Source organism: Apus apus, chromosome 1 (genome assembly GCF_020740795.1).
Source record: "Apus apus isolate bApuApu2 chromosome 1, bApuApu2.pri.cur, whole genome shotgun sequence".
Taxonomy (NCBI): domain Eukaryota; kingdom Metazoa; phylum Chordata; class Aves; order Apodiformes; family Apodidae; genus Apus; species Apus apus.
The window spans coordinates 154523443-155100158 of record NC_067282.1 but is presented as its reverse complement, the minus strand read 5'-3'; the positions used below and the strand labels follow the sequence as shown (position 1 = coordinate 155100158).

At 41.8% G+C, this 576716-nt stretch overlaps 13 protein-coding genes, 3 long non-coding RNA genes and 2 other non-coding genes across 43 annotated transcripts; 10 read left to right on the top strand and 8 right to left on the bottom strand.

Moving 5' to 3' along the window:
• Positions 1–143339: 143339 nt before the first annotated feature.
• Positions 143340–238967, top strand: ATF7IP (activating transcription factor 7 interacting protein). Of its 11 annotated transcripts, none has more exons than XM_051611109.1 (15): positions 159983–160307; positions 191489–192549; positions 201853–201942; positions 203507–203652; positions 204778–204915; positions 206750–206815; positions 207500–207573; positions 208067–208155; positions 209446–210084; positions 211637–211704; positions 225886–225964; positions 227870–228034; positions 229175–229360; positions 232344–232456; positions 233817–238967. In XM_051611109.1, the coding sequence occupies exons 2-15, from the start codon at positions 191496–191498 to the stop codon at positions 234231–234233; spliced, it is 3324 nt and encodes a 1107-aa protein (XP_051467069.1). In that variant the 5' UTR covers positions 159983–160307; positions 191489–191495; the 3' UTR covers positions 234234–238967. The 11 variants fall into 11 exon arrangements, with proteins under 11 accessions (XP_051467011.1, XP_051467001.1, XP_051467014.1 ...); XM_051611079.1 differs by having other exon boundaries at positions 229148–229360; XM_051611098.1 differs by having other exon boundaries at positions 227867–228034.
• On the bottom strand, positions 158107–159523 carry LOC127381180 (uncharacterized). The gene is made up of 4 exons (XR_007888666.1): positions 159357–159523; positions 159085–159263; positions 158316–158463; positions 158107–158214 (listed from the first exon to the last, which is right to left on the bottom strand). It is a non-coding gene; the product is annotated as an uncharacterized LOC127381180 (long non-coding RNA).
• A 3090-nt stretch (positions 238968–242057) lies between the features above and the next one.
• Positions 242058–285532, bottom strand: PLBD1 (phospholipase B domain containing 1). The gene is made up of 11 exons (XM_051632394.1): positions 285393–285532; positions 275933–276152; positions 269351–269434; positions 267335–267473; positions 260409–260573; positions 259488–259632; positions 252066–252266; positions 251817–251957; positions 247443–247628; positions 246268–246374; positions 242058–244718 (listed from the first exon to the last, which is right to left on the bottom strand). Exons 1-11 carry the CDS (start codon positions 285463–285465, stop codon positions 244551–244553), a joined length of 1629 nt encoding a protein of 542 aa, XP_051488354.1. The 5' UTR covers positions 285466–285532; the 3' UTR covers positions 242058–244550.
• A 3324-nt stretch (positions 285533–288856) lies between these two features.
• On the bottom strand, positions 288857–336491 carry GUCY2C (guanylate cyclase 2C). The gene is made up of 27 exons (XM_051626198.1): positions 336281–336491; positions 335282–335394; positions 333916–333983; positions 331722–331937; positions 329497–329618; positions 328542–328638; positions 324978–325092; positions 323619–323754; positions 321610–321692; positions 321064–321175; positions 317113–317194; positions 314922–315027; positions 314319–314381; positions 313658–313729; positions 312631–312735; positions 311341–311427; positions 305895–306027; positions 303479–303616; positions 299745–299833; positions 298927–299018; positions 297199–297357; positions 295611–295803; positions 295058–295232; positions 293495–293593; positions 292628–292722; positions 290782–290858; positions 288857–289222 (listed from the first exon to the last, which is right to left on the bottom strand). The coding sequence occupies exons 1-27, from the start codon at positions 336489–336491 to the stop codon at positions 289048–289050; spliced, it is 3213 nt and encodes a 1070-aa protein (XP_051482158.1). The 3' UTR covers positions 288857–289047.
• Positions 336492–346567: 10076 nt separating this feature from the next.
• On the top strand, positions 346568–401740 carry IFT56 (intraflagellar transport 56). Of its 4 annotated transcripts, XM_051637469.1 has the most exons (19): positions 346568–346626; positions 346787–346924; positions 347325–347417; positions 354114–354228; positions 361535–361584; positions 362992–363137; positions 364844–365015; positions 365427–365501; positions 367468–367570; positions 371352–371407; positions 373097–373150; positions 375311–375374; positions 381547–381635; positions 385544–385627; positions 387712–387781; positions 390409–390515; positions 393764–393897; positions 395201–395241; positions 399701–401740. In XM_051637469.1, exons 1-19 carry the CDS (start codon positions 346624–346626, stop codon positions 399808–399810), a joined length of 1704 nt encoding a protein of 567 aa, XP_051493429.1. In that variant the 5' UTR covers positions 346568–346623; the 3' UTR covers positions 399811–401740. The 4 variants fall into 4 exon arrangements, 3 of the variants coding, with proteins under 3 accessions (XP_051493429.1, XP_051493439.1, XP_051493448.1); XM_051637479.1 differs by lacking the exon at positions 399701–401740 and having other exon boundaries at positions 395201–396493; XM_051637488.1 differs by lacking the exons at positions 346568–346626; positions 346787–346924; positions 347325–347417; positions 354114–354228 and adding an exon at positions 360658–361068.
• Positions 401741–407963: 6223 nt separating this feature from the next.
• On the top strand, positions 407964–454251 carry UBN2 (ubinuclein 2). The gene is made up of 17 exons (XM_051636913.1): positions 407964–408439; positions 412624–412716; positions 418463–418564; positions 429556–429693; positions 430133–430245; positions 431207–431708; positions 435140–435210; positions 435911–436040; positions 437337–437455; positions 438100–438213; positions 440235–440378; positions 443716–443766; positions 445124–445166; positions 445830–447368; positions 451033–451279; positions 452043–452132; positions 453259–454251. The coding sequence occupies exons 1-17, from the start codon at positions 407990–407992 to the stop codon at positions 453306–453308; spliced, it is 3996 nt and encodes a 1331-aa protein (XP_051492873.1). The 5' UTR covers positions 407964–407989; the 3' UTR covers positions 453309–454251.
• Positions 454252–462907: 8656 nt separating this feature from the next.
• Positions 462908–462980, top strand: TRNAR-CCU (transfer RNA arginine (anticodon CCU)). The gene has a single exon. It is a non-coding gene; the product is annotated as a tRNA-Arg (tRNA).
• Positions 462981–463352: 372 nt separating this feature from the next.
• On the top strand, positions 463353–464036 carry FMC1 (formation of mitochondrial complex V assembly factor 1 homolog). The gene is made up of 2 exons (XM_051637408.1): positions 463353–463650; positions 463785–464036. Exons 1-2 carry the CDS (start codon positions 463513–463515, stop codon positions 463977–463979), a joined length of 333 nt encoding a protein of 110 aa, XP_051493368.1. The 5' UTR covers positions 463353–463512; the 3' UTR covers positions 463980–464036.
• A 1355-nt stretch (positions 464037–465391) lies between these two features.
• Positions 465392–467067, bottom strand: LOC127392933 (uncharacterized). The gene is made up of 2 exons (XR_007891372.1): positions 466751–467067; positions 465392–466656 (listed from the first exon to the last, which is right to left on the bottom strand). It is a non-coding gene; the product is annotated as an uncharacterized LOC127392933 (long non-coding RNA).
• A 298-nt stretch (positions 467068–467365) lies between these two features.
• On the top strand, positions 467366–505994 carry LUC7L2 (LUC7 like 2, pre-mRNA splicing factor). Of its 5 annotated transcripts, none has more exons than XM_051637102.1 (11): positions 467414–467717; positions 476763–476833; positions 478523–478617; positions 491056–491154; positions 492029–492139; positions 492797–492940; positions 493965–494141; positions 496400–496491; positions 497282–497311; positions 498208–498402; positions 505080–505994. In XM_051637102.1, exons 4-11 carry the CDS (start codon positions 491059–491061, stop codon positions 505267–505269), a joined length of 1035 nt encoding a protein of 344 aa, XP_051493062.1. In that variant the 5' UTR covers positions 467414–467717; positions 476763–476833; positions 478523–478617; positions 491056–491058; the 3' UTR covers positions 505270–505994. The 5 variants fall into 5 exon arrangements, with proteins under 5 accessions (XP_051493032.1, XP_051493062.1, XP_051493051.1 ...); XM_051637063.1 differs by lacking the exon at positions 467414–467717 and adding an exon at positions 474391–474407; XM_051637072.1 differs by lacking the exon at positions 476763–476833 and having other exon boundaries at positions 467366–467717.
• On the top strand, positions 479848–482206 carry LOC127392938 (uncharacterized). Its single transcript, XR_007891373.1, has 2 exons — positions 479848–479896; positions 481226–482206. It is a non-coding gene; the product is annotated as an uncharacterized LOC127392938 (long non-coding RNA).
• A 9060-nt stretch (positions 505995–515054) lies between the features above and the next one.
• On the bottom strand, positions 515055–518949 carry LOC127392886 (cytoglobin-1-like). Its single transcript, XM_051637344.1, has 3 exons — positions 518805–518949; positions 516556–516787; positions 515055–515252 (listed from the first exon to the last, which is right to left on the bottom strand). Exons 1-3 carry the CDS (start codon positions 518897–518899, stop codon positions 515124–515126), a joined length of 456 nt encoding a protein of 151 aa, XP_051493304.1. The 5' UTR covers positions 518900–518949; the 3' UTR covers positions 515055–515123.
• Positions 518950–523776: 4827 nt separating this feature from the next.
• On the bottom strand, positions 523777–531617 carry LOC127392707 (heat shock 70 kDa protein 12A-like). Of its 2 annotated transcripts, XM_051636949.1 has the most exons (5): positions 531370–531617; positions 530265–530467; positions 527867–528091; positions 527343–527514; positions 523777–526475 (listed from the first exon to the last, which is right to left on the bottom strand). In XM_051636949.1, exons 2-5 carry the CDS (start codon positions 530433–530435, stop codon positions 525430–525432), a joined length of 1614 nt encoding a protein of 537 aa, XP_051492909.1. In that variant the 5' UTR covers positions 530436–530467; positions 531370–531617; the 3' UTR covers positions 523777–525429. The 2 variants fall into 2 exon arrangements, with proteins under 2 accessions (XP_051492909.1, XP_051492920.1); XM_051636960.1 differs by lacking the exon at positions 531370–531617 and having other exon boundaries at positions 530265–530650.
• Positions 530721–538874, top strand: LOC127392778 (uncharacterized). The gene is made up of 9 exons (XM_051637128.1): positions 530721–530954; positions 531821–531931; positions 532372–532446; positions 533907–533993; positions 534884–534973; positions 535448–535628; positions 536258–536362; positions 536812–536892; positions 537670–538874. Exons 1-9 carry the CDS (start codon positions 530866–530868, stop codon positions 537916–537918), a joined length of 1068 nt encoding a protein of 355 aa, XP_051493088.1. The 5' UTR covers positions 530721–530865; the 3' UTR covers positions 537919–538874.
• Positions 538875–545817: 6943 nt separating this feature from the next.
• Positions 545818–545965, bottom strand: LOC127380318 (U12 minor spliceosomal RNA). The gene has a single exon (XR_007888477.1). It is a non-coding gene; the product is annotated as a U12 minor spliceosomal RNA (small nuclear RNA).
• A 304-nt stretch (positions 545966–546269) lies between these two features.
• POLDIP3 (DNA polymerase delta interacting protein 3) lies at positions 546270–561227 on the top strand. Of its 4 annotated transcripts, none has more exons than XM_051637014.1 (10): positions 546270–546393; positions 549627–550014; positions 552387–552461; positions 554240–554335; positions 554659–554793; positions 556148–556330; positions 557157–557234; positions 557819–557948; positions 558800–558866; positions 559239–561227. In XM_051637014.1, exons 1-10 carry the CDS (start codon positions 546287–546289, stop codon positions 559411–559413), a joined length of 1434 nt encoding a protein of 477 aa, XP_051492974.1. In that variant the 5' UTR covers positions 546270–546286; the 3' UTR covers positions 559414–561227. The 4 variants fall into 4 exon arrangements, with proteins under 4 accessions (XP_051492974.1, XP_051492965.1, XP_051492994.1 ...); XM_051637005.1 differs by having other exon boundaries at positions 552384–552461; XM_051637034.1 differs by lacking the exon at positions 554659–554793 and having other exon boundaries at positions 546271–546393.
• Positions 561228–562698: 1471 nt separating this feature from the next.
• On the top strand, positions 562699–566095 carry RRP7A (ribosomal RNA processing 7 homolog A). Its single transcript, XM_051637249.1, has 7 exons — positions 562699–562804; positions 562880–563022; positions 563247–563372; positions 563715–563838; positions 564471–564568; positions 564940–565138; positions 565625–566095. Exons 1-7 carry the CDS (start codon positions 562753–562755, stop codon positions 565708–565710), a joined length of 828 nt encoding a protein of 275 aa, XP_051493209.1. The 5' UTR covers positions 562699–562752; the 3' UTR covers positions 565711–566095.
• Positions 566096–567028: 933 nt separating this feature from the next.
• SERHL2 (serine hydrolase like 2) lies at positions 567029–576249 on the bottom strand. Of its 5 annotated transcripts, none has more exons than XM_051637196.1 (12): positions 576133–576245; positions 574467–574694; positions 574282–574395; positions 573158–573199; positions 572404–572423; positions 572099–572173; positions 571203–571312; positions 570861–570940; positions 570487–570521; positions 569638–569711; positions 568119–568212; positions 567029–567821 (listed from the first exon to the last, which is right to left on the bottom strand). In XM_051637196.1, exons 2-12 carry the CDS (start codon positions 574612–574614, stop codon positions 567705–567707), a joined length of 909 nt encoding a protein of 302 aa, XP_051493156.1. In that variant the 5' UTR covers positions 574615–574694; positions 576133–576245; the 3' UTR covers positions 567029–567704. The 5 variants fall into 5 exon arrangements, with proteins under 5 accessions (XP_051493156.1, XP_051493142.1, XP_051493149.1 ...); XM_051637182.1 differs by having other exon boundaries at positions 569638–569714; positions 576133–576239; XM_051637189.1 differs by lacking the exon at positions 576133–576245 and adding an exon at positions 575888–575993 and having other exon boundaries at positions 569638–569714.
• Between the last annotated feature and the right edge of the window lie 467 nt (positions 576250–576716).

The window sequence follows — 576716 nt, the reverse complement described above, 5'->3', positions numbered from 1 at the left end:
GAAAGGCTGAGGGAGCTGGGTCTCTTTAGTTTGGAGAAAAGGAGACTGAGGGGTGACCTCATCAATGTTTACAAATACGTAAAGGGTGAGTGTCAAGAAGATGGAGTTAAGCTTTTTTCAGTGATGATCAGTGACAGGACAAGGAGTAATGGATGCAAATTGGAGCATAGGAGGTTTAAGGTGAATATCAGAAAAAAATTTTTTACTGTGAGAGTGACAGAGCACTGGAACAGGCTGCCCAGAGAGGTTGTGGAGTCTTCTTCACTGGAGACATTCAAAACCCGCCTGGACGCCTTCCTGTGTGATGTACTCTAGGTGACCCTGCTCTGGCAGGGGGGTTGGACTAGATGATCTTTCGAGGTCCCTTCCAACCCCTATGATTCTATGATTCTATGATGATTCTATGAAAGGTGCATCCACTGTAACTGACGGGCTCAGCCTGGAGCCAGGGGAGCTTCTAGTACCTTCTCAGAGGAGCCACCCCTCCTCTGCTACCGAAGTCCCCACAGACCCAACATAGTTACTTATGCTTTGAGGTCAGTTTACACCTTTAAAACAGCATAAGTGGGCTTAGTATAAAAGAAAATCCAGAATTTCAATATTCTCAGTGAACTCCCTTCCAGCTACAATATGTGACCTAATCTACTTCCTTTCTCAGCTTTTCCATTCTGCACTTACTCTGATCCATTTTTTGTCCTCTGTGTCCCTCACCCCTAGTCATTCTATTCCTCACTTTAAGCACTGTTACATTTTTGGTCCATCCTTGCTACCTCTTAGTTCACATGTATTCACACTGTTAGGTTATCTGGTTTCAAATCTTGAAAGCATAGAGGGAATGAACAAGTGGTGTCTTGTTCTAATCCCTCACACCACCATCTAAAATCAATAAGCATTTTTTTTATAAAGTGTAAACACTATTGCTTTCGTCTTCACACTTCGCCTTATTCTCCTCATCAGAAAGATGGAGATGAATCTTTTCTGCTTCATAGAGTTAGAAGGTTTAATTATTTATAGTATTTAAAGTACTTTTGGCTCTCAAGCAATAGAAGCTACAGGAGCTTATTATTGTTGCTTTCCATTGCACTTCCCCTAAGGCAGCAATGTCTTCTTGTGAGATCATACCCAACATTATTCACAGGATCCCAACGGAATGTATTAAAACCTGTATGTCCAAGATCTTCAGGACAGTAAATCCTAGTTTAGCTAGGAGCAGAGAGAAAGGAATTGCTGTAATACCAAAACCAGTTGTCGGTTTCCAAGAAGAATCCCTGATATTCAATATCAACTTTGCCATATTGACTCAAACTGCAAAATGCTGCTGATCAGTAGTTCCTGATGAAACAACAGGTTATCAGCAAATGCTGGTTTGTTAAGTCTGTTCTCATAGGTCTAATAATTACACATTTTCACCTACTCCAAAGCAGCTTCTTTGCTGTCAAGGAAGAGCAAGAGTTATGCAGAGCCTTGGAGAGCAAGGTGGAGCCACAGTGGGCAGTCAGCCTCCAGGGCCTGAGCTGGAGGTGCAGCTCTTCTGAGCACAAGGCTCCATCCATCCAGAAATGTTAATGCAGACCTAGAAATCTCCTATTTCACCAAGAGATTTGCCCTGTGTGTCTGCCACAGATCCAGGGAGTATAGTTCCAGTAGCTCTTCACCATGGAAATGTAAAGTCCATCTCTGTCTTAATTAATTTTCAAAATCTCAAAATACAAGGCCTCCTAGCTGTGGATCTCAAGAGCAGTGACTCTCAGACCCTGAGTTTAAACACATCTGAGAAAGGTGGCCAGACCAGTCACCAGGCTTTTACAGCACGACCAGAAAGTCCTGGGAGCTCTGATTCCCTCTAAACAAAATTTCTGGTCTTACAAAAGGGAGTCTGGAGACTCTAAGAGTCCTGGCTAGGACTCTGATGTCTGAGGTGCCTGGAATCTGGAATTCATAGAGAAGTCCTCAGGTGTAATTCTGAGGGCCTGTGTCCTTGGGCTAAGCCATTAGTCAAAACGCCCCACAGTTGCAAACCTTGCAAGCCCTGGGAGCCAGGAGTGTTGTGGTGTGGGCCCAACAGGACAACAAAGAAACAGCCCCACAGCCCCAAGGCCGTTCACTCAACTTCCCCTCACACACACTCTGGGATGGGGAGGAGAAAGGCCAACTAGAAGCTCATGGGTCGAGACAAAGGACAAGGAGGGTTCTTCACGAATTAAGGTCCCAGGCAAAACAGACTCAATGTGGGGAAAAACAATAATTTAATTTCACATTAATCAAACACACACAGGACACAGACAACACAAAAAGCAGGGCTTGCATATGTTACCCCACCCCTCCCTTCCTCCCGGGCCCAAATCACTTTGTTCCCGGTTTCTCTCCCTCCTTCCCCCCAGCGGCACAGGGGGACAGGGGCTGGGGTTTAGAGTCAGTTCACAGGCTGGTGGCTCCTGCTGCTCCTTCCTCCTCAGGAAGAAGGATTCCTCACAGTCCTTCCCTGCTTCCCCACGGGGTCCCTCCCATGGGAGAGAGTCCTCCACCAACATCTCCTTCATGAGTCCTTCCCACGAGGTCCGGAGCTGCTCCAGCCTGGGCTTCCCACGGAGTCACGGGCTTCTTTGGGAACAGCCACCTCCCCTAGTACCAGGGTCTGCCAAAGCTGCATAATCGGAGTCGACTGGCCAAGTTCACCCCTCTTGGTGTCTTCAGGGAATGTTCCATCACGTGCCTCCATGACTGCCGGGGGGACAGCTGCCATGTCACCATAGGTTGCAGGGAAACTTCTGCTTGGGCACCTTCTTCCTCTTCTTCCTCACCAACCACAGGGAATCTTCACCCCAGCACTGCCTTTCACCTCTCCAGCACAGCTCTTAACTGCCCCCTCTGCTCAGCTCTTACCTCAGTTCTTTTATATGTTAATCGCACATCTGTTGTCCCTCTAATGGCCCCTAGGCTCGTTTTGGAGCGGGGGAAGCTTCTCAGCTTCTTACTGGAGCCATTCCTAGGGCCCTTCCCCACCACCACCAAAAAATCCTACCAAACCAAACCAGCACAGAGAGGAAACAGGTGTTTTAAGTTCCTTTATTGGTTCCTCTGAACGTGTAGTTCCCCCGTATTTCCAGGTTGCAAGGAGAGGGAAGAAACTAAGTCATCAAGTTCAGACTACAACTGTCTAGGTCTGAATGTCCCCTTGCTTGGAAAACCTTGCAGCCTGTTGCCTTGTGATTCTGTTGGACTTCACAAATGACACTGCATTGTGCCTGTTGAGCACCTGAGTGAGACCAGTGGAGAAACACAAAGGGTTTCTAGGGGTACTGGCAGCCACGTTGCTGCTGTCATTGACAAGTTTACAGAGAGCATCTGCTCTGCTTTGGGGGTTATTTTGTTGAACAGAGGCAGTTGTTAAAGACTGGAGTAGTCCTGGAGTCAAGAAATAAGATGTTCTAGTCCACCCTGACCCAAATTCTTCTTCCATTTCCCATTTTTATCTGGGGTACACTACCACAGAGCAATGTTGAAAGACTAGTGCATTCCCACTTCAGAGTTAAGTATAAAGTAAAATGAGGGTGTGCATGCATATTTTATATATACATTTTTAATATACACTATATATAAATTTTTTTATTTACTATGTTTGCCTTTTTTCATTGTTTATGTGTATATATAATTAGTATTTTTGCAGTATATAGATAAAAGAGTATATATCCATCTTGGACCAGCAGGCAAGGTTGCTTCCTAATAACAGGAAAACTCAAAAATGGCCCTGGGAAGAAAATAAAAGAAGGGAAAAAAAATATGAAAGAAATAAAAAATTGTGGAAACAACATTCAAGTTGCATCCCTTTTACAACCAGGCTGGTCCTTGCGGGAACCCAGCTTCCTGGACAGAAACCCAAACTTCGCTGCCATGCCAGATGACAGCCCCTGGCACAGAGCAACTGATTTTCCTCCTGAGAGCAGTTTCTGGGGTGGAGGCAGAGGTGTTGCTCAGCCAGGAGGTGGAGGTTTAATGGATATGGTGTCAAGTCTGTTTTCACACTGCCCATCCTGAAGTGCGAGAATAATGCTGCGATGCCAGTCCTGTTTTGTGAAAGGTTTTTGTACAATCCTGAGGTTATATCACCATGGAACCATCCAGTTAAAGCATCCAATTAGTGGCAAGCTGCAGTCTTCAGCTAGGTCTCATCCGTGTTTGTATATGACAGTACCAATATTGACATCCTGAACAACCAAAGATTATGTGCTGCAAGTATCACCTGGCCCCTACAACGAAGCAGAGAAAGCAAACCAGGTTGCCTCTGTGAATTGCCTCTCCAAACTTTGCCTTGAGCACACCACTCATCCCCCTGGAGCTTCCTGGGGCTACACTCACTTTGAGGTTTCCTTGTTTCTCCTTCACACCACAGTTTTTACACTTCTCCAGGCTAGGTCAAGGCTACAGAGCTGAACTGCAGCCTCACATGGTCACAGGTTTCGATTAAAAAATTACATCTGCTCTTAGATGCCAAGCTGGCTTCCTGAAAGGCCTCTCTAACACAGCTCCTGCTTTCATGTCCTATCAGGCTAACACTGTGACAGGACCTCATCTCCGAGCCAGGAGATATTTTCACATGCAGCTGCATCAATTGTTATATATATGAAGATGCCCAAGTACAGTAAAGTTTCTGGTGGCTTTTGCACCCTGCATTTCTGCTACCCCTGTGCCAGAGGGGTGTAAAGTCCCTCTGATCTGAGGTAGCAGCGTTTTAAACCCACTTTGCACAGGTGTTAACACCTTCACGAGGCACTGGATGCCACAGGAGGAGGCTCGTGATCTGTAAACACAGCACACATCCAGAGAGCAGCCTCTTGCCATGCTCCCCGTCATATTTGTCTCAGGAGAGAGAGGAAAAAGCTGGAACAAACAAGCCATGTATGCATTATCACCTGACTACATTGCCCTGGTGTTGCTCTGGGATCTCCTTCCTCTTGTTTCTACTTTATCTTCTGAGCCTACAAAGCTTTAGGGACTCTAAACCACTTCCCTGACGATATTCCTATCACAGCCCTGTCACCGCCCCATCCAGAGACCAGGGATACTTCAGTAAGACTAAAAGCAATACCCATTTATCACTCCTCCTTTCCTAATTAAAGAGATCAGAGGACATATCAGACCACAGCTGAGCTCCTGGCCCTGGAGCTGAGGCGAGTTGGTGGGCAAGCTGTGCAGCCCCTCTGGCTGATTCATTTACCCAGGCTGGCCTGGCATGTGGCTAAGGGACCGTTGTCTCCAGATCCATCTGCCTTACAGTTTCCGCCACTGCTAAAATTTTAATTTATTTATAACGAGCATTTGTCTAAAAGTATACAGTAAAAAAAAAAAAAGTCAAGTGCCCTGATATTAAGGAAAGAAAAAGCGCTCAGGCACTGCACAAATTCCCCAAGGGAGGTGCTCAAGCATGAGTTACTGCCAAGATGACATCTGTAGGGAAATAAGCCACCAGATGCAGGAAAACGGACTGGAGGGGCCCAGAGCAATGAGGAACAGAGTGGGGAGGAAAAAGAAAATTGACATAAAACAAGAAATTAAGCAGGCTGGTTTGCCCATCATTACTTATTGTGCTTTACAGAATTTACAGGCGACTTTCACTCCTTATCTCTGCTGAAGCATCTTTCCAAATATCCCAGTACCTGCTTCAAACAATCTTGCCTGCCACACCCCATCCCAACAGACTCCCAGCCAAAAATGCTTCAGTGCCTATTGTGGCAGAGCAAAAAAAGAGCCACCTTCTCCAGCCCCTGTGATCTGACTTTCACTGCCACCTGAAGGTTTTCCACATCTCTCATAAGTAATCACATGCACAAAAACACAAATCCCAGCTTTCAAAGCAATGTACCTCCCCAACCATCCCTTTGGCAGCTGCCATGAGGAGACAGTCCCATCTCCCCCACGTCCTCAAGCCCACACTGGTGCAACAGCAGTGGTGGTGTGAATAGACGATATGTCCATTGCCAACATGAGTGTGAAATGAAAAGGATGATGTTTCACTAGATGGCTTCAGACTTGTCTGAGCATGGACAGAAACCCACTTGAAAAATCTGGCCCTGACACTAACCAACATTTCCTGGACTGGTACCACAGGACCACGGGAGCAGTTGGGGCCGAGTACAAGATGTGAGGCAACAGGAATATGGAGCAGTGATCACACAGGGTGAACATGGAGACAGTAAGAACCACAAGCTTCCTCTGGGGCTGCAAGGACATGTTCAAGCAGACAGCATGCTTGGAGCAAGAGCAGAGGAAAAGATGCACATACCAAACAGTGAAGGAAGCAGGATAATGAAGAGTCAAACTATCTGACCTCAGCTTATAATGAAAAGCATCAAATAATTGCAAGCAAACTCAAGAAGGCTCTGCAGCGTAAAACATGCAGTGCACCAGCCTGCCTCCAGAGCTCACCAGCCCTGGAGACTTTACCCTCCCCAACCCAGCATCAGCCCAGAACCATTGCTAGTGCCAGTGATCATTCTTGTTTCACACAGCCCCTCTAAAGGGCCATGTCCTTAGACATCATGCCTGAAAACCCTGCTCACCAGACAACTGTACTTTGTACAAGTGAAATCTGCTGTTGTACAGCACACTGAAGGAAGAAGAGGAAGGTCCTTGCCCCTTCTGCACTTCTTGCTGTGTCCCAGGAGACAACCCTCTGCCAGTACAGAAAATACCATCTCACATTGAAACACTGTCTAGAGATACACTTTTTTTTTTTCCACATTCATTGGATTTTTGTTTTTTATGAGCATCATCCCAGCACTGGTCTATCAGCCAGTTATGCAGGCACAGCTGACATAGAAGCCTGCTGCAAGCCCACAGCTGATACGACAAGGGCATGGATGCCACCATGCTTTCAGTTGGATGTCTGAGGCCATGCACTCTTCTCCTACAAAGGTTTTGTCCAGAAAGGGACTAAAAGGAAAAAGGCTGCCCCATAGTCACAGTCCCAAAGCAGCTGTTGCGTGTGCCAAAAGCAAGACAGATAGTGCTTGCAGACAGATGAGGGATGATAGAGATGCTTTCCCTTTCCTTGTCCTCAGAGTGCTTCCCCGGCTCAAGGGATACGCACTCTCCAGAGAGGACACCAGCTTGCACCCTCCTCTGGTTGTGCATGCTTCTCCAAGGAGGTAGGAATGCTCAGTTGGATCCAGCCAGTGCCTCCTCTCCTCAATCCCAGGCTGACATCCATTCCAGGTGCGATGTACACAACCACACGCCAATGAGCAATGATCAAAGAACAAAGAGAAAAGTTAAGGGAGAAGAAACAGCAGGGCAGAGAAAGTGAGGACAACAGAAGTGAAAAGTGAGAGGGGCAGTGAAAAGAGGAGATAGGGATGGGAGAGTGGAGAGGGAGTTACTTTGCAAGCAGTAGCTAAAAATCTCCCAACATTTATGGCAAATGATGCATGAAATACACTGTCAGGAATGTGATGCCCAGAACCTATTACTGCTAAATATTTAATCTGATTGGCAAGGAGCCGTTAAAAACTCAGCGTCTGGATCTCAGGCTTCTACAGAGCAACAGGTACAGTAAATATATCAACATGTAGTGGTTCATGTTGGGTGCCATCAACCTTTCCAACCTGCAGCATTATGCAGGGAAAAAAAGTTGTCAATGGATATTAACAACAGCAGAAACAGGCTGCAGGAAAGACACAGCTTATGTATCTTGGCTCCTACTGCAAGCTAGAGACAAGCAGAAGGTAGGTATGCTGAGTGTCTTCTTCAGCAACAACACACTGCTGCAAGGGTCTCACACTATGCAGTTCATGCCTCTCAAGCCCTATAAAGTCACACAGTACTGTGGTACACCGAGGCTGCAGCTCTAATGGCCCACACTTCCATGCATATAATCCCTGAAGCCAACGTGCAAGCAGACCAAAGGCTGCCTCCAGCAATCAGCTTCTACCGTCTGTCGAGCACGAAGCAGGTCAGAATGTCCTATATATGTGCCTCCTAGGAGAGCACAGCAGGGCTGGCTGGGTACATGCAGGTATGCAGCCCTTTGGGGTAGGAAACCTCATGAGCTGATCCTGCAGCACAGTGAAGGGACAACAGGACAGCCAGCTGCTAGCAGGGGCACATACGTGGGTATGTTTATACACCCAGGGCAGGCTCCCACTTTGCTGACTCTACTCACACAACCTTTAGAGCAGCCGCTGCCCGTGTAAGCTCTTGTGTCCCTCAGCCAGCATCTGAGCTGAGTTTCTGCTCCCAAACTGCCACTTTTTGGAGCTCTGCAAAGGAGAAGGACTATGTTTGGGCAAAGCTTTTTTTTTTGCAGTTGCAAACTACAACTCAGGTAAACCTGGGCACTCAGAGATACTCTGGGGAAAGAAACAGACTTTCTTCTTAATAATTTTATAATGTTCAAATGAGCTCATTTCTAGAATGAAGATTTTGGGGGTTCTATTTATTTAGGTATAATGTATTCCATTTTTCCAAAGCTAACTTAAAGGTAGAAATACTCTGCTGTAGAGAGCTCCAGACCAAGTTCCTCACCATCATCCAATACACCAGCAACAGGAGTGCAATTCTTCCTGAGGACGCTACAGGTCCAGGGCATGGAGTTGACCTGCTGCAGTGGCACTGACAAGTTATAAATTGTATGAGCCTTCAAAAAATGCATGAATAGAATGTTAAATAAATACATCAAAAAGTGGAAAGCAATGACAGAAATGCAGGGAAAAGCAACACACCCCAAACTTTTTTCACAGAGGATGTGGAATTTTACTGTATCCAAAATCCCATATCACACAGGACATCTGCAAAGCCAATACTGGCTGCAGAGCCTTGGAAGTCTGGGATGAGGGCTTCACATGTGACATAGCATTGAGGAGGGAGTTATTCTGTAAGCATACATCCTGCAGGACTGGGACCCAATCATGGACTGGTATTCACCAGCACAAATCTCCCATCATATTTCCCTTTCTGTATTTCTGGCTGCTTCCCTGTCCCAATCGCAGCTGTTCAAGGAGCTGACTTCATCAGAATATGCTTTGTGAAGTGCTTTTCTGCTCTGTATGATGCTTTTGCTTTATTTCTTTTAGTAAGTGCCAGACCACTGAAGAATGCCAAGGGTAGAGCTCTGAAAGTCATGACCAAGTAAAAAGTAAGTATTTTTCTATGGCATAATCAGATGAAAAGTCTCAGGACACCTCACAAACAAAAAAGAAAGTATGACTTTTGGATACAGCTGGCTAGTGTGTGTGCCCATCATCCCAGCTCACAGATAAACAGGTACACTAAGCAATTTGCTCATGTGCTCTGACAAACCCTGCTACTGTTTAAGAGTTGGCCAACCCCAGCTTGCCACAGTCACCAGATGGTACTGTCTGTAGGCTGCAAGGCAGGAGTCATGTGCCTGCATTTCAGCCATTCTAGTCAACAGCCTGGCACACTATCCTCAACCAGTAATGAAAGTGGATTTGCAAGACCACTGAACTGCTGCAGGAACAACCTGCTGGGGCAGGGAACAGGAACAACTTTATTAACCACAGCTCTTCTTTAACTGAAAAAAAGACAATGCATGGAAAAGTCAGATGTGGGACTTTGCTGACCTGCCTCCTATCTTCACCACAAGACTAGTCTTTCCAGTGGCCCAGGACAGCACAGCCCCACTTGGCTTGCAATGCTTCAGTGCTTGCCTTATAAGGTGCTCTTCCAAGTCTGCAGCAAGAACCTGGTTCTCTGATCCTGGGCTCCTGTCACTCTTTTAACTCCCTCTTAAAACTGCCCAGGAACTAGCTGTGTCACCAGGACACAGACACTATCATGCAGGGAACTAAGCTGAAGCATTTATTTTACAAACAGCTCTGCAAACAGGTACCACAAAAGAATAAATTTAGGATGCTCTTTACGTCAGGCTTGACAGAGCTATTCACCCAAGAAGACTGGAGCCACCAGCTGAGATACTGCACAGATGCATGGCCCTATTTCTTATCCTCACCTCTTCATTTCACTTGGAAATCTGCTCAGTCTTAAAAGCAGATCGGGAAATAATATTCCCTGGTATGGAATACCCTCCTAACATCTGAAAATGGACTTTCTATGAAAAACATGCAGGATTTCTTAAGTGCAACTGGATGAGAAACACATGAACTCTTGCTTCATGATACTTTCCTGTGCCTGTCAAAACAAGGAGATAGAGTACTGCAGGGAGATTCTTTTTTTCAAAGCTAATTAAGCTATTTCATACCTCAGAAAAGATTCACATTCAAGGGGCCAAAAATCCCCAGCTAATCCACACTCTGCTGAAACTAACTCCTCATTGCATTTTATATAAGAAGTGTGATGTCATCTGTAGTCCCTCCATTGCAAAAGGCAGCATTCAAACAGATTCGTAATCAAAACAGAGAACATAATTTTTAAAAATATTAACAAACATGCCCCAAACAAATAACCTGCAAGGAAAAAGCACCACAGCACTAGGGTCATTCAGAAGCCAAACAGCCTTTTAAAGGCTATGAAGTCATACAAAACCTTGCTGAAACAAGATCAGTTTCCTGATGTCCCTGTGGCCCCCTGGTAAATTGGTGTCATCCCCAGGTATCTACACTCATGGCAATTCCCCCATCCCCTCCTAGCCTCCTTGTCACCCAAGACTTCAGCTTCTCCTTCATATGGATCCCAATTTTCCTCGCTTCAGTTAAGGGCTTACCTTCTTCCAGATCCGCCTTTAGTGGCTAAACAGAATAATTGGCTCCTGTTCTCCCTTTATAACAGTCCCTTATGGATTTGCAGACATGTAGGTTTCCACCCACAGTTATCTTTCCTCTCGAATGAACGTGCCTGGCTCTCTTAGCATGTCTTACCCGACTCAGTGTCTACTGTCATCTACCTCTCCAGCCTGCAAGCTCACCGCACCCCAACATGGATGCAGCACTACACAATCACAGCCAAAAGGACAGGGAAGAAATTACCTGTGGGTCCTGCAAATCAGAGGGAGAGGCCTTCTGATGGAACACTGCATCCTTTATCTCCTCTTCTGGAGAATTTTGGATGCTCTTTGCCGCAAACCTCCCACGGTTACCTTTCTTCAGAGACTGCCATCACTTCCTGAGAATGGAAGTTTAGCCTCTGCCACATTTCGCAGCGGGAACTGTGCTGTCTGTTCAGGGCTTCCTTTTGTTCCATTTGCTGCTATTGTTTGGTTACAGATACTTCTCCTTCTGTTCTAGTTAGGCTCCTACACAACTCCCTTAGCAGTTGCAGACTGGGCATCTAACCAGCCGCTGCTCCAACAGCGCTAAACAATTCCTCGCTCTTTTTCTCTCTACTTGGTGTTTACATTCTTAAGCACACACTTTAAGGCAGTCATCACATCTCTCTTTTAATTGTCACTTGGCCAAGCTAAATGTAATTAGTTACTTTAATCTTCCTGCTTAGATCAATCCCTCCAGCATCTTAATCATTTTTGTTGCTCTACTGAATTTGTTCTATTTTGCTGCCATCTTTGGGACACCAAGCTCTCCAGAAATGAATTCAATAGCCTAGGTGCACTCAGGCCAGGCACATTTAAAAAAAAAACCCAAAACCCAATGACTAGATATATGAAGAAAACATTTCCTTGTTCTGTTCACGCAATCCCAAAATCACATCAGCTGCTTTACTGCCGCATTGTGTTGTGAGCCCATATCTCATTTGCTAACCAGTGTAACCCCAGTGTCATCTCTGGCATTACGGCTTTCTAAGGGTGTACCTCTCATCTCTGCTTTCTTTCAGAGTGCAGCCTGATTTTAACTCCTACTATTCAATTTATTATCCACTCTGCTAATCCCCAAATCCTATTCTGAGGTATGACTGCTTAGCCAGCTATATATCTCAAATCTCTTTGATTTCCAATGGAAATACTCCCACAAAGCAAAAGGCATGGGGTGTGTCATCAGAGTAAAGTCAAGACACATCCCTAAATTAATAAGACAATACAGATTTTTCACATGCCTGTCCCCAGCATCAGCCCCTCACCACAAACTGCCAAAGGGTTTTCAAATGCTGTAGTTCAACTTCGGTGATGTTCCAACATTGTGCCGCTTTGTGATGGGTTTGCATCAGGCCCTGCTGCTCTCAGAAAAAGCAGTGGCCCCTGGAGACCCAGGCATGGCCCTCTGACAACAACCAGGAGCCCTGGGCAGGTGCAGATAAAGCTCCACCCGAACATACCCCTGCTGGGGTACATTTCGGTACACTGCCATTCTCCATATACACCCTCAGGCTGGGCACAGCACCTTCCTGCTCATCAGCTTCCTCCAAATGGTAGTGTCAAAGGCTCCCCTCCTCCTTTATTCTGAAGTAGGGGGAAGCTTTACTAAAGTCTTTCTGCAAGACATCACATTAGTGCAAAGCTCCCCATAGACTGCCCAAGCACCAGGCAGTCACAGATGCAGGACCTTAGTGCAAAATGAGTTTTTTTAGGATGCATAAGAAAAAACTCTTCCCCCTCCTCCAAACCTTGTCCCTCTAAATTCCCCTCCAAAACTCTTCGCCTGCCCCCCCCCCCCCACCTTCCTTACAGACACCAGGCTTCCAACAGCTCTCAGACTACGTCAAAAGAACTGAGACAGAGGGGCTTTGCCCCCTGTTCACACCCATCACCTGCAGAGATGCCCTGACCTCGAGCTGGGAGTGACAGCATGAAGTCCAGCTGGGCTTGTCCAGCCAGGAGAATGGGGGAAAATAACACCTCTCCCAAGCAAGGAGAAGGTGAGGTGCCACAGGGTTGGAGATGGATGGAGACCTAGCCCAACACTGCATTGATGCATAACCTCTGCATGCTGTTCAGCTCTGTAGGGGAGATGAATGCTGCTCAGTCCAGTCCTGCTCCCACCAGCCACAAGGCAGCTGTGGCTCACCAGTGTCTAAAAGAAGTGGGGTCAAGGGTCCTTGCCACTATGCCTCTGGCTGTGCCTGCTCCTCCTCTGCACCAGGTGAAGGGGGGGAATATCTACCCATACTCAGCAGGCTGTAGCACTGATTTCTTCTCCCCAGAAAAAAGGAAAATAACACACTGGCTACTCCCTCCTGCTCTCTGCCATGCATACGTACTGCTAGTGCTGGTAAATTTATGAGTCTCTCTGTTCCTCGCGGTCCAGGCTGTCCCAGAACCAGAATGCAATTTACTGCCAGTGAAAGTCCAAAAAGGTGTACAAATCTGCTCTCCTGGTACCACCTTTTCTCATGACCCATGTCAGCACTCTGTCTACTCACCAGCAGCAAGAGGTCTTCTGCTTAACTTTCCAGTCTCATGTGCCAGCAGAAAGAAGCTTAGCACAACTCAAGTCACTTGAAAAGCCGCAATGTCTGTGAATTGCCTGAAATCATGCCAGCATATAGCACCACCACAAAGATCCTCATTACAAATAACAGGATGAGTTTGAGCAGAGAAAAATTAAATGTGGACTGAATAAAAGTACAAAACTGCAGAGTGCTCATCCTTTGGATGTTCAGAAAATAGCACAGATGCACACATATACCTGTCCCACCTGTACACTTTGCACTTACTTGAAGACTATACGTCCTCCTTGCAGGAGTCTAGTCCACAAGATCTTGGGATGCTTTTAGCCTGAAAAGAAAGACCAGACCTATGCATACCTCTAGAGGAGAGGAGCTCCAGCCAAACTGCCTGACTGTATCTCCTGGCACAGACCAAGGATGGGCATTTTCTGCCAAATGCTGGTCAGCATATACTAGACCCACTCAGCCAGGATGGAGAAGGTCAGCTTGGATTCAGCCAACTGGGAGCTGACTATGGCCGAGAAAAATCTTAGCAGGGCTCTTACCATCTTGATTTAGCAAGCAATGAGACAGTTCTCAGTTACATCTCTCCAATCCCTCCAGTTTTGTGCCAAGGAACACCACCTATTCAGGGCACTGCAAGTGGTGCTAAAGGTTGTATGGGTGTTACCCAGTATGTTCTTTTATTTACTGTAACGAATGCACAATGTTTTGTTTCCAGTTGCACTAAGAGGCACAGCTTATGCTGCTGCTTCTAAGTGAAATTTGCCTTCTCTTTATACTGTTACTCTGATCTTTCATTGAACAGACTATCTCTGAATGCTTTTATCCAGGTTCTGTATTTCTTTAGCTGGTGTGATAAATGTGGCAATTCAGTAGAATCAAGGTTCAAGGGAAGTCTTTTGCATACGAACTTCTCTAAAACTCAGGCTTCACCTAAAGAATGCATAGATTTGTCATATCCAGGAGGACCACTGGACCAAACACACTCTTTCTGCCATCCCCATTTAAGTTCACTAAATATGTAGACAAACTATAATATAGGAAATGAGGAGTTTTAAAGGGAATTTAGGTGTTTGACTCTTTTCTCTCTCCCTCTGGATCTCTGAGAGTAAAATCAAGTTATATGATTTTCCATCAAGTTTTGTTCTGCAACTTTTAAACGACTGTTTTATATTGCTCTTTCATAGTCATTCAGATTATGAGAAAATGCCATTAAGTTGCTTTAAAAGGCCCAAATTCTTTTCAAATGGAAATTTCAGCTATGCCAAATACAGCCATTTTAAGCAGTTCTTATGAAAGTCATTGATTTTCCTCCTCCAGACAGTCCAGGAGGGTTTGCAGGAGGAAACTTGACACAACTTAATCTGATCTCAAAACTAGATGTCAACCACATTCTATACTTATTTCTGTTACACACTGCAGAAAACCCATACAGTAGGTGATTGAAAAAATAAAAAATTATAATACAAAAGAAACATTGATTAATCTGTTGGTATCCTTAAAAATCACATCATTTAATCCTTGAAAAACAAGGAAATCATCGAACATGAAGACAAAAAATAACACCCATTGTATGCAGCTAACATCAAGGATTTATGCAGCTTTCATAGCAGGTATTGAAACAGCAACCTAGACAGTACCTCAACAGCTCTTTAAGATGTCCCTCAGATGACAAAAGTGAACACGTTTATAAACAATAATACTATGAAATGAAGCTGATTCAAGAAATATTGCAAGCCATTGCATCTCATACCACAGATCAGACGTCCAAAGTCAATCCAATCTTCACCACACCCAACGCCAAGATTCTGCCCTACTTCAAAAGGACAGCAGATCCAGCCTCTGGGCTGCAGCTGAGCCCCTGTGTAGGTGCACATTGCAATTTGTCCTGCCACAGCTGACAAACTATGGCATGTCAAAGAAGATACCTGGATTTCTGTGTTGCCCTTTGCACTTAAAAAAACACAGTTAGACTGCCTGGGCAAACCTGCTCTCTAAGTTTCTGTTTTGTTCCATTTTTATGCTTCATCATGCAGGCAGTATGTTTTATGAAACATCTTCCTTGGTGGAAATGGGCACTGCTTCTAAATGCATGCAGGCAAAGATGTAAAAAGACATGTAATTAAATGTCATTCTTACACCACCTCCTTCTTGGGACACAGTGATTATACCAGAAGCAAGCCCTGGCCATCTCTCTTTTCTGCAGCATCCTGAGGGACAGGTCTCTGTGGCGTGCAAGGAACCAGCCCTATGATACCTGGTTATGTCAAGGGACTTCATGTGCCAACTTGTCACACTCTGGCTTGAAACTAAGGTTTGAAAAGTCCAGAGATCATGGCTGGGCTAAGCTATATGGACATTGCCATTCCTCGCAAATTCAAATAATGTTTGGGAACCACTTAGATCCAGACTGAGGGATCTCCAGGCATTCATGTTCAAAAAGAGATGGACTATCAGAGAGCCACTTCTCTTACAGTGGAAAATACAAGACAGAGGATCATGGTTTAGGAGACTCTGGATTCCTGCTTGATCATGATTGTTTTCCAGACTGGGTGGTGAAAAAGGAATAACTTAGTATGGGTCCTGTCTCTTCCAGCCCCCAAGCCTGTACATCCTTAAGATGCATGCACACAGAACAAAAGAGAGACTTAAAAGCCTTTGGGAAGTTCACTGATATAGACTGCCTGGTCAATAGGGATTAGCTTCTCCAGAGGGGAAGCTGGAGCACATCCATTGGGCTCCTGCTCTACACAGCTCTTTGAAGGACTCCTCTTTCTCCACTGGCTGCCTGGAGGTCCTCTGGAAACAAGTCTCCCACAGCTAGTATTCACTCCTGGAAACACTCTGCTTTCCATATAACCATCAAACATCTCACCTAGCTTATAAAAGCAAATATATAATGAACGAGAGGGGATATACCAAGGGATACAAACTACAGGAATACAAATCCCAAATGAGTTTAAAGATCTGGAGACAACTTTAAAGAGCTACCTGCACATTATAGGACGTGATAAAAAATTTCATTTAACGAATAACTCTGGTTTCCTGTCACAGAGCCTTTGCAGTTCTCATCCCTCATCTTTTGTTTAAGAGCACTTGCTTGATGATCAAGTCTTTGTTCCCTGGGAATTCACCTCCTCTCCTCCTGTCACTTTTTCCCCTACCTGGAGTCAGCACTGGAGCTGGATGCTAAATGAAATATTTTGTTGTCACTGGGAAATACAAATGCATCCAAAGCAGAGCAAGAACAAACCTGTGCTGCCTAATTTGGAGAGAGAATTAGCTTCCGTGTCTCTTGAATCTCAGCAGACTCCACAGCCTCTGGGCTATGGAGCCTGCTTCTCCATTTCTTTCATGCTGAAGTAATTTCCTTTTATAGAAGTAATTACTTTATATTGGGCCAAGGAAACAAACTACCTCCACGGCCCAGTCGTTAGAGCACTCCCTCTCCAGCACAATGAATAGGCATTTATATAAAAGTAGAACAGCTCCAACTGGAAAAGCTCCAATTGAGAAAGCATTACTGCAGAGGACCCAGTAGTCTAGGCCTTCATGTTGGCCAGGACAGCCTTGGGGACAAGTCCCCTCTCCAAAGTATGCAGAATAAGAATGCGTCACCCAAAACCCAGCTACTTTTCTGCTTATCAGGCTGTCAGCTATTCTGGGCTTTTCTCTGCTCTTTCATGGAAACATATCAAATGTTCTAATTAATTTCAGCCCAGAACTAGCAAAGTCTATGAAATTAATATTTATTTTGTGGGGCAGTAAACCCATTTCCCGCCACATTCACTCTCTTATAAACCTCTCCTGTCAAAAACTGTAATCACGATCTCTAATGTCAAAAGCTGAGGCTAGGAATCTCTCCAACAAACTGTGAATAAGGAACATTATTTCACCTCAATGTCCAACAAAAAAGAATCATAGAACCATAGAATCACTTCGGTTGGAAAAGAGCTGTAAGATAACCAAGTCCAACCATTAACCCTACTCTACCAAGTTCAGCACTAAGCCATGTCCCCAAACGCCACATCTAGATGACTTTTAAACACATCCAGGGATGGCGACTCAACCACCTCCCTAAGCAGCATGTTCCAATGTCTGACAACCCTTTCAGTGAAAAAGTCCTTCCTAATGTCTAGTCTAAACCTCCCCTGTCACAGCTTGAGGCCATTTCCTCAGCAAGCAGCATCTCTACACCTTTCCATGCAGCAGTGGAGGCACTCTTCTCACTGCACAGGCTTCAAATGCACCTGCCCCCAGATGCAGTAAAGATTTAGGATTGCCATTGGAATCAGAGCCAGCTTTAGGTTCCTAGTAGATCTTCTGCAATTCATTTCCAGGCAGTATTAATTTAAGGCCTTCCCCTTTCACGTTCTGAACACCTGTTGTGTATTGCCAGGACCTCATTCCCAGCTGGGAATCCTGGAGTAGCAGAGATCCCATGTGGCAGAGGCAAACCACAGTCCCTTGCTACGGCAGACTACAACCTCTCACTTACGCATATCTCCCCGCCCACCCACCCCCCCCCCCATTCATGGCCCACAGCTGGCAACAATGCAGGGCCACTGCTGTCTTCAGCTATCATGAAGCTATTATGCCTATCACCTGAAAACAATTTTCTCTTCATTAGGCAATCAGCTGTGATGTAGGACATGGCATTTGTGCTAGTAAATTATCAGCGGGTTCATGACACCAAATCTTATCTGTCTCAGCTGGCTCCTAGTAACCATCTCACCTTTCTAGTCTGTTCTGAAATAGATAATTTAATAAGTTTTACATCTGTTTCTTTTTGCATAATACTCCAAATTCTTCAGTGGTTATACATGCAGGAGACTACATCCACATGAAAGAGTTGTGCATGTTAGCTCCTCAACAGGGCATGGCAACCCTAACTAAGAGAGTAGGACAAGAGGTGAAATTAAAAAATGTTAAATCCAAGTATCATAAAATAAAAAGAGCTTATCATGTTATTACCTCAATTTGAGTTTCAGTTTGTCCTGGACACCTGTATTGAAAACTCCTGATTCTTACAAAAAAACACCAGAGGCCAGGATTACATACTTGTTGCTCTGCCAAAAGAAATAGTGTAATCCACCAGCAAGGCTGTCCCTCAGTCCCTGCTTCTGCTGATGCACAGGAGGATATAAACTAGTGTAGGCTTTAGGCCACACAGCACATTCCCAGTATTGGCCAAACTTACATTCTCAAAATAGCACTTTCAACCCTCTCAGCTACTGGCAGTGAAATTTCTACTGACTCCAAGTAGGGACCCCCCTCTTTGAACCCATTAACAGAGCTGCCCATCCTAGTCTCCCCCTGTGAACAGGAAGCTCCTCCAACTCAGAGCACCGAGAGGTGTGACTGTGAAGGCTGGCTAGTGAAGCCAGGGATTCTCAGAAACCACGATGCTCAGGGCTCCCTAAATCCCATTTGATCTTCTGGAAGCAGCAACTGTGAGTAAACAGAAGGCACCTTTAAACTGCAGCTCATCTTGCAAGACAAAAGAATGACATAATGGAACAGCAAGGCGCATATTTTCACATCCTATGTGATGATATATGTCACCTCCTCCTGCAGTATCAGGTTTTGGCACATAAGCCATTCAGATGCTGTGACAGTGTAAACCCTTGAAAGTGATAGCTACAGACGATGAAGCTTCTTAATGAAAGGGACACAGTCACAATCTAGAACAGCCCAACTTATCCCAGGATTCAAGAGCTGCTTGCAAACACTAAAGCCTCATTCACATGGGAGAGGTTTGTAAATCTCTTACATACAGATTTCTAAACTGAAGCTCTGGCTGTGCCCCAGGACAGGACATACTGTCACAGCATACCAGAGGTTTTGAAAATTGGAAATCTTTGGGGAGCTCCCAATATGCTCAAGCTGTGCCACCAGTCAACACCATCATGTTGAAACCCACAGGTACTGTATGTTATTCAGAGCACAGGGCCAAGCCCAGTAGGCGCGGAGGGACTCCTCCAAGGGGACAGTCAGTCCCTCCTTCCTGCACACAGAACAGACTGACCTCATCATCTTTCTTCCAAAGTTGTTTGGTTAGGCATGCAAATATCATGACCTATGGTTCACTGGAGACAGACTTTATTAGGTACCGAATTTTGATAGTTCAGCACCTGCTTTTAGCTTTAAATATCTTCAGTCACAGTCATTCTGCCATGTTTATCAGCATCTTCTACTGTCACTAGAACATTATTGCAGTAAACATTTAATTTTATGTTTAATCTTTATTCTCTCTGCTGCTTCTTAAACTCATTTATTTCCTGATCTGTCCTCAGTGACTAATGAGAATAATTTGCCCCTGTCCTCTTTCTCTAATGGTCTTTTATGTATTTGCAGGCAGTTTGGTATCCACCCACAGTTGTCTTCTCTCCAGACTGAGCTTGCCTCACTGTCCCAGCCCTTCTTTACAGGTCTTGTTTCTCTCTGATCATTGTTCACTCCCCCACACTCTCCCCCATCCTTCCCTCTCTTAGACATGCAGCCCCCAAACAGAATGCAGTTAGCAAAGCAGAGCTTAACCACATCTGTAAATAGCTGTTAGACATACAATTTCACCGTTTTGAACAAACAAGGATTGCATACGGAGCTCACACATGGACTGGACAGCAAGTCAAGTAGAGGGTGGTGGTAGCTAGAGTGATTCATTTCTTGATCGGTGGTTCACATCCAGACTAGGAGTGTAGAAAGCAAGAACTGTTCCCATTTCACAACTAAATAGCTACACACAGATGAAGCACTGTAGACCAACCACTACCTTGAGAAATAACAGGAGTTTGTCACATCAAGAGTCAACTAGACATAAGCTCCTATGTGCCTAGCCAGAGAAAGGGAGTGACAGAGTAATGTCCCAAGGATTATTCAGGTCAGCTAAACTGGTGGCTCCACACCTGTTTTGATGGATGAGCAACCAGCAGAGACAAGCCACCAGACCATGAAGACCAAATTCCTGTTTTCCCCCTAAAACTGTTTCTTCCCTATAAATGTTTCAGCACAGCCATGCACACCAATATTAATGACACTGTATGTGCTCTGAGAATGCAGAAGCATCTTCAGTATTCAGAACTGACAGCCTGACATTTTACCTGAGCCTCTTTCAGTGGCTCTCTTCTGTTTTGGACCTTCCTTGTGGAAGGGGTTAGAGGGTTTAGAGAGCAAAAGCTGCAGAGGTCTCGGCTTAGTATCCCTTTCAGTTTGAGCCAGTAACCACTCTCTCATTCATAATTTCTCATTTTCCCCAGATGCTTAATCAATCCATCTATATTGATGGTTCTGAAACATGGTTTTGGATTGCTTGTGTTAGAAATGGAAGAGAGCCACCCAGCATACTTTACAGTCTGAAAATACCCTCTCTATTAGGTAGCAGCAGGTGACAGTGAGTCTTAGAACACATATTCTCTCTCTCCTGTTTTTTAGTGGCCCTGAGTACAGAAAAATATTTTTATTCTCCTCACATTAAGCATATTCAGTGTATGTGTAAAATTTAGAGAAAGAGAAGACAGTCTTTCCTTCTGCCCAGAGCTACCATTCACTCCTGCTTCTGAGAAAACACAAACCAAAAAGCAGCCTTGCCTTGAGAGGTCCAAATTAGCCATGGTTTGAATTTACTTGATCGCAGAACTGTTTGCACACTGCCTAGTGCCCTGCATTTGTTTCTGAGTGCATAGAGAGTTTTTTTTTCCTTTGCAGTTGACCTCAGTACCTGGAGGTACATTGCCTGGTTTGCAAAGATCACCACCATGCTCTTGGTCGACTTCTACAAACACCACTTCACACACCAGTGCACGATTCTAGGTGGGAGCTGGTGGTTTGCAGCTTAAGGAAGCCATGAGCTCTTGAACTATAAAGGGTGGGTTCACCCGGATTATTTTTCTCCCATGAAAGGCAGCTTTGACGTTTAACCCAGCTGGGACAGTCTCCTTTTTCCCAGGCAGTTAGCACCATGCCGCTAATTTTGCCAGAGCGAGCTCCAGTCCGTACCTGCCAGGAACCTCCTGTCTTAACATGAACAGTCAAGCAAGACAGGTAAGGCTGGATGGTGGAGCCCCCTTCATGGCTGGAGAAATGGTCTTTTTAGTTCCCATTATGACGCACTTATTTGAAGCAGAAACACAAGGCTCAGAGGAAGGGACAAGGCAATGGTAGCAGGAGGACCGTGTTTAGCTTTAAATATCTTATTTTCCTCTGGTTCCCCTTCCACATATTTCAATGGTGTGATCTTCAAACTGCCACTTCATCTTACACAGGGAGGCACCCATGGCAGTAGCTAGTCCACCTGACCACAGAGAAGCAATGAAATGAGTAAGTCGATTCACTGCAGTTTAAAGAACTCTTGTGGATGGGTGGGTGGAGGACAGATCAGGATGACAGCAGGTAACTTAGCAGCCATGTTTCTCCCAACCACTCCCTGATTCTCTATCAAGTATAAATATTTCTCACAGAAGGCTAATCAGAGAATTGCCAAGGAGTCAGGCAGTCCTAGAGCTCCGACATCAGGCAGAGTGGATACTACCAGCATCTGATTGTAGATCAGGAAATTGCAGTACATCTCTTTAAAAAAGATCATCTAGTCAACCTGTCCTAGTAACTGACCCCTCTGCATATTCTCCAGCTGCAAGATAATTCTCCTCACCCACTGCCCACCAAGCCATGCTAAGGAGTACAGGCAGAGTAGAGCTGTGGCCTCCGTAAGGGCCAAGAAGATTAAACCTCTAGAGACAAGCCCACAGTCTCAACTATCTCACAGGCAGATGTAATGCATTCTAAGGAGTAAAAGATGGGAGCAGGGAATGGAGCCCATTGCAGAGACAAGCAGTGCTGTCTGTACAGCACTACCATCCTCTGCCAGCTTAGGGGAATGAGAAAACAGCACTGAGAATCAAATCCAGACCTCCCACACGGTACTGCAGAGACACCAATTCCCAGTGCCAGCCCAGGCAACACGAGTCCAGCGTGGGAATTCAAGTGCAGCTCCATGCGCTAGCACAGAACGGCTCCAGCACTGGAGCTGGTGTCCACCTGCCCTCTTCCAAACCAAGCACAAGAAACAGCCTCAGCTCAGCTGCAACAGCAGATGAAGCACAGAAATTCACGCCACCACCTTTTCTCCCTGGTGGTGAGGGTTTGGGGATAGGGTGCTGGTTCATAGGTTGATAAGGTTTTTATACAGGAGCAGTTGATAATCCAAAATGAGAATAAAACAAAGCAAAGCCTAAATTATTAGATGGGGCTGGAGGGTTAGGATTTTTGGTCCTGCTCTGTATTTTTCATGTCCCCACAATCTCTTTGTACTCTTGCTCACACAGGTAATGACATAAAACTCTGCTATCAATGCAGGTATACTGAGAACCCTGCCCAGACCGGGACTGCTGAGAGCACCTTCCTTTGCCCAGCTATGGTCTCACTGGCAATGGAATCACAAGAGACACCAGGACTGGCACAGGCTGATCTGGGCTAGTGTGGCAAGTATGTGTCACAGGATCAGAGCCCGAGGAAGAGGAGTGGCAGCTTTGACCATGCTGAGATCTGCCTCTGTATACCAAAGGCAGAACCAAGGTGAAGCTGAAGTAGGTCTCACACACACACACCCAAAGCTGTTTGCCCACTCTGCCTTCAACCTGCTCCATCCTGTCCCAACCCTCTGAGACACCCACTCAGGAGAGAGAGACAGGCTGGTGTGGTGTAGGACCAGGGAAAACCAGGATATGCGGAGGTGACATGAGCTGCTGCTTTGGGGCGGCGTGGGTGAGAGCTTGAAAAATGCCCGTACCCACACCTCCCCTCTTACAGAGCAACCTGCACCCACCCACGCACTGCAGCTCTCCCCAGCACTGCAGTTGGGGCACATCAGGTCAACCTACACCCCTGGATGCCACGCACCTGCTCTGCTCCCCAGGGTCCTGAGCAGTGGGGGAGCATTGGGGCTCCATGATCATAACCAGCCCTCCCTGTCTGCCCTAGGGGCACCCTCTGAACTGCTTACAAGGCCTGAGGTGGCTTTGCTTGATGGAGGAGGGCAATACTTTTTGCCCATGCTGGAACTGGCAGGGATGGAGAGGAAAAGTCCTAGGTAAAGGTAGCAGCAAGAGAGACTGGGAGATAAAGGCAGGATGGGGATGTGGGCCTGTGCTCCCTGCCCCCACAGCTGAGCATCAAAGCTGCCAGACCCCCTCCTCAACTCCCATCCACCCTGCTCTACCTCTGCCCAAACCTGGCCCAGGTCACGGCTGGTCAGGGATATGGCAGGGTTGTGGAACCTGTCTGGACCTGGTGTCCTGCAGACAGGGCTGCTGGCTAGGCAGGCAGCGTCGGGCATCGCTCTCCAGGGAAGCACGCAGTCCAGCCGGGCTGCCGGGAGCCGCCCCCCCTTACCAAACGCCCGAGGCAAATTCCTCACTTTCCTTCCGACCTGTGTGCAAAACCTGGGGCGGGGTGGCAGAGGAGCAGGAGCTGGGCCGGGCTCAGCAACATCTGCCCTCCTCTCCCCTTGCCCTGCTCACTGAGAGAAGGGTGAGCGCGCATCCCACCCAGACCCTGTTGGCATCCCCTTGGGAGCTGTGCTTTTAGGGGCTCTCACGAGGAAATGAGGCCCAAAGGAGGGGGCTACAACCGCCCAAGCCTCAGTCTCGGGTGGATCCGGCAGCAGCCAGGAGCTGCGGGGCCTGAGAAATTCCTCACGAAACAGGAGAAAGGCTCCCACACGCCTTCCTCGGCGCACAGGTAAACTTTCTACTCCCACTTGCGGAGGCAGCGGGAGGGAGGGAGCGCTCTCGCAGGGAGGATCCAGGCGCGGATAAACCCTGGGAAGCCTTAGATATTTATAGAAGCACAGCCAGAACATGGCAAGAAAGGTGGCTCTCAACCCCTCGACAGGGAACCGCGCCTGGTTTTTAACAATAGCCCGACAAAACCCCCTCAGAAATGTGGGAATGAGCCCAGGGGATCGAGGGATCAAGGCAAGGGAGGGGGTGAGAGAGGCACGCCGGGTGCCTCAAGGTCTAGGGGCCACCGCCCTGGCCCCCCGGCTCGCCTGACGGCAGGTATAGGGGGCCTGCCCCCCTCCCTCCTGCTGCTCCTGCTGTGGGGTTAGCCCGCTGCTCTGGATTGCCTCCCCCGCCCACTGCCGGGCCCCCGGTCTCCTGTAGGGACGAGAGGCAGGGGGAGGTGGGCCAGGGGGAACCCAGCCGGGGGGCTGACGATGAGGGTGATAAGAGCTCGCCCTTTGGGAAGGGTAGGTTTGCAGCAGCTCGCCCCTTTTTCCCCACCCCCCCCTCCCCGCCTCTCTCAGCGTGGGGACACGCAGCCCCACGCGTGCCGGGCGAAGCGGCGTGTCGGGCACGGGCTGCGGCTTAAAATAACCCCGAGACGTTCAACACCTTGTGCCCAGCGGGGCGCGGCGGCCGCGGGCTCCCGCATCCCCCCAGCGCTCCGCTCCCTTTGTCTTGCCACCATCTTACGGAAAGACTCACATGTCGTGTTACGGTCGGGATGCACCGGTGTCTCTCGCGTATCTATAGCCGAGCGGCACGATAGCCATTTTGCATCCCTCCCAGGTGGGCTGGGGAAGGGGCTGCCTTGCGTGGGGGGACGTGGGGTGCAAGGGGCGGCAGGTGGGGGAGGCGGAGAGGGGCCACGATGCCCGCTGACAGCACGAGGGGGATAGGGATAAATTAAAACCCGTGAAGTTGCCCGAATAAGAGCGCCTCGTAGGTTCAGGCTAAGTGTCTTGACGTGCTTGGACTTAAAATAGCCCTTCACCTCCACTCAAGCGGGCGCGCTCGCCCCGGCGCTGGGCGGGCTCCTGCCGCGGTGCCAGGGGCGGCCCCGGCACACACACCCCCCCACCCCCGTTAGGCCGCTCACGACCGAGAGGCCGGCGTGCGTTTTAAGGATTGCACCACCCTCCTCGGCAACAAGCAGGTTTCTACGTACGGTTATTCCTAAGGAGCTCTATTTTCACACCAAAGCGTGGCAAGGAGCCGCTGGACCAGTGAAAAGAAAGAGGCAATCTGCAGATGGGTGGATGGATGGAGAAAGGGATGGATGGATGGATGGATGGATGGATGGATGGATGGATGGATGGATGGATGGACGGACGTTTTCACCCCTTTCCAAAGCCGTGTTCCTCCTTCCGTGTCTCCCCCCACCCCACCTGCCCATGCAAAACCAAAAAAAATCCTAAGAGACTTTCCCCCGATTCACGGAGGGGTATGTAACTCAAAGCGCTCCTATTTGATGAGCCAAGAGGGAATCAACATGTCTGGTGAATGTTTTCCTCCTTTTTTCCTTTGTTTTTTTTTTCTGTGTCTGCTTCTTAGAGCAGCATCTCTAAACCTTTTGTTCTACCGTGAGTGATCTTCCCCAGGCAAACCCATGTACCAAAATGAGCTGCCAGCAAAACCACAGAATCAGGAATTTCCCTACCTTGGTTTGTAGAAGCTGAACCTCTAGACGGACAGATCAAGGGAGAGAGCATGTTGGGAATGTCCAGTCTCCTCTTCTTGCTTGCATATCCACATAAGAAGAATAAGGGTCGGGGGGCAAACGTGGGGGAATGAGTTAAAAAATCCTATGTGGCTGTAAAAAAAAAAAAATAGAGGATTCTTTGTGGCAATCTTGCGTCTTGAGGTGGTGCAAATTCAAAAGCTGGAGAGAATCACTTCAGAGGATATTCAGCGTGAGTGGTCAGGATGGTCAAATGCAGGTTCCAGAGCAAGCATTCCTTTCGCCGTTTTAATTATTTTTCTCAATTTTTTTTTATTTTTTTTTTTCCTGGAGCCCTAGTGGAGGAGGTTGTGTTTAAAGCAACTGGAGGCCGGTGCCGTTCTTCTGTGAAGCATGATTATCCTCAAAGCGTCCCCTTCCTGAAGGGAAAAATAAGCATCAATGTTGTATTAGAGGGGTCTGAAGGAGATAGAAACTGCTCCCCAACAAAGACATTAATATATTGAGAAGAAAGGGAGGCAAAACGCATTTCCCAACAGTGCACACTAGCGAAATAAAAATTAAAAAAAATGTAAAAAAATAAAATTAAAACAAAAAAAAAACAGCTGGCACGAGTCTATAAATAATTCAGATACGGGTTGACTACACCGTTCCCGGGATAGGCATGCATACGAGACGGCAAAGCGGGCGCGATGTGAATCGCGGAGAGAAAGGGAGCTTCCCCCCCCTCCCCGCGGCCCCCTCCCCACGCACGCACAGCATTTCGCCCACCCCCGGGCCCAGCCCCCGGGAGGGCTGGCGAGGGCCGTGCCCACCCCTCTGCAGTGCTGCCGGCACCGCTGCCCGCCCCGCTCTCCGAAACGGGCAGCGCTCCCCGCACACACGGGCACCGCCACGGCGTGGGAGGGGGGTGCTCTTTCGCAACCCCCTCCCCTCGCCCCCGGGATCACAACCCTGAGCTCCCTGGGGTTTGGGTTGGGCTCTTTTTTTGTGTGTTGTAAATGCGAGGGGTGAGTCGATGGCTGGGGGTCTCCACTCCCACCTCCGGCACACGCGGACGGGGGTTCACAGCTATGCAGGCATTTCTTTAATGAACTCGCAGGTATTTTTAATTTTATTTTATTTTCCATTTCCCTCCCATCTCGCACGGAAAACAATTCACACTTACAGCTGTCATAAAATACGGACCCACATACATACCAGCAAATCCTGCTTCAAGCACTCGGGGCTGCTCGGAGCAGCTACTGCCCCCCTCTCCCCCTGCAAGGCTGATCCACCTCAGACATGCTCAACTTCTTCAGTCTCTTCCCTGACACTGCCAGGGTAGGAGATATGAAGGGGGAGGGGGGCCGGAAAGTGTTCAAAGCATCACCCTAAAAATACATTATTTAAAAAAATAATCTGCAATATAAAAGCTCCGAGGACGCTTTCCGGAGGTAGAGAAAGCATAGGAAGGTGAACTAATAAAACAGCTTAATGATTAACAATGATAAAATATACACGCGGAAAATGGTGGGGAGGGGAGAAAATCAAGGCTGGTGGGCTTGGGGGGGGGGTGCTTTGCGAGAGAGCAGCGAGGAAAATGGGGGGAGAGGGAGGTGAGATCGTGCAGGGAATGGGAGATTAACCCCTCCCAGCCGCCGGAGGGGGCAGGTCTCAGTCTCCGACACCCGGCGGGGACGAAGGGGGACGAGCCCCGGGCGGCATCGGTGCCTGCCCACCGGGCCGGGGCCGCACAGCTCCGCGGGAATGGCCGGGGCTTCGCTCCGTCCCCCGCCCGCCCTCAGTGACCCCCGCGGGAAGCGGCTGCGGGCGACCCGCGCGGTTAGAAGAGATGGAGAGAAGGAATGCTTTAAATACATGTATCTATATATATTTATATATATTAATAATAGCCATGAAATAGTAAGAATAAGAAGAAAGGAAACAGGCACCCAGCCAGCAGGCAGGCAGCACAATTGGGTCTGAGTGAAAAGAAAGGAGTGCAGAGACAATGCTAATATCCAAATTGGATACTCCACAATTAAGCCTGGTGCTTCAATTGTTATTCTCAGAGCCTCCTAGAAACTAAGCAACATGAAATCAGTCTGAACAGAAAGCAAGGTGCATTTGCAGACTCCTCCCTGCCCCCAGGTGCCTGCACCCTTACTGTTCAGGGTGCTCTTAGCCTTGCCCCTGCAGCTCGATTTGCTCTGGGGTCATGGATCCATCCTTGTCCCCTTCCACATCTGGGTTTAGCTCTGGGTAGCCTAAGCAAAACAGAGCAGAACATGCTCGCCTGACCTCCACAGCACTGCAAAGCAGCCCTGAAGGAATCCTGCCCCAAACCAGGGCAAGCCGGAGAGGAAAATGAGGCAGGGCCCACTCCAAGTGGATGTGCCAAGTGCACTCTTCAGGATGTGTAGTCACTCTAGGGTCACAAATATCCACCCTACCACTGACTGGGTCTTACTAGAAGGTTTGGAAAGGCTCAGCTCGGCCTTGGTGACCCCTAGAGACAAGAGTAATGAAGAAGGCCCTCCCCATCCTGCCCTGCCAGCTATACTTGAACTGCAGGAAGTCAGTGCTCAGACGCAATGCCATGCTTCAGTGCTGTTCTGGACTGTATTGTCCAGCCTCTGCATCCCTCACCAAAAGCACCCTCCAAGGAAAACACAGCAGCCTGTACCTACCTAGGAATGCCCTGTGTCCATATGTTGAGAAAGGTACCCCTCAAAAGACGGGCAAGGCATGATGGGTGCCACATGCCAAAGACTTGTGCTCCAGCAAGCAGCTGAACACTCTCCAACTCGGGGCTTGTTACAGGTATGTATCTGCAGCGCAAAACATGGATAAGACAAAGGTCCACACTAGCACGGCCAAGGCTCCTCAGGGAGAAAAGCCTCCTGAAAGCACCACAGCAGCTCTGGACTCAACTCCTGGGTCCTGCCAGTTGGTACCTCAGAATCCATTCACATGGTTGAAACAGGGTTTGTTGGTCTGTAGGAGAGGTTATGGGTAGCGGCAATGTGGCTGTAGAATTACATGCATGTATCAATATGCCACCTGTAGCCTAAATTAATCTCCATGTCCATATACAGTGGGTGTACAATTGTATTTTTCATGTAGCTGCAGTGACCACAAGCAACACCAACCTGTGCTTGTGCACCTTGCCAAAAGAAGACATCAAGATTTTCATTTCAGCACCCAGGATCTTCCTGAGGATGCTGGTTAGGTCTGTTCTGTTAGAAACATTTTCCTAACATTTTTAGGCATGCTTAAAAAAGTGACTATGATCTTTTTAATTCTAATTTCAGTAAAAATGGAAGACATATTAGCTAAACTCTGAAGTAATGTGAAAGCGATACTTACATGAAGAAGTTGCTAAGAGCTGAACATATTAGTCATTTGACTTTCCCATTCCTTTCACTGATTATAGTGATACAAGAATAGCAGATAGGATTTGGTCAAGGAAAGTTTTTCCTTTCTGTATGGCAAGAAGGGCAGGTCCTCCTGCATTCTTCTGGATGAAACAAGTAGAAATGGAGCTTGACAAAAAAGAGGGGGAATGGGGTTTGCCCAGCAAATTCCTTAGAAACACAAAATGGAGGGTTAAGAAGTATCTTTTGTTGAAATTTACAAAAAAGGGCCTATCAATCAGAAGATAACAGATTCAATTATTTTAATCAAGTCAGTAATATTTCAGATTATCATTCTCTGCAACCTTAAGGTTAGAGAATTAATCAACTATAAGTTTTCTTTCTGAAACTACACTGCTCCACAGTGCCCTTCTACTTCATTCTTGTGCATCTTATATAAACAATATATGTATGTATATTTATAATTCTCTCTTAAATAAATCATAAGAGCCAAGTTCCCTCTAGTGATTAGGGGCCTGAGTGTCCGATTTGATACCTTTTTCAAAGAAAGATGGTCCGTTCCCACTGTACAAAGAAACTGGGCTCAATTACAAGTTTGAAATTGGACACATAGAAATGCCAGTTGTTTCAAAATTATCTTCTTGAGATCCTGCAGAGGATCTAATCCCCAAATTACTTTTACATTAAGATGTAACATTTATTGTAAGTAATGGGTGTGGATAAGAATTGTTACCAAATATCCAGCAGCACAGTACTATGACAGGGTTTATTCTCACTAGCTGGGGTTGGCTTTTATTTTTTCTCCAATCAGCTAAGATGAATGAACTGCATAAAATGAAACAAATAGCATCTCTGACAGGAAATTGTTTTTTTCAAACATCTCTTCCATTCAAAACCACTTAAATGTTATTTGTAAGACAAATTGAGGGATTTATTTTAAATGTGTCCATGCTTACTATAAATTAAGGGCCATACTTGTCCTGTCTAAGATAAAAGAATGTGGATGAAACTTCTTATATCAAAAGTAACCAGGGCTGGATGTGGCATTGACAGTGTTGGGGAGGATACAGAACAGAAGAGCCATTCTGCCACCACAAAACAGTATCTGCCAGCCCTGACATGGACCAAAGGCCCTACAGCATCTTTAATGCCCTGCTGACTTCATAAAATCAGAGCCCACTACCAGTGCAGTATGTTTCCAGATAAATGGGGTCTGCAACTAAGGGAAAAGATTGGCAGCTCATAGGTCATCTGCACAAACACAGATGCAGTTGCTTCAGTGTAAGAAAATCTCTGAAGATAATTCCTTACAATCAATGAAATGGATCAATTGCTCTGGATAATTCACACCATAAAAAGGTTTTTCATAATAGCATTCATCTGGCTGTTTGCATATGGGCTGCAGAACACAGTAACCAAGTCTCTAGCTGCTTTTATAGGGCGTTCTGTGCCCTGCTCCACTCAGCCAACCTGATTATGAAGTGGCCAAATACCTGTATGGTTATGTCTCAGATCTTCCCACTGTGTGAGACACTGTAGGAAGACCTGGTGTTCATGTACTAGGCTAATGACATTTTTGAAAGATCACTATAACATTTGCCACGCAGGTCCACAACAACAAGGGTGTCATGTCATGCTGCATGGAGAAATTTTATGGGATAATTAAAGAGAACGCAAACAGAGAAACAAGCCCACAGACCTGACAGTGTCGTAACTACCTGGATGAAGGACTCAGGTGAAATTTGGCATTAAACTTTCTATCCTATCTTTTGCACATGGCTCAGGACCAAGTTACACTTAAGCGGGGCTGAGCCAGAAGCCACTGCTGGGGAGTTCTAGTCAGTCTCTTGCAGACACCCAGCCACAAGGAAACAGCACACTTCATTTGCTATCTCAGAGGACGCTCAGCTTGCCAGCAGCTCTGCAGAAGAGAATCTTGAGCACTGTTGCATTTGCTTTGAAGTGATACACATGTTGTCTCGGCTGCCATACCAGGACGCTTAGCTGAGCTCTTATCATTTTGCATCGCAGTAATTGCAGCATCCCCTGCTGTCTCTGCCATGGTCAGTCTGGCCCCAGAAACACTAAACAACTAATGGACTGGTTTTGTGTCACACAGAATCAAAAAAAAGTGTGAAGTAGATTAAAGGAGGAATAGCTTTCTCTGTGTCTTTATAGACTTGTTTTATTCTTTTGAGTATGGAATGCCAGGCTTACTGAAATTGGTTTTCCTGGATGGTCATTTATATATGAAATACATACACATTAAACTAAGAAACTGTGGAGCTCTTTCTTTCAAATGGAAATGTGTTGTTTTAAAACTGCAAAGGCACAGACAAGATTTCAAACTGACACTGTCACATTTTGAAGGTGATATATGGTACCTCTACCTGTAGCACATCCAGACTGAAGAAGCTATCTGCAGTCAAAAGCCACCACTTCTAATAATAAATAGTAATTATCATCAGGTGCTGTATTGTGTATCATCAAATCACAGTACAAGCAATAGCCATATATGACACCGGAACTGGTTGCTCAGGGAAGCTGCGGATGCACCATCCCTGGAAGTGTTCACAAGCAAGCTGGATGGGGCTTTGAGCTCTTCCACTTCTGGGGTACAAAGATTATTGCAGTAGGTAGTGATTTTATCCCACCTCACTGGTCTTAAACAGGCAGAGTTTCCTGACACACTTGAATGAATGGGAAACCACAGCCCTCTTGGCAATCATCTCCACCCTGTTCCAACTCTGACAAACTGATTAATGGATTTTTTCTAACATCAACTTTCTGCTTGATGAAGACCTTATTGGTTCTTTCCAGATTTCAGTGAAGGCATTCTTTTTTCTCTCTACTGGAGAAGCTGCAAAATGGATTAGGTAGATTGCCTTCATGGTTTAAAGGAAACTGGCAAACTGCTTTTGGTAAGAGATAAGGTGTAGCTTTTGCCAGCTTATCGTGATGAAAACCTAAAATAAGAGTCTCTTCAACAAAATGCCTGCATTCACCTATTCTCCAAACAGGGCATACAGCAGACAGGAAAATCGCCCTCATGTCTGAAAGCCATCTTCAATGTTCTAGAAGATCCAACAGAGCATTCAAAACTAAATTAAAATCCCAAGGAGGAATAGGGGATTTAACTCTAGGATTAGGCTTTGAAGTTGCTCCCAGGAAATAAATTATTATTGGATGAGAACCAACACACTAATTATCTAGTTTACTGCTCACGCTACTGAGAGCTGCTGTGCACACCCTCAGGGATCAAATACGGAAGCTCTACCTAGCCAGTCTCATCTCTTTAACACCCACATGTCGTGGTTTGGGCCTAACATAACAAGAAAGAGCCACATGGCCACACACTCAGCTCACACACACACTGTGGGATAGGGGAGGACAAAGCTCATGGGTCGAGACAAAGGACAAGGAAGGTTCTTCACCGATTAAGGCCCCAGGCAAAACAGACTCAACGTGGGGAAAAACAATAATTTAATTTCACACTAATCAAACACACACAGGACACAGACAACACCCAGAGCAGGGCGTGCATATGTTACCCCACCCCTCCCTTCTTCCTGGGCCCAAATCACTTTGTTCCCGGTTTCTCTCCCTCCTTCCCCCCAGCGGCACAGGGGGACAGGGGATGGGGTTCAGAGTCAGTTCACAGGCTGGTGGTTCCTGCTGCTCCTTCCTCCTCAGGAAGAAGGATTCCTTCCAGTCCTTCCCTGCTTCCCCACGGGGTCCCTCCCATGGGAGAGAGTCCTCAACCAACCTCTCTTTCATGAACCCTTCCCACGAGGTCCGGAGCTGCTCCAGCCTGGGCTTCCCACAGAGTCACGGGTGCTCCAGGAACAGTCACCTCCCCTGGCACCGGGGTCTTCCACAGCTGCGTAATCGGAGTCCACTGGCAGGAAATCCAAGTCCTCTGGCCAGTTTCACCCTTCCTGGTGCCTTCAGGGAGTGTTCCATGTTCCTCCATGAATGCCGGGGGGGCAGCCTGCCATTTCACCGTAGGTTGCAGGGAAACTTCTGCTTGGGCACCTTCATCGCCTTCTTGCTCACCGGCCCCGGGATCTTCACCCCAGCACTGTCTTTCACCTCTCCAGCTCAGCTCTTGACTGCTCGCTCTGCTCAGCTCTTACCTCAGTTCTTTAGTATGTTAATCGCAGAGGCGCCTCTACTGTCCCTCTAATGGCTCCTCCCTAGCTGGTTTTGTAGCAGGGGGGTCTCAGCTTCTTACCCTGGGGCTCTTTCCCCACTACAAAAAATCCCAACCAAACCAGCACACCACATAAAGACGAGATCTCAGCTAGTTGCATTCCAAGAAACTTCGCTTCCCTGTTCCCAGTGTTAACAGGGAAACTGTCTGCTACAAAAATGTAGGGCAGTAAGATTCAGTCACTTAAAATCTCTGCTTTTCACCTTATGTCTTGGTTTGTTGTAGATACTAGAATAGTTAACAACATGTCACTTTTTTGCTTTGTATGTTACAGTCAGGTCAAAGTACTGCAGTGTCAGTGCTACCATAAATAAGCATGTTTCTTTTGCTTACACAGAAGGCCTACATGCTAGTCAAGTATCAGGCAAGCCCTGCTCCATCAAACGGTGTCTAGGTGAAGCAGTGGGACATATACAGCTTTTCACTTGATATTCCATAAATTTCTTCAGCCTACCCAAAATATCTCACCTTCACCTATGCAGCCTCAAATCCTCAATGCTTGTTCAATGGGACAACACGAACCACCTCCTGTGGAAGGAATAAGTACAGTTAAATAGCTCCAAGCCTGATAAGTGTCTGGAGCAAAGAGGAGTACAGACATAAGAGCTGGTATTTCACTCCAACTAAATGCTACCAGTTAATCAGTGCTATTATAAACTCACTCAGAACATTAAGTTACTGAAGATAAAAAAATACATCCTTCCCTCTGAAAAATGTGTCACCACTGAGCCAAAAGCTGGCAGTAGCAGCATACACAAATATTTAGTTTTCTCCCAAATAATGTATTTTTTGTTTAAACACCTTATGACCTAAAAATGCTGCCACCAAAGCATCACTACTTGTTCCTGCCCATGGATTCCTTTCAGTCCTTAACACAAAGAAACAACATACCCAAAGCAAAGATGAAATCCCACCCACCTCCCATGTCCTCCTTCACTTGCAAGATCTGTCAGAACTTTTGATACCATTTAATACACACATTTACGTATGGAGTGGGGCATATCCAGGGAGTGGATTGACTTTAATGGCAATATGGCAGAGCAGAGGCACTGGTTAGTGCCACCTGCCAAGCTCCCTGCTGGTGCAGCAGTCCTGACATGCCCTGTCACTCATAACCTCCTAAAAGACCCAGCTTTTTTTCAGAAAAGTTCAGGGTCAATAGCAGTGCTGAGTCTCTCTCTGTTCCGCTCATTCCCCCTTCAGGTGAAGCAGATGGTATCGCAAATATCTCGCCAAGCGGGTGTGGGGGGAGAAATGATAGTGAAGGAAAATATTATGTGTACAGACAAGGATTCTAAACAAGGAGCTGCATGATGTTAGAAAGGAAGATCACTTTTCTAATGCAGAGATGTGTGATCTGTAAGCATCAGATCTGTGATCTGAAAGCATTCTTCAAAACAGAAGTAAGAATTATTTCACCAGCGAGCCAAGAGTCTGTGAGCTGGGGATGCTTCCACAGGGTTTGGGTTAGGTGCTCATTCCGGCATTTATTGCACATTTTTAATGACCATCTAATTTAAGACAAATGTTTTCTGTAGACACATTTTAAAGTGAAGAATTATCTCAGTTAGCATGCAGCCGTGGTCCCTGAGATAGCTCCTTGTGCAGGAGCAAACAGAAGAGAGATGTTAATGAGCTTAAAAGTAGCTCTGAAAATGATCATATCCATAGTCAGTTGAGAGCCAACAAGACCAGAGTCATCTGCTCCCATGCTTGTTTACTTAGTTGAAAAGATGGAAAAGCATGTGTTAAACCTGAATATTCATAGATCAGGGTGAGAACATCTACCCCCAGCAACAGAGGTTATAATGCTGCCCCATCACCACCACACCTTCCTGAAAGAAAGATGCCTACCCTGGCAAATTGCTTTATGCAGATGGAGATAGATTTCCTTTGCCTGAGCCGTTTCCAAGTGAGCCAGCTGACTCAGTGGTTTAGCCCTCTAGCTGGAAGAAGCATTAAGATTTCAGTCAGACTGCTCTGTATTCTAATGAAAACTGCCACCTTCTTCTCTTCTTTACTTAGACATCCCCTTAGACATCTAGGAAGAGGCAATAAGCAAAATACCTCTGGTACATCTCAGCTACCTCTTTAATCTACCATCAAGTTGACATGGAGGACATTTACTTCAACTGCTTTGAAGCCCAGCAGCCCATTTTTGTTCTTCTGTTAGGTATGACTTAAGCTTCAGCATCTTCATTGCATACATTAACTCCAGACTGCCTCATGCTCTGGCTGGGTTGTTCTTGGGGTTTTTTTTTGCCACACATCAGCTGTAAACCTGATCCCAAGTCCAAGCCTTACTCGAATATGAGATTTCTTTTGACTCCACAATGATTATGAAATCAACCAAGTGAGGTCTGACTTCAGCCGATCAGCTTCTATTCTCCAGCAAGCCTGCAAGTTTGCCCTCTTCACACGTTACTGCCAGGACCCAAGTGCTGATTTTACTTCTATGGCCTGGAAGTGGAAAAATGTAGAGTAAGAACCCCTTCCCATGAACAATGTATGCCTCTTCCTTATCCCTTACCAAGCACTGAATTCGGAAAAGCACATATCGTTCTGTCCCTCTCTCCTCATCATCTTTAGAAAACGTCCACATAGAGCTTTGGCCACACTCTGGCAACTTTCCCAGCCCAAGGACAGAGGCTGGGCATTAGAGCAAGGCGACATTTATTTGGAAGGACAGCTCAAAGGAGCTCACAGTGAAAATTTTGGCTTCCTCTGGCCCTCGTAAATAGATTTGCTTGAGAAGGGGGAAATCTGTCGTTATACTCTGTGCTCTTTTTACACCATTCTTCTGTATTTATGCTGTTGTGCTGTTTAGTTTTACAAGGCCATTTGTCCTTTGTTGTGCCCTTTAGACGCAAGTACACAGCTCCTGTGGAGCTGTGGCTTGTTCCCCTGGCAAAAGAGCAGCTGGGCATCTCTGCTCTAGGTTGGTCAGGAGTTGGTACTCTGGGTTTGATGTGCTATCAGGCTTTCTTGTGCTGACAAAGAGCATGCCTGCAGGCTGTTGTGTCCTTGCTGGTCATGTCCTTATTCTAGGTCAAGGATGGCCATGTGTTTTCATGCTACCTGAAGGAAACGTACATTTTTACTTGTGAACTGATCTGTGTCTCTGGCATGACCCAACTTCCACAGGCTTCCATCTTCTTACCTTTGCTAACAGCTTTGTCAGATTGCAGCCCAGCCTCTGCAGAGGACACTGCCTCAGTGACACAGATAGTACGAGAGACAGTCCATGATCTAATGAAGGAAAAGCATTCAGAAAAGGGAACATTGCTAATGCCACTTTTCCCATATATTTTTATCTTCAGAACCATGAGGTCTGTGTCTAACTTGTTTCGTTCCCTGGTGACATCTCACATGATGCAGAGAGAGGAAGAGAGCTGCTGGGAACAAGTAATGAGAAAGGTAGGAGGAAGCAATATTTGGCAAAGTCATGGGTCATCAAGTGTGTTATAACTGTGAATTATGTTAATTATACTCCTTTCTGCCATGGACCTTTCCCACTGGGAGTCACCCAATGCTGGTGGCTCTGTAGGACTAAGCAAAGGCAGCAAATCCAGTGTTGATGGAATGTCTCCTTGTTGGCCTCACCATCTTGTGATATCCAGAACAGGCTACAGAAATGTCAGCAAACCTGAGGATGCTACTACAGGTCACTGGCTAAACACGCACATTATGGCAATTCAGCAGGAGCTGAAGGTCTGATGCAATGTCTGCAATGTCCAGGGATGTTCAGAAATAGATGTAAGAGTTAAGGTATGATCCATCATTTGTAATACAAGTTGGTGGTGGTGCACTACAAAAGTTCCTGTCTACAGGCAGAAAAAAGCCTGACTTGGCTGTGATGACAAAGCCAACTTCTGAAGATGCAGGCACCAAACACACACCCAATATTGCCTGCATCAGTGCCCACTGAGTGGGCTAAACATTCTACTCAACCATCCATCAATCCCCATGTTATAATGGCATAGGACCCCTTTTTATTAATTTGGTGAGCTATTGCCTCAGGTTGACATTTTGTAGAACTACATGTCCAGCAGCTGGAGAACCCATTTTGAGTAAAACTGGTAAGGCTCCTTCTGGGGCACTATAAGGTGTGCAGGTCCATGGGGCACTTCATGAAAGCATTCACCATTGCAGTGCCTGCCACTCACATGACAACCTCAGTGATGATCTCTGCCTCAAACTAGCCTGCTGCCTAGGAGGTAAGAGCTGTCCCTTTGCAACCTTGGCCTTAAAGGCTGTATGCTGACAATGAGATGTGTGCAAGCTCACAGCACAGTATGTCAGAAGATCTTCACATGTATACAAGCCCCATATACCTAATCATAGAATCACAGAATGGTTTGGGTTGGAAGGGACCTTAAAGATCAGAGAATCACAGAATTATTCTGGTTGGAAAAGACTTTGAAGGTAATTGAATCCAACCCTTAGCTAACTCTACTGAGTCCAGTGCTATCTAGTTCCAACCCCCCATGCATGGGCACGGACACTCGCCACTATACCGGGTTGCTCAAAGCCCCATCCAACCCAGGCCTGAACACTTCCAGGGAGGGGGTATCCACCATACCTGCTGCTGCTTACTTTTCCAGAGGCAGGGAAAAGCATGTTCCCATGGCGTGTTGGTCCCTGCCTCCCAGAAATTATGATCTAGAGCAGAGAGGCAGGGATCAGTCAGGCAAAAATCTAAGTAGCTCCCCAAAAATGATGGGAACAAAACTGCTTGTCCTCTGTTTCCAGATATACTGGGTCCGAGAGTTGAGGACAGATATAACTCTAGAAAGGACGTTGCTCTTGATTCATATCCTCACCCAAAGAAAAGCCAGCAGCCAACATACAGAGGATCCCTGATAAAACAACAACAAAAAAGCTCTTTTCTATTCCTCAGGTTATTCCCACTGTCTCCCTCAAACTTTATGCCCCCAAAATGCAAACTGTTTTTCCTGTGTGAACATATGAAGGAAAAACTAAGGGACCAGAGGTGTCCCATCTCCAGATGGCCCGCTGACCAGTCTGGTCTGTACTCATGCAGAATACTGATGAGGGAAACTTGGGATAGCAGCCGTATCTACAACACAGGTCTTACACACCCACCCCTGCCTCCACCTATCCCCCATTCACTTCCCAGCCTCTCCACATCCTAACAGCTGCTGCAGACTATCCGCCTCTATCTTCAAAGCTGGGGCTGAGACACAAGGAAGAAGCTTATCATTGCTCCCAGCCTAGCCCTGTCTGACCTTTTCATAATCATGCTTGTTGTGGTTTGGGCCTAACACAACAACAACAAAAAAAAAAACAGCCTTGAGGCTGCTCACTCAACTTCCCCCCTCACACACACTCTGGGATGGGGAGGAGAAAGGCCATCCAGAACCTCATGGGTTGAGACAAAGGACAAGGAGGGTTCTTCACCAATTAAGGTCCCAGGCAAAACAGACTCAACGTGGGGAAAAACAATAATAATTTAATTTCACACTAATCAAACACACAGAGGACATGGACAACACCCAGAGCAGGGCTTGCATATGTTACCCAACCCCTCCCTTCTTCCCGGGCCCAAATCACTTTGTTCCCGGTTTCTCTCCCTCCTTCCCCCCAGCAGCACAGGGGACAGGGGATGGGGTTTAGAGTCAGTTCACAGGCTGGTGGTTCCTGCTGCTCCTTCCTCCTCAGGAAGAAAGATTCCTTACAGTCCTTCCCTGCTTCCCCACAGGGTCCCTCCAATGGGACACAGTCTTCCACAAACCTCTCCTTCATGAATCCGTTCCACGAGGTCCGGAGCTGCTCCAGCCTGGGCTTCCCACAGAGTCACGGGCTGCTTCGGGAACAGTCACCTCCCCTGGCACCGGGGTCTTCCAAAGCTGCATAATCAGAGTCCACTGGCAGCAAATCCAAGACCATCCCTCCTGGCACCTTCAGGGAATGTTCCACCATGTTCCTCCATGAATGCCGGGGGGACAGCCTGCCATTTCACCATAGGTTCCAGGGAAACTTCTGCTTGGGTACATTCTTTCTCACCAACCATGGGCACGGTGTCTGCCTCTCCAGCTCAGCTCTTCATAACTTTTTGCCCTGCTCAGGTCTCATCTCAGTTCTTTCATATGTTAATCACAGAGGTGCATCTATTGTCTCTCCCATGGCTCCTTGGCTGGGTTTGGAGCAGGGGGACCTTCTCATCTTCTTACGGGAGCCACCACTGGGGCCCTTCCCCCACCATCAAAAAACCCACCAAACCAAACCAGCACAATACTACATATCAAGGGTCAGCTCCCCCACATTAGCCCAAGACAAATGATCCAAGCACCCATCACCTGCCTCATGTTTTCCTTTTCCTCAACAGGGCTGTTACAATACAGTGTATTTCCTCCAGCCTCCCCCCAATTATTCAAAAATAAGCAAAATGTTTTTGTCTGCCTTCAGAAACATAGCTGGTCCTTGCAAACCCTCAGCAGATGCAATGACATCATCATCCTGTAGAGGAGGGTGATTCAACCAGGTACCCCAACCACAGGGTAGGCAGACCCCAGTTTCTGTTAGACACATTTGGATCGAGCTCCCCAGGGGTATAAGCCACAATGGCAGGAGACAACCACACCGCAGCAAGATCCGCAAGTGACTATGTGCTGTAGCCCCTCCCTGCTATTTCTTCCGTCTCTTCTGCTTTTCTTAAGGAAGCAGTCACAGCACCACCTTGGACCAGCACTAGTGTCTCCCAAACACCAAACCCCTTGTCTTACCATCGTGCAGCTTCCTATACAAGAGAACTGGAGGGTCCTGTTTATGGTTCACTGTTCTGGAGTGAACAATGTTCTGCTCAAACACCATAAGCAAGTGGAAGGCAGTAATCTCTGGGAAGGCTTTCATGGCACTCTGGAGAAACTGAAGGCTTGACCTTGCTGTCTGCAATCAGCCAAGTTCAGAGGAGGTGAAGATCTTGGGACAAGTCAAGGGCTGTCTGTACTCAGCATGACCAGAGAAAGAGGCTCCCCAGGCTGCCTTGGGCAATCTCAGAAACCACCTCAGGAGAAGGCTGAGCTCAAGAACCTCACACGCTGGCACCATCTGTCTGGTTATGGATGGCATACAAGGGCAGCCCAGATAGCTAAAGGACTCTTTAGACACACTGCTTTTACCAGTCTTATCATCATTAGGGGCTGAGATCAACCCCATGTTTTGCTCCAAGTTGACTATGCAAGAGCAGAAGGCTTAGAAGAATCATAGAATGGTTTGGGTTGGAAGGGACCTTAAAGATCATCTAGTTCCAACCCCCCTGCATGGGCAGGAACACCTCCCACTAGACCAGGTTGCTTAGAATCCCATCCAACCTTGAACCCTTCCAGGGGAGCAGCATCTACGACTTCCTTGGGCAACATGTTCCAGTGTCTCACAACCCTCATAGTGAAGAACTTCTTCTTAATGTCTCACCTAAATATACCCTTTTCCAGTTGAAAGCCATTACCCCTTGTCCTATTGCTACACACCTTTGTTCAAAGCCACAGCTCTAAGCAACAGACAGTGTTAAAAGGAGCTTTTCAGGAGGGCCATGGCAAAACCATCTTCTCTTGGAGTTATTGGTGGTTTACTTCATGTCACATCACACATAGTTCAAATGCCAGGCCCCACTAGGAAGACAAAGATCTCCCTGTCATGAGCATTGAGAAGCATCTGTACAACCAGGGAGGACAATGAGGAAATGAGGCTGCAAAACAGATGCATTAGTCACTCACAGACATGAGTAATGAAAGCAGAGGTGTTTCAACCTAATCAAGAGGTAGCTTCTTTACAATGCATGTTGCCTTGTGTCCTGATTGAGTGACCTGGGGAAGGACCTTGGTCCCCAAATTGAGTGCTAGGCTACTCAAGGCATTATCTTCACTGCTCCATGATATTAACAACTACTAATTGTTGCATATAATGATACTAATGTAGCATTGCCCTGTCATTAAGCAGCACAGGTGCAGTAGCCTGCTGATATGGACTCTGAACTTGGTCTGTCCAGACCTAGCTGAGTTACATCCACCTTCACTGGCTGTGCAACCTTCCCCTTGTACAGATTCATTTTAGCCAAAGCAGACTGAAAGGATTCAGATTAAGTAAATCAATTCTTCCACATAAAGGGGCTGCATAGACTTAACTAAATTGGTAACTGCGCCAACCTGGATTAAACTGGTGCATCTTCAGGTGTAGACAAAGCTGCCTTTTTCTTATTAAAATCATTAGCTAATCCAAATTTTGATTGCTATTAACTGCATGGTAAAAAAATGTGATGTCTAAATCCAATCTTCTAGTGACTGTGTCTTCATCTGGCCTCAAATATGACACACGGAAGAGCTAGGCACATTCCTCATCCTTCCTTCAGAATTCATATTTAGTGAGTTCTTACCTGAGACCCAGAAAGACCCAGTAAGATTGCTGCTTTTTCCATAAAAATAGGTTTATGGAAGTATCTACAGAACCATTCCTCACAGAGGAATCTGGACAAGGCATACTCTCACAGAGAAGCTATGATTTCTGAAGAAGCAGCAGTTAACCAGATCATTCTGTTCCAGTATCTCATCTATGGGACCTGTATAGGGATGATGGTATTATCCTATTTTTCCTTCTCAGCTAGTTAATAGGAAATCCCTTTTCAAAGGCAATTTCCATTTTAAATCACCCATATTAAGAGAGACACGTTTAATACCAATAAATCCGCTTTCTTAAAAGAGACAGAGAAGCCAGGCTTGTCAGCTGACTAAATCCTCTCCCCCACCCTCATTCCTGCCTTGCAATCTGTAGATCTTGCAGAAGGGCCCTCTAAGACAGCTGTAGTTAGCTAGGTACACTTCTGAGCACTCAGCTGCTCCTTGCTTTGTATTCAGTCAGTGCCAAGGTCATAGGGACACAATGAGCTAAAAGACTTTTCTCGCTGTAAGAGAGCAGGATTCTCAGCCAGAGATGCTCAGAGGCTGGGTTTCCACACACCTTCCCTGGGAGTGTCTCCCAACACCAGTCTCCCACTACAAGTCAATGTGGATGGGTGCTATCTAAAAGCTCTGCAGGTGAAGTTACTTTCTTTCCTCAAAACTTCTTGAGGCATAATTAGAAGAATCAGCCACAGACTCCCAGAAGGATCTCTGTGTGCAAAACACACGCCCTGAAGGTTCCTTCTCTGCTGTGGGAACCCTACTCCATCCTCACCACCACCACCACTTCCCCTCTGCAGAGGGATTTTTAGCCTCATCACTCTTGCAGACAGTTTTACCACACCTGTGGCAGCCTTTCCCAGACTCTGGCATGCCTCACACAGCAGCCAGCAGTGTGGGTAATGCTAAGGCAATGCTCCATCAGAAGCCAGATAAGGGTGACTTCAAAGGACCCCCCAAGGTCAGGACTGCACCAGGACCAGTGTGGTGGCACCTCACTGATCTGACAGGGAGAGACACAGCTTACAGGGTGGAGGACAGGGAGCTCTGAAACATGAATAAACTCCATCCTGCTTTCCACTTTTGTGACAAGGATCGGGAGCAAAAACTACAGTGAAAGATAAGGAGGGGGGCTGGGGGGTGGGAGAAAAAGTACAGCAGAAAACCTTGGCTTGACTGCCCTTGGTGGTGCAAGAACAGACCCAAAATCACCCCTGTGATACTCCCCCGCCTCATCTTGCAGCTGCAGTAGCCAGACCTTCTGCTGGCAGGTACAATGCTGTGTCCCTGCAACAGTCTCTCCAGGGCAAGAATGACCAGCTCCCTTCATTTAGCTGAAATCACAGCACGGTGGTAAGAATCCTGAAAATGACTTTAAAATCTTCTATCTGAAGCAAATGTTGGAAGTAGAGTATAATTCATCATATGTTTTTCCAGTTGAAAGTCTGAACACCCTGTTTGGCCAAACAATTTTTGTTTCTTAGACAGCAAATGGGTCCATTTCCTCTGAACACACCCCTGTTCCAATAGCAAGTATGCAGACTCCAGCTCTGCAAGCACCCCTATAGTTTGAGTATAGCTATGCATATGCATGCCAGAAACAGCCTGGCCATCAACAAGTACCTTCCTGTGTACCTGTATAAGGGAGGGCTTGCCAGAGTGGGGGGCTAAGCCCAGTTACCTAGGAGGTCACTGCAGTGGTATCCCAACCATACAAGAGGACCCTTACAGCCAGATCCTTCCCTTCCACAAGCACTGCTTGGACAAAGCCTGCTGACAGAGGAACATTTCAAGAAGCTTCTTTCTTTAAGGATCATAAAGGTGCAAGAGTTTTATTTTGTGCTTTATTGTTTAAAGAACCTTGGCCTCATTTTGCTCGATGAGTCTATGCCTGACTGGGTGCCGCTCGGCAGCAAGGACGACTTTTCCACTGTGGAAAACCGTCCTGCCTTTACTGGAGCAGGAAGCCATCCTCCACCTCCCTCGCAGCACTCTTTCCAGTCTAGATAGCATGGATAATTATATCTGTTTCCATGCTCTGCTTAATCAAAATGGTATTTCTTAAACAATTCCATAAACACAGACAAGAGCATTTTGCTTTCAATCTTGCGCTCGTTTTCCACCTCATACTAAGATCCATTTCTTGATCTGAGTGTGAATAAACCTGACAAAAATAACTTAATCCTCTAGTCAATGAGGAGAAAGAGGATGGGTAACAACACGAGTTGGGGGATCTTTATGGCTTCTTTCTCTGGAACTTGTCAGAATAGGTCATAGCAGTTAGGTTACCCTGGTCTACCCGTCATTGGTCTTGTGTTGTAATGTAAAGAACACGAAGATTTATATAAAATTTATACAAAAATCTTGTTCTAAATACTGCTTCTAGGGAAAAACAAGTTAAAGGAAATAATAGGAGGAGGGAGAGCACAATTCTCATTTTCTGTTATTCTGAGATCATTTTAACCTGTTCAGTGGGCAAAACATCTCATTTGACCAAAATCTTCTTGCTTTAAAAAAAGATGAATTAGTACCCTAAGTAACTTCTTCCATGCCCTAGGGTGGAGTTAGGTGCATGCTAGAATGTTCCTATCTGTCTGTATCTGCACTGAACTGTTAAGCAGATGCTCACTGAGGAGAAAATAGACTGCAATAAACTGGCACTGACACAGATCTGAATCGCTGGAACTGCCATAGCGATAAAATTCATTTAAGAAATGTGGTTTCCATTTCCATTTTCTTTTAATAAAAAAAAACTATTGAAACTTTAAAAATATCTACTACTTCAAACAGCACACTATACACATTAGGAAGAGAGGGAACAGAGACTCCATTTTATTGATGTAAAATATGAATACATCACAATACTGGACCTCATGGAAGAACTAAATTAAAGTCCCTTTTCATAGCAAGGAACAGATCCTGTCCTCATCTACACAGCTCCCAAGCATTCAACGTCTGGTCCATTTTAGAAGCCAGGGTCTATGTATGGTATCCCCATGCACCCCAACAGGAGGAGTACATATGAGAAAGGAGAGAAATACAGTGCAACACACCAAGTGAAGATCTCTACACTACACTGACAGTGAACTGCCCTTCCCTCTCTCAACGGATGTGCCCTTTGGTCTTACCCTGAGCATTGTCACTTAGCCACTGTGCAACGTGAGCCAATATACCCTAGCACTGCTCTTCCCAAAGTGTCACAGGAACCTAAAGCAGTCTAGTCTTTGATCTTGGTGCAAATCCCTCTGAGTTCTCTCCAGGCTGCTTCAACAGCATGTAATGAGCTCCTGTCCTGTGCAATGAGTAGTCATGACAAAGCCCCCAAATTACATCTATAAATTGGTTTCTCCTCTCATGATCCCGAGAAGAGCAATTATTCTGCCAAATTAGCCTGCCTCCAAATCAAGCCTTTGATTCTGCACTCTAGGAAGATTTAAGAGTATGAATTTGAAGTACCCTTAGTAGTTGGATGAGCTCAGAAGCAGGAGTGGAAAGCTTTAATGGAAAGCTATATGCCCCTGCATCCTCTCCAATAACCTCTGTAAGCCAGGCTGACAGCTCCAGATCTGATGGTTAGTTGTCACATCAGCCTTCTAGAGATATGCAAAACCTGGACAGATCCAGCACCCTAAATGCCTGCCTTAATGTACCAGAGAGAAAAATTGCTATGAGAGCCTAATTGGCGATCAGCTCTTATTTTAACACTGTGAATGAAGATAGATCACCATGGATACTATAAGTCACTGCATACTTTCAACTCCAAAGTAAGACAAGAAAAATCTAAAAAAACCTTTACATTCCATTTTTACTGGCTATAATACCCCCACACTCTGCCTTGTATATTTCTTCTGGGAATAGTCAGTATCACTGTGTCCCAAGTCCCATCCCTTCATGCTCCCTTGCACTCACAGGGTGAGACACCTTGCACCACCCCATTGTAGGAGAAATATGCACCAAGGTGAAATATCATCCATGTTGCTACAGAAAGTTTTCAAGTCACTAGCATAAAAGAACAGCAATCCAGAATTAGCAATAACATCAAGACTACCAGAAAGTTAGTAGGAGGCTCATAGCTATACTGAGTTCTTGGTCTCCAGGAAGATGCTAGGCAGCCATTTCCTTAAAGCCGCATTTTGGTATGTGATCATTCTTGCACCAGCTTAAGGAAAGCCAAAAAAGTACCAGTGCTGTTTCCAATAATGCCTTGCAAAGTACCTGTGATGAAGAAAAGGAAAGTGCAGAGTTTTGGGAAGGCTCCTTAGATAAGACCCAAACATCTCCCAAGACTTCCACTTTCCTTTAGGCTCTCAGGAAGAACAACAGGCAATCTGCTCTACAAGTAAAAGTAAGAGAAGATAAGAGACTACAGGACCATACTGCTACCAACACAGGCACAGCCCCACAGCATCTGAGCAAGGCCAGTACAGCAATCATCCACAAACCACAACTCAAGTCCAATATCAATCTAGGAAATCCAAGCAAATGCATTAAAGCTGACAGCAAATCTGCTCACCACACAGCTCAGACATAGAGCAAGGCTGAGGTTATATAGGGCTCCCAGGCCAAGAAGCAGAGTGGGTGCATGGGTGAGGGTCCCAGGTGACGCTGATCAGGGCTTTACAGCAGCTCACTTTGGGCACCAGGCAATACTTAGTGTCTCCGTTACCCATGTATGGGCTGTGAGTCAGCTTCCATGGCTGCTGCTCAGAGTTTTTCACCTAGCAACAAGAGAGACGGATGGATGGGGGGGTGTTAGAAGAGACACTGAAGCAAAATGAGATGAGAAAGACAGAAACTAAATTGTCAGAGAGATTAAGGGGCGGGTGCAGTTCCTGAAGCTACTTGAGTTTCTGAAGGACAAAGTTTGCAGTTAGCAGAGTCCCTTTTAATTTAGCCCTCCTGGAAAACTGACCAGTTCCTGTGGGATTAGGAACACATCCAGCTCTCCCTTGAGCCATGCTGCAGATCAGGGGGCTCCTGTGCTTTGACCCACATGTCAGAAGCTCCGCACCAGCTCGGGTGTTACCAAAAGGCTGTGCCCTTTGCTGTGCATCAGCTCACCCCAAACTTGCTTCTCACCAGACAGCACAAAGTGCTCTGTAAAAGGGTAGTCACAAGGTGGTCCTTGCCATGCCCACTGAGGTACAGCAAGTGAGCACCACCACAGCTGATTTTCAGCTGACTGAACTGAAGCCACCAGGAGGACTGGAAAGCGTGAGAGCAAATGTCAGGGGACAACCTCCATCAGGGACCAGAGCCCTGCACCCTCTCCCAGGACACACCATGCTGCAGCCATTGCTGCTGGGGCAGGGTCAGGGAGAACAGCTGGGATGCCCCACTACCTCTTCCCAGAGGAGAGGATGTTCTCAGAGACTCAGGGGTCAGCACTAGGGAGGGCTGTGCCTCCTTGAGCTCTAAAAAAAGGACTTTCTTCCTGCTCAGCACTTTTTTTTTTTTTTTCCCCATCTGGGCTAAATCCACTCTTAGAAAGAGATAACTCTATCTCCAGGGAAACAGGCTCTCTGCGCTTGCAGGGACTCAGCCAGCTCCCCCTCTCCTTTTGTCATGGGGTCCCTCAGCAGCAAGGCTGAGGCATGCAGGCACCATGGGTGTTGGGCTCATGGGGTCACTCGAGGCCAGGAGCAGTGCGAGCACAGGATGCTCTGAGAAACATCTGCTGGTCTCCACACTGGAACCAGGGCCACCACAGGACCTTTCTGTTCTTGCCTAGCCCTGGAGAGCTCACACAGGAGCGATTATGGAGACAAACCATGCTCAGTCTTTAATTACTGAGACTGACTTGTGCAGTCTGCTTTGACTCTTCCTCTTTTCTGCCCAAAATAGCTTCATGTTCTCAGCACCAGTTTCCTTTGCAAACTCACTCACTGCCCTCCCTCCCACCACAGAAAGCCAGACATGTCCTCTTCACAGAAGTCCTCTCTAGCTCCACTACAGCACCCCTGTACCCCACACAATCTCTTGCCATCCTCTCCCCTGCTAGGCACTGCAACTCTATGGGATGCTTTGGACAAATTGGAGAGCCAAAAGAGCTCAGAAGGAGAGGAGGTGACATGACAACAGAATGAGCTCATTGCAGAGCCCTGGAGGCCCTGTTTCCAGCTTGCTCAGGCCAGTCATCACCTCTTCTCCCACCTGACCTCTGGCAAAGCTATTTTTGTCATGCTGGAGGAAGGTTTCACTTAGTAGCTTCTGTATTTCCTATCTGAGTGTCAAGTAAATTCCCAAAGCAGTTACATTTTGGGGTGGGTCTTTATTCCCATGAGCCAAACTCCATTGGAGAGACCTGTTTTGGATTAGCTTCTGTGTTGGAAAGGAAACAAGCCCACAGGTTTCTTCTACAGTCCTCCCCAGTGCGTGGCCATGAGACCTCTCTTATGGAGTCTCTTATGGATGCCATCCCAGTTAAACCAGCCCTTCCCTGCTTTGGGGATCAGCTCCCAAATCTGTGATCAGTTCTCTTGGGTGCCTGTTCCTTGCTCGGAAGCAGAGAAACCAAACACACCTCACCCCACATTGCAAGAAAGTCATACCCAGGTTCCCACGCAGCCCAGCCAGCAGGTCTGCCCCACTGGGACCCTGGTCAAAGAAGAGCACACACCAGCAGCAGACACATTGCCCTCCTGTGCCCCAGCCTTCCAGGCAGGGCATGGAGCAGAAGCCCAGCCATGACACGATGCCCACATGGAGTTCATTGCAGGATCTGTGCCTTATCTTGCCTCAGCATCTGAAAGCAGACTTTGGCTGAGTCCTACACGCTGCTATTTAAAGTAAGTCAATTTGTATTCATTCTGCTTGCTACATTCACCAGTTGTTCTGAATTGTGTTTGAAGCTGAAGGGAAGAGGAAATGTACAACAAGAAAAAATTATACACTGGTAAATTTTGTTCTAATCCCTTCTCCTCCCATTATTGCTTCCGCGTTTTTGGATTTCTTCTTTGTTTTCTCTGTTTTATGTATTATTAGCTTTAGCATAATTTTGACTGAAAAAATATGTAGCTGATAGGACTGACTAATTACACTACCTAGAAGAATTAATTACACCATCTGTGACTGACAGTGGAGCCTGACTCGTTGCTTCCTGGTAGATGGAGCTACAACACCAGCTGCCCTGAGTCTTTCCCTGTACATGGCAAAAGAGGAATTACTGTAGGAAACATTATTTAAAAGGCATTACTTCTCTTTTTGAGCAATTTAACATCACTGGGTGACCTAGCCTGACTGGCCGAGTCAGGAGTGAGGCTCATCTGCCTTCCCTTGTGATCTAGAAAGGAAATACTTCTACACCCATCCTGGCCTTCTGCTGCTTGCTATCACCTGGTTCAGTCAATCCCAGAGGCTAAAATGGGCCAGGGCCCATTTGCAAGGCAAGTGGCACAGTGTGGCTCATGTCTCTATTGCTACCTTCCTCTTCTACCACTTCACACGTCCTGGGACCAGTCCCTGGACAGAGTTGTCCCTGAGCTGGAGCCAGGCTTTGTCTGCAAGTTGGCACAGGCAGAATCTGTGCTGGGGGCTGCACTAACAACCTGAGGGTCAGTTTGATCACAGGGAAGCCAGTGCCTTGTCCCTGCCTGGTCTGCTCCCAGGAACTCCCACAGTCAGGGTTTGCTGTTGTTCCCCTAGTCCAGCAGAGGTGGGAGGGCAGGCTGCTCTCTCAGCACCCACCATGGATAGGGGAGAAACCACAACACTTTGAGGGGAAGCTGAGGGGGTTAGAGACTGTGAAGTTTTGCCTGGCTGGAAAGACTGAATCTCTTACAGGTTCATCCAACAAGTCCTATCAGCCTGCTGCCAGCATGCTGTCATCAACAGCCCTGGCTGCAGCCTTGAAGGGATGGTAGCAGCTCTTCTCTCTTCAGCCAGCTGAGAATCTGTTCTGGTTTCTCTCTGGGCTAGCAATGGACCTGCTGAAGACTATCATGGCTGAATGTGGGTGATAGAAGATCTGTTCAGATGCACAGACTTGAGTGTGTGCTTTCAGCTAAGGGAAGAGAGTGGTGCTCACATGGGTCAGGAAGCTTTAAATAGTCATGCTTTAAGGTGGCTGTTCCTGCCCTTTTTGCCTCCAGCTCTGCTGCAGTTCTTTTCCTCCCACTCCTCTTTTAAGCCCACTCAACTTACACAGGATAAGCTGTTGTAGTTAGGATGTTAGAGCAAACCTCTTGACTGTATAAATACATCCCTAACTAAAATTCAGGATCCCAAGCATCCAATTGTATGTCTACCCCCTCGCTATTATTCATCAGGTGAGTATTACATGCACAAAAAACACCTGGAGGGCCCAGACCTTGATCTCTAGTTTTGACCAGGATTTGGTTTCTCTTGGTGCTGAACAACTCAGTGCAGTGATCCTTGGCCTGAAAAACCTGAATTCTGCTCTAGGTAACCAAGGAAGAACTCAAGACATCCACTGAGACTTCATGTTTGCCTTACTCAGTTTTTGCCCCAGGTCTTGAAGAGCATCCAAACAATATTTTGGTTAAGCTTCCAGGAAACACATAGGAGTAGGACATGGACAGAGCCCAGGGAATTCCCAGGTGCTCACAGGGAAGGCAAGCTTTAATTTGGACCTGATATTGTTTGGAAAAGGTCAAAGATGGTGAAAAGGGACTGTCAATGCACAAAGATGCTCTGGTCTTATCCTGAAAGCAAGGTGCTGAGAACAGTTCAGCCCCTCTAAGAGGCTTTTTTTACATCATGAAATTCCTTGGCAGGGGCTGACATACTAAAGTACTAGTCCTGCACTGCCAGAGCAAGGACTCATGTCTGGCTCATAGCAAATATTTGCATAGATGCATTTCACATGGGAGAAACATCCTGAAATCCTGCTCTTCTGGAAAGGAGATGGGCTACAGAGAGCAACTAAGATCAGTGTTTTTTCTTTCCTCCTTCCCAGGCAATCCTTGTACTTTTTATTTGCATCAATAGGAATTCTCCACCCCCAACTTGGGAAGTGTTTTTCCCTGCAACTTAAAGCTACTCCCAGCTGCAAGGACATGCCATCAGTTTCTCTTGGAACAACCATTTACTGCAGCTTGTCAAAGTCTGTGTATGTGGAAGAAGAGCAGGCTGGAGTAAGCTGGAGAACAGAAAGGAGATGTGGCACTGGAGGGAGAGGAACAATAAGCCAGAGAAGGTCTAAGGAAAGTGTGTCTATATGAAGTAAAAGGACATCTGATGAAGAGAAACACAGTTGCTATGGAAGAATAGGAAAAAATTGGGGAACAACAACAGAGATACGACGAGTGAGCAAAATGAGAGAGGAAAAGAGGAACAGATGCACAGAGAAAAGACAGGGAGACGCCTGTCCGCTGCTTGCAATACTGGAAATAGTAATGGTGTGAAGGTTTGGGATCTGGTACAGGATATTCATGCACACATTTTTCAGGAAGCTGTTCCTGCATTTTCAGCTGGGTATTTCTGTGACCTTGAAATGTCACTTTATTTCTTTATACCATAGCTTACTTACCTGTCACTTGGAGGTAGTAATAATATTTCCATCACAAGAGCATGGATATGCTTAAAGAAAAAGCTTCAAGATCCCAGGCGGAAGTGCCAAGTATTGTCATGTTTAGTCAGATTTCACATATACACATGTATAGACATGCTTAGATGACCACATATATTGTTAACTACACATATGGAGATATAAATATACAACAAAGATATGTATCCCTTTTTTATTTATTTAGGCCAAGCTGACATTTTATGGTTGCTTAGTTACCAGAGAACAATAATGAGAATCTGTTTAGTATACATTGCATAAAGAAGGGAAGGGAGAGGGCAGCTGGGTATCATGTCAGACACAACCACTTGTCGGGCAGATTAGTCCTTTTGGGGGGAAACAGGGAGAAAGGCAAAAAGAGATCAAAGCTGAAAGGAGTTCAGACAGGGAGGCAAGGAGTGGGGCACGTGGTGCCTGTAGTTCTTGGCGTTCCTGTGGCACCACTGTGAGTGTGAATCAAAGCTGAGGTCATCAGGAGTCAGGAAGTGTTCATTACTTTCATGACACATGCCAGCTCTCAAGTTAAACAGACATTAGGAATATGATAAGTGGCTACAAAATCTGCCTCTCTTTATACTGGATGCCTGCTCTCCTGTTCCCCACCCACACCAACACTACCACCCTTGCTTCAAAACAAATGCCTTTGCTAACTGTTAGGAACAAGGACAGTTTGCTGGTCAGAGCAAAGAGCAATCAAAATAACAAAAAAATCCCACATTATTCCATCCCAACTACATTCATTCTCTCAAAGATTTGCTGCCACTGCAGCTCTTGACCATTTCAAAATTTGCTTGGCCTGATTTTGTAAACTTAGGGAAAACCCTTGTAGTTCAGGAACTCATTGCAGTGTTTCACTTTGTGTTAAAGATGGTCTGGGTAACTTCAGTTGATGGAAAACAGCTTTTGCTGCTGCCAGTGCTCATACAAATTCAGAAAGCTTAATGAGGATGCTTAGATTTGTTCCAGGACACCATAAGAGTGGTTTATGGTTCAACATTCCCTGCATAGAGCTTCTGGAGTTCAACCTTCCCTCAAGGCATTTCAACAGCAGACAAGGAGGTTAAGATAAAATGAAAGATATAGTGTGTTTGCTATAATTCTTATATTAAGAACAGAACTACTAAGCTTGAGATAGGCATACAGGAATTATAGAAAAACAGATTTTTTATATAATTGAGCTTCCAGAAGTTCACCCTCTGCTTTATCCAGTTAAAGAGATGCAAGAACATAGCCCTTGTATCAGGGATCCAAATTTCAGCAAGACCTTGCCCTGGATATTGGTCAGACAGATACTGGCTATGTTATTTATCTTAAATACATAGTTCCCTCACAAAGTTCCACTGAGAGTTAAGCCTTCTTCCCATTCTCTCCAATAGCTGAGAACTCCCTATGACTCATAACATTAATATTTAATCAAGGCATGTTAACATTTCTTTCAAATTATTATTGACTGTCCCAACTTCAGTTACAGTTGTTGTCCCTTGATTGTATCTAGAAACAACTCCTGACAAAATAATGAAAAAAACCTCTCTTTGGTGCATTAGAAAAGGTGTGGTTAGTAGGTCAAGAGAGGTTCTCCTACCTCTTTATTCTGCATTGGTGAGGCCGCATCTGGAGTATTGTGTCCAGTTCTGGGCCCCTCAGTTCAAGAAGGACAGGGATCTGCTTGAGAGAGTCCAGCGCAGAGCCACAAAGATGATTAAGGGAGTAGAACATCTCCCTTATGAGGAGAGGCTGAGGGAGCTGGGTCTCTTTAGCTTGGAGAAAAGGAGACTGAGGGGTGACCTCATTAATGTTTACAAATATGTAAGGGGTGAGTGTCAGGGAGATGGAGTTAGGCTTTTCTCAGTGATGACCAGTGATAGGACAAGGGGTAATGGGTGGAAATTGGAGCATAGGAGGTTCAAGGTGAATATGTGAAAAAATTTTTTTACTGTGAGAGTGACAGAGCACTGGAACAGGCTGCCCAGGGAGGTTGTGGAGTCTCCTTCTCTGGAGACATTCAAAACCCACCTGGATGCGTTCTTGTGTGATGTGCTCTAGATGACCCTGCTCTAGCAGGGGGGGTTGGACTAGATGATCTTTCGAGGTCCCTTCCAACCCCTAAGATTCTATGATTCTATGATTCTATGATTCTCTGCTGATGCAGTCAAACACCAACGTTTAACTTAACTCCAAACAAGCTGTTTGCATGTTCTTAAAGAAATATTGCTAAGACTGTCAGAGCACATGTCTAGCACCTGACCCAAAGGACCACCCAGCCCAGTGTTCTGACTGCAACAGGAAGCAGCAAAGGCTTAGACAAAGACCAAGCAAATATACAATGATCCTTCTCCCACTGTATTCTCCCAGCAGCCAGATATCCACAGCTGAGAGATTTCCTTAGCCAAAGATCACATCTGCATCAATATGATTAGTAGATCTTAATGGCTTTTTTTTTTTTCATATATGTGTCAAGATGCTTTTAGAACTATGTGTATTTTTGCCCTCCATACCACCCAGTGAATTCCACAGTTTAAGCATGCACCAGATTAAAAAAGTGCCTCTTTTTGGTTTTGATTGATAAATTTACTGGGAATTCCTATTTTTCATATTAAGAGAAAATGGCCATTTCCTAATACCCCCTCTTCCCCCATGAGCCTCCTAGACCTCTGTCATATCCTACTCAGACATCTCTTTTCCAAGCTGAAAAGTCCTAGCACCCTACCAAATAAAAGGGAGGGTTCAGATCTTGCTGTCTTATGAGCTGAAGCACTGAAAAGTGCACAGAAGCGTAGAAAACAATATATAGTATTAAATAGATATACATTATACAAATGTATTACTGAAAATAGCCTGTGCAGTCCATTACTGGCTCTTGATGAAAACTGGACAGAATAACAACCAGCCAGCCTTGGGGAGAGCGGCGTGCTTGGGACAAACCATCACTGCCCACCTACTGAAGGATGATGTTACATCAGAGCCGTAAAAGCAAACCTTTGCTTATAATTCAAACTAGTTTCAGCTCAACTAAACTGATCCCAGAATCAGCTGTGCTGCCACAGAGATCAGATGTCTGCTATTTCCATCACTGACAGTACAAAGCCTATTCCACAGGAGGCTGAAACCCCTTTCAGCAGAAGTGACTCTGACTGCCTGAAATTTGACTGAAGTTAAAGCCCCAGCAAGTCTTAGATCAAACTCAATTAAGCAGGTTTTTAGACTACCTTGAATTTTGGAGACATATTCTCCAATTCTGGAGTTTGTTCTTCTTTGTACCCCTGCCTCCAGATAAGTACAAAATATTGCTTTTTAACCCCCTCTGCAGGACACAAGTCCCCTTACGGCCTCACTAACCCACCTTCTGGGCTGTGCCAGAAATCATGCTGGTGGCAAAATGTATGACATATAGGAGCTAAAGGAACCTCAAAAAAAAGACAAAGACCTGAAAACATCCATCTGTAAATTACAACTCAGCTTCATTCTGCAGCCTATATCCCCTCAAAGATTGTGGCACCTAGAGCCAGATGCTTGTGAGAGATATTGAAGTGACCCTTGACTATTACACTGCCTACCTACTTAGCTAGACTTATTTATTTCATGTTCATCATGCAATCTGAAATCATCCAATAATAACTATTCCAAAAAAGCCAACCACGTTTTCATTTTTAATGTACATACTGTAGCTAAATAAAACCATTTTTGAGGGGTAAATAATTGCAGAGGAAGAGAAAAATTCAAGAGCGTAGGCTATGAAGATGCACTTTCAGCTGAAATGTTTTAAAAAGCAGTTAGTTGAGGCAGAAAAGCAGGAAAGCTGTTCTTATATGGCTAAATCAACACCAGAAGAAGGTTTCACATTAACTGTGGTTGATAAGTAGAAGAAAGCAACGTGATACACATGAAGGAAAGGATGGGAAGCAGGTTGTGGTCTAGCAGGTGTAACAGATAAGAGCAAGGAGCATGAATCAGAAACTCACCCTGGGTCTAGGCAAAAGTCTCTTAATCTCTTCAGTGTTACAGCTTTTCCATTTGTACAGTGGGAGTGGATCTCACAAATGGGGTATTGTAAAGATTAATTGTGCAAAGAGGTTTAGGAATATAGGTCCAGTACAGCTAGTTACAAGGAGTGAAAAAAAAATGGGAGCTGGATTCCAGAAAAGTCATCACAAGGTCTTTGGGGCTTTTTTCTTCTGAAAATGCCTCTGTGTTTGAACTGCCTTTGGAGTACCCTATTCCCAGCTCCCCAGCATGTAGCATTCATGGAGTCACTGGCATTCCCAAAAGCAGATGGTGACTTTTGATCATCTCTGCATTGACTTTGGACATTCAGTGATGCAGAAAATCCAGCTCCAATACACAAGTGCCAGTGATTCCTTGTCCCCCACACACCTCCCATCTGCAAGACCACTAGTGAATTATTCAATTCCCAGCCCCACCTCTCCAACTGTTGTCCCAGTTTACAGGAGTTACTTCCCATTTCTCCCCCTTACTCCTTGGCACACCTTTGTTGAGATTCTTCTTTGCTCTTCTACCCCTACCACAACCTACTGTGTGGGTTGAGGTGAAACATGATGGAATAGGATGGGGTGAAACAACACAATCACAGTAGTGTTCAAGCATTTCTGCTTCTTTCTTGCACTGAGGATGAAAGAGTTTATAATCTCCCTTATTCTCTTTTTCCAGGCCTGGTACTACAATGCTGAAAGTGAGTGGAGCAAAATGAAGTCAACCTATTTTCCCTGAAGGTGACAAGGGAGGAGCACTGTGCAGAACATCTGCTCCCTCCACTGTCTGCTGTCCTTTCTCCAGGTTAAAAACTAAGGTTTTCCAATCTTTTTCTGAAGCAACAGTAGCCATCTGCTCAGTGGAACAAGGGTCACAGCTGGGGGCCTTGACCTGGCCAGAGATAAAAGGCACAGAGAAGTAGCATGAGGTGATGTGGGGACCTTTCCAAACAGACCTGCCAGGTGGGTAGGTATGGCCAGGAAGAGCTGTGAAATAAAGAGAGTACGCAACAATCAGCTCCTGAATCACATGGAAATGGATCTGTTGGAGAGAAGGGGAGAGCAAATCTGGAGAAAGCTGTTGCAATGGACAAAGAGGATGTGCAGTTAAAAATAAGGGCTTTTCTGGAGGCAGAATTGAGTCGATTGTTATGTGCAGGTCATACATGTTACTCTAGCTGTAACAACACCACCTCAGGGTTTGTCTTCACAGTTGCAGCCAGGCCTAGATTTGGCCACCAGTGGGGTGAACAGCATGAGGACACAAAGCTCCACAGACAGTGCTCTGCCATCAGAGACAGCTCTGGGTGAGATCCGCCCTGAAAAACTGTAGCTGAAGATGCTGTCTGCCAGATGGCCCTGAATTCTTCCCAAAGCTTCGGAGTTTGTCATGATTTCCTCCTTTTTTAGGACTATGATGTCCTGCCTAAAGCAAAATGAAGCTTTGTCTGCTTTAAGCAGTAGTGAGGCAGACAGCTTGGAGAGCATGGGAGACTGCCATTTCTCTCCAGCACTCATGGGTAGCAGTAGCACTGCTCACACCAGAAACAGCTACTGCACATTCTTGTTTCCAGTGGGGATGAAGCATGTCTCCCCAGGTAGTAAGAAATTTGCTGGATACCTCTGGGGAGCTGGCTGGGTCAGGAACATATTCAGTTCAGGAAAACAAACTGGAAAGCAAGGAGGGGTGGTTTGTAAAGTCAAAGTGGACTAGGACCATGTTTGATCTCATTTGGGGCCACCCCCAAATCCATTTTTTGCCAGAGTATTTCTTAAACTGCAACACTGCATGCTTCAGGGAATAACATTCCACCTTAAGATTGCAAAGAAACATTAAAATACCAAACATATGTATTTTGGAAAGCAAGGAGCAGGGGGGGGGGGGGGGGGGGGGAGGAGGGGTCAGGTCTGTAAAGCCAAAGCAGACCAGGACTATGATCTCAGGTGAGGGGGCAATTACCAAAGCAACATGATGTGAAGGGGACCCAAAGTGGTAAAAAAGAAGAGAAGGAGATCAAGTGGAAAAAGGAGGATGCTGGGGGGCAGAAAAAACAGCAGATGAGATAGAAGAATGCAATCTGGATAAACGCTATTCTATCCCCCCTCCTTACTGAGCAAAAGCACTTTGAAAATAAGTCATTATTATCATGAATATAAAGAAATAATCCCAGTTTTGCTCTATCATCTGTCTGTTTGGTTGAGAAATGTCAGATGCTCGGGGAGGGGAGGAGGAAAGGTTGACATCAGACAACATCCATTCGTAAAATTGTATCTGCCAGTTTCCCAGCAGCTGTGATCTCCAGTTAATATCAGGATTGAGTGTGAAAGGCTAGACGGGGGGAGTTGGGGGTGGAGGAATTATGATTTTCCGTTCTCCCAAGCAATACTTGGCACTAGAGCCAGCACTTGATAACGAATTGACTCAGTCACTAACTCGCACAGGCTCCCTCTCTAGTAATGGACTCCTCTCTCATTAGCAAATACAATTGACAGCAAAAATAAACACACTTGCGCCCTCCCTGATTTTGTGCTGCTGACATAGCCCTGATTGACAGATCTCACAAGTACATCAATGGAAGGCGAGGACAGTTGCTGTTATCAGCCGACTTGAACACAGGACGGAGCTAATAATACCTTCTTACATTTTCACAGTGTCTTTCTGTCACCATCCAAAGCACCGTTGAGCACAGAGTGGTCTAGCAGGCTCTGAATGGTTCACAGTAAGTAAATTTGAGAAAGGGCTCTGATCCTAAAGTTCTCTGTTCAGTTGCTCAAAGAAGTCATATTTTAAGTTTATTCATTTTCTGTTAGCACTGACAGTGAACAATACCCAGAGTTAACAGCCTAGAAAAGAGAACAATAGAGAGCAGCCAGGCTTTGTTTTGTTTGCAAAGTGAACAAAGTCCCAAAGAATTCCTTTGGTTCAGAAGCACAACTGCAGATACCTGTGCCTTGTCCTAGTGATGAAGTATTCTGGCAAGCCTCAGGAAAAAATGGCAAAGATGTTACACCTGCATTATCTGAGAACAACGGGGGGGGGGGGGGGGCAGAGAAAGAAGAAAGCATATTTGCTGTCTTTAAACAAATTATCAATCAAATCTTTTTGCACTGAAGTGTAGTGTAAGTAGTTGAGATTAACACTTCAGTGAGGAAATGTCATTACACCAGATTATAATTAAGGAAAAATCTTCATAATTTCACAAGTCTATCTAGGCATTAGCAATGTACACATGCAGTTAACACCAAAACATTATGCACATGACAGCAGCCTGCAATGGCAGATGCAGTTTTGTGCAGAAGCAAAGCCTCTACCCCCATCACAGATTATAAGTTACAAAGACTTCAGCAAAGAGCCATTATGCACATACTCCACAGTCTATGTCTGAAGACACTATTTTGAGCAAGAGCCGTATCTAAGTCTTCCAGCACACAGTGTTCTGCATGCATTATCCCACTTCACGTTACTCACTGCACATACCCTCCTGCCTCAACTGTCAGCTGCAATCTCACCGAAAAGGGCAACAGAGTTGAACCTATTCCCTTAGTGTTTAATACCGTAGAGTCCATCCGCTTGTCTAGGATTGTTTCTCTGCTAGGTGGGAGGGTTTCTGGCAAGGCCCCGTATTTTCCACAGCAGCAGAATTTCCTATGGAATACATTTTATGCCAGAGTATTTCTTCTTAAACTGTGGGACTGCATTCTTCAGGGAATAACATTCTACTTTAAGGATGTAAATAAACCTTAAAATATGAAACATACGTAATCTGATGTCATGGAGTCCTTCTGAATCCATGGCCAACTTAGAAGCATCCTTTTCCATTCTCTGTCAGAGAGGTTTTATGACTGAGCCAGCTCTGTGACACTTCAGTACTTGTGAGAAAGGCATAAAATCTTCCATTTCCTTACTGCCATCTAACCTCAATTAAAGAGTTGAGACTGACAGAGCACTGGAACAGGCTGCACAGAGAGGTTGTGGAGTCTCCTTCTCTGGAGACATTCAAAACCCACCTGGATGCCTTCCTGTGTGATGTACTCTAGGTGACCCTGCTCTGGCAGGGGGGTTGGACTAGATGATCTTTTGAGGTCCCTTCCAACCCCTAGGATTCTATGATTCTATGAAAGCAAAAAAAAATATTACCTCTATTAGCTTCATCTTAATAGAGAAAACACCTAAAAGAACCTGGGGTTCCTTAAACCCAGTACAGACAGTGGCTGATTCACCAAACCCCAAGTTACCATCATGCTGTGGAAGGTAGGGGGTTCTCCAGCAGTGTTAAAACCCAGTCAGTGGAAAAACACAAGTTTTGTTTCTAGCAGCTGGGTGGCAAGGCCATCTCAGATCTTGCTCCTCCAAAGAATCCAGCCAGCCCAGTTCTTTCCCAGTCACTTCTTCTCTCTTCAGCTTACCCAACACACCACATCTACTGGCACATGTTCTTCACCTCCTTCTAGACAGGAGATTTTGGACATCAGCTGGTGGATTTGAAGAAAAGCACAGTAAACTCAGATCAGCTAAACTGGCAATATTGAGTAGTGTGAGGGGTTAGAGGCTGCCAAAATCTCAGTCTCTTGGAGGCTGCAGATATGATCTTCTGCATGGACAAAGGTCCTAGAGGAAGTAGAGAAAAAGTCAAAACATTTCTTAAGCAAAGAGGGAGAAGAGGAAGGAGACATAAGCCAATTTCCACCTTTCAATTCAAATAATCAAGAACACATTTATTCCTCTGAATGCTCTGAGGCTGAGATGGAAAGCCATCATTTTTCCTTCCCAGTCTGACTGTGGTACCATGTTTTGCACAAAAACCCATCTGTTGTTGATGTTCAGTGTGCTCGACAGTTCTCTGTTCCCCTCCACCACAAGCTGTTTCTGTAGGGTTCAGTTCTTCTCATCCCAAGTCTCATTTGCTTTCTGCAGCCAACAAGCTGCAGCTCTGAATGACTCCTAAAGAGAACAGAAGACACGCAGCTTCTGATCCTGCTGATGGAAGTATTTGCTTTGTAACCTTTATCTTTGTCTGTTAGCATACAGGAATTCCTCTGTGTACAAAGACCCCTTTATTTTTGTACCCACCTGCCCCAGATTTTCACTCTACCAGCCTCCTGCACTGCATTCGGCACATCCTGCCTCCTGGGCCAGACTCTTCTGATAACATCAGGTGAATAGAATAGGAGCAGCTCTATAATAGCAAATTACGTTTGTTTAAGTCTATATTTGTCATGCCAGTGTGCAACAGAGAAGATTTAATTAGCCAGTGAAGCTCGCCTTTGGTATGTTTTCATGAATACAGTATGAGTTTTGATGCATGACTTCAGGCTACTACAACAAACAAAGAAAACACACCATGAAATTAAGAAACACAATAATATACAAGAGAAGACTCATACATTTCAACAAGAAATGGGCCACCACCAAACCTGGATCAAGCTGCCTAAATCTGGGAACATATTTTAACTCAGATGCAAATTTTGCACTCCAGTCTCAGTTAAATGTTGGAAAGAAGTTAATCACACATGAGATGACTGCACAGGACCCTGCACAGAAATGATGTGACACATCAACAAAACCCCAAGGTTGTTTTGCTTTATTTTGACAGCAAGGACTGTAAAAAGATGGCTGTGCCAACCAGGACAACAGCAGATCACAGCATGACCCTGCCTGTATTTCTGCTCTGCTCCTTGTTATGGATCTGTACAAATCTGAAGTGGACCCCCCAGCTACACAAGTGCTCACAGAACTCTTCAGAGCAGAAGTATGTCCTGCTGGTGTCAGTGATATAGTACAGATGAGTAATATTAAGAGTCAGCATCAGGAGTCAAAGCTGGATTTCCCATTGCCCTCTTCTAAGCAGCTGCAAAACAGCTGCATAGCCAGACCACTTCCCAGTGACAGAAGTCTTCAGGTCTGCCCAGGCATACCTTTGATCCAGTCCTAACTCTTGTCACACATCTTGTCTGACCTTCTTTGATGAGCGAAGTTAAATTTGACTTCACAAGTATGTTATAAGGATTCATTATTTAACATTTACCCTTCCCTACCCTGCTGTGAGATGCCATTTCTTATCTTTCGGTCTTCTGTTCATGTTAAGAGGAGAAATCAAACACAGGAACTCAGTTTTAGACCACCAAGAGGAAAACTATCCAGTCTCTTACAGATTTACTGTGCTGGCAGCACCCATTAATGCAGAGCTGTCTTTGCCACTCCTATTTCCACATAGCACAGCATGAGAAAGAAAACAGCACCTGCAAGCAGACACCTGGGATTTGCATACAGGTGTGAGCAGCTGGGGCTTTTTCATATGACTCAGGTTACAGGGAAGCCATCCTTGGAGCACACAGATGAGGAGCAGTGTGGGAAGGTCTTACCAAAACTGCCTCTGTCACTCCAAAGCTGAAAAGAAGATTTCATTCTCCAAAGAGCTGCCAATCTAGTACTTTTTTGCTAGTGATAATATTTTCTAAGTTTAAAAATAAACTTAGTCTTAGCAAAGTATATGCTATCTAACACTCCATGTCTCTTCAGTCTCAGAGAAGGAAAAAAAATTAAAGCCAGACTGAGTATCAAGCACTGCAAACCAGTATCAGGTATGACCAAACTATAGCTTAATATGTTTCAGGTATCCCATTTAGAGCTTCAGATCTTTCAAGGAAATAGGTTTTCCCCACTGAGAAATGGATATGCAGTGAAATTAAAGCAACTTTAGCCCCATGTGAACCAAAAGTAGGTTGGATATCTATTTTAAATAATCACCCAAATGTTAATTTTTTTGTGATGGAAGGAAGACCTAAGAGGAGAGGAACATTCCCCTCTTCTAACCCTTATGTTCACCTCTAAAGGACTGTCTGACTTCTCTGTCCTGGAGTGTAATACAGCCCATGGTTAAATAGGTAAACCCCTGCTTTTGTTGCCATTTGCCACCTTTAGAGACAGCGTAGGGTACCAGTGGCCTGGGGAGATCTCTTTGAATATTTCAGGCACCATACAAGTGCCAACTAGCATGAGAGGAAAATGAGATTCCAAGGTGAAGGCGAGATTCCAAGCATACGCCCAAACCCTTTTTCTATTTGACATCCATCCCCCCTCTACCTTTCCTTGCTTGGGAGGCAGATCTGGCAGGAGTGCTGGCATCCCAGTGGCTTTGGGGCAGAGAGCAGGGTCTCTGCTTCATGTGGGGCAGGGACCAGGGTCTAGGCTTCATGTGGGGTGCCTCCATATCCCTCCATGCTGCCCCTTCATGCACAAGAGAGGAAAAAAATTGACAGGCAAAGGAGGAAGGCAAGTGCTGCTAAGTGGCTCTTTGGTTTCTATGGCAACTGGCTCTGCTCTACTCCAGCTGCTTACCCCACAGTCCCTCTGTCACCCTATTTTTAGCTGAAAAATCAAAGAAAGAGGAAAAGTGGTGGGGGTTTGTGAAATGAGAGAATTGGGAGACCTTCTCGGGTTTTGCAGAGAAGAGGTAAATATGGATTCAGCCTTGTCTTGTTTTTAATCACAAGTGAAAACCTCGCTGCAGCAGCTTCCTATGGGATTCCTCAGACTTGATGCACAGTCAGGTCCCGTATTTGCCGAAGCCATGAAGCAGTGTGTGAGCAAGGTAGCCCAGACATCCCCCCAGGAGTGTGTGAAGCAGCTGGGTTGTGAATTTGACCTTGGTATCAAAACCAGAAAGAGCAAGCAGGCTGTTTCCATACTTTGGGAAAACACTTCTCCCTTCCCACAACCCAACCCAATGAAGTGACAGATGTCAGCACACCAAAGCTTTTTTAACTCTTTGGTCTGAAAAGTTATTTCCTTTTCTTAAAAAAAGGTTCAGTCTGTGCATGATCTCTCTGTCTTGCACGGTGCAAGAAAATCCTGACACCAGATGCAACATGGTTTCCTCAAATGCCTCACTAATAGACCTGGAACCAAATTTACCTGGGCTGTATCAAGGCTACTCTTTAGTTAGCCAATTTTGGCATTGGGGACTCTGGTTGTTAAGCTGCAATACATCTGCTGGAAAATTCAGAGCAAAGATACTGCAACCTGCAGTTTTAGCATGCATAGGAGTGTATTCACAAAAGCATGGGACCCCTCAGTCTCTTCTGACTACCTGCCTTTCTGAAATGGTTATAATCAGCACTATGAAATACTGCTATTTTGACATATTTCTAGCTCATTTCCCCTCTCTCCCCTGAAATTCTAGAAATTTTATATAAAAATATTGCAATTATGCTCAGTATAATAACCCTTAAACTCCAAACCAAGGCAGATTGATGTCATAAACATCTATGTTCACTCTTCTCGTTTCAACTGCCACAACATTTGATGCCTGTGTCCAAACTGGTCCTGCTAACAGGGTTGTGGAAGTCTATGCTTGTACCACTCATTTTAATTTTCTGCCATGAGAAGGGATATTGATCTGTGTATCTCAGCTCACACTGCAAGCTTTCCCATTTTGGAGCTGTGATATTGTTGGACTAAGAGGACAAGGAAAAAGATCAATGATTTCTAACAATGATCACTTTTAAGAGCAAGTGTATTGGTAAAATTACTTACTAGCCCAAGTATCACATTTGCAGTCTCTGCAACCAGTTCTGCACCCTGGTGGGCATTAACACTCTTGCTGTAGATAAAAGCAGTATATTGGGAGGGAATCATACACTTAAAAAATGTTATTGGCTATGGCGTGTGATGGTATAGACTGTACAGAGCTTATGAGAGACCACACAAATGGAGTAGGACATAGCTGACAGTCCAGAAGTACCCAAACCAAACAGTGTGAGAAGTATCAGGGTGCTGGGGGCTCCCCAGGAACATCTTACAGGCCCAGCTAGGAGCCAGGCAGCTGCAGGGTACTGAGGGTAGCCCCAGCCCTGGGCATTTTAATTCCTAGAAATTTGGAAACTGCCTCACCCTGTAGCCACTGGGATTTTTTACTTTATTTTGTGGCCTCTGAAACATCAGTGGCAATAAGCATCATTATTTAATTCCAGCTGAGCACAGTACTCTAGTAGTGTATTTACCAGTTTTTCCCTGAATGGCCCTTTGTTAGTTTAAGGTGTTCCTGACGGACCTCTTCTGCTACATGTTACTTTAGACACTTTGATCAAGTCCCTTCTGATTAAATTTCATTTCTTGAAGCCACTACCAAGCCCATCCTCCCAGGGAACCTTGTAAAATCTGTTATCAAAATCGCCCTGGCAGGAAACAACACACCTACCTTATAACCCTCCTGCATCTCTGCACAGTTTGGGGGGATGTCATGATGAAAACCCACACAAGAGAGCAGAGAGAGGACTCCAAACTACAAATCTTCCTCTGACAGCCCTGGAAGGAGAGAGTTCCCCGAGAAAAGGACAAGGATGGTAGCAGAGGTACAGAATCCCCAAGCACACGGTCAGACCTGCTATGCAAGCAAACTTGCTGCAGGAGGCCTTTGGCCAGCTCAGAAGAGATGCAGGAGAGAAGACATATTTTGTAGTGAGGATGACCAAAGGCAGAAGCAGAGGTCATCTGAAGAGAAGTAGCAAGGCAAGGAGGAAGAGAAAAGACATGCCAAGTAAGCACATATGCAGCGCCAGAACAAACAGCAGCCCGTGCTGGGTGGTGGTGGATGATCTTGTACCCTGAGCAGTAAATGAAAGGGTGAATGACTCCACTCAAAAAGAGCAATCAAGGATGGAAGTGAAATAATCAGATGTGCATCCTCACTTGCCTCTGAAGGTTAAGAAGAGAGGTGCAAACTCTGTAACTACCAGACAGTTGACTTTAGTGAGGAACTTTACAAAATTGGAGGCTATGATCCTAACTTTTAGAGCATTTTCATATCTAGAGATGGAAATCATCAGCTTTAGGTGCTGATTCTGATTGTTATTTATTCTGCTTTCTGACAAGAGGAGTGTACAAGCACTTCCAGATGAAGTGTGTGTGCATATTTAATATTAATTTACGGCAAGTAGTCATGTGCAGTCTTGACATTTGCTTTCCATGTATACTAGCAACAGGAAACTTGAGCCTTTGAATGTTTATGAGAAATGAGCACACATGCAAACAACCCTGACAGAAGATGATCTTTAAGACCTGACTGTTTTCACTTCTTTTGCATTTCTTATTTTTCCTTATTCAGCACATTTTAAGCTGCAAATGTTATCCTCAAAAGGTCATAGGAAAGTCAGATTGTCAAATAAAGCTGAGGCACTGCAAAGATGGTACTTGGTACCACATACAGACTGAGACTGACAGATACATGGAGAGAAATTTTAAAGAGGTCTGACCATCATGTAAAGTCTGATAAAAAAATCCTCCACTCATCAATGGGGACGCTCAGCTCTATCTCCACCATAAACTAGAAAACCAAATTTTAAAGGGAAAGCCATAGCAATTACCAAATGTGAACCAGTTCTATGGAACAGCTTCTTGAATCTGTATGTCCACATAACCCATGGCAACTGGGTGATACAAAAATCTCCAGTCTGGGTGACATAACCTAGAACTCAGGATTGACTCCTTCACTGAAGTACCAGGGCTGTCAATAAACATGTGTAGAGCATGTGTAGAGCTCCTGGATAAATCCCTCCTGATAGTGGTCCTTATGACGACTGAGCTACAAAGCTGGTGGTTACAAAGGGGGAACTGGCTGGCAGACAGTAGCCTGTAGGGTGATAGTAAGTAGTTCCTCCTCAAAGTGGCAACCGGTCACTAGTGGGGTCCCCCAGGGATTGATATTGGGCCCAATGCTGTTCAACATCTTCATAAGTGATCTGGATGTTGAGATCAAGAGCACCCTAATGAAGTTTGTTGATGATACCAAGATGAGTGGAGAGACTGACACTCCAGAAGGGAGAGCCACCCTCCAGGATGACCTAGACAGGCTGGAGGAGTGGGCTAGCAGGAACCTTATGAAGTTCAAAGGAGAGAAGTGTAAGGTCTTGCACGTGGGAACACGTAACCCAGGAGTGCAGTTCAGGCTGGGATCCACCTGGCTGGACAGCAGCCCTGTGGAAAGGGACCTGGGGGTCTTGGTGGATAACAGGCTCAACATGAGTGAGCAGTGCTGGAGCAGCACAGAAAGCCAGCAGGACACTGGGCTGCATCAACAAGGGCATCACCAGCAGAGGTAAAGAAGTCATCATCCTGCTCTATTTGGCATTTGTCACATCTGGAACATTGTGTTCAGTTTTGGTCCCCGCTCTACAAAAAGGATGTGGACAGGCTGGAGAGGGTCCAGAGAAGGGCCACAAGGATGATCAAGAGGACTGGAGGACCTGTTGTATAAGGAGAGGCTGAGAGAACTGGGTTTGTTCAGACTTGAGAAAAGAAGGCTTAGGAGAGACCTCAGCACCATGTTCCAATACTTGAAGGGTGGCTACCAAGATGATGGAGACTCCCTGTTTACAAGGAGTCACATGAAAAAGACAAGGGGTAATGAGGACAAGTTGCTCCTGTGGAGATTCTGATTGGACACTAGAGGTAAATTTTTCACCAGGAGGGCAGTCAAACATTGGAATAATCTCCCAAGGGAAGTGGTAGATTCCCCCACATTGGACAGTTTAAAGTCTCAGCTGAGCCACCTTATATAAACTATAGTAGCATGTGGAAAGGTTGGACCAGATGATCCCTGAGGTCCCTTCCAACCTGGCATTCTATGATTCTATGACCGCTCCAACACCTGCTATCTCTCTAGTGACCTCAAATCATCCCTCAGCTTCAGGAAGAAGCAATATAATGTTAAAATGCCTGACAGAGAGAAGGAGACTATCTCCTGGAGAGCGAAATAAGCTCTTTGAAGTGTTCCACATCCAGCAGTTCTTGTTCATGGGAGATATGCAAGGGAAGAAAGGAGAAAGTCAGATGAATACCTTTTGCTCCTTCTTTGCAAGGACTGCCAGCTATTTTGCATTAGAGATGTTCCTTTGTCACAGATAAGTCCATGGCCATCAGATCTCCTTTAGCAATGTCATGCATGGATGTTTATTACCTGCTGTGTTAGACCTTGTGGAACCTTGATCCCCATAATATCAAGCAAGAGTCACTTGTGGCATCTAGTCTAGGTGTTAAGCCATTTGTGTGCTCTGGGTTCTGGGCACAGAAACACAGAAGAACTGAATCTCAAGGCTGTTCATTTCTTCATCTGTTGTTTTAATGAAGCAGAGTAATTCCATTACTCTATACAGAGCGGACTGGCAGTCTATCTTGTCCTTTTGATTTCTGTTTGCTTGTTCATAATTTGCAGTGGTGATCTTGAAAAAGCTGATACAGTTTACAACCAAGCACTCTTTGGAAAGGAGATAGGTCCATGAAAATTACTTGCTGAAACAGGCCAGTTTCCCCATCACCCAGTGCAAAAGGCCTGTAAGCTGATTTCCACTCTACCTGGCATCCTAAGTCTGTGTCAATCCAATGTGTGCAGTAAAGAAATAAACTCAGTTTATTTGTGTCCTTAAAATTCCAGCTACACTTTGGTATCCAGTGACCCTGGTTGTCTTGGCTGCAAAGAGATGACATTAGAATGAAACAGGGAGGAGGATGCTGTGGTACACAAGACATCCAGGAAAGAAATTATGCAGGACACTAGAAACATTGTGCAAGACAAGCAGACTTCTAAGTATTGTTTCAGATACTGGCAGTGTCTGAAACATCACAGGATGATGATGCTGTGACTGCTTTTGTGCTCCAGCATCTCTGCCAGTAGACAGCTCACAAGGTGCTTATGCTGAAAAGCAAGAAACAGCTGGCTGGAAGTTGGGATTTCACAGCAGCAAAAATAATCCATAGGAGTGATCCATCAATCAGGCACAAGTATGCACTGAAAGAGCCCAATACAAATGTCATACAAGCAACTGTGGCTCACCCCTCAAAATAGCCTTTCAATCAGATCAATTAAGGTTCAGAGAAGTGATGGGGTAACATACATCCTGCTGAGTTTGTCAGATTCTAGACTTCTTTGAGGATATTGCTGCTCTCTGATCTACCTCTCCTGCCCCATCCTGCACAGGCATATCTTTTTCTCCCTAAGGCCTTATTGATGGATCCTCAAGGAATTTTCTCTGTGGTGTACTACTTCAAGACACCTTTCCAGAAAATGATATGACATCAGTCAACAAGAGACTAAGGTCAAACATCTTGGGAGTGGGCTAGTAACATACCACATGATTCCTAAAAAAAGGGCTCTAATAAGGGGGATCATGTAAAGGACTGCCATAAAAGCTATCTAACAATTTAGTGTTGCTATGCAACTTGAGTTGTGAAGACTTTTGCAGTTGCTTTTTGTTTGTCCGTTGAATACTCAGTGACAGTGTCTGGCAACCTTCCCCTCTGTTCACTTTATGTAAAGCAGCAAGAATTCTTGTGCAGGTTTTGTGCCAAGATGCCCTCTTCCAACCACTTACTATGAGCAAACAGAGATGCAGACACCTACAATGTTTTTTTTTTTCAATCTGAATTACATTCCTTTGTGTCACACACACATACATAAACAGCTATATACATTCACACACATTTCTCCTTTCTTCTCATTAGTTGCATGTTTTCCTCCTTTCCTACCCTAATGTTATCATGTTGTCAAAGAAGAGCACTATCTTTGAAAGCTTTTCCCTTGACATGCCCCAGATCTTGTCATGCCAGTTCACACCCTTTTCTAACTTGAAGTTCCTTCATATCTTGCTATCTTTTCCCAACTTTTTTCTCAGACTCATACAAAGTGGAGATAGATAAGGCTTTTTGCTACATTTTGTTTCATTTGCCTGTCCTGATACTGCCTTGTCCCATCCTGAAACTTTGACTGATTTTAAAACACTGAAGCAATGATGCCTGCAGCCCTTTCCTTGGGACTCTGATGGTCTGAAAAAACTCAGTGGTCAGGGAAGCTGACCAGCTCATCTCCCTGGCTGAAACCTGACTATTCCCAGTGACATCTCTGTGTCACCCTCAAAAGTTCTTCCTCACATGCTTCTGTCACCTGAATACCAGGCTGATGGCTATTCTGCATCACTATTAACCACTACTCATTCCCTATAATCCTTTGATATCACTTCCCAGACAACCCTTGCAGTCCTCACTCAATTTGCTGCTTTTCTCTGAATGCCTTTGCTTTCCACAGTATGTTTTGTGGTGTTGCTTGTGTGATGTTTAATAGCCGCAGCTCAGAGTTGGCTGCATTTCAGTGGTAGGTGGGGGAACACAGTGAACTGTGAACTGAAACGCCATATACTGTTGCTAGAGATGAAAACAAGTGAAGGAGGGCTTGCTCTGCACTCTATCTCCAGAAAAACATATTTGCAAATGTATATCTGTGCAGGCATTGTGGAGATAGGGAATAGGCATTGTGCAGAGAGGAAAAGAAGCTGACTGACAGTGGAGATTTGCAGTCCATATTTATGTTTCACAATCGTGCATCTGCCTGCAGAAGAGCCATGGAGATCTAAAAGTCATTGCACTAAAAAAAAAAAAAAAAAAAAAAAAAAAAAAAAAAAAAAAAAGGAAAGAAATCAATCACTTCACTCAATCTTTTACCACAGCTCAGAGGGTGGAGGAGGAGAATGTCATAGCAGCTCACACTAGTGTGAAAATTTTAATCGAAACAGTCTTCAACCAGAAAATATTATTTTGATAAAATCAATGTTTTTCACAAAAACATAAGTACAATTGAAAAATCTCTATGGAAAAGGAGGCTCAGAATTTTCTGTATTGCAAAATTTGCCTTAGGGGAAAATTGCCACATTTTCTTTTAAATTAAAATACTAATTTTGAAAGCAACCTTCTATTTTCTTATAATATTCTACTGCTTGTATCGTTTTTACAGTCTTCAATTAATAATGAGAGATGCTGATGTGTTCAATATCCTGCCATTAGCCTGGAATCAGGTTTCTAGGATATTAAAAACAATTGGTCCCTAACTAGTACCCAGCATATTTCTTTTTCGGAGTGTAGAAATTTAAATTGCTTCATTCAGCACAGACTAATAAAGCCAGTACTGCTTTTGATATAAAACTCGTTACTTTGTCGAAAAATCACTTGTTTTGAAAATTAAAATATCACCTGTACTACACTATACAATAGAATATTTAATTCTGATATTCATGGCATTCTATACTACTGGTAGGATTGCATAACATGACCTCATCTGAAACTTAATTTGGCATAACACAACTCTTCATTACAACTGACATGTGAAACGTTACAAAAGAGAACAAAAAATTACTTAATTTGAAAAAAAAAAAAAACCAACCCAAAAACCAACAACAAACAACCAAACACCTACAAGTTATTTTTGGAAAAGCATCTAATTGGAACGTCCATCATTTTCAGTTCTTCAGAATACACTGAAAACAGTATTTTTATCGTTATCGTAGCTTTGAGTTTGAAAACTTTGAAATTTCTCTCAAAATGAACATTTCAGGTTTCATCTGGCTCTAATGTAACCTGAGATTCATTCTTTGTACTAACTAAATCTCCCTGTTTGGAATAGTTTTAAGAGTGGAGACCTTGTCAAAAGCAATCACCATAAATACAGCCTGCACTTCATCTTAGCTGGTTCTACCGGCATTGGTTGCAAAAATAAATCAGCTCATCAGTACTCACTTTCACCTGAATATTAATACTTTTTATTTGCATTCATGGGGATCTCAAAAGTATCCCCATCAGGATATATAAATGAGGATAAAATAAATCAGGTTAAATTAAATCAATTTTTCAACCCAACCACACCCAAGAAGTAGGAAGGCTTCACTGATCCCGCCGCAGCCCTGCTCACAAACTGCTGCAGCAGGGAGGACCTGTGATGGGGACAGACACGCTTCCCCCATGCCTCCACTCATCCCATTCCGCGCCTGGAGAGCCTGGATCTTCCTTTCTAGCATGTGAGCGCAGCAAGAAAAAAAGATCTCCCTTCTGAAAGCACAGGTCCTCTGCTCTTTCTGCCTTCAGCGACTGTGGCGGAACCGCAGCCCAAGGCCTCCACCTAGTGTCTGCTGGCACGCTCGGCACACCACCCCTGCTGAAGATGTGGGATGCCAGTGGGTGCCCTGAAGCTTACAGATAAAGAGTAAAGGCTTGGCTTATTTTCGAGATGCGAATGTTTTCCTTACAATACAAAAACTCGTCTCAGCTCATTAGGAACCACTCAAGCCTCGAAGGCCATCACCTAGAAGCCAAACATTAGATTCTGGTTTATGTGTGGAGAGTAAATCTTCACCCCCACCCCATCATACAGACCTTGCTAAAATCCAAGGCCTTAGGAGGGTAGAACACAAAACAGAAGAGAAGCTCTTTGAATTAGGTAGGACTTCTCTTCCACACCCAAGGAAATCTTATTAAGCTTTCTGCATGATGCTGCCTTCACACCATGGGTAGCCCCCAAGAAAGCTGAAGGACTTTCTAGCACTTCAATCCCTACTGACTGAGAGACTTAAAAATTAGGCCTGACCTCTGGATCAGATACACAATATTCAGACACTTCCTTTTCACTTGTGTTTGACCCCCTTCTCCACCTTCATTTCACAGACTTGGAACTTCAGGCAGAAAAAACAATCAAGGACCCTGTTACCAACTGTTTCTGCCTATGCTCTTCTCCACATCAGGAAAAGACAGTGTGTTCACCGTTGGTTTTTTTTGTTTCTTTAAGGGCAGCTAAGCAGTATGATCATGGCAGCTGTCAATGCAACACCTTTTCTGGTCATTGTCACCCTCATATACTGGCCTGATACAAAACTGTCCTCTACCTGCTCTGGTAAGTCCAGGTTTTAAAACTTTCTAGAGCAGGTGTTTCCAAGACTTTTAGCAAAAGACTGTTCCTTCCTAGTTTTAAAATGCCTTTCTTTATCTCTTTGCTTCAGCTCCCCTGGAGCAAGACTTCTTGCACTCCACTGTGTTTTGGTTTATGGAGCCTACCCTCCAACATCTGTTTTTAGTCATTTGGGCAAGTGGGTGCCCATAGGTACATCCACACAAACACCTATTCACAAGAAAACTCTGTTAAGAGGAACTCAGAGCTTACAGTGTGGCCCCAGAGCTCTTTAGAATATGGAGTCACACTTGGAAACTGGAGTCACTGAAAGCCATAAAAGCTCTCCAAGTCATGAAACCTACTCCAGCTGTCCTAGCATCCCACTACCTCACTTCTCTCTCCTACAAAAGCCCACCTTCCTTCAGCTTCCCACCTGCCTAATCCTGTGATATATAAGTGAAATTCAGGATATGTTCTGTGTGGTTTAAAGCCCATTCTAGCTGAATCTGTCTGTGTGCAATGTAAAGGTAAAAGAGAAAGGAGAAGCCACAGAGGGAAGCTAGAGTTGCAGCAGATGCACACACATTGCCCCTTGGGGATGATGAAGGCATTGTGCAATACAGGCACTGCAGCATCTTGCTAGCATAAGACCACCACACACCTCTGTGGGAACTCCACCACTTTACTGGTAGAAGCTATAGGGCAAAGACTAAGCGTATGTTTTATTGATGTCACTAGCTAGCATTACTTAGAACAGGGCTAAGCACAAATGCAAAAAACTGCCTCCAAGCTATTCTATTTATACTCCTACCAGAGCTACCATTGGTACATTCATCCTGCTGCTGAAATCCTGACCCTGTCGTTGCCAGTGTAGCCACGGATCTGAGAAGATCGTTTTGGATCGTTTCAGAATTTGGCATGTCTTAATAACAGCAAAAGCAGCATTGGCAGGGGGTGGAGTGTGCTATTTGCACAGGACCTGCGTCAGGATTGGCATTCAGTGAATAGCAAGACATATGAAGGCATTTTATCCCAATATAGAGGATAACGCATCTTCCTCTGCGTTGCTGGTGGTAACTTTGGCAGTCTAAGGAACAATGGTAATTGCTTGTTACTGTGGAAACAAGACCTCCAGAAATAACACTAATGAGCCAGCAGGGTCGTGGGAGAAACACAAGCATACTGTCTCCTGCAAACACACATGCTTTGGCTGCACACAAGAGATGGGCTCTGGGGAAAGGATCAATCTATTTGAATGCAACAGGCACCCAGCACAACCTCCGTTCACCTCCCCCCCCACCATGCCAGTCTGACCCTGCAAACAATTTCAGTGATTTGAAAGAAAGTTCAGATAACTTTGGAAATCATTGCTTTTCACCTCACCGCCTGCCTAAATTTTGGCAGAATTGACTGGGAGATGCTCCCTTTGGAGGGAGCCATTTTGTGGTTTGTGTAATACACCTGACAGGAAGGTGTCTCCAAAAAATACAGGAGGGAAAATATGTTCTTACAAATTTCCCTACCCAGTTCTTCACATGCAAGGGATATTGGTTATCTGAGAGATGTGTCTATAAGCATCTGAATGGGAAGTCTGTTGTTGGTCAACCACTCCACTCAAAACAAGAGGACAGGCAGGAATTATACAGCAGAAAAAGGGAAAGGGGATAGGAGACACAAGAGAGGTTTAGGGCAGCCTCAGCACAGCATGTCTTTTTCATAGAATCAGAGAATTGTTTGGATTGGAAGGGTTTAAAGATCATCTAGTTCCAACTCCCTGCATGAGCAGGGACACCTCCCATTAGACCATGTTGCTCAAAGCCCCATTCAACCTGGCCTTTAACACTTTCAGGGAGGGGGCATCCACAGTTTCTCTGAACAACTTGTTCCAATGTCTCACCACACTCATAAATGAAGAATTTCTTCCTAATATCTAACCTAAATCTACCCTCTTTCAGTGTAAAACTGTTCCCCCTCATCCTATCCCTACATATCCTTGGCAAAAAGTCCCTCCCCAGCTTTCCTATAGGCTCCCTTCAGGTACTGGAAGGTTCCTATAATAAGGTCTCCCCAGAGCTCTCTTCTCGAGGCTGAAGAGCCCCAACTTCCTCAGCCTGTCTTCATAGGAGGGGTGCTCCAGCCCTCTGATCATCTTTGTGGCCCTCCTCTGGACTTGCTCCATCAGGTTGATGTCCTTCTTATGTTGGGGTCCCCAGAACTGGACACTGCACTCCATGTGGGGTCTCATGTGAGCAGAGTAGAGCCTGACCTGCTGGCCATGCTTCTTTTGATGCAGCTCAGCTCCCTTCAACAGCTGTTTTATCTATGTCAGGCAGGTCTTGGGACAAAACACAAGATAAGAACTGTTGAGAAAGGAATTGCTGGTGTATGGAAGTCCCCCTTCATGGCTTTACCCCTATTAGGAAGCCACATTCAGATGTACCTCCAGTGTACCCAAATATATGCACTAAGAGCTGATGGAACCTTAGCAGAAAATATAAACCAGCTGCTTGGTTGTTTTCTAAAAAAAATGTTGTATGAGTGAGACTGTAACACAGGTCAGCTCCTTGGAGTGACTACTGATGCACAAGCCTTTTCCCCAGGATGAATCCAAGTTGGTTTTGCTCTTCTTAGTTAAGGATGAAGTACTTCAGATTAGCAGACAGCTACAAGGAGCAAAGATAGACACAGAAGCCAGAGCAGGCTCAGGCCAGACAACTCTTGAAATCATACACTGCCTTAACATGAAGGAATTATTTTTATTGCCCCCAGCCTACACGGGAAAGAAAAGAAGGTGTAAATGTCAGTCACAGAGAGAAAAAAGTAGTGGGTGTACTTAGATGACAGGGGTTTCTTTACTGATAGCTCCTGTGGCTGGCCAGGAGCTTCTCAAGAAGGAAACAAGCAAGGTCACCATTTTCCTTATCATTGCACTACCTTCAACTAGTTTTTTTTTACTATTTGTTAGCTACACCAAGAAGCTTCAGATAAATTCAAGGCACTACCACACAGATTAAGAACACCCCTAACTCCAGCTCTTGCCATACTGTGTGCCCACACAAAAAGCAAAAGGACAAAAAGAAAGATTGTGTGTTGTTTACTGACTAGAACTTCAGGCAGAAAGACACGCAATGACTCAACTGTGGTTATCTCAGGAGTTAGTGGCAGAAACAGTAGTTCACTAGTAGCAACTTCAGTCTACATAGACTTTATTCAGAGCTTTAATCATAAACTTGTCCTTTTTCCTGCAACCCAAAAGCCAGAAAGAGAACATGGGCAAGCAGTGGGAAACAGTTTGACACATAAAGTGGGAATTAAAAATCAGAAGTTAAATTATCAAGATGGTAGGTAACCTGTCCTGTAAATAATATTGCATTGACACAATATTGTGGGGGAGGACTCTCTAAGGCTTTAATAATTTTATTTTCAGAAGTTTTTATGCATATTTGTTTCAAGACTTTTCCCTTCAAATATATAAAAAAAAAAAAAAAAAAAAACAAGAGATAAGAACCTGTTTAAGGCCCTAAGTCACTCTCAGACATGTACGTCAAACAAAACAAAATACAGCTACATATATTGAAGCCAGTAATGAACAGCATACTCTCCAATGCTGAGCTGCTGGGACCCCAGTTCAGGGGTTCTGAGTTTCCCCAGCAACAGCTGGTAATGCTGCAGATGCCAGCAGCTCCTGGAGAGCCATGCCAGCTTGGAGCTACAGCCAGGGAAGGATGGAGCCAGTTGAATAAGGGAGGAAACTGCCCCAAACACTACTAATTTAAAATACAGAAAACAAGAATTTAAATCTTTATGACCTCCCTCTGATCTGTTTACTTAAGCAGCTGCCCAGCGCGTAAGAACCTCATAGATGGCAAAGAGAGAAGAAATTAAACCAAATTTGGATAACAATTTCTGAGGTTGTGGCCATATATTTGCCTAGAGCACCCCGCCCTTCCAAATCCAGAAGGTTACCATGGTGACAAATTTCAGCTGTAGGTAAGAAGAAAATGTTTCTGCATGAAAGCCATTTTGTAGAAACATAAAAAACCAAAGATTAAGCCCCCTTGCATCATTTATAATCTTTGTTGCCATATATTCACACCTAGATGAGCTTTCTCACCTCAGGAATGGTTAATCACAATGTAAATAAGCTGCTTTTCTTTTAATTTATGTGTTCTACTAATGGAGTTTATCTCCATACAGTAAAATAACACTCTCAAAATTTACCAAAATATGTGGGTATTCAGTTGCTTCCAAACTGCATCTAAGGGAGTTATTAACACTTTTGATTCTCAGAAGATAGATCTATTCCATTGCCTGACTGTGAATTAGAAGAAAATTACCTTAAATCATGTTTGGATCCAATTCATGGCACCTTAAGCAAGGAGAGTCCCCAGTGCAGCCCACATCACAAAAACACAGTGGGAAACTAAGCGCAGCTCGTATTCTAGATTTCTTCTAAGTAACTCAGGGGAAGGTTACAGCCCAATGCTCATGCATTCACCGTGCCTAAACCATGTAACAGCTCATGAAAACCACCACAGTAAACTCTCTCCTCTCCCATCCTGGTATACCCAGGTACCTGATGTGTATTGAGCTGCCATTTCCTCAGTTGTCCCAGCCTAAGCAGCTCTGTTCTTGCTGGTCTCATTTCTCTCAGACTTAGCAGAGCAGCAGGCATAGGCAGTTGCACAGTCTTGGACCACACCATATCATCACTTGGGAGCCAGCAGCAGAGTGCGAACTGCTAGAAGCTCCAGTAAGATTACTGACCTTAACACAACCAAGGATCTGGCTTTGTGGCATTCAATGATGCCTTTCTCTGCCAATTTCCTTGCCTAATAAGCCTCACACAGACACTAACATACCTGTGGCTGTAAAACAGTTCCTCACAGCCATGAGCACAGCTGAGATGGATTCTGGCTGTGGCAGGGTCAAATGAGCAGCAAGATGGCTCTAATGCTGTGGAATAAAACCATGCTTTAAGCAACGCATCCCTTTTATGGGAATTGTGGGAAAATGGCATGGGGTTGCTACTCCCCACTACTGAGCACAAGTCCATGATGTGATTGGCAACGCATTCCCATCTCCTTTGCCTCCAGTGCAGGAATGAAGGCTGAATGAGCCCATACAGCCATGTACTGCTTGACCATCCCCTGCCAGCACACACAACCATGTCACAAGCATTGCAGAACACTGCAGGAATTTTCTTTTTGCCTCAAAACATTACAAAATACCTACAATGGAAATCTCAACAACCTGCTTCATTTAGTCTTCAAATTGCCTTTCAGTAGTCACTGAAATGTAGTGATGACAATTGATTTATTGTGCAAAGATTTACAGTGAACTATGCCACAGTGAATTGTGCCAGGTCAATTGAGCTCCACAAATACACAACCAAAGTTCAGCCCTTCCCCAGCTAAGAGAGGTGCTCTCTGGGTAATGTATTATTGTCATCTAGCCATGGGAGCAGAAGAGGGGGCAATTGCTAGTCAGTAAAGCCAGCAGCAGTTTTGAGTCTTTTATTACACAGTAGCAAACGTACCCTTGTGGTTTGTAAAGGGGTGAAGATCCTTGCTCCTTGACTTTCTTTCTCAGATTGTCATAGGACTGCGAGTAATGTTTGTATTGGAGAGTTCAAGTTAAGCAAAGGTCCTGTCTGGTCAGAGTTTGGATGGGAGCAGGACTGTGTAAGCAGTCATTTCATCCACTTCAGTAGGACCAGGTGTCAAAACCTGTCCCCAGACTTTCTACACTCCCCGTATCCTCAGGCAGGATCAGCACCAGCTGTGCTCAGTTCACCCACTAGCCCTCCCAATGTCTGATCAGGCTCAAATCCAGAAGTCTCTGCCCCACAGAAACCTGTGTTCCACTTCCAGAACTGATGGGTATTACCCTGGAAGCCAAACATAGCAATTCTCCATAAGAAAGTCATGTAGAAGGAGGCACATCCCCTCAGGAATCTGACATTTCCTGGTGTTGGCAATGGTCTTTCTGGATTACATAAAAAGCCAAGGTTCTTGCAGCTAATAGTCATTAAGTAACTTTTCTCATTTTTTTTCTAGTACCATTTCAGTATTTTGATCAAGATCCAGCTTGGTTTAATTACATTCTTTCTATCTGAATTCCTGCCCAAGCTTCATTTAGAGAAATTATTCATTTCCCATCCTCAACATTATTATTATTGTGCTTATTTGCATGATGTGCTTAGCATTCATTGTACACATCTTCAGTGCTCTGATGGGCTCAGCAGAGTGATGCTAGTGGGATGGAACCCCATCCCACTCCTCATCTGCCACTCTGAAAAATCAGCCTTCCTCCCCATCACATATGGACAGTTTTGCACTGGTGCAGAATAGAGAACGCTCACAGTCCCACCTGAGGCATCACAAAAATATTACCAATTCCTCCTCAGGACATGCTTGAATGCTGAACAGTAATGTTATTTAGAAACTAAATCTTCATCTGACTGCAAACAACAAGGCAAAGAGAAAAATGTTCATTTCAGACAATGACATTTTCCAGGACACACTTTCCCATCAGTGAAGACAACAAAGAAAACTTGGGTAGGACCAGGAGAAACACATACCCTGGGAACATTTTTCATATTTCTTTGCAAGAATGAAAGATTTGAGCAGTCTTCATCTCACATGACTATCTTGTGTGAACCTCATGAAGCATGTGGTTTCCTATCACATGGCAATGGATGAGTACAGAGAATTTCAGTTCATGAAACTTGTGTTGCAAGTGATGTTTTCCTTGCCCCAGTGGTTTGTTTTCTACCCAGCTGTTTTCACCAGCTTTTAGATTACACTTCTCTTCTTGATATCCCTCCTGTAGCCACCTAGGTTTTACCATACAGCTTTAGAGAGGAAGACTTTTTTCCTTCTTCCACCTCAGCCAGGTACTTAGTTTGAAAACCCCTGTAGACTGGCAGAGAAACCAACAAGACTGCCATTTTGCTGGTTCACTGAAAGAAGGGCAGGAGCACAACAGCCAGATTGGAGAAACACATAACCCCATGCATGCACACACACAGCTGTGATCATCCCCAGCATAAGACGTCAGGCAAGCATTATTTAAAAGTATAATTAATAATAAATGGATTATCTAAACCAACTGCATTATATACTTTCATTGGGTAATAATATCCCCAGGACAAGAGAGAGCCTTACATAAATTTCAGAAATCAAGCAAACACCTAGATAGCCTATCTTAACACATCAGCTGCACTCCTGCTCTTGGGGTTTGTTTGCTTTTTTATGTGGATTAGAATCTGATTCCAAACACAGGGCACCAAGATCAAAGCAGCAGCAGCATCCGGAGAGGGAGCCCTGTATGAGACAGCTCCATCTGTATCTAATCGTGGATAGACACATAGCAGTGATGGAGCAGAAGCTGACATATCACTACTCAGTTGGAAATCAGCCTCCTTCTCAACGCTGAGATAAAACCCACAAGTGTTTCAGTGGTTCAGCCTCAGTCTGAAGGGCAAAAAAACTTCAGTGAGGTGACACCTGATCCTCTGCTTCTCACTCACACTCCTTCCTGTGCTACAGGTTACTGCACTCTTTTGAGAAAGCAGAAAGCCCCTTAGAGGCAGGAACTCTCAGTGTCTGTTACATCAGCCCATGTTACCAGCACCTTGTCTTGGTTTAGACACACGTTTATTCTACAGAGAACTGTATGTAATTTAAGACATTAGCATTCCTCAGATGCATGTCATCCCAATCTTCTCTCTTCTAGCAGCAGGATGTTCACTCCCACTTCCAGGAGGACAGAAGTTGCAAGTGTCATTCAGAGCCCATTATTTGAGCTTAAGCTCCTGAGGAAAGTGATCTGACACTGTACTGTACCACCTTTACCATTGCACCAGCTCAGCTGAGGAGGCAGAATTCTCCAGTGCTGGAGGAAGCTGAACAACTGGGGAAAGGAGTATCTCAAATTACCTTACCAAGACCCAGAAAAGAAAGCCTGTCCACATGCTGAAACATCTTGCACAGCTTCGAAACGCACTCAAGATTGATCTTCTACACAACGTATGTGAACATGCATATACCCCAACCCTGGCATTCAAATCCACATTCCTTACAGAACAGAGGGGTGAATGTCCCCATTAACACAATCCTGAGTAGTCACAGCAAGCACAATTCTTGTGATACCTTATGGCTTTTTGCAGAGTCTACAATCAGGTAACTACCCTAGAGTCTGGGTAATTTTTTGAAGCGTATTTCTGGCTTTCATGTAAATGTGGCAAACTCACAAGTAGACAATGAATGTTCCAGCACCAGATATGCAATAAAAAGAATCCAAAATTTATTGCTTTAGGTTGTTGTTGGTGGTGGTTTAATCTTGTAATTTTAAAGGCAATCTCATTTTGGAGGGGAAGCTTGGCACATGATTTCTGTATGTTTGGGTTGGCAGCATTGTTTCCAATAAGCAAACATTCTGCCATACTAAACATGTACATGTTCAGGGACTGGCTTGTTACGGGTATGTTTATGCAATATATTTCTGGTAGTCACAAGCTCCTGCTGGCCCATAATACACTATGTAGATATACCCTGTGATTCTGTGAAGAAAGAGGTCTTTGTTTCACTCTCTTCGCTTGCTACTGCAGAGATGTTCCCAGCTGTCAGTGTAGTTTGAGAACTGACTTGTCTGTGGTTTCCTCTGAACACACTTGGTACTAAAATGTTACTCTTCCCCCAGGCCATCCTCCTTCCTGCCTCACATGACTTCAGGGCTGTAAGAAGCTGAGTCAATGACATTTTAAAACAAAAATTATACTTTGTTTTTCCAGTACATTCTTTCTTCTGTCAATAGGTGGTTAAAACTGAAGAATCTACCTCTTTTCCTAACTCTCAGTGCAGTTACCTCTAGTTTGCCAGAGCCATGGTGCTGTCCATACTCTGCTTAACTTTCTAGTTCCCTAGAAATGCTCATTATGACTCTGGTTGTATTTGGCATCCTAAGTACAAGCAGCAAACACTCCTTGCACTGATAGCAACGCCTTCCCCTTTGTCTAGCCTTGTCTTTACCATCATGGAGTATTCCCACATGGAAATTAGAGAAATTTTGCATAAGCTGACATAACACAGTTTTGTGAGCAGGACTTCACAGCCCAGATATAGCATCACTCAATGCTCTTGTGTAGAAATTTCGAGTTGGCCTAGGGATTTTTAGACTATATACCTTTTTTTTTAATGTTATGTATTTGCTTTATTTAATGCAAGGTCTTAATCAAGCCTATTAATATTGCTCTACCGAGCTTTTTTTTTTTGCTTTTTTTGCTTTTTTCTTTTTTTTTCTTATTTTGAGCCCAAAGCTTAAAAGCCCATTTGTGTCCTATGCAAAAGGCAGTTGCGCTCTGCTAAGGCTGTGGTAACATGTTGGTCAAAACTAAGGAGACTCCAAGTGAGGATACAGAAAGGAGTACTGGTTAGTCGCACAGTCAGCATAAAAATTTCCATTAAAACAAACAATATGATTGAAACAAAGGCCTCACAAAGAAGATCCAGATTTACTCCATACCAAAAAAGGAAGAAGACACAGTAAAGAAGACTGTGCAGATACTTATGGTTTAAAAAGTCACCAACCACTACCCCAACCATAATCCCAGAAACAGAAAAAAAGCCTCCCCCTTTATGGGAACCTAAAAATCAGTTTCTGGCAGGCTCCAAAAAGAATTCCTCATCATTTCTGGGGTGGGAGCCTAGATCGAAAGTCAGGAAAAGGTTTGTTCTGAATGCTGGAGGGGGAAATCACACTATGATCTTCAGATGGAACCAGGTACTTTCCAAAGCAGGAAAAGGATTAAGTTCTTAAATTCTCAGGGGGGAAAAAAAAAAAAAAAAAAAAAAAAAAAAGCAGGAGAAACAGATGTTTCAAAAGTAAAAATGGGATTTGTGTGATACATGTGATTGCTAAAAATCTCAGTGCAGAGCAAGCACATGGCAGTTGAATCAAATCCTGCAGAGGGAGGGACAGGATTTGATGGTCAGCAAAGAAGGTGAACTGGTACTTCTAGAAAAAGGGAAGACAACTACAAGACACAGAGCTGAAACAACACAGTTTCATTTTACAAAGAGAATAGCTAATGGGTAAGAGGAGCCAGATAAAATGCTGCTGCAGAGAGGCCACTATCAGTTCACCTAGCTTGTTGCAAGCACTGCATGCCCTTCCTCAGTATAAGGCAGCAGAGAGATTGAAAGTCAACAACACAACCAGGTGAGAAAAGAAAAACTAGTTTGGTGGGTAAATTCTGCAGATAACTGCAAATATCAGCTGAGAAACTGGATGGAAACTTCACTGAAGAGCCATCCTAAAACAAAAGGAAGTAAGGAAGAGCACCTGGAAGCTCATGTTCAAAAGAGCAGCAAGCACAAAAAGAATAAAAAGCTACCAGGATTCCATCTAGAGCTCCCTAGAAAGCTTATCCATTTTATTAAACCACAAGATTTCATTAAATTAAAGCCACCTTGGCTCTTGCTGTTTCACAATCCCCTCCTCTTTTTTTACTCTCTTCCAAGCGAGCCAGTCAAAGAAAAAGTGTTTCCTTTCTAAAGAGGCCTTAATGAATACCACCATTATGCTGTTCCCAAAGTGTGATGATGCAGAAGCCACAAGGCCACTGGGACCTGCTGAGTAAGAAGCACTAACATTGACAGGGGCAGCAGCACATTGCCAGGTATCAGTGTGGGATCGCAGAAAGACACTGGATGCTACTCTGCAGAACTCAGGACAACAAGACATTAAGGACTACAACATGTGCACTGAGAGAATCAGCGTGGGAAACATCTGTTGCCCATGACTTTAGCCTGTACAAATCAAATGTTACTATGGCCTCAGAAGTATTGCCCTAACACCCATCCCAGTCTTTGGAAACATCACCTCATGTCCAAATGCAAGCGACCCAGTTGTCACTTCCCCAGCAAGCTTCAGCTTCTCAAAAGCTCTGTTTTTCAGGTGTCTTTATAAACACACACCATCTCTCTTCCCCTGGCACTCCTCCCATTCCAAAATAAATGTGTGGAGCAGCAGGATTTCATTTGGGGAAGAGCAGAAAACCAATTTCAAACAAAATACATCTTTAAAACACTTCTCAGATCGGATTGCCAAGCCTCTGGCAACCAGCATAGTTGTCTAGGGCTCTGACATTAGGCCATAAATTACCTAGCCAAGACCACCCAAGCAGAAAGAGTAAGACAAAAATAGTAATTAAAAAAAAGGTGAAAATAAAACCAGTTTTAGTTATGTTTTTATCTATCCTGAAAATAAAGTTACCATTTTTTTTTAAATTCAGAAAGAATTTCAGTAGGAAAAATTTAAAATTATACCTTCAAATTTCAGTGTTTTTCAGGTACATTAGTTTAAAAACAATTGTAATTTTAACCCAAAATCTTAAATTTCCACATTTTAAAACACTAATAAAATGGAGAGGGAAAAAAAAACAACCAAACAAGAAAACCCAACCAACCAACCAAAAAAAACCCTTATCTTTTTGTAAAGTTTCAGGAAATTATAAGCCTATTGGAATCCATCCTTTTCCATTAAATTCATTCAGGAATAAGAAACTGGTATCTTCCAGTGACGAACTTTCTGGCCAAAAGAAAAAAAACCAAACACCACCACTAAAATCTCCATGCAGAATTATCATTTGGATACAACATTTTGGATTGTCCACTGGAAACTAGGCTAAAATGATATTTTATAGAAGCCCCAAAACAACCATTGCTTAGTAAGAGAAACTGGGGTTTGCTTTCCATGAACACAGAAAGAAAGATTTTGTAGTCTGTACCCCCATCATGGCTTCCAGTCATAAAAGAGACATTTTAAGAGTTCAGGAAGCACACAGCACCACTGGACAGATCTGTTGGCTTTATTCCTTTCATCTCTCTGTTTCTTAGTGTTAATTTTTAATTTGAATGACAGCAATTCAGAACAACCTCGAAGTTTGTGTCACCCAGTCAAGAAAGTTATTAAAAATGTAAATGTAAATGTTACCTTGCTTGAGGTAAACACAGCTCTGTACTTAAGGACTTTATTTACAAAGAAGTTGTGAGGCTTTAGTAAAACAAACAAACAAACAAACAAAGGGAGGAAAAAAGTTATTTGTTAACTCTGGGGTTTGGAGAGGTTATAGGGTCATGGTTTTACAAAAATACAAGCTAGGTGGAGAATGGATTGAAAACAGTCCAGAGGAGAAGGACTTAGGGGTGGTGGTGGATGAGAAGCTCAACATGAGCCAGCAACGTGCGCTGGCAGCCCAGAAAGCCAAATGCGTTCTGGACTGCATCAAAGGAAGCATGGCCAGCAGGTCAAGGGAAGTGATTCTCTCCCTTTTCTTGGTTCTCGTGAGACCCCACGAGGAGTACTCTGTCCAGTTCTGGAGCTCCCAACATAAGAAAGACATGGAGATCCTGGAGAAAGTCCAAAGCAGAGCCACAGATATGATCAGGGTGCTGCAACATCTCTCCTATGAAGACAGGCTGAGAAAGTTGGGGTTGTTCAGCCTGGACAAGAGAAGGCTCCAGGGGAACCTCATAGTGGCCTTCCAGTATCTGATGGGGCTACAGGAGAGCTCCGGAGACCCTTTTTTCCAGGGCTTGTAGTGAAAGGACAGGGGCTAGTAGATCAAAACTGGAAGAGGGGAGATTTAGGTTAGACATTAGGAGGAAAGTCTTTCATGTGAGGGTGGTGAGACACTGGAACAGGTTGCCCAGGGAAGCTGTGGAAGCCCCATCTCTAGAAGTGTTCAAGGCCATGTTGGATGGGGCTCTGAGCAAACTGATCTAGTGGGAGGTGTCCCTGCCCCTGCAGCGGGGGTTGAAACCAGATGACCTTTAAGGTCTCTTCCAACTCAAAACCATTACAAGAGTCTATGAGTCTGATACTTTCAAGAATTATCTCCTATGAATTTTTAAACGTGGCAATACCAAGCAAAATCAACAGATGGCAGCATTGGTAAAGCATCTCACCGCTCAGCTTGGCTCCCTTTTCTGCACTGGACCGGACTTGTTCAACACATTGTTTTGTTGATGCTGCAAACCTAACCTCAGAAAAAAAATGTTCTGATCAAGCATTCCCCGAATTCCTGTCGGTTTGCAAATGTTGTGTATGTGTGGTAAAAATGTGGACTGGCAAAAAAAAAAAAAAAAAAAAAAGAAAAAAGAAAAAAGAAAACTATTGGACAAAAGGAAGTAACTACTCTTCTTGCTGGAACAGCAGACGGCTCTCAAAGACTGGAACTGCCTGGCACGTTACTGTTACATCTATAATTAGGGTAGACCCCCAAAGTTACAATCAAAACTATATCTAATTGAAGTGTTGCTGCAAAAGCCTATGTTAAAAGGCAGGCCCTGCCAAAGAAATTTACAATGTAGATTATAACACACAGAATGAAAACCCACTAAATTACCGAAAATGAGAGCAGGAGGAGTGCAAAGATAACACAGAAAAATCATTCTACATGTGATACTCCATGGTAATGAGTTTGAATTGCAGCAACATAAAGATATATAGGAAAAAAAGATAAATAATACTATGTTATTTATAAATATCTCTAGTTACCTTTCCAGTGTGTCAAACATTTTTTTTTAAATCTAGCCATCTGAGGCCTGTTCACATCCAGGAAAATGGTTGCATGCTGTAATCTACTCTTTTTTAGTTCAGCAGGACTTCAGCCCACCTTTAGATGTACACATTTGGTTGAGCTGTGCCTTGGACGATGACCTGAGGTTCAATCTGAAAGATATACAATGATAATCAAACACTTAAAAAACAGGGGAGCCAGAGCAGAAGAAAGTCAAGCACATTTTCACCTCACTACATATACACGTGTTTCTCTGACAACCGAGGTCACCATGAGATCCACTGTCAAATGTTATCAGAGAATCATAGAACCATAGAATGTGGGTGGAAGGGACCTCAAGGATCATCTGGTCCAACCTTTCCACATGCTACTATAGTTTATATAAGGTGGCTCAGCACCCTGTCAAGCTGAGACTTTAAACTGTCCAATGTGGGGGATTCTACCACTTCCCTTGGGAGATTATTCCAATGTTTGACTGCCCTCCTGGTGAAAAATTTACCTCTAGTGTCCAATCAGAATCTCCACAGGAGCAACTTGTCCTCATTACCCCTTGTCTTTTCCATGTGACTCCTTGTAAACAGGGAGTCTCCATCATCTTGGTAGCCACCCTTCAAGTATTGGAACATGGTGCTGAGGTCTCTCCTAAGCCTTCTTTTCTCAAGGCTGAACAAACCCAGTTTTCTCAGCCTCTCCTCATACAACAGGTCCTCCAGTCCTCTTGATCATCCTTGTGGCCCTTCTCTGGACCCTCTCCAGCCTGTCCACATCCTTTTTGTAGAGCGGGGACCAAAACTGAACACAGTGTTCCAGATGTGACAAATGCCAAGTAGAGTGGGATGATGACTTCTTTACCTCTGCTGGTGATGCCCTTGTTGATGCAGCCCAGTGTCCTGCTGGCTTTCTGTGCTGCTCCAGCACTGCTCACTCATGTTGAGCCTGTTATCCACCAAGACCCCCAGGTCCCTTTCCACAGGGATGCTGTCCAGCCAGGTGGATCCCAGCCTGAACTGCACTCCTGGGTTACGTGTTCCCACGTGCAAGACCTTACACTTCTCTCCTTTGAACTTCATAAGGTTCCTGCTAGCCCACTCTTCCAGCCTGTCTAGGTCATCCTGGAGGGTGGCTCTCCCTTCTGGAGTGTCAGTCTCTCCACTCATCTTGGTGTCGTCAGCAAACTTCATTAGGGTGCTCTTGATCTCAACATCCAGGTCACTTATGAAGATGTTGAACAGCATTGGGCCCAATATCAATCCCTGGGGGACCCCACTAGTGACCGGTTGCCACTTTGAAGAGGAACTATTTACTATCATCTTCTGGGTATGGTCTGTCAGCCAGTTCCCCACCCACTGCACAGACCACTTGTCAAGGCTGTAACAAGTCAGTTTCTCCAGGAGGAGGCTCTGGGGAACCACATCAAAAGCTTTGGAGAAGTCCAGGTAGATGATATCCACTGCTTGCCCTGCATCAGCCGAGCTGGTTACTTTGTTGTAGAAGGCAATTAGGTTTGTCAAGCACAACTTGCCCCTGGTAAATCCATGCTGGCTTTTCCTAATCACATGCTTCAATTGACTTGTGGCATTCCTCAGGAGGATTTGCTCCATGACCTCTGCAGGGACAGTGGGGCTAAGAAATGCTTTTTTGAACTTGGTTTGGATTTTGGTTTTCTATCATCTGTAAAACACTAATCCTGCACTTACACAACTGCTATAGTTTAAATCATAGAAAGATCTGGCTTGGAAGGGACCTTAAAGATAATCAGGTTCCATCGCCCTGCATGGGCAGGGACACCTTCCACCAGACCAGGTTGCTCAAGGCCCCATCCAGCCTGTCCTTGAACACTTCCAGATTCCACAACTCCCTTGGGCAACCTGTTCCAGTATCTCACCACTCTCATAGTAAATAACTTCTTCATAGCATCATAGAATGTGTGGGGTTGAAAGGCACCTTTAAAGGTCATCTAGTCCACCCCCCCTGCAGTGTGCAAGAACCTTTTTAACTAGATCATGTTGCTCAGGGCCTCATCAAGCCTGACCTCCACCATCTCTCTGGGCAACTTGATCTAGTGCTTCACAACCCTCATAGCAAAGAACTTCCTGATATTCAATCTATATCTATCCTGCTCTAGTTTAAGGCCATTTCCCCTCATCCTATTGCTACACGCCCTTGTAAAAAGTCCCTCCTCAGCTTTCCTATAGGCCCCCTTCAGGTACTGGAAGGCTGCTATACAGTGTTCCCAGAGCCTTCTCTCCAGGCTGAACAACCCCAGCTCTCTCAGACTGTCGTTGTAGGAGAAGTGCTCCAGCCCTCTGATAATTTTTGTGGCACTTCTCTGGACTCATTCCAACAGGTCCATGTCCCCCTTGTGCTGGGGGCTCCAGAACTGGACACAGTACTCCAGGTAGTGTCTCGTGAGACCTGAGTAGATGAGGAGAATCACTTCCCTCAACCTGCTGGCCATGCTTCTTTTGAACGCAACTGGCCCCCTGGGCTGCGAATGCACATTGTTTGTTGATGTCCAACTTTTCATGCACATACCCCAAGTTCCTTTTTATAGGGCTGCTCTTTATCACATCATCCCCCAGCCTGAACTGGTAACAGCGATTGCCCCTACCCAGGAGCAGGAGCTTCCACTTGGCCATGTTGAACCTCATGAGGTCCACGTAGGCCTGTTGCTCTAGTTTGCATGCATGCTATATATAGACTTGACTTTTCCTGATCAGCAGTATTAAAACTGTTTTAACACACAAACTTGACAACCCATAACCCACACCACATTGGATTGACTCCAGAACAACAAAGGAACTGTTGACTGTCTCATCTTCCATATTGCTGTTCTCATGGAAGTATACTGCTCTTTTACATGATAAAAAGGCTTCTGACAACGTGGAGTGGCAACACAGCCAAAATACTGAAGAGACTTTTCTTTACGAGTCTGTTTTAACCGTCTGAACTACTCTGCAAAAAAGCCCAAGTGCTTGTGAACCTTGGTCAGATGATAAAAACCTTTGCTTTTTTTTTTTTTTTATTCAAAAGAGAGAGAACAGGTTTCTTGACTAGTTTTTGATAAAACACTTTGAATAATCAGTGGCTGCTCTAAAAATATCTGGATTTATTCACATAATAATGAACAGATAACATTAGCCTTGATGTAAATATTCGCTTGCATATAAACAGTGGAGAAACACTTTACCCTAATGCTGGTGAAAACACAGATTTGCTCCTTTTACAATATAGAAATATAACTTGTGCAGAGTATCAATGCTGAATTAAAAAAAAAAAAGTTTTGCCACTTTTTTTGTTTCAGAAGATTTTTCATTGGTTTTCTAAGACTTAAAATGTATATGAATACTGGTGTTCCTCAAACAGAAGTAAAAGAAAGCTAACATGGCACACAAAATCAAGTAGTTTTTCAACAACTTAATAAAATAAAAGCTTAATTTAAAATAAAAATTGTTGCATACTGTATATTTATTAGAATTATACTTGTTGCACAAGAAAAGTTTGTCTTTCCCCTACTCCTGGAAGAATAATAAAATATCCGGGGTTTTTTAATAAAAAGGTATATATAATTCCCTCTAATGTTAGTACTCCACTAATGTTTTAATACTTTAACATAAAGAGGCAATAGTGCTTGAACATTTTCACTATTTAAATGTTAGAAAACACTAGACCTTTGCTTATATGCATTATTATTCCTATTCAAACTTCAAATGTTTCTTAGTTACATGCTCATTAAATTATAATATGCTGTTTATAGTACTTTTTTTAAAGCACTAAATACCAGATACATTTTTTTTTTTTAGTTCTACATAGCAACTTTTTATTTCTTGACTTTATTTTTTACAAGGATCATTTCTTTGTCTATATGAATAGATTTTGCAGCAACAGAAAGATAAGAATCTGCTTCATGGTAATTGACATGTAAGTACATGAGATTTTCCTTAGTGAAGTGTCATTTGGTCTCACAGAAAAGCAATAAAAGATATTCTGAAAGCTGGAAGTTGAATGTATATTAAATTAACATGAAACACAGGGCAAAATATTATCTATCAGATAAATTAGTCATAGAAACAAATAATTTTGAAACTTTAAGCAGAAACTACTGAGCTTGCCTAAAAATTACTGAGTTCTACAGTGTCCTGAAGCACGAGGTCAAAGATGTGTTGCTTTCACATCTAGCCTTAAAACACATTATAAGCATAAGGAATCTACAATTTCATCAAGCAATCTCCTTCAAAAGCTTACACCTGCCTCAGAACACTCCAGTGCACAGACAGAAAAAAATGTACCCCAAATTACCAAAATCCTGCACAGTATCCCTTCTTCATTTACAGTACAGGAAAGGAGGGCATTAACTGTAAAGCTAACATACATATAGATGGCCAAAATTCTCAGGAACACAAAGACCACCTTTTCACACAGTTGAAGAAGGTTTCAGCTTTTAAAGTCCTCTGGAAATTACTGCAATTGTTCAAATAAGCAGTGTTAAAATTCAAGTATTTTCAAAAGGGCTTAAGTCATCTCAGGTGAGCTGGGGAAAGCAAAACTGCATTAGCAGGAGAGGATACAGCCTTAAAAACACATCTGCTATGATGTTTCCCAAAAGAATGGTGAGGGCACAGGAGACACTTACAGACTCAGCAATTTGTGCTGTAAATAACAGCCAGCTCTCCCTCAAGTGAATTTACCTCCTTTGATTTGTTAGACTAGTTACGTTAGAGATGCTGGCCATAAGAAGAGCATGCTGCATTGTTAAATTAAGTTTATTTATGCTAGAAGGACATACTCTCCACTCCAGTATGTTATTATGCTACACCTTGCTGGGATTTTTTCCTATTCCCACTTGTCTGCTGCCTCTTAGTTGCTAGTCCAACCAATGGTTATTAGCCCAATCCCAGCCACAGATCTCTCTAGAACAATTCAGTTATTTTTTAATCTAATATTTTCCTTTCATAATTTCAAATCCATGATGCAAAATTCTTACATTACACCCCACTCCCCAAGAGAAACAATAGAGTCTTCAAAATTACAGAATGTTTTCCAACTTCTACCCTTTTCAGTAAAGTTTTTCATTTTTTAGCTTTAGGGAGGGAACCCTCACATCAAATCAAATCTGAAATTCACACACAAAAATATGGGCTTCATCTTGGCTGCTCTAGGCAGAATTCTGTCTGCTCCCCCGTCTTGAGGATTAGGAAGTTTTAAGTTCTGTTTTTTTTCAACTCCCATCTGCTTCTCTTCCCCTTTTAATCTTGTCATCCTACTGCTCTCTTCCACTCATTTTCACTTAACTTACTGCCACATGTGTACCCTCAGACTTTTGCCTGTTTCCACGTGGCTCCCCCTTCTCTCACTCTGCCCTGTATTCTGTTGCTATACTTCTCTCACTTGTGTTTACGTTCCCTCAACCCCACCAATGCACTGTCCTTCATGCCATGTCCCACAGATGGGACTTTTCCCACTCCTGAAGTCTCCATCCATTTTATCTGCTTGTCCTGCAGCACAGGTGACTCCTGCAGGCATCTCAGAGAAATCCCTAATTGTAGTTCAACCAGCACACTAACCATCTGAACTCAAGATATACAACACTTGAGGCCAGATGTTCCACCAGCTCTGCTTCCCTTGGTGACACAATTGCAGAAATTGATGCCCTGGGAGACTGCAGTGAAAACCTAGTCCAAGAAAATCAGAGGCAAAAGGTTGGTAAAAGCTCTAGTGCTTCAGGGAATGTTTTAACACAAAGGTCAGAGGGCAGCTTGCCTCACCATCCATATTTTTTGCCAGGAAAGGATCCTGGGAGGCCTAGAAATTACCAAATGTTAACTCCTCCTCCCTCTGACAGCCAAAGCTTTGACTGCAGAGCTTAGCTGCTACAGGCTACAAGAGGAGACACTGCCTACAAGCTCTGATCCTTCCACTGTCTGCCATCTAAGTAGGAAAATCTGCCTGGCTAACGGAGTTCAGTGATGCAGATCAAGACAGAGCTTGGTACATGGACCTGCTGAACCCAGAAAGAGCCTACAAGGAGAGGACATACAATGGCTGCACTTAATGGGTGCCTATGGATGTGGATGGCAACTAGGAAACTTGGAGAAGGAGGAAGTGCTTAATATGGACCTCACACAGCTGAACCCAGGAGCTGGAAAGAATTCCCAGGCCCCCACAGTCAAGAAGAGCTACAAAGATCATATCTCAAGGGCAAGGAGCTATTCAAAATAACTCACAGCAATCTCTAATCCAAATTTTTCCTCTCAAATTTCTGAAGCAGGGTCATAAGAATAAAAGTTGTGAAAGAAATAAGTCAACAATAGCATTGTCATAGAAGGCAGCCTGAAAAATAGCCTGAAGGGTGTGGATCTCCCACCCAACTTCACAGAAGGCAGAATAAGGAGTCCCTACAAAAAAGTGTACTCTTCACAGAGAGGAAAAGCAGCTGCCTGAATTCAAGCAGACAAATAGTAAATATAAATACATAATTAATGTCAAGAAAAACAAGCTCTTTAGCTTAACTTTTAAATAGAATTAATGCCTTAGCACTATGCTATTGTGTTATTTGGTATGCTGTTTGCTTAGCTTTACTTAGCATGAGTAGCTAGATTTGCTGAAGTCTTAGGCTCCAAGCTGTGGATTTCCACCTAAATATACTTATGTCTGGATATAAATATACTTATAAATACACTAAATATACTTAACTCTATTAAACAATAGAGTTAATTGCTTAGTATTTTTCCTAGTAGCCAGTACAGAGCTGCATTATCTCTTTAGTAAGAGAAGAATGTTGATAACACACTGATTGTCTTAGCTGTTGCCAAGACAAGTTTTTCCTAAGTCTAGGACTTTTTAGTTTCCATGCTCTGCGAGGGAGCGCAGGTGCAAAAGAAGCACAAACCAGAACACAAGGAGGCTACAACAGTCACCAGAAGCTGGAACTTGACAAGATAAGAACAGTTAATGGCTACTGGTACCCTGGATCTGTCTACACAACACCGCAAGGAACATGCACTCTTACAAAGTAAGCCAGCTGAAATTTCATTAGAACTTTAAGCTATTCCAAATAATCTTCTGAAGTTACTTTGCCAAATTCTACAAAGGCTGCAGACACTATTTTGTCTCATTATAACTGGCCTTCACTGGTCATAAGGAACAAAGAAAATTGTCACAATTCCCTGTTTTCTTAGTCAATGTCCAACACAGACAAGATTAACACAAAACCTGTGAAGATGATGAGTGGCTCCCATATTCAGCAACATGGAGGGCAAATGATTTACAGCTTTGCACATAAGAACACCAATAGAGTGCCTTTAAGGTGCTCCCTTGACTCCCAGACTGAAGATGCCAGGTGACCTTGCAAGCCTGGGTGGAGACTCTGTTGTATGTCTTCCCACTTTGCCCTGCTAACAAAGATGCTTGGAAAGACATAAAGAGCACAGTTTGCGGTTACCAAAGCAATAAATCAGGGCAGGGGTCAGTAAAGCAGGTAGCAATTGAGACAAAGACACTCCATCATCTAAAACACAAGCCTTACTGGATACACAGGATACAAGTATACAAAACTAAGCAATGACACAGTTCTGTTAGCAAGACCTCACTAATCCTAGCTATCAGATATCCCAGCAGCCTTGAGGACCTGAAGATGGAATAATGCAGAGATCCTCCACAGTTCTTTTGAGTCTTCTAATGCCTTTGTCTACTTCAGCACATGTTTTTCCTGTCTCTTTTCCAAGTCCTTACAAATACACTTTCCTCAGCTTCTTTAACTCCTTCCATCCTGCTTACAAGCTTTGAAACAACAGCAGCTATTCTTTCTTTTGATTCATTTTGCTGGTCCAGTTCTGGGTTATTTAAGCAGATGCCAAACACAAGCTGCACTGGCTAAATCAGAACTGCATGTGTAATGATTCTGTGTCTTGGTTAACCTAGTGTTAGATTTTGGGATACTGCTGTCTCCATAGCTGTCATTGCACAATACCCATCTTATTTCTGTAACTATGTCTGAACTAAAATTAAAGCAATGTTTGGAACACAAAAAGTCAACACATAGCAGGTATTTGTCCTACTTGTGTAAAGCCCTTAATCTAATTCCTTGAAAAACAACTGAAACATAAACTCTGATTTCATGAGCACTTGAGTGTGAATGTAAAACAATATGGAAGCAAAAAGGTTGGAGTATTTTCATCAAGCTCAAGAAAAGGGAGTGACAGATAATATGTCGATTTTAGCACAGGAAAGCAAAATTACTCTCCAAGTTCTTATTTTGTTGTTGTTTTTTTTTTAATGGAAAAACTCCCATTTTCTCCAGATTTAGGAATTCCTTTGCTCTTTTTTGAAAGCAGAATCAAGTTATACCACAGACAAGTATAGGACCAACATTACCACTCGTATGTAAGCCACTGTATGGGAGCATGCCAGGAAGCATTCTTGTACTGCCAGCAACTAGCAAGCATATTCAGCTTGCATTGCTTGCAACTCAGCAAGCATCCTTTGTCAGAGATCTGTAGGCTTCACCACTTGCCAAGAGAAAATTTCAGACTCAATTTTTCCAATTCCTTACCTCCTGTTCATTCACCTTCTCAACTCTCCTGCATCTCAACTCTGCATTCCTTCTCAACTCTTAACTACCCTGCAGATTATTTTGCACCACTTGATCAATCTATTCTGCTTCCAGGTTGCTCACACTTCTCTGTCCTCAAGCCTTCTGAATATAACTGAACACTTTCTTGAGAAAGAAATTCAGTAAATTAGACCTTCTACTTTTTTTTTTCAGTACTCACTCCTACATTTTTTATCCACATTTTTGTGACAAAGTTAGATTTCTCATTGAATTTCTGTTTCCTTCACTTGAAACACAATACTTTTGCAGCACTATACCTGCTTCTCTGTATATTTTTCAGCTTAAATTACACTGACCATATTCAGGATTTCAATGTATTTCAAAATGTTTGAGGATGACAGGAATCTGAAAAGAGACAATGCAGAAAGCTTCTATGCCAACTTCTGGCTATCCTCTACACCTAGGTTTCCAGGAGTGTTATTAGGCTTTAAAAGTAGGGATTCAAACACCTGTTCTACTTAAAATCCTGTGCTAATTTCCATATTCATGGCAGATGCCAGTGAATTCTCAAACCTAGGTGAAATTCATCATAACAATAAAGAACAAAGGCAAATTCATATATCTGTATTAAAACAAAATTTGACACAAAGTCTCATGGAGCAGTCTTGTTCAACTATTTATTTCAATTATATTCTTTTTAAATGTACTAATACATTTCATAGTTTCTTATTCACTTAATTATATACTTGTTATACATATATTAATTATTTTTTTTTTGCAAATAGACAGAACAATTTGAGGCCAAAGTAGCAGATGTGCAAGTGGCTGCAAAAATCTCCTGCAGATTCTGCTGAAACAACTTTGATCTATAGTTGTGGCCAGCTCTCTCAGTCAGCAGCCAAAGTTGCAGGTCTTACAGATCCCTAATAGAACAAGACACCTTTGTAGCCCACAGGCACAGTCTACCTGGATTCCATAAGATTCTCAGAGGCTTGCCAAGATCATACACCCAGCAGCTGTAACAACTACAGAACTTACCCAAACTGAAGTACTGTGGTTCTCAGGCAACTGGTCTTTTGCTGGAAAGCTAAAGTTGTGTGGGTGCTAAAAGCAGACTAATTCTGTTGGAATTCAGTTTTCTATCAAGTTATCAATATTTACTTCAAATCAGTATCAGTACCTCCAACTCCAGCACATAATAACTTCTGTAATTCCTGTTTAGCTTAAACTGACTATTAAATGACTACAGAAAAATAATCCTGTTCACCACCTTGCCTGGCTCCAGACACTTCTGTTACTGCCCTTGGGCTGGCATTGCTGTTTGCACTTCTCACAGTGAGGAAATCTAGGCTAGCAAAAGAAAAATTAGCTTTCATCCAGAGAGGTTCCCTAAAGCAACTCATCACACAGCCACAGGCATGAGTGGAGTGAGAGAAGTGGTGACAAGAAGTCGCAAAAGGAAAATCAACTCAGTCCTTTCTACAGCAGCCCATACTTCTGCCAGATTAAGACAGCAGTGTAATGAGAGCCTAAACCACTATGAACAAAGGAGAGAGACCGCTTTCAAACACTTTTTATTTTTCTTTAAAATTTCCATAGTATAAAATCTGTTTGTTTAAAGGAAAGCATTAAGTTATGACAAATTGGGGGGGGGGGGAAACAACAACAACAACAACCAACACAAAACAACACATTAAAAATCTCTCAGGTCAGAGAGTAGGAGATCCAAATTAGTTTAATGAGTCAAAACGTTTGAAGAGTTATCACAAAACAATCCAGGACAATACAAACATTATTTGAAAGACAACTTTCCTAAAGGTTTCTAACTCGTTTACTAATACACTTGAATCTTATTAGTATGTTCTGCACACAGAGTAAAAACTGGCGTACTCTTCATAAAAAGTGCAGTTGCTGAAAGCTTCTTTTTCTTGTTAAATTGAAACATAGCAACAGAACTATCTGAACTTTTATTATGTTTAATCTATGATCTATATTCTGTGAAGTGATTTTTCAAAGCTTTTTTATCTTGACTATCTTTTTCTTTGCTTTCTAAATAATAAAATAATCAAGATAGCTACTTTTTTATAACTCAGATGCTGGCATTCCTTACTCATCTACAGTTCTGTCCTTTTCTCCCCTGAATGCATCAATAGTAATTGCTAGATTGTTACAAATAAATAAATAAGAAAACAGGGCAGATTTGCAGCTGGAGGACAGATTTCTCCTTAAGATTGGAAGACTATTATGAAACAAGCCTGTATTTATTTTCTTTTTTTTTTTTTAAATGGGAAAAAGGAGATGGTGGAGGGGTGGTAGAAAGACAACATAGCTGCTGTGCAAGTGAATGCAGCTTAGACATGCACTTGGATATGTAATGACTTGGATATTTAACTACTTGGAATCTTTTGGGCTACAGGGTATTCAAATTCTACTGCAGCTCAACAATGAAATTAAATTGGAATATCTGTTTGTCTTAGTCTAAATAATGCTTTTTATCTACAAAAGCTATGTAACTAGCCACAATTAGCCTTCTTGTTAATGGAAAACCGCTGACTAGACTCTCAGGATACTGAGGATGAAGCATCTGGAGTCAAGAGAGAGATCTGTGGAAGTCTGAACTTAAATAGCCGTTTCCATAAGCAGCGGCTGAGTTTGATTTCAAAGCCAGAAAGGAAAGAGAATGGAACAGTGGCTAAAGTTTCTGCTAAGAAGCTGTAAGGATGCAGAAGAAACAGGCTTGGCACTATATGGTATGTAAGGAACACAACTGAGCTGAGTTACCAAAACTGGGATTGTTTGGCATCCCTGCAATAAATCCTGCAATCAGGGAATAATGGGTACTGACAAAACCAGAACAGAAAGATCATGTATTATCTCAGTGTCCCTCAGTCTATTCCCAGGCTCTTAATTACACACAGCAATAAATTGTCTTTTTTTTTTTTTTTCATACATTTTATTTCTATCATTAAAGCAAAATGTAAGAATTGGTAGCCTGCAGTGTATTATGTTAATACCAAGCCTTTAACAATTTATTATACCAAAACAGTCAAATTCCCTTAAACCGAGTTACTCCAGCTCTTCTCCCTGTCACCATCTCATCAGAAATGCAGACACCTCTCAACTCCAGTATTCCTGGCATCTTTCCAGCACGCCAAACTTGACTGAAAGTGAGCAGCTCCCCTTAGCAGATTGCCCCTGGTTCATTTGCCAAGATATGTCAAGATTTATGTTTTCATTATAAGGCCAAAGACATGCATTTTAGAACAGGTAAATATTTAACCCTCCAGTTCACTGAAACAAGCATGTACGCATAAAATCCAATTTGCTCAGCCACATATTCACTTTGACTACATTGCAAATGGACTAATGACAAAGACTTCCCTACTGAAAGCCCCAGAAAATCTGGAGGAAAAAAACCAAACCAACAAACACCAAAAAAACCCCAAACTACCATTGACCAGGAGAGGGAGACAAATGAGAACAGGCAAAACCAGGACTGTTGTTGCTCATCTTAAATGAGGCATAATCTATTATAAGGAATGTTTTGAAGCAGAGGGATGGGACACACCCATTACAAAATAATCTGTAGTTGCAAAGTAAAAAGGTTTCTATTTTCCTTTCCCCCCCATCTCTACAGTTACAGACAAAAATCTGACCTCTTTTTCTCAGAGTATTTGAGAGATGGTCTGACCTGCCTTTTCTAACGAAAGCAGTGAGAGAGATCAAGGGAGCAAGGCAGGCAGGTAGAGCAGACACTTGCCCTTTGTCAGGTGTGCCAGAATTTGAAAGATATACAGTGTGAAAATGAGGCAATACTTTTGACTCTACTGAAAAATGTAATAATGCAAATATTTTCTGTTGGCATGAGGGCTGGTGGCAATGGATGGTGTGCTGGAAGGGGAAGCTGCATTTTATATAAAGGCGCTAGTCCCTTTTAGCAGAGACAGTTGTTCACACACAGCCTTCTGTAAGATTAGAGACATTATTTTCCTTTTTCTCTTAAATCATCTCTGGTTTAAGGCTAGGTAGGAGCCACCTATTTTGAAGAGAAGCATTGTCCTACTCCAGGAGCAGAAGGTCCTTGAAATGAATACCTAAAATGCAGCATAACTGCAAACCACCACATTGTAATGAAGTCCACTAAATCTACTTTGTTCAGACATTACTTTGTAATGTGTGTGTGCATGTGCACGTGCATGTTTGCACACATAGTTTTCCCCCAAGGTCATTGCTGCTCTTATTTTAGAGAAAAGCATTGAGTAGCGGTGCTTCCTTCAGTAAAAAACAGCCTTCTGTAAATAACTGCAGCTGGTGAAGGGAGTGTGCACACTGTGAACAGATAACTGGAGGGGGAGAGGTCAACATGCTCAGAGGCTGGGCTGCCACTCAGCAGCAGGCCCAACAAACTGGAAAAATAGGTCAACAGAAACCCCATAAATCTCAACAAAAAACAAATGTGAAATCCTGTACTTGAAACAGCACAAGCATTCGAATCTGTGCAGGTTAGGATATCAACTAGAAAGCATCTTTCCAAAAACAGACCCGCAACTTCTGCTGGCAAGAAGTTAAACATGGCTCAGCAGTGTACTTCAGCAAAAATCAAGGCCACTAGAAGAGCAACCAGCAGGTTAAAGGGAATTGTTATTTCCCTCTATTCAGCATGTGCAAAATTGCACCACTCTGAAGTATTGTGTCCTGGTTTGGGCTCCCCAGTGCTAGAAAGATATTTGCAAACTAAAGTAAGCCCCGTGGAAGGCCACCAAGATGGTTTTGGGCCTGAATCAGGCAAGCTGGGAAAAATGATAGAAAATACAGGAAATACTGTTGTGATATTGTAGCAACAATGGAACACACTGTACTAGCAGAAGGTGATTTCATTTCATAGAAAAACTGGTTTAACTTACACTCGGTCCCAGCGGTCTTGGCAGGCTTCCTTGCAATGAAGATGTGTGATGCCAGCTACCAAGTGCTCCTCAGCTTTCCTGGGTTCATAGCTTTGCATCAAAATGTTTAGGTAGATGTGCTTTTTTGGGGGTTGACTATGGCTGGTGGAGGTTTTTTGGTAGCTTTTAGGAGTTGCCATTAATTAGTTTCTCCACCTTCCGAAGTCTGTGAGTCATTACAATATACGGGCAGTCTTCTGTATCTGGAGAAGTTACCTGTAGATGTACCCAGAAGCTGCCATGTGCTGACTATAACATCCCTCCTTGCCCCACTCTTTCCTTCCCTTAAGGGACTGAGTGTGACCTGCAGTGGTAAGAAGCTGGTAGAACAGGCATCTGGAGAGAAGTGAAGTGAGTCTTCCTACTTTCTTTGGGAAATCTCTACATTTTGCAAATATTTGTCACAACATACCAACCAGATGACTTGTGCCTGTTGTCAGTGTCATCCTCAAAATCAATATGAGCTGTACGTATTTTTACGTCCAGATGAGGATGCGAATGGCATGGACCTACGGGAGAAGCCTTTGCACCTATAGCGGTTATACTCCCAAGGATGAGGAATCACGGACTTGCAGAGATTCAGGTGGAGATACACATCATCACATGTGCTTGCCTCTTCTTGCTAAGGAGAAACTGCTCAGGAGCAGTTTGACAGCATCAGTGAGACAACTGAACAGCTCGTCACAGAGGGGGTTGTTTACTCTTTTGCCACACCCTATTTGCTTTGCAGACCTACTCCCGAGTCTTTGGTGAGGCAGCTGAACATACGGATCTGGCAGAACATTTCTCTTGGAGGACAGGAGTAGCATCTACCACATTAGTGAACGAAATTGGTTCGATGAGGTGTCTGACAAATGCCAGAGCTAGCACAGGTGAAAGCAGGAACTCCTTCAGCAGCAGCCAGCTGCTAGGTCTACTCAGCTGAATCATCAAACCAAAGCCAGGGAAGAAAATGACAAACATACCTAACCCTCCCCTTCGAGGTTGTGGGAAATGTCCCCCTGAGGTGCATATGGTTGCTAACTCAATGCCTTCAGAAGCACGGAGGTGTGAAAACTTAAGTTTTCACTGAAACTACCAAAACTGCAGCAGACCTGGCTAACACCCAGGCACATGTACAGCTCAAATTTAGCACAAAACTCTGACAAAACCACTCTGCCACAGAGGAGTCATGCCAGCCACTGGCTTCAAATGGCAGAGACACATCCCACAGTGCCTGCAGGACAAGGCTGTCTCCTTTCTGCTCCAGATGCTGCTGAAGGAAATTGCTCCACAGAAGGAAGTCAAACCTCCAGGCAATATCCTCTCCAAAATGGAGTCAGGCTGGTTTCCTTGAATCTGTAAGAATGGGGGATGGGTTAAAAGAAAAAATGCAATGCCTCCTGTGCAAAGCCAGGGGGGTGCGCAGATCTTTCTGGTGACTGTGTGGGGCAGCAAGGAGCCCCCAGCTTTCTTTGTCTCTTGTCCCGACAGGAAATGGCTGGTCTGACTGCCCCGGGAGAAGATGCGCGGTGCAGGGGGACCTTTCCCTGCCACGATGGTGGCAGGCAACTGGCCCGCCTTGCTCCTCACAGGGCTGTGATGAGGGGACAGGGCAGCTGGGGTGCCGCGTCTTCAGGGCAGCGCACATGTTCCCAGGCAGCAAGAAGCCGAGTCCGCCAAGGAGACAGGCAGGGAAAGGGAATCCCCGAGCAGCGCTTAACTAACTGCGGGGGGCGGGGGGCCCAGGGCCTGTGCGGGGCCCAGGGCCTGTGCGGGGCCCAGGGGCGGCCATGTCCCTGCAGAGAGGTGGCTCTGACCGAAAAGCGCGGCGCTCCTGTTGTGCCCATCTCCTTCCTAAATGGAAGGGAAGAAAAAAAAAAAAAAAGCCTGCAAAACACGCAGGACTTCCCTGCTTGTGGAGGAAGGCAGGGCGTGCGGGCAGCCGCGGCAGCGGCGCGGGGCGGCAGCAGCGAGCCCTGCCCTGCCCGGGCGGGGCGGGGAGCACCATCCGCCCGGCTGCCGGCGGGGAGCGGGGAGGAGCAGGAGATGGGGGAGGAGGAGGAGGGGGAGGCGGCGCTGCTCTGCGGCCAGCAGATCCGGCCCAGGCCGGTTTGAGCCGGCTGGGGCCGGTTGGGGCGCTGGCAGGAGACGGCAGCTGCCGAGCCCGGCGCCGGGCGGGCGGGAGGCACTCTGCGGAGCGGATCGCGCGGCGCCCTCGGAGCGGGGCTCTGCGCGACGTCTCCCCGCGCCGCAGCCGCAGCCCGGCCCGCGCTGGTCCCGGCGCCGCAGCCGCCTGCGGGCGGGAACCCACCCGTGCCTTCCCGCCCGGCGCTGCCCGCGGGGCGGGCGGGTGGGCCCCGGGGTCGGGTTCCAGCCGGGGGCGCGGGCAGCGGGGGAGACCGGCCGGGCTCCCGGGCGTGGCCGCCGCGGGGACCGCCGCCCCGCAGCCTGTGGGTCCCGCCGTGCGCGGGCGGCTGCCGGCAGGGGGAAAGCCGGCTGGCCCAGCCCGGGTGTTTCCAGCTGGTTGTTGGGACAGTAGGAGTGCAAGGCAGCGCCCATCAGCAGTTCCCGGGTGGGAAAAGCCTCTTGGCTTACGGGTCGTGCGTGGAGGGAGGAGCTTGGTTTTCCCCAGTGAACCGGAAAGCACAGGTCTGTGGACCTGCCTACTATCTCCCCTGGAATTCCTGTCAAACCACAACTGGGTGTTGTGTTTCTTTTGCACTGTATTTGCAAATACATAAGTACTGCGTTTGATCGGCCATGGTAGCATTTGAAGTACAAAAAGGCGCCTGAACTCTTTTGCAAGGGACGCGGCAATCGTGCCCTGAAATGCAAACTGTGTTTTTCCTGCCCTGGCTGATACAATCTTGTTATTAAAGTGTCTGTCAGGGGAACACAGAGCCACAGGCTCCCGACTTCCTTTGAGTAATGATTTCACACTTAAATACCTTACCTAAGAGAAAGCACTTTATCATTCTTGAGGCTAAATTGCTATTTTACTACATTGTGCTTTCTGGATCGATTTTCAATGGCTACCTAGGAAGTCAATCAACTTTTAACAAATGGTGTACTTTTCACCTGTACCCATTACTTGAGTGGAGATCTGCAATTGCAACAGATGCAATTTCTGGTCCTCGTGTTCTTTTGTTCTTTCTGCCACGCTGGGCTGGTAACAGCAACGTGAACTGGGCTGTGGTGTTTCAGCCTAAGGGCTAACTCAATCGTCTTGTCATCATACTGAACAGCAAAAGAACAGCTTTGTCCCCCCTGTAGATTAGATCAGGACTCTTCACGTGTCCTTGATCTCATAAGCATTTGGTTCCTCTAGTTTCAGTCCTTCATCTCTGATTCTTTTACCAGGTTATATTGTTTTCCAGATAATCCAGATAAATGGAGGGTGCTCCCTGTCCACCTATCATCAACCATGGGTTTATTTTTTTATTTTTTTCTTTCATTCCTCATTGTGTAACCTGAGCACAGCTTTGGGAGAGGTGGGAATGGTGGTGCAGATGAGGTGCTACCTTGCTTAGTTATCTGACTCAGAGCCTATGTAGGTCCATTTACAGAGGCTATTGATAAAAATGCTTTTGGCTACACAGATTTTGCCTACAGCAGTATTCTTACAGGTCTTATCAGGAGTAGAGCTGCTCTTACAAATGGAAAGCAGTCACAGGAGATAATCTAGCTCAGGCAGAACCTAAAGGTGTAGGAAGAGAGAGGAGCTGTGTTTTGTTCTTCAAAGCCCAAAGAAGTCAGCATTTGTCAATATGGACAAATTGCATTTTTCTAACTACTAAATATGGACATAGTCACTGGACCAGAGGTGTTTGTGTTTAAGCTCAATATGCTTAGTACTTGGGGTAAAAGAGATCTCTCAGTTGCTCACATCCTTATTTCCTTCCAAGAAAATATGCAAGTAAATGTGGCTTACAGCAGGTACTCTTTCTTCTAGGCATGAAAGATAATGAAGCAAGAGAGCTTCTTACTATTCATATTGATTACCACAGTGCAGTCAACTGTGGTGGTTTGGCTAAGCCAGTTGTGCTGCATTCTTCTGATACTCTGTATTGTCAAAGAATAGGAATGGGTCCCATCCTGTACTGCGGAATAAAAGCTGTATTTAAATGCATGGGACAGTTTATCCTTCCAGTACTAGCTCTTCCAATTGCTTTTTTTTTCTGTTATAATAATAAAACATGTACCTGTGTCCCATCAGATAAAGACCAAAAAAATCAACATTTCTATTCCTTTAAGTTATGTGAATATTTTTTCTTGACATATTTATACACCGGAGAAAGTTAGACCTGATTACAAGAACTCTAAATTCTTGCTGCAGTCAGATTTCTTTATCCATGCTTACTTGAGAAGTATGACTTAATGAGCAAGCAGTTTCCTGCATTTGTCTCTTAAATACCGGCAAATAAGTGCTCCTTCAGAGTTGCTATGTTAATTTTGTCACACTTGAAGTGTATTGTATTTTTATAAGAAAAAAAAGTTTCTAAATTATAAAACAGGATTTTTCTCTCTTCTTTATCCTGAATGTCTCCCCCAGTGTGTTTGTTATCATATTCTGGCATAACCATAAGAGTGCATGTGAGATATTACAAGTGAGTCAAACATTAAGTAGATTATTTTAGTTATTTGTATATTTCAGATGTCTTGGTTAACACATTGCACAGAAGTTCACATTCTTGCGCTGTTAAAAAACCAACATCCTACCACCTAAGTCACAGATCCTTTTATAGGGTAGGCATGAAAAAAACTGTTCATACAGGCATGAGAATGAAGTCAAGGGAGTTACTGAAGGTCACTGCAAGTCGAGTTATGCACAGGACATCCATCATCTGGCAGCTAACCCCTAAGCTAATACTACTCTTCTCAAAATACTAGGGTTTACATTTTTAAATAAAATTGAATTGCCACTCATCCTTCACCTATCTGCTAAGACTGGAATTGAGGATACCCTGTCTGTAGGAACAGCTGAGAATAGTACAGGCATCTAAAGCCATGCAGGATGTTCAGTTAAATATTTTGCTTTTGTGGCTTTTATCCACTGTTTCCTAGGCAACAATGGACTTTGAATATGGGTCCTGACAGATAAAGAGAAATACAGTCTTTTTCACTTAAACACTACATTCACAACAATACTGTAAACAGTTGCTTAGTGTAATTGAATACTATAAATTGAATGTGTTGGTTTCTTTATATAAATCAGGACTATAAAACTGGACTATAAAGGTGTTCTTCCAGAAGGTCTTGGAGAATCTTCTTTCTTGTCACCAGAATGGGTGTTTCATCGTAATGTCTAGACCAAACTCCCAATTTGTGTAATTAGGTTTGGTCAGCTCAAGATTCCTCTTGCCAACCCTAAGCTGTTGTGTTGTGTTATACACAGTGTATGTGCAGAATTACAGAGATACTTTGTTCTGAATTTTAACCATGCAGACAGACCTCTTTGGGATAACCAGGTGTGGCTATCCACACACCCATTATCTCCTTTTTATAGCAGGGGAAAATCTGTGAGTCTCCCATTTTCCTTCTCTGCTGTCTGTCAAGGCAGATGACGTGAAAACGAGAGCCACAGAACTGTAGCATATATGTTGATAGCAGGATGTTAAGATGTGTGGAGCCCTTTCAAATTATCATTCAAACCTACCTAACAGGAGTTACTTTGGAGTAGAAGCATCTTCTGGTCTTATGCCTCAAGATTCATCTTCTTGGTAGAAAATAACCTCAAAAAATGCAACAGCAAGGCAGAAACGAAAGTGTGTAGTTAAATTTTGGTAACAGTGAGGGAACTGTTGGGGAAACCATAGGCAAAATTAATTAAGGCGAGGAAGTTCAGTATCTACACTTTATACCTGAAGATACCTGGACACAAAGGAAGAAATTAAGAAGTAAAGCCAACAAGCGTTGTAGAGATATATACCTTACCATGGTTTCAGCTAATGCAAATTTTGACTTTACAAGTTAATTTGTGGTAATTCTGGACACAGCTGTGCATATGTGTGCAGTTTCTCCCCCAGAGCCCTCCCCAGGATGAAAACATCTATTAGATGTGGATGTTTGGTGTCATACTGCATTGGGTTGAGGGAAAGGATTAGGTCAGGAGTCTATGCAGAAGGCTTACTGTCAAAAAAAATTATTCAGAACTCATAGTGGGGATGAAAGAATGGAAGTTGAAAATGTCTTTTTAAGGAATCCACTAAGCTGAAACCTGAAGATTAGAATTTGATGTGTCTACTGACAAATCTCTATCTATAATATGGGAAGCAATTAATAATAATTTTTTTTTTTTCTAGAAAATAAGAGTTTTGTTTGTATGTGTGTTTCAACCTTACAGGAAGAGCTTAAGAGCACCACCTATTATTAAAGTTGACTGCACTTCCCATGGTAAACCTATTTCCAACTGCAAAAACTTTCACAAAATATTAAGTCTTCAGGTGAAAACTATCTGGCCATTTGTCTGGTGTTTGTATTTAATTTGATTACGTTTTAATGTATTTGGAAAATTGTATTTAAAAACATTCCTCTACTTCCAAGAATGAGGTCAAGGGGAAAAAAAAAATACTGTTTTCCTCCATTCAGAAATTCTAATGTCTTTTACTTTTGGAAGCTCCAGAGTAACTTGACATTTTGGAGAGAAATGGCCTTTATGCCAGGGATGTGCTTTTTGCTGTTTCTGTGAAGCTCTGCACACATTTGGCAAGTTAAAGCCCTTTTAAAAAACACAGGTTTTCATGTTTTCAGCAGCGGTCCTAATTTTTATCGTAATGAACATCATAATCACATTTAGCTCTCACTCTGAACCAAGATCCCACTGTGCTCTGCTCTGTGCAAACACAACTCCAAGGCAGGCCTTGTCCAGATGCACAGAGCAGGACAGCAGATGGATATAGCCAGTCTGGTCAAGGAGATAAGGAGTAAGGAGTTAATGAACTGCTACTGATCAGTGAGATTGTCCTGGTTTAGGCCAGGATTAAGCCAGTTTTCTTTCTACTGATTTTTTTTTTTGTTCCTTTCAGTGGACTCTCTTCTAAGCAGCACACTTGCTGAAAGTAGCAGCAAGTTTTCCAGCCAATGGACGGATAATGCTTGATGTTTATAGTTGCTGCTGAGGGATCAAGACCACTTTGCTCTGCTTGTCTAATCTGCTGCTTTGGACACTAAAGGAGCAGAAGACTTGTATCTACAATCCTCCTGTAGGGAGGAGCAGACTAGACAGGTAACTAAAATTGGCCAAATGGAGTATTCCATCCCATATGCATTGTACTTAGTATGAATTCGGGGATCACGGAAGTCAAGCACTTTTTCATCCATGGCCAGCATCCAAGAAGGATTCCATCTGTCCATCTCCCTTGATCCCTAGGCCTGTGCATTCCAGGCCCTTGTATCTCTGCCCTCAGCTCCTGTTTGTTCGTTCTGCCTCTAGTTCCAGAGGCAGTGTGGAAATTTTTCAGGACTGCCTGTGGCTCAGGGGAGTGCTGTTGAGAGTTACTGGAGGTGAGTGATGGGGTTTTTGTACATTCCTGCACATATTTGTATATATTTTTTCTCTTATCTACTATTTCATTAAAGCTGTCTAATTTAGTTTCCAACCCTCCCCTTATTCTCTTTCTCTCCTTACCCTATCTGGGTGGGAGGGGTTAGGGAGCATTATTGTCATTAGTTTAATTGCCAGCCCTGTGTTAAACTGAGATAAAGATAAAAAGTGGTCTCAACACAATATATTAACCACTTTCACATTTCTTGCATCCACATCAGGCATACTACAGCCGAGGGCTGAGCATGATCTTTGGTTGTAGCTCTGGTGTGTTTGTGGGCTGGACTATGGCCAAAAAACAGGACTGAAATTAAAATGCTTGTCTCCGTTACTCTCTACCCCATTGATGTTCAAGGAGTAGAAAAAAGGGACCTAATTTAAATGGAAAAAAAGGCAGGAATTAGCTGTGGGAGGAAGAAAGTTACATGAGGCATGGGTATCCTGGGAATACAGCTGGTACAGCAGAAGGAAATAGAGAAAAGAGAAACAAAGACAGTGTTTTAATACAGAAGTACAGTAGACTGGCTTTTTTCAAGAGTATTGGATCAAGAATGAAGGAAGAAGTGAAGTCTGGGGGTTGTTGAGCTGTTGGGCCCAGGCGCTGGAGAGTGATAATATGTTATGAAGGTAAAAGGGGTATTAAATCATCTGTCTTAGAAGAGACTAGAAGTGTCCTGGCAAAAAAAAAAAAAAAAAAAAAAAAGTAGAAATTTGCAAGAGCTGGGCAAGAAAGTATGGGCTAGAAATAGAGGTAAGAGAAAGCAAGGAGTCAGTGTGGAAAGCCTGAAGTAGAAAGGGTTAGTTCCAAAGGAAACAGGCAGAAGATCTAAAGGCTGATCTACTAGATTTTTGACTCAGGTCTGGAATAAAGGCCATTACTTCTGAATCTCCCTGGTCCTCAGATGTAAGCAAATAGTAGTGAAATCCACTCACAAGGGCATGGCACTCTGCACAGCCGATTAAAACATGCTGCCTCAGTTATTTCTCTGCTAGCACAAGTCACATAAGTCTGTCATTTGGTCTTGTTTAGGATTGAAGTATCCAGCTGATATCATGTGATTGAATTGCTAGGGAAAAATAAGAAAATAGGCCAATTTTTGTTCATTTTCTGTTAAAAATTACTGGTAAAAATCCTCATTTAAATCATCGTTAAGGCTGCAAAACCAAGTATTCATTCAAAAAATGCCAGAATGAAGGTTGTATGCACAACTTCAGTTTATCTCATACTTCCATTAAACATGGTCATTTACAAGATCTTTGCCATATGTCATGTAGAATGTTGTAGGATTTGATCAAGATTATACAATAAAGGAAACATCCACAGAAACTCTGCATTTCTTGCTGGAGATAGAAGTTGTGTGGTAGATAACCACTGTAGTCTGAGTATTGTTCATATTTTTTAACAGTTTACAGGTGTGAGAAGTCTCTAGTTAAGTTATTAAGCTTTTGTTGTTATTAACTGTAAACAAGCCTGATTAATGCTCTCAGTGTTTGATCTCAGATTTAACTTCCTGGTAATACAAAGAAATGTGGTCTTTTTCATGGTTCCTGATGACATCTGAACAGCGTGTTGTTTCTCTTTCTTTTCAGACATATTGGTCCTGGCTAGTCACCACTTGTTTGACATTTTCTTTGTTTCCTCCATCTTAAGAATTCAATAAGGTTTCCTCATTTTTGCTATGCATGCAAAATAAATAAAATTCTTTGTTGCTGTAGCATTTATGAAATGCTTTGTGTCTTGTTAGTGTTAAGGATTAAAATACAGACAACAGGATATATTTATAGGATGAGTATTTGCTTATCTGCGTTACTGTTTTCTTCAATTTCTATATTAAAAAACCCTTTGTTAAAACTTTCTGTAATTCTTTGATGCTAATTTAGCTGCCTTTAACAGCTAGGGTAGAAACATTTTCACTTATTCATTTGCTTTGGAGAATTCTAATTAACTCTCACTGGAAAAGGGACTATAATGTCCTTCAGGATAGGGAAGCGCAGAAATAGTCTGGCTTCACAGCAAGTTTACTGATTACTCTAAAATTCTCCAAATCTTTGAGAGCAAGAGAGGTTGTTCTCCACTTTGGGTTCTTGACCACAGCAATGAGAAACTCGGCAAAAATATATTTAGATAATAAATAAAATGCTTTCTTCTCCCCTCCTGATAAGTCAAAAAGAAAAAAAAAAATCCAGATTATTTCATTTTGCTTAGAGCATTTCAAAATATTTTCCAGCTGAGATTAAGCACAGAAAATTCTCAAGCTTAATGAGGAAAGCTTAAACCCACAAATACTTCAAAAAGTTCCATGTATAAAAAGTTGTTATAATTAGATTGATTTTGAACCCTCAGTTACGATACACTATCAAGTGTCTGCTCCAATACAAGTAATCATAGCTAATGAATAATGGAGACTCTCAATAAATAAATTTTAAAGGTAGCAGTTTGTGGGCTTTGTGGTTTTTCTGTAGAGTTTCCAAAGCTGCCATTAATGTTATCTGAGTTGCGGTTATTGACAACAGGATAGAGTTCTTGGAGAGATCTAGGATTAATAGTCTCCTCTTTAACTTTCTAACCTGCAGTTGGTATTGCCTGGTGATCTCTCTTAGTTACCTGAGACAGGGGGAGCATGAGCTGCTGCACAAGCACCTAATTCATTCACATCACGGCCACATCCAGCCCTGAGCACCTCTTAAAAACTGCTTGAAGAAGGTGACAGAAGAGTTGAGAAGTCCCTCTCTGTAGATTTCCTGATGAAGAGTTTACATTAGCAAAGTATTATACAACTCCATAATTTTAAACGGCAGCGTGGTCATGAATGCAAGTTTTTTTTTATATAGCCTTATGTATTTTGGTGAGTCAGGACTTGATAAGAGAGAAGGAAGCAGAGAACAAGAAAGTGAAACTATCACCAATCTCTTCTTTTGCAAAGTGTAAATGTCAGATTAGGACAGTTCTCATGAGAGAGGACCAGAAAAGAAGCAATTGTGTGAAGGAGAATGGGAAGAGAGAACAGGTTGGGAAAATAATTCAAGGTGTAGGAGGAATGGGGAAAGCATTGTAAATTGAAGAAAGATAAAAAGGCAGGTTGCCAGAGGAAAGGAATATAATGTGAAGAAGTGCAAATAAAGAGTAAAGCAAACACACAAAACAGTAGGAATTAATTAAAAAGTAGGTTTTCATCCTTACTTCCAGTAAACCTTTGGAGGTGAAAATATCTCTGTGAACCTCAGTAAAAGGTGGAATTTTTTTCTCAAGATTTATCCTCTAAATGATACAAAGTCTTCTTTGGTATAGTGTAGCTTAGAGTTCATATACAGCACAAAAAAAATTATGTACCTTGGTACAACAGTGCAGACTATGGCTTATAAGTGCCTGTGTTTACAGTTCTTCAGTCTATGAGTTGACCAAGTAATTGTGACTCATCTAGTCTTTAGAAGTTATTGGCCTTTGCCTCAGAGCAGGGATGAGGTTATTAATGTGATATTCCTTGAGGAGTTTTTTTAATTACAATCATTGATTGGACAATTGTTATGCTAGCAAACAATGGCATAGAGCTATCAACAAGGGGGAAAAGGATTCTTGGCCAGGAGTTAGCGGGGCTCATTGAGAGAACTTTAAACTAGACTTGATGGGGGAGGGAACAAAACTCCTGGACGGTTTGATTTCCAGGACACTGGGCCTGCTGGCATTGGATGGGAAGACCCTGTCCTGCAGGGGACAAAGGGTCCTAGGGCAGGAGTTAGCAGGGCTCATTCACAGAGCTTGAAACTAGATTCAAAGTCGGAGGGGGTTGTAGCTGGGTTTTAACTAGTGGGGCATTGTTCTAGTATTAATGAAGACCAGAAGGCCTCCTGCCTCCCAAGGGTGCCACCACTGTGCTCAGCTGGCTCCCTGGAATGCCTGTACACCAATGAAGGCAGCATGGGGAATAAACAGGAGGAGTTAGAGGTCTGTGTGTGCTCTAAGGGTTATGATCTGGTGGCAATTAGAGAGACATGGTGGGACACCTCACATGACTGGAATGTGGTCATGGATGGCTATGTCTTTCTTAGGAAAGACAGGTCAGTGAAGCGAGGCGGTGGAGTTGCTCTCTATGTGAGAGAGCAACTAGAATGTATTGAGTTATGTCCAGAGATGGATGAGGAGCAAGTGGAAAGTCTGTGGGTGTGAATTAAGGGGCAGGCTGGCATGGGAGATATAGTTGTGGGGGTCTATTACAGACCTCCTGATCAGGATGAAGGAGTTGATGAGGTTTTCTACAGGCAGCTGAAAGCAGCCTCACAACTAGAGGCCTTAGTCCTCATGGGGGATTTTAACGACCCAGATATTTGCTGGAGGCCTACACAGCCAGCCATTCACAGTCTAGGAGGTTCCTCCAATGCATCGATGATAACTTCTTGATGCAAATGGTGGACAAACCAACTAGGAGAAGAGCACTGCTGGATCTTGTGCTCATCAACAAGGAGGGTCTGGTTGAAGCAGTCAATGGCTGCCTTGGCTGCAGTGATCATGAGATGGTGGAGTTCAGGATCCTGTGTGGGAGTAATAAAATACCTAGCAAGACCACAACCCTAGATTTCCACAGGGCTAACTTTGGCCTCCTCAATCAATTGTTAAGGGAAGTCTCATGGGAAAGGGTACTAGGTGGTAAAGGGGCTCAAGATAGTTGGTCAACATTCAAGGACCAATTCTCCCAAGCTCAGGATCAGAGCATCCCAATGGGTAGGAAATCAAGTAAGGGAGCTGGGAGACCCACATGGTTAAACAAGGAACTGCTGAGCAAGCTCAAATGGAAAAGGAGTATCTATGGATCATGGAAGGAGGGGCTGGCCACATGGGAGGAATATGGGACTGTTGTCAGAGGATGTAGGGAGGCAATAAGAAAAGCTAAGGCCTCCTTGGAACTAAACCTTGCTAGTGAGGTTAAAGACAATAGAAAGGGCTTCTTTAAATACATTGCAGATAGAAGTAACACTAGAAGCAATATATACCTGCTGCTGAATGAGGTCGGTGCCCTGGTGACAGAGGATATAAAGAAGGCAGAGGTACTGAATGCCTTCTTTGCCTCTGTCTTTACTGCTGCAGACTCTCCCCAGGAGCCCCAGATCCTTAAAGTCCCAGAAGAAGTCAGGATGAAGGAGGAGTTTGTTTTGGTAGATGAGGATTGGGTTAGGGATCAGTTAAGCAATCTGGACATCCATAAATCAATGGGTCTGGATGGAACACACCCACAGGTGCTGAGGGAGCTCGCAGGGTCATTGTTAGGCCACTCTCCATCATCTTTGGTAAGTGGTGGGCAAGAGGAGAGGTGCCTGAGGACTGGAGGAAAGCAAATGTCACTCTAGTCTAAAAGAAGGGCAAGAAGGAGGACTCGGGTAACTATAGACCAGTCAGCCTCACCTCCATCCCTGGAAGGGTGTTGGAACAACTTGTTCTTGGCACTATCTCTAGACTTTTCAATGATGAGGGGGTCATTAAGAGCAGTCAACATGCTTTTACCAAGGGAAAGTCATGTTTGACCAACCTTACAGCCTTCTATGAGGAAGTAAATAGGTGGATAGATGATGGTAGGGCAGTAGATGTGGTTTATCTTGATTTCACTAAAGCATTTGACACTGTCTCCCACAGCATCCTCATAGATAAACTGAGGAAGTGTGGTCTTGATGGTCGGGTAATGAGATGGATCATGAACTGGTTGAAAGGAAGAAGTCAGAGAGTTGTGGTCAATGGGACAAAATCTAGTTGGAGGTCTGTGACTAGTGGAGTCCCTCAGTGGTCAGTACTGGGATTGGTACTATTCAATATTTTCATCAGTGACCTGGGTGAGGGAACAGAGTGTAACATCAGCAAGTTTGCTGATGACACTAAACTGGGAGGAGTGGCTGACACACCAGAAGGTTGTGCTGCCATTCAGCAAGACCTAGACAGGCTGAAGAGCTGGGCGGAGAGAAACTTGATGAAATTCAGCAAGGGCAAGTGTAGAGTCTTGCATCAGGGGAAGAACAACCCCAGGTACCAGGACAGGTTGGGGGCTGACCTCCTGGAGAGCAGTGTAGGAGAAAAGGGACCTGGGGGTCCTGGTGGACAGGAGGATGACCATGATCCAGCAATGTGCCCTTGTAGCCAAGAAGGCCAATGGCATCCTGGGGTGTATTAGAAAGGGTGTGGTTAGTAGGTCAAGGGAGGTTCTCCTCCCCCCCTATTCTGCCTTGGTGAGGCCACATCTGGAATATTGTGTCCAGTTCTGGGCCTCTCAGTTCAGGAAGGACAGGGAACTGCTGGAAAGAGTCCAACGCAGAGCCACAAAGATGATTAAGGGAGTGGAACATCTCCCTTATGAGGAAAGGCTGAGGGAGCTGGGTCTCTTTAGCTTGGAGAAGAGGCAACTAAGGGGCGACCTCATCAATGTTTACAAATATGTTAAGGGTGAGTGTCAGGAGGATGGAGCCAAGCTTTTTTCAGTGGTGTCTAGTGATAGGACAAGGGGCAATGGATGCAAGCTGGAACATAGGAGGTTCCATATAAACATCAGAAAAAACTTCTTTCCTGTGAGAGTGACAGAGCACTGGAACAGGCTGCCCAGAGAGGTTGTGGAGTCTCCTTCTCTGGAGACATTCAAACCCAACCTGGACACATTCCTGTGTGATGTGCTCTAGGTGACCCTGCTCTGGTGGGGGGGTTGGACTAGATGATCTTTCGAGGTCCCTTCCAACCCCTAAGATTCTGTGATTCTGTGATTCTGCAATAGCATTTTTCTGAATTACAGTTTTAATAAATGCAGTTTTCTGATTTTTGTAGTTTACCCATGGGTGGTGGTAGTGGGTGTTTTAATGAATGTGCTCTGTGATACTTCTTTTCCTGAACTGGACTAAGAAACTTTTAGCACTAATTATCCATCAGGGTGGAAGAGTATCTCCCTTCACTTAAGCAACAGCTGCCTCATTTCAACTAAGATGAGAAAAGTTTGTGCTTCTGTATAGAACCAGGGAATGGTCTCCATCACCAAACATACACTTGTATTGGCAAACAGAACAGGTGAATATCAGACCTGTATGGGAGAAATAAATTTTGCTGGCAACTTTCTAAAAAGTGTCTCCTGTTATTAGGTTCCTGCTGATTTCAGGCAGTATCATGTAGTCTTTGTGAAGAAGTGGGCTTGATCAAAGAGCTGCCTGCTTCCACTGACATTTTTAGCCTACTAAAAGTAATTCACAGTTGCCCTAGTTTGAGCAATAACTTGGGTAATTTATAAGATAACCTACCACTTCTGGATCTCACATTGTCCCGTATTTGTATTGTGTATTCCTTGGCTAGAAATAAGGAATATATGTGCTTAAATGTCATGGGTTTCACATGCGATTTTTTAACTGTGCCTCTTATCACAGCAACTAATTTGTTAAAACAAATTACTTCTTGGTTTTCTCTCATTACTTGTGAGTTCTTTAATGCTGAAGTTTCACAAAGTGTTCAGTGTTTGACAGCACAGAGACTAAACTTCCAAAAGCTAGCAGAGGTGTGTAAAAACCTGTTTCCTAGGATGAGAGGAAAAAATGCTGAAAACTAATGCGATGCTGCAGAAAAATTTGAAATAGTGCTAATTTATGTCTAGCTGATGAGTGTATGTAATAGTTTCAATGTTTTCTTAATGTAATTTGAGCAGGAGACATATTTTCAAGGAAACTATATGTCCATATGTGAAATGAAAAGGCAGGAGCACTTTCAAGCCTTACTGTGAAATATTCAAGGCAATCAGGACTAGGAAACCAGTGAAATATAATAAAAAATGTTTATCTTTGTTTATGCTTACATTAGGATTGCTAAAAAAAAATAGGGAGAGGGGGAGAAGGGAGAAATTTTCTCACTGATCGTTCAAATAACTCATATTTGAATAATAGTGCTCTAACCAAAAGCCTGTATCTGGAATGGAAATCCTCTCCCACATCCTTCCAGGCTGACCTTCCCTTCCCCCATCTACCATAGCTCATATTTCAGAGCTGAGCTGTTTGCCAGCAGACCGTGAGCTGCCAGGAAGAACATGTTACATGCTCAAAAGAAAAGCAGAGGTGCAACCATTAGCTGCCTCCCCGTGCCCCATCCCTACAGGACTGGACAGATTTCCATATTAAGAAATGAATACAACAAATCTTACAAAAACCATCACGCATGCTCACCAACACGAGAGCTTTATCATAATCAAGAGGCTGCCTGCTAAGTAGGTCATGGCAGCTGACCTGTCCCTGTGTTCCAATGTGATCAAGTCTTAGAGCCAAATCACAATCGTTGCTGTCATGTGATTTCTGCAGTCTGCTCACATCTGGTGGGCAGAGAAGACATGGATCAATAAAAGCCAAGTTTATAAAAGGATGTAGGGCATAGGACATTTAGCAGCAGTTCTTGCTTCTACTAAGAAATATTTATTAAGGTAGTTACATGTTTGACTTTGCAAGTGGACATACATCTGTAGTTGAGTCTCTTTTGCTCATCCTCTGAACAATAACAAAAAGAAATTGCAGCAGTGCCCCTTGCACTGTAGTTGTATCCATTCTTAGATTTTTTTGGTGGTTCTGTTGGTCATGGAGACTGGGAGGACTGAGTTTTCTTGAGCTTTGTCAGTCAAGCTTTAAGAAATTAGGAAGATCAGTGTAAAAATCTTAAACGAAAAATGCTCCAATTTTACAGAAGTTTTATAAAACCTAAGAATATTTCTGCTTTTCCTTTCCATCTTTTCTTGGCAATAACTATTCACTCACCCTTAATCATCAATCAAATTACAATATCCATATCAGTGTGTGCACACTGTGCTTAAAATATATTTTGATTCCCAGATAGGCTTCACTTTTAACTGCAGGAAGATCTTTCCGTTGAATTAGATGTGATAAGGCAACAAAAATTACATCAAAAGATGGCTGGACGTAGTGAGATGATGTCAATATAACAAACTAAACATTAAACATTCATAAGTAGATTAGATAATTAAGCTAAATGGCATTGGCTTCTGTACATGAATTTTTATTTAATTGACAAGGCAAATATGTGTTTTCCCCTGAAATATTTGTATTTGTCTAATAAACTTTCTTTATATCATGTCCTCACGGAAAGGGTAGAATGGAGAGAGTTTCCCCTACGAGAGCTAGGCTTTTTAGGATGACACAGCAAAAATGAAAAAAATAAAAAGGTCAAGAGCTGTCTGGATAAATGAAATAATGTGAAACAAGCTGGGGTGTGAATAGAGAACAACAGCTATTCTCACCCCTTCTTAACCAACATGAAGAGCGCTCATTCTCTCTTCAGTTTTGTATGTTGTATTGGCAGGTAGAAAAGCTCTCAAAAATATGTTTTTTAGCAGCACTTTGAAGTTAATGTGAGTTAGTGGAGGCAATGAATTGAAGAGTGCAATGGCTGCTCTGAAATAACTGTGCATAGATATTCCTTATTCAGAACAAAAGTATCCACACATGGACTTAATCAGGAAAAGCTTAACATGTAAACATGACTTTAAATAAAGTATTTACTTAGAGTCTAAATGACAAAATTTGACAGTCAGAGGGTGGTTGTTTACTTATTCCACTTAGAAGCTGTAAAGCTGATTCTAAGCAAAGCTTTTGGATAAGAAACTGGACTAGACTGTCGCTTAGCTCATTTAGAGCATGAGTTGGGCAAGGTGTCTGGGAGAAGGTCTGCAAGCCATCTTTCTTTTTTCCACTGCCTCTGGACCCAGCTTAAGGCCAGACCCATCTGTTTTGTGACTGAAAGATGCCTGAGGGTGCAGTTAACCATAGAGGAGTGGATGTACAAGGCATCAAATAGCCAGAGATCCTGGAGGAGAATTCACACATGTCTAAGAAGCCTGGTTCCAGAAGTATGGAGTGACAAATGTCTTTTTAATATTCTGCAGTGTCAGTGCCACCTCCCAGCCTCAGCTCAAAAGAGTTTTAGAGAGAACACATGTTTAGGTTTATATGTACAGGTTTTTCAGGGCCTTTATCTTTTTTGCTCTTTATTATTAGAAAGAAACTCTCCCAGCACAAGAAGGGACAATGCCATGCACAGATTGTTGTATGGGAAAGCATAAAGAGAAGCCTTCTAACTCTCTTATGCCTTGTCTTTTTTCCAGGTGAGGAAGAAGACATTGTCACAGTTGCCAGGAGGTGATGGCTAATGTGCTGGAAATTCTGACAACTCCAGGGGAGATGTGCCTGGGCCAGCTAAACCTGTTAAACAAGTGCAGCAACTCCTAGACACTACCATGCTCCAGAGCTGCTCTGGAGCCCTCCTATCTTTGCTCTGCAGGTGTGTCTCTGTGTAGTGCTGCTTGTGGCCTGTCCCTCCAAAAGTGCATGGGAGAAGTTAGATGTTTCTGGTTTCAGGTTTCAATGCCATGGGATGGGGGGAATGGTACCTCATCAACAGAAGTGCCTGTAACCATTCCTAGTGGCTTAAGCTTTTGCCATCACATATTTTAAATAAAACCATATTACTGTTACAGCTACTGATGAAGAAATGGGTTGAATGCATAGAACCTTGTTTCCTGGTGCAAGCAGCCAGTTCAGCTGAACATGGACCTTGTGTTTACAAGCTCTTGAGGGAGGCTCCACCCTCATCAAATCAGTCCTGCCTAGATGCCTTCTCTGGCCAGCTGCAGCCCTCTCCCAGCAGGGGTGACTGGCACTGAAGTGTGAACCTTTGACACCACCTTTTTCAGCCAGGATGACTAATGTTCTCTGCATGACAGTGCTATGGAAACAGTTGTTAGGAAAACAAGAGAATTGCTGGTGACCAGACATACATAGGTGCAGAACTAGCCTGATGTGGGCCAGACACAGAGCTCCGTGGGACCTTGAAACCTTGGCTGGTGCAGCTCCAGAGCTCCCACAAGCAGCCAGCCCTTCAGCAGGTGACCCAAAGCGGTCCTTCTAAAAACTGTTTTCCCAGCATCAGATCCTGACCCTCAAGATCTTTATTCCTCCTTCTCCTTCTCCCTTGCTAATGCAATTTGTCCCTCCTCAGTGAGTCAATAAAATGGTATGTGGGTCTGCGCTGTTAAGTAGGTCATTGAAGAGGTAGGAAAAAAAAAAAACCAACCACAAAAAACAACAATCTGTTTTTCCCCCTGTACAATTACATTTCAAACTGATTTCCTCTGTGATCTGGGGTAAAGCACATCTCTATAATGCTTTACCAGCACACTGAGCGGAGTGGCAGAGAGCTGGGAGTAGGAGCACGATGATGTTTACTGATGATGACCAGGTTTGCTGATGATGCCAAACTGGGGCATGCTGTTGACTCTCCAGGAGACCTGGAGAGGACAGGAGACCTTGCAGAGGGATCTAGATATATTGGAGCTAGGGGCTTTGATTAATGGGACAAAATTTAACAAGTTAAAATGCCAGATTCTGCACCTAGGTTGGAGTAACAGCAGGCACAAATATAAGTTGGGAGAGGTGTGGCTGGAGAGCAGCTCTGCAGAAAGGGGTCTGGGGGTGCTGTCAACATGAAGCTCAGCAGTGTGCCCTGCCAGCCTGTTGTCCTGAGAGTGGGGTCTGTTACTCCATGTGCAAGAAGCCAATCCACACACAGAGTCGAGATATTTGCTTTAATATCCAGTTCTGCAGAAAAGGAAGCATGTGGATGGTATTCCACAAAGCAAGCTCAGCTTCCTGAACGTGCTACTTTTACACCCAAAAACATGTGAAAGAACTTTATCTCTAATATTATTCAGTCATTCACACACACAATTCATTAACTAATTCCTCACTTCCATTTACATTGGCAATGCTCAAGAATTTTACTACACATACTCAAAGAGTAAAGGGCTTGTTGTTAGTAGGGGTCCCTCTAGCCTTTGGGTGTGAATGTTAATATGCTAATAGCTCATTAATATACTAATACAGTGATTTCAATTACTTATTGCTTTTCCCTCCAGTGTTCAAGGTTGTAACCAAGATAAGCTGTTGGGAGTGCTCTTTTCATCCCTTTCATCTGTCTTGCAAGCCTTTCTCAAGGCCAGGCTGTTGACTACTTGGGGGATGTTTTTCTCTAATGGGAATCTGGTTTTGTCTCATTATTACTGTTTTACTGTTATCTAGGCCCTGTTTTTATTCTATGTGTCCCTTATGTTCTCTTTTATGTGATTTTTTCCCAAATGCTATTTTTTCCAAAAATTTTACTTAATTACTAACTGACATCAAGCCCAGAGGGCAAATGGCAACCTGAGGGGCATCAAACATGGCACAACCAGCCGGTCAAAAGCGGTGATTGTTCTGTGGTATTCAGCATTGGTGCAGCCTCACCTTGGGTGCTGCATGCAGTTCTGGGCCCCACAATTTCACAAAGATGTGAAGGTTCTTGAATATGCATCCAGAGGAGGGCAACAAAGCTGGTGACAGGGCTGGAAGGCATGTCCTATGAGGAGCAGCTGAGGACTTTGGGCTTGTCTAGTTTGGAGAGGAGGTGGCTGAGGGGTGACCTTATTGGTCTCTACAGCTTTCTGGGGAGAGGATGTGGAGAGGGAGGTACTGAGCTCTTCTCCCTGGGATCCAGTGAGAGGATGTGTGGGAATGATTCAAAGCTGCACCAGGGGAGGTTTAAACTGGACATTAGCAAGCATTTATTTACTGAGTGGGTGGTCAAATGCTGCAACAGGCTTCCTAGAGAAGTGCTTGATGTCCCAAGTCTGTCAGTGTTAAAGAGGCATTTGGACAATGCCCTTAATAACCTGCTTTAGCTTTTGGTCAGTCCTGCATTGGTCAGGCAGTTGGACTAGATGATGGTTGTAGGTCCCTTCCAACTGAAATAGTTCTATTCTATTCTGTTCTATTCTATTCTATTCACTTGACCTTAGCAGCTGTGTTAAGCTGACTTCAGCTCCAAAGACAACCTATGTTGGTGGTGTCTTCCCCCAGCTAAGTGTTAATAACATTAGAATAAGGTACTTTTTCCTGCAGGTGTTTTTGAAAGAGAACCTTCTGTCTTCGATAGATCACTGACAGTGAAAGTCTCTGTCCTCAAAAGAGGTGTGGTGTGGGTAGGAGCATATGAACTTTTACACCCACTCTACTTCTTCCTTTCCCTTGTGGTTCTTCTCTGAACCCGCGAGACCATTACTAAAGGAAAAAGCAGTTTAGTTTCTCTGCTCTTGCTGTAGTAGGCCTTCTAGCAGAGACTGCCAACACAAGGGCTGATCAGTGTCTTCTAAAGTAGAGAAATATGAACACTACTTCCTCAGAAAACAACCATCAGTTCATTTTGTACAGGTTGCTGAGAGCCACCAAGCACAGCAATCAGTTTCAGTCACTCTGAGCCTGATAACAACTGGAAAAATTTGGGTGACAGATTCTGTTTTATTGATACTTTTAGTTTCATTTTTAAACACCTGTGAAATGCTTACCCTGCCTTTCCACAGTAAGAGCATGAGAAGGTCCTTTCACTGCTCCTTCTGCCTCTTGCTCTTTGTCCTCCATGCTCTAGTGTTTTTCTTAGCCAGCTGAGTCCCATTTCCTCCCTTTGTTGTTCTTTACCTTCTTCCTACCCTCCCCCCACATCAGATTTCCCTCTGGAATTTTTTTTCCATTCCTGTCAACAATTATAGCAAAAAACCCAACCAAAAATCCAACTAAATTTTCAACATTGAAGAAAGTATGTAATTTCATTTTCCAACCCGTAGTCCCCAGAGAGGGGATTATCTTGTCTATAAAGCAGAAAAACACTTTGACAGAAGCAAAACAGAAAACATCAGGAAAAGCTGGGGTCTAGGAAGATGTTTCTCTGGGCATTCTACAGCAAGGAAAGTAGTACTGTGGTAGATTAGAGTGTTTTAATCTAATATGCTGTCTCCTATAGTAATCACTGTTGCTTCATGTACAAGATGCAGACTAACCCATTCAGAAAAAGTCTCTTCTTGCACTTCTCATCTTCCCAACAGAGCTTCTCTTCACTTGACTTCACCACATGTTAAATGGCCATTTAACTTGAAGCACCTGATATTTTGCCAAGGTTAATGTGCACACTCCTCACACAACTGATTCAGGTTCTAAACATTTTTTTCTTTAAGCTAAGACTATAACTATTGATAAAAAGAGGTTGTACATGTATGTATTCATAAAATTTATCACTGTAAAACTCTCATATTGACATAACTCAACACATTGACAATACCTCCTTCACTATGGCCAGGCAAGGTCAACATTATGCTCTAATACTGTCAACTCAGGCGAGTTACAACATAATAGAAACTAAAAGGCTCTGATTTCCCTGGGATTTCCTAGCCAAGTTGGTTACTAACAAGGAAAAAACCTGTAATTCTATCTGTAAAACCCACAGGCTGCAACTTGCTTTTCTCTGGAATCTGCTTGGGTTTTTTTCTTCCTTTTTCTCCTGTTTAGATATCATTCTTGAATGATGACTCATGGCACGAAATAGAACTGCATTGTGTCCTTGTGCAAGAGCCAGAGAGCATATGTAGGTCAACAAGAGCATGTACAGAATGTCCTGCAAAATTCAATGCAACGCACTGCACATTCTAAACGCTCACACTCACAGGCATTCATCTGTGCTAAAAGTACTGGTGAAACACTGTGTTCTGGGAAGGGGGGGTGGAAAGGGGTAATCCAGTAGCAAAGAATGGTATCTGCTACGAAAGATCTGGAGGTTTCTTAGTTTTTGAGAAATAAGCTGTCTTGTTTCTGATTACTGTTTGCTAAGTCTTCTAAAGGTGCAGAAACTATAGAACACCATGAAGCTTAAGTGATGTGCAAATATTATTAAAAATAAATAAAGGTTAAACCAGAGTGGTGACCCAAATATCTTTTTCCAATGTCCAGCTCTTTCTGTTCCCTTCCATGCCTTCGCTGTATGATAATTATCTCTCATTCATAGAGTTACAACCTGTATGTGTTGAGGGGTTCTGTCCAAACACTAGTCAGAAGCACCTTCCAATAGTATCAGACACAATTCCCATGGAAACGAACATGGAGCTAACCATGAGGATAAAAATAGTTTAAGATTTGTTCCATCAAGTAGACCCCCAACAATATAATCTAGTCTGCCAGATTATATTAACTTCCAAAAAGCACCAACATCAACTTCATCCTACAAGCCATGCACTGGGATCTTAAATAGCCTTCTGAGGACTTTACAGATAGCTGTTGCTGGGCTGGTATAAAGCTGGTTACTGCTTGAAAATAACAGAAAAATCGACACCTATGCAACCAACCCTTGAAGACATTTTTTCCAAGTACTACTCCTACTCATGAATCTATTATGTCAATTTTTGTAGCTTTCTACAATAAAATTTTCCTGTTAATAGTAGGAAAATACAAATTAGGGAAGCTGTGATTCTGACTGTCCATGACATGGTAAATTCACAAGTTCAAATTAATCTCTCTCAGTTTGGCTAGGAATAATTATAATACCACTTAATTATGGTGATCTTATGCTACACTCTCCCAGCTCTTTAAACTCTCTTGGGGCCATTTAGGAAGAATTCTATCCTTTCTACTAAGTATTCAGCCCTGCAGTGCCGGCAAATTTAGCTGCCCTGGAACTGTGGACATTGGTTGTCAGAAATAATTTATAATCAGACAAAAATACATTTTTTAACATTCCTTACACCACCTGGAAACAAAATCTTATCCGCCATGCTTCTTGCCAACCAAACTACAAAATATTGCTTGATAAAATTTGGGCGTGGAATTTATCTACAGTGAGACAAGATGGAAAGCTACCCTCTAACTATGGAGGAGCCTATGGAGGTAGCCACAATGAAGAGTGTATTTGTGTGTATGGATGTGTGGCATGCAAGGAGTATGAGAATGAACAGAGAAAAGGGAGGTGGAGCTTCTTGTTCTCCCCACAAAAATCAACAGTTTTGTAGGTCTAGAGGAGTAAAGGAAGTAAGGTTGAAAACACTGGGAAGAGATTAAATCTGACTTAATTTCACTCTTTTATATGTCAGTCTCAGGGAGAGAAAGGTCCAGATAAAATTAGTTATGCAGGTTCTTGTTTGACATATTCAGTATATTATTACCCTTGCAGCAGCATTGAAAATGTGTCTTTGTTAGAAAATGCCAGTTACCGAATGCACACAATGTCCCTGGGAAATATAAGTCACATCCAAAGGTCAGGAGACATCTATTTAAGTTGCAGATTTTACCACTTTTATCTGAGGGGATAGGACTGTTTGCTTTGGACTGGAGAGAAGTCACAGAGGGGTCTGAGAGGGTCAAGTGAACTATGCAGAGGCTGATATGAGCTCTGTACTGCAAATAAAAAGCTTCAGCTGGGGTCCTTGGAGAAGATCATCTATCTTGGCTCTTTTGGCTTCACCCAGTTAGGCTTCTTCTTGTTCAAAAGCCCTGTCAGGGAGAGACATCACATCAGTGAATTTATTTCAGCTGTGTCTTTTTCTTACCTCAGCCTCAGCAGGTTGTGCTTGTGCTGCATGAGGAACAAATGTCACTGCATTATGTGATGGCAAGGGCTTCCATAGAGTAAATTCTGAATTCTATGTAATTGCTATAGTGCAGGCTTTAAAATAGATCCATATAGCTTTCAACTGCAAATCACCGTTTCTCACTTGCTGTTAGTTAGCCACTGAATTTGCATTAGCAGGTTATCTCAGCCAAGGACATCTTGAAAATGTAGCATAATGCTTACTTGTTGTTCTCTAGTGCTGTGTGAACATGAACTGTTCGGATTCGGCATTGCCAGCTGAGGACCAGAGCATGCTAGGAAATTGTGTACGTTTTGGTTTTGACAATTTCTTTCTCATCCTGATAGGTAATTTCTGTTAGTTAGTCTCCTGACTGTCTTCAGATTTTGTTAACTGTTCAGGAAAAAATATGTCTACCAGCATTCAGCTTCAATAACACAAATTTCTCCCTTTTAGGTCTCTGCTGACAACACAAAAAAAAACAATTTTAGTGAAACAAAAGGCAGGTATTTTTAATCTTGGGTGTTCCAGAACAGATATAATTTTATTTTTTTCAGAATCCTCCATATTTAGGAGAGGCTCATCATAACACCATTTCCATCAGAACAATTCGTAACATAAATCTGTAAATCTATCAGCCAGTGTTCCAGATCCTGGGTTGCTTTTTTTTAAAAAAAATATTTAATATTACAAAACAGCCTCATTTTAAACTCATCCACAATAAGCTTAAATAGAATCATACAATAAAATAGTATTTAGTTGTCAAAGGCAGATTTTCAAAATAACTAAAGCTATGCAAAGCACCTAAGTAAATGGCCACATCATCAAGTTTTCAGGATGCTGGACACTGAGTGACTTTGGAACTGTGGCCAGTTGTGATCCTAAGTTATTATTATGAGAGAGTTGTTTCTTAGCCTGTGCAAAACAAGTTAGGGGCTGTAGTTTCTAATGGTTAGATGACTGCCTCCTACTAACCACTAGTGTAGTTACAAGTATTGCCAGTTTTTAGCTGACTGAATTGAAACCAATAATCAAAAGGCTTAAAACTCTTTTCTGTTGTCAGAAACTAGGAGTTTGCAGTACTATTAGTTGTTTTTCCTTAGTATACAAATACAGAGAAACAATCTATGACAACTTAGATTTCGGCATCATATCCAACTTCCTGTGGATCAAAGTATCAGCTATTTTTACAGATCTGCATCGGGTTTGCATGGCAAGGTTTCATTAGCAGGGGGACTACAGGAGGGCTTCTGTGAGAGGCTGTTAGGAGCTTCCCCAGTGCCCAACAGAGCCAATGCCAGGCAGCTGCAAGACAAACCCACCACTGGCCAAGGCTGTGCACATCAGCAATGGTGGTAGCACCTCTGGGATAACATATTTAAGAAGGGGGGGAAAGGAAGGCAACTGTGTAACTGCAGCTGAAGAAAGAAGTAAGAATATGCAAGAGAAACAGACCAGAGCAGAGATTCATCTGTGGCCCATAGCAAAGATCATGGTGACGCAGGCTGTCCCCCTGCAACCCATGGAGGTCCATGGCAGAGCAGATATCCACCTGCAGTCCACAGAGGACCCCATGTTGGAGCAGGTGGATATGCCTGAAGGAGTCTGTGACCTCATGGAGAGCCCACAGTGGAGCAGGCTCCTGGCAAGACTTGTGACCCCATGGGGGACCCACCCTGGAGCAGTCTGTTCCTGAAGGGCTGCACGCTGTGGACGGGACCATACTGGAGCAGTTTGTTAAGAACTGCAGCCCATGGGAAGGATTCACACTGGAGGAGCTCATGGAGGACTGTCTTACCATGGGAAGGATCCCACACTAGAGCAGGAGAAGAGTGTGAGGAGGAAGGACAAGCACAGACAATGTGTGATGAACTGACTGCAAGCCACATTCCCCACCCCCCTGTGCTGCTGTGGGGGAGGAGGCAGAGAAATCAGGAGTGAAGTTGGGCCCAGAAAGAAAGGAGGGGTAGGGGGAAGGTGCTTTCATTTTTATTTCTCATTACCCTACTCTGACTTTTGACTGGCAATATATTAAATACATTTCCCCAAGTCAAGTCTGTTTTGCCTATGATGGTAACTGGTGAGTGATCTCCCCATCCTTATCTCAACTCATGAGCCCTCCCTCATATTTTCTCCCTGCTGTCCAGCTGTGAAGGTGGAGTGACAGAGCAGCTTTGGTGGACATCTGGCATCGTTAAGCAATGGTTAACTGACCACACCTGTGGGGATGGATATGCACAATTTCTGCCTGTTCAGCTCTGGGCAGTTACTGTTCTCAATCAGAGATTAAGTTTGAACAATAGAAAAAGGATATACTTCTACTAAGGAAACTGAATAGATTATTTAAAATTCAATATAAAAGGGTGTAATCTGGGAAAACTATGTCAGTGAACTCACAATAAAGTTAATAAAAATAATTTTACATAACAAAAATATTATTTGTTCAACATAATAACAATAATTTAAAGTTAATATGGAACAGTGACAGAATTTCCTTTCACTTTACAACAAGTTAAAAGCTTGCTAAACTCTTAGCTGTAATAGTATGTCCAGGTATGGGCAAATATACATGTCAGCTGGAGAAAATCCAAAGTTGAGTAATACAAATTATAAGAAATCTAGAAAACTATACCCAGGATTGGAATAACTGGGTATTTTAAGTGTAGTGAAGAATGAGGGGAAATGTGGTTACAATTCAAATATTGAAAAAGTTGATGCAAAAAGGAGCAGAGTAATTTTTATTTCGTGTCCACTGGAATAGGACAAAAAGTAACAAAGTAGAGAAGAAGGTAGTTTCATATTAAGAATCTTTAACAGTTTTAGAGAAACTTTTCTAAATATTAGGATTTGTACTGACTGAATTGCATTTGGAAGAGTGTGGAAGACCTGTCTTCTTGTCAGCTTTCTGGATGTTTTGCTGAGATGCAGATATGAGGTCAGCAAGTTTGTCTTTTATCCCTCTCTCTTCCTTGGAGTTTTATCAGGTACTCAGAAGATGACAGCCTCTATTAGAAGTGCAGTTTGCAGGTGGAAATAAAGAAGAAAAAAATGCAAAATCTTTATTGTCCAAATACTAGCCCAGGTGCCAGCAAGGATTAAATTTGCCTTTCTGTATCACTTCTTGATGATTCCTATTCCCAGTTTGAAGCACACTTGACAAGCACATTTTTTCACTTACAGCTCATTTCTGTGGGACCTTGAAGCCTATATGGAGTTAGTATTCATTTGGAAAGCATCTAAGGAATCTGCAGCCAGGTTTGAAATTGCATCCTCAGACCTGCAGACTGCCTGAGTGGAAGGTGTTACTTGAGGTGCACTTCAGATGACAGAATGGCTTCATTCAAAAGTCACGAGTCTTTTTGTAAATATGCATTATGCTTTTTGTAAGGTCAAACTTTCTAGGCTGAATTAGCAAGAACACACTGTGGGCAACCTAGAAAAAGTAGCATTTGTCTTGTGAAACATTTTCCAAAGTTTAACACACACACATACACATGGCAAAAGTATACACAGATATAAGTAAAATGTAAATAATTACAGCAAGTACCTTGTAATTCATTCAAGGTGATCTGCTTTTTTGCATTCTAAAATGTGAAAGGTAAAAAGACTGTAGGCAAATTTGTTTTTCCTGTTGTTTTCTTTTTCCTTGTATTTTTCCTGTTGTTTTCTTTTTCCTTGTATTTTTCCTGTTGTTTTCTTTTTCCTTGTATTTTTCCTGTTTCCACACAGTGAAAAGCTACAGAATGTATCTCTGGGAAATAAGCATATTGAAAATTATTTGGTGCACAGAGCTTACATGCACTAAGTTGTGTAAAAGGAACCTGAGGATGCAGAGAAAGGCTGACTGTTCAGTATGACCATGCTCAAACACTGCAAGGAGTAAGGTATCTCAGATGTCTCTGAAAAGTCAAATGGTAACACAGCAGGTAGTGCTAGATGAGCTCTATGTACCAGTTTCAGGCTTGGTCTTCACTGGGTTTCCAGGAGTATCTGCAGCATCTGTATCTTCTGGGCCACACGTTGACAGGAACCACCTCATTAGGGGCTGATTTTTTTTTGATAATTTGTGAAACCAACTTCAAAGTTTATAGAACCTCTGCTGGGGTTTGCTGATGGCCTTTGCTGTAAACACTGAATTTGTTACACATGGTATAGGTGTTCATGTCAATAGCATTAGCAGAAGTGCTGGTGTTGCCCTTTTCCTTATTTCAGCCCTGCCAGTGATGCTTTGCTTTGTGGGGGCCCCAGCCCATGTCCCATAAATACCCTTCCTCCAGCTTTAGCACAGCCAACTGCTTGAAGATCTTGGTATTTCAGAAGCTGCTCAGCTAGGATTGGATGTGATCCTCTCCCAGAGAATAGGGATCTGTCCAGAGGATCCTGATAGGTCTATACTGAAGTACAGGAGAGAAAACTCTGGCCACACTAAGGAGGTCTGTATGGTTTCTGCATATAATGTAAACAAGCTGTAACTACAAACACTTGTGCTGCATGGTGTGCTTGTGTTTAGAACAGGTAAGTGACATGGGATCAAGAAGACATGAAGAGAGGAGAAAGCTGTACACAAGTAAATAGAGAAGTTGATCCACATGCAGAGGAATGCTGGATGAAGAGTAATAGCCAGTGGAACGGCTTATCTGAAACATATACGGATTCAGTGTTACCCTGTTTCCTGCAGGGCTCTCACATGAGCAGCACCGAATCAGTGAGATGTCTCAGTGCCAGCTTCTTGGATGTATTTGTCAGAGCTGCTGTGGGAAGCAACAAAAAAGCAGGAAGGTGTTTTCTGTGTTGGTCTTCAGATGTAATGGGTTCATTCCTTCTCTTGATGTAATCTGGCAATGGGTGTAAGGTCATTTCCTGAAACTCTGTGAGTCATATTGACTCATTAGTTTTCCTTTGGTTTTCTTTATAAAGATATCAATAGCATGACATATTTATGTGTGCCATCATAAAACAGACCCACCCATGCAATAATTATTACCACATGATTGTGAGACACCTAAAGTCTACTTAAAAACATACATGTCTGTAAATGGATGAATACATATGGTGGTAAAATGGTCACAAATATTGCTTACCCTTGCTTGGTGCAGGTACTTCAAAGATAAATGTTTTCATAGGTATATTGGCCTGACTCTACTGTGAGCAAGTCAGGTGAGGATAATTGTACATAGGCTTAGAAGTTCACTGACTGACTAAGCTTGGTAGCTTTACAAAGGGAGTCTTCTTGAGGCAGTACATTGTCACTAATAAGAGCCACATTCCAAGTATTTAATATTACCTTGCCATACTACTGTGCAGGCATACAGCTGTGGAAGGCATTTGAATATAAACCTCTCCATTTACAAATGCAGTAATATGCAGGAGACTAATTTGAATAGTAAACGTGTATCTTGACTTGCTTTGCTGCACATTTCTACATTAATTATAAAACACGCAGAAGCAGAATTGCAGGGACATTGGCAAATAAGTAGTTTTCCTGTGCATTCTATTTTCAGCTGTAGTTTAGTCCTCCTGTAGGACCAAAATAATTATTTCACACCTCATAATTCAGTGACACAGTTTCTATGCAGTCATTTTCCACCCCAACATCACTCAGTGTTTATTTGAGCTAAGAGTAACAATAAAGATTTTCTGGTAAGGATTCCACTAGAGTTTGGTGTTGGCAGATGTAGTCACAGAAGTACTTTTGGTGGGCTTACTGCGGATGTCATTGCACAGTAATCTTTGTTCTTAAGTGTCCTGACCCTGACTCACTGCTTCTCCTATGGCTCTCACTTCCTTCTTTCGTCAACATTGCATTTCCTGCCTCCAATGGTCTTTCTCATTCTCTTTGTGTTTCCTGCAACCAGTCCCTTCTGGTTTTCTGCCATATAAAGCAGAGACAAAGCTACACCCCAAAACAGAAAAGCCAAAAAAAATCATGGAACCAAAAAGATCACTGCTACTATTTTGCTCTACTTTTGCCTTTTTTTCTCCTTCAGATCTATCCTACTCTTTAGATGATAAGCATTCCTTACGCTCTATAGTGAACATAAATATGTTCAACAATTTATTGTGCAAGCTAATGTGAAATGTGCCAGTAACAATGTGGAACATATTTAATATCTTACCCTTCTATAATTTCAAATTGTAGTGACCTCTTAGTATTTCTTACAGAAAACTAGTATTGCAAACCTAAAATTCAACATTTTACCTATTTCTGAATGATATTTTTTTAATTATAAAAGCATCAAAACCCAGATTGGAAACGTTTCATCACATTCAAATAACTCAATTATTATTTTTCTTTTTTTAAAAAGTGGCATTTCAACATATGATCATTTATAAACAATTGCAAGGAACTGAGATTAAAATTAAGTAAGTATGTTAAGTTTTAAAATTATGTGCAAAAGTCTAGTTGATATCCAATTACAGTAATGTCATGCTTTTTAATGATTAATTGATGCCAATAAAAATATGAAGTTACTCTACAGGTATTCCACTTACTCCCATTCTACGTAACACGTGTGTAATCTACATCTGAATTTTACATACATGTACAGACAGACATACAATCACATCTATATATATGTATATGTATATCAGATGTACATTGTGTTGACAGGAACCATTGTGTTCCCACTATAATTGTTCCCAGCCATGCTCTTTGTAGTTTCACAAATTAATGGTAATTGTAGGGTAAAAAATTACTAGTGTAACTATGCTATAATTTCAGTGTAATTACAGTCATTGTATTATGAATTTTAACCAAATACCGAATCTGCACTCTTTCAAAACAGAACATTTAAGTGCAACCATTGCATAAAAATGCTTGAAACTTACTTCACTTTCTCAAAGTTTCCTCTTTCTCTCCCACATTAGCACCTTTCTTGGCTTTTTAAAAAGAAGAACCTTGAGCAATTGAAAAACATATATATGAAATATATATTCTTGGTAGAAAAAAATATGGAAAAATAGCCTTTTCCTTCGATTGTAGAGGTAAGAATTATTAAATCCTAACTCTGCCTTTTTATCTGAAGAGATTTGCAGTAAATCTGACACTTGTTGTAACACATCTTTATAAGATACTATAATAGGACGTTTTTCCCTTTGGATCTTACTTTTAATCAGTATAATTTAGTATTTATGATTTCCATCTGTCACTTTACTGAAGATGCATGCAAGTCACATTCCATCTTCAACCTGATACTGAAAGAGAGAAAAAGGAAGATCTCTACACTGGTGTTTGGCCACAAAACTGAGCCCAACACCTTTGCAATTCCAAAAATACAATGAAATAATTAAATGGTATACACAGGGAGGACTGTTGCTTTTCATATGAAATATGAGAGAATACAATACACAGACAAGCCAATATTCTACTACTGTTGGTGTAATTTTTCTTCCAATTTTGTGTGTCTACTTGTATTTTTCTATTTTACTTTGAATTGTTAATTCATAATCATTGAAGATTTATGTGTATCATAGCTGCCAGACGTCTTTCCCAAGGAATCATTAGTCAGTGCAGAAGCCATGATTAGGCCTCTATTACATCCTCTCATTTGATCTGCTGTCTTTGTTTTGGAAATTCCCTTCCCTAACTATTATATTATGCATTCTTTATAGTATCGAAGTATAATATTTGCTCACGGTATCCGCTGCAATGTAATAAGGTAGTGGAATTTTACTGGAGAATTTGAGATTGTTCATGCTTACGAAAAACAAAGTAACGGACACCAGCTCATGGCAAAAACTGGGAGGACAGCTTGGCCCTGTAAATAAGGACTTGGCTTCTTACAAGCTTAGAGCTGTCTGTTCATGAAGGATAAAAGACACCCCTGGACAGACAAGATCACACCAGCATCCTGGCCCCTCTAACACAACTTGAGACCCTCCCAGCATCATCTGGCGTCATAGATAAGAAAAATATAGCAAGACTGACATCCAGATCTATAGACAAATAGAACAGACAGAATGCTGCAGAACTATAGTTGCTTTGCCAAGTTTTACTCTGATCAGTAATCAGTAGTGTTGTGTTAGTGATTAGTGAAATCATGTTGTAGCTGAACACTTGAAGGGTACAAGAACATTGTGTAAAACCACATTAGAGGTGCCTCAATTTGGCTGGGACACCTCAGCTGGGTGAATAAATATTTATCCTCGTAGCTCCATACTTGGTGTCCTCGCCTCTCCTCTCAGTTGGCATGAGATAATTTCCATTTTTCGTAACATCTAGCACAGAAAAACAAAGACAATTAACTGTCATTTTACAGACATCTGTTTGTCTCCATCAGCTTCCTCTGGACCTCTGTCACTTGCAACACCTTTCATTGGGATGCAAAGCCTAGATCTCAGCAAGTCTCTGTAAACACATTGTTTTAGGGAATGGTGTTCTACCTCCTGGGGGAGGGACGTTATGGAACACCCGTTTTTCAGCTCGCCCTACCTGTCACCCCTACAGGAACACGGCGGGGAGCACCAACAGACGTGCGGGACGCGCCGTCCCCAGGGCTGGCTGCAGCCAGGCCCCGCGGCACCCCGCCCGAGGCCACCCTGGCACGTCCCGCACCTTCCTACAGCACCCGCGGTGCCTCTCCCCCCGCACCCCGACCTCCCGCCCAGCTCCGGGCCCGTTTCCACGGCAGGCCCCGGCGTCCTCCCCGCCCCCACAGCAGCCTCCCCCCCCCCCCCGCCCCCCTCCTTCCCAACGGCTGCGCCCGGCACTCTCCGGAGGCGCCTCGTGCCCGCAGCCCCCGTTGCTAGGCAACGCTGCTGACCTCACACCCGTTGCCGGGGCGACCGCCGTGGCAGCCCCTCTGCCCTGGGAAGCTCTGAGGCCTTCGGGGAACGTGGAGCCTCCCCTCTCCCTTCCCCCCCCACCCCCTTCACAGCTCTGAAGGAAAGATGTGACAAAATGTCGTTCATGAAAAGCACGGGAATTGAGGCGGGCTGCGCAGCGACCCTTCACGAGCTTCACCGCAGTTGCGGTTCAGCTGATGGGCAGGCGTATTTTGTTTTACTTCCGTACACGCCACGTGTTGGTGGAAGTCGTTTTCTCCAAAGACGCTTAGAGGACATGAGGAGTCTGTGTGGGCATGCATGCACAGGCATAGGCACGGCCAGAGAGGAGCCAATCATTACGGGGTCACCTTGAGTGGGAAATAAAACCCCTACAAGCCTTGAGTTTCCTAATCTTGGGATCCACTCCTACCACTCCACTGGTGAACTAGCAAGTAACTACTACATAAAACCATGGTGCAAGAAGCAGAATGGTGTAGTGGACAACCAAAACCCTTTCATCAAATGGGACATCACTTTTCAGAAATTGGAAGAAGCCACTTTAAAATTAGAGGGAGCAAGGCCACTAAAAAGAGCAAAAACTGCAAAACAGAAGACAATTACTCATCCAAGCAAAACTTGAAACAAGACAAACCATTTACCCTTTTGCATAGATGGCTTTCCTGGATAAATAGGATTGCCTTCTTTTGAGTATTATTGCATAGTAATTACAATTCTCATTGTTATGATGGATATCTATAAAAAACAACTTTGGTTTTCTGCTGTTGCTCCAATGCTGAAGGTTATGAGTTTGCCTCTTGGTAGCCATGTAGTTCCTCATTGGTTTTGCTGTTGGGTGACCAAAAATGTGAGCGAATCTGCTCTTTTCTCAACTGATTAGAGAAGCCCTGAACAGTTTCACATCTCAGGATGAAGTGAAAGCCACAGACAGCCTGGGAAAGGGTAAAGCAAAAATACCAGGGCCTGGAGCCCTGGAACAGGTGAGACAGAAACAGCACATGCCCTGTGGACACAGCTTAAGAGTTAATGGGCTGGACATTAGCATGACAGCAGAACAAAAGACAGAACTACACAAGAGATTGGAGAGAAGTGCACATAAAAACCTAAAAAAACCTCCTTGAAAGGAGGTGAGGATTTAATGTCTTCTGTTCAGAGCTTTGTCCCTTGACAGTGAGACTCCAGCCAGACTCCAGTGCAATCACCAAAATGCGTTTTTGTGGGTCAGGTTTTGGAGACAGGAATGGAAGAGTGATTGTGGAGAGAAGGATATAAAGAGTGAAAAGATATCTGGTTAAATATAAGAAGTTAAGCAGATTTTAATGAATATGTTATTTCAAATGGTATCAAATATTCAAGTGATATTTCTGACCATTATTTCTGTTGTTAGACAGATCTAGTGCTAATGAAATATGGTGTAGAAGGTGTATTATTTAAATGTTGTGAAAATACACCTCTCTGTCATTCATCATACAAAAGGTTGTAATTTCCTAGCTGACAATTTTGCCATCATATACACTAAAAATGATGCATTCCTCTTATTTTAGGCAACTCAGCACTAGCATCATGGGGTGGGCTGTTTAACTGGCTACTATGTTAAGGTCTGGAGATCTCTGTTTTTTCTTTAGAAATAGAAGACCAGCATAAACTGAGATCACACAATGAGTGTTTATGAATTAATAAGGTCTGAATTTTCAAGCAAATATATTTTAGTAGTTTTCCCATTTCCTTAAACAGTATTACTAATATAACACAATTTATATAAAACTTGTTTCTTTCCAGATTAAATACTAAGGAGTTATTTGCTTCTGAAAATTGGGCTAATTTGAAAATGCAAAATATTGAATTTGCTCAAAGATACTACATGCATTTAGAACATGCTGTTGAGTGATAGCATAGCTTCTTCCACGTATCTCTGGATTTTCTGCATGATCTGTTGCTCTTCCTCCTGCTCCTAGGAGGGTATTTTTGCCACAGAAATAACTTCCTTAGAAACCTACTCCAACCTAATGAAGAAACTGAGTATGATGAGATAATGTTTTGGTTTGAATTTTTTTAAGAATAAAGGAAAATGCATGATTTATTACACAATAGGAACTTTGGGCTCCTTTTTGGTTTGAGATAGGGGAGGGGAGAGGGTATTGTTTTAACTTTACTTTTTATTTCTCACTACCCAAATCTATTTTAATTGGCAAGAAATTAAATTAATGTTCCTCAAGACAAGTCTGTTTTGCTAGTGACAGTGACTGGCAAGTAACTTCACTGTCTTAACCTCAACAGTCCTGAGCTTGTCCATCCTAATTGTTCCACCTGTCCTGTTGGAGAGGGGGAGTGAGAGAGTGGCTGGGTGAGCCTCTGGCTGCTGGACAAGGCAAAGCCATCACAGTCCTTCTTGGTGTCCAACATGACGCTCAAGGAATTTGATATAATAACAGTAATTGGGAGAAGTAAAGGCAAAACACAGACTGGACATTACCAGGGATTGGAATAATTTGGGGGAGCTTTGATATTGGGATTGGGAATCTTTGTTGTGGTGAAGGTAAAGGGTGGAGTTGTACGCTGTGTGTGTATTGTTTGCTCTTGTTAGTGTTGTGATGGTGGTGTTTTGATTTTGATGTAGGGAATGTGTTGTTGTTGTAAATTAAGTTTGCAGAGGATGCGTGATGAATGTGTATTTTAATGACAAAAATGTGTTTCACAAAGGCAAGGGGAGGAAAGTAATGCACAGAGGTGGCAAGGTTTTGGTAGCAGGGAGGCTGCAGGGGTGGCCTCTGTGAAGAGGGCGGGACTGCCCTGTGCTGGGCACAGCCAGTTCAAGCCGACTTCACAACAGACCCACTGCAGGACACAGCTGAGCCCATCAACCAATCTGGTGACAGCTCAGGGAAAACATACTTATGAAAGAGTAAAAACATTGTACAGCAGTAGGAGTGAGGAAAAAAATGTGTGAGAAACAATCCTGTGAACACCAAGGTCAGAGAAGAAGGAGAGGGAGGAGGTGCTCCAGGCACTGGAACAGAGATTCCCCAGCAGCCCATGGAGACCATGGTGCAGCAGTATTTCCTGCAGCCTGTTGAGAGGACAACGGTGGAGCAGAAATTCCCTAGAAGTCCACGGGAGAGACCATGGTGGAGCGGGTATCCACACTGCAGCCCATGAAGGACCTGACACCAGAGCAGGTGGATATTTTCTAAAGGAACTGTGGTCTGTGGAGAACTCATTCTGGCACAGGTTTATCCTGAAGGACTGCACCCCATGGAAGGAGCAGGGGGAAAGTGTGAGGAGAAAGGAGCAGCAGAGAGGAACTCTTATGTCCTGACTGTAATCCTCTCCATCCACCTGCCCTGCTGGGCAGGCTTAGAGTAAAGTTGAGACTGGGAAAAAGAGAGAGGTGTTTTAATTTGTGTTTCTCACAACACAAATCTATTTTAATTTGCAATAAATGAAATTGATTTCTCCAAAGTCAAGTGTGTTTTGCCCATGACAGTAACTGGAAAGTAATCTCCATCTTTATCTTGACCCATGAGCTTTTCCAACCAATTCTGTCCCCCTGTTCTGTAGCAGAGGGGGCAGTAAGAGAACAGCTAGGTGAGCATCTGGCTGCTGGCCACAGCTACACAGCCCACCACTGTAGAGCAGCTAGTGCAGTCATGTCTTAAGAGTCCAGGTCTAAGATTTTTAAGTACTTTCATAAATGCTCACTATTAATAACTCCATTTTTATTTTAATTCCATATGCTATTGGATATTACAGAAAACATAACTATTACATGTACTTTTTAGATTGGTCATTTTGAATAAAACAGCTGCTATACCTATTCTGTGGCAAATATATTTTTGCCACAGCTTCAAATCAGGTTTCAGTGGTTATTTTTGTAAAAAAAATCCTAAGACAATTTTTCAGGATGGTAGGGTAGAAATAGGATGATATATATTCAGCTTTAACTCTGTCCAGTGCCGTTTCTGATGAATGGAAACTAGGAATCTGAATAACACACCCATAGCTATGGAACGGATAAATCCAGTCCACAGCAATGCAGTTGCACAAGCAAATGATGGATGAACAGCTCAGAATATCCTTGCCCACCTGCTCATGATATTTCAGTCACAAGTATTGCACTGTACAGTTGTAGAGCAGGTATGTTTCATAGCTGTTGTCAAAACAAAATGAAAAAAAAATTGATAAATAGTTGAAATAACGAATCCTATCCCCTGAACAATGGAACTGCTTGGGATCAAAGGAAAACAAGCTTTGGTAACATTTGATTCAGGGCTTACATGCAGCCCCTGAACATGAACTTGCAATATGACTTGCAGATTTTTACCATTTTAGCACATCTGAGGAACAAAAGCACACAAAAGATTGTTGGAAGAGGAGAAAGATTAGAGAATGGAGCAGTGAAAAGACTGGAAGGAGAGTAGCTTGCAGCTGTGGCACAGGATGAGGACATTAAGGGATGGGGTATATGGATAGGATGGAGATGATAAGTTCTTGGCTGCTCTAACTTTAATCCTACTATTGTAATCAACTGGTCCCCTTCCTTTTAATTTCCATTCTTCTCATGTCATAGATAGGTATCCATCTGCTCTTCACAGCCTTCACAGCCTTCACAGCCACAAGTATCGGGTGGTACAGAACAGGTGCATCTCACACAAAACTGGGAACGGAGAAGTGATTTCAGGTCCCTGTATCATAGGAATTGTTTCTGTGAGAGGGCCCTGCAACACTGGTAGAAGGATAGGATTATTTTGATGTGTACATGTTAGCGTGTTAGCTAAATTCTAAGAAGGTTTTTTTCATCAGTGGTGGCTCCTTTGTTCAAAGTTTTTAGGACCATTCCTCCCTGGTGAAAGGAGAAGAGACAAACTAAGCTTCTTTCCTTCTTTCAAGACTGCATGTGTATATATAATGACCTGTAGGACCCCACCTCAAAAATATAAGAGCTCCTTTCTCACATCACCAAGTACACCAATAGGTGGAGAAATCTGCTGAGTCATGGAAAATAATATGTTATTAAGCAAGATGGTGGTAACTGACAATGGATGAGTGCTGACTTCTTAATTTCTTGATGATCAGGAACAGTGAATATCATGTGTTTTGGTTAGCTACCTGCCTCAGTATTGGAAAAAATGTTTGGTATTTTCTAAGCCGTATTTATACAAGAGGTGTTGATCTTATTTTACCATATAATAAAAAGAACCTAAAAGAGAAAATAAGTACTAAGAATGTGACAAAAAATAGTAGGTTACAACTTCATTTAGGAAAAAGCTTTAAAGGCAGGACGATTTCTACCAAAAATAGTGGGTAACTTAACACCGATAAAACTCAAAACTTAAAAAGGTTCCTTTTTTAAAGAAGTTTCATTGCGTTTTTAGGTTTGGCATATTTTTAAGTAAGTTTTAAGTTGCCCTTCATTTTCACTTTAAGTCACTGTGCAGAAAGTTCAACCCAAGCGAGAAATACAACAGTAACAAGCCCAGCAATAAATAAATAAGCCTAAGGAAGCACATTTTTACATTCCATTCTTTTTCTGACAGCCAAATTTTTGTGTACAAGCCCTCCAGCAGGTTAATACAAGAACAATCAGCTGTCATTTAAGCCCAAATAAATAAATAAATAAATAAACCCAAACAAAACCAAACCAACAAACAAATGAAAAACCAACAAAAATCCAACCCTCACAATACAACTGAGGAGACACCATGAGATATTCTTAAGTCCCCATTACTAGGTAATTAACGTAATGAAAGTATTCTTGAAAAAGTTCACTGCAGCTAAACTGAAGTATTTTACCTTTTTAAGTCATTACTAAATCACTGCATCAGATTCTTCCCTAACAATTCCCTGCAGATACACATCATTTATTGAGAAATTTTTTACCATTGTTATCCCTTGGATTCATTAATCCATGAGTCCAGCACTTTCTAGAAAGTTTTAAAGCAGGTGTTACGTGGAAAAAAGCCCAAGGTTAAAGGTGAGAAAAATAAATTGAGAAAAAAAACTGACTCACTCTCAGGGTAAGCCTTTTACAACAGTATAGAAATTTTTATTTTAAATCAAGTATTTCCATTTCTAAACATTCAAAAAGATCAAATATTTTCATACATTTAAACTAAGTCAGTAATATGACTACACAAAATTCACCCACATCTTTCAGATGACCCGCATAGTTCACTGTTTCATGTCACTGAAGACATCCCATATTCATTACACTCCAGAGTGATGTTCAAATAGATATCTTCCAACAGGTCAAAACATACTCCAAGGGAGAAAACATATGAAATATGCTTTACATTGCTTAATCAGTTTCTAAATATACTTAAATGCATTGGATAAAATTTAATGAGACACATGTTAATAAAACTTTATCTGTGTAATCTGGAGGTCAAGCACATTGCATCTAGGAAGTAGTGTGGGAGTTAAAACTGAACACTAGTTTCTCAGCCTCTCCTGAGGTAATGCTACCACAGTATTTCTAGAGGGGAAAAGGCATCTTCCAAACCAAGCGACTTCTAGAGCAATTATCTCTGAAGTAATGGAAAGAAAACTGTGTTCAGGAAGTAAGTTATGTAGTGAACAGTCTTGATGAAAACCAGACTGTTCCTTGGCCACCACAAGAATACTTCGAGTGATTCAAAATAAAACTGCAAGAAAACCAGCTAAAACTGAATGAGCTGTTATCGCCTTAAGGTTCTCCAGTATATCAGGTGCTGTTTTTACAACTAGGTTTCGCAACTTCCTCATATCAAAGAATAAGTGGGACAATGGGAGGCAAAGTCTTCTTTCCAACAAACAGATCCCTGATTGGTGTTTAGAACTGACTTAATTGTTAGACCCTTTGGAAAAGAATCTTCATGTAATAGAGTTCACATTTTGTTAAAATTACTTTTTCTTTTGAAGTCTGATAGACTCTTTAGCTAGATGTTAAGCACAAGAGTTCACCATGCAGATGACGCTTGTATCTCAAAATACTGACAGTTTAGTGTAGTAGAAAGAAATTTAACAAGTTATAAAAACATGGTTTTGTCACTACTACTTCATCATTGAACTCAGCATTTACCACTGAACTTTATTGATCCTTATGATACAAAATACAATTTTCTTACTAAAATCAGAAATTAACATAGATCTAGTTTATTATGGCAGAGGTAGAAGGTAGCAAAGAAAGAGGACACCTCAGACAAAAAAATGGCTCATAGGTGTTTACCTAAACATGTCTGCTTAGTAAATAAATGAGTTAGTTAATACAGAAATATCACCACAGAGTGATCACAAAACAGTGGATCAGTAGAATATTTACTTCACAATTAGTACAGTTTATTTTTGTAAACTATTATGAAATCAGAGAGGAATAAATTTAGTACTTTTTCATATTAGCCTTAAAGTTAATAAATAATATTCACATACTTTAAGAAAGTCATATTTTGGGAAGTTTCTTAACCTATAGTGAAGTAACCTAAGTGAAAATGCCTTAAGTGGCTTTAATTCATTATAGTAAAATTTCCTCAAGTATTTGGGTTACATTTACCACATTTGTGCTCTTTGTGCATGTTAACTTTATGTTTTTAAAAAGCTTAGGAAATGTCTTAACATATTTTAATAGATTTCCTCCTTCTAGTTGTGCTTTAACTTTCTGTATTTTAAAAAGCGTGCCCTTATATGAAAAAAAAAAAAAGGAATTTAAAACATCTTCCCTGTTTTTCTTCACCAGAAAGGTATCATGCAATTTCTTTTCCAGTGACATTTTAAGCCTTCTTAGAGAAGTTCTTGAAGTCCCAAATGAATCATTAAATCACAGGTTATGTTGACAGATAACAACACAGATAACACAGACAACATATTCTTGACAGAAATATTTATGTTATTTCTCATAAATAGATATCTTCTGGCAATTATTTCCCCCACAGGTTCTTGTCTGTTAACAAATACAAATAAAATTACTTTTACTTTTTTCTTATTTCTAACCATTTCTTATGATAATATTTTGTTTTTGTTAAAAGTTAGTACTTGCCTCTGTCTAAAAAGTATATTTTCATACTGGGAACTATACTTCTTTTGTGCATCACCTTCCTTTTTTTCATGTTAGGGGGAGAATTTGCAACATTAAAAAAAATAATTCTGGTGCATGGAAAATCCTTCCTTCCTTCCTTCCTTCCTTCCTTCCTTCCTTCCTTCCTTCCTTCCTTCCTTCCTTCCTTCCTTCCTTCCTTCCTTCCTTCCTTCCTTCCTTCCTTCCTTCCTTCCTTCCTTCCTTCCTTCCTTCCTTCCTTCCTTCCTTCTTTCCCTTCCTTTCCCTTTCCCCTCCCCCTCCCCCTCCCCCTCCCCCCTCCCCTCCCCCTTCCCCTTCCCCTCCCCCCTTCCCCTTCCCTTCCCTTCCCTTCCCTTCCCTTCCCTTCCCTTCCCTTCCCTTCCCTTCCCTTCCCTTCCCTTCCCTTCCCTTCCCTTCCCTTTTTTTATAAATGCATTGGAATCTATTGGGTTTTTCTCTGTGTTTATCATTACAATGCCTGAATTCATTAGCAGTGTCCTCAGACAGGAAAGTGAACTACAGGGATGTATACTTTTTTTGGTATTACAATTTTCATAGGTTGAAATTTTAGTATCTTGTAAATTTAACTCCAGCGTAGTGTATACTCCAGGTGTGTCAACTGCATTACTCAGCTTGGTGTCTTTGTTGGGTCAGTGTGGTGGGTTTTGGTAGCAGGGGAGGGGCCATAGGGGTGCCTCCTGTGAGAAGCTGCTGGAAACTCCCCTGCTTCCAAAATCCGGCCCCACCTCTGGCAAAGGCTAACCTGCTATAATACCTGCAGGACAGAGACTAGAGGAGGGGGGAAGGTGAGAGCAATACCTGAGCAGAGACACCAAGGTCAGCAGCAGGAAGCAGGGGGAGGAGGTTCTGAGGCAGAGATTCCCCTGCAGCAAGTGGTGAGACGGCAGCTGTCCTACTGCAATCCATGGAGGACCATGGTGCAGTAGATGCGGACTTGCAGCCATGGAGGACCCCATGGCAGGGGAGGTGGCTGTGCCCAAAGCAGGTGCCCATCCAAGCCATGAGCAGCCAGTTTTTTTCATGAGAACGCTATGGGAGACAGTGTCAAAGGCTTTACAGAAGTCTAGGTAGGCAACAGCTACAGCCTTTCCCTCACCCCCCAGGAGGGTCATCTTGTCATAGAAAGAGATCAGGTTCATCAAACAGGACCTGCATTTTATAAACCCATGCTGAATGGGCCTGATCACCTGATTGTTCTGTAAGTGGTGTGTAATAGCCCTTAAGATCATTTGTCTCATGACCTTCCCTGGCACTGAGGTCAGACTCAACAGAAACTACGGGTCTGTAGTTTCCCAGATCCTCCTTCCAGCCTTTCTTGTAGATGGGTGTCACATTTGCCACCCTCCGGTCCACTGGGACTTCCCCAGTTTGCCAAGGCTTCTGGTAAATGATGGAAAGAGTCTTGGCGAGCACATCAGACAGCTCCTTCAGTACTTTTGGGTGCAACCCATCTGGCTCCATACGTTTAAGTATTGCAGCAGGTCCCTGACAATTTCCTTTTTGATTGAGAAGGTTTGATTCTGTCCCTTCTTTCTGTCCTCCAGCTCAGGGGGCTGGGTGTCCAGGGAACAACTAATTCTACTGGTAAAGACTGAGGCAAGGAAGGCTTTAAGCACCTCAGCCTTTTCCTCATCCTTTGTCACTAAGTTTCTCCCCACATCCAATAAAGAATGGAGATTTCCCCTAGTCCTCTTTTTGTTGTTGATGTATTTATAGAACCGCTTTTTATTGGCTTTAATAGTTGTAGCTAGCTTGAGTTCTAGTTCAGCTTTGGCCCTCCTAATTTTCTCCTTTCATAGCCTCACTACATCTTTGTAGTCCTCATTATAAGCCTGACCCCTCTTCCAAAAGCCATAAACTATTATTCCTGAGTTCCAGCCAAAGCTTTCTATTCAGCCAGGCCAGTCTCCTTCCTCGCTGACTTGTCTTTTGGCACATGGGGACAGCCCACTTCTGTACCTTTAAGACTTCTTTGTTGAAGTATGTCCAGCCTTCCTGGACTCCTTTAACCTTCAGGGCTGCCTCCCATGGGATTCTGTCGATCAGTCCCCTCAACAGGCCAAAGTGTGCCCTCTGGAAGTCCAAGGTGGCAGTTCGACTGACCCCTCTTCTTACTCTTCCCCTCAAATTGAAAACATCATCATTTAATTATTGCTATGCCCTAGATGGCCTCCAACCATTACTTCCCCCACAGGTTCTTGTCTGTTCACAAGGAGCAGGTCCAGGTCGGCACCTTGCCTGGTCGGTTCCCTCACGAGTTGCATCAGGAAGTTATCTTCCACACACTCTAGGAACCTCCAGGACTGTTTTCTCTCTGCTGTATTGTATTTCCAGCAGACATCTGAGAAGTTGAAGTCCCCCGTGAGAACAAGGGGTAGCAATTGTGAAACCTCTCCTATCTGTTTATAAAATATTTAATCTGCCTGTTCATTCTGGTTGGGTGGTTTATAACGGACTCCAACAATACCAGTCTTGTTGCCCTTCTCCCTGATTCGTGCCTTGCTGATCAGCCTGGTCTGTATGCAATGGTCAAAAAATTAACATTTAGCACTACCAGTGCCTCTTTTCATACTCTCAGTAGGAAGAATGTGAACTTTATTTGCCCTAACAAGGAAGGAACAGGACTCCGCATTACAAGGTGGCTGGCACTTGAATCTCAGCACGAGATTAGCACTGATGGGATACAGGTATTTCTGCTGAAAACTCCACAACCTTCTGCGCACTTGTACCTTCTTGTGTACCTGAGGATACAGCCACTGGTCTCTCTGCTCGCGTGCCTCGCGTGACCGAGCAGCAGTTGGCAGTGGTCACTCCTGCCCTTGGCTGCAAGACCTAGGGCACCAAGTTCAGGCTCCGAGTAAAGCAGGACCTGTGACTTTCTCTCCCTCCCGCCCGCTCCCCTGAGGCAGAAATGGGAGGGCGGGTGGGAAAACGGCCATTCGCAGCTTTGACCTGCAGCTCACCCAGGGTAAGGCACGCGCCTTCGATTCCATTAATAAAACACAGCTAATGGTACCGTTTGGTTGCCTGAAACCCAAGGCTCGTTAGCAAAAAAAACCGCCAGACCTCCCTGTTGTGGCCAGGTGGAGCCTGTCACAGAGGACACCTGAAGCTCTCCCGCGCACAGCCCAGCAGCCAGGCAAAAGGAGCGGCAAGGGAGCGGCAGCAAGCGGGCAGGCTTCTGAAGGCGTCAGAGCGGCCTCCCGCGCCGCGCAGCCCAGCGCCGCCGTGGCGGGCCCGGCGGGAGGCGGGGGGGGGCGGAGCTGCTCCCGCGCCGCCGCCGGCCCCCCCGCCCCCCCAGCGCCCCCTGGCGGCCGCGCCCCGCGGGGCCCCGGCACGCGCCGGCGACCAACCGCCCGCCGAGGGGCGGAGCCACGCGCTCATTTAAATATCCCGGCGGCTCATTTGCATGCTGCCGAGACGGCTGGCCCTGGGATTGGCCGGCTCCGAAGCAGCCCCCGCCGCCGGCCCCTCTTGGCCGCGGAGGGGGCGGGGTCACCCGGGAGAGGGGAGGGGACACGGGGCTTATTTGCATAACGGCCCGGCGCGTGCGACGGGGGTAGGCGGCGTTGGTGCCCGGAGCGGGTTCCGATTTTGAATCTGCGGCGGCAGCCCCGGCGCGGGCGGGAGCGGCGGCGGCCGCGGGGCGCGGCGGCGGGAGCGGCGGCGGGGGCACAGGTACCGCACGGGCGCAGGCGCCGCGCGTCCCGCTCGGGGCGCGAGCGGCCGGGGCGCGCAGCCTGCTCGGGCGGAGCGCTCCCCGCGCGGCGGCGGCGGCGGCGGCAGTGCGCATGCGCCGGGGCTGCAGCGCTGCACGCGCGCGCTGGGCCGGCCCGCCCGCGCGGCGCAGCAGCCGCCGCAGCCCCGCGCGCGCTGCATGGGAGCACGTGACCCGGCCCCAGTGCAGGCGGCACTGGGGCGCGCATGCGCGGTGCCGCCCTCGCGCAGAGGTGGCGGCGGGCGGGGCGCGGGGCGGTGCCTCCTCCAGCCGCCCCCTCCCCCGGGTGCGGAGGGACCCCCGCGGCGGGCGGCAGGTGGGTCTGGCGCGGCGCAGGGCACGGGCTGGCGCGCCCCGCCTGCCCGGGGGGCGCGGGGAGCCGCCTGCCCTCACGCGGGGCTGCGCGCGGCCGAGGGGCGGCGGAGGCGCCTCGTGCGCCGCCGCGGGCGGGTGTTGGGGTGGGGCAGGGGCGCGTCGGGCCGCTCGGCGCCGCCACAGCGGGTCCTGCCGCTCCGCCCGCGCTGGGGGCGGCGTGGCCGGGGGGCGCTCCCTGCAGCCGGTGGAGAGCCTCGCGGGCGGGGCGGGGTGTGGCTGTGGTGGGCGGGCTGCCCTGCCCGGCCAGGAGGTTGTTTTCCTTGCTGCGGTGCTTCGCAGTGCGCTGGCGAGCTTCAGGTTCGACTTTGCAACGCTTATGGGCATACTGGTGTACGAGAAATGAGGGTGTTTCAGTGGGGCGGGGAAGAGGCCTAGTTGTACGTGGTTTGTGTGATGTCATCAGTAGGCAAGGCCAGAATGGCCACTCCAGGTTGCCGTGGAGGCCTACGTCAAACAAAGTGGCAAACGGTAACAGTTTAAGTAGTACGCTGAAGTAAAGAAGGTACATTTGAACTTCTAATTTTAATTCATTAATTTAAGCATATAAAACATCGAGACTCTTCACAGCGTTTCAGATTTTAATTCTGATTTGATAGTAGAGCCTGTTGGAGGTGTAGCGTTGTTCTCAAGCAGGTTTTTCCTCTATTAGATACACTTCTTATTAGATTTCCTGTTCTTTGTCAGATACCCAGTAGAAATGCCTATGTTAGATTAGGTTTTTTTTGCACCATAAGAAGTTCGAAAGAAATCTATGTGTTGTAACGTGTGACTCTTAATATGGATAGACTTATTGGATGGAATTGTTGATGGCAAAATAGTCTCTTAAAATATGGAGGTGAACAGCTCAACTGTTCTGGACAACCGTCAATGAGATTAAAACTGAAGCGTTCATGCAGTCACAGAAAAATAACACTTGTATGTGTAGCCAGTTTATTTAACATGCTGTCTAACTGGCTGAAGTAAAAGTATGTCAGTAAATACATTTAGCCAATATTCGAGATGACATAATAATTATTGTTATTATTGGAATATGTATCTGTAAGATCAGGATATTTTGCAAGCATGCCGTTTCATTCTCTTTTCAAATTAAAATATATTTTGGGCCATCATCTGTTACACCAGTTTATTCTGTTTACAATTATTGCAGTTGATATTTACTTCAGGTTTTTTAAAAAGAAAAACATGGAAAGTGTGCTTCGTTTCTGCTTAAATCTGAAATTACTAAATTAAATATGAATTCTGTACACAAACAGCAGGTATCAATGTAAAAAATAAGTCTTTTTCTGATTAAGTATTGTTTTGTGGAGTTTGCGGGAAGATATGAAGGAGAGTCATACCCTGAATAGTAAGAATTCTTTGGAGGGTGGAGAAAACAAACCCAAAAAGCATTGCTATTTGATATGTTATCTTGGGTAGGTTGTTTCTCAGTTTTCAGATCTGTCAAATGGGGCTAATGGTCTTTACCAGGCCCATAATAAAATGAATTAACTAATGATTGCATGAGAACTTGCTCAATTAATGATCATGGCAATTAAACTCACTATTTATTTCTCAAATTATCAATTATCTTAGTGTTTTATGTGGTCTAGAAATCACAAGTCAAGTTATCATTTGTGTTCTCATTGTTATGTTTTTTATTTTGTAGACTTACTATGTTGGTTGGAGTAAAAGGCTTTTTATCAGCTTCAACCTTGCTACCAAGTGTAGCAGTGCTGAACTGGTACTTCCTGTCCTAATATGGAACAGTGTTGTATTTTGCCATATGAATTAGTTTAACAATACTATCTTGAATGTTTTGTAGGCTTGAAGCAGATCATGCTTAGCAGAATTGATTCACAGAAGGATACAATAATTATATACTTCAATTGAAGCAGTCCTATTGCTGTTCTTACAGAAGGACCTCCTCATTCTCATTTCCTATCCATTATGAAGTTTGTTTCCTATTTTGCTGAACCAAATAGCATGCATGCTGTACATTGTGGTTTTTACCTCCTGCTTTAGCTTGTATTGTTATGCCCATTTAATATATTTAAAAACTCAACTTTAGCTGTAGTGTGTTAGTTTTCCTCTAAAGGCTTCTTTAGAGAATACTTACAGAATTTGGGACATGAAAACAGGAAATGTGGTCTAATACGGACATATGCTTTCTCCCCAGCATGGGAGGTGATCTGGCTAGCCAAGAAACTGATCCACCTATGAAAACAGTTTAATTTTAAATACTGATTTGACAGGATTTGGTGCAAAGAGAAACAATTTTTACAATCCCATGTTAGTGACTGCTTCCTAATTAGTAACCAAGTTCTTGTTTTCATTTGGTTTGATTGTGATTTTTGGGAGAAAATGTTTTTTTCCTGTTATACAGTTACGGTATTTCTATTGTGAAAAGTAGCAGGCTAAACCAAATACTCTATTTCTTCTTCCAAAACAAGAAAAATAATCCAGTTTCTTCTTTCTTTTTTTTAAATACTGTAATTATTAATTAGGTTTATATGGGCTTATTGTCAGGTATTATATTTAGGCCAAAAGTCTTGGGGTTATTAATGAAATGTAGATAGTAAGGCCAAAGATACTTTACCAGAATGTTGGTCTTAACGTAAATAGTTTGCAAATTGAATGCATTATTTTCCATTTGTTCTTCATCTAGTGTTATATATATGCTAGTTATATGTTTACATTATGAGCTTATTTTTTGAAATAACTGCAGGGACACAGATGTACATCACAGTTTTCATAAGATGAAAATTATTAGATGAGGAAAAGAAGTTGTTATATAACTTCTTATTCGTGAATGTAGGGGTTTTGTTTGGTGCACTTTTTTTCCTCCCCATTATATTTTTATATAATATTTCTGTCAAATGCAGTGAAATCTAAAATTGTTAATGTATTTCAGTTAAACCTATGGCTGAACTCTTTAGTATGTGATATTACTTTGAGAGATGTATGCATGCAAACAAAGCAATTGGGAACTCATAAGATGGCCAACACAAATGATGTTTTCGTGATGAATATTTTTTAATCTGGTATTTCAGTTGTACTCATTGCACTACATGAAAAAATCTTGTCCTATTTCCACCATACTGTAAAGAAACAATGTTCATCAAGCAGCAGTGATTTATCCAAATACAGAATATAGAGTAAGAAGAGGTTGTTGAGTGGAGCTTTTTCTCTCTTTAAAAAACCAAACCCACCAACCAAAACAAAAACGCAACCAAGACAAGCAAATAAATCTTAACTTTTTTCATATTTATTGATGGCTCATTAAGGAAGCAGATTGTTCTCTGAAGTGATCTCTGTAACCAGTTGTCCGATAAGTTGGACTGTTACAGAATGTCTTGATCTCAGAATAAAGTTTAGATATGAATTGGCTAATAGCTCATATTTAAAATTCCTGTTGCTCAGTCTTGGTTTGGATATTAAAGCCTGGTGGCTGATCCCAAAGAAGGTAACTGTAAATTCTTCTAGCTTTGAGATTTTCAGTCAGGACTATCTAGAGCATAGATACTGGTCAGCCTTTGAGTTCTAGTTGTCTTTTTAAAAGCAACGTTTTCCATGATGTTGTGGAATCTTAAGTTGCCTGAAGAGGCTTTGTGTATCATTCATAGTGTGTTTCAGTGTCTTACCTTTTTTGTTTGTGTGGGTTTTATTTGTTTGGGTTTGATTATTTGTTTTTTTCCTCTCCCTATTTCTGTAGCAATGGCAGTCAGAAAATCCTTGAGTACTTATTTAGAATGTTTAAGTCTCTGGAAGCATCTGATTGTTAAAGTTCATTAGTAGCTTACAGATCAGACTGTGAAAGTGAGTGTGATCAATTTTAGAGATAGAACATACTGACAGTAGTTATCCAGAAACTGGATCTGCAAAATGCATTAATTTTTTTTTTCCTTTTTTTTTTTTTTTTTCTTTTAGGATGGTAAACATTGTACTAAATCAATACATAAGTTTTTCAGGGTGTAAATAATTGAATTGTGATTCAGAAATGGGAGTCTGTTTTATCTGGTTGAGGTTTTTGTGTTTTTCACTTCAGTTGCTTATTCTGATTCTAGTTCATGTTCTAGTTCTTATCTCTGTTTGGTCATGACTATTTGTGTCCATACATATCTATGCAAAAAAATAATCCCAAAGTTGACAGTAGCATTTCAGCTACACTCAAGTATTATGTGTCCTTGTGCTTTATATTTTCATTTGAGGTTATATTAGTATTAAAAAAAAAAAGCAGAATGATGTTGGTGAAAAATAAATGCCTGCATGAAACATGAAAAATGCAGGAATAAGGCTATTCAGTGGCACTTGGAAATTCCATTAATAGGATGAATGTGTTTAACAAATATAAATTATCTTCTTTTTTTGCGTAAGCAGAAAATTGCAAACCAGGTATGTGACAAAACTGTGTAATTGTGCCACAGCCCTACAGTTTCTAACAGGAATTTGCTAAATTCCAATATACTAGTCTAATTTTGTCATCATTGTTTGTCCATTGGCCTAACCTTTGTAATTTATGAAAGGTTTGTTAATTTTCTCTAAATTTGACAGAGTAGTAAGTATCAAAGGTAATTAATTACTGCAAATTTTGTGACAAGCAGCTGGGGTGAGGAGAGGCTACCATTGTCCCCAGTGAAGGAACTTGTCATTTATGCATTGTTTTGGGGATAACTTGCTGTCAGTCAGGTCACAGGTGTTGCCTTTCGAAAAAGGGAGACTGTCACATCAACTTGCTGCTTTGAATTAAGTGTGTACGTGCACTCAGTTTCCCAGTGTGTTAAGGCACCAATGATAACCTGAGGTGACGCTGATAAAAAGTAGAAAACAATGTTTATAAATCTGCAGAAAATGTGGTTTCATTAGTTCTACTGCTTACTCATCTGTTAGGTACCGCTGGCAACAACTTTTTAAATAAAATCACCAGTGTATCACCAGACCAGTAAGTCTGGTCCCCCTCCATATTCCCCCTCCCCTTTGTAATTTTTTTAGTAATGATTTGTTGGTGGTGTAGTTGAAATCATAATAGTAACTATGTGGTATTAATAAATGCCTTATCCTCAGTTATACATCATCTTCCATCATACCACTGTGGAGGAGTTCAGAACACTTATGTATATATTGTATCAATGTCCTTTATGTTCCTTTGGGACTCATAAGTCACTTCAGAAAACCAAGGAACAAACAAACTAACTCCTACCTCACTGTTTTCTTTACAGTGTTTTAATTAGAGCTGTGTATGTTATAAACTGCTAAAATCTGTACTCAGGAGTTACCAGCTCTTATTTCTTCCCGGAACAAACATCAGATCATGTGAGATCTTAGTAAATTAGATGGCTGTGTGCAAAGAATTTTTTAAAATACTGTGTTTTCCAAGATATTTAGGTAAACCGATAGAGCTTACTTGCTGTGTGTTACTTGGATATTTACTTCCTTCTACCTTTGTCTCCAACTTACTGCTGTTACCAGAAGGTCATTTAAAAATGTGGTGTTCTTTATTTTCAAGTCTTCCAAAATGCGTTTAGTAAAGCTAGCACCCAAACATACATGCTTCCTGACTTAAAGCAATACAATGAAAAACTCCTTCATTGGTTCTTCCATCAAGGTGCATGAAACTATGGGAAGATCTTATATGGTGTGCAGACTTTGATTTCCTGGACTATACTGTTCAATGTCTCAACATTATAGACTCTTTCCCAAGTAGTTTCTATCTATGAAGTTCTTGCAGTCCTAAGTGAGAGCTGAGATGTTTCTTGAAGTCAGTCTACTGGCCTTTGTAAATACAGGAATAAAAGAGGGTTTCAGTAGATGGTCTATTGAGACTTCAGAGACATAAAACAGTAGTATTCTCATTAATTTCTTCATTGTAAGAACTGTTTTAATGACTTAATGTTAACTAACATACAAAAAAGAACAAAAGAAGAGGGTAAATAAGAAAACTGGATGAGCTGTGGTTTGTACACAAGGAAATGTGGATAATGTGTAGCAGGCTGGTTTCTAAGCATATAATTTAAGCACAATAAATTATTTATGCTTTGGCTGCTTTTTTTACTGCCCTTGTAACATGAAATGACATAAACCCGTCTGAAATTCCAGACTTTGCTGCCTCCTCTTCATTCTTCAGGTTAGAAGCCCCAGTATAAAGTCTGACTCTTACGTAATGATACGTAAAAGAGGTGTGTGGGGGCTAATAGTACTTACACAGGGCAACATTAAATAAACTACAGGGTACCATTCTCTTAAGTTTCTTGTTTGAAGTTCATGAGAAGGTTGGAGAATTGAAGTTCTGATTTAAAATTGCACTTACGACTAGAATAACTAAACTTGCTGAGATGATATTGTAGTGTGTTGGAATGTCATTAAAAGAGGGCAGAGTTAACATAATTTGGACTTTCTATTACGCATTTAAGAGAAATCTAAACATAGCAGGTTAAGTTTAAATTCTCTTCTGAATCTTTTAAAATGCCCAGTTTTCTTATTAATTTTTTATTTTTAGAAGACCTGCATAGATGTCCCACGTAGCAGTAAGAATTCCACATTAGTGTAGGTGCATGTTAATATTTTCTGGACCAAAGTATCCTCAGATGAGTTACTTTACTCCTAATTTTGCATTTAATGAAACATCAAGGTTCATTTTAAAATTAGCTTTATTAATATTTTTAATATTATTTTTAAAACGTTTTTAGTGTTTTTTACACACTTGTGTATGTTAACCAGTGTGTACTGAAGTCCTGAGTAAATCCAGAGGGTTTCCTGCCATTCAGCTAGATTTTTTGCAACTACCTGTCTATATTAACGTATCAGTACCTCTGCATGTTCATGAAGCTTTCTAACAAGACAAGACAGGTGACTGCAGCAACCAGAGTGTGACATGGATTGTGTTTTCTCTGGCTCAGTGAATGTATTTTCTGACCTTTTTTTTTTTTTTTAATTTGCCAAGCGGTTATTCTTATGCAAATCTGTTTAAGTCTTTGGGTCTCCATATATCAAACATCACCTTTTCATGTAGGAATTTTTTTGGTGTGCTAAACATAGAGTTCTTTTCTATTTAAAACATTGCTCCTGTGGAAAGCAGTGTGTGTGTGTTGTCATATAAATTAAATACTGTTTGAATTTTGAAAGGTTATGAGTAACTAAACCTCTCAGTTGAAGGTGTTCTGTAAATGATTCAGAGTAAGCAACGGGGTTATAACTGGATAATAGAAAATGTTTCTTTTGAATTTGTTTTAACCTTATTTATTATTTACTAATAGAACTTGGTGGAGAAAAGCTTCAATGTAGTGGGTATTTTAGATTAATTGTAATGGAGATGTTTGCCAGTCTTCATAAATTCATTTGTCTTTTGGTCATTTGAACTTCAAGCGTATTTTAATTTAGTTCTCTGAATCTGTATGGTATTATCAAATATGATAATAAGCAATGTAGCTGTTTACATGTATGTGGCATGTGCTGCTTCTTGTGTTGCAAATAATGCTTTTGTCCTTTTATTAGTTAGTCTGATAGTGTATTTCAATATTTTAAAAGTTTAAAGTACTGTGTTGATGCGTTCATCAGACAACTAATGCTGGCATGATTACTCAGTCTTGAAATAACCAGCTACAGCTGGCAACAGTTATCTAATTTTAGGCAATTTCATAAAATAAGTAGATGGAGAGCATGTTTTCCTTTTTTTCTATTGGGGGCTGGCTTACCATGTTGGGCTAATTTTGGATCACAAAGACTATTTTTGGTAGAAGGTTAGAAATAATTCAGTATTAATTTCCTTTAGCACCACCCCATGTGCTCTTGCAGTTATTTTGTTTTAAAATAGCAGTGTTTCGATTTTGTGGAAGAGGTGAACATGATGAAGTGAGTCAGATACAGAGGAGCTCCCTCCAGAACTGATCCACCATTGTCTGGACAAGAATGTGTGATTGGTGTTAATGAACATCTTGTTAAAACTTTGTGTGATAAGCCCTCTGTCCACCCCACAGGTTCCCAAACTAGTTATTTAGGAACAAACTATTCAGTATTGTTACAAGTAGATTACAGAAAAATTGTTGAAGGGATTGTAGCTATGTTTCTTCTTTGAAAAACTTATACAACATACTGCTTAATTTATAAAGAATTAGTTACCTGATTTCTGCAGGCACTGAAGTTGCAGAGTGAACTTTTTTTTTTCTCCCAACTGAAACTGTTTTATTGGGCAACTAATATTGCAGATTGTGAAAAAACAATCAATCAAACAACAACCAACTGGTGCTGTACAGAGCTACACATCAGTTTCTTAGGAGTTTTTTAAAAAAAAAATTGAAATGAGGCTGCTCTTAAAAAGTATTCCCTAATGTTTATCAGTTCAGTGCATGATCCGACTTTGTGTATGTGGCTATTAATACATGACATGGATTCTGAACTGCCTGGAATTGGGAGGGTTTTGAAGTATGCAATACAAATTCTGACAGGGCTGGCTCTCTGTGATCTTTAGTTTATTTTAATTTTCTCTTTACCAGTGGTACTCTTCAGTAGCTGCAGTGTTGCAGGTGTGTATTAACCATTTCCTGCCTGTCAAATAAACCATTTCACTGGTCCCCCTATGCCTGTGCAGTTTGTTGCAGCCTGGCAAAGAGGGAGGTGCTTTGCTGTATAAATGCTTTATCCACTGCTGAGTTGTCACTGAGTGGCTGGTTTTGAGTGCACATTGCAGCCATCTTAATCACATTCTCAGTGCAGCTGAGACAATGCAGTTTCAAAATGGCTGACAAATTGCTCTTCATTGCAGCAGCTTAGCTTGACTGTATGCAAATGAGCAAAGCTGTTGGTATCACATGCTCCAGACCTTAGAGGTAAGGACCAGCTTTGCTTTGCTGAAAAACGATTTCACACTTTGCTTAAGCAAAATTTACTAATTCTAAGCTGTATAAAATACCATAAATTATTGTCCTTTTTGTCAACAGGAGGGTGGGTTTTGTTTGTTTGGTGTTGTTTTTTCATTTTCCCTCTCTCACTGAATTAATTCATAGACCTCTATTCTTTCTCAGTTACAGGGTAGATTAGGTAGAACAGGAGAGGTCAAAGGTCATACCCATATGTCTTGCTAAACAATTTATTTAATTTTGGCTAACTCCCTTGCCAGGCCAGAAGAGCTCTCACTTTATGCTGCCCTTTCTCAAAAGCTTGTCTCATACTTTTCAGTAAAATATAAAATAAACTCTTATAAACTCTATTTTTTTTGTAATCAAGTGGTTAGGTTTGCATTTGATTATAATATTTTCAACATCTAACTTTTTTCAGTGGTAGGTAAGAATTATAAAACCAGCGTAATATGCTGGAATAGCAATGATTATGTAAAAGTTAATTATTTTACAGGTAGCAGTTATTAGCTACTGAGGAATAAGATTATTGTGCATTCTGCAGAACTACTGCAAATGATAGCATAAAAGTTTCAAGGTAATTTTTTTTTTTTCTATTTTACAACTTCATTGAAATCTGAGTTTCAAAGTGCCAGTGGTTTCACATGGCCTAGTGTTTTCCTGTGTGTGTTAGGTTGGTGGCCTAGCTCTGTCATGCTCAACACTTTAAAAGGTAGTTGGTGGGTGTCAGTGTCCAGGGACATGAAGGTAGGAGAAAAGCAGTGTTCAGCTTTTTTCCACTGGGGAGGGTGAGAACAGAAAAGAAGAACAAAGATGTTTTTCCTCACAACTCACTAATGTTCTTGTTTTGTGTCTGTCTCAAATACCTAGTTAATGTCCTTACAGGATCTTAAGATGGATATGAGTTACTTTGAGATTAATTAAATACAGAGTTACAGTTCTCTAGAAACGTACCAGAAGCAGCAGAAGAGCTGGATGCTAATCAGAATGTACCTTATAGTGTTTTCCTGTCTGAAGTTGAATTTGTGCTAAGGATGTGAAAATTGGTACTAAAAGCCTAGAAGTTTAGTCCTTCTCTAATATTTTTGTACATTTATTATGTGCTTTTAGCATACTCTGTAACAAAGCAATTGGTGGTTAAATTAGTTATTTAATAACTGTTATCATAAATGATCCTCTGTAGTTAATGACAACTCACTGTTTATAAAAAAATTAAGTATTCTGAGCAGATGGTGTGCATCAGGTTCTTGGGAGATGTGTGTTCTCCATGTTTACCATGTGCATTTGACATGAGGAAATAAAAAATAAATGAAAAAAAAAAATCAGTAAAATACGGGGTTATAAGCCCAGGTTGATTGCTGACTTCAGCAAGCTCTAAATTTCAAGGTCACAGTCATACCATTTTCATGGTTTAGGATAAAAGATCGGTGACAGGAATAATGCAAATGTGTGGTCACAGGTGATGATGAAATGTGGGTAGGTAGGTAGTTTTATTCTTTTGTTGCTAGTGGAATTTTCTTTAATGGATTTGATTGAATGCAAATTTTTGTTTGTAGTGGCTTTTTTGATTAAGATAGTTAAGATCCTGAGAACATTTGGGCAATTTAAAATTTCTAAAAACTCAGACAACAAATCCTACTTAAATGCATTTATCTTGATAAAATACGAAGTTTTGCTATACGTTCACCTCATCTAATGTAGATTAATGATGTAGTGGGATTTCCTTCTTTCCAACCCCTCAAAAACAATAATTCTCATTTTCTGCAAGGTACTCTTGACTCAAGTAATCATGACCCCAGTCTTAAAATTATTACTGAGGTTTCTGTTTGTGTGGTTTTTACTCAGTTATTGTTGTTGATTAACTCCAGATGTTAATAATTCATATTGTTCAAAGCAAGCAGAAACTATTTATTCTTTGTAATGAGATCACCAAACTCCTCCTTTGTAATCACTGAAGGGGATGAAATTTAATGTCTAAAACATTCTTCGCCATACACATCCTGTGGTGGTTTTGTTGTAGGTATTTGTTTTGTGTATTTTTTATTTATTTATTTTTAAGAGCATATGCAAATGTTATAAAACAGTACACATATACAAATTGTCAAGTGCTATTGGTTCTCTTGGTTTACATTTTTTTTGTTAACCCTGTCTTTCATGGGAACATGAAAAGGCTAAGCAGCATTTTTTAACATTCACCATAAGGAGTGTTTCTTCACTTCGAGTTAAATACTGTATGTTCACACCACATCTTTCATATAGTCCTTTTTGTGCCTTTTTTGTTGCCCATGTTCTTTTTTGTGAGCTGAGTAAGCTTACGGCAGTTTTACAGAAAAGGCACAGAGAGGTTTGCAGAAATCAGAGGAAAGCTCTTGTTTCGGTGTCTTCCCTTCCATTTGGTTTACTTTGCCCTTTAACAGGCCATTTTGAAAGCAGTATCATTCTTGGAAATTGTATACGAAATGACTGGCCTAGCAGGAAGCTGTAGCATTTTGTTGTAGCGAGCCAAGTGCGTGGTGTGGTTTGGGGTTTTGTGGGTTTTCTGGTTGGTTTTCTTTTTTCTTTCCTAAAGTAGGTATTGGAATGTAAAACGAATGGTAGGTTTTGAAATGTGTGTTGCAATGGAACACGTTCCTGTTTCCAGAAGTCCAAGTACACTGTAATGCTTGCTGTATAGTTCCACTGGTAGCTGATGGCGTTGTCTCTTCTCTGTTCCCTCCCATTGTGTTAATAGTTTGTCCTTTAGTAGTGAAAAATAAAATAAAAACCAGTCTGCATGGCAAACCTGCTGGCAACAAGGCACTTCAGTGGATGCTAAAAAAATTTAAAATGTTTTTATTAAATATGTAAATTAGACGTTCATGATTTGAATAAGAAATAATTGAAGTTGTTAATTCATTATATACAACTACATTGATTGTTATACATTTTTAATGAGGTATGCATTGTCAGACTTTGCTCAGTGGTCTCGTGTCTGCATTTTTTCCACTTCTGAGACCTGCTGCATTCTGGAACGATTAGGTTTGTACTGATGATAGTAAAAATTGCTAATAAGGTAGCAGTCTCAAATACTACTGTGACTTTAAAAGAGAAATAACCAACAATAGTTTATGGATGCACATTTTTCTAAATACATTTTTTTGCAAAAGGTGCATTTGATTATAAGGAAATTATTGCACTTTATTTTCATTTGTGCTCCAAACATTTGGATAATTTTTCATTACTAAATCATACTTGCTTGGAACCATGGCTTGATTATTTTTTATGTTCCTCTTAAAACTCAATGTTCTCAGTTTGCACAGCTGCATCTTCTATTTTGGTAAAAATTTTGGGATCAAACAATTTCAGGCAGGATTCAAAACAAACTGGAATGGACTGCTGAATTAACATTTTAATGTATGCAAATAACTTTAAAACAGCTGACTTATTTGGATCTTTAGGTACTAGAAATAAATTGTTACCAAACAGTGTTTTGAATCTTAAGTACTTGATCACATTACAACTGTTATTAAACAGTTAAATTGGATCTTTATTTTTAGCTGTAAACTTTACTATGTTTTCTTAAGAATGTGGTGTCTTCAAAGGAATAACGAGTAAGGAAAATGTTAATTTTTTTTCTGCATCACCTTGATTTACAGGCTAAGATCCGTCAGCTTTCAATTTTCAGTATTTGTTTAGTAAATGACAATTATTCATGTAAATTTAAGTGAGGAAAATTAGGGTTTTTTCTAGAAGTTGATAAGGAGTCAAACTGAGCATTTCTCCTTCAAAAGAGAAAGGGAGTGCAACATCAGACTCTAGTACTGCCTGGAAATTACCCATTGTAGACACTTTCTCACCCATTTTCCATAGTAGAAAAGCAGATAAAGCTAGTGTCAGGCCCCCTTTTCCCCCCTCCCCCTTCCTTTCTTTCCTCCTTTCCCTTTCCTGCCTTCTGCCTTTCTTCTGTTGATACAGGCTTCTACTGAAAAGTATCCTGAAATAAACCACACTGGTTAAGATAATGGGTTGATAGACAATTCTCTGTTTCAGAAACTAACATCACTTTCTGTGCCTTTCAAAAACCCATGTGAGAAAAGCTTGGGAACTACTGAACTTTTCTGGCTGACTCTTTCCTGAATGATTTGTTGTGCTTCATGCTTTGGAGAAGTCAGGGAGAAGGAGAGTTTTGGACTGCCATGTGTGTTGCCTACAGCAGGCCCAGGTGGCCTGCTCTGTGGTGGGGTTTTTTGTTGTTTCGGTGTGTTGTTTTTTTTAATTGATCAGGCTACTAGTGACACATTTCAGCATTATTAATTTAAAAAAATATATGTTACACAAATGTAAAATGCTTTCATATATAATGTTGTGTCTGAATTAGGCAAAATACTCTATGGCAAACTTTTATGTACCTTTCTATTGAGATGAATCAACTGACATTCAATATTTGAGGATGTTGTATTTGATACGTATGCTTTGAAACCATGCAGCTGTTATTATTTAGAATGCAACCGGCCTTATTAGGCTTGGCTGGAATACCTGCTCTTTAAGGTCACTTGTGATGAGAAGGTAGGAAATTGTGTGTGTGTTGGAAGAGCCCGGTTAACTGGCTTTGAGAAGGCAAAGTCATAAAAGCTCTCAGGTGTTTCCACTGACTGTGTGCTAAATGTGGGAAAGGCAGGTAGACGTTTTGGCTTTTTCTGTAGTGGCAATCACTGGAGAATATAACTGAGTGTGGCATTGTTTATTCTCCCAGGTTAGACTAAAATAAGACCAAGAACAACAACAAAAAAACCACAACAACACACACACACCCCACCCCCCCAGAATAAATGACACACACACCCCAAATTAGCAAACAAAAAGACGGAAACAAAAGCCCCCAAACACCCAAATATCATGTTTCGGAGGCAGCTGAAGTGGTACCCGTGGCGAGGACAGGCAGGCGGTGCTGCAGTGGGTTTGGGCCTCAGCGAGCCTTCGGGTTACTTTAGCTCGCCTGTAGCTGGAAGGCAGCCCCCACTGCCCTGTATAATCGAGTCGCTGCGTTTCCAACTACGAAAACCGATTGCTCCTCCTCATAATGGCAACACTGCTTTTGGAATCGAGCTTTCTCCTAGCGAGGGGTTCCAGAGGCCAGGAAGCTAAGAGAGGAAGGTGCGGGCGGGTGTGGGTGCCTCTGCCTGAACATTCTGGAAGTGGGGTGTTGCCTCCCCCCGCACGGCAGAGCTGATCCTCGGGGTGGCCGGCAAACTCTGGCCTGGACTTCCCGAGCAGGCTGGAGCTGAGAAGAGAAAATGCTCCAGTACCAGCTGTTATTTTGCAGTATCAGTTTCACTGTGTTGAGAGTCGTACTATTATTCTGGTATTTGTGCACAAGGCTGTAGAGCTGGGCGGGGGGGGGGGGGGGGGGGGTGGGGGGAGGGGGCGGACAGCTGTATGTGAGAAGCACTGGGTTTTTTTTTTCTTTGCTTTTTTGCTACAGCAGCATTGGTGTCCTTTTATTTTTAAGCATGGAGCCTGTTCATCTGATGATTCCTTCTGCAAATGACAACAGCATCAGTGAAAGATTTATTCTGCACATTACTTAAATATGCTAAAATACACAAATCTCTTTGAAAGCAAGATAAATCAAAATATACCTGTGACATAAAAGCAGAGCAATATCAGATCCCTGCTGTAGTTAGTGGCTGTCACTTCAGTGTGACAATCTTTCTGGAAAACCATTCTTTCTCTCTTAGGAATCACTTTAGGCTTCTGGATACAACAGCTGAGGATTAATTTTAACATCTAATGAAGAGTAATATGCATTACTAAATACTTCCAGGCACAAAATCGGTACATAACAGGTGAGCAGACTGTGTTATGCTCAAATAATCTAGAACCAGCCATATAGCAAATAACGCACACAGTGGAGGGCATTCTAAAGAGGAACAATGCAGGGAACTAGAAGAGGCCCATGGTGATGAGCAGGCTCTTCTGGTCCTGAGGCGGCTCTCTCCGCTTGCCTTGCCCTGCTGAGTATCGACAAGCATCACTGTCTCCAGCACTTTCGTTTTCCACTAAATGGTGCCAGGCTGCAACTAGCAGTGTTACTAGATGTGTAGCTAGCCAAACATTACTGTGGGTTTAACTTTATTTTATTTAGTGTTTCACAAATTCATGTTTATAGTTAGTATAACAAATAGTGTGTTCGTTTGCATTAAGCATATTAGGGGGAAAAGGTGTTGGCAAATTATTCATCCTTTACATACACATACTGCAAAAAAGTGCATTGATTTTTAGAATAAGCATTTGTAAAATGTAATTCCTTTATTAGTATAATTTATCTTTAAATGGGAGGAAAAAGATAAGACTTAAAAAAATAATTATTTGAAGTTAAGAGTGAGGCTGAAATCCAAGCTTCTGTACCTTTTTGGTGCTTGAAAACAAAGTCCACAGCTCCAGATAGGCGATTTTTTTTCTTCATCTGCCTAATGAAAAAAAATGTGAAGTGGAAACAGCAAATTAAATGGCCAGAGATGTTACCTGTCAGCATTAGGTTGAAAATTGATCGGTCCTGCTTGGAGCTGATACTTGTTATTGGTAGGCTGCAAAATATTGGAAGTTTAAGAAAAGCTGGTTGCTGATCCTTGAGCATGCCCGTATTTTCGGTGTTATTTCAGTTACTACAGAGCACTCACCAGAGTTTCTGGGAACTGAATCATCGCTGTGCAGTGTGTAGCATCCTGCAGGGAGCAGGCTTCAAGGTGGAATTTCTTTTGCAGAGATTACTGTCAGTTTTTGTTTATATGAACAGTAAGAACAGCACTTGACATTTGACATGGATCTGGATTATTAGTAAGCAAATAACGAGACAATATATTCTAGAACCTGTCGTAGTAGTCTCTAGGGGGCGGGGGAGATTTGCAGCAATATCCTGCTGAATTTAGCCTTGAAATGAGGCCCCCTTTATGTAAATTTTTACTGGCGCCAGCGAGCTGTAACTGCAGTCTGGCTTTGTTTTGGCAGCAGCTAACATGTGTCATGGACTTCCCCCACACACGGATTGCAGGAACACTCAAGTTTCTGGACCCAAAGAATCGCACTGCTGAATATGATAGGAAGCACAAAGGAACCTGTGTTTAATTAGATTGCTATTAAGTAAAAATACCGAGGAAATGCCAGGTTTCTTCTTCCTTTTTAGTGTGCTGTCTTGCACTGTGCTGGAATAAATTTATGCTTGTTACCACAGTGTGGTATGTGGGAGGTACTTCACTGCACATAGTTGCTGCAGTCCATAGTTGGCAGCACAGAACGCAGTACAGAGTCCGACTTGCAGCGTTCTGTGGAGGCTGTGGCATGCTCAGGGAGCTGCAGGGACCCTCCTAACATGCTCAGCCACTTGTGTGGAGAAGTGGGAGCTGCAGCAGGCTTTTACAAGCAGATGTAGGCTGCCAGCTGTGAGGTACATCAGCACAGCTCAGGCTGGCTAAAAAACAGTACTCGTGCTGCTATGTATCAAAAACAAGATCTTAGTATCAAGATGGCCGACCTGGAAGTATACTTGTAGCTCATGATCCTTATGCAAATGAGCTACATGTTAGTGGCTTACTCAGAGGAGGAAGCTAATTTTGCACGTGACACCTCCCCAGGTAAGAGAAGCAGCTCATTTTCTGCATTATTGTTTTAGAGGCCTTTGAAGCTGTTTTTCCACTTAGGTGCCCATCCCTCACTTTGGCATAATGCCAAGAATTAAATTTAAATATGATGCATTTTCTGTAAAGCCTGAAAATAAATTATTCTTGCTGTAGTAATTTTGGGTTGCTGCTGTTACAGGTAATGTTAACTCACAATCACTTTGAAATGTTTACTTAAGTAAAACTGAAGACTTTAAAAAATATTAGAAATTTGAGTGTGTAGGTTTTGTTGCTATTGTTACTGGTTTTGTTTGGTTCAGATCTCTTCTGTTTTGCTACTGTGTTAATTTTGTCTCTGTAGTGACATCAGTTGATGCACATGGGGGCTTAACAATACTGTGAGTTTACCCCTGAAAAGGGTGCAGAATTAAGAAGGTTGAATGCACCAGTGGTAGTGTTTTAGCTTCCTGGTATTAAGAAGAAACTTAATTATCCAGGTTGTAGTTAGCATTCTCTTCTTTTGGAGATGGCAAAGCTGTTAAAAATAGTGGACACTGAACTGTTATCCATGTATTTTTTAGTATAAATACATAATTTCAAGCGCATATATGTAAATTTTTTAAAGGTGTATTTGCAGGTATAGAAACAGATAAAAATATATCTGATCTCTCTCAGAAGACAATAAGCTTGCCTTCAAGCCATTAATTTTAACAAAATGACAGTATTGCTAACTACATAATACACTGTATTGTGACTATGTATGTAGTGCATTAAATGATTGCATGGGGCAAATGTGCTAGTTCTGCACAAATATATGTGTTGCTTTAATTTTACTAGTCAAAAAAGTTGTGACAGGGTGGGATATTGGTAAGGGGAGACGGTAAAAGAAAATTGCTGGCTCTGGGAAGCTTCTGAGCTGGAGAAAAGAGATAACTGGAGATGCATGAACAGGCCAAGGAAAATGTGGTCACTTAAGGGTAGACAGAAGGTTGAGATACGGATCTGGAACTGGCAGTAGATGGGCCTGGTCCAGTTGAAGAAAAAAATGAGATTAATTAAAAAGAATAAAACTAAAAAGGTAGGAGGGCAAAGCAAGCGAGTATTATTTGAGCTTAAAATGACAGTAATGGGGACTATATTGGATCAATTCTGAAATTAATGGGTATTAAGGGTAATAGGGACGATGTAAATATGCTAGGAAAGAGTGCTATAGCTTGTTGATCCTGAAGAGATAGGACTTTATTATAAGAGAGATACACTTCTGCATTGATATGGCAGAGTAAATGCTGCATCCCAACAAATTGGGCCAAATGAGTCTCTTTTATGTATGCATCTCATTTACTTTGAAACCTCTAGCTTTTTTTTTTTAGTAATAACTTAAATTTTATAGGGGACACACTTTTATTTGTCATCTAGAATTCTGCTTATACGTATACTCCAACTAAAAAAAGTAAAAAAATTGTGTGAGTGCATGTGAAAAGATATGTAAATAGGTGTATGGTAGATTTCCTCAAAGAAATTATATTAGAAATTACAGTTAACTAAAAAGGGTAGTCCATAAAGGGTAAATTCTGTTAAAATCGTTCTTATTTGATTACAATGTGAAGGAAGCAATGCAAGGGCCTTCCCTCCTTTTCTGTAAAATGTAGAGTGTGAGAACAAAATGTGTAAGTAGAGGAGAAATGGCATCAAGTGGTGCATGAAAAATATAGAAAACTGATTAAAAGAAACAATGTTCCTGAGAGAACAACTTCACTAGTAAGGCAAATGATAACAAAAGTAAGATTGTAAAAAAATTGAGATATAATTCTAACAGTAATAGAAATTACAATGATAAGATGATTCATAATGAAAGAGAAAAGGCAGAATATTACAGTAAATATTTTGGTTTTTTTCAGATAGAAGTGAGATTACATTATAATATCTTGCAGATGGCTCGAGTACTTAAAATTCAGGAGTTGCAAGGAAGATACTGACGAGTCCACAATAGGCATTTCATAACAAAGTCTACAAGCAGGTCTCTGTAATCTGCACCCAGGAGTTCTAGAAGGATTGGCTGAGAATGTTTCTTTTCTGAGGTTTTCCTCCCAGTAACTTAGAATACAATGGAAATTCCAAAGGCCTTGAGGCCTTCTTATTAAAAAAGGTCAGGCAAGATGACTTAAATAACTATTTTGCCTCACATCAATGCTGGAGAAAAATTATGGAGGGACAGCTGAGGGATTTAGTAAATAGAAAGGAATATTATTAAAATTAATGCTGAAATGTGAATGTCAGGAAAATTTAATGGAAAGAAAAAACTTTAATTAAAAAAAAAATACCCTGATCTTACTTGCTTTAGAACAAGGTTTTTTGGTGTAAATACCTGGTATGTGTAATGCAATTAAACCTTGATATGGTCTTTAATAACAAACAACTGCCCACCACCCTTCCTCAGCTCTCAAACCCTCTATTAGTAAAGTATTAAGTGGATTAAGAAACTTTTTAAAGCTTTTGACGGTGGGAGTTATAGGAAGCATATTCCAAGTAAAGTTTCTTTAAAATTGGATTTGTAAAGCAGTTGTTAACTTGTTGAGGATAGAATGATCAACTCTTAGTCATCTGGATCATTTGCCTAGTAGCATGCACTCAGAACAGTTAAACTATTGCACAGCAAAATCTGAAGTTGTACATTTAGAAACTATCTGTTACAGAACATACCTGCTTAACAGGAAGCTCTGCCTTGGAATTAAGTAGGGATCATAGAGATAAAAAAGTGAGCTGAAACCGAAATTTTATTGAATACGCAGAAAAAGTAAGGAAGTCATGCACTACATTAATTTATCTTAGCTATACTGATGAGGTGAATTCTGTATCAATACAAGTTAAGAGCCCTGTTTCCATGCAGGGTTACCTTTTTACGATCTTGAAAAATTAGGAAGGGTCCTGGGAAAAGGCACAAAAATCACTGCGGCTCAGTACATAAAATTGTAAAATAATTTAAAAGTTAAACCAGTAATTTTGGTTGGAAGTGACCTCTGGTGACCAGCTATCTAATCTGACATCCAACGTCTTGAGTTTTAAAAGAGAGAATTAGTATAAAGCAGTAATTCCATGTAGTATGTTCCTTCGGAAAGCAAAAATTACTACAAAAATAGGCTATCCAATCCAGAAGAAAAAAAAAAAAAATGGGAGGCTGGAGGCAGCCCAGCTAATATTAACAATTCTGCTGCTTTTTTATTTCTAATTATGCTGGGAGTGAGTAAAGGAAGTGAATTGTCTTTCTTTGTGTTTTGTCTCTTTCCAGAAAGACGTAATACTGATTTGTAGGCAGGCTTAAAAGAATGGCCAACCTATGACACTTAGATGGCATATCAATTTGGAACAGCTGATGTATGACTTGCCCACTGTGGCATCTCTGCAGCCAGGTTATATGGGATAATGGTGGCATGATGTCTTCCATCTAATCTAGATTTTTGGGAATTGGTTACAGTTACCTAGTAGGGACTGTTAGAGCTTTTATCACTAGTTTGAGCTGGTTACATATTTAGCCAAACCATGCCCAGCCTTATACTGGTGTGCAGAGACCACACAAAAGTTGTCTAGATCTTTTGCCTAAGAGTAATTTCTGGACCAGCTCAACTTGCGGCTCTTAGCCAGATCAGGTATTTAGATGATGAGGTCAAGAAACTCAGTTAGGTTTGCATTAGCCAAATGCCTTTCTTGTTTCAGAAAATGCATGACAAAGGGCATTCAGTGGTTTGATGATACTGGAAATGGTTCCTTTTGTTGTCATGCTTTACAGTATCTTTCTTAATTATAGCAGTTTGGTATTTTTCACCAGACATGTTGCAGTGATTCTGGATACTTTTGTTCCTCCCTGCACTTCCATTCAGAAAGGACAGTGTGCAAGGCTTACTCGCCATGCAGCAAAACTTGTAACTGTTGAATGAAGACCCTTATGGTCAAGAAAAGTAAAATACCTAATAATAGTCAGTCATCCTAGTGGCATGCAGTCAGTGGTCTTATATATTATTTTTATTTACAATTTTATTTCTCTTTTGTTGTGGGTCTTAATTTGTGGTCAGACCTGCCCTAAAATTTCACCTTATGTGATGTTTTCTTTTTTGCACTTAAATCTGCTTTGTTTGCTTAGTGTGTTGTTTTTTTTTTTTAATCAAAGACGTCAATATTTAAAGCTGTGAACAGTGTGACTTGTAAGTTGCCTTGTTTTAGAACTTAAATAATATTGTGATCAGTCACAAGCACAGCTGTCAGTTGTGGTATAGGTCTGTGCTCTGTGTGTGTGTGGATGGAAGGGGAAGAGGTTCCTTGTGTTCTGCATCGGCAACCTCATAGAGTGAAGAGTCAGACCTTGTTTGGCTATTCTTAATAGATCTGAACTCCACTTAGGATCATCTAATCTATGCTGCAAGCAATGAATATATTACCTTTACTGAAAATAGTTACAAAGTTTTCCTGCTTTGTTTGAGGTAGAGCACCAGCAGCTTCCAGTGCATGCAGTTGCGGGTCGGAAGGGGAAATTTTGAAGCTCTATCACAACTGGATTTGCTATGACAGGATGTAATATAAAGAGAATTCTCAACATGTGGTAGGCCCAGGGTTTTGTGCTGACTGTCCTAATGGCACCATGTTTAACAGCAGCAGAGAATTGCAGAATTGCATTTGTGTTCTTTTATTGGCTAGGATAAGTCTAGTGTCATGAATGCTAGAACAAGAGCTGCCATGTGTGTTCCAGGAAGTGTTGCTGACACTATAAAGCAAATACTTGCAAATAACTTGCATTCTCTGGGCTAGGTAATTATCAGTCAATTCAGTAATGGAGGAAAGCATTGCAAGACCAAGACTGTTCATTTGGCACAGGAAATCCAGCGATCATAGGTACTATCAAAGTTAGTGTTAGAACTTAATTTAGTGCATCTACTTAAAGTGGATTATGAAGGCTATCAGTTGGTTTGAACATGTCATGATTATTTCTAACTTGGTATGGGAAGTGAGCTTTCTTTAGCAGGGAAGACTTTGCTTTCATCTTCTAAAGAGAAGTGATTGTTTCTAACAAAGATCTAGCATTCATTTAAGAAGGATATTGGAATAACAGCCTTCAGGATTGTCACGGTTTAACTCAGAGTCGGCAATTAAATCAGAGACAAAACTCTCTTGATCCCCTTCCCCCCACTCGGGTAGGGAAGGAGAGAGAGAATGAGAGAGACACTCTCTGGATTGAAAACTAAACTAGACAGCTTTCATGAAACACTAATGATAGAAGAAAATATGTACAATTGTACAGATGTGTTCAGGAGTGTTAAAAAGCCTCTTGCCTCCCCTCACGCCCAGCAACTCCCACAGCACTCTCCTTAGCTGTGAACAGTCCTGAAAAGTCCCAGAGCACTGCTGGAGAAAGCACAGAGTGATGAGGGTCAGGAAAGTTTGAGCCTGGGGTTGACAGTGATGGATGGATGGAGTCCTCCCTGGACGCTGGCCATGGATGGAAGAGAAGGGAAGAAGAAACAGGAAGGAAGTTGTCTTCTGTGATCTCTGACCTTCATCTGAGCTTACGTAGATACATGGAGTGGAATATCTCTGGCCAATTTTGCTGTCTAATTCAGCCTCCTACAGGGGGGCCATAGATCTCCTGGTAATGCCTGAGCCAACAGGGCAAAGACATGACGCTGGAGTCCTGCCAATAACATAAATGTTGCAGTGTTACCATTCCACTAACTGGAACGCTTGCTCTAGTTAAAAGAGAGCTTATTGAAGGAAATAAAAATCAGTATAATGGAAATCGGCTTAATCCTGGCTCAAACCAGGACAAGGATAATGAAAGCACTGGATGTGATATTGGTGGATATGATTTAGGGGAGAACTTGGTAGAGTAGGGATGATGGTTGGACTCAGTGATCCCAAGGGTCTTTTCCAACCTGAGTAGTTCTGTGATTCTATGAAAGCAAAAGGACACAAACCTGATAGAAGACTGGCTGATACTTGAGCTGGGTAAAGCTAATGTTATTTATCCCTTAATAGCTACAGTGTTGTTCACTTGCATGCAAAATCTGAACAGTTTTTAATCTCTAAGCACAGATGGTTTTGGGTTTTTTTATATCCCAAGTCTGTTAATGAAAGCAGTATGTATCCCTGACTTATTAGTCTTATTAGTCCCTGTTGCTGCTGACTTTCCCTAGAAGAAGATGGAAGCACTTTGATCATCAGTATTCTAGTTACGGTAAAACAGAAAAGAGATTTTTCTTCCCAAGCAGCTGTGGTAATTAATTATTCTATTAAAATGCAGCACATGTAGTAGTTTGAAAATCATAGGTTCTCTTTCTTCACATGTTAAAGGATTACTATGATACTGCTGTAGCTTCTGCATAATTTGGGAAGGCCATCATACTATTAGCAGCAGCCTTCTCTGAGAATTGTGCAATTGAAAACAAGATGGAAATTCTCACAATTCATTGATTACTAAAAAAAAAAAAATGTCTTAGTAGCTATGCTCAGACTTCTTAACTTCAATCAGTTCTGAAGAATAAAGTCAGTTTACAATTGTTTGAGTTTTGAGAATAAATCATTTGGGTGTGCAGTGCTGCTGTCATGATTGTTAAGAAGGCTGGTCCAGAGAAGGTATTTGCAGAGGTACTTTAGTCAGTGAGCATTGTGAACCTGAGTTAATACCATGAACTGAACCCTCCATTCTAGTATGTGAAGATGTGGAGCCTAGTACTTTGATATTTTAGTGTAAGCAGACTAGTTCTACCAAAAAAACACAACCACCAGATGTAATTCTAAAATCAGATTTTAATGCAAAATCTTCTACTAAGCTCTTCTGAGATATCACTGTAGAAATTAGATGTAACAAAGCTGTAGTGGTGATATTTCTTATGAATATTATATTCATATAATATGAACTTTGCATGTGAGAACCTATTATTAGTTGTTTCCTTGCAAAACTGGGCCAGGCTTCTTATTTGGGTCAAAATCTGGAAATGATACTGATTTGCTGAAGAGGTCTTCACCCCAGTCCTTTTTAGACGTTAAATAAGCCTTCCTTCATGTACAATATGAAATTTTTGAACTGTTACTGAGCTAGTACAGCCCATGTAATCTGTACCTTTTGGTGAAGCACAAGGTTAATTTTGAATTGGACTTTGCTTTCAAGATATTAATCATATGAAGAAAATAACATTTTAAAGGTTTGAATCCTTTAAAGGTATACCACAAATTATTAGTTTTATTGCATTACTTAGGTAGTCCCCAGTATACTTTCTCTACAGCAACAAACCATTTTTTGGTAGCTTGGAGAAAGAAATAATTCATTTCCTTTGAGTTTACTGCACTTACGGAATTTAGCATCAATTAGTTGTCAAGTGTAGGATTGACTTCACAGTCTTAGTAAAGCCATTTTAGATATTCCAAGATGTGACTTCTGCATCTGTCCCATCCTGTTCAGTCAGATTATGGTAAAGTTTGGGCCATCCCACCTAGTGGGTATGGGTGGAGTTAACCTTTTCTAACAGTCTCTGGGGCAAGATTAACCTTCTCTTAGTTAATCTCTTTTAACAGTCCAGTTGGCAAGATTAACCTCTTTAATTCTGTGTGAGGTAATTGTAATGACCATCATTCAGGAGGCTTAAACAAAACACAACTTTACTTAAAATTGAGTAATATTATAAAGCTTGTCAAAAAGCAACAGATTACAACTAGCAGAATTTAGCAAAGTTATACTCTCAAAAACAACAGGCTACAACTGGCAAAACATCAAAATTGGAAATTATGTTACCCTTACATTCTGAGAACAAGGTTAGAAACAGAAAAAAGCAAGAGAGCGATGAAGAAAAAGGAGATAGAAGAGATATTACCACCCTTTGATCCAGAGAATATCTCTGCATGACATTGTGGTTCTTGGGTGGTGGGTGTGTGCGCCAAGCATTCTGAGTCTGCCTCTTAGAGCACCTGGTCCTGTCTCTCCTGGGTGAGGCTCAGCCTGCTTTTCACAGACTTGGTGTTATGTTTGAGAGTGTTCTGGAAATGAAGTCGGTGTGGAATGGGAGTCCAGGTGGTCATTCGATTCCCCCCCAACAGGACTGACCAAACAGTCACGCTTGTTTTCAATCATATGTTTTGCCCTTAAACAAGAAAATGGTCATTTGCAAGATGGTAAAGGGTTTCTCTTGTCAACCACTGCTCCTTACTGAATAAGGAAAGTGTCCTCTGTTTATTGGGATGGCTACTGAATGAGCAACTTCACTTGTGAACGCTGTGCAGATGGCTTATCGAATGAGGATTCCACCTGTGCAAATACAGGGCACAATGTTTGTCAAGGTAGCTGTTTTGAGACAATTACTCATTTCAAGACTACACATCTCTGCTGTGATGCCAGAAGGGCACTGGTGTCCCCGAAGTCTTATGTTACATCTGCTAGCTTCATGCATCAAAGCCAGTACTAGTTGCCTGTGTTTTGGCTACTGAGTCTCATCCCGTGTTCCTGAATTCCTTGAACTTTTACATTTACCACAGTTGACTATAACCTCTGTCTCTGCATCCTGTTCTCCTTAAAGTTGGAAAGTCTGATCGCTTCAGAACTCTTTAGGTAAAATGTGGCATTGTACTTTGCTTAAACTAAGATACATGTGTTCAGGTAGTGCAGCAGTGCAGCACTAGTTCCATTTTTCCCCATCAAGGTATACCACTTTCTCGGTCCTGTGCTCTTATGATTTGAAATGGATTCCAGAAGCACTGTCTAAAATTTTTGGTGACTGATAATTTCTAGAAACTGCCTTCATAGGACAAGCATTCTCATCTTTGGCAAAAACACTGAAGCACTGAAATAGATTTCTTTGCTTTCGTTATTTGGAGGTTTTGGTAATTTTTATTTCAGTATCTTTGTGAAAAAAAGACTATACAAACAGTGGCATTTGGAATGAACTTGTAACTTGTGTAATTTTCTTAGAAGCAATTAATTTATTAATGAGAACTTTCACTCTTCAGAACTAATTAAATATCTGAATAGGGAAGTCCCTTACTTGGTAAAGTATGTCCTGCACAGTGTTATAATGGCCCTGTGATAATAATTAAAAGCAGGTTATGCAGAATTACTGTTAAGCTTCACAGAAAATCATGCTAGGTCATAGGAATTTGTAATTTGATAGTAGTCTTACCTTTTCCCTCAAGTAATACATGTGATACACACATTTAGACAGCATAGCTTTAGGAACTTCAGATTAGGTAGGCGCACACGCTATATATAATCTTGGTGGTAAAGTGCATAAGCCACCAGTAGCTGTGGCTTGAGTAGATTGAAAATGAGCAGGAAATTTCAACAGCTGTGATTTCAACATTTTGCATCAACATTGCTTAAGCAGCACTTGTAACTATTCCTAGCCATTGCCATCCTGTTCATTACTTTGACACAATAAGGAGCTGGATCTGAAAACTTACCTGAAAGGCTACTGGATTGAAGGAAGCTGGTTCAGTGGGTCACAGTGCTGTGTTCTACAAACTATTCCGATAACATAGCAAAAATTGCATAGTGTGGAAACTAGGAACTGAGGAATACGGGTATAGGATTTGTCACTTTGAAAAATGCACATTGATCCTTTCAGTGCCAACAATCCTGTAAATATGCAGTTATTGCAGAACAGAAATTTGAGGGGTTTGGAGAAGGACTATGTTTTATAAGGACAGAGAAAAATATTTTTTTTTGTTTCTGAGGGCATTGCATAATCTTTGTGTGCTAAGGTTTTTGCATCTGGTTTAGAGGGGGTTTGGAGTCTGATCTCTATTACTGAATTTGGAAAGTATATTGGCTTTACAGAAAGCTATGTCCATGTAGAATAACAATGAGAAAGATACATAAATATGTGGAAGTTTTTCTGTAATCTGGGGAGGCTCTTTCTCACACTGCCATTTAGTCTGGCTGAATAAACCCCTTTATATTTTCAAGTCCTAACTTCTATTGAAATGCTTCCTGCCTTAGGTCTCTCTTCATTTCCTCAGCTTCCTCAAATAAAGTGCAGAACATGAAGAAAGCCACAAATGGAGAAGCAAGCTAGATTTTTTCTTTTCTGAAATTTGAACATGTAGATGATTTTATTTTTTTTTCTTGAAGAAGTCTCAAGTCCTCTAGAGGGTTCAGACCGGAACAATGTTTTTTCCAACCTTTTTAAGGAAGATCTTCCGAGAAGTGCTGGCGATCCTGTGTTGTAAAACCTCTTCTGCTTAAAAGAGAAGCCGCTCTTCCATTTCTGCATAAGACGGGAAAGATGGAAGAACTTGAACTGACTCAGTTACTCAGCTCTTTTGAAGTTACTCAGGCAGTAAGGCATTAGCCAACAGGATTCTGAGAAAGCACAAGAGGTTCTTAAAGCTTGTTGCCCTCTTCCTATCAACCCTCATCCTCTTCGCACAGTTTTAAAAGTGAACCAGAACTGTGTCATGCCAGCAATGTTAGCCAAGCTGCATCTTGGTTGAGAAAGAACTCTGGGGAGTTTTGGATCTTATGGTTTAGAATCTGATACTCTGTGGATGCAGCCTGAACATGCTCTAACTGTGAAAAAGGATCTTCAGTGAACAAAGCAGACGTGTCTAGGAGGCCCTGTGTGAAGTCAGTATTTCAAACATGCATAAGCATTCAAGTTGCTTGAAAGAATAAACCCAGAGTCCTGCTATCAGAGGACTCCTACCTCAAATTCCAGTCTACAGGATAAAGAGAACTGGAAAGGACTCAATTTGGATCTTGCTGTGAAGCAAAAAATACATGGTCCCAGCAAAAAGCATGCAAAAAGGATTGTCCCTTTCTTTACATACTCTGAAATTGAGAGTGATAAAATCCATCGAAGTCTGATTGACAAACTCAATGAGAAAAACAGCAAAGGAACTTGTTTTCTGTCACTGTCATGTGAGGATTTTGCTCAAACATGCTAAGCAGAATCTGTTTCTTTCCATCAGCGTTTTAAATACTGTCCATCAGAACGCAAATCTACCTCCAGCTCTGAAGTAGTTCCATAGATTAAGATATTTGTCAGGAGAGGGTATGTTGCCCCTATCAAACTATTAAGCATTAAAAAAAATATAATTATAAGAAAATCTCTACAAAGTAGGAAAAGCATAGTACTCATCCAATCTGAGGTAGAATGCTCATTATAATTTTTTTTTATAATAAAAAACTTTACACTTGGGATGAAGGCTTCTTCCAGGCAAAACTGAAAGACTGCTAGGTATTATACTGTTAGTTCAAAAGAAGATTCTTTATCCCTTCATAAGATGGATAGGCTGATTCAGAAAGAAGACCTATTGCCAAACTACCTCTTAAGCAGAATTTTAAAAGTGGAGGTTTTCTTTTTCAACGGTTATCTGTGATTGACACTATTGTAACCACATTTACTGGTATAACCACTTAATTTTTTGTACCAGTAGTAGCCTCGATTAGTAGTCCAGCATCTGCTAAAAGGTAGGGAAAAATTTAACCGGTTAATCTAAGCTCAATGCCAGATAAGGATCCTTGGTTTCTGTATTTACAGTAAGCTCAATTTTCTACCAGTTCATTGCCATGATAATACCTGCAAAGTCTTGCTATTTGAGGAGAAGTACTACAAGCATTTTAAGAGGTTGGTAGTATTACTGGTTAACACCTTAATGTCATCCTTTTGGATAGCTTATTTTTGAAGTCTTTTTTTTAATCAAGATGCCACAGCAGTAGAGTATTCTGATAACAGTTTTCTCTTAGATAGGCATGGGAGGGGTGTCTTTTAACAGTATCCTGTAACATTCAGTCTTGGATACTCACAGAAAACTTGCCTTATTTCAAGGGAGAAAATCACAGAATTCTTATGGTTGGAAAGGACCTTTGAGATCAGAGTCCAACCATCAGCATAGAAGAATCCTCCCAAGAAACAACAAACAAACAAAACACCAAACCGACAAAAAACAACTACCCACCCACAAAAAAAAAATAATAAAAAAAAATTCACACCTTGGCCACTAGAGCATGCCCTGAAGTGCTAAATCTTTTCTTGAATTTCTTGAATTTCTTGAATAACTCCAGGGATGGTGACTCAGCCACCTCCCTGGGCAGGCTGTTCCAGTGCCTGACCACTCAGTGTAGAAATTCTTCCTCACATCCATTCTAGACCTCCCCTGCTGCAACTTCAGGCCATTTCCTCTGGTCCTACAACTATTTCCTTGGGAGAAAAGACCAACACTCACCCACAAAATAGAACCTACAGGGAATATTTCCCCTCTCAAAATATATTTTTTTAAATGTCCCCTTAAGGATCAAGTTTCTTGTGCAGACAGTTTTCAGTGGAGCTCTACAAGATTTTAAAGAAGCTAGTAACAACTTCCAAAGGAAAATGGATTAGGATTCTCAGGAGGTTATCCAGACTATTATCTTCTGCTACTTTCCACAGTGTTCTATTATTTAGAGAAATTCTTCCCCAGGAAGATTCTTTGGTCACAAATGAGCATAACCTAGTTAATATTCACCTTTTGGACACATAAATAGATTTTATTATTGCAGATGTGAACTTGGAGAGATATGGTGTCACATACAGAATCATGAGGAGAGTCTGGAGTTAGTCTGCAAAATTATCAAGAAGCAGCTTGGCTGTATTATGTGCCAGCACACAAAGAAGGCATGTATACTGATGTCTTCAGTTTTTCAAAGGGAAATTTAGCTCTTAATTTTTGGAATAAACTGAAACTGTAATTCTGTCTTTAAAGGAAGCAAGCCAACAAGCATTATGGCTTGCTGGTTCACCAGGCGAAAGCCTGTGAAGAACCTACGTTCAGAATATTCCTTTTTGATGTTAAAGGTTTCTGAGTAGAACCTTGCTGGACATTGAGCTATTGCAGATAAACTTAAATAACTAAAATTTAAGATAGATTTCCTTTGAGGCTTTCATAGCATTTGTCAGTGGAGGTATTGCAGAATATAATCCATACAGTCTGCTCCTGGCATCTGTGTGTGGCATCTGGGAAGCTTTCTAGACAAGAAAAATTAAGCTTATTGTAGGTGATCACTCTGAGTGACACTGTGTGGATGCTTTTTTTCTCCATAATTTTCTATGGAGTTTGGGAAGGCAGGCAATCTAAAATAGCTGCATAAATTCTTCATGTACTTCTGTGTTCATAGTGATGGTGGATTGTTGCTTCATCAACTGCTTTTCTCCCTCCCACAATGGTAAAATTAAGGATTTTTTTTGTAGAGCTATTTTGAGCTCTTCAAACAGCAGTTTGGGGAAGTCTTTTACAGGCCAACTATTAACCACTACTGAAAGTGCTGGCAGTATCACTATTGCCTGGCCATTGTTTTTTAAGTCCAGGCTCAAAAACTTTATGTACTCTTCTGGCAAAATAATTGCCAAATAATATATCAGTTAAGCAAAACTTGCATCTCCTTTTTAACTGTATTGTATACTACTGTGATTGCTAGTTTCATGTTTTATGCAGACTGTCAGCACTTCATGAATTTGTAATGTTGTCTAGTTTTCTTTATTTTTAAAGATTTGCAGTAGCAAGCAAAACAATGACCTCATTACTGGAAGAAGTGTGTTCTTTGGTTTACTTCTATCCTTTCTACTTAGAAATGCAACATTGACATTGGAGGTGCAATTACGGAAATTACAGAAATGCAGGCTGCTCTAGACTTGCTCTTTCTGAGCAGAAGGAGACATGGGTCCTAAGAGGATCATAATTCTAGATACATTTCTCTGGTTCACTAGGCTGGTATCTATGATCTCGCTAGTCAGCATCAACAAAATGTTGCTGGCTGAATTCTTCTGTCCCCAAGCTTACTGCCAGCTACCATGTATGGCTGATGACATCAGGTGACTTCAAGCTAGGACTCATAGTTCTCTTTGAAAAGAATTCCACAGGGAAAAAAAATCTAAAACCTGCAATCATAGATGTGAAGTTTAAAGCCAGGAATGGCTTTTGTAGTGTTTCTTGTACATACTCTATAATGGCAAGCTTTATCGGGGTCATTAGTGAAGAATCTCTTAACTCAAGATACATTTCTGAAAGTCTAAGTTGATCTCATTTGAGGCCTGTAGCTTCTTATTCTAAAAGGCAGAGGTCTTCACTTACCAGTTGGAACATCTTTGCAGTCTTCCTTTTTATTTTGCATTTGAGTTCTCTAAGAAGCCTAGCCTGAGAAAATCTGCAGCCTACTGTGTTCAAGAGGACTGTCAGGAGGATATTTCACATATAACTTTTTTCTTCTTCAAGACCCTTTTAAACGTTGAGCAGACACAAAGATGGGTTCTTTATTGGTCATGAAGAAGAGATGCCTTCAGGCTACATATTTTAATTTCATTTTGTTATACCAGTCCAAATTGCTTTGAAGTATTAGCAATAAGCTGTAATTCACAGAAGATGTTTCAGATTCCTAGTGCTAGTGTTATGCTATAGATATGGCTGTTGATATTGGGTCATCCTGCAACACAAAAGGTAAATAAAAGCTAAGTATTAGCTAGAGGACCTTGTTCGTAGAGACTAGTGATCTAATTGGTCTGCCAGGGAATTCTGCCTTTCCATGTGAGAGTTCAGGTACTGACAGTGTAACAGCAGTGGATTTTACACATTCATAGGAAGGGAAGGACAAAGTCCTTGTTCTTTCAGAGATGTTTTGTCTGGATTTTGAAGCAATGTGGTGTTCTCAGACTGGTATTTTTTGGGGATTATCCAGAGATATCTCTAAAACCTTTCATTCCTTGAAGACTACAGTTCACACATGTCTGTTGATAGAGAAGATTTCAAAAGAAAGGCCATAATAGACTTAAAATTGAACATGCAGCTTCTGCACACAAAAACTTACCAGTTCATTCTTAGTGTCTGTCTCTATCTGGTCTGGCAGTGTATCCCCCAGAAGGCTCTACTGTAAGTCCTGAACTAGAGTGACTTACATAAAAAATAAAAATGAAAACTCTTTCTCTGTCGTGCTTCCTTTGCCAATCTGATACTGCTTTGAAAACCTCTATGGCTTTCATTCTTGACCGATAAAAAACTCTCTAGTTGCATTCTTTTTATTAATATGCATATTGCAAGATGAGAAAGTGTAACAGCTGGATTAATTGTAGATAATTTTTCCCACTGTGTCCTTGAGGTATCTGTGTAACATTAGTCAGGTTTGTTGTCTGCTATTTCAAATTGTTAACTAAGCACTTGCTTTTTTTACTGAATCAGTTTAAGGCTATGTTTTGAAGAGCTGATGCCTGAAATGCAGGCATGATTCCACTTATTTAGTATTTTGTAAAAATTTACCTAAGCACAGCTCTCTTCCCAAGAGCCTACGTTTCCTCTTTCTTCCTCAGTCCTTACTCAACCCAAAGGGAAATGTCACAACGTATAGCTCGCATAACAGAACCGTTACTACAAGACAGTCAGGAATACTTTTTAATGCTTAAATGCTACTTCATAAGATTAACAGAGAGTTTATGAGAATGGGACTCAATGTATGAACATTGATTAAACTATTGAAGATGGTGGCTGCATAGCCAGTGGTGGTGCTTATTTTCCTAGAGTTCTGGAAAACTCGTTGCTTCTTTTGAGTGCTATAACTGTATTCAAAGTATGAAGTGTAATCATGTGGAGCACAGGATGCTGTCCTGTAAGGCATTGTTCAGTAGGAAGCTCCTCTGGGTTAGAAGACAATCTGTGTGGGCAGTCTCCCAAGGAGCAGTTACCTTATAGCAATATTATTCACAAAAATATATTGCCTTCTTAGATTTTTGCAATCTATTTCCTTTTGCTGTCACTGAGGAGTCTGCTGCTTTATGTCTGCATAGTGGTGAAGTCACTGAAAGTTATTTAGATAGGTCTTTAGATAGAAGGAGAAAATTTACAGGCTCATGTGTTATATCCTTTGACTGAGAGTGTTCAGTCTTTTTTTATTGAGTGTATGTATTTGTAGACTTAGAGGATGGTTTGGGTTCAAAGGAATCTTAATGATCATCTAGTTCCAACTCTTCTGCATGGGCAGGGACACCTACTAGAACAAGTTGCTCAAAGCCTTATCCAACCTGGCCTTGAACACTTCCTAAATCCTGAATTTCTTCCTAGTGTCTAATCTAAATCTACCCTCTTCCAGTTTAAAGCCATTACGCCTTTTCCTATTGCTACATGCCCTTGTAAAATGTCCCTCCCCAGCTTAATTATAGGCCCTTTCAGGTACTGGGATGCTGCTATAAGGTCCCCCTGGAGCCTTCTCTTATCTAGGCTGAACAATCCTAACTCAGCCTGTCTTCATAGGAGAGCTTCTCCACCATTCTGATCATTTTTGTGGCCCTTCTTTGGACTCGCTCCAACAGCTCTACGTCCTTTTGTTGGGAGCTTCAGAACTGGACATGCTCTCCAGGTAGAATCTCATAAGTGGAGTAGAGGGGGAGAATCACCTCCCTTGACCTGCTGGCTGGCTCAGATTGAGCTTCTCATCAGCTCAGCACTCCCAAGTCATTCTCCTCAGGGCTGTTCTCAATCCATTGTCTTCCCATGTGTGGGATTGTCCTGACCCAGGTGCAGGACCTTGCATTTGGCCTTACTAAACTTCACAAGGTTGGCATGGTCCCACCTCTCAAGCCTACCAGGGTTCCCCAGATGCCATCCCTTCCATCTAGCATGTCGACCACACCAGAAAGCTTGGTGTCATCAGCAAACTTGCTGAGGGTGCACTCTATTTCACTGTCCATGACACTGACAAAGATGTTAAAACAGTCCCACAACCTACCCTTGAGGAACACCATTAGTCACTGGTCTTCGTTTGGACAATGAGTTGTTGACTGCTACTCTTTACAGTGTGATCATCTAGCCAATTCCTTATCCACCGAGTGGTCCATTTATCAAATCCACATATTTCTAATTTAGAGACCATGTCATTTGGGACAGTATTGAACATTTTACACAAGTCCATAATCACAAGTAGATCATGTCATTTGTTCCCTCCTTGTCCACTGATGCTATGACCCCACTGTAGAAGGCCACCAAATTTGTCAGGTATGATTTGCCCTTGGTGAAGCTATGTTGGTTGCAGCCAACCACCTGCATATTTTCCATGTGCCTTCGCAGAGTCTTCAGAAGGATTTGCTCCTTGATCTTTCCAGGCAGAGAGGTGAGACTGACTGGCTTGTAGTTCCCCAAGTTCTTTAAAGAGTTGAACAAATCTAGATAATATGCAAACTGCTCTGTGGTTTGAATTTTTTACTTTTGTTGTTCCTATGAAAGTCTCTACTTCCTATTCTTGCTTATCTGAAGTGGAGAAACTAGAAATCAGACAAGGCAAGATAGTCACTGAAACTGAGTGGCGTTTCTGTAGCACCATGATGGCTGTTTCTTCCCAGATGCAAATGTGGGATATGATACTTTATCCACAGAAGATAGACACAGAAAAGCATAGGAGAAAAGAGGCTTTTCCTTTTTTTCTTTTGGCTTTGCTACCTCTAATTTTTGATAGCTTAATCTGTAGATTTGGAAGAAAAAGTCTTTAGAAGAGGATCACCAAAACAGAATTGTAAATGCAGATTTCCTTATATGAAGAAAAAGCACCCACTGGCTTCTGAGAAAACTACCTAATTACATTTCACAGAACAGTTGTGAAAAGCTCACTTTTCCGTTTGGGTTCTGATGTGATGCAATCAGTGCATTATAGGCCTTTTGAAAAGGAGAGGAATGAGATGGGATTATTAAAAGAGTGTTACATTCCAGTTGATATTCCCAAATGGCAAATGTCAAAATTGAGATGAAACTAAAGTGATGTTGCTTAGCAACTGTGGTAGCCTCTGTGGCCACAGATGAATACAGTGAGTGTTCACAGCAGCAGTTTACAGCAAGTCTGTCTGAAGAAGGTTGTTTTAAAGCTCATTTTCCTAATGAAACTCGGTAATTATTTCTTCCTCATTCTGGTGAACCTTCAAACTGTCTTTGTCAAGGATTGCAAACAACAACCTGGCAATAAAACTGCAAATTGATGTTTTCCTAGTGGTAAACAAAACTTTGTATCAAATACTTTGGTATTATATTTTGTATAATAGTATAAATAAGCTTTAGTATTTCTATTCTTCAGAATAGAATTTCTGGTCTTCAGAATTTGAGGCAGGATTATACTAGACTAGTTGTGCATAGGCTATATGCAGACTATATAGGCTCTTCTCCCAGCAGAACTGGGAGAAAAAAAAATTTCATTATATATGAGGATATATTGCTTTCAATATAAAATCTGCAGGTTTTATCTCAGCATAAATAGCTTTTTCCAGGTTCCAGTATTGGGGCCAGTTCACGTTAATATCTTTATCAATTATCTGATCATCAAGACAGGTAACCAGCTGTCTTTAATACTTAGTAAAGAGGTTTAGATGAGCAAAACTCCAATTGTTTAGTATACACCAAGCAGAACTAGTGTTTGAGGGTTTTTATATATATTCTGTGTAGGTTTTTTCCTAAAAATGTTTTTTCAAGGAGCTTTTTGTTAAATTATTTTCAGGAAAGAATGGGGCCAGGGAAATAAGTTTTCTGTCTTTGTAGCAAAAATTATTGGGGGGTAGGGGAGAAATGCTTTAATGGTGCCAACCTCTGTTAAAGAGTAGAAATTTTCTTCTGAGTTTTGGGATAATCTGTGACCCCTTTGTCACAAATGATTATTTTCTTTGATTATCAAACGCAGACACCTGAATTTTGCAAATCATGTTTATGCAAGATGTAATTAGTTTTTGGCTAAGCCATTTCAAGCATCAGTAGTTATATTCCCTTAAGGATTATCTGGCACACTAGACTTTGATATTTATTTATTTATTTTCAGCATTTTGACCTTCTTAGTTGATGCAATACTCGACTTCATGATGATGACATTTTGTTTGGGATAACTGAATATTAAGTAGAGCCATCCAAAACAGCTGTGAGTTAAAAATATAAAGCTCTTTCTTAATTAATTTTCTTGATATGTTTAAAATAGATACCAAATCACTAAATTAATGGATAATTCAAATAGATGAGTGAGTAGAGGATTTCCACTGAAAATTTCTACAGGTCAAATGCTTGTAACCCTGACTTCATGTGACCTGGAAAACTTGAGAACAAACGCTACGGAACAAAGTTTGTCGTCTAATGTAAAGCACCAAAGTAATGTTTAGTAATAACATATTTGATTACTATCAGGTCAGCTGGCAAAAAAAAAAATAAATTATTAGTACCTGCATATATATAGATGAGCACCACAATTTTTTTTTTCCCATTTAAAAAATAAATAATAAAATGTTTGCACATACTTTGTGCAGGATGGGCACTGAAGTGGTTTTGAAGGGATAGGACAGTATGGATTTCCATATTTTCTATACTAATGGTATTGCATTCATATTACCGAGTATAATCAACATTTTTTTATCTGTAATTGAATACATAAATCTGGAAATATTTAAATAACATTTCACATTAGGAGCTTGGTATTGTCCATAGATCTATTTTGTCTCCCTTTCTTCTTAATACCCAGTCCAAAAGCAGTGTGTGTTCCTGGGTCCTTCCACCACTGTTTAATCTAGTAAATTCCAAAACCAGGAATTAATTTAGATCTTTGTTCTGCTTCTTTACAGTACTATGTTTTTGAAGCTTTCAAGAAATAACTACATATTAATGTATAATTAATATTATTGCATTTGTTGCTTTTCTGTCAGAGGAATAATTATAAGCATTTAAAACTATTTAAGAAGACACACACTCAAAGATACAGAATGTATTTTGTTGTGGGAATAGCCTCCTTGCCCTGTTCCTAAACCTGAATAACCTATATGGTTGATAGCATCAGACAACTGATCTGGGCTGGGGCTTTTTTTTACATGCTGGGTTGTTTTGCAGGTGTCTGGTTTAGGTCCAGCTGGCAACAAAGAACCATGTAGCTGCTCGCTCACTCCTCCCTCGACTTTCAATTTGTCACCATTCAAATCAAAGCATGACAATGATAAGCAAAACCAGATCTTAAAAACACCTTCCACTCCCTTCTTCCTCAGCCCAAATTACTTTGCTCCTGATTGTGCCGGTCCTTTCCCCAGCAGCACAGAAGGACATGGAACAGGGGTCAGTCCATGATATGTTGTCCCTGCCCCCACACACAGACCCAACACACTGGGTTAAACTAAAAAGGTTAGCTGCTTTAATGTGGCCAAGGTCCCTGATACTAATTCACATGCAACCTCACCAGTGCTTGCATCATACTCTTGCTTAGTGTCATCCTTCATATGCAAATATGACAGCATGCTGTGTGATATAATATATTAACATACATTAGGTCAAATATTTGCAGTTTTTAAATTAATGTTAATTAAAAAAAAATGATAGGAAGCAAAAATTTTAGTGTGGTTTTTTTTTTTTTTTTTATTTAAAGAACCAAGTCCAAAAGGGTTTCCCCATCAACTGATTGATTACTTTCAGGACATTCCTCTGGTCCTCTTTTGCTTTTGTTCAAATGTCTTTGCTTCTCAGAATATATAACCTACTTGACAGGAATGTCTTAGCATCAGGTATAAAGCAACACCTCAGAAATCCATAGGGTATATTGTGTTTTACTGCTTGTGTAAGATGCTGCTGATGCACCTAAATACAACTGTGCCACTTATAATTAGTATGACATTATTTTAAAATTCGTAACTACTTGCATTGAATTTTAAAGTGTAGCAAGAAGATACTAATGAGAGAAAAGCGTCTTGTATGGTAACAAATTTAAGCTGTTGTATTTGGTCTCAAAACAACTCAGGCAAATGGAGCAAGATCCTAAGTCTACTGACTGTGCAGCAAGTATAGTGAGAAAAGGGGATATATTGAAGCATCTAAAAAGGAAGAATACAGCAAAAATCAATGCAATTTCAGGTTAGTTTTTGTCATCAAAACCCCTGCCAAAAGTAGTTTTCTTGTTCTTAATGTTTATTTCTATAACAGGAACTATAAAAAGAAGCCATCTTGTGTTTGTCCACTTTCTGCTTCCTGTTCCTTTGTCACTTTAGCAAAGAATTAATTTAAGCCTGGCAATCTTTGTCTGCAGAGCTTGTTCTAAGCATGCTTAAGTTGAAGAATCATCTGTGCTATGGTTGCTTATGTACTGGATTATGGAATATTTAAAGTGTGTTTTGGGTAATACCTCGGGTACTTTTTTCTTAAATGTCTGCACAAGTTTGCAACATGTGACAAATCTTTGACAAATATAGAGAAATAGTCTGCCCATTGACCCAAGAGGATTTAATCTGCCACTCCACACTTTTACTAGGATAAATAAATCTCACTCTGTTGTATGCTTGGTATAATAAGAAATTGATTACCATTGAAATTTATTAGAGTGTCTGCTTAACTGTTGTAAAAACATGAATTACCTGCATTATCTAAGGTTCCTAGCATACTAATACAGTATGTTATCAGCACTGAAAACACACTTTCTGATTTTTCTCATGTCTGGTAATGAATAGACTATTAGGCTGCTAAGTTGTTTTTTTCAGTTCCAGTCCTTGCCCAACATTAGGGGTTTTTTGAAAGCATTTAGCCTCTGACTAGTAACTGTCTTGTGTACAGGGAGGCACAGTTGCCATTTGCTAGTAACATTTTTTAGCAGTAGCTAACTATCATCAGTGGAGTAAACTACATTTAGTTTAAAGAAGGATGTTTGTGACAAATAATTCTAATAGTAGGTATGGATAATTTCAGTAAATTGTAGCTTTTACACACAACTTTTTGCTTTTTTTTTCCTTCTAATTTTATTGTTAGGATTTCTTAGAGTAAAATTTTTGTCTTCCTTCACTTCAACCTTTGTATTGGAATTTCTGCTTAATTTTTGTGATTCTGTTTAGTCAAGTCATTCAAAAGCTATGAACCGTTGTCAGCGGTCACTCCATGACTATCTGTTTTGGCTACTTTTCTTCCTTCTTCCTTAATGGTGACAGCCTTGTAGAAAATCCTTTTTTTTATGTACCAGAATTGCTTATGTATACCTTACATATCAGGTGGTACTTTTCAGGCTGCTGAAGACCTGGATTAGGCAGCTGTACATGTCCTAGGTGCACTGGGGGCTTTTTCTTATCCACTAGGTTGGTGGTTTTCACCTGCCATGTAATATTTCCATTTAAAAAAACAAACAAACAAACAAAACCTAGGGGCAGATGTGGATAGAAAAGTGCAGAAACCTCTGTACTTGCTTCTGCTGCAGTCAGAAGAGTTCATGCTGTCGGTTCAGTAGTACCGAAAGTCACACTTGTGTAGATGATAGGTTGAAAACGATAAAATGCTGTACCGTAGATAACTGCTGAAGTTACTTGTAATAAAACCTGTATTTACGTAATTATTTTAAAATTGTGTGCTTTACTTCCCTGGTTTTGTATTTAATCTGTACTCAAGATGCCTTATCTGTTTTTCAAGTTTCTTTCCTTCGGTCAGCCTGCTTGTCTTTCCAAATCCCACACTGCCCTTAGTTTCAGTGTGAAAATTGTACAGGTGTGTGTCTCAGGTGAGGTGTGACTTACCATGGGATAACTCAGGAGCCAAAAGAAGTCTGTAATTTAAGGTGTAAGAGTCCACATTTAATGAGGATTTGATTACACTTGCTGTGGATGTTGATTCAATTTTCTTCCTGACAAACTGACATGGGATATTAAACAGAGTAAGAAAGATGGTTTCTGTTCCTGGTTGCTTAAGAGTGAAGGTGAGAAAGAAGATGATGTGTAGATTGCAGTAGTTCATGTTTTGAAAATAGAATTACTTCAGAATATTTTTTATTTTCCTGTTTTAAAAAAACTCGGCAAAACATACACAACCCTAAGAGAGTTAAGCGTGTCGTACCCCCAGGTAACGCCTCAGCTTGTGGCATATAACTAAAAGACAGGGTGGCCCTTCGTTCCTCGTGTTCGCAGAGCGGCTGCTCCTCCTCGGCAGTGGCGCGTTGCGGGTGCACGTTTCGGGAGGAGAAGGAGGACCCGCCCGGCGTGTTGTCAAACGTGCAGACGTCACCAGCGGGGAGGCGCTCTATCGAGCGCGTCTTGGTGATGTGCCAGGGAGCCTGTTCTATTTTTAGCCGGTTGCCGGGCGGATTTGCGCTGTCCTCCAAAGATGTCACTGCCTCTCGGTTGCGGATTGGTTTATGCAAAGCAACTCTCCCGCAGCTGATCCCAAGCGGGTATGCAAATTACCGCAGTCTGCGGCTGTCGGGCTCTGCCAGCGCCGGTGCGGGGGTAAGATGGCGGCGGGGGCTACCTCCTAGCCTTCCTCCGACTCTCACAGAAGAGAAACTTCATCATTTCGTGTGGAAAATAAGCACATTGCCTTCCTGCCCCCAAAATCTAAAGGTTATGAAAAGCCCCTATCAGTCTCCAATCAAATTAAATTATGAAACAGCTGGTTTCTTCACACACTTGAAGACCTGCCTCCAATCCAAGGTGATCGTTTGGTGGCAGTTTAGTAGTGACTTCTGTGTGTGGAAATACTGGTCTGAGCAAGGAACAAGCAAGCAAGGCAGCAGGTGCACTGCCCCCCCTGAGAAATGGCATCTTCAGTAGAGGATAATGCTTTCTAAAATAACAGGTTCCCACAGCCAGCTAGTCAACTTATTATAGTTCCATTTTTAATTCTTCCTTTTTTCTTATTGAGGAAATGTAATATTTGCAAAAAAAACCCTCAACTTTCAAAAGGCACATGCATGCATGACAATAACATTTTAATGCAGCATCACCTCTTTTTTGCAAGTTTGCTTTTCACTTCTGTTCCTTCTGGAATTTGAGAAGCGACCTCAGAGGGCCGCTGTTAGCATCCAACAGCTCACCCCTGAAATCTGTATTTATCTATCAGAAGAGGTGTGAAGAGATCTGCCTTAAAAGGATGCAGTTTTGCATACATTGATGATACTTTCTTCTAGCTGTAGCCTGTTTTCACTTTAAATTTTACCTGTAAAAAGTACTGTATGTTAAAAGGCATAGAAAAGCCTCAACACGTACAGAATATTTTGACCTTTTTTGGGATTTTTTTTAAGAGTTTCTCATGTTTTTCAGTCTGCAGGTACATAAATGCTATGCGGGTTGGTTAGTTTTTAAGCTCGGAATATCAGAAGTTGGATAGATTTTTAATTGTGGATGTGTTCTGGCAGTTTGTGTCCACTTTCGTGGAGTTGTTTAGCTCCTCATATTTAAGGATAACAATAACTTAATTTTGTGATGAAGATGGAACTGCAGTATAACATTTAAACTGTATAATATTCCACAAATATATCTTAAAATGCACAAATTCAATTTTTATATAAAACTTCAGTATATCTGTTTTTACAGAAAGAAACATACTTAGTGCTTTAGCTTGTGCTCAAAAATCAGTCTGTAAGAAAGCTGAATCTTTTACAGATATTTCAAACAGCATTACTTGTTTAGTGCTTGTCGATCTCACTGCTGAGTTGAAAGTTAATGTTTTCAGTTGTTGATAAAAGTCAAAATCTCTTAACACTTGTGGGAAGTAAGAAAACACAGTATCTACCATTGCAGCTCTGGCTGAGTTCCGCTCAAGCAGTTTTAGCTGTTTAATGGTCTAAATGGCTGTTAAAACTTAGTTCACACAGAAGACAAAATTCTTTTTGAAGGATGAACTAAGGCTTCATTTGCTAAAGAGCAGATGTTTATAAGGTACTTCAGCTGCTTCTCTAAGTCTGGAGTATGTATTTTAATTAAAAGTTGTCTGGGAAAGATTCTCACTTGTTTTCCATTCTTCATCTTCAAAAGTATGCATTTTATGTGAAATAGTTGTTATGGTGTAAACTGAACCATATAAGGACAATTCTGCTAAACCACCAGCAGATGAAAGATCTTAGTTGTGTCAATGGACCTGGCAGTCATTTTTCCCATGAAGAATCCATTTTTCCCACAAGGCATGGCAGCCTCATGAGAAAAGAACTTTAAAATTCCTGACTTACTGTGAGAAACAGGTTCACGAGCCAGTGTCAAAGGCAGTATTATCCCCTGGTGGTAGAGAAGACACAGGACAACCTGCTTAATTCACTGTGCCGCCAAAGTGATGAGAGCATGGTGCAAGTTTGTACATGAAGTTGTTGATCAAGTACAATATCCAAGACCATACAACCCCACTGCAAATTTACTCTGGTATAACAAGCCTGTAAGCATACTTTGGGGTGTTTTTATTAGACATAGATCCACATGTGGACTTCCTGTTTTAGTGAACTGGTTCTTTATCAAAGGCAGTTCACCGGACTGAGGGAGAATGGCCTCTACTTTCAAGGCAGAAGTCGTATTGCACTTGTGAAGAAACTCTGATTTTGATGTTTCTGTTGGGCACTAAAAAAGCACAAGAACTGCATATTATTTGAAGAAAGAAAAGGTTACCAGCTGCCTCCTTGAACTCAGCTTGGATCTCAGCAGTTTTTTTGATTCAACATTTATAATCATAGAAATTCAGTAGTCTTAAAATAGCCTAAAAACACTGCTGCACATTAAACTCCAAATCTTTTTTGCCGCTGTGCACCTCTGTGCACTGCATTCGTGGGTTAATGCTTCTGTGCAGCTCCAGGTCTCAGACTGAAAACCCGTAACTTTTTCCTGCGTTATTTACCACCTCTTTGGAAAACCTTGTTAGTTCCACGCACACCTGTTCTCCTGCACCGTGGGCCCCCGCCGCCCTCGCGTGTCCGGGCCGACTTTTTGCCGACGGCCTCATGTGGGGGAGGGGAGGAAGAGCTGTTGCTGGGCAGAATTTAAATGGCTGCTGTCCGATTGGCTGCCGTACAGCTGCTCCTGACAGCCAATCGGAGAGGGGGCTGGAGCCGGTTCCCCCGGTGTGGAGAGGCGAGGGCGGTGGGGGGAGGACGCAGCAGGGGCGCTGCGGGCTCCCCCTCGGGGGCGCTAGCGAAATTGCAGGGCTCTGCTGCGGGGGAAAGTGCGGCTTGTTCCTTCAACCGCGAACCTCCATACTGGATATTGAACACGGGGGGAGGGGGAGAAATAAGCTAAAGATTTTTGGTTTTTAATTACAGTGGACCTGGTTTCCTGTGTGTGTACTAGGTGAACTAGGACAGGATGGTACTGTAATTTTTTCTTAGAAAATTGCACATTCTTCTTTCACTTTTTACAGACAACAGTAATGTAATTTTAGCCTAAATGGGAGGAAGACTTAAGTTTTCTGTGGTGTGCTAGAAGTATTTTTTGCACTCACCATGTTCATTTTTCTGTTTATTACATTTTAAAATAAAGGCATAGTTGTATGTGGATCTCAGTAGGTTGGTGGTGGATATCTTGTATTCAGTACAGACTTGTGATAGAAATAAACATAATTGGCAGATTATGTCAGCAAATACGAACAGATCACAAATGGTTATTTTTTTCTTCCTTGAAAATAGTTTTTAAATTTCTGACAATTTATATCAACATTGCTGTAGAGGATTTCAACTGAAAACTACTTTACATGAACCGCTTCTTTAAAGGTAGGTTCTATTAACCACTTTCATTATCTGGGACTCTCCATCTAGAACAAAATATTCCTGACCATTTGCTGCCTTGTTTTCCTCTATTTGTCTATGCTACATTTTAAGTAGACTTGCATATTTGAGCATTGATTTACATTATCAAAGGCTGTACTTCCTCCAAGTAGTTCTTGTGCTTTGGCAAATGTTTTATGGTTGTGGTACTTTTGGCTAGCACTGCGTACAGTCCAGGAACCCTGTGCCAGTGCTGTTCTAGACTGATGATATTATGCAAACCCCATTGTGTGCTATTGTTTAGATTCCAGCCTCCCCCCGCCCATGTTTCCATGACCTTCCCTTTGTCTGCTGCCTGTTACCAGGCAGGATTCAGGCAGCTGCTTGCTGATTGGCTAATGTCTCGAGCAGCTCATGTGAGCACACGATTATAGGTTAATCCATTGCTGCTTTAGAGCTGCGATTTCTCTGCAAAGTAATAATAATTTAAAAAATAATGAAATAGAGGGGAAACATTTAGCAGAGAGGGGAATCCTTCGTGTATTCCTAGTTGCCCTGGCACGTTTTGGTTTTGCCATGTAGCGCAGATTTAGTAATGAGAAAGAAATCTCTAAATACCAGGGGAGAGATGTGTTTGTGACTCTCATTCGGAAGTATACATGACTTCAGAGCTCAAAATTTTAAAAAGGAATTTTTATTAACAGTATCTAATGAAACAATTTTTGTGTGTGTTGGTGTTTCAAAATGTTGGTACATTCAAAATGTATTATTGTGTTTTAAAAAATGAGAACAAAAAAAGGCAACGCAAAACCTACCACCTTATTTACAGCGTTTAACCCTTACACACTTAGCTCTACGTGCAGTAGTAGTTTTGTGCTGTTCTCTACAAATGCCTTTTTTTGAAATAAAAGATGCTCCTCCATTGTTTCGGTGCCTGGGCCACTTCTTTCCTTCTTGTGACTTGGTCACACAATGAGTAAAAACTGAAAATAACCAAACATCAGATGAGAAAAGTGCATAGCTAAACTTTATGTCAATTTTTAAGTATAAAAGGAGACTGCCAACACACATCTACTTAGAACACGACCAGTTTTTTATGTTTTATTTGTGCAAGACTGAATTCATGTAACCTGCTCTGGAGATGCTCTCTGAAGGGCAACCTCCTTACCCCTTTGAAAGACTGGAAGGCAGTATTTATCAGATGAATGCTGATTGGCTTGCACCGGTATGACCAAACCTGTCTGTACTGGTTACTGAATTGTTTGTTTCTTCTTTTATTTGGCTCTCACATGAGATCTGTTACTTGGCTGCAGTGTGCTCCCTTGTGGGTATGGCTGGGAACGCTTTAAGGCTGGTCTGCAGGGACACATGATGCTTTACTGTTAACCAGCGTTTAGTGTTCATCTTTTGATCTCATCTATGCTTGCAATGTTGTCACGGTAGTTTTTATTGGATATTCTTTTATTGCAAAAGATTGTGGGACTGAGCTGCAAATATGCATGAGTTACTCAACTGTCTAACAATAGAATTTCGAGAAGCCTTTATTTCATACAGGTTGACTGTAAAACTGTATTAGAGCTTTGTTTTTAAACTAGATTTTCTATTTTTTTTTATAATATCAAAAAATAAAAAGTAAATGTAATTTTGAAATATATTAGAAACTCAAGCTTTATAATTCAGTATTTTTTAAAGAAAAAAAGTAAGGATGCATCGATATAAAGGTATTCTGATGTTTGATTTTTTTAAGATTGTTATTGGCAAATTTAAAAAGGAACTGTCATTCATTTTATTCTGTGTTTACTGTATTTTATGTTAAAAAAAAATGAATGAAAGATTATTAAGGAAACTAGAGCAGATTATACTAATGTTTTAATTTATATTTTTATGATTATCCCGGCGATGCACTTATAGATATACTATCTTTTAGTCATAGAGTAGGATTGGGAGTTTTGTAATATGTGTAATGCTTATAAAAGAAAACATTGTAGTCAGGGAGATATAAGTACTTGTCTGTTTTAATTTTGATACAAAGGCCCTGTATCTTTGTACTACATCAACAGAAAACTCGCTTTCTGGTCCTCTATTAGGGGCTCTTGGAATTGTTCAAGGTTAGCCAAGCCTAGAATTTATTTGTTTTTTTCAAATTGATTCTACAAGATACACCTTTGTAAAAGCATGCATGTTGGTTGTGGGGGATCATAGACGTGGAGCTTGAGTATGATAATCAGTACTCTATTACATGACACTTTAATACGTGCTTTTGTAGTGACGTGGAAAAACATGCTTTACATTTTAAGTTCTTGGGAATAAGGATGGTATGTGCTTTCAAAAACTGCACACACACTTTTAAGTACTAGAGGGTTTTATATACTTCTAATTCAGGACTAGAATTACTGTGTTGAATGTATTGTCTTCTGGAGGAATAGGAAGATACTACTGTATTTAGCATGTGCACAGCTCTGGAAGAACATTAACAGCTCACCTGGAGCTCATATTTCATCTGACTGGAAGTGGTTATGTGATAACGTTTTCTAAAAACAAGTAAACCAGTGTTTCAGATCAGTGTTTCTATAGGTGTTATATTTTGCTCCCACTAGTGGCAATGCATTAATAGACAATCGTATTTATAAAATCTAGTACAGACTGGCAAAAATCTATGTCTTGATATTATTGAGAGTCTGTAAATAGAGCTAATAAACCTTTTATAAAGATTTGTTAGTCTGTTCCTGAGGTGTGAAGTATTATTTAAGCACCATCAGGATTCTAGGTTGTCATGCAGAAAACAGCCGAAATAAAGTGGAAGAGAATCTTGACGTTATGTTAATAAGAAATGCAAAACAGGAGGGAAAATATTAAATTTTGTATCATATTGTTTTCTTTTTTGCCCATGCTTTGTCAGGTCATGTTAACTAAGTGTGAAATAAGCCTCATCATTGTAAAGTACTGTATATCATAATTGGAAGGTTTAGAATTTGTCTTGATAGTTGAATTCCTGTTATGTCTTAGAATATATATTCATACTTTATCATAGAACATTCTCGTTGAGCAATGCATAAATATTCAGTAGTTTTCCTTCATAGACAAACTCTTCCAAGTAAACTAGGAAGGATCCAGCAGAGGTTTCTATCCAAGCCAAAAGCACATGATCTTTGTTGAGACTCTGAGGGAGCTTGACAATGTTAATTTAATGAAGAGCAGTCTTATGGCTTTGTAGGCAAGGATGGTTACAAAGAGGGTGGAGCCAAACTGTTACTTAAAGGCTGTGGAATCTTTTTTTGTGAATTTTATTACTTGATTGTACAAAACCATCACAAAACTGGTGTTGGCAGTGGTCCTGCATTTTTTATCAAATATATATAAAAAAACCCAAACTTATACCCAACCTGAAAAGACTAAATTCAATTTATTAATTAATTTCTCAGTTCTGTAAATGAAAGTGGATTAGGGGAGGATGCAAAATGAGCTATACCAAATATTTGAAATGCATTCTTGTAGTAATAATTCTGCTGTGTTGCTGGTATAAACATTTGCTTATCTAGTGCTTGTGGGGAAATAAGAGTCATATAGAGGTAACTGACTTATTTGGTTTTTTTTTCTTTTTCCTATTTCCTGTAATGCCTTTTTTTAACTATTGTCACCCATGTGCATTTTCACATGTTTTGAGAAAAGCCATATCCTAGACAGGAGTAACTTATAATGGTGTAGTAGCTTCAGTAGAGCTAAACTGATTAGCATCAGCTGATTCAAGATCTTAGTTGCCGAGACCACATGGGGAAAAAATATAGTATAAAAATCTCTATGGACTTTTTTTTGTTTCATGCAAACAAATGACATAAGATATTGTTGTATTTCAACAAAACTATTTTAACTTAGCTTGGTAATTCTGGACTTTATTTATTTATTTGGTAAAATAGCTGTTCAAATGTTATTTTTCTTAAATTTGTTATATGTTGATGTTCTTATTTTTCTTAATATTTGCATGAGTGAATGGAATTAATAAAAGTATACAGAAAGGAAAAACACTCCTTTTCCTTGAAAAAGGAAATTTTTCTTAAAAGTGCTACAAAACCTGCAAGTTTTATGAGCACAAACGGTCTTAGTAAAATATTGCAAATTGAATGAAAATGCTCTAAAAAAACAAATTCAGTTAACAATTGTATAAATATGAAGGATGAAGGTCTGTTTTATCTATACAGGAAAAAAAGGATCTTAAGGACACATTCAGAAATTCTTTCAATATACTGAAACTTTCTTAAAAGTTATTTGATATAAAAATCGTGTCATTTCCTCAGTTGTTAAATCTATTTGAAACTCATGCAATTACATTATTGCATGTAATTGCATGCAAATTGCATGTTTCCATTATTTTAGATAGATAAAATAAATGTAAACTGATGGACAAAGTTATTTCTTACTTTTTTATGGGAAGAGGCTTTTGGTTGTTACATTAGCACAGTATCTGTTTCTAGCTAGAAGACCTCATTATGTGACTTTCCTGTTACAATACTATGAGACAACTGGTCTAAAATACATAGTTAGAACATTTCTCCATAGTGTTATGGTGTGATCTTTACATAGGTGTATTTGTGCAGCATACATAGAAACTTATATTCACTTTCTCTGAGGACAGACAAAATTTAAGTGTGTTGTCAGGTGTTTGTAGATACAGTTAAACTGGTTTACTTTAAAATGTGCTAAATGTTACAGTCTTTCTTAGGAACTCTGTAATATGGTGATAATAAATTATTGTCTTCACAATTCTTTCCCAACTTTTTTTTTTAAGGATCAAGATGGATAGCACAGAGGAACCTCAGAAAAAAGTCTTTAAAGCACGAAAAACGATGAGAGCGAGTGATAGACAACAACTTGAAGCTGTCTATAAGGTTAAAGAGGAGCTTTTAAAGACAACTGAAGTTAAACTGGTAAATGGAAAGCATGAGAATGGAGATTCTGATTTAAATTCCCCACTAAGCAATATAGACTGTATGGAGGACAAGAGGGAAGTTAATGGCCTAGTGGACTTGAGTGTTAATTCTGAAGAAGGAAAACCAGCTTCTGATGAAACCAGTGAGGCCAAAAGCCCTGAAAGTAGGACAGGGAGCATAGTCAATAACGTAGAACCCAAACCTCTAACGCAGTCTTCAGAGAATGTTACTGCTGAGCAAGACAAAGATATTGATACTACTTTAGCTTCTGAGGCTGAAAATGGAGTGCTTGGTAGCAATAAAAATAACTTCCATGAAGAAAATAATACAAAAGATCATTTGGACCAAAGAGAGAGTGACATCCCATCAGTAGGTGAGAGCAAGTCAACCTGTGATACTCATGACTGTTCTGAAGAGAAGGGAGAAACAAATGACTCAAGTATTAACTCCAGTTCACCTAGTGAGGAAAGAAGGACTGAAGAAGTAATGGTTGATGATGCCGTTGGAGAAGAAATAATATCTAGCAGTGTGGAAGCTGATAACGAACCAAAGGACAAACGAGATGGCACTGGAGGTCTTTCAGAAACCACTGTTGAGAAGACAATAGATGATCCAAGTGAAAGTATCTTAAATGATAGTAACTCTATGGAAACAGATGAAATTATTCCAATTTTGGAAAAACTAGCCCCTGCTGAAGATGAACTGACCTGTTTTTCTAAAAGTTCTCTTCTTCCAGTGGATGACACAGCCCCAGATTTAGACGATAAAACAGATAGCTGTTTGGGTTCTCCATCCAAGCAGGAAAGCAATGAAAGTCTGCCAAAAGAGGCTTTCTTAGTACTGTCTGATGAAGAGGATCCTTGTGATGAGAAGGAGGAATGTGCTGAAGTGATACTACCAAACAAGTCAAGTCTTCCAGGTAAGGATTTTCTAAATTGGTAGTTTTGATTGGGTATTTGTTAGTTTCTTAGAATGACGCATTTGTGACACGTTTCTAAATCAAAAAGGCAGTCTTACCCACCAATTCTGTGTAATGTAGTTTTACAGCTTTCAAGGATGGAATTTGAGGCTCAGAAAGAAATGAAAGTAAAACCAAAAAACAGTCATCTTTGAGATCTGTGGGGTTTTTTTGTTTGTTTCCTCATAGTCTTGGCAAAAATAAGAGTAATGATTAGTAATTTCCAGGTATGGAACACAAAGATTTGTGGGAAGAGAAATGTGTTTGTTTAATATTCTTGAGGGGAAGAAAGGATTTAAACTTTCTCTAATGTGAAAATAAATAGTAAGAATAAAAGTGTGTTCGTAATCCAGGTATGCCACAAGCCCCATTAGTTTCAAATTTATTTTTTTTCACCGAAAGACAGCGTTGGAAAGGTTTAATGAAAAGTGCACGTCATGTATGGTTTTCCTGCCATATAGCTTTTATTCATTTAACTCAGTGGTTTTTATCTAATTTTTATTATGCCAGCTGGTTAGCATTTGAAAGCATTAAGTGTAGGAAGCTGGTACTGCTGTCTCTTCATGTAGTTAACAGAAGATTTTATATGTTTAACTGATTGGATGTCTTCTGTAGTCTATTATTGTCATACAGGTTTGTAAGCATATTTATTTTTTGACATAAAACACTCATTGCCATACTGTTGCACTTCTGAAAAGAAAACAGATTAATAGTTTACAGGTAAGTTAACACTACCTTTTTATCTATAATTAAGAAAGTAATCGTTTCACATAATCTTAGTTGTTTTGTTGGGGTTTTTTTCCTTTTTCTTTTTTTCCCCAGTGTATAGCTCCTTATGAAATTATGACCATGCTAACCCAAATGTGTTTAAACATGCTTGACTGGGTAGGAATTCCATAGATAAAAAAAATTGCAGGTGTCTTTCAGCCTTCCTGAAGTCAATAACTAGTTTCTCAACTCTTGTTTCACTCATTATGAAAATGCATCTTCCACTAATTTGTGATGGCATTCTGAGTCTTCAGACTCTAAACAACTAGAGAAAGGAAGATAAAAATATGTCTCTGAAGCTATGCTTCAGAGTCTTCCTTCTTTTATGGTATTTGCCTTTAAATTTGTGCCAGTTAAACAAAGAAAATGTAGGTTCCAAGATGTATTTTAAGGATCTTATTTAGGTGTTACGTCTTGCACTGGGATTGCCAAAGGGATACTGTTGTTGTTCAGTTAAATTCTTCCAGAAACTCTTTGGAGGTACAGGAAGCAGGGAGAAAGACCATGGTGTGTACTTGTGTCAAAATTGTAGTGTGTGACAAGTCACCTTCATAAAATGTACTTTACAAATAAATTTATGATCTTTGTTCTTATCACAGTTTAAGGGTTCTTACATTGGAATTAATGAAATTAGGATGTCAGGTTTGCTTTTTTAATTTTAGCCACTGTGCTCACAGAGGAGTTTTTTGTTCTGGAACAAAAAGACCAAAGTGAGTATGAAATATTGGACTACAGTTTAGAATCATAGAAGTATTCAGTTTGGAAAAGACCTTTAGGATCACCGAGTCCAACCATCATCCCTGCTCTACAAAGTTCTCCCCTAAACCATATCCACCAACACCACATCCAAATGACCCTTAAATACATCCAGGGATGGTGACTCAACCACCTCCTTGGGCAGCCTATTCCAGTATCTGATCACTCTTTCTGTGAAAAAAAATTCCCTTATGTCCAATCTAAACCTACCCTGTTGCAGTTTGAAGCCTTTGCAGAAGTCTAAAATAATGGTATTCAACAATATGTATTTCAGATTTTCCGTTTTGGTGACAGGACAAATTTTTTTTACTCGTTGTTTTATTTACTGGCTCTAACAGTTTATGACTTTCACAGTTGCATGGCTATAACTGAGACTACTCAGGAAATTAAAACTGGCCACTCTGAAGTATGTTGTGTCCTTAATCTGCAGTCACTCAGTAATTTCTGTGTCTTAAGCCCCATAAAACTTGCCTATCAAGTTGCAGAGAAGGGAATTAAAATATATCTAAATAGTAGAGTCTACGTGAAATATTTCAAGCCAATCTTTTAGGGACCCATTTTGTAGTGTATCTAACAGTTTTAATAGAAATTTTGCAGTCCTTTCACCAATTTCAGTCTTTCAATAACAAAGATAATGGCAGAGAGGTTGCAGGGGCAAAAAAAGAATTTTATGAGAAAACAGGTAGAGTTATCGTAGAAGATATATAGTAACTTTTGGAAAGAGTCTGTGAGGATTAAATCTGTGGAGATGGCATGGAGATCATTGGAAGATGCGATATTGGAGGCACCTATGCAAGCTGCTCAGTTAAAAAGTACAGTTTTCAAGAAGCCCAGACAAAAACCAGCATGGCTAAAAAACAATGTAACAAATGTTACTAGAAGACTTTCTTCAAATGGGCAGATTAATAGAATATTTTTCTCAAGTAGAGTTTGTAAATATAATTGCTATGTTTACACTAAAGTTTTTTGGAATAGAAGATCGTACATTAGAAAACCTTGGACATCTTGGGGTAAGTAAACAAGCACATGACAAGGAAGACCTGATTGATGTATTTGAATTCTTTTGGATATCCAAACACAAATTATTTTTGGAAGAACTTTTGGAAACTGAACTATCTTTGGATAAGATGGAAAGTCTTCATGGAAGAAATAATAATTTGAAGAATAGGAAGTAAATCTACAGTGATCTGTTCCAGAGGCTGTGTTGTGCAACAGAATTAATCATCTACCTAAAATGAAGGGTGACTAGCAAGGTGTCAGTTTGCTGCTTGATACTGTGAAGAGCTGTAGAAGAATCTGAATCAGAATGTTGAAGGACTAGGGTATGAACATAGTAGATGAAACTCATTGTGGTTAACTACAAAGTGCTACAGGTGAGTATGGAAATCATAGAAATCTATCATAGAAAGATAGAACTGATGCACTACTGAAGAACAGTTTTCTAGGATTGTAGTAGGTGGTTTTGTGAAAATATTGATGCAGTAGCAGTTGAAAAAGGCAAATGAAGAATGCTGGGAATAAATAAAAATTGAGGGAAACTTCACTGGGACACCAAGCTCTTACATGTTTTGTATAATTCTGCTTCCTTTTCCCTCCCCATGTCAAAGAAGATGTCACAGAACTGGAAAACATACATAGAAGAGCGACAGGGAAGATGATGGAATTGCAGAGTAATTTTACTTCAACCCTCTGATGGTCTTTATTCCAACCCCTTACTCTAAGCAGGTGCAAGTTTTATCAGATGGCTCAGGGACCTTGACAGTTTACTTTTGTGCATCTTCAAGGATGGATGTACCACAGCTTCTTTTTGGGTAGCCTAATATTTAACCAACCTCAACAGTGAAAAACTGTCCACTTAATTGGAATCTTCTGTGTTCCAACTGATGTCCATTGCCTCTTGTCCTGTTGTTTTGCATCTTACAGTGGTGGTTCCCATTATGTAATTGGAGGCAATGATACAATCTCCAGTGAATCTTCACTTGTTAAGGCTGAGCATGTCTTTTGCTCCTCATATAGCATCTGCTTCATCCCCTTGATTTTTCTGGTGATCCTCCACTATAGCTTTGTCAGTGCCTTTCCAGTACTGGGATCCAAAAACCAGACATAGTGTTCCAGATGTCAGTTTTTCAAGTCACTGAACAAAGAATAATCATTTGCCTTATCCTGCTGGACACATTTTTTCTTAATACGGCCTAAAATGCTATTGAAATTGTTTCACACTGCTGGCTAATGTTCAAATTGTTTTCCACCAGGAATCAAGGCTGTGTTCCATAAAGTTTAGTTCTAGCCAATGAACTCCCAGCCTGCCCTGTTGCATAGGGTTATTCTATCTCAGGTGCAGGACTTTGCATTTGCACTTGCTGCTCTTCGTGTTTGCCCATTTTTCCAGCCTGTCAGTGAGCCTCTGAATAGCAGCTATGCCCTGGAGAATATTTACTGCTCCCCCCAGTTTCTAACTGTGAACTTGCCAAGTGTGATATATCCTGTCCACAGGGGCAGGTCTGGCCCTGGACCCAGGCTTTCCTGGGTCCTTTTGCTTTCCAGTGCAACTCCCATTGGAATACTACCAGGTAGGTCCTGAATAAGGTGAAATCTGCTATCATGAGGGCAGGGACTATAGTGATAGATTAGCAAGCCTGCTTGCAGAACTCTCTTCAGCTTTGTCAGATGGATTCAGTTCCTGCTCAATAATTCTTGATCATCAGAGATTACCACAGTGAAAAGTGTGAAAACCTTGCCTGCAACACATGTCATTCAGCCAGCTGTTGATCTTCAGGATGCATGCACTCGTAATAGAGCTATTTTTTTGTCCCAGTTAATTGGGAGGATTGGTGATAATGCCACCTCGGGCCTTTCACTCTTAACTGCAGAGATCCATTGTCATACTTGTTATGCTGAGAATTGCTCCTGGAGGTATTAGTGCCCAGGTGGATAAGCAGCAAACTAAGGGTCAGATCAGCCTTAGTAGCCTCTCTGCAACAATGGGAATCCAGGCCTTGAGGAGGCAGCTAATGTCTTGAGGCATCAGGCCAGGTTACTAGATGGGTACCTTCTGTGGGAGGTAGACCTTGGTGACTATCACCAGTCTCACCTTTATGCAGGCAGTTGGTTCATACTCAGCTGGCTCTGATGCCTCTGTTAAGAGATTTTTCTCTTAATGTGTTCCATCAGTGCTATACCTGTTCAGTAACTGCAGATTTCCAGGTAGAGAGGGAATCTTCATTCTGTTTCTGGAAGTCACAGTCTTCTGCACCTCCTGCATTTTGGAAATCTCCATTTGTTGCTATTTTGAATATAGCCTTTAGTTGTCCCTGTTTCCTTGCACTGTTGGGGTTTGGCATTTTGCCTGTGCAGTGTCATAGTTTATCCCTTCTTTTGCCATTCTTCACAGTCAGCTCATCTCCTCCTACAGCTTCTTCACTTTCTGACTCAGATCAGAGAGAGAACTGTTAGACAAGTATAGACTTTATTTCAGAGTAGGATCTTTCAGCTTAAAAAAAGAAATGGAGGAGAGGTGTCACAAAGATCTGTAAATGTTAAGTGGTATGGACAATGGATATTTGTATTCTTTTTTTCTCTGCAAGAACCACATGTATCAAATGGAGAAAAGGAAAAAGCAAGAGGAATGATCAAGGCATGGAAGAAGAGATTGTTCTCCATGTGGAGAACTGTGGACCTCCTTGCTAACAGCACTGTGACTGCTAAAAGTACCTACATTCATGTTTCATGGAAGACGATTTTTTAAGATGGCTATCAAACACAGAAACTGTGAGGCTCTGGAGGTCTTCCAGAAGTTTTTCAGAAAGCTGAGGAAGTTTCCTGGGACTGTGTAACTATGTTCTTTTCTCCTCCTTATACTCTTCCCTACTTGACCATCTACTGTTGACATGAAAGAGCTGGAGACAGGATGCTGGATTAGGTGAACTGTTATTTTTACCTATCACAGTTGTTACTGTGTTCTTTCTCTTAACTAATCTGTACACTGTAGTTTGACCAGGTAAGGATGTCTGCCAAAGCAAATCTGAAATCTTGTCTTTCTCAAAACTGCTAACATTTTGAGTGCCTTCCAACACATTGATTTTAGGCTTCTCTTCAGCAATGGCATTTCATGGCCTCTAGGGATAGTTTGAAGGGGAACTTACTTGTTGCAGATCTTTGTTAAGTGAATCTGAAGTCAAGCAGCACACACTAGTACAGCCTTTTAAGAGGAAAGAATGTAGTTAATGTTTAAAAGAATACAGCCTGTCTTCTAGAAAATAATGTTTGAAGAGAAGTTCAGAGCAGGTGAATGGCAGATAAACAACTAAACATCAACTTTTGTTCCTGTGTTGTGATAGAACTAGCTGTTAAAGTTCATGAATTCACAAACAGGAAAATAAGTTATGCTTAAATGGCACAAATGAAATCACTTTTCTGTGATAATATTTCTAGGTTTGTTTTTTACTTGAAAAAGAGATAATGGAAGGCTTTCAGAGAGTGTATTTCAGCATTTGGGAAACAAACTTTATACTGGAAGGCTTAAAAGAGCATGAGTGGTTTTAATCCAATAGTAGATTAATGAGGTCTATACTATCTGCAAACAAGAGCTGAGTATATGGTGAAAGGAGGTTTCGTTGATGTAGCAGACAAGGACACAACTGCTGCATTTTTGATACATTAGATTTTGCAAACCAGAAATGGGGCACACTTCTCTCCAACAGACTTTGGAGGACTGATTAATTGATATTGGATTTATAAGTTGTAATCTTCCAAGTCCTTTATGGATTATTTTTTTCAACTACATCTATGGTAATAAGTAACTAAAGAAGATAATATTGTGCTTTTTCTTTTAATTTTTTTATAGATATGTATCTTGTGATAGGAGGAGTTGCAACTAAATAATAAGAGTAGTTCAGTTTGGATGGGACCTCAAGATGGTTTCTAGTCCAGTCTTCTGCTCTAAATTCGGTCACCTGTGAGATTTGGCAAGGTAGCTCAGAACTTTGTCCAGTTAGGTTTTTAAAACTTCCAAACTTCACAGAAGAAGACAAGGTGACCTCTGTGGGCAGACTGTTCCAGTGACTCTCTCCATGTTTTAAATGTTTTTGTTTCTGTCAGTTGGAATCTCTTGTTTCTACATACATGTCACTTATCCTTTGGCACGCTTTACAAAGAGCCTGGCTCTGTCTTCTCAAAAGCCATCTTACAAGTACTGGAAAGCTGCTTTGAAGTTCCCATGAAGTTTTGTCTTCTCCATGCTGAACAAGCCCAGCTTGCTTAGCCTCTCTTACAAGTTGTGTTTCCCAGCCCCTTAGTAGTCTCTTGCTCCTTACTGAGAGATGGTATAACAAGTGCCAAGTAAAGGGCAATAACCACTTCCTAAGATGAACTAGTTGTGTTCCTTCCTGTAAGTGCAGCTCAGGATGCTGTCAACCTCCTTTGCTGCCAGGGCATGCTGTTAGCCCATTCTTTGCTTACTGCCTATGTGAGCCCTAAAAGCAGAACTGCTCCCCAGCCATACAGGCCCTAGCCTGTGTTGTTGCAAGGGTTCTCCCTTCCCAAGTGCAGAACTTTTGTATTGGTCCATCAAGCATTTGTCATCTCATTTCTCTGGCTTGTCTGGGTCGTGGTGATTCCTTTGAAAATATTCTTACTTCTTCCTAAATAAAAATAGTCAAATCCTGTCATGTTTCTTGGGAAAAATCTGAATTTCTGTTTTATAATAACTTTAGGGTAGCGTTTGATCAAATATTCACTACTTAGAAAGGCTGTGTTTTTGTACTCTCTTGTGATCGCTGCCTCTACACGAGTTCTTGCCAATTGGTAAGGAGAGTGCTGCATTTATACAACTATGGAATAGTGAGACTATAGGCAGTCTAGAGTAAATATACTGTTCAGATGCTCTTAGGCTTACCTACTATTTTTTGTCCATTTATATGTATGTTTTGGCAGAACTGACATCCAGATATGCATCCAGTCAGTTACTAAGCAGACATAAGTGCTTGCAGCTGTGGAAATTACTAATAGTTATTTTCAACTGTTTAGCATCAGGCAGACACCTAGCAAAAATAATCAAACACCTTTGTGTTCAGATCCAAAGCAAATAGTGTGATTTATTAAGACAACTATGTGATAAATACAGTGATAACTTCATTATGTCATCAAATTAATTTTTTAAAGGATTGCATTAATTGCTTCTGCCTGTCTAGCATCAGGATAGGAAGTTCACAGCTTATCAGTGAAGAATAAGCTGATAGCCAGTTGTAAAATTATCTCCATGTTATGGTTGGAACCTGCTTAATTAGAGAGATTTAGCTAGGCATCGTGTTTAAAGCATTTTTAATAAAACGAGGTAAATCTGCTCATAAAGTGAGAAAAGTTTTTAAGGAAGGGAGTTCCACGTCTCTGAAATTAGTTTGTTCTCTACATAGAACTGAAAAAGCTCAGGTTTTTTAACTCTTCAAAGTTCAAGCTTTGAAACTTGTTATACGGTATCTTAAAGACATTCTATGTGTGCATATCTTCCCATGAAATATTTGTGTCTTTCAGTTGAATATTACAATTTGTAAATCGTAGAAAAAGCACTCTTGAGCTTGCAGACTCTTTAAATTCTTAGGTAAATTAGTCCTATTTTATTGGTAAAATATTAATGAAGCTTATCTATACATCTTAAAATCAGGTGGCATTGGCACTATGCCATTTTATTGCCTTAAAAATAAATCAGATTGATTTTGAAGAATTTGTGGTATGAATTTAATTTATTGCATAAATTAACAAAATTTAAAATCTCACAATTCAGGTTTTTCTTTTCTGACTCCTTCCTTTTTATGATTTATTAGCCAACTTGCTTTAAATCATTTAAATGTTCTTTATAATAGAAGTAAAATTTAATGTTAAGGAGGCATCAAGCATGTATTTGCAGCCAGAACTTTCTCTGAAAAAAAACTAGTAAACTCTGCTACAATAACAAAATGAGGAGGAAATTAGAGAACCGTACAGATCAAGATATGCATAACAGTACTGACTTCTGCTTTTACATTCTGGATAGTTTTTAATGTGAACTTAAATGTTGTATCTAGCAAGTGCAGAAGGTGGCAAAAACAGCCTGTACAAAACACATAATGGGAGTTCATGGAACATATAAGTTCAGGAAGTGTTAGCATTTTTCATTTTAACTTGTGTGCATTTGGGCATGTTATTTCAGATACTTCTTTATATAAGAATTTCCTAAACTCTGTGTTTTTAAAGGACGAATCTTAAATTGTGATACTTGGCATTAGGAAGAAACTTTAAATGAAAATTTATATTTGTTAAGAAAATAAGAATCTAGGCCTTTTCTATCATGAAGATTATCGATTAATTTGCCTATCGTAAATAAATAAACATACTAGTATTTTGTTACTGAAACATTTATAGTCTTTTCCCAGGTGAAAAATAAACTAAAATAATATATTGCTGGCTTCAACTACATTAAAAATGCTTTGTTTCATTTCAGAGGTAACTTTGAGGCATTTTGTTGATTTTAAAGCTAAGTAAATCTAGTAATGAATCTTACTGTGTTGTATGGTAGTTAATATTCTTGCTCTGAAGGTATGCTCAGATTTTTTTTATTTCTGCATTACCTCTGTGGCACTTATATCTCTTGCCTTCACCAGCATGGCTTTTCATAAGTATTCCAAGCTCACTTGTCAAAAGAGGACTCTTGCAAGACTTTTGTAGGTCAGCATAAATAACATACGGGTTTTTTTCTTCTGTTTGTAGAAGAGGTGGAGGAGGAGAGAATAAAGGAAAGCGAGGAGGATAAAGAAGAAGAAGAGGCCCACAAAGAAGAAGAGAAACACACAGAGAGAAGTATGTAATGTTCAAACTGTTATGGTTCACTGGTGGCATGTGTTGGAAACAGAATCAGTGAGGTTGGAAGGGAACTTTGGAGATTATCTAGTCCAAACCCTCTTTCATTTCTCTCCTTTGACTAGTTTCTTATGTTAAATCTGTAAGTAGATCTTGCATGTTACAAACTACTTGTTGTACTAGTCAGTGGTTAGGCTTTTTATAATGATACTTGACTGGGAGTAGGAAAGAGTTGCATTCAACATGCTAATAAACTTGTCTTCACTAGTCTAGGAACAGTGTTCTAACTATTCAGATTTCTTTTTTTATTTTAGTTCTACAAGCTTTTCTGATAGATGAAAGAAAGCTGGAGATGTAGCAGGTTTTTTTAATTTTCCTTTGTTTGCTGTCATTCTGGGGAAAAAAAAGATATAAACTCATACATTAGATATTTATATTGCTTGAAAATATTCAGCATTCTGCAAATGTTTATGAAGAGCCCTGTGGCCTTATAAAACTTACATAAAGTTTGAGGACCTACACTTTCACAAACTTAAAAATAACCTAGGTTGTAATGCAGATTTCAAAATACTACCATTTAATAGTTGTTAGTACCTTAATGCATTTTTCTAGCAATTCAAAACCATCAGAAAATCAGATCAGACTGAAGCCATTGGGTAACTAACGTCAGAAAGACTAGAAGAAATTTGTAAAGTTAGAAATGTGACTCAGGGAGCATATGTAATAAAAGTAAAGAAAAAATGGCAGTGGAAAGTAACTATTTATTATGCTGTTTTAAGTCTCAAGTGCATCTTAATTGATGTACTACTAATTCTGTCAGTCTCATATCATCCTCAGATTTGGGGTGGAGGGGTTAGAGACTATGGTATTTGGTATTTTGATGATGGTCAGGTTACCTACAGTGTGAGGCTAGTTTCCCTTCTTGGTAGTTTACCCAGGCTTGTTTAATATGTGTATCTCTAGAAGATGCAGTGTGAGGAGCAGATGAGGTCTCTTTGGTTATTTTGTGCTTCATCACTCTGATTAAAATTACTTTTATAATATTGTTCTCTTTTGAGACTGTTCTGTTCTTAGATTTTTACTTTCCTTCTCACCCAAGCAATAAGAAAAAGGTTTGAATGTTTTTTCAGTCAGGGATTGGATGTACAGGTTAAAACTTCATGGCAGGTAGAAAAAAAAGTCATTGCTGACACAGACAGAATGAGATCCTTTTTTTCAGAAGAGGGTCTTGGTTTGCTTCTCAGAAAACGTGCTGATGGGAGCAGGAAAAACTGGATGCAAGTTCTGAAGAAGGAAATGATGGGTATACTAGAGAGCCATTTTGCATTTGAGGCAGTGATTTGGTGAATCAAAAAGCTGAATTCACAGGGCAGCAATGTACAGAGACAAAAGGAACTGTTCTGCTTTGATGTCAGCAAATGTGTTCTTGTTTCAAAGGCATCCCTGCTGGTTTAGGATGAAAAAGCTTAATCTGGGAACAAATTAAATTCATAGTAATCACCACATTCTGCAGATACCTTTTTTTCAAAGGTTCCTCACAAGCAGTTGTATCTAATTGTTCCAGGTGAAGTGTCAAGGAGAAAGCGTTCCAAATCCGAGGACATGGACAGCGTTCATTCTAAACGTCGTCGGTATATAGGAGAAGATTATGAGGCAGAACTCCAAGTAAAAATTACAGCCAGAAGAGATGTTGACCAAAAATTACAAAAGGTAGAATGGAGGTGCAGAGTGAAAATGGCAAACACACACCTGTTACTTGTCTTACGTCTTTGAATTAGCTATCCTTTCCCACACACTTCCTGCTTCCTCAAGCAGTTGCTCTTTTTTGTGGTTGAAAATTGCACATAATCCAAATTAAAAGTGGCTTAATTCATATAAAGTCCTATATAGCCCTACTCTTAAGAAGAGACCAAGTATCATTTGAAAACTATGCTGCAAGCATTGTATTTGAAATGTGTTAAATATTTAAACTCTGAAGTCTCATAAGACTATAGATGGAGAACCTTAGCAAAGGAGGTATATCAGTATGGTAAAGGTTTATATGTGGTGTGGTTAATTGTGTGCCTAGCTTTAAAGAAAGTCTGTCCTCCAAACATGGCATTTTGCAGGTTTTTACAGAGCTGCTAATTGACTGCAGCAGTGGCACATGAAGACACTTACAGTCTTGAAAAAAACACAACACTGTGTTAGTTAGTTAGTTAGTTAGTTAGTGTTGTAACTTCAGTAATGTAGGATGCAGAAAACTGAACCACATTTGTTGCTTGTTTATTTCTGTTTCCTTAAGAACATTTTTGCATTGCAATAGGTATAGGAGGGAGAAAAAACCAAGTGTGACGAGTGAACTTTTCAGAAATCGGTCTTTCTCCATTTTCAGCATCTACAAGAAAAACAACCCAGCATTTCTGCTAGGGGAAAATGCATCTCAGAAATAAGATTTTGTTGAATGTCTTCAGTTTTTATTGTTTGAACGCCAGTGTCCCTCTCAAGAACAGAAATGTAAAAGGAAAAAATTAATTTGTGCAAACATAGCACTTTATGAAAATGTCTAATGTTGTTAAGGTTCTTTTTATATGCTTATCATACTGCAATGAAAATACTTTATTGAATTAGTGGCAAAGAGGGACTGTTTGTATTCACCAAAATAGATGCAGAAACTCAGGCATGCAACCTCATGCTTGTTAAGTGACTATAAATTAATTTGATTGTCAGGACACAACCATTGTCATTGTTCTGCTTATAGCAGAAGACTTGTTAAGAGCTAAGAATATTTTCATAGATGGTCTCCCAAATTCTGGGGTTGCATTTTTATTATTTTTTTTATTAATAATTTTGCAGGTTATCCAGAGATTGTTAGAAGAAAAACTTACTGCATTACAGTGTGCTGTGTTCGACAAGACTCTGGCAGACTTGAAAACCCGAATAGAGAAAGTAGAATGCAACAAGAGGCACAAAACTGTACTTACTGAGTTACAGGTGAGTGTTTGTGTTGAATGCTTACCAGAGTAAAATTAAAAAATAAGTTCCTCAGTGTTAGTAGTAAGTCTCTTGTAGTTGTCAGAGAGAAGCCATTTTTACCCACAAGGGAAGGGTGGGGTGGGAAGCAGCAAATACTAATGTTGCTTTTGAATGGTAAAATTCTATTTACCTACCCTGAAGGAAGAAAGTAACCAATAAATCATGCAGAAACCCCAAAGCAAATAATCCCTCTGGCACATCAATTCATTAGGTGCTAGTAAACAACTTCTCCACTCTTCTGTTCCATTAAGACATTCTTCAAATAAATGTTAAGTATGAAAATATCTAATGTCTCTATGAAGCCAGAAATTTGCTGAAAACACAAGTTTTTAGGAGAGGATAATAGCACTGGACTTTGTAGAATGTTCAGACATAGAAACATCACATGATACTCACATATGTTATTTCCACAGAAACTAAACAATTATGTTCTAGCAGGGAAACAAACAGCTAGTATTAAATGCAGTATGCTTTCTTGCATTCTTTATAGAAATCATGTATGTAGTGGTGAGATGAGAAACATCACAAAACCTGAATAATTTTGAAGTGACAAGACAATCAAAAGCTTGTATCAAATTCAAACAATAAGCCCACTCTACTTTTAACATTAAAATAAGTATGGAGTTTTCCAAACCAGTTCATATTGCATAACTCTTTCCCCCTCAATTCACCAGACATTTTATGTCGACTTTCTGTTAAGTGCTATCTAGGATGCTTTCAGTATACTTGTTGATCAGTTTCCTTAGCCATCAGTTTCCTTAACCATCAGCCACAGTGTCAAATCAATAACTGTAGAGGGCTGTGAATGTGTTTATGTTAGTACACTCATAATCTAAGCTTACATGGTTTTATTATGCAGGGTGCTTCAAAAGACCTGTACATTGTAAAAGATAACAGAAATTTAATTATAAATGGCAGACTGTAATTGTAGCCTGTCATCTTGCTTTGTAAAAATGTGAAAGAGATGAGGTTTCTAAATGGACCAGCTCCATTTAGGTTAGAAGTTCTGAAATAATGGTATATGAAACTCCCTCATTTTTAAAAACTTCCATCCTCCAAGTGCTAACCTTGTGTTTTCAGGAGTTTGTAAAAAGAATTCAACTCTTCTTTCTGTGAAAAAAAAAAAAAAAAAAAGTACCTGCTTAGAGCAAGTTGTACAACTGCTGAGTAAGTCGGCCATCAGGACTGCAGCCTAGAAGGTTAAATTAGGATCTTGTAATGCTGAAGTAATTACAGAAGGAAAAATTGCCAAACAGAATCTTGAGGAAGGCACAAGAAGTAAAAGATGAGATGTAAGAATGATGCTTGAAAAGATAATAAACCTAAAACTGAACATGAAATAGAGTAGAAAAAAGCTGACAGTAAGATGCAGTGTATCAGTGAGAGGGAGAAACAGGATAAATGGGGGAAGAGTAGGTAACATGAAAAGCAGAAAGGGATGCATTTTTCATTATGGTTGGTACACAAGGCATTAAAAAAGCCAAATGTTTTTGATAACTTTCATTCGTGTAGAGTGTCATGTGAACCTCTGCAAGACGGAGTCTGTGCAGTTAGTTGGGAATAGGAAGGAAAATAATGGTCTCTGAGATATTTTTATAATGGTACACGTGTGTTTCTTTCTCTTGCTTTGAAGTAATACAGTTGTACTGGATTTCAAGGACAAATAATTTCCCTTGATAGGAAAATAGCCTTTGACTTGATGTCTTAGTTATATATCTTTTCATTTGTACAGTTGCTCTTGGGGAGGATATTTGTGGGTTTGTTCATTTGTTTTCATCTTCTTCCCATTTAGGCTAAAATTGCTAGATTGACAAAGCGGTTTGGAGCAGCGAGGGATGACTTGAAGAAAAGACAACAAGTAAGAATTAGATTTATTATATTTGGTTTTTTTCTGAGTTAGCCTAAACCTTGTATTGAAAAGCAAAGAAATGTTGTACGTCTAAAGATGTGACCTGGTTGTTTCATGGTGTTTACAAACTAGGTTTGTCTTGTTTGGTTTAAGGCAGTGATGTGAAGAGTAGTCTTTTAACATCTGTTACATAATTCTGATTTGTACAGAAAGTTCTTTAGACATTACTAGTGTGAAAGCACCTTAAACAGTATGTAGGTTAATTTAATTTACTTCAATATGAAGAGTACAGAGTACATAAGAGTGAATCCCAGTAACTTGATTTTGGGGGTGGAGGGGGGAGAGGAGATGAATAGATATGAACAATAATATTTACCTCTGTGTCTAGAATTAATATTTTGGACTAATTACTGTGAAGAAATGGAAACTGAAAGTCCATTTATGTTTCAGAAGAAATTTTTATTCTCATGCTATAGAAAGGCAAGAGGCTTATAAAAAGGGAGGATGTGGGAGAGGGAGGCAGGCAGGATCAAGGAGATGGTGGTTGTAAAGTCAAGTTGTCTTGCAGTGTTGGCTCCAGAAAATGTGTTTCTCACAAAAAAATGAATGAATATGAAATATAATGAAAGCATAAGTTTGCAGAGTGACTTAGGGTTGTTTTATTATGTTTTTTCTCTTGTTTATTTATTGTAGAATTCATCAAATACACCTCTGTCTCCAGGGAAAGCAGCAAGTGACACTGCAAACACAAACAATGTGACGTATCGGTAAGCAAACATCACTGTGACAGTCTTAAAATTTACAATAGGATACTTGAGATACCTAATGGATAATCTCTGTATTTTCTTTTTTTTTAATTAAAGTGCTCTTTCTTTTCCTTCATTGCTCTTCAGTTGTAAAATTCAGGTTTTTTTCATAGAAGTCATAAATGGACAATACTGAATCCATTCTTAGGTGAACTGAGATGTGTGTTGTTTCAGCAGTTGAAAAATAATGGATCAAAATGGAAATGCAAGGAAGGGAAAATTCTTACGGTGAAAGGCAGACTTGCTGCAAGCACTTGAAAGTCTACAAATAATTCTGCTTGCGTTTGTTTGGTATTTTTAGTAGGGAAATATCCATAGTTTGCATGAAGATAAATAGGTTTATAAAATCTCAATGGAATAGCTGTAAAATATGGGATTTTTTCATTATTGTATTTTTCATAATTATGCCTGGTGTTGCTCATTGAGAAATGCTGACTGAAACTTTGTTCCATAGCAATACTAGCACAGTGAGGCAGATGCTGGAGTCAAAGAGGAATACAGGAGAGAGCACACCAGCAACTTTTCAAGCCCCTGTGAGTGCAGGTAAGAAACTGCCTATGGACTATAAATATACTTCTTAAGTTTTATTGCTTTCCATTAAGTAAGTAACTAAATGAACAGAGCAAAGCTGGGTTTTGTGGCTTGTTTCTTGACATAAGAAACATTATTTTTTGTTCCCTACCACATTCACATACAGATATTTGTGTAGTGTGCTTACCAGATAAGGGAAAAAATATGTCAGTTTGGCCAACCAGAACATGTGGGTAAATGAGATGCTTCAGCAGACTGCTTCCTGGGTGTGGCAGCAAAACTGGCAGTCCCAGTTGCAGAGAAGTGAAATGGCTCGCAGGTCATACCATGCTGACCCCTATAGCTAATGGCAGTAGAGTTGAGTGGGGAAGTAAAGGAGGTAATAAACCCTATTTCTTAAGGGAATCAAGCTGAAAAATGGGATTCATAGGTAATAATTCTATAGGGAATGTAGAATCAAAACCACCATTAATTACAGTAATTGTCACACCATCCTTGGTTTTAAAAAGTTTACCTAATATTGAATACTGAATCTTTTCCACAGAATCATCCCATAGGAGACATACAATGGTGTTTTGTAATGTATTATGCTCCTGTTCTTTAGATTTAATAATGAAATTTTGTTGCATAAAATCAAGTATTTTCTCTGACACGTTAATCTTGGGTTTCAGTAGAACCTTCTGGATACAAGGTTCTGCCTATACAAATAAAGTTAGTCATAACTGACTTAGTTTTTCTTTCCCTGTGTTTACTGAAGGACCAGTTATTCTACCATTTCTGTAATGAGTGCTTAAAATGCTATATTTCATATATTTTCAGCAGTTAAATATCAGTACTTTCCTCAAGCCTGTTTTTGTCATAGTTCTTTGTATATCTTAATTAATTTTTTGCCATTTGTTTATATAGTTCTTTCAAACAGATACACAGTATTGACTGTATCATTAACTAGGCCATTGAATATCAGAGTGTACAACAGAAAAAATAATCTCTATAGCCTTCCTTTGCAAAAAGTTAATCACATACCACATTTTTCATAGAATCATAGAATGGTTTGAGTTGTAAGAGATGTTTCAAAATCATCTAGTGCAACCCCCTTGTGATGGGCCAGGACATCTTTCACTAGATCTGGTTGCTCGTGTCCAGCCTGACTTTGAACACTTGCAATGATAGGGTGCTCCTAACTTCTCCAAACAGCTTGTTCCAGTGTTCCACCACCTCCATGGTAAATTGTTTGTGTTTTGTTGGAGTGAAACTCTCTACTTGGTTCAAATTTTTTTTTTTTTATTTTTTTTTTTGGTGTAGTGCCAGCTTCCAGTGTTGCTGCACCTCCTGCAGTTGTCAGTGGACATCTTAAGCCTCAGACTCCAGTGATCTCCACCAGCTCTTTGACAACAACAGTTCTTCCAACAGCTAACACAGCTACAGTTGTAGGCACTAACCAAGTGCCCAGTGGCAGCACTCAGTCGGTGTCTGTCTCATTGCAGTCTTTGCCCGTAATCTTGCATGTACCTGTTGCAGTGTCATCCCAGCCTCAGCTCCTGCAAGGCCACACGGGAACTTTGGTCACCAACCAACAGTCAGGCAATGTTGAATTTATACCTGTACAAAGCGCATCTACAGTTGGTAGCCTCACCAAAACTACAGTGTCTTTAGCATCGACTAACCCAATTAAACCAAATAACAGCCCGTCTGTGCCCAGTCCTGGTATTCAAAGGAACTCTCCAGCCAGTGCGGGGTCAGTAGGCACAACATTGGCAGTACAGGCTATTCCTACTGCACATTCTGTTGCCCAGGCCTCAAGGACTTCTTTACCCACAGTGGGTACTTCAGGACTTCATAATGCTACCACCAGTCGAGCTCCCCTACAGATGAAGATTCCCCTCTCTGCATTTAGTAGTACAGCTCCTGTTGAACCACCAACTGCTACAGCACCCAGAGTCGGTAAGTCATGTTTGAATGTTTGCACTGGGAAGGGAAAACAGTTGTCAAAGGGAAACACAAAACTCCACTCCTGTGGAAATTTGTTTGCTAGTGTATTTTACCGAGTTGTTTCTTCTGGATTGCCTTCCTGTTGAAATTGTCAAGATCAAAATTATCTCTTGTCATGGATGTGTTACAGCCATTGTTGAAAATAATTTATCCTTAGAAGGAGTCAGCAGTGCGGCTCTGTAAGCTTTGTTTTTAACTTGATTTATATCCTTCCTCTCATGGAATCAGAAACTCCTACTAACGACTTGATACTTATTTTTTAGTACAGCCTCTCGTAATAAGCTGGCTACCTTTGTAACCAAAGACATACTTAAAGGAAGCATAATCATTAATTTAATTTTCATAACACTTAAAAGTAAAAAAATGGGGGAAAAAAACGTGACTGAATACTAACCTAGTTCCAAAGTACATTCACTGCAGTTAAAATAGAGTCTCTGAAGGCAATGAATTACGGTATCTAGATTAATTAGTTTCAAATACTTTCTTTCCATCTTTGGCCATACCATGATGATCCTCCGCACTTCTGATTTTATATAGCTTGAAATTTTTTTCTAAGAGTTGTTTCTCATTGGCACAATATAATGTTAAAAGTAATTCGAGCAGAGTTTGATGTCAGAACTAGTTTTATTTTACTATCCCATCTCTTAAGTTACTTATGTTAAAATATGTCATCCACAGAGTTGGACAGTTACATGCTTTGTATTAATTTTTAGCTCTGAAGCTAATGTAATTATTTAATACAACATTAAAAGGGTTATAGCAGATGAGGCACAGTAACCAAAGGAAGGGCTTAGGTGTCAAAAACTGTATCTCATTTTCTGCAGTTTGTGAAGCATTGGTGTATACACTACTAGTTTTCTCACCAGAATTAAAACACTGCCTTGGGCTAGCACTGTTGCTTATAATCCCTGGTTAAAACAGAAAGGAATGATAAGGGAGAATTTGGATTTAAATGTTTACATCAAATATTCAAGTAACTACTGCTTTAGTTGCTAGTGTAGATACATGTTAGGCTGAGCTAATAAAGATACTCAGTCTCCCTGCACAAATTACTTCAGTTCTGTATGTTACAGTCTGTTTAACCATCCATTATTCAGTCAGTTTTTTGTACGAAAATGTTGAATAGTTGTAATTTTTTCAGTTTAATATCTTGTATACATACAAGATAAGGAGGAGAAGTTGGAGTTATGGTTTGTCCTCAGATAGGTAAGGAAATTGTTCATAAAATATTTTTAATATGCTGTCACACTTTAGAGGAAGAAAACTTTCTAGGCTGGAAACAGTCATTTTGCTTTTTAGTATCTTCTGTTCCCTCTGAAAAATTATATTAATCAAGCTTGAACACTTATAATTGAAAATTAGGGCTAAAAAATGCTAAACTTGCCATATATACTGAATGTTTAGTATAAAACAATGTTTTAATATTTACTCCAAATTTGTATAATGGGTATTAGTACTTAGTACTGATTAGATACTGAAAATGAACCATTTCTTGATCCCTCAGAAAACCAGACAAGCAAGCCACCAACAGATACTTCGGCAAACAAGCGAACTGTTGAGGGAACAACACAGGTAGGTTTTTTATTACATTTCTGTATAAAATTCTAAAGTTACAATCCACAGGAGAAAAGTTCTTTACCTTTATTGCTCCTAATTAAACAATTTTAGTTTCTTTTTTGTGCCATCCTTTCTAGTTTCTGTCCATTTGTATTTTTCTTCTTCTTCTGATCCAGAATATTACTTGGAGCTTGAGCTTCTGATAATATTTTCAGAAGTTTTCTGATGGGATTTATATAAGTAGGTGAGTTAGTAATTCAGGAGCACACTAAAAACATGTCTGATACAACAGAGCTAACATACAAAAGAAAACCCTGCCCAGTTTTTGTCTGAAGGGCTTGAACTTAAAGCTACCATATTTTATAAATTATTTTAACTTTCTCATTTACACATTAATCCAGAGGGTAATAAGAATTAGGGTTCTAATATTTGATTGCCATATGTCATAGGGAAAAAATAATGAAAAGAAACTTTCTTCATTAATACTACTTCATAATAAAGGAGAACTTACAGTACTTCTGGATTCCACTTCTCAGATTTGTTTAACTTGCTTTGAAATTTAAAGGTTGATATTAAGTTATTTTTAATTAATTAGTTTTATTTCTGCACACAGTTAAAAAAAACACCTTATACTTACATTGCTGTTAACTGAAGTCCTTTTATTAAGGGAAATACAATTAATTTCATATAGCCAAAATTTCCACAATTAATAGTTTTTCAATGTATATTTAAATCTGATTTCTATTTCAAAGCAAGAAGAAAATATACTGGACAAGATTGTGTTTCTCACCTGTCACAGAAATAGTCTGGCAAAGATAACCAGTATTATAGAGTGTAAACTGTGCCTCACTCTACCTTTTTATTAAGGCATTTCATAAACAATGGTTGTTTGGAACATAATTTTTCAAAGATGCCTGTGGATTATAGCTATTAAAATATTTTTCAGAACTTGGTACGTAGGAAATTCAGTACTAGAATGGGTGATAGACATACGGTTTTAAGATTTAATTTTCAATGTAATTTTGGAATTTTTCTTCTTTGGTAGAACCTGAAACCCGGAACATATTTTGGAAAAACAGATTGTGTGTGATAGTGGTATTTAGCAGTGGAAGGTGAGCTAGGAGGGAAAGAAAAGACACATGCTTTCCGGTTTTCAGTCCTCTGTTATAGTGTATATTTCTAGGTTTGCTTTCAGTCAAATCAGTTAAAGCATTTGTAATGCCATGGTTAATAAAGAAGGACCTGATGCATTTTAATTGGCTCATGAGGTCTGGAATTGACATGCCATATCATTTGAAAAATCCAGTTAATGCCACCTGCTTTTTATTATGTACAATCAAAAATACTATGTATTACTCCACACTTCACAGCTCTCAGAACAAAAAAATAGATCACTGTGTGCCGTATACTTGTGGCATATTTGATGGTACAACTTTGATCAATTGTTTCAAAAAGCAGTTGAAACAGGAAGAGACTTCATCAGAAAATAAAGAAGCGGTAGAAGCAGCACAGACGAATTTTAACTTCTCTGAGGATGTCCTCTTTGGCTTGGAGGAAGAGGAAGAAGATGCTAAGAGCATCAAAAACACCCACAAGCAGACTGGCTGGGCAGCTAACCTATTAAAACAGTGGCTGGCCAAAAATGGCAAGGATCCTAGCTTTGAATTGGTCCCAGTAAGTGAACTCAATGATATCTTAAGAGAGTTTTATTACACAATAAGGAATCATGATGGAAATACCTACAGTGTGGCAAGCTACAAGTCAATGCGTGCTGGCTTAAACCGGCATCTCAAAATGCCACCTTATAATCGTCAGATTTGCTTAATGAAGGACAAAGAGTTTGCTAGTGCAAACATGGTATTTGTGAGCGTGCTGAAGATGCTGCGCATGCAGGGAAAGGATGAGACTCATCACTATCCTCCTATAACTGCTGAGGACTTGCGTAAGATTAAACAATCTGGTGTGCTGGGATTGCACAGTCCACTGGCACTCGTCAACAAGGTGTGGTTTGATTTGCAGTTGCATTTTGCCAAACGCGGGAGGGAAATTTTAAGAGATCTGGCTCCAGATGCTTTTGTTGTTGAGAAGGACAAGAATGGGCGTCGATATGCTATGTTTAGGTATCCTGGCAAAGGGAAAAATGGAGAAGATCCTCATAAAATGGGTAAAATGTATGATATGCCAGGGGACCCAAACTGTCCTGTTTTTTCTTTGGAGCTTTATTTGTCTAAGTTGCCTCCAGAACCCCCTGCCTTTTACCTGCATCCTTTAAAGTTAACATCAGAACAAATGCAAGAACAGCCTGTCTGGTACAAAAGAGAACCAATGGGTGTGAACTATTTAGGTACCATGATGCCCAGGATCAGTGTTGCAGCCAGGCTCTCTCAACGATACACCAATCATTCTCTCCGAACTACCACCATCCAGCTACTGTGTGAAGCAGGACTGGGGCCTAGAGAAATAATGGCAGTGACGGGCCATCGCTCTGAGTCTGCTATTAGACACTACTGGGGAGCTGCAGAATTTCGCTACAGGGCTTGGTCAGATATAATGGAGAATAAGGCCCCCAATTGCCTATATAGGAACATCCCAAATGAAGTTAGAAAAGAATCACTATCCAGTGCCTCCACCTTGTCTAGAAACCGTGTTGTTCTAGATCAAAGCAAAATTTTTTTACCTAAGAAATCTGTGGTGCCACCTGGCCCTAATTCTGTGACTTTAGTCGCTGAGGGACACCTTGCTCTGAATTCCAAAAGCCACATCCTGTTGAAACACGGTTCATCCAAGGTGTTTCTCCCCAAAAACATGGTTAGTGGGAACCTAACTGCTGGTCCCCTTCAAGGCTGTTGTAACAAACCTGTCTTGATAAAGCATGTGGTAAAACAAGAACCAATGACTTGATGCATCTGTGACAAAACTGATTTCAAATGCATCGTATTGCTAAAATGAAAAAAATTACCAGATTTGGTTTTTTACTTGGTCTACTATGGAAATTTCTTACAGTCTAGTTCAGCAAGAAGTATCCTGTACAAACTCCTGCAGTGAACTATGGAACAGAAACTTAAACGGAGCAGGGCTTGGAGTTTGTGTGACTTTCTGTGGCAGCTGGGACTCTTTAAATGGCTGAGCAGAGCTATTTACAAAAAATGAAAGGGACATACTGATTTGCACTTAGCTGAAGAGCTATGCTTTCTTCACTAAGTGCATGGCTTTTATGTTTTGTGAAGAGTGTTTATTATACCATTTTGTGCCTGCTGGCACTACTGTAGCATTTTGCAAATCAAATACTTGATTATTGAAAAGACGGAGAAAATAGAAGCTGAATTAAATACACATAGATACACTACAAATATATACAAATGCATGAAAACACCTGGAATTGCTTGACCACTGTCACCCTCTATGTCCAAATTGTTACCAGATCTACCAGAAGATTGTGCCTTTTGTTTTTTTTTTAACGTTCTTCTAAATTGATTTTCTCTGTGAGCTACTGATTTCTATTGCAGGTCTTTCCTTTTCCTGTTTAACATTTCTGGCTAAGATTTCAGTCATTCTGTTCTCCAAAGGCACTATCTCATACAAATTATATTAAAATTAGGATCTCTTCAGTTGTGCGTGAAATGGAGAAAACATTCTCAAAAGAGTCAAGAACAGATTTGTTGCTTAAATGGCAAATAATTAGAGTTGGAGTGTTGTCTCTGTGCTTGTGAGAGATTTTTTTTGTATTTCCTCTCACCTACACCTTCCATTACATTTCACAGGGTCTTTGCAGTATAGTCAGTATAGTCTTTGTCAGTATAATATAATTCACAAGAAGCACATTCTGTGCTCTTTACTGATAAGTTTGGAAATCTCTGCTGTTACTTCAAGGAGTACTGTAATGACTTTTTATGAAGTTGGCTCAATATCTTACAGTATGTGATTTTTTAAAAAATTATTTTATTGCAATTGAATAATTCATCCCCACTGTAAGGTACTGTGATCTACACTATGGGACATCTAGAAAGTAAGTGTTCTTCACTATATGCACCTTCTCTCTGCGCCCCGATTAGCGCTCTTGTGCACAATGTCAAATATCAGAAGGCACTGGAAGGATGCTTCAAAATTAAATGTGTTCTTGTTATCGTGGTGTTTTTCGTCTGGTATGTCTCTTTTTTGTTATCCTGAACTATATAGCTTCTTAATGGCTGCATACTGTTTAAGTCAGTATAGTCAGTTTTCAGTTAACAGCTTGGATTTTGTTGTATGACACCTCTTTTTTCAGCCTTCCTCTGCTTCTTGCTCCAAAAGGCCCACAGGGATGTGGGAGAGCACGTCATGCCATGTTTGTGTTAGTCTCTTGACTTCAACTTTTTCCTGCATACTCAGAAATTTAAGGGATGTTATTCAGTCCCAGTCATTTTACAGTTCCAGTGCCTCAGGACCTATATTTGCATTTCTGAAGACATGAAAAGCACTTTTAATGTATTGGGTTAAATATTATTGTTACAGAGGCAAAGGCAATTTTAATGATATAACCAATTTTAAAATGGTTTTAAAGTATTTTATTATGAATCCCAATTATAGTTACAGAATTTATATATATATAATGTGTAAATATAGCTATGATATACTGAGGGAATTAATGAAAGCAACTTTTATTATATTGTGACACCAAGTAACAGTGAACAAATCTGAATGGGATTGTATGTGTAAAAAATGTCTGGCATAAAGATTACAATATGTTTATTAAAACCCCAGGTCAGGTGAATAGTCTTTTCTTCTCTGTTCCCCACACCAGGTGCACCTTACCCTCTTACAAAGTAAATCTTTTTTCAGTCAAAATTTCATCTTACGCATTTCACCTTTTCAGCTAATACTAGGTTTTAAAAAAAACACAACCACCACCAGTGTCCTATCCATTTCCCATTGTTTCTGACGTACTTTGATTTCTTTGGTTGAACTACAGTTTAATTTAAGCTATTTTGCTGACTATTGGAAATTCATCTGGTAAAATGTTAATAAAGTACATTTATAACTCCTATCCCTTTACTTTGCAATGTGTAACAAACTTTGTGAATGTCTGTTGGGAAACGATGTGAACAAAGTGGATATGTCAGCTTACAATTTATAAGCAGCTATTAATTCTATATTGTTGAAGCATTATTGATGAATATGTTTCCTTGCATTTCATGGTTTTGTCACTGAAAATAAACATGCATAATTATATATGTAAAATGGGATGCTTGATTATTGTCTCTGACCCTCGGGTTATGTTCGTGCTGTTTAAAATGCAGCTAGTTCTCATCTGTGAGGTGGAAACTTTGCCAGAGACTAATTAGAAGTCTAGATTATAAAGGTGTTAGCAGGAGGACAGTTTAAAAGTCATACAAGAATGGATTAATTTGAATTCTGTTCCTTAAAACAGCCACCCAATTCCACTACCTGACATCTTGTTGGGAATTTTTCAGCTGATTTCTTAAAATTCATTTTTTAAAGTGAATTGTCTTTCCCTATGACAGTATCTGTGTTACCTAAACCATACCCAGTTACTGAGAGCAGCTTTTGATAAGTGGATATACTTTGTTTTTGTAGGCTCCATTTTGTCATTTGGGGCCAAAAAATTGAGAGGAATATTAAACCAATCTAATTGATAATGTCATTACACCAGACATGGGTAACAGCTTTTAAAAGCTGCATTGAACTAATCTGAAAAGTACCATAAATAACATATCTTTATTAATAAGATCATCCAAGATGACCTTGCCACATAATATTGTTGGGAAACTGTCAGTGGGCTTTGGGGAAATGAGGTAGATGTTTCACCTTGAATAAGTTAAGAACCAATAAGGAGATGTGTGTGTGCTTGCGTGCACATAGTTGTTTATTATATATCCTTTTAAGTGTTTGAGAAAAAATAATCACAGCAGTCAAGAAATACTTTAGGCATTGCATCAAGTGTTCTTTTCTGGCTTTTAGATGGAATTATGATTGCTAATGCCAAAAATGAGCATTTTTGGCAACCAATCTCTCGGGTAGCCTTCTTGATTTATGGTTCTTATTAATAGGGGTAGCAGAGCCAACATCTAGCCTTTCCACCAAAGAAATGAGAGGGTATATGTTACATAGAGGTTACTGAGACTGGTTATTCTTTTTTCCATGCTTGCATTGTTCTTGTTCTGTAGGAAATGTTGCACAGGACCAAAAAAGGGGAACACAGCAATCTTGAAAATGCAGTATGTAAAGTGTCTGTTAATAATGTTCAAGTATTATATAAGTATGCAACCACACACTATCAAAGTATGCATTGCAGTTCTCTGAAATTTTGATTGTGCAAACTGGGATCTCAGTAAATTGCTGACTTTATTGCATTGTCATTTTCATTTTTATCTTGGTAAGAGCTGACAAATACATTTGGATACCTGGTCAAATAAATTTTCATGACAGCTTGCAAACTTGGAAGAATTCCTTTAATTTTGTGAGAACTACTGCACTGGAAAAAATAGCTATTAAGAAATGATAAATCTGACATTGAAGCAGTTAGTGGTTGAAATATGCTCCAAAATGTATTAAAAAAAATATAGATTCCACAGCTGCTTAGACTGTGTTTGAAATCTGTAGGTTTGTATATAAATGACTGAAAAAGTAACATGGGCCTTGTAATTATGCATAAAAACACAGTATCACCACCCTCCCCACACACATCCCGTTCCCAGAACCTATTTTTAACATCGCTCCCCATAATTTAAGATTGATTTTGCTATTATATAACGCCTTAGTGCGTCATGTGTGATTGTGGTGGTGTGATGCTTTACAACCCCCAGTATTTTTTTGGTTTTGTTATTGTAGAAACTGTTATTAATAAAATTGTCTGCACTCTGTCAGTGTGCCACATGTAATCTTCAGAATTCCGATTGTTGCTACCCTGGAACTAATTTTTATTTTGCACTGTATTTTTTTGTTGTTGCATTTTCCCCCTTCATTTTCCACTTTTGCGTACTGAAATGTTCCTTATGAAAAGCAGGTGGCATTACAACGAATGGCTTTGTTATCATTGTGTGATGAACTGGACTGTGGCGTTATATAATACCAAAACTTGTATTTATTTTTTTGAGTCATATATGAATAGAGAAGTGCATATTCAGAACTTCCTTCAAAATACCAGCATTTACCTTTTGGCTTTTCATGTGGTACAATACCTGTGAATGTTGATGTATGCGTGTGTGTGGTTATATAAAATCATGTAACAGGTAGCATTTTCCGTACAGTTAGAGTTCTAGAAATTTCTTTCCCAGTGTTCTTTAGTAGTTTGCCGTTGGCATATCTATGCTGTCATGTCACAACTACTTCTTTCTGTGTTAAACTGCACAATTGTAGTTGCAGTGGAAGATACCTTCTTTCCTCAACATCATGTTTATCGTATGTGCTTTGGCCTTTACATTCAGTCTCCTTTTTATTTGTTTTCCCTATAGTATTTTAATAATTTTTTTTCTTCCCTGTTGCCACCAGGCCATCAGCCCCTCTGCCCCCTTTTTTTCTTTTCAAAATTACAGATGGTGAATCAAGCTAATTTGCAGTAGTCCTGATCTGAAAAACTTGCTGGATAGCAAAACAGTTCTTTCTCCCACTACGGTGTGTTTTACAGCAGTGTGAAGTGGTCTCAGTATGTTGAAAATTGCACGTAGGACATAGGATAGTATCCTGTCTCAATATCCCTACTTTTCCAGAGGTAGATGAGGAAATTGCTTCACAATCTTTTTCATACCAGAGATAGCCCTTCACTTTATTGCAAGGCTGGTTCTTTTCTGATTTCCCTTTATTAATTTGCTATTAACTAGTGTGTAGGTTGATTATTAGATAATGCATTCAATGACATAGGGGATATAACAAGTCTTTCGATAAAGCAATGTTGGTTTTATTGCAAATCTTAATTATTACATCAGGTTCAGGTGACCCTGTTTACCCTTTTTTAATGTATTTTTAACAAGTTCCAGTGTTTCTTTTTCTGTTATACTTCTTTCTAAAATTTCTATAATACTAATAAGGCATTGGTTCTAGAACGTCACTCTATAGTTTTTTTCTTCTTCAAGGAAAACTATTTTTTGCTGCTTTTTCCTAGCACTTCTCCCCATAAGACTATTTTTTTTTTGCAGGTGCACTTGTTTCTCAGTGCTTTCTTTAACTGTTAAAAAGACATGTGGTTGGGATTGGAAGAAAGTAGATAATATTTTGTCATAGCATATGCAGTGGAAAATGCATGAAATTTTGAGTTTAGGTCACTTTTACCAGTCCAATGTAGAAAAGGCTGAATTGAAAGGTAATTACTGTTATATGAATAGACATTTTATGTAAGAAATTAAAGTCCATTTCTAGTATTTTTCAAGGTTAACAAAAATTTGAAAATGTTACTCAGATGAATCAGTTCTATAGATCACTTTTCAGCAGAAGTTTTGCAACTAGTAAAACACTTAGAAATACCAATTTATAATAATTTAAGTGAAAAAAATGCACAAATCCAAATAGTTGCATTCATTTTTTCACATACTTAAAATAATTTTAGCTTCCATATGCATTATAAAGCACTTTACACTTAACTGATTTAAGTGGTTTTTGAGAAGGTTACAACCTAGCCTCTGTTTCAGGACTTCACCAGGTTTCAGTCAGATACTTGAAAGGGATAAGCATTTACCCTTTTGTTTTGGTCTGGCTTCTAGGGTTGCTCAGTTTCTGCTTTTACAAGCTTTGTGCTTGGCATTAAAATACTTCTCTTTCACACTTGCCAAGTGAGATCCTTGCCTGGGACATTTGACATGCAGACAGCCAAATGTTTGCAAACAGAGCCCAGGGATAGTTCTATATTGGTAAATACAGTAGGTGTGGACATGACTCTGCAAATGAAGAAGCTGGGGCAGCAGCTGCAATTTAGCAAGGTTTTCATTAAAGAAAACACTTTTCAAAGATTGTGAATGCAAAGTGCCTTCTCCTTGGCTGGCTGTTTCAGGAAAAATGCACAACACTGAACAAGAATAGCAGAGTAGTGTTACAATATGCTCACACCATCCTTCTGTCTCTATGGTGGTGCATGCTTGGCTATTCTCTTCCCCTGCTGCCCTTTTTCCTCCTCCTGCCTCCTTTTTCCACCTTTGTTTCTCCTCCTAGGCATACCTTGGAGTCCCTCTTCCCGCACTTCATGTAGTGTTTTGCCTTTCAACTCAGAAGCTGCATGCATCTTCTTGGGGTGGGTCTATATTAGAATTAAGTATGAAGTGGTTGAGTACAGGACACATAATTTTAATGTAAAATACCTTAATGAAAAAATGAATAAAGATGTGACTATATTAAGATTAGAATATCAGGAAAAGACATTGTCTTACATTTTTCTTATTGTTTTAGAATCATAGGATCATAGAAAGGTTAGAGTTGGAAGGGACCTTAAAGATTATCTAGATCCAATGTGGGCAGGAACACCTACCACTAGATCAGGTTGCTTAGAGCCCCATCCAGCCTGGCCTTTACCTACTTTCTTCCTAGTTGTTGGGTTTTTTTCATTTTTATCTTTATAACTATGACATTTCAGAGTAGGATTTTTTAGGTTTAATTTTAATTTTTATTTTATTTTTATTTTTTCATTGCATTGTTTTGTGTTAAGTTAAAATTGTGACACTGCTGGCTGCTGTGTGAAAGCAGAGAAAAAGTTAAACTAAAGCAGCTCAGATACAGTTGTGGTTAACTAGATGGTTCAGTTTCTGATATTACTACTTCCAGGTTGTACAAAGTTACGTCATCAGTTATGGATAAAGCAGGTACAAAATGGCAGTGTGAATGACAGTATTTTGGTGGATTTCCAGTTACTTGGAGTTTAAAGGCATATAGATAAATATATGTGAGCTGTTAAGAAGGATGGGAAGGGGAGTTTGACAGTTAACATTTATTTAAAATCTCAATGTAAACCTTTTTCTGTTTGATTACTAGAAACTACCCAGATGCTGTTGTAATCAATCAGATTTAAGTGTCATTTCTCTGGAGTCTGGTGCTCTGATTCTGACAAATTATGAAAAAGGTGGTTTGGGGGGTGTGGTTTTGTTTGCTTTGTTTTTTTAATAACTGATATTTAAATAGATAGAAATCACTTCATATCACTGGTTATTTTGTTTCTGTTCTGACTTACTTGGTACTCTGAGGTGACTGAATCTTCTGTTATTCAGACTTGCTAGGCAATGTGTGATTTAAAGCACCAGGCATATGTTTGGGGGTTTTATTAAATGGTTTTAATTATTCATTAGTGTGACTGTACTGATGAAAACGTGTTACGATTGCAACATCTTGGTCTTCTGCAGAGGTGCACTGAAGCAGGTTCAGGTTCTTGATTTCCTGTGTTTGTAGAAAGCTGAAAACTGAGAGTGAACCAGAAGGCCTTCACTTTCTTTTCTGTGTTAGAAGTTTCTGCCCAAACACTTGCTGAAATATGATATTACGTGCTGATAGACTTGTTCTCTTATTTCATTTTTCCACATAAAAGTGAAGGTAGTTCATACATGACTGAAAGTCCAGTGTCAGGCTTCCCTTTGCCTTCATCAGCGCTGCAAGCCTTCTTAAGCTGGTTTCTGATTTTGCTCAGAGCAGCTTGTCTGAATTTCTTCTTCCAATCTGTGACATGGCAATCTCCTCCTCAGAATCCCATTCCCTTCTATTACAGAGCAATGGCAGTTGTTTCTCTCTAGCCTTTCCTCAGATGTAGTTCTGTTGTTAACTGGAGTTTTCACAAGTTCTTGTAGCAACAAAAATATCCCAAGAGAATTTCTGAGTAAAATAGTCATGATACTCAAGGGGTATTTTTACTTTCTTGATTGGTTGAGCACAGGATTTTCTGAAAACCATTTATTACTTGCTTTTGGCAGGGTTCATTCCAAATGGTTCTATTTGCAGGTCTTAACCATTCAGGTGGTAAGTCACCACACTCCTACACCCTCAGGTGTGACTACACTCCTATACCCCTTTAGGCAATGTGCAGCATTTTCAGTCTTTCAATTTTCCATAAAATTTTCCTGTACCTCTGAATGTCACTCAAGAGAGATGCATGATTGGTGAACTAGGGGTATCTAGTTGGGAGGGCTGGAGATATAGGACTTAAGGTTGTGCTTTGTGGGGAGTACACCATCTTCTTGGAGTAGCTGGAGTTTGTGCCATAGAACCTTGACAGGGGGATGTAACATGGAGCATGTGCCACCACTCAGAACACTTCACTGCAGATCTGCAACTTCTAGTCTGGGTTGTGTAAAGAACCTCAAGACCTATGGATTTTTTCCATTGAGGAGATTGCTGTCAGAGTTGTTTAGCAGAAAACCTTCTGTGTTTTGCATAGTTACAAGAAGGTCTTCTCTCCTGAGAAGTGCATGTATGTGATCTTGTGAGCTTATTTGATTTAGCATTTAGTTGCCTGTTTAACTGTCTCAAGATTTTGGCTGTCCAGACACAGCAAAATTAAAAATGTATGCAGTAACACTTGCTGACTTTGAAATTCAAAGAACTTTCTTGACTGGCACAGTAGGGGTTCAACAGATCTCATACAGAGCACTTTTCTAAGGGTTTAGATTTCCTTGCAGAGGAAGAATTGAAAGGAAATTACTTCAGACTAATGTATTTTATAGTGGGGAGAAATGAATAGCTTAGTGTTAGTCTTTTCTTTCTCCAGTTTCTGATAAATCTCCCCCTCCATTCTTCAATCTTCTTTCTCTTGGCAGGGAGAGATGTAGTTCAAAATACACATTGTTTACTGGGAAGATTATCAAGTTGGAATGAAATTCCTCTTGACTTTATGCTAATGGAGTAATCATTGATTATTTGAATGTCCCTTTTATATTAAGCTTCAAGTGGGTAAATCAGAGCATCATACTAAGAAAACTGAAGCTGGAAAATCTTTGAAATAGAAATTGCTCAACAGAAGAATTCCATGGTTAATAAATCTGAAAAATGTATATGTATAGCAAAGAGAATAATAGAATCTTTTTCATTGGAAAAAACCTTTAAGATTATCATGTCCAGCTGTTAACCTAACATTATTGAGTCCACCACTAAACTATGTCCCTAAGCACCGCATCTGCACATCTTTTAAAAACCTCCAGGGATGGTGACTCCACTACTTCCCTGGGCAGCCTGTTCCAGTGCCTGACAACCCCTTCAGTAAAAAGATTTTTCCTAATATTCAATCTGAACTTCCCCTGGCACAACTTTATGCCATTTCCTTTTGCCCTATCACTTGTTAATTGGGGGAAAAAGTGAACACCCAGCACTCTACAGCCTCCTTTCAAGTAACTGTAGAGAGTAATAAGGTCTTCCCTGAGCCTCCTTTTCTCCAGGCTAAATAATCCTGGTTACCTCACCTGCTCCTCATAAGACTTGTGCTCTAGACCCTTCACCAGCTTTGTTGTCCTTTTCTGAACATGCTCCAGCACCTCAGTGTCCTTCTTGTAGTGAGGGACGCAAAACTGAACACAGCACTCAAAGTGCAGCCTCACCAGTGTCAAGTACAGGGGGACAATAATTTCCCTAGTTCTGTTGGTCACAGTATTCCTGATACAAGTCAGGAAGCTATTGGCTGCCTTGGCCACATGAGCACACTACTGGCTAATATTCAGCCAACAGCTGGCCAACACAGAATCACTCATCTCCAAGGCTGTAGCGTTTCATGGGGTTGTTGTGACCCAAGTGCAGAACCCAACATTTAGCCTTGTTGAACCTCATGCACTTGGCCCTCTACATGTCTCTTCTATTGCTACATAGGTTATTAGCAGAATTTCATTGGTGGCAGCATCAGAACTTAAAGCATGAAGAAACTGGGTTGTAATAATGCATCATTAAGAGGTCAGTCATGTCAGAAGCTCCAAATTCAGTGACTGATAATTTGAATAGAGCTTTTGTTTGCATAACGTAATCATACGATGCCTCTTTTTCCTCTCCTTAAAGCCTTGTCTGTGTGTGAGTTGTCTTCAGGACTTCCTTAAAGCCTTAGTTTTGCCCAAATGAAAGGTCATAGAGCAGATATTCTCAGTGCTTAGGCTTTTTGCATCTGTTCCCATCAGACTGCAGGGAAAAAAAATCTCTCATATTCCTGGGATTTATCATGTTGGCATTTGTACAGTCCATGAGGATCTGATAACTGTTGGGCTTTTTTCCATACTGATTGTTCAGAGATGTTGGTAATTAAGTTGCTTTCCTAACCCTTTGTCTGTCCTAAGGAACCTCGTTTACTAATACATAAATCGGTAGCACTTCAGTCCAACAATAGATTATCATCTTTTTTACAAAACAAAAAAAACCCCTCTAATTTATGTGGCAAGTTTAAGGAACTAGAAATTAATGTAATTCAAGGTTTTTTTCTAGAAAGTATATTTAAAAACACAGCATTATATAGGACCTCCCCTGGTGTTTTTTTTCATCACCTAAAGGAAAATACAGGTGGTCCCACCAATCTGAACAGCCACAGGACAGCAATTGATCAAGAAGATAAATATTGTTTGGTGGTCCTCTAGGTTTTTTATAATATTTACCCTTCACAGTAGCTTAAAAGATCCTTTTATCCTTTCTAAATAGATGCTTAGAAATTGTTTTGTATGTAGAATAATAGAATGGTAAAATTTGTGATAATGGATAAAAATACCATAATGAAATTTCTTTTAAAAGCTGGATACAGTTGGACTTCTTGTGACTTTTGATTACATGTTTTATAAGCATTACTGGTTCCAGTGTAGTTTTCCCTTTTTCTTATTATGAAGTCAATTTCTTTATAGGCACATAGGTCAAGCTGTCTAAAGATAAGTGATGTATTGTGCTGGTGACTATTCTTTCAAAAGATTATATTACTATGGAGTAAAGCACAAATTGCAACCAGATTAAAATATTAAGACTATTGAAAGATGCTCTTTAACACCAAATTGTTATTTATTTACCTGTAAAATAAAAATATGCCACTGTCATCAGGTTTTTTTAACTCCTTAAAAAGCTAAAAATACTTGACACCGCAGTACAGTCACTTGATGACTGCCTGTTTTTCAAGTCCTGGGAGATTTGTCTGAAATTTTCTCCTCCTGCTCATTCATTGGTTCCTTTCTACTAAGTGCATCAGTTCTCAAATCTCTCTTCAGTGTTCAGTTTGCACCCCCTTTTCCGCCTGTGTTCCCTGGATTTGCTTTTGCAAAATGAAGGAGTTTTGTCTTTCAGAGCGGGAAGGTCACAGGAAGCGATTCAGGAGGTGTCATTGATCTTACACTGGATGAAGAGGAGGATAGCTCTTCTCAAGGTAGGTGAAAAAGATTTTGCTAGGTGTTATTGAGCTACAAGTATTAATTTATCCCTTGAATGGTAGAAAGCAATAAGCTTCTGTTTCTGCTTAGTGCATTTTATTCCTTGGTGTTTCAGTTAAACAGGAGTGTTATTAGAAAATTCTGATAGACCTTAAATACAAAATTAATTCTACTTACATTAAAAAGACATTAAAATTTTTACCTTTCCCTTTATTTAAACATTGCTGCTGTCTATGCTTAAATCTGTTTGGCTTGTGGAATAATTCGAGACAATTTAATGCTTTATTATTTTTTTGAAAGTTCCTCTAGTTTTATTTAAATGTTTTTTTGCTGAAAAATTAAATAACTTTTAATTCTGCAGCTGATACTCAAGCATTATATTATTACAGCTTCTAATATTTTGTTTAACTAAAACACTTTGTGTCCAAGAGTTTAGATACCAAATGCAGATCTGTTTTTTGCTTTGGGGCTGTATGCCAAGGTTAGAGTAAATATAGTTCTGCTCTTATGTCCTTTGGCAATGTGGATGCACTTCATCTTTTACAAGAATACATTTTCAGTAAGTCTTGCGTAACTGTGGGCAGCTCTAATTATAATTAGCATTGGCTTAGTCAAGAATTACAGTCTTTCAGAAGAGTAATAAGTCTGTACTTCAGACTGTATTGCACTTAATTTTGTGTATTTCATCTTAACTGAAAATGTGATATTTCTACTATTAGATATATCATTTTAATTCTGCTTGACCTCTACATGCATGTCCCTGCACTGTATTCTGAAGTCCAGCCACCAAGAAGTTTCATTCCTCTAGACAACCTCAGCAGCTATCTCTCTAGCTAGTACCTTCAAGTTCTACACACACCTTCTTAATGTTTTGACTTGGTCTGTATTTGTATTACACAAATATAGGAAATCATACTGGGATGTGGTAGCATTTCTTTCAGTGAGGGAGAAATGTCCTGTTACCAGCAAGAAGAGGTCATGTACTGAAATACAGTGTCCAGTTTTGATTCCCCCTTCCCTGAGTCCAGAAGAGTTGTGGTAGCCCTGGAGAGAGCCCAATAGATGGTGTCAGCATAGTGGAGGCCTAGAGTACATGACCTGTGAGAAGAGATTGACAAACCATGGCACGTTTGCCAAAGAGCAAGCTGAGACTGTAACAGCAGCCTACAAATACTTGGAGGATAGTTACAAAGATGATGGAGCACAACTCTTCTCTGCAGTGCCAGATATTGTATCAAGGGTTTGCAGCTATGAACTACAAGTTCAGGAGGTTCAAATTGAGCTTGAGGGGGGAAAAAATCACAGTAGGAAGGTAGTGCAGCACAGAGGGATGGTGGAAACTCCACTCTCAAGATTCAGCTGGACAAAACCACAGCTTATTTAATTTATTGTTGGTGACAATCAAGCTTCAAAATACGGCCAGCTGACATCCTTTCTAGCCAGGATTTTGATGATTCTGTGAATTGCTTAGCTGAATGTCAGAATAGCATCAAAGGTAGACAAAGATACATTTAGGGAGCTCTATCAGTTTTTTGAAACAAATTGAGTACAGCAGTGTCTAGGCCTTTTTAAGGTTTTAGGGTTTTTTTACAAGAAACTTTACGGCTTTGGCAGTTTCCAAACTATGTTGAAATATAATATATATAATATATATAATTTCATAATGATAGAATGAAACATTACAGAGTAAGGGGGGTGGAGGGAAAGGTTAAGATTATGAAAGTGAGGGGAATTGAATGAATTTTCTGGTTTTGTTTGCAGAATGAAAAATCAAAGAAATGTTATGCTAGGAAATGCTATTTGATAATGTGTGAATGACAGGGCAGAGGAGGATTTTAAAACTCTGTGATGTTCTAATGTCTGTTTGTTATTGTCTATAACTTTATCCTCTTTCAAAGCAGACAGCAAGAAGCAGAACCAGACACCTGTTACAGGACTGAGCATATCCAGCCAGCCCTTGGCTCGACCCTTGCAGCCTTCACAGCCTTCTCAGCCAAACCCTGTGCAACAGCCAGGTGTGCCAACAAGTGGACCTTCCCAGACCACCCTACATGTATTACCTACAGGTAAGTTCATTTTACATCATTATGTGACTGCAGTGACTGCTTTTTTTCTTAAACTAGACTCTTGGGTGTTCTGCGTAGTGCTTTTCTTTTCAGGTGAATATTCTGAATGTTTGAGTCAGTTTTTAGTCTTCCATTCTAGTCAGTTTCCCATAACTTTATTTTTTTTAAAAAGCTGGAGTAAAAGGGAAAGATAGTTCTGTTCATTTGGGAAGAATTCAGGATCAAATTAATTCCATGGAGAGGAAGAAATCCTGCTAAGGATGGTCGTGGAAGTTATTAAATACACTGTTGCTTGTAAAAATGAGGGAAAATAAGCCTGTAGCAGTTGCATTATTTGAGTAATTGGGGAAAATACATATAGCAACATTACTCCTAGCTCTGTCCACCTGCCCTTGGCAATTAATCCTTTTGGCAGAGTGAATGGAGGGGCTGCCATTGAAGCTCCATCCCTAGTTAAATGTTATTTTGTCTGCAGTATTGATTTTTTTTTTCTTTTCTTTCTAACATAACGAAAAATAAATCATTCAGTAGATCCTTCCAGTACCTGAAGGGGCCTACAAAAAAGCTGGGGAGGGACTTTTTATAAGGGCATGTAGAGACAGGACAAGGGGTAATTGCTTTAAACTGGAAGAGGGTGGATTTAGATTAGATACGGGAAGAAATTGGGAAGAAATTCTTCACTATGACAGTGTGGAACAGGTTGCCCAGAGAAGCTGTAGATGCCCCCCTCCCTGAGAGTGTTTAAAGCCAGGTTGGATGGAGCTTAGAAATACCTGGTCTAGTGGGAGATTTCTTTTTTTTTCTGTCTTTTTTAGGTTTTTGGTTGGGGGAGGCTTTCTGTCTTCTTTTTTCGGGGGGTAGGGAGGGTTTGTGGGTTTGAGGGGAGGGGCTTTATGTTTATCTTTTCTCTTTGAAATTTGAGTATATCTTGGCATTATTATTTCAGGTGAAAATTACTGTTTAGGCTGTTTTCTCTTTTCTTGCATTATCAAAAAGCAGGTAGAATTTCACAGAGAATTGTTATTTTGCATGGCTCAGATGAGTCAGTTTTCCGAAAGTGGTGTGTACTCTGGAATAGGCATATCGTCTTAATGTCATGGAATTCCCTTTTAGGTTGTGGTCTCTCTGGTCTTTTTCCAGCTTCGACAACAGTGAATGTAACTCACAGGCCAGTGACTCAAACTCCAGCAAAACTTCCTATACCAAGAACCCCTGCTAACCATCAGGTGGTCTATACCACTCTTCCACCACCACCAGCACAGAACCCTATAAGAGGAGCTGTCATGCCAAGCCCAGGTTTAAGGCCAATCAACCCCCAGTCTGGAGGTAGGGATGCTTTTGTCACAGCTTGACAGGTTCTATCTGATGCTTGTGATGTTTGTTTTTTTTGTTGGGGGTTTGTTGCATGCGCTTGTTACAATACTAGTCCTCAGTATCGAGGCGGGGGTTTTTTCCAGCTTACGGACTCATGAAAATCTCAAGTTATTAAGAAATCATTCCCCCTGAAGTTATGTGAATGAGGAAAAACTGAATTTAAGTCATCTCATGCACTAACTATGCCAATTAAGCATCTCTGACTGACATGCCCAATACCTGACACCGTAGCGGAAGGTCATGTGATGAGCACCACTGCTTCGTAGAAGGGTTGTTAGGAGACTATTTTGTTATTATGGATTAAAACATCTAAGTTTGTAGTAAATCGTGTTCCCTTTCCTGTCTAAAAGTTATGTTTATATCACACATGCTAATGTAATTCCTTAATTGCATTTGATGTCTTGTGGCCAGCAAATTTTGTTATTTTCTCTAGGCCCAGACAAATTAAATTTTGCACTAAATGTATCAGAAATTGATGCATGCTTGAGTTTCCTTTACTAGAGATACCAGCAAGTTCGTTTTGACTGTGCAAACATAACTCGTATCTTCCCAGTGCAGTAAACTTACTTTTCTGAAATGAGTCATAGATGTCAAAAATAACCTTAAACAATCACTTACATGTTGTTACTAAGTGGTGGATCTTAAATGTCCTTTCTTAGCTTCCCACAATTTCTATGGGTATGGCTTTATGGTCCCCACAAAATAACTGTGGTTATTTTAACACTGTTATGTTAAACATAAATTTCCCTGTTCCAGTGCACCACACGTGAGCTTACTTTTGTGCCATCCAGGTAGTGATTTTTCATCTGTATATGTCAGACTCAGAACTGCGTGCTTGAGCCATGCAAGACTATGTAGCTTTGTGCAGAAATAACTGATTCATTGTTCTGAAACTATAGTTTTTGGAAAGGAGAATATCTATGTATGTTTGCAGCAATTTAATTCTAAGTGTCTCGTACGACTGGATTCAGCTGCATCGCCACAGGCTGTGAAAAATCAGCTGTGCTTGCTAAACAGAAGCCGATCAGACAGTTCTTGAGCCATCTCTCTGAAATGTCAGAGTGGGAGGAAATGGCTGTCCCCTTCAGAGTACTTGTTCATATTTCTTAAACTACTATTAGTCTTGTGCACATGCATTTGAGGTCAGGTTTTTCTGACCAGGAATATCTTTTGAGGGGCATCTTGAATTCCTGTTGGCAAAAGGCCATAAAAGACAAGATAGCCTCAGCCCACAATTAATTCTCTTCATCATTGCCTTTAGCTACAAGTCAGGTGTGTGTGATCTACCTGTTGTTTTGGAAGGAGTTTTGAGTATTTAACCATGCATTGACTTGGGTTGATTATTTTTAATAACATTTTCTTCTTTTGTACCAAAATGTAAAATACATGTTTTTGTCAGAAACAACAATTTCTTAGAGCAGTTATTATGACAAAATACACATCACTAGTGTTAATATCTACAGAATACATGCAAGAATACATCAGACATGAAATAAAATTAATATGTTTTTGGAGAACATGAAAGAGGTAATACACTATTTTAAGGCCTTTTCTAGGACAACTCACTGAGGTGGGGAATTCATATGTTTTTTCAGGCAAGGTCATCCAACAGCAGATCTCTGTGTAATGCTCTTCTGATCTTATGGTCCAATGATACAACAAATGCATATCCTTCAGTTGTCTGCTTACAAATTCTCAGAAATCAAGGCAGGTTTCCACCAAAATAAAGATTCTGCCTGACTAGACCCTGACTAACCTAAGCTAAGAGCATTCTTCCCACAGAAGTTTGGGATAGATGATCTCCAGAGGTCCCTTCAAAGCTGGACTTCTCTGTGATTCTGTTAGAGGCAGTTCTGTTACTCTGACTTGAAAAGTTATGTCTGTGTATCATACAGGACTATTGTCTGACAAGCCACATAAGACAAAAGAAAATTACAGTTCCTCTGTAGCATTGTGCATTCCCTGTACCTCTGGACAGGGAAGCTAGATGGTTAGCCTGAGTTAGAATATAAATTACTGAAAGGCTTCATATTTGCATACCAGCTAAAGAGGTTTCACATATTAACAAAAAAACAATCATGTTTCTTGATCCCTTTTGGCTCTCAGGAGGTTTTGTCCTTTTCTACATTTTTCACCGTCTTTGTTATACACCTTTCAGAAATGGTGCAACTGGTGCATATTGCTTTATATTACCATGGAGTCATAGAACAGTTTGAGTTGGAAGGGACCTTTAAAGGCCATCTATCCCAACCTCTCTGCAACGAGGAGGGACATCTTCAACTAGATCCGTTTGCTCAGAGCCCTGTCCAGCCATGTTACTTAAGAAAGTGAGGTGTAGTATACATTTATACTTGGTACTTTGCAAGAGTTCTGGATGTTGTTTACTCCTGAGAGTTGGGTCAGTTTGCTGTGGGAATGAATGAAATGATAACTCCTGTGAGTAACATCCATCGTTGTGTCCATTCTGTGAGGGAGGACAAGCATCTTGGACAATATCTTTCTTTCCCCCCCCCCCCCGATACCATCCACAGCACAGCCTTCTGGCATTTGAATACTGAGTAGTTATTATTCTGCTGCAGAGGCACTTGTCTTTTCCTTTCCGAATCCCAAAGTGATGTAATTTTTCTCTTCATACTTAAGCTCCCTGTGTCTCCCATGCTTTTCCTCACCACCCGTTTCTTTCATGGTACAAATTATTAAAACTTCATTCTGTCCTCTCTGCAGACATAAGCACTTGCTCTCTTTCAGTCACAGCTTCAGAAGCTGGGAGGTGGTTTTGTTGTGCAGTACTTCATCTATTTTCTGGCACTTAGAGGAGGGTGTGTCAGTTTGCAATTTGGTTTCATTCACATGAACCAAGGAGCTGGTCTTCCACTGTTCGTTCAGCTGATTTGAAGTACTGAATACTCAGAAATAACCCCTGTGCTTCTTACAGGTATGACTGTGCGAATGCCTCAAACAACTGCATATGTTGTGAACAACGGACTGACTCTTGGATCTGGAGCACCTCAGCTTACAGTGCATCATCGACCACCACAGGTACATGCTGTGAGTAGTCATTTTGAAATTACTTAATGCAATTTACAGGCTTGTCTCCGCATTAATGTCTTTCCCATTGCTTCTTAGCGTGAACTGCAGAACAGTGAAATGCCTTGCAGGCACTTTGCAGCCAGTTCACTTGCATAGCACCACCTGATCACCTACAGCCACTTCTACCAAGGGTAGTAAAAAGCTAGGCAGTTTGGTAGTTTACCCAAGTTCTCCAGATCACCGGTGGCACATACTGAAAAATGGTACATGAATTCTGTGCAGGTGACTTGTGGAGTCAAGGGCACAGAAATGCCATAAGAAGTTTAGTCATGGTTTGGCTACAAATTGGATGATCTGTTTCTTAGAACAGCCAAAATGAGGTAGGATAAAAAGGTACAGACAAGACCCTCAAGGTTGCAAACTCCCAAATTTCAGGGTTGGTGTTTTTTTTATCACTTCTGCGTAACCTCAAACTCCTTTTTGTAAGTATTTGGTAACTTACTCTGACTCATTTCAGATGGTTTTGTCGTGTTGAGTTTGAACCAAATACTTTGTCTGCATACTATCACTGTTGGGCAGTCACATCACTCGTGATGTCCTGAAACAGTAAATATATTACCAACAATCTGACTCCCCATTCTTGCAATCTAGACACCTTTCAACTTCATGCACTCTCCAGTGATAAATGATGAGAATAAACCAAGCCAATATCACACAGAACACTTAAGATGACAAAAAGTACCTCAGATTCCAACCTGAAAGTCCCCTGGCTTGAAGAATAACAAAATTTCATGCTCTTTGTAACCACATTCCATGATTCATCTTATCTAACATAAATGAGAGACCTAGGGCTTTTCCTGTGGTGTAAAAAAAAAATCAGTAGAAAGCCACATTTGTGCCCTTATTTCAGAATTTTCTGGAAGCTTTTGTGATCAATTTAAGGTGATAAAATCCATGTGGCACTGTTAGCCATTCTTCCTCTCGTGACAGAAAACTTGCCTGTTGAAAAGATGGTTGAGTTGTCAGCTTAAACTGCTGCCTGGGTGTTCTGGATAATGTGGGAACGGCAGCTCAAATGTAAATTAGCCCAAAGTCATTGTGAGCCTGCCTGCTCAGTCTTGATAAAGTATTCAGTCCATCATCTCTTGGGTGGGAAGCAAAGAGGAATGCAAATAGTTACAACTTAAGGCATATCCTTAGTCCCATCTCTTCTCAACTTGTGCTGCTGCTCTCTTGCCTCTGCACAGAGGACTTACAGTTGTGATGCTTGGGTGACTGCAGGCTCTTTGTTTCCATCTGCCTGGGGAACGATGAATTAAAGCTTCCTGCCACTGCTGTAGACTCTTGACTTTTTCCTTCTCGCTCTTACGTTGCTTAGGAGCCACCACGGCCTGTACATCCTGCCCCGCTCCCTGAGGCTCCACAGCCACCACGTCTGCCCCCTGAAGCTGCCAACACTTCTCCACCTCAAAAGCCACAGCTGAAGCTGGCACGGGTACAGAGCCAGAATGGTATTGTGCTGTCATGGAGTGTCATGGAGGTGGACCGGAGCTGTGCCACTGTGGACAGTTACCATCTCTATGCCTACCACGAGGATCCGAGTGCCACTATGCCCTCCCAGTGGAAGAAGATTGGGGAAGTGAAGGCCCTCCCACTGCCTATGGCATGCACTCTTACACAGTTTGTGTCTGGCAGCAAGTACTACTTTGCTGTCCGGGCTAAGGACATCTATGGACGTTTTGGACCCTTCTGTGACCCCCAGTCCACAGATGTGATCTCTTCCCAGAGCAGTTAAAGTAGAGATCTTTGGAGCCTTTAAATCTCTCCTACTACCAAGAATCACCCCAGTTTTGGGGGGTTGATCCCATGCATGAAATTCACTTTTAAATCCACTCTCTGCAGGATTGTTTTAGACAGTTGTGTGATACACTACATGCATTCAGAACCAAAACAAAAATAACGTCTCGCCTGCAGCAAGAGAACCTGTTTTTTCTGGATAGCTCAAGTCATGGGCCATTTGAAAATTTCACTTTCCCTTCCATGACAGCTGTTCCACCTAGATACCTACCTGCTCTATCCAAGGGCACCCCTGGATGCCTGGGATTCTGCTTCAGAGTGGGAACAAAATAATAGATTACAGTTTGTCTGAAGCAAGATGTACACATCTGTAATATCTGTCAAGGCACTAACACGAGGGCAAGAACAGATTTGCCTCTTGCTCCCCACCACTCTGTGAGTGGGCTGTGATATTAAGGGTGATTCAGAGTCTCATTTTTGTACTGGAAGATTGAGTTGTCTGGTCTTATTTTACAAACTGTAATGAGCTCTCTGAGGGGAGGGAAGGGAACTTGAGTCTGGCCAGGGAACCATTATTTTTGCAAATTCGGAGGTGGTGCAAAACAAAAAAAATCACCCCACTACCTCCTACCTCTCCTAAATAAGAATGCTCCTGTGCTTTCACCATTCTCCCTCACTCATACTGGGAGCATTCCCAGGTCAGATCTGAAACTGGATTGTAGAGACTGCACTCATGCCTCTCTAGCTCAGCTAATTTCTCTACCCCTCCCCTCATACATCCAGCCCTTTTTTTAGATTTATTTTGTGCCTTAAGGAATTATTTCAGAAATAAATGTAGCCAGATACCTTGTGGTGTTCTTTCATTTGCTTGAAATTATTTTTCCCCTCACCCTTCTAGCCTTTCATTACTGCTTTTCATTTTCCTGGCCTGCAGTAATTATTATTCCTGTAAAAACCAGGAAGTGTAACATCTGCTGATGCTCAGTCCATTTTTATCTGCAGTATCATTCAACCCTTCCTTCACTGTAATTCTTGAGTATTTGTTTTTGTCCTGTTAAGAATATTAGAGTAAACAGAGAGTATTTTCCACCAGAGCCTTTCCCTGTTGATTTGGGAAAGCTGTATGCTGCTGTTTAGCCAAAGAAAAAATCTCCATGGTGTAGCACCATGAAAGCTTCTGCTCTTTGCACTCTGCCTGGAGGTTCAGTTAGTGCACAAAGATAAGAAGTTGGTTTCCCAGTTCTCTTCTCTAGCTCATCACCTGCCTGCTTCTGCAGAGAGTTAACACTCCCCAAGCAGTTCAGAAATTATTTTAGACACTGGCTTAAAACTCATGAGCAGTTGCAAATGTTAATAGTTCTTCTGAGTTGAGAAAAGAAATTGGTGGCTCTGCCCCACTGTCGTTGACATGTTAAACTTGATTTTTGCGTTACCAAATTGTGACACACCTGGACAAGAATGTTTATGTAAGGTTTTTATTTCGGCACTTTTCAGTCCTATTCCTGCCCAGCAGAACCAAACAGTGAAGTTAGAAGGGGAAAAGTCTTTTTACTATCTGACTGCACTCTTTTACGTAGCTGGGATTGTCACTTCTGTCAGGTGAGTAATTAATTTTCTCAGTATGGAAACTTGCATTTGCAGTGTAGCAGTTTTATTGACTGGGGGAGCAAAAATTCTACCTAAATCCAAGTATCATGAGAGAAAGTTCACACTCAATCTCATGTATGAACAATGTGTAATCTTTCCTTTGAGTAAGTTGTCCCTGTATTACTGATGCCAATAATCAATAATGCCTTGGGTTTTTCTATGTTTAATTAAATGTTTTGTCTGCCTATTTTGAGGAATAATTACTTAATAAGGCATTTAGTCTACTTACTGGAAGTTGGGTCCTTATAAAGCCAGTTCTGTAGTAGAGGTTAGAGCAGTTCATTCCAACTGATGGCTGTCAAGTCCTCTTTGGGCATTTTTTTTTTTAATGTGTCTTTGAGGTGGTACCAAAGGGCCATTGGCCATATCAGTACAATGAGGTTTATAGTTTGAAAGTTAAAATAAACAGTAGAATACAACCTATGCTGCTTTATTTAATTGTGGTTCCAGCCCAAACTATACATGAGCTCATCTATAGTTTGTGTTTGTGTTTAGGTCACGACGGTTCTTGGCTTTGTCTTGCTTGGGATAGGCAGGGGGTGAGGGTCCTGTGTTAATAATTTTTTTCCTTTCCTCCAGTGGAGGTATTCCTAGGGATGGTCTGGTATTGTGTTTGGAGGTTTTGCAGGCTGTATCTTTAGCAAAATAAGACTCATCTTTACTAAGGAAAGATGTCATTCTCAACTGAACTGATAATAAAAACTGGCTTGATGGATCCCTTTGTGCTACATATGGCAGAGTGCAGCTGGGTTTTTGGGAAGAGATTAAATAAGCTGGCTACTGTTTGTTGACTGAAGCCATCGCAGCTGTGGGGCAAAGGCTGACTTCTCTCTCATTGCATCCCAGCAGAGCTGCTAAAGGTTCAGTTTCTGGATCTTAAGCAAGTCGTGGTGGCAGAGTATGTGACAAGGCACTGCTTGACTTTCAAATGTCTAGCTCAGTTTGGAGACTTTAAAGGTAGCTGATCCTTAAATCACTGACACACAGAGAGAGAACTGCCATTTCTGCAGAATCACTCTTGTGTGGTGGAGCAGATCTCTGCAGTGAGTATTCACCCCATAGTCTAACAAACAGGAGTATTGCTTAATTCCTTAATTCATGGCACTTTTCCCTGTGTTTTGGGGTGGCTGGTTATTTTATTATCCTTCATCTCCTAGAAACAATCAAATTATTGAGAAACTCAGTTTCTGCTGGCAACGAACAGTCAGAAGTCAATTATTTATTAGATTTTATTTGAAAGTATTACCAAAATATCCAGGAATATTCAGTGCAGGTCTGTTAACAGTGTGTTTCTGAAAAGTGTTAATTGTTGAAGGCTTCCAATAATCCACTTTAAATATGCTAAAAGTCCCTATATGGCGGTTAAGTGGTGGAAGGGTTGGTTTCAGGTTTTTTTCTCTGCATTTCATGCAGCTCTTCCCATCTTCTTTTCAGTAGCCTGGTATGAAGTTGTTACTGACAGTTTTTTTGTGTTGCCACTGAGTATGTAACATTTCAGCAGTACCACCTTGGGTTAAATTCTACAGCTGTGCTTTCCATCCCCATTTGCTTTCTGGTGTGTTACAGGGTTAGCTTGTTTTCTCTGAGTGATACAAGGGCATCTGGATGTCCAGGTTGAAAGTAATTTCAGTTAGTTCAGTTTCTGGTTGGAGAGGAGCCCTGCTGTGAAGTGCTGATGGCAAAATGCTGTTCCTTTCCACTCCTTACAGTTTCACTGGCCTCCTTTATTTCATTGTATGTCTACAAAAGTTTTAATGGATTCAAATAACTAAACCCTAGGAAGGGGCAGACTGTAGGCACAGCATCTGCATCTGCAGTGGCAGCTTCAGCCAACGTGAGGGTGCAGAGGCAGGTTTTCCTCAGCCTGTGTTATTGCCTTGCCCTGACCAGCTTCCCAAGGAGCAGCAGTTGGTCTTAGGCTTTGCTCCTTTGGATTATTTGTGCTGCCGTTGGCCAGGTTAGATCACTGAGCACCAGCACTGAGACACTTGCCCATCCCAGGGTTTTTAGCACAAGGCTGGATATGCCCATCGTGTCTTCCCTGTAAAAATCAGGAGTCTTACCCTGCTTCCTGTGAAAACAACAGCAAAGCCCCTCGTGCCTTCAGGGGGAGCACATTTGGGCCCAATAGTAGGATCTGAGCCCCATTTTGTACTGTAACAAAAATAGTCATTTCATCCCTTCCTTCATGCTGTTTGTCTTAAATGTCCAATAAATTAGAATCTGTATTATATGTAGGGGCAGGTCAAGTCTGTTCCTGCTCCCCAAACAGCCATTCCTCAGTATTAGAGTATTTCATACACTGTACACAATCAAGCTGTGATTCTGCCTTCTATGAATTCATGAGTATTTTCATTTAGTCAAAAAAATATCTATCCAGATTTTTTAAATAGAAGCTTGATATATTAAATCTATATTTTTTTAATTTGTTGGTTTGGGTAGGGGTGGGCATTGTATGAAAACACTGGAGGGAAAGTTCAAATGACACTGAGCCAGCCCTGCCACCAAAATCTGTATTCCCTTCCAAACACCTTCTGAGGGGAGAACAATAAAAAACAAGGATAGCTGAGAGAAAGCAAATAAATTAATTTTCCTTTTCATCTCTTCTAAGTACTTGTTCAAACGCATCTTTATTTCTTACTGTCATTATGCAGGCTGAGCATTCTTTTTTCTCTTTTATATACATACATACTTATATATATATATATATATTTGAAGCGCTGTCTTAATTTAAGAGGTATAGTTGTAAATAAGATCACTGGGTAGTAGCTGTTTGGGGAGTCCTGTTCAGCTTTAGTAATTTATTGGCTATTGGGAGTCAAACGTGCAAAATCCTTTGTTAGGAAACTCAGAATCTGATTTCTTGTTTTGTTTTGCAGCTGGACTTATAAATACCAAAAATAAAAATAAAAATTAGAAAAAAAGTAGGACTGATTTAATGTCCAATTTAAACTGGGCAGTTGCAACATCTCCCCCTTTTTTGTATGTATTGTAGATTAGTGTGTGTGTCTGTGTTAACTGTAGTGGGGTTTTGTCTGACAAGCCTGAAATTTATACTTTGAAATAAACTACTGGGTTTTTAACATTTTGAGTCATCTGTGCTTAGTTCCAGACATCTCAGGGGACAGCTCTTTCAAAAAGAGCCCAGTGCGTGCTCCTCTTTAGCAGCGTTTCCACCTTGCTCAGCTGATGTTGAGCAGCAAAGGTTTGGCTCTAGGTCATTCCCAGAAAGTCAACTGCATGATGCTGCCCTCCCAGCCCTCTCACAGAAGGAAGAAATGAAAGCAATGCTGGAAAGTCACCTTCCAGGCACCTGTGCAAAGCAAAGAAGGGCTGTGTGTCCTGGACAGACAGAATCCAGTAATTGGCACCCCAGAGTTGCCTCAGAGAAGGACAGAAACAGAAACCAGACTGCTGGTGCTACTCTCCTCTTCCTGCAAGAGGCTGGGTTTGCCTTCTGAAAAAATGGTCACTCTTTTAGCAAGAAGCTTTGGACAAAGTACAGGAGATGACTTGGTTTTTGACAACACCCTGAAGCATTACAGCCCAGCTGGCCATGGACTTCTAAGCCCAGGGGACAAACTGTAGTGCACAGAACTAGTGGCATCAGTAGAGGGTAATGACATCAGGGGTAATAAAAGGATATTTTAGTGCAAGGATCAAGAAAGTCTCTGTCCCAGGCCCTGTTGCTTTTCAAGGACAGAAGCCAGGTTCTGCACCGTGAAATACGTTGTGCCACTTAGCTGAGAGCTGAGGAACTGCCTTACCAAAAGGCAGCCTGGTAAAAGCTGCCTCGTGGACACAGTTCTGCTGCTGAAATGTGGAGCACTCAAACCAAGTACTTAAACTTGACGTGCCTACCCTAAGTTACTGCTGAGCCCATACTTCAAGGGCATATCTTTAATTTGTGATGGTAATAAATCGTTTCCTTGCACTTCCTAAACTTGCTGCAAGTCACTGACCAAAAGATGATGGACTCTTGTGGAGTAATGCCTGAACACAATCACACTTGAAAGTCCTAAGCTTCTCAGAGTGCCTGTTTAGAAAAAGAGTATACACACTGCACATAGTTTAGACCATTCCATTTCTCATAAAATCTCATGTAACCACTCTGCTAACGCAGCCCTGTAACTGCAGTTCGTGCTGGTAGAAAGCCCAGTAAGTGAACAGCCAGAGCACTCACTCCATTTTGCTGGAGGGTGGCTTTGCCATCCACCCCATGGCATATCTGGAAAGAAGAGCTACACCCTCAGAGCAGAATGTACATACAGCAAAGTGCACCTGTGTAGACCACCAGCGCTTGTACAGAAACTCCAAACAAACAAACAACCCAAACAAACAATAAAAAACGCCACAAACAAACAAAGACCCAACAGGAATGGGACAAGAAGCAATCTGACCCAGCAGCACAGCACTGGGCACTGAGAGAGGTAAAGCTGGTGATTCTCCAGGGAGCTCTGGGCAGTTTTGCCTAGACCGCGCTGGTTAGACCTTGCAGGGTGTCTCCTGCTGGGGGGCAGTGTGCGTTGCCCCATGGGAGCCAAGGCTGTGCATGGTATGACCAGTACTGCCCATGTGCTGAACTGGGAGAGAATGTTACGGATTAGAGAAGAGGAGGATGGTAAAGGAAGCAAAAGCTTCCATTAGATGTAACTGGGAGGCGGGGGGAGAAGGTGGTGTTGGTGTCTTGCTGGGTGGAGTCTTCCTCTCTAAGCATTCTCTACTGACTGAACAGCAGGTCTCTGTTATTCCAAGAGAGGACTACCACAAGCATCTCCCATTGCCATCTCTCCACCAAAGAAGTCCCTCTCCAGCCAAGCCTGAAAACTCAGTTTGAAAAGCACAAGCCATAGGACGTGGAAGAGCAAAATGTGAAAAAGGAGGCAGCCTCTGCAACAACTCCTCTGCTTAGAGCACACCTTCCCCTTTTTCCCAGTGAGAGCTGCAGAAAGACTTAAGATGCTGAAAGAGATCTTTTAACTTTATGCAGCTGCCAGAGAATTAAGCTCTTGATTCTCCTGCCTGCCTGTAGGTCCATGCAGCCCTACTCAAAGTCCCCTCCTCTGGTCCCTGATGTTGCTGTGTTGGGGAGAGGAACTGGACCCAGCTGCTGTGGTTGTGGGTGGCAGATCAACCTGGGCCTCTCCACTGAAAAAAGAAGCACATAGCACAGCAGAGTAAGAGGAACACAGTGATTTTTAACAGCACAACCATCAAAGGCACAAAAAAAAAAGGGCCACAGTCACATGGATTAGAGTCATAAGGCCCCCTTAATGTAAACACTTGTCATAGACTAGAGCTCTTAAAAGTAGCACTCTTTGCCCACAACTCCAGGTTTGAGCACAAAGCAACTCCTGCCTCAGGATACAGGAGGCTCAAGGTGGGAAAAAGGCAGGTCCCCTTTCTGTGCACAGTTACAAATGGATATGTCACATCTGCTGCTCGGCTCCACTCCCTGCAGAGGGAAGCAGCCTGGTGTGCCCTGCATCCAGAGGACTGTCCCACAGAGTTAGCAGCTGGCAATTTCCTGGTCCGTGGGGACCAACATTTAAACAATACTTTTCCATTAGTATTTTTACATAAGATTGGGTGACAAGGCACTAACTCCAACCTGCACTGTTCCTGTGTTGCCTAGGAGTGACAGTCACGGAGCACACAGCCATCCTCCAGCCACCCTGTGGTGCCAGATTCTTGGTTCTCTATTTGCTGCCTGGTCCCTGCACTGGCCTTCGTGGGCAGCTCCATTCCTTCTTTGAAGTGTGCTCATCAAGGCTTTTTACAGCCTTTCCAATTCAATCCATTCTGTACAAGGTTTAAAACACATCCCTCAAGGCAGTGATTAGCAGCCAACACCTGAGGGCTACACCAAAAAATGCTTAGTTGATGTTTGGTGCTTATCCAGAAAGCATCAAGATTGCTGCCCTTTAAGGCTGGAGCAGCCATCAGAGAGTCCCTGTGAGAGCTCCAAAAGCTGACAAACCAGGCTGAAGGTGACCCACCTGTGATGGTGGAACAGCCAGGCCTTCAACACCCTCCAAGGGAACAACACAAGGCAAGTGACACGTGGAGCTGCCAGGGCCTCACCCAGGGGGGTTTGGTTGAGCATTGCTGTTCATGCTCAGGAGACATTGCAAGGCCACAGCCTGTCACGGATGGAGTGAGAGATGCACTTCACTTGTAAGAGAGAAGGACCAATATACTTTATTGATAGAAAACAATGAGTTAATCACTTTCAATAGTAAACACAACAGTGATTTAACAAGATTCCATGGCAAGGTACAAGATTATTTCCTGCATAGAAAAAAGGGTTAGGCAAAACTGTCAGGAAGACCCCCCCATGTTGAGTCACAAGGCTCAGAAAGGACCCCCTTGCGTTCTAAACTTCTTCTCAGAGAGGTGTCTAGTGTGGCTGGATCCAATCCTAGTCCCAGACTTGGTCACTAGTTTATAGCTAAAGGATTATACATGCACAAGAATCCTTTACAGCACTTCAGTAAGGTTTCAAGAGTTCCAGCACTTACTCCCAGTTCACTTAGCGAGAAGCTGATGCAATAAGCATTTTCTCAACCTTGAGAAGTAACCTTGAGAGATGTCCCTACTCAAGGGGTGATCCTGGCGTGCAGCCTGTTGTCATTTTTGGAAAGCCAATGGGCCCTGGGTTGGCCATTATTCACAGAATAAGATGATTGACTTATAATCACATCTGCATGCCAACAAGACATCTGGGTTGTGGTTGCAGACAGCCCTTGGCTACCATGTTGCCAACCATCTCTCAAAGCCCAGCATAAACTGGATGCACTACAAGCCTGACCCCACTAGTGTTTATGGCTCAAGGAGGGCAACAGGGAGCACACCCCACACACTGCCCTTCATTCCCTGGCATAGGGCAGGGAGGGGGTGGCTGGGATTGCAAAACACTGCAAGGGGGTGGTCTGTGCATACACAGCTTGAGGCAAGGACAAGCCCGACAGGGACAAGGGCTCACGTGGGGGCTGAGATACACACCTGCAGTGACAGAGAACCCTGAGGTAAAGGAGAAGGGGGTGCTGTGTCTAAAGCTCAGCGACCAGGGACGTCTCCCCCCCATGCCTGTGGTGTAAGGCAGCTGTGCAGCACTGCCAGCTCCTTTGGTGCACAAGGGGCACCAAGCAAAGAGCACAGACACCCCCTGCTAGCACGGACACAGCTGCACCTGGCACATGCGCCAACCCACACACTGACTGTGTCACTGTGTCTCTCTGTACCACAGCAGAGTAATTTTGCTCAGCAAATTTTACCCAACCAAGAGCTGCATCACAGAGCAAAATGTGGCTGTGAGCACTTCAGCAGTTAGACAATTTACACAGTGCTCTCCTGCCCCTGCATCCCACCCACTCCTCCTACCCCTGCACATGGTGCAGATGCTCTCTCCAGCCTCTCACATTTACCTCCTTCTGCTCCAGCAAACCAATCACTTCAGTCCCTTATTTTTCACTCTCAGCAAAAGCTCTGCTGTAACTGTGGGTCTCCCTCTTCCCTTGGCAGATATCAGCCCTACTGTGACAGCCAAATACTAAGGCCAGAACCTCACCCATGCTGTGGGAACTCACTCCCTTCCCCATCACACAAATTAATTCCAAGTGCTCAACCAAAACCTCACACTGCTCATTCTTCACCTTCATAACACAGGGCAGTGCCGCACACTATTTGTTGCAGACCGTTAAGGCTGTGAGGAAAAAGCTGTTCATTTTGTTTTACTTAATTACATGTATAACACCTAGCACAAAACACCCCAGTGACTAGACTCTGCAGTATAAACACAGGTAGCTAAGAGTCATGTGTGGAGCCCTGGCCCTTATGGCCATCTCACTGCCTCATTCCACTTCTACAGCTGAGGGAGCAGGCAAAGAAGTCACAGAGCAACTGCACGGGCCGATCAGCAAGAGATCAAATGCACAGGCACACACACGGCTCTCTCCCTGCTGCTACTCTGCAGCCTGGGGCAGGGAGGAAGTGTGTGGGTGTTTCCAAAAGCATCTGGCTGCTTTCAGAACTCTCCAGGCAGCCTGATCCATGCACACTGCTTCGGTGAGACAAAGGAAACCTTGCAAACACCACAGAAAGCCATGCCCTGTGGCCAACAGGCACACCGATCTGCCACGAAAAACACAGCCTTGACTCTTCATTAGTGACATTCCTCCATGAGGAGCAATTTGCAGGGTACTTGCAGGCACTTCTGGGACAAAAGGGAGACATCAAGCCAGCAGGCTTGTATCTAGATAAGGCCACCTGTGGCCCAAAGCAGCCACCTGGCTTGACCCAGCCCTGGATGCAGGTCCCCACACTGGTACTAGAGATAGATCACTCTCACTGATGGCATTGCAGCTTGCTCCTGCTCTGGGAACAGCTGTGATAATGGCTCAGATCACCAGGAAGCAGTGCCATGCCTGCTTCCCATCAATCCTAGTCAGAGGAAGGGCCACCCAAATAGCTCAGAAGAGCAGAACTTGCATTGGGATGCACCGAAGCAGCCAACATCAGTACAATGTGCATAGCTGGCAGGACAGGGGAAAGCAGGTAAGGCACAGGCATGTGGACATCCAGGTCGGTTTATTACACACAGGAAGGAAAATTTCCATTAAAAAAACCCCAAAAAACATACATCCATTTGGTAATATTGATGCTGGTTTTACAGGATCGGCCTCATGGTGACAAAATTGAAGTTGTAGGAGTCTGGCAGGCCCTGGTGTCGCGTGTGGTTAAACCTTCTCCAGGTGAAGACAGGGAGACCACCCTGTACTGGGGGGCCATTGATGGCAGTGGCTGTGAAGGCTGAAGCCAGGCGGAAATCTGACACCTGTAAGCAAGGACAGGAGCTCAGGGCAAAAGGGTTTCGTGGCATTGGACATGCACCCACCCCACAGAGCAGGAACAGCTCCGGGAGATTTGGTAACAGTAAGGTAAACAAAGTGAGCGAGGGGAATGCACGCCGACCAGGCAGCATTCTTCTCCTGCACAGAAGAACCTTCAGCCACAGAAGAGCCAGTGTTGAAGGGCAGTGGCAAGGCAGAAGCCCACGCTGCCCTCTAGCTCTTGCGCTGTGCAGGGTGAGAGGCAGGACAATCCTCCCGGTGTTTGGGTGTCTCCAAAGAGCTGGAGCTGCAGCGGGCAGCCTAAAGGGTCTGACCTAAGCTCTGCTGAGTGTTAAAGCACTTGAGGTGTCCCCTGAGGCACTGTAAGAGTAATTCAGGAAAGGACAAAGGCAGCAGAGTTAATATTGCTGCCCAGACCCTGCCCTGTTCCTTCATTATCTCCCAAGAGATCCCCAACCTGCTCCATCTTCCCAAACTCAGAGACACTAAAACTGTCTTTAGTGTTTTTAACTGCCAGGGCTTGCTGCTGCTCTGAGCTGTTTCTCTCAAAGCTCGTCTTAGGTCCCCTGTCCTTCCCCAGCCCAGCCCACTCCCCTTGCCTAACTGTGCTGGAAAAGGCACCACAACCAGCTTGCACTGACCTACTCCCTTACCAGACACCTCTACACAACAAATTCCTGTGTTCATCTATTTCATAATAACCAGCTCTGGGAGCTCCTGCTGGCCAGGGCAGCAAACAGCTGGCCTGGGCTTCTGCAAGCTGCCCCTGGCAATGCCACAACAGCCTCCACAGAGCCCATCCTAGCAACCAAACTCCTAATCCTGAAACACAGCAGGCTGGACCCCATGGGATAAAACACTGTGAGACTTCCCAGCATACCAGGGCTGGACTGCTGCTTACTCAGATATTGCCCCTCACAATGAAAATAGCATAAAAGCTGTCAAGAAAAACTGCTGCTTTTCTCCAGGACAGTGAGTCTTAGGACTTTCCCACATCCCTCCAGAAAGCAAAGTGATCTTTACCAAACTTTGCTCAAACTGGTTTCAGAGAGGTGGAGCCCTGGAGCAGGGTGACTCACAAGAGAGCCAGGCTTTTGTAAAGGTAAAGCTAAAATGAGGCTAAAAACAGATTCCTCTGGGCTCTTGAGGAGGCACCCACACAGTCCCCATGAACAGCAGGCTAAGGCTGTACAACATTCACCTTCCCGAGTGATGTGAAGACTGTTTTCAGCCTTCTCTTAGGCTCCTCCTGCTGCAAGGCTCTGGGGTTTAACCCCTAAACACCACAACTTCCCAAAGTCATAATTACTTCACACACTTCCCCCCTGTATCCTCTGCCCTCTGCTACTGTGCCAGGACTGGTGTCAGGGACAGAAGAAAGGACTCTGCACAAAATTAACATCCTGAGATCTGCCCAAACACTAGGACAGCATGAAACAAGGAGACAAACAGGCCTGGCCATGCTTGCCCTAGTGCAGGGAAACACGCTGCTGCAGAAAACATTCAGCTGACACTGAAACTGAGGTAATTTACCTTGGAGTCATAGCAGCCTGCAGGCACTGGAAAAGAAGGATTGAGATCTTCCCGGCAGCAAATGGTGTTGCAAGGATTGTGTTCGGCATAAGGATCACGCTGGTAGTCTGGGAAAAAAATGTGGTGGGAAGGGAAGGAAGAAAGAAAACAAATTAGTGCCCTCAGAAAAAGCAGATGCAAAGTGCCCAAGCCACTAAAAGCTGGGAAAAAGTGCTGGCAGAAACACAGGTCTATCCCATTCCTCTCATGCTCCTCCCCAGGTACCAGCTAGAATTCAGTGCTTGGAAAGGACATGAAGTAGACAAGCTCCTAATCTAAGTCCATACAGCAATTTCTGCATCCTATTTGCCAACCTCTAATGACAAACATCTGCAGCTCCACATGATGAAAGCTTGCAGGAATTTTGTCAGGAGAGAAAAGGAAGAGAGAAGAAAAGTGCAGCAGTGAGAGCCCTTGTTTTCCTGTTCTGGACTAAAAAAATAAGTGTCAAGAAACAAAACCTTCAAACACCCCCTCTAGTAACTGCAAGCTAGAACGGGAAAGCAGACAAACCTCAATATCTTGTGAGCATGTTGCCACACACAGCAAAAACAGCAGCAATACTCCTCCCTAAAAGAGGCCTCCCAAACCCCAAGCCAGGTAATCAGCATGCTCCCTATAATTGGGAATAAAAATTCAGCATCTAAAAATATCTTTCCTTAGAGATGGGTTTAGCCAGAAGTTAATTAAGCTGGTTTTAATCCATTTAAGGAGAACCCTGTTAGGAAAAAAAGGAGAGCAAAGCATCAGTTTTACACTAAATTCTCTGGTTTAATCTGACCTAACTGTTGCTTAGGATTTAAGGCTTTCAAGATTGACAGGCTGTAGATGTATTAGGTAACAGCAGTCCACAGCATCTGCTGGAGTGTCAGAAGCTCTCTGGAGAAGTCAAACAGAAAGCTCAGGGCCCCTTGTTCTAGAAGGAACCCAGTCTTGTTTCTGTTAGAGTAATTTCAGCCTGGTTTCCTACCTCAGCTGTAAGCTTGTGTTATCTTTTTGTTTATGCGCATTCTGCACCTAGGGTAATACAGTTCTGATCTGTGTGTGAGGCTGCAGCTTCCCACTATAATGCAAAAAAATAAAAGTAACACTGCTTTATTAAGATCAGCTCTACAGGACACAGACACTTGTCTTACTGTTGTATCTCATGATGTACTTCATGCCTTCCAAGCTGGTCACCCTGCCCTGGTCTCGACGGAAGATTTTTGCTCTTGGAGCCAGCTCATAAGAGAAATCCATGCCATACTTCTCCACGTATGCCGCATACCCACTGAGATTGTAGATCTTTTCATGGAAAGGGATATTGTATGAAGGCCAGTAACCTGCCAGAGACAAAGCCTAATCTGTTAATCACTTGGAAAAGCTGAACACTCTTGCCTACATAAAAAATGAAAAAGAAGCCATTTTCAATGCTGCATTGCCTTAACAGCATGTCGAGGAATAACATGTTGAACTGGTTTGAACACAAGAAAACAAGGCAATAGTCACTGACGTGACCAGGGTTGACTCCCAGTAGAACACCACTGGAGACTGTACCCAGGCAACCCACCCCCAGACTTCCACCCTGAGGACTCATCCTGCAAAACAGCTGAGATCAGGCTTGCAGGAGGCTGAGGTGAACACCCCAAGCAGCCACAGCCCTTCTGCAGAGGTTTCACTGCTCAGCCTCAGAGGAGTGCAAGATCACTTATGTGCACCAGATTTCCCAGCGAGAGGCTTGAAGTCACACCCTTTTTCCCCCCCACTTCCCATCTCCCACAGCAGAGTAATACACCATGCTGAGATGACAGGGATGGACAGATGTACACACACACAGGGACCACAGAGCTCACAGCGGTGAACAAGAGGCAGGCAGCAAAACACACAGACCCTTGTGCTTCATGCAGTAGTGGTTGGAAAGCTGTGGTTGCACACAGTGATGAGGATAGATGGGAGGGATGGCTGCACGTTTGCCAGTATCTGCCTTTGAGGTTTAAGAAGTGATTGAGCAGCAGAGCAGAGCAGAGCAGAGCCCTGCCCTAAGTTTTCCAAAAGCAAGTGTGAATTCAGCAGTTTTTCTTAACTCGAAAGAGTAGGGTTGCCAGTCAGAACTCCAGAGAGAGTTTTAGGTAGATGACATAAAAGTGCTTGAAACAAGACTGGTCTAGAAAACAAAAAGCTTGTGAGGAGACCATCAGACAGGTCAGGTTCTAGGCACAGCAAGTCCTGGAAGAAATAAAATAAGATACCCATATCTTAACAATTTTGGTTGGTTGGTTGTTTTTGCAAGGCAGGCCCTCAGGAGTGTTTAAGCAGAGAGCATGTAACACAAGCTAGTCCCAAGAGCAGTACATATTCAGGTTCTCTCCAAAGCAATAGTGTTCCTGTTGTCAGTGGGGAATGTTGCCTCTCAATTCACACATACCAGGACTTGGCTTAGAAATCTACTGTCTAGACACTGGTCAATGCAGCACTCCATGTATTAACATCAGCACAGCACGTGAGGAATCTGGCTGTAAGATGCTCAAAAAATCAGCTGGGACACACTGGGAGCGATAAACACAGACACAACACAAGCATCCTGAAGGACACAGACAGCACCACCACTGGAATGCTGCCTAAGGGGAGGCCTTACCAGCTTGGGTCTGGCCTAGCTTGCAGCAGAGGCAGGAACACCCTGTCTGCTGGCATCTGCCTGCGTGACCTAGAGCCTATCTGAAGGAAACAAGCTGTGTACACGTCGTGCTGCAACAGAGGTGTCCTCCAGAAATGAGTACACTTGCCAGCCTCCAGTGACGCAGGCCAGAGGATACAGATACAGCAGCTTCCACACCAGCAGGGTTTATTTATGGCTCAAAAAGGTGCCATTACCTCACGTGAGCACAATGCATAAAGATGACCTCCTTCTCCCACTTGGAAAAACTTTTTGTTTAAGTTGCCAAAACAAAGGAAGCTATTTGAAGTTCTCCTCCAGAAATCACTCTTCTGTGTCCCAGGCTCTGCAAGACTGCAGAACCCAAGCAGGCAGTGCAGCACCCACCCTAAGCCAGTGAAACCTGCCTGTTGGGCCTGGCAGGGTGAACTGTGACAAAAACAAGTCAGAGATGTTGTAAGGTTGAAAGAGGGGTGAGGAGGACAACATGAAGGCAGCAAAAATTCTTTGAAACAGAATGCCTTCCTCCTCTGACTGTTAGAGGAAGAGAGCTCAGCCATATTGAGAGGTAAAGATGTGAGAAGATATGGTAGAAGAAACTGAGATCCCAGGTTCTGATCTAATGTGATGCTTTTGATTTTTAAACAGATGCATTACTCACTCACCAACAGGAAATGTGAACTGCAGCCCACTCCTGTGCCCTATCCTTACAGTGGAGACAATATCGCTCTCTCCTGTCTCCTCTAAAGTTTAGATCCCAGAGTTTTCATTGTCAACACACAAAAAACACCTTGATATCTTGGCCTGGAAAGGGCAACATAAAAGATTCCATGTTTTTCAGAACTCACCTGCACTGGAGCAAGCAGACAGAAGACATAACCAAAAAAAGAATCTTTCCATTTTCAAACCCATATAAGAAAATGCTTCCTTTTTCCTCAGATAAAGGGCTTACTACAGCAATTCTGCCTTTTTTCACCTGAGAACTCAATTCTCATTCTGTTGTTTCTAGGTTTATGCTTGAAAGAGACTTAAGGAGCCAATGCTGGTACAAAGTCTGACCAAGCCAGAGTGTCAAAAGTGCACTGTGTTTGGATACCAGCTACGAGGCAATTTTGGAATGTGCCAAAGCCAGCTACTCTACAAATACTTCAAGCCAGCACTACTCTTAAGAAAGACAAATTTCCTTCATACGAGTGTGCCAGGGTGGGGGTCTCAATGGGATTTGTCTGCTGTCCTGCATGGCATGGAGGAGCCTAAATCTGCTGCCTATAGGAGCAGTGCTGGCTTTCAGCAGCTAAGGTCTCTAAGGCAGTACTTCTGCAGTGCTCAGTCCATCCTGTCTGCTGAGGCCTGTCCTAATGCTTAAACTACCAGAGACTGACCACGTCATTACCCAGTGCACACAAGGTGCATTGAGATACCTGGGGAAAGCCACACTGTAAATGTCAGATAATACTTAGCTTCTAATACATGCTGCCACCTTCCAGAACAGAGCAGCCAAAGATCACCTAGGAGGAAATAAAAGCATGCTGAAGCCCAGGGGTTGGGCTCAGTCCTACAGGGAATCCCACACAGCAGCTCTCTTGGGTCACTGCTGAGAAGGAACCAGGGAGCCCTCTAAGCCTGGCTTCCCTGCACAGGAGCAGCACTGCTGTGACATGGTTCCATTGCTCCAAGTGCCAGAGCCAGAGAGGCCCCCATCAGCTTTTTTTTTGTCTGAACCACAAACCACAACACAGAGCACAGAAGACCCACATATTTCACCATCTGAAGTACACACAAATGATGGAAGTCAAGGTGCAACAGCCTACTCTCATATTCTCAACAGATAAAGGAGCCAGAGAAGCACAGAATCATAGAATGTGTGGGGCTGGAAGGGACCTTCAAAGGTCATGTAGTCCATCACCCACTGCAGTGCACAGGGACCTTTTTAACTAGATCAGGTTGCTCAGAGCCTCCTCAAGCCTGACCTTGAATGCCTCCAGGGATGGGGTCTCTACCACCTCTCTGGGCAACCTGTTCTAGTGCTTCACCACCCTCATTGTAAAGAACTTCTCAAATTATCAGTAAAAAAGACCTCATAAGTGCATATTCTCATTGTGGCAATGCCTAAAATAAGCCAGAACTTTCCAAGGAGCCAGACACAAGGGAAAATTCCAAATACATTTCCAGTCAGTTTGATGAGAAAGAGCGATTTGGGAGGGAGCACAAGGTATCAGACATACACTGAAATTTGTGGAATGAGCTCCAGCTTTTGGATGCTGACAAAGTGTCTAGAGAACATTTGAGAATTAAACCTGACAGTGGCTGTTTTGCTTCACTTGTATTTTTGTTTGCTTGTCCTCCATCAACTTGTTGCTAGTCTTGCTGGAGGATTAAGGAATCTTTCAACAGCAAATTCTTATCAGATAACAGAGCTCCAGAAAAGTTCAGCAGCTGAATCTACCAGAGAACTACTCATATATGAAAGCTTAACTCCTTGTAGGGGTGACACACACAAACATTTCAAATAGCTCGCAGCATCACCGTTACAGACGGTCAAACAGACCTCGCTTTTTTCCTCCTGGGTCTCTAAGACCTGGCAAAATAATACCAACAAAAGAGCAAGACAAAAGAAAGACAGACAGAAAGTCTATTTTTCCTTCTCCTGCTTCTAATAAACACAGACATTCACCACATTTCTGCCACAGCATACAGGAGAAATTAATACAACATTCCAGATCCTGGCAACAGAGGGATGCTTACACAAAGTGTGTGACTTGAAACTCAGCACTATTGATTGTTCAGTAAGTCCTTCCTAAGTACAAAGCACAATTCTCCACCAGCTGGCACAATGAGATGGTTCTCCTAAGCCAGTAACTACTATAGGAGCTATTACCTTTCCGAAGAACATTTGTTTGATCAGAATACTCCACGAGGGTTGGGATTTGCTCAACAATGTACAATGCACCTTCATCTAGGCTCTTCTGCAGCTTGACCTTCTTCAGGTCTAGCACCATGTACTGATTGTTGTAGGTCCCTAGGTACGAGCACAAAGAGTTACATGTCCTGTCTGGAAAAGGAAAAAGGGACAAGGGGGAGAGGAAATGCATCCTTTTTTCTAAGCTTCATATGAAAGCATACTTACCAGAATTGAACTTCGAGAAGATTTCTGCCCAACTTTTGCCACCATCTGCCATCATGTTAGCAATGCGGACCCTCTGCCAAGCTAACAGGGATTCAGGCACCACTTGCTTGATGAGGGATTGGTTGAACACACTGTTGGTAGTCTGCAGCATTACCAAGCCGCTGCCTAGTATGTAAAAGTCATCCAAGGACACCAAAAAGCCTTAAACAGCAATAATACAAAATTTGTTATCTTTGTGAACCTTTGACATACTCATAGAACAAAACAGAGAGAGAAGGCAAGAGGGTACAAATGAGTCAACCTATGTGCGTTTGAAACCAAATTGCACAAATATTGAAGATGAGGTGGGGACTTCTGGAAGTGCTTTAAGCCCATCTGTCAGCACCATTTCTCATTTGCCATGCTTTCAACACACAACCTAATTCTTTGTCTAGAGCATTTGCTTCATGTTTGCAAGCCAAGCGTGGAAAATTCTCCTTCATACATCAAGCTATGTCTTATTATTACACTAAGGATGACCCACTACAAATGCCTAGTGAGTGTTTGTTTCTAACAAAGAAATTCCTTTAAAAATACAACAAGGAAAACCAAAAGTACAAACTCCACAAAGAGATTTTCATCAACCAGTTTCTGCTTCAGATTTTTATTCTGTACGGAAAAAAGGTATCCCTTTATATTAATCCCTTCTGGACTAAATCATCCCAAGAAGAAAAAACTTCCATCTAGTTTAATCTTTTCCATTCTAACTTTCTTAAAAGCATCTCCAAGAAATGGGCACCTCTTAAAGAATAAAAGATAATAGGACCAAAAGTTTTACCTACTACTCTTTCTTACACGTTGTAATTGGGTTTTTTTATGCCTATCAGCCCTGCAAACTGAACATAGTGACATATCTCTCTGCAGGATTCCCTTCCAAGTTACATGTCAACTGAAGTCCTAGATCCCATTGCAGATCCCACGTCAGGAGGTGGTACAGAGCTGAAAAGGTCAGCTTTAATGCCTTGGATACCATGGTGAGTACTTGCAAAGCAGAAATAACTTGACTTTGAGATTCTCCAGCGGATGCAGAGCTGCCAAGTTGGGGCAGAAAGGTTTTTAACCGAGCTCCTGATGGGAAAGTCATCCAGAAGCTGGTCTCTTGCTAATTATTTTTTTAATGGTATCACTCTTTCAAGAGTACAAGATGTCAAAACGCTGCACAACAGCATAATGATTTAATTCTACTATGAAATCTTCTACAGCAAGCTTTATTAATGCACTCCGCAAACAAACTAAGGCCAGCAACCTGTGACAGCCAGAAAGATGACTCAGCTCTGTCTCCTATTCCTGGGCTTTTATCAAAAGGCAGACCTCCTTCAAACAAAAGGAAAGTCAAAGGGTTCAGTTTTAGCAAGATTTCTTTCAAGACTCAAGTTCTCAAATCAGAACAGATCCAGGAAAATATACTTTGTGGTCATCTGTTCTCTAAAAATATGTCAGTATAGAACAGGCAAAGCACCCTGGCAGCTTGTGGTTCTGAGCATTTTGTTCTTGGAGACTGAAAAAGACTGTCAATAAATTACAGAATCATTAAGGTTGGAAGGGACCTTAAAGATCATCAAGTGTCAAGCCCCCTGCCATGAGCAGGGAACCCTACCACTAGACGAGGTTGCACAAAACCTCGTCCAACCTGGCCTTAAGAACTTCCAGGGATGAGGCATCAACAACCTCCTTGGCCAATCTATTCCAGTTTCTTACCACCCTTAGAATGAAGAATTTCTTCCTAATATCTAACCTAAATCTCCCCTCTCTCAGTTTAAATCCATCACCCCTTGTCCTGTCACTATCTTCTCTGATGAAAAGCCCCTCCCCAGCTTTCCTGTAGGCCCTTCAAGTACTGGAAGGCTGCTGTAAGGTCTCCTCTGAGCCTTCTCCAGGCTGAACAGCCCCAACTCTCTCAGCCTGTCTTCATAGCAGAGGTGCTCCAGGCCTTGGATCACTTTCCTGGCTCTTCTCTGGACCCTCTCCAACAGGTCTATATCTTTCCTGTGCTGATGGCACCAGAACTGGACACAGTATTCCAGGTGGGGTCTCACCAGAGCAGAGCAGAGGGGCAGAACCCTCTTCCTGGCCCTGCTGGCCACACTTCTTTTGATGCAGCCCAGGATGCAGTTGCTCTCTGGGCTCCAGCACACACTGGCAGCTCATGTCAGCTACCACCCCCAAGTTCTTCTCCTCAGGGCTGCTCTCCAGCCATTCTTCCCCCAACCTGTATTTGTGCCTGGGGTTGTGCTGACCCAGGTGCAGCATGACAGGTGTTCTACATCAACAGCACAGTTCTCTCTTGAATAAGAAAGGACAGCACTCTAAACCTGGCTCTGCCAGTCTGTGTTATTCAAAGAAATGAAATACACCAGCAATAAGCTGTTGTGTAACAAGTCCAGTGCTTGCCCAAACAGTGATAAGAAATTGTTAAATAACTGATTCGAATTGAACTCCAATTCCCATGCGGGTGCCAGTGCCAAGTGCCTTCCTTCTAAACAAACCAAATAGTTTTTTTTCTTCTTTTTCAATCAACAGCTGAGATAAAACAGAAAAACTCAACTCAAAGCAAGTGTCAACACAATGAACGATGCTGAATTAACTTAAGTTTGAACCCTGTAATTCAAATAAATTGCAAAGCTCAGCTAAGCTGAAAACAAGGGAATTTCCTTCTGGGCCTTAGTATGTGCCAAGTTCTATCCTGCAGTGTTTTATAAAACAGCATGGCCTCTATGATACCCCATTCTAGCCTAATTATTCCAAGACAACATCCGCCGTTGTGACTTAAGGCATAGGCACCCCTGAAACAAAGGGAAGTCAAACACATACAACAGATTTACCTATGGCAAAGACATCCATACAAATAAAACCTGGGTGAAGCCCAGAGGTATCAGCAGATATTTTGTGTCTTCTTGTGTCGTTCTTGTCTTTTTAAGATGTATAAGAATCTGCTGTAATTGCAAATACTTTTTATGTCAACTGTTACCTCGCTGTAGAGTTCACCTCTTTTTCTGTAAACCCCTCTCCCATTTTTATCAGCAATTCTCAAACTTTTTTTTTTTCTTTTTTTTTTTTTAATCTTCCCCCCCCTCCAATGAACTTGACTCTTTCTACAGAGAAACATGAAAAAGCACTTCTGATTGTATCTCCTAGGTCTGAGCCATTTAGATTCAGTTTCCAATCACCACTGGGAAACTGGTTTCCAGAGCCTGGAATTTCACTAATTGTTGCAATATTAATCAGCCAAGCAAAGCCAAACATTTTTTAAATCTGAGCCAGTGTTCTCCAGAGAGTCAGTACACTGGAGAACATGTAGGGGGGCAACATGCTACTGGCAGCTATTGCTCCTGAAGAGGTAAGGCTGCTGCTTTCTGAACCAGATGGCATCAGCTTTTTTGGTGTTTTAAAAACTCGTGCTCATTCACGTACAGAAAGGGTCAGTACTAAGGCTGGAAGTCAGAGACATGAGGTCTATCCTTCACTTCAGGGAGAGTAACTCCTGGCTGAGATGCTCAATGCTCTGAGCTATAAACACACTTAGCAATAGGAAAGGAGACATCTTCTTTCTCTGGGTTAGCTTTCTTAATCCTGTAAGAAGCTGCTTCTCATGGCAAGACTGAATTCCCACCAGCTGCTTTCCTTCCACTTGCAGACCTCTCCTAGGAACTACAAAATAGCACATCCTAAAGTATAGCTCTGGCCTCTCATCTGCAAAGTGCTCCAGTCAATTTCCTCTGCTTCCCTCTAGGTTTTAGACCAATGTTGAAGGAAGCAGGGAAGCAAGACATGATCTGGAAATACCTCATGAGCAAACTGGTCCCTTGAATACAAGGGCTACAACCCTCTCCATGTTTTGTTCCTCCTAGCTGTTGCTCAGGCTGTGGGGAAGGATAACACTGCACTTCCTGATCCTGCACTAACAGATTATTTCAAAGCAAGGGACATGTCACTTCTCTCTCCTGCCTCAGCAACACAGACATGTAACCATTCATCCAGACAACTTGTGCCATCTAGTTCCCATGACACAGCCCATCTCAACCAAGCAAGATCCTGACAGCAGACCAGAAGAGCAAAGGTGGCAATAAAGTTCTTCTCAACTGTTTTGCTTTATCAGCTGCAATCAGAGTAATGTACTTAACAAGACTGTGGGTCGGCCCAGCGGAAGTAGGTCACTACCCAAACCAGAGCACTTGGGTCCAAATGCTAGATTCCCTTTCTTAAATGGGGTTCAAAACTGTTCAAGGGGTCCATCTAAACGCATGGAAACCTTGGGATCTACAACTTCCCTGCTGTCCCAGGAAGACTTCAGATTTCATCAGTTAAATAGCTCATTTCTTTGAATGCCTCAACAGAGCAGCACAGAGCAGTGACTGCACAGCATGTTTTTGAGGGGGTGGGAAGGAAGTGCTTTCTCTCTGTTTTTTTACTAGATATGTCCTGCAAAACATGGCACCTACCTAGTCTCTGTCATCACATTTCTTACCTGCCCCCTGCAAAGAGCACAGCTTTATGCAACATTTGTGAGGAACTGTGACATGTCTGTACACTTTTAGTTCTCTCTGCTTTCAACATAAGAGAAAGCTAAGACTATGAGCAGGATTAGGATTAGTGTGGAAATAAGCAAGTAGCTTGATCAATCTGCAAATGCAGAGATTACTTCTGCCCTCTGTTTCCACTTGACTGTGCCTCTGCAGCACTTCTGTTGCTCTGAAAGGGGCAAAGCAGCAAAGAGAGGACATGCTGCAACAGTGAGATTTGAGCGTGCTGGCAGGAATGCAGGGAACTGCTGGGAAAGCAGGGACAGACTACAATTTCTGCTTTCTCCTACCTGCTCAGTCACAGCAGATGCAAGGAGGCTCAAGCCCTCTAGCTGTATCACAACGCACACACTGACATGCATCATGGTCAGTGAATAGTCTTAGATCCTGTGAGTCACAACAACTATTAACTTTTGCAGTGTGGAAGCCTGTCTTTTGAAATTCAGTAAACAAACAATCTAGACAATTTTACTCTGTGACCCCAGGAGAAACTGGGGAGTTGGCACATTCCTTCTGAGAAGGCAAACAACTCCTTTAAGTTTTCCTGACACAGCTTTTAGTCAGCTTTACTTCATATCCAATCTACGGGATGACAGAAATCTTTTAATTACTCAGTTAGGTGTCACTGAAGGCCTGGACGGACACCTGTCTTCTAATGCTCTTCAGTTTCCTTCAAAAATTTATGCTTCTATGTACATTAGGATCATGTTCCATTCCGGGGAACTCACTAGCTTGGTCTTTCTTACTGACTTAGTCTCTATCAGGACAGAGAGTAAGAGTGGGAACTTGCAAACAGAGAGAAGTTGTTGAGCCATGGCCAGGACATGCAGATTCTGTGGACAGATGCCCTGAAAATATAAGGTTTCACTTAATCACAACATGGGGCAGAGAGGAATTTGGCAGTTCCCTCCTTCCTGCATGATCATTACAGGACCAGTCCCTGGAGAACTACAAGTTTGTGAACTACACTCACAGCTAAAGCAGTTTGCTGTAGTCAGTGGATCACACTTGTACTTCTGATAGTACCCTGTAACTAGGCAGCCAGTGAGTACACTTGGCATACTGCAGGTTTCAAACTTCACGGTAGCTGTGGAAATGATGTTTCGCAACAGTTCTCACGGAACTTTGTTGGTGGAAGTACACCTCTGTGTACATCACTGTGTCAGAGCCTACCTGGCACAAGCAAGCTTTAAAATAAGCCATTTCTGCAGACCTCAGCAGTCTCTCAGAAGTGCACTGGGATTTGTATACACTAGTGACCACTTCAGCACAGTAATAGCTGATTTTCAGGTATTCTCCCATGCAGCAAATTTTTTTCAGTCTCAGCAAAACAGAAGACCTGTATTTCACTTTAAACACAGAATCCACAAAATGAACAGCCCGGAGACATCAGCATAGATATCCACTGAAAATAAAATAATAACTGCTCTGCATGGGTGATCCTGATCCCCAGGTTTTAATTTTGTAACAGTTGTGGAACTGAGCCACATTCTCCTGAAGGACAGTACTATCTTCAACAGTATTTCTGCTGAGAGATACGAGATCCAGAATAACCTTCTGTACATTCAGGTGATAAAAAGAGCTCACACAGAAACCTTAGCTTTCTACCAGGTTACAGAGGCTTGGCAAAATTCCTTCCAACAAGCAAGTGAAACTCTTCTAAGGGAGTCAGAGATAACCCAGCCTCTTGAAAGGCAGTACACTTAACAGGCATTTGCCAGAATGCCTCTGCTCCTTCCTCAAAGCAAAAATCTGTTGTCAGAAAACACCGCAATCCTGACGATTTCTGAGGATGGTTAGAACTCCACAGAAAAACACTTGCTTTCAACATGAAGTGAATGCAACTGCTTTTCAAAACAGTTTCCTAGTCACAGGCTAAGCCCTGCTATGAAGGACCCTTGCCTTTGTAGTAAGGCAGGTACAGTAATTCTACAAAGCACATTTTGAAATCATCAACCAACAAAATTTCATCAGAATGAGAGAGTCTCCTACAGCACACACCTCACTCTAAAAAGTTTATGAAGATTCTTGAGTGTCTGAGAATTTTTAAATTTGAATTTCCACTTTTAAAAACTTATGCAATACTGACTCACTCTTGGAGTCTTAGGTTTGCTTTGTTTTTTTGTGTTTGTATTTCTTGGTGCTCCTCTAGCAAGAGTACATATTTTAACACTGAAATATTAACTGCTGGCAATTTCTAACATTCTTCCAGGAAACTTGAGAATATTATATGCTGCTTAATCCTCCCTAGGGAGATATTAAATATTCTCACTGGCTATATTACTCATGCATGAAAAAAACATTAAAAAATACTCCTCTCTGCAACAGCTTATAGAGAAGTGAGGGAGATGTGGGGGAGGAAACAAAAAACACACTACTGAAGGTTTGTTAACTCAGCACCAAAGAAGACAATACCATTTCAAATGGCTAGTTTGATACCTTCTAATAATCCCATTACAGCAGGAGTCATGCCACAGTGGTAAACAAAAGTGTTCAAAACTCTTATTACCAAACATGCAAATATTATATAGGCAAGGTGAGAAGTTCAACAGTTGAGATGCCTGCAGACTACATGAGAATTCAAAGCTGCATGTTTGTGCCAGAGGTAGAATATTTAACTAGTACTATTCAGAGCACTGAAGGTGATTAATCAACAACAAAAGATGATGATGACAACAACATGTTCAAGCCAGAAAATTGAAGATGACATTTTGTCCTCTCAGTGCCTAAAAGTTTTAAGGTAGACTGAAGCCAGTGCTTACTGAGGTATCATCCTTATTTATAGACTAGACACCTGCAACACAGTAAAACAGTCCATGCCATCTTGAAGGTCAACATTTGTTTTGGTTTTTCTTGACTTTACCTGGGTAACTGCTGAATGAGACACGGCTGGTGCTAGTGGCTGGATCAACTATATTGAAGTTCCAATGTTTATATATTCTCAGTGTGGCTGCATATGTAAACCAGCTAGAATGGGCAAAATATATATTCTCATATCCAGGTAGAACCTGGAAAACAGAAGCAAAAAGATTAATAATTTCAGACCCTACTATACTCTGCATGTTTTGTACTTGATAGAAACTGGGAGAACAACTTGTTTTAAGCAGTTTGATTAATTGTGTTGCTCAAGAAGGAGCAGATTCTTGTGCTTTTAACTGTGGACTTAACAATGAATTTCTGAAACCTCTGGAAATAATTCTGGCCCATGTGTTGTTTTCAAATAATTAGCTGTTATTTTTCAAAATGAAATAGCTTGCATCACATGGTGTATTTTGTTTCCCTGGTTTCCTCTTGGATACCTGAATTTACACATTCAGATATGCTCTCTGCAAGCACACCCAACATTAACTAAGAACACGGCACTTATGTGAAAATGCTGGTGTGTGGCTTTGAAGTATGGAAGCAAAAGCAAGTAAATCCACGTTGAAAAGGTAAATATATGTATTGATGGTACATCTTTTCAAGGTAACTCCCTGATTCTAAGGGACTAAGTCAGACTTCACTTGGCTAGGTGAAACAAGTTAGTCTCTTCCAGTCTCCTCTCCATGGAAGTTCCTCATCCCCTAGTAATTCTAGTAGCTTTTCATTGTCAGTGTCTGTGATTTTGATCTGGTTTCTTCCCTGTCCCTGAATGAACACAAGTGAGCAAAACTGCATAAAAGCACCTTGATCAACAAGAGTCTCTTTATGCACATGCAATACAAACAGTGAAGACTCCAGAAATGCAGACCTCATGACACTGCAAATCAATACAGTCACTGGAGATGAAGTTCTTGGTGCTCACCTTGATGAGTGCAGAGCAGTGACCCATATCCCACTGGTATTTCCCATGGCTTCCTGGCTCCACGTTGCACTGTCCACTCCGTGCAGAATACTCAAATAATGCAGGAATGAGGTCCAACAGGTCTCCAACTGCATTCAGAAACTGGACATCAAAGATGCTCAGTGGCTGAGGAAAGGGAGGAAAGAGAGACCACAAAAAGCACTTTCAGACAGAGAAGCATCAAGACAGTCTCAGCTGTTGGACTATCTTTTGCTCTCAAAGGAAGCTTTCATATGGTCTATGAAATACCTGCTCACAAGACCTGGAAGCTCAAACTCTGTGTGGCATTAGGCACCCAGGTATTTTTAAGGACCTGGCCCTTGTAGTGGCATTACCAATCCCAACATTTTTGAGGAAAAAAAAAAAAAAGAAGATGCTGGCAGTAACTTCCAAAACTTTTGTGTGCCTTTGCAAACAGCATAACAACCAGTCTGCTGTTACTGTTACGCTGGGATAGTAGTGAGATTTTTCTTTTTTTTTTCTTTACCTAGAAGCCTCTGAAGAGTCTTACACTAACAAACACTCCTGTCTGGAGCTTTTGGATTTTTATGAAGGCTACAATTTATGACATCCTCAGGACTGAGGAGGAGAAAACAAATGAGGGAGGTAAAATATGTTAACAATACTAACCAAGTATGGAACTAGCTGAAGAATGGTCAGTGAAAAGGCACTCCACTATGTGCTTTTGAAAACCCCTTATGGTTAGAGCCAGCCAAGGTTAAAACCTTGTTGAGCAACATCCTCTTCAGAACCTTTTCTTAATTTACCTCTTCAAAAATATGAGCTTAACAGTAGTCTAACCTCAACCTTCAAAGACCTAAATCTTTTTTATAATCTTTCCTGTTTTCTAAATCTTTCCTGTTCTTGCTGGCACCATGCCTTTAATTGAGGCAAGGCTTAAAGAACAGAAGTCAGAACACACATTGCTGTAGGGCTGTAAATAGTCATTTTAGAATGGGACATAACCATATAGCAACAAAACACATTGCTTGCAATATAAATCACTGTTACTAAACCATATAGCTGACCTCTCCACAAACCCAGCAGAGGGGAGAACAAGGACATGGAAAAATTAAACTGCCAAATCCATTTACTTTTTATTCAGAAGCCTGAATTCTGTGTTATATATATCCGCTGTTTTGGCAGAGTGAATAACCACCAGGAAAACAAAAAATAATGCAAATTCTAGTCCATATATCCCAAGGGAAGGAATTAAACCTTCCCACAATGCTTCCCACAACAAGTGAGAGAAATAAGCCATTCTCACTTTGAAAATCATGCATTGCAGAAGGCCCTAACAGCAGCTATAGCTTAAGGAAGAAATCCAAAGCAAACTTTCATTTATGTTACATTGCTCTAGCTCACCATGTTTTTGCTGTAAGGACCCAAACAGGGAGTAGCAAAGGCCACAGCTGATAAACATCAAGCGATGTATCTTTGGATAGTTTCAAGCAACTCAGTGGTATGAATCATTTATAAACAAGTTCCAGCAACTGTTCCCTCATTGGAATCCACAGAGAGGGGCTTGGCACTGTTTCAGCACAACTTTTCCCCACTCAGCTGCATTTAAAGGTCTGCAAGCCCATCACACAATGAGGAGAAGCTGTTTTCCAATGTCCAATTTACATAGGCATTACTGTACAGTACCATCAGGAGGGGACCAAACAGGATTGCAATGACAACACCCAGCCAGCCCTGAGACATTTTAATTGTACTTGCCATCCACTTGCTACCACTCCATACTCTCCTCCATAAAACCTGCCTTCATTACAACATCTGTAACACTGATACTGCTGCAGCATCACTTGGAATCACCTGCATATTTGTAAACAGTTTCACATTTCTGTGTTATCTTACAGTTATTTCAAGTAAAAAATTCAGCAACTACCAGGAATTCAATTCAAGCTAGAAAAGAGGTACCAAGCAAGGAAACTATCAGAACTATATACACAGAAAGGTGGCCAGAGAGCAGCAGCAAAGACCCACTCAAACAAAGCTGTAAAGGTTATGTAAATTCCTAGAGCTCCACTGAGAGATATTAGGCTGCCAGCTCCCAAAGCCAGCCAAAATATCAGAGAAGTAAAAGAGTAACTACGTTGGTAAGTACCCACTAGGGTTCTGCTTTCATTCTCCTTTTGAGGGCAAAGCAGATTTCGTTCCAGTTTATTTCCAAGAATTCATTGCTCTGCTTGGATAAAACTGTTTTTTTTGTGTTTCAGATTGCCTGATGATCAGTAACATCACACAAGCACAGTACACTGAGCTTCTAGAGTCTCAGTAAAACAATGCATGCAAACAGTGTCTGCAATGCAGGCCAAATCTGGGAATTTCAGGAGCAGCCTGAGGCATCTGACACAAGGTTGAGAGACCCAGTTTGAGAATTACTACAGCTGATTTCCAGGACATATGGAGAAGTTTTCTCCATGAGGAGTTAATCAGGGTCCACCAGCAAGAATTGGACTAAAAAGCGTGCATCATAACAAGTGTATAGCATAGGGAATATTACAATCTTTTGGAATAATTTTCTCCCATCTCACACAGCAAGGTCACAAAAACTCCTTGCATGCATGGTTTATATCCTGAAGAAGTGTGAATGAATGACCTAGAGTTGACAAGTGGAGAGGTGGTATAGCCACAACACAAGAAAAAGTCCTTTTACTAGAACAAGTGGCTCCTCCTGTAGCGTACCACCCTGAATAGCAAAATAAAATAAATAAATGAGTTTGAGTTACATTAGCTGTAAGGAGAAAGGAACTTAGGATAGCAGATAGGAAGGAATCAATCTTAAAGGCATGTCTACATGAGATATTAAAATAGACAATTTATTCTGCAACATTTTTTTTTTTCTCCAGCAACTTCCCCATGCGTGAGCATTCCCAATAGAAAATAAGGAAGTCCAGAGAGCTGTCCTTGAATTATCGTACTACTTAAAACTCTGACACCTCCTTATTTGAGAGTAATTTCCCTGTGTAGACAAGCCCAAGATTAATCACAGCGTTGGTAGAGCATTAGGCAGATGAAAAGGCTTAATGTTCTTTGAGTGCCCCTCCTTCAGAAATTGTCTTTACAAAAGGGTTGGGTTTGTTTACTGGATATAAAATGTTGCTAAACCAGATGGAATAATGTCACACTCTAACATGAAAATGCATTCAGATTTTGACATCATCTTAATGGTACCTGTAAATATCAAGTTTAAAATACAGGAGTTTACAACAGACATTGCCTTCATGCAGGTCTTAATGGAAGCCCCTATCTAAAACATTCCTGCAGGAAAGCAGACTTCATGCAATTAAAAAAACAAAAGTTTAGAACAGTACACTACAAAACATTTGCTTAATTCATAGAGGAATAAAAAATATGTATCAGTACTACTATCAGAAAGTTTGCAGTTCAAAACAATCTTCATAGTAAGGCTCAGTTATTTGTGGCAATATTCAAGTGAAGTAGACCTGAAATTTAGGGGAAGAAAGAAAAACGGAATATTACAGAGTGACTTGTGTGCACAAAATCCAGCTCTCATCTAAGCACTATGTGGATTTGGCACATTTTTAAACTACCACACATTGTACTGGACAATGGAAACTCAGATCTTTTTACTTCTCTTCCTCAAGTAAGTGCACACCAGCTAGTCCACCAAATGCAAAATTCCAACTACTTGCAAGTTTGAAAAGGTATATGGAGTGCTGGTAAGAAACCTTTTACATAAAACATGTAAAATTAAACACAGATTATCTATTGATACAGTCTGTTTCCATTCTCCCGAAGAGGGAACAATGTTGTTCAACTTTGCCTGGTGCTTAGTGTTGAAATCCACAGACTTGGTTAACACTATAACTCTTCTCCATCTTTTGACCTATCCATGTTAAGCAACCAACTTCTCAGTGTTCAGGAGAGCACTTGGTCCATGTACAAATGTTCACTGGGGCAGGGGGCATGGAAGAACTTTGAAATCCATCCCCTCATCTCACTCTTCCTCATGTCTCTGATCTTTTAGGAGTTAAGAGGAAAAATTAACACTTCCCAGCTTTTCTTCTGCAGTGTTCAGCCTTCTTTTAAGCTTAGGACATTGCAGAAAAATTGCCCCCTGCACATGAAGAGTAATTACAGAGTGATCCATTGTATTTAGAATAATGTATAGCTTTTCTCATTCGCAGTTAGAACATAAGACAACAATATATAGACTGTCAGGTGTTGTGTTTTGGTTCAGGTTTGGGTTTTTATGGTTTGGTGGGTTTTCTATGTTTTGTTGGTTTTGGTTTTTGTTTGGGTTTTGGTTGGTTGGTTGGTTTGGGGGAGGAGGATAAAAAAAAAAAAAAAGATAATAAAAACACCACATAACCCCCACACAAGATATTATCAGTATTTCTAATTCCATTGCAAACAACTCACCACTACAGATCAAAAGATGAACTTGATACCAGCAGTTACAATCCAAACACAATATACATACTTAATAGGTTCTTCTTTTCATAAAACAAAAGTAGCATCTACCAAAGGAAAGAGGGAAGAACAGACTCTCAAAGCACCATGGAAAACACACAAGACAAATGAGATTTGCTTTCAAAAACATGCAGAATTTTTTGTGGAGGCTTTTAGGAATACATTTATTTAATTATTTTCCAAGGTGAAAGATGAGTAAGGGCAATAGTAAATACTTGTTACTGTAGTTTTTGCTGAAAGAAATACCAAAACAACATTGGATTAATTAAGCGAAAGTATAATACTAAGAAAGATGAAAAAAATATCACCTATTAGGTGAATTTATTTGTGAAACGTTTTACTTACTAACAATCTAAGGGATTAAATAAAAGAACCTTTTTAACATTCTTATGATGTGTACTGAGAGAACAAGGTTGAAAACGGCCTCTTTGGAGGGTAGATGTTCTTTAATAACAAGGAATATGGAAGATACTGTTGGTTTTCTCAGGGTTTTTTTTACTTGTTGTGTTTGTTAGTTTAGGGGTTTTTTTTCTAAATTCCACCAGTTTACAGAAATTGGGTTAATTCTTAGATAAGCAGATGTGTCAAAGCTAGAATACTAGTCAGTAACACTGCACCTGCACCTGTTTTTATTGTCCATGAAAATTCAAAGCAAGTCTTCAAGATCTTTATGTCCTGATGTGGATTCTAACAGCAGTAAATACGTATACAAATAACACTGTTGTAGCCAAATCTCCCAAAAGTATTTGAAAAGTAGCTTGGTATCGAACAAAGTGAACTGTATGTACTTCTGCAGACCTGTCAGATATAATTTTGATGCCAAGGAAAACGAAACATCTAGGTGTAAAAGCAGTTCTCCAAACTGTACTCAGAGGCAAGAGACTGGTGCTAAGTTTCTGGCTCTGGCAAACAGGGGAACCTGCAGCACCATCTCAAGTAAGGAATACTTATATAGGAAGTGTTGTTGCTTTGAATAGAAACATACAGATCTCAATATAAGTGATAATGCTCAAAAGTAAAATTGTGAATGGCATAGGAAAGATAAAGAAATAAATCCCACCAACTGCTCCAAGCACATCTGGGAAAAAAATAAATATATCCACTGCATATAATTCAGGAATAGAGGACACAAATATTTCAGACTGGAACATGTCTGAACTTTCACTAAATGCACCATTTTTATACAGGCATGCTGATAACATCTCGGAAAACAGGATAAAAATTACTCAGTCACATCAGAGGACAATGCTGTTTAGTATCAAATACACCCTTAAGAGAATCCAGGTTGCAGGTAGGACAGGCATATTATAAATAAGTAACTCTGACACAGACTAGCACCTTCCATTCCCCCACCTGAATCTAAAGGATTCTGAAGCAGAAAAAAAATAAGAAAAAATAGGTTTTCAGGGCTATTCAGATAGAGGTGCTATGAAAGGGAATTAATGAGTGCTTTTCTTAGCAAGTCAAGGCTTCTTAGTATCTTCCCCAGTTACTTAGGCCCACCAGGATGGATCTTTCCATTATTGTCAACAGTCTTCTCTTAGTTTGAGCCAATTCCCCATTAATGAAAGCTCCAGAGCAAGTTCTACACAATTAAGAGACGCACATTTGACTAAACTCCAACTGTTTATTATTTAGCACTCCCAACTTCTCTAAATTCTTGATACAGTTAAACCAAGACAAAAGGGGTCAACTACAATTAGCCAAATACTCCCTCTCACATTGAGAAACTTATTAGACATTAGACTTAAGGACAGCATTGTAATTAAAATAGCTCTGCTGGAGTTAAAGGAGCTCTGCTGTTGCACACAAGCTGATGATCCAGAACACAATTCTAATTTAATATAAAAAAAGAAAACAACCAAAAACAAACCACAACAAACAACCCTACCCCATTTGTCCTGCCACAGCACTGACCATAGATTTTGTAATAGGAGACTTAGAAGACAGAATAGGAGAAGGCTTTTAGCAACATAAAATATAGTCCAGAAGAGAGAGGCTTTTAAGATTTGAAATCTGATGCTTGGAAATAAGAATGAAAGCTTTAATACACTCCCTACGTGCTGAGTCATGCTGTTGCAGCTACTCTTTACACCTAGCGGGTCATTTGCTCAATAACAACTCTGAAGTGATGACAGCAAACACTTTAGAAGTGTCTGTCCTTCCAGCATTCACATGTGGATACAAAAGTCACCTCCAATCTAATCAGCACATGAGCACCCAGGGTTCCAAGTCCAGCACAAAGGATCGGTGGTGACATGACCCATGTGCTTACTCATATTATCTACATTGAGCAGCCAGTGAAGTTTGTGTAGAATGGCATGTGGAATGAGTACTTGCCCCTAATTATCCTCCCTTTTTTTTTTTTAATATCAGATACCCTTCTCCCAGTTTTGTCTTCTGACATCCCATCCCAAGCTACTGAAAAAGAGGTGTAGCAATCTTACTGTTTGTTTGTGTAGCTTAGCCCACTCGAGGGCTCCCATGTACAGACCATCCAACTGTGCAATAATATAGCCAGCATGCCTCCAAAAGGGGTCATCCTTATTATTTCTGATTTGTTGTCTTGTCCATTGATCTTGCTTCCTGCGGAGGAACAAACAGGTTGGGGTTTTCTTGATTTTAGAGTATAATTGATAATGCAAGGAAGGGACAAATGTGTGGACTCAGATGATCCAACCTTCCTGGTGTTTAAAGGCAAATCATGCTTTCGAAATCCTGCATAGATAAATGTTCTATCTGCTGGGTGTAAATGTTCAGGTCCATGCAAATTACCCTACAGCAGTGTGCTTCTACCAAACTTTAGTATCAAAGAGTTGGACTCCACCTCTGTGGGGGACTCTACTACATTAGATTCAATATCCCCTTACAGTCAATAAAGGGAAATAAGCACTTGATAGGTCTGATGAACCATTCTCTTTTAAATGTCTATTTAAGGATAAAAGAAACTGACCTTTGAAGAGCCTGTTTCTCTCTCCTAGGTATAAGTGCAATGAAGGCTTTCTGCTGGTGGTGCTCAAACACTGCCTAGGAAACACTATTGTCCTCCTCTGAAGAAAAGTTGGGAGGCCAAACAGAACCAATCAAGAGGTTACTAGCCAAATAACCTCGATTTAAAGCATGAGGCAACACAAGCTGAACCGACCAGAGGGCAAAAGCAGCCAACATTGTAGGAGTTCCTCCCTTTGCTGTGCGCAAAGGGTTGCAAAACCACCACAGGTGTTAAAAGTAAGTCAGAACCAGACTCCAGCCTCTTCCCTCCTCTTGTATCCATCCATCCATCCAGCATTATGTACAGCAGCAAAAAAAGAGAATGAACCTGGCAAGGAAACAAACTCTTCCAGCAGTATATAGGTGATAAAACCAGCCAGTTTTATCTTTCTGGATGTAACATGATGCAAGAAGTACATCAGAGGAAACAGGGATATGGTCAGAGTATTCAGGGCTAAAGACTTTCAGGATAATGCAGCAGCCCATGTTGCAAATCTACTATACAGTAAAGCAGCAATGCAGGAGTCCAGAATATAGGCAATAATAAAATTATACAGTGCCACCTAGTACTGCCCTCTGCATCCAACAATGCACGCTGGGGGATACAGCTGCTATGCCAAGACATTCTGGAAAAGAACTTATACAGATTGGTCTGGTAGTATCCCTTTCTTCTCACACTGAGGACAGCAGTGGTGAAGAATGATGGCAAGAGTGCACTAAGGTATTTTTTCTCTTTTTTGGATAAGCTAAAAAAAAAAAATCAACTATCTGCACAAATAAACAGAATTAGTCCAATACCTAACCTCTTGTAGAAAGCACAAGACAAAGGAAAGATGGAAAAAATAGTCCCCAGAAATGACCAAATTTTCACAGAAGTATTTGTAATGGAAGAAAACTTCAGTCTAAGGAGATTTAAATAACTGGTAATCACAGTTGAGTTTCCCAGTACCTGGTTGGTTCTTCTTCCACTTGTAGTTTCCCACCAGAGTAGCTGCATTATTTAAACAGAATTACTTTTGATTTATACAACTGATGGGAAATCAGGGATTTTGTGATTAGAATAGGATTTACGTCAGTGGTAGAATAAACAAAATGGTAACCTAACAGAGGAAGGAAAGGATACACAATGCTAAAAACATTAAGGTGCCAGGAGAGCACACTGTTCAGTCTTACATTTGAAATACCAGCTTTTTAGAAAAGCATTTTTACTAGAATGACCTTCAGAATTCACTAGCATTATCCACGTCCCTTTGTAGCAATGGTTTTAAACATTTCTTTGAAAGAATCATAATTAGGGAAGGGTATATGCCCTTCTTTATGTATATTTAGAATTTTTCTCATACTAATGGCATTCAGAGGGAAAGGAAGTACTTATTTTATTTAGCCCATAAAGAAGATAATAAAAACCCTTGAAAATTATGTCATCCTCCAACCCCAAGTATTGAATAACTTTCTAATAACTAAATACATACGCCATAAAATTCTGAACTCCACTTCGAACGGTGGGATTCTTAATTAACTGTGGATACATATTTGCAGCATGGTCATACATCTGCCTGAAAGAACAAGAGCAGCAGAAATTATTATTTTGCATCTTCCCTCCCTTTTGCTTACCAAGCCATTGATCAACAAGTATTGATAGACGTGCAACACATTCCACAAAGTAAGCTTTTCCTAATCACAGAAATTACTTCAGTGCATGACAAACAGCAAAGGTAACACAAATGGATTGTTGAAATTTAACTTGAACTTTAAAAACCCAACCTTGCTAATACCTGCTCAAACTGCTGTACAATGGAAAGATAAGCAAGAATGAGATTGAACTACTTCATAGCAAAACTTCAGCTTCGTGGAATATTCATAAGCCAGAAACATCTTGAAAGCATTAGCACATTATTTTGTAGCACAACAGAAATAATTTACTGGAGAGATATTCTATTTGGAAGAAAAAAAAAACAAAACTACAGAGGTGAGGAGAATATGATTTCCTGATTGAGTTGTGAGAGAGAATTTCAGCCTGAAGTCTAGCAGGTTTTACTTACCATTAGGCATGTTGCTTCCTTTCTGATGAAGCTAAATATCGCTGTTTTAAAATTAGTATAAGTTTATCCCAGATGTTCCCACAGAAACTCCCACTCATGTCAGCCCTAAACAGACTCAGCTTTGTCAAGATGAAAATTATTATTTTTTTAAAAATATTTTTTGTTGTTGTTGTCGAATTTTATTAGCTGTTTCATCCCCATTAAAAAAGCAAACAAAAGTTATCAGGGTTTTTTGGTTGGTTGGTTCTTTTTAGTTTGTTTTTTGAAGTCCTTTACATTTCAAGATAAAATCAATTGCCAAAAATTGCTCAGGAGGTCAGAAGTTAAAATAACCCTTTCATTTTAGGTAAAATGTAATAATCTGATTCAAGCCAAAAAAGAGTGTCAACATTTATTAATTTGGGTGAAACTTGCCAACATGTTTTTTTTCACCATTGAATAAAAAATAAAATAAAATAAAATAACCCACAACAAAACACCACACACTGGAGGGGAGAGGAATATTGAGTTCTAGGTGGAAATCAGCAGAAAATCATTTTGCTGAGGTCTGAAGTTGATAGAACTACAGTAGTCACAGTATAATTAGCTCTTACCAAGTGCTGAGAGACAGAAAACAGAACTAAGAAACAGATATCAGCCTCAGGGAAAGTACACACCAGCAGGACAGAATTCATGGTATTAAAACTCAAGAGGGTAACTTCCTCTGGGAGGGGTGCAGACTGGAGCTATTCCCTGTTTCCCTCGGGGCATAGTTAGAGAATACAGCCAGAGAAGACTGAATGGTTTCCAGATGAGTAGAGAATCATTCATTGACCTTCTCACCTCCCCTTTTGTCCCCTGCTCCATTCCCAGCTGTTAAAATACTTGATTGCATGACCCTGCTGCTTCTTATCTCAGCTCTGGTACCATTCTGACTACCTAATCTAATTGTCTGAATGCATTCAGGCAAAACACAAACCCAGCAAAAAATCTGAATTCTTTTTCTGGCAGCTTGTAGTTCAAATTGGGTTGTTATAGATGGACAAGCAACAGAGCTGATTCAAGGAGGCAGCTGTCTACTGCTTTTGTAGATTAACTGAGGCATGAAAGGGCCAGGGCAGACACAATTTGGGGGAATTTGATCTGTGGAGGAGGTGCTCGGGCAAGATAGGGGAGTATTCAGCAGCTTCACATCACTATACCTTTCATTAAACTCCAGTGATAGTATCAGATTTTAGTTCTAGGGTTTCCCATCTTCCATGTACCATGTTCCATGTTCCAGTCTACCTGCCATAAGTAACCTACTTCTTGAAGAGGACAAGAAAGTTGAAAATATAGATTCTCCATCCCTGCAGTCACAGAAAATTTGGCAAATAAAAACCCCAAGGAATTTCATAACATACTCCACACTACAAGTCCAAGCTCTCATGGCACTAGAAAAGAGAAGCAAATAGTATGAGACAGTCCATCTCGCAGAATGTCTTTTAGGGATGAAGACCAGATGAGGAGGATAAAGCAACCAGGACACTACTCTGATCACTGCCTAGGCCAGGACAGATGTTCAGGCTTCCAGGCTCAACCATCAGTTCTGCTCTCTTCATTTTGCACTCCAAGATTACGCAACACAAGACAGATTTTACACTAGTAGTATCTTTAGGCTGTGATGACTGATGTAGAGACTGGGTTATTTCAGAATTAGGGGACTGAAAACAGCTTTTTTTAATGGCCTTCCCTCTTGTATATTCTAACAGAGGACAGACAATTCCTGGAATTGATTTTCCTTTTTTAAGAGCCCAAGGGTTTTTAGAATTTTTCCCCTGGTCGCTTTTTTTTCCTGGGTGTTTTTTTCCTTTTTTTGTGCTTTAAAAAAGCTTCTGTGTGCATGGCTTGCTTGTTCTGTAAGGGTATTATCCTCTGAAGGAAACTGGATCATTATAGTAAGGTAAGGCTTTGCAACTGTATCTAGAGGCCAAATGCAAGGCAATTAAAAGCTGGGACAAGAATTCAAAGTCTAAAAGCAGCAAAGCAGAGCTCTGCTTCTTCAAATTAGAGAGGAAGATGACAGGACTCAGGTCAGCTGAGGTTGTATCAGAAAAGAGTACAATTAATGCTTCAAACTTAAATACTGCTCTTAGGCACCTGGCATGCCCCACTGGAACTGATTAAAAGTATTTGCTTAATGTCATGGAGTTGGACATGCCACTCTGCCATTGCTTAAGTAAGGCCTCATTAACACATCTCTGTTTGTAATGGGAGAAGATAATTCATACCCAGGAAAACCAGAGCAAATATCTTTGGTTGAATGATAGGACTGGACCTGACAGAGTGGTGAGAGACTAGGGATGAAAACAAATGTCTGGATCTGCAGACACCACAGACACTAGAATTAGATGTATCCAACCCCTAACTTCATGTTTTCAAAATACACTGCTACTATCATAACCAGGTGCCAACACCAGAACTATAAAACATGCCCCAGAAAAGGCTTGTGTTTCTGCCTTCACTGGTAAATGGGCCTGACTAGCCTACCCATTCCTTTTTCTACCACAAACTTACACAGCTTGAGCTGAGAATAATTATTCCCCAGAGAGAAAACAGTCCCAGCCAGCATGTTTCTTTTTAAAAATCTGGTTGTCTTACATTCTGCTTAGGTTCCCACTAAGGACAGAGCACAGACTTGACACTTTTAAGAGATGCTTTGTCACTCTTTTGCTTATATGACTAGCCCTAGTTGTGGCTAGAAACCCTCAGCAAGAACTGAGCTAGGTGAGAATTCCTAAAGGTCTCCCAGCTGCAGGTACTGTCAAGCCGGAGCTGCTGCTGGAGCTGGGATCAGGCATGCAGTGTATCCCTCCTATTAATGCATCACATCTGAGCACTTCCCAGTACAACTTCAGGGTTTCTGCAAAGAGCCACCCTGGGTCATTTCTGCCTCATGGAGTCATTACCATAAATGGATGCAAGACAGCTGGAGACCCTGAAGTTGTTCAGGCTATAACTAACAATATGCTAGAAGGCACTTCAATTACTGGCCCTGCCCAATGTTTTCAGATTGGAGGGCTGTGCCTGAGCCACCCGTGGCGGTGCTTGTACAGGGAAGAGTCTTCACTGGTAGCTAAGTGGTTGTTGATGCAAATAAAGTGTTTCCCACAGTTAAACACATTGTTCCTTGTTGTTATCAAGTCCTTAAAAAGGAAGGCTGAGCTGTGTGAAGTTACTGTGGGCACTGATGTGTGCAAAAGCAGAATGAGTGTTCAGAGACACCTTCTCACAAGAGAAGTCATGATGGTGCTAGAGAGATTCCTTTAAGACAAGCTGAATGGGCCAGGTGGTCTGATGGGAACACAGTTACAGACTGAGAAAGACTGTTTCCCATTTTTACCTCAGAGGACTTAACTGTTCCAAAAATAGAACCTTTGCCTGCATGTTAATTAGGATTCTGTGAATCTAGGCAAGATAAAGAAGGAGGAAAGGAGTTCTGAAAGCTATCTTAACATCTGCAAACTTAGTGAGGTCTCACTACCCCTATGGTTCAGGAAATTGCAAACACACTGTTTAAGAGGATTCATTAGCTTGCAGTTTGCTGAATAAAAAAAACACCAAGGTCATGCAGCTAAAAGCTGAAGTAATAGGTTCTCTGTATTGTCAAGGGAGCACATCACTAACTCACCTCTGCTCCTTAGCTGGAGCATTTTCAGTAGGGTATTCTTAGCTTCAGAAGTTCTCTTTATCCAAAATAGCTTCACAAGACATGACAGAAAAAGTTTATATTCATAAACCCCAGTGAGAAGCATGATCCAACTGCAGTTACAGATGTACAAGGCAATGACATATCAAAAAAAAAATTCAGATGGTTTCCTCAGAAAAGAAAGGCTCGGACTACTTCTGCCTTTGCATCTTAAGCCACTCTCATACTTCAACTCCTTTATAACAGTTGAATTTCCCACTTCGCTTAAAAGCCAGTCTCAAATCTCATTTTTCCACAGTTTCTTCAGTTCCACAAATTTTAAGATCTCTGTTCACTACTATTTCTGCTATATCCACTCCTCTACAAAGGGCCACTCATTGGTGGAGCTGGTAGCCCTCCAGTAACAACAGCTAAGGTTAGGAAACCACATCTGTAGGCACCTGAGGTGGAGAAGGCAAAAGGCTGGAACAGAACTTGTGAGTACCTTCACTTCTGTGAATATTCACTTAACATCTTTAGAAAAATAAAAGCGAAAGACTCTCTCCTCTCTAAACCTAAATACAGATTGACATCAGATAAAGGTGTCCCTGCAGACACCATTTCATATTCAAACCATGTTTAAAGGAATGGGCATACACAGCCAGGAAGACTTACAAATCTGCTGTGGAGGCAGAAGGTGTGGGTTATTGCTACTAGAACATTGCTTTCCATCTGATTTGGTTTAGCATGAACTGGGCTTTCTATGTGGTGTAACAAAGCTTATGCCTAACCATTTAGAGATGAGTACAGCTAGGAAAAGCCTTAGTGAAAATCTCCTGAGCAGTACCAAGTTTTAATAATAATCTAAAGCTAGTATCCTACGTAATTTACATCAACTGACTGAAGAGTGCATAACAGTAAACTTTCATGCCAAGAAATCCAACAATGTACAACCAGAGTCTAACTTCATTTCTTTTGCTGTCCAGAGTACTGGTGCACTCAGAGCTCTATGATTCCTTTACTCTTCCCCTCAGAAGTGTGTTGTTATTGACAAATACTACTTTATTGGATTTCCTTCATACTGTCCGGAGACCTGGCTGCCTCTCCAGTGAAGTCTACTAGACATTCACATTAGTTTATCATATAATCAGAGAACTATCTACAAGTCTCAACTGAGTTTAAAGTGTCTTACTAGTTAAATTACTATCATCTTGTCCAGCAGCCATATCTGACAGTTGTCAAGCAACCTTCCCCTGCTGGTCTGTTCAGTGCAGCCCATGGGTATTTGTTTCAGTGTTCTGGAAACAAAGCTGGTGAAGCCAAATTCATGTCACTGCATCCATTGCAAGCATCTCCCAACTATTCCCAAGCCATGCAGCAGAACTTGAGAATTTTTCTTTTCCTATTACTAGATAGATATAAGGAAAAGACAGAGCCTGTTCAACAACAAGCCATGTGTAACGCTCTGAACTGTATCATCAGCTGTATAATACCAGTTAGTATGCCATAATGCCACTGTCTTCCAACTCAGTTAAGGAAAGAATAAGGTTTGCTTTTGGGGTTATTCTTTTGGTTGGTTATTGCCTAGATTTTTGTTGCTGTTTTGTTTTTCTTAAAACAACAACAACAACAACAAAAACACCTGCTCTGGATTCAAACAAGTACAGCATTCTGTCAGTTTTCATAGATTTGCATTGTGAGAGAGATTTAGTTCATCTTCTCTTCAAAGGGCTTTCAGGAGTACACTGACTTCTAGACAAACATCCATTTGCCTTCAGGCCTGTATCACCATTTTTTTAATTAGTCCAAGAGAGACTAAATTCCCCATGCTGTGAAGTTTCCATACCTGCTCCCCAGCATTTTATTGACAGTGTTTGCTGAAAATGGTCCTTAAGGAAGCCCTACAGCCCTTGCTAGCAACATTTCTCCCTGCCTGTTTTGCTCTCAATTGTCTCATCTGTTGTTGGTCAGTCACCTAACTATAGGCTGGGGAAATAACTACTCTTTCTGCTACTCCTTTTGTAATTATTTACAATACAGGGCTTACACACTTCCTTACACATAAACTATTCTGTGATTACGTTACTTAGTCTGTAATATTGATACAGTCCTCAACTATCTCATGAAGATGTTAGGAGAGCCTGCAGGATAAGAAGGAAGGGGCACATCTTGATCCCAGTAAGGAAGCAGCTATACTTCATACCTGCTACTAATTAAAAGAACAGCACAGAACTGCAAAATGTATGGTTAGTTTAAACGGATGGGAGTTAAGAAAAAGGAAAAACAACCAAACAAATAAAGCCTCACAAGTACAGAAATCCAGTGTTGTAAGCGTCCTAGCTGGAGTTGCTTTCTGAGGTACTTACGGAGCTGTGAGGTAGCCTTCCAAAAAGCCAGCTGCATACATGATATCTTCATTGCTTAAGGTCTGACTTCCATAGCCTGCTCTTATCTCCAGAACTCCCCAACCTGTCGTCTGTATAGTGTTGTTGTAAAAACCATAGGCATCTCCACTCCTGTCCAGTATATTCCTGACCTGAAGTGTTTTTTCAGCTCTATTCCAGTACACGGTTGCATAGCGGATTTCTGTGGTGGAGAAGAAAGGGGGCAAGGGAAACAAACAAACATGAGTAGGTATTTCCTCAAGACAATAATATTTTGGCAATTTTAAAAGGTTCATTTGATAACTCTCCGTCAGCTTTAGTTCTACTAAGGAGAGCAACACCAATTTTAAGATACTGAAAAACGGCATGAGAACTAACTGGAGTTTTACCAAGACAAAAGCTTACAGCCAAATATTCTCACATTACTCTTCTAGAAATTATCTACAGCTCTTTCAGTGTAGAGCTCCAACACCAGCTGTGTCTTGACATAGAATTCAGAAAAGTATTTCCTTACCTGGCCCAGAAGAAAATCTATACAAAACTTATGAAAAGTAACTTTAGAAGACAGCATGCCTTAGCAACTGCAAAGTATTATAAGCTACTGCTGACTTGGTTTTCCACCTGAAGATTTAAAATGCTGCAAAAGTTTTCTAAACTGTCTTTCTGGGCAACTAATCCTGGAGGTGGCATTACACAACAGCAGCACTAGAACTCAGTGGATCACAGGCTTAAATACAAAAGTACCACAGGTATGCAATAATTTTAAGACACACAATCCCTATCATCCATCTGAAATGGAATCTATCCCAAGTGTGAAATGAAGGAAGGGCACTAGACGGCTCAGAGTTCTGCTTGGACTGCTGTTTAAGAAACATTCATTTGTTGGGTTTTAATCCTGCTGAGCTGAAGAACAAATAGCAAGATAAACTGCTTTCTGAAAAAAACAACAACAACAACAACAAAAAAAACAACAAACAAAAAAAAACACACCACCTTAAAACTCTAATTGGACCTTCCCTAAAACAGGACCTGATTACATCAGATCTCTATTAATGACTGATCAAATCACTACTATAATATTGCAAGTGAAAAGAGTTAAAAAAATAATTAAAAATCAGTCAGAATATCCAGAATTATTTTAAAAGCTTTAAAGGATAAACTCATCACCTCAACTACTGAGAAACTTGCAATGTTTTTACTCCCTTGACCCTCATCCAATGTGTGGCAACTAGTCCTGCCAGTTTGTAACAAGAAATTACAACAACACAATTCATTTTATGTATCATGCCCGTAACAGCTGCAAAATAGAGAGCTAGAGCTAATTCTGGATAGTCTTACACGATATACAAAGTCTTATACTTTGTATACATGCTATGATAATGGAATAATAAAAAAAGCAGTATAATGCCAGCATAATACCTAATGCTTTTCAAAAAGCTGTAAAATGTTTGTGATTAAGCAGCTAGTTGGATTTCAAATTGCTAACCCACTTTATTCAGTACTCTAAAACATAACATAAAGAAGACATTTTTATGAAGAACCATGACGTATTTGAATAAAAAAGCAGAAACATTTTCCAAGAACTAAACTCGTTCTCCAACTAATCACTTCCTGACATAGCAGTTAGTTGCTTTAAGCCAGCTTTCATCCATTTTACCAGACTCTGGAATAATCTTTGTCATTCCACAGCTGGAAAGCTGTTCTCTCCTAGTGTTTCAGCAAGAAGAGCTAAAACTGTTTCTTACTGAGAATCACAAAATGAAATGGCTGGGTTTGGAAGGGACCTCCAGAGGTCATCTTGTCCAATCCCCCTGCTCAAGCAAGGTCACCTAAAACCAGTTGCACAGGATTTATATCCAGACAGCTTTTGAATATTTCCAGGGATGGGGATTCCACAACCTCTCTAGGAAGCCTATGCCAGTGCTCGTTCATCCTCATAGCAAAAAAGTGTCTCCTGATGTTCAGAGGGAATGAGTGGTTGGAAAGCTCCATGGCAGAGAAGGACCTGGGGGTGCTGGCTGACAGCTGGATGAACATGAGCCAGCAGTGTGCCCAGGTGGCCAAGAAGGCCAAGAGCATCCTAGCCTCCATCAAGAATAGTGTGGCCAGCCAGAACAGAGACGGGATCGTGCCCATGTACTCAGCACTGGTGAGGCCACACCTGAAGTACTGTGTTCAGTTCTGGGCCCCTCACTATAAGAAGGATGTTGAGTTGCTGGAGCATGTCCAGAGGAGAGCTACCAAGCTGGTGAAAGGTCTGGAGACAACATCCTATGGGGAGAGGCTGAGGGAACTAGGATTACTTAGTTTGAAGAAGTGGAGGATGAGGGGAGACCTCATCGCTCTCTACAACTACCTGAAAGGAGGTTGCAGGGAGGTGGGAGCTGGCCTCTTCCCTCAAGTGAATAATGACAGGACAAAAGGAAATGGCCTGAAGCTGTGCCAGGGGAGGTCTAGGCTGGATATTAGAAAGAATTGCTTTACTGAAAGAATGGTTGGACAGTGGAACAGGCTGCCCAGGGAGGTGGTGGAGTCACCAATTCTGGAAGTAAAGAAATGTACATATAGTGCTTAGCGACATGATTTAAGCACTGAATAGGTAAATCAGGTTATGGTAGGGGGGTTTAGGTTACTGTTGGACTCAGTGATCTTCAAGGTCCTTTCCAACCAGGATGATTCTATGAATTTGTGCCCATTGCTTGTGGTCCTGTCCCTGGGCACCACTGAAAAGAGTCTGGCTGACTTTTTTACACCCTCCCTTCAAGTACTTGTACACACTGATGAGATCCCCTTTGCACCTTCTCTTCTCCACGTGGAGAAGTTCCAGCTCTAACAGGCATTCCTCTTGTGAGATGTCCTCCAGTCCCTTCATCACCTTTGTAGCTCTTTGCCACACTCTCTCCAACAGCCCTAGATCTCTCTTGTACTGGGAAGCCCAGAATGGACCAGCACTCCAGGCATGGCCTTACCAGTGTTGAGCAGAGAGGAAGGATAACGTCCCTCCATGTGCTGGCAACACTCCTGATGCAGTTCAGGAGACAGATGCTTTTTTTTGCCACCACAGCATATTGCTGACTCATGTTCAGCTTGGTGTCCACCAGGACCCCCAGGCCCTTTTCTGCAAAGCTGCTTTCCAAACCATCTGCCATCAGCATATATTGGTACATGAGGCTATTCCTCCTCAGGTGAGGGGCTTGGAATTTCCTGTTGTTGAAATGCATGACCCTATTTCTCCAGCCTGCTGAGGTTGCTCTGAAGGGCAGTACAGCCATCTGCTGTATCAGCTACTTTTCCCAGTTTTGTATCATTAGCAAACTTGCTGGGGGAACACTCTGCCCCATCATCCAGATCATCAAGGAAGATGCTGAACAGTATCAACCACTGGCATACTCCACTAGTTACTGGCCTCCAGCTAGACTTTGTACCACTATGCACAATGTCAGTCCTCATCATGTACTAGAGATTTACCATGTAAAAAAGAAAAACACTAGTTAGAAAGAACAGAATTTTAGTAGTGAAGGAACTGTGCCTGTTTTTCCTCTCCATTCTATGAATAGAAGTTTTTACATAAGCCTATTTAGAGATTAAGTCATCTCAGGGGTAGGAACAGAGTGTTTAAAAACATGTTTTTCATCTGCCAGGTACTGAGGCTATTTAAAGGACTGAGACAGGACAGCCTTTGAACATCTCTGCAAGCAGGTTTAATCTTAATTTTCTGTTGTCTCTTTAACTATCTTCTAGTAATACTTGTAGTAATTGCTACTTTAGATTAAGAGTGAACATGGGAATCTCTCAGACTGAAAAACCTACAAGAAGAAAGGCTGATAAGGGTCATCACTGAAGACAGCCAAAGGCTTCCTTACCAAACTAAAGCTCACATAAACAAAGAGGTCAGAAGTCCTGTAAAGAAGTGGTGCAAGGTGTCTGCACAGAACACAACTAACCTGTTCAGCAGTAAAGGGGAAGGCCGATTCCAACCAAGAAGCTCACTGGAGAGCAGAGGAGAGACAGGCCTTGTACAGAGTACACAAAGACAGCTGAGGAATAGGTAACAAGAGCAGAACAAAGGAGGACAAAAGATGATTTTCCATCTCTTCAACAGGCTGCAGAGAGGTAGCAAGTAGTCAAGAGGAACCAGGTATTGTTAATAGTGCCCACTGACTAAATAAGTATGCCAAAAGAACTTTATTCTGCCAAAAGCAAAATAGCCATTGCTTTCTTTTAAAAAAAGAAGAATATGCCAGTGCCAGACAGACTGATCTGACACAGGTATTCAAACACAGTAGACTGTTTCTTCATTTCATGCTCTGCCAGACCATGAATATACAGAGCTATTTTCAAGTCAGAACAAACTTTAAAGTTACCCTTGGAGTTTGCCCTGCCCCAACTTCACTATATGACAAACTTGAATTGAAGAAAACCAGGACTAGAAGAGGATGGGAAAGAAGGGGAAACATTAAATTACAGCATAATTTGCAATGAACCTGGAGAGGCCTTTTGAAGAACAGCATCAAGGTAGCTGTCATAGGTGTGGCTTAACAATGATTCTGGAAAATACTATTTCCCCTTAAGATTTTTTTTTTTTTTTTTTTTTTTGCAACTCATCCCATTTCACCTAATTAATTTTTATGTTGATTTCTGGAAATCTAATGACCCTGGTCTAAAGTGTCCAAAAATGGCTATGTTTATTTCAAAAAACATACATATATATATCATACAGTAATTGTTAAAATTCAGAAGATAAGTCCCTATCTTGCTACAGGTGGAGTTGAAACTACAAGCTTATAAATCTCTGTACACTTCACACACATGTAGTCAAAGCATTTGCTGCCAGCCAGTCTGTTACAACTTTAATCTGTGTTCTTCTAACCAGCAGCACTACCTTTTCCAATTAAACCATCCAAAACTGAAGTATAACATGGAATATACATATACAAGAAGCAACTGCACATTTCCAAACAAACCAGTATGTCTTGCAACAATAGGCACCTTCCCTTTGAATACTGCTGGAATTTTTGTATTTATTTTTGGAGTGTGAAGCAGGGGTCCTAGCATCTCTTATACCAGCAGCTGTAATGGTAACTTCTTGCGTATTAATCAAATGCAGTATCTCCATGAATCTACAAAGCATCCTTTTATCATCAAGGTTACAACTGCCAGTGTGTAGCTGAAAATGCTGACAAGTATTTCAGCTTATGGCCTGCTCTCAGGACTCAAAAACAGAAAATACTCCAATAATCTGTGGCTATTCCATAACAGTATTGCTTAGAATAACCTAAATACCAAGCCAAAGCACACATGATCCACTGTGATGAATGACTCAAAAATCCCTGGGGTCAGTGGAGTCACTACTCCCCTCCATGCAACCAGGCGGCCAGGAGAACTGCACAGCATCAGCAATGCACAGGTCCACCACAACCACCAGTGCACTGTGTGGTGGGACACAGAAGTGGAGAAGTGCAATGACAAAACAGGCCTGGAAACAAACAAGTGTTCCTTCCTCTTTCTCCAGTCAGTAGGGAATGGGAGGAACCATTTCTCAGATTTCCTGTTTTTGAAGCTACATCAATGCGTCTGCCAAATAAAGATCAAGATGCAGGGACTGTAGTTGGGAGAGTGCTGGAATTTCTTCAACAAGTGAGAAGTATCTGTTTTTTGCCAAGATTATACACTAAATAATGGAAAAATCAAGATGTGTCAGCTGTGGCTAGGAAGTGTTGGTAGTGCCCTTGGTTTTCAGGCTAAAATCCCAAATCTGTTCTCTGCCTTTTTGGCTCAATACAGGCATTACCAGGGCTACGTTAAAAAGGGAGCTTGTATTTTACTTGGTGGCAGCAGGAGAGTGGAAATACATACATGTTCATGAGAATATAGAGAAAGCAATTAAAGGAAATACGAAGTAAGAGGATTGAGACAAGATGAAATAAAGAAGAAATCCCATGTTAAAGAGGACATGAAAGAGTAGTAGTAACTTGTAATGAAAAAACAGAATGGACAGAGAAGATGAGGAAGAAAAAGAGCAGTACAGCACAGGTGGCCCAGGACCATCCAGCAAATAGACTGTTTGGTAACTGCCACTAATATTTATTAAATGAATTACACCAACAAAAATAACAGCTGGCATGCCTTAAGAATGCCAGTAAAATTTGTTTGTCAATATGCAACAGCTACTTTTCCCTACATTTCCACAGCCATAAGTTGGTTTTAAAACATACGTATATCTAGATAGGCTACTGGACTTTCTAATTAATTAGCAGAATTCCCTTCTCCTTGAAGATGAAAGATCTAAAAGGTTTGGAGGTGAGAACTGGTATTCATATTTTTCCTTAGTATTGAGAAAAAAAGCTAACTCACATGCAAGGAAGCACTAGTTAAGTTGCACAAAACAAGCCAAATTAAGTTAACAGCTGTGAGCACCTCCTAACGATAGGAAACATATTGGCTTCCTTAACAACGAATCTTTATCTGTATTTTACATGCTAATTTTTATCTATGGCTTTTCAAGTGTGAAGCCTTTTTTTGTAGAGGTGTTCAGATGTACTTTGTACATTCCATCTATACACTGCCCATTAAATAAGAAAGCTACCATTCTATTGTTTCACTGAAAATTAGTTTTGCACAACTTAGAAATGCAAAAAACCTAGCGCAAAGTTGCACATCATCTCTTTTCAGTACACTCTCTCCTATAGCTCATGTTCAGTAGTAAAGATATTAGCATGAGACAGCATTTAAAGGTTTCAGGCTGATCATAATAAAGACCACCTGATGTTTCTCTTCAATTTTGTAATTTGATAGAGCTTGTCGTATTATCTCACTAAAATTTTCAGAACCACCCTTTCAACTGCTTCAAAAAGGTTGTATCCTGTAAATATATGTATGTATGCATACCTGTAAGTATATTTATGTATACCTGAGATTTCAAAGCACAGTTACGATGGGAATCCATTACAAAACAAACATTAAGTATTTAAGGATTTCTTTAGAGATTAGCTTAAACTACACGAGAACTTAACATGAAACCCAGTAATTTTCAATTAAAGGAGTAAATGCTTTCCTGTTCTGCTTGAATATAAGCTTTAAGTGTTTACTTTTCTACTGGCCTTAATTTCCTCATACATTTCAGGTCTAAGTAATTTTTCAATTTTCCTGTAATAGACCTGTCATTATTTGAAGCCTAATCCACTGATTTGCGCTTACTAGAGAGAAGTAATATACAAATATGAAGTATAAATTAAGAGTTTGAGTCTTGTATGGTTTTCATGTTCACAAGGATACTTAACTACTAAAGCTTTAGCTGATGCAGAAAACTTCCCAAAACAGTTACAGCTCTCCAGTATAGGTCATCCATAGAGAAAACAAAAATAATAATTTCACCAGTACCTTCACTAATCTCATAGTCCCTAAATTTAAGTAATTTTTACCAGAGAGCATTCTCTTGAAACAGCTTCCAAATAGTATGAGGAAGAATCTTCAAGGCATTCAAAATGCTAAACAACAATGAAGCAATTTAAAAAAAAATAAATAGATGCTAGATAATTCAGATTGCTGAAGGCCAAGTTTACTCCACAAAATAGCCTAAAGGCATTTTTATTTACTATTTAGTAGTTTTCTACCAGTACCTCAACTATGATGCGAGGAATTAATCAGGTATTAGCTGAAACTACTTTATACCCTAAGCCTCCTTTCACTCCCTCTGCATGTTTCATAGTTGACCCTTCCTTCAGTCCTGCTAATATAGTACTAAAAGTTTTTGCCAATGCAGGGCAAGGTTTGAAAAGTAGGTCTCCACGATGAGGTTGAACAGTGGCAAGATGAGATACTTGTAACATTTTGAACATCGAAGCAACTGTTACCTAAATTTCTCCTTGTTTTGTGGCAATTAATAAATCAACTAGGAATTTCCTAGAAGCTAAGCACTGAATCCAGCCTTTTAAGAATTCACTGAAATCAAGAGAAGAGGGAGACAGTCTCCTGCTGCGATTTGCCCCCCCTAAAACCATTAATACAAATGGTATCCAGAATTCTCTAAGGGGCATTCTGTTCCAAATGGCTGCTGTGACTTTTACTGATCCTCCAGAGGCAGCTTCATTTTTAGGTACTCTACAATTGCTCAGCATCTCTTCAATTCTGCCCTTTACTGGTTCCTTTCCCTATCCTTCCAGTTGCCAGTAGACCTGTTTCCTACTTAGAAATAAGAAAAGATAATCCTATGTTTGTTCCTGACTGGCACGTCTTCTCTAACACACAGTTACCTACTGTAGCGTGTGTCCACACCTGCAATGCTTCTCAAACATACTGAGCAGAAAGTCAGTTTGTTTGTGGGAAGCCATGATTCTATGGAAAACCATGAAGCTCATCAAAATGGGCCATTATGGCATTTGCCAAATTCCACTTGCATCCAAACTGGACCTTGAAGCTGCAACAAGAACAACGCTCTCAACTCAGGAGACAGAAAAGCTACAGCAGTCAACAAAGGAAGAGCAAAAGCATTACATAAGTTTCATTTAATTAATTAACCTAACTGACACCGGACAACTTTGAAAAAGTATATTATGCAAATTATATTATGAAAAAACAACTGCGAGCACAAAATCAGCATGAAGTGGTGTTTGTACCAGAGAAAATCATCCCAATTTTTATGTTAATCAGACATTGGTAAGCTGCTCAGTCTAATGGCAACACACAAGTTTATCTACTCTGAAAACATTAGATGACACATAGGTACGAATTCTGAGACAATGACTGATAACTACAAGCTAGGACTGAAACTGCTAAAAGGTGCAAGCCCTGGCATGATGGAGGCCGCAGCACCAAGTGTCCATCCTCAGTGATTCCGTGCGTGGACTTTACCTGAAAACCCAGCACCACTGAGAGCTCAAGGCAGCTTCCCATCTGTTAAAACTCTTACTCTGGTTCCCCTCGTCCATTCCGGGAACGGGGAAGAGGTTTTGAAAGCACGGAGGAACCGAGTGCCAGCACCTAACAACCCCCAGGGCCATCAGGTGCCGTCGGAGGAGCCCGCGAGGCAGCCGAGCCCGGCCCGCACCGCAGGGTCCCCCCGGGGGCTGGAGGGGCCGCCAGGGCCCCGGCACTGCCGGGGGACCAGGCCCGTCGCCGCCTCGCACCTATCTCCAAAGCGGGCACGGGGGCCCTTCCCCCCGGAGCCAGCCGGGCAGGAGGCACAGCGAAGAGCCCGCCGCGTCTCCGGGAAGCGCCCGGGTGATCCGCGCTGCCTCCTCGGCAGCCGCGGCAGAGCCCCGGGCCGGGCTCCCCAGGCGGGACGACACCTCCCGGTCGCCGGGCACCCCCGGGGCTGGGGTGGGGAGCCCGCTGCCTCCCCCCCCCCGGTCCCGTCCCGCCCAGCCCAGCCCAGCCCAGCGAGGGGCTCCGGGGCGAGGCCCCCCCGGCCGCCCCCGCTGGGCCGCCCTCCCTGCCGCCTCACCTGCTCGGCCCCCCGCCGCAGCCCACAGGAGGACGAGCCCCCAGCAGCAGCAGACGCCGCCGAGCCGGGCCATGCCGCTGCTCCCCGCGCCTCCTCTGGGCACCGCCGGGCGGCGGGACTTAAGAAAAGTTCCCTCGCTCAGGGCAGGTCTCGCCGCTGCCCCCGCCTCCTTCGTCGCCCGCCCCGGCGCCCAGTGCTGAGGGTGGCCCTGCCTTCGGGTCCGGGACGTGACCCGGGGGGAGACCGGCAACCGTGACCGCTTTTTCACACCATGTTTCCCGCCCAGAGCGTCGCGACGGAGGCCGTGGCGAGGCTGTCGGGCCCGGGGCCGCCGGCTGCTCCCCTGGCCCGGCCCCGCGCTGCCCTCTGTGCCCTGCCGCGATGGCGGAGGGTGCTGGGGGAGGCCTGAAGTCAAGCGGGACGGCAACCCCCGGGCCCTGGCGTCTGTGTGAGCCCAGCACCCGCTTGGAGCCCCCAGGGCCCGGGCAGGGCGTGGGGTGCGCTCCGGGCCGAGGCTGGGGCTGGAGCTGGGGCTGGGCAGCCCCTGTGGCCGGAGGGAGCGCCAGGCTGGCACCTGCTGGGCCTCTGGGCTGGCCAAGGGCGGCTGGCTGAGAAGGGGCGAAGGTTTATCAGGACAGGCCCCCGTAAAGCAGCAGGAGTTAGATGGTGCCTTAGCAAACTCCGTATTTGCATCAGAGGAAGAGCAGCTTTTGGCCCCGTTCAGAAAAACAGCCGCTGCGCGTGTCCCAGCAGATAAGCTGGGCATGGTCCCTCTCCTAGGGGCTTACAGACAGCGACAGCTTCCTTTATGGGATTCAGACCGTTTTGAGATGCTGCCTTCTCTTCCCCAGCGTTGGATATCCTACCACTCCCCTAAAAACAGCCATTATTAGGACTTTGCATTTCAGTAGTTGTTGAAGACAGTTCAAATTTTAAGCTGGTGCCTGTAACAGCCTCATATAACAAAGTCACATGCCGACCAGTTCAGGCCAAGTAGCAAGACTTGGCCTCCAGCCCAGGGTGAGAGCACTATAACCAGCTGCAGGGATCCTTCCATACCCATCGCTGGTTTGTTTTGGGCTACTTTTCACGAAAAGCTAAGGATAAACCCCAGTGCTGTTACTCTTTTTTTTTTTTTTTTCCCAGTGAAAAATAACTCTTAAATCTCTCATCGTAAAGGGATGCTGTGTTTGCTTTGGAGGAATGTTTTCCAAAGGTTTTTCCAAATCAGAAATTCGCTTCTGTCACGTGCTGCTCTCAGTTTGACTGGGTTAGTGAAGCAAAACACAAAATTACATTTTCCGTAGGGCTTCCTGTATAGGCCTGCCGCAGGAAAATAGTGTTGAAAACAAGATTCTTTGTGTACGGGTGATGGGCATTTCCAGGAATTGGAGGCACATGCAAACTTTACATAGAGATACAATTCTGAAACAGGAGGAGAGTGCAGATGCATGACAAAAATGAAATGAAGACAAGGAGGCAGTCTGAATATGACCAGAGTTACAAAGCTCTTGATGGTTATTTGGAAAGATTCACTTCCACGTGCTGCCAGTCCAGGGATACACAGAACTTTTTTTGGTGTGAGTTAAATTCAAGTGAATGGTGATAGTCCAGCCAAAATTCTTTCCACTTGGAGAACAGATTTATATCTCATACTAGTTTTTTAATACCATTTTTCACTGCTTGGGGGAAAAAAAAAAAAAAAAAGAAAAAAAGAATGAATAGACCTACAGTGACAGTTTTCTGGTGGTAGAGGACTCTTTGGTCTAACATTTGATCAAGATGCAAGACATTGAATCTAAGACAGATTCAAACCAGAAACAACTTTTTAAAAAGGATAGTAAAAATTGATTTTATTGTGATCTAAGGGTGACAGATATGTGCAGGAACAGAATAATGTTGAAAACTAATCTACCAGAAGGTGGTAGATGTGGTAAAAACTCTTTGTTAAGGTAACTGTTTCTCTTCAAAAAATTATATTAAATTTATGATTTGAAGAATACAGGAAAGAGAAGGGCTACTGAAAACTAAGCACAGTTTAAATTAGTTGCTTCAGTTAGTGTCAGCAGACATTTCCTCTAAAATAATTTGCATCTCAGAGGATGCGAAGGATGGAACCCATAAAACTCCTCTTTAAAAATAGACTTCACTTCTAAGGTCAGAGCAACTCTGCTTAAGATAGCAGTACTGGTGGGCTTCTGCAGGCTCGAGGAGTCCAGCTCTTCTCGCTGCATTACAGCCATGTTTGCGGAGTGTGCCAGACACAGCAACCAGAATAGTCCAGTGGTGCCTGGAAGCACAGCAGTCACTCCCGAGAATGCTAACACAGAGACAAAGCTTGTTGATTGGCAGCAGGGGGGGGAGCAATAGCAGACTTTATACTTTTTTGCTATACTGGTGGTCTTCTTAGGACAAAGCAGTTTTAGAATAGCAGACATTTTTTTCTGTCCTTATCCCAGTGAACACTTCCATGACTCCACAGACTGAAGAAGCAGTGGTATGATGATATTAGTGCCAGTCCAAGTTTGAGACTGGTTGCATTTAATTTTGGCTGTTGATTACATGCTATCTGCTTTTTTTGTCTATATCCTGTTTACTTGGACACAAATGCTGTCCAAAAACACAGAAGAATGATTATGTCCCAAGTTTTACGATTTGAATACTGACCAATATTTGACAAGGGTGAAAGAATTAGCTCTGCTTTGAAACCCACCAATGCACAAGAGGCCTTTGCAAAAATGTTGCTCACAAGTTGCTGTTTCTTATTGGGCATACTGATTTTCTTTTATATGTCACCTGTGCTTTCATTGCTTTTTAAAGCTGTTTATAAATGTAATCGTTTCAGATAATGAGCGAGTCATCTCAGTAAAACCTGAGTTCTGCCTGGTTGTGAAATTTCATCCAAAAGTTGAAATGAAAGTTTCTGAGGTTTAAGAAATTCAGATAAGTTTGTTTCCTTCATTTCTGTTGCACTTCTGCTTTGAGGACAGAAGCAGAAGTGGAGAAAAGATGTGAAAGTGTCTTTTTTTTGCAAGAATTCCAATTTCATTTTTCAGGCTCAAGAGATTCTTATAGATAAGCTTTAGAAATCATACAACTTCTGAAGTAATCTCCCAAGGTAAATAACAGAAATGTTGTCTCTTGCACAAAGTCAACTTCATTAAACAAAGTATGTGAGACACGGGAAAATAACAGAGAAAGCAAAATGGCAACATATCCAGGATTTATGTATGATATGTTTAATGTTATTTTCAAATATATTACAGCGAATCTCTCTTCAAATAAAAATTGCAAATTAAATACAATATTTAAAAATCATGACAAATTAAGGCTTTGCTGTGAATATTTTCAGAAGTGGATTATTGAACAGGTTATCACATTTAAAAAACTGACCAAAAAATATTATTTTCTAGACTCGAGTGCAGGTATTTTCATTTACCTCAAATCAGGCTGCATGTGTCCTACTGAAGTTACCCAACAGTTTAGATGTTTCAGTGAGGAGAGGTTTGATTTACTGGTAGCAGGTCAGATGGTAGAAAGGATGCTTGAAAAGGTATTTTCTTACCCCTCTGGCTGAGAGTATAAGCCTCCAGACTTCACATGAAGTACTCCAGAGAGTTGCTGCAGCTTTTGGAGTCAGACTAAACATCCAGTTTTAAAGATATGTAGCAGAAATCTCTGTGCTGGCCAGCTGCAGGTATTCCAGGGTACCTGATCGGTAGCTAGCTACCCGTGAGAGCTCCCGTGTCTTGAACCCTTCGTTTTCCCTCTTCTGAAGACTATTTGTTATCATCTCTGCTAAGTCATCTTGTAACCGCTGCTGATTCTCCCTGAAAGCAACAAGATGGAAAATAAATTCAGTGATTCACATGTCTTCATTGATCCCCAGATCCCCAGTGGTTTTTGGATCTTAAAGGTCTTTTTGAACCAAAACGATTCTATGATTCTATGACATTCACATACTACTGATAGGAAGCACGGGCTGAACCAAATTCAGGTTCTGGATTTGGGAATAGATTTTTTCCAGATAGTACTGCTCACTGTCTCTGCACAGAGGGCGTGTCATTATTGACCTTACAAAAATTTCAGCATCATTTGCATGAAAAGGAAGACAAATTAGATTAACACCAAATCAAAATAGATTCTAGGTCTCAAGACCATTACTGATGGCAGCACTTTCACTGTTCAACTTCAGGTAGCCTTCAGAAACAGTGTTGCCACCTTTTCATAAACTTCTGCAGTGTGTCTGGCTTTTGCTGGAATATCCCACATACAACAACTTAAAGGGGCAATTTTATCAGTCACAACCCATATGAGGAAGAAAAAACAAAAATACTGACCACAGTAATCCAGCTCAAGAGTCACTTTCAATAGTGCAGTTCCAGAAGAATTGCCAGTTTGATAATTCTGATAGTCTCAAATGATTATTTTAATTCAAAAAAGGAGTTCTGAGTTCACAAAAGAGTAATTTCCTGCTTGGCCCAGAGAGTAAACACCTGTACTTTATGTAATTGCTTCAAGTTGTACTGAAACACTTGTCATTTTCAAAGCAGATGGCAGCAAATTCCCACTTAGGAAAGAGTAACTGTACACAGGAGTTTAGAGCAGAAAGTGAGGAGCTTCCACATTTAGTGAGTTTGCAGGAAATAATGCAGTACTTGTATGCAAAATACACATGAAACAGATGCAACCAGTTCTTCTGACTTCAGTTTTACATAGTTTCTCAAAAACAACACTTCTGCTATCACTGTATGTTATTCAATACTAATGCAAAATGATAGGTCGGTTCCAGGACATCAACCTCATATTTTCTTCTTTAGCACTTACCTGTTTTATATTAGAAAGTACGCTTTGTTCTTTTCTGTTTTTATTTTTTAAGGACTTTATGCCCTTGCAATACTTTAGTAACTTTTTTCACCTCTTCCAGCATAATACTGCTCAAAATCCTCAAGTCTCCTTCTTCCTACAAATTCTCCCAGAAGAGCTTATGGGCATAACACAGTGTTACAGAGAGCTGCACATTCAGTTGCAGTTATCCTCTCACTGTACTGTCACACACAGATGCAATTAGGACTAAAGTTTTGAGAATATTCATGGTTTTCATGGTTTCTGTCCATCTCCTGCACACATCCACATCAGCAAATTTTTCCTTTAAATCTTATTTCCCCTCCAAGGATATGAACCTGTTAAGTGCTTATATATACAAATAACCTTCACCACATGCATAAATATTTATACATTTATATGCACATACACTGTTAAGCCTCTAACTACTGAAGGCAAGTTGAGTGGTATGAAAAAACCCACAAGTGTCAGGGAGGAACAGTGAAGGCTAAAGTGCGAAGACTGGGAATTTCTCTTCCCTTTTCACATATAAAGAACATCTTACACAGAAGGAGGTGTTGGGAGATTGTATTTCTTGTCTTCAGTACCCGTCAGCCAGTAGGTAATCTCTGTTCCTCTGCCCTAAATATGTGTAATAAAGAAGAGAAACAACAATTTAGGAATTAGAATGCAATTTTCTGTCGTTAATTTACTTAAATAATACTTTATTTCACATTGTCATGTTTGCCTTTGCTTGTTTTCAGTAACTGATGCTCACAGCAAAGGATTAAAAATCAGATGTGAGAAGGAAGAAGAATGGAGGAGCTGCAGCTACAAACCCTGTTCCATGACCTGACAAAAATGCCATGGGAGAGGTGAGCTGTGCTGCCTGCCATCAGCTCCCCAGTACAGACATCTGCCAAGTTCACTCCACAATTTTCTGTTACAACTTTTATGTTTCATTTGTTCTCCACATGTTTCTCCTGCCTGACCAATCCCATCTCATTCTATGACCGGGTGACCCGCATAGTGGATGAGGGGAAGGCTGTGGATGTGGTACGTTGGCTTCAGCAAGGTCTTTGACACAGTCTCCCACTGGAGAAGCCAGCAATCCATGGCTTGGACAGGTGCATCCTTCACTGGCTGAAAAACTGGTTGGATGACCAGGCCCAGAGAGTGATGCTGAATGGAGCTGCATCCAGCTGGCATCTGGTGACCAGAGGTGTCTCCCAGGGATGCCAGCTGGGCCCAGTCCTATTCAACATATTTCCTGATGATCTGGATGTGGGGATTGAGTCCACCCTCAGTAAATTTGCAGATGACACCAAGCTGAGGGGGAGTGTCGATCTGCCAGAGGGTAAGAAGAAGCTGCAGTAGGACCTGGACAGCCTGGGTCAACGGGCCGAGGCCAACGGCATGAAATTCAACAAGACCAAGTGCAGGGTCCTGCACTTTGGCCACAATAACCCCAGGCAGTGCTACAGACTGGAGGAAGAGTGGCTGGAGAGCTGCCCAGCAGAGAGGGACCTGGGAGTACTGGTCGACAGCTGGTTAAACATGAGCCAGCGGTGTGCCCAGGTGGCCCGGAAGGCCAATGGCATCCTGGCTTGTAGCAGGAATAGTGCGGTCAGCAGGAGTAGGGATGTGATTCTCCCCTTGTACACAGCACTGGAAAGGCCTCACCTCAAGTACTGTTAGCAGTTCTGGGCCCCTCAGTTCAAGAAGGATGTTGAGGTGCTGGAGCAGGTCCAGAGGAGAACAAGTCTAGTGAAAGGGCTAGAGGGAAAGACTTACAGGGATAGGCTGAGGGAGTTGGGGTTGTTTAGCCTGGAGAAGAGGAGACTCAGGGGGGACCTTATCACTCTCTTCAACTGCCTGAAGGGAGGTGTAGCCAGGTGGGGGCTGGTCTCTTTTTCCAGGAAACTAGCAACAAGACAAGAGGGCATGGCCTCAAGCTGCACCAGGGAAGGTTTAGGTTGGATATTAGGAAGTACTTCCTCATGGAGATGGTCATTAGACATTGGAATGGACTTCCCAGGGAAGTGGTGGAGGCACCGTCCCTGAAGGTGTTCAAGGAAAGGCTGGATGTGGCACTTAATGCCATGGTCTAGCTGATGTGGTGGTGTTGGTCATAGGCTGGACTTGATGATCTTAAAGGTCTTTTCCAGCCTTGGTAATTCTGTGATTCTGTGATCCTGTGATTTATGTTGCTATAATTTATGACTTAGAGAGCTCTTAATTGCCTGCATTGTCTTAACAGAAGTGTCTTCAACCACTGGAGACTGTGATACCAATCGATCTGTAATTGTTGTTCTCCAGCTGTTAATTAAGTTGTGGGGTAGTCTCAGCTATATAATACTTTTATACTATCCCTCTTCTCTCTTATCATGCATGTGCATAGTAAAGGTTACCTTCAAGTATGTTTCTCCTCTCACTTCATACTGGAATTGGCAGTCTGTTCTTTTCAGGATGTTAATAGTGGAACCATTTACATGGATCCTTAAAGCTAAAAAATAAAGACACAATGAAAGCTCAGTCTGGAAATGTACCACATAATCATAATGAGTGTATGGGAAAACTGGTGCCATAGCAGAAGCTCCTGCAATTGTTATCAAAACAAATTCTGAGAGTCAAATTAAATAAGAATCAATTATACCACTGTACAAATGGTCGTACTCTCCTGTGTAGCATTGTATCTAGGGAGGAATAGCTGGTACAGCCATTGATCTGAAAAACAGGTGACCTTGGTCTCTGTAGTGTTTAGATGCCAAAAGAAAAAAGAATACTTGGGAGTGTCCTACGCAGACAATAGTCATGTGAAGACACTGGGCAGAAAGAAGACAAACTGGCTTTTAGCACAGTTCCCTAATGGTGAAGTTGAAGATACAATTGCTTCAACTTAAAACGTACGGTCAGCATATTTACACAACAGAGCTGCAATTCAATTCTAGGTCTAAATAAAATCTACCATTCATAGAGTAAAATGAAATCCCAGACACATAAATATCATAGTTTCCAGAGGAACTCAACCAGTAAACCTGCCTACATACTCCCCACTACCAGCACTGAAGCATGAACTGCATGAAAACAAGAAATAATTCTTCACTGCCCAGCAGGACAGTGAAACAATCGGTAATCAAAACAAACAGGGCTTCCTAAACTTTAAAACTTCTTCAGGCTAATGATAAGTTGTTCTCTGCTGAAAACAGACACTTCAGTCACAAACTAACCAGTAGCCTTTGCTCCTGTTACACCAACAGCTAAAATTAAACCCTTACGCAAGCCTGTGGATTCCATCCGCGAAGCTGTGTTCACTGTATCTCCAAACAAGCAGTAGCGAGGCATTTTTATTCCAACCACACCAGCTGCACATGGACCTAGAAATGGGATGTAAAGAATAAAAAGCAGGTGGATCGAGACACTGATTTTGGAAGGTGTCTCACAGTGCAGTAAGTGCTAGAGCTCTGTGTTCCTCACCCATGACAATACCTCATTGGTTTCAGCTGGGATAGTGTTAATATTCTTCCTAGTAGCTGGTATAACACTGTATTTTGGATTTAGTATGAGAATAATGTTGGTAACACACTGAAGTTGTTACTAAGACCCAAGTCAAGGACTTTCTAGCTTCTCCTTGGCCTGCCAGCAAGGAGGCTGGGAGTGTGCAAGAAGCTGGGAGGGGGCACAACCAGATGACTGATCCACACTGGCCAAAGGGATATTCTGTACCATATGCCATGATGTTGAGGGTATAAACTAGGGGGGAGTTGGCCACAGGGGTGGCAGTCACTGCTTGGGAATGGGTTGGGTATCATGAGTGGTGAACAATTGCATTGTGCATCACTTGTTCATTTATTTTTCTAATCATTTTTATCCCTTCTTTTGCTGTCCAATTAAACTGTCTTTATCTCAACGCATGAGTTTTACTTTTTTATTATTATTATTCTCCTTCTCATCTCACCATGGGGGAGTGGAGTGAGCAAGCAGCTGTGTGGTGCTTCATTGCCAGCTGGGGTTAAACCACAACACTCATTTCCCAAAGTATCTGGTGCTCTCCCCTTCCACTCCAAACCAAGCCTAACTCTGTTCGTCTTGCATAATTCAGTAACAGCATAAAAAGGACATGGCTACACAGTGTTAATTGTATTTAAACACAATGTTTGTGCAGAAAAAGTGCAGTTACTGTCAGTTTTGAAAGCAAGAGGAAAAGAAAATAATCTTTGTTATGGAAGGGAAACCCTTTGTGCCTCAGAGGGTTTCCCAGTGCCTCAGTTGCTTTCACTGACGTGTTCCTCCCCTGGCAGCTGCTGTTCAGGTGGTTGTTGAAACAAACAAAAATGAAGAGAGATTTCCCAAAGTACTTAGGAGCTATGTGCTTGAGCCATCTACAGTTCCCCTTTGAGAAAAACTATTTTTGTGGATTATTTAAAGCATGAATTCCCACATAGGCTTGTCAGAACTTTTGCTTCTAAAAGCATAAAATACAAGCCTGCATTTTGTGGCTAGACAAGCCTATCTGGCCATGACTGACCTCCACGTTGGTCAGGAAGGAGCAATCTGTGAAGGCTTATTTGATACAACTGGCTTAATCATATCAGGAGCAACGCCAGTTGCTCTTCCTAGCTTAAGCTATGAATGAATGGGTTTGGGCTATTTCACTAGAGGGGGGCAAACCAGTGGCTTATTTAATTCTGTTACTCTTCTTCCAGGTACATTTTTTTCAATCTGATTCTTCGTGAGGAGAATGGTTGGATATGATGTACTACCAGATCTTTTATGGATGCCTATTCTGTTCAGAAACAAGGCAACAACATCGTCATTGTTGGTGTAGCACTACTGCGTACCGGAGTGAATTCCAATGCGAATCCAAACAGGCAGACCCGGCAGATGTCTCAGTTCAAAAGATCCCATGAAGCTGAGGATGTCCAAAGCCATCATGGAGATGTCTACTGCATGCCGGTTGCCATTTCTGTTTGGTAAACCACTCACGACCATGTATGCATCCCCAATGGTCTCCACCTGTGTAAACAAAATTGGAACTCACTACCTGCAGACATAGCAAAATACACATGTAGTTGAAAGCAGAAAGGCTCTAACAGATCCTATTGTTCATGATTAAACATTACTTCCCTAGACAGCAGGACTGATTGGTTTAAGGTAGCTGACCCCTTTTTGGTATATGACTGTACCCAGCATTCCAGCTGATGAATTTGTGATCACCTAGTATAGGAAATCTGGTATAAGCAGGCACGATGAAAGCATATGTAAATGAAGTAATTTTGGCCAGTTTTTCTCTCTTTTGTCTTTCCTAGAAGACAGATTCCCAAGTCCACCGCATCATCCAATTTAATTTGTGTCCCCTGGTTGTTAACTGAGCAAAAGCGTGGAGCTAATCACCTTGTAAACATCATGATGGTCAAGAATGTGGTCAAAGTTCTTGTAGATATCGTTCAGCATATCTACCACCTCCATAGGGGTGCTGTATTTGCAGAGTGTTGTGAAGCCAACAATGTCACTGAAGTAGATAGTGACTTCTTCAAATAGCTCTGGCTCTACGAGGCCAGTCTCCTTCAAAGACTTTACTACTGGCCTGTGGAAACAGAGATGGCAGGATGACAGATGAGTAGTCTGTGTTTAACATTCAAGGTATTTTTTTCATGCAACCCAACCACATCATTGCTTTCTTTGAAGGAAACATCAATAGTTTGCTGAAAACTGCAGCTGTAGTCACATTTTAGATGCCCATAATGCCTGTCAGCCAGGGACCTCAAAGCACTTACTAATGTTAATTAATGTGCTTCAGCCTTGCAAAATCCAAGTGTGTTAATAGCCATGAAGAAACCGAGGCACAGGAAACTAAGCTTCTTGGCTAAGGTCAGAAATAGGGATGTTGAGTCCAATTTAAAACTGAAATTCTGAAACTTCTGACATGTAGACCTACTTTCTAACCACACAGTAAGTAAGAACAGATATATTTTTCTGTTTCCTCAGCACAGCAGTAATTTCATCCTGATGATTACATCACCTCATCATGATTTCAGATGAGGTATCACAGTCTGATAATTTTGTCAAACAAATATTCAATACTGTGACAGTCAATATCTATTAAGAAGGACTTAATTTTCTTGCATTTCTAAATCCAGCAGAATATCTGTTCCTAGTGGAAATATTAGGAGAGAATAACTGAAAGGGACTCAGAAAATTATAAGTGTTGCACAATGCTGTGTGCTATCTACAACGAGAAAATAACAGAGTGGTAAGGACTACAAAGAGTGGAAAGACACATGGATTAATTGTCACATGATCTACATAGCTAGATAATTTCAAATTTTCCCCACAACTGGACTGAATAGACACCTTTTTTTTTAAGATGAGTCATAAAATCAATACCCTGACCACTTAAATAACCTTGAAACCAGCAATGATGTACCAGGATAGTTTTACTACTCCAAATGCATGCAACACCAAAATTACTAGTTTTACCAATATTTTAATATTAATACTACTTGTCCTACAGCATACTCTGAAGCATCCATCTAGTCCAGTCTGGCCCATTATGGCCCAGCCCACCTTCGCCCCTCTGTTGCATTGCTAATCCCCAGCCTGAAGTTGGACTGCACTCCTGCTCTTCAGCTGGAGACACTCCTTCTACCTAGCAAGGTGCTGGAGCAGAACAGAGCTCTGTGATGTGGGATCACTGTAAATCTACGTGTTCCCAGGAAGGCTGTGAAAAAGAGGTTTGTGCTGGAAAGGGGGATCCTGTGCATGAAGAGAGGTTGAAGAAGATAATGGGTCCCAGTACCACCTTGGCATGAAACTCCACCATATGATGGAGACCTCAGGGACAACTTCTTCTCTTTTCCCTAGCAGGATAAGATTAGAGGGGAAGGAAATTGAAGATTAATATTAATCCCAACCCCTGCTCTCCAAGAATGAGGTGATATATGTAAATAAAATGCCATTGAAAATCATCCTGGCCAGTTACCTTGGAAGCAACATGAAATTAAGCCTGTCTGCTCTGTCTCGTTCTGCTTTGTATAGCTCTGTCCTTTCCTCCACCAGGTGCTCCAGGTTCCGTGAATACAGCTGTAGACGCCGGATCAGGGTATCCATGTAGCTTTCATTGGTCTGGCCATGGTAGTTACTGCAAATACCAGAAATATACAGGACCCCACATGAAAGGTTGATGGAAGCACGTTTTTGAGAGAAGTGAAAAAAGAGGCAAAAAAGGAGCAACAGAAAATCTCTCCAGTGTTTAATTTCCAGGTAGTTAGAATGTCTCGGGTGCATAATTCGTTTTCTTGCTTGGAGGGTTTATGAACATGACTTGAAAGTCTGTGATCTGCGCGTGTCACTTGGAGCTGGTAATTCTTCAAGCACCCTTAAATCACCTAGCCCTGCTGATATGGTCATGCCCAGGTTACCTTGGGTAACCATGTACATTCACTTGTAAAAAGTAACTGAAAAGCTCAAATCGTGAGAGGAAGATAAAGGTAGTAGGTAGAAAATGGCGTATCATGTTTAGATGGGTACTTCAGCCAGAAGGATTAAGACAATTTGGAGCTGCCTGTGTACAAGACAGAACAATTCAATGGAGCAATTAGCAGCCCTTGGGCTAGTTTTGCTCACAAGATCCTGCATACTTCAGCCTAGTAACTCTTGGAAGCAGAAGTATGGTAACAAAAGCTGTTACTCATAACCCCTCTTTGTCTGGGCAGCCTGCACTTGCCAAAGCAGTTGGAAAGTAGGTGGAGCCAGGCTGACTGGAAGAGTCAGGTTAGTATTGTACCCAACTGGACTTTGAAACCACTGTTACTTTAAACAAATCTTTATGTCAAGTGTGCAGGATCTTAGATCCACCCTGAGAAGAACATACTCTTGCATGTGACAAGAGGCAGCCTCTTTGCTTTTGTGGGATGGAGGCTTAGGAGCTGAACCAGGACACCTTTCTATTCAGCTGCAAGTCAGCGCAGTTGTCCTTCTGCCCATGTGAAGTTTAAAATCATGTGAGTACTGTTGGGGTTTGTTGATGAGGAGAGCTTTAAAAACTGGGGAGCAATTTTCCAAGAAAAGTGATTAAAAGCTCACAGTTTAGTCATCACCATCATTAATTCAGGCCAAACCTTGTAAGAACAATACAGCATTGGCCAGGTGAAAGGCCTGTATAACCTCACAGAGTTTATCCAGCTATGGCCCTTATCCCTCAACTTTATACCAACAGAAACCTGGTGAGTGACAACCCAGCACTTCTAGTCAGCCTACTGTGGGACCATCCAAACTCACTTATGGCACACGCCAGCTCATCCAAACTTTCTAATCATCCTTCAAACATTTATGTGCATTTGTTTCCCAAAACTTACATGACATGAGTCACCATCCAACTCTTGACTAGAGACGGGGTGAATTACTTGAATGGCTTAAATCTCTAATTATCCAGCTTGCTACTTTCATAATGTACCAATTTGAGGTATGGTGATCATCTTACCCTCACTCAGCTAATATATGCATAAGTGCTCATGTACACACATGTACGTATACATACACACGTGCTCACCTACTTTTTGCCAGAGAAAAAAAGAGGATCTAAGTGAAGACATTCAGTTTTCCACTGACTGAATCATAAGCACATCAGCTCACATACTTAAAAATATGACCCTCCTAACACTTACGAGGAGTTTGGAGCATCTTAAAAAATAGAGCCCCAGCTGCTCACCTGAATATTTTAGCCAGAGTATTCTCTATCTTCTTAAAGTCAGGCCTTTTGTCCGGATCTTCCTCCCAGCAGCTCTTCACTAGTGTATACACCTTCAAACAAAGATATAAGGAAAGTCCACCTGAGTAATTAATATAGAAAGATAATGGTGCTAAGCAGCACTAGTTCATTGGGGAATTTCCGGTTACTCCTGATCAGCAACATATTAAGATGTGTGACTAACTGTTTTGAATCTATGGTTAGGACACTCATTGCAGGCCGCTTAACTCTGTGGTGATTAGTGACATGACCTTAACTTGAATTTGCAATACATAAATGAAAGGCAAGTGAATTTATCCAGTCTTGCAGCTGGTGCCAGATACAGTTGTTGACGTGGAAGTAAGTGTAGTTAGTTAATTATATATTTATAATATCCTGAGTTTGCAGGTTTTCTGGAACTAATGATTTGGCCAAAAAAGAATGGGGTTCATTGCTGAATTTGTGACTGTCTACAATACAGACATTTTCACCTGAACAAGAAGCCTTAGGGGCTATATGATCAGTGGAGCGAGGTATATATCATCCCATCTTAAAGATATCTAAAATAGGTCAGAAGAGTGGCACCTTATATAGGCGTCCATTTCTTTAGAGTGAAATAATTTTCATTAGTTGTATTTCATTTCACTGGCAGCAACTATAGAGTACAATCTTTTTCCCATGAAGTTAGGGGATTTGGCATAAAATGTGCATAGCTTTCATCCTCCCATGATCATGAGCTCTAGTTTAGCCAGGACTTCCACCCTTCACCCAGAAAATGGCTTAGTTAATTATTAGCTTACTTCCATCTCTCTTTCTCCCACTGTTTCCAAGGACAGGTCTGGTCGGAAGGGCTTCAGTCCTCTGTAGCTCTCCACTCTGTAAAGTTTCTCTAACACAGGGAAAAGACGCAAAGTTTTAAACAACAACAACAACTAAATATAAGGAGGACATTCCTAGTGGACAGCATCCTATGATGTTACGAGTTACTGTACAAACAGAAGCCTTGAAGACAGTTCCCTCATTTTGATGGGAATTTCAACTTTGGAGCTTTTCTAAATACATGGCACAAGATCAAAACAGGCTGGCTTGAAGGCCCCTGAAAGCAAAATGAATAGGAACATACTTGACTATTTATTGGTCACGGTAGGCATGGTTATGGCATCTTCCCAAATGAACGTTAGGCATTATTAGTGTGCCTGTCAGCATGAAGTCTAGCTATAGTAAAAAACAATGTGAAAAGCCCTTTGTGACTTGATCAAAAGTGAGGAGAAATAAAACTCTCATCAGAGCACTTCAAGTCAACCTACAGATACTCAGCTTCCTTAAAGCTTGACTATTAATGTATGTGGCTTTAAAACATTGCATTTGTTACCTCACTTGTGCTCTTATTAATAAATTCCGTTCTATGAAAGTTATTTGGATTCTGAATGTTATCAGAATTCAGGCTGCATTTGCACAACTCAATTTAAGCACAGTAAGTGAGAGCTAAAGAGAAAAATATTTCTCTCTGTCCTTCACCTCCAGAACTCAAAAGTTCAGAGGGAGGGAATTAAAAAAGATAAGCAATTTTTTACCTCTGGAGGAGATAAAGCAAAACTGAAAGGGATCCATGAAGAAGCATGAAACACATTTATTAATAATGTCTGATTATGTTTGGGAAACAGTTTTACTGAAGGAAGCATATAGTAAGAGGAGGAACGTTTGTAATCGTGATGGTATGTGCAAGTCTAGAGCAGCTAGGGATGCCTAAGCATGCCCCCGTGTGCATGATCACCCTGAAAAGATACAGTAGCTTCCAGCTTTGTGGTACAGAAATTACAGACTAGAGAAGGAGCAGAAGACTTGAGTCTCACAAATGCTATGGAGTGGAGAGACTAGTAAGAAGTCCTTTGGGTGCTAAAAGGCAGAAGAACCTGTGTGAGTCTCATGCATGCAAGAGGAGCATGTTGGATTTCCACGCTACGCACACACCTGAGAGTGGAAGTAACAGCAACTCTTAGCAACACAGCAACTCTTAGCAACACTGCAATTAGCCAGTGGCACGGAGTAGTGGAACAAGGAGGCAGCTTGAATTGAGCATTGGTACATGACAAGATTTCACAGTCTTGAGCAGTGAAGGAGGTGTTTCCGGCAAAGAGTGGAGCAACCAACTGGCTTAACAGCTGTCTCACAGAGAAGTCAATTAAGAGGACCATGACCTAGTTACCTCTATACCTTAGAAATCAAGTCCTGTATGATTTTTGTCTTTGTGGGACTCTTCTCTCATTAGGAGCAATATTATTGTATGTTAAGTTGACTGATACATATTTGCTGGTTGAGAAAACTGACTGAGTATCTGGAAGCTGAGTTTGATTTTCCTGTGTTGGTGGATGGAGCCTAGGTTACAGGGTTTTTTAAATACCTCTTTTAAAATCTGAACACAGTCATTGCTGTTGCCAGTGAAGTTCTGGAGAAGCAGTTCTACCAGGTGTCCTGAAGTATCAAAATCATGTCTTCTAACTTGCAGAGATTAACTTCTATAACCTAGCCATTGAAAGATTTTCTGCTGGAGACTTAAAAACCAAATGAATCTAACATGCAACAGGGACATTTCTTTGCCCATTACTATTGACTGCCATTTGGTATTCTTTTCCTTCTTTTTATATTAGATATTTGTAAATTAACGGTCACCCCAAGTTTAAGCTATTATCTTGCAAATTTAGGGGGTGCCACAAAAAAAATTGAAAAGTGTTTGAATAAGTATGGTCCAACCTCTTACTGCCTCATTTTGGCTAATGAATAAATCCAGACATTTAAATGAGGAGCCACTTCAGCAGTTTATAATAACATTCATTCCTTTCTGTTCCATGAAATTTGATGAACCGCTGAAACTAGGCTGAACACATTCACCCAAACTGCATAATCACAAATCAAGAATAATACCAGGAGCCATTAGATCAGCAATATATGTCTTAGACTTCTACTGATGCTTTTAAGGAAAAACCTTTGGGGAGAAAGTTATCTCATCACTGAATGGGAAACAAAATTCCAACTGAGGTTTACAAAGCAGATTTTTTTTAAGTTGTGCTGAATCCAGACTTACCAAACAGGCTTCAGGCCCAGTAACTTTATTGCTATCTTAGTAAACATGCTGATATGTGTCACCATCTCCAGCAACAGCACCTAGAAGTGCTGGGTTTTTTTTCCAGTTGGATAGATTAAACTAATGCTACTTGAAAGGGACAATCTTTCTAAAAAGACAAAATGCACTGTGAAGAAACAGGTCAAAGTTAAAACATGGAACCAGTTGTGACTATGACAGCCAGGGGCAAACACAGAACAGTGGGGATGCCACCACGTCTCATAAGAGCCCAGAAATGCCGTGTCTGAAGCTAACTTATTAACCATCAACATAGCACAGAAAGACTGTAACTGCCGAACAAAGAGTTAAAAGAATGTAGTTTGCTATGAATTTGCTTTGCAATTCAAAATGGGCAAGGAAGAACATTGCTCTTTCATTTCTCAATCTATTTTGGTGATATTTGTAAAATCATTGTATTAATGAGGATTGTGCCTGCCTCTTCCCAAGGAAAAGGAATAGAAAGACTTTTATTTTCTCTGCTTTATCTTAAGCATGGATTTCTGAAGAGTCTGCTTGAAAGGGAACAGACATTTCTAATCTCTTTTAGGTCTACAATTCTAATAAAGAGCTGGTGATGTGAAATACTGTGTTTCCCCAAATATTAATATAGATTTGTGGTAATATAGGATGAGGAATATGCGCCAGAAGTTATTCTCCAATGTAACTCAGGAAAAGAGCTATTAGGGTGCTGCTCTAGATGTTTTAACAAATATGAGGTGGATCTATCAGAATGACTCAGAGGTAAAGGCAATGTCTGAACTTGTTGTTGGTAACTGTCACCAGGAAAATCCCAAACCCACACATGCTTTTATGTCAGTTCTAATATTTAATAATGCCTGGATTCTGGGAACTGGGATTGACTGGGTTGTTAGCTGTTGAAAAACAATGTCACAAAATGCACAAAATGGGGCTTAATGGATGAACTATGGGAGGAAATGCTTTTTCTCACTAAAGCTAATTTTGGTGGACTTGAATAAAGTCTGAATTGCCAGTTTTTACATGCCAACTGTTCTTTTGTCACGCTGCTGAGTTTTTGTTGTTCTGTGTTGACACTGGTGATTTACAATGCCTAATATGAGTGAATTATTATATGTTGTGCACAACTCAATAGAAAAACCTTTGTCACCTCTAAATGTTGCAGTAAGTCTGGGCAGCACTGTTAAATGTTAACTTCTGTAATGCTGTGGCTAAGGTGAGGAGGGAGAAGAAAGGGCAAGAAAACTCAGTGCAAGATTTACAAAAAGAATAAGACACTTGCTCTTACAATGAGATCATTCAAACGTGCTCTTCTTTCATCACACAGTGAAAGAAGCAACAGTTCAAGCAGCTATCAGAGACAGTGCCTTTCACAAAACATGGAGAATGGGCCTCTTGCAGCTACACCATCCCAGAAAGAGAAATTTGTGGATTCACCTTTGTTGTCCAGGCAGTGTGTGGTGTAGAAGGTCTCCCTGCGTAGAATGATTTCTTGGGCAATGATTCCATAGCTGTACACGTCACCCTTCTGAGATACATCAGCATTACGGAGATGCTCCGGAGCTGTCCACAGGTCTGAAGATCCAGATGACAACAGGGGACAAGATGAAGGAGGAAGGAAGAAAAGTAATTGAAAAGGAGTGATCCTCCTCAGAGCATCTGCTCACTATAGTGATATTTTCTATTACTCTTTCAATATCAAACCCAATTCCAATGGTACTGTTTATTTTCTACTTGGAGCAAGTCCAGAGGAGGGTTACAAAGATGATCAGAGGGCTGGAGCACCTCTCCTATGAAGACAGACTGAGAGAGTTGGGGTTGATAAGTCTGGAGAGGAGAAAGCTCTGGGGAGACATTATAGCAGCCTTCCAGTACCTGAAGGGGCTACAGGAAAGCTGGGGAGGGACCTTTTACAAGGGCTTGTAGGCAGAGAAGGGGCAAAGGTTTCAAGTTGAAAGAGGGTAGATTTAGATTAGGTATCAGGAAGAAATTTTTTACTATGAGGTTAGTGAGACACTGGAACAGGTTTCCCAGGAAGGTTGTGGATGTCCCGTCCCTGGAGGTGTTCAAGACCACGTTGGATGGGGCCTTGAGCAACCTGGTCTAGTGGAAGGTGTCCCTGCCCATGCAGGGGGGTTGGAACCAGATAATCTTTATGGTCCCTTCCAATGCAAGCCATTTGATTATTTTATTATTCTACTTTAGCATTTTTCTTGATGACCTGACATCAATACAGATTAGATAAACCTTTGATGGGGTAGTTTAAAATTGTCTGGGATTTCCTGAACCTACTGTTGTCCTCTGTAGATGCAAACCCTCACACCTCCAGAAAAGTTACGGCTATTGGCAATGAACTTGCTTTTCTTAGCTAGCTTTTATGGGCTTCTTAGAAGTACCCATGCATCTGTATAAGGCCAAGGAATGTTAGTGCTGCTAAAAAAAACAACAAACACAAAACAAAACAAAACTGAGCCATAAATTGTTGAGCTTGATGCATGGACCTTGTCATACATTATGTCAGATGAGAAGACTGTAATAATTCCCAGCGTCCTTGAAATCACAAATCTGCCGAAATGATTCTCAAGTGCTTTTGAGCCTGATATAATATTAGCTGCTCATAACCACTTTTAATTAAGAAATAATTAATCTGTATTCTTAGTGCAACAAGCACAACTGTACCTCAAAACCAGAATGCTGCTGTGGTATGACAAGTTTGTTATGACATGCTGGTGATGTATCTTAACAGCAAGCTGCACACAGTGACCTTGAAGACAATATTATGATACCAGGCTGTAACATCCAGCCACGATGAATCTGTTGATCTCTTGTGAAATAGTAAGTTTTCTTCAAGGAAAGAAATATAGTAGACAGAAATGTTGAGGCCTTTATCTTATGAGCAATTGAAGACAAATACATTAAATGTAATAATAATATAAATTTAAATATGAAATTTGTAAAATGAAGAAAAAATAGTTTACATTCAGTGCAGTTTCCTTACTCTTTTTTTATGTTCTCATTGCTACTTCTGAGAATATTTGTGTCTGAATGTAAAAATCTTCTCTCAACCCAGCTGCAACCACAGTTTCTTCTCAAATCATATACTACAGTTACAGCACAGTGCTGTGCTTATCATACCCCAAGCTCTACTATACGGATTCAGATGATGTAACTTCAGATGGGCTTGTCTTTCCACTCAAGATCGAGAAGGATAAAAAGAGTAGAAAGGAGTGCACTATTTTACAGAAGTGTCCTATGAGTGTGAGATAAATAGAAAATGTAAAGAAAAGCTGTTAAAATTATTCGAATCTGATTTAACACATATTGCTAGGTTCCCACCTAAGCAATAAAAAACATTAGGGTTATCATTGCATATCATTACAGACTTTTTAAGGATGATCAGAGTCACAAGTGCTAATATTTAATTAAATCACAGAGCATTGTGTTAACACATGCAACAAGATCATGTGGTACTTAACTCCTTTTTTCTTCACCTAAGTTCAGCACTACTGCTGAAGAGAGCTGTTTGCCTGAAGGCCTTGCATGCTGAAAATGTTTCTTGCATCTCAGCCACGTGTGAAATCTGTTTTCTGAAATATAAGTTGAAACTTCATCTTTCCTTCTCACCTGCACTGCCTAATTTCTTTCTCTATCTGCTAATAATTATCTTTCGTTGTGTTATTTAAGACAGTGTTTTCAAGTGTTATTTGTATGATGGCTGATACATGAAAGAAAATCATATTGTGTGTTGTGTGCTCTGTACAAGATGTAATTAGTCTCTACAGAGCTATGAATATAAGAAAATTCCATTGGGTTGGCAACCATGAAAGAGAGTCCAATTGGGTACTGTTTTTACCTTTCCTTGGAGGAAGAATTGAATTACAGCCAAAATCAGTGATCTTCACTACCATGCGATTGTCTACTACACAGTTTGTGGATTTGAGTCGACCATGGACTTCAGTTTTGCTTGAGTGCAGGTAAGACATCCCCTGTGGTTGATAATAAAAGAGGAAGAAAGCAAGACTACATGTGAGACACTCAGACTCAAGAAGAATGTGAAGTATTTGTGTAATATCTGTCTAATTGATGACATGGTCTTCATCATCAATGGATATGCATAAATCACAATTCCTTGTCATAGAGGGAAACCAGTATTATTTACACAGAGACTCTCCAAGATGACAGGAACAGTCAATGCCAAGAAATGAGCAGATGGATCATTAGAAGGATCACGCCATGAAAGACTATCCTTCCTCTTAGTTAACAGAAGTCTTGCATAGCATCTTGGGTTTGGGTAAGATTAGAACACAATTAAGGGATTAGGAAAATGTATTTCTTCCCACAGAAGTTTTGATTTCACTTGTGATAAAAGCCTTTTTGGTAAATTTAATACAGATTTTTTGGACTGTCACACACAAGAAAATGCTTCCAACTACATGTTCCTCCAAGAGATGCCATAGGTGTGAGAAGAATTATTCTTTATGTCTGCATCATCTTTGAAGATTACCATACACTAGAGGCGTCATTCAGAAACATTGCACCAGATCCTCTTCTGCAAAAGAGAGGGCTAAAGAGCAGTCAATGCAGAGGGTGTGAGATGATGTGCTAAGGCTGATATACGGCCAGGGATCAGATTAGACAATCATAAAGGTCTCTTCTGACCTGCCTGATAATGGTTTTCTCTGCTCTAGTCAATATGTGTCAGATATCCATGAGCTAAACTCAGAAGTGGGTACCATGAGGACGGGCCGATGCAGCTTCAGCTATATTTCCTGAGATTCAGAACCTTGACTCACAACAAAGGTGTGTAGTCTGCCCCTTTCTACTCATCACCTCTGAATTTATCTAATTTAGTCTAAGACACTCGAGTACAGTGCAATAGATGAGAAGGGGCCAACACTGAGGCATAGCAGGAAAGAACATTAGTAAGTGGGTGTAAACTGAAGAAGGGAGTAGGTATGCTAATTTCACCGTCTTGTAATTATTTATTCTGTTTCATCTCTCTCTTCTGAACTAGTTAAGCTCAGGCATTCCTATAGCCTACTGCTGGTTGTTTTTCTTCCTATAGGCCTCTTTCCTGTAGTTCAGTATAATAAGAACAATCTATATTCTGTGGAAGCCACAACAGGTACATCATTTCTGTTTAATTTCTTTTCTGAACGATCTTCCACTTAGATTCCTAAATGTATAGCTCAACCTATTGTATAATAACTGCTAGATAGACTTTAATCAGGGTTACACAGCTCATGTGATCATGGATACAATGTATGATGTGTTGGCTTTTTTCTTCTTTGGCACACAGATTTGAGAAGGAGCTAGGAAATGCTACAAAAGATGACTGAAACATGAGCTGAGTTTTGGGCACAGATGTATGTCTGAGACACAAGCAGCCTGCAAGAGGTGCAATCCCTGGAGAATGTTGTCGGACTGGTTATCCTGGACCTATCTAGACCCTGCCACAATTCACAGACTGAGTGCATGCTGTATCCAAGGAGCATATTTCTTGATTAAGCAGCTTTTATCATGCAGCTCTGATGACACTATCCAGGATGTTTTGCCTACTTTTGGTCCTATTTCCTCCAGGTGCACCTTCTTCCAGTACCTGCTCTCATCAGCCAGGAAATACACTTATTCCTGCAGTAGAATTCCTAATCAGTTTCAGTATCAAACGGCAGATAAAGGTTATTTTGATTTCCTTGTACTAGGGCTTTCTTGTCAACAGTTTCTGAAGGGAGAAGTCTTATAGATATGCCTGATAAAATTTTCCTCTTTCCTTCCAACTATCCTATGTACCTACCTGAAAACACAGAACCTATTAGGGAACCCACAGTGTTTTTTTCAAAATTTATAACTTTCAGTGCAGTACTCCTAAATCCTTGAGGCATTCTTGTAACCTCACTGACTGGAAAGGGGGAAAAGTAACCCCCATTTTTAAAAAGGAAAAAAAAAAAAAAAAAAGACCCAGGGAACTACCAGCCAGTCAGTCTCACCTCTGTGCCCTGCAAGATCATGGAGCATATCCTCCTGGAAACAGGAATTGGCTGGATGGTTGCACTCAGAGAGTTACAGTCAATGGCTCAATGTCCAATTGGACACCAGTGATGAGTGATGTTCCTCAGGGGTTAGTAATGGGACCGGTGCTGTTTAACATCTTTGTAGGCAAGATGAACAGTGGAATTGAGTGCACCCTCTCAGCAAGTTTGCTGACAACACCAAGCTGTGTGCTGTGGCTGACGTGCTGGATGAAAGGGAGGCCAGCCTGAGGGAACTTGATGGGCTTGAGAGGTGAGCCAATGCAAACCACATGAAGTTCAACAAGGCCAAGCGCAAGGTCCTGCACCTGGGTTGGGGCAACCCCAAGCAAAAATACAGGTTGGGCCATATGGATTGAGAACAGCCTTGAGGAAAAGGACCTGGGGATGTTGGTCGATGAAAATGTCGACATGAGCCGGCAACGTGCACTTACAGCCCAGAAAACCAACCATATCCTGGTCTGCATCAAAAGAAGCATGGCCAGCAGGTTAAGGAAGGTGATTCTCCCCCTCTACTCAGCTCTCATGAGACCCCACCTGGAGTGCTGTGTCTAGTCCTGGAGCCCCCAACATGAGAAGGACATGAAGCTGTTGGAGCAAGTCCAGAGGAGGGCCACAAAGATGATCAGAAGGCTGGAGCACTTCTCCTATGAAGGCAGGCTGAGAGAGTTGAGGTTGTTGAGCCTGGATAAGAGAAGGCTCTGAGGAGACATTATAGCAGCCTTCCAGTACCTGAGGGGGCCTACAGGAAAGCTAGGGAGGGGCTTTTTACAAGGGCATGTAGTGACAGGACAAGGGGCAACCATTTCAAGCTGAAAGAGGGTAGATGTAGATTAGATATTAGGAATATTTTCTTTTACAATGAGGTTGGTGAGACACTGGAACAGGTTGCCCAGGGAAGTTGTGGATGCTCCATCCCTGGAAGTGTTCAAGGCTAGGTTGGATGAGGCTTTGAGCAACCTGATCTAGTGGCAGGTGTCCCTGCCCATGGAGGGAGGTTGGAACTAGATGATCTTTAAGGTCCTTTCCAACCCAAGCCATTCAACAATTCTATGATTTAGTTCTGACTGAGAATCCTTTTCCTGACACAGTGCGAGATTATTACAATCCCTTGCACAATATCCTGCAGCAGCCCCTTATTTAATAAATAGTGTTGCAACAACAGTGTATGCACTTATAACTGTAAGGTTTGATTACTGCAATTCCTTCTTAGCAGACCTTTCATTGGAGCTCTTTGTTCACATGTAAGCAAATTCATGTAGATACAAGTGGTGCCATCAGACCTAGAGAAAGCAGAGACAGAAAAGAAAAAGGAAAAAAAAGGAGGGGAGGGGAAAGTAAATGGAGCAGATTTAGGGCTTCCCCTTTGCCTACCCCACCTCCTTTAGTGGACATGGGGATGCTCTAGGAAGAGTCACTGCTTGAGTAGCTGTACCAGGGAATACAAAAGATACAGTCTCCTCAATTCAAAAACACTGATGCAGCAGCTTCTGTGCCAGATGGAGAGTAGGCGAAGTACAAGAACCATTTGGGCAATGGTAAATATGGGAAGAAGGAAAGTGGTGTTGTGGAGAGGGAGGAGCATATCAGAAGGTAGGCAAAGGAACTGCAGGAGCTGGTCATAGGGATTTCAACAACCTTGAGAGCTGGGGCTGAGCTTGAAAAAAGCAGATGCCAGGATCAGAGGAAGTGAAGCTGAATGTCTCTGAAGAGACTTACGTAAAGCAAGGAGCCATTTAAGTAAAAATAGACAGGGTGCCTAGAGACTGGAAAACTGTGGTTTGCAAAAAGCAATACAAGAAGTTCACGAAAATGTCTAGGTCCCAGAAGCTCCACTGCAGCATCAGGTCAAGGAACAAGAGAGGCTGGCCAATCGTCCAAATACCAGCAAGTTTCCCAATATTCCTAGGTACATACAAGTTTTCCAGAAGATTTTGTGAACCATCTCTAGGGACATGGATAATAATTCTCATGAGTCATTCCACAGAATAGATGCAGGGCACCACCCATCCTCAAACACCAAGTCCCATCCCCATTACCAGTGGTGCAGAGAATGACCGGTTGTGAACTCCCAGTCCCAGAGCAGTCACTGAGCCTTTGGTTGCTCCCTTCAGAGGAATTGGGATTTCTCTCTTCTTCTAGTAAACAGAGCCTATAGTAATCCCTGTTTTCTTAGGAAACATCTGTAAGTGCACTGCAAAGGGATTTTTATATGCTGTATGGAGAAAGTGAAACTCGGCTACTGCTATTTAAAATGAAATCTAATGCTGAACTTTGATTGAACTTGAAAGTCATTAACAAGGCCAACAAACTGTGACATTTTGGATTAAGGGGGCTTTGATAATGACATTTTGGATTAAGGGGGCTTTAATAAAGAGCAAGATTTTCAATATCTCTTTAGAACAGACACAGTGGAGTCACTCATCATGGAGACCAAATCTGAACTGATTCATGTAGGAAATGGAAGGACTGTCCAGATGCAAATCAGCAATAGGAAGAGAGGAACAGACCACTAGCAAAAATGCAGGGCTAATTCTCTACATTACCTGCAGAGGCATAATAGGTTATTATACCTGTGAATTATAAAGGTTCCTTAACTACCAGCTAAACAGATAGAAGTCTGTAATGTAAAATAGAATTTTCTTTACCACTCATTTTGATTCTTTCTACAAGGACCTAAAATGTAAAGATCTGTTGAAAGCTACTGAAAACTAGTCTTGGCTTCTGTTCAGGATGAATGTCTTCCCTCCTGAACTGCCTGAAATGGGTAGCTCCAGTTTCTAGTTTCTCACTCCAGTGAGTGAGAAAATCAGAATGCAAAATAAACAGTTTATTGAGAAAAAGTTTATCCTGTCTCTGGGTACAATTTGGAATAATTCCATCATTCTGAAAAAAACAGTTTTCCTCTGTGCCTTACCTGAGGCCAGAGAGCAGTGTGTTTTGCAGGTCTTGTGACTGCACAGGCCCTACTAATCAGAGCCACTGGTCAACAGATTGTAACCCTCTGATCTTTGGATCACATTTCTTTGGGGCATACTTTATTTGCTTATTTATAAAGAGTCTAAAACCAGCCCTGGTTCCCATTTCCCCCCTCAGTTTAGAAGCCACTGGCTCCTTCTGTCTCCTACAACTATCCCCAGAGTAGGAAAGAATCGAAAGGCATAGATCCTCTAGCAAGGAAAGGAGGAGACCCTGGGAGCTGCTCTTCTCCAGAGGATCTGGCTTACAAGACCAGACAGGTTGATTAACTGCTGTCAGCAGTCCACCTACCTTGGCAATATCGTACATGACAGAGATTTTAAATTCCCAGTCCATGAATGTGCCGTCAGGGTAGGAGATTTTATCATTTAAAACATCCTGTGAAGAGAAAAAAAGAGTACTTCTAAACTGCATCAGGAAAAAAGGAGTATCTAAATTGCTCAGCCTTTCAACCGCCAGCTGAAAGAGGTAGTCCTTCATTTTTTATAGGGAGTACATGCATTAGAGCAGGAGTTGAATCCAAAAACAGGGGATATGAAATATATTTTACACAAAGTCAGAAAAGAGGGGTCTGTGTAATTGAAGGTAAATAGTGAATTTGCTTTTAAAGCTGAGTCTTTAATAAAGAAAAATAGCTGAGACAAAAATGGGCAAAGTGTGCAAGAGGAAGGGAAAGGAATTTCTGTGGTTTGTGCTCACAGTCTGTTTTCCTACCAATTTATTCATGGCCTTCTAAGTTCAAAGTAGACTGTTCCTTTATCTTAAAGTGTTGGTCATTTACAGTCCTTCCAGCCATTATGATTTCTGTTACTAAAAGTAAACCTCTGTGAGTATGCCAGTTTATAAGAAAAGAACCAGAAACAGAGCTGTTGTTTTGCTGCCTTGCTGTGAGTTTGTTCCAGAAACCACTGCTATTGATGAGAGTCTTTGCATTAACTCAGAAGCAGACACAATGCATGCCTGCAGGAATGCTGATGCCACCATTACTTCATTATTATCACTGAAATAATATTGGGAGTAAGTATCCGTAGGTCTTTCCAGGCATCAATTTACCATTTCTTTGTCTAAACAGAAATGAAGGGCTGTTGTCCCTTAGAGTACAGGATTTGCCATGTTCCAGCCTCAAAATGTTTGTCCATTATCAGTATGGAATATATTGTTTTCTCTGTCCTTTCACACTCTGGGGACACTGTGGGATCCACAAGGGCATCATGAGAGACAACAGCTACAGCTTGGAAAATAAGAAAAACATTATATCTTATATGCTCCCAACAGGGGACACGATACATGTAACAACTGACTGTGGCTGTTGCCTGGCCAGAGGTCTGCCTGTACTTTTTCTTACTTGCAACCTCTCCTCATCCTCTGGCTGCTGAGAACCATCCAACTGATGGCAGCTGCAGCAGCACCTGCAGAGGGCTGGAGAGAAGTGAGCAAGGGAGAGGGAGAGTCAGAAACCTGCCACCACTTGCTCAGTCCATGGCAGCTGCATGAGAACCAGAGACATAGAGATGGGGATTTTTTTTCTTACTTTGAATTTTGAGAATTTGGGGGTGGAAGGAGACCTGCAAAATTCTTTACCCGCAGAGAACCTCTTTCGCAGTACTCGATCACCCCAAAGATCATGGTGTCTATCTTCACAGTGCCATAGAACTTGGTCAGGTTGTAATAATCAATCTGTAGGAGCTAAAGCAGAAACATTGCATCTATTTTTAACAACAATAATTTCTAGCACAGAAACATAGGTCAAGGATACTTGTGTGACATGGCTATTTATCCTAGGCCCTGATAAGTTTTATGAGTTTCCTTTAAACCAGTATGTACTAAGGCTCTGAGTGAAGTACTTCAAGACATTTGGCATTCCTGGGCCTTCTGGATTAGGGAGAGAATAATGGCTGCTGCTGGATACTGCCAGTTAATTTCAGAGCCCACTATAGTCTCCATTATTGCCTCTCTACTCAAATCTCCCAGCCATTATGAGTGACAGAATGTTATGAATCAGTCAGTAAATGAGCAAGTAATAAAAATTTAATGATGCTGCATGATATTATGGACATTGCCCATTGATATAGACAACTGTAGTTTACTTTGAGGTATTTTTAGAGCTTATTGAATTCACAGTGTTTCTGTGTTGTGTAAAAGAAAAACCATTCAAAAAAGATGAAGTACTGCAGCCAAATTGATCTCTTACATTGGAAGGGTCTGTATGTGCAAGTCAGCAGAGAATTACTTATATTTAGAGCTGCCCTTGGCGTTCAGTAATAAGATTTAACTACAACATTCTGCTACTGATGAATTAGCATGAATTGAGCAAGAAGAGTGCATTGCCTTTTGGCATCAGGCATAAAAATGTATGTAGCAAGCCTATATGACAGAGCATGAATTACTTCATTCATCCTCAGCTTCACTGGCACACAATGAGCTGGTGATAAGATCACACACACAAAAAGAAAATCCATCAAGCAATATCCCTTGAGGAACTCATTACCCATCCATCTCTGAAACACGCACAAACATATGGTGGTTGGAGTTGATAATGGAAAGCAATTACTTCAGTCATAGACTCCATCCCACCCTGCAGTGCCCAGTTGCTAGGTGCAACAGTTACCTTGTTCAGTTCTATTTTTTGCTTCTCTGAGAAATTACCATCGTTGTTTTTGAGATCCTTTAAGATCACCACCTGAAGAAAGAATAACAATGGGAAACAAATAATAGGTTTAGTACAACAGCAATTTGTCTTTCTTTTCCAAGAAATGTTGGTACAAATAAATATTTCAGAAACACCTGCTTAGTGCTTCACTCTTGGAGTTTCAGTTAATCAGCCAATAAGTAAAAGAGTTATATTTCCTTCAAAAGATTTACAAGGTATATAGAACAGTATATATTTAGAACAGTAAATTATTAAAACCTTTAACTCAACTTTAATCTCAGTTAGGCAGATAGCTCTATTGAATGTGCAGGAATTGCCATGCAAATTGCCTGTCCATAAATCTCCTCAGTACCAAAATATATCCGATTTCTGGTCCCTCTCTCTTGCTGCTTCTGTTCTTCTGGACTAAGCTAGGAGTCCAAGGACTCTAATATTTTGCCTCCTGTTAGTAAGCAAAATGCAAAGCACCTGATAGGGAATCAAAGAATTATTCTTTCCATAAGACCAAGTATTTTGCAAGGTCGGGAGAAGTGGAATTATCTCTGAATAGGAATGATATCTTCCCAGAAAGACACCTCCTAAGCAGAGGAAGGGAGCATAGACATTGCAGTCAGGTTACCTTCTTGTCATATTTGCCTTGGCGCAGTCTCTGGGTGGTGTCACGTCTTTTATCTTCATCGATCTGAGAACAAAGAAGAAGAATTAACTTGCAATTATCACCTACACCCCATTTGGCAAGTCCAGAGAGATAACTAACGTCAGTGGGTGTCACACAGAGAAGCATAAGCCTCTTTCTCTCGGGAGGGCCACTACATGCCACAGAAGTGTGGGACATCCATGCCACTCCCATGGCTGCTGAGGCCTCCGCCTGCTGCTTTCATGCTCTTGGGCATTACAGAGGTATAAAAAAACACAGGGAAATCATTTGCAACAGGAAGAGACTGGAAATCAATATCCAGCCCATTCCCCCATCACAAAATGAGCTTTACTGCTGGGGAACAGATATATTCTATTAGGGAGTGATACATGGGGAATACTCTCTTTTTTCTTCAATAAAGAAAGTGAGGGTTAAAAAATAATAATAAAAAAAAAAATTACCAGATCTTACTTCTACCAGAGCCATAGCCCACATATTGTAATCAGAGCATGCCAACACCCCAGCATTGAAGTGCTGTAGAAGACAGAATCCAAGGCCCAGCTTTGGGCATCGTGCTTCTCTTACCTTCAAACTAACATGACTTGTCTCACTGGTCTCCAGAGGCAAGATTTCCTCAGGCGGTATATGGGACCATTTCTTCCACCGACGCTTATTATCTCTCCTGTACTTCCTGAAAAATGAGCAAACTCCTTCAGAATATCCTCCCAGTGAACCAAAACCCACAACAGGAGATTAGGACAGGGAGGCTTCTAGTGTCAGGATGACACAAGGATAGAGCATCAGGTTGGCAAGGCCTGAGTACAAGCCCTGTGGCTCTCCCAGTTTTCCATTTTGAGGCTGGTCTAATTCCCTTCACTTTGGGAAAGTCTAAATACTCATTCAATTCCATAGATGTAGCAGAAGAACAAAACAGATTTAGCAGAACAACTACTAGGCAATTGCCAGAGTCTCAAAGGAGGTTAGAACAATTTAAAGCATTAAGGATTTTATGTAGTTTTCTCCTCCATGTTATTGAATGCACTCTGAGGGAGGTCCCACAAATAAATGTAAGCCAAAGGAAGTCCAGCCATCAATGCTGGATGGTAAGTAATGGTATGAATATGATGCCAGGAGAGGAGGTTACAAAAGCATTGAGATGAGAAACCTTCTTGTGGGTGTCCCTTGTATTGTTCACATTTTGGAAAAATGAGGGAAGAGCCCTTAGAATGGGGAGAAGGAAACTGGTGGCTCCCTTGCAGAACTTCAGAGCAGAGCAGAAGCTGTCTTGTCTTAGAGAAAATCTGCTCGACTACTAGTACTCATTAAATTACTTGCTTACCAGAGCACTCTGTCTCCAGACATATTTATATCAATTTTCATAGCCTTTGCAAACTTCTCCTGTCTGCTTATAAGTTAGTGCTCAGATGTTAGCTTTTCCATTTATTGAGTACAACTGGATGTGTAAGAGTTAGATACCTTCATCTTTTAATTTTCCCCTGTGAAAAGCTTTAGTTAGCAGGGCAAACTGGTTCACTCGAAAGAAGAGAGCCTGGGTACTATCTGTTTCTAATCAAGTTTTCTGAGGATCTGATTTTCTTCTCACTTTTTCTGAAATTCTCTGATATATAGGAAAAAGGGATGCTGAGCTACTGAAAACAGATACACAGGACTTTTTTTTTTTTTAAATCACAGAATCACCAAGGCTGGAAAAGATCTTTAAGATCATCAAGTCCAGCCTATGACCAACACCACCACATCAGCTAGACCATGGCATTAAGTGCCACATCCAGCCTTTCCTTGAACACATCCAGGGACGGTGCCTCCACCACTTCCCTGGGAAGTCCGTTCCAACGTCTAATCACACACACACACACACACTCCCCATGATGAAGTACTTCCTAATATCCAACCTAAACCTCCCCTGGAGCACCTTGAGGCCATGCCCTCTTGTCTTGTTGTGAGTTGCCTGGAAAAAGAGCCCAGCCCCCCACCTGACTACAACCTCCCTTCAGGTAGTTGAAGAGAGTGATAGTCCCTCCTGAGTCTCTTCCAGGCTAAACAACCCCAGCTCCCTCAGACTATCCCTATAAGAGATATGAGAGAAAATACTATTTTGGAATTGGGATGGCATTTCTTCCAACAAAAGGAGACATCATGGATTTCTGTTTCCGCTTTTTCCATCATGATAAAGCTGAATTGTGTTATACTCGTGAAATTCCAGCAGTTAGAAAAGTCAGTATGCAAGGAGTTGGACTGAGACAGAAGACACTGAAAGACAGGATGGATCCATGCAATGGTAACACCAAAACCTCATGGTCTTTTGAATCCTACAGTGACTCAAGACAAATACCTCCCTTTAGACTGAACTTTTATGTCACCGATAGGTTAAAGCAACATAAGTGAACTCCAAGTAAGCTAAAGATGAGCACTAAAGTAGAAAAAGTCTGAAGATGAACCTGAGACATATTTCTGTGTATGTATTGGAACCAGAGCTTTTTAGCAGATGCAAAAACTCTGACCCTTGCTACATCTTCTTCCTTGATTATTAACGTGACATAACAACACTATGGATGAAAACACTACTTGACATATACTAAAGAGTTCATACTAAGGACAGCCACTCAAGTATGTAAGGTAAGTTAATGAATAGCTCTTCAAGGAGAGATCAAAGGCATTGCCCTAGGAGGAGAACCATTCAAGGACAATCAGAAGGCCAAAGGGGTTAGATATATATACCTTATATATATCCATATATAGATATACATAATATCAATACCTTAGAATCAGCAAAGAGATGACCAAAACCAAAATCACAATTCCTGTGAGTGTAAAGACAGCAATAGTCAAGACATGTGGGCCTGCAGAAAAGAAAAATTGAAAAATAAACAACTTGACAGAGGATATTGAAAAGCATTATTATATTTAAGAAACAACCCTCACCCACACATGTACAGGTCACAATAGCTAAGCATAAATATTCCTTGGTCGCATCCAAATCAAGAAGCTTTGGTAAAGTGTAGCACTGCCTAGAGATGAGACATGCCCACCTCTTTCTCTGCAGGATGAAGCATGCCCCAGAGCAGTGCAGTGACATCCCCACCTGAGGCAGGGCCACTCTGTAGGGACATCCAAGTGGAAGGTGAATTTAACAGCACTAAATCTCACATTAGCTCAGCAGCAGTTTCCAGGTGTTCTTCTCTTTAAAAAAACCAACTAGGATAATCCAGGAATAAAACTCACTTCTCTTAGGAATCACTTTTTTTTTTTTTTTTAATTAAGCAGCCAAACTTTACCTTGTAATAACTTCATGAGAGTGGATGATGGAAGTAAGCCTTGGGTACAGCTCTCTGTGGGCTAGGGATGTAGATGAGGTAAGCAGTTGACCACTTGAAATCAGAGTCACTGGCAGGCAAGAAACACTGTTTTCCCCCAACACACCCAGAGTTTAATGCAAAAAGGGATCTGCATTGACTGACAGCGGGGAACAAGGGGTTGACCCCTGCTGGTTTTACGATTAAGCACAATACTCGGTGATGACTTTCTGATTCAGGCTTTATAACATTTGTCTTTTCCTTTCCAGTCCTGCTGGGCACCCACCCAGTGAAAAAGACATGTGCCTCTTTGACAGTGAATTTTCCACAACTCTATCATCCAGAGTCTTTACTGATATAGTTTGCTGCAGGATGGGATACTCCTGAAGCTTCCACACAGAATTTCAGCTGATACAGAGTACAGCCACTTGTGGCTTTGAAAGGCATTTCTCACAAGAACTTGTTATTCAAGAAGAGGTCAGAATGAAAATCGTGGTACAGCTCTTAACATACACAGACTTTTCAACATTTTGCACCTGGATTCTCCCCTTTTTGGCTCAGCTGTTTAAAGCGATTCTGTAGTTGTTGTAGACAGAGCTTTGGAAACTGTGGACGCATTTCTGAACGTGTCTGTAGATACTGTGTTGGGACTTCAAGTGCTACTGAGTGGATTGTACTCTTCAGTAGGAAATTCATGTGCTGTAGAGGGAAATTAATCTGGTGACAGCACAAAGCTAGTAAAGTGTCCTTGGCAGCTGCCAGGTACCAAACTATTTGAAAATCAGGCTGTTCAGTCATCTGAGGACTTAAACACCACAGAGCATGTGAGGGTCCTAAGCCTGAGCAGGCAGGCAGGCAGGACAACCAAGGCTGGGCACTGACTATTTGACATTGTAATTTTGATTGTCTTAATGTCAAGAACAAACTGAAGCCTGTTTTGGGTCAGTTCTTGGAGCTCAGGGTTACTGGGAAGGAAAGTTGTGGCCATCAACTTCCTCTGAAGAGCAACAGGCCATTAGCTCAGAGCTTTATCTGTTGGCCATATGGCTAGAGTGTACCTACTCCACTGAACAAGTCTCTCAGGCAAAAAAGACAGAGGAGACTTAATTTTACAGACTGCTGTGTTGATCATGGATAGAAAAGAGCCGAGCTACTCAGACTTACTGAGGGTAATGAAATTCTGCCTATGCCCAGAATCACAAATAAAGGCACACAGGAAAACGATAAAGTGTAAAAACTAATAAATAAATAAAAGCAAACACTTCAGGTTTGTGAATCGTAGCTTGCAGCTTAACAATCAGCAGGGTGAATTCTGCCATGGGAGCGCTGTGGGAAACACAATCTCCCGTTCCTGAGGTTCTGCTGCCATCTCCTGGCAACTACTATTATCACCTGCAAAGGGAAAGCGCGTCACAAATTATCTGTGTGCAGGTCCTCTGGAACCAGAAACGTAAGTGTGTTGAAGGTTGACCTTGTGCATGTTTACAGCGAGGACACTAAAACTTTCCGAATACTGGGAAAATGTGCGCGAAGCCCCTTTTTTCACGGGATGCCGGGAAGAAAGAGGGTAGCAGAGCTGGGTCAGCTGTTCTCAATTACAGCCTAGGAAGTTGCTGGTTGCTGTGTCTTGTTCACCACACGGGAGGAAAATACACGGTTCTGGTTGGAAAGTTTTCACTAGCTTTGGCAAGGCATGGTGATTACTTAAACTCTGGCTTTAAAAAGTTGCCTTTTGTGAAAACAGATTTATTTAGAATCACACTGAAGGAAGGTTTATTTTTAAAAATGTGAAATCAAAATAATCAAGTGCCTGTGGGAGGCAGTTTTCCTTCAGCTTAGTATAGCTTGAACACAAAGTCAGGCCTTTGTTAACTGCTGAATGTTAAGGTGCTGGTTTGTAGACACTGACTTTTTGCAGTTCCCATTTTCCTTTGGCCCTTCTGCAGAAGCTTCAAAACAGGACATACTCAAGGGAATGTTTGAAAAATACAAAGATCCATGGATGACACAGCATGTTGTGGGGCCCAAGGCATGGATGAGACTGGGACTGGAGCAACACTGAGAGGACTGGGATCAGGCAGTGCACGGCTCAGGGATCTAGTGCAGGTAGTCCCTGTGACTGATGTGTGCAGTGTTGCTCTCTGCACAAGCAGGACTTGTGGTCATACAAAGGGAGACCAGAGGTTTGACCTCTGCTCTTCCCAGAGCTGTCTAACTGGAGTCTCATCAGTGCTGCTGCCTACTCCTGGCAGCTCCCATGGGTCCCTGGCAATGAACTGCTTCTCTTAAGAGGGATAAGCCCTAATTTGAAGCCATCCAATTTACTTTACTGAGGATTAAAAATGTGTGAATCCATGTACCACCTTACTGTGGATGGACTCAGTTAACAGAAGGTGCTTGTTTCTCCAGTTATTGCTTTGCCTAATCCCTAATGGAAGTAAGCAGTTCAGCAAACTAATGGAGGCCTTCAGCAGAGACCTTTAACAGTGGCACCTTTGGACACTCACTGATGGGAATGACTCAGGTGAACACTAACCTACTGGGCACTAACCCTTGCAACCCCTGCCACTGCAATCATTTTTACCCTGCATATCATACACCGAAGCACGTGCCTTTCCATTGCCAGTCACCAGTCTAAATGGGGAAGCACTTCCAATCTGATCAGACTGACAAGGCTGTATTCATCTATGCTGAATCACAGAATCATAGAATGGCTAGGGTTGGAAGGGACCTTAAAGATGCTGAATAATGAAGAGGTTCATCCATTCTATCCAGGAGTCACCAAAAACTCAAAAGAAAAAAAGGTGGTGATTTCTGGGACTTCAGGTTTAAAGCTTGGTGTAGATAGAGCAATAACCTAGTTTCCCCATTGTCCTTCTCCAAAGAGCCAGCTCTTCTAAGAGACTGCTCCAGAGAAGCACCCTAAATCTGCACAGTGCAGTATCCTCACCCCAGCTCCCTGCAACAAGAATAAAGGAAAAACCAGAAGCCATCATGCTGCATCAGAAATACAGAAATGCAGGGCCAGATAACTCATCATAACCCTGCTGCTGCCTTTCCTGAATAGTCCTTTAAACAATTCACACCATCATGATCTTCCAGTGAAGGCTGTATGTTTGGGGGTGACCACTTCCAAAACACACCATGGTATTCTCCACAATCACTGGTACAATATGGAGTGTATGAGAAACTTAGGGGCTCCTGAACAGAAATGCAGGTTTAGAACTGGGCTGGATGCAGAGAACATGGGGGCTGGGGCAGGGGAAGTAAAGACGCTGTCCTGCCCCCAGCTCCTGGCATCACTGGCTGGGGACAGTGGGGGAGGGGCGGGCCATGCAGGTAGAGTGCTGGATAGCACAGCAGGTGGACTGTGTGACTTGTCTTTGACGAAGAAGTAGGTTTAATGGGTGTCTTACCAGTGTCTGGAATATCACTGGGCAGCTTGTGGTTCTTCCAGACAAAATCTGGACTGGTAGTCTCTGGGAGTGTTGTGTTGTCTTCAGTGTTGAAATGCAGAAGAACTCCAAACTATGGGAGTAGGAAGGAAGAAATACAGTCAGCAGCTGTGCTCTCCTTCTTTTGCCTGTTTATTCAAATTACCCTTAATAAATGTATTGCCCAAACTCAAAATAATTCTTGCTCTTTCTGCTACACAGTGGTGTGTTCCTCAGCTTAGCCATGTGTTTGGCTGCCATATTCTTCCTCATTCCTCCCCTCTCTCTGAAAGTAAATATATCAGTCCACAAAATACCAGCTGCACTTCACTTACTGAATCACCAGATGACATCAATCCTGCCAGTCTCCAGCACACCTCTCATGACCCCCTCCCGGCATGCACAGCAAGCCTTGCCACACCAGCCCTTCTGCTGTAGTTATTTTCATCTTTTTTATGCAATAGTACAGGGCATGTTGTTTCTCCTTTCATATATAAGGTCAAACAGTTGCTCCCTGAACATACATACGTTATTTGTCTGTGACGTGTACAGCAGGGTCAAATTGGTATCAATATCTCCAAATCCATCTAGAGTCACAGGACCCAGTACACCTGACGACACAAGGCATTAGTCAGAGGGCTTGCATTCTCAGAAACACAAACGTGTGGCAGGAAGGATGGGATAAATAGAAGGATTTCTGATGCTCAGGACATTTTTCTTCTTCATGTATGTGCTAGAATACGTATCATCTCAGTGTGGTGCTACTTCTCCCTTGATAGGATGCTACATTTTCTCTACAAAATCCAATAAAGGTGTTGAACTGACTGCACTGAGGAGGAAAGTCTCCCTCTAGCTATAGAAAAATATATTTGTCAGGTTTCTTCACCACACCAACAACATCAGAGCAACCCTCCTTGAAGGAACCATTTTAGAAGTGAGAAGAGAAATTGTCTGTTTCTACCTACAGTTTGAATCTATCAGCAAGAAAGGAAATAATAGGGTTACTTGCATTCCTCTTACTCTTTTAAGAGCTACCCGCTTGGCTCTGATAATATTATTTTAAGCATGTGGTTTTTTCTCTTTAACCTCCTGCCTCTTTATGTCAGCAAATGAGCAGATTGAGAAATTGCCTATGATGTAGCACATTCCAAGGATTTTAAGGTGGAATTGCCTATATCCTTCGGAGTGGTTTGACTTTGCTCTCATGAAGTCAGTCATTTCAACAAGAGCACAAGCTTACCCAGTACCCACCATTCCTGAAAGTCTCACCTTTGTTTTTTTTCCCTTCATTTTTTAGGAGTCTTTGATCAGCTTCAGGTTGCTCTTTTGCTGCTGTTGCAGATGACTTCTTTTATTTTTTCTAAAGTTCAACATCATCAGTATTTTAGTTTGGGAAATACCTTCTTCCTTTTCACCTCAAAAAATAATGCTAAGCTTTTCATGGTCCACGTTCTTAATATCAAAGTACTTCTTGTGTGAACTCTACCAGCATCCAGCACAAGAAAGAATGATGGTGGTTCAACTCCTTTCACTTTTAGGATTTTTAAAAATTAAACCTGTAACTAATGTGATGCATTACAGTGCAGGATTTACTTCAGATAAGTAAAAAAGTTTATGCAACTTACCTTTCAAATTTACAGTGAAAAGTGATGAGATGAGATTACTGATATTTAAACAAGGATGCTTTCTCCAGGATTAGTAAACTATATTTTGCTAGGTTTGGGATACCATGGTGAAAGCAAAGATAAGCCCAAAATCTGTCAAGCTATATTAGGAAAATCTGGGAAACTTCAACATGTGTTTGCTGAAAGCAGGTGAGACATAAAAACAAAGCTTTGAGTTTTCATTTTGGTACAGATCTCTGATGTGAAGCGACAGCTGGGACTTTGCTCCCAGAGGGGTAATGTTGTCACTTCTTTGTGTAAGTCTGTCTTTTCCTAATGATTGAATTCTGTGATTTTAAGCCTGTGGCCTACAAGTCCACTGGTGCTAGACAACCTATAAGAGGAGCAAGAAAGTTGACTATGAAGAGCCAACCCGTTGCCGGCTGGCTTACCCTCACGCTGCAGACACCAAGGCCTATGATCGCTTCATAAACTGGAAAAAGGTTGAAACTACTTCATTGCAGCTTAGCTAAGTGGACTTCAGAGTAATTTTGAACATCAGTCATGCTTCATACCTATTGGGCTTAAGTCAAGACTAGATCTTTGGGCGAAAGCTTACAAATGCCACTGTTGTGAATTAACAACCTGACTGCCAGATTGCCTCCAGAAGACACATGGACTCTGAAACCCACCCTAAATGCTTCAGTCTTCCAGCTCCTTTCTCATTATCCAAATAGTCTTATCTGTAGAGAGTTCAGCTCTTTGTCAAAATTGAAAAAAAAATTATAGAAAAAGAAAAAAGAGTAGGAATAAAACTCATTTAAGGGCTTGGACTTGCTTAGTGTAGAAGCAACTTATCTTAAGAGTACATGAAACCAATTTCTTTCCCCTCATCAGTTTAGCAAACCCTGCACAGGACTGTACTTTGTTTACCTTCAAAAGTGGTATTTCGGAATTCATTGATGAAACTGAGAGGTGACACTGGGCTCTGGGAGACAATGAATTTCTTCAGAATATGTCCAAACAGCAAAACTGCATTAAAATAGCCAGCAACAAAGTCATCTTCCATCTAGAATGGGAGAAAAAAAAACATGGCAATTTGAGAGTTCATGTTCCTGCCTTAAAGCTATAATAATCTCTAGTGGACTCCATTTGGCAAAAACTCCAGTATGAAAGACCAGACTCTGCTGAACATGGAGTAGATGAGCAATGCCACATCAGTGTTCTCACTTGGAAAAATAAAAGTAAACAAAACATTTTGGTGTATGAAGACAGGAAGGTGGTGAAAACTTGTAAGAGGTCAACATGAATCTCTGGCATGCTCATACTTCTGCAAAGGATTTAAGAAATTCTACATTGTAGGTTCTGGGCAGATCTGCTCTGTGGGACTCAGAGCCCCTGGTTTTGTATTATACTTTCCATGCAGATAATCCAGTGTGTTGCCAGCAAGTCTGTGCTTCCAGATGGCCACAGCTCAAGGGACAAGGAGCTGTGCCAGAACTTCCAGCAGCCTGCCATAGAGCTGGCACCCTAAAAGCATCGAGCTCAGGCTGGGAGATCTTGAAGCCTTGTAAATCCAGCCAGAAGCTTCAGGCTGCCTGCTGGAAAGCTGGAACTCAAGGTACAAATCCTGGTAGGAACTCTACATGTAGAGTCAGGTTCCTGGGCAGATGGCAGGAGTATTAGTTTCACTAAGCAGATACAGGGTTTGCTTAGCCTCTGCTTTTCAGGAAATTAAAATAACCCATATTTCTTAAAAAAGAAAAAAAGAAAAAAAATAATAATAAAAAAAGAAATTCCTGTTTTTGAAGTTTAACTGGAAAGTCCCTGGACAGAAACAGCAATTGTTGCCACCACTTATACATATCTGCATGCAAAAATCAGTCACAAATTATTCATTCTGAACTTGCCACACTCGCATCTCAATTACACCTATAAATCTTCCTTCAGTGATGCCTGGCAGCTATTTATGTCAGTCACTCAGAAGTGGAGTCAGAAGGCCATGTACTTTTAAGTCTCCCTCACACCCCATGAACATGACACTTGCAGACCAAATTAAAAGCTTGACTTTAACTTCATAAAGCAGACATATAACAGCCTGCCTGATAGCCTTATGATTTTATATTTTACACCACTACAGCAGGACAAAACGTCATCCTGCAATAATAGAAGAAAATGTGAGCATAGAAGCATGATGCAGGATGATTACAGCTGCATTTTTAGTTTTCATTTCCTAGTGCATGCACATGAATGAACTGAGTGCCATAATCAGAAATAAAATAGTGTGGTTACCAGGATGGTGTCCTCAGTCTGTACAGTATTCGAGCCAGAATTAGCTGGTGGCAGAGTCAGGACAAGTACATTCCTCATGTAACTGGCTGAGCTGTTGATCCTGAAGTACGAGTTACTGCAGAGCAAAGCACAGAAACCCCATGAACAATCAGCAACAGGGGCAGTGGTAACCATGACAGAATTACTCTCATCTCTCCAGTGGCACTATGATTTAACAGGTTAAAACAGTAGCTCTAAAAATTCCATAATGGATAAAAGCCTTTATGTTGTTCATTCCCTGATGCCAGCTTCTGGGCTTAACTACATTAAAAGGTAATATCAAAGAGTTTTGACAATCTGAAACTCAAAGGCTGCAGGGAATTATTTTTATTATTCTGTTTGCTTTTTATTTTTATTATTTCTGTTTGGTCCTGTTTATTTCCTCTTATTTCCAGCAGTAGTTTATATTTATTAAAATTGAGTCTCTTCTTGGAATCCACAGTACTGCAATCTGTAGTTTCTTCATGCTATTGTGCATGTTTCTGACCTCTTCTGTATTATTTTGCATGTCCCCCTAATTTTGGTGTTTCCTGCTGTGAGGGGCCAGCCCTCAGGACCCATATTTGCTGGAATTGGTGTTTGGAGGATTGGAACTGGAGGATGGAGACAATGATGGCCTGCCTAGGGCCAAGGGGCAGAGGTGGCTTGAGTTCAGTCCAGCTACTCAGTCTTCTGACTCAGTCACGCTTGCTCACCCTTGTGAAACAAGGAAACTGCCTGTAAAAGAGGGGGCTGCAGTGGTGGACTTGGGGAGCCTGACTGACACCAACTCTCCCCTGTTGGCTGGCCCAACATTGGATCCAGGACTGGTGATTTTCTATTTTCTATCTCTCTAAACTTTTCTTCCCCTACTCTCTCTCTCTCCCTTCCTAACATCATTAAGTAACACAAGACCTAACCACGATTTTTGTCTCAGGTTGTACAGCTTAAACACCTATGTATTGTGCTTTTGTGATCTAAATGTTAGCCTTCATGATCATACAGCCTGAGATAATAATTGAAGTATCCATATTCCTTCTATAGTTTTAATTAAACTTAATTCAAATACAGACCTTGAGTGTCATTTCACCTTAATCTGATCAACGGGTATTGGACGGTCGAGCATTTCCTCAGACCATGACATTTTAATCACTCTCCCTGGAAGGAACAGGTCTGAGACTAAGATTGGATCCAGCTGCACCCGGGCTCCCCTCTGAGGAGGAGTTTAGAAAACAAGGGAGTCCAATCTGAACCTCCCTGGGTCTCTCTAACTGGATCATGACACCTGCTAGAATTGATCACAGCAGGATTTGCACTAAAAGCATAAAACAGGAGGGCATGAAACAATTGGAGAAGTGCCAAGAGCAGCTTATTGGTTTATTTGCTTAATTACGTGAGCTAGGAAAATCAGAGGAAACAATGTGAACTTGAAAACTATGCTAAAACAAGCAGAAAAGAGTGTAGCTTTCAAGTATCTTTGGTTTCCTTACCCTGTCAGGCCATTTGGAAGTGCTTCACAGACTGGCAACTATTGGATTCACATGTTACAGGGGAAATTAGCAATATATATTAGTATCAAATGGCAGCATCTGTCTATCTGCTATAGCTAGATTGATGAAAAACAAATAAATCCTATGAAACTTCTCTCATTATTCATGCGTGATCATCCTTTTATTTTTTCAGTCAGTACTGCATCAAGAATTTTTTGACACCACAGTGTCCACTCTGTGGCCATCAGATGGGATCCTGACACCAGAGCCCTGTCCCTGCCTTTCCTTGAACCTTCTGACTTCTGTATTGCACTTTTCACCCTGAAGAATTTCAAATTGCTTTTCATGCAGTCTTGGACTGGACTAGCTAGATGAAAAGGGAACTTTATTATACTCTACCAGACTGGATAATCCTACAGCATCCCATTTCCCCGGAGGGGGGCTTAGACACTGTGTTTATGTCCTGGATGGCAGAGGGCTCAGAGCTGAACAAAATTTAAATCCATCACTTTGTCTGAGGGATTTGACTCCTGGAGAAGCACGGGATCTTGCCTACTGTCTTCTCTTACAGCTTGACTTTTAACACACAAGGATATATTTTGTTTCTCTTTTAAGAAGAACATGACATGAGATTTTCAACAAAATCAGGGTTATGCAGCAAATTCAAGGAGAGCAGCATATAAAATGGGCTGAGGCCGCTGCATGTATCAGAAGGATGCATATCACAGCAGAAAAGCCCTTAATTGTCCTCGCCTATTGTGAGGCAACAATTATACACACCACACCAGTAAGTAAAAGCACTCACATACATAGAACCCATTGTGCATTTGCAAAGAAACTGGAATTGTGGCCAGTTGGCTCAGGAAAAACAACTGGGGATTCCTAGTGCCTTGATAAAGTGGTGGAAAATCTAAAGCTCTTAGAGGTGCTTCTAAAAAGAATATCTGGTGAACTTGACAGTGTGTACAGAACAGAGAAGATCCTGTTAGAACCTGAGCCACAGGCTCCAGTTTAGACCCAAAGGCTGAATGGCTGAAGCTATTAATCCAAAGTGCCTCAGCCCTGCCCTGACAAGGTCAGCTTTAGACACAAAGGCTGGGAAGTCCCACAGGACATAAAGTTCATGGATTCTTTTGATACATCAACAATGAAATAAATGAGATTGAGACATGGGCATATATATTTGCCTGTGATCATCCATACCATTAAGCTGCCAGCACAGTCCCTTGCATGGTTTTGGTCTAAGCCAACCAGCTTTCTCCCGGCCTGTGACTTGCTGTAGTGATTGGAAGCATCCCCAAAAAGCAGTTTGGGCATCTACACTTAGTCATATGGATGTGAGCTGTGCTGTGTCACTTAGGCTTTAGGCCAGAGATCAGCTCTCAGTTGTTGTATACAGACAAAGCTTTTGAGGCTACCATTGATAAGGCCAGCTTGTATCAGCCCTCATCTATAAAGATTTTGTAATTACTAATATAAAGACTGAACTGAACAACAGAAGACTTAAGTAGTACACTAAGAAATGTCTCTGAAAAGTTTGATTTATGTAGTTACAAAGACTCGGAAGAGACAATTATACTGTAGAAGAGTTATGAAGTGGAAGGCACAGTTGTACCACTCAGATAATGTAAATATGGAATAAACAGACTAGAAAAATCTACTCTAAGCCACATTTACATAATATTCTGATTGGGCAGATCATACGAAAAATGTGCAATATCTCATATGAACAGCTCATGACTGTTCTGACTTTGAACTCCACAGTTCTTTCATGGCTTCCTGCACTGAGGAGTCCACAGGATTATGTTAACCTTACCTGTTCTGTCACTGCCTTAGAAAAATAATCTGTGAACCAAAGGGGATATTGTAGAGGATTTGCCACAAATTAAACACTAAGTAGCTTAGATAAATGTCAAGACATAAGGAAAACTAGCAATGGAAAACATTTTGTGAGAGAGCATTTCTTCAGCAAAACAATTCCACTCAGACTATTTCCATTATTTCTATCCGTCAACAAACTGCAGAGAAAGAAGGAAAAGCAAAGGTGATACTTTACTTGAAGAGATCTATCAAGATGATAACAATGTCCTTATCCACTTCCTCCATCCCCAGGTCTGTGCTGACGTCAGCGGGAGAGCCACACATGATGATCACTAGAGATTGGACAAAAATGGAGACAGATTGGTGAAAGGTGCAGAAAAGAAGTGGACACTTGCCTGCTCCCCCATGTTTGTGTAGCAGCCAGTAGAGTAATGCTGGGCTGAAGCACATTACCTGTGCTATGCTGGGACCCAGACACAGACCTACAGCCTCTCTGCAGTAAGGTCAGAATATTTGAGGGAAACTGGTAAAATGTGCTTCAACGGCTGCACCATTTTCTGTCTCAATGTACCACAGCACTTCCTTTATCTCACTCAAATAAGCAGTAGCAGTTTTGATGCAATAGGGGCTACTGGCTATGAACATTTCTAAATTAAATGGTATTCGGGTAATAGTTTCATTGGCTTGCTTATTACTCTCACACTCACTTGGCCTGCTGATGCCAGGTGTTTAGTCTTAGGAGACAATGAGGTATTTACTCATCCATTTTTTCTACTTTAGATGGATTGTTCCCTTTGATGGCACAAAAGAGGCCCACGTATGTATCAGAGCTGCAAACACAGGAATGGTAGAGAGCTAAGCATTCTTATAGTATCTAAGGCCCTTGTAAGGAGGAGTTGTGATTCATGGATTTCTGAATCTTTCGCAAGATGGAGCCTGTGCCTAGATGGGATAATTCACCCCAGAAGCTCTCTGGAACCAGGATATTCCCCTGTATTTTATGGATGTGGAGAGAGGAACCTGGGAACTTTGTGCAATTTTATGTTTGCATCCCTGTGAGATGGTATATCTGCGTTTCTCCACCATTTCTGTGGAAAGTCTACCCCTAAAATGTAACTAAGGGGTAGATCTGATTTCCTGGGAAAAGCAACTTACCTACAGGTGAGAGTGCATTCTCAGCCCATCCTTACCATTGCTCTTCCGATCTGGATTTCTCACAATATTTTTAAGCTGCTCTGGTGTCCTTAAAATGTCCTTGAACTTCAAATTTTCTGAGAAATGTGTGATTCCAGCTTCTAGGGCATTGATGTACCTGACACAAGGGAGCACAGATCTTGTCAGAAATTGCTAACTCCTCACATTCTCCTAAATAAACTAAAATGTGAGATAGGCTGTTTACAGCACACAAGAGTGTGTATTTTCTTCTGCAGCAATAGAAGAGAGAAAATCAATACAGGGCATGAAAGGCTTAGAAGTGTTTGAAAAGTCACCCAGAGGTATCTGAGCCTGTTTATACAATGGATGGGTTTGGAGAATACAATGATGTAATGAGATATTAACAAATGAATAAAAGCTAGCTAAAAGATTAAGCAAAAACAGGCAACTCCTAAATCCTATTCTTGCCTCAGTGTGTGTCTGAGAAGAGACATTCTGTCTGAAATAAAGTTAATACAGAGGGAAAACCAAAAGAAATCTCTTCATTTGCCAACTGATTAACTTTTGATCCAGCAACACTGAGATCCTAGTCCTATAAATTACTAGATATTTTTTGCTTCCTTTATTTTTTAATTTTTTTTTTCAGGAATAGAATAATAAAGCATTAGTTTACAGGACCATATGCACAGTTGTGACATAAACTGTTTTTGCTGTCATTGTGAGTATTCACTATTTTTTATACATATTTAGGGAAATTATCCATGCAGTATAACTTGTGCTTTAGCAAAGATTGTTTTCAATTAGGCAGTTCAAAAAACCTTCAAGCTAACAGCTGCTATTCAAGCAGAATGAGATGCATTTTTACAACTATATTCGTATGAAAAATGGGCAGAGACACAAAATTGATTTAAAATGTTTTTGCTAATTCCACAAAAAAAAAAAAAAAAGGAGCTCCAGCAATTCTGAAGTCATAAAGATGGTCCTGAACAGAAGTATTAGTAAAGACAAGGTAAGAAACACTTGGGAAATAACTTACATACATTGACTTCTCTGAAGGGTATGAAACCTGCAGGATTAGAGGGATTTAGCTAAAATGTGTGTAGTGCTTTGGCAATTATAGCTGCAAACACAGAGAAATAGGAGTTGTAGTAAGAGATACACGAAGTGCACTGATGTTTCAAAGAATTGAAGAGAGGTAATGATAAACAAAGTTTACTATTTATACTAAAAAAGAAGGAGGAAACAAAGTCCCTAAATGTCTACAGAACAGTGAAATGGAGATCAGTTTTTAGTCCATTAATTCAGAAAAAATAAAAATAAATCTCTATACAAAATATTCTGTAAGTACAAGCTGGTATCACTCAGATGCCAATACAGTCATACATTTTGCATAAAATTCTGCAAGTTCCTCAGGTTATGAATTGGAATGACAAATAATAGTTAATTCCATTAATTATTGGCTGCATTTGAGCTACATTTATAAAATTAATAGGGGAAACAAGATTATTTTTTTAAATTAAACAACAGTTTATGTCCCAATATTGGAAAAAAAATCAAAGGAGGATAGAAACACTCACATCAGCCGAAAATTAAATAAGATTCAATAATAGAAGAGTAAAGATAAATATCAGTCTATTAAAAAGTCTATTTGACATAAAATGGCTTTTGATTTTTAGGCAAGGAGAAAACCCAGCATTCCTGAGAATCAAGCACAAGCTTGATGTTTCAGGTCATGAACTGAAAACTGTCTTCTTTGTTCCAAACTGATGAGAGCAGAGCTTAAACTTTGTAGACTGGGGGTCATTTTCTTTGAAGAAAGATACAGTTTGAACTTTGGAAATATTCTGGAGTAACAGCAGTGCCTGCAGATTGAAGCCATGAAGGTGGAGGAATATTACAAGAGCTTGGTAAGACCCCTGACCTGAAAGGGCATCTATGGAGAGCCCAATGAAGGAGCTTCTCATGTCACACTGTTTGCATCAATGATGCAGTAAACAGGTATTTCCATCAGGCAGAACTTGTAGGCTATGCTGTCCACAGAAAAAGCCAAGGTTTGAGAATAATTAAAAGTAGACTCAGTGAAACATTCAGATATGCACTGCAGCTAAATGTTATAATTCATCTTTTCCTTCTCTCCTTTCTTGGTAGCCATACGACACCTTCCAAAATGTAGGACTTGAAGGACAGCTTGTAAGAACCATCTTTAAGGATGGAGACAGAGTTTATCAACAGCTGGGTTAGAGGTGGATCCAGATCTTACCAGAGGCATGGCTCCGAGTTTTCGTTCCTCTTGTAAAGGTAGGCAGACTCCCAGGCTGTGGTTTTGAATGGCAGCTCAGACTCTTTCCAAAAATAAAAGAAGAATTCATTCACTTTCCTGGCTGGAGTCAGAAGGCGGGTTAGGTTTGCTTTGTAGTCACAGGACAGTCCAAAACTCCCTACAGAGATCAGAGGCAGGCTCAGTATTGTGTCAACTCTGAAGGGAGAGACAAGAGGACAAGTCTGAATGGATTGCTGTCACACCAAGGCAGCTACCAGGTGATTTCCATACTCAGCTCCCTCTCCTTCTGTGCCCTGCATGAATTTAGCAGCAATCTGAACCTGAACAGAAGGCTCCTCAAGAACACAAGCAGATTTCAAGTCAGTATTGGCACTAAAAAGCCCTGTTGAACTGGTCCAGGCAGCTTCTTGCACAGCCCCCTGTTGCCTGTGCCCTTTTGGGTACCATGTACCACTTCAGCTCAGGACTGTGACAGGAGTCCAAAAGCCCAAGGACCCATCTGATTCTGCTTCCCAGCTGCCATCAAGCTGGGATGGATTTGATCTCTTTATTGTGGCAGTGGTGGAGGCTGACAGGATTTTACTTCTACAACACAAAGGAAAAATCTTTTAGTTTCACTACGGCATATTTTAGCAGCTCTACAAGAGCAGCAGTCAGGGAGAAAAATTAAGGAAATCCTCTGCTGGCAGGGTATTTGCAAAACAAAAATATTTTTAATACACAGAGACAGTATGTTTTTAAGGATAGAAGCAGTTTCCCAGATCCTGCAATCTTGTCAGATTAGACTAAAAATATATTAGTTCTTGTATAGTAAGTGATTTTTTAATGACAGGGAATTTTGCCTGCAAAAAACATGGCCATTGGATTTGTTGGCATTATTGTGAGAGAACTTTATTTTCCAAGTAAAACCTACTTACCAAATCACAGGGTTTATACTTGTTGCAACAGAAACAGACACAGATGATGTAAGAAGTAATGCCAGAGAGAGTATTTCACTAATGAAACAGACATTTTTCTGACTGACTTAAAGAGTCGAATTGAATCGAATTGAATCAAATCTTTCAGTTGGAAGAGACCTACAACAATCTAATCCAACTGCCTGACCCATGCAGGGCTGACCAAAAGCTAAAGCACATTATTAAGGGCATGCCTCTTTAGCACTGACAGGCTTGTGGTATCAAGCACCTCTCTAGGAAGCCTGTTCCACTGTTTGACCACCCACTCGGTAAATAAATGTTTCCTAATGTCAAGTCTAAACCTCCTTGGGTGCAACTCTGAACCCTTCCCATGTGCCTTATCACCGAGTACCAGGAAGAAGAGCTCAGTACCTCCCTCTCCACATCCTCTCCCCAGGAAGCTGTAGAGAGCAACAAGGTCACCCCTCAGCCTCCTTTTCTCCAAACTAGACAAGCCCAAAGTCCTCAGCTGCTCCTCATAGGACATGCCTTCCAGCCCTGTCACCAGCTTTGTTGCCCTCCTCTGGATGCATATTCAAGAACCTTCACATCTTTCTGAAATTGTGGGGCCCAGAACTGCATGCAGCACCCAAGGTGAGGCTGCAGCAGTGCAGAATACCACAGAACAATCACTGCTTTTGACGGGCTGGTTGTGCAGTGCTTGATGTCCCCCAGGTTGCCATTTGCCCTCTGGGCTGCCAGGGCACACTGCTGAGCCTCATGTTGACAGCACCCCCAGACCCCTTTCTGCAGGGCTGCTCTCCAACCACTCCTCTCCCATCTTATACTTGTGCCTGGTGTTAGTCCATCTTAGGTGCAAAATCCAGCATTTGGACTTCTTAAATTTCAGCCCAATTATCACTGCCTACTGATTTCCTGAATTAAAGATGGTGAAAAAGCTGGGAGGCAGACAGGCTAATCCCAAACCACACTTGTTATTTCCACCATTCCATCGCAACATCCCAGCATTTTGTGTCCTTCATCAATCAATCAACTTATTGTCAACAATTAAAAATTTTCCCTGCTAGCAATGGTATTTCATTGATGGGCTCTGGCAGGGGATTTTCTTCTCCCTGCCAAACACAGTGGCCATGCATAAGAGCCTTACTGCCTCAACTGTAGACCTTGAGGCATCTGATGTATCCTACACCCCAATGCCTCTGTTGGCTTGTTGTATGCAAAACCACTTGTTGTTAGGAGGAAGAGGTGGTACTTACGAGACCATTTGGTATGTGGCATAGGTGCAAGCAGGTCCTATGACAACACAGCCAAGTGTGCCATTATGCTGCAAGGAATCAAAAATGGTCAGTAGTGGGGACAGTGCAGGACTGGCACAGTCAAGAGTATGGGAGAATGAAGAAAATTTTAGGATTTGAGGAGTCACAGAGTTTACCCAGTGAAAGCAAGAACAGAGTAGCAAAGGAACTACAGAACAGTTGAAAGAACAGCTCTAGAGTGAAAGAGGAAGGAATTACAGAAAGCTAAGAAGGCAGAGGACAGAATTGTGCTGTGAGTATGACCTTTAAGAGACAAACAGCAAGTTAGGATTAAAATGTTGTAATTGTTAGAATTGCACATAGGAAATTACACACCCCAGCATTCACAGAACACAGAGGGTTGGAATTACTAGATGTTGTGTATCAGAAAATCTATTAGTTATGTGCATATGAAACTTGTATGAAAAAAAGAAATAAAAATCATTCCATGACCTCTAAATGAGGCCTGACCAGTAGGTTTGTGTGTCATGAGGGACTTCTTAACAAAGACTATGGCATGTGCTCATACATCAGTAGATTTGAGAATTCACATTGGATTGACAAAGTTTCACTCAGAGGTGACGGTTATTAGACATGAGAAAATCCACTGAAACATAACTCCTTGTAAGGCACCAATTCTAACTGAAGGTTTTCCCCATATTAAGGTATTCACATAGTTTCTCCCATGTGACTTCTGTGATTCCTAGTGAGAAGTGAGCACTTCATCTTTGCCCTCTGGGCACAGTTCCATGCATATTTCTTCAGTATCAGTGCCAGCCTTATAATCTCTCTGCCCACATGTTCCCATCCTCACAGAGCTCTCTCCTTTGTGTATTTGTGTAAACTGATGGTGAACCAGATAAGGGTCTGATCCTGTTGGAAATGGACTTCTGTTGCTCTGCTTGGGCTGTTTGAGTGTTTGGGTTTGGTTTCTGGGTCTCTTTGTTGTTGTTGACTGGGGTTTGTTTTTTTATGGATTCCTTTGGGCATGTGGCCACACAAAGAGCTGTGCAGATATAAAAAAGAGGACAACCTAAGCATAGGAAAATGCGCCTGAAGCAAAAGGCTGCTTTAGCCAGCATGCCACCAAATGTCTAATGACAGAGTCCAGGAAGCATTCAGAGAATCTCTAGTATTGCCTGCTTGTTTTCACAAAATCTACAGAAACATCTTCTCTTCAAAATCTTGCACTTCCCTGTCAAATTTGTTTGGAAGTGAACAACACCATCCAGAGTTAATAAGGAAAGACAGAGAGATACGTGCACACACAGGCAGAAAGAAAAAATGTTCTATCTTCTTAGGAAATCAGCTTAAGCCTGCTACTCACATAAATTCCCTTGATGAGCTCCACACCTTCACAGGTGCTGGTACGACAGCCTTGTGAGACATAGAGTGATGAGGTAAATCTATGAAAGGTGGCATTGACTGTAACATTTTCTCCTGTAACACAAACATAAAAGTAAACAGTTGCAGATAACAACTAATACACTCTGTCTCTCTTCTTCTGACACAGGTCTGAGCAGTCTTATCCTAGGACCAAAAAGTTACTAGGAAGCCTACCTAACCCTTACTACTTAGGATGAGATTGTAAAATTTGCTTCTTCTGCTAAGTGTTAGCACTTTCAGTACAAAGTACTTTTAGTGTTCGCCAGTACTAGAGACATTTTTAAGGGTCTGTAGGAAGCACCTGAGACACCACTTTCCAATAAAATTGGACCAAAAAACTGGAAGGCAGAAAGGGAATAAATGTCATTTCTTTGGAACCTCTTTTCCCCACGGTATTCTAGAGAGTGACAGTAGATTGAAAGATGTTTAAAGGAGAGGTAAGATGTCAAAATAAATAAAATAATCTGTAGGGGCTCTAAATGAGGGGAAAACATTTGGACTGCAGATTCTTCTCACTTCAAGTCATAATGTGATCAACAGATGGGGTCAAGAGGAAAATTATTTTCAGGAAGGAGAGGCTAATCCAGCCAGAAGAGGAAGCAAAGGCATCTCAGTTACTGCACTAGATGGATCACTGGTCTTGTCTGATCCAGTTCAGCAATTACCATGTTCCAAATCCCAGCTGAACATCTCCAGAAAAGCATACAGGAAGAGTCTGCCCAAACACCATAAAAGCAAGTATGGTTCTGCCCATCTGTAGAGCACTTCTGTTTTTACAGAGGGAGGTCATTATTTCTGTAACATCTTCATAATGTGAAGGAACAAGCAAGGAGCCTGTCTGAGAAGCAGTTTGCTGAAGGTCAGATGAGTAGAAAGCTGCGGCACAAAGTCTGACAGAAAACCACAGCAGGAGAGGAGTAACCAACACCTGTTGCCTTACCTGACATGTGGAATTCATTTTGTATCCTTTTCAAGGCTTGATTCACAGCTAATATCACATTATCAGTAGATGATGGGAAATCCGAGTAATTCATGAGCATCACATTGATTACATAACTGTTGTTGCTACAGTCATTTGAATCAGCTTGCTGCAGCTGCAGGACAGCGAAAAACAAAGACCAAACGGCCAGACCCAACATCCATTGCTTCATGATGGCTCAGTTTAGACCCATTGTGCATGCTCTCTCTTTTCTTTTTCTCTTCCAGTCCACCTTCTTTCAGATACTCTACATTGGCTTTGTTCCTGGATAGGACAAGAGAGATCTCCACGCTGTAGATTCAAAGACAGGCTTGTACGATCCTTCTCTCCGGTACTTCCCTATCCCCCCTCTCTGCCTTCACCTCTGCCCGCCCCTCCAGCGTACTAGGTGGCACTTCTGTTCTTGACAAACTGGCAACAGCAAAACTCAGGAAAGGAGAGAGGCTAAAGGTTGCTGTGAATGTTTACTCATTGAAAGGCTGAGGCTGTAAAACTGAAGCATTACCTGAAACCTTGATAAGGACACTAAGGGATGAGCTGAGAGAAGGAAAGGGAGGGGACAAATGGACTGTAAAGACAGCTCTTTAAAATGGAAATAAAATACAAGGTCCGTTAATGCCTAGAGGAAAACAGATGGTTACTTCATGTTTGCATTGCCCTACATCTCTGGGTACATTGCCACACCATCTCCGCTGGCTGGGCTCATAAATCAAGGGTGTATTTTCTTATGTGATAAGTTACCAATTTCATTCCTCTAGCTTTTACCATCAATGCACTTCCTGCGTTGGCAAAACTGTCCAGCTTGCAGGTCTCCAGACCAAACCCTTCATTTTTACTCACGGAGTAGACTCAGCACAAAGCTTGTACGCTCATACTCACCCAGCAAAGCACCTCAGGTCTGCCCCAGACATGCTGCTCCCAAGCAGCTCATGTCTCACTGCCCATTCCCATCTTGTCAGATGGCTCCTCAAATGGGGGTCCAACATACTCGTACTTGATGTGATGCAATCTCTTGCATCAGGTAAGGATTAGAAAAGCTGAAGGCCACATCTCAGACCTGTGAGACCAAAGCTAAATTATAAATGGCATCGCTAAAAGGCACAAATTAAAGCACACTGTGGTATTGTTCCCAGGTAGGGCTCTTGGGCTTTCCTGATTGCTTTTCCTGAGAATGGTCTCAGGAAAGGTAGGTAGAATGAAAGGAAGACTAAAAAAACCCACAAGCCTTACAGATAAGTCTGGGCACAAAGGAGAACTGCAAGATAAAAGGAATCAGCAAGCAAATTTAAATGAAGTACTAAGTGTGATTGGCCTGAATGTGGGGTGTTTGTGCACACCTACAGCAGCTTCTGTTTTTCTGCTGAAACATGGACTGAGGCTGTCAGATAATAAATCCGTTTACTTTTATTACTTTCTTGAAATAATTTTAAGGCAAACAAGGAAAATAACCAGCAACAGTGTAAGTAACAGTGCTTTTCCACGGTTACTTTCAAAGCTTGTATTTGAATAGTGTTGAATACACTTCAAATATATTTGCACAGACTTTTTACATGATCCTGCTTTAACACAGAATGATTCTTGCTTGAATCTTTCTTATACCCACAACAGGGGGGATCACGAGCCAGCATTTAAGAGCAGACCTTGAACACCTCAGCATATCTAATCTAACATTTGTAATTAGTAATACAGTAATTCCAAATTAGCAAGCTGTCAGGTAAACATCTGGATGAGTATAGCTGCATAGAACCACAGACTGAGAATGGAATATAGATTTTCATGCTGAGATCATCTCCTCATCACTGCCCCATTTTATGGGTATTTACAAAGTCCTTGAAACTTATCCCATATAAGTCAATAAGAGATTTGTCATTAACTTCAGCAGAGCAAGATTTGCATTGTTATACTCTTCTTAGCCTATCTGAGACAAGCAGTTAGCCAGCATGGATAATGCAAGTGTATTTTACATTGCTGGTCACATAAGGAGTATGTAATGGCATTGAGATCTCAATGGTTTTGTATCTATCCATGCATTTATTTGGCTTTCATAGCAGCTTAAAAATATCCTTTAAAAAAAAAAAAAAAAAAGCTACAGCCTTAGCACGTTTCTTTTTCCTCTCTCCCTTGCCCCCTGCCTTCACAGTGCCACAGGGAGCCCCTAGCCAGAACATATTATAAATGAGTTGTTGACCTCTCAACTTTTAAATTGCACATTGTGTGTCAAGTCCCATGATGGGAGCACACCTTGAGTATCAGGTGACATGGAGCAGGAGGCTGCAGCTGGGGTGAAGCAAGTGCTCCCTGGAACCAGTTGAAAAACACGCTTTGCCTTGTATCTCAGGGCTTTGCACATCAGACCCAGTTCCTTGGAAAACTGATCAGTAGCACCGGCTTCATGGAGTAAGAGAGACAAAAAAGAGCTGTGGCATTGTGCTGTAAACATGAGAGTTAATTAATAATATAATTGATTATGAGGGTGGAGAAAAGAAAAAGTAGACAAATGAGTCATATGCGTAAAGCACAAAGTGTGATAAGCAAAAGCCAAAACTTCTATTTGTGTTTGTTGCTGCCTCTGCCCAAGGGTTTTTTAGTCTCTGGCAACAGAAGAGGTGAGACACCAGCACAAGTCCAGTCACAGTGCCCTGGCTACAGAACAAACCTGAGACAACTTCATCTGATTATTTCACAATGTCTGATCTAGCAGTCTACAAAACTAAGAAGCTGCCAGTGACACAAACCAGCCAGACACCCCAAAAAACTTCCATATCTCTTTAGTGTACAGCCCCTACTGTCTCAGTAACTCTTCTCCAACTGTGAGCCAGCTCTCACGCTTCAAATATTAGTCAGGGAGCAATACTATTCAGAAACCTAGAAGTAGAATTGTGTGTCAGGGGAAAGAAAAGAAACAAAAAGTTTTTTGGATCCTGCCCAAAACTGCTGCTTTAGTTAGAAATACTGTCTTACAACAGAGCTGCAAATAATGGGAACATCCTGAAGGCAACACAAATGACTCTGCCTTCCCCTGAAAGAATGGGATGACATGAGAAACAAAGCAAGACACTCAAACACCAGGAATATCCTGCCTAAGGTAACCTCTCCTGACACCCCCAGCATAAGCCATAACATTTATCCCCAAAATATCTTTGAAGCAGAATTATTTATTTTCACTTAAAAGTCAAGGTTTAATCACTTTCTAAGGAATAAGGGGCTACAAAACTGCATCTGATGTCCTCAGTGCACTTTTTCTAGCTGTGGCTTCTAGGCATCAGGTACTGTTATCATCTTGCCAGAAAGGTAAAAAAGATAACAGCATCAAATATCTTCACTATGTGCAATTATCTATCCAAAAAGTCAGTTCTTAGGTGTACATCAGTTTGAGTACCTCATCTTTGTAAGCTTAGCATTATTAGCAGCTGATGGAGGTCTACCCTTGAATCGCTGAATACAAAATCTGTAGTTTATCACATATTCTGCCTTCAGAAGCACAGAGGCAATTAAGATTCAGATAGGCTGGCCCTATAATTATTTGTCTGAGGACAAAATTCAGTCCCTTGCCAACAACAATAATACCTGCGCATACATAACATAGCTAGAAAACACCAGAATAAGTCTCTGTGGGTGTTTTTGTAATCTGTGTTAGATTGGAAATACCAACTGAAATTAACTCACCAGATAACTATATAATTGGTTTTAGTGAAAAGTGATTTTTAGTGCCTGATTCTACAGCACTTGTTTGTTCTGCCCTCTGTATTATTTGAACAATAAAGAACCAGATATTACAGGATGTATTTGTAACAGATAATTGTCATAGACTTCCTGATATAAAACTACTCTGAGATGATGTCTTCTGGAATATTCAAAGACACTCAGACAGGGAAAAGGAAACCAGAAGAGCAAAAACCCAAGGAGTTGTTCCTCTAAGTCTCACAGCCTATGTAAAATTATGCTCCACAGAACATTTCCCAGTCCTTTTTTAATGGTCCATGTGACGGGGCTTTCTTCATTTTAATGGCTTCTTTTTTTGCACAGTCTGAAAGTCCTGAAAAATGGGACTGATAGGCCAACCTGGGCATGACAGAGTCTCGTTGCTTAACCAGCTCATATTTAAAAGTGCAACTGTATTCAGAATGAGGCACTTTGTACCTCCTATACCTTTATCACATTCATTTTTAGGATCTTTTCACTGGCATGTAGCCTAATTTCTTTTTTACTTAATTACAAATCATTATTTCCACTTGACCACTCAGAGAGAAGGAAATAGAGAGAAGACGGAACTAAAATGTCAGAAAGCTCAGAAGAGCCAAAGAGTTATGTGGAAGTATCAGCTTCCCTCAGTCAGTCAAACTACTACTGTGGAAGTTGGCACCAATAGTCCTAGTAAGTCTGATGACAATGTAGACATACTGTCAGCTCATCTTCAATGTCTTTGGTACCAAAGACAACCAATGTAGCATTTTTCAATAAACTATTTTGTAAAGAAACACGCATTATGATACAATTTTCTTATTTTGCAGAATAAAATATATTGACAGCATCCTCCAAATGGAACTTCTACATATTTGTTACCATTATTTCCTACCATTATTTATTTTCTCAGTGTCATTTAATTATGATTGTTATGATGACCTTACAAGTTTCACAATTGTATATTATTCTTTATTTACTCCAGAGTTGGGAACTTTGATAGTGCACAAGAATCTGCGGTTCCATCAAAAGAAAACAGATGCTGCAAGTTTTCAGCATTGCAGAATTGGGAAATGTGAAGAAAGGACATTTACAAAAAATCTGAAAAGATACATAAATAAAGGAACAGCAGATATATTTATATATTTAATTCTCATTTACTTAAAAAACAAATTTCCTTGGTTTTGGTGGCCATGCCTATGTTTTTGAATAAAAGAGGTTGTTGATATTGTTTCTGTAAAATAGATAATTTTTAATAGGAAATTTGTGTGAAAGACTGTAAGTTGTAGTAGTTGATCATATTTAGCCAACAGGATAAATTTATAAAAAATTCAAACAACATTGTTATCACTAACCAAGTAGGGCAACCCAGGGAGATTCAGATTGTACTCCCTTGCTTTCAAAACTCCTCCTCAGAGAGGAGCCCAGGTGCAGCTGGATCCAACCTTTGCCTCAGACCTGGTGCTTCCAGGAAGAGTGATTAAAATGTCATGGTCCAAGGAAATGCTCAACCGTCCAATACCCCTTGATCAGATTAAGGTGAAATGACACTCAAGGTCTGTATTTTAATTATGTTTACTTAAAGCTATAGAAGGAATACGGATACTTCAATTATTATTTCAGGCTGTATGATCATAAAGGGCACAATACATAGATGTTTAAGCTGTACAACCTGAGGCAAAAAATCATGGTTAGGCCTTGCATTACGTATTGATGTTAGGAAGGGAGAGAGGGAGAGAGATTAAGAGAAGAAAAGTTTAGAGAGATAGAAAATAGAGAGTAACCAGTCCTGGATCCAATGTTGGGCCAGCCAACGGGGGAGAGCTGGTGTCAGTCAGGCTCCCCAAGCCCATCATTGCAGCCTCCTGTTTTATGGGCAGTTTCCTTGTTTCGCAAGGAGGAGTCATAAACCTGAGCAGCTGAAGAGGCCCTGCCCCTTCATCCTTATCTTAATCCCTGTCCCTGCAGGCCACAGGCACCAGGCAGACCATTGGTGCAGTCTCCATCCTCTCAGGCAGACCTTCTGGGATGCAAACGAGGCTTTGTCTAGGGGTTACAATGGGGTTACCAATTCCAGGAAGTATGGGTCCTGAGGGCTGGTCCCTCACAATTGTCTTCAAGTTCTACCCACTGTTATTAAGTCTGATTCAAAATTATTTTAATTGTCTATTTAACAGCTTTTACCACGTTTAAAAATTTTTTAGAAAATCACATTGGAAAAAAATAAAAGAAAATGCGTCCGTTTCTTTTTTTTTTTTCCCCAGTTTTGTTAGAGGTTGAAATCACAAATGTGATTACAGACAGAAAAGAAAATACCACATTTTCCACATAAGCCAGGCCTAGTCTGTATAGTATAAAGATGTCTCCTTTAACCCCTGCTAGGACATGAAATAATTTTTCTATGTTTTAAATTATTCTTCCAGTATTTCTACTATTCAGAAGACACTAATGTAAATTATGACAAATAGAGCTGCACAGTATATATATTGCAGCTAAATATATGTATATAGTATACCTGTATATTAGCTGTATAGCACCTGTGTTGGCTATTCAGACATAATTTTGTTTCCTCATTGTTACAAAAGAAGATACAGAAAGATTTCAGAAATATTACTATATGGGACTGAAACTATCTACTGATAAACAACAAGCCTGTAAAACAGCATGCAAATATGTGGGTCATTTGTTGCATGATCCTGATCCAGTACAGTTCCTGATAAAGCACAAAATCTCATTATATTGCTATTTCCATGAGCTATCAAGAGCTTAAATCTGTTCTTAGATTTCATAGCTGCTGCCACAGATTAGAGTGGAATTACAATGCAAAGCACTGAGTGTTCTCATCTGAAGTTACCCAGCTAGTAAGAGGAAATCTACAGGTAAGGATAAGAAAAGTTGTAATTGGAATTGCATCATAATACCAGCAGCTTGGGTGGTGGCCCCACCTTCCCATTGATCTATGTCACCACATACCAGAAGATTAAGCTAAATAGTTTATGTATCATAAATATCTAGCTCAATAAAGGAAGTTTTTTTCCTTTTAACCCCTTCCCAACACAGACACACTTTGAAGTGAATATTATTCATCCATCTAATTTGTATACCACTGAAATAAATAGTAAAAAGGCTTTCCTCTTAACTGCTATTTTGGTACTCTTTCTCTAAAGAAACTGCTTCCAGAGTGACAGGACAGATTTTGCTTTTCACTGTAAGAGCCTCTGTTTTGGAGTGACAAATGTAAGCTATCTGTAATGTGCAAAAATCTGTTCTGTTTTTCCCTATGAAGGCAAACGGCTTGAGCATGTAATAATTTATGTCTTGGACACAAATTTCAGTTGCCTTAAAGTTTTTTTATTAAACATTATACACATATCTACTATGCAATGGGATGGAGTGATGAGATCTTCAAACTAGTGCACACTTGATCCTGTAAATCCATATGGCACTGGAATACTGTGCAGATATAGCAGCACATCCTGGATCAGTGCAACTGTTTTCTCTGGGACACAGCACTTGCAACCATGTGGGTACATTTGTGTGGATCCAGCTAATCATTTTCAGTTCTGACATTGACTTATGCTGGATCAGCAGATTGTCTTTCCTCTCCTCCCTTGGTTCTACAAACATAAACTTGCAAAAATTTACCTAAATGTGATTCTAACACCCAATACAAGGACAGCTTTCAAGGTACTTTTATTAACTTGACTGAATCTTAATGACAGGTTGGGTGCTGGGAGTACCAGGAAAACTCTGAAGGTGCAGTTCCCACAAACCCATGCAATCACAGTCATAAACACCAGTTAAAACTAAAAAAAAAAAGAGGTTTCCCTACCAAAATAAATGTACAAATTATGAATTTTCATTTCACCGTTTGGAGGTCTCTAATTGACAAGACTGTGGTTTGCTTTTGAGCACAGCAATACACACCTGACAGGAGCATTAATCACACACATGATCTGTCACCTCTGCAGGCTGGTCTTTGCTGTCAATTTACATATTTCACCTTCTCTCATAATGGGTGGTTTATCCAGGGTGGATTAAGGCTCAGATGTTGCTGACTCCATAAAAAAAGAATTTCCTTGCTTTTAAAGGAGTACTTTGTCATTTACTCATCTCAGGGGATAGCCTTTGTAGCTTCAGAAGAAGAGCTTTTCATTGCTCTCACTTTTGCATATAATTTATCTTGAAATGTTGTCAGATACCTTTTTAAAGATACAAGAGTCAGAACAAGGTCAAGTATCATTTCTGAAAAAAAACATTATCTTATCCAGATATTATGGAAATTGAAACATGATTGTTCCTGATACAAAGGTCACTTCCTAACCTCTTGCTTTGGTTATATGATGGTTTTGGTTTTTGTTTGTTTTTTCACATCTTGCTTTTCCTTTCTCTGTCTTTTTTCTTTCCTTCTCCTCCTTCCTCTCCTTTGCTTAGACTTCAATTTCCACTCTCTGATTTTTTATTTAAACACTCATTACAGTCTCTGATGCTTATCTTGGTGCTTAGTCACAGGTGCATGACTTCCCTTTTGCTGCTATCGATAAAAGTCAATTCCCTCTCAGTAATTCTGTGTGGGAATAAACATGATCATTAATCATTTTACAGCTCACAGCCTCCAAGATAATGTCACTGGCTAATAGAATGATGATCATAGGAACTGCAGCAGCTTTCCAGTATTATTAATAGAGTAGCTGAACTTCTCAACATGTCTTTAATTTATTAAGAGTTGTGTTGGCATTTCATATGAGGAAAAGCTTATAGCATCTCTACCTACCTTGGTCTGTGTCTTAATAATAATTTCTACACCAGGCACATGAAAAATGCTTTGGCCAATTTGATGCTGACAAGAAAGAGCACAGGATTAATTTACATGTGTCCTCCTACACAATTGATTTTAGTGAACATTACATACAAATGGAGACTCCTACTGCTCTGGATGGGTTTTAAACCATTCCTGTATGCAGAGTCCACACCAACTGCCATAATGCCCAATTCTAGCATTTTGCCCCCTACTTACATTGCTCACACACTATGTACAGGTAGCACCTCTATAAGTCAGGAGATAACTCACTTTTTACCCTGCTTTCAATCCATGGAGCACCTGTTGAGTTGTGCAGTTTGTAATTAGCAACCCTTCTGATGGCAAAGGCTGTAGGTTTGATTGATTATAATCACAACCAAACTCACCACCTTGTCCTTTAATACTGCTGTTGACCTCACCTATGATAGGCAGTCACAGTTTTGCCTGCTGAGAATGTGCCAGAAGAGCTCCATTTGAGTCACACTGAAGCAGCTAAGAATGATTATTGCTGTTAAATGTAACCTACTGTTCTGCTTTACACAAAGTGTGTCTCCAGTTTTGTAATTTTAAGGCAGACTGTTAAGTGCAGCTAGAATAAATTTTTGCTTTCATATCTTGTAGTTGAGTTGAAGCTCAGTTGAAGCTTATAGAACATGTTATCTTTTTGGAGGCAACGAAATTATACAAAAAACAGATGTGTGTGAACAGGCAGTGCTCAGGGGACTTGTCTCCTAAGTATAGTTAAGGTTGGATGTCCCCCAGCCGAGTTACCCCCGACAGGACTCTTTATTTTATTTTATTTTTAATGCAACAAATTTTTGTTCTCAAGGAAGGAAAAATGGTAGAAGTATAGATACCTCATTATTCCTGTCCATGGGCATGTATTTTCTGGCTAGTTGAGTTGTCAGCAGTACTGTAATCTATTGGTCCTCTGCGCTGGAATTGCTAACGGTGCAATTCAGGCAATCCAAAAATGAAAGTCTGGGGAATTCCACTGCGTGGAGTTCCCCTGTCACTAGGAGAGACCTGTTTAATTTGCAGCAAACTGCAATGTCAGAGATGCCACAGGAATCAAGCTGTGCAGGAAAACCCTCCAGTTTGCCAGAGAGGTCAGCTACCGGGTGCAGCTGCAGCGCGTGCCACCCGCACACCTAACATTTTGTGTTATGCTCTCCGTCTCTGCAACTCTAGAAATACCGACGGAGAGCCTGTGTTGACCAGGAGAGCATAAAGGCACGAGGGCTGCCCTTCACACGGGGCTGCCCAGGAGAGCGACCAGCCCAGCCAGGTCAGCGGGGTCAGGCTGGCAGGACCCATCCGGATCTCCCTGCGGGGCTCCTGCTGCCAGCGCACGAGGCTCCTGATGGGATGCCAGGGAAGAGGAGAGCATGTGGGGAGTGCACAAGACTTATTATGGGATGTTTAAGCACGGGAGGTGAGATTACGGGGGCCTGGGGAGGAAGCAGTTTGGGGCACAGGCCCTGGCCATGTCCAAAGCCCGTTGCTCGTCAGGGTGTTTCTCTGGCCGTGTCCTGCACTTGATCGGCTCAGTGCTCCTCGTCTTAAACTCAATTTCTAACTTTTTTCCTGGGTGAGAGCGCTCTTTGTTCCATACGTGGTGAGCGCAGCTGGCGAGGCCGAACAAGGGTCCGACGCAATCCCCTTCCCGCGCCGGAGACCGGACCGCAGCGGAACCCTCGGGGCGGCGCCAGTCGCCAGCCGGCGCCTATTCGCTGCCGCGCTCGAGCCTGCGCCGCCACCCGCCGTCCTGCGGTTGCCGTGGCAACGGCGCCGGCGGCGCGGCCGGGAGCCCGGCGGCAGGATGGTGAGGATGGCGGGGCCTGCGGGGCCTGCGGGGCGTGCGCGGGGGGCGTGCGGGGGACGCGTGCGGGGGGCGCGCGGGGGGCGCGTGCGGGGGGCGCTTCCGTTCCCTCACCTGGGGCGGGGGCCCGTTGTGACCTGGCTGCGCTCTGCTCTCTGCCCAGATGCTCTCCCGGGCCAAGCCGGCCGTGGGGGGTACCCCGCCGCTGGGAGAGAAGTGGAGGAAGAAAGGGAAGCAGGTGCCGCAGCTGCGAGAGCTTCTGGACCAGAGGGACTTCACCGGCGCGATCGCCTTGCTGGAGGTAAAGGACGCGGCGGGGGCGGGGACCCCGGCCCGAGAGCGCCGCCGGCACTCGGGCTCTCCCGCTCCCCTCGGGAGAACGGGGCCGTCCTTGCCAGGCTTGAGCCCCACGGGGCTGCAGGGCAGGAGGAACCTTTCCCTGCCTTGCGTCCTCCACGCGTCTTTCCGCACCCGTTAGGTCCTGTTGGGGAAGCCTTTCCCCTCACTTCTTGGAACTCGGTTTGGCCTGTCACGTTTGCCTGCTGCTTCCCTCAGGAATGTGAGAGCAGCTCCAGCCCGGTAGCGCCCATGGCTGTCAAACCACCCGTGATATAAGATCACCGAGTGTTACTTTGATTATCTGTGGGGCTTTGGAAACTGTGTGGCAGCTGACAAAATTCTTCCACTCTTTCTTTACAAAGTTTAAGCGGAACGTGGGTGAGCAGGAGGAGGATACAGACCTTTGGATCGGATACTCTGCCTTTCATTTGGGTGACTACAAGAGAGCTCTGGAGGTAAGGTGGGGAAATCCTGCTCCCCCCAGGATGGAAATTGGGATGTTGTGATAAAGTGATGACAACAGAGGAAGACATTCTGTAACAGAGAACAGTTCTGCCAGTCAGTGAAAGTACAAATGTACAGTAATAAGATGCCAGAAAGCAGTTTGGTTTTTTTTTTTTAAAAAAGGCATTTACCTATGAAAATAGACCTTTTTAATGTTATCTACTCTCTGATTTAATACTAGGCTCATTAGCCTGGTTTGCCCGTTTAAATGTCATAGTTCATGGGTAAGTCATGGGTAACAGGAGAGGTGTCTGAGGACTGGAGGATAGCAAATGTCACTCCAGTCTACAAGAAGGGCAAGAAGGAGGACCCGGGTAACTATAGACTGGTCAGCCTCACCTCCATCCCTGGAAAGGTGATGGAACAACTTGTCCTTGGCACTATCTCTAGACATATCAAGGACATGGGGGTCATCAAGAGCAGTCAACATGGTTTTACCAAGGGTAAGTCATGTTTGACTAACCTCATAGCCTTCTATGAGGAAATTACTAGGTGGATAGATGATGGTAGAGCGGTGGATGTGGTATACCTTGATTTCAGTAAGGCATTTGACACTGTCTCCCACAGCATCCTTGTAGATAAGTTGATCAAGTATGGGTTTGATGATCAGGCAGTAAGGTGGATCAAGAACTGGTTGAAAGGAAGAAGTCAGAGAGTTGTAGTCAATGGGGCAAAATCTAGTTGGAGGCCTGTGACTAGTGGAGTCCCTCAGGGGTCGGTACTGGGACCGGTGTTGTTCAACATCTTCATCAACGACCTGGATGAGGGTACAGAATGTACCCTCAGCAAGTTTGCTGATGACACCAAGCTGGGAGGAGTGGCTGACACACCAGAAGGCTGTGCTGCCATTCAGAGAGACTTAGACAGGCTGGAGACTTGGGCGGGGAAAAACCTGATGAAGTTTAACAAGGGCAAGTGTAGAGTTTTGCATTTGGGGAAGAAAAATGTCATGCACCAGTACAGGTTGGGGGCTGACCTGCTGGAGAGCAGTGTAGGTGAAAGGGATCTGGGGGTCCTGGTAGACAGGAGGATGACCATGAGCCAGCAATGTGCCCTTGTGGCTAAGAAGGCCAATGGCATCCTGGGGTGCATTAGAAAGGGTGTGGTTAGTAGGTCAAGAGAGGTTCTCCTCCCCCTCTATTCTGCATTGGTGAGGCCGCATCTGGAGTATTGTGTCCAGTTCTGGGCCCCTCAGTTCAAGAAGGACAGGGAAGTGCTTGAAAGAGTCCAGCACAGAGCCACAAAGATGATTAAGGGAGTGGAACATCTCCCTTATGAGGAAAGGCTGAGGGAGCTGGGTCTCTTTAGTTTGGAGAAAAGGAGACTGAGGGGTGACCTCATCAATGTTTACAAATATGTAAAGGGTGAGTGTCAAGAAGATGGAGTTAAGCTTTTTTCAGTGATGACCAGTGATAGGACAAGGAGTAATGGATACAAATTGGAGCATAGGAGGTTTAAGGTGAATATCAGAAAAATTTTTTTACTGTGAGAGTGACAGAGCACTGGAACAGGCTGCCCAGAGAGGTTGTGGAGTCTCCTTCTCTGGAGACATTCAAAACCCGCCTGGACGCCTTCCTGTGTGATGTACTCTAGGTGACCCTGCTCTGGCAGGGGGGTTGGACTAGATGATCTTTCGAGGCCCCTTCCAACCCCTATGATTCTATGATTCTATGATTCTATGATAGTTCATGTCCCAAAATTTTCATTCCCTTTTTGCAGCTAGCTTTCCACAGTGTTGTTTTTCAGGTTTAATTACATCGGTGTTTTCATTGTGCAGCTCATCTCTAATATGCATGCTTTTTTAATTCTTTCTTTAGAGGTTGATGCCCCATGCCATTTAATGTATTTTATTGTTCTGTGTGTTTTCTTGTATTGGGTAATTCAATTAAATGAGACATTCTCATTCTCCAAAATCTTTAAGTCACTAAAAGACATGTTGATTGTTCAAATACGCATACGTTTTTTAAGATTTGCACCATACAGTGCTGTTGTGTCTTTTTCAGTTCACGAGTCCATATGCAGTTTTTCTTCTCGTGTCCATTTATGTCTCCAATGAAATTAAATTTTTTGCTAATCAGTTTGTTGCCAGCATCACTGGAATCCCTTTTTCTTCTCAGTTCAGCTAGCTTATTTCTTTGTAGAAGTCCTAGGAAGATTTGAAAAGAGCTCAGGGTGCCCAAGTGTTGTGTGTCTCATTGCTGTATTCCTGCATATGGGAATTGCTGGCTCTATAAAATTCTGTATTGCACCTTCTAAAGCATATTTGTTTTGGTCAATTTGGTTTCAGCTGGGGGAGATCTCCATCATGGCTCCCTGTGAAGCAAAGTTGTGAAGTATAGTTGGTTCTGCAGTCTTTTAACTTGCTTTCCTTGGAAGAAATACTAAAAACAGGTTATAAAGTATTAACGAAAGAAAATAATCATAGAGAAATAGATTAAAGAACAATGATTAAATTTTCTCTCGTAGATAAAATGAGGTGTTTAACTATAGTACTGCATGGTCACATGCACAAGATTCATATGTGAGATGGAAACAGAATTTCTAAAGCTACCTACTAAGTTCACAAGGCACTTTCCTCCTCACAAAATTGAAGGGGAAACATCCATTGGAGATGTTAGAAATGTTCCATGGATCAAATTCACAGTATACACAGTATAGAATGTAGAAAGTAGTAAAGGACATAGTGGTAACTTAATATTGGTGTTTAGACTTGTGGAATTTTAAGATTTATGAATGTAACTTTTAGTTCCTGTAATTTATTTGTATCTAGGTGTTAGGTGTTAATAGGGCATGAAAGTTTTTTAGAAAAGAAAACTGTGTGTATACGAATTAAAAATAGCTTACAATTTCTTTGAAAGAAGTTGTGCTATTTGGAACACCCGGTAGGTACTTTTGTAGCCAGAGCAGATTTTAAATCTTTACTCCAACGAAAGAGTAACAGCGCTTTCTTTCTTTGAAGCATTAGGTTTTGTATATGGTGTTTGATTCACCACTAGGTGATGCTGTTGATTCAGGCTTTTAAAAACTGCAGCGTAAGTATTTTTTTTCCCTGTTTTTCTGCCGAAGTAGGGACAATAAAAGGTTTTTATGAATGGTTTGTGGTTCGTTTGTGCGTGTTTTAAATGAGACATCACTGGGCCTATCTTTTCAGATTTAAGACTGGTTTTTGGTACAGTGATGAGTCGTGATAACAGTCATTTTGTGGTGGCACGCAGGAACTCACCCTGTGCATCTCAACCTAGTTCCTTTTGGGACCCAACTGTTGTAGTTGTAATTCCCAAGCCTCTAGTAACAAAGAGTGCTGACTGTGGAGGCTGCATTGCCTTTCAGCTTTCAGCTTCAAGATTGAAATGTAGTTCTGTATCTTCTCTGCTGTGTTACAGAGGCATGGCTGCTGTGCTCTCAAGGACAAATTCCTTGATTATTATTACTGTCTAGCCCTTGGGGCACTCTTTGCAGAGTGTCAGGAGCACTGTAAATAAAATACTGTGGGTAGAAGATTTTGCAGAATTCTCCAGAGTGACATTACACACAATCTAAATCATTCACGCTCCCGAGTGCCTGCAAGAGGCAATGCATGGTCTGCCACTGTATTTCCAGTTCGTGGTTTGTATTCCATATACTTGATTAAATCTTCTGAAGTTATGCTGCTCAATAATCCTTTTATTCTTCAATGCATGATTTTTGTCAAAATATCACAAGCTACATCCAGTAATTCCAACAGGCTCTCCCATCTGCTGCCTCCCTCCTAGCAGAGAATCAGGAGCCGTTCCTGCCTAGCTCCTGTCTACTCTGACTTTGTTCAGGATAATTTCAGTCAAATAGTAAACCATGAGAGGAACAGGGCTATACAAGGTTATAATGATTTCTATAACAGGGTTATAACAGTTAATCCATGAACAATACCTGATCTTGCTTGAGTACTTCGGCTAGAAATGTGAGAATACAGGTATGATCAAGTTCCTGACAGCTGAAGCTAGAAAGTAAAAGATGGATTTTTGGCCCAGGCAAGTTCCCTAGGCTTCTCTGTCATGACTGTAGCCAGGTTGCAATGAGTATCTCCATACATCCTTTGAGCACTTGTGGAGCAGCCCCATAGGCTGGCCTGTTTATTGGCTCTTCAGGATCTGTGTTTATGGGCTTGGAGAATCCAGACAAGTAATAAAGGCACTGGGCAGAATCCTGCTGGCGTCAACAGTGTCAGTAGGTGTCTGTAGTTGTAAACAATCAACCTGGCAGCCTGCTTTTGAGGAAAAGTGCATGTATCTCATCACAGGGGCAAAAGGTGGAGAAGGGTGAAATAGCAAGAAGCTGTTATGCTCCTGGTTGTCAAAAATATGCTACAGGTTGACTCTTGGCAAAACTTCAGGAGTATTTAGTTTGTTTGGCTTTGTTGGTTTTTTGGAGAGGAGGTGGAAAGCTCCTGTGAAATAGTCTTTGAGAGACTGATGTTGAATGGCTTTTAGTGAGGAAAGGGGCAACAGCACATAGTCTGGGCTCATGGCCCAAAACTACAGAGTAAGGAGCTCTAATAGTCCTCATTTTTATTTACTGTGTTTCCATAGATTCACACTGGTACTGCTAGAGCATTCCTTATTTATTGCTTGCTTTGGATGGCTGAGCCAGAACATGACTTATGTTTATTCACTTTGTCTTTTCTAATAAGTCTGCCTGAAGCCATAGCCAAAAGAGACCGTTGGGTGCATTTAATCTCAATGGATTTTGAAAGATTCCAGATGGTCCCAATAAACAGCAGTGGCCTGTCTCTCAGAGCTCCATGGCAGGCCTACATCACAATTGAACTGGTCTCAGTAGGAAAGGTTGGCCTCTATGTAAATGTTTTCTTTTTTTTGGTTTTCTTTTTTTTTAATTTATTGCAAATCCTCTTGAAGGATAGCTAGTCCCTGAAGTACTGGCAAGACTGAGCTGGCTTTTAGGGCATACCTTACTAGTATCTTCTCCAGGCGTGCAGTTTGCTTTCACATGGCAACAGAAAAATATTCTTTGTGCTTGCAAACTACAAACTTTATTGCTATCAGCAGGTTTCTCTTTTTAGAATTCACTGTCTTTTGGACAAGGCTTATTTTATGTAGTATTATATATACATCTGTGTCTTTTTCCTAGAGGTAAGAAATCTTACACCTGTAGTGGCACAATCTGGTAAATGCTCCCTAGGAAGAGGGAAATTTCAGTTCCTGTGTTCAGAGGAAGAGTACAGAGTTGTCAAGGAGTTGTGTTGCTGGGAGGGATGGGGGGCTTATTTTGATTGGGAGTATGTGGATGGCCTTCTTTCAGCAGGTCTTGTGAGGACTTTGTATAACCTGCCTGTTGGACATGGTTGGATGGGGAGCAGGAGCACCAGCAGGAGGCCCTTTTGCTGGAATGGTCATGCCTAGTAATTTCACAGAAATTACTGTCCCTCTCCAACAGAGGGGGAAAAAAAATTGAGTCAAGAGGTCTCCCTGCCTCTATTTTTAGTACCTATTGTTATGCAGAGCAAAATACTTATCTTCAGAAATATCACTGGTGGCAGCAAAGTTTTTCTTCATGCAAAAAGTAGATTGAAACCTTGATCTGTTAAGTTTTTGCTGTTTCACAAATAACAAGAAAGGAAGCAGTTTATGTGACAGTCTTCAGGGATATGTAATTAATGTGGATGTGTAAGAAATACCAGAATATTGTATCTAGTAGTTTTCTGTAGCTGTTGGCTGTAAGTCTTAAAATAGGAAATGGTGAAGTTAGGCACAGTTTAGTGATATTAACTATTATTATATCTTTATCTATTAGGAAATCTTGAATTTGCCCAAGGCCAATTTCTGGACTTAGATTTTAATTCAGTAGTCTCCAAGCAATTTTGATCATGCACCCCTCTGTAAAAAATTTTTGCACGTGCTCCCCCAGTATACATATATATATATTTATAGATTATACATGTACTACTGTACTATTATGTAATTGTAAAACATATACAAGAATATAAATTTTACTAGTGTGAGATAAAGTTGAAATAAACACTATTTTAAAAATATTTATTTTAGTTATTACTGGTACAAAAAATGTTCTTGCACCAAATGGTACTGTCTTGCAGAGTTGCAAGGGTGCACACACTCCACTTTGTAGACTGCTGTTTTAATCTATTGAAGACACTACCTACAGGTTTATAAAAATATGTTTAACACTTACTCCAGTAAGTGTTCAAAAAGAAATTTCCCTGGTGTTTATGGCTCCCAGGCTTTGACTGGAAGAGAAGTTAGGAAAGTATCAGAAAAGACTGAGGAGAAGTTGGTTATGTTGATGCCTTTTTAACTTGAATGTATTTTTTATAAATAATGTCTTTATATTTATTTATAACATATTTATATGTTATTATATACTTACAACTTCAGTATTGACATAATTAATGCTCCTACAGTGAATATTTATAGCACTGCTTGTCCCTGTTGTCTGTTCTATTACTGTAAACAGAAAAGACTTAGGAACTATTTAGGTTACAGTTTCATTGTAAGAACTGCAGTGAACTTGAGAGTAAGTCATTTGATCTCAATAATTTAGTGATGCATTACAAAATGGTGGAAGAAAGAGTGACATTTAATACAAGTCTGTACTATTATGCATTTTTAAAAAATCGACTTTTTCTTCTGTTACAGGAATATGAGGCCCTAACCAAACAACCAGCTTGCAATCCAGATGTTTGGGTGAACCTTGCCTGTACGTACTTTTTTCTGGGAATGTATACGCAAGCTGAACAAGCAGCCTTGAAAGGTAAGATGTATGTCTCTGATGAAAGGGACTACTTCTTGACTTGAACACTTGATTCTAAGTGATTTCCAGAGGAAGTATTCAAAGGCAGTGCAAATGAAGCTAGTTAGGCTAGTGAAATTATAAAAGCTAAGCTTATGAGAGAGCTCAGTGTTCTCCCTAATGTGGACAAAAATTCTGTTTACGTAGTTTGAATGAATTAGTAGGTGGTCTTGTTAGTTTGTAAGTCAGGCATTGGGTATCTGATTCTTCAAGGCATGGAGTTCATTGCAGTCAAATTTTTACAGTTCTATTTTAATCTGAACATGCACGGAATAATTTAAAGAAGAGGAATGGAAACTGGATTCCAAGGCTATTTTAACTGCCTAAAAAATCTTTCTGCAGTTTAATTTTATTACCCATCACTTTCTGTTTATCTTAGTGATTTTAAAATTGTTTCCTATAACCATAATATCTCAGTGCTTTCTAAGCAGAATTAATACTAGTGATGTCAACTTCTGACTCTTGCCTTTTTAGGATTAATTCTTATTGAAGTACAGGTTTTCTCCTGTCTGTCTTTAGTCTTCTGGTCTTGGGCTGAAAATAGGGTAGGGAAAGATAATTGCTTACTTTCTGCTATTGTGGAGGATTACCTCCAAAAAGGACAGTTTTGTAGTATTTTTTAGAAATAATTAGATTGTCTCTCTAAAATCCTCTGAAAGATCATGCTGAGCTTGAATCCCATAAGAGGAAATGTTTTGTTTCCAACTGTAAAAGATGTCATGCAGAGCTTTGTGATCTGTATTTTTCCAGAGTTGAGTAAATTTCAGCTATTCACAGATAATAATTTGAGCTTCAACATACCACAAATTTGATCTTTGGAGATGACAATCTAGGACTTGGGCAACTGAGCAATAGAGCCTGAGGTGTCACTTTGACATAAATGGTGGAGGAAGCAAGCAGCTGCATCCTGTACCAGTTGCAGTCACTGTCTTCAGCTTCACATCATGTAAATTACAGTAATTCATTCTAGAGATGACAGAGACACAGCTGGGCATGCAACTTTATTAACTGTGAGCTGGAAGTGAGAGAAGGTTAATTTTTCAGTGCCCCTCCATATGAAGTCATAGTAACATGGTGAGCAGCAGGGTAGGGGGTGTGGTTAGTGATAGCCAGATGCTGGAGGAAAGGGCAGGAATATTAAGAAAGGAGTATGAGATGTAGGAAGTGTAGGTGAGGGAGTAAACAGAGAATAAGTGAGTGCTCACGCTGGTAGTATCAGCTCCTGATTTTGTGTAATTGTTTAGTAAGGACAGCATGGCACTTCTTAGAATGAGATGTTAAACCTTTCTTGTAAGTACTGTAGCACTGAGGATTTCTGGCAACTTAAGTTTGGTGGGGGTCAGTCACAATTAGAGATTTGTAACACTTGTCCTTTCTCCATTGAAGGCTTCCAAGTGTTGTATATTCCCCTTTCCACTCCCATCACTTCAGTCTTTCTTACACTGAGGTTGAACCATTTTATTTTCGCTTAAGAGACATCCTATTTTAGATTTTTTTTAACATCTTAGGATTGTGTCAGTGATTGCTGTTTGCAGTATATTATTGAGAGCTGACGCTATAACATCTTGTGATCTCTTCCATGGTTTTGCAGAAAACCTGAAGAAGCAAAATATTTGATTGATACAGATATAACATGTTAAGTCTCTAGAAGAACACCATTTATCCAGTACTGCTTTGAATATTGCTGAAAAAATTATACTTGTATTATAGTGTTAGTGTTGGGCTGCTTACCATTGCTATTTTGGGATTATTTTGCCTGAATTTTTTCATACTGCTTGTTTATGTTTGCAGTCATGCCAAGCTCCTGAAAGTAGCAAGGTGCTAAAACAAATGAAGGAGAAATAATTTCTTTGTAGCTCTAATTCTAAATTTCTACAGTGGTAGAATCTCCATGTGAAAGGGAACATAAATGTCAGATAGTTTTCTGGAATAGATTTTCCACACAAACATGAATATCTAGAAATCAAATAGAAATTCCTACTTGTCATGTCTTGTTACCCTTGCTTAAAGAAATTATTGTTAACTGTCTGAGGAAAAATATGCAGGATACTTAAAAATTGGGAAGTTAGCGTTAAAAGCTATGAGGTAATTATTGCATTTCATACAAGATATATAGTCTACAATCTCTTGTGGAGCAAGATTTCATGTTTATAATAGATGTGAAGTGTTCTTTTAGCTTGTCATTACTTAATTAAAACTTCATGGTACATTCTCTCAGGAAATCTGCATATCAAAAATCATATAAACCAGAATTACTGCAAATGTGACCTAAGAAGTAGACCAAAAAGGCAATAAAGGAAAATCCTTCTTTTAAGGTTTTCATTACAGTTGTACTTTATCTCCTCTAGGCTTTCTTTCAAATTTCTTTTGGATATTCTGTCTTCTCCTATTTTCATTCTGTCCCCTTACGTTACAGTTACTAATGTTCCTGGATCTGAGGTGAAGGTAGAGTTACTTCAAGACAGCAACTGTTGTTTTCATAGTCATCCCATAGTGAAGCTGCCAAGTAATGCTTTATTTACTCCTTTTTCATCTGTGCTCTCATACATTGGCTGAACATGTTTTCCATGCTGTGTGCCAGCCCATCTAGTCTGGGGAGAACGAGGCTGAAAGTCTTCATCTTAGTTTAATAAATAATAAATTACTATTTTTTAATTATTAAAAAAAATAATCTTATATTGCATTCCCAGTTGCTGTACCTTGCAAAGGACAAGAACTAGAAACTCATCCTGGCACACTTGCACAGAGATCCTGGCAACTGACCCTAATATTTAGAAGCCTGCATAGTGCTTCCAGAAGCCATTGGCTAGCACTGCATTAAGAAAAACAGAAGAACTAGCAGTGTTATTTTGAACCACAAAATGTGCACAGAAGTGGAGTTGCAGTTAAATCTGTTACCAAAAACTGTCTTTTTAAGATAAGTGGAGTTTTACAGTTATATTTAAGATTTATGCACAGACTGCACAGGCAGGGTTGGATTTCTAAACCAGTCATTTAAATTTTTTTTTTTTTTTTCATAATTTTTGCTGGGCAGAGCTTTGGAATTACTTTACGTTTCACAACTGCATGTCTTAGATCTGCATGTGGTTTAACTGACCAGAGATACTTCTCATTTCACAGCCTATGCTGGAAGGAGCAATACTGTACAAAAGCAGAACAGATATGGGTTCAGTAAGAACAATGACATTTTCCAAACCAGTTTTGCTTATGCATGTACTGATGTTTGCCAGGTGTCTTGATAGTTGTCATCAGTGAATGTTGCAGTTAAAAGTGGACATGGAAAAATGGTTGCATTTTCTTCTTCTTTAGGTTGCATGTTCACCTACATGTAAAATTAACTGCTTTTGCTTGCACTGTATTTCTTGAGAACAGTTGTTCATTTTAATTGCATTTTAGCCATGGTTTTGAACCAGCAGAGTGTGACATACGAAACTTTCAAAGTGCACAAGTGAAAATATCAATTTATACATATTTCAACTTTAAAAGCTACTAACCTTGTTTTCTTGTTTTGCTTTTTGAAGTATAGTGGAAACAGAACAGGAGTAATTGATAGGTTTTTTGCTTCAATGATCTTTAGCTTACTGTGCCTAGGCATGACTGATGTGAAACGTGTATATATTGTATATATGGGTATATATAGTTGAACTGGTCTTGTAAGTATTTTGGGAATGGGAAAAATTCAGTGAATGTCCTCTGTAAATTTAATTCAAGAAAATTCTGAACAGTTGAGCTATTCAAGTGTGTCAAAGTGTGAACCTCGCTGTTGGACCATGTTTTTTCCAGATAATTTCCCGATACCCTTGCATTTTTCCTCCACCAGTGAGACTGTGGTGCTGAGGCACAGGGCACAATTCGCCTTCTGTCCTCAGGTGAGCAGGGCATTGTTTCTCAGGGACTGGAAAATAAGATTTTCTCTGGTCCTGTCTTCTGTGCTATCTGGCCAAAGTCTTCTCAGCACAGTGCCGTTCCTAGCAGCTCCTGTCTGTGTATGTTTAAGATGTATGTTCTATGGCTGTTAATGTGGGAAGTGCTGCATTATGTGTGCTAGATGGGATTTGTTAATGCTGGATGCATGAAAATCATTGCCTGGCACTCTTAGGAGAGGGCACAAATGACAGATTGTCTGTCACTGTATTTCATCATCATCTTCCTGCCTGTGCAGCTATATGGAACTCACCAAGAGTCTGAGCTGCCATTTTTAGTGAGCCTAACTTTTTGTTTCTTGATTAGTGAAGATATCTTCACTCTTGTTGTAGCTGTTTATTATACTTTAGCAAATACTTTGCCAGGTGCCTCTTCAGTGTCAGCACAGGAAAATACACAGAACACTTTTGAGATCAATGTCAACTGTGACTTTAGTGCCTGGAACATCAGTAGTGATCGTGACCAAAATTCTAGCATAGAAATATCGGTTTGTTTCCTAGCTGTAAGCAGATGTATCCTATCCAGCTACCTCAGTGATATCTTCAGCAGAAGGCCAGTACTAGACGTGGGTTCTAGTTTGTTGACAAGCAGTATTGTCATAGTCATAATGTTTGCTGTGATCCCTAGATTGCTTACTGACTTAAAAAAAAAGTACAGTCATCATCATTAAAAAGTAGGACAGGAAAAGATCATGCTTCCTTGTAGCTTTCAAAGATCAGTGACAATGAAACTTGGTAGCAGCAGGGAGTAGTAAAAGAAAGAGCCTAATGTCCCTTAATAATCATAATCTCTGATGAGGCAGTTTTGTCACTTCCTAGTCCAGTGATTGACAACAGCTTTATTCAATATTTATAACCAAATTATTTCTGGAAGCTAATCTGACCTTATTCATATGTTTTCTTGTCTTCCTCAAAAATGTATCTGGCACTGGGAGAAAAGCAGCTGCTGATATTGAATGTTTCCATGGTTCTGCTTACTGTATGGACAGGGGTGTGTATTTGTTTTGTTTTGCCCCTCTGGCTGGCAGTAAGTAAAAGTGTCTTATTTTAAAGAATATCAAATGGATAGTATGATACGATATCTTATGAAGCAGGGCATTTTTTCTCTCTCCATATATCCTTGCACATCACCAGAACTCAGGTTTCATCTTTTGGTTGTTTTTAGGTGTAAAATGATGTGAACTCACCATCCAGCTTTTGCCAAGAAGTAAATAATAATTTTGATGTCAGATCAGATGCCAGGTTTGCAAGGGCAGCACTGCAGTCATTGGCTGACCAAGTGAAACAAGAATTCCTCCAGTTAGATTCTTGAGGGAGTATTGCTTGCACGTCACAATTTTCACAGTGAAATTAATGCTAAAACCCACTTAAAAAAAAAAAAAAAAAGCCTACTGAAAAAGAAGCGTTGATGTCTTTACCCATAGCACTGTGATTATACAAGATGTTATTTTCAAAGTAAATCCCACAATCTGTTCTGCTTGTATTTTTGGAGTCTTTGATGACCAAATGTTTTGAATCGTGAAGGATAGTTGTGGTTGGTTTAAATTTTGCACAAAAGCACGTGGGGTCCATGTGTAACAGCTCTAAAGCTTGATATTAAAACCTATCAGTTAATGCTGGGGCACGTGTAGATATAACACACTGCCATTGCTGACAACATTTTGAAGACCATGCATTTACATTAAAGCACTAACTTTCTAACTCAATGGACGAAGTAATTTCTAGAATGTACTGTTGTGCCAGTTATACCACTACTGCTGCTTAAACAATATTGATTGTAGATCAGAAAAGCTTTCCACTCTTTAATAATTAGGTTGATGAGAATTCCCATATATATCCTAGATTGAAGACCATTTAGCTTTTTAACAACTTGGTTCTCTGTTAGCAGTACCACTCAAAGCGTTGTGGTTTTGTGAGAACTCTCTCATACTGTCTTTGCCTTTTGGGACATCTCTGTCCTGGCAGTTCTTTAAAGATACAATTTACTGTCCTCTTTTTCTAGGAAATGGTTAAATAACACAGCTTAGGAAGGAGAAAAGGGCAGAAATAATCACTCTGCCTAACTGAAGTAGATGGACAGCCTCACACTGCTAACCTGATCAGAATGGCCTGGGTTTTGGCATTATTCACTGTATTACGAAGTTTTCTTACTATGTGGGGAAAGAATAAGAAGACTGGAAACATGTCCCTAAAATGTTTAAAAAAAAAAAAAAAAGCATACTTATTACTAGAAAATTCCATCTTGAAAGGGGGAGGAAGAGGTTTTGGTGGTTTGAGCCCTCTTTCATCATTTAGGATGTCAGAAGAATAATAGCCTTGTGTTACAAGCCATTGCTTTGCTAACTCTGCACTTCTGTGGCCTCATATACACAGTAAGTAATTCTGCTTTTTGTAAAGATTCTGTGTACATCCTTTCTGTGGAACATAGGTTGCCAGCTGGTTGGTCTGAGCAAGAATGAGAGTGCTCATTAACTGAGTAAGCTAAAGAAAATACAGGAAACAAGGGAAGGCTTTTTGGAAGACTGCTTGCAAAAGAAATTAATAGCTCTGTTGGACAAGGACCTTTGTCACTCTCAGAGAAGCACAAGGCTCTCTCTAGTGACTTAAAGCTCTACAGTTAACAATGTGTCATATGGAGTGAGTTAAATGGAATTCCTAATCCTGCTAGATCAAGACATTGCATGAACTTCGGTGGCCCTAAAAAGGAGATGTCTCCCTTAAATCTCTTGCTGTATCTTAGTTTGAATCTTATCTGCTCTGGCTGCAGGATTCTTTTGTACATCATTTGTTCCTAAGGACAGAAAAAATACTGGATCTAAGTATAATACAATGTGCACACATAACAGAATGGTAGCAGCAATGAGTTTTGCAATACACTGTAAGTTGACAAGATTCCTGGAATTATGAATCATAGCTTACTTCAAATATGACATATTGTAGAACCAGCCTTGATTATGGGTTTATTGGTGCTTTTTATTTTGTAAAAGATGCTGTGCTGTGTGTCTCTGTGCAAAAATAGAGAACTATCCAGAAGGCTGTGCATGCAAATGATAGTGCAATTCATAAAAGTTTAAAGTCTCATTGGAAAGCAGAGGCCAATCAAAAGTTATTTTCAACAGGGATGGTAGAAGAAATGGGCAGGGAATGAAGACAGGAAGCAGGAACTTTCAACTACTCTAAAACTGGTAGAACTTGCCCTAGGGCATGACCTGCAAAGAACTGTACTTGGGCTAGTTAATGAAATAATATGGGTACATGTATGTCTATTGAGAGGGGGAGTTAAAAGTAAAAAGGGGCAGCATGAGGAGTTCTTTGCAGCGATACTTACTGAATTTTCCTAACAGCACCCAGGAGTCGTCTCCAGAATCGTTTGCTCTTTCACCTGGCACATAAGGTATGATGTCTTTTCTTCACTTGTGCTGTATTTGTTTTCTTTTCAATTGGGTAATGCGTAATTCAGGCTGGCAACATGGCACAATAATTAAAATGTCTGTGATGGTGTAAGAACAAACGTTTTCCAGAACCACTCTACTGTATTCAAATGTGGAGGAGAAAGTAAGTGTGAAAATATGGCCTCGGAATAGATGCCCTCAGCATGAATCTAAAGAAAGTCTTACCAACTCACTTCACGTAAGTTGTACAACAAAAACCTGGTGGTATTTTTGATCACGAGGAACCTGGGACTTGAATAAAAAGCTTATAAGCTACTATTTTTCATTTTCTTTGAAGTGTACCAAGTTTTTCTAACTTGCAGCTGTCTTAGCAATTTGAGCAAAATGGTCTATATGCTAGTTCTGATCCTCCTAAGTCATTCAGTATCCAAGAAGTAATATTGTTTATAGCATGAAATTTATTTTGACTTCAATAAAAATGTAATGCTTATTTCACTTATCACACATAGCTGTGTCTCCTTAAATTTGATGAAGAGGAGTTGAATAATTCCTAGTTCATGTAGTTAGTCTTTGGAAATTTTGGGGTTTACAAAACTATGAAGCCCACTGCTGTTCTGTTAAGCAGCTTCTCTTGCCTATTGTATCATGTTGTGACTAGCTCAAAGAGGGAGGAAAAGGATTTAACAAAAATCAAGCAGATAAATAAAAAAATTCTGAGATAGAATTTGTATATAAGAAAAATTCACAATTATTGTTGAATCAGCAGAACCAGCAAACGAAAGCACTGGAATAAGTGATTTGAGCAGACTGATTAGGTGAATAGCCTCAACTTTAGTACAGTAATACAAATATAATAGGTGTGTTTAACGCTGTTCCTTATTTTTATCCTTGTGTGTGTGTGTTATGCTTTTAAAAGCAAACCATTTAGTTAAGAAACTGGAATTTTAGTGCTGTAAAGAGGGCCTGTGAAAATCCATGCTGTTGTGCTGGCAAGCCTTGCATTTTTCTGCTACCCATGAGAAATAAAATTTGGATCTACAAACAGCAACATTTCTGCTGGCTCAAGCAAGAACCATCATATCTTGTGTTGCAAAGTTCTGTTTGTGAAGTAATTAATTCAGTTCTCTTCTAATCCATCAACACACTTGACATGTAATTATGCCTAAATCACATCTTAAAGGAAAATATGTACTTAGTTTTAGCCTCAGGTTTATCTAGTTTCAGCTGGTCTGCCTCTTTAATATTTAGCTTTCTCCACTGGTCAAATTAACTTTTAAAATCATAATGTTTTTCCAGATGTTTAATATTAATTATGTTTCCCAGAAAGGACAAAACAAATCAAGCTAATTAACTTAGTATTTTCTTTTTTTCTTATGAAACTGTTCTGAGAATGTGTCACTCTTTTTTAGTTCAATGATGAGAAGAAACTGATGAGCTCTCACCAGAATCTACAAGACATTACAGAAGATCAGCTTAGCTTGGCATCTATCCACTACATGCGGACCCACTACCAAGAAGCTATTGATATCTACAAGCGCATTCTTCTTGCAAATCGGTGGGCATACCTACTCTAAGCCTTACTGCAGCACCTCTGACACTGTTGGTGTTTGAATTCCATTTAGCTACCTGGGTTCTGAAAGTAGGAATTTTCCCTAGTTGCTATGTCCCTTTTCCACCGCCATATGTGCAACTTGCAGCCCCCTAAATTTTTGTTTGTTGCAAATCATTATTGACAAATGCATGTTTAAAAACAGGTCTGTTCTCTGTTCCATTCTTTTAGTGAAATTTTAATGTAATTAATTCTGAGAACTTTAAAATTTTTTTTTATTACTTATTTCTCCTGAAATTATATATGGTTATGTACCTGCTTTGTCTTTTTTTTCCCCTCTCATGGCAATTATCTTAAGCCTTACTTGTGATTACTGACTTACCCTTCACCTCTTATCTAAGAAGTGTTTAGTTCTCAGTTTTCAGGTAGAGAGTTCCTTACATTCCATTAAGTCTGAAATTCTTTCCATTTCTATTTATCCTGTTATGACACTTGATGGTTTTTTTTCTATCATATTCTGCAAGTTCTTAGTTCAGAATTCAAGGAACAAGTTGAATTCTTAAGTGGCTGGAAGTGTTTAATAAAACAGAAACTGCTATCCCAGGATAGCTGTCTTTTGACAGTATTTCCTCTTGAATGCTGCATAGAAGTCCATAATAATCACAGAATCATGGCATTGTCAGAGTTGGAAAGGACCTCTAGAGATCATCTAGTCCAACTTCCCCACTAAAGCAGGATTCCCTAGAGCACATTACTCAGGACTGCATCCTGATGGGTTCTGAGTATCTCCAGAGAAGGGGACTCCACAAGCTCCCTGGGCAGCCTGTTCCAATGCTCTGTCACCCTCATAGTAAATAAGTTTTTTCTCATATTTAAATGGAACTACCCGTGTCTCAGCTTGTGCCCATTGCCCCTCGTCCTGTCACTGGGAACTACTGAGAAGAGTCTGGCTCCATCTTCCTTGCACCCACCCTTTAGATACTTGTAGCCATTAATAAGGTCTCCCCTCAGCCTTCCCTTCTCCAGGCTAGAGTCCCAGCTCTCTCAGCCTTTCCTTATAAGGGAGATAACTTACATAAGCATGTCATGTAATGCGTGGGGAAGAGATTTTTACTTCCAAATTCTGTAGAAACAGTCACTCAAAACTAGTGAGTAGCCTTCATAACAATTACTCTTTAACTTCCAGTTACCACAAATGCTTGTCTTGTTTCTGTGTCTAGTTCTTCCCGTTTGATATCTTGTAATTGCAAGGATTTTTTAAAGTAGCTTTACTTGATATAAAATAATAAGATCCATTAAAATATGTTCTAAGTTTTACATACATATTAAATGTCTTTGCACATATTGCATAGAAAATGCTGTTCTGCCAGTCCAAATACAAATGCACAGGACATGAGTTTGTGGTCTGTGCATTTCCTTAGTGTGAAGTTGCCACTGTTTCCCAGATTTGCAAACCAATAATTTTGTTGGTAATCCTTTAAAGCTGCAGTCACTGACATTGAAAAATAAACTACTGTGAATCTGGATCTATGCAATCTTACCTAACAAACTAGAGTTCTAAAGATACCTAATAAGTATTTCTCAAAAATTCCAGTTTTTATGTGCTTATAAAAGGTGTATAGACATTTGAGAGCTTTATCACTGGCTTTAATGTTCTCTAGTATAACTATCAGGTGGAATTTAAATGTTCTCTTTAATCCTCTTTCCTGCAGGGAATACCTGGCTCTGAATGTATACGTGGCTCTCTGCTATTACAAACTGGATTACTATGATGTATCACAGGAAGTGCTGGCTATTTATCTTCAGCAAGTTCCTGACAGCACTATTGCTCTTAACCTTAAGGCTTGTAACTATTTCCGGCTTTACAATGGGAAAGCTGCTGAGGTATCTATTGGATAGTCCTTTGGTTCACCTTTGTTTTAGTTCAACATTCCAGACAGATTTCCTTTCCTTATTATCTGTCTTAATCAATAATGTTGATAATGGCCTTTATCTTGTCATCATGTCCTTCTCTTAAGAATGTCACCTATTTCAGTTTCCTTGGTATTAAGCCATCTGTCCATATGTGTGCACAGTGGTCTTAATGTTTTCCCAGTCCATTTTTGTCCTTGAGTCTAAATGCATTATCCAACTGCTAAAAATCATCACATAGAAGTGGGAAGGCAAAAAATCTTCCAGTGACCCAACACTGCTGGAGATGTCTTTCTGTCAGCTTTGGGGCTCATATGAAGCTCTGTTTATGCTTTTGTGCTTTTTTGTTTTCCTGTTAAAATTTTGGAACATATGTAATTCCAGGCAGAGCTCAAGAACTTGACAGACAGTGTCTCATCATCTTTTGAGTTTGGCAAGGAGCTCATCAAGCACAATCTGGTAAGTAATGTATTTATTTGATTTAATGTGAACTGCACTCATTTGTAGAGCTTTTCTTGATGATTCATAAAAATGAATATTTTGGGAATTGCAGACTAAATTGAATCTCTGCTGCCAATATAAGTCTCATTTCAGAAATCCTACCTGTATAATCAATGTGTCACCAAGAGTATTTTTTTCTTTCTGGGTTTTTTTCCTGTCAGTTTGAGACTGTGTCAAGAAAATAATAACACTGTTGCTTTTACACTTGAAGGCATTTGAAAGTAATTGATGTCCTGGAAGAATACCTTTGCAAGGTATTTTGTGGAACCTAGTTGTCATGGTTTAACTCGGGACTGGCAGTTAAACAAATGACAACAGTGCTCTGTATCCCCTCTCACCCTGATAGGGAAAGGAGAGAGAGATTAAGGAGAGAGGCTTCTGGATTGAAAACTAAACTAGACAACTTCAATAAAATACTAGAATAAAATAAAAGAAAATATGTACAAATATATTCCTACACACATTTGTATATACAAAACCCCTGTTGCCTCTCCCTGCTCCCAGCAACTCCCACAGCACTTACCCTGAGTTGCGGAGAGTCCAGGGAAGGTCCCAGACCACCTTTGGAGATAGTGGCAGAGCAAACAGGAGCTGAGAGCAGAGATACAGAGGTCAGGAGTGCAAGGGCCTAGGGATAAAAGGAAACGGATAGACAGAGTCCTCCCTGGACACCAGCCATGGAGAGAAGAGAAGGAAGAAGAAGGGAAAGTCACTTCTGTGATCCTTGAATTTATACAAAGAGTTACATATATATGGGATGGAATAATTTGTTTGGCCAATGTTGCCATCTGTCTACTTTGCTCCTCCCTATAGGAGGGTTGTAGATACGAGTCTTCTTCTTCCTTAGCAGATTCCACAAGCGGAGCAAAGTGTCCTTCCCAGCAGTAACTGTGAACAGCTGGGCATTATCAGTCCACTGGCTGGAAAACTTGCTGTTAGTTTCGGCAAGTGTGCTGCTTAAAAGAGACTTCACTGAAGGAAAAAAAAAATCAGTTTAAAGAAAATTGGCTTTGTCCTGGCTCAAACCAGGACACTAGTCAATAAGCAAACTGTAGAAACTAGTTGGAAAACATGACCCTGAACACTTCTTTAATACAACAGTGTGAGAGGAATTAAGATAACTCAGGAAAATCTTAAACTTAATCCAAAAAGTACTTAACAAGACTTTCATAGGGAAAAAGATGCTGACAGAAGCCAAAATAATGTGTTCTGCAGTAAAAGAGTCACTAATCACCTGTTAATTTTCCCCAAATGTTATTAATACTTTGCTGAGCAACCAGTAACAGTAAATTGCTCTTACTTAAAGATGGTCAGTTGCTTGCTTTGTCCTTTTTGAAGAGCAGTCATAACAAGCTAATGCTTTCTTTCCCCCAAGAATTAAAACTGCTTTCAGACTGGACTTTTGTAAGTTAACATGGTTTATTTTGACTGTTGGCCTTTTTGCCAGTGGTTTATTCAATAAGTGTGTTAAAATTTTGTTGGAGGAACTGTCATGTGAAACTGAAGTGCGAAGAGTCAACTGCTTATCATTTTAGGATCTTGAGGCATTCTAAACAAATGTAAGAGTTCTTAGCTTAATTATTTCATATTAATACGTCATAAGCAAATTGTGATTCTGGATGTGTTCCCCTCACTCTTGTCTCAGATAATATTACTATTTAGAATCTTTGATATATAGTGTATCACTTTTGAGCTGCTAAAAGCTGAAATAAGATAGTCTTTACTGATGGATTAAATATTTTATATTCTTCAGAATAAAGATTGTCACATGTAATTCTGTAGTTCTATTAAAGCAGGGATTATGCTAATACTAGTACCATTGACCTACTGTTAATATAGGAATCTAAGGATTAATTTCCTTGAATTAAGAGATCATAGACAAGATCTTAATAAACAGTTACCAATATGCTGCTTTTCTCGGCAGGTGGTGTTCCGAGGAGGAGAAGGGGCTTTGCAGGTTTTGCCTCCTCTGGTTGATGTTATTCCTGAGGCGAGACTGAATCTTGTGATTTACTATCTCCGACAAGGTAAATACACCTTCCTCTGGCTCTTCCATGGCTTCAGGGGTGACGTGCATTCATCTGATCTTAACTGACTATTTCTTTTCAGTAAAATGTAATTTACTTCATTTTCTGTTCCTTTGGCAAACAGTAATGTAAGAGTTCCCATGGCTTGCAGAGAAGGGTTTTAACTGTGTGTAGTCAAATACATCTGCTTTAGTGTAGCGTATTGGAGGTTCCTTGGGTTGCAGGAAATGGCTTTGATGATGTTTATATGCTTGTAGTGAGAGGACCTCTCCTTTGCTTGAATATGTGAGGATGCATCTCAGTAAGTTCATCAGAAAATCTGAGCATAAGTAAGCATAGTACATTGTAGAAGCTCTGTGAGTTTCTTACAGTGCAATTGCCTAGGAGTTTGTTTCATGTACTAATTCTGAGTGACATCTTTGTGATTTGTAATCAACGTGGTTGGTGAGATTTAATCTTTGTAGTTGGTGTATGTTCTCTTTGGTGCTCAGTTGTATCCAGGACTGCTTATTTTGTCTATGCAATCGAGACACTGCCTCATGATTTCAGTTCAGCTCAGACTATGACAAATTTTAGAATGTCCCACTACTGATGACTGTTAGTGGTTATATAAATTTTTATTGTGGCTGATATTGTGCAAAAAAATGTAATTAATCTGACTTTGCTTATCTGCAAGCATCAGTCTTCTCAAAATAAGTCCATTCTTTCCCCATTTTGTTTTACTTGATACTAGAGAAGGACAAGAATGTATTTAAATTTCTTATGAGATTATTTAAATTTCATCATGGTTGTAAATTAGGTATATGTTCTTGAGTAAGTTCAAATGGTCACAATTCTGTATTATTAAAAGTACATTATCACCTGCCTTATGTGGTATAAATTTATAGAGTTCTAGGTAAGTAACAGAATCGCGCTATTGGTGAGAAAGGACCTGTGGAGGTCCACAACATTTTATCCAAGGCAGGTCCAATTAGATCAGTTTGCTTAGAGCCTTAGCCAGACAAGCATCTAGTCAGAACTTCCTCTGTTCCACCTTGCGTCTGCTGCATTTCATCTCACCCTATGGAATCTGTCTCCATTTTCTCTGTATCCTCCCGTTAGTTAGTTACAGACAGCGTTAAGACCTCCCTTGAGCCTTCTCCCCTGAAAGCTAAGCAAATGCAGTTCCCAGTCTCTTCTCACCTCCCTACCTGGAGCCCTTGGCTGGGCTTACTCCAGTAGTTCAACATCTGTCTTGATTGAGGGATCCCAAAATCAGACACGGTACTCCAGGTACAATCTCGCCAGTGCCAAAGAGAGAAGAATCCCTTTCCTTGCCCTGATGGCTACATTCTTGCTAAGTGGATCCAGAGTGTACTTGGCCTCCTTTGCTGCAAGGGTGCACTGTCTTTTAGGGTCCCCAAGTTGCCTTTTAGTCAGTCAGCCCCCAGCTCCTGTCTTGTTGCTTAGGATTGTTTCAAACCAAGCAAGATGCAGGACTTGCATTTTGCCTTCACTGAACTTCATGAGATTTTTCTCAGCCCATTTTTTTCAGCCTGTTGAGCTTCTTCTCAGTTGCTGGGAGCTTTTTTCCCAGTCTGTTACCATCTGCAAACTTGCTGAGAGTACTTTCTATCCTATCACCTGTGTTACTATTGTAAGATGTTCAATAGTATCAGTCCTGAGGGATTTGAGTAGCATAGAGCCACCAGCTGCATTTTGTACAGCTGGTCACCATAGAATCATAGAATGGTTAAGGTTGGAAGGGACCTTAAAAATCATCAGACTCCAACCTCCCTTCTATGAGCAGAGGCACTTCACACTAGACCAGGTTGTGCAAAGCCTTGTCCAACCTGGCCTTAAACACCTCCAGGGAGGGGACATCCACAACCTCCCTGGACAACCTATTCCAGGACCTTACTACCCTCATAGTGAAGAATTTACTCCTGATGTCTAATCTAAATCTACCCTCTTTCAGTTGAAAGCTATTACTCCTTGTCCTATCACTGTCCTCTCTGGCGAAAAGCCCCGCCCCAGCTTTCCTGTAGCCCCTTCAGGTACTGGAAGGCTGCTATAAGGTCTCCCCAGGGCCTTCTCTTCTCCAGGCTGAACAGCCCCAACTCCCTCAGCCTGTCTTCATAGCAGAGGTGCTCCAGCCCTCTGATCATATTCATAGGCCTTCTCTTTGATACTTCAACAAGTTTTCTATCCCCTTATCATCTTACTTAGTCCTACCTCTCAAATTTGGCTATGACAAAGGTATAGGACACCCTGTCAAATACCTTGCTTAAGTGAAAGCATACAGCATCCGCCACTGTACTCTATGCCTGCTGTTCTCAGGCACGTTTCTGTCTGGTATTACTGTTGCCAGTATCACTATATGTAATATTGGTATTAATACCAATTATTTTGCCTAATAATATTGTTAATAATAATGTATGTTCCAAATTAAGTTCTGCTTACAAAGAAGCAAAGTACATCTGCACCAGTTAAAAATCAGCCTTGTTTACTCACTTACTGTCAACCTTGCAGCAATTTTCATTAGTTAGGTTCTGTTTTTCACTACGGTATACAAATAACTTGCATACTGACAAAGGAGGCCAAAGGAAATTAGGATTAAAACCTCTTTCCTTCTTAGGCTAAGTTTCCATTTTAGTCTTGCTAGTGTAGCAGCATCAGTTAAGAATGTGAGAGATCATTTCTTCTAATGACTACAGCTGTTTCTTCAAAACTTTTAACTTCTCCAATAAAAGGAGGCTTGTGCTAGGGCATGCTGTGAACCGGAGTGAGTGAAGCACAAACACGCATTCCACTTTTTTCAACTCTTTAAGGTAGTAACTTTTAGCAGGGTTTGGGGCCTGGTATCCAGTCGTAATTTGCTCCAGTGAGATTTGCTAGAGGCTTCTTTGGAGCCTGAAGAGCATAGTTCTGTGTTGATGGTCTACACTGATGAAAATAAGGGCTGTTGTCATTCTTGTTTTGGTGGTGGTGAGCCGAGCTAAGCAAAAGTAACAAAAAAAGCTTTTTTTTTTTTTTAAAAAAAAACAACACAACTTTTGCCTAATCTAGTACCTTGTGCTGGCTTACTACATGACTGTTCAACTGTCCCCACAGTGTGTGGATGGTATGTACTAGAAAAAAAAATTGTTTGTTTGATAAGGCTTATTCTTATGAGCAGCTGGTATAATGCTGTATTAACAAAATTTTGCCATTAAAAAGGGCATTTTCACTAGGTTGGGTTACTAAGCAAACAATAGTGCCAGCATCTTTTTTTGATGTAGGTAAAGATTAGGATCTTTTCAGTTTACTTCTTTCTTCAGTGGGCAGGAGGTTGTTTATTGAATTTAAACTTTTATACTAGTGATGCTTTTTGCTCATTAGAATTAGGATTGGGTAAGAAATACCAAACAGATTTTGAAATATTGATAAGGAAAAGATAAAGTTTCCTGTCCTCCTTGAGGGCTAAATAAATATGAGAAAAGACAGGAAAATTATGGATTTGACCTTGGGCTTTTGAGAAAGGCAGCCACTGGATTATGAACCAGGGGGCCAAGTCATCTCTACTAGGAAAAATGTAGTAATGAAGAAGCTATTACTTACTCCATGTTTGGTATTTGAGTTCTAGAAAACCATCACCATTGTGATATAAATTCACAATTCTTTATAGTTACCTTTCTTCTCCTCCTGTCTAAATGTTTTATTTCTTAGTTTGTGACTATTGGAGAGTGTCGTAGGGTATGAGTGATTTCTTCTAATACAGTGTGCTGTGAATTGTCATTCATTCTAACAACTGGTATTTCAGGTGATGTACAGGTGGCTTATAACCTGATTAAGGACCTGGAACCTGCAACTCCACAGGTAATTGGAAACTGCTGTCATGGTACATAAAGACGGAGGTTATAAGTTGGTATGAAAACTGCCACATAGAAAGCTAGTATCCTGAGGACAGCTTGCCCCATTCCCACTTTTAAAATTCTCATGTTTTCTATCTTTTTATCAACAGGAGGCTTAATGTGCATGCATAAAGTATTATCTGTAAGCATATATGAGAACTTAGCATGCTTATTGCTCTGCCACCAGTAAGAATACAGCTCTGTTGTGTGCAGACTTTAATCTAGTGAGCTGACAGTGCATAGATAAAACTACTCTTCCAGCTACAGCTGTATGTCACTTCTGCCTTGGTGATGGTTACCGTCCTTCAGATCTACTAGCTCAGATCCTCATATGTTTTGTCCTAAAAATGAGCTAGATTAGATTAAACAGTTTAAATAATAGGTCTTTTCTAGTTCCATCTCACTTCAGCTGCAGTGAGTGAAAACTGCAGTGTCCTTTGGCTGCTACTGTAATTTTTTTTGGTGGCTGTTCCAACATCTTTAGTCTCTGATTTATTGCTCTTTGCAGTTTGTTTTCCAAAGGTCACATAGCTAAGCATGAAAGGAACCTTTCATGAATCTGTATTAGATGGAGGGAGGGAAAAGGAAAACCTCAAGAACACAGATCTGGTGATTTTGTGCTGAGGAGTGCTGTCTGCTGTTGCTTTTCACTTCTTGCTTTTTTCAGTCTAGCAAGTCTTACTTTATGTTTTCTGCAGCAGTTGGTCCTTTAGCCTCTGTTTTCCCCACGTACGTGCCTAATATAAATATCCCTCTTGATGGCATTCCTGAAATTACTCTCTTTGTGGGTTTTTTTTCCATTTTTTCACTGACACTTGGAAGGAACTCCTTGCTGAGATTTGCAAAACTACTTGCATATTCTCCTTCATTTATTCTCAAATTTCATCTTTGTCATGATGTCTGTAGGATAATAATATGACATCTGTAAGAGAGTTGGTGTGCTAAAATCATTACCTACTCCGTAGTACTCTCAGCTTGTTTCACTTCATTGTTGGTCTGTGTACATCTCTTTTTCTGTGTTTACATCTGTGACAGGGCTGTCCAGGTTTATCAGGAGTACCCACTGCAACAGGTTTATAGCTATAGCTCTTAATTGTGAGATTTAAATAAGACAAACGAGTCTGATACATGCTAAGAAAATATTTCTCAGGGAAGAATCAAACTATAGTTGTATCTCAGAATTAGAATTCATATTCATAATTTCAGTAGAGCAACATGACCACAGAGCACAAACCTCTTGATGTTTTTGGCCTGATGAGAAATGCTATCCATTTTGGAGCAAGGATGGTAGTGTTTATGATTCAGCAGTGTGGATACTTGAAGTTGGATGTGTGCATTACTATAACAGTATTGCACTTGATTATTGGTCACATGATAGTGAAGGGGGCATTGTAGTATGTTATGGTGTTCTTCCCATGGCATTATCTTTGAGCATAAGACCTTTCAGAAAACACACTTATGCCTTTGTGACCTATATATTTAGCAGAAGTGACTACCTAACAAGTAGAATGGAGTTTTTGGTGGTAACTTTTTAGTACTGTGCTGAAGTATTGCCACAGTAACCATCCACCTTTTAAACTGAGTTAGGATAGAATTGAATTTAGGAAGGAAATCTTCACCTTGTCTTCTCTGATCCCTTTTACTTTTTTTTCAGGAGTACATCCTCAAAGGAGTGGTAAATGCAGCACTTGGACAAGAATTGGGCTCGGTAAGTGAAGCCTATGAAGTTCTCCAGCTTCTCCAGCAGTAGGATGTGAGCAGATAATGTAGGGACTGGAATGGAGTGAAAAAGACAGTCCCTTAAATCTTCTTCCGTACAATACTCAGTCCAGAATGAGTGAAATGCAAATCTCTGTTGGGACAACCAAGGAAAATGTAGGCCCTCTCCTGAAGGAAACAAGAGACCTAGCTACGTAGGATATTGAGAAGGCTGAGGTTATCAATTACTTCTTTGCATCAGTCTTCTCTGGCAAGTAGCTCCAGCCTCCTTGCAAAGGCCACAGCAGGTGAAAGCAGGCACTGGTAGAATGAAGTACCCCCACTGTAGGAGAGGAACAGGTTTGTGACCATCTAAAGAACCTGAAGGTGCACAAGTCTGTGGGACGTGGTGGAGTCCATACATGGGTCCTGAGGGAGCTGGCAGATGCAGTTGCTAAGCCTCTGCCCATCATATTTGATAGACATGGTGATCTGGTGAGATTCCCACCGATTGGACAAAAGGTGATATAATCCCTCTTTGTAAAAAAGGGGAAAAAGGAAGACCCAGGGAACTACAGGCCAGTCAGTCTCACCTTTGTGCCTGGCAAGATCATGAAGAGATCCTCCCGGAAAATCTGCTAAAGCACATGGAAAATAAGGCGGTGATTGGTGACAAGCAACATGGCTTCACTAAGGGCAAATCATGCCTGACCAGTTTGGTGGCCTTCTAGGACATGGCTACAGAGATGGTGGATAATGGCAGAGTAACTGACGTCATCTACTTGGATTTGTATGAGGCATATGACACTGTCCCAGATGACATCCTGGTCTCCAAACTGACAAGACATGGATTTGACAGATGGACCACTTGGTGGATAAGTAATTGGCTGGATGGCCACACCCAGAGAGTTGTGGTCAATGGTTCAGTGTCCAAGTGGAGGCAAGTGACAAGTGGTGTTCCTCAGGGGTCAGTATTGGGACCAGTGCTGTTCAACATCTTTGTTGGAGACATGGACAGTGGGACTGAGTGTATCCTCAGCAAGTTTGCTGATGATACCAAGCTGTGTGGTGTGGTTGACACCCAAGAGGGAAGGGATGCCATCAGAGACCTTGACAGACTGAAGGCATGGGGTCAATGCCAACCTCATGAAGTTCAACAAGGCCAAGTGCAAGGTTCTGCACCTGGATCAGTGCAACCCCAGGCATAAATATAGGCTGGGGGGAGAATAGCTAGAGGGCAGTCCCAAGGAAAAGTACTTGGGGGTGGTAGTAGATGGGAAGCTCGACATGAGCCACCAGTGTGAGCTCACAGCCCAGAGGGCCGACTGCATCCTGGGCTGCATCAAAAGAAGTGTGGCCAGCAGAGTGAGGGAGGTGATTCTGCCCCTCTGCACTGGTGAGACTGCACCTGGAGTACTGTGTACAGCTCTGGAGCCCCCAGCACAGGAAAGGCATGGAGCTGTTGAAAGAGGGTCCAGACAAGGCCCATGAAGATAATCAGAGGGCTGGAGCACCTCTGCTGTGAAGACAGGCTGAGAGAATTGGGGTTGTCCAGCCTGGAGAAGAGAAGGCTCCAGGGAGACCTTACAGCAACCTTCCAGTACCTGAAGGACCTACAGGAAAGCTGGGGTGGGGCTTTTTGCCAGAGAGGACAGTGACAGAACAAGGGTAATGGTTTTAAATGGAAAGAGGGGAGATTTAGATGAGACATCAGGAGGAAATTCATCACCATGAGGGTCATGAGGTGCTGGACTAGTTGCTCAGGGAGGTTACAGATGCTCCCTCAATGGAGGTGTTCAAGGCCAGGTTGGATGAGTCCTTGTGCAGCCTGGGCTAATGTGAGGTGTTCCTGCTCATGGCAGGGAGGTTGGAGCCTGTTGATCTTTAAGGTCCCTTCCAACTTTAACCATTCTATGATTCTGTTGCTAGTCCTGACAATAAATCAAGTTCAATTTGGCTTCTCTGTCCTACTTTCAAAAAGTCTGTTTGCTTTCTACAGTGTTCTTGTGTATCTAGGCACACACAGTGGCCCACTTAACCTTTCCTGGTTTTGCTTCAGCCCTTGTTTTCTGTTAGTTGTTCCCCATCTGTTTCTCAGATTGTATTTTCACTGTGTATTGTAGCATCAACCCTGGAAATCCTGTTGGAATTTTTTTTTCCCCTCTTCCAGAAAGATCATCTGACAATTGCTCAGCAGTTCTTCAAGTTGGTGGGTGAATCAACCAGTGAATGTGGTATGTATGACATGTTCTTTTTCCATTATGTAATCCTTCTTACAATATCCAAATATATGCTATGCCATCGTATCTTGGCAAGCTGCTGACTGTTGGCATAACTTTTGCTAAGCATTTTGTTGCTATAGTATGAGTAACAGAAAGTCTAATTTATGATCTAAAACAAATCTGCAAGTTTAAATTAGAAGCCTTGACTAGTTCCAAACCTTACTGTGTGAATTCGGCTGGAAAAGAGGCTCTACTGCAACCTGCTGGTCTTCACTGAGAGACACTGTGGCAGCTTAACTTTGACTAACAATCTCCTTTGTAGAAACAGAAGATAACAGCTTAATTAGGTGGTGTGTATGGTTGAAACCTCACAGGTGGAGACTCTCACAGGTACAAATCTAGTACTGCTAATCAAAGCTATCAAGTACTTAGGGTCCTAGCATGGAGTATGCCCTGAAACTGAGGGTGACAAAAACGTGTAGAGGAATTCAGCTACAGTGAGAAACGGAGGCTCTGGAAATAACTCCTTGGTCAAATAAAAAAATTAAATAAAATGTTATAAAACCTAACCAAAAAAAAGTATTTTCAGTATTTACTCTTACTTATTCAATATTAGAGCAAAACAGGCCCCTGTTTTCCTTTGTCTTTGCCAAAGTGAACTAAAAAATCCCAAATCAAAAAAGCCAGTAGTTGGAACACAGAAATTCAGCTGAACTGGGGCTTCCCAGTTGCCTCTGTAGGCATTGTCAGTAAGACGGTTTCTTTACGTGGGTGACTTACGCATGTTTATGGGGTGAGAGCTCATGGTCCTCAGAGACAGAATGCGGTCTCCTGTGTCCATGGTGATTACAGAGAAGGAGCTCAAGAGACAGACCAGCAGCACTGAGGAAACTTTCAGAAATACTGTTGAGCCATTCTGTTGCCCTTGCAGCCCTTGTGCAGCAGGGAGCTTAACTTTGGAAGACAGGAAGCAATCCCACTGATGAGCCTTCCCTCAAACATTCCTCTTGCATTGGATCCCTTTCGAGTTAGGCTCCCAGCTAACAGCAAGAAGCCATATGAACTCTAGTAACGGAGGACTAAGTTAGTGGACATATAGCTAACTGGGTTTGTAAAGTCACAGCAAAGTCACAGGGTGATTGATATAATGGTGGTGGGCCTCTTAATGCCTGTAGCAGTCATGGACATGTGGTGAGTGACCATAGCACACATGGATAAAAATATTCCACAGATAGTCTGAGAAAAGATATCCTGAAAAGTTGTATAGTGAAGACATAACTGAAAACAAAAAATTAAATTTTTAGGAAGTCTTAATTTTACTGTGAAGTATTTTAAACCTGTATGCAAAACAAGATAGAGAGGCTGAGTCTTAAGGTATGATTGAGTGGAAATAAAAAAGGGGGAACCAGAAATGTAATCTGCATTAGGAAGGTGAGTTAATTGAAAAAAATGAGCTTATGGGAAGGATTGGTTTCAACCAAAGGGAAATAGAAACACTAGTACTGCACGCATCTTGCACTCTTGCTACTTCCATGTAAAAACTGCTTTGGCATATTTTTAAAAACTTGTGGGAGAAAGCTGACATACAGAAGAGCACACAGTTCAAGGTAACCCCTCCTTTAAAAGCAAAATAGTGAGGGGGTTTTTTCTATCCTCAAATGAAGGACAAGTGAAGGTCAACAAACTAGGTAGGAGATAGAAGAGACAGAGTTCAGTTTACATAGGACATAATAATAAAGCAAACACAAGAAGACCAAATATGTAAGTGCTTGTATAAAAGTATTAGATGTTTTACACGAAGATGAGTAAAGAGTAACCCCTGGTTTTAAAAGAAAAAGCCATAAACCTAAAATATTTTTAGATGTGATAGAAGGAAGGTAACATATATGATATTGTTTGCATTTAATTTAAAGTCAGTTATTCGTAAATAGATTAAGCCAGTGGAGAAAATATGGTTCTAAACACTGCAGAAAGCTTATTTCAAAATAAAGTAAATATCTTTTTATTTGTGAGTAACATAAAATTGTTTTAAATTACTTGCTCAGATAGGAGACTTATCATATTGAGGCTGAATTATTCACCAGCCAGCCTGGATCAGAACAGTGACTGGCATATTAAAGAGGTTGGAGATTTTATATAAGGAGATGATTATATAATAGTTGGAGACTTTTATTCTGCCCATGTAGACCTAGTAAATACAATGACATGTCACGATATAGAGAATTAATTTTTAAATGCTTATTTTTCATCTTTTTTAGAGAACACAGAAGTAAATAGGTGACTGTAGACCAATACATAGAACCTGATTTGAAATTTTATAATGGAAATCCAATTTTGTCACAGTGATCTGAGTATAATCAAATTCAAAATCCGTATGTTAGCAAATACCTCAAAAATTTCCACAGTACTACTTTCAACAAGGGAAGCTACATAATAACCTTTCTCATTTCTATCAGAAAATTTTTGGTGAAGTAGCAGTGAAAAGGATAAAATGCACCTCATTTAAGCACTTGAAAGAACCTTTTTTTTTAAAGAAAGGGCTCTTATTCATAATTAATGAGCTATAAGAGACAAATAATGACATGGCTAGGTTTGCCAATGGTATAAAATTACCCATAGTAATAAAAAATAAAGCTTCCACAATGATGAAAGCTGTGGAAGAATATATGAGGCTGGATAATAATATGCAAATTAAATTTAGCTTTGATAAATGCAAAGTAGTACATGGGGGGGTGGGAAATAAACTGTTTCCAAAATTACCAGAAAAGTTGAAGAGAATCTTAGGAACTGATGAGGAAAGAGGGGAAAAAACCAGTAATTACTGAGTCGTTATACACAGATGTGGTTCTGGTATGCAGTTCTGGTTCTTATATTTAAAAAAAAATGTTAGAGCATGAAAGGGTACAAGAAAGACAGCAAGGATGATTGGAGAAAGGGGATAGCTTCTTGAACAAGAAGAGGTTTAATAAAGGAGGATATGTGGCCTGGAAAATGATGACTGAATTTGGTGATGTTCACAGTACAGAATGTCATAAATCAGAAGGGGAAGAGGAATAGAGAAAAATTAGTTACCATACCTTACAAAAAATAAGGAGCATTGAAATAAATCATCACACAAGACAATTAAAACAAACTGCATTAATTACTTTTTCACATAACAAGACTTATTTGATACACAATCTTGCAAGCACCAGCAGGTAGAAAGAAATCTGTGGAAGAAAAGTCCATTGACTGTTTAAGACAAATTTTTCAGTGGTGATTTGCAAGTCTTCAGTGCAGATTGTTGGAAGCAGGGAGAAGCTTCGAAGGAAGTGGCATTACATACCACAGCATGTGTTACACGTGAAATCAGAATATATTCTTTCTATAACTGTATATTCTTATTCAGCAAGCTTCTGAACCAGATGGGCTCTGGAGCCAATATGACAGGTTTTTTTTCTCCTTATTTAACTTGGCATATTAGCCACTATGTTGTATATTTGTGGTAATTTCTTATCTGCTGCCTTGGTTTTGCTGGATTTAGAAGGAAGAATAGAGTTCTCACTGTTTGCATACTTCTGCTTTTGCTAAGTAGCCAACCATGCTATTCAAGGATCTAAGTCGTGCTTCAGCACTTCCCACTGTGCCAGTTATTTATTGCAAGGAGCTAGTACCACTGGATTGCCTGTTTAAGATCTTTATCAAGTTACTCAGCTGCTTTGCAGATTCATAACACAAAAGTAGGTTGTGCTCACTAGAGTGAGGAAATTCTATGCTATGCTTTTGCTTGCAACTGGGCCTACAAGGCTGCTGATTTTAATGTGGATTATCAAAAATTACTGGATTCAAATGAAGATGTGGAATATTTTTTCAAAACAAGGTGGTCTTTCTGCCTTGCTCTTTTTAACTGTAGAAATCCCTTAACTGCATTAAGAATAAGCAGCAACAGACAGTTTAGGAAGAATACAGTGTCAAGAATCTATAAAGTCATTTGGAGTAATCAGTTAAGCCCTTTTCTATTTTTAATCAGATCTCTGACTTCAAGGTTCTAGGAACACAGAGCAAACAGAGTTAATGTGAAAGTCCTTTCCAATACATGCACACATTTAATCTCATGTTGGAAGTTATGTACCTTAAGAGGAATAGGGACACCCAAAACAAACAAAAAAATCAGGAAGTGAAGGAGTCGGTATTCACTCTCTAGTAGCAATAAATAACACCCAGAACACCAGCTTGGTCTACTGGGTTTGTTTAAGCTTAATAAAAATTCTTAATCCAAATGATATGAGATGGAACTGGTATTACAAAGGAGGATATAACTAGATTAGTAAAATTAATTCTCATGCTCTTCTCCAAGGGTCTCAACTAGGTGGAAAATTAAACAGATCAGATTTCTGAGATAAGTTAAGGAGGAAATGGGGCAAGAGAAACACTAGTGAAAGTAAATGAGCATTAGCATTTCTGTTAAATTCAACATTTCTGGTGCTTAACATAAGTCTTCCAAACTTAGCATAATGGATTTTCAGTGGTCCTCTTTAGGATCAAGGCAGGCAAATCTAGTGTTGGGTGGGAGGAATTAAACATTTCTTCTGGACTTCGTGCAGTCTTTTCTTTGAGGTATTTTTAGGTCACCCTAAGTAATTTTTCAAAATGAGAACTTTTCCTCTTTCTGCATGAGTCACATGGGATGAATTAGAGCTACAAAACTCTAGTTTTCCTGTCACTGATAGTATTCATTGCATATATATGTCATGAGAAGTATGTCTACATGTAAAAAGGGACAGATAAATATACAGGCCAGTTTCTTCTCCCAGGTTAACACTTCATAAATAACCAAATAATTTTCTGAAGTTGGAGAACTGAATGGTGTGGCTTATAGATAATGATGGTTTGTCTCTGTATGTTATATAGAAATATCTGTATTTTATATATATATAAAATATTGTCTCTATCTGGAAATAATAGGATATCCAAGCTCATTGCTAAAAGATTAAAAATTAGAATTTTCTGCTTTCCTTTGGAAATATATTTTAAGATCTTATATAGTGCTTTCCATGAATAATTACTACCCTCCTTATTTAAAGGAGAATGTACAATTTTCCAGTGGAATGCTATATTTTGTGCTGTGGTATCGACTCAGAATATTGCTCTTCAGATACATGAAATTTCTATATACAGAAAAAATACTTTAATTTTGTAGTGTGGATGGGTTGATGACAGCTAACCTAGAGGACCAGATTACTTCAGAGCTGTTGGTAGCCTTAGGATCTTATTTCCTGTCACTTTGCCAAAGTGCACAGAGCATCATGCTTTTCAATGACCATGTGACGTAGTGAAATAGTAGGGATATGTCATCACTGGTGTTTATGCCTTCCCAGCTGCTTCATCATATCTGACCAATCTCTGATGGTTGGGTCTAGCAAAAATCAGTCCTAGTAAGCTTACTTCAGAATCTCTAAAAAAGCCTTGAAATAGTTTTGCAGGAACACAGCTTGCAATTTCAGAGATGACAGCATAGTTACGATGGCAGCAATTTTGATGACATAGATGGTGGCAGAATTTACTGACACTCATTTGAGCTGATGTGCCTAACTTATTTATGGCTTTACCACTTATGAGCAATGTCGTAACCCCAAGTGCATGAAAATTAATTTTCATGCTGTATTTCCTCACTGAGTATTTTTCTGTGCATGCAGTAATTTTACACATATATATATAAATATATAAACCCCCAATATTTTCAGTGTCTCAAGTTTACTCTTCTACTGCAACTAAACTTAAAATATGTAGAGCTTCTTTGTCCAGGATAACTGAAAAGCATAATTTTAAAGAAAAAAGGCTATGAGGTTAGAATAACAAACTCAGGCTCTGTATCATGTGTCATTTCCTAACAGTAAGAGCAAGTCACAGTAAAATTATGCTATATAAATTGTGTCATGGAAAAGGCCTGCCATGTAAAAAACTTGTATCTGCAGAATTAGCTGTGGAATACAGCCTTGCAATAATTATTGAATGCTGTAGAGAACACTGACAAGATGATCTAATAGATTTTCTAACCTCTAGTACAGTCCTTTGCCTTGAAAATGCAAGTTACGCTATTTTTAAAAGTTAGCTGCTTTCATAGTTGCCAGCAGTCTTGACAGTGATTTCCATTACCATGTGACTTCTAAATTCTACAAATCTGCATTTCTCTTTTGAATTTTAGATACCATTCCAGGGAGACAGTGCATGTCCTCCTACTTCTTTCTTACTAAACAGTTTGACAAAGTCCTTATGTACCTCGACTCGGTCAAGGTTGGTATTATTGTTTGGTATTGGCAGTACTCTAATGTGTGGAATCACTACTTATGGAATTAAACTCTACTATATGAGACACTATGTAAACATAAAAAGAGAGAAACATCAATAGTAAAAACAATAGTAACAACAAAACACAGGAAGAATTTTGGGATGTAAGTTGTCAGTATAGCAAACTGATCAAAATGTAAGGATGCAGTTTAGATAGCATTGTGCAGCATGGTGGTCTTCTCACACTTGCAGTTTAACCATTTCTGGTGGCATCACAGAAGACAAAGAAGATAATTGAAGGAAAACAAGGGGGGGGGGGTAATAACTTGAATATTTATGGGGTGAGCAGCATGGAAGTAGAGATTACTGTTAATAATTGGGGACAACATTTTAGTGAACAAGACTGTGTAAGGAGATAGGACATCAAGGACCCTGAAAGTAATAAAGCTTCTATTTTATGGGGAAAGCAGTCACTGAATGGATAAGATAGGACAGTATTGCCAAAGCAGTAAGCTAACAATAATATTTTTGTAGAAGTAATCTGAATGGTGCCCTGTGGGCAATGTTGCATTTTTCAAAGAGGAGATTCCAATTGTCATAATGCAGCATTATCAAATCACCAGGATTCTATGGATAAAATGGATATAACTTACAGTTAAAAATTAGATGTGAAGAAAAAGAGAGGCTGGAGTGTGATTATAGGTTAAGTGATTGCAGTCTTGTTCTACTGATTTGAAACTAGAGTTAAGAACTTTATGTTTGATAAGAAAAAGAATGAGAATCTAAAAAGAAATGGTTAGGGAGATGCATTAGATGAGGACAATTACAATGTTCTAAGGAGGGTAAGACCTAAGGAAAAATACTTGGCTGTAGTGGTGCCAAAAGCAGCTGATAAGTGAGGAGTGATGAAGATATAGTGGTTTTTAACTTTATCTGGAAGGAGGTAAAGAAAATTAAATATAAAAAATACTGATGCATTTCATTGCAGTCATGTAGTTTTACTCAAAATACTGGGCACTCCCCCCTCAACTGGAGAAAGAAACATCATTCAGAGAACAATTAGAAATTGAAACATTGTCTCAGGATATTTAGGAAAGAGATATTTGCTATGGAGGGAAGTTAAGGAAATACAGTTATGCAAAATGAGAATTAGAATAAACAAGGTATATTTGAAATCTCCATTTCTATTAGGAGAGGCTGAAAACAAGATACAGCTTGCTGGATTTGCTGCAAATTCACCTTGTCTTTTCTTAGAAAATGCGTTTTATCCCTCTAAAAACACAGTTGGTTTATGGAGCTCATTGTCATAATTCAAGGTAGGGCTGAGCTTGCAAGTTTGAAAGGTTTTATAGTTTGTATCTAGCAAGCTGCAAAACTACCAAGTTTATGTAAAATATGTATTTGTTAAATTCTTGAAGGAAATAATAAATACTGGTACTTTGAGACACAATGATCTTAACAAATAGCAAGGTACAAAGTTTTTTGCCTGTCACCACTTTCTTTGCATGGTTCTTTTGAAGTATTTGGTACTCATCATTTTCTGACTGAGACTAGTCACTGCTCAGATTTACTTCTGTCATTCCCTTCCTCTTCAAGTTGCAGAAATGCAAATAATACTGTCTGTATCATTTTACAGACAAGGTTTAGGTGTCTTTACAGTCACCTTAGTGTTTCATTCACAGGAATCAACTTTGGTAGAATCTCTGCAGGTCTTTCAGTGGAGCTGTGCACTCTGGGAAGATTGTTTGCATGGTAGTGTCTCAGGAAACACCACCTTCGTCCATGATTGATTAAAACTGCTTTAGGCAGGAGAATGTCTCAAAGGACACCTTATTTTACATGTATTGCCAGCTGCCCTGAGGGTGACATTATGACACTAAGGACCAACGGAGAATACAAGCTGATTCATGCTCAGCTGAGTTCTGGCCATAACACTTCTTTGTTCAACTGCGTGTTTGAGCACCTCATTGAAATGGACATCACTCAGAGCAGAGTTAGTTTTATGAAAAGATTAAAGAGCAGTAAAAAGACTGCAAAAGAATTAAGTCCAGTACGTATAAAGTGGCTTGGGGAAAAAAAAAAAAAAAAAAAAAAGCAGATACAAAATAGGTAGCTGCTGTGGATGTGTTACCCTATCAGCAGCACTAAGCAGTTTTTACAGGTTTTTGTTTTGCAGAAGGTCTGGTCTTTAGCACTGATACAGCCAGGATAAAATTACACAGTTTTTGAGTTTGGTTGCTGACAGAAATTAATTTCTGGTTTAATTAAAAAATACAGTGGAGTCCATTTGAGCAGAAGGAACTATTTATGCAATAAAGGTAGCATCTTGCTTACCATCTTTGCTTGATCTGGGACTTGTGCTGATTCACATGAAACTGTCATTGAGGAAGAATATAGTGAAGTGTTGTAATTCTCAAATGGTGAAACCAGTTAGTTCACCCTGAGGGCACTGAAATGTTTTCACAAGCTGAGGTTGAGGTTCATCTTGTTAGTTCATCCTCATGCTTTCACATATCTTGCTATATTTGTTGGCTCTTTTGGACCTATCATAGACTACTTGGGTGAAACCTAGACATCTGGCAAGTGGTGGCCACCCCCCACCTCTCCTCTCCAGGCGCTGGCTGGTATGTGGGTGGACTGGGCCAGTATCCTCAGCTGACTACCTGTAACAGGGAAGGGAAGAGGTTCCTCCATAATGAAAGAAGATAGAGAACACTGGGAAAGGCTTTTGTCCCTTGCTTCCCATATCTTTTGTACAGTCCCAGCTGTGCTTTTTACCTATTCCTCCCTCTTTAATGAGGTAACAAAATAAAAGTTTGAGTTCCCCACGCAAGTTCTGTTTCTTTTATAGGTGTTACACAGAGAAAAACATTTATCTCCCACACACATTGCTGTTATGCACACAGGAAAGCTTTTGTTACAGTAACTGTAGTGGATAAACTACCCTGTTTTTTTTTTCCCCATGCTCTTTCAGAAGCCTCAATCCCATTCACACTTGTAGTTGTGGTAGGGTGTTGCACCTTACCGCTACCTGGTCTATCAATGCAACAGTGTGGGACACTACTGAATGCTCAGCTGATTTTTGGTCATCTGAGTTATACCTCATTCTGGACATCTGACCATGATAAAATCTAAGCTATTTGGGTCAAACCCAAACATGAGGCTAATCTGTACCTGGAGTTATTTCCTGCTTTGACCCATGCAGCTTTTCAGAAAAGAGATGGGTAGATCAATCTGATCTGTCATTAACCTGGTGTGTTCAGTCTAATTATAGGAGGGAATAACTTATATTGCACTTCAGATAGAGAGAAGGGTGCCTGTAAGCAAGATTTGAGACTAAGGGAGTCCTGTAACAGGGTGTGCTGCCTGGTTACAGCCTGGTACTGCAGCCCCACCTCCATCATGTGATCCCATGTGTCAGACTAGCATCTGTCATATAACCAGATCCACAGGATCTCTCTCATTGAGCCTCGAGAAGTCTTGGAAAAACAAACTGTTCATCTCCTTAAGCCATTAGGGAGTCAACCACCCTAGTGGTGAAGTAAGTGCTTGGGAGGTGAAAGAGAGCATGGCAACACAGCATGTCTTCACATGCCCAAAGTGAAAATTATACCCACAAAAGCTGCCACTGCACTTTTGAGCTCGGAGCATTCTCCAGATCTCTCATGGTTAATTCTGTGGAATGTTCCAGCTGTGTTTGTAGTCACGAATGTGGGATGGAAAACCAGTCCATAATTTTCTACCCACTGTTTATAAATGCAGTATGTTCATAATGTGGGTTTTTCTTTTTCCTTCCCACTGTCTTAATACAGTCTGACTCAGACTGGGGGGAAGGGGAATATTTTAATGTTATTATATCGTGGAGGGAGGATTTTTAATTTATTTGTATTTTGTCTAATTGGCTTATTTTCCAGAGTTACTTCTACAATGATGACACTTTTAACTTCAACTACGCCCAGGCTAAAGCTGCTATGAACAAATTTAGTGAGGCTGAAAAGGTGTGTTATTTATTTTCATTAAAAAAACAACAATGGAAATATTTCTCACATACTCCTCTTTCTTTCCCTTTCTCCGTCTGGATCTTCATATCGGTTGAAAATAAGCAGGTTGGGTGGAACATCCTCTATCCCTTCTTAGAGGAACTGAAACTCTCAGTGAACACTATTCAGAAAAGATTATCTTGCTAATCTTGTAACATGAGGTATATGGGGAGTCATGCTGCTTGTGGTGCATCACAAGAGTGCTTGCAGCTATCTCTAATTGATCAAAGAATGCCCTCTTAATCAGATTTCCTACACTTTGTCTGGTATCCCAGGCAGTCTTATTATTCAGAATGAGTAGGGCATTCTGAGTAAAAGACACTGAATAGTTAAGATGGTTATTTGTCCCTAGATATTTGTAGTTAAAAAAATAAATACATTCTTCCTATGGGAGATGTGGGAGGAAAAGAGGAAGTGCTCTCTATCTTATTCAGCAGCATCCAGATGCAGCTGGAAGAGATTAACTTCCACACACAGCATTTTTTGTGTCTATGTGCAGTAGAAACTTAATTACAACTAAAATATGCAAAAGCAAATAGCTATTATGAAGATGGAAGCAGCATTTTCCACAAGACTGAAGACAAGCCAGAAAAAAAAAACCCAACCATGTAGTCTCAAGCAAATCATATAGGCTTGGTTGGTTTGGGGATATTTTTGGTTTTCCTGTCTTTCTAACTTTTTAACTCTTCAGGCTTCTTGGCAACAGAGCCCTCCTGGGCTTTTTGGTTGTTTCCCTCCCCCATCCCATCCTCTTGATTTCTGTGACCCAAAATGGCATCTCTCTTTAAGAAAACTATCCGAGGCTGTCAGAGAAAATGGATATATATTTCAATTCACCCACTCTAATTCAGTTAGTTTAACGAAAATGCAGGTGATTATCTTCCAACTATGCTAACAGGCTATTCTGATTTAAAATTTAATACTATAAGTAAGCTTCAGCTACAGCCAGGCAACAAAGAAGTACAAAGGTGTAAACTGCTGTTAGTACACATTTTTCCTCTTAGTTCTTACAAATTATTCTATAGAAACTTGTGGTGCCTAGCTCATGTGTTTAAATATCAGGATTATGTGATTAAATTGATTAGTCAGTCCTCATGTCTGATCATTGCCTGTGATGACAATTACATATAAGGATAACCCTTCCTCAGTGTCTCAAATCTCCACATACATCACTTAATAACTTACTAAAATATTACCTCCCTGGACATAATGAAATAAAACCTATGATAAAATGCTACTTATGCTGATAATGCTGCTTTTAAAATTATTATTATTTCTTCTCCACCCTCAAAATTAGGGGCTCATCAATGTTTAACTGATAAAAATGTCAGTAATTTGTGGAACTCACTGTTCCAGTACATAGATCTGTTCCTATAAAGCTACTTTGTGTTTTGCCAGTAGCATCCCAGTATTGTTATAAATACACCTGCAGAGAGGCATAAATAGCTTTTCTTGTTTCTGTGAGTAAAGCCAGAGTAAATTTTAAATTTGTAACTTCCCCCTACACATCCCTTTAGATGTAGAATATAATAAACTTGTATTTGTACAGTAAGTTACAAGAGATACACTTTGCCTCAGCACCCTACTGAAATCCAGATTATTAGAACAGGCTTATTTCTGACCTGGAATGATCTCTGACATGTATGGGGAGGGAAGGCTCATCTATATGTGAAACTTCTGGTATTTCAAGAAGATGCTAATGTAATTGCTTGTATTGCTTCCTAAACAAACACACTCCAAACAGCTTTTCCCGCGGGCCCCGTGTTCCACAGGCACTTGTTCAGGGTGGGCCACACCCTTCCCACAGCTCTGTGCTCTGCAGCTGCTGAAGTCCCTTGATAAGCATGGCACTGTTTGAGTCCTCCACCTGCCCAACACAGAGAGATGTGCCTCTGCACAATGCTTGCATACCCTAACTCTTCCCATAAAACAGTTGTTCATGTGGCTTAAGCCTTAGCTGCATGTTGAAATGAGACAGGTCTGCCTTCTGTTTGTTTAAAAGTACATGCATGTATAATCTTTTATTTTCCTTCTTCCTGCAGGTGTTCCTTTTGATCCAGAGTGAGAAGATAAAGAATGATTTTGTTTACCTTAGCTGGCTAGCTCGCTGCTGTGAGTCACTTTACCCTCAACATTGCAGAATAGAGTGCCTCCTCTATTGCATCAGTCTTGGCAATCCACTTTCTTAATTGAATTGTAGGTGGATTCAGGACTGTGAAAGTGAAAAGCTGATTGCATGAGTTATAGTGTGGGTGATTTTTGCACCTTTCATACATCTGGCTTTAGTGAGCAATTACTGCTTCAGTGCAGTGCTGTTACAGTTCTGTCAATGCAGCTGTGTCCTAACCAGTGAACCTTTTTCTTCTCAATTATCTACTCAATTGCTTGAGTGAAGATTTTCTGTCTTAAAAAACTGAGTTACAGCTCTGAAATGTTCAGAGTAAGACATAAAATAGAAGTATCTGCACTGGGTGAGGCACAGGGGTCTAACTCCAAGAGCAATCAATGTCAGATGTCTAGGGAAGAGAATAATCAGGCATTTCCATCATGTCTTTCCTTTCAGAAACTTTTCCATCCTTCCCTTGAAACCAGGCATTTTTTGCTATGTTTAATATCCTATAACAAATTCTATTTAGTATTTCCAAGTCTGTTTTTAAAACATTGCAGAGGACATCTCTGTACAGGTGCAGCTGCACTGCCACATGCCAAGTAGTACAAAGGTGGGCTTTTCTGATGACTCAACTCTGAAACTCCCTAGACTAATCTCTTTTCCTTACAGTGCCTCCATACAAAAATGTTCTCATCATACAATTTTCAGTAGTTGTACTTGGAATGTTAATATATTTGTTTTGGGACATTATGCCATATTGCAGATGTGGTCAACATCTCTAATGTGATCTGTCCAGGCAGACGTGACACACCTATGGGTGTATATCTATGACTCTTTTAGGACATGCCACTTTATTTCCTTTTTCATTAAGCTGCAGTACCTGGTTGTGTTTGAATGTTTTACATGTGAACATTTTATGTGGATTTTTTTGATGGGAGAACTCCCATTGCAAAGGGGTTGTTCAGTAGACAGTGTTCATTGCTTTGATTCTGTGCTGTAGTAGTTCTTTGACATACATCTGGGGATGCAGAAATCTCTGAAGGTGCCCTTATTATACAGGAAATATAATTAATGCCATTTTATCAATTAGAAACTTTCTAGCTCTTTTATAAGGGCTACTGTATTCTTCTGTGTCTGTCTTAAAATTTTGATTTTTCATTCCCAAACAGCTGCTAGAATTCTTTGCAGAAACAACAGTTCAGTGATGAGTATAGTTATATTTCTGTGTCAAGTATGTAAATTACCTTTAGATCCTTCTGGATTAAAGCTCCTGAAGAAATTAGAAAGCATTATAACACATTCATGTCAGAGTATGATTAGGTATTGAGTAATAAAGAATTCAATGCTGAAATATTTCCAAAGAACAAAAAGTACCAGAAATGAATCTTTGTGGATGCTAGACAGTATTTTTTTGTTTGTTTCATATTATTTTACTATTTATACCAAATTATTCTTGAAGAGAAAGTTAAAAAACATTGAATTAGCACAATACTCCATTTCTCTAGATAGATGGCTTGATATTTAGAAATTAAGACCTGGCTGTTTGCCACTCTGTATGGTATCTGTAGCTGATAAAAGAAAAATTGATCTGATGTCTTGCTGCCTTCTAAATGGGCAGTGTATGGACACTGTTCTGTTATTCTGCTATTTGGTGTTACATGTTTACTGTTGGCATTACCACCTCTTCTACTTGCAACATCTGTATCAGCACACTGGGCACAGATACAATAAACTAAACAGCTCCTCTTTCAAAAAAGCACAAGAGTGCACCTCTGTGAACAGCCAGCTGCTCCATGAGTTGCTGGTAAGACTTCAAAAATAAAGGAATACCTGATTTCATTTTCTTTTCTCCTAATACTTGAAATGAGTCTGGAATTACCAGTATCAACCTCAGATTCAACAGAATGGGTTCTTATCTCCAGAAAATACAATCTCAGAATGATTTGTGTTCAAACACCCCAGTGGAATTTCCATTAGCTGAGATGGAAGATTCACATTATTTTCTTTCTAATTGTGTATAACGGTGAAGTTTAAAGTTAAAGGCCAATTAAAATTTCTAGTCACACAGGCAAATTTCAAACCAGCACAAAATCTCAGGCATTTGGAAACATTTTTTCTAATAGATGCATAATGACAAGTTTTGTTATGCTTTGGAGGGGCTCTGTGTCCTGTCCCCCCTCCTTGGTTTGCTATGATTCATGGGAACTGAATGTTTAGGTTGAGGTGGGCACCAAAGTATTAAAGGCTTCAGTTAAGTTCTAAATAATTTTTATCTCACCATCTAAATGGATTGTCATGTTTCATTGTCCTGCATAAAATAACTTCTCTAATGCTTTACATTCTGTTCCTTAATCACATCTGAAATCATGAGAGTTATGCTTATTGCTGTATCTGTGAAATACAAATTGAGATGCAAATGCTATAATTACTGCTTTTGACATTGGTATTCTCTGAACTGCTGTTATCACTAGTAACACAGAAGGACAAGTTTTCCCTTCCCAACTTCATGCTTATGGAGTGAGGCATTCATTTTCATTAAACAAAGAATTTTAGGAACATTTCCACCTGCCACTGAGTATTTTGTGTGTCGTATTCTTTTCACAGTTCCAGCTTTTTGTTGTTATTACAGATATTAAGAATAAGAAACCACAGATGGCCTGGAATCTCTATCTGAAGATGGAGACCTCAGCCGAGTCCTTTAACCTTTTGCAGCTCATTGCAAATGATTGCTACAAAGTGAGTCTTCTCTTTAGAACTTGGTATATGATGTGTTAATTCAGTGGCTTTACCAACAGACCATTTTTGACGCTTTCCATAATTGTAATCAATAGTGAACTTTCGTTTGTAACAGGGGGATGTCTAATAATGTAAATAAGTTGGCAAGGATGAGTCAGTATTTTAACCTATAGGCCTTCTTGGTAGACAACCCACTGATTAAAACTTTGGTAAATTACTGCATGCTTGAGATATCAAGGATAACAGTTTCTTCCACTAGGGATTCTTTGTTCATAAAAATTGCCAGAAACTTTTAAGAAAAAAAAATCTAGCATAGATTCAGCAAGGAGCCTCATGCTGCATTTTTTTTTAGGTCAGTGTTTTTTTCCTTAAAGCTTGTAATGACAATGGGAGATACTCCTTTGTTGATAATTAGGAAATGGAAAGAGAATAACCCCACAACTACTATTCTGTCTGCCCAAGTAGGGTAAATAGACACAGTGTGTGTGTAATCATCAGGAATCAAACTACTCAGAAAAAAAATGGTGAGATTAACTGCCTGCTATAGCAGGATCCCTGCTAACACAAAATAGTTCTTCTTTTGAACCTTTCTAGAGAGGACTTTCAATCAGATGAGCTTAGACAAACATTTTTAAAAGTCAAGCCAGACAAGACTTCGTCCGCTTTGATACTTAGCTCTGATTCAAGTTTTCTTGCTGTTCTGCAAAGCATGGAAAAAAACATGGCAGTTTCATCTGCAGGATGAGCATAGAGCCATATAGAGAAAACTTGTTTGAGAGGCTTGTAAATTGCACTCGAGGAGAAAGAAAAAAATATTGTCCTATGCAAAGAGTACTGCTGTGCAGGATTTCTACAGACAGTAATAGAATGCTGTACCCAGCGTCCTTGCTGCCATCTACAAGGATGATTGCAATCTTTTGGGACATAGAGGACCAGCAGCTCAGTGTTAGAAGAAAAGGATTTTCTTTTGAAAACTGTCACGGTGAGACACATTTTCAGAGTGTATTGGCCAGACCTTATATCAGAAGGTGGACTGAAGTTATTTGGGGAGCAACTGTTTTGGATTCAATTTAAATTAAATCTCAATTTAAAATTTTCTGATTGTGCAAATATAGTAGTGAGAAGAAGAGCAGAACACAAATATCGTAAAGCTCATGGATCTGGTTCAGTAGAGCCTAACACAAGTGAATATACAAAAACTTGCAGCTATTAGCATAGGCTTATTAGAGATACAGTGACCAAACTTGCCATGGTAAAGGAAAGATACTAAATCTTTTTTCCTGTTTTCCTTCATGTGACAAAGTGACATGTTCTCAAAATCCTAACAAACACATAACTGAAAGTCAGAAAATCTACCTTGTGATTTCAAAAGCATTCTTCTAAAACTGAGCAAATGATCTCTTATACATCTTTTAATTATTCCATCCACCATCTCACTCCACAAGTCTAGATGTTCAAGCAAGCGATTGTGCCTCTGGTGTTTCCTGTAGCTGTCATTTCTGAAAGCAAGTTGACAATCAGACCTTACGTAAAATCTCTCTCTGGACCATTTTAAGTCTCACTTATATCAGTTTATTACTTTGCCTAAATTATTTTCAAAGCCTTAATGTACTCTAGAGGAGAAGCAGCTCCATGGTTTAGATTTATCTAGAGCTCTTAAAAATGCACTTACAGGACTAAATTTTTTAGCCTAATTATGTATCTATATGGCCATAAATGGCTGCTCCAAAGACCAAGGAATTTAATTTTAAAAATGATTGCTTTAGTGTTATAATTAATCTTTCTGCACTACCAGCTGTTTGTACGTCTTCCACTAAATGGCAAAGCCCATGTTGTTTGAGTTTATGTAGCATTCTCCAGTTATTTCTGAAACATTATCTTATATGGGTGGTCCACAGACAGCACCAGAGCTGTGACTTAAGAAGGCAGTTGCACTGGGCTTCACTCAACAGAACACTGAATGAGCATGGATGGAGCAAGGTCAACAGTGTCCTGGGACTAGGACACTGGATGCCCTGTTGCTATGCTGAGAGAAGTTGTCCCATGAGGGAGCTGGGATGCAGAACTTCTGGCTAGTACTGCTTCTCATGCAGTAGCCCATCTTATCCACTTAAGGAACAGCAGATGACTTGGGGTGAAACATTTCCTGCTTTTATGTCAACTAGAAGGAGGACATAAACTTCTATCTGTTTAATGGAACGAGATCAGATGCAGGTTTGGAGAGATCAATATTCATCTTTTTCTTTTTAGCTGACACATCTGTGACTGTTTATATTCACTGTCTTTATTCCCATCCATTTTAGTGCTTGCCAGTCACCTGTAGTTAAAATCTTCATGTACAGGAAGAAAAGGACATTACTATTCATTCTGCATACCCATGTTTCTCTGACTAAAGTATCCAAATGTAAGTCCCACAGCCTGTCCTGTTTTCTCAGCAGATGCAGGCTTCCAGCCACCAAAGGATGGGAAGTTGTACTCAGTGTGCCTTCTGTGCCCTCACATGGGAAGATGCCAGCCACAAACAGCATTGCTAGTCAGGCTTGCCCAAGTGAAGAATACTCACAGTCACAGATAAGGCCCACATGAGTTACACCAACTTCAAAAGCCAGTTACTCTGGTTACTCCTTTCACACTGACCATTGCCAACCAACTTGCTTCTTGTTCTCAAGTAGAGAACCTAAGGCAGAAAAGGCAGAGTACACAGTGGATTTTCCTATGCTTGGGAATATTTTAGATTATTGAGTCACCAAATCTTATTTTGTACTGTACACTAACAGTGAAGAAAATAATCTAGCTCTAAATTAAACCCAGAAGACATAAAAATATTTGTCTGTGACCATCTCTACATGACAAAAAGCAGTTTTCAAGTGTTTGGACTAGTTTGAAGTTGATATTCTATCAAGGACTTTGGTCTAGTTGGTATGACACCTCATTAAAAAAGATGTTCTGCAACCTAGTGTGTGATCAAAACAACAGTGTTGATCATTGCCAACTAATAAGTTTACAGTGCAGTTTGACTACAATATGTTCAAAGACGTAGACCAGTAATGTTATAATGCCAGCTGTTTCCCTGAGAAGAACTCAAATGTGCCTATTCTGTGTCACTTGTTTGTTGCCTGCAGAAAAACAGGAAAATGAACATTGCTTCCATGACTTACTGCTGATTTAGGGAAATGGAGCTCAAAATTTTTAATCCTCTTTTGAAAGACAGTCATATACTCAGGAATAATCCTTCACTTTCTGTGCAGATGCGTCAGTTTTACTATGCGGCCAAAGCGTTTGATATGCTGGAGAAACTGGACTGTAATCCTGAACACTGGGAAGGCAAGAGAGGTGCCTGTGTGGGTATCTTTCAAATGATCTTACTTGGCCAAGAAGCAAAGTGAGTATTCTGTGTTCTGTCTGAAGTTATTTTGCTCTTTTCCTATTTCCAATTAGCTGTAAACCAGAATCATAATCTTAGCTTTAGGACTGCGGATCCTCTTCCACTTCTTTCTTGACCTTTCAGAGAATAGACACTCTGGCTAGTGGCTCCATATGCAGTGTTCAAGTGTGGAAGTGTGTCATCCACACCAACAGATACAGAATATTTGGTGGAGAAGAACTTATCAGTGAATGCTATGATCTATAAGAAACCACAGTACACTAGCCATTATACTAGGAAGACAGAAGTTACAAATGTAGTTATGTTCATGAACTGAGGAAAAAGAACCTAATTTCATGTTGACGGTGTAAGAATGGAAAACTGTCCCATAAGGTCCAGAGAACAGAACTAGGGGAACAGTTAATCAGTGATGTAGGAAGGACATGATTTCTTTAAACAATTAGTAGAGGAGACTGTATTTTCACTAAAATTTGCTTTCTGAAGACACCATATCAGACAAATAAACGTATTTGATGAAAGCTTAAAGGAAATTCTCAGTGTTACTGATAATTTTGCTTTTGGCCCATTTCACTGGATGGGAGAATGAGAGAAATGAGGCTGTATTTAAGAACTGTTCCCTCATGAATATTCTGTTGTGATGCCTGATGGCCATTCTCCCCTGGCCAAAGTTGCTGGTTCATACATGGCTGGTAGTTGTGTATCTTGGCTTCTATGCCTTCCTTGTATTTGCTTCTCAGCTCAAATAATCTCATTAACTAGTGCACCCTTCCAGTGTCCCTTTAGCAATTACTGCAGAAGATGCAGTAAAATAGGCATAGTTTGCCTGTTTTTCAATATGGATACAAGTTCTTGCTGTAAAGTAGCTGGCAAACTGCAGCTTCATACTGGTTTATTCTATTAGCAGTGCTCATTTCCATATTATTAATTCTACATGTTGCCATACTGAAGAGTAGTAACATTAAAGAAAATAAAAAAGGAACTATTTTGCAAGAGTAAAGATTTATATATAAATAGACACGTGTGTGCACACTAAAATCCAAACTAATTTAATTATGCTGATTTTATGGGTTTTTTCCAACTTCTTATTTCTCTGCTTATTGCAATTGTATACAAGACCTTTTTTGGGGGTGGGGTTGGGCCCTAATCTACTGTACATTTTTACCTATTCCTGCCCTGCAGAGCCATGGACCTCTCTGTCTAGGAGAGGTTTTGTTTTGTAAAATAGTTTGGATGTGGGTAGTTGTTTATTGTATCAGTTTGGTCTCACCTTCATTTAAATCTTTGCTTTTCACCTTTGCAGAGAGACCCTGCGGGAAGTAGTGCATCTTCTGAAGAGTACTGGTAATTCTCAAGTAGAGTACATTGTCCGTATTATGAAAAAGTGGGCCAAGGAGAACAGAGTCACTGTCTAACTCAGAGCCACAAAATGAGCTGGGTCAGTTACCACTGTGTGTGGCTGTGAGATGCAGGTCTTGCTTTCTCCTGTGCATTCTGGGTATCTCCTTCCTTATAGGACTATAGATTATCAAGCAGGTTTGCCCAGCTGAGTAACTGCATAGTGTAGTGAGATTGCAGAACATCCAGCAAGCATTTTTTTTCCATTCATGATTTATTGGTACTTTGTGTTGCACCACTCTATTCCTCATTCAAAGTTTATCATTTTTTGAGTGGTAATTCTACTGTCCATAAGTCAAAGTGCTCCTCAAATATTCCCCAGATTTCTCAACATAAGTTACTGGTGTGCCTTGTGGAGTGGATTTTTTTCAGCAAGTCTTCTGGCCTTTGGAGAAGGATCATTTTCTAAATAGCAGTCTAATCTACTTCAGGAATAGGTGGAACATGGCAAGTAGAGAGGATGATGGTGACACCCAAAAGCCAGTACTAGAGTATCATATAATACATAACTTCCATGTGTTACCTGTCTGGGGTAAAATAAAAACTGTATTCTGAGCACAGTCCTTTTCTTGATTAATCTCAGTAACTAAAACCTTCATCTCTTATTTTTGTCTATAAGGATTGTTTTCTCTCTTACCAGTAATTCTGAAGATGAGGGTTAATCAACCCAAATGCTAAGCTTCACTGTGGCTTATTTGCTTTCTAGGTTGGTAGCAAAGCACAATGGTACCATCTTTTTCAAAGCATGGACATTTGACCAACTGTATTGTTCAATCTTGCTTTAAGGTCTGACACTCAAAACATTTATTTATGTTAATATACTTCATGTGAGTAATCCATTTAGTTTAGCAATCTGATGGATAAAAGAACTGGATGCTTTAACTAATTTTCTTCAGCATTTACCACCCTAGTTAGCAATATATTTATTATACTTCTGAACTTATTACACTCTTATGTTTTCTAAGGAGAACAGTTCAGGGAATACATAATTGTAATAGAAGTCAACAGCTGTAACATAGAAATGTATTGGGTTTTGCTGCAAAAAAAAAACAGTTCTATGTTATTTGTAAAAGGAAAATCTACAATCTGTAAATTTGTAAAATACTTAGGAAGTATTTTTTTATCTTTTTGGGGAAAACTCAGAATACTGTATTGGATAACATCTGTGTTTTGATTAAAGCTCTTAATTGAACCTACAGTTTAATAGCTTGTTGATCTGTGTTGCTTCATACTGAGGTTGATAGTACATTCATTTTGCTGTGGAAGAGGGCAGATTTGTGACTGGTAGTTAAATGTATGTTCAATAATCAGTCAAAGGCAAGTCGATGGCCTTGGTCCTGATTTTTATCGTGGTTTGATGCTGAAAATAAGGTGACTGGTTGTGTAAGGAACATAGACACCTTTCTGCCATATAGTGTATCAGTATTTTTACTGCTTTAAGCAAAAACTGTGCTATCATCATTCAGGTGACTAGAAGTACATCGATAGTTGTGGCTACTTGCATTACATATACTTACCTCTAGAAAACTGATCCACCGTACTAGCAACAATAATAGAGCCTTTTCAGCATTTTAATTAATGTGGAAATAGATTGGAAATACAATTATGAGTCTTGGTACAAAGTTTCAAAAAATCATGTTGGTGGCTTTGTAGCAGATGTTAAATGAGTCTAATCACTCTCTTTACTGAAGCTTAACTTGCAAGAGGGCTGAAGAGCATCCAAGTCCATTGCAGACCATTTTACATGTTGGTTGAATCTTCTGAAAGATTCTGACATTGCAGCACAAGGGCTTGGGGACTTATTTAAAATTCCTTGTCCATTACTACTAAAGAAGTTTTTGAAAACTTCTCCTTTATTCACTGTAGTCACAAAGTCATATTTGATATGCTAAATAGTAAGTTTCCTAGCACAGTGCATTTTACTGCCTGGTAATTATACTTCTGTTATTTAAGACATAAAGGAATGGGGGACTGCAGAACTTTGTCTTGACCAGTGATGAAATAAAATACATATTACATATTGTGCTCACATTTAGGTTCTTGGTAACAGAATGGATATGTAGGTACTACTAAAATGCAGAACAAGAAAAGTGCTGAAATATTTAAGTTTATTTTACCTTAGAAATATGTTCTAAGAACATCTTCCATTGTTTAATCTGAGATCATATTCAAAGAACAGAAGTTGCCTCACCTGCTACAGAGAGGAAAAGTTAATAAAGAATTTCTAAAGTTCTTTCTTACATAGACTTAACAAAATTTGTTCCCTATGCATTTTCATATTTCCCTGAACTGTGGGAACTTAGGGAGTCGAGGTACTCTAAATAGGACAGCTAGAAGTGAAGGTGGTTGTGGAGAAAAAGAACAAAAATGACCTCTACAGAACAAGCAGGCAGTGAAGAATGAATGTACAGACTCAGGGAAACAGGTACATTTATTGGGTCAAGAGTAAGTTAATATAAAATTGAAACAGTGGCATTTTAGATAATGTAGTGGAAGAGAGACTAAGGAGAAAGAAATTGCTACATCATTAGAATTTCAAGGAAGAGTATAGAAAATAGAGAAACACTCTCAATAAGCATCTGATTGTGGAAAATAGGATATAGAGAATGCACAGAAGGTACTGTGCTAACAGTCTTATCATTAGTAGTGGCCAGTAGAGAAAGCCAAACGAGAATCAGTGCTGAACTGCTTTTAGTTGGGTGCTAACTCATTCCTGATAAATAAGGAAGATGACCTCTAATTAAACTTTGCTAATATCCAAACAACAATTTTGACAATGACACACCCTGGTAAAAAGTCCCTCCCCAGCTTTCCTGTAGCCCCTTCAGGTACCGGAAGGCTGCTATAAGGTCTCCTCAGAGCCTTTTCTTCTCCAGGCTGAACAACCCCAACTCTCTCAGCCTGTCTTCATAGGAGAGGTGCTCCAGCCATTGGATCGTCTTTGTGGACCTTCTCTGGACTTGCTCCAAGAGTTCTATGTTTTGGTGGCTTTTTTGTTGTTTGTTTTTTCATCTTTAGATACACATAAACTGCAAACAAGTCACCGCTGCCTGTACTGGAGACAGCATCCCTTGTAGGGGTATTTTCCAGGCTGGAAAACTGGCAATCAGTCTGTTAACAGATTTATTTATTTTTAAATGTGGCCATGAAGAACATAATTTATCCCTGTATGTGACACTGAAATATGCTCTTCCATACTGCCGCTTGCAAGTCTTCTATATGTGTACTTAATGATTGCAGTCACCCTTTTTGCCTTATTATCACCAGAGGAGCTTGCAATAAAGTGCGTCTCAAATGTGACATGACAGCTAAGGTTTTCCAGAACTGGTATTTTCCAGGATACCCTTTGTAAGAGACAGCCTACCTTTAGCTCTACAAAAATGTATTTTGTTCCAATGGGTTCCATTTTCCAGCTTATGCAGATCACTCTGTATGACTATCTTATCCTCACTAATTACTTGTCTGGGTCTCTGCAGCCTTTTATTAGTGCTGTTTCCCATCTGCATCTGGATCATCAACCTATGTGTTGAATCCTCTGTCCTTCCAGGGCCCTACATAAGTAAACCCCAAAATATTCTATTAGCATATGGCTGCTTCTCATTATTTGTCATTCTCAGCTTATTTAACACGTACCTTACAGATACTGTGTTACACTATTCTTTTAAATCAGATATGTGACATTAGAAATATATGTATTGCATTTGTATAACTGCAATACTATTGTATTCAGCTAAACTTTTAAGAAATCCTTGTCCTAGGAGTTAATACTTCCCTTTAATTCTATGTTAGATGAATCTTACAGCATCCCAGAAAGACTGGAGTCCAGTTGTTCACGACTGCTTGCAGAATTTGAAACAACTCTTTTTTTGCCCTCTAATCACACTTAGAAGGCACACACCAAAAACTTACTTTTGACTTTCCAGAGTTTAAATTTTTGTCTGGAACAAATAAAGGAGGCAGCTCACATCTCTGAGCAAGGGACAGTTCCTGAATTCCTTATAGTTCTGTTTAATTGATGAATTACACTAGCATCTATTTATAGCTTTAAAAATAAAAATCTGTATTTAGTAAGAGCTGTGACTTTTGAAAAGACATGGTGTATTCTTTGTATAAAAAGAGAACTTTTGTTTCAGTTCATAGTTACACTTGCATTGTGCTTAATTGCTTCACAGTATATTATTCTTAGTAATTCTTTAAGAGAATTTGAAATAATGAATGCAGTAAAATAAGTAATGTTCTTCAAAATGTTTTTACAAGTGTATCTTCAAGAACCTGAGCCTTAAATTATTTTGACAGGAAATATGCTATGGGATAGTGTGTAGCAATTTTTGGGTACACCTCAATCTGAGACATGAGAGACTAACACATATGCTGGTATCTCTGCATTGCACTTCTATGAACCTAGGAAATCCATGGCTTTTTTTGGAGTCTTCAAACCACACTTCAAGCTGGCCTTTAGTTAGGAAAGGGATGAGCGTCAGACTCCACCATCTGCTCCCTAATCACTGTAAGTAATTTCCATGCGGTCAGTTCTGTGAAAAAGCACACACAACAATGCAGAACTATAAAATATACAAAAGCATATTTTAGGAATACATATAATAATCCTGAGATGGCTTATGTCATGTAGAAAAGAACCATACTTCAGTTCTTGGAGTTATATTCCTCATTGCAGCAGCTATAATTTTCTTTGACGATTTTGTTCTTAAGTGTGATAGGATCTCTGTGGACCCTACTCTAAAGCTACTGATAATCTTTTTCTTGCCTCACATATGTTGGTGAGGATATTATATGGGGTAGCCATTATGTGACAAAACACAATGTCTTACTTTGCAGATTTAGTGAATTAATATCACGTGAAGTAAATATATTTCTTGACTATCAATCCATGTGTTACAGCTGTGTCTAAGCATTTTTTTTTTAAATTAAATTGCAAAAACTGCTAAACCACATCTTCAGACTTCCTGGTATGTTCCAAATACTGCAGGTTATCATAATATTGATATTCTACAAGTTCAAACTTCCTTTTGTCTGACTTCTTCATGATGCCACATGTGCTGAACTTAGTCATCACTGAACAAACCGCAAAGTTCTTTATATAAAACAATGATGATTTTCCCCACTATTTAAAGGCAAAAGAGCTATTTTCAGGTCACAGCAAAATAATTTCTGAGGCAAGCTTTACAAGACTTCCCACTCAGTTTAGCTAATTATTCCCAAACAGGTTCTCTCCCTGTGTGTGCTTTTCATTTCTGCACGTTCTCCTTCCCTGCCAAGTGTTTTCCCTTCCCATCTATCCATTAGTGTGACTGGCCTTACAGGAGTACCACAAAGTATTGCCAAGCACTGGCAATTTCCACCTATCTCTTCCTCCCCTCGCCCCACCACTGAGCATTACTTGCCCATGTTCTGCTTCCCAGAAGTTCCTGGCAAGATTTGGTCAGATTTTTAAAATATGCTAAGTTCTATGGAGGGCTGGAATTCAGTACAACACTAAGAAATAACTCGGTCTCTTAAACTGGTGAGGAAGTATTCAGGTAAGTACTCAATATGAATGAAATATGATAGTACAATAACTTATCAATGTAAGGGAAAGTTCTTTTGAGGCCAGGAAAATGACATTTGAAACACAGCTGCCCTACAGAAAACGCAGCTTGTTTTCACAAGCATTTCTGATACGTACTATCCACTCTATTGTTAAAAAATCATCTCTACTATTGCTGCTATTCTACACTTGCTTTAATATGCTCAAAAATCTTTATCTTTCTTAGCTTTTCCCAAAATACAGCTTGAGAGTAATAACAACTTGAGGTGGTAAGAAAACAGTTTAGTAAAATGCTTTTTAAATTATGTATGGAAGATTGTTTTTCATAAGTAATTTTTCAGATGCTATTTTTATTGCTGTGGCAACTCAAAAGCAGCTTTGTGTTGAATCTGCAACCTCGGTATGTAGTTAATACTTAGTGATGAATATGTGCTTTGCTTTTGAAGGCAATTTAGTGTGGAAATAAAATCATAGAAGTATGAAAATGCTGAACTGCACATGCAAAGTACACTTCTGACTATTCTGATGGTAAGCTTGTATGAATGTTAAAAATGTGGTAATTTGTTTATACAATCACCCTCAGCTGTCAGTGATAATGTGCACTTCTTTAGATTTAGAACTTTATATAAGTAAAAGCAGTTTCCAAAGTGCTGAGAGGCATTAAAAAAATAAATAGTTTGGATTTTTGTAAAATCAGTCTGAAAGCCAAAGGAGAAACTAGTGAAAAAATAAAGAAAATTCCTCCAAGGTCACATCCAAATATTACTTTGTATGTATTTATGATTCCCAGAAGGCTGCTTTGCAACTGACATATGCATTATATGGAATTCTTCTTTTTAGGAGCGTGAATATTGCTTGACAGTTGTTTCCTGAACAGCAACTATACCGATTTTTAATATATTACAGCATTTAATCAATGAAATAAGTGTCTGATAATTATTAAAATATCTGTACTTCATTAAAAAACAGAGCATATCACAGTGTTGAGTGGCGTGGCTCTGTTCTCATGGGCACTCAAGAGAGTGTCTTGTGCTAGGTCAGCACTCACAAGAGAAACCCTCAGCAAATCCATGGCACATTCTGTGTTGCTGAGAATCACCTCCAGACCCTTTTACCTCTCTCAACAGCATTACTGCTGCTTTCCGTGTAGAAATTGCCATTCCAGCTGAGAATTCCCGCCACGGCCAATCTTTCTCATTCGTGTTACAGGTGGGTGGGGTAGCTACTCGAAATTGTGACTCATATATTCTTGTGTGGTTTTAATTACTATTGGAAGAATTAAACCAGCAGGCAACAACACAGAGATAAGACAATAACCTGCCTCCAAAGTTTCAGACAGGCTGGTAATCTTCGGCTGCCTCCGGGGGTGCTGGCTTGATGGAACAGGCTTTTTATCGGAGATAAGCATCCCCTGCTGGAAGGATCTTTAAAGAAATGGTGCAAATGAGGAAAAAAATGAGGGACAACTCCCCGGAGCAGATAATCCCTCTCAGTCTCTGTAAACATCTAGGTGTTTTTGCACTGTCAAATGAGCAGGTGTGAATCATAAAAGACCTTCCATTAAGGAAATCTATTCTCTCCCAAGTCAGCTCCTCTTCAATTTTAAACTCAGTTTAAGTACGCTTTAATTGACATTGTTAGTCACAATCAAAGCCTGACAGGCAGATTCTCCTCAGTTTAAGTTTCAGCACCAGTTCATTGATTTTGCTCCCTTTCTATACGTTTGTATTTTTAACGAAAAAGTCTTCGGTGTTGTTGTTGTTACTGGGCACTTCTCTACCAAATCTCTTCTATGTTTATTTCTGATGTACCCACTCTTGCTATTATTTATATCTACAAGAAAATACCACGGTTTTAGCTAAAAGTTTATTTTATCTTTGATAATTTGGTGGGTTTAATTTTCTTGTGATCACTTAGAAGGTATCAAATTTTTTTTGCCTGTTTTTCCTCCTTCTTAGAAAACTAAATGGTAAAAACCTGTAAGGAGGAATTTCTTAGTGATTTTAAACCTCAAACCAATCTTCACTGCCTGACAGATAAAACCTTTCAGGTGCTGACATTCCCAATTTAATTTCAGTTAAGACACGGAGTCCACAAACCACCTAGAATCATTACTGCTGGAGAAATTTACAGCTTATTTGTCAGCCTCAACTGAGTTCACCCTTAACCTTAGGAAAGCTTAAAGACAAAATTTGCATGCTTCCTCCAGCAAGAAATCTTGACACCAAAAGCAGAAACAATTATGAACCGCTAAGTAAAAAATAAGATGTAACTAGAAAAGTATTCTTGTTAGTTACAATTGACTTATCTGAGGGAACAAATTATCCGCGTTTTGCCTGGTAAATGTACCTACTGAAGAGCGGATGCTTAATGTCTTAATAGCTCACCTCCTGTCCCGGATGGAAAGCTGTTCCCAAAAGCAACTTCACTGAGCAGTTTGCTGTTCCTCGGCGAAGGTGCAGATCCTTCCATTTTCTTTCACCTCTTTTTCTTCCTAATCTGCTGCTCCATGTAGATGCAGTATTTGAAGCTTTTTATTTTCCCTGTGGTTCCCTTAAGCTAACATTCTGATTCTATTTATTATCTTAAAGAATGTTACTGTTGTCAGTTATTTGGGGCAACATTACCACATTCTGTAGATCATAAAAATCACTAGTCCTACAGAAGTTGTGTCAGTTTTGACATTCTCATTGAGAAACTGCACATGAAACAGGGCAGCTGACAGATAACACCCCCCACCTTGGATGAGGACCTCACACTGCTGTGACATGTGCAGTCCTGTGAATCACTTTCTTTTTCTAATGGTCATTGAAACCTTGAACTTTTGATCTTTTGCTATGCTCTGCAGGAAACAGTATTTCTAACTACCAGGATTTTTTTATTTTTTTTTTTAAAGGACAGTATCCTCTCGATAAAATACATTATTATCCAAAATGGTTTGCAGGGCATTGGTGCTTCGTTTGGAGGAAGGTGTTTTGTTATTTTTCTATTCTGAATCCAGCAGGAAGCAACTTAGTGTAGGAGAGAAGATAAGTTCAGAAAAACCCATACTTGAATCCAGAGAGCCTCATGAATTAGATTACCAGCAATGCCAGCCACAGTATCAGTGCCAAAGAGTCTTGTGATGCAGCAGCAGTTCTAGTCAATGATCCACAATCATCATCCCACCTGCAGCTGTACCATTTCCTGACACAGCAGTGAAAGCAGCAGTTGCTGTGGCAGCAGTTCCAGTTAAAGGATCATGACAATCAAGATACTGGGTTGGACCATAAGAAATCAAGATACCAGAAGGATATAGTGAGGGAGCAACCATAGAAACCACTCCAAGGCCCAAACCTGGTGGAAGTATCTCTTGCCTGGCACAGTACCTACCTCATTGTAGGTCCCACTGCTCAGCTCAGGCAAAGCAGAAGAGCAAATGCCATCCCACACCACCAAAGCTTGAGTGGGGAAACTTATTACTGATATAAGTAGAACATGTTTTCCCCCACATTCCTATCCAAGGACAACAGCTCACAAAAGCATTCAGCCTTTGAAACAGAAAGCAACCTCCCTGGCGACAGACACAACAGATCATCAGGACATCTTTGCCTTCTGGTGGGCCCCTGTGCCCACTGCTGCGGGGCCTCAGGCCCAGGGGAAGCTGTACAGGCAGAACAGCAGCTTCCATCAGGTCCAGGAGAACAGCCAACACTGCTCTATAATGAAAGAGGGTACAGCTCTGACTCTTAATGTAATGAACTCTAACAGCCCAAAAGAAAGAGAGACTGCTGGAGGGTTGTCTTGCAGACAGAGAATCCATTTCAAGACAGAGCAGGAGAATCCCACCTGCACCAGGGTAGAGGCTTCTGGTGCCTTATTGGGCTGTCTCCATTGTTTTCTGTGTTTGAAACAAAGTCAGGTCAAGAAATTTCCACTCACTGATGTGTCTGTAGCACCTGTAGTTTGGAGCATCCATTTTGTATGATCTGTTTTTCCTGGCTTTCACCAATAAAATAAAAAGCAGCTTCAAATTCACCTCAAAACTACTCTTTTTCTGCAGATGTTACATTTTAGTTAAACTCTTAATGTGCCTCTTTTAAGAGCCACTTTCATTATTAAGTGTCCTTCAGATAACATACAGAAAGGAGGAATAAGTATTCTACGTAGGACTATTTTAGCACAGTCGTATCTCGAGAGAAAGCAAAATAATTGTCAAAACATATTTAATTACTTTTTTGTCTTATTATTTTGTGCTCCACTGACAAGTGCAGCACATTACACATTGTACTATGTGCAAACAATACCTGAGCCAGAGCTTAAACTCAAAGAACAAAACAGGTAACAGAAAAGCTATTATGGAAAAACCACAAATCTAACTCCTCTTTAAACTGTTTGATATGGCACAAGCCTGGAACTCTTCTGGTGTACTCAAAACTAAATTCCTGGAGAACTTAAGATCTAGAGGATTTGGTTTGTTTCTTGGGAGTCCTTTCTGAGTGCTTCCAGTATCTTAAGACTAAATGTAATGATAACATATTCCAGTAACTGCTGTGCTTGAATCTGCCACCAAGTTTCTTTCCAATTTAGTTCAGATCCTCAGATCCAGAGCAAGCTGTCTTTGGTAACTTCACTTTAAATTCAAAGATCCAGAACTGCTGTTTGCCTAGTTGCATAAACAAATGTTGAGCCTCATAAAAAAAATGTGTGTTCCAAGATGGTCAGAGGTCAGATAACATATAAATATGAAAGTTTATTTATCTAATAAAAATCCCAGAAGAGAGAGAAGAAGAGGGGGTATATAAACAAAGCAGTAAATATCTACGAAAACCTTAGATGTGAAAGGCTGCTTCTACTATCAGAGTCTGCAATCTCATAGCTTAGACCAAATGGCTACCTGAAACTATTTCCAAGAACTACTTCTGTTTTCCTGTAACCCTATCATGGTTCAGATGAGTTATTTCTATCCAGCTTATTTTTTTTTTCCTACTTAAAAAGTGTGTTAAAAGTGTGTTAAAGCACCAGGATGTGCTTCCAGGCGTATCTACAATACAACAAAGTTAATTTAAAGTACTGAATTCAGAGACTTGAAAACTCATTTTCTTGTGGAGTACCTGATACTTCTGAGTACATATCTTTGGGAACTGCAAGACAGAAATGAGTTTTAGGTTGGATGCTTATCTTCACTCCTTCTCAAGGATATGTCCAAGTACTACCTGTGAACAAAAATTGTTGTATTCATGTACTCGTTCCAATGTCTAGTCTACCATCTCGTAATTGAAATCAAGTGTTCAGCAGAGCTGTGTAAGAGCCCATGATTCCTACCTAAGACTTTTGTTTCCAGAGCAATAAATTGCTCTTTTGCTGAGGAAAAGCCCCTTTCTATTACCACAAAGCTTAATGACATAAGACTATGCAGAAACTTTGATGAGAACTAGAATCTCACTGTCAGGAGCTGCAGGTCTGGAGCTTAGTGATACTCAGTTGGAATCCAGAAATATGCTGCCTACTATGTGCATCATCAGATAGCTAGAAATTCTTCACAGGAGAACAAGTGGGTTTTCCAAATTATTTTATTGTGACTCTAAAAGTAAAAATGTATTTAAGGAATATCTCTACTGAGCTTGCTAGTCATACTATAACATGGAAAGTTTTAAGATAAAACAGGTCCCTTTGACTATAAAGCTCAACAAAGCCTTTCAGGCTTCAAAAGGAGACAGCCTACATTCTATGTTCCTCAGGCCAATCATTCTTCTAACATCCTGCTCCAAGCAGTATTCCAGAATGTCCTCCATTCCCTCTTAGTGAAATCGTAACTTTCAAGAACACTGTTCTAGTATCATGAATCTTCTCCAGAGTCTAGATTAAAGCAAATAGTCAAGTCAAAACACTTCATATGCAGCGAGAGGAAAGCATCAAGCGCTGTGATGTAATGTGCTGCACAGAATGGTCTGCTAGAATTATCCAAAATAATGCATGTAGGTAAATCATGTGCTTTGAATAATATGAGTACATTTTTAAAAAGGGAATAAAGCACTCCTGCCTAGTATTCTGAGGCTAAAAAATCTCTGTTCCGATGAAGTTGGAGAATACAACACACGTGAGGCTGTTCATAGCTTCCTGAAACTCCACGGTGCCTGGGTGGCACCCTCCATTTGGAGCCACCAGCCAGCAGCCTGCCCAAGCAGGTGGTGACAGACTGGAACACTTGCAGTGTTCGCAGGCAGCTCTCGCTCACGAAGAAGTCTCACTGCTGCTGCTCCTACCCTGCCACCGACACACCGGTGTTTGTACCATCGCCTCCGCAGCCTGGGAACAGTCTGCCTCCCCCGCAATTCGACTGTCGATCATGTTTAAGGATTTAAGTGTTTCGTTTCTTCCTGGCGACTGACCTACAGCTGCGGTACTGAGGAGGCCTCACAGCACCCTCCTCCGAGCAGGCCCTGGCCCCGGCAGCCATCCCGCGCTGCCCCGCAGCGTGGGCGGCGGGGCGGGAGCGGGTGGCAGGCAGGCAGGCAGGCAGGCAGGCAGTCCCCTTCCCGCCTCAGCTCCCGCTGCCCCACCAGCACGAAGCCGCCGGGCCGGGGCTGCCCCGTCCTCCCCGCCCGCCGCAGCGGCCCGCGCCGCGCCTCGTGGGGGGGTCCCCGCCAGGCCGCTCCCCGGGCGCCAACGGCCGCGCTGACCGGGCAGCCGCGGGGAGGGGGCAGCGGCGCGGCCGCCATCGCCCCGCCAGGCTGGGCGGGCGGGCTGGCCCCGCACCTCGGGGGGCGGCCCCGCACCTCGGGGGGCGGCCGAGAGGGCGGCGAGCGGCTCGGCCGGGCCGGCGGGCCCTTTAAGGCGGCGGCGGCGGCGGCGGAGCAGCGTGCAGATCGCCAAGGCAACCGGGGGCGGGCGCCGGCGGCCGCGCTGACGTCGCGGGGGGGAAGCGGAGCGCTCAGAGCAGCGACGCGGGGCGGCGCGCCTGCGCGGCCTGCTTCTATTTATGTGGGGGGGCGCCAAGATGGCGGGGCTGGAGGCGGCGAGGAGAACGTAGGGGGCAGCTCCGACCGGGCGGCGTAGGGGGGAGGGTGGAGGGAGGAGCCGCCGGTGGGAGGGAGCGGGGAGAGCGGTGTCACCGAGTGCGTGAGGCGGGGACCGGCGAACGGCGGGCGGGGGGGGGGGCGGCGGAGGATGGCGGAGCCGCGCCGGGTGCCGTTCATCAGCCTGTCACCCGTGAGGCGCCGCGAGGGCGAGAGCCCGGCGCTGGAGCGGGAGCCCGAGGGCCGCCAGCCGGAGCCGCCGCCGGGCCGCGAGGCGCCGCCGGAGCCGCCGCACGAGCCCTCCCGGCCGGAGCCGCCGCCGCCCCGCGAAGGCGCCGCCCGCCTGGAGCCGCCCCGAGAGCCCGGCCGGCCCGAGCAGCCGCCGCAGCGGGAGCCCCCCCGGCCCGAGCCGCCGCCGCTGCCGCCGCCGCAGCTACCGCCGCCGCCGCCGCGCCAGAGCAGCCGGCAGGAGCCGCCGCAGCCGCAGGAGGCGCTCCCGCTCCGCCAGACGGTCCGCCTGGAGGTGGTGCTGAAGGATCCCACCGAGGAGGGCTGTGTGGAGTTCAGCTACCCGGAGCTGCTGCTCTGCGGGGATTCGCGGGTACGGGACCTCCCCTTCCCCCTCCCCTGCCGCCGGGCCTGTCCCCACCCCGCCGCGCTTCCTCCTCCCGCCCCGCTCCCCCGGCCTGGCCGATAACGTTATCGGCCGCCCCGTCCTGCTCGGGGTGGTCCCGGCCCGGCGGGCGGCGCCCCGGGGGGAAGTCGGGCGGCCTCGCTGTCGCTCCGGGCTCCTCCTGGCGCTGGGGCTGCGGCGGTCCCCGTGGGGGAAGGGGAGGATTCGCACTTGTCGCTCCTGAGCTGGCCCAGGGCTTCCAGGTGGCTTTCCCGGGAGCTCCTGGTGTCTTGCTGCGAGCAGGGGCGAGGGAGCGTACCCCAGTTCTCCTGCCTTCCTCTCGCCGGCCCGGGGAGCGGGGGGGCGGTAGTGTTGTATCCTCTGGGAGCTTTTTCCGGCAGCTGAATGAAGCTGTTGCCATGCCGGTCTGTTTTCCGGCTGCGTGCAGGCAAATGAAGAGTTACTAGTCCGGCTTTGCCACAGGCCTTGAGAAGGGGTGAAGCCAGCATTAGCAGACTTGGAGATGAGTTTCTGTAATCTTGTGGGGCGGGAATGAATGAGAGTTCAGGTGGTTGAAACTATAACTTCACCTGGAAATGTTAAGAACTTCATTTAAGAAGAAAAGTACTTTTCCTATTCCTCCCAGCCAGAAAATATTTGGTACTTGAACTATGTTGGTTTTTAAGGAGAAAAGCTTGTGTAAACAACTTGAAGAAGCAAGCAGCAGCAGTTCATCAGCAGGACCCAGTCTTGAAGTAGGAAGGAGAGATGCTTGTCCTTAAGCTGGTTGTGCTTAAGCCATTCAGTGAATTGAGGACCCAGTGAAGTTGCACTTGACTTAAATAGTTGTGGCTCCTCTTCATTCCATCCAGTACGCAGACAATGTTAGAGAAAGTTTAGATTTTACTGGAAAGGGTAGAGGGCAAGGAAGTAGCTACTGTTGAGAAGGTTGTGATAGCTCTGGTGATAAAAAGCAAACTTCAATACTAGTACTGATATTGCCAGTGTAGTTTTATATCCAGCACAAACTCGAGGGTGGTTAAAATTTATGTTTTATGAAAGTGTTTCTGAGTAATGTTGAAGCTGTAACTATAACTAGCAGCTTGCTCACTTTTTGTTCTGTAGGAGGAGGGATGTACACACTGGCTTGTGTTCAAATGTGGAAGACAGAAAAATCAGTGACGCTGACTTTAATCCCTCTTGAGATCTTGTGATGCAAGTTAAAAGGTTCTTTCTGTTCATCCTGTCCTACAGCTGTTGTGGGCAAGCAGTGCCAGTTAAGACTTCTCTGAATGGGTGTAGCATAAGCATGCTGCTCTATGAAGTGCTGTTTGCATGAAGCTGAAAATTGTGTTAAGTATTTGTAAGTCATTCACTATGTGGAGGTTGATTCCCCCCCTTTGGTCTTTCCCAATTCCATAAATGCCTTTTTTCTGTAGGTTGGTAAAATGCTCATCACAAAATCAGGGGAAAAGGATGTTATGTTGTTCTGCTGGTGCAAATTTCATGTTTTCTATAGGGGACTATTGATTTAGGGATCTTTTGGTACAACTGGGATCAGGGACTGGTTTAAAGACAAAAATAATGATTAAAATGCTTTATAAGAAATTATATATATATTTTTAGCTCTCTATAATAGAGTCCAAATTGAAATGAATGGATCATAATGGCCTGTCTGTTGTGGGGCTGTGTGGAACAAACAGCTGAAGATGTTAAACTGTGTCATAAACTGATCCTTTTAAAGTGATTCTTGACTCTTGTTTACAAACTGGCATGCACTTGGCCTGTTAGTTGAACTTGCTTGCTGTATGGTAGAAAATGGAAAAGGTACTCTGATAGGGACTTAAAACCTTGTGTCAATCAGCATGAAAAGAGAGGGGAGATGCATTTTATCCAGCAATAAAATAACTGCATGCTGGCTTCTTCATAGTTAAAGGAAATATACTGCTCTGCACAGTGCATAAGACTTAGGATGACTAAAGTACTTTACCTTGGTCGTTCTCTGACCAACAAATTAGGTAATTTGTTCCAAGTCCTAAAAGAGAAAAAAAAACTGGAAGGAAAACTAATCTTGCTTGTGGAGTAGAGATAGCTATGGTGATTTATACTGGTCAGTGCAGCAGAGAAAATGACCTTGTTAAAATGAAGCTTGACCAAGAAATGTCTGCCGTCTACCACTTTTCTGCAGAAACTGAGTTTTACTCTTTCCAAGTAGGTGGTAGCTAGTTGGCAGTTCATGCTGTGGTTTTAAGTGGAGTTTTAGATTTCTGAATTTGTTATTGTTTGAGTAATGCATCAGTTTAAAATGAACAGTTCATAAAAACTCAGCTATGCAAACTGTTTTTATTGTGTGAAGACTGGATTTTCCGAAAGTTACTGTTGACTTCTTGTCCTTTATAATAAATTACTTATCTTTCTTATAACTCTTCCCATTGAAATTCCACATTACGAAATTAAGAGCTTGTCCTTCTATCTTGTAATTTGTACTGTGCTTGTTCTGCTTTTTTACTTTGATAGGGTTGTTGGTAGAGTTTATCTTTTGGTAGGAATTACTTAGGTGAAGTTTTTGGGTGCAAGTAATAAGTTAGTGTTGTGGAAGAGTTTATTTGCATCTTAAAAACTGGCAGAAATGAATGTGTGCTCCCTTTTCTGCAGTCAGAGCTTGGTGTATAAAACTTTAAATGGGTGAGCCAGAAGGCCAAGCTGACTTCTGTCAGGCAGGCTGTAAAGGTGCTGAAGTAGTGATGTGTTCAAGGTGCTGCAGAGTCTGAGAGCAGTCTGTCAGAGCCCTCAGAAACTGTAAAAACTAGAACTTGCCTGAATTTGAGATTCCAACAGTGCTTAAGTAATCAAAGTCATCATAGTCAGCTTTGAAATTTTGGTGAAGAGTGGCAAGTTAACAATTAAGTACTAAATTTTGCTTTACCTCTGGCCTCGGCCTTGTCTCATTTCACAATTTACAAAAAACACATTTGCCTACCAGAAGATGTGAAATAGGTTTTTCCCAGCTAAAAGCAAAGTATTGCATGAATTGAGCAGTATTTTATTACTACACCTGCAGGTAATATGTACATAACTTAAATTTATGTTTCAGAATTCACGATAGCCTCTTAATTTTTTCTCTTACGTACTTGTTTTAGAAAATGTAAGATAATTATGTGATGTTTGCAGCTTTGTTCAGTTTACTTTCCTTGTTACATTGGTCTTGATACTACTGAGCCAGTTTGTGTTACTTGGTCACCACTTAGTCAACATATTGGCTTTTCATACTGTGGAGGAAGGGTCTTGCTCTTCTGAACTTAGTGTTGCTTTTTGTTCTGTCTTAGTATAACATAGATCTTAATTTATTTGTTGATGAGTGGTCCATATACAGTAACATGGCAGTAAAGTTAGTTGCCAGTACTATTGCTGTTGACAGTAATAGTAGTTAGTTGTCATCCATAAAGCTCTGTAAAATGGATTTCCACCATATTTTTGCATCCTAATGCCTTCCTCCCTTGCAACAATTGCTGTATTTTATGTGAACTCTAATTTGAAGAAGGCAGCCCTGTTTTTCTGCTGTAGCTTATTTAAAAAAAACCCACAATACTATGTATGCCGTTTGATTACTGTTCATTGTCTTTGTGGCTGCCTTAGTGGCAATCTTGCAAAATTCATGCTACGATTGCTGAAAATATCTGAATAAAGAAAAGTAACAGTATAAGAGTTGAAAGAAGTTATGTTACTAGTTATGGTTATAACTTACTGAGCTTTTCAGTCTTCAGGCTGCTTGCCTGCTAATTAGTGTACTAGGTACAACTTGTGTATTGTGTCTAGAAGGATCACAGCACTAAGAAGAGGCACCAGTAGATGCAGAAGTGAAAAAGGAGTTGTATTTAGTTTTTGAACCTCAAATAGCCGTGGTTTGCTCGTATGCTTACAGTTTCAGTTGAGGTTGTAGTGGAATGCTTGAGGAAAATTAAAATCTGAGTCTTTCTTTTTTGTTTATTCTCATTAGAAGAAAATTAACTAAATTATAATTAAACAGGTCAAACTAATATGTAGAGAATAAAGTGGACTTAGTATACATTCTGACTAGTCATCAGAGCATTGTTTATTTACATTTAATAAGTTTTTACGAGATGTTCTCTGTGTTTCTTATGAAATGAACATTTAATTTCTGCATTTTTCAGAAGAAATCGGTTCACTTGGAAGATCCATTTAATGATGAACAACGTGAGCGGCAGGAAGTAGAAATGCTAGCGAAGAAGTTCGAGGCAAAATACGTGAGTTACTATACCTGAATATACAATATCTACACATATTTAATAGTGGTAACTTATTATGCTGTAAATATGTAGTTGTTGTTGTTGTTTTTTTCCTGAACAGGGTTTCTAATGTAGTGTCAAATGACTTCTGTACATTTTGGAGCTTTCTCATTATATTTCATTTGAGCAGCTTGAAGCTTGTGCAAGCTTATTAGACAAGTCTGCTAAATAGATTTGTCTATAGGATATTATAGCTTGTGAAGCTATTCTTGGAAAAGGTTCCAGTATAAATACAACCAAGTAATAGATGCAGGTTGGTACTCATGATAAATGCTGTGCTGGAGGAAAGAATATTTGTGTAATGCTGTTGTGCACTGTTGAACAGATCTTCTGTTTGTGCTGAGTACTGATGAATTTATGACTGGATTGAAATGCTTCCATACGAAGTTATTGTTGAATAATAAGTTGTTGCTTGATGAATTTAACTTGTACCTTCCAGCTGCCTAAAGATACTCTGCTGACTCCTTTAAGTGTAGCATGAATTACTTTAACAATGCTAGGTAGTGATATAAAGAGGCTTTCACTAATAAATGAAGGTGAAAATCAGAAAATGTTGACTAAAACCACACCCAAACAGGTCTTTAAGAATTCATATGGGTAGGGTTAGGTGATTAATTTGGAGCTGGCAATCAAAACTCATCATCATGCTTAGACATGTTGATATTCTGGAATACAATGAAGCACCTCAATAATAAAGAAAGAGAAGCAAGAGCAGTCATTTGTATCTTTTGCTATTTATGTACATATTCAAATCTTTCTTGTCTGGCAAAGACAGATTTCTCTTGAGTGCCTAGCCTGTGCTTTCTGGAGAAGTACTCTTCTGCAAAACTAATTTCCATAATCTAAGCTAAGGATTTTATCATGTCCTGAAACAAGTTGCTTAACTACAGCAGACGAAAGTCAGTGTAGTGCCTGTAAAGCAATATATGTAGGAGAGAGTGGCAGTGGAAGCAAACTAATTTTACATATACACTTATGCATACATCAAAGCTGAACGTGTACATTTATAGACAAAACATGGTGTTAGACATATGAAAACTTGAGTTCAATGCTCAGTAGTCATAAAAAGGGGCAAAAAGATTTTTAACTGTTAGCAAGCAGTAGGTCACAAAAACTGTCATGTTACAACAGTTTAAATTCATAGTGCACGTGTATCTTGATTACTGTTTGTACTTCTGATTTCTTGCCTTTCTCTCATTTTCTGCCATACCTTATGCCCCTTAGCCCCCAGAATTCCTGCAAGGGAAACATTTTTCTATATAAAGAACAAGTTACTAGGTTATGGCTACTAAGCATGAAGTATGGGGAGGGATGAATAACTCTTGTGTTAGGTACTCCCTGTCCTTTTTCTCCTTCAGTATGAGAACCATCAGTCTCTACTTGTCATTATTTTTAGATCATCTTAATACACCTCAAGAGATTAGAAAATCAGTATGAAAATATCTGAAGTAAAAGTGTCATTTTCTAAGATAAGATAATGAATTTAGCACTGGACTCGGTAGAGTTGAGTTAATGGTTGGAGTTTATGATCTTAAAGGTCTTTTCCAACTAGAATGATTCTGTGACTCCTCCATGCTCAGAGGAATTACATCTCTGTACACTGACCCAGTACAATTGCTCATGTTCTGACAACATCCAGCCATCTTCTGATTCTTGTGGTGAAATGTTCACCCCTTAGCTTAAACTAGAACAGAGATCCCATGAAGTAGATAACTGTTCTCATTAACAGCAGTTCAGTTGGAAAGTGATTGCCAGTTGTATGAGAAAGAAGTAGAAGGCTTTTTCAGGTTTGCAGGGAGTAGTGTATTCTCCTTAAATTGATTGGGTATTACTTATCTATATCCATTTAAAATGGAGTAAAACAATCTTTTTAATCATAGCATGTGTGGCAGTACTTTCGAAAAAATGTGGTGCTTAAAGAATAGCCTTCTTGAAGACTTTATTTCTTTTCAGATAAATTCCTGTACTCGTAATCAATTTATTACAGTATTGGATGTATCATGCAGATGCTAAGAAAAAGCCTATGAATAAATGTATTTTCGTAAAACAAGATGGGTAAAGTTAATGTACTATTTGTTTACTTTATTATTCAGAACTTTTTTGCAATTTCTGTATTTTCACCCTTTTGATTACTGTTCTCTAGACAAACTCAATCACTGTGTTGTAAAACCATGATACTGAATCTCAGATGATGTTGTACCTAATTAAGATGTTTTTATTGGATCAAAACAAAGGTCAATCTAACAGCAGGTGGCATAATTCTGACACTAGTAGAATCTCATACTTGAAAGTATAACAGAGCAAGTGTCCATTGAATTTACTTCACTGTGCCTGTCTAGTAGTCTGTAGCTTAATTTCTCCCAAACCCAGAGGCTGTATGTTATATCACCTTTTTACAACTTTCTGCCATGAATTTGCCAGATTATTTTGAGTTCACTAAACTTACCTTGTGTTCCGTGGCACTGGTACCATGATGATGATGTCCTATGAAAGATACTTCGTGTTTAAATATGATGAATTCACTCTGTGCTCCATTGTTTCTATATTCTAAAAAATAGTGCAATATTTCTTGTTCTTTCAAATGCTGAATGTGATTCTCATCTAAATTCAGCCTTTTTGTTCCCCAGCTGAAGTGTCTCAACTTTCTGCTATTGTATGGAAGCAGTGTTTTTTACCTTTAAACATCCTTGTTGGCTTGCTGTTCCCTTTTTTTGTTCTAATTTCTTTTTTTAAATTAAAGGATAGGGTAGGATGCCCTGATTTATCAATGATATAATGATGACTTCTGGTTTTGTTCTCAGTTCCTTTTTATCCAAAGTCCCAATTCTTTTGTTTTTTGACCACTCTGGATTGTTGAGCAAATGTCATAGAACTGTGTGTAACAACTCCAGTGCTTCCTGAGCAGCATAACAAATTGGAAGCACACTATTTTTGCTTGCTTGGGTTGTACTTCCTTTTGTGTGGATTACCTTGCTTTTATTGCTACTGAATTCATTTGTTGATTTGTCATGCTAGGTTCAGAGCAACTGTGAGGTCTTTCAGTATTTCTTCAGTTGTCCTTTTTTATTTAATATCCTCAGTAATTTCTGTCAATTCACACGCTCCCCAACTGTTTGCCCTCTGTGTTGCTTCTGAAGATTAATTAATACACATTCCTTGGTGATTTTACTGATTACTTTCTTTGCCAAAATTAAATTTTTATTCCTACCCTTTCTTGCCTAACTGTAAACAAGACATTAATTTGAGTGGACCTTCCCTCTTATCCCATTATAGTTTCTTGTCTTTGAACATTTTTGCACCCTTTTTATAGCATTTGAAGTACTGCTTCCTTCTACCAAAATTCTGTCCTGCCCTGGAACGTATATTCTTGAGCCTGCTGGTTCTGTTCTTTGAAACTTCTGTTAATTTGCCCAAATTAACAAACCATTGTTTAATGGTTTATAAGACTCTGCTCTGGCCCTTAGAAGATTCTTCAGAAATTGTTACTGTATTTACCACCTTCTAGTCCTGTTGAGTGAAGGTTGTTTAAACTTCACATTACATGCCGCAGTTAATGAGTTTGCTGAATACTTGCATGAGTACTGTTTGAAGCCCTAGGAACTAGACATCTGTATCATGACTACTTATGTTCTAGGATAGAAGATTAGAGGAACTCTTGGAATAGATGATGAGCTTCAGTGATGGAACTTCCCTGAACTCCTGTGTAGTAAACCCTGATGCAGATAATCCCTTCAGTTCTTCTACTGTGGTCTTGCATCTGTCACTTGATAATACGAACTTTCAACACAATTCCTTACAAACAGCTGTGTAGAACGAGACATAAGGGAAACTCTAACTATACATACAATAGTTAAGATATTTTCATATGTCTGAATACAGTTTATTATTTTAATCCTGCTTCTAGTCATTCGGCTGTTATGAAACCTCTTTTTTTGGTGATTAACTTTGTTGCATATGCACTGTATTTTTATGAATATCAGGCAGTTAGAATGTATTGAGAATTTTAAAATTTTTTAATGCCCATATGCTGAAATAATAGAATACCTATTGCTGCTAAATTATTTTGGACTCACAAAAAAGGATGATGTTGGTTACTTGGGCTTAGCAAGAAATGTGGTACAGAAGTGAGTTGCATTACACATTAGTGAGATTAGTAGAGGTAAAGTGCAGTTTATGCAGCATTCGTCAGACAGCCTGCTGGTGCCTCAGTCAGAATAATGAGAATTACATAAGCTTATGCACTGCAGTTTAAACAGAGTTCTTAACTGCTACCTTTATTTTTCTAAGATTTTTTTTTTTCCTTCTCTCATCTGAACTCTTTATTTAAAAAGACAAAAAAGTACTGCTTGTTTTGGGAATGTGCAGTCATTCAGTTGTTTTACCAGCTGAGTGACTGTGGGGGATGCTGGGACTGATAGAAAAAATTCAGAACACTTAGCTTGGAAACATGAATAAAAAACGTGAGTCACTTTTGAGGTTCTTCTCCTCGGAGTGTTGCATTTATTTATTTAATTATACTAGAGAGATTCCTGTTTGCTTGCAAGAGCATATACTTTATGTAGTTACAAACTTGAATTCTTGTCAAATATTGTTAAAATGGAGGTGTTCAGATGTTTACATTTCTCATTAAAGAGATGAAACCTACTTTGGAACACTGCATGCTCATAGGAACAAATAGGTTGTGATATTTGGATGTCACAGATGAAAAGACTCATGTTTTTCTAAATATGCTTAGAACTGTAGAGTGCAGGCAGAGAAGCTTCAGGAGCAAGAACTACATTTTCATGAAAGAACATCAGTTGATGTTTGGTGAACATCGTGCCTTTTGGAGAACTTTTATTTTTTTAAGACTTTTATATCGACAATTTTGACAAAATATGTGAGGCAGAAACCTTCAATCCTTATACCAGGTCTTATATCCTAAGTAGATTGCCTTTGTATGATTAAGTTTAGATTCCCTGAATGCTTGAGCTGGGTGTGAGTTTATACTTGACTTGATTTAATAAAACTTTCTCATGAGAAAAATACTTACAGGATAAAATGAAGTTCACTGTCTCCTGGAGGTAAGTGAGCCCACAGTCTGCGATGCAGCTTCAAGCTTAAGTTACTCAACCATTTCATGTCCAGTCCTATCAACTGAAGTGATGGCTCTTACATTTAAAAGGATTTTATTTTAATATCTTTTTCTTCAGTTATGTCATATGAATGCTGTAACTTACTGAAAACTCATAGACACCATATCTGCAATTACCAGAACAATATTTTTCTCTTCTGACTTAGGCTTCACTTTTCCTTAGGGATGCAGTCTGTCTTGTATGGGGAAACACTTCAGGGAATGCCAAGCTCTTCCTTTGTAACAACTCAACTTACTGCAAAACTTACCACGTTCTAAGTTATCCCAGTCCTTCTACCACTGACAGTTCTTTAAATAGGAAATGTTAGGAAGATCTTAGTCATGCAGAAGGTGCATGGCATGTGAACACCTTACTTTAGTCTCACCAAACTTACCCCTGAAAAGAGCGTTTGCCAGAGCTCGTTCCTGTGTGCAGGTTTTTATTTGCCATCTATAATCTTCAAAGTAGTATCCGAGAAAGCAAAATTGCTAATTGCCTGCATGACCATCCCTCCAATGTCTTATGTTTTGTAATCTTCAGTACTTTGCTTCCCCACTGCCCAAAGGATAAAATGCTTGCTTTGTTTTCAGGGTGGAAAGCCCCACAAACATCGGAAGGATCGCCTGCAGGATCTAATTGATATAGGTTATGGTTATGATGAAACGGACCCTTTCATTGATAATTCTGAAGCGGTAAGTAAGCCTCACTAAAGCAGCAACAGTAAAAAAGACAATGCTTCTTTTTTTTAATAAAGAAGGTAAGAGAAAATACTTTGTGCCTGTGTATAACTGGTATGGATCCAAAGGGCAAGCTACTTTGGGTATCCAACAAATTCTTGTATTTGTAATCTCACTTAGGTGATATTATGCACTGCAAGAATGGTCTAGAGTAAAATTTTAGTTGAACTTGTCAATATTAAACTGTCCTATTGCTATCCCTCAACTTCTTGTTGTGCTGCTGGAACAATATTTGGGCCCAAGTCTCGATATGTTCTTTCCAAAGGTCAGATTCTGATCTTTGGCTCAGTAAGAACAGCTGTGTTTCACTCCTGCTGAGAGACCACTTGAGCCTATAGGCTTACCTGGTTTCTCGCTGTTGCTTAAGTGAACCATCCTCAGTTTTTAAATTTTATGATACAGCAGCACCCAAGTTGTTTCTAGGTTTTTCTGGATTTATTGTGACCTATCACCAATCTGATGCATGATTTGGATAACTTTCAGTATTCATAGTACAGATCTCCGCCAAAGATATATGTGAGTCTAGCAGGGTTGAACACTGCACTGATGTATTAGTATTTCTCATACTGTGCCCCATTCCAGTGCTGTACTTGTTGCCTGTAGCAGATCTATTAGATTTGTAGGAGCATTTACTTCTGATATCTCTTGCCAGACTTCTTGCAAGAATATACAAAAGGCAGTTGTTAGAGGACCAGATGGTTGCATCATGTGGTAGCTATGGAAGCTACTGGGGAGAATGGTGTATTCTTTAAAGATTACACCCCTGAACAAAACATTATGCCTTATGTCTGCATTACAAATACAGAATAGTGAGAGGCCATCTCTGTTTTGCTTTTATCCCCATTTCTGTATAGAAAAGAAAAAAGTCTCACTGTGTACCAGCTCCAGTCTTAAGTTGCTGTTGCAGAGCTTAAGAGTCTTGTAACGTAGAAGTTTAGTTCAACACAACTTCTCATTCCATCTCAGATGCAAATGGGAAGTGTTCCTAAAGAAAAGCTACGTGTCTGGCTTGCTCATCTTCTGTGTAGCCAGCTATTAAATCACTATGTACCCTGAGAAATGTCAGAGCATGGCCCAGCCTGGAGTTACTTCCTAGGCACAAACACTTGAAAAATTAGTATGAGTGCCTCTTGAATTGCTCCAGGATTGGCATCCTGTTGTTCCCCTCTGTATCCCAGAAAAATATAGTTGAAAGCTTCTTTAGAGTTTAAGTCCTTTTTCTTGTCACAGGTTGGAAAGAAATACTGAGCTCTTTGGCACTGAACAGATGTATTCCATAAGTTAGAAATATTTTGCTTCTAAAACAGATTTTTGAGGTAATGCCATCAAATATTAAATAAATTAAAGCCTGTTTTTAGCAGACATTGTAATTGAATTAGGGCATTTGCTTCCTTTGGATCTATTCCCAATTAAGCAATTTTATATATGTAACATAAATGCATATATAGCAAATAGCATATGTAATAGAGCATTTGAGTCCTCCAATGTTCCAGGAATCCAGTTGCTCTTCTTGTTTTCTTGAGGGCAAGGATTAAGGTCAAGTGTAGAGAATTTGCTAATGGCATGATTCTCAGGTAACAGATTTTAACAGGGTTGGAGTACAGACAAGTACAGGACATGCTTTTCTGGAGAAAGGTTCTTGGAAAGTGCTAATAAAAGGGAGCTTTTAAGCAGAGTTTTTTCCCGTTGAACGCACTGGAACCTGCCCTGCTGAAGTAAGGGTAAGTTTTGGGTAGCTTAGGTAGGCTAGACTGCCATTGTAGACCTTCTGTGAAAATTAAAATAATGCATGATATTCTCATACTTGTGCTTTCACTGTTTATTCTGGAAATAATCAGTACTTTCCTAGTAAAGAATTTAGCAGCATGTTTGCATTAAGATCACGACAGTGCTTGTGGCTACTGAGCACAGAAAAATAAGGGCTCCTGAAGGCAATTCAGTGGACTTGGACACAAAGTCAACTAAAGGAAGGTATTGGAGAGGGGATAATACCTACCCAGGAACCTAAGTGACACTGTCCATTCCTACCTTCTGTCTTCCTTCAATCTTGTCTCCTCTTACAGGAATAAGTACGTAGATACAGGTTGCTGTTTGCTTTGGATGTATCCTTTTTTTGTGTGTGTGCTTTTTTTTTTTTTTAAACCTTACTGCCCTCCTTGGAAATTTTTAGCTCATTCTGTTTGGAAGAAGTGGCTTTTTCTCTCTGTAATTTCAGGCCAGTGGGAAATCCATGTTTCAGTGTATACAGTGGATTTTTTGGGGTTGAGTATTGTGACTGTAGTCAGTGGGCTGTTTTTTCTGACTGTAGTCAGAGAAAAAATCTGAAATAAAGACTGTCTTACTATTATTTCTAGCAGTTAGTCTGATGGCAAGGCCTCATCTTTGCTTATCTTAATGGACCTAAGCAGTAGTAATATACAAAATGTTCATAACCTGCAAAGAAAGTTGTCTCTCCTCAGTGTCTCCATTGTTTTGATGTTGAAAATAGGTTTTGCTATAGTGTTAACTACCCAGAACTACATTCTCTGTGGAATGGTGTTCCTGTAGATTTCTGCATCTCCTCTATTCTTCCTGCATGCACACATATGCATACAGGTGCATATGAGGCTGGTTTGGCTGGTCTACTTGCTCTTGTGATGACCTCTGAATATTTGCGTGGTTGAATACCTTTCCTGACTATGTAAGCTTTATATAGAGATTCCAGGGGGATATAGTGCTCTCTGAGCCTTGTGCCCTGTAATGTAGAACAACAACCTGAAATAATGCTTAATGAAACTGAATGCCATTTTTTCCTGGAGGTAATAAGAATTGCACATCCAAAAGAAAGGCCGGCTAGCACCTTCCCCCATACTGAGTAGGTGAACACAAAGAACCATCCATCTAGAAATCTGTAAGAAGTGCAAGCTGTCCTTTGATGCAGCAATACCAGGTCACCCCACTGATGGAACTGCAGCAATGTCAAGAGCAATGGGAGGCATGCAGTTCAGTACTTGGCCACCCAGGGCTGTATGTCAATATTTAACTCAGTCTATTATATTCATGGTTGCATAGCTGCTTTCTAAACACTGGTGTAAGAGTCCTTTGGTGGGTAGAGAAAACTAGCCTACCAGTGGTTTCCCATACCACTGGGAAGTTTCTCCAAAGCAGGTACTTCAACATAAAGGAAAAACTTATTTTTCTTTAACTACATCTCACCTCAGGAGCTCAGACCCTCTTAAAATTGTATGTTTCTAGTATGTTGAGCACTTTGGTAAAAGAGTTCATTTTCTGTCTGGGTTCCCTGGAATATTTTCCATAGTTTAAGGTCTTAGTCTTTACAAAAATTCTGTCATGACATACAGTTTTCACATGTTTCCAGGATAAATTTGGTTTACTTTGTCATGCAGTCTCCAGGTTTATTAGAGGTATGATAGATTTAATACTCTCATCTCCCACCCTTACTTCCCCTCAGGAGTTCCTGCTGTTGTGATCTGAAACTTGAAGCTGGTGCATTGCCACTCAGAGCATCTTGCTCCAAACTGTTGAATATCTGAGATGCTTTTTCCCAGTGGGAATGGTATCTACCTGGGGTATGGCAAAGCTCAGTGTGCTGATGGTAATTATTAGCTTTTCTGTAGGATTCTGGGTCAAATGTTGTTTTAGGCCAACTTGATGTTGTTCTCTCATCCTTTCTACTCAAAGGAGCTTGTTGTGTGCATAACTATAGAGCGCAGTGTTGGTTGTGAGTGGTTTGTTTGTTTTGTTTTTTTTAAGACATGCTTATCTATCAACCTGCCAGTGTTACAGGCATATACAGAAAAATGCTACTTTTTATTATATCCATTATTAAACATACTTTCATGTTGGATTGAGAGATAAATTTAACATTGCATTTTTCATGTGGAAGAAGCTGCATTTGTGATAAAAACACTGAGCTATATTTTCAGTGTGGGTCAGCACTCAAATCTCTGAAGGAATTGAGTTGAGCAGATAAAGATGGTCATGAGCGGTCATAGGTTTTATAATTTAGGCTGAAATATTTTCAAGGCAGTAAGAATTTCATCTTGTTGCAATGAAGGTCACTTAAAATAATGTGTCTTTGACTGGTGGAAGGGTATAAAAGGTGGTGGCCATGGTGAGAACACAATATGGTAATAATTATATATATTGATAGCTGTAGATATGTACTGGTGGTACTTTCAAGGTGCCCTGGTAGGCTGGCACGATACAAGATCCTGACTACTAAACTAGAATTCTCTTAGGAGGCTGTCCCATCCTATTCTAGATTACCCTTAGCCAGGTATTACATCTTTATTTAAAAGTCTGCTATCCTTTTTTTCTGTTGTGCTTTGCCAGCTGACCTTTGCTGCAGGGTTAAAAAAACCCAACAAAACACAACTTGCTTATGCATTTTGGAAGAGGAGCCTTTTTTACCATGGGAAAGCTCTTTTCTGCTTGCTTTTTGATGTTGTCTTGGATTAGAAAAGCAATGCATTGTTCCCCCATAACCTTGTTCAGGATTTCATTGTTTTATCTATTATGCTATTTTTTTTGAAAGATAGTTCTGAGTTGGTTTTTTTTTGAAAACTTATTCTTAAAGTATAGTGAAGCAAGAGTACATTTCAGGTTTTTGTGTTTTTAAGAATCAGAGAGATCTATTAACTCAGCTTGTTTAAGGTATCTTGAAGTATGTATGTAGTGCACTGTATGGATATTCAGTCTATTTGACTCAAGCAACCATATTCAACATAAGTTAAGTCTCTTGACGTTACTCAGTGGGCTGATGATCAAAAATAAACAGCCCCTGCCTTCAAGCTGGTTAGAGACATCTCAAAAATGAACTGATTGAGGAACAAAATTATTCCTGCTTATTTTTTAATCTAAATAATACCAGTTTCACAACAAACAATGTACAGGCTACATTTCTTAAAACACTTGGATGTGTTTGTAGCAAATTTCACTTTCAGGATTTACTTCAGAAGTGCCTTTTCACATGTATACTTTTATAGTATAGGTTGTTCCCTGGAAGGTAGCTAAATGAGGAGGATAAGGGTCAAAATATCTGAACAGAGTAAACAGTATTAATATAAGATACTGCTATGCATTGTGGGTCTGGATTTCAGAATTAAATTCGTACAATCTATAACATTTCACTGTTCTTGGTATAATAATGAAGTTGAAGGTTAACTTAGTTTTTAAAAAAACTAGATTATCTTTCACACTTAAACATTTAACTAGATTAATGGCACTAGAAGCATAATAATATAGCTCAAGGACAACAGTTCAAAATAACTTGTATACTGATCTGCTTTTAGATGATCAGATAATATTTGTCTTATCTGCAAAATTGTTCCATAATCTTTTGTGGGACAAATACATGTTCCCAGGACTCAATCATATATGAAGTCCTGTCTGTAGGTCTGAGAATTTTAATTCTCTATCTTGGAATGCATAAGGAAGAGCAGAACACTGTAAAGGGCATAAATTATTTTCCTGATTAGGATTATTTCTGTGATTTCATACTGAGAAAAAGCTAGTGCAAAGCAAAAGTCTTGAAATGAATTAATCAGAAGATTAGAAGTTGAGAGTCATGTTCCCTATATCTGAGAGTCCTGAGGAGACTTTACATTGACATTTAATCTAGGTGTTGCCAGTATCTTGTACAATCATACTCAAATTTTCTGTTCTGTCAGGGTGCTAGAAAATAGTAAGCTTACATTGAAGGATGGGTACTAGGTACATTGTGATCTGCAGGCCCATTTCAGGTAACTGAAAAAAACCTTTGAGTTATAATTTATCCTTTGCTCAGTAGGCTGAGGACAAACCAAATTTTGGTAAGGAAAGGTAAAAATCTCTCCAGGGTAAGGGAAATATGAATGTAAAAAATCTTTGACTAAATTCATACTGCTCAGCAGAAGCTGTTAAAGCCTCAACTGGTAAATTACCCATGAATATCTTGCTGATCTTGTTTGCCTGCTGACTGTTATGGGATAGTTTGTTCATCTGTACACTGAACAAATTATGACTTTCTGGTTGCCTTGTTCGTATGGATCTATGCCACATAGCATGTTGATCATTCTAATAACCTGCTGTGATTCATGGCTTCCTCACTTGTGGACTGTCTTTAATTCTTACTTTTTCTTGTGTTCTCCAGGGCTTCCTTTACTGGTCTGCAGCCAACTCTTTACTGTGTTTCCCTTTACTTGTTCTTCACTTCGTATGATAATGGTCCCAGCTTTGACCGTGTGCTTTTTCCTTCAGACTTGGCAACTACTGTATTCTTCTGTTTTGACCCTGTACTGCCCCAACCTCGCCAATTCAGTTCACACCCTGTGAGCTCAAAAGGGAAATGCCTGCTCTCTCTGTTAAGTACTGTGGATAATAATTTATTTTCTTTCACTTTTGTCTTCTTTGTATATAATGAAGCTGGTTCTGAGAGCTGAGGAAAAACATCTAATTTCTCTGAAATTCTTACCCAGCCTCCACTCTCATGAAGTTTACTTTGCATCTGCTACTTTGTGCGGTTGTCCTGGTCTCTTAAGATGAATGACAAGTCCACAACTAAGTCACTGTGTTTTCATTTTGTTCAATGAATAGATTCTCCTGGTTTCTTGTGGTAGCCTTTCATATAATCTTAGGGTATTTCATGGATGCTTGTCACTAGTTTTCTTTTCCCTTTCTATCTTTCCATACTGCTTGTTGAGCCTTCGCTTCAGGAAGATAAAAGGTAATGACTCATTATTCAGACCAATTCCACATAGGTTTCCAGTTCAGACTCTTTCACCAGCTTCCTTGTTGAAGTATACATTCACTGTTTTCCTTTTCTGGTTTAACTCTTCCCGTCTCAATGCTTTTGGTACCCCAGACTTTTTGATTCTTAAACCATTTTATCTTTGCACCCTGCAAAATATACTGCAGTGGGAAATAAAATAAGCTGGTAGGTGATACTCTACTTTGCACTCTGTGTGTTCCCTTCAGGTCATAGAATCATAGAATCATAGAATCATAGGGGTTGGAAGGGACCTCGAAAGATCATCTAGTCCAACCCCCCCGCCAGAGCAGGGTCACCTAGAGTACATCACACAGGAAGGCATCCAGGCGGGTTTTGAATGTCTCCAGAGAAGGAGACTCCACAACCTCTCTGGGCAGCCTGTTCCAGTGCTCTGTCACTCTCACAGTAAAAAAAATTTTTCTGATATTCACCTTAAACCTCCTATGCTCCAATTTGTATCCATTACTCCTTGTCCTGTCACTGGTCATCACTGAAAAAAGCTTAACTCCATCTTCTTGACACTCACCCTTTACGTATTTGTAAACATTGATGAGGTCACCCCTCAGTCTCCTTTTCTCCAAACTAAAGAGACCCAGCTCCCTCAGCCTTTCCTCATAAGGGAGATGTTCCACTCCCTTAATCATCTTTGTGGCTCTGCGCTGGACTCTTTCAAGCAGTTCCCTGTCCTTCTTGAACTGAGGGGCCCAGAACTGGACACAATACTCCAGATGCGGCCTCACCAATGCAGAATAGAGGGGGAGGAGAACCTCTCTTGACCTACTAACCACACCCTTTCTAATGCACCCCAGGATGCCATTGGCCTTTTTAGCCACAAGGGCACATTGCTGGCTCATGGTCATCCTCCTGTCCACCAGGACCCCCAGATCCCTTTCACCCACACTGCTCTCCAGCAGGTCAGCCCCCAACCTCTACTGGTGCATGACATTTTTCTTCCCCAAATGCAAAACTCTACACTTGCCCTTGTTAAACTTCATCAGGTTTTTCCCCGCCCAAGTCTCCAGCCTGTCTAAGTCTCTCTGAATGGCAGCACAGCCTTCTGGTGTGTCAGCCACTCCTCCCAGCTTGGTGTCATCAGCAAACTTGCTGAGGGTACATTCTGTACCCTCATCCAGGTCGTTGATGAAGATGTTGAACAACACTGGTCCCAGTACCAACCCCTGAGGGACTCCACTAGTCACAGGCCTCTAACTAGATTTTGCCCCATTGACTACAACTCTCTGACTTCTTCTTTCAACCAGTTCTTGATCCACCTCACTGCCTGATCATCAAACCCATACTTGATCAACTTATCTACAAGGATGCTGTGGGAGACAGTGTCAAATGCTTTACTGAAATCAAGGTATACCACATCCACCGCTCTACCATCATCTATCCACCTAGTAATTTCCTCATAGAAGGCTATGAGGTTAGTCAAACATGACTTACCCTTGGTAAAACCATGTTGACTGCTCTTGATGACCCCCATGTCCTTGATATGTCTAGAGATAATGCCAAGGACAAGTTGTTCCATCACCTTTCCAGGGATGGAGGTGAGGCTGACCGGTCTATAGTTACCCGGGTCCTCCTTCTTGCCCTTCTTGTAGACTGGAGTGACATTTGCTATCCTCCAGTCCTCAGACACCTCTCCTGTTACCCATGACTTACTGAAGATGATGGAGAGTGGACTAGCAATGACCTCCGCCAGCTCCCTCAGCACCCTTGGATGCATTTCATCCGGACCCATCGATTTATGGATGTCCAGATTACGCAACTGATCCCTAACCCAATCCTCATCTACCTGGGCAAACTCCTCCTTTATCTTGACTTCTACTGGGGCTATATGAAACTGGGGCTCATGGGGAAAGCCTGCAGGAGTAAAGACAGAGGCAAAGAAGGCATTCAGCACCTCTGCCTTCTTTAAATCCTCTGTCACCAGGGCACCCACCTCATTCAGCAGTGGGCCTATATTGCCTCTGGTATTAGTTTTGTTGGCTATGTATTTGAAAAAGCCCTTTCTATTGTCCTTAACCCGACTTGCAAGGTTAAGTTCCAAGGAGGCCTTAGCTTTCCTAGTTGCCTCCCTACATTCTCTGACAGCAGTCCTATATTCCTCCCAAGTAACCAGCCCCTCCTTCCATGATCTATAGATTTTCCTTTTCCATTTGAGTTTGCCCAGCAGTTCCTTTTTTAACCACGCTGGTCTCCTAGCTCCCTTACTAGATTTTCTACCCATTGGGACACGCTGATCCTGTGCTTGCAAGAAGTGGTCCTTGAATACTGTCCAGCTATCATTGTGTCCAGGTGATCCCAAGTCTTCAGTTAATTTTGTGGCAGTTAAAACTGCCTGCTAATTTATTCAACAGCCTGTTGAATTCTATCTTTAACAGAGATGCAGAGGAAGGCCTGCTGCTTCAAACGTCAAATTGACACACTGTTTCTGTGTCAAGTATCTTAATTCTTAGTGTTTGGCTGTGTTACCAAGCATTTATTACTCCTGGCTGTAACTGTGTATCTCTGAGGTGCATCAAAATCCTGCCCTTCCAGAGGACAGAAATTGATTTTTCATCATTTCACTGTTGTTGCTTCTTTCTGGTACTTTTGTAACACTTTCTAGGTCCCATTAATTCTTCCTCCTTATCCTTGTTGGCAGGTGTATCTCAAGCATTCTCTTTCTGATTCCAGACAGATCAGCTTCCAGAATTGTAGTTGTTGCTTATTAAATTCATGATCTTACAGTTTTCAGTGTTCTAAAACTAAGACCAGTAGTTTGAATTTGGAGTAGTTCAGGACAATGTTGTCATCCTGTGTAGCGACTATGACATTGTCAAGGCAACCCTCCCTCAGTTCTCTTGCTGACACTTCTGTGGCTTGCTTTGGTACTTAGGTATAGAGCTAGAATGAATCTATTAACTTCCTAGAAAATAAGTTTTCTGACTATACTGGGGGGAGAATGTAATTCTGAGGAGGCTGCCAGTCATGAAATAATGGAATTAATATTGTCTTCCACTATACTTACTGTTGACCACTTTTTCCCTGTGTTTGGATGTCAGTATTTTTGAGATACACCTTTGTAATTCTAACTTGGACATTCTTTTATAAATACTAAATACTTTAAAAAATTGTGGATAAAGGTTTAAAACCTTTTATGGTTTTAAAACTGTCTGAACAGTGAGAATGTATCTGATTTCAATGTAACAAATCCTGGCATTATGGTATTTTTAAGAGGCAGTGTCATATTCAAACCAAAAATTGGAGGTAAGCTGAGACATAATGGCTAAGTTGGTCATGTCTGAGATAGCATTTTTAACAAAAGTTCAGACAACTTCGTAAGAGAAGTAGGGTTTTGAGTAGGATGCTGTGATTAGAGTTAATACTAAATGTAATGTGTGTTGGAAAGTCTGAACATGTGAAGTGCTCTGCAGAGATTGGTATTAATGAAAACCATGTCAGTCTTAATGAAACAAAACACACAATCTGAGAAGGTCAGTTCTATTTCCTGGATATAATTCTGTAAAATTCTGATACAGATTAGGCTTCTTCCACTGCAGTATAGTGAAAGAAGCTTAATCTATTTCTTTTTCAGAAATATGGAAGAAACAGGTTCCAGAAATAACAGTAGCTATCAGTTACAGATAAATTAAAGGGCCTGTGATAAAAGTGTGCAAAGGTAACATGAAGCGCACGTTGTCATATAAGATTGAAGAGTATTCAATAGAAATATGAAACTTAGAATGGAAAATTTATAGAGGCAGGTTTGTTTTTTGTTTTATGAAATTAGTTTTCAAGCAGTGGTGTTGCTGCAATGCCTGTAAAGCTGTCAGAGATGAAAACAAATAATTCATTATGTGCTTGCCTACTTCCTGGACAAAAACAATCAGTGAACAGTCAAGTGAAGCTGCTCGTAGACAAGTGGTGTATCACTGTTCATATGGTTTATTTGAATTTTAATGTCTAGCATAATGTAATGTGCTCTCAGAGATGGAATATTGGGGCATTGCTTTGAAAGTAGAAACATTATTTTGTGATACTAGTGTTTTGTGTCCTGGCCAGTACATTTTCAATAGTATTACTATTCTGTTTCTATTCTAGCAAGCCATGCTGCATATTTGTATGTAACTTCAAATGTTTAGTGACTGGTAAATTAACTACATATTCGTTTTAAGAAATGCTGATAAACTCCTCTTTTCCTGGCCAGTATGATGAATTGGTTCCCGCCTCCCTGACAACAAAATATGGAGGGTTTTATATCAACACTGGCACACTGCAGTTCCGCCAGGCATCTGACTCGGAGGATGAAGACTTTGCAGAAGACAAAAAACATAGGCCACCTAAAGTGAGTGATCTTAAATAGACTTATAGCTAGGTGGACATTGAGAAATACTTTATATGCTTATAATGGCTCAAATGAAGAGGCTGAAAGCAGAATAATACACAGTATTGTTTGTTGCATTCTCTGTTTTATGGCTCATGTACTTGCTTTTGGGAAATAACTCAGGGTGTCTACAAGCTGTCCAGTCTTGTAAGACTAACCATCTGTTTAGGCAAGCTAACAAGTTGTGTCCATCAACCTTCAAGTGATGGATGATTCTGTAATTTTATAGGAATTTTACTATATGAGAACTTAGGAATCCAGTGGTACTGTTTCCCTTAACGCACATTGAGCTATTTTTCCTGGTTTTGCATTGGAAAGTGTAAGGAAAATTAGATGTCACCTGCTGTAAAAGTCCTTTAGGATGGAAGAATCATTGTCCTGTATCTGATCTCTTTTCTAGATAGCAAAGTTAAAAGAAAGTGAAGATCGTGCAATGAAAAAGCGCAAGCGAAAAGATGAAGGGACAGAAAAGGAGAAGAAGCCTCGGAAAATGAAAGTTCCTAAGCAGTTGGGGTAGGTTTCTTCCTTTACATGAACCCTTGAATTGTATGCGATGCTTAGTTTCAAGATTGCATGCCATAGCAAGATTATCACAGCTGTGTCTAATATTGTCTATTTAAACTGTAGTTAATAGCTAATAGTTTTTTGTCTTGGAATTTAGTCCAATAACTTCATTTTTTATCCCCCTATATTTTGTACAAGGAATAATAAGACAAGGAAAAACAAATTACAGAACAGAAATTCTGAGTCTATGAATATTATTACCCATCATTGTTCTACCCAAATTCATATACAACACTAAAAATTACATCTTCTAATGAAAAATAATTTTCTTCCTAACCCTTGGTTTCTAATTTGTAAAACTATAAACATAGCTTAATTATTCAATGTGTTTCTTACTACCTTTGTGCTTTCCTGAGTTCTGAAGAAGGATTAGGGTGGTGAGTCTTAATGGAGTTCTAGAAAACTGTTGAGTGAAAATTGTCTTATTATGAATATTCAAGTTGATATTGAAAATTTATTGATAATTTTTATTTTCAAGGTGATGAGTTGTCAGAAAATCCTCAGTTTAAGTAGCATATAGATGTTGAACCTGCATGCCAAAGTTCTTAACAATGAAGAGAATTTTCATGTACACAATGTGCCTAAACTTAAAGCAACCGTTCAGGAGTCAGAGAGGCAAGTTTTAAGTGTTTTAGTAGCATAGATCAGCCATGAATTTAACAACTGTGCCAGCCTCTCCAGGTGAGAAGTCAAAAGTAAATAATCTTTAATGTGTTAAAAACAAATCAGCATGAAATCACATGACCAGCAAAGGCTTATGATACTTGGTAGAATGGTCTGGAGGTGGAAGCACAAAGTACTTCTTCCCTGTGATAATTTTTTAATTCTACTAAACACCCAGATTTTTGTTAGAGGTTACAGAGGCCTCAGAAGCCACATGCACTGTAGTGAAATATTTTTTCCTCCACAGAGTAATGGCCTTAAACTCACACAAGTCTGAAAAGAAGAAAAAGAAGTTGTATAAAGACTCACTCTCTCTGGCTGCCATGATCCGTAAATTTCAAAAGGAGAAGGAAGCCATGAGGAAGAAAGAATCTACTCCAAAACCTCCAGTGACTGTTGCAACCTCTACCCCTAGTAAAATTCCTTCCTCCTCTCTCAGTGCGGGAAATGATATCTCTGACTTGAATCTCAGGATCAATGATCCTGTCCTCTCCATTTTTGGTAGCACAAACGAACGGTGTGAGCTCCTGCAAGAAACTGAAAGTGCCCTGGAGATGCTGGGAGACATTGACTTTGACAAGTTGCTTGATGGCACTTCTGATGGCAGCCCAGTATCTGAGCTGTCAGGAGAAAATGGAAATGTCACTCAAGCAACCTACACCTCTCAGGTCATGACACCCAAGCAGGTGCCTGCCCTCCCAGAAGGTCTGCCTATGCTACTTGAAAAGCGCATTGGAGACCTTCGAACAGTAAGTATGAATTCACTGGTAAAAGATTGCATTCAAGAATCTGAGAGAAATTGAAAGAATACCTGAAGCCTGAGGTGTCCCCCTTGAATTGCTGGCTGAAACTCTTAAAAAAAAAAAATGTAGAATTGATCTCCATGTCAGTCTTAATGGCTGTATTTATACTCAGATGAAAATGGGCACAAAAATTATACAGGTCAATTGTTAAAGCAGTATTTGTTTCTCAGTGGAGACAAAGTTTTCTAAATCTCCTGTGTACAATAACTTAAAATGTTTGTTTGGGTTTTACCATAATGGAAATATCAGTGTTACTTTAGCTGAAATTATTAATTGGTGAAATGGATGGATGTTTTCTTACTTCAGAGGAGGAAGTCTGAAATATGACTGCAGCTTAGAAATCAGTGTATTGAGTTTTTGGCTTTGTAACAAAAATGTTAACTTGACGGTTTAAAAAACAAAAACAAACCCCACCAGAAGCCACCACCCAGCCAGGAAAAAAAGCAACTACAAAACTGAGTATTTCCTTTTGAAAGGTTAGAATGGAATCCAAACTTGTCAGTATTAATGAAAAGTGTTAACATCTGCCAGTTACAAACACTGAAAGGGATCAGAGTTATTAAAATGTTCTATGTTCCTTGTTCCAGTTGCAGCTGTTACCTTAAGAATAAATTTCTTGTTTGATTGTTCAGATTCTGATATTAAAGCGCTTCCTTATTCAGAATAAAGTGCAGCTTTTCCTTACTCAGAGTAAGTTTTTTTTGAAAAAGCAGTTCAAGTTACTAGCTTTTTAGAAAAAAAATAATTTAAACAGTAGCAGAACTTGCTTTACTGCAGGCTAGAGCAATGATAAAGCACAATGTTTATCTCACCTGTATATGAATGTCTTACAGCATTCTTAGTTATTTTTAAATATGCCATGCTGTATACAGCCAAGGGGTTAATATTTGCTAAAGTGAAGATTATTTTTTTTTTCTGCTGTTGAATATTCAGGTCAGTTTTTCTATGAATCAAAAATAAGCTTCAAACAGACCTACAGAAGAACTAGAATAATTCAAAAGTCAGGGGGTGTTTGAGACCTGCCCAAAATTTGTGCCTCTTCACTGTATAATAAGCCCCATCCAGTTGGAAGAAAGCTTTTAATTCAGTGGTTCTTGGGAAACCTAACTTTTCTATCTTCTGCATTTTTTCATGTATTTTGGAAGTCTGGTACTGGCTAAGCAGAGCAAAATGACCCATACACTTGGGGAAAAACTAGACTGTGTTGACTTAAAGATTGCAACTTCCTTATCTTCTGCAAATTGCAATCAACTGATACGTTATCAGTGGGGGAAAACATCTTCTAAAAAGCAGAAAAAAGGAAATTAGTCTTGTCACATGCTTACCTGGCTGCTTTAGTGCTCTTTACTGCAAAGAAAGTTAAGAAGTTTATAAAGCTGTAGGAAGAAGCCTGTGTTCCATGAATGAAGTATGATCTATCTAGATTTTAAAAAAACAAAACAAAAAAATTTAAAAAAATAAACCTAGAAGGCCATTGAATACAAAAAAGAACAACCACATACACAAAAAAAACCCCAAAACAAACTTCCTGACTTCCCTTTGTAGAATAATGTCTTTTAGTTCCCTAAGTGGACAATTTTGAACTACCATGACAGAAGACAATATTGTACACAAGCAGGAAACTAATAAAACGGCTTCTGTCTGTTGTGAAGGTAACTGTGAAGATCATCTGTCTGTGGGAAAAACTCCACAGTTCAGTGATAGCAATGTAGTTTTTGAATCTGCCAGTGTTGCTCTCTTCAAAAGCCAGCAGCACTGTCTAGCATGATAGTATAATGCTGAAATCTGCTTTTAATGTTTCCCTGGGACTGAAATGTCAAAGCATATCTTTCCTTTCACTTTATATAAACCAGAAGATTTATTATAATCCTTGTGTTAATTAGTTTTAAAGATTTCAAACTTGTCTTTTTTTGGTATCCTATCACTTGTAAACATCTTTCTAATTTTTTTTAGCAGGACAAATGCTGCAGTATTCTTAAACAGATAATACCATCCTCTCAGCAGCTGAATTCACAGTAGGAAGTAGTGAGCAGAATGCAGTCCTTACAGGAGCCTAAGTTCTGGTATCAGTGTTCATGACTGAAGCAGTAAAGCATTCAGACCATGGGCTACTGTATGGTTTCTGATAAAGTAGTAGACTCCTGTTTTCCTGTACAGTGTAGAGTTCACAATTCCAGAATATATTTTTCTTTCAAACTTAAATGGGTCAGATACAAACATCAAGAACAGTATTTCATAGTAATACAGGAATTTGATTAAGTTAACACTTGCATTGTATTTGTAGTTTTTAGCTGTGATGTCATGAGTCACTTAACGTATTTTTTTAAAGGCAGAATTAGAGATTTTTGTTCTGTTTGAATATATGAGGCTGACTCTAACATTTGTCAGTCATAATGATAGCACACTTGCCTACTTTTTTGTTTACATACACTTTTCCAACTTCTTCAGATATTGTTGTCTGGTCCCAGTGCCAGAATATAAGATGGCAGTAAGCCTCCAAAAACAGGAGGTTTTTCCTCTTCTATAAGTTGCTACAATGGATGAACATTAGAGAGGAAATCTTAGTGATTTATGTAGGATGGTGCAGGAAATTTGCTTTCTCCTACAAACTGTCACTGTTTGTAAAAATAAGAACCTAGGTGATAAGAACAAAGATAAAGGAATTCTGCATGGGAATTAATGTGAGATCAGTGAAACCTAAGAACAGAAAGTATTTATAGGAATAAGGCTGTCTTTTTTCTCTCCCACCCCATACTCAGGAAGAGACAAATATTAAAGACAGATAGTCTAAAGATGGAGAGAATGCTGGACAGCACCAGAAAAGAGGGATGAGGTATTCCTCTAGCACATATAATCCCTTTGTAGAAAATGCAATGAAGGATTAAGATAGATCTGAGATGACTGGGAAGCTGTAACTGAGTGAGACACATAGCAGAGGCAGAAAAAGAGCCTTTTATAGATTGAGGGTAGAAATGTGCTGATGCTCTTGCCTGCTTGACTTGCCAACCAATGCTTCTCTTTTTAAAGCAAACAGTGCTAGTGGAATGTTGCTGGTGGTGAGACAGTAAAGTATCTGTACCATTTTCTTTCATAATGTTATTGAAAAGATGAATTTGTTAACATCAGTAATCTGGGCAAATTATAAATAAAATTGTTTGCCCTAGAGAAAGGAGTTTTTATTTTAGTATAGTAATAAGAATCCCCATCTCTGGTTGTTTGGTTTTTTTAAGCAGCTGAGTATAGTTTGGTCTTATTTTTTTTCCAAGTAGTGCTGTTCTCTGAAAAATAAGTGTGGTACAGCTGTAAAATTAAAGATAGAAAGGTTGTTGGGATAAAATGCTCAATGAACTTACAGATACTCTTTGCTGTATTTTTAGGCCGCCAAGATGTTTGATGAAGAAGGCAGGAAGAAGTTTTTCACGCAAGACATGAATAATATTCTGCTGGAGTAAGTGCTTATCTGTACAACCTTCCCTTTTTGGAAAGGGGGTGAAAGGAAAAGTACAGAAGAGGAAATATTATTGAGGTTGTTCCAACAAAGCCCTTAAAAGTCAATGAAGGTAGATCAGTCTAAGCTAGTTATTAGCTAAAGAGATTTATATATGAATGCAATTTCTGTAATGACTACCTGTCTTTATCCAATGTAAAGTGTTTTGTAGTGCCCCATCCTGAACTTCATTTGTAAAATTCAACAAAGCTGCCATTCATTCTTTCTGTCCCCCATTTTCGTAACTGAAAACACCTTCAGCTTTCACGAAAGAAAATGCCAGCTCTTTTTGCTCTGTAATCCTTCAACAAAACGTTTAATATAGAAGGTTCTGTTTATTCTAAGAAACAAAAAGTAATCTCCAGAGGACTGTAGCAGTCAAAATTGTATCAAGATTGATGTGTAATGATAGGAGTACAAAATTGAATGACAGTGTTCAATATTGCTGGAGAAGTGTGTATAAATGGTTTCTTGCCATTGATCTTAATCTTATCTTCCTTTTGTAAAAAACTTTCATTATCTGAAAATGTCCCAAGAGGCTATTTTTAGTGTGCATAATTGGAGTATGTTATGCATACAAAACTTTCTTAGGTTTTTTGTTCAGTTATCATCTCCATCTTGAAATGCCTCACTGGTTGACTGTCTCTTGTTTGTTTGTCAGTATCGAGCTACAGTTGCAGGAGATAAGCCCTGCCCTCCGCAATGGAGTGTACTCTCACCTTGAGGCTTTTGTGCCTTGCAATAAGGACACACTGATCAAGCGTCTGAAGAAGTTACACCTCAATGTCCAGGTAATGACGGGAAGATTAGCTCCAGCATGAGTCCATTATGTTACAGTGATTAGGACAGAATGCCAGAGAGTAGAGCAACAGCCACACAGTCTCCAATAAAGCAAAAGATTTCTGGATCAGTTGTTAGATCACCTTAAAAGCTTTTTTCTGTGTACCTGCTATTTTCAATAGTTTAGGAACAAATATTCTAAGTATTTCAGACCCTTTATTTGAGAACAAAGTGCTTTCATCTTCAAAGCTGGGTACAGGGTACATAATAAAGTAGCAGAACTAGAAAGCCATGATAAACATGGCTCTAACAGGCTTAAAGTCCACTGTTGCATTCACTTTTGCGCCAAGAAAAAGACACATAATAGATAGCCCAGCCTCTGCTGTTTTTGCGAATTTACCTTTGTGGCTAAGTCTTATAAATATTTTTACATCTGTTGTTGCTTGTTTCTTAATTAATGTGTTTTCCTATTGCATAAAGAAGTTGTGTGATCTGAATTATCCTGACACAATTCTTTAGATGAAATCCAGGACTAAATCTTGTAGAGGATCTGAGGATCATGAATGCAGAGATCTCAGAACTTGCTGAGAAGTCTGATTCATACACTATTTCTAAGAAGTAAGACATAATAGCATGTAGTATTCTAGTTCTTCTCAATAAGCAGTCATGATTAAGAATATGAAGTCAGAAGACACAGGAAGAGAAATTAAAACATGTAGGTAAACATATAGTGTATTACTTTAATGTTAAAAGTTCTTAGTATTTGGAGACAATTCTAAGTTTATAGTCCTGACCTTTGAGGGACATCAATTACAAATAGCAATAATCCAATACTCAGATAATTTAATGTATATATATTTTGTTCATTACCTAGAATGTTTTTATACCACAGTTTTTGGAGACTTGATTAATTGGATATGTGTTTGCAAGTGTTGAGATACTAACTGGTCAGTTAATCTTACTTTTTCCCTCAGGTTTTCTTCCCTTCCCTATTTTGATTAAAAAACATTATTTAATGAGATGCCATAATGTTTTCAGATACTCATTAAATGTTTTCTTGTGACAATTTTTCATTGTGTCTGGTCAGTCTCAAGATTTACCTGAGTTGTATGGCAAATTTCAAGCATGTGCATTTCTATAAAGCTGTTGCACCTAATAGGACTCAAGTGCTATTTAGGAAGTGGCCATTGCAGTCAATAGTTAGTGCTAAGGAATATTGCCTCAGGAGTGAGTGGAAATAATTTCTATGGAACTACCTGAAACACTTTGCATCTAACAGGACTGCTTTGGTATTTCTCTTTTCACAGGATGACCGCTTGAGAGAACCACTGCAAAAGCTGAAACTGGCCGTCAGTAACGTCATGCCTGAACAGTTATGCAAGTATCAAGAGGACTGTCAGGCCCGCAATCAAGCCAAGAATGCCAAGTAGGTATTTCTCTAGTCAGTGCATGCCTATTCTAAAGTCCATTGGAAGTCTGTCTCCATGTTGTTAATTCCCTGAATTTAGCAAAGTTACCAGCTCCAGTTTACAGGTGTCTTAAGTTTTGAATTGTATAAAGTACTTACTTTTAAGTGATGTTATCACCTGCCTCTAGAAAGAAATTCCATTAACTGAATGAAATAGGTCTTGAGAGAGAGAGAATTTTTGAACTGTGAGGATATTGGAGATTCTCACAATGTTGGATTAATGGAGGAGGATGATGTGTTCAGGTTCTTGATACATTTTGTCCTTGTGCTTTGTAATTCTTTCCCTCATAGGTAACTAATTTTAGACTTGAAGAAGAATTAATAGATTGATAGAGGCGCTACATTAAGATTGTAGACAGCATCCTTGATAGCATCCATATAGTGTGTCCTTTTCACTTGTCTCTGAGGTCCTTGAAGCAGTGGGGAGAGAAAGATGAACTATTTGCCCTTTCAGGAAGATGAAAACCTGAATGAGAATTTGAAGACAGATCCTTTTTTTTTTTTTTTTTTTTTTCCCCAGCACCTACAATGGCACTCCTTTCTCAAGGAAGCATTATGTCTATGTTGTATACCTATAAAGAAAACAATTGTTTTATTTGTAGGTTGCAAGCAGAAGATGAACGAGAGAAAAATGGATCGGAGGAAGATGATGATGAGAAACCTGGAAAGAGAGTTGTGGGACCCAGAAAGAAGTTTCATTGGGATGACACAGTGAGGTCAGACAAAACTGCCTTTTCCACCAAGAATTTTCAGTGGCTTCATAAAGGGATATCCAAGTGGATGATATTACGTGATACGATTTAATGGATAATTTCTCAGAAGTTTTGGAGACTGGGGCTAAACAGGCAAGCTAGAATGCTGCAATGGTAAACCACTTCTTTTCTGTAACTTGAAAGGCAAGACCATCCCATGCCCAACCTTTTTTCACTGCTTATCTGCAATACATTGCACTTTCCCTGGTCCTGGGACTTTGAGCTTGTTTTAGCAAAGAACAAATGTGTAAGCAGAGTTACATGTTTCCCACCATTCTAGGAATAGGTCACAAAACACCATCAGCCAATGAGTGGTAAAGGTTTCTCTCAGAATGGGCAGACCACAAAAACGGGTGATGTTGGTTTGGCAAGCCTCCCAGTCCTTGGGCAGGCTGGCATCCAGACTGCATGAATCTTAAACCCTCTGTCCCATCCCTCTCGGTGGGCTCAGGGAAGGGGATCTTTTAGATAGTCTGTTGCAGTACTCAGGAGTCATAAGAGTGACTTAGAGACAGAAAAATTCTAGTGCTGTTTAGCTCATTAGCAAGCCCTGGGGTGGGACTGAGGACAATGCCTCCTAAATGGTCAAAAAATGCTTTATTTGAGGTTTGGCTTAAAACACAAGCCTGGCCAGTTTGGAATAGCAGAAATCCTGGGTAAAAGGATTGACATCTAACAGTGAGATAAGGTAAGAGAAGAAATGGAAGAGAGAAAGAAGAGAGGGAGAGAAGGTAAGTATCACCACCCTTAGATCCAGGAAAGAGTCTTGATGGTAGTATTCTGGATGTTCTCCAGTGGCGTGTGCACACGGGGGCTGGTCATCCGCTTCTTCTGTAACCTCCCCCTGCCCATGCACCGTACAGCTTTCTCAAAAGTTCCTTGAGGGAAAAGGAGGGGGGTTGCTGGTGCTCCACTAGCCCATAATATTCACCTTTTGTTGTCAGCATGCTCCAGGAGCTTTGGTTACCTAACCAAAGGGGTAAAATGCCTGCTGCACAACTGTTAGAAAACTTAACATAAGCTGTTCACTATCCCACCTCCGCAGAGTACGTCCTGTTGCGGCTGCTTGGTTGTTGGAGACAAAATGGTCAAAAGGTTTTACCAGTCTCCCACACCCCTCCCATCCCCTGTGAATGCAGATGCTATGTTCTCTCTCAAAAGCAAGAGATTCTTGTCTGAAATTATGACTTCCTACTGTTCTGTTTCCTAGAATAGGTTTTATGGAAAACTGAGATTGCTATTATTTAAATAATCTAGATAGAGTGATCTGCTTGTTTAGGAGTCTAAATTAAGTGATCTTCCATGCAAGATCTAATTTTTGTACAAGTATACATATTACTAAAAGGGGCTAGTGGACTTCTCATGCTGAGTCTTTTTAGTTTAAGACACCAGGGAAGCAAACTTCATGGAATATTTACAACCAGTATAGCTTGAGGTGGCCTGGATAGAGCCACACGTAAAGAAGAGATATTTAAATCTGTTGACTTTTTGTTTTCATTCAAGTGGCTCTGGAAGGCCAATGTTACATAAGTGTGTGCACCTTTATATTTTTAAGGATAGTAAAAGACAGCATCCCCATCAGGAAGAATCTTCTGTTGAATTATGCAGTTTAGAATTTATTTCACTTGCTTTCAAACATTCTCCATCTTAAATGAGACGGGTCACTGAGCAAAGTTAGAGATGTTTCAGCTGTAAGGAAACCACAAAGAAAATGTATAACCAATTACAAAATGATAGTAAGGATAAAAAAGAGCCATACAGTTTGTTGGAAATGGAGAAGTGACAGTGGCAGATCATACCAATTGTAGTAGCAAACTTGTGCAGTGGCAAACTTCCAAAAAACACTATTGGAACTGAGCTCTTCCTACAGCTGACAACAGACAGCAGCTATATAGCTTCAGTGCTTCTATTTCTAAGTCATTTTTTCTGCTGAGCTTTTGAATTGATTGTTTCTTTCAGTGTATTTATTGTGTTTCTTTCTGCAGGTCTCTGTTGTGTAATCTTGTCAAGATCAAGCTGGGATGCTATGAGCTAGAGCCAAATAGAAGTCAGTCTGCTGAAGATTACCTCAAAACCTTTATGGAAACGGAAGTGAAACCACTGTGGCCTAAAGGCTGGATGCAGGCAAGGTAAGATACCTGCTTTAGATATCTATTCATTTTGGTGTTAACTATTTATTGGATCTTATTTATTTTCATACATTTGACTCAACCATGTACTATCAATATTGGTTAAAACTTCAAAATATTTCATTCATTAGAAGAATGAAAGCTTTTAGAAGTTAATTTTCTATTGTGTTTGCAAGCCTGAGAGCTAAAACCCCACTGTTTTCGTTGGCTATTTGCTATATGAGAACTATTTGCTGTTTTCACCTGCTGGAGACTGAATTTACTAAAGATCATAACAGAGCAGGGGGAAGTATGAGGTGGAGTGTAACTGCTTGAGAAGTTATTTCTGTGATCTAGAAAGTGATAGTGACATGGAAAGCAGTTTAGCTTGTATGTTGTAAGCAGTCTGATAATGCAGTGTGACAGACTTATAATTCAAAACTTGGAATTTCAAGACCAGAGTGTTGCAACACTAAGGTTTGCGCTCCTTATTTCCTATATGCAGTTGGGATGCTGCAGTTAAAAATAACCAGTTTTCTTAATGAAAACTTACACTTGCTTCCTACTGACTTATTAAGAGGATACAATTACACAAGGAGGGGGAAAATAAAATTAGAGCAATAGTAGTAATTGTGAAATAAAAAATTTGAAAAGCTTTCAAACATTTGAAGTGGAAGAAGAGAAGGAAATACAAATGACATATGGGTTCTTTCCTTCTGTAGCACCCATTGCAAAAGACAGTGTCCCATCAAATCTTGACCTATCTGTAGAACTGAAATGATACAACAATAGAAATTATTTTGCTTAAGAATTTCCTAGAATAGTCAGTGTAGAAAATGAGGGTGTAATAAGCTGCTTGTGAAATAGTAATGAAAGGAATCAACGAAGTTTTATGCTTGGCATACAGCTGGCTTATTACTGTTCAAGGATCTAGTTGTGTATAGTAAGTATGCTAGTGAGTGAGATCTTTCCTCTTATGAAAATTTTGTTGAAGTAGATGAGACAAGAAATCCCAGTTCAGCTTAAGAACAGATATGGAGATCACTAATAGTGGCAAAACAGTCAAGTGATAGTGTGAGGTCATCCAAGAATACATAAAGCTTGTTAAAACTGTATTTGAAAGCCATGTTTTTCTTCTTTTCATGTGAAGATTTTCCATAAACTTTTAAACTGGTTTCAATAAAACCAAAAACAAACAAACAAAACCACCCCAAAATAATCCCTCCACCCCTCAAAAAATCCAAATGAGCCCCAAGAGCTGCCTGTTCATAATTTTCCGTTGACTGTCAAGACTTCATTGACCAAATGGGTAGTTTTGGTGCCATAATGATTTGTAAATTGTCCTGCATTTACAGAGAGGCACTTCCCTGCTTTCTGTTTAGGAAGTGATGTAATCTGTTGGCAAACAGTTATGCATGGAAAGAGGACAAGCAAGTATTTCCTGGAGTTAGGATAGTGGTAACTCCTAATACAGCACATAGTTCATATGCTGGATGCTCATCTTGTTGGGATGTTAGGATAACGATTATCATGCTGAAGACTTAAAAATTTTTACCTTTATATGTGTTCTCAAGTGAGAAGAGCTATGTAAACTGGAAAAAATTTAGATGTTTAATGTTTAAAAATGGCCTACCATCTGTGAATTTCATAAGAAATTCTTACTAATCAGAATGGGTCTTTGGTACCAGAGCTGTGTGGGTTCAGCCCAGAGGAAAAAAAAATTCTTTCAACATTAACTGTATTTAATGTTCCTCATAGCTTAATACAGAAACATTGAGGTAAGGTATCAATCATAACTTTAAATTGTGCCTTGTTTATTGCCCATGTGTATCACAACTGCCTTTGTCACATGGATTTTCTGTGTTTAACTTCCATACTCCATCCTGAGAAAATGTGTTATTAATATTCATGGATTTTGAGAAATTTTTTGTCTTAAAGGATCCTAAAGCATTTTCAAATTATGCAATCCACTTTTTTCTAGCTAGATTGCATATTTTTTCCACGTGTGTTTGAGAAGAGCCTGCAACCTAAATATATGTGTGTTCAAAAAAAGTGCAAGGAATGGGAGGTCTGTTTTGTTCTGTTCCTGTAGCAGTTACACTTTTGTCTCGAACCTTTAAGGATGATACTATGAATTACTGGGCCTGTGATTAATTTTGGATTTTCATTCCCAAATGAAAAAGATTAAAGAATAGATAAAGCACCAGGAAGGAGGTGGGAAGAGAAATACTCTGAAGAAGCTGGGTAGGTCATAAAGTGGCACATGGAACTTGTAATGAGGAATGTTCCTTTTGCTCCATGATATTCTTCATGGGCATTGAGAAATCTCTGGAGAGCCATGTAATACAGATTTAGAGGTTGATATGGTGAAGAAAATGTGCAAATGGAAGTGTAAGTGGAATCTGAGAAGACATGGGAAATTTAGTGAGAGGGTGTCAGCGTTTTCTTACCAGGCTACATGAAATTTGTGGATACTTGGATTTTTCGTAACTAATGCGGCTCTGCAGGATGCATCTGTGATGGCAAAACTCTTGTTTAGACAGCTGTTTGTGGTGTGATCTATGTTAGTGTAATGGCAGTGGTGCAGGAAAAACTTGTAAGTTGTAGTTTGCCTACCTGGAACCAGGGAAGGGACCAAGTTTTCATTTTATATCTGCATTTGGGTAGCAAGCTATAGTATAGGTACAGATTAGGAACCTTTTTCACTTCCCACTTTACAGCTGAAGTGTTGATAACATGGAAATGAAAGCATGTGAAGTGTTGAGATTTGTCAGCAACTTTTGCCATTCACTGGCTCTGTAGTAAAATGTGTGTCTAACTCCAGTGTAATTGAAGTCACAGAAATGGTATGTGATGGTCTATACAAAATACTGAAGAAAACTGGAAACAAGCTTGGCTACTGTATTCTGACTCTTTATCCTCAATGTTTAAAAAACCACAAGCACAACAGACTAACCCCAAACCTATGTTTAATGTGTGGACATACTGTGTGAAGAGGTTACAATAATCCTTAACTTGACATTTAAAATATTCCATTAGCCTTTAAGGAGAGATAATTCAAAATGTGTTTCTTCTGTCCAGCTGAAGGAGACAATATTCTATTACGTTGACTTCTGCTTGGCCATTTACTGGGGTATTTTGAATATCAACTTGAAAGCTTTTTGGGTTTTTAGCATTCATCTGTTTATGGCTGCCTGTAACTGCATTGTGACAGAAATACATACAAAACTGTAGCTGCTTTTGGGACAGATAATCAAGGAGTTATTCTGAAAATTCAAGGATACTCGAGTATTTGGTGGTCATGCATTGATTATTCCTGTAGAAGCACCTTATGTTTCTTTTCTCACCACTCTTTCAGGATGCTTTTTAAAGAAAGCCGAAGTGTTCACAATCACCTCACTTCTGCTCCGTGAGTATAATATTGACAACTTACTAGTATCTTTAGGTTGTTCATAGCATCTCTTCCCATCTTCATGCTACCTTTTTTGGACAGAGAGGAGAGGAGGAAAGGGAGATGTTTTGGGGTTGTTTTGTTTTGGAAAATGTTTATAATGTTCATAATTTTTTGATGCTTTAAGACATACACCTGCGGTATTCTTGTGGCATTGTATTTTAACTGGGTTATTAAGTGGTTAACTAAGTAGGTACTCAGTCTTGGATTAACATCTTTTACTCAAAGTATTGCAAAGCATTATACTCTACCTAAATTTTGATGTGTAGCATATTTGATTCAGCTCAGACTGCAGTACTTCCTGCTCTTTTCCTCAAATACCTCTGTAGCCACAGAAGGGTGTGTATCTTAGTGGAATTTTACCTTCTTGGTTTTCAGACAAGTTGATGTTCCTCTTGGGAGCTGCCCTCATTCAGTCAGAATTCAAATAAACATTTATGACTTTGAGTAACACCCAAATTGCAGCCTTTGTGATAAATATGATTAGCATAGGATATTTTTCTACATAATGGCAAAACTGAGTCATGGCCTACCTACAGTAAGGCTTTTTTTTACTAGGCATATTCCTAGTTGCTTAGGAAAGGAAAATAAATGACCTATAAAATGTAAATCTGTTAGTCTTCTTGAAGAAATAGAAATGAGGAGGTGTGAGATGCTTAACTTCTGTGTTGAAACCAATGACTAATAATTTTTAATGCTGTCCTTGCATAACTGCAGTTGGTGCTATGGTCTTCGCTTACACTGCAGAGGAACCTGAAAGTTTGTTAAATGGCTTTTTACAACAAACAAAAGTTAGAGACAACTGTTTCACAGTTGATAAGCAACAAAAAAGTTTGTTTTTTTTTAAACCACAACTTTTTATGTGTTTTGAAATAAAAATGACAAATGAAATAAAAATGCTAGAAACATCAACATAAAGTGAAATCATGTAAGTATCATTGGTGACTTGAGTTTAGAAAAAGCTCAGCTAAGTATACAAACTCTAAAGATTTTAAGAGACTGAAATTACTTGATATTTTGAAGTTTAAACTAGAAAAGTAAAATAGAGCTCTCCTGATACACATCAGGTTATACCAGCAGTTCAGTGAATGTAGCATCTAATTTGCTTAGAGGTACAGGACAAAAAGTGAATTAAAAGTGTGCTTGTCCCCCTCCCTCTTTAACCCATTTCCTATTTCAAGAATGTTTTGTTACTAAAGCTGGACCCCAGTAGTCATCCTCGTAGTCTATTGGGATATAATCAGGATAACGGTTAAAACTAAGATTACTTGCCTTTCTTTTATCATCTGATATGCATGTATCCCCTCTGCTTTAGGGCAAAGAAGAAGGTGATTCTGGCACCTAAACCCAAAGTGAAGGTAAACACCTTTTTAGATATCCAAATTTTATATGACTACTTGCAACTTGTTTACTGCCTCTGATCCAGAAAAATTCTGGCAGAAGGCTTCCTTCAGGAAATGGTACAAAAGCTTATTGACTTGGTGGTGTGTTACTTTCTTTAAAGTAATACAGAAGACTACTTTCCATCTTTGTAACTTTAAACTGTGTTTGCTTTTTGAAAATTGACTACAAAGAGGTAGGAGTTGCAGGAAAATGTAATCTTTTTAATGTGCACTTTGTTTTCAGCTTGTATGAAATTTGGCAACACTGGAAAAATGTGTGGTTGGAGGATAGCATAGTAAGTTGATAGAACTTCTACTTAGACATGGCCAGGTGTTGTCTTAGTTCAGTACCAGTTCTAGCTAGCAGTCAGATTAGCTACCCTGTTCTTCACAGCATTGATTATTCTTAACTGTATGGGACATTCTTAGTTATGTGGAGCAAAAGCACTAGGTTTTTAAATACAAATACTGAATTAAAACATGGGACCCAACACCTAGATATCGTATCTTAACATGAAAATTTCAATGGTAGATCTTCAGTTCATCTGAATTCACTGAATAATAGTATTACACTAAAGAAGGCTTCAGCTTTACTCCAGAAAGGCTGTTAAACCTGTCTCTTAATTTTCTCATTCTCAGGACTCCAGTCCAAAGAAAGAACAGAAAACTTGTGTGTCTTCAGTCAATTCAAGTTGTGCTGCTGTACTGAGTTCCAGCACACCTGTCTGCACCCCAGCCAGCTCTAGCTGCACACCAGCTCCAGAGACGATCTGCTTGGACGACTCACTGGATGAAGACCTTTCCTTCCACCAGCCCTCACTGGACTCTGTTTCTGGTGCTCTGGCAGTTATCAATAATGGTGCCAAGGGATCACCTCTTGGAACCAGTATAGAGACACCAACATCCAGACCTCGCCCTGGGCTGAGGGAAGAGAAACTAGCAAGCATTATGAGTAAGTTGCCTCTGGCAACTTCAAAGAAAGTAGAGCCCACTCAAACACCCCATTCATCAAGTCTTATTGCTGGTCACACAGGGCCAGTACCAAAGAAACCCCAGGACCTAGTTCACACTGGTATCTCTTCAGGCCTTATTGCTGGATCTTCAATTCAAAATCCTAAGGTTTCCTTAGAGCCTTTGCCAGCCAAACTACTTCAGCAAGGACTTCAGAGGTCAAGCCAGATCCAAGCTGCTTCCTCCTCTTCACAGACTCATGTTTCTTCCTCCAAGACCCAAGTAGCTATTTCCACCTCTTCTCAAAGGACCAAGGATGCTAATATCTTGGTATCATCTTCTGAGGCTCAAGGTGGTTCTTCCTCAACATCACAGGTGACAAAGGTGCACCAGCATTCAGCTGTACAGCAGAAATATGTATCTCCTTTACAAGCAACTATTAGTAAATCACAGACAAATCCAGTGGTGAAATTGAGTAGTAATCCTAAGCTGTCTTGCTCATCACCAGTTATCAAGGCTCAAGATAAGTCTGTAGTGTATCGCCTGCCTTTGTCCAATCCCTCATCTGGAAGTGGCTCTCAAGTGTCTCACCCACTGGTTTCTCGGACAACATCCAGCACCTCTACCTCTAGTAACTATTTAGCCAAGGCTATGGTGTCACAAGTTTCTTCCCAGGGTTTCAAGCCTCCCTTCTCCATGGCTGCCTCTCCCAAGCCTGCTGCCTCTCCCAAGCCCACTGCATCTAAGCCCTCTGTGACACCCAAACCCAATGCATCACCTAAATTTTCATCCAAGTCCACCCCATCCCCCAGGCCTGCAGCAACACCTAGTTCTTCCAGTTCAAGTGCACTAGTTTCCCAGAGTAGTCACTCCAGCAACAACCCCCTACATAAACAAACCAGTGGTGTAAATATCAGCAGGCAGTCTCCCACAATGAATTTGCTGCCCTCTAATCGCACCTCAGGCCTTCAGCCTGCAAAGAACCCTCAGGCTTCTTCAAAATTGCCCAACTCTTCTCCTTCTGGAACTGTTGGTAAAAATAATTTGGGTGGAGTTGGAATGAATGTACCTGCCAGCAGAGGCAGTAACCTTAACTCAAGTGGAGCTAGTAGGACTAGTCTGTCTGGGGGAGCAGGAAGTGGAACACAGGGTGCTACTAAACAGTTGTCAACTCCACACAGACCATCTTCTGCCTCAGGGTCTCCAGTTGTAGCAGCCAGTGTGCAGGTATGCATCTAATGAGTTTACATTTAAACCTTACATTAATATTTATCATGTTTATTTTGTAAACATCATTTCTTACAATATCTTTATTTGAAAATGGGTCATAAATTTACTGTTTACTAAACGTAAATGCTAATACTGATAAAACTTTCATGCCAGCAAACAGGCATTTCCAGCAGATGTGAAATGCAAAGATCAGTGTGGGGCAAATCCTCACAGTGAAATGTTGGTTGGTCTGTACTGTGGAACAGAATTAACTTCTGTTTGTTTTCTTTTAAGAGTACTATAAAAGGGAAGCTTTGTGTGGCCGTATTTTCAGGGAATGTGGTATTGTTTTGTCCTCTTTGACCTGCGTATTCTTGCATCTTTATTTGTAATGATGGTCATACGAAAAGGTGCCTTGGTTGCCAAACTTCATTATTAACTTGGAAAACAAGAGTTCAGCTGTTTGTGGTTTGGGTATAATGCAAGACTTCTATTTAAAAATAACACTTGCAAGGGATTTTCTTTTAGTATTTGTGAGTAAATATTTTATTCTGTAGGATGTAGTCAAACTGAATGAGATACCTCATTAATATATAAATATTGTAGAAATTATTTGAGAGCTTATGCAGAACTTTATCACTGGAGATAAAAAGTTATACAAAACAAATACTTTTAAAATACTGTTGGTATAAAACTAATGTAAAAATATTATTACCCAGAAGACAACTTGCTTTCTCATGTTATTCCTTCTTACTGGAATTGATTTAATCACAAAGATGACTGAGGTCTTCCTCTCTATTGCTCTCTCTATCTTCAAGTCTTCACTATTTAAGATAAGCAATATGACTACAAATCTGAGTCTTGGTGTACAGGAGAATGAAAAACTTTGTTTTTTCTGAAAAATGTACACAGCTATTGGATGGTACTGATGTGTACTCAGCTTTTAGTAATGGTTTATGATATTTTATCTCGCTATCAATTTTTCTTAATGCAGTTTAATAACAGGAATAAGATGTTTTTTACAAGACATCGCAATGGTCTTTCACCCTACTGTGCCTTAGGTCTTACAGCAAACAAGAAATGTCTTGTAGGCTATGACACAGCCTTTTGATTATTTTGGGTAATTTAAATGAAAAAAACACAACCCATAAGCTGTGTCAGGGCCACTGAGGTACCACCTAGTGCCCAGAGCAGAGCTAAGCCAGGTAACAGTGCAGTTTGGGTGCCTGAAGGACCAAAAAAAAAGCTACAGTAAGTGGACTGGGAGCAGAGTTGCCTTTTCCTGTTGCAGTCAACACAATCCAGTGGATACAGCTGCTGTAGGTGGTGTAGGAGAAAATGTGAAATGGGTGTGGTAGTGCTTTAAGATGGTAGACAAGGGTGATGGGCAAGGGAAATAATTAGTATTGTCCTGGATGACAAGATGAATTCTGGCAAACCTTCCTGTAGTTAAAGGGAAGTAATATTTTTTTAGGAACACTGATTACCTGGGGAATTAAATGCATTTTGGCAGACAGTGATGTTGAAGAGGACTGGAGGGGTATTCAAGTAACATGAGTGCATGAGAAGATTTGAATAAAATTACTTCCCAGTCCAAGTACACTGAAGGGGAAGAGATCTGTGATAATGGAGGCCTTCATTTAGCCTTAAAGATCTAATGGCTGGCTGCTGAGCTTCATCAGTTACAGACTAGTTGTTAGGTACAAGGAGTCCGTTACCCCTTTTTTAAAACTTTGATTAAGACTGAAGGGGAATCCCCTTTCCATAAAGGGTTTAGCGATTTAATTCCTATCAGAGATGCTAGTAATTGGACAGAAGATGGCAATGGTACTTGAGTTGCTCATCAGAATATCTTGGTCTGCTTATATTAAAGATCAAACTAGATGATTTCATGTGACAATAAAGATGCTCTTAACTAGAAAGAGTTTCAAAGAAGTGTTTCCTTCCTTTCTCCTTTTGATTGACACAATTACCAGAATACCTGCTGTAGCTCCACAAAAATTTTACTCTGGAATACTCTCTTAGGTACATCTTAACACAAAGCCAAAGTAATCTAAAATTCAACAACTACTGTGTGTGATTTCCTTAAAAAGCTCTAGTTGCCATTAATAGTACTCTGGAGCAGAATTTGGCTTAGACTTTTAAGGGTCTGAGTGACTCAGATTTACACGACCAGGATGAACCCTTTTATGAAGTGATGTCATAGGAGAGATAAATAGAAACATTTGATTTGGAACTTTTCTAGGACATTCTTTGTAGCTCATTCAATAACTGAACTTCTCTCTCCACCTTTTTGAGAAAATAATCAAGGTCTTGGCAGAGCACGTTACGAAGCTTCTTTCTGTTTCAGGCATTTTATAAATTCACAGTTGCAAGAGATTACTGTATGGCTTTTTATTTTGTTGCACAGTAAAGATTACCTACACAGGAAATGTTTTAAAGGCAAAAGAGAATAATCATGTATGTTGAAGTTTTTCAGTGGGATGGAGTATGTCTTAGAAGCTGTCCCTGTGAAGATAAATAATAAAAACACTTGCTGCTGTTAAAGAAGTGAGACTAAGAACATAACATCTGTAGTTGGTTACATTTGCCGAGTTTCTGTTTTAAAATTTATTGTTTTCTCTTATGCAGCAATTAACCTTTCTTTAGCTGTTTTTCATTACTTTGCTGTTTGTGTGAGTTGGTATTACAGAACTTGAGGACATTTCATTTTCATTTTAAGGTCACATAGTCATTAAATGAGTCTAAGTTTTGGGTTTAGTTAAGTCTTACTTGTCTAAATGCACAGGTTTGAAGTCCTGTTCAGTCTGAGTCTTTTTAGTGCAAATACCTAAAATACCTGAGCTTGAGTCTGATGCAAAATGCTTTCTATGCTGTTTTGTAGTAATCATTACAGAATTGAACCATTAGCATATAAAATTACTAGATGTATAGTGAAGGAAAGATTGTTAAACAAGAATCAACTGTTCTGACATTAGAGGAATTAATGTGATTTGTGAACAATTGGAGCTGTGTGTGTGAAAATGTTCTGGCTAATCTTGCATTTTCATTTTTAAACTCAGTTAATTTAACTTCATGGTGGCATATATAGAGTGTTGAGATTATTTTTCTTTCCCTTTTGCTTTGACATGTGCATACACACCTATACATATATATATACACACATACATGTATGTCTGCATCTTGGTAGCCTGTCTTCTCTCGAAGTGTGGGGTTCTTACGCACCAATCTCAATTTTCAAAAATCATTGCTTCTAAGCAACCTCTTTAGAAATAACCTTAGTATTCTGTTAAAACACAGATTCAGAGAGGAGGAGGGTAGTACTGTGCTTCTGAAGAACTTCAGATCTACGTCTGATAATTTTGTATTACCAATCTAATAGAAAATGCTGCATTAGGTTTGACTGTAGATGCAGTACATAATTAGAAAGGAGAGAGAGGAAATTACCTGCAAGGCTGATGAAAAAAACCATGAAATAAACCATGCTGCCATGTCTGAATCTGAGATATAATTGTGCTTGCTTAGCAGATGAACAGTGGGAAGACTGTGGATAATTGGATATTTATTAATAGTTTAATACACTTCTTAATAGGACCACAGTTAGTAGAAAATAGTTGTTTCTTATCTCCTTAAAGGATGCAACTCAGAGCTTTACAATTAAGTACTCCTTTTCTTTATACAGTCAACAGCAGGAGCATCATTACTGGCTAACGCCTCACCTCTGACTCTCATGGCATCACCCCTGTCTGTAACCAGTCAAAATGTGACATCTGCACCATTGACTCCTTTTGGGATGCTGGGTGGCCTTGTTCCTGTGACCGTGCCCTTCCAGTTTCCCTTGGAGCTGCTTGGCTTTGGGACGGACACAGCTGGAGTGACAACCACCTCGGGATCTACCTCAGCGGCTTTCCACCACAGCCTAACTCAGAGTGAGTGGAATTAGTTACCACCCTGTGCTATATGGAAGGATGCATCCTGAAAATGGAAATTAAGTAATAAAATTCTGAGAGACTCAAATTGGGTTCATGAAAATCACTACAGGAGAGTAAACGTTGTTTCTTCACTGGTAAAACTTTATGTAATGATCCAAATATTAAACATCTTCGATAAGCTTAACTTTATTGTTAGTTCACAGTATATACTTAGTTTTGAACATGCTTTTTGGGACTAACCTTAAATCCCTTATCTTTAGAAAGGAATATAGCTTACGAGTCTCCAAATGTCACAGTACAAATAAGAGACTAAATATGGTGATCCATCAAAATATCATTAGCTCAGTAATGGCTTAGGCTCTTAGATACCGAACTGTTTTCTTATGAGGAAGTATCAACCAAGATGACATTTATTTTTTCTGATGCCTTAAAAATAAATTTGTTAGGTTTTTAACCAATGTTGATTTTTGGTTTTTCTGCCAAAGGAAGTTGTGTGCAGTTGCATCCCAGTAGTGAGGCATGGTCCTTGTTCTGACTTTTAACTGTATCCGAGTAGGTCTGTTTCTGTAGACTTATTCCAGCCATCAGAATGCAATCAGGTATTTTATTTTTTGTTGTTCAGATAAATCTTCATAAATCTGTGCAAATTACTGTGCTGTTATAGCTACACTATAAATATAACGACTTCCATTTCACAGAGGCTACCTCTGTCCTTAAGATCTATTTTTCATATTTGTTGCTCTCCTTTTTTTCCCCCCAGACTTACTGAAGGGTTTACAGCCAGGTGCTCAGCATGCAGCAACGCTGTCTCACTCACCTCTGCCTGCTCACTTGCAGCAAGCGTACACAGGTAAAAACATGGTATTTTTCTTACTATTTATTTTTAACTTTGAAGTCAGATTTATGCCCTAGACTGAAATAAAATGTACATCAGCATTGAAATTAATTCAGAAAACCACAACCTGGGGACAAGCTGTAGACAGTACACAGTGTACATTTTATCATAGCAGTATTTTTGGAACCTCGAAACTTTTTTTTGTACTTCTCTTCAATGTCGGGAACAACAAAAGTTAAAAAATGTCAACATTTTATTGTAGCAGTTCTAGAAACCTAAGGGTACAAATTCAACTAGTGGGAAAAAAAGGAATACTACTTGGTGCCAACATGATTGTTTACAGGCTGCATAAAGTCTGTATTGGAGAGGTTGTTTTTCCAATTGTAATTTCTCCTTTGAAGGAGAAACTGACCTTCCAGCTACAAGTATCTTCATGTTTCTTATAAAGGGGTGTGTGTGTGTGAACAGTGTGACAGTTGCTAATGAAATATCTGGCTTTCCTGGGTATTTTATCCTTGATAAGAGTTGCATGTTTTGATTGAGAAGCTTGAAGTAGAATATCTCCTTAAGTCTTAGAGCTAAAAAACCACCAGGAAGCTTTAGAAGGTGCAGTTTACAGTGTACTCTTTCTTCTGCCACGTGTAGTGTGTTCTTTTTGTCAGAAGAGGGAACAGGAAGGGTGGCAGTGGCTTGGGGGGTTTCTTCATCCTGTTCTCAGTCCTCAGCACCAAAAAACCGAGCAGAGTTGCTCTAAGAGGCTGTGAAAACAGACCAATTTAATATATTTGGTACAACCTTACTTTTTGGCACAGTGACTGTCATGTGTTGAATTCTAAAAATGCTTTATTAAAATTGAAAGGCTTCTCAAAAAATGCTTGATTCTTAAATTTTTTTCAGTATCCCAAGCTGCAAAGTCAATCTTCAGAAAGATGGTATCTTTTTGGTCTGATTTCAACAGTGCTATTTCTAATAAATGAACTACAGAGAATATGCAGTCTTGCTACCCTGTAAAGACAGTGTACCTTTTGGTGATGCTGAAGCTGAACATGCCAAATTCCTGTCTTTTTTGCTGTAAGTTATAAAAATAAAACTTCACTCATGCTTTTATTCTTCCCTTTCTTTTCCTATTTCTACACCACAGATGGAGGCCAAAGTAAAGGGGACACTAAGTTACAGCGGAAAAACCAGTGACTTCTGGACAAGCAAGGGAGCTGAAGCAGTTCTGGTTGGCTGACAGAATCTGCCCAGTTGGGAAAGTGCTTATTGTCACAGGGCTGCTGTTTCTGTCGATGTTTACATATTCTGATCCCAAGCACTGTGGTGAGAGGAAGAAGAAAAAGAGAACAATACTTGATCAAAGAGAGAAGGAAAAGGAGGACTGGTCCTCCTGGTCATGCAGACTGGTCTTAGTTTGATCTTGCCTAAAGAAACAAGCTTTTTTAATCTGCTCTGATTGGCTTTTAAGAGAAATTGATCGTCAAACCCACAGCAGCACAAACATTTTTTTCTGGGTTATGTCCAATGAAGAGTTGAAAGCATGAGAGGAGCTAGGGTAGGTTTCTCCATCTGTTGTGTAAGGTGGAACAGTCCACCTCATTAGTTCCCAAAGTGCCCAGTATAAGTTTATGCGTAGGTCCTGAGTATGGTTGTGGACCAAAGGTTATGTAGAATAGAGGTGGTGCTGGGATACTTTGCATTAAAATTAAACCTTTATACAAATACGATTTCTGATATGGACATTTTTCCAGCTTTACAAGGCTTTAGGGAGCCTAAAAATACAGTCTAATTGGAGAGTTGTCTTCAAAAACAGATCTGGTACATTGAGATGTAAGACAAAGACTACTGGGAAATCCCTTGCTCCTTGTTTGGTATTTTTCTAATATAAAGATTCTTGCATAGGGGAGGAAAGGGATGGAAAATTTTCCATTTACCTGAAAAGGAAACCCATGTTTTATTGGCTGGGCTAGCATTTCCGACGTCTCGTTTTTTGGGGGTTTTTTGTTAAAGACACACTTTTTATTTGTTTTCAGTCTTTCCATTTGTTAAACTCTTTTCCTTGTGCTTATCTGCTGCTAAAATTAAGAAATGTTCTGTTCATGTATCTCATAATACACAACCAGTTCTTTACTCATTAGAGATCTTCCTCATCTTTCATCTAACTCCTCCCAAAAGCCATGCATTATACTGACATGCTAGTTAAAGCTGATTGTGACCTATTGCAGAGACAGGTGAATACTGCTTCAGGCATTAGCCAAAGAGGAGTCGTTCAAAAGCGACCAGAGGTGCCTTCTCTTCTAGGGGCTGAATGGGTTGTCTCCAGCATTTCTAGCCCCTGCTGGCCTGGAAGTTCCTGACCTGAACTCTTCCTTACATGGTAGCACAAGATTTCAAAGCTGGCTTTTTGGGGTTTGGTGTTTTGTGGGGTTTTTTTATAGTAATACATCGACTGGTTCATTTATAAGGTTAGGAAGTACCCAGCACGTGTTGCACTTTCAACACTAGGACAGAATTTTGCTGTTGAGTCCCTTGCGTTTTCAGATAAAAATTGAGAATGGCAGAAACTGAAGTAAGTCATAGGGGAAAGGAGCAAATAAAATAGTATGAGGCCCTTCTCCCTCAACCCTGAAACATTCCATTGGTCAGAGATGCTGAAATTCCTAGTAGCTAGTCTTTCCAGTAGTTTGATTTGAGATTGAACCAGTGACTATTGGTTATCTCATACCTTCCAGAGAGACTTTGACCCATGGGTAATGAACCTTTAATGTTTTTTCTAGATTAACTTATAGCTTTCAGGTTTCTTTTACATGTGATTTATTTTTCTTAGACCAGACAACAATTTCTTTTCTATTTAGAGCTCATTTTAATTTTATATAAATATATATACGTGAATTTAAAATAATATATATTGTATATTTAGTATAAAAATGTTGGGTTGAGCTCAGCAATAAATGTTTTTGCACAACACTTCTGTGAAAGACAGATTGAATTAAAGATGCATTAGTTCATTAATTTCACTCCACAGCATCTGCCAATTAAATGCTTTTTAGCTAGTGCTAATGTTTTGTATGTGGTGTGTTGATTAGATAAGCTTGCATCTCCATCATCAAGGTTATTTAGAGTTGCAACATACATTCTAGCATTTGTAATACTGTCAAATTTGTCATTCTGTCAAAATACTGAAAACTACAACGCAAGCTTTACCTGATTGGGTTTTTTCCTTTTTTTCTCCAGCAAGGGTTGTAGGAAGACAACTTTTGTTTTTTGAGGCATAAGAGTTCTTGCAGGATCATAATTTTCTGAACTGTCAAACCAGGTAACTTTTTTAACAATAGCTAAGGGAGTGGCAGCAGTGAGCCATCAGGCAGCAATATGTTTAAGACCCTGTCCTAAGAGAGTTCTACCTCTTCTATGTTTTCCTCATCAAGGCATCTCTTTGGAATTGGCATCTTTTGCCATCATATTTAATGAAATTTTAGATTTGGAGACTTGGAGGCCTTTAATTACAGCACAAATTTCCTTTCAACATTCCTCTCTTCCTCGAAGTATGACTGCCTCATCTTCAGTTGAGGAGTATCCTCTCTAAATCTTGAGGGTAGGAGTAGTCCTGTATGTGTGGCCTGTTGAGCTTCTCAATCTTGGGAAAACAAGTAGTACCCATTGTGGAAACAGGTAGTAGGATGATGAGAATAAAGATGACCATACATTGTTCGTCAAGTCGGTGCAGACATCCTCCCGGAGGGTAACTGTTTCCAGTCATTAAGCTCCTGAGCTTCTTTGGAATTGGCAACATAGCGATGAAAGAGTCCGCATTCCCTGTTCCCTGCTCTCCCTGGTTAAACCTAGCAAGGCCAAATCAAAGGAAATAATAGGGTGGCTCCCAGAAACCTTTGTAGGTAGCATAAACAGGATGGGGAAGTGAAAAGATTTCTGCAATGTCCAAATGTGAAATTAGGTTAATGTTTTACTCTTTCCTGCACAGCAGCTCTTCTAGAGACGTTTTCCCACAGGTTTTTACTACTTATTAAGGGCCTTTGTTAATAACTAAACTGAAGTTGTACATACTAAATAACCCTCAGTATTCACAAGCAATAAGAAAGCCAAGTAGAGCTGTCTTTTTCAGACAGCAGGGGCTGAACTTGGTTTGGGGACTGTGTATGAGCTAACATGTCAAGCTCGCTGAAAGCCCCAAACAACACAAGCAATAATTTCAAACACAGGTTTTAGATGTTTAAACTGTTTGGGTAATATTTTCTGCTACATGATCCAAAGTCCCAAAAGTTGTGGTAGCTATTTTAAATCTTTTTGAGATACTTACAAAGAAAGAAGAGAGACTAGATGAAAAACAGGCTGCAGAGTTTCCTGATACCTTGGACTATAACTGCAGTGTTTTCCCACTCCAAGATGCAAATGGCTTAAATCACTTTGTCCAGCCTTCTCTGTTGATTTGAAATACATGACTACTACCAATCAACTAAGTCACAACTGTGGATGCTGTGGGTTTCACATCTGTTTTCTGCTAATCAGAGGTAACTTCAATTACCTGGGTTCTGCTTCTTGTTTGAATCCGATCAGAGTTGTCTGATGCACAGATTTGGGGGTGGGACAGGTGCCAAGAGCCTGTTTCCTTCCCACAGCCCCATCACCTGACCGTTCCTCCACACTCCTTCTCCACTTGGTGCAAGACCCATGAGGACATGAGAACAGAAAAATCCTGCAACTCTCCCAAGCTGCCATCAGTTGTGTGAACCATTAACCCTCTGGGAGTCACTTTGGACTCCAACTAACTTATCACATTTGCTGCTACATTCGTAAAATGAACTTTTGGCTGTATTTATTAGCAAATTTTAATCTAGTTTACAGTTTGTTTGGTTTTCTTTTGAGTAGTTTTTACCCACAGATGGTTTAGAAGTGTTTGGGTGTTTGGGTTGGGTTTTTTTGGAGTGAATTGGTGAAGGCACAGTGGTCCCTTTTCTGCTTCTGTTTTGGATTTTTTTTTGAAGATGGCATTGCAGGGAAAACCTGTAGCCACATCAAGCTGTGGAAGGCTTCCTCCCACACCCTAACTCTCATCTTTTACTGAATCAGGGGGGAAATAATTAAAGGGACACTTGCTTTTTGTTTGTGTTTGTTTTGGTATTTTTCCCCATAAAATGAACCAGAAGATGAAAGCAGTAGGTAAATGACTGATTAGTTATCACTTTATGCAATTTTTATTTTATAGAAATCTTTTAAAGTTTGGTAGATTTTGATTGGTCCTAGCTCTGGTGAAATTGCTGTTATCCTCCATGACTTACTTGATTCAGGCCTTTGTCCTTTGTTTAAGTGCCTTTTTTTTTTTTTCTTTTAATTTCCCTACCCTCTTTAAAAACTGTTCTCAGAGATCCTGAAGTGCTAGAAGGCATTTTGGAGGAAAATCTTAAGCTTGCCAAAATGGCTTTATGCTGTTAAACTATTTTTTTTCCTTTTGTAAAGAAAAAAAAAAGTGTGTAATGTGTGTAATTTCATAGCTGCTGTACCATGGCATTGGTTCTGTGTGCTTGTGCATTCTCTCTCTCACACTGACATGTACGTGCACATACACATACACCAGTATTCCTGAGAAACCTGTTCATCCTTCTACACTCTCCTGGCTCTGTTAAATGCTTTATTGAAAGGTGAAGGTTTGTGCAAAGATGGCAGTACAATAAAAGAGTGTATGTGTGAGTGTGCGTAAATGTGCATGAGAGAAAGGAAGTGGCTAATGGGAATGAAACTTCTGTGCATTTCTCTCTGAAGGTTTTAAATTTGGATCTTAATTAGGTCATGAGTAAAACATGATGGGCCCTTTCTAGCAACCTTAGTAAATACTGGACCACTTCACACAATTACTGAGTCTGAGGCAAAGGTGTTTGGCTGACAACCCCAAGGAACTGGAAGGGGAAAGGTTAAAATGGAAGCTTGCAACACGTTTGAGTTAAAATTAATTGCAAGGAATCTTGTGTGTGGCTAGTAACACCTGCTTGACACCAGGTATTGCAAGGAGTCTCATGTTTTCCAAAGTTATGCTTGATACCGTGCTTCATATGTAAGAAAACTTGGTAAAACATGAAGAGTGCAGCTGCTAATTGAAGTTAAAACCTGGCTATGCTTCACATGCTGCCTAAATTTATCATGAAGTACTTTTGTACTCTGTTTATTGAGATTTCATTAATAGTTTTGTTTTCTTGAAATAATGAACAGTAAGTTCACATGTTGCTAGCTGCAAATGAACCCTCATAATAGTGTGTGCTTGTTTCCTTGTTCTCTGACAAAATTAGCAATCTGCAATAGATCATGTAGCAATTTTAACAATTCTGTGCTGAGGATCTAGCTTGTGATTATTATAAACACGCATACCTGAAATTAGCAATTAACTTGTTGGCCAAATGCTAAACTTAAGGTAACACGTGTATGCATCACTAGACTGTGCTCATTCTGTCATGTTTTTCCACCTGGGGAAGATCTGATTTTGGGTTGCAATATGAAAAGGAAGCATATACTTTCCAGAATGGCAATGGAAGGAGGAGTCCTTCATAGGTGGAAAACCCATCTAGAGAGCAGAAACTAATATATGAAATACAACATGTTCCTGTGGTAGAGAATAGACGAACTGCTGTTTCAGTTCTTACCTTGTCTTCACATGTTTGAATGAATCTGTTTATGTAGAATAAGCCACAGGCGGCTTTCTTCTACTGAACTAATGGTGCCCATGTTTATGTAGAATAAGCCACAGGCGGCTTTCTTCTACTGAACTAATGGTGCCCATCAAAGAAAGGACTATTGCTGCTTGCTCAGCTGGTTGGAGCAATAGTGAGGGTGCTTCTTAATCTGCTTTGAGTGCATCAGCGAAGTTACTTCAGTGGAGTTTGCCACATCCACCTGTGGCTGTAAGCTGAGCTAACCTGGCTCTTCTGTTGCTGCTGTTGTTTTAATTCATTTTAGGCATACATGCTCTTTATCCTAGGCTGATCATGAGATGAGGAATCTGCATGTGGTGTTGGGGGTTGACTGTTGCAGTCTTTTTTAACAAATGCAGCTGTTGTGAAAATCTATGTCTGTCTACTGCTTAAGAAATCACTGCCAAAACAAGCAGCCAAAAGCGTGCTTGCTGGGCCACTGGAAAGATAACCATTGTGTAGGAGAAAGCTTTGTTTGTAGAAACTTCTGGTGTGGCTTCATCATCCTTTTTCTATGACCTGGTGATCCCTTGCTGCTGTAATAGCCTTTTGGGGCCATAGAAAGCCCTGCTGCTGCTATGACTTATGCTGAGAGATCAGCACGGCCTGGAACTGGCCCAAAACTGGGGAAGTACAAAGATTCCCTACAGCTGTTTTTGCACACTCCTCATAAATAAAACTGTGCTAATCTTGTCAGTAGTCAAGGATATAGGTCTGTATTTTGTAGCCATTTTTGACAGCTATAATTCTACAGAGCAACTCTGGAAAAAAAAAAAAACAACAAAACAACAACAACAACAACAACAAAAAACATGTTTTGTATGTAAAAGTGAATTTCAGTCTCTTCTCTTGCTGTCATCTCCTGCTTAAATAATAACCATTAACTACTAAGTTTTTATGGTGAAGGTAATCCAAAGCAAGCAGTGTACACTGTTTGACTCCTGTCATGTTCAATACTAAGGGGTTTTGGTTTGGGATTTTTTTTTTTTTTTGCCTAGCACTGTGTGCAGATGTGTTTAATCAACAGGTGGTTGTCTGATAATGTCTAGTATCAAGAGAAAAAGGGAGGGAGAGAATAAAGCAAAACCAGTCAGGGGATACCAGCATCACAGGCCAAACCAAGTTGCTGCTGAGGCAGACAGAACTTCTTTGAGACTTACCAGATTTCACCAGAGGACCCTGGGGACGGGGGGGGAAAAACTTTCTTGTGCTCTCAGCTTTTTCCAGATAAGGCCTTAGTTTTGATTAGTAGTCACTAATATCAACTATGCAGATAAGTATTTACGTGTTTCAGTGTTACATGCATTCCTTCCCCCAGCTACCCCTCTTAACACATGTTGACATTTTACCCAAAGAAAACTGAGTATTTTTTTTAATGTCTGTACTGCAGAAAATTTTTTTGCTATCATGGAGAAAGAAATTTGTATTTTTAAAAAGAAACCCTTTCACTGATGCAACACCTAGTGTCAAGTGTCATGAAGTTGCTTTGAGAGGGAAGCTAAAATCACCTCTTGTGACAGATTTTGGTCTGAGAGGTTGTTTTAGGGGTTTTTTTCTTAGAATATTCAGCTCTTCAAATTGATTTAAGAAGCAGCAATGTTTTTTAATGTACAGATTGCATTTGAGGAGAAACTAATGAGACATTCCAGGTTTCCTTCCAGTATCAGAAGTGAATAAAATCCATTTTTCACTGAAATGAAGTTGCTTCTAAACAAGGAGAGTTATTGACTACACAGTAGCTGGATCTCTAAATAAAAGCTAAATTGCTATCCCCAGGTATTTCTCACCGATCTTTCAGTCTTCTTGTCTGTAACTACCAATAACAATTTAGCTCAGAGGTGAGAACTGTAGTGTTTGTTTTGTTGCTGGTGATTCCATCATGTAGCAATTAGTGCCATGTTCTTGCATAGTTCTCAAGATCTATACTGGGAAATAGATGGAGAAATTTTATTTTTTGACTACTGTTTAAAAAAAATTACCAAATTTACTACTTTTTACCCCCAAAAGTCTACTGAGCAGCATTATATTTTAGCAGTTATCTTGTACCCTTGTTATGTGATTTGTCTTGTCTTTATTTTTACTGAAGGTTAGAAGCATTTAATGAGTAATCCTTAAAATGTTGGCATTCTCTAGCTTAGTCAGGTGCCTATAATAAAAGGGCGTCTGTGATGACAACTTCTGATGATACAAAAGCATTGTGTTTAGAATATCTCATTGGAAAAAAAAAAGGTGTGGGTGCAAGTCCCTTTAGTTCTGCCTAGTGAAGAGGCTCAGTCAAGACCAGAGCATCCAGGTACCTGCCTGCAAAGCTAATGGTAGTGGAGACCATCCACTGACACAGGCTTGGCCTCAGTATCCTTTGTTTGGTGTAACTTTTGGTATATATATATATTAGCAAGTTTGGATACAGCTAGCTTAACTCTTACCTGACTTGCTGTGATCCCCAAGACAACAAAAGGCTGAGAAGCAGATGGACAAAGTGTTTTCCTGCCTTTCGCGAGGTAGCTCAGAACAAACAGCTGGCCCAGGGCTTTGTTACAAATGTTAAATCACAGCTAGAATTCTTTGTGTTCCACTGCTTCAAACAGAGGAATGCACAGTTACAAAACTGTCCGAGCTGGTGATTCCTGTGATGCTTTACTCAGTCCAGCCTGGATTTGTACAAGGTCACCTTCCTCCTTTTAGTACTCATAGGGCTTAGTGACGAGGAGAGGATCCTAGCAGCCGAGTGCTTGCCTGATGAGCTCTCCAGAGAAACTCCCCTGTGGAATGCTCCCCTCTTGTGACAACAAGCCTGAACAACCAAATGCAGCTGCAGCTGGGTGGTTAGCACCACTTTCATTTGGATTTTTAGGGAGGTGTGTTCCAATGACTTCAAGGGATACTGTGTTTTGAATTTGTGATTTCTTTCCTCTCTCCTTATAAAACTGGACCTGAACACAAGTTTTGAGTTGTTGGGTTTTTTTGTAATAATCTCAGGACCTGAAAGATTGTAGCATTTAGTGTGTCTTAAAAATGATGTACTGTACCAGCCATGGATTTTGTAAATACACCTGTCTCCCTTTTTTGTATTTTAATTTTGTAAAAGTGTGTAAGGCTCTTTGCCAGAGGAACTGGTGCCTGCTTGATTTCCATCCTGAACTGAAGCAGGAAAAGGAAGAAGCTGCTGCCACAAAAGCCTGCACCAGTTCCAAATGTGTATATTGTTCTGGTCAGTTCAATGGTCAGTTAGTCTCTTGTTAGTTGGGAAGCTGGTTTGTTCTGCTGCACATTCCCAGTTGTGGCTCACAGAGCCCTATCAGGGAGACTAATTTTAACTCTCTTCTCTGTGACTACTTGATGTTTTCACTCCTTCCAGATACTCAGGTTTGTTATCCCTGAGGTGTTTTCAGAGGTCGGGACTCTTGGCCCTCTGCAAGAAAAGCTGGAGAGCATTTCTCATTTTACCAGCGCTTCGGTCCAAACACAGTAATAGGGTTTGTTTCCTGCTCACCTTGCCGATGATGTCACCTCTACCTCTTCCGCAAGGGACTTGCCCTTTTATTTTCTGTTGTCCTGAAAGGAGTGCAAAGACTTTTTTGGCAGCAGACTTTGCTCTGGGATCCAGCCTTGCCCGCAGAACTCCCTGTTCTGCAGGAGGAGCCTTACTCGGTTCGGCGTAGCTGTTCCCTGTCCGTGACCGCGACAGGCTTTTTTTCATGAGTGTACTTTTCTTTTTTCTGTGTCATGTGTCTGTGCTGTATTGAATAAAGAGGAATGTACATACTAGCCCCGCCTCTGTGGTTTTTCACAAAAAAAAAAAGATCTGGAAGAGCTGGGAGTTGAAGGGTTGATGTTGAGGGCTGTTAATTGTGGGGGGAGAGGGAGGGTGTTAACTGGTTTTGGCTTGGGGGGTGAGTTGGGAGAGATGTTTGGCTGGCCGTGGGGGGTTGGGGGGGGGGGGGGGGGGCGCAGTTACAGCCTCGCACCGACACCCCCCCCGCCCAGCCCGGGCCTGCTCCCCCGCCCCGCCTCGCGCTCCCGGCGGGCCGCGCGCCCAGGGCGCGGGGCGGAGCGAGAGTAAAGAACCTACCCTGGGAGGAGGCTCCTGCGGCAGCCCCAGTGGCCTAATGGATAAGGCATTGGCCTCCTAAGCCAGGGATTGTGGGTTCGAGTCCCATCTGGGGTGGGTAATATTTTATTGTAATTTTGGGTTTTTTTGGCACCTGAAAACAATCCCCGGGGCTGCCGCCACGCGCAGGGCCCACGCTTCGCCAGCGCCGGCCTCGAGCAGCGGGGGCTGCGTCTCCCGGGGCTCCTCAGCCTCCCTCGTGGGCTCCAACGATGGCTTGAGGACCGCAGACCTCAGACACAAACCGGCGCTGGGGGCCACGGCCCAGCCGGGCTGGCCCGCAGCGGGGCCGCCCTCCCGCTGCCTCCAGCTGATCCCGCTCCGGGACCTGCCCTCACGCCGCGCACCGGTGGATCTTCCCCCGCGCCGGGCGGGCGGGCGGGGCGGGACGCGCGCAGGGGCCTCGCCTCGCCGCTCGACCTTCGGCCCTTGACCCCGCCGGCTGCGGGGGGCGGCGGGGCGGGGTGTAGGGGAAGGCGGTGGCGCCGCTCGGCAGCCCGCTCTGCTGCCGGCCTGAGCAGCTCCGCCGCCCCGCCCCGCGCCGAGGGCCCGGGGGGGCAGCCCGCGGGGCTCGCTCGGCGGGCGGAAGATGGCGGCGCTGGGCTCGCCCCTGCGCACCCTGCGCGGGCTGCTGCGGGAGCTCCGCCACGCCGGCAGCCGGGCGGGCCGCCCCTACCGCCAGATGCCGGCCTACCAGCACGTCCTGGCCGCCTTCCGCGCCCACCGGGTACGCGCGGGGCCCCGCTCGCCCTCTCCCACCCTCCCGCCTCCTCCTCCCCCCCGAGGAGGTGGTGATGGCGGCGGCCGCCGCGGGCCGGGGGGCCGGGTGAAACCTGCGGGGCTTGTTCCCTCCCCTCGCAGGTGACCAGCGAGAAGCTGTGCCGGGCCCAGCAGGAGCTGCACTTCCAGGCCGCCACCTACCTCTGCCTGCTGCGCAGCGTCCGGGAGCACGCCGCGCTCCACCGGGAGTACCACGGCAAGGGCGAGCGCTCCCCCGAGGAGGTTGCCGGCCTGGTGGGCTTCAGGCTGCCTCAGCAGCCGGGAGGAAAGGGCTGAGACGGTCCTGCTGCGCACGCTATTTATTCTTGAATAAACACGCCAAAATGAGCGACACAGGCTGCGTTGTTTTGCTTGTCGTAAGTTGCGGTGTGGAAGAGCCGTAGCGGGGAGTCCCTGCCGGTGTCCCCGCACCAGAGCCCCCTCCTCCCCTCGGCACGGACGCGGGGTGGAACAGGGACTCTCCCTCCCCAGGCTGGGGGAACGGCCGTGCGAGGCGGGGAAAGCAACAACATGCACTGCTGAACTTGCCCGAGCTGGTTGCAAGGGCGGTTGGTTCCCCCCCTCCATCAGAATCTGTAGGGGAGAGAATGTGCCTTAGGTTTAAGATGGGATTTTTTCCAGGCACGTTGTGTGTGTGTGTGTAAAAATTCAGAGAATACTACTATTTAATGAATTCTGTTGTCTCTCAGTGTCTCGGAGCCGCTGACTCTGCTCCTGTGGGCTTCCCGTGCTATTCTTACATACTGTGACTCTCAGGAAAAGAAGTGAGCTGGTGACTGCCAGTTACACTAGATAAACAAACCCGGCTGCCATTTTCTCGCTTGTCTTGCAGTCTGGAGCACAAAGTGTCGTTTTATAAGAAAATAAATACTGGCTTGGATTGTTGCTGTTCTGCTCTCAGGAGAGGGTTCGATTGTGTGCAAGATACCTGAGAAATCTGTGATAAGGATGATTTACAATGCCTAAAAATGTGCGACTTGTTTGCATGGGGGAGGAGCTGTAAGCAAGGCTAACAAAAGAGGTCTTGTTTATTTTTACTACTGGGGAAAACAAAGTATTCTGTCAGAAAAAAAACACTGCAAATAGAATTACATCATTATATGTTCTCCTTCCCCCGTATTTAAAATTGAAGAAAGTTTAATTCCACAAGTATAGTGAACAGGCACAACAGATCCTTAAAACTGGGGAGATCTCGGCTACCTAGGAAATACAAGGAGATGTGAATGACAACTTTTACATTTCTGTAGACAAAAACATCTGGTTTTCAATTCTTAGAAAAGTCACAGTAGTTAAACTGGTGTTTTCTGGGAAAATTGTTGATATCTGGTGGGAAGGTACCAACCTGTTTGCAGCTCATTAGGTGAACCTTATACCCTTAGAATGGCAGTGATGTATTTGTTGTTTTGAGTGTAGTGCAGCTGCTCATTCTGTAATTTACTTTCCAGGTGGAGTAGAGGTTTGCTCACAGTCTCTATATTGCTCCAGAAGAAAAAGAAATGACTGAGAGAAACAAGTTCTGGAAGAAACTGAAATTCAGCCAGAAATAGATGGAAAAGGCAATCTTTGCCATTTGAAAAGTACCTAAAGCTAAAGGTTGTATGGTGTAGGTACAAATAATAGAATTTATCCATTTCACCTAAACAAACTAAGGTACTAAAGATAAAAAAATTAACCAGTATCTGTATCTCTCCAGTTACTTTGCCTTTAATCCAAAGTAATGTAATGACTAACAGAAGTAAATGTATATGTTAAATCACAGCCAGGACGTGTTCTGAGTGTCTGAGGAGCACTGGGTAGGGAATCTTTTCCTTATTACAAATTGCTCCTGCCCGAATGCAACATCTCTGCAAGTCCTTGTGAAATCCAGATATTTGGGGGAGGTTGCTGGCTTTTCTCAATTACTTTTCATGTTCTCTTTTATATTAAGCTAATCTCAGAAGTTTAACACGGCCCTGGTTGTGGACAGCCAGAGCTGATCCTGGTGACGGTCACTGACGGCTTTTCGGCACTAGATGGCAACACCACGGTTAAGGAAGAGAGTCACAAAATGCAGGCGTTAGGATGGACAGAAATTGTGACCACCATGGAATAGTTTTGGTTGGAAAAAACATCTTTAAGATCATCCAAGTCCAGCCGTTAACGCAGCACTGCAGAGTCCACCAGCAAACCATATTCCTAAGCACCACATCTACATTTCTGTTAAACACCTCCAGGGTTGATGACTCAACCACTTCCCTGGGCAGCCTATTGCAGTGCCTGACAACCCTTTCGGTGAAGAAATTTTTCCTAATATCCAATATAAACCTCCAGTGGTACAACTTGAGCCCATTTGTCTTTTCCCATCACGTGTTACTTGAAAGCAGAGACCCACTCCCACCTCCTTACAACCTCCTTTCGGGTAGTCAGTTGTAGAGACTGATAAGGTCTCCCCCCTCGGCCTCCTTTTCTCCAGGCTAAACAACCCCAGCTCCCTCAGCCGCTCCTCCTAGGTGAGACTTGTACTCCAGATCCTTTACCAGCTTCATTGTTCTTCTCTGGACTCGCTCCAGCACCTCAGTGTCCTTGCAGTGAGGAGCCCAGAACTGCACAAAGCACTGGAGGTGTGGCCTCACCCATGCAGGGTGCAGGAGTACAGGGGGACAATCGCTGCCCTGCTCCTGCTGGCCACACTACAGGCCAGGATGCTGTGGCCTTCTTGGTCACCTGGGCACACCGCTGGCTCACATTCAGCCAGCTGTCGACCAATACCCTCAGGTCCTTTTCCACTGGGAAATATTTGGTTGGTTTTTGTTTGTTGTGTGTTTGCTTTTTCCCCCGAGACTGGGCCTCGGTGCTCTGTAAGCAGAATTAGCTGCCACACGTAACGATACCTTCAGTTTGGAGGAAGGTTCTCTACCAAGTGGGTACTGCAGCAGCTTTTCTCACCAGGGCAACCAGAACAGCACTTGGCAGCCTGGGGTAAAACAGAGCCATTTAAAAACGTCAGTTCAGTACCGGAGCTACTTTTAAGAAGCGCCTTCCGTCAGCACTAGCCCCGGTGTACGTACCCACTCGCCCTGCTCCAACCTAGCCCAGCCGCACTGGCGCACCCACGCGTGTCACAGCTCGCCGCGCTCGCTGCCTGGGCGACCAGCGACGCGCAGGGGCGCCTGCCCGGGCCCCCGCCGCTGGGCCGCAGGAGGCGCCCGTCGCGCAGCTCCCTCCTCCCGCTCCGCGTCCCATCAGCTCGGCCACGTGCTTGGGCACACCGGGACCAGCCCTCGCGAAGCTGTTACGGTCGGGTTTTCCCTCAGGGAGGAGGGAGCCCGGGACAGGCCCGGACACCGCCCGGCTCCAGCTCCCGGGCCCCCCCCGGTCTCCCCAGGCCGCTCCGCCCTCCCCCCCCCCCCCCCCCGAGGCCGCTCCCAGCGGACCAGGCCGCGCCGCCGCTGACGCCAGGCCTGTGACGTCACGGGCTCCGCGGGGCCGGCCGGCCAATCAGCGCGCCCCAGGGGCCCGGGGCGGCGAGCGGCTCGGCAGCCCAATCAGGGGCCGGGCCGCGCGCTGCGTCCCCGGCCGGACGCCGCGGGTCCTGGCCAATCAGCGGGCGCCAGGGCCCGGCCGCGCTGACGTCGCGGAGCGGACGCAGGGGCCCAGGGCGCGTGCGCGCGGGTTTCCGTTACCGCTGGCGCGCGCGCGTGGCAGGCGTGAGAGGAAGCGGGAGTGAGCGGCGGGGGGAGGGGCGGGAGGGGCGGCGGCACCGAGCCCCGCGCGCGGCAGGCTTCCCGCCCCGCCTTCCACCGGGAGCGCGAGGCAGAGGCAGCGCCCGCTTGCCCCCTCCGCGGCGCCGGGGGAGCGGCTCCGCCCGGGCCCGCCAGTGACGCGAGGGGCAGGGCCGAGCGCTGCGCCTCGGGCCTTGCAGGCCGCTGTCGGCGTGACTCGGCCGGGCCGGGCCGGCACCCTGCGCGCTCAAGATGTCGGCGCAAGCCCAGATGCGCGCCATGCTGGACCAGCTCATGGGCACGTCCCGGGACGGTAAGTGCCCCCCGGCCGGGGCGGGGGAGGGGAGGAGAGGGCGGAGTCGCTGGAGCCCCTGAGGTCACGGCGGTACCGGGCAGGCCGGCCGTTCGTTCACCGTGATTGGCAGGCCCGGGGCCCGCTCGCCCACCCCTGCCGGCAGGGCGGGGCCTGCCGAGGCCGTAGGTCGGCGGCGGGGCGGGGGCCTTGGCGCCGCCGCCCCCCGGAGCTCGGAGGAGCGGGGCGCCGCCTTGCCCCGCCTTGCCCCGCCGAGCTGCCAGCGCCAGCCGTTGTCCGGGCAGCGGAAGGCCCGGCTGCGGTTTCAGATCCGCTCCTCGGCGGTGCCCGGGCCTTGCAGGGGAACCGCGCTGCTGCGGGCGCGCCCGCGGGGCCTTCCCGCGCGGCTGAGCGCTGAGAGAGACAGCGGTGCGCTAGGTGCGTGGGGGGGGAAACAAATGAAACGCTCCGACCAAACCGGCAGTCGGTTTAGTAGAGGAGGAGTTTTTCTTGTGTGTGTGTTACAGTTTTGTCTGAAGTCTGACCCAAACCATCATTTCAGTCAGCAGGTGGGTATTGCTGTTGCTCGCTGAAAACGCGAATGTACTTAACCCAAGTGCACGCACTCGTTTGAAAACAAACAAGCCCCAAGCGGCTAACTAAAAGCTCAACATCCAGAGGCAGTAATCCCGAGAGGGTGGTACTAGATGTACAGTCAGGTTTCAGATCGCTCTACGGTCACACAGTGAATTGAAGAATTATTACCGTAAAGCTTTTCAGAATTTTCGTTAGGGTGCACGCTGACCAGTGTGAAGGTTTGAACTGGCAGGCGCCCTTAAATTTCGATAGTTTGGGGGCTGCTAAAAAGAGCAGTTCCTGTTCTGCAGTGTAGTATTTTATTTATAAACACAAGAATACAGCACCCGAGGGTAGACTGCAATTAGAGATTATTTGAATGTTCTGCATGTTGTACTCCCTCTTGTGGGTGTGTTACATGTTTGTTGAAGCTTTGTACTGAATGAATGGTTACTTGTTTTCCTAGTAGGATGTATGACCTGGGATGTGCCTTGTATGTGATGGTCATCTGTTGGTACTGGGATAATGTGATCTGACAGCTTTTTTGTAGCATAATCTGGAATTTTAAATAAATGTCATAAATTTTCACTTACCCAGTATATTATGAATGCTGTCTTTTAAGTGCTTATAGTTATTTTTAAAAAGGGCACCATTATCTCATTGGAAAATTATTGTTCTGCAGAGTAGTCACCATGCAGGATCTGATTTGAGGCGTTTTCGTCTTGGCCTAAAAGACTTTTTAGTACTTCCTTCAGTGGCTGTGTGTGTCTCAGTGCCTGCCAAAGTCATTCTGTGCTCATGAAATTCAGGTCGTTCCAATGTTGGTACCTAGATCGTTGTCTCGGGGCTACCGAAGACTACATAGACAGTTTAAAGAGGGGGAGCTGTTTCAATTATGAGTGTACTTTCTATTGAGTGGTGAGAGAAGAGTATGATTTATCTGTGACATTCATTTAAAAATGCAAAGTGACTTAAGGTTAAACCAGGAAAAGTATTTTCAGACTAGATTTCCTTTAGCTTTGGGAGGAAGCAGTTATTTTATTGATACTTGCATTCCCCCCTCCTACCCACACAGTAATTCCCAAACTGCCTGTGCTGAACTGTTTAGAAACTTAACTGGCTAGAGAAGAAGCATTTAAATTAAATTGACAGGATGGGGAAGGATAAGGAGAAAAGACTGCTTGCAAAACTGGCTTCCATTATTGGATTAAGTGGGGAACTGAGAATCTCAGTGTAACACCATTTTGTTTGTTTGTTTTTAAGTAAAAAGCACAGCAGAGCATTATTTGAAGTGAGCTGTGATCAGGGTTTGAAAAACATCCTTCTCTGCAGAGCTGGTATTTACTAAATTCAAGGCCAGACTCAAGGTCATTGAAATATTGTTAGCCTTTGAGAGTAGTGGGGTTGGGGGTAATTTGTTTTTTTTATGTTCATATCACCTTTGACAAATATTCAATTTCTAGTAATATACAAATTGCAGCTTTTCATTTGAATGTGGCAGGTTTTTTCTTGGTAGATCATAGCTCTTGTGTCACCACTTGTCCTCATTGCCTTTGATTCTGCTTGATGTGGTAACACTATAATAGAGTTTAAAATGCTTTTCAAAAATCTTTCTTGGGTGATGTTTGTGGTTTTATGTTCAAAGTTACTGAAGTGCTTTTTAGTGTTCTAATTAACAGTATTTTATACTTTACACAGTTCAAGGTTTTTTTGTTTGGATGGTTTGGGTTTTTGGTTTTTGAGGGTGTTTTTTTGTTTGTTTTTTTGAGGAGCCTAGAATGTGCAAGTTTAAAATTCCTCTGTATATTAGAAAAGACAGATCAAACATTTGATCTTTCAGTAGGAATAGAACAAACTTGGCAGTAAATTCAAAGCCCATGGTGGTGCCTAAATACGTAGTCTGTACTACTTTTTTTGAGCTTACACTATCATTTGTAAGAACAGGAACGTGCTCTGAACTTGGTTTTGAAAATTCCCCAATGAGATGCTTAAACATAGCTTTAGGAGATGAGCTGTAGGCTCTGATTCGTGGAAGTTTGTGCAACACTCATTATACCTGATGTCCCTGAGGCCAGAACCAAGTGGCTCAAAGGGAGGTAGTTATGAAAAGATGAGCTGTTGAGCCCTGAGAACACCTAGAAAGCACACTTCTGTATTGATTGAATTAAATTCATTGGGAAAATTATGCACTAAGCCGTAATACTGCTGTAGGAGTAGGAAAAATAAGCTGCATTGGTAAGAACACTTCCTATTTCAAAGAGTTGCCCAGGGTATGATCATCTGGAACTGGATATGGGGCTCCAGGCCTGCCCCTTACTGTACCCTTTCCCACAGGGACCCAGTGCTTGAGAGCAGGAGAACTGAGAGCTCTGAGACTCGCTTTGGCAACCTGCTTCCTCCCTAGTCCAAGTCTTGGCGGTGCGCTGGCTGCACTTGTAGTCACACGGCATGGCTCCACATGTGGTGAAATGCCGCCTGGTGCCTGCCAGGGGGTGATGTTCAGGCAGCCTCTTGCCAGCTGCCTGGCCCCTGCCCTGCTGCCTCCTTGCTTGCCTGTGTTCATGTGACAGACACCTGACAGGAGTTGTGAAGCAGGAGGGACTTGGCAGATGCTCTTCAGGAGTTTCTAGTGAGTTCTTATAATTTGTCTGGGATATCTAAAAAGCAGTTGTATTGTTAATGGTAGTACAATGAAATCATTCTGTAAATGGCAAGTAAGGTTCAGTTACACACCTGGAAAAGCACATTATGTTAAAATAAGTGGTTTCTTTAAGTACCTTAAATATACTTAACTTAAACTTCTCTTGTGTGTTTTTCTCACAAGAAGTGGAAAACTGGATTGACCACGCAAAAAAAAAAAAAGTAATTTAAAAAGTGTCTTAGATTTTGGTGTTAGTAAAAAGCTGAACTAATTTAATATAGTCATGACTGCAAGTTCAAAAAAATCTTCTCTAAAGTATGTAATTCCGAGTACTGATAACCTGACATACTTAAATAGATAGGCTTAAATACAAACCACTGAACACATAGCATGGGTTTTCCACATATTAAGAAATAAGGAGTGCTGAAGCCCCAGTGCTAATATTCCATATTTACTTATGGATTTTTTCTCCATATTGTTTTTTTACTACTAGTGCTTAAACTAAAAGACTTTTTATTATGTATGTTGGTAGTTAAAAGGTTAGTTCAATTTTTTTGCAATGACCAGAGCTGGGGGGACTTGTCACACAGAAGTGTTACGAGTAAGCTGATTAAAAAGTGTGATTTTATGTTTTTTTTTAAATCCTATTTTTCAACTATAAAATTGTTTAAACATTTTTAATAGCATGCTTAGGTAAACCCCCTTTTTTCCATCCCTATTCTCTAGAAAACAAGAGTGATCCTTACAAATAGGAAAATCAAGTCACTTGCAAATTGAGCGAAATGCTAACAGTCGCTGTTAGTACCCCAGGTTTGGTTTGGGTTTTTTTGTGGGGTTTTTTTGTTGTTTTGTGTTTGGTTTTTTGTTGTTTTGTTTTGGTGGTTTTTTTGTTGGTTTGGTTTGGTTTTTGTTTTCCCAGAATATAGCTGAAATGAACAAAGATTGCCAAATTTTCTTTAAAAGGCCTGATTGTAAAGATCCTGTTTTATCTTAAATCAGTTTATCTTGCTCAACCAGTTCGTTTTCTGCCAGGTCAGTGAACCTGCTCTGTCGTTGCCGTGTGAGTGCTAGAGTCAGTGTGAGGAATCGATTAGAAGCAGAAGGTGGAGCAGGATAATTAGTTCTGCAGGCACAGAGCAATCCAAATGGCCCTGGAACAACACAATACCTTGAAACTGCCAAGACTTGACTGTTGCAAAGAAATGTGGTGGTGGCTTTGGTTTTAATGTTGTAATTATTTTTAAATAATTGTACGACATCAACTTTAGTTTATAGTTTAGAAATATGAAAAAACTAGCAAAGTTAATTAGATTCTTACGTGACCAGTACATTTGTGCATGCTTCTGAGACTTACATGTGGTAATGAAAATATTCTCCCAGGCATCCTAAGTAATACTGTGCTTTGTGACTAGAAGAAAAATCTTTGGAGCTTTTAAAAATACAGAACCCTTATGTGCAAAGTTCTAATCAGCACCTCTGTTACTTCACTTGCTAGGTTTTTGAGCTGAACTGCTGTCTTTGGAGTCTTTAACTGGATTCTTTAGCTGTTACTAGTAATGCACTTTTCTTGTTCTAGTTTATCTTCTGGCATTGAAATTTAAAATACCGTGGGTTTAGGGTATTCTCTTCATTTCTTAATTAGTTTTTGTTTTTTTACACTAGCCACTTCAGTTATCCTTCATAGTGGTTACTAATGCCAGACTTTTGTATACTTGTTGTTTGGGAGTTGAAGTGACACACCCCTGTGGTATCTTGCTTTTGGTGACATCCTTTATGTAGTAACAGAGGTGTAATGTAATCTAGAACTTGTAACCAGGTTTTTTTTTGTTTGTTTCCATATGGGATTTTTGGAGAGTTCTCTATATATTTTAAGGTTGATGGTGGGTTGAGTTTGCTATTTTCAGGGTACATAGATTTTGTTTTCCATGTTGCTTTGCACTTTTAGGTGGATGTTAGTATGTGTTCTTGAAGTTAGTTTCAATTTGTTGATGTCCATGACTGGAGGACTGTCAGCCATTTGGGTACCTTCAGGCTGAGAACCAGATGAGAGACCCAAGAGCCTCCTCTGAGACCTCTTCTTTCAAATATGGATTAGCAGCAAAGTAAAGGCAGAATAAAGTATCTTGTATACACAGATTTCTGCAGAACTACCCAAAATGTTGAACTGAAATCAGCTCAGAAATCTGAAATTAGCAGCAACACATAAACTTTTTGAAAATATTTTTTTGTCAATCAGGAGTGTTCAGAACACCTTAAGAGCAATGATCATGTTTAGTGAATTGTCTGTATCTGCTGGCTTCCTTATAAAGTTCTGGTATTTTATCCCTTAAAAATTAGGGGAAGAAGTGAAGGACCTGAGGGATTTTTCAGATCTGGGTTTAGAACGTCATGAAATGGCATTTGTGAAGAAGCAAATGGGCATATTCATATTGCATAGAAAATAGTTCCTGTATTTGTTCCACTTTAATGCGTTAGCTAAGAAATGGTTTAATTCTGTTTTGCACTCACAAATATTAATTCAGTCACAGCGTAAAGCAGAAGCAATCCTGCTTAGAAATGTATTATTCTAAAGGTGTTATGGTAAAATGCATACAGTGTTAGTGACAAGAATATACAGGTGTCATCTATCTGGACTTCTGCAAGGTCTTTGACACAATCCCCCACAACATCCTTCTCTCTTAAGTTGGGAGAGATACAGGTTCAATGGGTGGACTGTTAAGTGGATAAGGAATTGGCTGTATGGTGGTATCCAGAGGGTAGTGGTCAATTTTTCAATGTCCAGATGGAAAATGGTGATAAATGGTATCCCTCAGGGGTCTGCACTGGGACCAGTGTTGTTTATTATCTTTATTAATAATATTGACAGTGGCATTGAGAGCACCCTCAGCAAATTTGCCAATGGCACCAAGCTGGGTTGTACAGTCGATATGCCAGAGGGACAGGATGCCATCTGGAGACAAGCTGGAGAAGTGGGCCCAGATTAGCTTAATGAGGTTCAACAATGCCACGTGCAGGGTCCTGCACCTGGGTCGGGGCAACCAGAGATACCAATACAGGCTGGGGGAAGACATGTTAGAGAGCAGCCCTGTGGAAAAAGACCTGGGGGTACTAGTGGATGGAAAGCTGGACATGAGCCACCAATGTGCAGTTGCAGCCCAGAGGGTCAACCACATCCTGGGCTGCATCGAAAGAAGTGTAGTCACCTGATTGACAGGTGATTCTGCCCCTCTACTCTGCCTTGGTGAGACCTCACCTGGAGTGCTGCATCCAGCTCTGGAGCCCCCAACACTAGAAGGATATGGACCTGTTGGAGCATGTCCAGAGGAGGGCAACAAAAATGATCAGAGGGCTGGAGCACCTCTCTTATGAAAACAGACTGCGGAAGTTGGGATTGTTCAGCCTGAAGAAGAGAAGACTCCGAGGAGACCTTGTAGCCACCTTCCAATACCTGAAAGGAGCGTGTAAGAAGGCTGAGGACCTGTTCACAAGGACATGTAATGATAGGACTAGGGGTAATGGTTTTAAGCTAGAGAAGGGTAGATTTAGGTTAGACAAAATACGGAAAAAATATGAGGGTGGTGGGTCTCTGGAACAGGTTGCCTAGAGAGGTGGTGGAGGCCCCATCTCTGGAGACATTCAAGGTCAGGGTTGATCGGGCTCTGAGGAATCTGTTCTAGTTGGAGGTGTCCCTGCTTATTGTAGGGGGTGTTGGACTAGATGACCTTTATAGGTCCCTTCCAACCCGATATGTTCTGTGATTCTAACATCAGAATCAGCTGCCCATTCATTGTGTAGCAGGAACAGGACCTTCTGTGACTGCAGAAGCCTCAATTAAATAATGATGCTGAATACTTGTTACACAGGGCGTGCTTTGCTGATGAAATTTGATACACAGTTTTTAACCTGATATTCCATCCAGTTAGTAGCTAAAGCTTTCAGAGGCCCTTGCTGACATGTTTGGACTCATGCTTCAAAAATTTGAGTGGAAAGTTAACTCGTTTGTTAGTATATTATGATACATCAGAACAGTAAGATGCTGGATCAAATGAATTATTGTTCTAAGTATGTTATAATGCTAAGCATTGTTGATACATAAGTGTTCATTCTGCTGGTTTGTGCCTAAAATACAGTTAACAGGAATGGCATTGTGGAGGCTTGTTAATAAGTTAGACTTGGGAATTCAAAGTGAATTGTGTAGTCTAAATGCACATTATAATCTTAACCTCTGGATTTCAAAGTTCTCCATTATCTGGAAAGTGATCTCTTGGAGAAATGTGGTTTGGGCCAGGTACTTTAAGTAAAATTAAAAGTACTGCTTCTTGGGGAAAATGTTATTTCTTTTTTCTGTATCTCCATATAAATGCAATTCTTTTTTCTTTTTTCTTTTTTCTTTTTTTTTTTTCCAAATGGAAAAAATCTAATTAGAAACACAGGGATGGCTCATAGTAGTACATGTTGACTCCTGTAATGCTTTGGTAAATTACCTTGATTTCTTTAATGAACATGAGTCCTAAAGATCAAATAGTTGAATACTCTGCTGTTCTTCAGAGGCACGATTAAGTAAGTTGATATTCTGAACTAATTTAATTATTTACCTATTAAAATAGAACTTGTATTAAGTTCTGAAGTATCAATTATAATATCCCCTTTATAAACATTTAAGGATACTTCTAAAATTTAGATGACTGCAGCTACTTGGTACCTAGATTTTCTTCTTAAAGAATATATGAAGACTTTTAAAAAATACCCACAAGCATTGCTTAGTATTTGCTCAGTTCTTTGACCATACAAAGAATATATCAGCCTAAGTACAGTTTGACAAAGAGAAGTAGTGTCTTGGTTTTCTGACATACCACTGAAGTCCTTGGCTTAAGAACATACCTATTGATGTTTTAAATATTAGAAGGCATCTGCGAAAGTCTCTTGCTATAGGTTGAATGGCAGATGTATAGTGGATTTCCATTCCCCCAAGCAGCCTATGTAGACCCTAGGTCATCACCTACTCAAGATGATTCATTTGTAGGTCAGCAGCAGAATGCATTTTTTGTCTTTGCCAACAGGTCTGCACTATTTAGTGGTATTGGAGCTCACAGAAATCATGTGGAAATAAATGCATTTTTTTCAGAGGCTATCAGACTCTGGGATGAGCTGCCAGGGGGACACAAAATTCAGTGATTGTTAGAACAGCGTATGACGCCTTTTCTTTTTGATAAACCTTTCCTTCTGGAACAGCACAGATTTAAAATAAATGCAAATGTATGAAATTATTTTCATAAGAAGGAAAAGGTAAATGCCTGGATGTTCTGTGTGTGGGAGGCTTTCTGAAAGTCTCTGAGTAGTAGACCACAGGCACAGTGCAGACAGAATAAACATTCAAAATGTAAATGTGGAACTGTTCTTGAGGCTGTCATTGATCAGTTTCTGCTACTTCTGTGTTTCTTTTTCCTATGTTGTCTTATCTCAGTTTGGTAATTGTGATTACCATGCTAGCCACTTAAATGAAAAAAAGACTCTATTGACTGTATTGCAGCTGTAGCATCAGTTCCTAGTTGTAGAGGTATGGAAAAAACTACATCTAGATGTTGAAGTAATGTCTGTGAAAATACTACTTGCTGACTTTATCTGAGGAACCATGAGTCTTTCAGCAATTTTCTGGTCTTGACTCCTGATTGGTTAGTGCTACTAGGCCATCGGCTGTATTTTTAAAAATACTTTATTTTGTTCATGTGTCTTTATATAGAAGAATCTTTACAGTCAAAGTGTATTTCTAGATGCTGTGTTAAAATTGCTGGCAGAGTCTATTATTCTATACAAACTGAACAATCTGGCCCCTTGTTTTATTTATAAAGGTTCAATGTATCTTTGCCTGCCTACATCAATCTGCAAGGGAGTGTCAGAAAGGCCCCGCATTCGCCGAGCCGTGAGTTATCAATGACTTTTCAGATGTGTTAATGAATGTGGAACAAACGCAGTTTGTGTTTTAAAAAAAATATGGATCCACCTCCTAAAAAGCAAAAACAAGAAAAGGAAAACTCCAAACTCTTTTCTGCAGTAGCAGGCATGATTAGAAAGGGATTGTTCTAAATCTTTTAGTGTAAGTATAACTAAGCAGTAAGGTTGCCGTCTAGAAAACCTATTGTTGAACTGCTTCGAAGTTGTCTTTAGCCTGTGGGTTACAGATTTCAGCTGTTGTATCCCACAGGCAAATTAGACATGCAGTGTTTTTGGAAGCTTTTGTTTGCTTAATAATCTGAATTTTGACCCATCTGAGAATGTTATGTATTAGTATGCTGTGCATAAAACTGATATTTAAAAATCTGATTACAGAATGATAAGAAAGGCTTAACTAATAAGATATGGCGGGGTTATTCCCTTTTGTTCTGTTTACCTCAGTTACTGATCTGGCTTCCTGAATTGTGCGATAAATTCAAAATTCTCAGTGTTTCAGATCATGAAGCCATAAAAAAAAACAACTTTAATAACTGCAAAATGTATCTATGCTCTGTAAAATACTTGATGAAATTGAAGAGGCTGCTATCTGAGCTCATTGCATGTCTTGTTTTGCCCCTAGCAGCCCTCCTTGCTTCAGTAGTTCACCAGTAGGTTTTCAATGGTTAGCAACTTTTAACAACTTACGTTCAAAAAACTTAATAAATAGATACATCCTGAGAGAGATGAAGGTGTTATATCATGCCTGTGCCTTAAGAACAAGAGAGCCATAGCAGTGATCTCTCTTCCAAATCTCAAATAGTCACAATTATGTTTTGACATGAAGGAAAATACATTCCCACCCTCATCCCCAAAATAGAAGCTGGTTACTTTCTTCTGAAGACTTTAGGTCTTACTCTAAGATGGGGTTATTTAAACTTGCAATTGGACCTCAGTGCTCAGGCAGGTTGATGCTTCTGCTGATGCAGGAACTACAACCTGCCACAATGAAGACTTAATTAAGATGTTCCCAGTCTAACAAACAGCATGTAGGAAAAAAAATGGCTTATGACATGGAGATGTGCAAACATCTGTAAAATAATTTTGCATATAGGCTGTGTCCATATGTTTGACAGACTTCTTTTTCAGGTTTGTAAGCATTTAATGTCATTCTTCTGCCAAGTCTTTTTGCTTCTCCCATCAGAAGTGAGAAGGGTGCATTGCATCCAAGAGCAAAATCATAAAATGAGTATCAGGTGGGATTTGGTGAAGACTCAATGTGTATCATTTTGTGTTTATGATGCTGCTTTTATATGCTAATTCCTGCATATAAGTACATCACTATTTCATGCAAAATCTGAATAGAATGTTATATAGCTCATTTAACAAATGCTGTTGTAGCAAGTGTTTTTAAGCTAATGCAGTCTTTCTGGTTTCAAGCACTTTTCATGCTGCATATTTGAAGAAGTGTGAGATGATTTTAAAATAGCAATACAGAGCATTAAGACATCAATTTGTGTTTTGGGTGTTATTTGGCAAAGAAGCATACAGTGGTTTAAGTTTTAGTTTCCATTGGCCTTCACTATTGACAGGGCAGTGTTAACGCTTTGCATGTAACCTGCAGAACATGTCTGGCTTCCTGAGATTTCTAACCTGGAGTGTGTTGATTTCTATATTGCAGGTGACACGACCCGTCAGCGAATCAAATTCAGTGATGACAGAGTGTGCAAGAGCCACCTTCTCAACTGCTGCCCTCATGATGTACTCTCTGGAACTGTATGTAGCTAAATTCTGTGTTTTATTTAGATAAGAATGGATAAATTCAATTTTTATTTGTTCTTTGTAATATCTGTTTTAATTTAATGGCTTTCAGTAAATATCTATCTGGTGCTCTCTGGTAGTTCAGAGGAACCTTTATTAGCAACTAATTTGTCAGTTATGAAGCTTTTTATTTGAAGCTTCTATATGCTAATTATTACTTAGAAATTCATCATTGCTTGCTTTATCATTAAAAAAAATCTAAAATACATAGGGTTACCTACATGAATTGTGCTATAGCAAAGTGGTTTTAAGCTGGTACTGTTGCAGCTAGTAGAAAAAAAGGAAATGTCATTTATGTATAAACTGTGAAGTTACTTTCTTAAAACTTTATGTTGCAGTGAGGAATTATCCCACAATTTTTTTTTTTATTGGGGAGAGAGATGGTCTTTCTTCTGAAATATTTTAATGAAGAAAGTTGATAGTTAACTAATTCCATTTCTAGAAGCCAATATGTATTGAACATGGTAGTGACACTCAGCATACAACATCCAGTTGCTGTGCCATTTTCACAAGTTATAAGGCAATTTTTAAACCTCCACTTACATTCATAAATTCACTTTTTTGTTTGGATTTTTGTGTACTTTGTATTGGAGGTTCTTCTGCCTAAACATAGCAAACAGGAGGCTTTGATGCATGCTGATAGCTCTCTCTGTGCCTGTACTTTACCTTGTGGTACCTGCATAAGGTGGCTTTTTCTTTGTGAAAGGCAGGCAGACTGTGTTGCATTGATCATTTAACCTAATGTTCCACAGTGCCTGAGGAATTAACAGTAGAGAGATGTAGTATGATGGTATGCAAGGTCTCGTATGCCTACCATTCTTAATCTGCACTTTGCTACATTTCTTATTCATGCTGGCACGTTTTCTTACTCTGCCAGAGGGAAACACAAGTACTAGAAAATCTATCATAAGAATTATTTGAAGCATTATTGCTTTTCTGTGCCATGTCATTCCAAACAGCTAACTTGACTGGAGCTTCTAATGAAATACAGAATCAAAATTGAAAACTGAAATATGTAGACTTGGTAACTGATTTACCTATGACATGTCTGGCCTTTAACATGCCTTCCAAGTAGCTGTAATCTTAAATTAACCACAACATTTTTCGTCAATCATAGGACTTCAAATATGGATGCACACACTAATTATGTTTGTTTTACTAATTTTGGCACTTGAACTTGCAGATCAATAGTTTACAGTCCATCATTCCAGCTTCTTAAGAGTCCCTGCAAAAAGTACGTGCCACTGAGTTTGCTAAGAAGTACAAGAAGAGGCAAAATCATTAGTAAAACTGAACTAGAGAACTTAGCATTTGTCTTAGTAAAAAAGGCAATGAAATAGAAAACTTGTTGAGCTTTTTCATAAGTCTTGTGGATTCCTGGGGTTTTTTTCCTATTCTTAAAAGCACTCTTTCCTTTTTCTTTTGTATAGCAAAGTTCTGTCATACCACAAAAAATAAGATGACTTAAAGTTACTCTGGTGTGTTTGGAATATACTGAAGATAATGATCTTGCACATATTTCCTTACCTTCGATTCATCATTTATTATAAGTAATAACAAACAGATGATAATACTTTGTGTATCAATGCATGTGTAATTTTATTTTGAGCTGTTTTGTGCATTACTGTCCAAACAAAGCGGGGGGGTGGAGGGGGAAGGAAAATGTGTTCCTCCTCTTTGATCTGTTAACACTGTCCAACTGTTTTAATTGAGCTCATGGTAAGATATGGGACATGACAGTATGCTATAAAAACCTACAAAGCCATTGGTCACAACCCACAAGAAGCTACTGTTAAGATTAATTTGACAGGTTTCCATTGTGGTCTAATTTCTGTAAGCACAGATTTTTAGAATGGCTGTCTTTAGCAGGTAAGAAACGTTTATCTTAGATCTGTAGGAGTTGTTGGTGTCATGCAATAATACCTCTTATGGTGTAGACCAAACAGGTAGATTGGGCCTGTTTAACTAGTTTGTTTGTCTTCACTGAATGTGTATTATAGTGGGTTCTGCTGCTTCTTCTCTTTGACTAATAATCTGAACAACTTACTCAGTGAATATCTTTTTTTTTCTTCCTCATAGTGCAATTAGTCATCAGATCACAAAATGTGTTCCACAATATAATTCTAGGTCCATAAAAAACAGTGCCTGATTTAATTATTTTAGTGGGAGTAGTAGAAATGGACAGGCTTTATCTGACCCACATAATGTTCTGCTGTTTACTTAGTTGTGTATATGAAGAAATGCACCTTCTGTCTCAATAGCAGTTTTAGAAAGGGCAAGAAGCAAGTAGTGTGACTAAATAGTTTACTAATGATTTGAAAGTGATTGTGAAATATTCTTCAGAGTTTTGATAGGAAAACTTCATGCATCTTGGTGCTGAAGATCTGTAGGTAACAAAAATTCAGTGTCTTCTTAAAATTTTTGAAAATATTCTTTCAAATCCAGAATCTTACGCTTCTGAAAGAGTACATTTTTGGGGGATGTTTTATGAGGTTAAATCTCTTTGTTGACAAGATTATCAGTAAAATGCTGGATGTGAATTGTCAATTTTTTATTTCACAAGATAATCTGCAATTCTTGGAAACTGCGTATTGCTGTTCCCCTCCCTGCAAAATGAAGACTTCTCTGCTATGCCAATCCACCCACTCTTTCAAGAGCACTCAAGGAAGACATTCACAGATAATGCAAGACAAACAAAATGACTCATATGAGTAGGCTTTGTTAATTTAGTGTGTTCTTCTCCTCCATGGCCAAATGCCAAAAACTCTGCCAAGGAATTAATTCCCCTTGACAGTAAAATCCTGTTCCTCAGACTGCAGTATGTATTGGTCAATGTAGTGCATGTATACTTTTCTTAGAAGATTGAAGACTTTCTCTTTGTTATCCATGTTTCTGCATATATTATCTCTTGTTAAATGAAGTCTGCTTGTTTTTAAGAATGCTGTGTGAAGTCTTTTGTTATTTCTAGACTTCTTTGGAATGCTTGCAGTAGGTATATTCCTCAAAGTTTATCAGGTTTATAATTTGGTTAACATCAGAAACATTTCAGGATAAAAGCATCCATACACATTAGTAAAGTTTTGTGTTTTACTAGGAAACTTACATTGTCTAGGTTGGCAGCAATGCACAGCCTCCTGCTTTTTTGAGCTTTTGCACTTCTCTGTGTCTTGCTTCCTCATAGTAGTTTGCGTTTAAAGGAACTTAAGGTCTTTAAAGGAACCCTAAATATTTTCCTTAGTGTGAAGCTATAATAATTAACTGTATTTTGACATTTAATCTTTTTTTGTGCTACTAATTTTCTGATTTTGTAGGCCTGAAGGTTCTAAGTGACGCAGTCAGAGGTGTCTTAGTGCCTGCAGGAGATTATTTTGTGTAATTCTGGGGAGAGACAAGGAGAGTGTGTATTTGAATTCTCCTTCTAAGAGCAATGTAAATAATAGTCTACCTGGAACACATAGGTAGAATAGCGAGTCCCAACAGCAAAAATGTAAACAAAGATAAAATTATAGCATACTCTTTCAATTTATTAAATTATAATTACAAATATTCTGTGCTCTGTGATTATCTTTTTATTTGAAATATGTTTTGAAGCTTGATGGAGGCAAAGAAAAAAACAGTTGGGAAGATCACAGTAATTACTTTGTATTCAAGGTTATAGCACAGTGTTCAGAACTTGCTTTTGACTGCCTCTCACAATAGCTCTAATTTTTAACTGGCATTTTTTCATGTTTGGTCCTCTGCTTTTTCGTAATGATCACTTGGTGCTGGTTCACATGCACAGGTCAGTGGTCTAAGTTTTCTTACTCATTTCAAGTTGATAATTTTATAATGAGATATTAGTAGAACAATCTAAGCCCTGTCTACTGGGACACACTGAATAACCTACCATTTAAAGTTAGTATTTTTTTTTTCTTAATCTTAAAGGGTTAACACACTAGCTTTTTTGACCTTATAGTTGCTGATGATCAGGCTTGTGTTTTGTGTTTGTTTGGTGTTTTTTTTCCAAAACCACATTTTTTAAGTTATTTTTCATCAGCATCACAAAAGTGTTCATGTTTATTTTTCTGTTATGAGATTAAAACTGAAGCTGCAGATGTAGGAGTCAGATGATTCCCCTGTAATAGTACAAAGCTATTAAGTAGCATTCTCTGGATGTAGAATCTGTGCTGGCTTAGGAAGGTTTTGCAAAGTGTATAATAAGAATGTGTGTGCTCTATCCTTGTGTGTTTCAGAATGAATAGCTGACTACTAATGAAAATGAGAGGTGGGAAGATTTAAAGCAAATGCCTTTACAAAGTTTAAAAGTAGTAATGACCTGAATGTTTCTAGTAACCTGCTAGATGTCTTTGAAGAGCTCAAGCAGTTCAACACTTCTGCAGCAATCTGGCTGTCTTGGTAGCATGACTGTGCTTCCCTGTAGAAAACATGTCAGAAATACTGTATGTAGTCTTGCAAACCATGGTTGAGAAACTCCTTTCTAGTCAGTGGATTAACTTTGCCTATATTTGTATTTATGGGTATTTGTTAAGGAATGTTACTTCTTCTTTTAGTTATACAGACCTCAAAGTAAACTGTTAGCTCTGTCCTGCAGTTAAGCACATCTTCAGGCGCTCATGAATTTATTGCTCTAAGCTCTTCAGGACTCTTGCTGACTAAAACCATATTGATTGAGGACTTGGTTTAGCAGTATTCTCTAATACGTGATTAACTTTAAGCTTATTAGAGATGGAATTCAGCTCCAGATTAAGACATCTAAATTTAGGCTTCAGCTGAAGAGCTAGGTGTTGAGGCTCAAACAGAAGTCAGAAGGGATCTAGGCAGCCTTTAGAAAGATTCAGCACACGTGCCACTGGATATCCCTCTCAGGGTGGGCTGAATCCATTTAAGCTCACTGACTGCACTGTCTAGATCTCCTTTTACTAGGAAGAGAAGTTTGGATAGTTCACACATCTGCAAATAGGTGTTAGTTAGGTATTTTAATCTGGAGTTGATTTCTTTGCCAGCACTCCTGTTGGCTCAGTGGAACTGTTACCATTCTTGAAACCAGGTGTGCTGGTGCAGTTATTTAATGTAGTCTTAAAAAAGCAGACATTCTGCTTGAAGGTACCAGCTTTTCAGTTCAGGACTCATTTGATCATGTGAACTGCTTTGGGTTTGCAAATCAAATTAAATTACGGTTGTATAAATCAATTTGTACCCTTCAGCCCAGTGGCGATGAATTGTAAAATGCTGTGTTGTTCCAGCAAGTGATCATGTCAGTCTCTTGAAGTGTAGTCTTAATTTCTTTGACCAGTGCCAGGAAAGTAAACTGATTGTACCATATTCAGTTTTAGTTGGTTTAATTTATCTAGGTGAAGTTTTGTTTGGTTGGGTTTTTTTCCCCCTCTCTTTATGGTTGTCTAACTTCAATATTAATATATTATCTAGTCAGGCTGTAAGACCACATACTGTGTAAACTGAAATATGTAAAAATAAGAAAGACTGCCGCTAGCTTTGTCTTCCAGCAAAGATCTATTTGAAGGGCTTGAAGTCTTCAGAAGTGAGAACATGATTATAGGGAGAAACATCTTTAATGAAGTATTATGCTTCTGAAGATACCTGGAATTTTCAGTGGTTGCTAAGGACTTTACTGCCTGTTTATAGCTCAGCACTTCTTTCATGCTAGTGAAGGCCTGCAAAAGTTAACCCCATTAGTGGAGTCCAAGGACTTAAAACACACATCATTATATCATCCTAAAGCCTTCCTTTCTCAACGTGTGTTGCTTACAAGAAAGAGCAGACTTGATCACAATTCTAGAAATCTGTCAGAAACAAAACTGTTAGTGCAAATGAAAAGTGAGTTCCATAATAAGGAATATCTCAACAAAGATTCAATCTGCAGCTTCTTATCAGTAGCATGGGTGTCCTTATACAGATCCCTGTAGTTGCCTTGACAGTTTGATAGAGTCCCCCAATATACGTTTCCAGTCATGTCCGATCTTTCGAAGCAAACAAAAAACCCTTCTCTTGCTGAATGTGAACTGCTTGTGTATGTGTATCTTTATTGCTAGAAAGAATTTTCTACATAAACACTGCCCAGAGTATCTTCTTCCAAACCTATTAAGGGTGCATGCAGTTTTTAGAAGCATTGATAGTGTGTGCTACTATGTCACACTTGGCTCATTATCAGCCCTCTGTGTTTTAAGTAGCTTTGTTTTTTCTGTGCTCTTGTTTTACTCCATATAGAGTACATTCAATAATCTAAATCTCTGATGTCAAAGGAATATGTAGTAGTTGTAAAAGTGCCAAAATGGAAATTTTGCGGTAAGTAGCTCAAGATCTGAAAAAAAAGCCTTCTTAATTTCATGTTCCAGCAATAGCATCATATCAGAGGTTCACATCTCTGCTTCAGTTATTAATGTCAGCCACTCTGAATGCACATTTATTTTTCAGATAAACTCTTCAAATTCTTTATTGCATGAGTCCTTGGCCAACTCTTCCTTTTCTATTCATAGTTAAGAGAAACTTATTAGTTATTTTTGGTACCTCATTGATTGAAACAGAGATATGCATAATTGTTAATATATATATTCCATATATCTGTATTAATACCAAAGGCATTCTATCCATTTTGTGTATGGAATGACAAAAACTATTTCTAAATCATTACAATATGAGGTGGTTTGAAGTGAAAGACCAGCTGTCTAACCCTCAGTTCTGGGAAATCAAGTAACTTTAATTGCCTATCTAACACTGAGGAATAAAAGAAATATTATAGAAGATGGTTAGCAAGTTATTAGTAGAAGGCACTGGTTTCTTAAGCAGAGCTCAGCAATAGCAAAAGGATTCCTTATGTCCTGCACTGTGTGTGGTTGCCTATACTATTTTCAGCAATAGTTGTAACTTGTAAGAAAGATTCTCTGGATTGGGGGAAGAAGACAGACCTGGCTGAAGAGAGGTATCTAGTTACAGTTCAGGGAAAAAAAGGAAAGCTTTGGAAGAAGGGACAGGCCACTCAGGAGGACTTAAAAGATTTTGTGAGGCTGTGCAGGGAGAAAATTAGAAGGGCCAAAGCCTAGCTTGAAATTAATCTGGCCACAGCTGTCAAAGATAAGAAATGTTTCTACAAATGTATTAGCAACAAAATGAGGACTAGGGAGAGTCTCTATCCTTTATTGGATGCAGGGGAAACATAGTGATCAAGGATGAGGAAAAAGCTGAGGTACTTAATGCTTTCTTCACCTCTGTCTTTAGTAGTAGGCCCAGTTGTTTGCTGGATACCTAGTCGCCTGAGCTCAAAGACAGGGATGGGGAACAGATCGAAGCCCCAGTAATGCAAGGGGAAGGTGGTTACCAACCTGCTGCACCACATAGACACACACAAGTCACCGGGGCCGTATGGGTTACACCCAAGGGTATTGAAGGAGTTGGCAGAAGAGCTCACCAAGCCAACATTTCCATCCAGCAGTCCTGGATAACCCTTGGTAGACTGGAGATTGGCAAATGTGACCCACATCTACAAGAAGGGCCAGAAGGAGGATCCAGGGAACTACAGGCCTGTTAGTCTGACCTTGGTGCTCAAGAAGGTTATGGAGCAGATCATCTTGAGTGCCATTATGCAGCATATGCAGGACAACCAGGTGATCAGGCCCAGTCAGCATGGGTTCATGAAAGGCAGGTCCTGCTTGTCCACCTAATCTTCTATGACAAGGTCATAGAAGACTATGACCTTCTGAGGTTGAGGCCATAGTCTTCTACTAATGGATGAGGGAAGGGCTGTGAATGGACATTAGTAAAGCCTTCAACACTTTTCCACAGTGTTCTCCCAGAGAAACTGGCTGCATATGGCCTAGACTAGTGTACTCTTTGCTGGGTAAAAAACTGACTGACTAGGCCCAAAGAGTTGTGGTGAATGGAGTTAAAGTTCAGCTTGCAGCCAGTCACAGATGGTGTTCACCAAGGCTCAGTGTTGGGGCCAGTTCTGTTTAATATCATTATCAATTATCTGAATGAGGGGATCAGGTGCACCCTCAGTAAATTTGCAGATGACAAGATGAGCAGAAGTGCAATCTGCCTGAGGGTAGGAAAGCTCTACAGAGGGACCTGAACAGGCTGCATAGATGGGCAGAGGCCAATTTTATGAAGTTCAACAAGGCCAAGTGTTGGGTCCTGCACTTGGGTCATCAGAACCCCAGGCAACGCTACATCTTGGGGAAGAGAGGCTGACGAGCTGTCAGAGTAGAAGGCCCTGGGAGTGTTGATTGACCGCCAACTGAATATGAGCCAGCAGTGTGCCTTGGTGGCCAAGAAGGCCAACAGCATCCTGGCTCATATCAGAAATAGTGTGGTCAGCAGGACTAGGAAAGTGATTGTCCCCCTGTCCTCAGCACTGACTGGTGCAGCCGCAGCTTGAGTACTGTGTTCAGTTCTGGCCCCTCACTAAAAGAAGGACGTTGAGGTGCTGGATCAAGTCAAGAGAAGAGCATCAAAGCTTGTGAAGCGTCTAGAGCACAAGACTTATTAGGAGCATTTGAAGGAACTGGGGTTGTTTAGCCTGGAGGAGAGTAGGCTGAGGGAGCAACTACCTGAAAGGAGGTCTCTAGTTGCACCATGGGAGGTTTAGATGTGATATTAGAAAAAACTTATTCAGTAAAATGGTTTTCAAACACTGGAATAGGCTGCCCAGGGAGGTGATTGAATCTCCATCCCTGGAGGTGTTTAAAAGATTAGTAGATGTGTTGCTTAGGAATATGGTTTAGCATTGGACTCGACAGAGTTAGGTTAATGGTTGGACTTCATGATCTTAAATGTCTTTTCCAACCAGAAGGATTCTGTGAATATGTAGGGCTTTTTCTGGTTTCAATCTTCAGTGAAAGTGCAGGAACTACAAACAGCCACAAAGTATGGCTGCCCGTATTCAGTAAATTTTAGTTATGTCTAGCCTGGGGACTTGGATGTTCTTACCTTTCTTTATTTGCCTTTACTCAGCAGGGCTCTTCTGTAAATCCCTTTAAGTTTAGTTTAAGACTAGCTGAAAGTCAGTGTATCAACACTGAAAAACAGTTTGTGTGTTCTTTTTAAGCCTTCATTAGTACCTCAGTGTCTGAACGTTAGTCTCCCTTATAGTCTGTTTTCTGTTTCAAATACAAATGGTCTTTAAATGGCTGACTGTCCATACATGTTCTTTACATCTGGGGGAGGGCACATCTTGGCATCAAATTGCAAGGTGGACATGTGGAAAATAAAAATAATGTGTCTTACTGTATCTTCTGTCATTTTCCATCTGCTGTCTCTCTACTTTGCAACTGTGTGATCCGAATTATAATACAAGATGCCTTTGTATTTACTAAGGTCCTTGCTAGTCCTCATCTGGCATAGACCTTTGACAGTAATGAATCATCCCAAGGATTGTCTTTGACTAATGTGGCACAATTTATACCAGCCAAAGTGCTTTTTAGCCTGATTTTGCATATAATACGCAAACTGTTTTAAGATTTTTAAATGTGGCTTCCTTTGGGTTTTTTTGTTGGTTTTTTTGGATGCCTCTTCATCTTCACATTGTTGTTTGCTAATAGAACTCTTAAGACAGACATTTAGTAGTAATATTTCTGCTAAGGTATTTTCAAGGGATTAGCCAAGACTAATACAGGCTCTGTTAAAAAGCAGTTCCAACAATGCTAGAATTTCTTTAGCAGAAAATCTAATGAAAAAGAAACCTTTTCTCTTGTACCTGCTTGTTCTCACTCCCTGTCTGTTAAGACATGTATTTAGAAGGTTGCATTCCATTGGATCAAAGAGGAAGGGGAGCCAAATTTTTCTGTCTTCTCTTTGAGAAATCTAACAAAAATAAATTCTCCCCAACACCCTCCTCATCCCCCAGAATTGCCACTGATATTACTGAAGTTATTTAGGAGTTTCTGAAGTGGCATCTTGATACTGTAAGTGATGCTAGATGCTCAAGTCCATTATTGCATTGGTGCCCTACATATTGGCAGCATATTTGTTTGTGTGGCAGCCTGACAAGTTGGTTAAAGGTACAGTATTAAAAATTCCCTCTGTTTGTTTGGTTTGCTAAGAAATGTTTTACCTAGTCAGTATCCAGGTTGCGTTCATCTGCCCAGGCCAACATGTCAATGCAATAAAGAGCAGCCAGAAAAATTTTCAGTAATAACGCTGTCTCAGAGCAATTACCATCCTTTCAGGCTATGGATTTACAATTTCCAGTAAGAAGAAAAGAAATCATAACGTGCTGTCTTGAGGAGGACAAATCCAACCGGAATAGAGGGAAAAGAAGCATAAAACATAAATAAAGTGAACAGAATTCACATGGTGGTAGAGAATGATGGAAGTTTATTTCATGCATTTTTTGAAAGTCAGTGTAGATTGCATATCAAAATAGAATTTTTCTGATGCTATGGTGGATGTGTTCCAGGCTTTTTATCGTATCTTTTAAAAATGTCACTAGCCTTATCTATGCATTTAGTACTTGAGTTCTTCACTTAGAACTGGATTGGCCTTGAATTTTACAGTTTAACCTTAAATACCTTCTCAGGTGGAAGTGATGAATCAACATTGTCCTGGTTTGACTGGGATATGGTTAATTTTCTTCACAGTAGCTAGTATGGGGCTATGTTTTAAATATGGATAAAGACAAGCTTTTCACAATTTTAGCAATATTTTTCAATGGTGAATATTAAGATAATTTTAAAATGTTCTTTTGTATTTCTTTCCTAGTACTGAAGTACTTTCCTGAAAGAATGCTGCAATTTTAATAATGTCAGCATCCAATTACTTTAAAATAGATATCTGTAATACATTGCTCAGCTTCAAGGTCTGTGAATTTGCATTAGTTAGCAAAATTGCTGAGGTCCTGTGTAGTTGCAAAAGAAAAAGTTAATCTTTTTCTTCAGCACTGCAATCATATGTTTTCCAGAAAACAGATTTGTGGTGGCTGAAGGGTATTTTAATAATTACAATTTATATAAAACTTTCAAGTTCAAAATTCTGTATTTTAACTATGTTTTTTCTGTCTCTAACATTTTAAATAAACCAGCAACAACTGTAAATATTACTTTAATCAGTTAGATGTTCAAACAAATATATTATTTAAGAAGATAAAAGCAATTGATGTTTGTTTTTTTTAACTGTACTTGAGGCTTGAATTGCTATTTAAGTGCAAGTACTTAGTTGATTTGGAAAAAAAAAAGCTCTCATTAGGTTCATACCAATTGACTTGCAGCAGTTTGACTTAATTCATCTTTTATTTACAAAATTTGCAGCACAAGTTACTTACATTATTTTTTGTTTGTTTCTAAAGCTATTATTAAACTACAACAGTAACAGCCTTTTCCATCAGACTTCAGCTTCTGTTAGGTGCTTTCAGTGTTAAGCAAGGATTAATTTTTCTTAAGAGAGTAGTGCCAAGAGCAGACTTAACTGAGAGCTGTTTTTGAATGGTGCAAATAATAATCCCTTTCAATGATAATACATGACATAGTGATAATATAGATAATACATGATACAGTGGTAATACAGCCTGTGCTTTTGCAGAGAGGGTGCCTTGGTTTTATTGAATTATTTTCTCATTACAAGTTGGTTTTGGGATATTGGTTGTTTAATTTTGTTTTTTTGAAAAACTTTCAGGAAGCAGATTGAATTAGAATTCCTCATGCTATGTGGCGTGCAAATTTCAATTTAAGACCAGTATTTGTTACCTGATAAGAATCTGGACAGTCGGTGGTGTATGCAAGATTAGTGGTACAGTCTACTTACCTTAAGTTAATCCTCCCTTTCTGCCCATTCTGGGGCAGTTTTAGGTTACAAGTAAAATTCCTGTACATTTTTGTCATTGACTCTTGAGCACAGTCCAACAGTCAGCTCATCTTCACCCATCTGCAAGATGTTTTGCTGGGGTTTGATTTTTGGCTGTCTTGCTTGAAGTGCTCCAGTTTTTAAGCAGAAGTTACAGCAGCACTGTGGTTATAGCTATTTCAGGTGGTGAATATGACTGGAACACATAGAGTGTGCAGACAGTTCAGATCAAGCATTGGATCATTCAGTTCCCAGTTACTTGCAGGGAGCTTGGTTCTCCTGAGCTGTTTTAATTCAACACTTCAGTTCCTTTTTTGAAGTGCCAGTAAAACAGTATTTTTGCAGGATATTAGTGATACTCTGTAATGCAGACAGCCATCATAAAAAGATAAACTGTTTGTTCTGTCTGCTTTTATTATTTCCTGAATCATGCATGTTTATTAAAGATGTGGTATTGTCTTGTAGCTTTATTAAACTGTCCTTTTATTCCCACAGGAGAGGTGATTTGCTTCAGAATATTTGACTGTTAAAGAAATTCATGCTAACTTCTTTCTTTGTAACACTTCTGAAAAGTTAGACTACTTTCCCTCTGTCTCTTTTCAGAGAATGGACCTTGGAGAGTGTCTGAAGGTGCATGACCTGGCATTAAGGGCAGACTATGAAATAGCATCCAAAGATCAAGATTTCTTCTTTGAGCTTGATGTATGTATCTTGTCTCAATAGTGGAGATAAAGGATAATTTGCATACCTAGGTGAATAAACTGAGCAACGAAAGTTGAGTTTTGGTACACACAGAAGGAAATCTTTTGGAAAGTAATTTTATAGAAAGGGGAAAGAAACCCTTGTGCAGTTACAGAAAAGATACATGCCTCTTCATGAGTATATGAGAGTATTTAATCTGTATTGGTAGTCATCTTTAGGTAGAACTGTTAACAGCCTTCTGCAGAACAAATTATTGTAAACCTAGATGCTATCCTAGTGTTATCAAATGGCAACCAAATGTTAAGACTGTGTATGCTTTGAAGACAGTCTATGCTTAATTCTATGCTTACTGAAGAAAGTAATTTTGTACTGGGGATAACAAAACATATGCTGTATCTCAGCACCCTGTAGTTGGAGTAACACAGTTTCAAACTCCCAGCTGGGAAGTTAGTCTTCACTAGGACAGAAAGGTTTGGTTTTTTTGTTGTTTGGAGGGATGGTTTTAATATGCTTAGTAGCTTAAAATCCTAGTGAAAGAAGTTACGGTATTGCGTGTGTTGGCTGGGTGAGGTGAACCTGAATATTCTTTGAAGAATTTTAATGCATGTTAGAAATGCTCACTTCATAGAGGAGACTTAAGATGGCTTACTTTCAAATTTCTGCAAATACTTATGACAACACATAGACTATGTTTTTTAAAATGTTGTTCGTTAATGTATGTCATTAGTCACCATAAACTACTGGACTAGTGTTTTATGAAGGTTCACTGATAAAAATTTATAGAAGTTCAGTCTTAATAAACCTGAAAAGCATTAAGGCTAATGAAATATTCATGTTCTTGACAGCACTAATCGGTGTTTTTCTGATGTTTTAGGCAATGGACCACCTGCAGTCATTTATTGCAGACTGTGACAGGAGAACAGAAGTGGCTAAGAAAAGACTAGCAGAAACCCAAGAAGAGATCAGTGCTGAAGTTGCAGCTAAAGTAAGCATGTAAACTAGTTATTGAAGTCTCTTTGAAAGTCTGTTTTTCTAAAGAGTCAAATTAAGGCTTTGACAGTCTGAAAATACATACTGAGGAGGGGAAAAAATAAGACATTTTCACTATTCCCAAAAGTGCCTTTAAAGCACGGAGAGGAGAACACAGGGAAGAGACCTCTGATATTTTTAGCTCAGGAAACCTGACTCTCTGTCATACCATGTCATGCAAATGTTAGTAATTCTTAGCTTTTTGTTCAAAACTTCACCCATAAAGTAAACAGAATGTTAAATGCTTTTCTCTACATCTTCTAACTGAAAAAACTTTTATCATTTTTCTGCACATATATGCACATACTAGGAGGAATGGTTGTACAAATGTTAATTTTGCAAGACTATGTGGTATAGACAACAATGTGAATTACTTGAAGTTTCTGAAGAAAATCCTGCTCTGGAGTTGGTACATAGACCTTGGTAACTCAGCCTTTCTCTGTGTGTTTTTATGTGAGGCAACTTCTGTTTTACTTGTATCTGGAGAAGTTACCTCTGCATGTTTATTTTAATTCTCTCCTACCTATTTTATATATAATAACTTTGTTGTAATTCAGATTGTTTTCCACAATTAAAAGCATTTCCTGCATTAAGCCTTCCCCTGTCTTTAAAGGCTGAAAGAGTTCATGAATTGAATGAAGAAATTGGGAAACTGCTGGCCAAAGTAGAACAGCTTGGAGCTGATGGGAATGTGGAAGAATCTCAAAAAGTAATGGATGAAGTGGAGAAGGCTCGGGTAAAGAAGAGAGAAGCAGAAGTAAGTTGATTGTTTAAAGCTTGGGGGATGGAAAGGGCAGGGTCCAAAATTAAACTGATTGGCATCTGTATAATGCAAGATCTTTTATCTACTGTCACTTCCTTAATTAATTGCTTCATATGAAATGAAAGAATTTCCTTTGCAGCATCCTGTATAGTTAAGTTTCTTCCTTAAATACACTCCTATAGTATTAAAATGATACTTCAGCAGATGATACATTTATTTTAGTTGAACTGAATTGACCAGTTTTATCTATGGCCACTACAGTTGTATTTGTGGGACTCACTTACCATGTTGGGTCTCATAGCTCTTGCTGTGGCAACCCTGTCATGTCTTATGGTGTCCTGGTGTGGCTCATACTGGAAAGCTTCAGTAAAGTGAACCATTGTCTTAATTTAAAGATAATTAGGCAACAGCTTGTGTATAAGGCAAGTCAAAATGATCCTTGTTGTAATGCTGAGGTGGCAGAACTCACCGAGAACTTTTTCATGTCTTATTTCACCAAGATACGTAAATATAAAGAAACAAGCTTCTGCAGTTGTTTTAATGGTACCAGAGGGATTGCTTGCTTGTCTGTCCTCTGAGTGTCTATAGATAATTTTTGCTTAGATAACTTGTTTATTAAGCGTTTAAAATCCAGGCAACTACATGATTGGAAAGCTACTACTGTTCAGAAGTAAAACTGACGTAATATTTTCCTAATACACTGACATGGTAATTGTAGTGTTAACGTGTATTCCTTGTTGCATATGGAAATGTAGCATGATATTCATTAAAGGTAATCACCACCTCACTTTGTTTAATTTGCAAAACCAGTTGCTTTTGTCCTGCTTTTGAATGCCCTTCAAAATAAGGAACTTGTATCTTAATGAGACACTTGATTTACGAATAGTTTGAATTAGTTAAAGCATATGATGGTGTATGTTGAAATCAGTTATCAATTTCTAGTATATCTTTGTGGTAAAGTGTTATTTTTGTTTTTCTGTGCATTGAGAAGTAAGAGCTAGCAATCTTTTTCTTCTAGGAAGTATACAGGAATTCTATGCCTGCCTCCAGCTTTCAGCAGCAGAAGCTACGGGTTTGTGAAGTGTGCTCAGCTTATCTTGGTCTTCATGACAATGACCGACGACTTGCTGATCATTTTGGAGGAAAACTGCATTTAGGATTTATTGAAATACGAGAGAAGCTTGAGGAACTCAGGGTAAATCATTCTTTTTTGTGTGTGTATACTTGTACTCCTATGTAATTAATTGCCAGGCAACCTTAATGGAGTGTATCTTTCTGGGTGTGGATTTTTTTTGTATTGCTTCAAAATTTGGGATTTCGTTAGTCTACAAAACACTGAACATTCGAATTTAGTTTCAGTTACCTTGATAACTTGATAAGATGACCTCTTTTGAGGTATATTGAAGCACACGTTCAAAGTAATGCATCTTGGGAACAAAGAGCCAGATTCACTTGTAAAATGGAGAACTGTATTTTGAGTGAGTCATGTTGAAACATATTTAGCAGACATAAAAGGTAGCCAAATGAACTTTTTATCTTTAGCCAATCAACTGGCTAAAATAATGAGATCTTGAAAATACAAAAATATGTATGTAAATGAATTAAATTTATTTCTTCAATTTGGATAAAATATTAATAGGACTGGTGTTGAAATCCTCATTTTTGATATGTGTATGTAAGGAGGATGATAAAACCTGGCAAGATTTTCAGAAAAGATGTACAGAAATGCTTGGAGCTCAAACAACCTGCTTCATAGTGAAAGGCTAAAATTCAGTTTATTTTATTGAGAAAAAGATTAGAGGGTGACTTCCATTCTGTAGTTACCAACAACTAAATAAAATTTCTTCTTTAAAGTAATTTTTTAAGGCTTTTAAGCTTAACTGACAATAAATTAAGTAAGTCCCAACAACTTAAGACTGTAGCTACCCAAAGTCAGAATACAAAAAGATGTGTATCTTGAAGTGAAGCTAGCTGTTAAAATAATTGCTACAAGGAGGCTGCATGTTCTCTACAGCTTGACAATTTTTAATTCAGTTGGAATATTATCCTAAACAACACTATCTTGACCAGAAATTGTGTGCTGGAAGAAAGACTTACTGGAATTACAGTCTAAACTGTTGGTATTCAAGAGGGTGGATTTCTACACTTGATGCTGTTTATGGTCTTAATATGCAAATTATGGAGTTCAATGCTCAATGGAGCATTTAACTGTAGAAGTCACTAAAGACAATAGCTAAATGAGTTGAAGCCCTGAAAGCAGAAAATGCTGCTACTGAATTTGAGTAAATTGGCTTGGTTTACATTTCATAATATTCCAGCTGTCTTGCATGGGTACTGTGACTTACCCTTTGGGGAGTCCAACTCTTTCTGTTGACTGTATTGGCAATTTAGGTTCCTAAATATAGTTGCTGTAACTTAAACCTTAGACATCTAGAATAGATCATGTGTGCTTCCTCTCATCCCTCCATGACATTATGCAGAGTCACTTGAACAAGAAACTGCTGGTAGTTAAATTACTGATACTGTGGAAGGAAGTATAGATACAGTTTGACATAAGGGTTGAAGTAGCTGATTATTTACACCATTTAGAAAAGAAATGCATGGATAATAATTTCACATTCCCGAAACATCAATAAAATAATCTTTTTAAGTACTTCGCTAACAAAAAAAGAAAACAATAACTATCCCCTCCTTCCTCAGAGCTCTCCTCAGAGATCTAATCAAGATGCTGCTGGGGCAATTCCACATCTCAGAAGAAGGTCTTTACAAAGAGTTGAATTTCTTGCATCATGTCCAGAAGGTGGCGAGACTTGGGTTTGGCCAGATCTCCAGTTGTGAGTTCCACATCTGAGGGCCCTCTACTGAGCGTGCCTTGTCCCCAGTAGTAGTGAGTTCAACCTGGGGACTGTCAGCTGAAGCATCCTCTCTAATTATGTCTCATGTTCACAATACACAAAACAAGTAGCCTCAAAACCAGCTGTCAGCCCAGCCAAGTCCTTTAAGACTAAGGATTTCTTTGTCACGGTGTAGCTGAAGAAGTTAGTAAAACAGTTAATTCTCCCAGTTCTGATTCCTTTCTGCCTTTCCCCAGTGGCCAAAATATGATAGGACTAGCACTAGCATTGAAACTCGCACATTAAAGGCATGACTTACTGCTCTGAATTCCCCTTTCTGGAAAACTTAATATAACTGTACATAGTTCAGGTCCTTGTGCAACATCCATCTATTTTCTGCAGCTCTTCTGCAATAAGTTCTGTTTCTTGGAGGAAAAAGACCACCAACAAAAACATATACATACAGATATATATTTATATGTACGTACACTGAGGAAGAGAGAGGGAATGGAAAATACATTAGGGAAATAACTGAATATTAACTGTTTAGATTATTTTCATAGCACCTCCATCTGAGATATTGAAATGTAACTGAATGAATACATTCCTTTGCTTTTAGAGGATTGTGGCTGATAAACAGGAGAAACGAAATCAGGAGCGTCTGAAACGTAGAGAGGAGAGAGAAAGAGAAGAAAGGGAGAAACTAAGGAGGTAGGGATCTATTTTAATTGCATGTGCATAATGACCTATTTAGGTTTAATGGGAAAACTATGATGTAGTACATACACTTTTTAAATCTGGAGAATCACAATGTTCTGTGTTGCTTGGAAACTTTGATTGAGAGTGAATTTCAAGTCTAACTCTTAAAGCCTGATTTGTTTTCATAGAAAGCCTTTTTAAAAACTACACGTAGAATTGTCTCTGTGTGTTCGAACAAGTGGTCTTTAAATGAGAGAATTTTCAGGTGTCTGCCTTGTTTTAGTACATGACAGATGTGAGTTTCTAACATCTGTTAGATATTGTCTTTCTCTGTGTTAGATGGTTTCCTTATTGAAAGTAGTTGCATGTATGACTGAGGAAAGTAATTTCTGATTCTTCTGTGAAATAGTTGCTTGGAATGGAATCTGAGTTGTCTTGACATATCAACTTCAGAGGTTAACAATGTAAACTTTTAAATCTGTTGCAGTCTGATACTAGGTGCCTGACAAAAAAATAAGGTAGAGGGATAAAAAAAACAGATTAGATATTCTTTTGAGTTTGCAGTATGATGGGCTCAAATGAAAAATAAAAAAACAGCAAACACAGAACAGTTGTCAGTGGAATGTGTTTCCTGGTAACTAGGTTACAAAGTTGTTAAAACCAAACAAAGGCCTTTAATAATTGCTAGTAAAATAAGTAATACAATATCAGGTCAACTGGTTTGGTTTATTATTACTAAATTGTATTTTATTTGATAAGATTCTGTAATGAGAATTTATTTACTATTTTCTATTTGTTTCAGGTCCAGATCCCACAGCAAGCATGCCAAAAGGTACATAAATCTGCAGACAAGGAAGTGAAGCCAGCCTTTCACAGGCTGGAATGTTGTATTTGTCTAAAGCTGTTACTTTAAGGTCTCCATCTTTACAGACAAAACATTTTGTTAGGTTGTCATCTCTGTTTGCTTATATACTGTTTATCACCGTGCTTCTGAGTTTGTATGTCTATTTTGTGGCACCTACAATGCAACTTTTTGTCCCAAATAACACTTAGAACACAGAGAAATGTTCTTTCTTCAAAATGGAAGCTCATGCTTAGTATCTTTTGGTGAAAACCTGTGCTTTTGAAATCTGGAGCACCAGGTTAACTCTCAACAAATGACCCATAAATAGTACACGTTTCTTTCCTAACCTACACAGTTGGAGGTCACCAGTGAGGTATTACTGCAAAGTGACATAAAAAAAAAGGCAAGAAAGAAAATTATGAATTTGTATGGTGTTTAGAACCTTCCAGACTAGTTTTATTGTAGCAGCTATGAGGAAGGGATATGAGGAAGGAATATAGTCGTGTTTTCTCAGAACATTGTAATACATAGGTTCAGGCACATGCCTGTGACGTTATTGCAAAGTTCTGTAACTTTGCCTGGTAAATACAAGATTTTATTATTATTTTTAATTCCTTTCAGAAGTCTGAATTGGCTATGCTGTAACCATGCATACAGTCATGAATTAACCGTAAAATTGTTTGCATTATTAACAGGGAAGTTTGTAGGATTTCAGACATTGCTCTCCCCTCTGTTTTTGGCCTTGATAGGACAGTGCAATAGCTCTGAACACTGGAGACCATCCTCTGTACAGATTTGCTTATGCACAGAGCGCATAGTATCCAGAGAACACTGAGAGTAGCCAGGTGACTGCAGTGTCTGGTTGAAGTCCTTTCTGTGCCTAGATCTAGGTCCCGAGATCGCCGCAGGCATCGGTCTCGCTCAGCCTCCCGGGAACGAAAGAGGAGAACCCGCTCCAAATCCCGCGAGAAGCGCCATCGCCACAGGTCCCGCTCCAACAGCCGCAGCCGGAGTCGCAGCCATCATAGAAGCCGGCACAGTTCCAGGGAGAGGAGCCGGGAGCGCAGCTCCAAAAAGAGGTAGGTGTTGGCATGGAAATAAATGGGCTTTCCAAGATGCGTGAGGGAGTTTTCACGCTACAATAAGTTTACATTTAGCACTTGGTAATTTCATCGCATTTTGACAACATCTCAGATGTCAGTGACATATTTATGTGTATTTATGATTTGACATGCAGTAGGGATTTTTTGCTTTTAAAGTAAACATAATAGGGTTATGTGTTATTTCTGGTTTGGAGGGCGGATATAATGCATTGATGTCAAGTTGATAAAACTATCGGCTTCCTGCAGTATAGAAAGGGAAATAGCTGACCTCTGTTTAAACTCAGGGGTATCAGCAGTCATCATATCATCCTTGGTTTTTTCCCCTTGGGCTCTTGTTCCCAGTACTGCAGCCCATCAGTTGTATACTGCACCCAATAAAAACAAGTTCAGATATGCCTGAAAAGAAACTGTTTGCATTGCATCTGAAGATGTTGCTTTGCAAGGGAAGTGACCCAACCCCCCTCAGTTCATCAGAGTGTTACTGCAGAGAGCAGTCTGGAACTGTTGCTTTTGAGTGACTTAGTTGCTGTCTGCTTCTGAGGATTTGCTGACTTATATTAGTTGAGTAGCTTAATTGAGAGGTGTTGGAATTGCACAAACAAGGCATCTGACAGGGAGGTCTGCTCATAACCAGGATACCTTTCTTGTACAGGTCAGCCACCATGGTATAGTTTTGAAGCAAATACCATTGATGGGGTGTCCAGTCTTAAAACCCTGACAGACTGTTGACTCATACGAAGATAAAAGATCTGATTTTGAAATGCCACACATACAGCATTTATAACTAAAATTATTTTAGAATTTAAATCACCAAGGATGGAGAAATACACGTGTTGGATGTGTTCAAGTATCTCATGGGCTCTTTGCCCTAAAAATGAGCTTTTTTGCTTCCTGGAGTGCGTAGGTCCCAGTGTGCTGTGTAAGAGAGCATAGAATGTGGGATTGGTCCAAGTCTTCTGTTTCCTTCCTTTTGTTACAGATGGATAAAACTTAAATGGAATTTTAAATTCTTCAGGGTGTTCTTTAATGTCCTAAAGTCAACATTTTGGACTTGGCAATTTCCATCTTGATTGTAACCTGTCATCACAGTTATCCTAAAGAGCCTGTCTCTTCAAGGCATTCACAACAGCAGATTAAAAAATCTTTGAATCTGTATTTTTTCAGTCTTAAAAAAGACCTTTTCCTTTGAATGAAGACATTTGTGAACTTGGATGAACCAACGTGTAGAGCATATGCTCAAATTGCCTTTAATTCTTCAACTTTGAAGTCCAGCGTTGCAAGATTCAATTTCAGTCCTTCAGGGAAAGTACTGTTTGATTGTTCTGGGATTCTCATTGTAGTTGTTTTAATTCTCCAATATGATACACACAATGCAAATGATGCTTTGTCTTCTGTATGTTGACAAAGAAATGGTGTGGATTGTTTGCGCTACCAATATGGCAGTAAACCTGTCAGTCTCAGCTGCCAGAGGTAAATTGAAAAAACACAAGGTGATCTGAAGATGAGGTCAGTGTTCTTCTGACAGATTATATCAAAGGACAAGCCCTTCAGGCTTTGATTTGTGTGAATAAGTTAAAAAATACAATGTACTTCAGGGCATGAGATTTCAACCTTAAAATATTCGGTACTGCAAATATTTCTTCTGATGTCAGTTCCTTCCCTGAAGGAATGAGACACACCTGTGTTGGATGAATCCCTTTTTTGAGTTTTGCATTACTGTTAAGTTGAGGAGAAAAAAGGCTGTGCCATCATTAGCAACTCATACATCTTATTTCTCTGAGGTCAAGCAAAATTTTTCCTTTTTAAGTATGTATATTGTGTTTTCAAGAGACTTTTTCTTAAGAGCTGTGATCTTGCTGCACTGGAACCAGGTTAACTATTGAACTTGCAGTCAGGTATAATACCTCCTTTTAGGAGGTGCTCTTCTAACCATTAGAGCTGCCTTTTACATTAAGGTGGGAGAAGATTTTCTGTGGAATACCATACCACTGATGCAGAATCTGAAATAAACCTGAAAACGCAGGCTCAATTATGTAAATCTTCCTTGTCTCCTAAGAACTCTCTTTCTAGGCCAGGGAAGTACTCATTGCTAAATCCTGTTTTTTAAGGTTGTTTTTTTTGTTGGTTGTGGGGTTTTTTTACTGTGGAACTTCTCAAAATCCTGGTATGAAATACTTTTATTCAAGCTGGTCTTCCTTAAGCTCAAAGCATTCAGTTGTTCTAGTAATTCTGGCCAAGAATACTCTGGAAAATAAAAGGCATGCTCCAACAACTTCTTCATGGAGGAGTCATAGCCTTTTGGTTTTGAATAACCAAATACATTCAGATCTGGGGACACATGGTGCTTTTGCCAAACTCTAAGAGAAGAGCAAAGTGACACAAGAAGCAACGGTAAGACTGCTGAAAGCTGCAGCAGTGGCCTCTCTTGGCGCCACTGATTTAGGGCCATAAGAGAAGCATGGAGTTGTGGTTGCTGTGTGGGAAGAGTTGTATCATTTTATGTTAACCTAAAGCCTTCAGTGTGATTTTTTTGGTTTTGGGTAAAGTCCCATAAAATACAGTTACTGAAGGCTGCTAAATGCTGCTGTGAAAGCTATTTATATGTCTGGTTTTGGGGATTTTTTTTTTCCGTTTTGATTGTGTCCATTATGGCTCCAGCATGTAAGCATACTAGACAATTAGACTCCTTACTGGAGAAACTCTTGATGTTTTTCTGCTGGAAGTCATTTTCCTATTTTGTTTTATATAACAACATCATCACAGGCAAACTGTTGGTTGATGAAAAGCTTAGCGTGAGTTGGCAGTGTGTGCTTGCACCCCACAAAGTCAGCTGTATCCTAGGCTCCATCAGAAGAAGCGTGGCCAACAGGCCAAGGGAGGTGATTCTCTCCCTCTATTGTGCTCTTGTGAGTCCTCACCTTGCGTACTGTGTCCAGCCCTGGAGTCTCCAGAATAAGAAGGACATGGAACTCTTGGAATGATTTCACAGAATCATAGAAGGGTTAAGGTTGGAAGGGACATTAAGAATCATCAGGTTCCAACCTCCCTGCTATGAGAAGGGACACCTCATGCTAGATCAGGCTACACAGGGCCTCATCCAACCTGGCCTTGAATACCTCCAGGGGAGGGGGCTTCCACGGTCTCCCTAGGCAACCCTTTTCCAGTGCCTTACCACCCTCACAGTGAAGAATTTCTTCCTGATGTCTAATCTAAATCTCCCCTCTTTCAGTTTAAAACCATTACCCTTGTCCTGTCGTTACCCTCTGTGGTGAAAAGCCCCTCCCCAGCTTTCCTGTAGGCCCTTCAGGTACTGGAAGGCTGCTATAAGGTCTTCCTGGAGCCTTCTCTTCTCCAGGCTGAACAGCCCCAACTCCCACAGCCTGTCTTCATAGCAGAGGTGCTCCAGCTCTTTGATGATTTTGTGGCACTTCTCTGGACCCTCTCCAACAGCTCTTCTGAAGGGTCGTTCCTCTTCTGAGGGTTCCAGAGCTGTACACAGCACTCCAGGTGAGGTCTCACCAGAGCAGAGGGGCAGAATCACCTCCCTCACCCTGCTGGCCACACTTATTTTGATGCAGCCCAGGACACAATTGGCCCTCTGGGCTCCAGTGCACATTTGTAGCTTACGTCAAGCTTCTCATCTACTACTATCCCGAAGTTCTTTTCCTTGGGACTGCTCTCTCGTCATTCACAGAATCACAGGATGTTAGGGGTTAGAAGGTACCTCAGAAGATCGAGTCTAACCTCCCTGCCAGAGCAGGACCACTGCAGAATCTAGGGCAGATCACTCAGAAAAGCATCCAGACAGGTCTTGAAAGTCTCCAGAGAAGGAAACTCCACAACCTCTCTGGGCAGCCTGTTCCAGTGCTCCGTAACGCTTACAGTAAAGAAGTTTTCCCTTATGTTCAAGTGGAACTTCCTGTGTTCTAGTTTGCATCCATTGCCCCATGTCCTATCACAGGGCATGACTGAAATGAGATTGGTCCTTCCTTCTTGACACTCACCCTTCAGATATTTATATACATTTTAGATCCCCTCTCAGTCTTCTCCAGACTAACAGCCCCAAGTCTCTCAGCCTTTCCTTTCATAAGACAGGTGTTCCAGTCCCTTAATCATCCTTGCAGCTCTCTGTTGGACTCTCCAGTAAATCCCTGTCCCTCTTGAACTGGGGAGCCCAGAACTGGACACAATATTCTGGGTGTGGTCTCACTAGGGCAGAGTAGAGAGGAAGGATAACCTCCCTTGATCTGCTGGACACACTGTTCTTAATGCACCCCAGAATACCATTGGCCTTCTTGGCCACAAGGACACATTTCTGTCAAATGTGTAAAATGTCAAATTGCTTGTTCACCAGGACTCCAATGTCCTTCTCTATGGAGCTGCTTTCTAGCAGGTCAGCACCTAATCTGTACTGGTGCATGTTGTTCCTTCCCAGGTGCAGGACTCTGCACTTACTCTTGTTGAACCTCATTAGTTTCCTCTTTGCCCGGCTCTCCAGTCTGTCCAGATCTCCCTGAATGGCTGCACAGCCTTCCAGTGAATTAGCCAATCCTCCCAGTTTGGTATCATCAGCAAACTTGCTGAGGATACACTCTGTCCCCTCTTCCAGGTCGTTGATGAAGATGTTGAACAGGACTGGACCCAGCACTGATCCCTGGGGGATGCACCATTGATCACCACCCTCTGGGCTCTATTGTTCAGCCAGTTCTTAATCTATCTCACTGTCCACTCTTCTTCCACACACTTCCTGAGCTTGCTCATTAGAAAGTTAGGGGAGACAGTGTCAAAAACCTTGCAGAGGTCAAGGTAAACAACATCCGCTGGTCTCCTTGCATCTAACCATTCAATCACACCGTCATAGAAGGCTATCAGATTAGTCAAACATTATTTCCTATGGTAAATCTATGCTGGCTACTCCTGATAACCCTCTTGTCTTCCAGGATGAGCTGCTCCATCATTTTTCCATGGATGGAAGTGAGGCTGGCTGGTCTGTAGTTTCCTGGAGCATCCTTCTTGCCCTTCTTGAAGGCTGGAGTGACACTGGCTTTCTTCCAGTCCTCAGGCATCTCTTCTGTTCTCCATGGTATTTCAAAAATGATGGAGAGTGGTAGGGCAACAACATCAGCCAGCTCTCTCAGCACTCACAGGTGCATCCCATCAGGGCCCATGGATTAATGTACCCAGCTGATCTCTAACCCAATCCTCACTGACAGTGGAGAGTCATCCTTCCTCCAGGCCTCTCTTACATCCGTGGTCTGGGATTCTCGAGGGCTGGTCTTAGGAGTAAAGACTGAAGCAAAGAAGGTATCCAGTAACTGCCTTCTCTGCATCCTCTGTTACCAGGGCTCCCACCTCATTTAGCACTGGGCCCACATTTTCTCTATTCTTCCTTTTACCACTGATGTATTTGAAGAAGCCCTTCTTGGTCTCTCTTACTTCCTTTGCCAGGTTTAATTCTAGGAGGGCTTTGGCCTTCCTTATTGCCTTCCTATGTACCCTGACAGCATTTCTGTAGTTCTTCCAAATGCCAACTCCCACCTTGCACACACTGTGAACTTCTTTCTTCCACGTGACTTTTTTTTCAGGAACTCCTTGCTCATCCATGCACGTCTCTGTCCTCCTCTACCCAGTTTTTTACTTAAAGGAATGCACCTGCCTTTAGCTTGGAGGAAGTGACATTTGAAGATTAACCAACTCCCTCGGGCCTCCCTACCTTCCAGAGTCTTGGCTCATGGGGTTCCTACAAGTAGATCTTTGAAGAGTACACAGTTAGCCCTCCAGAAGTCCAGGGTTGCAATCCTACTTATCACCCTGCTGTTTCCTAGTAAAATACTAAACTCTACCATGTCATGATCACTGTGGCCAAGGCTGTCCCCAGCCTTAATGTCCCCAACCAGACCTTCCTTATTTGTTAATACAAGGTCCAGCAGTGCACCTCTTCTGGTTGGTTCCTCCACTGCCTGCATCACGAGGTTACCATTGATGCGCTGCAAGAGCCTTCTGGACTGAGTATGCCTGGCTGCGTAGGCTTTCCAACAAATATCAGGGTGATTGAAGTTACCCATGAGCACCAAGGCATGTGATCTAGAGGCTACTTCCAGCTGACTATAGAAGGCTTCATCAACATCTTCCTGGTCTGGTGGTCTATAGCAGACACCCACAACACTTTCATCCGCATTTATTTGTCCCTTAATTCCTACCCACAAGGTTTCAACATGTTCTTCCTCCTGCCCTGGGTAGAGCTCAATGCCTTCCAGTTGCTCTTGCACATAAACAGCATTTAATCAAACTCCCATTTTAAAGCACATTTGTAAGTTCATAATTTGTATGTCTGAGATAGGCTAGGCATTGTTCTAAAGGTAAGAAATTAAACTTCTAATGCAAGCTTGAGGATGGAGGTTCAAAATAAGAGTGAAGCGCATTAACTTTTGTCTGGGCTATGTAGTAAATGCAGATGAAATCTGCCTCCGTCAATATTTGTCTTTTAAAATCAGAAGTAGGAAATGGAGAAAAGCCAAATGAGCTCTCATGTTTTCCCATACACTTGTATAAAATATTTGTTGGAAAAAGAAGAAAAATGTAAAATCAAAACGCTGTTTGATGGCTGCTGATGCGTGACTAACTGGAATTCTCAAATTTGCTGCACTTTGCAGATCCTCAAAAGAAAGATCTTCAAGAGATGAACGCTCAAGAGATCGCGATAGAACATCACGTGATAAAGATAGAAGCTCAAGAGAGAGATCACCCCGAGATTTCAAAGACAAGAAACGTTCCTACGAAAGTGCTAATGGCCGATCAGAAGACCCGAGGAGCTCAGAAGAGCGTGAAGCAGGGGAGATATAACTGGCTGTGTATTCACCTGATCTCTAGCTTCCTATGGAGTTGCATACTATGGTTTAGTTTACAGTTGTTCAAAGGGACACCAGTGAGCAGTTCCACACACTGATCCAACTAGGGTAGATGTACAGTATATAAAAGTGGTTAATAACCAAGTCAGAATTAAACCCCATCAATTAACGATGCCTAAAGCTGGGTCCTGGACTTCCACCAAGTTGTAAAACTTTTCTGAAAGATTTCTCTTTATTCAGGACAACAGTTTTATGTACCAAGATGCAGATCTAAATGTTTTTAATCTCCTTTCCAATACAAGTTAGTGAACAAATTATATTGTACTACTTGCCTTGGGTGCTTTTGAACCTTTATAAATTCTCCAATTCTGCTCCGGTCAAAACAGCAGCGTTGAAAGGTTGTATTTTGGGGGATTTTTTTGTTTGCTTTTTTTTGTAAGAGGGCGGGTGGATGGATATTACCTTTTACTCTAAGGTTATGTTCCCAGTGATGTTGTTTTGTTTGGGAACCTAGGAATTGATTACAGTGGGAGCATTTAGACAGGAATGTGTGCTGGAGAAAGCGGAAATGTCTTTTTACAGTGCCTATTTAGACTTGGAAATTGAACAGCTGTTGCATTACATCTTTTTTTATTTCTACTTAAATTTTGAAATCAAAGCCAGTCCCATATCTGTACCATTTGATTGGTATGTGTTCAATATATTTGTTTTTTTCCATAAGGACTCTTTCTGCTTTTTCTTGTGGGGTGTAAGTGGCACATCCTTAATTGTATTGAAAACAAACAAAAAACCAGCAACAACAAACAAACAATTAAGAACAAAAAATAAAAAAAATGTAAAAAAGGAAACCACATTGTCGAATAACTTAACAAGGTTATACTGGTCTCTTAAGGTGGTTACTTAGCAGTCCAGTCACTTAAAAACCTGATGTGATTTATTAAGTTTTTAACATGCACATGTGCTCTAGGAAGAGCATTCTTTCTGATTACAGTTCTAACTGCCCTAAGATCTTCAAAGGCAAAAACGTGTGGAGTCGTAATGATTGTGGCACAACCACAAACTCTTTAATGACTTCATTTCATAAGAGTACTTCATTAAGGTGCGAGCTGCCTTAACAGAAAGGAGGTTTGCTGTCAATTCTATCTGATTGAAAGCGCTTTGGGGCATATGAATTACTAAGGTGGTGCCCACTGTGGCTGTGTGATACACCCTTACACAGAACAATTTAAGTTGGTAAGTTCTCCTCGAGATAGCACTGCTGAGTTACTTAGCAGTGATACTTAAGAGCAGTGTTTGTAATGATTCCTTGACACTTTCAGCAAGGTTCTGCAGACTCTCCTCAGTATCTCCCCAGTCCAAGTGCCTCTGTAGGCCCACTAATTAGAGATATATAATATCACTGTAAATTCACTGTGTGCACTTTGTCTTCAGTGTCTCTTCTGTAGCCTCTTCAGTATGGTCAGAACACATGAGTGATAATTCTATCACAGTAGATAACCCAACAGTCTTTTGGCCAGCAGTGAAAGCTAGAACAGGATCTCTACATCTCAACAAGGTATCGTAGCACACACGTTCCACTTTGAATTGATGTCTTTTTAATACTCCTAAGAACATACTGTAATAATGAAGGCTAACCTACTTAACACTTTTTTTTATTTACCTATTTGAAACCTGAACCTGAGTTGCCTTCCTGGGAATGCTTTATGATTTCCTGCATGGCCCAGCTGTATGATGGATGTAAGTTACCACTGTTTGTCCCTCTCGTATGAGCACGCTGTATGAATGCTTGCTAACATCTATTGTCACACCTTTGTAAATGGAATTCTAGTGGTGTGACAAAAAGTGAACAGTAATTTCCAGATGCATCTTGCATAGAAGAATTGCCAGTGAGTGGAGTGCTAACTCTTTTGGAATTCCTTTCTGGAATAAAGATATTCTAGAAATACTGAGGACCTGTCCCCCTGCAATGGGCAACTAGAAATTTTATATTATAAAAGGGGAGGGGGACTTGCCTACTGTGATAAAACACTGCTTAGACTCCTTACTAGCAGTAAGTGCCATTGTTTTTACAAATGGCTTTTAAATCTATGAAAGAATTATTGGGTTTGGGCCTTTCCTTATTTATAGGTTTTCTTGGGTGGTGAGCTTCATGGTATCCAAGTACCACACCAATATTAAAACAGAGAAGGTAAGTCTTACCTCAGGTATCCTCATAAAATAATCTGAATTACATTTGGCAATGCATGTCTTGTGTTTGAAATCAGGACTGGAGTGCAGTTAGGAAGAGAAATGAATTAAGGTGATTTAGGAAAAATTTCTTCTGAGGCAAGAGACTTGGAACATCTGTCATTAAGGGAGAATGCTCTATTAGTTGTGCCTGAGTCAGTAAGGACCTTCCACCCTTCCATCAGAAACAAGGTATATCAATTCCCAGGAAGATCAAACGGAGGTATTAATCAGCTGTATATTTCCTGTTGGACAGCTGAAGAGTGAGATTGACTGACACCAGTTTGCATGGTCAACATGATTATGAGAGGGATCTGGGGAAAATCGATTTGTCAATCTCTGCTGCATCACATAAGGGAAAGAGCTTAGAGACCAGTCAAATAGTTTGGGCATCATTGCTTGTAGTCTTTAATTTCCCAGTCTTCAGTCAATAGTTCAGTAGTTTTTAAATCTGACATCTGATCTAGAACCAGATCATAACTACAATGGCATGATAATTTGGAAGATCAAGCCACTTGGCCCACTAACCCACATCAAGTAAGTCCTACAGACATGGCTGTACTGGCTTCACATCACACTTAAGTGTCATCTGTCCATGCTGTAGTTATGACTTCCCACAACAAGCTGGTTTGCCCAGCTTTTCTGCCTTCAGTTGCTTGTTCAGCTGTAACTTCTTATGAGATGGAGAGAGGTGGGTTGATAGACCCCCCAGGGAATCCGTAGGGGATCCTGCTGTGCAGTAATCCCTGTAGTGATCTGCACTGCTACTGCTTCTTGCCTAAGAGATCTCACAGGTCTGCAGGTCCTTGGGAGTGCTTGAGGCCATTCCTATTCGTGGAAAATGTCTTCCCTCCTACAAGGAGGCTTAGTGCAGCCTGGGAAGGGAATGGAATGGAGCACCTGAGTGAACCCGAGGTTGCTGTGGCTGAGGACTTTTTTGCTGTTGAACTTGTAGCTTCATAGCAATTTTTATCAAACTGCAGGTGTAGAAATTGAACAAAAAGAGTAGATTATTTCATTTACTTAGAGTGGTTGAAATGCAGTGAGCCTGCAAGCATTATTCCTGTCTCTCGGAAAGCTCTTGCTCTGGATTAGTCAGGAAAGCCTAAAACAGAGGATATTAAGATGTTAAGCAGCTAGAGCATGGCACATTACCAGAAGGGAGGTCCTCTCTTGATTGTGTTAAGTTGCTTTTCCCGCTGGAGCAGGAAGAACCATCCAGTGACACGGTGACGTTTCCAAGCAAAGAGGTGCTGGGCCTGGTGCATCCACGTTGCATTACCCAGCATCAGGCTTGCCAGTGCACCTGGCTGAGGAGCTGTTCCTATCTGTTCTGTTGCTTTCCATCAGGTAGCAAATCTGGGATTTGTTCTCTTGCTGCAGCTCAAATCCTAGCCTTGGAGTCTGTCTGTCCAATCTATCGTGCACCAGTTTGTGCCTTCGAGGCACATCTTCCATCCTGCTCTGGGGACAGTGGGAGAAAATAGGTGAATCAGCTCTTAAGCCATTGCAAATGGATGGCTGGTAACCTTGGGATTACATATGTAGCTGAAGGGAGAATGAAAGCAACTTTTCTTAAGATACCTGGAGCCAATGCAAGACAGATAAGGGCATGGGCAGGCATCTCCAACCAAATGGTTTTGGCTCTGGCAACTTAAGCACCACAGAAACTTTTACAGCTCTGAGGATGACTCCATGAGATGTGTGTGCTGTCTCCTCTGTCACTTGGGGATCCAAGCAGATTGCAGTTGCAGTCAGCATTAAACCAGGTACCAACGCAGAATGACCTATGTGCCAGAGGCGATGACTGACAATGTGTTGTGGAAGGGTCTGCAGCACCTGATAACCCCCTCATTTACTTTTCTCCATCCCACATTTCACAGCTCACCTTGCTCACTACAGCTGTCCTTTGTTCAGCAACAAGTAGAGGTTAGTTTCTCCTGATGCAGTAGCTTAACTAAAGGTGTAAATGTGATTTTCACTCAGTCCTGTATAGTTCTTGCTCTTTGTTTTTTTTTTATACTTGCTCTTTAATAAATTCTTGCACTCTTACTGCTGATACCATTTTAAAATTCTTTTCAGTAAGACCTGGAAATAGGCTTTCACTACAGCCTGCCGCCCTTCCACTGGGAAGCAGTGGACTGCCAGGCAGGGGTTTCCAGCAGCTGGAGATAAAGGGGAAGGGAGGAGAAGTGTTAAGTTCTACCCCAGGCTCTCCTCTTTATCCCTGCTTTCCCTTTTGTAGGCACATAATGGACAGTCGGGGCAATTAGGAAATGCTCTCATGCTTTTCACCTCCCGTTGCCAGGTAGCTGCAGTCCCACACCCTTCCCCAGGCTCTTGGTAGTGCTGTGCAGAGCACCGCAGGCAAGCAGCGTCCTAGGGAACATGCCAGCAGGGAGTTGGGATCAGCTGGCAACAGGAACAGGGCTGGACACGGGCAAGGTCAAAAAGGGCCTGACAGGGCAGGAACCACTGTGGCTGTGCAGCCCTTTCCCAGGCTGAAAAGATCTGGCAGATGCTGACTCCAGTAAAGTATTGATGGTTATGCTCAGTTAGGAGCACGAAGGTTAGAAATTTTTCCTGGTGCTGGCTCAGAAAGGCTGCAAACTTCCACGGCACCAGCCATCAGGCACCAGTAGCACCAAAGGCCTGCTCGAGCCTCTGCGTATCCATCGATAGAAGGTGATAACTGGGTTGGTGACTTTGCATCAAGCTACCATAACTTACTAAATCAAGTGCTGCCATCTTCCTAAGCTCAAACAGCAACAGGAGTAAAGAACTGCTTATTTCCAACAGGTGAGGGCAACCGCTGCCTTGATGGAGTGTGGGACCATAATCCAGGTGTTAGCTCTAATGTTGCACAGCCATTGTGTTCCTTGTCCCGAAATCCTGCTGCTTTTAACCCTGTGCAAAGCTCTGCTGGTGACCTTCACTAATGGGAAGTTTCCTGCCCTGCCCCACAGCAGTGGTTAGCAGCTGCTGGGTGTCCTCAGTGGACAGCCTGGGGAGGCTGAGTGGAGATCACCAGCACCATCATCACCTGCAGCATGTCCCTGATTTGTCAGCTGCCAGCTGGTTGTGCACGGGGGAGGTTAAGCACCATGTTGCTGCCTTCAAGAGAGGCACCACAGCAGTGCTTCCCCCTGGGGATGTGCTTGAAGGGCATAAAAAGCAGAAGCCCGGGCTTCCCAAGGCTACCAACAAAATATTCTTGCAGTACAATAGGGCTGCTATTTCTGCTGCCCACTGAGGATGCAATTTAGTCTAGGATGCTGCTGGCTCACACCAGGAAAAAAAAAAATCACTCCTCTGTGTCTTAGGGTTATTTCATATTTTTTTAAAATATATCTTACCAGTGTAAGCACCCTGAACTGGCTCAAACCCACTCCATGGCATAAGCCAGAAGTGCTCTGGCATGGCATATATGGGTAACTGAGCCTCAGTGATATTCTAATTACAAATACTCATTATCTCAGTATTGGCTTTAGCACAAGTATAGAAAGGGATCTTCTCTAACACTGCCTTTCCCTAAAGTAGGATATTGGAATGGCGGTGGGGGAAGGGAATATTTTGCAGTATTGCAAACTGAGAAGGTTAGAATAGGTTTGGAAGCTTTTTTTGGTTCAGTTTGCAGCCTGAGTCACACCTGTGCTTTTGTGGGATGTGTCACACCTGACAGACAGGCGTTTTCATTCAGTGGCTGTTCTGTTCTTCCAGGGATCACTGGCTCCTAGTGCTGCTTCAGCCATTTCAATTAACTTGTCATATCTCAGTAGGGTCTTCTGTAGGCAGCAATTCGTTCTCATCACATGTTGTGCCATTACAGGCCTTGTGGTACCTTCTGTTTAACCAGGAAGGTGAATTGAAGGTCTAATGGGGCTCTCCTGCTCCTCTCCAGCTCTAGCAGAAGCGACCACCCTTGCACTGAGAATGAGGTAGAAATCTCACCACCTTCTGCCCCTCACTAGGTGTTTTAAACAGCATCTAGAAGAAGCCCCTCCTCTCTCAGTGCAAAGCAACAGCTCTGATGGTTGTATCTATCCCTATGCTCTACAGCAAAGGAGCTCAAGAAGCCATTCACTTCAATCAGCAATAGCAGTCTTCTAGCAGAAACAGTGGGGTGCTAGGGAAGGTTTTCTTCCAGACCCTGCTAGAAGGATTTCCTATAAACTTCCCCAAATCTTCTGCAAGGTCTCTAGTCCCCTCTCTGGGCAGCTCCAGGATATCTGAGATGACCTCCTCCCTCTGCTCACCTCACTGAGCTTCCCTACTGCCCATGCAGGGACCAGAAGGCTGTTTGGCTCTGACTGTCTAGCAAGAAAATTATCAGGCTTAAATGCCTCGACAGTGAGCTTAACTGCTTCTGTAAAACACTTCCTGTCATTTCAGATTGCCTTGGTATGTTTGTAGCCCTTGTCTCAGAATGATTTGGTGATGCTGTCACACACCACTGGACTCTTGGATTTTATCCCAACATTGATTTGTGTTTGCAGAAGAATGCCTTGCAAGTGTACCTTCTGCCAAGTAAGTTTCTGTTTTGTGTTTACAGCAGCTGAAGTTTTTCAAGTTTAATTTCATAGAATCATAGAAGGGTTAAGGTTGGAAATGACCTTAAAGATCACCAGGTTCCAACTTCCCTGCTATGAGAAGGGTCACCTCACACAGGCTACACAAGGCCTCATCCAACCTGGCCAGCCTGGCCTCAAATAACACCTCCAGGGATGGGGCAGCCACAACCTCCTGAGGCAACCTATTCCAGCACCTTACTATCCTCGTGGAGCAGAATTTCTTCCTGACTTCTGTATCTTCTGTCTTTCAGTTTAAAACCATTGCCCCTGGTCCTATCAATACCCTCTATGGTGAAAAGCCCCTCCCCAGCTTTCCTCTAGCCCCTTCAGGTGCTGGAAGGCCACCGTAAGGTATCGCTGGAGCTCTTGCATCTCTTTGCCTGTGATCCACTTTCTATTCCTTGTTCTTTCCCAAAGCTGCCTCCATTAGAAGGTCTGAGTTCACTCAACAAAAGTTGAAGAAATTAATTTATGTACATATGTGGTTTTACAGTGTTCAGGTCATATTTTTAATCAGGAAAGCGGTTGTCTTAAGAGGTCAAATTTTGCTTGTGTGGTTGCTTTTTTTTTTTTTTCTACAGCAAAATGACTGGCAAAGCACTTTGATTTTACTGGCTGTGGAGATAAACTTCCTCCATGAGCTCCCTCTCACTCATCTTCCCTTTTCTCAGTATTTTCCATGTGTTTACACTGTTCTGGTTTAGGTCAGACACAAAGACAATTCCACAGCACTTGGTTGATTCAACCCATCGCAGGCACTCCTTGTAGTACCCATGCTACATCACAGGTTTGTCATCTCACCCAGACCTTCCTGATGTCCCACAGGCTGTAGGAAAACCATGAAGTGTGAGGGCTTTGGCCCTACTCACTAGTGGTGCTCCACAGCAAATCTCTTTTCTGCCATCTTTTGGTGTGATGTTTTCCTTAGGTTTCTCTTCACAGGATCAAAGTTATCCCTGAGAATGCATGCAGTATGTATAGCACCACGTATTTACTGGTTCAGTAAGTAATGAGCGTGTTTGGTTGCCTCCAAGGTACGCAAATGTTGCTGTTTTGCAGAGTCTCAGGTCTCAGACAGGATTGTGCAGTGAGGCTACTTGAAAACTAGGGAAATCAGCTCAGTTATCCTCAATTCTAAAACGCTGTCTGATCTGTGCTCTGTTGGGAAAGCTTCCTGCCAACCTTTGAAATCTCAAATTAAAAATATAAAGGCCATGTACTCCTACACCACTCACATCATACAAATTTTGGGAATTTATTGTGTCTCCCCCTGTGTAAATGGATTTGGAAAGTAACTCCCTCTTCATTGAAGCTTGAGTTTTATTGGTTTCACACACTTTGCTTTTGCTACACTTCTCTCCATCACAGGAGCAGGGAACATAAGAGCCTTAAACCATCATCCAGTGTCATCAGGTCCCTGTCAGCCTTGGGTGCCTGTGGCTGTGATGAGAATGTCATTACAGTTCACCACCATCATGGCAAATAGTGCTCTTAATGGGCATTAAGGCAAGTAAATAAAAAAGGGGAAATTATTTTAAGCTTTTCAGAGTGTTAACTGCTTGTGCTCTCTTGAGGGGATTTGAGACTATAAATACTTTTTTACAGGTCTTGTTCTTTTCTTACAATAGTTGAGGATACTCTGCAATAAGCTTCCCTTTCTCCCCGAGCTGAATAAAACACTGAATCAAAAGAAGCAGCCTGCCCCATCCTCTCTCTCCAGCATGAGTTCATCTTCTGGATGTTGGGCTTACAGCATCCTTCGCCAAACAAATGGGATGGGTGAGGAAAACTACGCAGCAAATGATGGAGAATTCTGCATGTTTAACTGTTCAGGAAATTGTTACATGGTCAAGTGAAAAGCTTCCCTTCCCACTACCCAAGGAGCCTGATTGCCACAAGTGTGGTGGGTGCCTGGGTGGGAGCTCGAGCTAGTTTTTGGCAAACCCCCCAGTACCACCAGTAAATGTGCCACTGAGAGCTGCCACTGCTGCGTGTTGCAGGTGCCTTTCCCAGCACTGCAAACGAGAGGACACACCTGCTTTCGCTGTGTTTATTGTGTTACACTGAAGCAAAACAGCATGTGGCTATTTGCAGTTGCTAGCTGGTTATTTCAGCACGTCTAAGGAGCACAAGGAAAAGCAACTCAGTAGTTCCGGATGCGGATACTGCTGACGGGAGGCTCAGGCTGTGCGGCGGGGCAGGATGAGGGCAGCACTGTAGGAATCCCACATGGAGCTGAGCCCAGCACGCTGCCCACTCCGCGAGGCAGCCACCTCCTTCAGCTGGATGCATTTTGACAGCACAGGAGTTAGTGAGCTCAGTACTATTGCCCTCTCCTGGGTATGTGGCCAGAGCAATTTGCACCATGAAATCCACACGCTGGAAATGTTAATCCCTGCCCAGAGGGACCCAATGGTGACCACATTCAGTGTTGCCATCCCAGGTGCTGAAAGCTGCTCCGAGAAACATCTCCCGAGACTGGGAAACACTGCTGGCTCATGCAGGGTGGGACTTTTCCCCGTGTCCTTCTCAGGCATTAGTCTTTCCCATACAACACTACCTTCATTGTTTCAGTTCAAATATAAAACCACACACAAGCCTCTTAAATTATGACCTCTACAAAGTCCCTGGAAAATGCTTCAAAATGGTCTGCTTGTCATTCATGAAGACACAAAGGTGGTAGCTGAGATGAAAAGCTACTGCTGCCTCTCTGGGCTGCTGGTGCTGCTGGAAGGAGCAAGTCTTTCTCTCAGGAATAACAAGCTTATAGCCATCATCTTAAAATATAGTCTTTGAGGAAAGTGGCCAGTGGAACCCACCTGGAGCACCGAAGCTGCAAAGCGTGTCAGGATTTGTTCACTGGCTTTGATGTATCTGCAGGTTTTATTTAGCTGTAGTTTGCTACAGAAATTATTGATATTTATTTCTACATTATATAAGCCTTTTTCTTGCTTTTTATTTTATTTTTTCATTCTTCCAACTGTAGCTGAAGGCCCAAAAGCCTAAAATCAGTGCTGGTGAGACACCTGAAGAGGCTGGAGGTTGCACACCCTCACCAACCCTCCTCTTTGTAGACATTGTTGAGGTGAGTGCAGATTTCATTGGTCACCTTCTCAAAGGAAGCTTTGCAGTCTCCGCCAAATTTCTCCTCCATCACTTGCAAGATGATGTCACAGATAACCTAAACAAGGAGAAGGGAAGAAACAACCAGTGTGAACTTTCCTCCACGTTAGAGACATAAGTCCAAAATACGTATTTTCAGTTGGGATTCTTGGAGGGTGGAAAGGGATAGAAGAGCAATCTAGCAGCATGTAGCATGCAGAGCGTGGTAGAGGTCATGGTCCAACCTTTACCATTCTATGATTCTATGAAAATCAGGTGCATTATGGAATTCATCAAAACTGCAGTTGCTGTATTTTAACTACCCTGTATCTAGTTAATGTTGACTGCAGCTGTTATGTAAAGATGGCTGTACAGGACCAGTTCACTTGGTCCATCTGCTGCAGTCCTTCTCTTGGCAGTGGACTGTCCCCAGATGTTTAAGGGCCACAAGAAGTCTGATGTTGAACACTTATGAAATACATGACCGGGGCGGGGGGGGGGGAAAGTAGGGGGAGAAGGGGAGAAGAAGTTTCTTCCTAATCTTTCCCGCCCATTAGCTATCTAGCACTCTGTAGCAATGAGGATTTTTTTGTCTTTACAGTTGCTAGTTAGGTGGTGTACTTTGAAATGTCAGCTTCTTTTCTGTGCAGCATGGATTATTTTGTGTGCATCTTTGAAAAAGCCTTTTCAGGATCTCTTCAGGCAGAAATTCTCACTTATTTTCCCATCCATTTATTGAACTTTGGTCCACTGCTTTGGACACCACCTTTTTGATGCCTCAGTGACATTCGCCAGATGTGCCTCTTTTTTGTGTTTTGTGCTGTGTAAGACCAGCAAAATAGTTCTAAATGCACTGTGCTAGTGACCTTAGGTGGACTTGGGCAAGTAATTTGATCCTGTGTTTACTATCTGTGTTTCTGTAGTGATGGCAAGGCTGTTGCCATTTTTGCTCAATAACAGCTTTTTAAGTTGTCCTAGAAAAGCTCAGTTCCTGTTACTAGAGAAAAACAGACATCAGGGACAGAAGTCCAGTGTTAAGCTTCTTCTCAGTGTCTTGTTCTTAAATGACAAGTGTGGGAATCCTGTTGCACTGAGAAAACCCACTACAACTCGTGGGCAGCTCTGCAGCTTCTCCCTGAGCAGACCTGACTGCATCGCACCTGCTGCGTAGCCTTCTTCCCAACAGATGCCAGATCTCTCATTCCTGCTGTCTTCCACCATCAGCTGTCTCACCTTCCACCATTTCCACTCTCTGAAGCATATGTATGTATGTATGTATGTATTTATACATACAAAGCCTGTTTTCCTCAGTACTACCCCGCAAAGTGGAAGACATCCTCCCATCCCAGTTACACTCCCTGGGAAGAGGGCTGCTGGCTCACCCTAAAGTTTTTGGGGTCAATCTTCAGCTGGGTAGCATGTTTCTTGCCAAGTGGGGTCACTATCCCACAAAAAGCCTCGGAGTTGTCCAGGTGTTGCACCATGTCATTGATGGCAGTGAAAACCCTCTTGCCATGGCCTCTGATCTGATCCGACTGTTTCATCTCTTCGGCAGAGTCCATGCCTTTGAAGTGTGTGAAGTAGGACTTGGTGTCTGGATGCTCGGTAAACATCCTGTTGAGAAATGAGAGACGTCCTAATTTGTGGGCTGAGGCATCGATGCAGACATGGCTTCACATTCCAGGCCTTGTCTTATGCATTTATTACCCTTTTTCCTCCTCTTTATTAGAACAGATGCCTCTTTCTTCTGTGTTTCCCTTTGCCCTTCTTATCTGTGCACAGCCCCTATGTCCACAACCACCTCTCCCCTCCCTTGCCCCTCTCCAGAACACCTTTCTATCTCACTCCACCTACCTATCCTGAATTTATCCCACTGCTTCTAAAGTAAATGTTTTCTCAGTGTTGTCTCAGTGCTAGGTGGAGATAAAATCCACACAGAAGCAGGAGCATGTTCACACAGGGTGCATGTGACAGTGCAATATTCCCAAAGAAGTTCTGGACAGCAGGTATATCCACTGTGCTCTGAGTGGGTGTTTTCATAAAGAAACCCAATTATTGGTTCTGTTAATTAAGCCCTTCCTAGAGTCTATCCTAAAGCTTTTTTACTGCCTGTGATGGGTGGTTGGTTGAGTACCAGGTACTGCTCATTTTGTTTATTCAAAAGTAACACAATTCAATGCCACTCCTAAAGGAGTTGCCTCTTATAACACATCACCTATGGTCATCTTGTTCAAGCTCTTAAAAAAGCAGTTTACTCTATTGGGTAAACCAGTTATCCACCTGCGATAGAAATAAAAACTTCCAGATTGCATATCACAGAGTCACAGAATGGTTGAGACAACAAAGGGACCTCTGGAGGTCATCTGGTCTAACCTCCATGGTCAGGCTGGTTGTCCAGGACCACATCCAGATGGCTTTTGAGTATCTTCATGGATGGAGACTCCATAACCTCTCTAGACCTGTGCCAATGCTCAGTCACCCTCACAGCAGAAAAGTGTTTCCTGATGTTCAGAGGGAAACTCCTGTGTATCAGTTCGTGCCCATTGCCTTTGGTCCTGTCCCTGGACACCACTGAGAAGAACCTGGCTCCATCCTTGCACACACCCTTCAGGCTTTTATACATATTGATAAGATCCCCCTGAGCCTTCTCTTCTCCAGGCTGAACAGTCCCAGCTCTCTCTGCTTTTCCTCATGGGAGGGATGCTCCAGTCCCTTCATCATCTTTGTGGTACTTCACTGTATTTTTTCCAATATGTCCATGTTTTTCTTGTCCTGAAAAGCCCAGAACTTCTCTAAAAGCAGGGCTAGAGTTGTAGGACACTAAGGCAAAACCTTGTAGAGTAAATTACCCTAGGGAGCCAAGCCACTGGATGCTACTAAGAAATTTTTAGCTGCATTTCTGACCCTAGCTGTCCTCAGATTGTGAGTCCTCAGAGTGTAGAAGGAAAGTACATAATACTTTTGGAGGCTGATCCAGGTACAAGTTGTGAAATACAAGAAGGCCAGAGGGAACGGTGAAGGTGAGATCACTAGGAATAGTATTTGGACACGTGTGTATGGAGGTGATGCAAGTCCCAGCTGAGAGAGGGGTACATGAAAAGTGAATAGAAGAAACTTCTGTCTTATGGAAGAAGAGAGGAAAACAGAGTGAAAACTTAAGAGAAGAAAGCCCAAAGGAAGGCTACAATACAATGAAACAGATGGGCTCTGGAATGGAAAAGCTGGAGGAGAATCAGAAGAGAAATATTGCAGGCATTCAAGTTAAAAAAAAAAAAAAACACAACATTAAAGGAGTTCAGTGGGAAAGGAAAATAGGGAAATAGGGCCCATGTTTTGTTCTCATTCTCTTTCATACCATACTTTCTTTACCTTAAATGGGTGGAGTGAAGAAATTGTTCTCGTCTCTTCTTCCTTTCCCCCCCTCTTCCCCCTTTCCTTTTACTTTTCTTTGTGTGGATCTCTCCTCTTCCCCGTTTCCTCCCTGAGGTGGGATAAACCACAGCAAATCAAAATGTCCCCAGCAAGGGCTGCATGAAAAACATCAAGACGTGCACCTAGGTGGTAACTCCAGCTTTCTTGCCGTTCCTCCCTCAACCCTGTGCAGGGGCAGCAGGATGGGCTTTTTCCTTACCTGACTAGCACAGCTGTCCCATTTTCCTCAGCATCCACGTACATCTTCTCCCAGGCACTGCGGGCACTTTGTACCTCTGCTTCAGAGAACGACATGGTGGAGGAGATGTCAGCAATGTACAGCAGGAGGGAGAAGGACAAGGAGGTCCTGGTGAGGCAGTTCTGCTGTAGTTCTCTCCTCAGGGCTCTCTAAATACTGCCTGAGGATTTAAGAGATCTTGAATTGACTCTTTGTCTCCAATCCCCTCTGTCGCATTTCTGCAGGCTTTAGGGCTGCCTAATCACTTTTAATCAGGAAAGAAACCAGCCACATGAAGAGGGAGGACTAGCAACCTCATGGTGACACCAGGTGCCAGACCAAAGATCTTGCCATCTGAGAAGGGAAAAAGGGGAGTTTTCAGTGGGGAAGAAAAAGATTAGCTCTCCTACCCTCTCACCCTGCCAAGCCCAGTGCATGACCTCTCTTTCCTGAGGGTGATCCTTGCCTGAGCACTGACTCCTGGTTTGCTCCTGACCTCACTGCTGTGCTGCGGGCACTGTGGTGCCCTGCTGTCCCCTCTTCCCTGCACTCTTGGTCCTTCAGTCTAAAGACCCCATTTCACAGAATCACGGAATCATTCTGGTTCGAAAAGATCTTTAAGATCATTGAGGCCAACCATAACCTAATTCTACCAACCATTAACCTATATCTGCCAAGTCCAGTGCTTAAACCATGTTCCTAAGCACCGTATCTATACATCTCTTAAGCACCTCCAGGGATAGTGATTCAGCCACCTCCCTTTCAGTGAAGAACTTTCTTCTTATATTTGATCTAAACCTCTTCTGGCGCAACTTGGACCCATTTCCTCTTGTCCTATCAGTTGTTAATTGGGAGAAGATACCAACACCCACCTTGTTACAACCTCCTTTCAGGTAGTTGTAGAGCTTGATAAGATCTCCTCTCTAGGCTAAAAAACACCAATTATTTCAGATACTCCTCATAAGACTTGTTCCCCAGATCCTTCAGCAGCTTTGTTCCTTCTCTGAACTTCCGCAGCACCTCAATGTCCTTCCTGTAGTGACAGACCCAAAACTGAACACTATTCACCAGTGCCAAGGACAGGGGGACAATCGCTTTCCTAGTCCTGCTGACCACACTATTCTTGACACAAGCCAGGATGCCATTGGCCTTCTTGGCCACCTGGGCACACTGCTGGCTCATATTCAGCTGGTGGTCAATCAACAGCCCCAGGTCCTTTTCCTCTGGGCAGCTTTCCAGCCACTCTTCCCCAAGCGTATAGCGTGGCATGGGGTTGTGGCCTGAGTGCAGGACCTGACACTTGACCTTGTTGAACCTCACACAATTGGCCTTGACCCATCAATCCAGCCTGTCCAGGTCCCTCTGTAGAGCCTTCCTACCCTCAGGCAGATCAACACTCCCTGCTTCCAGCTCCAGCAACCCTCTCTAGTCCTTCTTTCATGCCACTGTCACTGTTTTCATGACAGTGTCACTGCTTTCCCCACAGCCCTCTGGTTTAGCAGGGACTCACCCCGTCACTGCTCCCAGTCTGGGTACTGGCCAAGCATCACCAGCCCAAAATAACAGCTTTGCAGAGATGGTGTCAGCAGCATGGGCACAGCATCTGCGGTCACAGTACTCTGGAAAACCACCTGATTTTAACACAGAAGATAAGGCTGCAGGACAGCCAGGCATTTCCCTACCATACTCCTCCTGGCTTGCATCTGGGATCTCTGTCCTATCTCTAAGCCCTGCCTGTCTGGAAGGGAGAAAGAGATAAGGGGCAAGAGACAGGCCAGTGCAGAGCTGCAGACCACAAAAAAAAATGTTGGATTATCCACACAGCATCTGGGCTTAACCTCTGGCAGGAATGTTCTGGTTAAGTCCAGGGCAAGCATGGCAAAAAAGGGCTAAGGGGCTTGAGGAACTGCTGCTGCTGCTGGATGCCAAGTGCAGACAAAACCTCATATTGTTTGGGATTGTTTAGAGAAGGAAAGCAACAAGCGTGAGGGGGAATTGAGCAGTATGGTGAGCAAAACTAGCCCAATATCCTGAACAGAAGGAAAGTGGTGGTTGCAGACTCACAGAGACCAATCAGTCTTGGTGGGGTTGAGTCCTGCCACTGCCAAGAGATGCCTCAAATGACTTCACCAAAACAACTCCCCTTCGCCCCCTCTCCCGTTTTACCACGGGAAGGGGGGGGGCGGGGGGGGGGGGGAGGGGGCGGGAATAAATTGGATTGATAGAAGCTGCACAGCCTTCTGCTTTCTCATCCTAAAATCCTCAGAAAAATGTCCCCGATTTCCGGAGAGCCCGGCAGGGGTCACGCTGTGCCGCTGGGACTGCTGCCTCTTTGAAGGGAGACACAAACCAGGCAGGTGCTGGTTGGCCGAGCCCAGCTGCCAGCACAGGGACACAGAGGAAGGAGCGAGGATGCCGCTGCAGGAGTTGCTGGTTCCCAGGCTTTGGGAGCCAAAACTGCCTGGGGGAAACTCGGTGGGGAAAGCACTGAGTTTTTGACTGAGAAGGCACATCAGGCGCTTGTTGTGGGTGGCTTGGGAGAGCGTGAGCTCCTGAGGAAGATTTAGCCAAAAGGGACTCAGGCAGGTCTGGAGCACAGAGGTAGACCTGGTTTTGATTTGGGATGTGAATGTGCATACTTACTCGCTTGCAACTTTTCCTCCTCTCTGTAGGTGTCGTGTTGTCCTTGCAGATCCTGATGCACCCTGACTTGCTGTGGACACTTCATGGTGGCAGGAGCTGGAGCGCGGTGCTGAGCCTGGCTCCCTGGCCCGAGCTGTGGTAGCAATGCACGTTGCTTAAGGATGAATCTTTCCTCTTGGCTTTCATAGTCTTCTCCTCTCCATCTCCCTTGTTCGCCTTTTGTTTCCCTCCCCTTTGGCTTTTGTTTGCAGCGGTTGGCCAGCATCCCTGGGGCACTTCTCTGCTCTCCCCCACCTCGTCTGGGATGTTGCACTACAAAAGTGCTGATTTACTCAATATATTGCCAGACATCCTGTCATGGGCCAAAAAAATACCCATTTTGAATTGGGAAATTTCAATTAAATTAACTTATTGCTATGTGACCAACACTTAGACACTTCTCTTTGCCCACATCTTGAAGCCCCCCATCCCCTCACCCCTGGTGCTGCATGTGCCCTTGGTGACACCACAGGTACAGGAGCCAGGAGTTGGTGCATGAGGGTCCCTTTGCTCTTCCTGTTGCTTGTGTCCTATTCAACTGCTCCAGCATGGGCTCTTGCACTGGTCACTGTCTCTAGGTACTGTACCTACCCTGCCTTTTTGTTCCCTTTTTCAGCACTCACTGTCCCTTCCTAAACATGTTTCCACAGCGGCACCATAAACTCATCTGACTGGTCCAGTTTTGGGGTGCAATGGGCCAATTTTGTCTTGTGCCCAGCCAGCTGACAGCAGCACAGGGCAGTCCCTGACCTCCTCCTGCACAGACAAAACAATGACACCCTCAAGCATGTCACTGTGACATGCTATTCTTTCCTTTCACCTGCCAGTGTTACTTTTACTGTTTTGGAAGAATTATCCTCTCTTTTCCCCCTGCATGATTTCCCAAGTCCTTGTAAGATGAAGGCAGTGATACATCATAAAGTTTGACATCTTGAACAGGGTTATACACATCTATGCTACACCTCAGGGGTCTCTAGAAATTGAAACAAAAAAGCTCCAGAAGCCTATTTTTTTGTGCTTGAAATGAAATGGCTGTGAAAAATGTGCTGTTTAATTGTAAAGTCGTCACGCTGCTGCCGACACTCACAGGGTGGGTGCTTTGTTTCTTTCCTTTTCCTCTCTCATGGTTTGTTTTGTTTAATATCCTGTAGGAAGGGAATGTTCTTCAGTGTAGTTTCTGATGAGTCGGGAGAAATATTTTCCAACAGGGGTGCTGGGCAGCCCTGCAAAGACAGGACCTGAGCTCAGCAGGCAGGGCCAGGCTGGGGGGGCACAGGGACACAGGGGAATGCCAAGCAGGGAGCCTTGCTATTCTATTTTGGGCTGTGTATGGCAGCCAAGCTTTTTCTGTCTTCTGTTGTTGTCCTTGGGAGAAGCAGAGGACGTGTGTTCCACTGCAGGGCAGGGAGAGGGCAGCAGTTTTGTCTAGTGGGGTGTGTTTCCTTCCAGTTTCTGAGAAACCATGTGCTTTAGGTGAAGGGCAGCTGGCAAGCTCCAGCGACAGGAATGAATGGCATCCTCCACCTGCCCATCCATTCAGGATCCAGCAGCAAGGACTGACTGCAGAGCTCCTTGATGCCCCCTTTGCAGGCACTGCAGAGCTGCCCATGTCTTCTTCCCCATTAAAGTCTGTGATCTTATTTAAGTTTAATGTTTGATATAAATAAATCACCCTATTTATTATGCAACAGGGGTTAATCCCCAGCTCAGCAGATACACTTCTTGTAGAAGATGGCTGCACAGGGCTTGACAGCTATAACTCTTATTTTCCCAACACCCCCCATACTGTCAAACTGAGGTTCTAGCCCCCCATAGCAGGTGTTGCCAGGTTTTTTGGATGCTTAACTTGAGATGCTGACACACAGTGCTGCTTTTACAGAGATGACAAACACTCAAATTCTGAGGTTATCAAATTACCAGCTCTTCAGAACAAGCAAAACTAGGAGCTGCAATCATGACTGGTGTGTCAATGTCTGAATGCCAATGCCCATGTAGTACATGGGTGGGAAAGACATAGGGCAAACACATCAGCTTTCCCAGCTGCCACACGACCACAATTCACAGAATCATAAAATGGGACCTGAAAGATCCAACTCTTGGTTTTGTGCATAAACATCTCGTCTGCCATCTTGTCCCATACAGGACAAGAACTGAGTCCAAAGAGTAACGAAAAAGCAGGAGAAGTCAGCTTCTTGGGACCTAGCCAACTAGGACAGCCGTCACATAGTCAACAGAGAAGATATTGTCTGCCACGATAGGAATGTACAAAGGCTTCTGTTGTGAATACTTTTATTGTGCACATATAGGGCATAGTACATGTACAGATTAAACCTTTGACCGCTGTTTTAATGATTGACAATATTATGTACATAGCTACCAGTGATTATAACACAGTTATAATTAAGATGCCAGTGCTGAGCTTTCATGCAATGTAACCTACTAACCAGGTATTTGCATCGAGATGGACTAGTGTGCAGCGGGGAAACTTTGCAACCTCAGTGAAGGGGGAAAAAAAAAACAAACCACAAAAAAAAATGTGACAAGTGATGCAAAGGTAGTCCCAGACTGATGCCACAGCAAGTCTCCAAGCAATAGCTACTTTGGAGAAATTCCCACCATTTTTATTGCTGAGCATGAGTTTACAGGGGACAGAACACCCTCTTGGTCAGGTGGGGTCAGCTGTGCCAGCTGTGTCCTCTCCCAGCCCCTTGCTCCCCCCTGCCACCCTCCAGACAGCCCTGCTGCTGTGCAAGCATTGTTGGAGTACTGCTAAAACACTGGTGTGCTATCAGTTGTCTTTTGGTCATAAACCACACTTCAGCATAAGAGTGGCTGTGAAGACAGTTAACCTAGCCCAGCCAGACCCAGTACACCATAGGATCACACCCTTGGGCAAGTCTGGGAGCAGGCAGGCCATGCTGTGCTGAACCTGTGCAGAGGTGCTGTAAGCAGGAGGCAAAGAATTGAGCTTTTAGGAAGGTGGAAAATATCAAGCCCAAATCAGTGATGTACAGAGTACCCACAGCTGGGCAGAAGGGCTCAGGCAACAGCACAAGCACTATCTGTGTCTGTAACCTTACAATCTGGCAATCGTATCAGCCCAGTTAATGAGATCAAACCACCCAATGGTTTAATGGAAGCAACAGCCCCACACATTTTGTAGTCCCTAGACTACATTGAGATGCTGCTTCACAGTGTATCTTGATTTGTTTTAATTACACACAATCTATACAAGTGATGTTCTAAAGACAACTCGAATCCATTGTATGTCACTGTCGCAAGCCGGTACCCGGAGGCTCCCGGCTGTCAGGATACTTTTGCGACTCCCCCTCCCGATGTGGAGGGGTTTGTGAATAAGACCGAGGGTCACCTTTGGCAGAGCTAAACCTGAACTCCAGATAAAGAGACCTGATTTCAGAGGAAGAGAGGATGTAGCTGAAAGAATCACAGAATTACCTTCAAGATCACCAAGTCCAACTGTTAATCTAACTCTGACAAAATAAATCATATCCCTAAGTACTATAAAACTCTTAAAGAAATAGCTGTAGGCTGGAATACGTGGAAGTTAGACACCAGTCCACAAGCTGTGTATCTAAACACAAGAAGGGTACAGATTATTACATTGGTGGTATGGACTATTGTGTTCAGAGATACAACAGGGCTAAGCTAGAAGGGCAAGAGATAAAGCAGCAGACAAACCTGCTGCCAGACACCACTGAAACAGAGATGTTGGACTGAAAGGCTGGTTGGTGAGGAATGGAAGGAGCCAGAGAATCACACTAGAAAACTGTTTACCTGTGGGAGCAGAAGGCTGGATGATGGACTTTATGTTCAATTTGCCTTCACTATTGTAATAGTTATCGCCTCCCACTAAAGCAAGGTTCTCCCTTGAGTTACAGTTTCCGCTGCTTGATGTACTGAGCTTTTACACAGCTAAAAAATCCATTACAACTTCCTGACTTTGTTTGGAAGTAACGTCAGTACATGTGGCTTTAAATTCAGTGAGCCCAAATTTAATACACACCTTCAGCTGGCGTTTCCTCCCCAGCTTTGTGTCTGGCATTGACACTGTACAGGAGCCAAGCCATTCCATCCCTTCCTCATCTACGTACTGAGCATCCTGCTTTTCTGTACAATAGAAAGAAAAAAGTGCTCTTGTCTGATCTGGTTCTACTGGATAGAAATCATAGCAGGAGACTTTACTTATATCCACTGACTCCTCAATTCCCACCAACTTACGGAAGAGATCTGTGCAATAGACATAGCCATCAGCTTTTGACACCCTTCTTTTACTGGGGTCATGGATAGCAGCATTAAAATCTTCAGCTACTGCTAGACCATACGTCCGAGCGCTGACTCGGGAGGTAACAATATTTGGATTGACACCAAATAAAACAGCCCCTTTTACAATGGCTGCTTGGGCCTCCAGTGGACAAAGAATATGGTGCTTCTTGCCAAAGGCCTCGCTGATCGCATCTCTCAAGATGATGCTAGATGCAAAGCCTCCCACAAGCAAAATGTACTGGACTTTAGTCATCTCGGGCTTGCCAAGAATTTCCCTCAAAGTACGAATGATATTTTTGATACTGTAGTCAAAAAAGCTCTTCATTTTCTCATAGGTAATCTTGATCATCCCATCACACCACTCAACACCTTTTGCTTTTTTGAAGAAGTGGGAGATTTCCTTCTTGCGCTCTGCCATCCTGGTCAAGTTGTAGTAGCAACGTATGTACACTGCCTCCCTGTTAGAAGAGCATTTCTGCAGACTGAAGTTGTACATCATATTTTGTAATTCAGTAGGGTGTTTCTTTACATATTCATCCCACACGCCATCACTGAATATCTCCTTGAGCAAATCAATGAAGTTTTCATCCACTCTGTTGCCTCCCCACCCACCTCCAGTTGCCTTGTGCAGCTCCTTCAGGTAACGGTTTTCTTGAATCTCGTGCACCGTGATGTCTATTGTGCCACCTACACACATACAAACACACTAATGAAGTTTGCTGTTTTCTTTAAAGTACATGAGGTCCTTACTTTCCGCTGAATATAGTCCTACTTTCTGAATTCCTGGTTCACAAGTGCATTTTCCTGCTGCTTTCTTTTCTCATCCTCACTCCTCTGCTATTGCCTGCACAGCATTAGATTTCCTAAGCTAAGGTGTTTCTCTTTATAAGCCTGATTTCTCAAGGATCCCACAGTAACTGCTGAGGAGAGCTGCAGGCTCTGACTCCCTGCACAAGCCCATTTCCTTTGTGATCACAAAAGGAGACTGGCCTCCTCATGTAGATAATTGACTCCTGCCTTTTGCTACAGAAGCTCTGAGTTAAGATGAGCAGCAGGGGTGAGACTCTTAGAAAGTTGTGGTCCTCTTGATGCCTTTTCAGTATTTGTTCACAATCACCAGACTGCTCTTGGCAGGAAATTCAAATTACACTGAAAAATCTTGCACAGGAAATTAGAGAAATTACTGAGTGCTCCATCAAATGTCCTTAATGATTTACTCTACAGGGCCTGCTAGCTCAGCTTTTTGGTCAGTTCACTGGGCACTATGCCTGCTCCTACAGAGCAGGCTGTGAGCTCTGACTCTACCACAGCAGGTGGATGCACATCAGTGGTTGATGCTGGGACACAGTGCAGATTGATCCATCTTTTCCTCTCTTTTTTCTGGCATGAATCTCATTAGGTGATAAATAAAAATAAAAACCCCATGACAAAGAGAGCAGTGGAGTCCAAGCTCCAAGCATTGCAGTTCTTCGGGGTCCACTGTGTCAGACACTGTGGAACAGCCATGCTCTGTGCCCAGCAAAGATGGTACCTGATAAGCAAGGAGAATTTTACCTCCACAGTCAACGACAATATACTGGATCCCAGGGGAGTCTTCAAACTTCTTCTTGTCACTGGTGTCTGCCATAAAACCTTCCTGTGGAAGCTGTTTGCACCAGAGTGATGCAGCCTCCGGCTCCAGGGCAATAATCAGCTTGTCAGAAAGCATGTTAGAGATGAGTCCTGCCTAAAACCACAAGGGAGAAGTGTCAGTTCAAGAAAAGGTGCTGTGATCACTGCTGTATGAATGCTACCTGCTAGGGAGGCTGTTCTCACCCCAGGAGACCATGCTGGGGTGGTGGTTCTTGCAGTGTTGATCTCCACGGGGCTCACTTCTACACAGCAGTGGGGTGAAAGGGCAGAGTGGTTGTTACTGATGGTTTGGGACATCGTCTCCCCCCACCCTCCCCCAACATGGGAGATTGCTCTCCCTGGTAGACTGAAATTTGAAATACAGGTGGTTGAAAGGTTGAGGAGTTCCTCTGGATAAAGAAATCTCTGAAGATAGTTTGATGAAGTGGGATAACCCCTGCTTTTACCTCTTTTGCCGCCAGCCGCATAAACTGCCTGGCAGCAGTGCTCCATATGGCCGGGACAGTAATGACCCAGGTGATCTCCTCCTGGTCACAGACAATCTGGAAAGAGGCCTCTTGGATGGTGTTCAGGGCATGTTCCTTCAGGTAGCGCAGGCTTTCGGAAAAGACTGTCAGGGCAGGAAGTGTCTTTCCATTGCTGGCTTTCAGTTCCATGCCAGATGTGACTTTCTACAAAACAGTGTCTCAGGGTCACACATTGCATTCTCAAGATTACACAGTCCCCTTCACGCTGAGCACTGCACAGCATATGGCACAGAGGAAGATCCTGTCTCCAAACCTGAGTAAACTCCCAGCAATGGCTTCAGTATTGTGGCTGACTGCAGTCTGATTGACACAGGTCAGCTACCAAACCACTTACCCACAACGTCTATGATCCAATAGGCAAAATACCAATGTGGTCAATAAGTCACCAGTTTCTCCTAGGCCACATTCTTAAAGACCCTGTAGATTCTCCTGAGCAGCCAGTGAGGAGAACTGTACCTTCCGTGTGACACCACCATACATTTCCCACGTGTATGCACAGAGACTTCAGAGCTCTCTGGTTGCACCTGTACTTCTCTGTGTGGCATTGACAATACATGCTGGACAAACATGTCCACGTGACACTTTCTATGGACATTCAGAAATTATCAATGTGTCTGGGAAATGGTGGACCCCTTTCTTGTCACTGAACCTTTCTAATGTTTGCTCAGAGAGGCTGTGGAATTTTCATTCTTGGAGATACTCAAAAGCTGGCAGAACAATAGTCCTCAGCAACCAGCTCTAGGTGGCCCTGCTTATCATGAGGGTCGGAGCAGGTTCTTTCCAACCTTAACTGTTCTGTGATCCTGTAAAGAAATTTCCTTTAATCATTTGCTCCTTGGGTGCAGTGAAATAGGGTTTGTTGTGGTTTAACCCAGGAGGGAGCTAAATACTACACAACTGTTGGCTCAGTCCTGCCCTGCAGTGGGACAGGGGAAAGAATCAGGAAAAAAAATTGTAAAACTGCTGGTTGAGACAAAGACTGTTTAACAGGACGGAAGAGGAAGGGTAAATAATGATAAAAGACTACACAAAAAAAGTGATGCACAAGGCAATTTCTCAGCACCCACTCATCAACACCCAACCAGTCCCTAAGCAGCACACACAGGCCCCCCATACAACCCCCCTAGTTTTATTGTTCAGCATGCTCAGCATGTTATCATATGGAATATGCCTGTGGCCAGTTTGAGTCATCTGTCCCAGCATTGTCCCCTTCCAGCTTCTTGTGCACCCCCCCAGCCTCCTTGCTGACAAGGCATGAGAAGCTGAAAAGTCCTTGACTTAGTGTAAGCACCAGGTGGCAACAACTAAAACATCAGCGTGTTTTCAACATTCTTCTCATCCTAAATCCAAAATACAGTATTATACCAGCTACTAGGAGAGAAATTTAACTCTGTCCCTGCCAAAACCAGGGTACCCTGCTTGAGCAGGGGAGTTGGAGCAGGTGACCTACAGAGGTCCCTTCCAACCTCAACTGAGCTGTGATGCTGCAATGAAATTTCTCTTAACCATTTGCTCCTTGGGTGCAAAGAAATGAGACTGAACTAATACCCCTCTCCAAAAGTGAGTGAGAACCCAGCACTCCACAGGTGACACTGTGGCAAACCACACCATTCCCAGCTTTCCTAGAAGTCTTCACAGGAGACCTCCCACCCATCACCACATCCAGTTCAACACTGGGGAATGACAAAGAGCAGACGGAAGACTTTATTTAGGGCTGGCCCTGTGCTTTGGGTTATTCCATGCTTTGTGAAGCCCTGTGGAACCTCAGAGCACAGACAAGAAGGCTCTAAGCTATCCTAACGTTTGGCTATACAAGCAAACCCAGGAAAAGCTGTAAACAATTCTGAACTAACACAAAGCCTTAAAAAAGAAACACTAGCTACTACAGGCTTGAAGGAGAGCTAGCCACCCTTAAAGTGGCTTCAGCGTACCCTTTCAGGGGAGGGAGAGACAAGCTAGAAGGAGGTATGTAACATGGGAGGAACCCTTACAGTGATCCCAAGGTTGCCCATCTCATTCGAATTACAGGTGTGTTCACTTGTTGAGGACTGAGGCAGGGAGCCCCAGAGGGAGGTTAATTTCTCTGCCAAGCTCTGGAGCAGGGCAGCTTTTGTTAAGAACGAGTATTTGGCATCACCAAGGTGTGCAGTCAGGTTTTATTGTCTTTAGACAATGAATAACATCATAAAGGAAGGGCCTCTGAAGCCTTTGACTAATTAACAAAATAATTTCTTCTTGCCCAGGGAAGTGGTGGAGTCACCATCCCTGGAGGTATTTAAAAGACCTGCACTTAAAAGACCTCAACTGTTCCACTTACTGTGTTGTACAGCTTCATCTTGAAGTTCTGGAAGAAGTACCAGCTGTCAGCTTCGCTGGAGGGCAGGCTCTTGTATTTCATCACAGCATCGTAGCCAAACTTCCTAAACAGCTTGTCCTGGTTGAACAAGATGCTGGTGGGAGTCTTCACAGTCTTGAGCCCATGCTCCATTCCCCAATACACCTGGCGGATCTGGTCTGCACCTGAAGCGAGGGAAAAGCAGTACCCACTGTAAGATGTGCCAAAATCTATAGCAACGACGAAGAGTGACTTGGTGGCCATGGCTGACAGAGGTGCCGAGCCAGGCAGCCCTGAGAGCTGCAGAGGACGGAACAAACAGGGCTGGGAGGAAACTGAAACTGCTCTGGCCCCGTGGCAGAGTGAAGCAACTCCTCTGAACTTTAATAGCTGAAGAGTAGTGCAAAGAAAGCATGCCTTTTCCAGTAAAAAGGAGGGGCTTGTTTCTGTTATTTATAGCAGAACAGTTCTGCTGGGAAAGCAAGGAAGCACCAGAAGCTTACAGCCACTTCCTGCGCTCCCAGCAGCACAGTCCCCTGTGCTGCCACTCGTTTCACCAAACATTTTCTGCTGCCGTAAAACCATGGGTACCCCTGAGGGTTGCCCCTGCAGCGGGATGGTGTTTGGAGGACAGGACACTGACCCTCAAGAGATGACCACAAAAGGCAGCAGGTATGTTGCACGGGGGGGTGTCTCTGGCTAACCTTTCCATGTTTAACCTTAGTAGGTCTGAATATTTCTGCAAAGCCCCTTGGTGGGTGACTGCAAGTATTTCCTGACTCTGAACTTTTTCAGTAAAAGCTCTGTTTTGTGCTTCCTACCCTTCCTGTACATCACAGGGACAGGTAATTTCCTCAAATTCAGCTCAAGGGGTGAGAGAGATTCTAAATGCATCTGAGAAGAAGAGAAATTGGAAAGAAAACATTAAAAGTGTAACTGATCCTGGACTTCAGGAAGTCGGTCTCTGACCTTATCAGTTTTGCAGGAAAGGCTGACTTAAATACAGATGTTATGCTGGATTGTTTAGCTTAAAGAAAGAAAAAGTTACCTCAGAGGAAGAGTGGAAATTATTTAACTGGAAAGTTACCTTGAGAACACAGAGTTCTTCTCCATCAAAAAACTCCACACCCGTATGTTGCAAAGTTGGTTTCAGCAGAATAGCCACCTGCATTTGCTGTTCTTCACACTCTGCGGGTCTGGGATAATTTTTTGGGAATTGTCCCTGTATCCTGTCCACTTCATCCAGCTGTAATGATTGGTCTACATCTATTTCTTGCAAACCCTGGCCTGTGCCATCTTCTGAACTATGCCAGGCATCATCCTGGAGAGTGCTAGCTGACTTGTGCCAAAAAATGCATCCAGGAGTGTGCTGGCCCATCATGTACTCTAGAGCCTTTACCCAGGCTCTGATCTGTTTGCTAGTGTGGATGTAGCCATGGAGCCTCTGCTCACGGGCTGTCTTTTATAAGGTACCTGTTTAGAGTATGTGATTTCTTTCCCTTCATTTTAATAATTCAACTTTTTTTTTTTTCCTTCAGACAAATAAATAGCACGTGCCAATTGTCAGTCTACAGACACAGCACTTCAGGGCTGGAGGCAGCATGTCATATTCCAAAAGAATGGATGGGGCTAATGGAAAAAGAAATCACGTGAGTCTGGTGAACAGAAATTACAGTTTTTAGTGTGGCCCCTGATGATCAGCTGTAGCTGGTGCATGCTAGGACAGGTCAGACAGAAGATTACCAAGAAGCCAAACACAAGGAGGGCTCTGAGTTAGCACCAAGTTTTGTCCGGGCTATAGTGAGAACCCAAAGTCAATTTACAGAAGCTGTTTGATCTGCACCAGAGAACACGCAGGTCTTACACTTTGGGAGTATTTTATTTGCACTATTGGTACTGATTAATAGAATCCCAAACCACCCACCTGGCAAAACACGACCTTGGGAATTTTTGGTCTCCAGATTTTTTTTTTTCCCCTATGGGCTGATCAGGAATTGGAGGGAGGCAGTTTAGCTTGTGCATTTCTTGGGACTTTAATGGATACTTGCCTACTGACTGTAATGCGGTTTATTATTTCTTCCCCTGATAGGCAGATTAAAGACACGTTAAGAAATCTGGTTTTCTCTGTTGATGCTCTACCACAAGCTCTGGAGTGTTGCTGCTGGTAACGTAATTCTTTATATTAAGAATGTATATAGGAGGGGAAAATCATTAATGTTTCTGCAACTGCCACTGAACCACACTCAGGCCTTGGTTATCACAGCTCTGTCCCGCAGGACAGACTGAATCTTCATTCTCCTGTTTGACTGCATTGTCACAACCATGCATGAGCTGCCTCTGAAACAGGTTTGTCCTGGAGTTCAGATCAGGGTACATGACCTGGGCGCATGACCTGGAAACATGTCATGTTGTGAGATGAACTTTCATTTCCATTCAAATACTTCTCTGAATATGTAATGACTGCCTTAATAACAGCAGCCCTCAGTATAAAGGTACCCAGCCTAATTTAGAAAGGGGAGGCTGTAAAAACAGATCTGAGGACGGTTTCAGTAAAGGTGCAGAGGCAGTCCTGGGTTTTTGTAGTGAAAACTGCCCGTCTATGAACTAAGGGAGTGCTGAGGGAAGACAGTGGAGGAAATACTGACAAGAAGGAGGGAAACTGTTAATCAGGAGGAAAGAAAAGGAAATAATAGTCTAATGAATGGCACTCTGAGAATAAAATGCAAACATAAAGAAATCATTCTCAGTGACTAAGGCCAGGAGTGAATAAATTTCAAATAGTAGTGCTGGATGTCCACACCCTTCCTGAACAGCTTTGTCGAGAAGAGCCTTTCCTGTTGGGATTTCCATGAAGACAGACTGTGAGACAGGCACCTCTGCTGCAAAGACAGGCTGAGACAGTTGGGGCTATCCAGCCTGGTGAAGTGAAGGCTCCAGGAAGACCTTATAGCTACCTTCCAGTACCTGAAGGGGCTACAGGAAAGCTGGGGAGGGGCTTTGCACCAGAAAGAGTACTTATAGGACAAGGGGTAATGGTTTTAAACTGAAAGACGGTTTAGGTTAAACATCAGGAGGAGATTCTTTACCATGAGAGTAGTAAGGCACTGGAATAGGCTGCCCAGGGAGGTTACAGATGCCCCCTCCCTGGAGGTGTTCAAGGCCAGGTTGGATGAGGCTTGTGCAGCCTGGTCTAGTGTGAGGCCTCCCTGCTCATAGAAGGGAGGTTGGAACCTAATGATCTTTAAGGTTCCTTCCAACCTTAACCATTCTATGATTCCATGATTTTAGTTTCTGATCACAGCTGGAGAATTTGCAGGGTCATGAAGAGTTTGCAGGTGTGTAATCATGAGCAGCTGGGTAGTGAAGGAATACTCAGACTTTCTGAAACCTTGGAGCTTTCTGCTGGAGTGGCTCAAGTTTGAAACTTGGGCTGGTGTAAGGCAAAGGTTCCCAGACAGTGGACCTAGACTCAAATGATCACCAAGCTCAGGCACTTGTGTCCTTGAGTTTTTGTCTAATTACAGCAGGCTGTCAGGATCCAGATTAGACCTCCCAAATTCAGGTCCTCATTCTTGTTTTTTTCCCAGGTCTGTCTAATTAACATAGATTTTTTTCCCTATCTAGCAAACACGCTGCATGTGGTCATTGTGAGATGCAGGTGACCAGAAAACCTAACCATCCTTGCCAGGAGGGATACAGGAGCTATCAGGGGTGAGTACTGGGTTTTTATGAATTTTCTCTTCTCAATATTGTCCTTTCACCCACCGCCAGTCATATTCTTCCACTATGCATAATACACCTTCCACCTCCAAGGCTAGACAAGCTTTGAACATAACATTTCTGTGCGTGGTAACAAAGGTAATTTAATTGACAGAGGAGAAACTTGGTGGGGTAATTCACAAGATCAGAATATTTATATAAATTGGCCTGGCTTACTCTGAAAGAAGGGGAAAGAAACGTGAGGGCTGCATGTCCTTGTTCTGAGATCTGTAATACAGAAGAAGGTACCATCTCTAAAAACCTCTGGTGAATTATAAAAAGCAAAATGTTTCCAAAACTTCTAGAGAGTGAGTCTGCAATCAACCTAGGATAAGTGCGTGGAGAGGTCTTTTGTAAACTCTATAGTATCACTTAAAAAGCAGGCATTGGAAATGGGAGAACTGAACCCACTGGGGGAATAGGAGACTGACATCACCCAGATATCAGTGAAGAAAGGAATCCAGGAGAATGGAACTCTTGGGAGAGTTTGGGATGTTTGGTGATAATGTTTTGATTGTTTAAGATGGAGAAAGCAGCTAGCAAAGAGAGGAGAGCAGATTCTAACAAGTAGAGAATACTTGTGTTTTCTTCAGCCTCTGATCCTTACAGCCTGACCTCCCCTTGTCCTGTTGTAAAAAGCTTTCCCCTTGATTTGAGCACAAATCCTATGGGGGCTTCCAGGGGATGTTGTTAATCTCCCCTGGAGTTTTTCCTGGGTGCTTTGCACTTTCCCACCTCACAGCTATTTTGCTGGTATTCAGACTATTTAGTAGAGTCAAGTCCACTGTTACTCCATTGTCCAAGTACCAATAAGGAGTCCTCAGAAAATAAATTTGTTTCAGAGAAATTCCTGGACAGGCCACCCAGAAAGAGCTTCAGCAGGAAGAGGAAATTAAGGAGCTGAAAAAGAAGAACAAAAAGCTACAGGAACGGTAAGGTATTTATTCAGATTTCTGATGCAATGTGTGTTTCTACACTGAAAAGACACATACTTCTTGCTTCCTCCAGTCCTTAGAGACTCTTTGTTTCTCAGCAGACAGCCTAGACACCTTCTCCCCAGATTTTCAACCTGCCAGCATCTCTTTGTAACTGATTTCTGGAAGGTGGCTTGGGTTGTTCTGGAAAGGGAAGGAGATAGTCCCAGGGTCAACATAAAAGAAACTAGCCTGCAATGACATAGTCAAAATGTCACTCTTTGACCAGATTCCACTGTGATAATGCAGAACTCAGCTGAAAAAGCACTATTTCCCATAGGAAAGCTACTTGCCTCTATATAATGTGGTTGAGAAGTGCATTGTAGAAAACATGGGATTCCTGAAATAGACTCAGCATGCTGTAAAATGGTTATGCTTCTTCCTTGTGTCATCTTGTCTTAGCTAAGTTTTTTAATATCCTTCTTTTTCTAGAATAGACATGCTCCTGCCTAAAGTGATGAGCATGCACCAGCACTCTGAGAACATGAATGACCCTTTCCGTTTGTCTGCTGTGCTGGAGAAGTATGAGAGGTTCATGCTACAGGGCTGGGGAAAATTCAGGACCTCCCGAGGCTCCTGTGTGTCATATGAAGATGGAAGCAAGTTAATTAAGGTTTGTTCATGTCCATTTTTTCAATCTGACTCTTATCAGATCAATATGGTGTCATCAGTATAGCAGGCTTTGAGTGCTGGCAGTTCTGTATCAGACAGGTTTGGGGACTGAGTCTGGGTCTCTGATTTTCCAGTCCAGAAGGGCCTGCATAATGCTGTAGAGAGCAAACTGTCAGTGACCTGCTTCCTCCTGCCTTTTAGAAGGGAAAATCCCAGTCCCACATCTCACTCATGTTAGGTACAAGTGGGAAAACATAGTTCAGCTTCCTTATGGTAAATGCTTTAAGTACTAGACAGGAGATGTTGTTCTGGTGTCCGACTCACTGCTTTGTTGCCTGGTGGATCTGAAGGAATATATCAAAATGCTACACCTTAAAGACAAGACGAAGGTGAGGCCGTTATTAGCATTGGCTGTGATGATAAAGCCCCATAGATGCTGAAGAATGGGATCCAACATGCAAACATCTTGATGAAACAGTCTATTTCCCAGGTACTGAAGATATATTTCAACCAAATAGCGGCCCCACAATTTACTCTAATGCAGATGTGGTTTCAGCACATGCTTTCCACACTACAGCTCTTGTTTCACTGTGACCACTCCTGTAATTAGCTGCTGTCTTCACGTTGCAGAAGCTGTTTGATGCTTGCGAGAAAGATATGGAGCAGAGAAAAACCGGCATATTGAAATTGCTTAACCTTCCACCTTCCGATTACAGTATGACCAACAGCGAACAGGTACTTGATGTTTCTGTGTAGCTGGACTCTGCCAGTGGGAATAAAAGGGCCACCTGTGTCTGCAATTAATTTAGAACTTAGTTTCTGCTAGGGACACTGCTCAAAATATATTTGCAGTGGGGATAACTTGACAGCGGGGATAACTTACGAGCTGAGAGGGATGGGAGGGTGTTGAAAGCTGAGCTCGGGCAACCTTTCTGTGGAGCATGATACACAGACATACACTGCATGTCTGAATTGTCCAGCTGGCTGAGGCACATATATGAGTGCAGAACACATTTTCCAGCCCTGTGCTGCTTTTATGGCACCTTCCTCCAAAGCTTGAAGCAGGTACTTTCTCCACTGCTGATGGACACAAGCTGAGAAACAAAAAATTCCCCATGCTCAGGTCTGCACTGCAGGCCACACCACATGTTAACAGTCTGCTTTGTGCTGTGCTTGCTTTGTAGGAGGTCATGCAAAAGATAAGGGAAATCTTGAGACATCCCTATTGCCAAAACAACTCAGAGATTTACAGCAAAATTGCCAGGGTGAGTAACAATACAGCCAAGCAACATTGGGGGTGGTTCCATTTTCTGGCATGTCTGTGCAGCTTGGTATATAAAAAAAAAGAAGTGATGTCTTCCTTCTGCTTGGGGTTGTTTTCCACTCATGATGAGGGTCTTCCAGCCTATATACTCCCAAATGTTCTCATGTGGAGATGAGGCTTCTCATAACTCCTTTTTACACCACCCTTTCCTGACAGCTGGCTGTTTTTGCAGCAGTTGAATTCAAGGCTACATTTCCAAGCCCTATCCAAGCTGACCCTGAACACAAGCAGCCAAACCTGTGGGGAGGCAGGGAAAAGCTTACAGAGATTATTGGTGTGCACAGAGCCCGAATACTTTCTTTGCTGAGGGACTACAGTCTAGCCATTTGTTATTTGTTAGTTTGTTTCTAGGAAATGTATCTATATATGTGTCGTATGTATCACATATATGAAGATTCCAAAGTGCAGCTTTCTCCTTTTACAGCTTGCTGGGCCTTTCTGGAAGCTCAGCCTTAGCAAGCTGTTTGCAAATCTCTCTATGAGGCTGGATGCTGGAACAGCCCAGAAGCCAGGACTTAATAAAAGAACCTTTCAATGAGCCTGGGTCCCTACCTGACCCATTCAAGCAGTACCATCAGCTGGTACTGATGTGCCAGTGAAGTTCTTCAGTGCTTAGTTGCTGTGGAGCAGCTGCAGAGAATGAGAGCAGGGAGGCAATGTGACTTTACATGATTGTAACGTTACAAAGCTTTGCAAACTTTTCTCACTTGATTTCCAGCAAGCTGCCCCTGGCATCAAGTTCGACTCTCTAAAATTGGAGTTCGCACAGCAGTGCTGTGAAGTTTATTGCTTGCTGCTTCTTCAGGACCCACCGATTAAAGCTGCGTGGCAGTCAGAGGGAATCTCAGACTTCTGTGCAGAGCACGTGGACAAGAAAAGTTCTGCACTATGGAGACAAGCAGCATTTCTGTGGCCTGTAATGAAATGTGAGGGGAAAGTCATTATGAAAGGTGTAGTCTGGGATTAAAAGTAGCATGATTTCAGAGTCAGGCTACTCATAAGACCACAACAAGATGAAAGAGCTGTGGCTCAATATGCTGGTTTTCTTTCTCCCATGAATTATTAAAAATAGAAGAAGCAGCAGCATGCATACTTTTTACTTAACATTTGTTCCTTGACATCTCTAAATATTGTCCCAAAAGCAGCACCCATCACCCACTGTGTTGCAAGAAGCTGACCCGCACACAGAGTCGAGATGCTTTAATACTCAGTTCCGCACAGGAAAGGGTGGGATTCCACAAAGCTCACTCAGCTTCCTGAACAACAGGGCCTGTGTGAGAAAGAACTTTATCTCTAACATGATTCTATCATTCGCACACATCATTGCTTAATTAATCTCTTGCTTCCATTTAAAGTGACAAGGCTCAAAAATGTTACTGCGCCTGCTAAAAGAGTAAGGGGCCTGTTGTTAGTAGGGGTCCCTCTAACCTATGGGTAGATTTTAGTATGCTAATAGCTCATGAATGCATTAATGTTATGTTAATATGGTGAATCCAATTGCTCAGTGTTTTCTACCCAGTGCTCAAGACTGTAACCAAGATAAGCTGTGGGGAGTGCTGCTTTCCAACCATTTCATCTACCTAGCAGATGTCCTGCAGGCCTGTCTCAAGGCCAGGCTGTTGACCACTTTGCATGTGTTTTTCTCTAACTGGTATCTGGCTTTGTCTAATTATTACCTAGCAGATGTCCTGCAGGCCTGTCTCAAGGCCAGGCTGTTGACCACTTTGCATGTGTTTTTCTCTAACTGGTATCTGGCTTTGTCTAATTATCACTGTTTCTCTGTTATGTAAGCTCTATTTTTATTCTGTGTGTCCCTTTTGTTCTTTTATATGTGATTTTTCCCCAAGTGTTATTTTTTCCTGCTAAATATTACTTATTTCAATTAATAACCAACATAATAAACAGCGTTTGTGTGGAAAAAGACTCCGTGTTTCTAGCCCACCTTTCCTGCTCTTCACAAGTGGTTATGACATTGTCAGGTAACAGTGGGAACAGCAGTGGTATCACTACCCTTCCCTGCATGCAGAGCAGGTACATAACTGCAGGCTCATGCTTTCTGAGTTACTGAATAAGCACCAAGGATGAAGATGGCCTTTTGGGAAACAGGCATCCTTCTGGGGTAAAAATGTACTTAGTTGAGAAAGAGATGAAGGCATGAAAAGACAAGGCTTACAAAGGCTGCTACAGACCCTCAGAAGACAGATGTGTACCAGACCAGACACTGAGGAACTGCTGAAACATCTTTTTCCTCTTATATATATATGCTCAGCCCATCACAAAGGAGCAATAATTTCCCTCTCCTTGCAGAAGGTGTAATTTGGCCAGAGTGCATTTGCCCCAAAGTAGTGAATGGGCTGCCTGCCGCCTGCACAGCTACAGGATATTTAACCTCTCAGGACAGACCAGGTACTTCATCCATTAGCAATAAAGGTCCATTGATTGCCAGTGAAGTATCTGCCTCTGTGCATGACAATTCCATATCACCAGGCTCTCCCATTGCCTGGTGCAAAGGAAACATCTGGCCCCGGACTCAACCCAACCTCTTTTCCTAGTCTTGGTGCTACAGAGTGAGATTTCACCTGGGCTGAACATCCAGCACACCAGTGTGGTGAGGCCACACATTCATCCTTAAACCACTCCCTACCAGCCAAGTGACATGCAGGATCGAGAACCAAATGTTCCAAAAAAAAAGCACTTTGAGTACCAAATGGCCCAAAAACCTTAAGCACTTTGGAGCAATCAACACACCACCATTGTTCTCGAAAGGTCACTGGGGGCAGGGATAATGATTGTGGCTGCTGCTGTCCTGTGACAGCCTGAAGTTTCTGAAGAATGTTGATGAAGAACAGGTTGAGTCACACAGGTGTGTCCTGCCTTCCTCCATGTCCTATAGGATGGAATAATGTGCTAACCCAGAGTTGTCTTCCTTCTTTGGCTCTATAACATCATTAAGAGGCTTGGAGAAATGCTACTGCTGAAATGTTGTTCTCCTACAGCTTCTTCCACCCTGTACTGCCTGGGGACAAGTGGACTTTTCCATGGCCTGAGAAAGGTATTGTATTCCCCACCATCTCCTCCATTCCCTGTTTATCACTCGCCATGACCATGCAAGAGACTCCCTCTCACTTGGTCTCATTTGCTTTCTAAACCAAGCTAAGACAGTTCTGACCTAGACTTTGTTCAGATCTCAGTGGAGACTCTGAGACCTTTTCCCTGTTCATAGATTCTTCTTCCAGGAGAAGGGGGACAATCTCCACCTTATATGTCATGGATGGATAGCAAACAATGGGAGTGTATATTTGCTCATCCTTCCCAAAGACTACATCTCCTGCAAGACAAAAACTCCATACAAATGAATTCACATAGCCAAGTGGCTTAGATCCTCCACCTGGTATTCAGGAAGGATTCTTCTGTGTTACATTATCATGGCACCAGTGATGCCAGATTACCCCTGGAGCTGAGGCACAATGTAACTAGTTGACATGTCAGTCCTTCAGACTTTGGTGGGAGATCTATCTGTCTGCTCCCACCAAAGACCCAGCCCAATTTTTCTTTTCACTTCTGCTCTCCTCACTTTTCAGAGAGGGAGAAAGAGCCTGTTCCTGGAGGAATTTAAAAATATCACTCATAACCTAGTAGAGATGTTGACTGCTCCACTTCTGTCGCCCAACACTATGACTTGTCTAAAGAAAATGCTTTTTCTAGTATCCTCACTGAAGTAAGGGAGGTAAAAGTTACACCATCCCACTGAGACACAGTACTGAAGAACACCATAAATAACGTGGCAGGCTGGGGCCTGCCCCAGATTTTGAGGTGTTCCTGAGAGCTCTCTCTTCAGACCACTGTGTATGGACCTGGTTATTCACTTTGCATACTAGTAAACTGCAAGGCCAGCTGGAACAGGTAAATGGGAAGTGTCCTGTGTTTGGCTTCTCCTGCACAAGCCTGTCACTGTTCTGATTCTTAAGAACTGCTGATCCTGCTCTTTACCTCCCATGCTCTGCAGCAGCAACTTCCCATAACTTCAGTGATCCTCAGTGCTTCTGGCAAACCGATCTTATGCTGCATTAACTAAGTAATTTGGGAGACATACAGACAACATCTGAGGTCTTGACTTTATGCATAGCTGGCATCTATTGATCCATAACCCAAAAAGCCCAAACTTCTGGAGGGCAGGATACCTTCTGTCAGATAAGTATGCCAGCAGTTAAAATCCATGGATACCTGCTTAGCTGTTAGCTGTGGTTTGGCCTTTTCTCTCTCTGTGACATACTTCCCTTTACTCCACCCATGCAGGAAGCTTTGGTGAGAGAACAGATGGGTCAGTGAGCCAGGGGATTTGCTGCTTGTTCCTCAGTCTCTTACTTTCTAAGAGCTGCAAGGAAACAGGGTTCAAGGGTTCAGATACACAGAGAGAGAAAGTGAAAGCAGCTGCTTTGGCTCTGAGCACATCTCTTGCCCATTGTGAGAAAGCAATAGGACCAGCACGTAGGAGGCTCAGCTCTTGGAAAAAGGAGCAAGCCAGCCTTGTGATTATCCGGTAGACGCCATTTAGATCATTAAAAGTACCTAGTGGTGTCCTTCAGGTCTCCCCCTCAGAGAGAAAAGGGAGCTTTGATGAAGGAACAAGTGAGCATGCCTGGACTCTTCACCTGGAGAGAAGGCAAATGAAGGGATGGCAGTTGGAAGAGAGAGTGGGTAGGAGCCACATGTGCTCTCCACCTTCAGTTGCAAGAAGCAGGCTGAAGGAAGCAAAACAAGCAGGAGATGGTTCACCTTGCAGCAGAAAATGGGTGTGTGTCACCTCTTGTCAAAGAGTATTGTGGCTTCAGAAATATCACTGGGGTCAGCTGGCATCTGGGCAGATGTCTGAAAGAGACCTCGACTGGGGGTCTTTGCAGGTTGGAAAGAGGATACTGGGTAGGTGGCCCTTTCATTAGAGCCACCTGGGCTGCTCTTATGTCCATACAAACTTGCTCCAAGAAAAAATGCCCATTAGCTTTGCCATAGCAGGCATTACTGTTGCCATGCATCATCCACCCCACCGCACCAGTTCAATCAAGTATCTCAACACCTGCAGAAAGGCAACACAAAAAAGGGCATTAACTTATTGTGTACCCTAATTTGGTAGCAATGCAGTCATGTGCCTCCCTTGATCCGGATCAAGTGCCAGTGGACAACTATGCAGCAGCCTGGCATCGTTACAGGGATGACTGCCTGCCTCAGGAAGGCTCGAAGCGTTCTCCAGAGAAAATCAGTGCTGTTGTCACCAAACAAGACAAAAGAACTTATCGACACCAGTGTGATGCAGATAAGCAGACGCTTCTTTATTAAGGCGCCTTGAGTATAGGGAAGATAACTCCCCCTAATGTACCCTGAGTTGCATTACAGTCAGCAGGTTTTTATACGTTCAATTCCTATTGTACAAATTATTTAGCATAAGCATGCATATAAAGCTCGCCTTTGACTACTCATTAAAGTTAACTTTTACACTAATTGGCCTCTGTCACAAATTGGCTCAGGATTAGCAATTAAACCAGGGACAATAATGCTCTCGATCTGCCCCCACTCCTCAACCCCCCAGGTAGGGCATCACAGAGTCACAGAATAGTCATGGTTGGAAAGGATCTCTGAGATCACCATGTCAAATCATTACAAAACAAAATAAACAAAGAAAAACCAAACAAAACCCCCCAACCAAACAAAAGAAAACCACCACAAAACACAAAACAAAACAAAAAAACCCACACCCCGAAAAACCCCACAGCACACAACCTACAATTTCAGCCACTACAGCATACTCCGACATGCCACATCTACACGTTTCTTTAATACCTCCAAGGACAGTGACTCAACCACCTCCCCAGACAGGCTGTTCCAGTGCCTGACCACTCTTTCAGTTTAGAAATTCTCCCTAATATCCAATCTAAACCTCCCCTGGTGCAGCTTCAGACCATTTCCTCTGATCCTGTCATTACTCACCTGGGAGAAGAGGCCAACACCCACCTACCTCCCCACAACCTCCTGTCAGGTAATTGTAGAGGGCAATGAGGTCTCCCCTCAGCCTCCTTTTCTCCAAACTAAACAACCCCAGTTCCCTCAGCTGCTCCTTCTATGACTTGTTCTCTAGACCCTTCACCACTTGGTAGCTCTCCTCTGGGCCTGCTCCAGCACCTCAATGTCCTTCCTGTAGCAAGGGGCCCAGAACTGCACACAGTACTTGAGGTGTGGCCTCACCAGTACCGAGCACAGGGACATGATCACTTCTCTCCTCCTACTGGCCACACGATTCCTGATGCAGGCCAGGATGCTATTGGCCTTCTTGGCCACCTGGGCACACTGCTGGCTCATGTTCATCCTGCTGTCAACCAGCACCCCCAGGTCATTTTCTGTTGGGCAGCTTTCCAGCCACTCCTCCCCAAGCCTGTAGAGTTGCCTGGGGTTATGATGACCAAAATGCAGGACCCAGCAGTTGGCCTTGTTAAACCTCATACAATGGGCCTTGGCCCATTGATCCAGCCTGTCCAGGTCCCTTCGTAGAGCCTTCCTACCCTCCAGCAGATCAACACTCCCACCCAGTTTGGTGTCATCTGCAAAATTCCTGAGGGTGCACTCAATTCCCTCATCCAGATCACGGATAAATATTGATATTTAGATAAATACAGATATTGAACAAGACTGTGTAGCAAAACTGTGCCCTGAGGGACACCACTGGTGACCAGCCAACAGCTAGATTTGACCCCATGTACCACAACTCTCTGGGTCCAGATGTCCAGCCAGTTTTTTATCCAGCGGAGAGCACGCTTGTCTATGCCATGCTTCACCAGATTCTCCAGGAGAATGCTGGGAGATGGTGTCAACAGCCTTAGCAAAGCCTGGGAAGACAAGCGAAGGGAGAGAGAATAAGGAGAGAGACTTTCTGGATTGAAAACTAAACTAGACAGCTTTAATTAAATACTAATAATAAAAGAAATATGTACAAATATATACAAGTATGTTCAGGAATGTGCAAAACCCTTTTGCCTCCCCCCACCCCCAGCAACTCCCAAGGCATCTCCTGAGCTGTGGGCAGTTCTGAAATGTCCTGGAGCTGCTGGAGAGAGTGGCAGAGCAGACAGGAGCTGAGGGGAGAGCTGTGAGGGCCAGGAATGCACAAGCCTGGGGATCAGTGGTGATGGAGTCCTCCCCAGATGCTGGCCATGCATGGAAGAGAAGAAGAAGCAGGAAGGGGCTTGACTTCCATGATCCCTGACCTTACACCAAGCTTACGTAGATCTATGGAATGGAATTACGTGGTCAAACTTGCTGTCTGTCTAGTCCCCTCCTCCCTAGAGGAGAGTTACAGATCCAACTCTTCTGCTCCTTTACCACCTGAAGGTGATGATTCAACAAGCAGAAAAAGTGTCTGATCTGTAACATAAACGTTCAAGCCTTAGCAGTCCACTAGCTGCAAAACTCGCTGATAGTTAGAAGAAAGTTCTCCAAAAACAAACAAACAAAGATTAGTAAAAGGAAAAATTGCTTCATCCAGGATCAAACCAGGACAGCCTCTTATGATTCTTCAAGTTACATGAAGTCATGTATATTCATTTCTAATAAAAATCACTAGTCATCTATAGTCACTGTATTGCTTGTAGTTCCTGATAGGCAAACCAGGACAGGTAAGGGAATCTCCAAGCAGCATAACCGGTTACTGTGACCCTGGTCACTATGTGATAGTTTCAAGGTTAATTATTGTATTATTCTTTCCATGGTAGTTGCTTAAACACAGTATCTCATGATCTTTGCAGTTCCTAGTTAAATATAATACTAGTTACTTGTACCACCTGCTTACTTTGTGCAGTTTTTGTGACCCCTGAAGTAAAACACAATCACTCCCTCGTATGATTCCCACGAGACCAATTTCTCCTTAAAAGTTCTGTCCTGTTTTAATCTAGTTTGATTAGGCCTGGCTACCCTTTAATCAAACCCCATCATCAAAACGTACTCAAGTGAGTAACGCTGTGGGACGGTGAGGTTGCCTGGCTGTGAGCAGCTGCCCCAGCTGCACCTGCCTCCTCTGCCGCGGTCCCTGCTCTGCTGAAGCCCCAGAGCCTCTTCCCAGGACCTTCCCGGCGGGGTGCGCAGGGAGCGGGCAGGGGCCAGCGGCCGCACGGCGGCAGGGCGGACGTGGCTGAGGGTGCTGCCACGACCTCGGGGTCCCTGCAGCTCAGGGCAGCAGGGGGCACAGCCGGGAGCCCAGGGTGCGGGCGTGGAGGAGACCCTCACAGGGGGGTGGGTCCTCCTGGCCGAGGCAGGGCTGCGGGCTCCGCGCACGCCGCGTTTTGGCGACGCGCCTTCCAAGGAAACCCCAGGAAGCTGCAGGGCCGCGCTGCCGGACGGGCAGCGGCACAGGGCCCGGCGGAACCCCGCGCCGCGGAGCTGGGAGCCGGCAGGCGGTGCCGGGGAAGAGCGGAGGCACCCACCCCCGCCCGGCCTGCGCAGGGCACCCTCTCCCGCTCGTTGGGCGTTGTTTTTTATTCCCAGTCCGACGTTAAATGACCTGGTTCCTCCCGAAAAAAAACAACCAACCAAAAAAAAAAACCCAAAACAAACAAAAAAAACCCAAACCCGAACAAAACCAAAGAGGGCGAAAAAAAAGCAAACAAAGCGCAAAAAATCGAAAAACAAAACCCCAACCAAACCAAAGCCCCGCATCCTGCGGACAGATGAAACACGAGGAGGGTTTCGGAGCCTCACGAAGACCCCCGGATAAACGGGACGGAGACAGCGAGCAGCCGCAGCCGCCCCGCGGGGCCGCCCCGCCCCGCCGGGCACGCCCCGCACCCAGCCCCGCGTCTGTCCTTGGCACGGCCCGCTGCGGGGTCGGGCAGATCCCGCGCCCGGGCATCCCGCGAAGTAGGCGGGGCACCCAGGGGCGACCTGTACCCGCGCAAAAATTCCTCTCACATTGGCAGTGAGGACCCGGGCGTCACCCCGGGTCGTTATTTTCCTTACTCATAAGTTTAAGGCATAACCCGACCCCGCCCCGCCTCCTTCCCACACCCCCGCGCGTTAGCTCCGCAGGTCACGGCGAGCGACTCGCCAGGCTGCTCCGCGGGATGCAAGTTGAGCTCCCGTTTCCCTGGGCTCTGCACCCAGTCTCGGTCCCGCTTTGTGCCGCGTCAAGGCGCGACCGGCCGAACAACGGCGCGACGTGTCGGGGCGGCATGCAAATGAGAGGCCCGGCGCCGCTGTGACTTGTGGGATGTGCGCCCGGCGCCCGCCAGCAGGGCCAGGGGGCGGGGCCGCCTCAGCCGTGGGGGCGGGGCGAGGAGCGGAAGCGGCGTGATGTCATGTCCGGGTTCCGTTGGCTGCGTCGGGACGGTGGGCCCCGCGGCAAGATGGCGGACCTGTCTCTGGACGAGCTGATCCGGAAGCGCGGCGTGACGGTGAAGGGGAGGTGAGCGCTGGGGAGGGCGGCTCGCGTGGCTCCTGGGTTCTCCCTCCTCGCCGCCCCGCTCCGGAGGCCGCCGGCCGCAGCCTGGCGCGGCGCGGCCCCGTTCCTCGGTCCCGCTCCCATTGGCTCAGGCCCCGGTCCGCGGGGCCGCGCTCTGGGTACCGATTGGCGGGGGTGGCCGTCGCTCAGGGCTGGGGCGGGGGTCTGTCCCCCCGGCTCGGCCCGCCGTGCTGCCCCGTGGGTCTGGCCCCGGCAGGGCAGGCCCGCCCGCCGCCTCTCCCTTCCCTGCACTTCCCTCTCCCGAGACTCCTGGTGCAGCCCATCGCTCCGCTGGTGTCTCGGCCTGCTGGCTTTGCCTCCTGTTCCTCTCCACCGATTAAGCCAGTGATGCTCGCCGAGCAGGGACTCGGCAGTTCCCTCCCCCGCCCTTTCTCCGCCGAGCCCCCTCGGTGTCGGGGCTGCCCTGTACCAGCAGCAGGAGCTGCAGCTCGTCAGGCAGTGCCCTGGGGGTGCCAGGACCCCCGCAGCTCCCGGGAGCGGCGCCTTGATGAGCGGCACGGCGCGTTGTGGGCTGCCCCTGGGAGGTGTCGTCGTGACACCGGGAGCCGGAACTGTAGCAAAGCGGGTCGGGATCCGCACAAGCCGGGCTTCAGGATGCGCCGGCTTCGTCAAAATTGCTGCCCGGCCTTTGGAAACTGTAGTCTCCGCAGCGTAGTTAACGATACCCCAACAGCTTGTTTGAACTGATAGTTTGATGGTTGGACTCGGTGATCACAGAGTTCCTTTCTAGCTATGACGATTCTGTAACGGCGGGGATGTGGAGATTCTTTGTACCGCAGGTATCCCTGGTGTAGGCTGGGCCGTTTACTCCAGTGCAGCTGTGGGCAGTTCTTGCCTGGCTTCCCCTTGGGTAGCTTTTCATCTTCCCTTTTGCCATAGTCTCTTGAAGCTTCTGAAGATATTGTCCATGGATTTCTTCCCATCTGGGCTAGCTAAGTGTGCTTCTTTGGGTTTTTTAAGGATTTATTTATTTATTTATTTATTTAATCGTCATTAAACATTATTAAGTTTTAACACTGAATGTGTGCATTTATATGTCTAGAGTAGTATTTTGAAAGTTATCTGTCAACTTATACTAGCAAAACATTCAATGCATATTTAAATTCTGGTCTAGACAAGGCCTCGGCTTTGTGCTTTCATTCATGTTATCCTGCATATTTGGAACAGTCTTATACTGCTTAATATGCCAAGCACCTCCTATCTCCTTTTTCAAATCCCTCCTTAACTCTTATTTGTTTCAGGAATTCTTTCTGCTTCTGTTTGCTGAACAATAATCCCTTTGCAGCACTGAATGAATTTTTGTGCCTTGCATTTCTCTTGTTTGTCATGTTTAGCTCACATTACAAGATTTCTGAGGTAACTAACTTGACTCTGTGAAGGCTGAATAAACTTAAATAATGAGATGCGTGCTGTCGGGTAGTTTGGATGAAATAAGGAAAAAATATTCACCTATAAGATGTACTAATTCACAAAATACTCAGCCAGAACTAGGAGTTTTGGAAAGTGAATTAGATGTTTGAGATTCCCTTTGATCTCAGGTGCTGTGGCACATTATGCCTGAAAGGTAAAGAGAGTTGCTGCTTAGGATAAACACAAGTCTTCAGAGATGGTGTAATCTTCATTACAGAGTTTCCTAACTTATTTCATTAGTTCGTGTCATTAACAGTTTTAACTATTTCTAGCTTAAATGCTGCTACGGCCCTTTCTGCTTTTGTCTTGGCTTCTTTTATGCTCATTAAAAAGAACCACTCATCAAGCCCTTTTGCAGCACTCTAGCTGAATGCTTTCAACATAGCTAATTTAATGCTTTTTAAAATTGCAGAGGAAGTCTTGTCTTGTGGCTGTTACTTGATGGGTACTGTTAGTCCTCTGTATTACTCTGGGTACATTTCAATAAATGGTCTTAATAATACTCCTGTTTCTTCTAGCTAGTGCATGGATCTCTGCACTGAAAAAAACATGACTGTAAATAATGTTAAGATTGTAGGATTAGATCAGGAAATACTGATACAAAGCTGTATGAAGAATTAAAATGGCATTGTCTTTTGAATTTGTGGTGTTAGCCTTTTGCGTATTAAAACAAATTCTAGATACCTACTTTTAGATTTCATAATACTGGAGAATAAATTTCAGGAGGTAGATGAACACTCTAGTTCTCTGTAGCTTATTTTGAATTTTAAAAATCTGACAGCATGAATATTTTTTCAGTACCTTAACATGAAAATTTCTTGTACCACTTTGTCATCTCAAAAAAAAAAAAAAAAAGAAGAAACCAAATGGAAAAAAAAAACTCAAAAAATGCTTGAAGGAGAAACTGAATTAAAAAAATGAGACAAGCTGTTCTCTTTTAGGGGAGATGTTGGCAAAGTGGTTCAGATGTGTAACAAAAGCTAGTTTCAAGTTTCACTACATAATGGGCTGCTTCTTGGTAATACTTCTGTACAAGTGCTGTCCTATCTGCGGGCTGTTATCTTTCTGTGCTCAGTATTGTGATCAAGACGTGCTTAAAAAGTAAAGGCCATTGAGTGCAGCAGTTCTGTTAGTAGATTAAAGAAGAGGCAGTGATGTTAAAAAGTAATTTGACTGCTAATTATTTCTGATGGCTATTAATCGACTTTGAAAGTGGTAGCTTTGAACTGGGATTGCTTGCACATCCTAAAATCCAAGCCTCTAGTTCCCACAAATTTTAACTCGCTGCCCAGAATTCTTGAAGTCATGTGTAGTTCTGTGTTTCATTTGTATCAAGACATATTACTATATTAGAAAAGATGCTTTAGAAGACCTGCTCAGTCCTGAAGCTAGAAAGTCTGCTTCTATTTCTGCTTGTCTTGAAAGGTTTCCCCAAAGTACCCAAGTAGTTAATTAATTTTGTTTAAATGTAGTATGTACTTAGCACAGCTGAAGTCAGACCCTTTGCTTAAGTTTGTGAATGTGAGCTTAAGGATGGATCTGGGAAATCAGTTCCTCAGCTGTTTATGGAGAAAGTAAGGTCCAGCATAAAACAGCTTAGGAGTTCTACAACAGTATTTGGAAATCTAACCTGAGTGGATTTCTGTGCAGTAATAATGAGCATTTGTTTGCAGCAACACAAATATTTTTATTGATACTGCATCACATCTTAGGATGCCTGAAACCCCTTTTTTTTCCTTGTCTTTTTTTTTTTTTTTTTCTCCCAGGCTTAACACAAGACCAGTGTTTGGAGGCGTGAGGTCTCGCGTTGGGATCCAGCAAAATCTTCTGAACAGACCATCGCCAGCTGTCAGCTTCCAGCGGACATTTGATGCCCGACAGAAGATAGGACTCACTGATGCCCGACACAAACTGGGGGTTAAAGATGCCCGTGAAAAACTGGTTCAAAAGGACGCTCGGTTCAAAATCAAAGGGAAGGTGCAGGATGCTCGAGAGATGTTGAATTCCCGTAAACAGCAGAGTGTTGCTGCTGAAAAGGTGACCAAAGTGGTGGATGCCAGAGAGAAGATCAGCTTAAAAAGGAGCGTTCCAGCTGCTATCAGCCCAACTATGGGGACAGTAAATCCAGCCATGAAAATCACCAAAACTATCCAAGTAGGTCAAGCAAGCCACCTCCGAGTCCTTCAGTTGTTTTACAGCAGTCCAGTGAAAATGATAATAGTTATATGAATATGTTTCTGATAGAAGAGATGATGATACAGTTCAGTCCAACCTGTAGGGCAGGATTCAGAGCCTTTTGGGTATTCTTCCTAGGGCTTTATGTAGAATCCCAGTTTTAGTTTAAATTTTTATTTGAATTTTGGGCTCATGAAGACTAAAGCAGTGCTTCTGCCAGTATTAAAGTAGAATGGTTAAGTAGCCTCTTTCCCAGCAAAATGCAAAGAAAATGTATGTGTTTTGTTGTTCTTTTACCACCTTTGCAAGTCTGTTGTGGTGGATTGTCCTGTCTAGATAACTGGTTTGTCTTAGTGGTGAGACAGCAGTTCAGAATATACAGATGTGTTTGTATCTAAGAAGATACAAAATTCAGTGATCCCTTTAACAATTTCTCTCTGTCTACTTGTCTGGTTTTCAGCAAAGCCTTGGCTTCCAGGAAGTTGCCTGATGACACAATGCATTCCTGCTGAGGTTCCAGATTTGTTCCAATTGCAGTTAATTCAGTCGATCACCCTAGTCTGCTGATGTCCTTTGGCAGTTTTCTAATTTCACTCTGCTGTGTACACAGTAACTTGATTCTTAGCAAACCTCTCCAAGTAGCAACTGCTGTCGAGCTCTGTGTGCGATAGGTAGAGTCAGCAGAGAAGTTTCCAGACTGTCAGGATTGTTATTTGATGAGTGATGTTGTTCCTCACTTGTACAAGTACGTAACTGAAGTTCTCAGGCTTTTCATTTTCCTCCTCCCAAAGATCAACAGTGTGCTTACTCACTGAGAGCCTAGCTGATTCTGCTTTCTGTTCAGCTGTGGGTTTTGCTCAAGAGCATCCAGTGTATTTCTTCTGTAAAATTAGCCTAGCAAGTTCCCTTTTACTCTGCAGGTAACTGCCAGGCTGACCTGAGAAAGGACTCGCAGCAGTAAGAAGGGCTAATCGCAGAGCAATAGAGCTGTCTGTTCAGTAGTCTTTAATTAGTTGGGTAGTTAGCACTCATGCTGACCTAAGCCAAATCACCACCATCAGCCATTAGGAGCCAGGTATTTTCTATGAAGTTTCTAGGAGTTAAAATAGTTGCTGGAGACTCGGTACAGAAGCGATTTGCTCCAACCTGATTTGTGTGTGACTCGGTTTTACCTACAGTACTTTCTTTGTTAGACAACATATTGCAAGAAAAAAATATTGTAGAATTTAATAGTGATCAAGGCTGTAGACAAAACTGCGCATATAAGCAATTACTAAATAATTTTAAAAAGATTTATACAGAAATTCCAAATTGCCCGTGCCCTCCCCTCTTCCCAAACATAGGAGCAGAAACAAGCTAAAGTGTCCTAATCTGAGATGCAGCACACAGCTCTAATGTACTGTACTGTGGCCTTGTTTCTCATAAGGGAATAAAAAAGGTCTTTGAAACCCAAACAATTTCCATAGCTCAGCTGGTGTTTCTGTAGGGCAGGTACCTTTGTTTATGAATTGATTAGCAAATTGAAACATGAGTGGGGGTGCTGTGGTGTAAGTTACGTTCCAGAGAAAATGCAAATCTGACAATCTACTGCCTGTATGAAGTGTTTTTGTAAGACCCATTCTTTTTTGTAATGGAGAGCTGCCAGCTTTTTCCAAAAAAAAAAAAAAAAAGGTCATTTTTGAGAGAGTTGCTGCTTGATTTCAGTTGTTGATTAGCACAGCTGCATTCCCTGGCTACTTCTGTTGTGGTTTCCCTGTTTCATGGAATAACAGGCTGCAGAAGGGTCAGCTACACTACCTCATGCATCATTTTATTCCTGCTCTAGTGTGAAGGGACAGTATATGCTTCCCCTTTGAAATGGAATGGAGCTGAATTGTGTTGTGTCCCAACTTGCTGAGTTTGGTGGAAATAGCTATCTTTGGTTCTCTGTAGCATGAAAGAAGAGCAGCTTACTGACTCATTTACCCCATGTATGGTTCCATGTGGACAGAAATGTAGATGATAGAATCATAGAATGTTTTGGGTTTGAAGAAATCTTAAAAGATCATCTAGTTCCAACCCCCCATGTTGGCAGTGCTGGAGTTGAGTTCTCTTTCCACTCATCTTGTACTAAAATGCAAGTAATTTGAATTGGACCTTAGGTTTTTAATTTCTTCAGTTGAGTGAAGATATCTTGTATTTAACAGGAAACATAGGTAATATCTAATAGTATAGATAATACATTGCAAGAGCAGGAGAGTGAGCTTCATTTAAGTGGTCTTGGAATATCAACTAACAGCTCTCATCTTCTGAAATGGGGATCTGGTGGTCCATAGTGTTAATGTTCTGGTTCTTTCTCTCAACTGTAGCAGAAAGCTCCAGTTCCTGGCCACTCTCATCCATCTGGAATGAGGATCAATGTGGTGAACAACCATACGCACAAACAGGTGTGTGTTTGCTCTGTGCTCTTCTTTTTTTACCTCTGGGGCAGGAAACAAAGTGTCCATAAACAGTGGCAGGTGCAAAGAGAACTTTAGGAAGGAAAGAACTGTGTTTGGAAGTTCTCTAACAGTTTAGCTTCCTGTTCTTGTGGGGTGAAGATACTTTCATGGTAATTGAGGTTTTAATTTAGCCTGATTGATCTTGATTCCTTTGTGTTACATGAGTGCAAAGTAGGTATTCCCAATTTTTATCTGTATGTGTTAATGTTTGGGTTTTTTCCTAGAGACTGACCTTTAGCGCTCTCTTTCTGTAAATTTCTCAGTGACACCACATGATATCAAGTTTTGGTTGTTCTGATTCACCATCCTGCCAGCCTCCTCAGAGAACGGATATACTTGTTCATGGTTAAATGTTCTACAATGAGATGGGAGAGGTTGTAACCTTCCTGTGAAATTCCAGATGTGGGTCCCTGCTGAAAACATGACAGTGAATTATGTTAACTGGAATTCTGATGTACTGTCAGAGTGTCTTTATCCCTTACCAATCCAGCTGTGTCTGAGGAAAACTCTAGAATTTTTGCTGTCTGTTTGGGATTAATTTTAAATGCCTTTGTCACATCCTCTAGCTATTCAGCCACCTTACTTCCTTAGGTGCTTTCAGAGAGGAATTACGTGTTTTTATCACTTTTTTTGTGTGTGTACATAAATTACTAGATGAAATACTGAAAAACTGTCATTCACAGTATTGTGTCCTGTTTTGATTTGGGTTTTTTTGCCTCAGTTATGGTAACTGTAGCTGTTTGTGTATGTTACCTCCGTTGACTTTCTGCTCTCACCTATCCCAGATGCTGTCACTTAAGGAAGTGTCTTCATTATGCTGATGCCTGATCACTATAAGCTTTGAATTCATTTCACTTTGTCTCATATTCAAGTAATTTATCCTACTGACTAGCATTTTTTCCCAGTTCTCTGCACAATTCTGCATTGTTCTACTATCCCTTTTGTGCCTTTCCTTCATGGCATTACTGTAAACCAGAATCTTGCTGACTATGACACACCACTTATTCTGCAAGCTCTCATTGCTAATCTCTCCATTTTTCTTCAACTTTCTACTGAAATAATGAAAAGCTGTGTTGAGTTGTGACTTATGTTCTGGGCAGTGATGTGTGTGTATAGACTTTTTCTTAATGTTATTTACCGTCCATTAAAAATATTTGTGTAGGGATTAGCCTGAGGATTTTAAGACAGGGTTATGGGTGTTAAGGTGAACTGGGAAATTAATTACTGATTCAGTAAACCTCCTAGTGCAATGTTTTCTTGTGCCAGACGGGTATGTGGTGTGCTAAGGAAAGCAGGCTATTCAAAAGGATGGTTTGGTTCAGATGTAGTTGCCTGGCATCTGCTTAATTTAAATTTTAAAAAATAATCATATGCACAGGCTTTGCCTTTAAAGGTAGCAAGATGCTAAAAAGTAGGACACTGAGGCTTTATTCCATTAATGCAGTTTCATCAGTCCAGATGAAGTTTAGGAGTACACTTGGGGAAATAGCTTTACTGTGGTGTTTCTGGAGAAGTTTGGTGGTTTTTACGCTGGCTTTTTGAAATGGATTTGCATACCCTCAGCTCTAGGTCCCCAAACTGCAAGGACAGGAGTAAAGTACAATGTAGTCACTCATGTTCATTACCTGAAGAAATCTGAAGGCAAGGGAAAGAGTTACCTATTGAGGAAATTATGTCTATATTAAATCTACCTGCCTGTAAACTGTTACCTTGCTCCTCTTCAGGGTCTGTATGACACAGAAGATGATGATGAAAGTGTCTCTCCCCTTACTAGCAAACAGATGAAAATCACCACTACAAACAGTTTCCTGCACAACGCGGTAAGGGGTTATCTGAACAGTCCCCACCACGCCATGCTCACATTGGGTGGACACACAGGCTGCAGCTTTACAGGGCTTGTGTTCTTTTAAAGTATGTAATCAATGCTTTCTCCTGAAATGTTTGCTATTCACCCCATCTTTCCCTTTGCACCAATGCTTCTAGTGCTTTTTTGGGACAGAGTCCCTTTTAGGCTAACTGTGATTTGTATGGGCCTTTTGCAGCCAGAATGTGCACTTTCTACCTTGCTGGCAGGTTGCTGCATGTTAGCTCTTGACTTTTGTTGGGGAAGTGCTTTGAACCTATCTCGTTATTGTTTGAGCAGGCAAGGAAGGGAAGCTTTCTGCTGCTTCTAGAGACTGGACAACATCAAAGCAGGAACTCTCTTGTGATGCAAAATCTTAATTGGCAGCACGTTGGGGAGTCCTGTTGCTCTGGAGAAGATGGAAATTCAACACAGGCAAATGCAAAGTCTTGTTCTTGGGATGGGATAACCCTCTGCAATTTAAGTGGAGAACTGACTGGCTAGAAAGTGGCTTTGTAGGGACAAGCCTGGAGGTCCTGCTGTGTGATACACTAAGAATGAATTAGCAGTGCATCCTTGCAGCAATGGAGGCCAACCACAGATTGCATGTTAGTAAGATCATAACCAGCAAATCAAGGAAAAGAATTATTCCCATCTGTTTGGCAGTTAGAGAATGCACCTGGAGTACTGTGTCCATTTTGGGGCTCTGTGATACAAGAAAGACACTGACACACTGGAGCTAGTACTACAGAGTGGTCGGGGCAGCACTGTGTTATGTATGTGCATGGAGAGGGTGAGAGAGCAGCATCTCTTCAGGCTGTAGTGAGAACTGTCCGCTCTCTTTCACTGCCTAATGCATGATCATGCAAAAGGCAAACCCAGGTCCTTTTCTGGAGTGAACAGACAGAAGATGAGTAAACAAATGTGTTGCAGCAAAAGAAGTTCTGGTTGGATGATGAGGAGAGGCAGGGGATTGTGCAGTTCTCAGGATACTGTTCAGCCTCTGGCATAGGGCTGCAGAGAGGCTGTGAAATCACTGTTTTCAGATATTTAGAGTTTAAGTGGATAAGGCTCTGAGTCAAGCTGATGTGTCTTTGAATCTGTTTCAGACGTGTTTTTGACATAGATTTGCCCTAAATTATTCTGTGATTCTGAGAAACCAAATTAATGTGGTTTTAGCATCACACAAACTGTCTAGTGCAATGATTATCCCATGGTTTTCTTCTCATGTAGGTATTCAGAATAGAGCATCTGGCCATTTGAAATCCTTGAAAACAGTCTTATGGGGTTGGTTTTCAGGAGTAAATGTTTTATCTCCAGTGTTTAGTCTGGCTTCTAACTGGAGTAGTTCCCACTAAAACTGTCATGTGCCTTGTCTTTGTGTGCCCTAGATTGGTGTTTCTGAAGAAGAGTTGCTGTTTGTACTAGAGCAGCTCAGTCTTATTGTTAATGAGCAATCTGTGCATCCTTGTAGTGTACTTGAAAGTCTTTGGATAAAAGGAGCTTTTCAAATTCAAATCTCACTTGTAAGGTTCATTTAAAAAGACTATGCAAATAAAAAGTGCTGTCAGTGAGGGAAGTGCTCTTTTGGGATAATCGTACACCCAGAAACTTTAGTTGATTTTTGTCTTGGATCTGAAAGTCTTCAGTACTGTAGTGGTTTTGACGCGAGGAAGGACAAGCAGTTATTGATGCCTTCTAGTAATGCTTTCCTGCTGTTGGCTCTTGAAGAAGAGGGATGACTTGTAGACTGCAGCTCTCAGAGATGCTGTGTTCTTTTTACTTGTAGGCTGGGCTGAGTGGCAATAAATTCTCTCTGTCCAAGACTGTTCCTCTCACTAAAGTGGTCCAGAATGATACATACACAGCTCCACCTGCACCTCCCTCTCCTATGCGGACGAAGGCCTTGACAAACATGTCCCGAACCTTAGTGACAAAGGAGGAACCTCCAAAGGAACCAGCACCTGTTGAGGTGAGCTTAGGGCAGTGAGAGATGCTCTTTGTAAAAGTTTCTGAAACATCTAAAACTGAGCAGCTCATTTCTGCCTGGCTTCCACTATTCTTTTTGGGACTACATCAGGCTTATTCTGATAACTGCAAGTCTTGTCTCAAGAATTTGAAACCTGTCTAAATATCCCATTCTTCAGTATTTATTGAGACTGGGTATTCTCAGACAGTGCAACTTGGTTGCAGTGATCTTGCTTCTCTCAAGCTTTCTATCTCGCATGGGAGCACATGGTCCTGGAGGAATCCATGTTATAGCAAGGGGACAGTTTTTGTTTGGACCATCCATGGTGGCTTTTATGTCCATAGAGGACATGTCCATACTGGACCTCTAGAGCAGTTTGTCTGGAATTGCTTTGTCCAACTGCCTGAGGTTGGGTACAGGCAACCTGCCAGGTGTTTCCAGGTATGTTGAGTTCAGCATGCCCTCAGAGGGTGGGAGCTGTATTTTGAAGTTTGCTGGCTGGCTCTGAGTGCAGCAGAGATATGTGCTTAAAAGTGTGGGAATTACTGTGTATTTATGCAGATTGAGTTAGTTTTATACTTGGGGGAGAGAAAAGTTACTTCAGAGAGAAATTAGCATGGAAAAGGGGCTCCTTTTCACCATCAGATGAGCTGGGCTTCTGTAAGCATTGTTACTTCCCAATACTAGCTGTGGCTCTCTCCTTTGTATGTGTGTGTACAGACTTGCCCAGATATCCCTTATATTGGTTTTTTATAATGCTTTCTCTGCTGGGCCTCTTGCGTGTTGCACTTCTGACCTTTTTTATGTGATGCATTTTTTGTGTTGGCAGCTGGCATTCAGTCCTTTGGAAGGCACAAAGATGACCGTAAACAATCTGCACCCCCGAGTCACAGAGGAAGACATTGTTGTGAGTGTTGCTTACTGCCAAACTGTGGATGTGTGAAGCTTCCTTCCTTTATTCTACTTCTTTTGATAATTCACTTGATCTAAGATGGGGGGTTGCTTTCCATGCAAAAACTTTGAGTTCCTAATTTTTTGTTGTTTTGGTTCACTTATTTTTAAAAGTGTGTGCTTAAGAAGGTGGGACAAAATCCCATCTCTAGGGTGAACTGAGGTACCTGGCATCATTTAGAATAGTTAGTGCCAAATGATGCTTGATGTTCTCTTTGAATTTATGCCCCCATCCAAATTATCTAGACACTTTCATTCTCCGCAGGCTGAGAATGAACCTGGTCTTCATGTCTTGACAGCTGGTATAGAGCACTGGCCTTGAACTTTTTTGATTGCATTGGGTAGCAGCATGGAGCTTTGGGCAACCTGTATTACTGCTGCCAAGTGCTTGTACCATAGCTAACACCGTAAGGCAAATGGCAGGATTCTCTCTGCTAAGCAGGAGGGGTGGTGCAGTTAGGAAACAGCCTTTCTCATTCAGTGTCTTCGGTTGAAGCGGGACCTTTGTGACCATGGTCGTGACTGACTCTCTGCCCTCAGGAGCTGTTCTGTGTGTGCGGCGCTCTGAAGCGAGCCCGGCTGGTTCACCCTGGAGTGGCTGAGGTAGTATTTGTGAAGAAAGAAGATGCTATCACAGCATATAAGAAATACAACAACAGGTGCTTAGATGGTAAGTTTGAGGCCAGAGTAGCATTTGGGGTAGATAAATCAACAAAGACTTTTCCCCCTTAGCAGAGAGTTTAAAAGCATCTCAGATGCTTATATGCTACTGAGAAAGAGGAAATTGCAGAAACTCGGTTGAAGAGCTAGATAAAGTGATATGCTGCTGTGTAACTAGCTGAATATATGCAGTTTATTTAAGTGAAGTTAAAAAAAATGTTTAGCTAGATATAGAATGCTCAAATCTAGAGGCAGGTTCCTGGTGATTCTGCTGGTCTAACTTCAGACTAAATTTCTTTTGTTTCTAATGCACTGCTGAGAGGTAGATAGTCCTTAGGCAGGCTTTACCTGCTTACAGAATAGCTGTTTGCAAAGTACAAGTAAAATTATTTGCAAAATTCTCAAGGCATTATCACAGACAATTTGAATGGGACCTGTAAAACAATTGGTATCAGCTTCTCTGTAAACTTTGAATAATGCAGTTGTTAATCTGGATCCACCTGCAGTGTTGTTGAAGGATGAAAGTAGCTGTTAATTTTTAGGTGGAAATAGATGCTTTTTCTTTCTGCAGATGAGTGACATTACAAATGTGAGATGAGGAGCAGACAGCTGAGAATGGGAGATTCTCTTTGTGTCTCTAAGGGTTTTGTACCTATGTAGCTTCTTTATGAGTGTGATTCTTCATATTGTACTGAGTGTTTTAGTGACTCTTTGCTGCAATGATATTGCAACAAAAGATGTATTAGTTGTTCTTTTGTTTCCCAAGAATGTGGAACTCTTACTTGCACTCATGTGTGATAATTCTGGGGTCTTGCCTTATGATGATTGTGGTAGAAGGACTTTACTTGTGTTTTTGTTTAGGTCAACCAATGAAATGCAATCTTCATATGAATGGGAATGTCATCACTTCAGACCAGCCTATACTGCTGTAAGTATTCATTGGGTGGGGAGAAGAACCAAGCAACCTGTTTGCAGGGTCTGCTTTAGGATAACTTGAGGGGAAAAAAAACTCTTGACAAATTGTTGTTCCATGAATATTGTCCTTCTCTTCCTCTCTGTGGTGCTCTGTCTCGAGCTGAGTGCAGTGTATTTTGACTCAGTAGCATTCCCAGCCCTGAGGTTCGAAACAAGTCTGAGACAAAGAAATTTTCTTGTGAGGAGAGCATACTTAAAACCTTAATCTCTAATATTGGGAAGGGGGTAGCACCAACAACAGTAAATGAAGACGTAGTGTTAAATTTTATTCCATAATGAGAAGTTAAATACTGTTTTGTTGTGTTTTTTTTTTTTAATCCTCCAGCCGATTGAGTGATACCCCTTCAGTGAAGAAGGAAGGAGAACCACGCCGGTCAAGTGCAAGTGCCTCCTCAAATCCCCCAGCTGAGGTGGACCCTGACACTATCTTGAAGGCACTCTTCAAATCCTCAGGGGTCTCTTCCTCTGTGCAGCCCACAGAATTCAAAATTAAACTCTGAGAAGGGGGAGTAAGCAGTGGACTGGAAAATTGAAGTTGGGGAATAAGAAAAGTGCAGGAGTGCAGATGTTATTTACATTTGCCTGCCTTGAAATTTGTTTTCTATGATCTCTACCTTATTGTACAGTAGTGTTTCCTCTTGTGTGTGTACTTTCTGTTTTCATAGTTGGAGTTTTCTTCCACGGTATTTTTTCCAAAAGAGTAATCTCCCCATTCTGCCAGTAATGTATTACCAAGCATATACCATGTAACTCCCTCCTTTACTCCAAAGCCCCTAGTGGCCATTAAAGTGCACATAGACTTGGAGGGAAGGAGTAGTGATCTCCTTCTCTTTTCTTCTGACTGACCTTTAACTGAAAAGTGCATCCCCTTGATTATCAACAGGCAAGAACACCACACTGTTTCTGCAAATGCTGCATGGGGTACAAAGTCAGGTGTGGCTCTGTACAGGAAGGACCATCTTGCATCTTTGCCTTGTATGCATTCAGTAGCATACTGCTTCATTCTGGCTGTCGGATATTTTTCTGCTCAGCAGCTGTTACATTGAGAAGAAGTGTGAAAAACTGAGCTTCCCACTGTGTATACAAGCCAGCGGAGGCAGCAAGAGCATAGGAACATGTTCCATTGTGCTGTGGGAGGGAAGCTTCAACTCTGGTAATGGAGAGAGGTGGGGGGAAGAAAAGGCTCTGGCATCTGGACAAGGAATGTATTTGCCTCTTGGGGTCTGGCCCAGTTGCTCTCTTCTTTCTGGACTGAAAAATAAGAACCAGTCTTGTGTTCAGAGCTAGAGAAATCCAAGTGTTTCACTCCTAGTAGGCTACTGCATCCTCCTACTGATGCAGGGGTGTTAAATTTTTTTTTCTTACTTTTTAGTCTCTTAGAGAAGAGCTGGGGCCTTTTTCAGATACTAATACACGGGAAGCAGTCTTTTCTTGTGCCTGAGAACTCACTTCTTCGAGGGATGTCACTTGGGCAGTGTTTGACCTCTGTGCAGGGGTGCTGCTCCGTGCATGGGTTTGAGGAATGATGCTGCACCTGTGGCTTCAGGGAGAGGCTTGGAGGCAGAGCAGTTAGCCCTGTGTAAGGAACACATAGGAGGGGGGTGTTAAGTCCCATGTAGAGCAGTAAGGGTGTACTTTAGGCCAGTGAGCATCCATGAGGAAGCCAGAGGCCACTAGGTGGCAATTGAAATGCGTCCTTTGTTAGTACAGCATTATTGCCATGGATATTTGAAGTCCCAGTAGCTCCATTCGTTTGTTCAAATTGTGTTATAAGAGAAGAAAGCAAATAGTCACTTCCAGAATCTGGTTGGGGTTTGAACTTGATCCTTCTAGCTAGGAGACTAACCTAATCCATTCTGTTCAGCTCCACTGAACTTTAATGAGCTCTGTAACTCTTGTAGGTCCAGATTCCATTTATTTGTCAACCCCCACGTTTCTTTTTCTTTCTTGTTCTGTATTAACTCTTTGCTCAATCTAGCTTGCGCAAACCATTCCTCTGTCTCACTGTATCCCTTTTGGCCATGGAAGTAACCGAGGACTTGGCAGGACTTGTTTTTTTGGAGTATTCTTTGGTTTGGAAGCCAATTATGCCATTATTGGTAGGGTGCTTTGTGTGAACAGCAAATGTTTGTAGGAGAGGGGACCTAAGACTGCTATTCTCCTTTTGGTTGGTTGTTTTTTTTTTTTTTTAGATTGCCCATCAAACATCTGTGTTTTATTAAAAAAACTAAAACTGGGGGGGAGGGTAAGGAAACTAAGGGTTGGAGAAGATAATGTATTACCTGTTTCTGAATAAACGTTTGTTATACAGATAGTGGATTCTAAGCCTTTTTAGAAACTGTGAAGCAGCTAAGGATGGGTAGAGTTGTTCCAACATTGCATCAAGCATGCTTTTGAAGAATGTAGAAACTTCAAAACTGATAATGTGATGAAAAGCAAGAGGACTCTGGATGAGAGAATTGATACTCATAAGTCTTCTAATCTGGACCATTGAAATGAGTAGCTGATTCTTGCTGCCAAGTGAGAGCAGTTTTTGTCCCCACCTAGTTTCCATTCTGTTGTCTCAGAAGAATGGCCCTTGTAATTTAAAAGTAATTTTATGTTAAAAAAATACAGCTGTGAAATCGGAGTACCTGTACTATGTGAAGTAGGGTACTTTTTATTACCAGCTCCACAGAAAGCTGTGAAAATGTGAAGACAAATGTATTGAGTGCCTGTCATGTCTCTTCTGAAAGAATGAGGAGATTCAAGCTTTTTTTTTTATTACTGGAGTCCATTCCAAAAAGCCAAATAGCTGGATGCACTTTGGTTAAATTGTGCACTCTGATAAGGTTAACTGTGATTAATGTGGTGACTTAACAGTTCCTTGCAAGAACTTCTGCTCTGGTCTCTAGCTCTGTGTTCTATGGCAGTAATTTTTAATTATTTTTGTAATGAGTGAAGTCAGTCATTGTGTGAACACGACTCCATGACTTGTTTTATAGCAATGTCTTAATGTGCATTGCTCCTGCTGTTCTCAGTTCACTCTCTGAAGTTACTGTGGTCCTCTAGTGCTTCACAGTGTACCTTCTTTCCTTGGGCACTACAGGAAGAGTATCCGGTTATTCCTGGTCCTTTTCAAGCAGTTCACCTTGCAGCTCTCTGGTTTCTGCTGGCTGTCCTGCATCGGTCATGCTGGCGTTGTTTGGATTCCACTGAGCTCACCTACCACCTCCTGACCTCGCGTCTGCGCGTCTGCCCTCATGCAGCGTTATGATACTGTCCTTTGGGTTTTGCCTGGGCTCTTAGAGAACATAACGTGAAGCACTGCATGAACTAATTCACTATGGCTGGCCAGGACAGGTGGTACGTAATTTTTAATAGTTTCTCTCTTTTTCCTTTGCATTTTTTTAAAAACATGCCGACGTGGAGCGTGATGCACCATTTTCAAGTTGTCTGGTGAACTTTCCTCGGCTTGGCATGTACCACTGCTTCTGGCCGTGTGCATTAACTTGGATATTTGGTTGGTTGAGTCACTTCTCCGTGTCGTTTATCTTCGTTTCATTGGCCTGTTTTCACCTTGCACATCCATCTTGCTCCGACGTCTTTCACGTCGGGGCGAGGCCCGTCTTCCACCCAGTCATAAATACGGGCTCCTTTGTCAAGGCCGTTTCCCTCCGCCCCGATCAACGACGAGCCTTTAAAAGCGGTGGCCGCCGCTGTCTCTGGCTGCCCGCCGGCCCCGGGCAGGAGGCGGGGCGGCTGCCGCGGGCGCTGCCGCCATTACCGCGCGGCTCCGGGGAACTACCGCTCCCGGCAGCCCCCGCGCCGCCGCCGCCGCCGCTTCCCGCCGCGCTGAGATGGCGGCCGCCCGGGAGCGCGCGGGGCGGACGGCGCCGCCGGGCTACGCGGGTGAGGAGGCCGCGGGGAGGGGGCCCGGGCGCGGGGAGGGGGCTGCGGGGTCCTTAACCGGCTCTTCGCCTGCAGCTCTGGCGGTGAAGTTCGGGGAGCGGCAGCGCTCGGCCCACTGCCTGTTGGTGAAGGAGCACCAGGTGCGGGACGGGGCCGGCACCGCGCACCCGCCTCGTCGCACTCTCTTCGTCCTCAACGTCCCCCCGTACTGCAGCCCGGTGAGCGGGGCGGCGGGAGGGGCGGGGCGGGGCGGGCTCGGCGCGGCGGGGGCGGCTGGAGGCCCAGGGCTTGGCCTCAGAGCGCCGTGCCGTGAGCGAAGGAGCCGGGCCTGCCTGCGGGCTGGGGCGGCCCGGGGGGCTGCGGCGCTCCGTGGGTGCGAGGGCGGGGAGGGAGTCATCCCGCTTTCCTGCACCCTCTCTTCTCCCCTACTCTCTGCACCAAGGATGCTCTGTCTAGGCTCTTCTCCCGCTGCGGGCATGTCCAGTCCGTGGATATCTGTGAGAAGCCAGGGCCAGGAGAGAAAAAGGAAAAACGCACGTCCAAATTCTTCAGCTGCAAACCTGCCACGGTAAAGCTCAGCCAGGAGGAATAATGATGCTTTACTATTCACAGACGGAATGGTACTGTTTGGAAATTGGCATCTACAGATACGGTTCAGTGGTGGACTTGGCAGCGTTAGATTTACAGTTGGGTTTGATGATCTTAAAGTTTGTGTTAAAGCACTTCTGTGATTCTGTATGGGAAAACCATTTGGGGGTTTGGGCTGGGTTTTTTTTGTTTTGTTTTTTTTTTTGCTATCCCACCACAACTTATGCTTTAATATTTATTATTTTTATTTTTACTGCGGCTTCATGCTGTGTCACCAGCTTCCCTGGTGTATCTGACTGGCTATGATGTCTTTTTCTCCAAGGGATTTCAAGTAGCCTATGTGGTGTTTAAGAAACCAGCTGGTGTCCAAGCAGCAAAAGCCCTGTCGCAGGAAGGACCCTTGCTGATATCAACGGAGAGTCACCCTGTGAAAACTGGCATTAGCAGTAAGTAGGCCCTACCTTCCTGCTAGCTGCTGCTGGAGAGAAACCATAGCCCTTCTTTGCCGAATCCTACTTTGCAGATTAATTCTCACCATTTTGTACCAAGCCAGGTTATGTTCAGTGTTTCATTGTCCTGCTTTTTTTATTCACAAGATAGCAAGCTTGTTGTACTGGACCTTGTAGTCTTGTCTAGTGACCCTGTGGGAGAATGGAGTCACTCGGTACAATGAAAGGGACAGTTTTTCCTGACATCTTTTAAGTATCACATAGTTTCAGAGAAACCAGCTGTGTCTTGCCCTCAAAATGGAATCCAAAGTCAGTAACAGGCACCAGGTGTCTGTCAAGATGTCAGCACTTCAGGTGTGATCCCTTGACAGCAACACACAGCAACACAGCCCTGAATGTTTCATCTCTTGGGCTTGAGGCTACCCCACTCCTGCTTGGGAAAGTTGCAAGGTTTTTCCATGGCTCACTGCCTGTGGCCTGGGCTGCGGGTTGGTTGTGCCATGGCAGTGGGGATGCTGAACAGGAGTGGGGTTTGTCCATCCTCACAGTAGGTCTCTCTAGAGCTGCCCAAAAGCATCGTGCTTGCTTCTGAGAGAAGCTGCTGCTGACTTCTGCCCTCTCTGTCTCAGAGTGGATCGCCAGCTATGCGGCCTCGGTTGTGGATCGGGAGGAGCTGAAGGCTGAGGTGGACACCTACATGGAAGACTACGACAAAAAGATGGCAGAGGTGGGGCTGGATTGAGGAGGGAGCCCAGCTAAGCAGTTTGTCTGGGGAGGAGGAAGGGAGAGGGGATATCTTGGTGGAAAGGCAAAGGGAAGCACACTGGCTGTTGAGGCTGGTTTTATTCCCTGTTGGTGGTGGGCAGTCACATCCTCATTTGGACCACAACACCTGACATTTCCACCCAGTAGGTAGGTATCCACAAGCACATGGGTCCTGGCTGGCATGCAGTGTTGTGACTGAGAGTGGAATGCCTGTGCCCTTGGTCCCACGCTTTCCTTCAAACCTTGTGCAGAAGCAGGAGCTGTAACCCTGTGTAAGAGGGCCTGTGAGGGATCCCATCTGCACTGAGCTGCCTCATGCTCCTGTCATTACAGGAAGAAGCCAAAGCAGCCAAGGAGGAGGGCGTTCCAGATGAGGAGGGCTGGGTGAAGGTGACGAGGAAGGGCCGAAAGCCCGGCCTGCCCCGCACGGAGGCTGCCAACCTGCGGGTGCTGGAGAGGGAGAAACAGAAAAGAGCTCGCAAAGAGCTGCTCAACTTCTATGCCTGGCAGCATCGCGAGACCAAGAGAGAGCGTGAGTGTCCCAGTCTCTTCCCACCCCTGCCCGTGTCTCTTATCTCTCACGCTGTGACCCAAAGAGTGTCTTTTTGCCTTCAGTGGAGGCTGTGTCCAGATGTACGCTTGGCTGGGTGGCTGCGCGAATGGCCTTGCCCGCTCCTGGGGGCTCCTTGCCACCACCTGTCTTAGCAAGAGCTGCTGGAATATTTTGCGGGAAAGTGTGCGGGTTGTGGCTTTCCAAAAGATGTGTTTTCAGTCTGCACAAAGGCAGCAACTGAACGGGAAAACCAGTTTCTCCCCAAGAGGGAGCTGTAGCACTGCTGCAGACGAACGGCCAGAGCCCCAGCTTGGCGCTCAGCCCAGGCGTGAAAGGACCTGCTCTGGGAAGCGTGTATGTGCGGGGGGTCAGGGCTGAGCCCCTCCCGCTGTGTGGAAGCGAAGCTTCCCAGGAGAGGGAGATCTACTGCTGCCTTGTGACCTGCCTTCTTTCTGCCTGTTTTAGACATTGCCCAGTTGAGGAAGAAATTTGAGGAGGACAAGCAGAGGATTGCCCTGATGCGAGCCCAGCGCAAGTTTCGGCCGTACTAAGCTGTAAGGAGCTGTTTCCTTGGATGCCTGTCATGGAGAAGGTGGGAGAGATGCCTATGGACTCCATGTGCCAAAGGATTTCAAACTGAGGCAGCTTCAGGTTGTCCCCACCCTTGGATCTGGAACGGGAGATCACAGCAACTGTTGCTGGAGAGGGTTTCCTTTGCTCTCACTGCTGTCTCTTGTTCTGCCATCATTTGTCTGGCCGTGTGGCACCACTTCCCAGGGTGCTCAGGTCTGAGGCACTTCCTGTGACAGCCTGTATCTCCCTGCCACCCAAGGCCCTCTTAAAGCTTGGTGTGAGCTGGGATTGATCTAACACAGCCTCTACAGGGGCAAGGAACAGCTGAGGAACTGTAAATAAACTGCTGCTATGTTCTTAAAAGATGAGAATGCCTGCCTCTCCCTTGGTTTGCTGCAGGGGCAGCTTCTTGTGTGCTTGGGTGGCGATTGAAGTCATGGCTTGTACGCCAGTGCTTCTTTGCACATCTTACCTGTAAGAAGGGAAGTGACCTTGGAAAAAACCCAACTGAGAAGTTCCCAGACCCGTTGTCACACGCAGACATCAGTGGTTTGGTACAGAGCACTACCCCTTGCCTTGGTGTTTCCCTCCCAGGCAGCTCCCTCTCAGCCAGGTGTTGAGGTGCCCAGTCTTCCAGCTGTGCATGGCCCTCTACAGCCATGTCTAACCTGGGTTGTGGGAACTTCTGCTGTTTAGCACCATCACTAGAACAAGGTGAGACAGCAGCCTGGCTCGGGAGGGAGGAACCAGATTCTCCAAGGCCTGTTTCCACCTTGCCTGTTGCTGTCCCGCAGGAGGCAGGTGAGGAGGGCAACAGGCACATCGAGCTGCAGGGCAGTGCTTTTGTACTGCCCACATAATGTTTGTGCAGCTTTGGACTTAATGCTTGTTCACCCCAGTGCACTCTGATCAGGGAGGGGCTGTAACCCACACTCCCCTACCCCAGGCTTCTACACATTTTACTGCCTGCAGCCTCAACAGAGGCGTGACCATGGAAGTAAGGTGGAAATGCTGGTAAATTCCACAGGAGCTGGGTTAAACCAGATTTAGCTTCCTTTAGAAAACCCACTGCAAAAGCAGTTTCAGTTGCATAGGGAGTTGCCAGACCCACTTGCTTCAGTTGGCTTTTTGCATCAACCTAACTAGGAGGCAGAGGGATCCTTAATACATCCCATCTAAAGCAGAATGCATGTAAAAATCACTGCCTGTTAAGCTTGGTGTTTTAGCTGCTTGGCTGAACATTGCAAAAGAATGGAGATTCACCCTCCTGTAGAGTCAAGAAAATGGGAGTTAACATTGGGAGATTAATCTTTATTTAGAAGGACAGAAATCACCTCTGCCAACTTTTCCATTATTAGTAGCTCTCCCAGCTGTTTCAGCTGAGAATTAGTGACTGATTCCCTAGGAGTTCATTAAAATGGTGTTCTGTGCCTAGGTGAGCTCTTATGTAAGCTGGTTTTTAAAAAAGCAGCAGCTCTCACAGTAGAACAGGATGCTCAGGCCCTCTCAGCTCAGGCACCCATGGAAGTAAGCAGAGAAGCAGAACACTTTCCTGTTTTTTCAGTAAATCTGATCCTGGGAGGAAGCTGGTCACACCATCCTCAGGGAGAAGGTGAGATGAGCCAGCTCTCTCTTCAAATGCTGGTGCTGCTGCTTCTGCAGAGGATTTGTCTGCTTGTATGCTCCACTTCAGGGTGTGAGTCAGGAGCAAGCAAGGGGAAGGCCACTCTAGGCCTCTATCCCTGTGCTTACAGAGCTGGAAGTGAAGAAGGGATTGCTTTTCCCATCAACAACCGAGATACTTTTCTCAGCTCTTCTCTAGGGAACCCCCCCAACAGACCCGCTTCCAGCCTGCAGTGAGCTAAGCTTAGGAAAGAGTATCATGAACCTCACATTGGATGCATGGTGGGAATTCCTTCACAGCCTGTTTTAGCTTCCTGTTCTGGCCTGTTGCAGCAGTGACGGGGGCTTCCTAGAGCCTGGCTCTGGTGTTCTGTGCTGTCAGGAAGTTGCTGATGATCCCAGAGACTACCTCGGGCTCGTTCAGGTGTACGAAATGGCTCCCAGGCACCTCTACTAGCTGGATGTGCTGGAAGGAAAGGACACAAGGTGATGTGAACCAGGAAGGTGTTCCCTCAGGGAAGCTGTGTTTGCTGTGTGACACTTGGGGAGGGAGGTGGGGGCACGACAGTACAGGGATAGGAGGACGTGGGAAGAGCTGGTTCCAGAGGGTAGGACTTGGGACTTTGGCAGCAGGAGCAAATTTGGCTTTCCCTCTTGTGAGGGCTGTGCTGCTCAGCAGAAATCACCTACTGGGGGGTGTCCACCAAAGTAGTCTGCTCCCAGCCTGGTGGAGTGGAGATGCAAGGACGGAGTTTGCTCTCACCTCTTTGAGGGTAGACTCAAACGCCTCCCGTAGGGCTTTCACAAAGCGGTTTCTGTTGTCTAGCTTGTGTGGTACCAAGAGTCCATCTTGTGCTCTGAAAGGCAACAACAAGGCTGAGTACAGCACACAGTGGCCTCCACTTGTCTTTGCTGCTGTCCTAGGCAGAAGCAGTGTCCCCAGGACAGTGGGATGGCAGACCCAGCTGCTCTTTCCAAGCTGCCTGGAAAACCAGCAGGGTTACAGGCCACATGTGGTAGTCAAAGGAGCACTGCACGGTTTGGCTAACCTTTTATGTTAAATTCCGTTTAAAACCTTGGGTGATCACCTCATAGTATCATTGTTCCCCACCAGGGCTGGTTCCTTAACTGGTCTGAATACATCATTCCCTGCCCCCACCATCCTGTCTTTTGCTCTTAACTTCTTCCTTCCACCCAGCTTCTACATCTCTCCTCTGTCCCTTTCCCCCCTCCATGCTGCTGTGCCCTGCTTGGAAAGGCAGGTACCAGGGCAGTCCTGGAGAAACCAGCACCAGGCCTCCTGCAGAGTTACGATCGTGCTGTCTCCTACCATGCTGCAATGGTGGGAAAAGGTGACATCCCAGGCTCAAAGGCTCTGTATGGCCTAGATGACTTGTCCTCACCATGCTGTTGTGGTTCTGGACAAGCAGGAAAATCATTTAGCTCTTACGACTTCAACGGACCAGGGAAGTCAAAACTACACCTTATTTCTCAACTTCTAGCATTTCCTCTCATTTCCTAGAGTGTTTAACAGCATCACACAAACCAAGGTAGCCAGAGCTTGGCATATTTTGCCTTCCAAGAAGATGGGAAAAACACAGAGGATGACTGACAAAACCAGCTACCCACCCAGACAGCAGAACAGCTTGTGGTACTCTGTGCAAGCCACTGGCTACCTCCTCACAACTTCTCCCTGCCGCAAGGCACGATAGGGGAGTTTGCAAAAGCTGGATCAAGCCAGGAGCTCCAGGACCAGCTGGAGGAGATGGAGGTGGCCACGGTTTCACCCGTTTGTTCAGGCAAGAGGTTTTGGGGTCTGGAGAAGGGGCCAGCTGGGTTGCTGTGACTGGGGGAAGAGCCAGGACAGGAGGAAAGTGAGTAGGAGCAGTGCTGTGGAGGGTGGTGTGTTTGCCAGGATGGCCTCTTGCTGTAGAGCGGAGGTTGCGGGCTGGTGGGAGCTTGAAGGCAGGAGTGTGGGGAGGACAGGGCAGGGCTGCATTCCTCTGTCAGTGTTGCACCAGGGAGGCCCAGCCTCAACACTCAAAGCCAGGCCAGGAGGATGGTGCACCAGCTGCTCTCTACTTGCTCCAGGAGCTGGCCCAGGCCAGGGCAGTGGTAGGGATCTGGGAAATGCTCAGCAGGCTTTACTGCTGTGCCAACTGGCTTGAAGGTCTGGGTGTCCACTGCAAAGGAAGGAGCAGCAAAGCACTCCTTTCTAACCATCCTTCCAACCCGGGCTGCAAGAAGGCAGCGAGGGTTGTTGTGGCTTGTGCTTCACTCACACAATGATGAGAGCACGGTCCTGGATCTTCTGCAGGAGCTTCACACACTGTTCGACCGTGAGGGACTCTCGATCCTGCTGCAGGTGCAAAGACAGGAAGAGCAGCAAAGGTGAGGGACAGCAGCTGGGGGCAGAGGATGTCCCCAAAACATGCTGCATGAGCAGCTCTGAAGGCAGGGGTGGCTGCAGCCCTGAAGCTCCTGTGCTGGGACATGACAGACAGCCAGGCTGTGCACAAGAGTAGCTGGCTCTGCAAAGGCTTCTGTCCAGCTGTGTTTCAGGGCTGCCAACAACACTGCCTGCTGGGATGCAGCACATATGGGAATGATCTCATAGCAGAGAAAAGCTTTAAAGAATCCTTTTACTAAAAAGGAGACAGGACTCTACTCTGGCTTTCATAGCCTGGCAGTAGCACAGGTAGAGGAGGCCCTGCTTGCCCAGAAATGTCACAAAGCTATCAAAATATCAAACATGAGGACTTTGCTCCACTCTAACTCCCGTTCCTGTATGGGTGACCTGACAAAGAATCTGACTAAAGGCATCCATCCATCTGCTGCCTGAAGAGTTCTAACAGCAGGAAAATGTGGCCAGGAGGCCCTGCGGCAGAGGAACTGCTAAAAAAAAAATCAGTTAACATTTTCCAGTGACTCTGTAAGCTGAGTCAGTTAATTATCAAATGCAGGCTCTATTAACAGCAGCATTTACAGATGTGGGAATTAGGGAAGCAGAAAGTAAATGGCTGGGTGGAGGCAGGGTGTGGGCTCGGTAAGTGGGCCTCCACTATCCCTGAGTTTTCTGCAAGCTTTGGGCTCAGAAGCAGCGAGGGCCATGTCAGAAGAGCAATGCTCACCGTACGGACTCTCATGTCTCTGTTATACACCAGCCCTGGAATGAAAACACAAGAGAGGGTCTCGCAGGAGTTGCTCAGTTTCTCCTCACCTTTGGGGTCTGCCCAAGACTTTTTTGAGACAGGAGGAACAGGATTAATTCAGATTTATCCTTTTTAAAATTCTTTAGCCAGTCTAGGACTTGATTGTCAACCCCAGCTGCTGGGAATGGAGACCTCTGCCTACAGACTTAATTGATCCCATTCAGGCTGTGTAAACTTGCAGCTAGGGCACCCTGTAACTGGCGGGAGACAATGGCTGTTGGCACAGCTCCCTTCCCACCCGCAGCATTGGCCCGGCACTGAGATGAGCCCTTGTCTCCACTGCAGCCCCTTACCAGCGGGTGTCTCAGTTGCTCCTCGCTGCAGTAGGATTGCCCCACCCTCTGCTGTCAGATGTCTGTTTGCTTCTAAGAGCCTGGGGGAGACATGGCAGAGAGATTGTGCTGCTGGAAAAGGGAGGAATTGAAGCGAAAATGGCATGACAAGGTGACAACGAGCTCTCAGGCTGCTTCAGAAAAGAGCAGGAAGAAGCAGCAGCTTCTGGCAGCAGAAGCAAAAGGTCTCGCTGAGATTCTAGAGATTTGAAAAGGGAAGTGCAGGGTCAGTTTCCCTTTCTCGGCCCAACTCTGTCCAAGGTGAGAGCAGGCAGCAAACGAAGAGGACAGCTGGGAACCCACCTCTGCAATGCTGCTTCGGGGCTCCGTGCTTTGGGAGTTTGCTGCTTTGCCTCTAGACTCAGTAATCTGTCAATCACCATCCGTTTTGATTTCAGCCACGCCTCAGTGTCCTGAAACAAAGAGGGGTGAGGGAGCAGGAGTAACCACTCCCTTCTGAATAATTTTACCCCTTATCACAAGGTAAAAAAGGGCATTTCACAGTTCAGCATCCCTCAGAAGTGGTACCAGTTTGGACATATTAAAAATGCCCATTTCTGGGGAAGAGGGAACAGCAATACTTAAAAGGCAAGGCAGGAATAGAAAGTCTAAGCACTACTGTCAAAAAACTCAGCTTTTTAACCTTGCAGTCCTTTCTTTGTCACTTTTGAGTTGATGACAACTGTCTAAAAGAACAAGGGAAATCTGCTATTTTTTTGTCTACCTGACCCTGGGCTTCTGTCCTACTGCTGCCAACCAAATCCCCAGCATCTGGTAGTGATTGATGGCAGGTTGGGAATGTAGCTTTACATCCTGCCAGGAACAGAAAAATAAATCCTGCAGTCTTGCACCCAGGTCACCCAACAAGCCTTTGGCAAAAAGACAACCTCAGCTGGCAACTGCTTGGACAGAGGTTCCTGTCCCCTTTGTACATGGGCATGGCACAGACAAGTGAAGTTTGGTGCTGAGGGACTGCAGGATATGGAGCACTACCAAGTGTCCCCCAAGGGCCACCCTAAGCAGGAACCTCAATCCATGCAACAAGGAGCAGATCTGTGCCTGCCAAAAAAAAAGCCCTGAGACTTGTGCGACTTGCCAGAAACTGGTCACATCAGCGCTTTCTCTGTACAAATAAGGGAAAGAAAAAAATAATCTCATACTTATTTCAAAAAGGGAAGGGGTGGCATGTGAAATCTAACCTCTGGAGCTAGCAGAAAGCCAAGATTTTCCAGCAGGATCAGCTTGTCCACCATCTCAGGATAGAGGAAACTGAACTGAAGAAAGATGAAACAATATGAGGGAAAGAGAAAAGCTGACCACTGAGTGATGTCTTTGTCCTGCTACACTGGAGAACGGGTATGGGAAGGGCCCCTCCTCCCAAGATCCAAGTCCCACACGGCCTGTCTCTTCATTCCCCTCCCATTCATTTTTCAAGCTGTAGAAATCACAAACCCTCATAAATAAATAAATAAATAAATAAATAAATAAAGGATACTTTACTCACCATTCCTGCCACAGTCCCACCTGCAAAGGAAAGAAGAGTGCTCAATTATGCACAGGACACACCTCAGTAACAGAAACTCCCTTTCCCCACAGCAGGAGCTGCCTCAGAAGCATAAATGCATGTTGTACAAGAGACAAATCCCCAGCTGGAGAGTAAAGCTTTCCCAGCAGGCAGGATGCAGGCAGAGAGTAGGGCTATTGGCCCGCTGGACTCCTGGTGTTGTGCCATCCCTGCCTTCCTTTCAGGCAGCAAGGCCAGAGAGGAGTTACTAGCTAAAACAGTATCGTGTGCAGACACACTGTCAGCTGTGGCCAGAGCAGCCCTGAGGAGCAAAACCCCACCATGTCCCAAGCACAAAGGGATAGAGCCTGGAGTCTGGTTCCCCTCAGCAAGCTCCATGACCCACCAAGAAGGGCCCTGCAGTCCCCAGGCTTTGTGGCCTTATGGGGACCAGGCAGAAAGGCCTGCTGTGAATTCTCCTGCTGTAGACCACCTCTCTTTGCCCATCACTGTTCCTTCCTGAAGGTGGGGGGGAAGGACCACAGCAAGAGTTACCACTGTTGGTAGTACAGGATCTTGAAAGCAGAGGCATTTCAAACCAGCGCACAGATGTTTGAATCACTTGAGCAGGAACCTGGTACTTGACACAATATAATAAATATTCCCACCCAGCTCCTAGCAGCATGTCTTGTAAGTTAATTATCTACTCCTGTTTCCATGAATCTCACTGCTTAAAAGGACAAGAGCCACTTACCCATACTGTGCCCCATCAGAGTGAACCGTCTCCACTGCAAGGCTAGGTGGCAACAGACAAAAACAGACAGTGCTGTGTTAGAAGCCAGAGCAGCAGCATCTTGGTGCTTCTCCGTCAAGACAGGCCCCTTCTCCCATGAGGGCTTTTGCACTGCTTAATTTGTTTCCTCATCCAGAAATGAGGTGGCTAAGTAGGTCAGTTTTAAAGAAAAAGAGCATCCACCACCTCACTTCCTTGGCAGCTAAGTCATACACTCCAAAGCTCTCTCTGTATGGCAAACAAACTAGAGCAAATTCCCATTCATTGCCAGACACGAGACTGGCAAGAAGCAACGAAGCTTGACTGGAAAGAGTCTGCTGGAAGAGAGAGACCTTGCCAGAGCACCCTGCTGCAGGGCATTCTGCAAGAGCCATGAGGACACAAAGCCAGGTACACTGCCTATGACTATTCCAAGTGAAAGCTCTCTACACCATTTAGCACATCAGGCTCTTCAGTCTATTTGTGAGGCAGTCTGAGAGGCTGATGGGAAAGCACTGCTTTGTCAGTACTGCCCATCTGAAGCACACCTCACTGAAAGACGTGTTTTACCCTCTGGCATGTCAAAAGAATTTCTAGAGGCCCTCCATATACTCAATGAGGGATACAAAACAGCACATGCCAAAGCTTTCCCCAAGGTCAACATACAGATGGTCAGTTAGATCAGGAGGTATTAGGAGCCCAAGACACCTTGGCTTTCAGATTTCTTTGTATGATACCAAAGCAAGCAGTGAGCTGCCACCAGGGAGAACCAGAAGAGTCTCCAACTTCCACCTAAGACTGGCTAGAGATCACTGGCTGCTTACAAAAAGTCAGTCTGACAAAATCTGTGCCCACCACTTCTCCAGTACTGCTTTTTAGTATAGAAACACTCACTTCCCCATGCTTACTGTTCCTTTCTCTCACCAAATCATGAGAAAGAGGGATACTTCATCTATGGACACAAAGCACCAGCTAACTCAAGGCTGAGAAGCAGAAGGAACTGACTCCTCTCCTGGCAGTAAATGCTGCCTGCTTGTTCCAAGGAGCCAGAGCAATATGGCACCCCCTGCACAAACATGCCTTCAAGGGTCCTGTCAACCACCCACCTGCTGCCACCCGCCGCACATCGCTCACATAGTCCAGAAGGTGGTAGTGGGAGCCTGCAGGTCGGTGGGACGATAAACCATGGCCAGAAAAATCCATTGCCACATAATAGCACTCTGAAAGGGAAAGAGTATCAGACATGCAGCCCTGCAACACAACAAGAACCATCCTGATGAGCCAGGCCTACCTCTGGGGAGAAGTGGGATGAGCTTGTCAAAAGTGTTGGCGTTGTCCAACCAGCCATGCAAGCACAGCACGGGGTGTCCCTCCAAGGGTCCCCAGGCCTTGGCTGCCACATGGCCCCAGGGCACAGGAAACTTCAACTCTGAGAACATGCCCAAAATAGAGTGCTCACAAGTGATGTCCCTGGAGAGCTCAGAGTAGGTCCCAGGGATCTTGTTAATGGCCTAGAGCTCTGAAAAAAAAGTAATACAGGTCTTTAGTAACTCACCAGCCTCCTGTGGTCTTAATTAGCAGCTTGCTGATTGATAGCTCCCCACTCAACATCCCAAGCTGCCGTTTCTGCCTGTCTGTTTGGGGAATCCTCTTCCCAGCACGTACTAGTGATGCTCCTAGGAAGAAACCAGCTTCTCTACACAGGAGGAGAAAGCCTCCTCTCTGTATCCCTGCAGCAGCTGCAGCCCAACCAGTAGGCACAGGAGATCTGGCAAGAGGGAACCATGCATAATTCCCCCAGCTAGCTACAGTCAGCCAGGCACCTGTCCTGGACCAAAAAGACAATTTCGGGAATAAGGATGCTCCCTCCAGTAACTAGACTGTTACCGCCTTCTCCTCTTTTACACTACCAGCTGGCACCTTCAAGAGACTAGCTGACTACATGCCACACAGCAGGTCACTGTTGCCACCCTCTGTGTGCCCCTCAGGACCAGAGACCTTGCATGGGATGTGGGCCCACAACTTGCCAGGCAACTGCCTGAGCTCAAACCTGTCTCATCACTGCTGATCCGCCTGCAATCACTGAGCTACATCTGACCCTTTCTCGACCCCAGGCTCCTGAGTGAATCCCCCAGTACTACCCAGCCTCTGGGTATCTTCCAGGGGTGGTTTGAATATCTCCCCTTTATCCCCAAGCCCTTCTGACTGCTGGGGCCCTTTATGGACAGCCTGACCATCTCTCATGCTATATTCCCTTTCCAGTGGCTTGTCTAAGCTCTCTGCTCCCTTAAGCAGTCCACTGAGACCCCACCTCCTGAGCCCGTGTCTCCCTGAGGTGAGGGCAGACAGGGCTGGGCTGAGAGGGGAGGCTGCTGTTGGGGCCCTGAGAGCACCTCATGATCCCAATCAACTGCACCAGGGGCCTCCCCTGCATCCTTCCCTCCTGACCCCGAGCCTACCGAGGCCCGGCCCAGCCCCAGCCCCAGCAGTGCTGGCCTCCAGCAGCGACGCCCGAGCCCCGGGGGCCGTGGCCCTGCCTGCCAGTCACGGGGCTGTTTCTGACCCTGCCTGCCCTCCCCGGGCCTGATCCTGACAGCCCCGGGCTGGCTTCCTGCCATGGCCTGGGACCCGCCTGATGACCTGGGCTCCCGGCATAACCTGACCGCCCTCCCCGGGCCGCGCCCGCCCTGCCTGGGCCCTGTGGGGACCCACCGCGGGGTCTCCCCCGGCTGCGGAGCGGGGGCCTCCCCAGGCCGGCAGGAAGGGCCGCTACACCCGGGCCTTCGCCTCCGGGCGCCCTGGGGCAGCTGCTCCCGGGCTCGGGGTGGGGCCGCCCCGAGGACCGACCCCCGTCCGACTCCGAGAGCGGCCCTGGCAGCGCTGCGGCTGCTGCCGCCCCGGCCCCGGCCCCGGCCCCGGCCCCGGTCCCGGCCCCGCGCCCCCCGGCCCCCGCCTACCGCTCTGCCTGGCCGGGACACAGCGCCAGGCCGCGGCGGCAGGACGCAGCCCGGCGGCGGGACGGGGCGGGCAGGGCCGGGCCGGCTGCACCGCCCCGCTCCCCGCCTCCCCGGGGCGCCGCGGCCTCGGCTGTGCGGGCTGCGCCGGGCCGGGCCGGGCCGGGCCGGGCCGCTGGGCCCGCGGGAGGCGGCGGGGAGCGGGGCCGCCATCTTTGTCCGCCCGCCTGCCCGCGGGGCGGGGGGCGAGCGGGGCACAGCAGCGCGGCCGGGCCTGCCCCGCTCCCCGCGCTCGGGCCTCCAGCGAGGGGCCGTCCCAGCTGAGGCCGCCTTGCGCAGCGGCGCTGCTGCTTGCTTTCCTCCTGGCTTGGCTCTTCCCCCGGTCGCGGCAGCCCAGCCTGCCCCCTCTTCGGAGCCCAAAACCTCTTGTGTGAGCACATGTCAGCCTGCAGCGCCCTGGTCCTGGGGCCGCCGCCTGACCCAGCTCCTGCCAGGTCTCCCCTGCGTGCCTGCGTCTGGGGGAGAAGCTGTGCCGAGGTACCTGGTGCCCTGCGGGGAGCCTGCCTTTGGTGTGAGTCACAGGGAGT

Bases quoted from the DNA above. Each gene is read 5' to 3' on its own strand.
- PLBD1 (XM_051632394.1), bottom strand. From the start codon at position 285,465: ATGGCCCGGCTCGGCGGCGTCTGCTGCTGCTGGGGGCTCGTCCTCCTG. The intron at 251,958-252,065 runs GTAAGTATGCTT...GCTCGTACCTAG, and splicing joins CTTCTCGAAGTTCAATTCTG to GGACCTACAACAATCAGTAC. The intron at 246,375-247,442 runs GTAAGACAAGTG...TTTTTTTCCCAG, and splicing joins GTACATCATGAGATACAACA to ACTACCAGCGTGATCCTTAT.
- IFT56 (XM_051637469.1), top strand. The intron at 375,375-381,546 runs GTATGTATGACA...TTTGAATTTTAG, and splicing joins TGAATCAACCAGTGAATGTG to ATACCATTCCAGGGAGACAG. The intron at 385,628-387,711 runs GTGTGTTATTTA...TTCTTCCTGCAG, and splicing joins AATTTAGTGAGGCTGAAAAG to GTGTTCCTTTTGATCCAGAG.
- LUC7L2 (XM_051637063.1), top strand. The intron at 491,155-492,028 runs GTATGTATCTTG...CTGATGTTTTAG, and splicing joins ATTTCTTCTTTGAGCTTGAT to GCAATGGACCACCTGCAGTC. The intron at 498,403-505,079 runs GTAGGTGTTGGC...TGCACTTTGCAG, and splicing joins GAGCGCAGCTCCAAAAAGAG to ATCCTCAAAAGAAAGATCTT.
- GUCY2C (XM_051626198.1), bottom strand. From the start codon at position 336,491: ATGAAGCAATGGATGTTGGGTCTGGCCGTTTGGTCTTTGTTTTTCGCT. The intron at 323,755-324,977 runs GTAACCACACTA...CTCCCATTCTAG, and splicing joins AGACTGAGGACACCATCCTG to ATGGAAGATGACTTTGTTGC. The intron at 299,019-299,744 runs GTAAGCTAATAA...CTTTGTTTGAAG, and splicing joins TGGGAGAAAGAGAGATGGAA to GTGTATACACTAGTGAAGAG.
- SERHL2 (XM_051637182.1), bottom strand. From the start codon at position 574,614: ATGTTCTCAGAGTTGAAGTTTCCTGTGCCCTGGGGCCATGTGGCAGCC. The intron at 574,396-574,466 runs GTAGGCCTGGCT...TTTCCCTTTCAG, and splicing joins CATCCCACTTCTCCCCAGAG to AGTGCTATTATGTGGCAATG. The intron at 573,200-574,281 runs GTGGGTGGTTGA...GTTGCCACCTAG, and splicing joins TGTGCGGCGGGTGGCAGCAG to CCTTGCAGTGGAGACGGTTC.
- FMC1 (XM_051637408.1), top strand. From the start codon at position 463,513: ATGGCGGCGCTGGGCTCGCCCCTGCGCACCCTGCGCGGGCTGCTGCGG. The intron at 463,651-463,784 runs GTACGCGCGGGG...CTCCCCTCGCAG, and splicing joins CCGCCTTCCGCGCCCACCGG to GTGACCAGCGAGAAGCTGTG.
- LOC127392707 (XM_051636960.1), bottom strand. From the start codon at position 530,546: ATGGCCACCAAGTCACTCTTCGTCGTTGCTATAGATTTTGGCACATCT. The intron at 528,092-530,264 runs GTAAGTGGAACA...ACTGTTTTGTAG, and splicing joins AGATGAAGCTGTACAACACA to AAAGTCACATCTGGCATGGA. The intron at 527,515-527,866 runs GTAAAAGCAGGG...TTGTGGTTTTAG, and splicing joins TGCGGCTGGCGGCAAAAGAG to GCAGGACTCATCTCTAACAT.
- RRP7A (XM_051637249.1), top strand. From the start codon at position 562,753: ATGGCGGCCGCCCGGGAGCGCGCGGGGCGGACGGCGCCGCCGGGCTAC. The intron at 562,805-562,879 runs GTGAGGAGGCCG...CTTCGCCTGCAG, and splicing joins GGCGCCGCCGGGCTACGCGG to CTCTGGCGGTGAAGTTCGGG. The intron at 563,023-563,246 runs GTGAGCGGGGCG...CTCTGCACCAAG, and splicing joins TCCCCCCGTACTGCAGCCCG to GATGCTCTGTCTAGGCTCTT.
- ATF7IP (XM_051611051.1), top strand. From the start codon at position 191,496: ATGGATAGCACAGAGGAACCTCAGAAAAAAGTCTTTAAAGCACGAAAA. The intron at 203,653-204,777 runs GTAGAATGGAGG...ATAATTTTGCAG, and splicing joins TTGACCAAAAATTACAAAAG to GTTATCCAGAGATTGTTAGA. The intron at 210,085-211,636 runs GTAAGTCATGTT...TTGATCCCTCAG, and splicing joins TGCTACAGCACCCAGAGTCG to AAAACCAGACAAGCAAGCCA.
- UBN2 (XM_051636913.1), top strand. From the start codon at position 407,990: ATGGCGGAGCCGCGCCGGGTGCCGTTCATCAGCCTGTCACCCGTGAGG. The intron at 435,211-435,910 runs GTAAGTGCTTAT...TTTGTTTGTCAG, and splicing joins ATGAATAATATTCTGCTGGA to TATCGAGCTACAGTTGCAGG. The intron at 447,369-451,032 runs GTATGCATCTAA...TTCTTTATACAG, and splicing joins TTGTAGCAGCCAGTGTGCAG to TCAACAGCAGGAGCATCATT.
- POLDIP3 (XM_051637005.1), top strand. From the start codon at position 546,287: ATGTCCGGGTTCCGTTGGCTGCGTCGGGACGGTGGGCCCCGCGGCAAG. The intron at 552,462-554,239 runs GTGTGTGTTTGC...GCTCCTCTTCAG, and splicing joins ACAACCATACGCACAAACAG to GGTCTGTATGACACAGAAGA. The intron at 556,331-557,156 runs GTGAGCTTAGGG...TTGTGTTGGCAG, and splicing joins AGGAACCAGCACCTGTTGAG to CTGGCATTCAGTCCTTTGGA.
- LOC127392886 (XM_051637344.1), bottom strand. From the start codon at position 518,899: ATGTCGTTCTCTGAAGCAGAGGTACAAAGTGCCCGCAGTGCCTGGGAG. The intron at 516,788-518,804 runs GTAAGGAAAAAG...ATTTCTCAACAG, and splicing joins GGGACAGCTGTGCTAGTCAG to GATGTTTACCGAGCATCCAG. The intron at 515,253-516,555 runs GTGAGCCAGCAG...CTCCTTGTTTAG, and splicing joins TTGACCCCAAAAACTTTAGG to GTTATCTGTGACATCATCTT.
- LOC127392778 (XM_051637128.1), top strand. From the start codon at position 530,866: ATGGGTACCCCTGAGGGTTGCCCCTGCAGCGGGATGGTGTTTGGAGGA. The intron at 531,932-532,371 runs GTGAGTCTGGTG...TTCCCCTGATAG, and splicing joins CTAATGGAAAAAGAAATCAC to GCAGATTAAAGACACGTTAA. The intron at 533,994-534,883 runs GTGAGTACTGGG...AATTTGTTTCAG, and splicing joins GGATACAGGAGCTATCAGGG to AGAAATTCCTGGACAGGCCA.